This window comes from Rhinolophus sinicus, chromosome X (genome assembly GCF_036562045.2).
Source record: "Rhinolophus sinicus isolate RSC01 chromosome X, ASM3656204v1, whole genome shotgun sequence".
Taxonomy (NCBI): domain Eukaryota; kingdom Metazoa; phylum Chordata; class Mammalia; order Chiroptera; family Rhinolophidae; genus Rhinolophus; species Rhinolophus sinicus.
Genome location: NC_133768.1, coordinates 76,006,285 through 76,580,968, shown reverse-complemented (window position 1 = coordinate 76,580,968; position 574,684 = coordinate 76,006,285). Strand labels below are relative to the sequence as shown.

Below are 574,684 nucleotides of genomic sequence, written 5' to 3'. Positions count from 1 at the left end.
AAAACATAGGTACTAAGCTGATGGGCCTTGGGTTCAAAGAGCATTTTATGAATTTGACCCCAAAGGCAAGGGAAGTAAAAGCTATAATAAATGAATGGGACTATATCAAACTAAAAAGCTTCTGCAAAGCAAAAGAAAACATCAACAAAACAAAGAGGCAAACAACTCAATGGGAGAAGATTTTTGCAAACAACGTGTCTGATAAGGGGCTAATATCCAAAATACATAAGGAACTCATACAACTCAACAACAACAGAAAACAAACAATCCAATTAAAAAATGGGCAGAGGACCTGAATAGACATTTCACCAAAAAAGACATACAAATGGCCAACAGACATATGAAAAAATGTTCAACATCACTAGTAATCAAAGAAATGCAAATAAAAACCACAATGAGATATCACCTCACACCAGTCAGAATGGCTATCATCAACAAGACAAATAGTAACAAGTGTTGGAGAGGCTGTGGAGAAAAAGGAACCCTCATACACTGTTGGTGGGAATGCAGATTGGTGCAGCTGCCATGGAAGGCAGTGTGGAGGTTCCTCAAAAAATTAAGACTTACCATATGACCCAGCAATCTCTCTCCTGGGAATCTACCCAAAAAAATGTGGAAACATTTATCCATAAAGATATATGTGCTCCAATCCTCATTGCAGCTTTATTTACGGTGGCCAAGACATGGAAACATCCAAAGTGTCCTTCATTACATGACTAGATAAAGAAGATGTGGTATATATACACAATGAAATACTCTTCTGCCTTAAGAAAAGGTGAAATAGTACCATTTGTGACAACATGGATGGATCTCGAGATTATTATGCTGAGAGAAATAAGTCAGACAGAAAATGTCGAGAACCATATGATTTCACTGATATGTGGTATATACAACTGAAAACAACAAAAGAACAAGACAAACAAATGAAGAAACAAAAACTCATAGATACAGACAGTTTAGTGGTTACCAGAGGGTAAGGGGGGAGGGAGTGGTAGATGAGGGTAAAGGGGATCCAATATATGGTGATGGAAGGAGAACTGACTCTGGATGGTGAACACACAATGGGATTTATAGATGATGTAATACAGAATTGTACACCTGAAATCTATGTAACTTTACTAACAATTGTCACCCCAATAAACTTTAATTAAAACTATATATATACCAAAATGTCTAAATAAAACATCACTTTTGCCATGTCACAATGCTTTCCTGTCTCCCCTTATTTCCAGGATAGGGTCTTTAGACTGTTAGTGCAAAAAATAAAAATAAAAAGAAAAGAAAAAAAAAAGAAAGATGAGGAGGATCTAGAAAAATGAGATGGCTTCCTCACCTACATGCTGTGTCACCTTATTAGGTAACTTAACCTCTCTGTGCCTTAGCCAGCTCCTCTGTAAAGCAAAAATAACAGTAGCATCTCCCTGTGGAGTCACTGGGAGGATTACATGAGACAGTGCATGCAAAGCACCTGACACACTGGCTAATACCCAGAAGACACTGAAAACATGTCACTTCCCCTTCCCCTCATTCCGTTTTCTTCCACCTCACCCTTCTTTAAAGGCTGGCACGATATGGAGCATGGAAGTGTCTGAGGCAGGATTCTAACCCAGACAGTCTGACTCCAGAGGGCAGTGGAGAAAGTTTAAAAGTGCTGTTGTCAGGACAGTTACTTAGAAGGATTGTTTAGCTGAGTTGAAGGCCCAGCTGAGTTTGGAAACTATGACTTTCAAGTGGGACTAATCAACAAAGTGATGGGATTTTCTCCAGAAGAATTCCTCCATCTGGGTGTAAGCACAGAGGAGGAGGCTGTCAGTTAAATTTATCCAGGCTTGGGTTTTTGCCTAGTGGGTGTGTCAGAAAGACACAGGGTAAGAGAGCTGAGGATATAGACAAGATTCTGAAGTCTACATTCAGGATTTGGGCAAACAGACCTGGCTTCAAATCTCATCTTTGTCCTGTACTAACTGTTGGACTTTGGGTAAGTCACTCAACATCTCTGAAGCCCAGTACCCTCAATGGAAAAAAAAAGGCAACAGTACCTGTCTCATAAAGTTATTGTGAGAATTACTGAGATGATGTAAAATGCTTAGTATGTGCCTAGCACATACATATTCATTGCTAATTTTATCATCATCACCATCATTTTCAAGAATGGAGAGGGAAGGAGATCAGGTGGGAGGGACTGACAAGGTGGGAGAATGAAGGGAGCTCAAGAGCGTGGGACCAGGTCGTCCTGAGTTACAAAGATGAGCTTTGAGGTCAGCGGGCAGGATGTGGATGGTGGGAGGTTCTGAGACGCGGCAGCTCTGACCGGTGAGGAAAGATGGCATGGCTAGAATGGGGATGTGTCCTGCACGTGGATCATGGATATCGAACTCACCTAGAATGATGTCGGGACTTGGGGTGCAGAAGAAGACAGTGAGCCAGACGTCGAACTCTTCGTTGAATGGGGAATAGGGGTGGCTTGACCAGGAGGGGACGGTTAAAAGGAAAGGTCGATGGGAGTAGAGAGAAGATGGTGCTGTAGCCAGATGGCCTGAGAAGGAGGAGCTCTTGGCCGAAGGCGGAGGAGTAACGGTCTGGAAGCAAACAGAAGCTAGAGCACAGACCCCACCTCCCAGCCCTAGGGTGCCTGTGGTATGGGAGTGCGAGCAATGTCCACTAGGGGGCGTTTCAGGCAAAGCTGTGAGCTCCTCAGTGGAGACTGGTTTCAGCACTTCCAGGCGCGGAGGAAGAGAACTGTATTCTGTGAAGTTTATTTACAGGGCAGGAGCATTGTTTCCCTTGGGGGACGGGAGTCCAAAGGGTGCAAAGAAGAGTGGGAGAGGCCAGTAGTAGGGAGATAGATGAGTCAGGGGTGGTGGGGAATGAGAGCACGGAGCAGAATGAAGATGGTATGGGAGAGGACAGATGACAGGCAGGCAGGCTCACGTTTGGGCTGTAGCCAAGGACTGAGGGATGAGAGGCTTGGTGGGATTAACTGTCCTCAGATTTCCAAATGGAGCTTTTTTTCCCCTTTACATCTTTTGTTTATTATAAAAGTAACATATGCTTGTTTCAAACAAGTCTAATCATTACTGAAGTGAAAAATCTGCCTCCCCCATCCCATTCCCCAGTGATAACCACTGTCTACCCTTCCAGATATTTTTCCTATGTGTAACATATAATGTCCTTAACGAAAATCAGATCCTATTTTACTAATTCTTCTGCAACTTGCTTTTATCACTACATTGGAGACATCATTGCATGTCAGTATATAGAGATCTAGCTTGTCCTTATTTGTGGCTACATCATCATTACCATCATTATAAGTAGTAGTAGTGGAATAGTAGTAGAGTAGCAGTAGTAGTAGTAATAGTAGTAGAGTAGTAGTAGTAGGGATAGTAATTAGGGTGGCAATTATCAAATGCTCTGCACCAGGTACTGTCTAAATATTTCATATTTCGTATGGATTATCTTGTTTACTCTTCATAAATGAGGTTTTATTATTTTTCCCATTCTACAAATTAGAAAACTCAGGCACAGAGAGATTTGGAAACTTGAACAAGGTCATACAGATCCCAAGGGCTAGAGGAGGAAGTCAAACCTAGGCAGTCTGACCACAGAGTCCAAATTCTTAAATTATTAGCATAGTGAAGCTCAGTCTGCCATTATTTGGATGTACTACATTCAACCAGTCCTCCACTGAAGTCATTTAGGTTATTTCTAATTTTTTGTTCTTTACAAGTAATGTTTAAATGAGCATCCTTATACATGGAGTATTTCAAAAATATAAACTCTTAAAAGAAGAGTTGCTGGGTCAAATGGTTTTTCAAGTTGCTCTCCAGAAGTTGTGCTGATTTAGATGTGCACCAAGAGTGAATATGTGTGCCTGACACCATATCCTGACAAACACTGGGTTTTACCAAACTTTTTTTATATTTTTGCCAGTCGAAGAGGTGAAAAATGATACATCAATCATCTCAGTGCTGTTTTAATTTGCATTATTATTAATTTTTACTGAGCTTGTGAACTTTTTTATATGGCATAAGCTCTTTGTGTCTCTGTGAGTTTCCTGTTTATTATTCTTTGACCATTTTCCTAGTGGATTTTTTGTTCATCATAGTCTCATTGATCTATAGACTCTCACTCATTCATTCCTTTAACAAGTTATTGAGTACCTACTGTGTGCCAGATGCTGTCCTAGGACTAGGCATACAGTGGTGAATAAGTAAGCCTCAGCTTTTATGAAGGTGACATGTAAGTAGAGGAAACAGATAATAAGCAAATAACCAAATAATGTGATTGCAGATCATGACGAGTGCTATAAAGCAAATAACACACTTCCTGTAATGGAACTCTTAAAATATAAAAAAATAAACCTCTGTCTGGCTTCTATGTTGTGACTTTATCCTGGTTTGTCCTTTGTCTTTCAACTTTGCATGACATATCTTTGCCATAGTGAAGTTGTTCAATTATTGCAGTCATTGTACACCTGAAATCTATGTAACTTTACTAACAATTGTCACCCCAATAAACTTTAATTAAAAAAAAGAAAAAAATGAATACATATATTTTTCAGATGTAAAAAAAAAAATTTGCAGTCAAATCTGTCATTCTTTTTCTTTATAGCTCTTGGGTTTGTTTGTTTGCTTTGCTTTGCTTTGCAAAGACTTCCTATTTCAATATTTAAAAATTATTCTCCTATGCTTTCTTCCAATCTTAAATAGTTTTTGTTTTTGAAATCTAAATCTCTGACTAAGCTAAAATATGTTTTGGATTAAGGAGTGAGATAGAGATTCAACTTCATTTCTTTCTGATGGCAGGCCAGCTGTTACAGTAAATGGCACCATATATTAAATGGTATGCTCTTTGCCACAAAAATGGTGAAGTGAGGCCCACAGAGAGAAAAAGCCTTGTTCAGGGTCATGTAGCAAATTAGGGTGCCAGAACTGAGCAGAAATGTAAGGTCCCAGGGGTTGCTGACTGCATGGCAGCAATACACAACTGAGCTCTCCATAGTTCCAACCCCTGGTTCGGTTGAACTGCCCACCCTGACGTGGGTCAAGAGTTTGTGGCCACGGTACCTTCCCATTCCAATAAGCCACCTGACCTCTTCCTCAGAGATAGGAATGCAGTGACCCATGGCAGCTCTGCTACTTATAAACAGGCAAACACCTACTGATCTCTGCTAAGTTACCTCACATTAAGGTAGCTTTGGCTGCAGAGGACTGAGGGCAGGGGGCAGATAGATTTGTTATCTAGGAACCAAAATAGGAAGTGTCTATTCTAAATAAAGAAATCTGGTGTTGTTTTCTTTCATTTAGTTGCTGACGGAGCAGCTGCTGTCCCAGGAGCCTTCTAAGGGGGGCTGCCTTGAATTATGCCAAAGTGATAAGCTGGTGGTTTGGAACTTTCTGGAACTGGTCCTGAGGCCCCAGAGAGAACAGACCGAAAATCCAAAAGGTTTTCTTGAAAGGACAAGTGTTTACACCACCTCCATTGTAGCGTGGCCTAATACTCAATTTTACTGGGTGTTTCCTATACGAGCTTTCCCTTCTTCCTCCACATTTCTCCAGGCTGTGGACATTTTCACACACCCCTCCCACCCCTGGAAACAGACAGGCGGGAAGGTGTCTCCAGGGAAAAAGAAAAGTGAGGTGGGAGCTGAAGTCATTCAGGCTACTTGAGGTGACATTTTTTAAAAGCTTGTATTTCCCTCAGTTACCAGATTTTCAGTCAGAGTATTTGAACGAAATAGGTGGATAACTGCCTCTATTATTTCACTTGGCTTTCCATGGATATACACAACTGAACATACTAGTGAGTTCTTGTCCTACTAACCTTGGTGGGTATTTTGTTGCTTTTCTCCTAAACCCCGCAGTAAATTTACTGCTTGTAATAAGGTAAAACAACATTTTAGCATCCCATCTGTCCCCTACCGACAATCATAACGGGCAGCCTCTGCAGTGAGATTTCAGGTCCTTCTTCCCATGACAAGGATCTGTCCAACCAGTCATAGTAATGTCAGATAGTCCCACAACTGATACAGTGGAAAGAAACGTGAGTGCTAGCACCAACTCTGCCATGACTTGCTGTGTGACCTGGGGCAAGTCACTACCCCTCTAGGACTCAGCTGGCTTCTAATAAAATGAGGTCAATCTGAGTGGATTCCCTAACCAGGCTCCTTGTCAAAATCACCCATGCTATTTATTAACATGCATATTCCCGGCCTCAGTTTAGACATACTGAATCAGACTGTCTGAGAGTTGAGAGCTGCTATATCTGTATTTCAACAAAATTCCCAGTGAGTCCACTGTGCGGGCAGGTTTGGCATCCAGGGAACCAGATGACCTCAGAGTGGCTTCCACCTCTGACATCAGGTGGTTCAATACCTTCCTCAACATTTCTCCATTTTATCTCTACCAGAGGTACTTCCCTTCACCCCCAGACTCCGTGCAAAGGTGGGGAGAACCCACTCCCTCATCAGGAACCATGAAGGCTTTAGGCATTCATTTTTCAGATATTGAGCAGTCACCTCTGGGGACAGGACCCAGAAGGAGGGGTCATTATTGATGGAAAGGGTATGAGGAGAGTGAAAAACAACAGCAGCAACAAAAAGAAAGTGGGGGACCGATCTCCCTGAAGGCCAAGGCAGCCTGAGATGCCACTGGGGACATGGACGGCATTAATATACCGTAGGGACTGCACCTGAACCTCATTTTCCCTGGGGTCATCTCTGCCTCAGCCCAGGTAACACAATGAAGAGGTATAGCCAGGCTGGGAAACAGCCTTCCTTTTAGTTGATGAGGTCTTGTGGTTCCTAAGGTTGATACCAGCACATGAGGGTGTGAACACATCTCTCTCTGTCACTGGAACCATCTGACCTCAGTCCCTGGACCCAAGTATAACTCAAGACGAGGCCTATAGGAGCACTGAGCCTTGACATCAGAACACTCTGGCTTTGGTGAGAGCTCTAAACCAGGACCCTCTTTCCATAACTGGGATCCTGCCCTCTTTCGGCAATCAAGAGCCCCCATCTCCTGCTAGTTTTATCTCCCCACTCTGCTGACCTAGATCCCTGACTCTCTGGCTCTATGCTCGAGTCCACATTCAGTATTCATTATTCACTCACCTGCTTTTTTCTAAGCACCTACTCTGACCTGGCACTGGATTAATTAAGCCCAATAGAAGAAAAATCGACATGGTTCTGGCCCTGAGGAAGCCAACAGTTTGGCACAGTAGTTTTCAACCTTATCAGAATCAACACCTCTCTTTTATAACAAGTCTTTTTTATTGCGCTCCTTTACTGTCCTGACATTAAATTCATAGCTACTATAACCTTTCTACACACATAAATTTTAAAAGATCAATAATGTCTTGCGACATAAAGAGGAATTTAAAATAATCCATAGTAAACTACCATGTATTTAAGTATGTAAATGCCCACACAGGTCTACATGGAATGACTAAGTGAAGTAGTGAGAGGCTTGGACCTTCATATAGAATCCCCATGAATGCAACAGCTACAAACACAAACTGATAATGGGGTTTTGCATTGACAACTCTAATTCCAAAAGCAACATCACAATTGTTTGACATGATTTTCTGGAATGGTGAATGACTCTGGGTATACCTCTGGAAAAAAACAAAAGTCACTCGTCCATCTCTACGCAATGCAGTTTCATTAAAATTGTGTGGTTGGAGGGGGGAACAAAACCCTTTATGCATATATGTAAAATATTTATTGTATAAGTTTATATACTTATAAATGGGATTTTCACCTCCATGGAAGTCCAACAGAACATTCGAAAATCATGTGAGATGCTGGACTAGTCTTCATTTTGCAAGACTGTCCTGTGCATTGCAGGACACCTAACCCCCATTACCAGTCCAAGTGACCTCACAGATTTTCCAAAAGTCCTCCAGGGGGTAGTATTGCCTCAGTTGCCAGCCGCTAGTCTAGTCTTTCAGCTCCTCTAGGACTGAGGCTTTGTCTATTTCTCCCCAGGTTCCCATCATCTTCACCCCCTCCCTGAAATGGAGTCCCATCCCTACTACCAGTATCCGATGGGACTACCAGTAGCCCCACCTGTGCATGATCAGTTAGTTCAGCTAGGCTGGGTAGAACTGCTGCTTCCACTGAAGCCAATTGCTTGTCTAGATTGCAACCTGTTGCTGCCACTCTTTGGGTGCCCCCACCGAACTCAGCTCCTGCAGCTGAGTCTCCTACTCCATCCCAGGGGTTCTGCTACTTGCAGATACCAGCTCTTCCACTCTGCATCCCAGCTCCGAAGCCTCCTCCATCCCAGCCCCAGTAGAACAAGTACAAGTGCAGCCGGGTTGGAACTTGGATCTCACCAGATCTCGGTGGCCTTTTGCCCGTAGCTCGATTCCCTTAGGATATTGAAAGAGGAAAGGATTCTTTTCTGCAAATAGGAAGACACAGAAAATTGGCATCCTCATGGCTTTCTTCTACCAACCTTTAAACAGTTTTCTTATTAGCATCACACAGTGAGTTCCAAACTATTTGAGAAGCCAGCCGCATTCTCTGTAGAGCACTGTGGCGGAGAGTATGTGCTCTGGAATCAGACAACCCTGGATTCAAGTCCAGGGTCTTCTTCATACTGCTGAAGGCCTTTAAGATTTTCACTTAGACTCTCTAATCTGCAGTTTGCGCATCTAGAAAATGGTGATAATAATAGTACCTACCTCCGTAATGTCCTTCTAAGGGTGAAATGAAATGAATGCTTATAAGATGCTTAGCAGAGTGCCTGGCACATAGCAATCCCTCAGAAAATGATAGTTATTGTTGCTATTCTGAGAATCACATGGTGTGCTCTGAAAACTGGCTTCAGCTAACTGTACTTGTCCTATTCTGCATGTTTCCACTTTATCTTCTAAACCAAGTTAGACATTTTTCTGAGGCTGACCAGTATGGGTCTGTGTCCTGGATTGAAGTTCCATCTAATGAGAAATACCAAGCTGATAAAATCTTAAGGACTCTATTCACCCAGCCAAAAAGAATGTACTTTTTTTTCATTCTGTCTCATTCCATAAACAACAGCAACAACAACAAAAACAAAACTGAGATATAGTTATTGAGCAGACCAGGACTGGGAAGCAGAATTAACTAAGAAGTATACTTAAATATGGCATCCACTTTCTTAGAAAAATTCAAGAATTGTCTGAAAAGGTGTCTGGTGAAGTTGGCTGCATGGTTAATCACCTCTAAGCAGTGTCTGCCCATGCCAGAGCTTTTGGAGGAAAAGGGAAAAACACAATCAACCATCCAGGTGCCAAAGAGAGCATTCAGCTCCTGTGAAGAGACGATATTAAAAATTCATTTCAGTGCCAGCAGCTAGATTAAGGCAACAGACATCTTGAAGGTTCTAACCTGTTTGCTTAGCATTATGAAAAGGTCTTGAACAATCCAGAAACCAGTGAAAGAAACATCCAAACCTTCATCAGTCAATATTTATTGAGCACCTACTATGTGTGTGGCACTATGTAGGCTATAGAAAGCAGAGGAGTATAAGAATCAGTCTAGAACCTTCCCTTGAAGAACTTGTTATCCAATTGGGGAGTGGATGTGGGGTAGGGAAAAGAACAAAACCCTAGAGAAAGCAATAAAAAGCCCTTCAGCTAGGACTTTCAGAGTAGGCCAAACATCCTTTTAGTTGCTGTAATTATAGTCTCACTAAATCAAGCAGACCAGATGTTCTGCTATTTGATAAAGGAAAAAAACACAGTAAAGCTTATTAAAGTGGCTGTATGACTTTACAAGGACTTACACAGAGTAGTCCAGAACCAGTTTTTGGTGTCAAGCAGATCTGGGTTTAAGTTCTGGCTCTGCCACTTTACTAGCTGTATGACCTTGCCCAGGTTGCCTAAACTCTCTGAGCCAGTTTTCCCCCTGTGGGAATTGAAGGTAATAACAGTACCTTGTTTGAAGGATTAAAAGAGATATGTTAGGTAAAGCACTCAGCATAGAGCCTACCACATAGTCAATGTTCCCTAAAAAAGTAGCTTACCATAATAATTCAAAGAGGGAAAATGAGTGTCACTAGCATTGGCCAAAGACATCTAGAAACTCTAAAAGAAATTTTGAACCTCTACCGTTAGCAATGAAGGCAGGTTCTACTCCTTGGAGCACCAGCATTCTTGGGGAAGGGCTGGCTGGCTTTGGTAAGATGGTGAGGTAAGAAAGTATTCCTCCAATAGCTCCTTCTCCCGCAGGATAACCTGACTTTCATGCTGCCACCTACATGCCCAGAGGTGGCTCCCTCCCACCATTGAGGCCCCTCTCTGGGAGCTCTTGGTCATCCAATTTCAATATTCCTCTCTTTACAACCTCCCTTTGCAATTTAGCATCCTACATCTCCTTCCCTGAGGTACAGCAATACAAGAAAGAATAGAAAAATTGTAATGTGACCTTTTAATAAAGAATGACCTGTATGTAAAAACCCAACAGCGCCTCTTAGAAAATGCGTGCACACAAAACCCCACAAAAGGCTCTGACTCATTCTTGGGAGCAAGGACAGGAACACCTGAATAGATTTTTGTCTAATTTAACTGGCAAAAATGGATCTCTGAATCTCCATCAACAGTACGTATAGTTTCCACCCCAAAAGGAAACACCGGGTTTTTGAGAAATCATTATGGATGTGGATGACAGAATTTGCTTCCAAAAATGCTACCATGTGTATTTGGTTGTTTCCTGGTTATTAATACAATACATTTTGCCTCTAAGTCAAATGTTTTTACTTATGCCCAGAAAAACTTTGAGTTACAGGAAGTCTCACAGGCTTAATTAATGAGGAGTTTAACTTAATCCAATGGTTTTACAATAACCCAGACTAACTCAGACTCACTCCTTGCATTTAAAAAGGGGAAGTAACCAGAGGGTAAGGGGGGTGGGGGGTGGTAGATGAGGGTAAGGGGAATCAAATATATGGTGATGGAAGGAGAACTGACTCTGGGTGGTGAACACACAATGGGATTTATAGATGATGTAATACAGAATTGTACACCTGAAATCTATGTAATTTTACTAACAATTGTCACCCCAATAAATTTAAAAAATAAATTTAAAAAAAAAGGGAGGGATGCACATGGAAGCTGAGTAGACTGGACCAGTTACCCACTTATTACCTCTCAGTTCCAAATGTAGCTTTCAATATATGCTCTGCAATAAACAACAGAACTCCCTTTTGTATTTCTCCTTTAAAAAAAGTGGGGGGGGGGAAGTAGGTGGTCAGAAATGGCCTTTAGCAAGCTTGTTAGAGAAAAGGCACACGATGCGCACAAACAAGGCTGTTTCTCCTGAGGCTGAGGTCACTGTAATTATCTATAGTGCTTTTTGTATGTAGTTTCCTATTACATGTGTTACCTGTTGCTTTCAACTTTCTGCAATTAGTTTCTTGTGGCCAGATAGTGCTGTTTGCCCTTCCTTTTACCAACCAGCACTCTCGGGAGAAAGTCACTCCTGGCCTCTTGAGTTTGGCCTGTGAGTGTGTTTTAAAACGGGGTGGGGGTGGGAGATGAAGGTAAGGGGGATCAAATATATGGTGATGGAAGGAGAACTGACTCTGGGTGGTGAACACACAATGGGATTTATAGATGATGTATTACAAAATTGTACCCCTGAAATCTATGTAATTTTACTAACAATTGTCACCCCAATAAATTTAATAAAATAAAATTAAAAAAAAAAAATTTTTAAAGGCAAAGCTTCTTAGCCCAGCCATATGAAACTGATTGGAAAGGCTCACTGTAGAAACAAGATGCCTGTTGTGTTTAACAGCTGAGCTCTTTGCAGCCCCATCCTAAGCACTAGGTCATAATTTTGGAATGAAAGAACCTGTAAGAAGCTTCAAAAGACAGCAATGAAGATGATTAAGGGATTGGAAAAGAGGATCCAGGAGAAAAGATTAAAGGTATTAGGATTATAAGGATGATTTAGACCCAAGAGGAAAAAAAAATGAAGGAGGCTGATATGCTGTTCTTCCTCGCTATTGAGGGTACAGAATAAATGAATGGCAGCATGAGGCACTTTAGGTTAGATGTAAGAAAGAACTTCATAACAAGTCCCTTTAACCACTAAAGGCCGTCCATTCTTCATCCCTAAACCATGGGTAGTGCTCCAACCATGTGTTGGACTGTGTGCTAGGCACTAGAGAAGTTCCCAGGTTAATGAGGGAGATATAGCAAATAGATCATTACAAGACATTGGAATGCATTCTATAATAGAAAGAATTTGGAATGCTTTGGATTTTTAAAAGGTGATGAGGGCATATAGCATAATATTATGTATCACCTCCAGTGGGGTCTGAGGCAGCACCCAGTAATCAAGTACATTAATATTACTGTCGTGCCAGGCATCATGCGTGGTCCCAGCTCCCGCTCCCCACATAAGAACACAGGATGTGGTGAGGCCAAAAAGGAACACCCACGGAGCCATAGGTAGGGGAGTCGTACCACTATATTCTCGCTGGCGGCTAGGGTGGAGACACAGGAAGCAGGAGCCACACAATTCTCAACCCTTACTGCGCCGCTTGCATCTTCTTGCTAGGTCCCATTTTTCTGCTAGTGTAGCCACAGCAGTTATATTAGTGGCCAGTGGCTCACTGGTTACAGCTGACGGCCAACTAGCCACAGCTGATGGCCATGCAATCACAGTTGATGGCCATTTACTACCTGAGCCAGCACCTTTCTACGTGAGGCCGAGAGCCTGGAAACTGCACTCCTGGCTCTGTCCCCACACTCCACCCCTACAGGCTCTCGCCTCACAATCTACGCGACAAGCATCTTCTGCGAGGGGCCCTGTGCGAGGAGCCTGGAGGTGAATGCAATATCCTAGACACAGCCAGGCTCTCTGGACACAGCCAGGGTTTCTCAGGGCACCACCAGTGCTTCTGGGCACAGCCAGACTTCCTGGGCTTCTTAGGGTACCACCAGTCTTCCCGGACACAGCCAGGGTTTCTCAGGGCACCACCAGTGCTTCTGGGCACAGCCAGACTTCCTGGGCTTCTTAGGGTACCACCTGTCTTCCCGGGCACAGCAGGATTTCTCAGGGCACCACCAGTACTTCTGGGCACAGCCAGACTTCCTGGGCTTCTTAGGGTACCACCAGTCTCCCTGGACACAGCCAGGGTTTCTCAGGGCACTGCCACTCTCTCTGGGCACAGCCAGACTTCCTGGACTCAGCCAGGGCTCTCAGGGCACTGCCACTCTCTCTGGGCACAGCCAGACTTCCTGGACTCAGCCAGGGCTCTCAGGGCACTGCCACTCTCTCTGGGCACAGCCAGACTTCCTGGACTCAGCCAGGGCTCTCAGGGCACTGCCACTCTCTCTGGGCACAGCCAGACTTCCTGGGCACAGCCAGGGTTTTGCAGGTACCACTAGTCTTTCTGGGCCCAGCCAGTCTTTCTCACATATTCTCCATGGCGGCTGGTCAAGACACAAAAGCAAGCATCCGTCAGTTCCACTACATGGTGGTATGTTCCCAAACAGTCAAGTGGTCCACTAAATTAGGGATGGAAGGCAATACCCCATAGTCCATAGTCATTTGCCAGGGCTGTCCTGGGGGTGAGGGACGAACTTGACCTCACCCTCATCTCCCACGAGGACTTAGCAAGCGTTTCCTCCTGGGACTACATGTCCTGCATCCGGGTTGCCTCAGCAAGCACTTCCCAGCCCACAGGGCTGCAACGACCTTCACTTTCTTTGGCCTATGCTGGTTAGAGAGCCGTCCACGTCTTCCCACCCCTCCACAGGGGTCCATCTCTCAGGCAGCTGCTCCTCCTGGTCTTCCAGAGACTGAGTGTTCATACACACAAACTGCTCCACCACTCTTCAGAGAGCTTTGGCCGGCACTATACCCTGCTCGCTGTGCCATTTGTTGTGCAGGGAGGCCTGCGGGGTCTCTGCTCCTGCTCCCCACATAAGAACACAGCATATGGTGAGGCCAAAAGGGAACACCCATGGAGCCATAGGTAGGGGAGTTATACCACTATATTCTCGCTGGCGGCTGGGTTGGAGAAACAGGAAACAGGAGCCACACAATTCTCAACACTTACTGCGCCACTTGCATCTTCTTGCTAGCCCCCATTTTTCTGCTAGCGTAGCCACAGCAGTTATATTAGTGGCCAATGGCTCACTGGTTACAGCTGACGCCAAGTAGCCACAGCTGATGGCCATGCAATCACAGCTGATGGCCATTTACTACCTGAGCCAGCACCTTTCTACGTGAGGCCAAGAGCCTGGAAACTGCACTCCTGGCTCTGTCCCCACAACTGGAATAAAAACACATGAATATTCACACAGGGTGTGATAAATAAAGACTATAAATGTCCTCATGCCAGTTTGAGTTTTGCTGCCAAATGAGTTTGCCATAAACTTACAAAAGCCTCTCAGTTTTCAGTGCTTTTGGGATTTTGCAATGATAGATACGGGACTATGGATCTGTGTAAGGGGAGTCTGGCCCAGCAGTAGGACTTGAGAATGACAAGAGACTTCTGGCCATGGGCAGAGCCTGCCTGAGAGTCCAATGTTCTAATCTGTCCAACTCTGCTATATTGGTACCACAGACAAATTTTGAGGAAGATGGCTGTGTGTGTGTGTGTGTGTGTGTGTGTGTGTGTGTGTGTGTAAAGCAGGGGGAACCTCCTCATTGCTCCTTGGGTCAAGCCCACTTTCACGAACTATCTATAAAGTGGCCCCTAGCAATGCATCTCAGAGGAATTAACCAAAGGTCAATAAGTAGTTTTTGCTATTATTATAATGATTTTACATACTCGACACCATAGTGTCTTTGAGCACACCCAGAAATTTGCAAAATAAGCATCCTCATGTGGGGTTTCGAAAGTGGGGTGGAATCACTGTGCAGGGTCCCATCTCTGGCCTTCCTTTTTAAGCTCTGTTCTGTGAAGAGCAGGGCAGGGAGAGACTGGCCACCCTGCTCCCTCTCTCACATCTACTGCAGTGGATGGCAGAGCTTGGCAAGGGATAAGAAAGCTGAACCGTCTATACGGAGGGGCACCTGAGCACCTGGTTATCTGGATTGGGGGAACACCCAATTACCCTCCGCCAGTTAAGCAGCTTCACGGAGAGGCTAGCCTCCCTTAAGGGAGAACACGCAGTGAACCCTGTCACACCCTCAGAAGTTGTTTGCTTCCTGAGAAAAACAGGGGCAGTCCTTGAGCTCATTCTCCTTCTGTTCCCAGTCAGAAAAAGGAGACCCCCTTCAGGGGCCACTTTCTGCTGCCATACATCCGCAACCATCACCTACACCTAAAGCTTAAAAAAACTGAGGCTCTCTCTTGGGCTTTAGATTCCCCACCAAAGCATGCCGTCCACACTGATCCTCCTCTGTGGCCTTTGGGAATCCAAGCCCGCATCATTCATGATGAGCTCAGCCTACAACCACTCCCTCCAAGGCCTGGCTTCCTAACCTTGGTTATTCCAAAGTACACATCTGTTGCAACTCACAGGGCCTATGCTAGGCAAAACCCAGAAGGGGACACAGCCTGCATTCCCCAGAATTCCCACACCCCCATACCCCACCCTACTCTCCAGTGCTTCCCTCTTCTTTCCCCGACAGCAAAGGCTCTGATAAAGGAAGGTGCCCTCAGACATAAATAATAACCCTGCCTTACCCAGGCACCCTGTCAGACTACCCCTTGAAATTGGATTTAAAGGAATCGTGCACTGATGGTAGAGTTTGTGGCATCACTCATAGGCAAAAAAGGAGATACCTGGGAGGAAGAGAGCACAGGGGGAGCCTTCTCAGCACTCATCAGATTATGATGTGGAGCCACCAAATCAGTCTTCACATTCCTTATACTATAAAAGATGGACTGTGGCAAAACTCCTCAGAGGAACGGACTCTGTTCTCTGAATTCAAATTATGTCATGCAGGCAGATATCAAGAGAGAGTATCTGGAATTAGGATTGACCTGGACAGTCAGAGATACAGTTTTGCCAAAGGTTGAGGGTGCCAAAGGGAGGGGGTTGGGAAAGGAAGGGGAGATTTAATAAAAGAGAGACCTGTTGGTGAGAAGAGGGAAGGAGAAACAAGGGAAGAAGCAGTGGGTGAGGAGAAAGAAACCTGGATGGCAGGTTGGGGTGAACCAGAGGACTAGTAAAACCGGATTTAAGGAAACAAGTTAACATTTCTTGAGTGCTTATTTTGTACTGGATACCGTTGCTGTGCCATCTCACATCATCCTTACAACCACCATAGATGAGAACTATTATTAGATCCACTTCACACGATCTATTATTAGATCCATTTAACTATTGTTATATCCATTTTCTGAGGCTCACTGAGAGTAAGTAATTTGTGACAAATCACACAATCAGTGAATGGTGGAAATGGGATTCAAACATCTGTTAGTCTGAATCCAGAGCCCCAGCCATCTGAGGAAGGGGCCAAGCATCTTTTGGTTATAGGAAGAGAGTCCCTGGTGTATGATGGCCCCCAGACAACTCATCCCCCTCACCTCAACACAAAGCACCCACACTGCTCCCACAGTGACCACCTGCTAGTGGGTTAAAGATTGCATTCAGAGAGGGTGCCATTAAAATGTAAATATGTATTCTGAAGAAGGTTAACACAGCACAGAAGTCAGGTGAAAAGCCTGCCCTGTTGTTGTTGTTGTTGTTGTTGTTTTTTATTAAAGTGTCGGGGTGACAATTGTTAGTAAAGTTACATAGGTTTCAGGTGTACAATTCTGTAATACATCATCTATATATCTCATTGTGTGTTCACCACCCAGAGTCAGTTCCCCTTCCCTCACCATATATTTGATAACCCTTACCCACATCTCCCACCCCCCACGCCCCTTACCCTCTGGTAACCACTAAACTATTGTCTGTGTCTATGAGTCTTTGTTTCTCATTTGTTTGTCTTGTTCTTTTGTTGTTTTTGGTTTATATACCACATATCAGTGAAATCATATGGTTCTCTGCTTTTTCTGTCTGACTTATTTTGCTCAGCATTACACTCTCAAGATCCATCCATAGCCACGTGCAAAAGAATGAAACTGGACTGCTATTTGTCACCATGTACCAAAGTTAATTCAAAATGGATCAAAGACTTAAGCATAAGACCTGACACAATAAACTGCATAGAAGAAAACATAGGTACTAAACTTATGGACCTTGGGTTTAAAGAGCATTTTATGAATTTGACTCCAAAGGCAATGGAAGTAAAAGCTAAAATAAACGAATGGGACTGTATGAAACTTAAAAGCTTCTGCACAGCAAAAGAAACCATTGACAAAATAAAGAGGCCACCAACTGAATGGGAGAAGATTTTTGCAAACAGTGCCTCTGATAAGGGGCTAGTATCCAGAATATACAAGGAACTCATGCAACTCAACAACAAAAAACAAACAACCCAATTGAAAAATGGGCAGAGGACTTGAAGAGACATTTCTCCAAAGAGGACATACAAATGGCAAATAGACATATGAAAAAATGCTCAACATCACTAATTATCAGAGAAATGCAAATAAAAAAACCACAATGAGATATCACCCCACCCCAGTCAGAATGGCTATCATCAACAAGACAAATAGTAACACGTGCTGGAGAGGCTGTGGAGAAAAAGGAACCCTCATACACTGTTGGTGGGAATGCAGACTGGTGCAGCTGTTATGGAAGGCAGTGTGGAGGTTCCTCAACAAATTACGAACAGAATTGCCATATGACCCAGCAATCCCTCTCCTGGGTATCTACCCAAAAAATCTGAAAACATTTAGAGATAAAGACATGTGTGCTCCAATGTTCATAGCAGCTTTGTTTACGGTGGTCAAGACATGGAAACAACCAAAATGTCCTTCGATAGATGAATGGATAAAGAAGTTGTGGTATATATACAGAATGGAATACTATTTGGCAGTAAGAAAAGATGATATAGCAACATTTGTGACAACATGGATGGATCTTGAGAGAGTAATGCTGAGCGAAACAAGTCAGACAGAAAAAGCAGAGAACCATGTGATTTCACTGATATGTGGTATATAAACCAAAAACAACAAAAGAACAAGACAAACAAATGAGAAACAGAAACTCATAGACACAGACAATGGTTTGGTGGTTGCCAGAGGGTAACAGGGGCGGGGGGTGGGGGGTGGGAGATGAGGGTAAGGGGGATCAAATATATGGTGATGGAAGGAGAACTGACTCTGGGTGGTGAACACACAATGGGATTTATAGATGATGTAATACAGAATTGTACACCTGAAATCTATGTAATTTTACTAACAATTGTCACCCCAATAAATTTAATAAATAAAAAAGATCCATCCATGTTGTCACAATAGTTCCTATATCATCTTTTCTTACCACCGAATAGTATTCCATTGTGTATATATACCACAACTTCTTTTTTTTTTTTTTTAATTTTATTTTATTAAATTTATTGGGGTGACAATTGTTAGTAAAATTACATAGATTTCAGGTGTACAATTCTGTATTACACCACAACTTCTGTATCCATTCATTTATCGAAGGACATTTTGGTTGTTTCCGTGTCTTGACCACCGTAAACAAAGCTGCAATGAACATTGGAGCACACGTGTCTTTATGTATAAATGTTTTCAGATTTTTTGGGTAGATAGCCAGGAGAGAGATTGCTGGGTCATATGGCAATTCTATTCTTAATTTTTTGAGGAACCTCCACACTGCCTTCACCGTTTTAAGGCCTTAGAGGAGTTGGGGAGGATGAAGCACCCAGCAGAATGGGCGGCCTGTAGGAGCCATGGCAGGGGAGGCAGTGTGGCACTGAGTCCCTGAGATCCCTGGGAGTCAGAAGACGCAGAAGACAAATTTGACTTACATCACAGCTTTACCCAGAGCTGGCCACACCCTCCATGCACACAAATGAAGGGAGGAATATATGGTGTAACATTGGAAACCAAGAGTTTAGGTTCAAATCCTGGCTTTGCAACCTCTAGGCTACATAACTTTGGGCAAGTCACTGCTCTGAATTTCCATTTCCTCATATGCAAAATGTAGGTGGACATAAGAACATTTACTTCACACATGAGATTGTGTGTGTAAAATGTGTAGCACAATGCCTGGTACTTAGTAAAAAGTCATGAAATATCAAATCCATCTGCCCTGCTCTCATCACTTCTTGGCAGAAAAGAGAGGCCACACTTAAAAGCTCTGGAAATAGCCTCTGAAGATAAGTAAGGACTAGGACATTCATTGATTTATTCAATTGAATTCTTTCTTTATGTCCTGGAAAGTCAAACCAGTCCTTGTTCTCAAGGAGCTCACACTCTAGTGGGCACAGGTCCAGCATACTACTGCCATATAATAGAATACATTACATGATATAGGAGGGCTAGTGGGGTACCTGCAAGCACTGAGAAGTCTTCACAGGGAAGATATTTGAGGTAGAACTTGAAGGACAAGTAGCAATTGTTAGGCTGACAAGGAAAGAAAGCATGTTACAGGTAAAGGGAATAGCATATGTTAAGGAGCACAACATGACAGGTTTAAGTGGACCTGGAAGGGTGAGGATTAGTGAGAGATTAGACGGGAGGAGCGGTCAGAAGGGATAGGGTATTATTGAGATGATATTCAAAATGTACACTAACCAGTGTGGCATGAGCATTAAACACTTAGAAAGGACACAGGGCCCACAAACAATAAGTAAGGCCACATTGGAGCCCCGTAAGCAAGGGGTCCCTCATATTTAGAATAGTTTTGGCAACTGAAGTGAATATAGGTAGATATTTAATGCATTTGTTATTATTGCATTTATTATTGAAGCTTCCATGCTGTTTGAACATTTAACCTGACAGTAACAGTAATATCTGGCATAAAAGATATGTATACAGTGGCATACAATACTGTTTCACAGAAGCAATTTTATGAATTGCACCCACATTAGTACATAAGAGATTTTGTACTATCCTGCCAAAACTCGGGTATCTATTCAGTAGATTGTCAGGAAGAGCAGAGAATCTTTCTAGTTCCCCTAAGCACACAGGCCACAGCCACACACATAATATGTCCCTAATGAATGTTGAATTGCTGTAATGAAGTCAGTTGAATTGAATGCCTTCCCTTTGAAATTCTATCCTTGTGAATTTCTTTAAAATGTTTTATCTAATAATTCTAATTAACTCACCTCTTTCCCTTATCCTATTCATTACCGTTGCTAATAATGTCAGGTATTCTTAGGCTAGTGAAGGAACATTTTAAAATTATCTTTGGATTCCATAGTGCTCCCTCTTAGTTAATTACCTTCTGATTCTCTCTGACTCATCCGTGGCCATACCGCACTACAGTCTTATGCTAGCATGGATTTTATTGTGTGACCTGTTGTTTTTCTGAGCCTCCCAAGTATGCAGACTAGCCACACAATGAGGTTATATTAATCATTTATTTGTAAGTGAAACAGGTCACCTTTCACATCAGCTCTCCTAACATGTCAATTTTTAACACATCTAACATGAAACAGCCCAAAGAAATCAGCTCCATCTAGGTAAGGTCCTGTAAGCAAATGTATTTTTAGAAAATTAATAAGAACAAAACTGATTTTTTTCATCACAGTTTAGTCCTAGTCAAATCAATGGGACCAGGGTCATCTCCACCTGCTGTAAGCTGTGAGGGCAAATTCAACATCACATTTGAAAGAAGTGAGAGCCCCAGGTTTAAGCTTTGGAACCAGACCAGCCTCTGTTTGAATTCCAGCTTTACCACTTGCTTGCTGTAGGCCTTAGGCAAGTTTTTTTAACTCACCAATTCTAGCTAATTTGGGGATAAAAATACCTACCTGGTAGGGCTGTTGTGAGGATTAAAGGCAAAGTACGGAAAGTGGAAGTGCTTAGCACAGTACCTGGCAGTGAGCAGACACTCATTAAGTGGTAGTTATTATTATTGTTACAATGAGTCTACTATGAAGCCAAAAGAACATAAGACCATGAGTCGGAATCCTGGGTTCTGTTCTTAGCTGTACCATTAATGAGGCAAAGACATTGTTCCCTCCCTGGACTTCAGTTACTTTGTAAAATAAGCAAATTTGCTGAAGGATGGCTAATGTGTCATGTGGGTTCCACCACTCTCCTATTTGACGTCCATGACAGGTATCAATATCAGTCACAAGATTCTTTCCTGATGAGCAACTACGTGGACTTAGAATTCTTCTAAACACTGGGTCCCAAATACGTAGCCTCTACTTTTCAATTAAACTTAGCAAATGGAATGATGCTTGTTTGCCTTCCCTGAATTCAGTGGCCTCAGATGTATGTTTCAGTGCAAACATCCTGTGGCTCTGTGAAATAAATGCTATCTGATAATATTTGCAAGCCTACTACGAGGCAAAGTGTACGGTTTCAGGTTCAGAGAGTGACTTCATACCTGAGATGGAAACAAATAATTCAATGTATTTGGTGTAATGCAATGAGACCAACCTGGATTTATGTCTACGTCTTCTGCCGTGCCTTAGCTCTGTGACCTTGGTCAACTCACTTAACCTCTCTGAGCCACAGTTTCCTCATTTGTAAAGATGGACCTAAGATGGTGTGTAAGATGTTAACATTAGGGGAAACTGGGTGAACACATAATAACTCTGTACTATCTTTATAACTATTCTTTAAATCTAAAACTATTCCAACCACCCCCCCCAAAAAAAAAAAAAAAGTTTATTTTTACAGGGTGGGCAGAGGGCAACTGCCTTGAGAGGCTGTGAAGATTAAATGAGATAGGTGTGGAAAAGCCAGTAGTTTGGAGCTTTTCTTTTTTCCCACCCATGCATCTCCTTTTACCTACACATTCAAACTTGTAGAACACCTGTAGAATCAGTAGGTATGCTTTCTGGACTGGGATGCCAGCAGGTTCACCTGCGTGATAGCATTGCAGTTCAGAGCCTTGCTGCCAAGCCGAAGCCCTGCAGGCAAGAAGGTTGGGTTTATGCTGTCCAGGGAGCCAATGAATGCATCACACATTGCCAGAAAGCAAATTGGCCTACCTAGTTTTGTTGGATTCTGCATATGTATGTGTGAGAGGGGAGGGGCACGTGAAGGGATAGGAGAAATAAGAGAACTGGGTAAGAACTGGGTAGAATCTGAATAAAACTTGCAGGTAGACAGTTAAGGAAGCAGGTTCATGCTCCATCTCACCCTCACACTTAGGACCCTTTTTCTTGTCAGCTTTGGGTAAAAGCACTATTTCCAGATAGACCCTGATATATTCAAATAACTTAGTGGGGTGGAGGGACAGGAAGAGCAGTATATATTCAGCCATTAGGTCTATGCTGGTACCAGGCCTGTTTGCCCCCAAATCCATCCCTTCCTTTTCCCTTTTGTGCTCTATATTGCAACAGTGGGGAGACGGAGAGAGCAGGGGGAAGAATTGACCCTTTCAGGCTGTTTCTGAGACTCTGGTAGGTTTGGCCAATGGAAAGAACTTTTAGGCTATTGGAAAGCAGGAGGGAGAGAGAATCCAAGATGTTTCCCGCCCTCTCTTTCTGCCTCTTGTGATGTCCTCAACAGTGACTCTGTCTCTTGTGGCTCTGTCAGTGCTGACCAGGTTAACCGTGGCTCCAGTTTCCACCAAGTGACCCAGCCCCTAGGTTCTAGCATAGGAGCATAGCAGTTCCCTGCTGTGGCTAAACTCTGGGTCGCCTCATTGTCCTTGACACAGAAACTCTCTCACCAGCTGTGTAACCAATTCCCTGCACTGAATTCCTTCTTCCTTAAATATTCAGTGGTTTCTGTTGTCCCAGTTGGACAGACCGATACATCCTCCATTAACCACAGCAAGGGTTCCCTCTTCCCACTAGTTAGTTTTCATTTTGGAAAGCAAAGCTCTGAGAGACTTAGCTGGGAACTCTGGCTGGAGATTAGGAGCGTGTAAGAGATCTAGGGAATTAGAAATGGAGGTCAAGCTCAGGAGAGCCCAGTAACCTAAGAAGTCCCTGAAACTAGAAAAGAGCAAGAACCGAAAAGCAGTGGAGCTAGTTTTGCTGCTTCTGGCCTTTGCCTGTGGGTGCTCTGGGAGTCGTCTCCAGTGGCAGAGAGCAAGTCGGAGACTAAAAAGAGAGGAGAGATGAACCCTCTCCCCCTAGCCCTCCAAGTTGGATCCAGGAACTTTGAAAGAAAAACTCCAGGGTGTGGCTGACCTGCCCATAAGTGGCAGCTACATTCCAATCAGATGGAAGAGAACAAACCCAGGAGTCCCACTGATCACATCACTTGGGCTGTCCCAGTGGACCTTGATCAAACTGTTTCAGGGAAAGGATTTGCTTGAGGCTGAGTAGCAAGCACTTCAATAGCAACAGAAACCACACAGGACTGTCCTCAGGCAAGAAGTCCCTTCACTTAATTTCCTTGCAAATTGTGTTTGGGGCTGTATAGACCCAGCTATAGTGCTGGAGTCTCACTCATCAACCAGTAATTGACTGTGTGACCTTGTAAAACAGGGAGAGGGCAGTCTGGCCCCCTGCTTACCTAAAAGGATACATTGTGGTACCCAGTACACAACAAACAGTAATTCCAGCTCAGAGGAGATATAAGAGCAAATGCCCAAGAAATACTTTGTCTTGGGGGCTGGGAAAAAATATCAGAACGGAGGAAGTACTTTGCAGTGCTCAAGAGCATGATTTTAAAGAAATTATTGTTAGTTTGGTCAGGAGCAATTATAATATTGTCATTGTATATTAAAGTATCCCTAATATACTGAATTATGGATTCGTAAATAATATAACACCTGGGATTTCCTTCAAAATATTGAGGTGAAGCAGAAAAGAAAAGAGAAAAAAAGGGAGATAAATAAAGCTAACATGAAAAATCTTGATAGCTATTGAATCTGGGTAATGGGTACATAGCGGCACATTTTACTATTCTAGTTTTCTGTGTGTTTGAAATTTTTCATAACAAATATTCTAAAACATGCATTTTAGAGTCAAGCCTGGGTTCGACTCATTTCATTCAGGCAACAAACACGTATGGGGTAATACTGGATGCCAGGCCCTGTGTTTTGACTCAGCAGTGGTGGGCAGAGAGGACTGAAAACAGACCAGTCAGCATTCCTAAATGTAGGAAAGGCATTTAGATATTAAGTGGTCAGGAAAAAATGACAAAGGTCCACTTCATCTGTCTATGCTCTTTCTAATCTGCCCATACACTTTCCAAAGCAACTTTCTACTTGAAAGGCCAGAGTACTCTCTGATGAATTCTCCCATGATCCCTCGAGGCAGGAGCCACCCCACAGCCTAGAAGGACGCTGGAGCTCTTTTTGTGACCTCTGATGCTGTAGTGAGTGGCTAGGCAAGTACGAAGCCCTCCACAGTAGGGACCACTGCAATCTGGTGTGGGCTCCTTTTCCAGTGCTCTAAGCATCTCAGATAGGTCCACCCAATCCTCATTCCCAGGAGATTCCCAAACCTCCTTGGGTCACTCTGGAGTCACAAGCAAATTGCCCTCTCCCTCTCCCACCTTTTTCTCTCCCTCAAACCTGCTCAGGATTGCGTAACTGAAATTAGGTGAGAAAAAAGCAGCCTCAAAATTGACTTCTTTTTTGAATTTTGGCTCCACCTACTTACTATCAGTGAGATCCTGAGCAAGTCCCCTCCATGCTCTGAGCTTCCATTTCCTCCTCTGTCAAATCATGACAATATGGCACCTCCTTGTAGGGTTGTTTGAGGGTTAGTGAGGAAATGCATGCAAAGTGCTTACATAGTGCCAGGTACAAGGTAAGCCCTCCCATACTTTGCACCAGGCACTGTGTATCACTTTGCATGCTGGGGGAGAAGAAAGAGTCAATCCTCTGCCCTGGTGGAGAGGGGAGACAGGAATTTATATCTCTCTGAGTCACAGCCTGCTGATCCAGCACGCAGGGCTCCTCTTTAACTTGGGCCCTGAGGCAAAAGACATGATGCACCTCTCCACTAGGCTCCAGAGAACACACAGACCCCAAATAAGGTGGAGACCCTCTGGCCCTGGGGTGTTAGGACTCTAGAGGAGACCCAAGAAGGAAACCGAGTTCTAGGCTCACACCAAAGTTTTCAGACTAATTCCAACAAAGCACCCCTGAAGCAACCCACACACATTCCCTGCCTTCCAGGACAAATGCTTTGCCTAGATTCTAGCAGGTATCTAGAAGTTGCTCTGAAATTGAGCAGGTTCTTCGGTCCTGCACTGTTCTAGACCCAGATGGCCCAGCCACTAGCTCAGGATCTGGGAGTATGAGCCTGGGACAGCAAGCAGCTGGCCCGCACCAGCTGAATGAATCACACTCAGGCCCTAGTTGCTCAGTATATGCTGACAGTATTGACAGAGGGATGGCTTGCTCTCCCTGAAGGCCAAGTAAAATGTCACAGAAGCAACCTTGTGGAACAGTTTACAGATTCTACTTTCCAGGTGATGGGACAGAAGCTCAGAGAAGTTAAGTGGCTAATGCATGCTCCAGAGTTGGCAAGGGGCTGCAGGCCCCTCATCCTCCAACCAGTATTCTTGCCCTTAGCTCCCTCTCAGCTGTCTCTGAGTGTAGTTTTGTGGGAAGTGGCTCTCAGGCCAGGGTAGGCCATGGGGAGGCTGAGGAGAGAAGAGGGATAAGTTCTAAAAGAAGAAGCCTCCTTTCCAAGAGCAGTATGACTTGGTCACAGTTTATTTTAAATAAACACATGTTGAAAGTTTTATTTAATTCATTTATGAGGACCCAGGAGGATATCATAACCAGTGCAAAGGAGAACTCAAAATAGCACCCATTTGTAGTCAGTTAAGGAACGCTAAAATGAATTTCCAAATGGATGTAAAACAAGAAAAATCGGTCAATATTCACAGCAATAATCAATTGTATTCCACCAGACACCAGAGCTGTACAACCCCCACAGCCTCCAGAATTACACTGAGAGAATATCCAATGATTTCTTTGCTCATTTCAAAATCTTCTAGAATTATCCCTACACCTGGAAACTGCAGAGATGTTGTAGGTTCTTGACCTGGCCATTGTTTCTAATGAGGCAGAGGAAACTTTAGAAGCATGGGTGGAGTGATGATAGTGAGAGTAAGGGAGGGAGAGGCTTGAAGCCTGTTTTCTATTCTTCCTTGTGGTGTGGCCTTGGGCAGGGTAATTTATCTCACTGGGCTTCCACCTCCTCACCTGTAAAATGGAAATAAGGAGTGGTAGTATCTACCTCATATGGTCGTTTTAGGGATCAAGTAAGTACTGTTATTAGCCCCTATCACAGATGAGAAAAGTGAGGCTCCGGGAAGTTAACTGGCCCAAAATTACCCCGCTAATTCTGGATGGTACCAGTGTTTGAACCCAGGCAGTGGACTTCATGGCCAAAGCTCTTGTATTCTCCACATGCCCCCCCACCCTGTTTTCACGGGACATGTAGTCTCTGGTCAGAGGCAGGCCCAGGAATAGAGGGGCAATATGCAAACAGTGCAACTGTGGCTTTAATCCAGGAAGCAAGTTTCCTGCAAACGCATGCCTCTTGTAAAGAAGTTTCAGAGCAGAGGCCAAGGCCCAGGCCCTTGCATGTGTTGCACATGTTTACAGCCTATGCTTCCTAATCTACCCACAACCTCCCACCCCAGCTCACACACTCACACTCACATACACACATACCATAAAACCTTTTGACTGATACCGCCTCAGTGCTTCCCAGCCTTTTTAATTCCATGGACTACATAGAAAGTCTATTTTTAAGTCCCAAGGACCTTTGATGCCCCAGGCCCCTCTGAGCCCCTCTAAGCATTGAAGCAATCAATAACTTGGTATATCAATTGAGTAATTTTGCTATAACTCACAGGTACCTCCTATATACTCCAGGCACAATGATCTGACTATAGGTTTCCGATCAAACACAAACTAAAAAAAAATTTGGAAATTTGAACACTTAAATCTTTGACTATGTTTTGGGCTTTGAACCCCATTTCCTTCCACTTATATTTGAAGCTGGTAGATGAATAATCGCCTGATATTTAATGTGAGGCTGTGCATTTTTATACATGTTATTTTAAAAGTCTAATCAATATGAATTCATTTGTCATTCTTTCCTACAAACATGGCTCATCATAAGCTCATCTGTGATTCATGAGTATCTAAAAAAAAAAATACCCCCATGGGAATTTTATCGTAATTCATTATTATTGGTCTTTCCAAGTGAAACATTATGTGTTTGTGCTCCTGAACAGAGAGTTTATTGATAATTGTTCATCAGAGGAGAAGCACATTATTTTTTGTATTTTTTTCAGTCTTTGACAAAATAATGGGAAAAACTGGCTATGTCTGCATGATGCCAAAAGATCTGGATGAATAAAAGAGGAGGAGGTGATACTGTTCAATGACTAAGATGTTTGTTCTATGTGCTACTTGCCAGCATCTGTGTTTTAGCGTGAGAGGATTGACAGTATATCCTTTTCACCCACATGTTATGGCTTTGTGTATATAGATGGTTTCTCACTAAACAACTTGGATGCCTCTTTTATGAGGGAATATGTAGAAGCAATAAGAAGGTTAAACTAGAAGGGGTAGGACAAAGGGAAAATTACGGCAGACAACATTCCTAAAATGGTTCTGCCACTGCCATCGAGATGTAGCCTGAACAAAAAAATTGCAAATTTTCTACATTAAAGTAGAACTGGGAGGCTGCAATGATGATGTAGAAAACTGTGGTTATTATAAAAAAAAAAAGAACACATCAGAAGGGGAAGATAAATCATCAATATTATACCACTTATCAGAAAACTGTTTAGTCTAAGTCAGTGCTTATAATCCATGCTCACTATAGACTCATGTGGTGCCCTTGAACATGATGGTTGGGGAAACAATGACTTGCCCATGAAGTCAGCAGTTCCGGGGCCATGTAGCAGTCACATGCACTCTTAGTACACGATTCAGTTGTAGCTCTGAATTGAGTTAGTGGACATTCACAGCTTCAGTGTGAATGTGTGGAAAACCAAACAAGAGGATTTCATTCTATGAAAGCAAACCCAGAAAAGCTTAGTGGAATCACTGAAAAACAGCACAGAAGAGTAGAGTTTTCAGTAAACATTTTAAAACTGCAGATCAATAGAAAGTAACTTATAATTGTAGAAGGGCATAGACAAAGACAAAGAGCTTCACAATGATTCTCTCCACTTCCCACTCCAGAGTGAACCAGTCTCCTTTTGAAATTGAGATTACTCTGAATGACCATGTTTCAGTAGACAAAAAAGTGTATAAAAGAGAGTGGCAGCCAGCTGCCATTCACCACTGAGGCTGGCTCAAGAAATAACTAACTTTCAACAGTCATGGAAAAGAGGCATACTGCACAAAGGGCTTACAAGGGAGACTCAGGAAGCTTCTTTCTTGAAAGATCTTATGGTCAAAATCTAGATGAAAAACTAATTTCATCTTCTTGACTTGACTGTAAGGTTGTTTGACCAGATTAACCAGATTCTTGGCTAGAGTGATCAGGCAATTTAGTCAATTGAGCTCAACCCCTCCTGAAGCTAGGCATGATTCAAAAACTCAACAGAGCCATCTCGATTCTGCTGAATGTCAGTATGTGGGATTTCTATTTAGCATTGTGCTTTGGGGTCCACAGCAGTGAGGAGTCCCCTGAGACCCTTTGGGCATATTCAGTTTACCTAGTTTCAAGATATACAGGAGATCTGATTTCAAGATGCAAAGCTGAAAAAACTGCATCTGAGTTTTTACTTCTCAAATATTTTAGTTAAAAGCAGTGTTAACATTCTCACTGTCATTCATCTACGCAATCAAATAGGTAATCAGAATTATTAGAATATATATTTTCCGTATAATTAAATATTGTTTTCACTTTGAAATAAAAAATAAGACAGAAAGCTCGCAAACTTTTTATTTTATTTTATTAAATTTATTGGGGTGACAATTGTTAGTAAAATTACATAGATTTCAGGTGTACAATTCTGTATTACATCATCTATAAATCCCATTGTGTGTTCATCACCCAGAGTCAGTTCTCCTTCCATCACCATATATTTGATCCCCCTTACCTTCATTTTATTTTGTTTTATTTTTAAACAGGAATTGACCTTTGTATTTTTTTAAAAAAGGTATCACATGGATCTATTAGGGACCCCATGCTGCATATATTTATGTACTTTGTAGAAACACAGAGACTATTAATTGAATCTTAAATCCCATCAGCTTCTTTTCAAATGATTGCTTAATGTGGGCATGTATTTCATCTATACATCAATGTAGATATGTTGTGGCATCCTGCTACTTACAGCTTGCAATGTTTATCCATTGGGTCAAATTTGTATTTTGTTCAAGTGAAAAAAAACAACACTAAAGATTAATTGGGGAACAGACACACTTCCAGTGCTCTGTAGTAAACAAACAAGCTGACTCAGTGTCCTTGGTAAAAAAAGACTTTCTCTGAGAACTAGGAATCCAATAAACACAGGATGTGTCTATGCTTCTCAGCCTGATTATTCCAGTTGGAATCATGGTCTGTGATGACCTGTCTCCTCTTCCTTCTTTCCTTCCTTCCTTCCTTCCTTCCTTCCTTCCTTCCTTCCTTCCTTCCTTCCATCCTCTCAAACTCTAAGCATAAGACTTCTCACTCTTCTGGCTTTCGAGATTGAATACTCCTGAGGTCATGGTAAATTCCAGATTTAAAAAGTGTGTGTGTGTGTGTGTGTGTGTGTGTGTGTGTGTGTGTGTGTTGGCTGGAGCTACTGGCTGCCACCATTCGCAAGAGGATGACAAATTTCAGTCACACCAATCTTCATGGGAGCAAGTTAACTTGTGGCAGAGCAAAGTGGCAGAAACTGGACAAAATTCCAGACCTTTTGACTCCCAGTCCAGTGCTATTTCCATTGTTACCAGCAGCCCCACCCCCTGATATAAATGTTTTGGCACTTTGATGTAAACCAATGCTTCTTAAGCCATATTCTACAGAAAACTAACCAGGCATTAATAAATGATCCTTAGTCAACTAAGTTTGAAACACGTTGCAAAATCTATGTTCCTTTGGAGATTTGCAGTGTATGTGTACGTTATCATTTTAAAGGCTCTGAGATTTGTGGTAAAGAACCCTGCTCAATTTTATTGAACTCAAAAAATGTCCAACTTTGAATATGGATTTTTTTATCCCATTGAATGCCTATTAACATCTTGTAGTAGGGTTCCATAGTGTGTAATTTGGGAAACACTAGTAAAATCAATCAGGAACACGTGAATTAAAATGTACTTACTAGGCTTTGGGTACTGCTTAAGAAAATACCATTGCCATATAGACGTCATTCAAATGGCAGCGTGAGGTGAGCCTCTGTAAAGCTCCCCTGGAATTTACAACTAATTGAACAATAATAACTCCACAAAGGACTCCCTGCACGGCAGACAGGCAAGACGAAGAGGTCCACTACTGAATGCACCTCAAGGTGGGAAAATCGCGTGAGCAGGAAGGAGGGAAGGGAGAAGTGCAGAGACGGAGCCACGCGGGCGTAGGACGCAGACCTAGCTCAGTGCTCCGAGCTCGCTGCTCCTGGAACTACCGCAGCTGCAGGAGAGGGAAGAACTCGGACTATGAGTGCTCTGCTTATGGCCCACAGGGCTGAGGGGGCAGCATATAACACGGCTGAACACAACGCTCACGGCAGAGACCTCAGAGAAAAGACTGAGGAAAGAAGGCTGAAAACAGTGGTTTAAGCCCTCACTGCCGAGCAGAGAATGGAAGCCTTAGGCACTGAGACTAGCTGCCCCCTACCTACCCTCCCAGAGCTCGACCCACCACCACCTGCCAGGTGCTAGAAGTGGAACAGTACCAGTGTCAGATCAAAAGAACAGAATATTTGCTGTTCTGAGAACTGTGGACCGCAGACACAGATTAGCAGCCCAAATAGTTCCGGCAAAGGGGAAGGGAGCTGTGGAAGCAGGACCAGCTGTGGTGGTGGTAGCCTCCATTGCTCTGGGCCACCTCTCACAACTCACCCAGCCCCTGGCCCCACCTATCTGGGCGGATCCCTGCAGGAGTAGACAGAACTGCTCAAACATACGGGCTCTGAATCTGGTGCAGGAAGAGCTTTGGAACTACAAAAGCTCTCTGCATACCCACACTGACACTGCGCCCTGTGACCCAGGAGAACTATTAACAGAGGAAAAACCCATCTCCCAGGGAATCCCCCCATTGTGTGAGAAGTTGGAATAGTGCAGAGAAAACATAGCACTACTGTGTGAAAGAGAAAAAAAAGGCTGCAGTCAGAGAGAAAATAAAACATTCTACCAACAACTACTGGAAAACAAAAGAAAGACCTCTTCCTATCAACCTGTTGCAGAAGCCACTCCTGTAGATGTCTAGGAAGAGAAATAATAAATCAGTAATTGCCATGAATAACCAAGGCAACAAGACAGCTCAGAAAGAAAGTGAAAAGTCTCCAGAAAAGGAACTTAAAGATACAGAAATATGTGACTTAAATGACAGAGAATTCAAGATTGCAGTTCTGAAAAAACTCAACGAAATGCAAGAAAGGCAGTTTAGTGAACACAGAAACACAATCAAAGAACAACATGAGCATTTTACGAAAGAGATTGAAATTTTAAAAAAGAACCAAATAGAATTTCTGGAGATTAAGAACTCAATAGAAGAAATTAAGAATGAAATAACCAGCTTAGGTAGTAGAGTTGACCAGATGGAGCAAAGAATCAGTGACATCGAAGATAGAAACCTGGAAATGACAGATGGAAGAAGAAAGAGACTTGAGACTTAAAAGAAATGAAAGAACTCTACAAGAACTTTCTGACTCCATCAGAAAGAGCAATATAAGAATAATGGGCATACCAGGAGAAGAAAGAGAGAAGGGAACAGAAAATATATTCAAACAAATCGTTGATGAGAACTTCCCAAACTTGTGGACAGAACTGGATCCTCGCATCCAAGAAGCAAATAGAACACCTAGTTACCTCAATCCCAACAGGCCTTCTCCAAGGCACATTGTATTGAAGCTGTCTAAAATCAACGACAAAGAAAGAATCCTCAAGGCAGCCAGGGAAAAGAAGACGGTAACTTACAAAGGAAAGCCCATCAGATTGTCATCAGATTTTTCAGCCGAAACTCTACAAGCCAGGAGGGAGTGGAATCAAATATTCAAACTATTGAAAGGGAGAAACTATGAGCCAAGAATAATATATCCAGCAAAGATATCCTTTAGATATGAAGGAGGAATAAAGACCTTCCCAGACATACAGAAGCTGAGGGAATTTTCTAATACATGACCTGCACTACAAGAAATACTAAAGGAGGGTATTCGACCACCATCAACAGGGACAATTTGTGGCAACCAAAACATCAAAAGGGGGAGAGTAAAGGCCTGAACCGGAATATGGGAATGGAGAAAGTAAGCGTGCTGAAGAAAATGGAATACTCTAAATATCAAACTTTCTTTTACATATACTTAAGGGTAACCACTCAAAAAAAAATCCAGAACTGAAATATATACTGTGATAAAAAGAAAATACCATTGGCACTGGAATCCAGCCCTTCTGGTTTCTTGGCTAGTTCACGCTCTACCCATTCATACATCACATGCTTTCCCCATCGCCTTTTTTTCTTCTGGTTGCTAACTGTTGGTCAAGATCTCTCTAATTAACTACTCGTTTGAGACAACAGCTTTGCTAGTGTAAGGCAATACCGTGTTTCCCCGAAAATAAGACCAGGTCTTATATTAATTTTTGCTCCAAAAGACACATAAGGGCTTGTGTTCAGGGGATGTCATCCTGAAAAATCATGCTAGGGCTTATTTTCCAGTTAGATCTTATTTTCAAGGAAACGCGGGAGTTTTCAAAGTGTGGTCCCTGGATTAGTTGCATCAGCATCACCTGGGAACTTGTGAGAAATGCAAATTCTTGGGCCTCACTCACTTCAGACCTACTGAATCAGAAACTCTGGCACAGGGACCAGCAATCTGTGTTTTAATAATCCTCCAAGGCATTCTGATGCACCCTCAGGTTTGAGAACCACTGATCTTCTGAGGCAAAGCTTTAAGTTACTTTTGCTACATCTGCTGTTATTTCGTCTTTCCTCTTAACAGTCAGAAAAAAGCCAAGATAAAGTAAGTTACATCCCAGGGACATGTGCCTTCATAATAGTCCCCTCCCTGATCCTCCTCTAGATCAAAAGATCAAAAGACTTTTCCTTAGGCAAACAAATTACTCATTCCCTCCTTTGATATATTCAGTTTAGGATGAAAAGCTTTGCATGAAATATGTAAAGATTATCCTTTAGCCAGCCTATCCACCCCAAGCAGCTTGTCCCTCCAAGTGATTGTAAAGTTGAAACTTCTTAAAGGTACCAGACATTTTTGTCTCTGAACAATAAGCACATTTTAACACACCCAGGTTTTGAAATAAGGTGAAACAGTGAGTTCTTCATAATCTTATTGATCAATAGGGTAACAAATATCTACTGAGTGCCTATTAAATGCAAAGCACTGTGCTTCACACTCTGGAGTTTCAGAGAACATAGTGTGGGCCCCTTGCACTCTGGGATGTTACAATGTAGTTTGAGAGAGACATCTATCATATCAGAAACTGTCCAGCATTATCAAGTAGTGACCAGAAAGTGCCAGAACAATGCTACTAAGCAATATCTATCTAGACTGGAAAGATATATTGTCGAAGGCACATTAAGTTGAGAAGCAGAAAGCATGGGTTATAGTTCTCCCTCTTCCACATAATAGCTCAGTGACCTTGGGCAAGTCACAGCCTCTATGGGTTTTAATTGACATTATGTAAATTAAGAGTAATAATACCATACATGTCCAAAGTCAGGGAATGGAAACAGATGCACTCTTGAGGTAGCTTTCAGTCTAACACCTATGATTCTAGGAGGTCTCAAACTGAAAAGTTTGCAGGTATAAAGCAGGTGTGAAATCAGCAATGGTCCTAGAGAGTACATGCTCCAACCCAGGGTCGCCAGGTCTTTTGATTTTTCTAGATAAACAGAACTACATATTTTATGTGAAATCTGCCTGTTACAATTTTTGCAGCTAATTCTCATTTTTTCTTTTTTAGTTGGGCCAAACAAAATGTGTCTGTGAGCCAGATGTGGCTTGTTATACTGCTAATTGGTAACCTTAGGACTAAACAGGCCACTTAAGTCTTCCTACGGAAGGTGGAACTGTGGGGATTTTTGCTGAGATTGAAATGAAATGACATTATCAGTTTAATCATTAAGATGTCTCACTTCAAACAGAGTCGATATTTTTTATTTTCTCCCCAAGTCTTTGTTTAGTGTTACACAGGCATGGCTGCAATCAATTATAGACCGCTTAGATCCCTCTTCCTTAAAGCTTTCCCTGACCACCCCATCCCCAAATGCTCTCTCTCTCTCCTTTGAGTTCCTATAACAATTATTTTCCATGCAATTCATTTGGCAATTAATCACACAGTGCCTTGTGGCATCTTTTCTATTGTGGTCTTGAACTGCTATTTCAACATGTTATAGTTATTTAAACTCCCAAATGTTTTCATCTTCTCTTCCCTCTAAGTTAGTAAGCTCTTTGAGAATAGAGGCCAGATCCTACTCCTTACAGTGCCTGGCACAGAGTGGAAGATTAATGTGTTTTGAATTTACTTTCAAAGGAGAGTAGTAGAGAGGGGTTGTGTACCTAAGGGTAACTCTTAGCTGGTTTTTCAATTTCATCCTCTCCAGTACAGTCTGTGCCCTGTATTATATGTAAATTTATAAATTTCTATTTAATAACAGTAGTTTCAAGAAAGTAAAAAGATAACATGCAGAATGAGAGAAAATATTTGCAAGCGTATGTCTGACAAGGGACTTGTATTCAGATTATAAAGAATTATTACAACTCAATAATAAAAAGAGAGCCTAATAATATTTATCTTAAGTTTTGTTTTTCAATTATAGTTGACATTCAATACTATTTTATGTTAGTTTCAAATGTACACACCATAGTGGTTAGACGTTGATATAATTGATGAAGTGATCCCCCCAATAAGTCTAGTACCCGTCTGACACTATACATAGCTATTACAGTATTATTGACTGTATTCCCCATGCTGTACTTTATATCCCCATGACTATTTTGTAACTAGCAATTTGTACTTCTTCATCCCATTACCTATTCACCCAGTCCCCCAAGCCCCCTCCTATCTCTAACCACCAGTTTGCTCCCTGTATCTATGAGTCTGTTTATGAGTCTGTTTCTAGGGTTTTTTTGGTTGGTTGTTTTTGTTTGTTTGTTTAAATTTTATTGGGTAACTGTTTTTTCCAGGACCTATCAGCTCCAAGTCAAGTCATTGTCCTTCAATCTAGTTGTGGAGGGCGCAGCTCGGCTCCAAGTTCAGTCTCCATTTTCAATCTAGTTGCAGGGGGCACAGCCCCCCATCCCATGTGGGAATGGAACCGGCAACCTTGTCACCAAGATCATGTGCTCTAACCAACGGAGCTAACCGGCCGCCCCATTTCTGGGATTTTTGTTTGTTTATTTTGTTCTTTAGATTCCACATGTAAGTGAAATCATATGGTATTTAAGACAGCCTGATTTTAAAATGGGAAAGGAGTTGAATGGTCATTTCTCTAAAGAAGGCAAAGGAATGGTCAATAAGCGCATGAAAAGGTGCTCAACATCATTAGACATAAGGGAGAACTTCAAATCAAAATCATGGATACAATTTCACACCTCTAGGATGGCTATAATAAAAAACACAGATAATACCAAGTATTGATAAAGATGTGGAGACATTGGAACTCTCATTCCCACTACTGGTGCAGTTACTGTTGGAAAACAGTTCAGCAGTTCCTCAAATCATTAAACGTAGAGTTACCATGCAATTCAGCAATTTTACTCCTGGTATATACCCAAAAGATTTGAAAACATATCTTCCACAAAAATTTGTAAATGAATGTTTATAGAAGCATTGTTCATAAAAGCCCAAAGGTGGAAAACAACCCAAATGTCAATCAAGTGATGAATAAACAGAATCTGGTATAGCCATACAATGGAATATTATTCAGCATTAAAAATGGAAAGAGAACTGACTCTGGGTGGTGAACACATAATGTGCTATATAGATGATGTATTACAGAATTGTACACCTGAAATCTATGTAACTTTAATAACAATTGTCACCCCAGTAAACTTTAATTTAAAAAAATGAATAAAGTGCTGATACACCCTACAACAGGGATGAACCTTGAACACATTATGTCAAGTGAGAGAAGATAGTCACAAAAGACCACCCATTGTGAGTCCATTTATATGAAATGTCCAAAAGAGGTATATCTGTAGAAAGTGGTTACCTGAGGCTGAGGAAATGAGGCATGGATGGGAATGGCTGCTAAATGTACAGGGTTCCTTTTTGGGGTGATGAAAATGTTATGAAATTAGATTGTGTTGATGGTTGCACAACTCTGTGACTATATTAAAAACCATTGCACTGTACACTTTTAAGTGGGTGAATTTTATGATTTTATAGTATGTGAGTAATGTCTCAATAAAGTTAAAATAAAAACAATAATAGTAGCTAATATTTATGTAGCTCCTACTATGTGACACTCTTTCAAGTGTTCTGATATACTAACTCATTTAATGCTCACAAAACCCCTAGGAAGAAGGCACTTTTGTTGTCCCTATTTGACCAATGGGGAAATAGAGTTACACAAACATTGATTAGCCCAAAGTCTCACAGCGGTACGTAGTGGAGGTGGGCTTCTAGTCCAGGCCATCTGTATCTAGAGCAGGGGTATCCAAACTGCGGCCCATGATCCATTGTTAATTGGCCCGCAGCAAATTCCAAAAACATATTTAGTTTACTTAAATAAACCAGGTGAGGCAATACGTACTTCACCTCGAGTGAGTGGCCCAGCTCTTTGTGTATTTTACTGCATATGGCCCTTGGTGAAAAACGTTGAAAAAAGTTTGGACACCCCTGATCCAGAGTGTTATATTCTTCAACGCAGTGCTATATTACACCTAGTCAACACTTGCTATTTCTCCCTAATTCTGCTGGAGCTATGATGGAGAGAATATGCACAGGCTTGGGCTACACTAAGAGTGAGTATAGGGAAAATTAATTGGCAAATAAAAAGGAAGAGACTACAGAAGGAGCAAGAGGAATGGATTTATAGACATTCTGGCTCCACAGTAATTTTGCAACTCTTTCTTCGGCCCATCACAGGAAGAGGGTTCACCTTGTATATAGTATATGAGGGATTGTGTCCAATGGCTACATGGATGTGATGGTGGTGGTGTTGGGGTAGTCCTGAAAGGATTTTACAGTGATTGAGTGGGCCATATCTGTTGCTTTCTGGAGGATGGTGCTCCAGTTCATGAATGGAATGGAGATGACTCACATTTTCCTCTTGATTCCTAGGAGTTAATGGAGTTATCCTATCTGCCTGGATCCTCTAGATATCCAAGTTTTGGAAGATGTCTAGGTTCATTCATTTAAGTTCAAGTATCTATTAAGCTGAAAGCAAGGGGATGCAAAGACATAAGTTGATAATGCCAACCATTTAGTGAATGTTTACCATGTGCCATTCTTTTCATGTACTGATTTATTTAAACTTGAAAGCATCCTTATGAGGTAGGTACTATTATTATTATCCCCATTTTACAGAAGAGGAAACTGGCTCGGGGAGATTGAAATCATGCAACAACTAAGAACAGAGTTAAGATTCAAACCCAAGTTTCTCAGACTCTAGTCCTTTTCCCATTATATTTTAGTGCCTCCAGCAAATATTTAATGAGCCCATACTTGTACAAGGCACTACAGGGGAGAAGGTAACACAAGTGTCCTGTCCTCAAAACACTTATAAACCAGCTGGAGAGATAAAATATAAGCACAGAAAAGTTAAATAATGCTATAATAATAATGTAATCATAATATAATATAGAGGTATATTATATATACAAGTATGCTGTATATAGGAGTATATAGTAACACAACATCAGAAGAGATGACGATGTCTACTATTTAGTAACATTTACAATTTGACAGGCTCTGTTCTAAAGGCTTTACAAGGATTATCTCATTTATTACACTTTACAGGTGAGGAAACTGAGGCAAAAGGAGGTGAAATAATTGGCCCAACACCATACAGCTTATAAATAGTAGTCAGGACTCAAACCCAGGCAGTATCCCTCAGAGCATATCCTAATATTACATTGTATTTCCATGATATATATGACACTATAATAAGGGTATTAAAAATGCCATGGGAGCCCAAAGGAGAAGGCTATTAATTCCATCTGGGACAATCAGGAGAGGTTTCCCACAGGATGCAATAGTCATGCAGGGTCTTAAAGGAGGGTAGGAATTTACTGACAAGATAAAAGGAATAAGAGTGTTCTGAGCAGAGGGAACAGCATGTGCATGAATTACTGCAAAGGCTTAGTTTATCTGAGGAATGTTGAAAAATTCAGTATGACTGGAGTCTAGAGAATGTCAGGATTGTAAAGAGGTGGGGAGAAGCAGTGAAAGTTGAAGATGAGACTGGAGTAGGCTGTGTAAGCAGAGAGTGAAAGGCCTTAGCACAGTAGGAGAATTAATAAAAATGAGCTCAAATATGGTGTCTACTGTGACAGTCACCTCATTTTTTATTTATCCCTGATTTTTAAAAGGGTTCCCTTTCTTTCTCCAAGTTTGGGAAGTGAGTTTTGCTAAGCAAGGATAAGAGTTCTTCTGGGGAGAAGAGTTTGAAGGGTGTGCTCTTTGGAAAGCAAATGGGCCATGGTGCAAAGGAAGATTGTAATGGGGAAGTCTCCTGGAAGGAAGAGTCTCATACATTTAATTGAGAGGGTGACAGATACCCTTCTCCAATCTACCATTAAGTTGAGTGCAAGCATAAGTTGCTCAACACTCACTCAGATGATATATAGACACACACACACACACACACACACACACACACACACACACAAACACACACACTGGGAAGAGGGATGATTCTGAAATCAGGGGGAAGAAGATACTGATTGGCTTGTTTCAAGAATTTCTCATCCTAGACACGTCTCCTTAGTCGTCCCTTCATCCATGGGTCTGGGGACTCCTTTGGTTCCTTTGCAACTACGTTGTCCCAAACTAAGGAAGTTCTACTGTATGCTATAGGCAATGGACCACTGTAGAAGTTTATAAGCAGGAAAGAATTAGGAGGTTCAGTCTTGATGTAGATTGAAACCAGAACTAGAGGGAGGAAGAGACTAACTAGAAGCAGGAAGTCTAGTCCAGGTGAGAGAGTGTATGGAACTTAACAAACTGGCCCTGTCAGTGGGAGTCAGGAGAAGGGTCTTAATTCAGGAGAGCCTTCTGAGGCAGACTCTCAGCAACTCGGTGACCAGTTGACTATAGAAGAATATAGTGAAGGAGAGGGGACTCTAAGAGATAGCCAGCTAATTTGACAAACTAATTACTAGTAGGAGGTTTGTTTACAACACTTGTCTACTTTCAGTGTGGACTTCTAATGCTAGTGAGTTTGCCTTGGCTGTCTAACTGGATTGATAAACCAAAACCAGTTAGGGGTTATACCCTTCCTCCTTATTTTTTTTCTATTTTTTCTTCATTTAGTCTAGCACTCAACTTCATGGTACTCCCCTGCCTCCTTTGTAGTTTCTTTTCTGCTCTTTTAACAAAAGGAATCTGAGAGTCTGAAAGTGCCTTTTCCACAACCCTCATATATGTCTCCCAGATCCTGGCAGCCTTTGTTCCTTATTGTTGATGGTGGTACTCTGGTTGCTGTTTCTTCTCTTTACAATTGGGACACTGCTTCCACACTCTGTTTAATAAATTCATCATGACTCACTGTGCTCTTTCTTCCCAGACATGTACATAATTACCTTGTGTTTGTATGTGTGGTTTGTTTCTTCTCTATATGTTTTTTTTTTTTTTTCCACATGGCCCTCTGAATTTTTGCTGCGATATTTAAAAACAAAGAGAGAATTCTGACCAAACCATAAGCTTGGAGTGTGAATAAACAATTCTTAACAAATATTTTAAAAAGTGCTATCATAACATAGAGAAGCCATGGATTCAGACCTGAATCAGATTAATCTTTCTAAAGCATGTCTCTGATTATGTCATTGTCTTACTCCAAAATCTCTCATTGTTCCCTCAGGTTGGTGGGGGGAAAAGTTCAAACTTCTAAACCTTATATGTTCTGTCCCAACATCATTTTGCAACCTGAACTCCTACTACTCTCCTACAGGTAGCTATACTTTCCCATGTTTGCACCTTTAGTCATATTATTCATTCTAGCTTTCTCACACTGCCCCATTCCCATCTGTTGAAATGCCCACTGTTTCTTTGTGCCTGGAAGCCCTGATGATGGTAAGGAATCAGACCTGGCTTTCAAATTCAGATTTACTCCTTACTGACTGACTGATCTTGGGTAAGTCATTCCCACTCACTAAGACTCAGGTTCCTTATCTGTAAATGCAGACCATAATAATCTATGTATTCTCAGAGATGGAGTGAGGAATAAATTATATGACATATGTAGATACATCTAACACAGTGTCTATAACGTAGTAGATGCCCAATAAATTATTGAGTGGATGAATTTCAGGGGGTTCACAGACCACCATGCATTTCAGAGGCCATCCATGCATTTCAGATTAGAAATCCTTGAATTTTAATTCACCAGTATTGGGAAATCTAGCTAAATGAAACCAAATAGTTTTGCTTTCTTATTTACCACTACTTTCCTCATCCCTCAAGAGTATGCTTGTGTGTACAGATGTGCGCACATGTTCACATGCGTGTTGTGGGGGTGGGTATTTACTTCAGCAACTACATTTCACAGGGAATTGAGAAAACAAGACTTGTTTTTAAAATAGGTAAAGTCAGATGCCAGGGAAGTTGAGTCACTCTCAGGAAGGCCCTGAATGGACCCAGAGGAGAAAAAGAGGACTGCACAGAAAGCCATGATGGGCTGCAATGTCCTCTAGTTCTGAAGTCACAACTTGTCACTGAGGGAAAATGTAGTCCCTTGAATGAAGGTGCTAGCCTGACAGAAGACTTCCATGACTTACAATTTAAAAGAACACTAAAAGAAGAGCTGAAAACAGATCCTTTTTTGTCCCTCATGGGGAATTATAATAATATCAGATGAAAATCAGAATCTCACCAAACCGTTTACTAAGAGTGTAGGCCATGTAAAGACTCTCCCTAAAAGCTATCATAGAAAGGGGAAGCAATCAAGAATGGAACACTAGAGAGCAATTCAAAGGTGCAGTGAAAAGGGGATGGGAGTGGTATGATACAGAATATTGTGAAAGAGCAAGATATTGTGGAAGAGAAAACCAGGGAGGGGCCTCAAAACATCAAAGTGATGAGCACAGTGAGGGGAACAGAGAGCCAGAGTGAGCAAGGGATGGGGAGAAGAAGCTGTACTTGCTGTTAGGAGAGGTCTACCCTCCACCAGATTGACAGAGCCAGAAGTGGAGGGCAACGGCTGCCATTTTAGTGTCTCTCAGGACCACTGAAATGTATCTTCCCAGAGAACAATACACAAAAGGGAATTGGGTAGCTCCCAGGGCACACCGAGTTGGCAGTTGATTGGCAATTGTCGACATAATCATACCCACGATGGGGTCTTCATAAAGTAGTTATTACTAATGGAAGTGGAATTGCCTGGGGGAACTATAATTGCTCTAATCAGTAGTGCTATTCAATAAATTCAACATAATATTGAACGACCTGGTATCTGTTCTGTGCTGTGCTAGCTCATATAGGATCATTCACTCATTTATTGAGCACCTACTGTGGCCAGGCACTGTTGTGGACTTTGGGAATATAGCAGTGACCAAAACAGACAAAAATCCCTGCCCTCTTGGAGTTTACATAACTAATAAGGTCAAAGAAGAATAAAGCAAACTAACTGCTACCGAACGTCTCTTATATGTCATGTACCTTACATACATTATCACAGTTAATCCATACAACAACAACCTATGAGAAAGTTATTATCACCATTTTATAGAAGATGAAACTAAGGCTCTCAAACAGATTAAAGGTTATACACAGCGAGGTAGTGGCAGAACTGACATTTGAAGTCATCCACATCTGTCTCATTCCAAAATCCATGGATTTCTCCTCTTTAACTTTTTGACCTTCCATAGACCCTTAGGGTCAATTTCATCACCATCAAGATTTAACTTTTGGAGATTGTTGCCTAATGGCCACTCATAAATGCCAGGATTACTCAATGTTCAGTGGGTGAGAGTCAGACCCTGGGAGTATAGAGGTGATAAGACATAATGTTTACCCTTCACTTTTTTACTGAGTAGGTGGGGAGGCAGTCTCTAGAGTCCTTAACAGCCCAGGTACTAGGGAAGGAGTCAGTGGCTTCAAATCCCAGATTTGCCTCTGCCTCTTACTACCTGCATAACCTTGGGCAAGTTACTTAATTTCTCTGTGCCTTAGTTTTCGCACCTGTAAAATGGGGATAATAAAACCTGTCTCGTGCTGGGGGAGGATTATGGGAATTGAGGAAGATAATAGCAAGTACTTATGTACTGTTTATTGTGTGCCAGGCACTTTTCATATATATTTAGTACATAATTTCATGTTGAACAGCAGTTCTCAAAGTGTGGCTCAGGGACCCCTGGAGGTCTGTGAGGTCAAAACGATGGAAAGAGAACTGACTCTGGGTGGTGAACACACAATGTGATGTATAGATGATGTATTACAGAATTGTACACCTGAAATCTATGTAACCTTATTAACAGTTGTGACCCCAATAAACTTTAATTAAAACAAATATTAAGGCCTGTTTTGTTTTTTCTACTTTCATACTCTCACAAGTGTATAGTGGAGTTTTCCAGAGGCTGCATGATGTGTGATAGTGCAATAGATTGAATGCAGAAGCAGATAAGCGAATCCAGCTATCTCCCATTAATCCAGATATTTAAAAGATTCACAAAATGGAAAACAATGCTATTCTTCTCACTACATTTTCTTTTTTTTTTGGTTTTGGAAAATATAATTATTTCTCATTAAAAAGATGTCATTTATATTAACATATGTAAGGGGTTTAATACTGTTTTAATAAATTGATAAATAAGTATTTTTAAAATTCCTCAGTTTTAATTTTTAATAAAGTAAATACTGACAGACGCAAGCCAAATAAACAAATACTCTTTGGGGTCCTCAATCATATTTAAGCACCGAAAGATCCTGAGGCCAAAAAATTTGAGAATCACTAATACACATAACACCTGAAAGGCATTTAGCACAGTGTCTGACACATAGTAAGCACTCGGCAAATGTCAATAATAATTATTATTACATATACAACCATAATATGAACCATATGGTGAGTGCCTTAAAAGAATGCTAAATGTTGAGGAATTTCACACGGAAGAAAGCTCACATCCAGTTCAAGGATCTTGGAAAGGCTTCATGAAGTAGGTGGCATTTGACATGAGTACTAAAGAATGAATAGGATGGTGAACAGAGAGCCCTGTGGAGGGGAATTGATTCAAGATGAAAGAAACAGTGAAGCAGAAGAGCATAGGGTGTGCTCCAGAAACAAGGAGTGATCAAGTTTGGCTCAAGACAAAGCTATGTGCAGGAGAGTAGTGGGAGAGAAGGATGGAAATAAAGATCAGTCAGAACATAACTGTGGAGAGCCTTGAATGCCAGGATGAGGAGTTTGCATGCTACTCATTAGATAAGGGGGAGCCACTAACGATCTTCAGCCAAGGGTTGAGTTTCAGAGAGATGACTGACAGCTATGTTTAGGATCTATTGGAGAGGGAGAGAAGTTGGACATAGAGCAACTGGTTAGAAAGCTATAGCAACAGTCCAGGAGAGAGGAGATGAAGAACTGAGCTAGGGTAGTGGCCCAGAGGATGGAGGAGAGAGGAGAGATGTAAAAGAATATGAACATCTACTAAGTAATCAGACAATGAACTTCCATGACCTACTCTGTTTCTCTCTCCAACATTAAGGACCTCCCCACCCCCAAAGATTGGTCATGATGAAACTATTTCATATTTATGGCCCAAAAGGTATACCACACTGTAGACAAAGAAATAGGGCAGAGTAAGTATGTAAATTTTCAAAATCAATGTCCACAAGGAAATCAGTGTTCTGAAGAAAAGGACAAAGGGGAGAGGTATTGGAAATGAGGGTAGATATTAAAATCCAGACTCCCTGTCCCAACCAAAATGAGTGCAGATATATGGCTTATGCAATGTAGTGGAAAGAGAAATTGTGAGATGAACCCAAAGCCAAATTAAAAGTAATTTTTTCAAACAAAAGCAAAAGAAACGTTTCACTTGTCCTGAGTTAAGAAAACGCTGTGCAACACATGGATGTGGGGGGTGGGGGGGGGGAGGGTGGAGATTGGTACATAATAGTTCCAGCCTTTTGGCCAGTTAATAAATGGTTTGGTTCAGATTTTTTGTTTTGTTTCGTTTTGTTTTGTTTTAAGCCAAGCTTTCAGTGATTTACTGCAATATTCCCTTAATTCTCATACCATTCTTTCTGTACTGCATAAGGGACAATAAAGTTCCTGGAATACTGTGGGCATCTGTGCTCTGTTATGCAGGATGTTTTACAGAATGGTGAAGAAGTAGGATAGGGGTCTTAAGATAAATTGAGAGGTCTTAAGGTTCTTGTTATTTCAAGTGGCTAATGAATATAGCTATGGTGGGCAGGAGTGAAATTTTTTTAATTAAAATTTATTGGGGTGACAACGGTTAGTAAAATTTCATAGGTTTCAAGTGTACAATTCTGTAAAACATCATATATATACCACATTGTGTATTCACCATCCAGAGTCAGTTCTCCTTCCATCACCATATATTTGATACCTTTTACCCTCTTCTACCACCCCTCTCTCCTCTTACCCTCTGGTAACCACTGAACTGTTCTCTGTGTCTATGAGTTTTTGTTTCTTTGTTTGTGTTGTTCCTTTGTTGATTTCAGTATTATATCCCACATATCAGTGAAATCATATGGTTCTTGACTTTTTCTGACTTCTTTCACTTAGCAAAGTAATCTCAAGATCCATCCATATTGTCACAAATGGTACTATTTCATCTTTTCTTATGACAGAATAGTATTCCATTGGGTATATATACACACCATATATTCGTTATCCAATCATCTATTGAAGGATATTTTGGTTGTTTCCATGTCTTGGCCACCATAAATAAAGCTGCAATGATCATCAGAGCACATATCCCCTTACAGATAAGTGTTCTCAGATTTTTTGGGTAGATACCCAGGATAGGGATTGCTGGGTCATGTGGTAATACTATTCTTAATTTTCTGAGGAACCTCCACACTGCCTTCCATAGTGGCTACACCAATCTGCATTCTCACCAACAGTGTATGAGGGTTCCTTTTTCTCCACAGCCTCTCCAACCACAGTGTATGAGGTCTGACAATTGAGTTTGCGAACTCATTCTAGAAAAAGTGCTGCATCCCTCATTACTAAATATCACTATGGTCACCTTTGAGGTATTCCCCTTGGGAAACTATGCACCGATGCCAGCACCTAGTCCACCCTTCAAAGCAATTTTGGAACTCTTTTTATGGTATGGCCATCAGAGCTGTCGTTGTATTACCCTTGATGTCCTGAATGTCATCAAACTGTCTTCCTTTCAATACTTCCTTTATCTTCAGGTAAAGAAAGAAGTAACTGGGGGCCAGATCAGGTCAATAGGGAGGGTGTTCCAATACTGTATTTGTTTACTGGCTAAAAACTCCCTCACAGATAGTGCCATGTAAGCTGGGGTGCATTGTGATGCAAGAGCCATAAATTGTTGGCGAAAAGTTCAGGTCATCTAACTTTTTCACGCAGCCTTTTCAGCACTTCCAAATAGTAAACTTGGTTAACAGTAAACTTGGTACAAATTCATAATGAATAATCCCTCTGACATCAAAAAAGTTTAGGGGCCGGCCCGGTGGCTCAGACGGTTGGAGCTCCATGCTCCTAACTCCGAAGGCTGCCAGTTCGATTCCCACATGGACTAGTGGGCTCTCAACCACAAAGTTTGCCAGTTCAGTCCCTCGAGTCCCTCAAGTGATGGTGTGCTTCGCCCCCTGCAGCTGGGATTGAGCACTGCACCTTGAGCTGAGCTGCCTCCCGGATGGCTCAGTGGGTTGGAGCGTGTCCTCTCAACCACAGGGTTGCCAGTTTGATTCCTCGACTCCAGCAGGGGATGGTGGGCAGCGCCCCCTGCAACTAAGATTGAGCACGGCACCTTGAGCTCGGCTGCCACTGAGCTCCCGGATGGCTTCGTTGGTTGGAGTGCGTCCTCTCAACCACAACGTTGCTGGTTCGACTCCCGTGGGGGATGGTGAGCTGTGCCCCCTGCAACTGGAAGACGGCAACTGGACCTGGAGCTGAGCTATGCCCTCCACAACTAAGACTGAAAGGACAACTTGAAGCTGAACGGCACCCTCCACAACTAAGATTGAAAGGACAACAACTTGAATTTGAAAAAAAAAAAAAAAAGGCCTGAAAGTGCACACTGTTCCCCAATAAAGTCCTGTTAAAAATAACAACAACAACAAAAAAAAAAACAACAACAACTAGCATTTAAAAAAAAAAAGTTTAGCTTCCGGAAAAATGGCGGCGTGAGGTGAGCCTCTGTAAAGCTCCCCTGGAATTTACAAAGAATCGAACAACAAAAACTCCACAAAGGACTCCCTGCACAGCAGACAGGACGAAGAGGGCCACTACCGACTGAAATCACCTACAGGTGGGAGATTCGCGCGAGTGGGGGGAGGAGGAAAGGGAGAAGTACGCGGAGACGGTGCCACGCGGGCGCAGGAATCAGACCTAGCTCAGTGCGCCGAGCTCGCTGCTTCCCGGAACTACCGCAGCTGCGGGAGAGGGAAGAACTTGGACTGCTAGGGCTTCGCCAGGGCTCCACAGGGCTGAGGGGACAGCATATAACACGGCTGAACCCAATGCTCACGGCAGAGACCTCGGAGAAAAGACTGAGGGAAAAAGGCTGAAAACGGTGGTTTAAGCCCGGCAGAACAGAGCCGTAGGCACTGAGACTAGCCGCCCCCTCCTTCCCCTCCCAGAGCTCGCCCCGACCCCACCTGCCCGGTGCTAGAAGCGAAACAGTAGCAGTGTCAGATCAAAACAACAGAAAATTTGCTATTTTGAAAACTGTGGACCGCAGACACAAATTCACAGCCCAACTAGTTCCGGCAAAGGGGAGAGAGCTGTGGAAGCAGGACCGGCTGTGGTGGTGGTCGCCTCCATTGCTCTGGGCCACCTCTCACAACTCACCCCGCCCCTGACCCCACCTATCTGGGCGGATACCTGCAGGAGTAAACAGAACTGCTGAAATATACGGGCTCTGAATCAGGAGCTGGAAGAGCTTTGGAACGTCAAAAGCTCTCTGCATACCCACCGGGACACTGCGCCCTGTGACCTAGACGAACTATTAACAGAGGAGAAGCCCGTCTCCCAGGGAATCCCCCCATTGTGTGAGAAGTTGGAATAGTGCAGAGAAAACATAGCACTACTGTGTGGGAGAAGAAAAATAAGTTGCAGTTGGAGAAATAATAAAACATTCTACCAACAAGTACTGGCAAACAAAAGAAAGACCGCTTTCTATCAACCTGTTGCAGAAGTCACTCCTGTAGATGTCTAGGAAGAGAAATAGTAAACCAGTAATCGCCATGAATAACCAAGGCAACAAGATAGCTCAGAAAGAAAGTGAAAAATCTCCAGAGAAGGCACTTAAAGATACAGAAATATGTGACTTAAATGACAGAGAATTCAAGATTGCAGTTCTGAAAAACTCAACGAGATACAAGAAAACACAGATAGGCAGTTAAATGAACTCAGAAACTCAATCAAAGAACAGCATGAGCATTTTACGAAAGAGATTGAAATTTTAAAAAGAACCAAATAGAATTTCTGGAGATTAAGAACTCAATAGAAGAAATTAAGAATGAAATAACCAGCTTAGGTAGTAGAGTTGACCAGATGGAGGAAAGAATCAGTGACATCGAAGATAGAAACCTGGAAATGACACAGATAGAAGAAGAAAGAGACTTGAGACTTAAAAGAAATGAAAGAACTTACAAGAACTTTCTGACTCCATCAGAAAGAGCAATATAAGAATAATGGGCATACCAGAAGGAGAAGAAAGAGAGAAGGAACAGAGAATATATTCAAACAAATTGTCGATGAGAACTTCCCAAATTTGTGGACAGAACTGGACCCTCGAATCCAAGAAGCAAATAGAACACCTAGTTACCTCAATCCCAACAGGCCTTCTCCAAGGCACATTGTATTGAAGCTGTCTAAAATCAACGACAAAGAAAGAATCCTCAAGGCAGCCAGGGAAAAGAAGACGGTAACTTACAAAGGAAAGCCCATTAGATTATCATCAGATTTTTCAGCAGAAACTCTACAAGCCAGGAGGGAGTGGAACCAAATATTCAAACTATTGAAAGAGAGAAACCATGAGCCAAGAATAATATATCCAGCAAAGATATCCTTTAGATATGAAGGAGGAATAAAGACCTTTCCAGACATACAGAAGCTGAGGGAATTTTCTAATACACGACCTGCACTACAAGAAATACTAAAGGAGGCTATTCGACCACCATCAACAGGGACAATTTGTGGCAACCAAAACTCAAAAACGGGGAGAGTAAAGGCCTGAACCGGAATATGGGAATGGAGAAAGTAAGCGTGCTGAAGAAAATGGAATACTCTAAATATCAAACTTTCTTTTACATAAACTTAAGGGTAACCACTCAAAAAAAATCCAGAATTGAAATATATACTGAAATAAAAGAAGAAACAGAGGGAAACATCATAGAATACCACCACACAGAAATAATAGACAACAACAAAAAGGCAAAGAAACAATGGAGACACAGCCTTACCAGAAAACTAAAGATAGAATGACAGGAAATCCTCACATATCAATAATCACCCTAAATGTAAATGGACTGAACTCACCAATAAAAAGGCACAGAGTAGCAGATTGGATCAAAAAACTAAACCCAACCATATGCTGTCTCCAAGAGACACATCTCAGCTACAAGGACAAGCATAGACTCAAAGTGAAAGGGTGGAAATTGACACTCCAAGCAAATGGTACGCAGACAAAATCAGGTGTAGCCATAATGATATCAGATGAAACAGACTTCAAGGTGAAAAAGATAACAAGAGACAAAGATGGACATTTCATAATGGTGAAGGGACTGTACAACAAGAAGACATAACAGTCATCAATATTTATGCCCCCAATCAGGGAGCACAAATACACCAAGCAACTACTAACAGAACTAAAGGGAGAAATTGACCAAAACACAATTATACTAGGGGACTTAAATACATCATTGACAGCTATGGATAGATCATCCAAACAGAAAATAAATAACGAAATAGTAGCCCTAAATGACACATTAGATGAAATGGACATAATTGACATTTATAGAGCACTTCATCCTAAAACATCAGACTATACATTCTTTTCTAGTGTACATGGAACATTCTCAAGGATAGACCATATATTGGGACATAAAATCAGTCTCAACAAATTTAAGAAGATTGAAATCATACCATGCATATTCTCTGATCACAAGGCTTTGAAATTGATATCAACTGTAAAAAGAAAGCGGAAAAACACAAATACATGGAGATTAAACAACATACTTTTAAAGAAGGACTGGGTCAAAGAAGAAATTAGAGGAGAGATCAAAAGATACATAGAAACAAATGACAATGAAAATACATCCTACCAAAATTTTTGGGATGCAGCGAAAGCAGTTTTAAGAGGGAAATTTATCTCATTACAGGCCTATCTCAAGAAACAAGAAAACTCCCAAATAAATAACCTCATGTTACACCTTAAAGAACTAGAAAAAGAAGAACAAGTAAAACCCAAGGTCAGCAGAAGAAAGGAAATAACAAAAATTAGAGCAGAACTAAATGAAATAGAGAACAAAAAGACAATAGAAAAATTAATGTGACAAAGAGCTGGTTCTTTGAAAAGATTAACAAAATTGACAAACCCTTGGCTAGACTTACTAAGATAAAAAGAGAGAAGACACTGATTAACAAAATCAGAAACGTAAAAGGGGAAGTTATCACGGACACCACAGAAATACAAAGGATCATCCAAGAATACTATGAAGGACTATATGCCACCAAATTTAACAACCTAGAAGAAATGGACAAGTTCTTAGAAACATATAGCCTTCCAAGGCTGAACCATGAAGAACTGGAAAATCTAAACAGACCGATCACCAGTAACGAAATTGAATCAGTCATCCAAAACCTTCCCAAAAGCAAAAGTCCGGGACCAGATGGCTTCACTAGTGAATTCTACCAAACCTTCAAAGAGGATCTAATACCAATTCTGCACAAACTCTTCCAAAAATTGAAGAAGAGACAGTACTCCCTAACTCATTTTATGAGGCCAACATTACCCTGATACCAAAACCTGGTAAGGACAGCACAAAAAAGAAAACTACAGACCAATATCTCTGATGAATACCGATGCAAAAATCCTAAATAAAATTCTAGCAAATCGAATACAACAATGCATTAAAAAGATTATTCATCACGACCAAGTGGGGTTCATCCTCGGGCACAAGGATGGTTCAACATCCAAATCCATCAATGTGATACATCACATAAACAAAATAAAGGACAAAAATCATATGATTATATCAATTGATGCAGAAAAGCATTTGACAAGATACAACATCCATTTATGATTAAAACACTTAATAAAATGGGTATAGAAGGAAAATACCTTAACATAATAAAGGCCATATATGACAAGCCCTCTGCTAATCTCATAATTAATGGAGAAAAACTGAAGCCCTTTGCTCTACGTTCAGGAACACGACAGGGATGTCCCCTATCACCTCTGCTTTTCAACATAGTGTTAAAGTCCTTGCCAGAGCAATCAGGCAAGAGAAAGAAATAAAAGGCATCCAAATTGGGAATGAAGAAGTTAAATTATCACTCTTTGCAGATGACATGATGCTATATATAGAAAACCCTAAAGACTCCACCAAAAAGCTATTAGAAACAATCAACGAATACAGTAAAGTTGCTGGCTACAAAATCAACGCACAAAAGTCCATTGCCTTCCTATATACTAACAATGAAATCTCAGAAAAGAAATACAAAAAACAATTCCTTTTGCAATTGCAGCAAAAAGAATAAAATACCTAGGAATAAACTTAACCAAGGATGTGAAAGACCTATATGCTGAAAACTATAAGACATTTTTGAAAGAAATTGAAGAAGACACAAAGAAATGGAAAGACATTCCGTGCTCATGGATTGGAAGAATCAACATAGTTAAAATGGCCATATTACCCAAAGCAATATACAGATTCAATGCAATCCCCATCAAAATCCCAATGGCATATTTTAAAGAAATAGAACAAAAAATCATCAGATTTGTTTGGAACCACAAAAGACCCCGAATAGCCAAAGAAATCTTAGAAAAAGAACAATAATGGAGGTATCACACTTCCTGACTTTGGCTTGTACTACAGGGCTACAATAATCAAAACAGCATGGTATTGGCAGAAAAACAGACACATAGACCAATGGAATAGAATTGAGAACCCAGAAATAAAACCACATAAATATGGACAGATAATTTTTGACAAAGAAGCTAAAAACATACAATGGAGCAAAGACAGCCTCTTCAATAAATGGTGCTGGGAGAATTGGATAGCCACGTGCAAAAGAATGAAACTGGACTGCTATTTGTCACCATGTACCAAAGTTAATTCAAAATGGATCAAAGACTTAAGCATAAGACCTGACACAATAAACTGCATAGAAGAAAACATAGGTACTAAACTTATGGACCTTGGGTTCAAAGAGCATTTTATGAACTTGACTCCAAAGGCAATGGAAGTAAAAGCTAAAATAAACGAATGGGACTATATGAAACTTAAAAGCTTCTGCACAGCAAAAGAAACCATTGACAAAATAAAGAGGCCACCAACTGAATGGGAGAAGATTTTTGCAAACAGTGCCTCCGATAAGGGGCTAGTATCCAGAATATACAAGGAACTCATGCAACTCAACAACAAAAAAACAAACAACCCAATTGAAAAATGGGCAGAGGACTTGAAGAGACATTTCTCCAAAGAGGACATACAAATGGCAAATAGACATATGAAAAATGCTCAACATCACTAATCATCAGAGAAATGCAAATCAAAACCACAATGAGATATCACCTCACCCCAGTCAGAATGGCTATCATCAACAAGACAAATAGTAACAAATGTTGGAGAGGCTGTGGAGAAAAAGGAACCCTCATACACTGTTGGTGGGAATGCAGACTGGTGCAGCCGTTATGGAAGGCAGTGTGGAGGTTCCTCAAAAAATTACGAATAGAATTGCCATATGACCCAGCAATCCCTCTCCTGGGTATCTACCCAAAAAATCTGAAAACATTTAGAGATAAAGACACGTGTGCTCCAATGTTCATTGCAGCTTTGTTTACGGTGGCCAAGACATGGAAACAACCAAAATGTCCTTCGATAGATGAATGGATAAAGAAGTTGTGGTATATATACACAATGGAATACTATTCGGCGGTAAGAAAAGATGATATAGGAACATTTGTGACAACATGGATGGATCTTGAGAGTGTAATGCTGAGCAAAATAAGTCAGACAGAAAAAGCAGAGAACCATGTGATTTCACTGATATGTGGTATATAAACCAAAAACAACAAAAGAACAAGACAAACAAATGAGAAACAGAAACTCATAGACACAGACAATAGTTTAGTGGTTGCCAGAGGGTAACGGGGGCGGGGGGTGTGGTGTGGGAGATGAGGGTAAGGGGGATCGAATATATGGTGATGGAAGGAGAACTGACTCTGGGTGGTGAACACACAATGGGATTTATAGACGATGTAATACAGAATTGTACACCTGAAATCTATGTAATTTTACTAACAATTGTCACCCCAATAAATTTAATTAAAAAAAAAAAAAAGAATTGTGAAACTTCAATCAATGCTCATTGCTGTGATTTTTGAGTTCCCTTTTTGTTTCTGGAATCTGGAGGTTATTCTTTCTTGCTTCTTGAGTTCAGCTATATATTTTTGTCCAGTGTGTCTCAGTTTTGCTTACAATAGTGAACAATATTGGATAATTGAGGTGTTCAGTAAATAGGGGACTTGTCAAATGAATTATGTTTTATTTTTCAAAAGGAATACAGGTGGTCCTGGACTTATGACGGCGCGTTCAACTTAGGATTTTTTGACTTCACAGTGGTGCAAAAGTAATACACATTCAGTAGAAATTATACTTCAAATTTTGATGTTTGATCTTTTTCTGGGCTAGCAATATGCAGTATAATAGTTTCTCATAATGCTCGGCAGTGGCAGTGGGATGATTTTGCCCAACTGTAGGCTAATGTAAGTGTTCTGAACGTGTTTACAGTAGTCTATGCTAAGCTTTGATGTTCGGTAGGTTAGGTGTATTAAATGCATTTTTGAGTTATGGTATTTTCAACTTACAATGGGTTTATTGGGATGTAACTCTATCGTAAGTCACAGAACATTTGTACAATTCAGTCATAAAAAATAATGAAGTAGTTGTGTATATCCTATATGGGCTGACATAAAATAGAGTTGTGTTGTATTGTTAAGTGAAAAAAAGCAAGGAGCAGAGAAATATGTGTATATGATTGTGTGTATATAAACTTACGCATTTTTGTGCATACAAAAGAAACTGAAAGGATACGTACCACAAATTATTTCCATGGTTACTTCCTACATGGATGTGAAGGATAGACTTTTACTTTTACTTCACTCTTTTTCCTTTAGTTATAATTAAAAAAAAATAATTTGTAGGCTCTTCTTTTTCAAGTCAAATAATTTGAAATACATAGAAAAATAAATACCCCTCTCCAATTTCACCCATTTTCAAAAGGAAAGATAACCAACATTTACCAAGCATTTACTTGACCAGGAGCTGAGACAATAATGATGAGTGAGTAAGCTTTATTCCCCACCATAAGAAGCTCAAGATCTAATGGGAGAGACATGCATAAATAAACACAGGGTGCTCTAAGAGATGTTCTCAAGGAGGTGGAGGAAGAGCTAACTTTCACAGAGAAGCCTCATAGGGTTGCTGGGGCCTGAACAATGTAAAGTGTACCAAGTAGACAAGGGAGGGAAAGGTATGATAGCAGGGAAAATGAGGAGTTTAATGAGGGACTGTGTACAACAGTGTAACCAATGTTAAGAGAAATCAATAAAGGATGGTGAAGCACCAAGGGAGACTTTACCACCTTTAGACCTGAAAGGCCAAAAGGAAGGAGAAGTTACCAGAAAGAACCTAGAGAGTATAGCTGTAGCTATAGAAGATGGCTGCCAAAAAGGTCTGTGGCCTACGGTAGATCCTTCTAGAAGGACTCAACCAAACTGCTGACAGTCCACAGAGATGAAGGCAGAAGAATAAATATCCAGACTTTAAACTGCTTCTGATCTCCAATCCATTGGCAGTGCCTCCCACTGATGATACCCAACAAGAATCAGGACAAAGAAGCCAGTTAACATAGTCCATAGAGGTCAGTCTCTGGGGACACAGAAAGAGAAGGGAGAAGGGTGAAAAGTGGATCTGCAGGGGGTATATGGGAGCTCTCTGTGTGTTCCTCTCTTTTTTTTTTCTGTGAACCTAAAACTGCTCTAAAATATAAAGTCTATTTTTCCAAAAAAAAGTCATCTGGAGGGGCAAATTCAGAATATTCCACAAAGATATTTTATGCAGACAGAGCCATATGGGTAAAGGAATAAAAACAAGAAATTATGAGGGGGTATTGTTGGGGGAGCAGAGAATAGTTTAGTGTGACTAAATTGTTGGGTTTACGGGGAGGACAAATTTGGAGTGTGACAGAGCACAGAAGATGTGAAAGTACTGACAAACTATGAGTTACAAATTTTTAAATTTGTAAACTGCCAGCCCATGGGACAAAATTGTTCTGCAAATATCTTTTATCTTGAGTTTGAATGTGAATATCTTTAGACAACTAAGTGAACTCCATATGTCCCACCACTTGCCATTGTCTCCCACCTATCCTACCTGACATTTTTTTTTTTTTTTAAGGAGGGCGAAGCGCACAGTGGCCCACGTAGGAATCAAACCAGCAACTTTGGTGACATCAGCACCACGCTCCAACCAACTGAGCTAACCGGCCACTCCTTTTTTTCTTCTTTGTAATCTACTTGCTCCTGAAGACATTTCAGGGAAAAATCCATACTGGAGCTTGTCCAGGGAAGGGCAAATCCTACAGGTTTGGAACCCATGTCAAATTAAGAGTTAAGAGAACTAAGCCATCAAGACTTGGAGAAAAGATGACTTAGAAGGACATGATGGCTTTCTTCATGCCAACCAAAAGCTAACATAGAGAAGAGGGAGTAGATATATCATTTTGTGTTGTCCCTTCATTCATTTGACAAATAATTGCTATATGTCTTCTGTGCACCAGGCTCCAACAAAACTGCTCCAAATTGCAGAATTAGGATAATTAGGTAATGGTCCAGATTTAGACCCAGGATAATGATTCTTAACCATTTTGAGCCTCAGATCCCTTTGAATATGATAAGAGGTATGGACCCTCTCTGCTGGAATATGTACTTATATACATACACACAAATATACACATGCAATTTCAGGAGAGTCATAGACCGCTGAAGCCCATACATAGACTTCAGGCTAAGAATTCTTGGAGAATATAACAGCCATGCAATGGATGACTATGCAGCCATTAAAAACAATAACATAGATATCAAGTGAGAAAAAAGAAAAGGTACAAACAGTGTTCATCACTTTTTAAAAAAGGATTACACACAGACATATGTATGTAAAATGCATATGCTACCTCTAGACAAATAAACAACAAACTAGTAAAAAGTGATTGCCTCCAGGAAGGGAACTTGGTGGCTGTGGACAGAGGGAATCTTTAGCTTTTACTTTGAGGAAAATGAGATGTCTTGGGCTACTTTTAGCAGAGGAGTGACATGATCTGACTTATGTTTCCAAAGGATTTGTGCAAAAATTCTGGTTAAGAAAATAAAAAGAGGTTGGCTGAGAATATGAGGGTAGCAGTGGGAGGTGCTGAAATATACTTTTCACTAGTTGCCCTTTGAATATTCGGCATTTTGTATGATGTGTATTTAATACCTGTTCAAAAAATATTATGTATTAGAAAATGTCCCTTGGCAAATATCTTTCTAGGAATTAAATACGTCCAGTTATGGAACATTTTGTTTCAGACTGTATGGAGCTTCCTAGCAGGACTCATGCAAACACTAAATCCAAAACTGGGAATGTGATATTGAGGAGTCTTACACTTTAAAGGGGTTGCTTTAGATGATAAGGATTACCAGTCCCCACCTGAAGATGCCAGGAGTCTAAGAACTCCTATTGCACTTATAATAATTCTTTATTTATGTGACTGATACTTATCAAGCACCCATTATGTGTCAGGCACTGTGTTGGGCACTGGAGATATAGCAGTGACAAAATAAAATCCTTGCAGTCCCAAAGCTTACATTCTAGTGGTGGAAATAGACAATGAACAAGCAAACATATATTAACATATCAGAAAATGAGCAGTCCTATGAAAAAAAATAAAGCAGGGTAAAGTGGTATAGAAGTATGCAAAGAGTCTCAATTTTTAAATAAGATGCTCAAGGAAATATCACTGTTAAGATGTCGTTTGCACAGAGCTCTGAGGGACGCTAGCGAATAATCTCAGTGAAAGAACATTCTAGTTAGAGGGAACAGCAAAGCCACACTGGGAGTTGTCTTGGTATGTCTGAGAAATAGCAAGGAGGCCATATGGCTGGAGCTGAGTAATCAAGGGGGAGAATAGTAGGAGTTGAGATCTAGAGGTAATGGGGAAGAAACCAGCGCATGTAGAATCTTATAGGTCATTCTAAGGACGTTGGATTTTACTGTGAACAATACAAAAAGCCATGGGAGTGTTTTGAGCAGAAACGTGACATGATTTGACATACATGTTTAACGGATTTTGCAATGATCCAAGTAATAAATGATGCTGGCTTGGACTAAGTTGGTCACAGTGGATGGAAAGAAGTGGTCAGATTCTAAATTTGTTTTTAATGATGCAGCTCACAGTCTTGCTGATAAATTGGATGTGGGGTGTGAGAGGAAAGGGGGAATCAAGAAAGACTCCAAGTTTTGGTCTGAACATCTAGAAGAATGGATAAAGAAGGCTGTAGGGGTAGCATGTGTAAGGAAAATGGTCATTTTGGTTTTGGACAATTTCAAGTCAAGATGCCAATTAGACAGCCTAATGGTCAGAAAAAATTAGGAAAACTCAGTAAAGGATACTAAGAAAGAGTAGACAGGGGAGTAGGAGGAGAACCAAGAATGTGTAGTGTCCCAGAAGCCAACTTATAAAGGTTATTTTGAGGAGGGAGTGATCAACTGTGTCAAATACCACAGTTTGGTCAAATAACATGTGAACAGAAAAGTGATCATTGGATTTAACACTGAGGAGATATCATTGCCCTTGACATGAATCATTTTGGTGGGGTGATGGGGGGCAAAAGCCTGATTGGAGAGGGTTCAAGAGGTAATGGGAAGAGAGAAATTGGAGCTAAAAAGATGAAACAACTCTTTGTAGAATTTTTGCTCTGAGGAGAGAGAAATGCAACTGTAACTGACGTGACGAGAACAGTTTTGGTTTTTATTAACATTGGAGATGGTGGTTTGGTGAGATAAAAATTGCTGATGTCACAGAGGAAGAAGAAAATGACTAGAGTGATTACCTTGATTAGGCCAAATGGGACAGAATCGAGTACACAAGTGGAGGAGTCCTCAGTGGAAGTACAAACAGTTCCTTCATAATGACAAGAGAGAAGGAAGGCAGGGTATGTGGATACAGATACAAGTAGGTTTATAGATACGATGGTGGGAGTCTGCAGTTCTTCTCTTCTGACTGCTTCTGTTTTTCTCAGTGAAATAGGAAGCAAGGTCAGCCGCTGAGAAAAGAGGATGGGGGGAGGCATGTTGGAAGTTTGAGGAGAGGGAATGTGTAAAACAGCCATCCAGAAGAGTTTGAGAATGACTGGATAGAGGAAATGTAATGAAATTGGAGGGTAGCACTAAGGGCCCTCTTGAGGTTGGTGGTTATGAATATAAGCTGAGACTAGCCAGCACAATTTTAAGGTTTTATCCTATTTCATTCAGCTGCTGGGGCAAGTTTGGAATAGACAGATAGTAGGATTTAATCAAGATTAGGTGTCTGTCACTAAAATATGACAAGGGCAGAGAGAGGCAAGGGAGGCTATGGTATATGCAAAAGAGTGAATATGATGGACATAGAATCTAAGCTACAAAGAAGAAAGTGAGGACATTAAGGGACTAAAGGACAGTACTCTACAGCTCAGCATATAATTGTTCTCGTTACTTTTGTCACATAAGAGCTAAAATATGTCTGTTCCTGCGAACAAACAAGAGGGCACCAGTGACCTTGGAGCAGTGTTCTCATAACTGTATTCCTCAGAACCACTAGTCTCTCACCACCATCCTTGTGAGTAAAGTACCAAAACTTAGAAAACCCCATGTCCCCCATCCCTTTTTTGGAGATGCACTTGCCTGTTAACATATTAAGGACTCAGACCATTTTTGCAACTGGGAAACCACATTTGACTAATCCAGTTGTTCACAACTTTGCTCATTTGTGGTGCTCTTATGTGATACTACGAACGTGAATTCCCAGGGACTAATACTCCCTGGAACACTCTTTGAGAAATAGTGATTTAGGAAGCATGTTGGGTATTGGAAGCTGCATTTTAGGCCAAAACCTCAGTGTAGCCATTCTCCAAGTCAGGATTTGTGGCAGGAACCCAGGCCTTCCCCAGGCCATCTTACTATGATACAGCTGAGCGGGCCCTCGGAGACTTGGATTCTATCCGGTCCCCCTACAGCCAAATAAAGCTGATATTGCCAATATGGAAATACTGCCGATTCCCTGGTTAACATTCAGCTGCAGCTCTCTGATGTTATATCTTTAATAATTTAAGAGATAGCATTGTGACAATGTGCTGGAAGTAGCATGAACAACCACTTCCTTGTGTCAGGCACTATGCTTTGCATTTCACATATATCTTCTCACTCACTCTTCACAACAATATGGTGAGAAAGGTATTTGGTATTAAAATACATCCAGGAAAATCACAGGCAACCAGTCTTCTTTGGAAATTTGTTGCCTGGAAGAAGGAAAATAGGCTTAGATTGTAACAAGCAGTGTGTTTGTCACAAACAAATTTGAAGCCCTAGGAACATTCATAGAATCAGAATGTTGGAACCAAAAGCCAAAAGAGACCTTAGAGAACAATTTAAGATATTAGGGAGAGGTTATTGCATTCTTCTCAAAAGCCATTACGTAAATTGTCTCAGGAGAGAGGGATTAAGAAATCTTGTCATTAATGCTTTGATTTAAATCAAGCCATATAAAATGATATTGTCACATGAACTATAGCTTACAAATCATGCTGTAAGAATGCAATATTGTAAAAAAAAAAAAAAAAAGAATGCAATATTATAATTGGTTATTGGCTGGAACTGCAAATGAACATTTTGAGTTTAGTCTGTGTTTCAATGTTGTGGAAGCCTGATTTCACCAGAATGCTGTGGTTCTCAAACCTGAATGTGTATCAGAATTATTCCAGGTACCTGTTTCAAAATGCATCGAGACCCCCTAGCTTTAGAAATATAAATTCAGTTAGCCTGGTATAATAGCCAGGAAATTGGCATTTTAAACAAGATTCTCAGGAGGCACTCAGTGTTACATCACTATGGGTGGTCCACAGACTAACCACAACCTGAGAAACACATCTTTAGGGATGTTCTCTTCCTAATCAAGGTGTGAGCAGGTCAGTGTCAACTATTTAGCTGGGCCAGTTACCCTGTAAAAAGGCTGATTTAGAGACGCAGGAAGTCCCTACTGTTTCTGGATCCCTGTTTTTCTACAGACTCTCATCTTAGTGTGAACATGAACTCTTAGAGACATCTCCTTTCCTGTGATGGGGACTGAGACAGGGGAGCAAACAAAGCAGGCACTATGAGGAATCTTTCTGGGATATAACATTGATATGGAATAAAAATTCCTCCTGTAAGCTTCAAAGTGATTAGAAATTCTCCTGTACACCCAGACGTTTGTGGCATTTCATTATATTGTGGTCACTTACATCGTAAAGAAACAGGTATGACTTGTGGGCTATGGGATGCCTATACCCTAAAGGGATCTTGGTCCTTAGCCAAGACCCAATCATCAGTTTTGCAAGTTTCAAAACTCAATTTTGTCCATTTTAACCAGGGAATGATTTGGCTCTGAGGGACAAATTGCACACAATCTAAACTCATAAGGCAATGTTTTAGAAACCAGAATATCAAATTATAAATTCAACTTGACAATTAACTACAAAATAAACTTATGTTGATCAGTGCATCCTTTTCCCAGTAGGAAATTTACTTAGGAAACCAAATAAAGGCAAAAGGATGTTTGGTGGAGGCAGCCTGCTTTAGTGAAAAGGGCCAGAATTTTGAAGTCAGATAGAAATAGGTTAGAATCTCATCTAGGCTACTTGCAGTGGGATGAATGGTGTTCTCCCAAAAGATATGTCCGACTTGAACCTCAAAATATCTGACCTTAGTTGGAATAAGGGTCTTTGCAGGTATAATTAAGGTATGTATCTCTACATGCGGTTGTCCTAGATTAGGGCAGCCCCTAAAATGTAATGGTGAGTGTCCTTATAAGCGACAGAGAAGACTGAGACACGGGAGAAAACCATGTGAAGACAGAGGCAGAGACTGGAGTGATGTGTCCACAAGCCAAGCAAAGTCTGTAGCCACCAGAAGCGAAGAAGAGGAAAGCAACAGAATCTCCACCAGACCCTTGAGAAAGATCACGGCCCTTCCAACACCTTGATTTCAGATTTCTGGCCTCCAGAACTATGAGAGAATACATTTATGTTTTTAAAAGCCACCAAGTCTGTGGTAATTTGTTATGGCAGACACAGGAAACTAATACCACTCATTTAGTTTTATGGGCTTGGGTAAGCCACATAACCTCTCTGAACCTCACTTCCCTCATCTGAAAATGGGGCAAATAATAGAACCCTATGAGATTATAGTATTAGTGTGAGGATTAAATAAGACAATTTATAGACAGTGCTTGGTTCAGAGTAGGTTTTCGTTATATGGTGGCTGCTGTTACTGGCAAGTGAAGAGGTTAGTAGAAGATACAAGATGGTCTTAAAATATGGAGTCATATAGTTTATGCAACCTGATGCAAAGATCCATCCCCCTATCAGAAAGACAATAAATATTTCAGCAGGTCAGGGAATGGAATGAGAAAAAACAACTTTTCTTTCTAATTACTTTTGTTTCTATAATGGTCGAAAAGCTTGTTTACGTGTATCACAATATTATGAACCCCTTCTAAGTTTTGATGGACTTTCCCAGCCATAGCATTTATGAGGCTACAGTAATGTTTTCCAGTGATTACATTTTAGAACATTGCTTCTTAATGATGTATAGGGAGGTCCCTTATCTTATTAGTTAACTTTGTGTGTGTGTGAGAGAGCAGCCCACCCCATTTCTGCAGTGGGCAACTTTCATGTCAGTTTGAGTCCCTGAGAGTAGTATTTTTCTCTCCTATTAGTTGAACTGAACTCTAGAGTTGGGGCCCTCTTCCCTTTCAGTCTGTGGCCCTCTGTCACCATTTTTCAAAACCCTATGAATTTACAGAGCTATGTCCACTTTCTCACCAACCTGTTTGTAAACAGAAAATTCTTTATTTCTGCATCTGATAGATTGTATTCCTACCTACACAGCCCCAACCAGGGTTACCTTTAGGAAGCCAGGAAGATTGTGCCCTATCCACCTTTATAGGTACTGCCTAGTATACTGCATGGCATAAGGTAAATCATTGTTAAGCTGGGGAAAAGCAATGAGTAAATCTTGGCCTTAGAGTCAGGTAAACCTGGGTTCAAACCCTAGCTCCCCTTTTCGCTAGCTGTGAAGCCTTCAGCAAATCTCTTCAGCTTTTGGGACCTCAGTTCCCTCATCTATAAGATGATAATAATAGTACCTACTTCCTAGGTGTTTTATAAGAATTGAATGAGTTAATATATTGAAAGCCCTTAGCACAGTACCACATACATAGTAAATGCTCGGTAAATGTTAGCAATGTGTGAAGAACTGTATGAAATAATGAATGTACATTTTCAACAGGAAGGCATATAACACCAGGAAATCTTTAGTGCCTATAAGAGACCCAGGGAAGGATGAGAGAATAGTCAGTAAGAGCTGGTGAATACTTCATTTACCATATCTTTTACCATGTGATTCCTACTGTTGGGAGTACTCGAAAGCTGAAGTTTATCAGAACAAACCATTCACACTGAATGCATAGAAGGAAAATAACGTTTCAAATCATAACAGTAACAGTTGCTCAACTTCAGAGAGTACTTCAAAATATGAAGTGTTGAAAAGTGTAGAGTTGTCAATAGAAGCTATTGCTAGCAATTATTTTAAATTAATTAAAAATACTGATTTTGGCATTCTGGTTATAGTGCAGAGTTTTTGAGTTATTGTTATTAGAGAGAGCCTGAGTCTGGAGGATTGCATAGACAAATGACAACATTAAAGGAAGTCAGATGAAATTTCACACATCAGGAGAGTTGCACAGGCAATGAAAGCAACTTTTACTTCATATGGCAGCCTTCAGTAATAGTGTAGGGATGACAGGGGAAGGGAGGAAGGAGAATTAATATGTTGCAAACCCAGCCAGAATCAGCTCTTGCTCAAGATTCTGTACCATCAATAGCTGTATTATAGTTCTCCTGATCCTTAAGTCCCCCATTGATTGATTCATTCATTCAACAAAAATATATCAGGTACCTACTACATGCCAGATACTGCTCTAGGTGTTAGGGACATAACAGTAAGCAAAAACCCTTGCCCTCCTGGAACTTATATTCTAGTAGGGGTCAGAACACTATGGCTCAAGGGCACAATTTGGTCTGTCACCTGTTTTGATAAATACAGTTTTATTGGAACAGACATGCTCATTCTTATATGTATCATTGGTGACTGCTGTAGTGTAACAACAACGGAGTTGGGTAGTTGTGTCAATAACTATCTAGCCCACAAAACCTAAAATATTTATACTATCCGGTCCTTTACAGAAAAATTTTCCCAGCCCCTCTTCTTGCAGAAGGAGACAGACAATTTTGAAAAATAAATAAATATATAATGTCAATTACTGTTCCAAGATATAAAGAAAAAATAAGACAGGGAAGGCCAATAGGGAATGGAGAGGAGGGACCTACAATTTTAAACATGGCAGTCACTGAGTAGGGGGCATTTGATCAAACACCTGAAGGAGGTGAGCAAGTGATATTTGGATTGTATACAGCATTGTGGTCCACTGTAAAGAATTTTACTATTATTATGTATGATATGGGAAGTCATTGAAGGAGTTTTGAGTAGACGAGCAACATGATCTGACTTTCATGTTAATAAGATTAGTCTGGCCTTCAAATCAATAAGGGAATAATAGACGTGGGTTAGGGTGGCAAGGACAGAAGCAAGGAGAATAACTTGAAGGCAAGTGAAATATACCGGAAGACAGATCACTGTGACTTAAATCGTGTGATGAAAAGTAGTAGGATGGTAGGTATATTTTGAATGTAGAACCAACTAGATTTGCTGATAGAATAAATGTAGGATGTGAGAGAAAGAGAAGAATAAAAAAATGATTCCAAGGTCTTCTTCCTGAACAACTGAAACAATGAAGTTACCATTTAGTGAGATGGTGAATACTGTTAGGTGCAGGTTTGACCCAATGGCAAAGGCTTTGGTGGGGGGTTAGGAGTGGGGGTGGTGAACAAAGAGTTCAGTCTTGGATGTGTTAAGTTTAAGATGCCTGTTAGGCATCCAAGTTGATACATCAAGCAGGCAGTTGGATATAAAAATATGAAAGAATCCAGGCTGGAGATACACATTTGGCAGTCATCAGCATATCGACAGTATTTTAAGCCTTGCAATAGCCTCATAACTGGTTTCCTTGCCTCTAAATGTAAACTTGAAACTCAACATTTCATCCATCCCACCCCGCCAAAGTAATTTCTCTACTTCTCCTGGGCTCTTCATCTTAAGGAACAGCAGCATCATTCATACCTATTTGTTCACATTTGAAATCTGGAAATCATCCTTGTCTCCTCCATCTCTCCTTTCTACATGCAATCTATTACCAACCCCTGTCATGCATACCTCCAAAATATAACTCAATTCTGCCCACTTCTCTCTGTCTCTCTTACCACTGCTGTAGTCCAAGACACCATCATCTCTCACATGGACAATTATAATAGCCTCCCAACTTTTCCTTCCCTCCAATCTACCCTTCATACTGAAGTCAGTAAGATCTTTCTAAAACAACACTATGTGGACTTAGCCTACCTATTTTGTTGGTCCACAGGACAACATTCAAAAACCTTTCATCATTTGTGCATAACTTTTCTCTCTACTGCTATCTGCCATGGTTTTTTGTTGTTGTTGTATTTTGTTTGTTTTTTATGGGGTGTTTTTTTTGAAATATCTTTTATTTCAGCCCTGTGCCCTTGTCAGTGATCTTTAGATGCACCATCACCACAGTGTGCCCCAACACCTTTGTGCAGAGCTTCCCAAGAGTATTACAAGTGATTGAGGCTATGAACCCTTCCTTATGGCCTTGGCTGAGTCAGGGACAGTGCAACTGAAACTCCTATGTCACTTGCCTCTGGGCTGCTGCTGCTTTCTCTGTTCATTCCAATGTGCTATACTAATACTATGCTTTTGTCTGTGTGCCAAGATATGATAAGTGCTGGGAAGCACTGACTTAGTGTACACCATTCCCCTCACCTTGGAAGTGCTGCTCCATCCTCTTTTCTAAGTTCTAAGTGCCCTTCCATGCCAAGTTCAACACCCACCTTCTTGATAAAGCTATCTTTGATGCTGCATACTCAGGCTCAAAATTTCTGTCTTACCTAACTAGATCACTCCTTTGGCACTTAGTATTTGTAACTTAGTGTTATTCAACTTTTAATCGTAGCATCCTATCTCAGCTGTGTTGTCAGCTCTTTAAGAGCAAGGATTTTTATACCTACCTTCCTTCTCACTCATTGCTTTAGCATATAGTAGGCATTCAGTACATTATTATAATATGAAATGAGTGGACAAACAGACAAATGAATGAATGAATGAATTGATTTGCAAAATCCATCAGATGGTACAATGGGAAAGATCATTGGATGAAGATTTAGAGAACCTGGATTCTAGTTAATTTTGCCACTAAATGGTTTTGTGAGATGTTAAGCAAGTTGCTTGCTCTAGTTCCCTGATTCATAAAATATGAACAATACTTTCCATCCTCACTTCCAAGTTGAGATGGGATAATTTATTGGAGAAAAATTGGCAGGTGAAAAGAGCATGTTGTTCATGAGTAATGCCAAAGGAAGCAGTGGTGAAGATGAAGAAAGAGCTTGTCAAGCACTGGAGAAAGTTGTGGGTGGAGGAAAAGCCAATGGGGTTGGGGAAATTTGCTGGCAGAGTTGACTTGCTCAGGAGTGGTTGAAAACAATGGCAAGCACAAGAGATGGGAAAATCAGGAAAGTTTCTCTGTTGGGAGGCAATATAACATAGCCATTAGATACAGACTGCCTAGGTTCAAAGCCTAATTCTGGCACTTAGCAGCTGTGTGAGCTTGGACAAGTTACTTAACATCTCTGAACTTCAGTTTACTCATCTATCATATGGGAATAATAATAGTACCTATTTCCAGGGAGTTGTTGTAAGAAATAAATGAGTTAATGTTTGTAAAGTGCTTAGAGCAGTGTGGACCAGTGCCTTGCATATAGAGCACTATAGAAGGGTGTGCTAGATAAAGCAATGGTCTTGCTTCTCCTTGCAAAACAGTAACTTCAGCACCCATGGCTGGGATTTCCTCCTTGGATGTGAAAGCAGGGACTGCAGAGGCCTGGAGTTGCTCCCCAGTGAGCATGTCTGTTTTCCGGGTTTCAGCACCCAGTCCTCTGAACCTGGTCTGTTTCACTGTTCCTAGCACACTGGCCATTTTTGCCAGGTATCCAGCCTACAAAGTTTCTTCTCCATTCTGCAACCTTTTACAAAGCCCAATAGAGTTTATTGTGAGAAGAGATTAGAGTAGATTCCATGAGCTCCCAAAAGGAAATAGAGTCAGAATAGCCTAATCTTTAAGAATAATGGCTTTGAGGGTAAGGGGGATCGAATATATGGTGATGGAAGAACTGACTCTGGGTGATGAACACACAACGGGATTTATAGATGATGTAATACAGAATTGTACACCTGAAATCTATGTAATTTTACTAACAATTGTCACCCCAATAAATTTAATTAAAAAAAAAAAAAGAATAATGGCTTTGCAATCAAGCTAATAAGAGTTTGAATCAGGGCTCTGTAAGTGGTCAACTGGATGACCTTGGACAAAACCTCTCTGAGCTTTAGTTTGCCCATCTGTCAAATGAGGCCTCACAGGTGGTTTGTCAGGATCAAATGAGAAAATGGACATAAAGTGTTCAGTACAGAGCCTGGCACATGGTAAGCATTCAAAAGTGTTAATTCTAATCATTAGTAATTCCTAGGATTATGAGTCTCAATTTTCCTGGCTTTAGAATATAATTTAATAGCACTGTAGCTCTATTCCATTATTGCTCTGTCATCCCAATTGGCTCCTTCCAAACTAAAAAGGTGAAAAAAAAATTCTTGGAGACAATAAATTGAGAACACTGTCTTTGAATTTTATACTCCATTTGAGGTTTATGCCCAGTTCCAAAGAATTATGGAGAAAGAACCAGCAAATCTAAGTATGCCACAAATTTCAATATGTCTGCAATGCCTCAAAGACAATGGGGGTGTTCTCAGCCTAGGGTAGACATCAAAATCACCAGTTTTTATTTTTAATTTCATCAAATATATTCTTCTTGTAAAATGGCAAAAAAGAAAAATTTTCAAACTGCTCATGCTTTCATTTACCCTAGAAACAGTACTCCTTTTGAAACAAATCTCCAGTGGGGAGACAAGTGGCCAGGCAATTATACTTTGCAAAAATTATCCAAGTGAGTCAGTCTGGTAAGCACCTCTGCTCTGAAAGAGGGACTGGAAAGTGACTTTGTGGGAAGAGGTCAGGGTTTCCCATTGAGAAGAAATCCAAGAAGGGCCAGTATAACCACTCTGCCTCCCACCCAAAGTGCATGTGTAAAAACATGCCCCGCACGCACTGAGGGAGAGCTTAGTGTTTTCTTCTCCATTCATTTATCACAGACACTGTCCCTCTTATCATCCTTGACACACTAATTGGAGAATTATGCTCAGTGAGAATACAAGATTTGTCTCATACTTCCAAAATGCAACTATATTTCATGGCTGGATTAAATATATGTCATGCCTAAAGATCAAATAGCATTTAATGTCTAAAGCAAGGAAGAATTATTGGCAAATAATTTAATTATTTTTGGTTTACACATCTGTTCCCAAAGCTAATTGTTTGCTGGCAAAAACTGTTTGGCCTTGATTATGATCATTAATGAGTATGCTTCCATTCCAAATCAAGAACTCAGTCTCTCAAATGGCTTTAACCAAATAAAATAAATACTTAAATAATTTTCAAAATAAAAGTGTAAAACAAAAAGAAAGTATAAAAATGTAATTTATGCAATTGTTACTTTTTATTCCCATATACGTATATATACCAGCTTCATAAATCATGAGTTTTTAGTTTGTAATAGTGGTTTTTTTAAAATAGACTTTATATTTTACAGCAGTTTTAGGTTCACCATCTAATACATTTTGCACCAACTGTTTACAGACCAGGGGTACCCCCAAAAATGTATATAAGTGGACACTTTTATCAACGTTGCTCCAGCAGTAGTTCGCCGTAATCAGAAGTGTCTGGACGCTGATGGTAACCACTTTGAGCACCGATTGTAATAGCAGAAGTCAAATGTGACTTGTATTCATCTTTTGTTATTGGTATATATTGAGTATTACAATTTTAACACAGTTTTCCTTTCTTAAAATGTGTATACAATTTTTGGCAACCTCTGTATATATAAAATACATTCATATGTATTTAATATCTACTATATTAATGTATAATATTTTATATAAATACATGTATAATATATTCATAGGTACATATTACATAAAACATATAATTTTATATTTATAGGAATTTTAAAATATATACATTTATACATAAATATGTATGTTAGATGCACCGACATTGCTTTGGAGATTAACCAAAACCTTATATCTTTCCCATTCAGTATCTAAAAAATTTTAAACAAATTTTCATTTAAATCTTTCACAAATAAATAGAATATCATATTTCTTATATACATGTGATCTATACTAACAGATCTATATTAATGTATAAATGCTCAGTTTTCATTTTTACAGTAGCAAAATTCTTGCTAATGAATTACAGTCAAAGAAATAAAGACTTGAAAAATAATACTTCAAAAAGAAATGCAAAACTCATGGATCTATTGGTTTCAATATTTCAATACAAAGATGCAAAATTTATAATGTAGTTAGGTGAACAGACTGAAAAATGAGGTAAAACTGTTTCTTATTTTCTTCCAATCTCTTGCTAACTACGTGGCCTTTGGCAACTTATTTCACTTCTCTGAGCGTCAGTTTTCCTGTTGGCAAAAGTAGGATAACAATAACACCTATATCTGAGTGTTGATAAGAGGATTAAATAAGATCAAAATGGCGGTGTGAGGTGAGCCTCTGTAAGGCTCCCGTGGAATTTGCAACTGATCGAACAGCAGTAGCTCCACAAAGGACTCCCTACACAGCGGACAGGCAAGATGAAGAGGCCGACTACTGAATTCACCTAAAGCTGGGTGAATCATGCGAGCGGAAGAAGAGGGAGGGGAGAGGTGCGGAGGCGGAGCCGCGTAGGCGCAGGACGCCCTAGCTCAGTGCTCCGAGCTGGCTGCAACCCGGAACTACCGCAGCTGTGGGAGATGGAAGAACTCGGACTGCTAGGGCTCCGCTTGTGGCCCACAGGGCTGAGGGGGTGGCATATAACACGGCTGAACCCAACGCACACGGCAGAGGCCTCGGAGAGAAGACTGAGAGAAGAAGGCTGAAAATGGTGGTTTAAGCCCTCACTGCCATAGAGAATGGAAGCCTTAGGCACTAAAGCTAGCTGCCCCCTCCTTACCTTCCCAGAGCATGCCCCGCCACCAACTGCCCGGTGCAGGAAGCGGAACAATAGCAGGGTCAGATCAAAAGAACACAATATTTGCTGTTCTGAGAACTGTGGACCGCAGACACGGATTCGCAGTCCAACTAGTTCCGACAAGGGGGTTGGCAGTGGAAGCAGGACTGATGTGGTGGTGGTCGCCACCATTGCTCTGGGCCACCTCTCACAACTCACCCTGCCCCTAACCCCACCTATCTGGGCAAATCCCAGCAGGAGTAAACAGAAGTGCTAAAACATACGGGCACTGAATCTGGTGCAGAAAGAGCTTTGGAACTTCAAAAGCTCTCCGCATACCCACACGGACACTGCGCCCCGTGACCGAGGTGAACTATGAACACAGGAGAAGCCCATCTCACAGGGAATCACCCCATTGTGTGAGAAGCTGGAATAGTGCAGAGAACACATAGCACTACCATGTGAGAGAGAAAAAAAAGGCTGCAGTCAGAGATAAAATAAACATTCTACCAACAACTACTGGAAAACAAAAGAAAGAATTCTTCCTATCAACCTGTTGCAGAAGCCACTCCTGTAGCTGTCTAGGAAGAGAAATACTAAATCAGTAATCGCCATGAATAACCAAGGCAACAAGACAGCTCAGAAAGAAAGTGAAAAGTCTCCAGAAAAGGAACTTAAAGGTACAGAAATATGTGACTTAAGTGACAGAGAATTCAAGATTGCAGTTCTGAAAAAACTTGACAAGATGCAAGAAAACACAGAAAGGCAGTTTAATGAACTCAGAAACACAATCAAAGAACAACATGAGCATTTTACGAAAGAGATTGAAATTTTAAAAAAGAACCAAATAGAATTTCTGGAGATTAAGAACTCAATAGAAGAAATTAAGAATGAAATAACCAGCTTAGGTAGTAGAGTTGACCAGATGGAGGAAAGAATCAGTGACATCGAAGATAGAAACCTGGAAATGACACAGATGGAAGAAGAAAGAGACTTGAGACTTAAAAGAAATGAAAGAACTCTACAAGAACTTTCTGAATCCATCAGAAAGAGCAACATAAGAATAATGGGCACATCAGATGAAGAAGAATGAGAGAAGGGAACAGAGAATATATTCAAACAAATTGTCGATGAGAACTTCCCAAACTTGTGGACAGAACTGGACCCGCGAATCCAAGAAGCAAATAGAACACCTAATTCCCTCAATCCCAATAGGACTTCTCCAAGGCACATTGTATTGAAGCTGTCTAAAATCAGTGACAAAGAATCCTCAAGGCAGCCAGGGAAAAGAAGACGGTAACCAACAATGAAATTAGAGGAGAGATCAAATGATACATAGAAACATATGACAATGAACATACATCCTATCAAAATTTTTGGGATGCAGCGAAAGCAGTTTTAGGAGGGAAATTTATATCATTACAGGCCTATCTCATGAAACAAGAAAAATCCCAAATAAATAACCTCATGTTACACCTTAAAGAACTAGAAAAAGAAGAACAAGTGAAGCCCAAGGTCAGCAGAAGAAAGGAAATAACAAAAATCAGAGCAGAACTAGATGAAATAGAGAGCAAAAAGACAATAGAAAAAATTAATGTGACAAAGAGCTGGTTCTTTGAAAAGATTCACAAAAATGACAAACCCTTGGCTAGACTCACTAAGATAAAAAGAGAGAAGAGAGTAATTATCAAAATCAGAAATGAAAACGGGGAAGTTATCACGGACAACACAGAAATACAAAGGATCATCAAAGAATACTACGAATATGCCACCAAATTCAATAACCTAGAAGAAATGGACAAGTTCTTAGAAACATATAGCCTTCCAAGGCTGAACCATGAGGAACTGGAAAATCTAAACAGACCGATCACCAGTAACGTAATTGAATCAGTCATCCAAAACCTTCCCAAAAGCAAAAGTCCTGGACCAGATGGCTTCACCAGTGAATTCTACCAAACCTTCAAAGAGGACCTAATACCAATCCTGTTCAAACTCTTCCAAAAAATTGAAGAGACAGTACTCCCTAACTTATTTTATGAGGCCAACATTACCCTGATACCAAAACCTGGTAACGACAACACAAAAAAAGAAAACTACAGACCAATATCTCTGATGAATATAGGTGCAAAAATCCTAAACAAAATTCTAGCAAACCGAATACAACAATGCATTAAAAAGATTATTCATCACGACCAAATGGGGTTCATCCCCGGGGCACAAGGATGGTTGTGCAAATCCCCGGGGCACAAAGATGGTTGTGCAAATCCGCAAATCCATCAATGTGATACATCTCATAAACAAAATAAAGGACAAAAATCATATGATTATATCAATTGATGCAGAAAAAGCATTTGACAAGATACAACATCCATTTATGATTAAACACGTAATAAAATACGTATAGAAGGAAAACACCTGAACATATTAAAGGCCGTATATGACAAGCCCACAGCTAATCTCATAATTAACGGTGAAAAACTGAAGCCCTTTGCTCTACGTTCAGGGACACGACAGGCTGTCCCCTATCACCTCTGCTATTCAACATAGTGTTGGTAGTCCTTACCAGAGCAATCAGGCAAGAGAAAGAAATAGAAGGCATCCAAATTGGGAATGAAGAAGTTAAATTATCCCTCTTTGCAGATGACATGATGCTATGTATAGAAAACCCTGAAGACTCCACCAAAAACCTATTAGAAACAATCAACGAATACAGTAAAGTTGCTGGCTACAAAATCAACGTACAAGAGTCCATTGCATTCCTATATACTAACAATGAAATCTCAGAAAAAGAAATACAAAATCAATTCCTTTTGCAATTGCAGCAAAAAGAATAAAATTCCTAGGAATAAACTTAACCAAGGATGTGAAGGACCTATATGCTGAAACCTGTAAGACATTTTTGAAAGAAATTGAGGAAGACACAAAGAAATGGAAAGATATTCCGTGCTCATGGATTGGAAGAATCAACACAGTTAAAATGGCCATATTACCCAAAGCAATATACAGATTTAATGCAATCCCCATCAAAATCCCAATGGCATATTTTAAAGAAATAGAACAAAAAATCATCAGATTTGTTTGGAACCACAAAAGACCCTGAATAGCTAAAGCAATCTTAAGAAAAAAGAACAATATTGGAGGTATCACAATCCCTGACTTTAGCTTGTACTACAGGGCTACAATAATCAAAACAGCATGGTACATGGGGAATATAGTCATAGTACTAGATAACACGGTACAGTGTCAGATGGTTGCTGGACTTAAGGTGATCATGTCTTTAGATATATGAGTGTTGAATAACTGTGGTGTACCCCTGAAAGTAATATTGTATGTTAGCTATCTTTTAATAAAAATCTTTAAAAAAAAACAAACAAACAAACAAAAAAAAACAGCATGGTATTGGCAGAAAAACAGACACATAGACCAATGGAATAGAATTGAGAACCCAGAGATAAAACCCCATAAATATGGATGGATAATTTTTGACAAAGAAGCTAAAAACATACAATGGAGGAAAGACAGCCTCTTCAATAAATGGTGCTAGGAGAATTGGATAGCCACGTGCAAAAGAATGAAACTGGACTCCTATTTGTCACCATGTACAAAAGTTAATTCAAAATGGGTCAAAGACTTAAGCATAAGACCTGACACAATAAACTGCATAGAAGAAAACATAGGTACTAAACTTATGGACTTGGGTTCAAAGAGCATTTTATGAATTTGACTCCAAAGGCAATGGAAGTAAAAGCTAAAATAAACAAATGGGACTATATGAAACTTAAAAGCTTCTGCACAGCAAAAGAAACCATTGACAAAATAAAGAGGCAACCAACTGAATGGGAGAAGATTTTTGCAAACAGTGACTCCGGTAAGGGGCTAATATCCAGATTATACAAGGAACTCGTGCAACTCAACAACAAAAAAACAAACAACCCAATTGAAAAATGGGCAGAGGACCTGAAAGGACATTTCTCCAAAGAGGACATACAAATGGCAAATAGACATGTGGAAAAAATGCTCAACATCACTAATCATCAGAGAAACGCAAATCAAAACCACAATGAGATATCACCTCACCCCAGTTAGAATGGCTATCATCAACAAGACAAATAGTAACAAGTGTTGGAGAGGCTGTGGAGATCAAGGAACCCTCATACACTGTTGGTGGGAATGCAGACTGGTGCAGCCATTGTGGAAGGCAGTGTGGAGGTTCCTCAAAAAATTACGAATAGAATTACCATATGATCCAGCAATCCCTCTCCTGGGTATCTACCCAAAAAATCTGAAAAGATTTATGCATAAAGACACGTGTGCTCCAATGTTCATAGCAGCTTTGTTTATGGTGGCCAAGACATGGAAACAACCAAAATGTCCTTCGATAGATGAATGGATAAAGAAGTTGTGGTAATATATACACAATGGAATACTATTCGGCGGTAAGAAAAGATGATATAGGAATATTTGTGACAACATGGATGGATCTTGAGAGTGTAATATTGAGCGAAATAAGTCAGACAGAAAAAGCAGCAAACCATGTGATTTCACTGATATGTGGTATATAAACCAAAAACAACAAAAGAACAAGACAAACAAATGAGAAACAGAAACTCATAGACACAGACAATAGTTTAGTGGTTATCAGAGGGTAAGGGGGGTGGGGGGTGGGAGATGAGGGTAAGGGGGATCAAATATACGGTGATGGAAGGAGAACTGACTCTGGGTGGTGAACACAAAATGGGATTTATAGATGATGTAATACAGAATTGTACACCTGAAATCTACGTAATTTTACTAACATTTGTCACCCCAATAAATTTTTTTTTAAAAAAAGAAAGAAAATGTGTATAGATGGAATCATGGAAATGTCACTCACTGTAATATCTGAGCAGGAGGATGCAATCAAAGCAATTAGGAATTTAAAAGTATAGGGCCCTAACTGTCACAGAATTTTTGGTTCAACTCACTCTGACAGCACACAGAACTGTTGTAAGATACTTTGTGTGAAAACCTTGTCAGTGGCAATGCTTGCTTTAATGATATCTGGAAACAGCTGTTTTCTCCAAAAGACAGCAATACTTCTAAGCCTGCTAAATACAGATAATAAGGTGCATACCTATCATTAACAAAACTATGCTTCCTTACTGGCAGAAAAGATCTGTTCACATTGTGAGAAGAGTACTTTACAGAACTAGTGAAAAACTATTGAGAAGTATCATATGGATGACTGCAAAGCAGTGATTCCCAGCCCTAAATGTGCCACCCTTTAGGGTGTCTACAATTATCCTGAGGATCATGAGCTTTTTGAAAAGTTCTCAAAACGAAACTAAATATGAGGTATTTAAACATTTTTTCTAAAAAAAATATGCCATACAGCATTTTTAGGAAAAGGGGAAGATGGCACAAAATCAAGCTAAACAATAGCAATGTGTTATAAACTCCCACAAAGTTGGGAGCCAATCATGGTAAGACTGGTACATTATGTGGATTCAGTGGTAGCTTTTATGAATTCAGAAAACTGTACCAAGGCACACCATCTAAACAGTTATATTCAAGTGCATGCATTTTCTATGTGTTTCAAAAATCAGTGCTCACATAAATAGTGATCCATGAATTCTGTCTCCAAGTTTTGGATAATTTTTCTACTTAAGAGTTTCCTGAATATCTGAAAATATATTCCAATGTCAATAACAAAATCATTCACTCATTGAAGAAATATTTATTGAGAGCATGCTATATGCCAAGTACTAATATACACATTGCCAGATAGGAAGTTTGTGTCAGCCATGAATGGGAGTGCCTGTTTTCCTGAATCTTTCTAACAGCATATTTTAATATATGTTTAGCAATATCATATTAGTGAAAATAGTATGTTATTGTAATTTACCATTAGTACAAAAAAAGAGGGTTAGGTTCCAAAAATTTTTTAAAAACATACTATTATATTTTTACAATTAAGAGAAATAAGGGGGGTGGGGGTGGGGGGTGGGAGATGAGGGTAAGGGGGATCGAATATATGGTGATGGAAGGAGAACTGACTCTGGGTGATGAACACACAATGGGATTTATAGATGATGTAATACAGAATTGTACACCTGAAATCTATGTAATTTTATTAACAATTGTCACCCCAATAAATTTAATTTAAAAAAAAAAGAGAAATATCTTTATGAAAACAATTTTCACCAAAGGTATAATATATTAATATGTATTAAATAATGTTTTCTTCGTCATCACTACTAAGCACCATTAACCGATGGTGTTTTCTTTTTGACAAGATATCTTCATCCTCTGAACTTAATACTCCACGAACAAAATGGATTTAAAATTCTAATAAATTTTAATATTCTGCAGTCAAATCTGATACGACATCCACAGTCGAATGAAAAATTTCAAATGAGATATCTTTTGCCCTGAAAAGCTCTTATTACACTCTGTGTTGTTCGGGGATTTCCGTAATTTCGAATGAGATTATCTTTTGCTCTTAAAAGCTCTTATTATGCTCCAGTTGTTCGGGGATTTCTCCAATTCTCAAACTATGTTAGAGTGAAACCATGGTCTAGGATGCCATGTTGTGCAAGGGTTTTCCCCAATTCTCAAATTGTGTTAGAGTGAAACCGTGTTATAGAAGTGCTGTATTATATGGGGGTTATCTGTACATATATTTAGAAATGACTTTTCTGGCATCTAAGGCACATTCTAGCACCATGCCTTAGAAAACCTTAGCTGGCATACACAATTAGGTCCTAGTGATTTGTGGATTTGAGAGGAATACTGACCATTTCACCAGAAATGGTGGAAGCTAATTTGAGGCAATATCGGTGCTGCTTGGTAACTTGAGCCATCACCCTCAATAATAGAAACATTGAAATTTCCATAGAATTCTTTTCTCTCTGTGATTCACTGTCAAAAAACATTTGCTGAGTAATTAATAGGTCCCAGGTGCTTTTACATACAAGTTTTTTTTCAGTCCTCACCACTGATCTATCATATTGATATCCCCATTTTCATATGAGGAAATTGTAATGCAAAGAGGTTATGTGATTTGTTCATGGTCATACTAGTAGGTACTAAGCGACAGACATGGGACTTGAAGTCAGATTTTCTAACTCTAAATCTAGTGTTCTTTTGACTGTGACACAACTGCCCTCCTCAGCAAGTCTGGACGAGACATGTGAATGCCCTAGACAGGCTTTATGTTCTGGTGTCTCTTCAATTCAACATTTTCAAAACATTTACTCAACATTTACTTAATGAAAGTAGGGAGAGACTAAGTTTCTATTAATAAAATTAATATTATTTTCATCATGTTCAAATTAAAGAATTCACCACATACACCTATCAAAATAACAGCTAGTATTTACTGAGCACTTACCATGTGTCAGGCACTGTGCTAACCATTTGACATGCATTATCTCATTTAATCATAAGAAGTTGGCACCATCATCATTACCATTCCCATTTAATATGTGAGACCCAAAGAGGTGAAGTGACTTAGTGTCGTGTGGGGCGGCCTGTGGGGTCTGTGCTCCCACTCCCCACATAAGAACGCAGGATATGGCTAGGCCAAAAAGGAACACCCACGGAGCCATAGGTAGGGGAGTCACACCACCATAGTCTCACTGGAGGCTGGATCCACACGACCTGCAACCTGCTGTCCGCTTCTCTGCCTGCCAACTGACCGACTGACCAATCAACGCAACTGCAGCAGTTATATCAGTGGCTAATTGGCTAACTGGTTACAGCTGATGGTCAATTAGCTGCAGTTGATGGCCATCTACTACCCGAGTCAGCACCCTTCCACGTGAGGCCGTGAAAGCTTGGAAACTGCTCTCTGGGACTCTGTCCCCACACTTAGGCAAAGTCACACAGTCATTAAGTGGTGGAGCCAGGATTTAAGCTCAGGCAGACTGACACCTGAGCCTATAAGCTTAACCACTATGTTTTAATGCCTTCAACTATAGCAAAATTCATAAATTGGCATTTTAGCCTACTAATTACTAATTTCTTACTTTCATTTCTTTTTTTTATCACTCAAAACTGAAAACAATGGTAATAATTTACTGGGGCATTGTAATGCAGGGTCTCTGGTCCCACTCTCGGTATGTAGACACAGAATATGGTGAGGCCAAAAAGGAACATCAACGGAGCCATGAATAGGGGGTTCATACTACTATATTCTCGATGGTGGCTGGTCAAGACACAAAAGCAAACATTGCAAATACCCCCATGAGGGGTCTTCCTGCACCCCAGTCTCGCTGGTGGCCGGGTGAGACACAGGAAGTGGGAACAACACAATCCGCAATCCACAATGCTTGCTAACTGCACTTGCTAGCCGTAATCTGCTGTCTGCTTCTCTACCAACCAACCAACCCCCTAGCATAGCCATGGCAGTTAGATTAGTGGCTAATGGCTAACATATAACAGCTAATGGACACTCAGCCACAGCAGATAGCCATCTGATTACAGTTGATGGCCATCTAATAACCGAGCCAGCACCTTTCCACCTGAGGCCAAGAGCCTGGAAACTGCTCTCTGGAACTCTGTCCCCACAAACATACTTATAAAATCACACTTAGAAGAGGGTAAACGGGATCCAATAAGTAGTGATAGAAGGAGAACTGACTCTGGGTGGTGAACACACAATGGGATTTATAGATGATGTAATACAGAATTGTACACTTGAAACCTATGTAACTTTACAAACCATTGTTAACCCAATAAAATTTAATTTAAAAAATTAAGTAAAATATAAATAGAAATTGTAAAAAAAAAAAAAATCACACTTAAAAGATTTTAGAATTCCCCCATCCCCACGCCTTATTTTTTGGTTTTCTTGATAACAAACCATTTCCTACTCTTCTGTAGTTCTTGTTTTGTCTTTAGTTTCCTTTTGCAATGGTCCAAACTAGGCAATTTTCAGGGAACTGTATTAGAGGATTTTAAAGTTACGTAGATAAGAACATAAACCTCTCATGCCTGAAAATCAGCAATATGGCATGAATTATTTATTTATTTATTTTTCTTTTCTTTCTTTCTTTATTTTTATTTTCTTAATGAGGATTATTGGGGAACAGTGTGTAATGCAGGGACTCAGCTCCCCCTCCCCACACAAGAACGCAGGATATGGTGAGGCCGAAAAGGAACACCCGTGGAGTCATGGATAGGGGAGTCATACCACTATATTCTCGCTGGTGGCTGAACAAGACACAAAAGCAAACATCTGCCAGTACCCCAACAAGGGGTCTTCCTGCACCCTAGTCTCGCTGGCGGTCGGGCGAGACACAGAAAGTAGGATCAACACGACCTGCAATCCACAATCTGCGCTTGCTAACTGCACTTGCTAGCCGCAATCCGCTGTCCGATTCTCTGCCAAGCAACCAACCATCCAAACAACAACCTAGCATAGCCACAGCAGTTATATTAGTGGCTAATGGCTAGCCGGTAACAGCTGATGGCCAACTAGTTAAAGCTGATGACCATCTACTACCCAAGCCAGCACCTTTCCACGTGAGGCTGAGAGCCTGGATACTGCTCTCTGGGACTCTGTCCCCACAGTGTGTTTTTCCAGGACCCATGTGGGGACAGAGGCCCAGAGAGCAGTCTCCAGGCTCTCGGCCTCACGTGGAAAGGTACTGGTTTGGGTAGTAGATGGCAGTCAGCTATGGCTAGTTGGCCGTCTGCTGTAAACAGTTAACCAGTTAGCCACTGATATAACTGCTGCAGCTGTGTCGGTTGGTCAGTCGGTTGGTGGGCAGGCAGAAAAGCGGACAGCATGTTGCAGGTCGTGTGGATCCAGCCTCCAGTGAGACTATAGTGGTATAATTCCCCTATCAATAGCTCCATGGGTGTTCCTTTTTGGCCTACCCAAATGCTGCGTTCTTATGTGGGGAGCGGGACTAGAGGTCCCGCAGGCTGCCCCGCACGACATGGCGCAGCGAGCAGGTTCCCCTGTAGCAAACAGGGTATGGTGCCAGCCAAAACTTACCGAAGGATGGTGGAGCAGTTTGTGGGTGTGAAAGCTCAGCTTTAGGAGGCCCTTGAGGAGCGACACCAGGAACGGGAGGCACGGTCTGCCTGTGAGACTCAAACCTTCAGATGGCAAGCTGTCCTGTTGGATAAAGCAAGCGTCACCTTCCTTTTGGTGGTCTGCTGCTGCCGTGGGCTCCTAGTGTTGTGGACATCTTACACAGAAGCCTCCAACCACTCAGACACCTGGCACAGTGAGCAGGATTCTGGCAAGGTAGAAATGGAGTCTGACTCTGGGCAGGAGGATGTGTAGCCCCCACACAGTTTGTGGTGCTCGGTGGCCACTGTTCTCAGAAGTTGGACCCCCAAGGAGGGGTGGGAGGACATGGATGCCTCTCTGGACAGCGTGGAGAGGGCCCTGCAGGCTCTGGCTGAGCGGTTGCTGGAGGAGGCGAAGGCTACAGTCGGCTGCTTGGGCTGGATGTTCCTCATGGCATTGAGTCATAACACGGAAAATGCACTTAATGAAATAGCCCGGGTGCTGGACCAGGTGTCCCGGTTGGAAGCGCTGGAAGCTTGGGTACGCCTGTTAGAAGAGGGGCCCCACAGTGGAGACACTGAGGCAGAGGTGGAGAAAGCAAGTGGAGATAGTGTAGCTCCCAACCCCCAAGCCTGGCCAGTCTTGAAGCAAAAGGTAAAACGTGAGCAAACTTTGGGCCCCAGGGGCGTTGCTGCAGGCAACCCAGCTGTGACTGAGTTCACAACCTACACCCCATACACTCCCACTGAGTTGCAGTACCTGCGGAGGCGGTACAGACAGTGCCCTGGAGAGCCAGTCTCAATTGGCTATTACGTTTATGGGATGAGGGAGCAGACAGCATTCTCTGCTCTCCAGGCAAGATGGAAAAACTAGCCTTCGTGACAGTGCATCCATCCCTGTGACAAAGGTTACAGAACTGCCATAGGTTGGCCGACGACCAGGGCAACCACACTCTAATGGAGTGGCTCACTGCTGCGGTACATACAGTATGGGGACAGGCTGGTGAGCTGCCAGACACTGTGAGTAAATGTCAGTCATACATGGAACTTACTCAAATCATCCGTGAAATGGGTATGAGACGTGCTATTTTCAACCCTAATATGCAGGGCCAGATGACGAGCTTCTTACAGCCAGTGTGAGAGATCTGGTTTTGGATACTGCACCTGCGAGTGGTTTTGGATCCTTTGTTGCCATTCTTACGCCCTCTGTGGGGTGGCAGATCCATCAAGTTACAATTGCCTTGGCCACCGTAGGGGATGTTGAAAGCTGGCGGCAAAGAAAGTTAAGACAGGAGGTCCAAGCAGTTGAGACCCGGAAGCTCAAATCAAAGGTAAAGGGGCGAGGTCGCGGACCTCAGAGAGTAACACGCGCACAGATGTCGCATGATCTCATGGCAGCAGGGTCGATTGGGGAAAAAATAGACGGACAACCCAATGCACTCTTGTTGGAACTTTGGAAACAGTTGCATCCGGAACAGCAATTCCGGAGAAGCCTAAAGGAGACGTCTGGGAAAGCGCAACCCATGTCCATCCAGGACTTCATGCAGCCGCTTGAGGCCGACTCCTTTCAGCTTGATTAGGGGTGGGGCCAAGGTACCCGGTCAAAGGGGACAAGCAGGGACCAGAGGCCCCACGTGGAACTGTCCATACATTGGTCCCCTTCTAATGTGCAGAGGGTTTTGGCCCTAGTTGACACTGGCGCCGACTGCAGTCTTGTTTATGGGAACCCAGAACTGTTCCCTGGACCAGCAATCTGCATTGATGGCTACGGGGGAAAGACTGTGACTGTAAAAGCTGTTTCCTTACCACTGGGTATAGGAAGGCTTCCCCCTCACACCTACAAGGTGTATGTCTCCCCCGTTCCGGAATATATTCTAGGGGTGGACGTGCTACATGGCCTCAGCTTACAGAAGTCGGTAGGAGAGTTGTGTCTCTGGATCCGGGTGGTGAAAGCGGTGACACGCGGGCATGCTCACCACCCTCCTCAAGTGTTGCTACAGCCCTGGCGTGTGGTTACAGTGCGACAGTACCTCCTGCCAGGAGGGCAGGAGGAGATTGGTCATACAATATTGGAATTGGGGAAGGCACATATTGTGAGGCCAATGCACAGTCCCTTTAACTCCCCAATATGGCCTGTCAAGAAGCCAGATGGGACCTGGCCCATGACTGTGGACTATAGGGAGTTAAATAAGGTGACTCCAACTTTGCACGCTGCAGTGCCTTCAATTCACTATTTGATGGATCGTCTGACTGTCTGCCTGGGAACATATCACTATGTAGTGGACTTGGCCAATGCTTTTTTCTCCACTGACATTGCACCCGAGTTTCAAGACCAGTTTGTTTTCACTTGGGATGGGCAGCAGTGGACTTTTCAAGTCCTTCCGCAAGGATACTTGCACAGCCCCACTATCTGCCACGGGCTCATAGCCCAGGATTGGCACAGTGGGATCACCCGTCTTCTGTGGCCTTGTTTGATTATGTCGATGATGTTTTATTAACATCTGATTCTCTTTCAGATTTAGAGCAAGCAGCTCCCTCTCTTCTCTGCCACCTGAAGTCCCATGGCTGGGCGGTGAATGAGGAAAAGGTCCAAGGCCCTGGCTTATCCGTCAAGTTTTTGGGTATTGTATGGTTGGGTAAGACAAAGGTCATACCTGAGGTGATTATTGACAAAATACAAGCCTTTCCCCAGCTGACCAAGGTCTCCCAACTGCAGACTTTTTTAGGTATGCTAGGATATTGGCGGGCGTTTGTACCCCATTTAGCACAAATGGCAAGGCCCTTGTATAACATGATAAAAAAGGGGGCCCCGTGGGATTGGATAGAGGCTATAGAGCAAGTCTTCGTTGCCACAAAACGGGCAGTGCAGCAGGCACAGGCTCTGCAAGTAGTGGACCCCGGCCGCCCATTTGAGCTTGATGTTCACGTAACCCAAGAAGGGTACAGATGGGGCCTCTGGCAACGGCAGGAGTGTCTCCGGTTACCAGTGGGATTTTTGTCCCAATTGTGGAAAGGAGTGAAAGTCCCCTACTCTCTAATAGAGAAACAGCTCGCTGCTGTATACGCAGCCCTAGTGGCCACAGAAGCCATCACAGGAACGGCACGCGTGTTGGTTCGAACAACCTATTCCGTCCAGGGGTGGGTCCGTACGTGGACTCAGGGACCCAAAACGGGGGTGGCACAGACCATCACCCTCTCCAAGTGGGGTGCCTACTTGGAGCAACGTAGCACCCTTAGTTCAAGCCCTTTGAGCACAGAGCTACAACAGGTCCTGGGGCCTGTGGAGCTTGTAGCCCAGGCTGAGCCAAGTGCTCTGCCTAGAGGGGAGGACTTGGAGCCCTCGCCCTACAAAGAAGGACAGTCCCCAGTACCTGAGGATGCCTGGTTTACCGATGGTTCTAGCCGAGGGGCTGCAGCTGTTTGGATGGCTATTGGTGTGCAGCCCAAAACAGACACCATTTGGTTTGATACTGGGACTGGCCAGAGTAACCAGTTGGCTGAGCTACGAGCTGTGTGGATGGTAATCAGCCACGAGGCTGGGCCCCTAGTTATTTGTACTGGCAGCTGGGCGGTGTTCCGGGGCTTAACATTGTGGCTCCCTACATGGAGATACCAAAACTGGTTGGTGGGACACGGTCCACTGTGGGGTCAAGCCATGTGGCAGGACCTCTGGGACCTAGGGCAGAGAAAGGAGGTGACCCTAATGCATGTCACAGGTCCCCCTTAGTGTCCCCAGGTAATGATGAAGCAGACGCCCTAGCATGGGTCCGATGGTTAGAACGGGCTCCTGCCACTGATGTGGCCCACTGGCTGCATAGGAAATTGCAGCACGCTGGAAGCCGAACCATGTGGCAGATGAACAGACACTGGGGTCTGCCTTTGAAATGGCAGGAGATAGCAGATTCATGCTATGATTGTGCCGTCTGTGCCCAGGACAACCCCCAAAGGTGGAAGCTCCCCTGGGAGACACAGCAGATTACGCGAAGGAGGGTGCCCCTCACTCGCTGGCTAGTGGATTATATTGGCCCTTTGCCTAAGGCCCGCAATGCAATATATGCATTTACAGCAGTGGACACTGCTACAGGGTTGATGTTTGCTTGGCTGTGTCCTGCTGCAAATCAGCGGCATACAGTGGTCACTCTTACACGGCTGTGCGCCCTCTATGGGCGCCCCAAGTCATTGAAAGTGACAGGGGTACCCATTTTATCGCACAAGACATGCATCGCTGGGCTGCCAGGATGGACGTGCAATATTGTTTCATACCCCGTATAACCCACAAGCAGCTGGCATGATCGAACGCTACAACGGCCTTTTGAAGCAACGCCTCCGGGTGTCAAAACACCCTCCCACGATGTGTGACTGGGCCTCGCATCTATGGGACGTCTTGACAATACTGAATGAGAGACCACAGAAGGGAGGATCCGCACCAGTAGAAGCTCTGCTACATCGAACGGCCGCTCCCATTCAGTTACAGGTTACCACTAGTGAGACTCTGTTAAAGCCAGGCTACGGCAGAAATGGAAACACTTTGCTGCCAGCATCCACATGCTTGAAAGCTGGGAAACGGCAGCAATGGACTTGGCCCTGGTGGGTCAAAAGCCCCCACTGTCAGTGGTTGGGCCTGATAACCCCGTGGGGGGCTGGTATGACTCATGATTTGCAAGTGACACCAGGGGTGGTGGCTGAGTGGCCACCGCAAGTGACTGTAGTATATGGAGGTCCTGATACTGGGATGATTTTGCGGGGAACCTATGTGCTCTCACTATGGTCTATTACGGTATCCCCTGTTCTGTTACATGTTGAAACTACGCAAGGGACCCCAAGCAATGCCATAAAGGTCTGGTACCACTGTCGTGTGGGAGACCATGCTCGCTGCGCCATTTGTCATGCAAGGCAGCCTACGGGGTCTCTGGTCCTGCTCCCCCTATAAGAATGCAGGATATGGCTACGCCAAAAAAGAACACCCACAGAGCCATAGGTAGGGGAGTAATACTGTATAGTCCCCTGGTGGCACTATAGTCTCACTGAAGGCTGGAGTCACACGACCTGCAACCTGCTGTCCGATTCTCTGCCTACCAACCGACGGACTCACTCGACTGACTCGACTCACCAGCGCAGCTGTGGTAGTTATATCAGTGGCTAATTGGCTAACTGGTTACAGCTGATGGTCAATTAGCCACAGCTGATGGCCATCTACTACCCAAGCCAGCACCTTTCTATGTGAGGCCAACAGGCTGGAAACTGCTCTCTGGGACTCTGTCTCCACAACCACAAACCGGGAAAGATGCCAGTGGCAGCGACCCTACTTTCCCAGGACAAAAAGCTATCATGCATCCTCCCAGATGGAAGGGATCTGCCATTGTTGGTTCCCAAGACTACTGTTTCTTTCTGTCCGTAGGTGCCTGTAGGCTAATATGACACAGGGAACCTCGCAGAAGACGCTTGTCGTGTAGATTGTGAGGCGACACCCTGTAGGGGTGGAGCGTGGGGACAGAGTCCCAGAGAGCAGTTTGCAGGTTTTCGGCCTCATGTGGAAAGGTGCTGGCTCAGATAGTAGATGGCCGTCAGCTGTGGCTAGTTGGCCATCAGCTGTAACGAGTTAGCCAGTTAGGTACTGATATAACTGCCGCAGCTGCGCTAGTTGGTCAGTTGGTTAGGTGGCAGGCAAAGAAGCAGACAGCAGGTTACAGGTCGTGTGGATCCAGCCTTCAGTGAGACAATAGTGCCTCCAGTGAGACTATAGTGGTATGACTCCCCTATGTATGGCTCAGTGGGTGTTCCTTTTGGGCCTCACCATATCCTGCGTTCTCACGTGGGGAGCGGGACTAGAGGCCCCACAGGCTGCCCCACATGACAAATGGCACAGCGAGCAGTGTCCCCTGCATGACAACCCATCAGCAACATGTCAAGTCGCTGTTTTCAATCTAGTTGTGGAAGGCGCAGCTCAGTTCCAAGCCAAGTCACTGTCTTCAATCTAGTTGAGGGCGCAGCTCACTGACCCATGTGGGAATCAAACCGTCTACCTTGGTGTCATGAGCACTGCGCTCTAACCACTGAGCTAACCAGCCGACCCCGGCATGCATTAGTTACTTTGTTTCACAATCTCAGCTGATTGTGGAGAGTTGCTTACTTTAAGCAACTCATAAATTGTTATTCCCACAGTTGGTGGCACACCCTTTAACTTGCACGTGTTCATCACAAAACTGCGGTGGCTGGCAGCACTGAGGTCTGTTTTATTTTTGCTTTTGATTTTTTCACTCAAGGGCCCTAGCCTCTTTAATGAGAGAGAGGACTGATTTCCATCTCACCAATTACATTGAGAAGCACTGGCATAAACCCAAGGTAATCGGCACCATATTTATAATTTATCCCAGAGATTTTTGTAACACCCCTTTTAAATTGGCACCCCAGGCTTTTGCCTGGCTGGCCCATTGCTTGATCTTCTGTCTCACAAAGCTGTGGAGGAATTGATGAGTCCAATCCGGTTTTCTCCATGATATGCAGAACTCAAGAGTTGATGATCCATATTGCTTCAAATATTACAAGACAATTTTCTATGAGTTTTGGTTGACCCTAGAGGGCATATAGATTCCAGAGCAAAACGCATTCGGTGGGTTTCCTCAACATGCTATTTGTAAATGGATGAAACCTGATTGTAATGAATGTGAGAGGGCAGCTGTAGCCTGCAGGTTAAATACTGATGTTGACAGCTGTGTAATTACAATGCAGTTGCATTACAGGGCATTTCATATGTATAATTATAATGAAGTTTGGATAATTTAGAAAAATGACTGATGTGAGCAGTGTCAGGCCATCTACAATCTGAACTTCACCTTTGTGTTAATTAAAACAAAACCTTCAAACAGAACTGGAAATGAAGGGCACACCTGGTGAAAAGACTTCCCAACCCCTGTTTCTAGTTTGTCCACTTGTTGTGTGTACTTCTGTGGAAAACTAAAAACTTTATTGACTATTTCTGGGTTCAAGGTCATGCTTCTTCCCCATACCACCCCACACTGCCAATTCTTCATGGGCTCAAGTCTACTTTGGGTCTTAATAAGATGTCTCTGACTACGATTGAGGATTTCAAATCAAGTGTAAGGAGTGGGCTCCATTTTATGTCTTGATGCATGAAAAAACAAAGCCCTTTTTAAAAACGCTGAAGAGAAATGCACAGCAATCACATTTTGGAATTTCAAAAGGGAAAACAACAGTCTGAACATGGAACAAAATACTTAAAATTAGGACTGCCCCAAAAAACTTGGGTAATTATAGCTACCATGTATTTTGAGCATTTACTATGTGCCAGGCACTGGGAAAAGTACATCCCATGTACTTTTATTTCATTTAATCCTTATTATTTCATTTAGTCTTTTCAATCAACCTAAGAGGTAGATTCTAGAATCCCCATCTATGCAGACAAAGAAACTAAGGCATAGTGAGGTTTAGACTCCTTGTCCCAGGTCATATAGCAATTACATGGCAGGGGTTCAAATCTGGTCTTGATTAACTCTGAAGGCCTTTCCCTCGTCCACCAAGGTGCCCTGCCATTCTCTTTGATATTTAGGCTCCAAATAATTACTTTGCAGGAGTGATTCAAAGATAGGAGTCAAATCAGTTTTTCCATCTCTGGGTACAGAGTCCCAGAGAGCAGTTTCCAGGCTCTCAGCCTCACGTGGAAAGGTGCTGGCTCAGGTAGTCGATGGCCATCAGCTGTAACCAGTTAGCCATTAGCCACTAATATAACTGCCGTAGCTATGCTAGGGGAGATTTGTTGGGTTGGTTGGTGGAGAAGCAGATGAAGATTGCAGATCGCGTGGCTCCTGCTTCTTGTATCTCCAACCCAGCCGCCAGGGAGAATATAGTGGTATGACTCCCCTATCTATGGCTCCGTGGGTGTTCCTTTTTGGCCTCACCATGTCCTGTGTTCTTGTACGGGGAACGGGACCAGAGTCTCTGCATGACACATGGCGCAGTGAGCAGGGTATGGTGCCAGCCAAAGCTCTCCAAAGGGCAAAGGACGGTGGAGCAGTTTGTGCATATGAACATTCAGTATCAGGAAGCCCATGAGGAGTGGTGTCGGGAACAGGAAATGTGATCTGCCTGGGAGAAACATGACCCCTCAGTGAATTGGTGGTCCTCTCGAGCCTCCAGATGGCACACCACCCTATTCGCTCTAGCAGGCGTCATCTACTTTTTGGTGGTCTGCTGCTGCCGTAGGCTCCTAGTGTTGTAGACATCTTACACTGGGGCAACCACCCACTGGGATACCTGGTGTGGCAACCAAGATTCTGGCCAGGTAAGAATGATGTCTGACTCTGGGCAGGAGAACATGTGGCCCCCACACAGTGCGTGGTACCCAGTGGCCACTGTTCTTGGGAGCTGGACCCCCGTGTAGGGGTGGGATGACATGGACGGTTCTCCGACCAGCATGGAGAAAGCCCTGCAGCTGTGAGAGAGCTGAACCCCCATGGAGGGGTGGGAAGATGTGGAGGGTTCTCCAACAGCATAGGCCAGAGACAGCGAAGGTCGTTGTGGCTGTGTGGGCTGGGAAGTGCTTGCTGAGGCAGCCCAGGTGTGGGACATGTAGTCCCAGGAGAAAATGCTTGCTGAGTCTTCAGTGGAGGATGCGGGTGAGGTCAAAGTCGTCCCTCACTCCCAGGTTGGGTAGGACTTGGAGCCCTCGCCCTGCGGAGAGGACACACATTGTGAGGCCAATGCACAGCCCTGGCGAATGACTATGGACTATGGGGAATTGCCTTCCATGCCTGATTTAATGGACCACTTGACTGTTTGCTTGGGAACGTACCACCATGTAGTGGAACTGGCGGATGTTTGCTTCCTGTGTCTCGACCGGCCGCCTTTGAGAATATGTAAGCACCTTCATTGTGAGTCGCTGTTGTTCCAGCTCGGTACCCTGAGAGGCCCAGAGAGAGTGGCAGTGCCCTGAGAACCCTGGCTGTGCCCAGGAAGTCTGGCTGTGCCCAGAAAGACTGGATGTACCCTGAGAAACCTTGGCTGTGCCCAGAAAGTAGGTGGACATTGAGGGACACCCCCTGGGACATTACTTGAACTGGACTGAAACTTTTTCTAATGAGCTGGGTTCCTGACACAGGGCCCCTCACGGAAAACACTTGTTGCATAGATTGTGAGGTGAGACCCTGGGGGGGTGGGTGGAGTGTGGGGACAGAGTCCCAGAGAGCAGTTTCCAGGTGCTCGCCCTCACGTGGAAAGGTACTGGCTCAGGTAGTAAATGGCCATCAACTGTGATTGGATGGCCATCAGCTGTGGCTAGTTGGCCGTCAGCTGTAACCAGTGAGCCATTGGCCACTAATATAACTGCCATGGCTACGCTAGCAGCAAATGGGCGCTAGCAAGAAGATGGTGGCTGAGCTAGCAAGAATGTTTTGCAGTTAGCACAGCGGATTGCAACTAGCAGGTGAGGTTGGTTGGCAGAGAGAAGTGGACAGCAGGTTGCATATCGTATGGCTCCTGCTTCCTGTGTCTCCAACCCAGCCACCAGCGAGAATAAGTGGTATGACTCTGTGGCTCCGTTGGTGTTCCTTTTTGGCCTCACCATATCCTGCGTTCTGGTGCAGGGAGTGGGACCAGAGTCTCTGCATGACTCCATCTGTGTATGACCTGCACAATTTGCCATATTCAAGGACAACATAAATTACAGACAGGGTGTTCAGGCCTGTTCTCTGTCATTCCCTGGGGGTGGGGGTGGCAGCCTTCCTTACCTTAGCCTCATCCCCATAACCCTACCCAGGATCCACTCTTGGCCAGCCAAGTTGGTCTCTGGAAAGTGAACTGCCACGGTTCAACCTACTTTAACCTCACCTTAAGCAATAATAATCATGAAACCATGGCTTGGATGTTAATTGTATTTTAAATGCACGTGAAAATAAATCATGTGATCACCTGTGATAAACTACAATCATCTCATATACCACCAGAGGGACATATAGGAAAGCACTGATCTGATGATCTCTAAGTGACATTCTAACCTTGACATTCAATGAAACACTTAACCTCTCAAACTAGTTCAAAAAGGTTGAGATGGGTTTGAGCAGGATGGCAATTTGCCAATCCTTGCTCTTTTTCCTCTCTTGCAGTCTCCAGTCTCTGCTTAACTGTCCTCCATTTTCTGAGGTATTTTTCACAGCTTTTCAGAAGGAACTGAGCACTTCTGAGACAATAAGTTGCTTCTATTTCCACAACTACTGATGTTAAACCCCCCAGCTCAGGTGTCACAGCCTTAGAGAAGCTTTCTTTGACCACCCAATCTAAAGTAACCCCCTGAAATGTTACCCTGTCATTTTTCTTTTAGCACTTATCACTATTTGAAATCATCTTGTCTGTTTTTGATTTGTATACTGCCAGTCTCCCTACTAAATCACAAGCTCCAGGAGGTCCCTGGCATTTAGCGTAATGTCTGCCATGTAGTTAACTGCTCAAGGAGTATTTGTCAAATTAATGTACATGATAAACCTGGGATTCTAAAGTTAGGGTAGGACTGTGGAGCTGATGAAACAGAGGCAATATAAAGAAAGCTGCATTTTGAGTGATGTAATTTATTCAACAAGGTAAAGTGGGCAATGACATGGGAAGCTATAAAACTGACTGAAGTACTTATATCACTCATTCTTTCTTGAGTACTTACTGCGTTCAGGGCATTATGCTAAGCTGTCCCTTGTGGAGTGGCTACTATTGAGTTCTTGGGCCTATGTCATTGGTAATCCCCAGTTCCATTCATATAACTCATTTTTATTGAGTGACTACTATATGTCAAGCACTATTCTATGCTGGAATACAGCAGTAGGCAGGAGAAAGGTCCACCCTTCTTGCAAGGGTCAAATCAGGGTCAGGCACACATCTTTATAGAGTTCTTTTTCCCAGATGGTATTACCTAGTGATTCTTTACCTTTCTAGCAAAACCAAATCTTTGCTCTCAAGGTGGTCCTCAAATCATCTGCCCTGACCCTATTGTATTTATAACAGCTATCATCTATTTACTGAGGGTGCATTATGTCTCAGGCACTGTGCTGAAGGCTTTATATGCATTGTAAGATAGAATCTGTCCAATAACACCATGAAGAAGGCATTATTATTACCATCATTTCACACAGAATGAAACCAAGGCTCACTGAGATTAAGTGACTTGCCCAGTGTCATGCAGTTGTTCTGTGGTAGACTGGATTCAAAGCTAGGTAGGGTGCCCCCGGAGTTGTGCAATGCAATGACCCTCCAGATTCACTGTCCTTAACTGTGAGTGTGCAGTGGTGACTCTTATATTACATATGGCTTCCCTTCACTTAGGAAATCTAGCTCTGAAGATTCTGGCAACCCAGACACTCTCAGGTATAGGGTTTGCCTGAGGAGCTGGCAATGAAGTAGGTAGAAGTGTTTCAATGTTTGTCTATGTGGTCCAGAAACTAAGGTACTGGTAGATATACATTACGGAGCAGTTGTTACAGTTCATTATATCCTAAGAATAATACTGAATCTTAGTAAAGATGAAATTATCGAAGATATAGTTCAAGAGGAAAATAGCATATATCTGAACTTCGTTCCTTTGAAAATGATGAAACACAGAGCAATTAAAGAAAAGCTGAGGAAAACAGCCAGTGCATTTGTAGAGAGATTATTAAAACCATATCTCAATATAAGCAACTCAGATTAAGATAATAAATATATTTGTGCTATCAGTTTTATCATAATATATCCTTTATGTTCAATATAGAACTAAAAGCTCTAAAATATGTTTTGTTTTTACACTGATTCTACATTTTACTGAAATATATTCATTTGTTTAGTGCCTTTTCAAAGCAATTTCTCTTATCTTACTTCATTTGGATCTCATAAAACAAAAACAGAAAAAAAAAAAACCTTGTAAGATAGAGGAGGGAAAGTATTATCTTTGTTTTATAAAAGTATAAATTTAAGGTACAAAGTGGACAAGTAAGTTACCAAGAACAGCACATTAGAATTGACGCAGTGAGATTGATTGGTTCACACCACCAGGGTGCAAAACTGTCACATTTCTTCATATCCTTACAACAAATGAAATCTGCTCTGAGCCTTCTACTTTTCCATCTGGCCAAAAATTCAGTTTCACTCGTGGATTTTAGAGGCCATCCCTCGGCCATGGTTGTTGAAAACCCTCGCAAATCATAAAAAGACCAGGGATTTTCAGGGCAGGCCCTCTGCCTTTTGTCCGTCCTGATATGTCTATCATGCAAATGCACAAAACCCCTTCTTGATAGATGTGTCAGTTGCTTCTGAGCCACCTTTGTACATTGGTGGTGGAAGGGGTGGGGCTGTCTTTGCTTAGGTTGGCAGCCTCATGGCCTAATATCCAGACTCTCTTAAGTGTACCATGCAGCCATTCTTCTCTGAAATCTTGCTTCTTCTTTGGAGCACTAAAAGGGAACAAGGATAGTCCTTGCTGCTGAAGGAATCTGCCATTACTCCCATCTCCTTTTTAACTTTAGACTTCTATAACTTCTAGGTCAGACAGGTTCTGCCACCTCTACTCAAAAGTTCTGGGACAAACTCTCTGGGACAATACAGCATAATTTCCCTGAGCGTAAGCTTTTGAAACCGAAAGCTCTGGATTTGGGTGATCTTCTAGGTGCCTGGCAACTAATACTTTTTTTTTTTTTACATTGTGTTTCTTTTTTAAAAAAATTAGTTTCAGGTGTACAAAACAATGCAATAGTTAGAAATTAACACCCCTCACTTGTCTTATTAGACAACTTCTACTTTTGACTTTGCGAAACAAAAGCTCCCAGGACAGTTTGATTTGGGGAAGGGGAAAATACCTACAACAGCTGTGGGGACAGAGCCCCAGAAAGTAGTTTACAGGCTCTCGGCCTCACGTGGAAAGGTGCTGGCTCGGGTGGTGGATGGCCGTCGGCTGTGGCTGATTGGCCGTCGGCTGTGGCCGGTTAGCCGATTGGCTGCTGGTATAACTGCTGCGGCTATGGAGGAGAGCCGAGGACTGCCGAGGAGCCGAGGAGCCGAGGAGAGCGGAAGAGAGCACAGGAACAGAGCCGAGGAGAGTGGAGGAGAGTCGTCGGTCAGTTGGCGGAAAGGCGGACAGCAGGTCGCGCATCCAGTGGGCCCAGCCTCCAGTGAGACCATAGTGGTATGACTCCCCTACCTATGGCTCCGTGGGTGTTCCTTTTTGGCCTCACCATGTCCTGCGTTCTTGTGTGGGGAGCGGGAGCAGAGACCACGCAGGCCGCCCCGCCTCAAAAATGGTGCAGCGAGCAGGGTCTCCCGCACGACAACAACAAAAACAAATTATACAAAATTAATGTCTCAATAAATAATCCTGCCACAAACTTCAGTACAAATCTTATTGGTAGTTTTACTTTTTTAGGTATGTTACTTGTAAGTCAGTAGTAACCATGAATCTACATTTTTGCAGTTGATTTCAATTCTGCATTTATTTATTTATTTATTTATTTATTTATTTATTTATTTATTTTAACTTTGATTTATTTCAAGTGTGTTTTTCCAGGACCCATCAGCTCCAAGTCAAGTAGTAGTTTCAATCTAGTTGTGGAGAGCACAGCTCACAGTGGCCTATGTGGGGATCTAACCGGCAACTTTGTTGTTAAGAGCACCATGCTCAAACCAACTGAGCTAACCAGCCTCACATTCTGCTCATATTTATTGAACACACACAATGTTCCTACAAATTTATCAATGCATTGTATGGCATATGTAAGAAGAAAAAAGTATGGTCTTTGTATTTGAGATGTAAGGAAATGCACCAATGATATGGTCTTTGACAATCTGTAGCAAGTAACTTTCATATCCCACTATCCAAGGGGCTAGTATTTTCTTTAAATTTTTTTTAATTCAAGTTTCTTGGAGTGACAATTGTTAGTAATGTTACATAGATTTCAGGTGTAAAATTCTGTATTACATTATCTATATCTCACATTGTGTGTTCACCACCCAGAATCAGTTCTTTTTCCATCACCATATATTAGACCCCGTTTACCCTCTTCTAGAGCCTCCCTCCCCCTTTATCCTCTTGTAACCCCTAAACAATTATTTATGTCTATGAGTTTTTGTTCCCTCATTTCTTTGTCTTGTTTTTTGTTGTTTTCAGTTTTATACACCACATATCAGGGAAATCATATGGTTCTCTACTTTTTCTGTCTAACTTATTTCACTTAGCATTATACTCTCAAGTTCCGTCAATGTTGTCACAAATGGTACTATTTCATCTTTTCTTATCGCTGAATAGTATTCCATTGTGTATATCTACCACAAATTCTTTATCCATTCATCTATCGAAGGACATTTTGGTTGTTTCCATGTCTTGGCCACCGTAAATAAAGCTGCAATGAAGATTGGAGCACATGTGTCTTTATGGATAAATGTTTTCAGATTTTTTTGGTAGATACCCAGGAGAGGGATTGCTGGGTCATATGGTAATTCTAGTCTTGACCTCTGCCCATTTTTCAATTGGGCTGTTTGTTTATTTGTTGTTGAGTTGTATGAGTTCCTTGTAATTTTTGGACATTAGCACCTTATCAGAGGCACGGTTTGCAAAAATCTTCTCCATTCACTTGGTTGCCTCTTTATTTCGTTGATGGTTTCTTTTGCTGGGCAGAGAGGCTTTCAAGTTTGATATACTCCCATTCCTATATTTTAGCTTTTACTTCCCTTGCCTTTGGAGTCAAATTCATAAAATGCTCTTTGAACCCAAGGTCCATAAGTTTACTACCTATGTTTTCTTCTATGCAGTTTATTGTTTCAGGTCTCATGCTTAACTCTTTGATCCATTTTGAATTAATTTTGGTATATGGTGACAGATAGCAGTGCAGTTTCATTCTTCTTTTTAAAAAATTATTTTTCAAATTTATTGTGGTGACAATTGTAGTAAAATTACATAGATTTCAGGTGTACAATTCTGTATTACATCATCTATTAATCCCATTGTGTGTTCACCACCCAGAGTCAGTTCTCCTTCCATCACCATATATTTGATCCCCTTACCCTCATCTTCCACCCCCCACCCCACTTACACTCTGGTAACCACTAAACTATTGTTTGTGTCTATGAGATTCTGTTTCTCATTTGTTTGTCTTGTTCTTTTATTGTTTTGGTTTCTATACCACATATCAGTGAAATAACATGGTTCTCTGCCTTTTCTGTCTGACTTATTTCGCTCAGCATTACACTCTCAAGATCCATTCATGTTGTCACAAATGTTCCTATATCATCTTTTCTTACCGCCAAATAGTATTCCATTGTGTATATATACCACAACTTCTTTATCCATTCATCTATCGAAGGACATTTTGGTTGTTTCCATGTCTTGGCCACCGTAAACAAAGCTGCAACGAGCATTGGAGCACACGTGTCTTTATGTATAAATGTTTTCAGATTCTTTGGGTAGATACCCAGGAGAGGGATTGCTGGGTCATATGGTAATTCTATTCGTAATTTTTTGAGGAACCTCCACACTGCCTTCCATAACGGCTGCACCAGTCTGCATTCCCACCAACAGTGTATGAGAGTTCCTTTTTCTCCACAGCCTCTCCAACACTTGTTACTATTTGTCTTGTTGATGATAGCCATTCTGACTGGGGTGAGGTGATATCTCATTGTGGTTTTGATTTGCATTTCTCTGATGATTAGTGATGTTGAGGATTTTTTCATATGTCTATTTGCCATTTGTATGTCCTCTTTGGAGAAATGTCTCTTCAGGTCCTCTGCCCATTTTTCAATTGGGTTGTTTGTTTTTTTGTTGTTGAGTTGCATGAGTTCCTTGTATATTCTGGATATTAGCCCCTTATCAGAGGCACTGTTTGCAAAAATCTTCTCCCATTCAGTTGGTGGCCTCTTTATTTTGTCGATGGTTTCTTTTGCTGTGCAGAAGCTTTTAAGTTTCATATAGTCCCATTCGTTTATTTTAGCTTTTACTTCCATTGCCTTTGGAGTCAAATTCATAAAATGCTCTTTGAACCCAAGGTCCATAAGTTTAGTACCTATGTTTTCTTCTATGCAGTTTATTGTGTCAGGTCTTATGCTTAAGTCTTTGATCCATTTTGAATTAATTTTGGTACATGGTGACAGATAGCAGTCCAGTTTCATTCTTTTGCACGTGGCTATCCAATTCTCCCAGCACCATTTATTGAAGAGGCTGTCTTTCCTCCATTGTATGTTTTTTAGCTTCTTTGTCAAAAATTATCTGTCCATATTTATGTGGTTTTATTTCTGGGTTCTCAATTCTATTCCATTGGTCTATGTGTCTGTTTTTCTGCCAATACCATGCTGTTTTGATTATTGTAGCCCTGTAGTACAAGCTAAAGTCAGGAAGTGTGATACCTCCATTATTGTTCTTTTTCTTAAGATTGCTTTGGCTATTCGGGGTCTTTTGTGGTTCCAAACAAATCTGATGATTTTTTGTTCTATTTCTTTAAAAAATGCCATTGGGATTTTGATGGGGATTGCATTAAATCTGTATATTGCTTTGGGTAATATGGCCATTTTAACTATGTTGATTCTTCCAATCCATGAGCACGGAATGTCTTTCCATTTCTTTGTGTCTTCTTCAATTTCTTTCAAAAATGTCTTATACTTTTCAGCATATAGGTACTTCACATCCTTGGTTAAGTTTATTCCTAGGTAGTTTATTCTTTTTGCTGCAATTGTAAAAGGAATTGTTTTCTGTATTTCTTTTCCTGAGATTTCATTGTTAGTATATAGGAATGCACTGGACTTTTGTACGTTGATTTTGTAGCCAGCAACTTTACTGTATTCGTTGATTGTTTCTAATACCTTTTTGGTGGAGTCTTCAGGGTTTTCTATATATAGCATCATGTCATCTGCAAAGAGTGATAATTTAACTTCTTCATTCCCAATTTGATGCCTTTTATTTCTTTCTCTTGCCTGATTGCTCTGGCAAGGACTTCCAACACTATGTTGAAAAGCAGAGGTGATAGGGGACAGCCCTGTCGTGTTCCTGAACGTAGAGCAAAGGGCTTCAGTTTTTCACCATTAATTATGAGATTAGCAGAGGGCTTGTCATATATGGCCTTTATTATGTTAAGGTATTTTCCTTCTATACCTATTTTATTAAGTGTTTTAATCATAAATGGATGTTGTATCTTGTCAAATGCTTTTTCTGCATCAATTGATATAATCATATGATTTTTGTCCTTTATTTTGTTTATGTGATGTATCACATTGATGGATTTGCGGATGTTGAACCATCCTTGTGCCCCGGGGATGAACCCCACTTGGTCGTGATGAATAATCTTTTTAATGCATTGTTGTATTCGATTTGCTAGAATTTTATTTAGGATTTTTGCATCGGTATTCATCAGAGATATTGGTCTGTAGTTTTCCTTTTTTGTGCTGTCCTTACCAGGTTTTGGTATCAGGGTAATGTTGGCCTCATAAAATGAGTTAGGGAGTACTGTCTCTTCAATTTTTTGGAAGAGTTTGAGCAGGATTGGTATTATATCCTCCTTGAAGCTTTGGTTGAATTCACTAGTGAAGCCATATGGTCCCAGACTTTTGCTTTTGGGAAGGTTTTGGATGACTGATTCAATTTCGTTATTGGTGATCGGTCTGTTTAGATTTTCCAGTTCTTCATGGTTCAGCCTAGGAAGGCTATATGTTTCTAAGAACTTGTCCATTTCTTCTAGGTTATTGAATTTGGTGGCATATAGTCCTTCATAGTATTCTTGGATGATCCTTTGTATTTCTGTGGTGTCCGTGATAACTTCCCCTTTTTCATTTCTGATTTTGTTAATTAGTGTCTTCTCTCTTTTTATCTTAGTGAGTCTAGCCAAGGGTTTGTCAATTTTGTTAATCTTTTCAAAGAACCAGCTCTTTGTCACATTAATTTTTTCTATTGTCTTTTTGTTCTCTATTTCATTTAGTTCTGCTCTAATTTTTGTTATTTCCTTTCTTCTGCTGACCTTGGGTTTCACTTGTTCTTCTTTTTCTAGTTCTTTAAGGTGTAACATGAGGTTATTTATTTGGGATTTTTCTTGTTTCTTGAGATAGGCCTGTAATGATATAAATTTCCATCTTAAAACTGCTTTTGCTGCATCTCAAAAATTTTGGTAGGATGTATTTTCATTGTCATTTGTTTCTATGTATCTTTTGATCTCTCCTCTAATTTCTTCTTTGACCCAGTCCTTCTTTAAAAGTATGTTGTTTAATCTCCATGTATTTGTGTTTTTCCTGCTTTCTTTTGCAGTTGATATCCAATTTCAAAGCCTTGTGATCAGAGAATATGCTTGGTATGATTTCAATCTTCTTAAATTTGTTGAGGCTGATTTTATGTCCCAATATATGGTCTATCCTTGAGAATGTTCCATGTACACTAGAAAAGAATGTATAGTCTGATGTTTTAGGATGAAGTGCTCTATAAATGTCAATTATGTCCATTTCATCTAATGTGTCATTTAGGGCTGCTATTTCGTTATTTATTTTCTGTTTGGATGATCTATCCATAGCTGTCAATGATGTATTTAAGTCCTCTAGTATAATTGTGTTTTGGTCAATTTCTCCCTTTAGTTCTGTTAGTAGTTGCTTGGTATATTTCGTGCTCCCTGATTGGGGGCATAAATATTGATGACTGTTATGTCTTCTTGTTGTATAGTCCCTTTACCATTATGAAATGTCCATCTTTGTCTCTTGTTATCTTTTTCACCCTGAAGTCTGTTTCATCTGATAACAGTATGGCTACACCTGATTTTCTCTGGATACTGTTTGCGTGGAGTGTCAATTTCCACGCTTTTACTTTGAGTCTATGCTTGTCCTTGTAGCTGAGATGTGTCTCTTGGACACAACATATGGTTGAGTTTAGTTTTTTGATCCAATCTGCTACTCTGTGCCTTTTTATTGGTGAGTCCAGTCTATTTACATTTGGGGTGATTAATGATATGTGAGGATTTCCTGTCATTCTATCTTTAGTTTTCTGGTAAGGCTGTGTCTCCATTTTTCTTTGCCTTTTTTGTTGTTGTCTATTATTTCTGTATGGTGGTATTCTATGATGTTTGCCTCTGTTTCTTCTTTTATTACAATATATATTTCAGTTCTGGATTTTTTTTGAGTGGTACCCTTAAATTTATGTAAAGGACAGTTTGATATTTATAGTATTCCATTTTCTTCAGCACGCTTACTTTCTCCATTCCCATATTCCGGTTCAGGCCTTTACTCTCCCCCTTTTTATGTTTTGGTTGCCACAAATTGTCCCTGTTGATGGTGTTCGAATAGCCTCTTTTAGTATTTCTTGCAGTGCAGGTCGTGTATTAGAAAATTCCCTCAGCTTCTGTATGTCTGGAAAGGTCTTTATTCCTCCTTCATATCTAAAGGATATCTTTGCTGGATATATTATTCTTGGCTCATGATTTCTCTCTTTCAATAGTTTGAATTTTGGTCCCACTCCCTCCTGGCTTGTAGAGTTTCTGTTGAAAATCTGATGATAATCTAATGGGTTTTCCTTTGTAGGTTACCGTCTTCTTTTCCCTGGCTGCCTTGGGGATTCTTTCTTTGTCGTTGATTTTAGACCGCTTCAATACAATGTGCCTTGGATAAGGCCTGTTGGGATTGAGGTAATTAGGTGTTATATTTGCTCCTTGGATTCAAGGGTCCAGTTCTACAAGTTTGGGAAGTTCTCATCGACAATTTGTTTGAGTATATTCTCTGTTCCCTTCTCTCTTTCTTCTCCTTCTGGTATGCCCATTATTGTAATATTGCTCTTTCTGATGGAGTCTGAAAGTTCTTGTAGAGTTCTTTCATTTCTTTTAAGTCTCAAGTCTCTTTCTTCTTCCATCCATGTCATTTCCAGGTTTCTATCTTCGATGTCACTGATTCTTTCCTCCATCTGGTCAACTCTACTACCTAAGCTGGATATTTCATTCTTAATTGCTTCTATTGAGTTCTTTATCTCCAGAAATTCTATTTGGTTCTTTTTTAAAATTTCAATCTCTTTCGTAAAATGCTCATGTTGTTCTTTGATTGTGTTTCTGAGTTCATTAAACTGTCTTTCTGTGTTTTCTTGCATCTCGTTGAGTTTTTTTCAGAACTGCAATCTTGAATTCTCTGTCATTTAAGTCACATATTTCTGTATCTTTAAGTTCCTTTTCTGGAGACTTTTCACTTTCTTTCTGAGCTGTCTTGTTGCCTTGGTTATTCATGGCAATTACTGATTTATTATTTCTCTTCCTAGACATCTACAGGAGTGGCTTCTGCAACAGGTTGATAGGAAGAGGTCTTTCTTTTTTTTCCCAGTACTTGTCAGTAGATTGTTTTATTTTCTCTCCGACTGCAGCTTTTTTGTCTCTCTCATATCGTAGTGCTATATTTTCTCTGCACTGTTCCAGCTTCTCACACAATGGGGGGATTCCCTGGGAGATGAGCTTCTCCTCTATTAATAGTTCGCCTGGGTCACAGGGCTCAGTGTCCGTGTGGGGATGCGGAGAGCTTTTGAAGTTGCAAAGCTCTTCCTACACCAGATTCAGAGCCTGTTTGTTTCAGCAGTTCTGTTTAGTCCTGCAGGGATCCGCCCAGATAGGTGGGGCCAGGGGCGGGGTGAGTTGTGAGAGGTGGCCCAGAGCAATGGTGGCGTCCACCACCACAACTGGTCCTGCTTCCACAGCTCCCTCCCCTTTGCTGGAACTAGTTGGTCTGCAAATCTGTGTCTGTGGTCCACAGTTCTCAGAACAGCAAATATTCTGTTCTTTTGATCTGACACTGCTACTGTTCTGCTTCTACCACCGGGCAGGTGGGGGCGGGGCGAGCTGTGGGATGGTAGGGAGGGGGCAGCTAGTCTCAGTGCCTAAGGCTTCTGTTCTCTGCTCAGCAGTTAGGGCTTAAATCACCATTTTCAGCCTTCTTCCCTCAGTCTTTTCTCCGAGGTCTCTGTCGTGAGCGTTGGGTTCAGCCGTGTGATATGCTGCCCCCTCAGCCCTGTGGGCCATAGCGGAGCCCTAGAAGTCCGAGTTCTTCCCTCTCCCGCAGCTACAGTAGTTCCGGGATGCAGAGAGCTCGATGCACTGAGCTAGGCCTGCGTCCTGCGCCCACATGGCTCCGTCTCTGCACTTCTCCCTTCCCTCCTCCCCGCTATCGTGATTTCCCCACCTTGAGGTGCATTCAGTAGTGGGCCTCTTCGTCTTCCCTGTCTGCCATGCAGGGCGTCCTTTGTGGAGTTATTGTTATTCAATTAGTTTTAAATTCCAGGGGAGGTTTACAGAGGCTCACCTCACGCCGCCATTTTGATCGACAATTCTATGTTCTTCAGCATGCTTATTTTCTCCATTCCCATATTCTGGTTCAGGCCTTACTCTCCCCCTTTTATGTTTCAGTTTGTCCCAAATTATCCCAATTTATGCTGGTCAAATAGCCTCCTTCATACTTCTTGTAGTGCAGGTTGTGTATTAGAAAACTCCCTCAGCTTCTGTATGTCCGGAAAGATCTCTATGCCTCCTTCATATCTAAAGGATATCTTTGCTGGATATGTTATTCTTGGCTCATAATTTCTCTCTTTCAATAGTTTGAATATTTGATTCCACTCCTTCCTGGCTTGTAGAGTTTCTGCTGAAAAATCTGATGATAATCTAATGGGCTTTCCTTTGTAGGTTACCGGCTTCTTTTCCCTGGCTGCCTTGAGGATTCTTTCTTTGTCGTTGAGTTTTGACAGCTTCAATACAATGTGCCTTGGAGAAGGCCTGTTGGAGTTGAGGTAATTAGGTGTTCTATTTGCTTCTTGGATTCGAGGATCCAGTTCTTTCTACAAGTTTAGGAATTTCTCATCGACTGTTTGTTTGAATATATTCTCTGTTCCCTTCTCTCTTTCTTCTCCTCTGGTATGCCCATTATTCTTATATTGCTCTTTCTGATGGAGTAAGAAAGTTCTTGTAGAGTTCATTCTTTTTTTTTTTAAGTTTCAAGTCTCTTTCTTCTTCCATCCTTGTCATTTCCAGATGTCTATGATTCTTTTCTCCTTTTGGTCAACTCAACTACCTATGCTGGCTTTTTCATTCTTCATTTATTTTATTGAGTTCTTCATCTGCATAAATTCTATGTGGTTCTCTTTAGAAATTTCAGTCTTTGGTAAAAAAGTTCATTTTGTTTTTTCATTGTGTTTCTGAGTTCATTAAACTGCCAGTCTGTCTTCTTGCATCTCGTTGAGTTTTTTTTAAGAACTGCAATCTTGAATTCTCTGTCATTTAAGTCACATATTTCCATGACTTAACGTCATTTTCTGGAGTCCTTTCATTTTCTTTCTGTGCTGTCTTGTTACCTTGGTTATTCATGGCTATTAGTGATTCATTATTTGTCTTCCTAGACATCTATAGGTGTGAGTTCTGCAACAGGTTGATAGAAAGTGGTCTTCCTTTTGTTTTCCAGAAGTTGTTGGTAGAATGTCTTATTTTCTCTCCAACCTTAGACTTTTACTCTATCACACTGTAGTGTTATGTTTTCTCTGCACTATTCCGGCTTTTCACCCAATGGGGCAGCTTCCCTGGAAGGAGGGCTTCCCCTCTGTGAACAGTTCACCTGGGTCATAGGGTGCCACCTCCGTCGGGGGATGTGGAGAACTTCTGAAGTTCAGCGCCTGTGTGTTTCAGCAGTTCTGTTTACTCCTGCAGGGATCCACCCAGATAGGTGGGGGCAGGGGCGGGGTGGGTTGTGAGAGGTGGCCCAGAGCATTGGTGGCGACCACCACCACAGCCAGTCCTGCTTCCATGGCTCTCTTTCCTTTGCTGGAATTAGTTGGCCTGCGAGTCCGTGTCTGTAGACCACAGTTTTCAGAACTGCACATATTCTGTTCTTTTGACCTGACACAGCTACTCTTCCGCTTCTAGCACTGGGCAGGTGTGGGCGGGGTGAGCTCTGGGAGGGTAGGGAAAGAGCGGTTAGGCTCAGTGCCTAAGGCTTCCATTGTCCGCTCGGCAGTGTAAGCCTAAACCACCATTTTCAGCCTTCTTCCCTCAGTCTTTACTCCAAGGTCTCTGCCATGAGCATTGGGTTCAGCCATGTTATATGCTGTCCCCTCAGCCCTGTGGGTCATAAGTAGAGTCCTAGCAGTCCAAGTTCTTCCCTCTCCTGCAGCTGCGGTAGTTCCAGAATGCAGCGAGCTCAGAGCACTGAGCTAGGTCTGTGTCCTTTGCCCGGCATCCCCGTCTCCACCCTGCTCCCTTCCCTCCTCCCCTTCTTGCACAATTCGCCCACCTGTAGATGATTTCACTAGTGCCCCTCTTAGTTTGGCCTGTCTGCTGTGCAGGGAGTCCTTTGTGTAGTTGTAGTTCAATTTGTTGCAAATTCCAGGCGAGATTTCAAGAGGCTCACCACATGCTGCCATTTTTTGTGACGTCTCTCCTAATATTTTCTTTTCTAAAGATTATTCCTTTTACAGAGAGTGTCTTCTTTTTTCTCTTTCTGGCATTCACTCAGGAATAATTATATGTTAGTCAAGGGGCCAGGGATATAAATAGATAACACTCCCTCCACTCAAGAAGCAGAAATCAGGTGGAGGAAGAGACTAGACCTACAATATCAGAGTCGCCTGTTAGAAGAGGCAATATTTAATTAAGGACATAAAGAATGTGTTGGTGTTTACTAGAAAAGAAGCGGAGTAGTTCCAGAAAGAATTGCACAGGCAACGAAGGGAATAACTTCCCTAAAACAAAAATGAGGAAGTGACAGATCATAGCATGCTCAAGAAACTGTCAATAACCTGACTGGTGTACAAAGTCTGTGGGGGGTGGGGGGTAATGGTGAAAGACAAGGCTAGGGAGGTAGTCTGGGGTATAATTGAAAATGTTCCTATTTGCAATGCTAAAGACCTTGGGATTTTTCTTAAAGGCAATGAAAAACTAACCAAAGGTTCAAGTAGGGAACTGACAAAATCACAAGAGCATTTTTTAAATGTTCCTTCTAATAGAGGTGCCAAGGATGAACTGGAGGATGGTGAGACTGGATACAGAGATAGAAGTCAGGCGGTTCTCAGTGTGAGATGATGAAATAAGGCAAAGAAAGTGGAAATGGATTTGAAGTAATACTTATGGAGTAAGTATAAGAAGTGAGAGGTAACCGAGAGTTAAATATGACCCCTAAGCCTGGGTAGACAGGTAGATAGAGATGACATTAACCAAAATAGGGAATACCCAAGATGGTCAAGGTTGTGTATAAGAAGTTCAGTTTTAGATATATTGAATATCAGGTACCTTTGGGATATTCAGGTGAAACTATCTAATAAGCCAATTGAAAAGGTGACCTGCAGCTTGGTTAGAGAAATCAGGGTTGGAGTTAGAGATTTAAAAGTCGTCAGAATACAGGTGATGGATAGACTGATGTAAATGAACGTAGAGCAAAAGAAAAGGCTGTGGATAGGGGCCTGAGGGGTAGGTAGGTAGAGTAAGAGAAGACCCCAAAAGAGACTGAGAGAAGCAGAAATCAGATGAAGGTGGAAGAGAAAGGTGTCATAGACGACACAGGGGAAGAGATGTCCTGGAAGAAAGGGGTAGTGTTGTGTAAAAAATGCAGAGTAGAGGCCAGATATGACAAGGACTAAAAGGGCCACTATGAATTGGCAATTTGGAATCACTGGTGGCTGTTGGTGTAGTAGTGAAAGCAAAAGCTGTACCATTGTGGTTTTTAGTAAACCACAAATATTTTTTTTTTAATTTTATTTTATTAAATTTATTGGGGTGACAATTGTTAGTAAAATTACATAGATTTCAGGTGTACAATTCTGTATTACCTCATCTATAAATCCCATTGTGTGTTCATCACCCAGAGTCAGTTCTCCTTCCATCACCATATATTCGATCCCCCTTACCCTCATCTCCCACCCCCACCCCCCACCCCCCTTACCCTCTGGCGGTAAGAAAAGATGATATAAGAACATTTGTGACAACATGGATAGATCTTGAGAGAGTAATGCTGAGCGAAATAAGTCAGACAGAAAAAGCAGAGAACCATGTGATTTCACTGATATGTGGTATATAAACCAAAAACACAAATATTTTAAAATTTAAAAACATACTTACAAAAAATGTGGGTCAAAGAAGAAATCATATTGGACATTGTAAAATATTTTTAACTGAATTGAAATGAAATTACTACCTATAAAACTTGTGGGATGCAACTAAAGCAGTACTTACCGTGCTTCCCTGAAAATAAGACCTAACCAGAAAATAAGCCCTAGCATGATTTTTCAGGAAGACATCCCCTGAACATAAGCCCTAATGTGTCTTTTGGAGCAAAAATTAATATAAGACCCAGTCTTATTTTCGGGGAAACATGGTAGAAGGAAAGCTATAACCTGAAATGCTCATATTTGAAAAAAAACTAAGGATGAAGATGCAAGAGCTAGGTATCCATCTTAAGGATCCAGAAAAAGAATAAGAATATAAGCGGAAAGAGAAATAGAAGGAAAAAAAACATATGGTGAAATTGATTCAGGACCGAGGTTAGCAGAACAGATGTGGTGGAAGGCAATAAGTACGAAGGAATTGAGGAAGCTAGTGAAAGTGTGGTCAAAGTGACCGCTAATGGAGATTAAACTGAGCAGAGAAGGGGGTAAAGTAGAAGTGGGGCAAGGAAGGGATGTCAGGAAGATTGGAAAATAGTGATGGGTCTATGGACATGAGGTCACAAAGATATTAGTACACAAAGCAATTTAATGGGAGTAAGGGAGTGAGAAGTGAATAGATAGGAATTTTTTATTAGCATGGAATTTTTATTTTTATTTTTTTTGCACACAGCTACGGTATACTAAATGTCACTGAATTGTACTTTATAATGGTTCAAATGGCATATTTGCTTATATGCGTTTTACCAATGAATATTAGAATTGTTCCTAGTAGACCCTCTCTGATAGGCAATAAGTCCTCTAATATTTTGAAGGCCCAGGCTTCTAGACCATTTCAAATACATGAGAAAGCTTTTTCAGTTTTAAAGGCATTAACCACTGCACCTCACGGTTTAGCCTAAAAAGGAGATGGGGCCATTTTAGAAAGAAGTATGGTGGTGGATTTGTCTAAAGGAGTAGATTATATTGTTATAGAGAGACCACAAAATTCGGAAAGAATTGTAACAAATTTCATTCAATTGGAATTGAAAAGGACAGAGACATTAGAAATTGGAAAGAGGTTTCTAGACATCAAACTTGTCTGGGCCTACACGGATGCAAGCAGGACCTTTACTTGTGGATCGTAATGATTGGTCAGTGGGCAGAGCTACGAGCTGTAGTCTTTACCAGGAAGAAGTAGTGGGCAATACTGAAGGACCTTCAGACTGGACTAGGCTGGAACCAAGTTTGCTGTGGGCCTGCTGTTCTTCTCCCACTCCCTACCCTTTAGAAGTTAGCGTCATCTACGGCCATACCACTAGCATGGAATTTTAAAGTTAAAGATTTTATATGTGAAACAGTTCTAAATGAAGAAAATATTTGGCATGTGGCCATGTAAGTGGGTTGCTAAAATGTGTGGCCATTTAAGTGGGTTGCTAAAATGGGTTACTTAATTATCTGTTTATAAGTCTTTCTATTACTCTGCACTGATTTGTAAGACCTTACAAGATAGGAAACCACCTTATTCATCTCAATATCCCTCTTATGGGGTTTGGAACACAGTGGATGCTTAACAAATGTTTGTCTATCCTAACTAATATAGACACTATGCTAGGCAATTTACACACATGATTTAATCATTGCAATAATTTTATGAGGTACATACTGATACATAATTAAAGAGATAAAGAAAGTGAGGTTAAGTAATTTGCTTGAAGTTGTACAATGAATGAACAGGTGCTATGCTAAAGACCTGAGAGTAGATGTTTTTTTTGTTTGTTTGTTTGTTTTTTTAAATTTATTGAGGTGTCAATTGTTAGTGAAATTACATAGATGTCAGGTGTACAATTCTGTATTACATCATCTATAAATCCCATTGTGTGTTCACCACCCAGAGTCAGTTCTCCTTCCATCACCATATATTCGATCCCCCTTACCCTCATCTCCCACCCCCTACCCCCCAACCCCCTTACCCTCTGGCAACCATCAAACCATTGTCTGTGTCTATGAGTTTCTGTTTCTCATTTGTTTGTCTTGTTCTTTTGTTGTTTTTTCTTTATATACCACATATCAGTGAAATCACATGGTTCTCTGCTTTTTCTGTCTGACTTATTTCGCTCAGCATTACACTCTCAAGATCCATCCATTACTACAGCCCCAGACAAGCTATGCCCAATGCAATCGCTAGACCCTGTTGTGATTCTGATGAGCAAGATTTTGCTGAAGCAGTAAAAACATCATGACATCAGAATTCCACTGGAACCCCAAGGCTGGTTTATAAAATGCACGTTCTTCCACTTTGCCCCTCAACTGTCTGCTTCTCTCACCTCTTCATTCTTCAACCACCACCAAAGCCCAGGCATTTTATTGACTGTCTTCTCCCTGTGCTCATCATTTCCATCCAGCTCAGTCCTCCCTCTTCCCTGACAGATCCCATCTTATTGATCTCCTTATTTATGAGACTAAAAAGAAATAAAAATTGATGCTTTGAGATCTCAGTATTTGTGCTTTTCAGGATTGAAGTGTTTCTGGGTTAATTCATCTGTCCAAGAATTGCTTGAAGGTGTACTTCACTGAAGACTTTGTAATGATGATCATCAGAGAATTAATACTAACCATGATAATAACTATTTATAATACCTCTAAAAAGTCCCCATAATTAAAGAAAAGCCCTTCTTTGACCCAGCATCCCTTTCTAGCTACCCCTTCATTTCCCTGTTCCTCTTTGTAGCCAAATGTTTCAAAAGAATTGTCTGTGTAACCTATCTGCAATTCCTCACCTCCCTACTGACTTTTCAGTCCACTCTTGTCTGGCTTCTGGCCGCTCCACTCCAGTGAAACTACTTGTGTTATTGCAAAAGCAACCTCCATATTGCCAAATCCAATAGAAACTTCTCTATCTACATCTTATTTGAACTCCATGCAATATTTGACATAGTTAACCATTATCTTTATCTTAAAACATTTTTCTTCTTTGGATATTATGACACAAAACTGCTGGTACCCTGCTCCCACCTCCCTGGCTGCTCCTGTTTAGTCTCCTTTGCAGATTTCTCCTAATATTGTGGTACCTCAGGACTCAATCCTGGGCTTCTCTTTTTTTCTTTATCCTCCTTCTCTATGTCATTTCACCCACATCAGGGCTTCTAATACCACCTATGTGCTGATAACTCCCAAATTTATTTCTCTTGTCAAGACTCTCATCTGAGCTCATAACATGCATATTTGACAATCTACTTGACATATTCATTACGATATCTAACAGATACCTTAAATTTACTATGTCAAGAACTGTTGATATCCCCCCAACCAGCTCCTGTCCCTATCTTCTTCATCTCACTATGTCACCAACACTCATTCAGTTACATAAACTAGAAATCTAGGCATCATCTCTGATTCCTTTCTTTCCCTCACATCAACAATATATCCATAAGTAAGTCTTATTGACTCTACCTCTAAAGCTTATATACAATATCTTCCTTCAACACGCTAGGACTGTCCCCTATCACCTCTGCTTTTCAACATAGTGATGGAAGTTCTCGCCAGAGCAATCAGGCAAGAGAAAGAAATCAAAGGCATCCAAATTGGGAATGAAGAAGTTAAACTGTCACTCTTTGCAGATGACATGATGCTATATATAGAAAACCTTAAAGAATCAACCAAAAAGTTACTAGAAACAATCAACGAATACAGTAAAGTTGCCAGCTACAAAATCAACGTACAAAAGTCCATTGCATTCTTATATACTAACAATGAAATCTCAGAAAAAGAAATAAAAACAACAATTCCTTTTGCAATTACAGCAAAAAGAATAAAATACCTAGGAATAAACTTAACCAAGGATGTGAAAGGCCTGTATGCTGAAAACAAGACATTTTTAAAAGAAATTGAAGAAGACACAAAGAAATGGAAAGACATTCCATGCTCGTGGATTGAAAGAATCAACACAGTTAAAATGGCAATATTATCCAAAGCAATATACAGATTCAATGCAATCCTCATCAAAATCCCAATGGCATTTTTTAAACAAATAGAACAAAAAATCATCAGATTTGTATGGACCCACAAAAGATCCTGAGTAGCCAAAGCAATCCTAAGAAAAAGGAACATTGCTGGAGGTATCACACTCCCTGACTTCAGCTTGTACTACAGGGCAACAATAATCAAAACAGCATGGTATTGGCAGAACAACAGACACATAGACCAATGGAATAGAATTGAGAACCCAGAAATAAAACCACATAAATATGGACAGACAATTTTTGACAAAGAAGCAAAAAACATACAATGGAAAAAGACAGCCTCTTCAATAAATGGTGCTGGGAGAACTGGAAAGCCACATGCAAAAGAATGAAACTGGACTACTATCTGTCACCATGTACCAAAATTAATTCAAAATGGATCAAAGACCTAAGCATAAGACCTGAAACAATAAACTGCATAGAACATAGGTACTAAACTTATGGACCTTGGGTTCAAAGAGCATTTTATGAATTTGGCTCCAAAGGCAAGGAACGTAAAAGCTAAAATAAATGAATGGGACTATATCAAACTTAAAAGCTTCTGCACAGCAAAAGAAACCATTGACAAAATAAAGAGGCAACCAAGTGAATGGAGAAGGTTTTTGCAAACAGTGCCTCCAATAAGGGGCTAATATCCAAAATATGTAAGGAACACATGCAACTGAACAACAACAACAAAAAAAACCCAATTGAAAAATGGGCAGAGGACTTGAAGAGACATTTCTCCAAAGAGGACATACAAATGGCAAATAGATATATGAAAAAATGTTCAACATCACTAATCATCAGAGAAATGCAAATAAAAACCACAATGAGATATCACCTCACCCCAGTTAGAATGGCTATCATCAACAAGACAAATAGTAACAAGTGTTGGAGAGGCTGTGGAGAAAAAGGAACCCTCATACACTGTTGGTGGGAATGCAGACTGGTGCAGCCATTATGGAAGGCAGGGTGGATATTCCTTAAAAAATTACGAATAGAATTGCCATATGACCCAGCAATCCCTCTCCTGGATATCTACCCAAAAAATCTGAAAACATCTATAGATAAAGATACATGTGCTCCAATGTTCATTGCAGCTTTCTTTACGGTGGCCAAGACATGGAAACAACCAAAATGTCCTTCGATAGATGAATGGATAAAGAAGTTGTGGTATATACACACAGTGGAATACTATCTGGTGGTAAGAAAAGATGAAATAGGACCATTTGTGACAACATGGATGGATCTTGAGATTATAATGCTAAGCGAAATAAGTCAGACAGAAAAAGTAGAGAACCATATGATTTCACTGATGTGTGGTATATAAAACAAAAACAACAAAAGAACAAGACAAACAAATGAGAAACAAAAACTCATAGACACAGATATGGTTTAGTGGTTACCAGAGTGTAAGGGGGCGGGGATAGTAGGTGATGGTAAAGGGGATTAAATATATGGTGATGGAAGGAGAACTGACTCTGGGTGGTGAACACAAAATGGGATTTATAGATGATGTAATACAGAATTGTACACCTGAAATCTATGTAACTTGACTAACAATTGTCACCCCAATAAACTTTAATAAAAAAAATAATATCTTCCTTCAGTTCATCATAATTGCTACTATCTATGTCAGGCCTATCTTAGATTATAGAAGTTTCCTGACTGGAAATTCTCTTTATCTCCTCTCTGTTATCTTTTGGTACATTCTCTAGATAGCAGCAAAATTTAGCTTATTAAACACTTCTGTGGCTTCCAATTTGGTTCTTTGAATAAAAGCCAAATTATTTAATTTGGCTATGCATAAGCCACTCTTGCTTCTCAATACGTAAGTAAAAGACTTGAACAACAACACTACACCAACTAAGCCTAACATACATCTATAGAGCATTCCACCCAATAACAGTAGAATGCACAATCTTCTAAAGTTCATATGGAACATTCTCTAGGACAGACTATATACTAGGTCAAAAAATAAGCCTCAAGACATTTGAAATGATTGAAATCATGCAAAGTATAGTCTCTATCAGAAAGGTATGAAATTACAAGTAAATAATGGAATGAGATTTGGGAAGTTCACAAATATGTGGAAATTAAAACACTTGTAAATAACTAATGGATTATTACAGGGATGAGGTAAGCCTCTTGAAATCTCCCCTGAAATTTACAACAAATTTAACAGCTATAATTCCACAAAGGACTCCCTGTGCAGCAGACAGGCAAGACTAAGAGACAAGTGATTGAAATCATCTAAAGGTGGGCAAAATCGGGGGAACAGGGTAAGGGCAAGAGCAGAGATTAAACAACATAATTTTAAAGAACAACTGGGTCAAAGAAGAAATAAGAGGAGAGATCAAATGATACATAGAAACAAATGAGAATGAAAATACATCCTACCAAATTTTGGGGGATGAAGCAAAATCAATTTTAAGAGGGAAATTTATTTCATTACAGGCCTACCTCAAGAAAGAAGAAAAATCCCAGACAAGTAACCTCATGTTATGCCTTAAAATACCAGAAAAATAAGAACAAATGAAACCAAAAGTCAGCAGAAGGAAGGAAATAATAAAAATCAGAAGAGTACTCAATGAAATAAGGAACAAAAAGAAAATAGAAAAAATTAATGCAAAAAAAAAAAAGCTGGTTCTTTGAAAAGATTAATAAAACTGACAAACCTTTGGCTAGACACACTAAGATAAAAAGAGAAAAGACACAAACAAAATCAGAAATGAAACAGGGGAAGTAACCATGGATGCAACAGAAATACAAAGGATCATCCAAGAATACTATGAAGAACTATTTGCCACCAAATTAAAAAACCTAGAAGAAATGAACATTTTCTTAGAAACATATAGCCTTCATAAGTTGAATCATGAAGAATTGGAAAATCTAAACAGAACAATCAACAGTAAGAAAATTGAATCAGTCCTCCGAAACCTTCTCAAAAGCAAAAGTCCGGGACCAGATGGCTTCACTAGTGAATTCTACCAAACCTTCAAAGAGGATCTAATACCTATCCTACTCAAACTCTTCCAAAAAATTGAAGAAGAGACAATACTCCCTAACTCATTTTATGAGGCCAACATTATACTGATACCAAAACCTGGTAAGGATAACACACAAAAGAAGAAAATTACAGACCAACATCTCTGACGAATACAGATGCAAAAATCCTACACAAAATTCTAGCAAATCGAATGCAACAATGCATTAAAAAGTTTATTCATTACGACCAAGTGGGGTTCATCCCAGGGTCACAAGGATGGTTCAACATACACAAATCGATCAACGTAATACAACACATAAAAAAGAAAAAAAAGCCCCAAAATCATATGATTACATAAATAGATGGAGAAAAAGGATTTGACAAGATACAACATCCATTTTTTATTAAAACACTTAACAAAATATGTATAGAAGTAAAATACCTTAACATAATAAAGGCAATATATGACAAACCCTCAACTAATATCATAATTAACGGTGAAAAACTGAAGCCCTTTGCTCTACATTCATGAACACGACAGGGCTGTCCCCTATCACCTCTGCTTTTTAACATGGTATTGGAAATCCTAGCCAGAGCAACCAAAGAGCCAGGCAAGAGAAAGAAATAAATGGCATCCAAATTGGGAATGAAGAAGTTAAATTGTCATTTTTTGCAGTTGACATGTTGGTATATACAGAAAACCCTTAAGACTCCACCAAAAAGCTCTAGAAATAATAATGTCTCCGGCAACAAAATCAGTGTAGAAAAGTCCATTGCATTTCTATATACTAACAAGAAAATCTCAGAAAATGAAATTAAAAAAAGCAATTCCTTTTGCAATTGCAGCAAAAGAATAAAGTACCTAGGAATAAACTTAACCAAGGATGTGAAAGACCTATACACTGAAAAGTATAAGACATTTTTAAAAGAAATTGAAGACACACAAAAAAATGAAAAGACATCCCGTGTTCATGGATTGGAAGAATCAACATAGTTAAAATGGCAATATTACCCAAAGCAATATACAGATTTAATGCAATCCCCATCAAAATCTCAATGGCATTTTTAAAAGAAATAGAACAAAAAAATCATCAGATTTGTATGGAACCACAAAAGACTGCAAATAGCCAAAGCAATCTTAAGAATAAAGAACAATCCTGGAGGAATCACACTCCCTGACTTCAGCTTGTACCAGAGGGCAACAATCATCAATACAGTATGGGTATTGGCAGAAACACACACACAGACCAATGGAATAGAACTGAGAACCCAGAAATCAACCCACATAAATATGGACAGAAAATTTTCAACACAGAAGCCAAAAACATACAATGGAGAAAAGACAGCCTCTTCAGTAAATGGTGCTGGGAGAATTGGAAAGCTACATGCAAAAGAATGAAACTAGATTGCTAGCTGTCACCGTGTACCAAAATTAACTCAAAATGGATCAAAGACCTAAACATAAGACCTGGAACAATAAACTGCATAGAAGAAAACATAGGTACCAAATTTATGCACCTTAGGTTCAAAGAGGATTTTATGAATTTGACTTCAAAGGCAAGGTAATAGAAGCTAAAATAAATGAATGGGACTATATCAACCTAAAAAGCTTCTGAACAGAAAAAGAAACCATCCACCAAATAAAGAGGTATCCAACCAAATGGGAGATGATTTTTGCAAGTAACACCTCCAATAAGGGGCTAATATCCAAAATACAAGGAACTCAAACAACTCAACAACAAAAAACAAACAGTCCCATCGAAAAACAGACAGAGGATCTGAATAGACATTTCTCCAAAGAGGACATACAAATGGCCAAGAGACATATGAAAAAATGGTCAGCATCACTAATCAACCAAGAAATGCAAATCAAAAGCGCAATGAAATATCACCTCACTCCAATTAGTATGGCTATCATCAACAAGACAAAGAGTAATAAGTGTTGGAGAGGCTGTGGAGACACTGTTGGTTGGAATGCATTTTGGTACAGCTGCTATGGAAGGCAGTGTGGAGGTTCCTCAAAAAATTAAGACTACAATTACCATATGACCCAGCAATCCCTCTCCTGGGTATCTACCCAAAAAACCCAAAAACATTTATCTGTAAAGATATATGTGTTCTGATGTTCACTTCAGCTCTATTTACAGTGGCCAAGACATGGAAACAACCAAAGTGTCCTTCGATAGATGATTGGATAAAGAAGATGTGGTATATATACCCAATGGAATACTATTCTGCCATAAGAAATGATGAAATAGTACCATTTGTGACAATATGGATAGATGTTGAGATTATTATGCTAAGTAAAAGAAGTCATACAGAAAAAGTCCAGAACCATATGTACTCACTGATATGTGGTATATAAAACTGAAAACAACAAAAGAACAAGACAAACAAGAAAAAAACCACCAAAAAGTCATAGACACTGACAATAGTTTAGTGGATACCAGAGTTTAAGGGGGGAGGGGTGTTGTATGAGGGTAAAAGTTATCCAATATATGGTGATGGAAGGAGAACTTGCTCTGGATGGTGAATACACAATGTGGTATATAGATGATGTATTACATAATTGTACACCTGAAATCTATGTAACTTTACTATCAATTGTCACCCCAATTAAGTTTAATTTTTTTAAAAAAGATACTGGACAGAAGGCCAAACTAAAACCAAGGCAAATGTAGGAAAGGAAATAGTAAAGACTAGAAGAGAGATAAATGAAATGGAGTACAGAAAAACAATACAGAAAATTAATGAAACAAAAATTAGTTGTTTTACAAGTGCTGGTAAGGATGTGGAGAAAAGGGAACTCTAGTGCACTGTTGGTGGGATTGCAAATTGGTGCAGCCACTATGGAAAACAATATGGTGGTTCCTCAAAAAATTAAAAAATTAGAACTACCTTATGACCCAGCAATTCCACTTCTGGGTATTTATCTGAAGAAATCCAAAACACTAATTCAAAAATATATATGCATACCTATGTTCATTGCACTGTTATTTCCAATAGCCAAGATATGGAAGCAACCTAAGTGCCCATCAATAGACAATTGAATAAAGAAGAATGGTACATATATAGAATAGAATATTACTCATTTATAAAAAAGAATGAAATCTTACCATTTGCAACAATATGGGTGGACCTAGAGCGTGTTATGGTAAGTGAAATAAGTCAGATATAAAAAGACAAATACCACATTACTTCATTTATATTTAAAATCTTAAGAACAAAATAAATGAACAAGCAAAACAGAAACAAACTCATAGATACAGAACAAACTGATGTTTGCCAGATGGGAGGGAGGTTGGGGGACTGGGTGAAAAAAGTGGAGGGATGAAGAATTACAAATTGGTAGATGGAAAATAGCCACGGGAATATAAATTACAGCATAGGGAATAGAATTAATAATAGTGTAATAACTATGTATGATGCCAGGTAGGTACTAGACTTATTGGGGGATCACTTCATAAATTATATAAATGTCTAACCATATTCTGCACATTTGAAACTAATATAAAATAATATTGAATGGCAAAAAATTTGATTGTTTGAAAAGAACAGCAAAATTGACAACTCTTCAGTTAGACTGATGAAGGAAAAAAAAGAGTCAAATTAGTAAATTCATAAATGAAAGGGAATATTACTAAACAATTTACACAAATAAAAAGGATTAGAAAAGAATGTTATAAACATTTATATGCTAACAAACATGATAACCTAGTTGATAAAGACAAATTCCTAGAAACACACAAACTACAAAAACTGACTCAAAAAAAGAAAATTGTGATAGACCTACAAGTAACAAGATTGAAGTCAGTAATTTTAATAAATCTCCCAACAAATGAAACCCCAGGACCAGATGGCTTCCCTGGTGAACTCTACCACACTTTTAAAGGAGAATTAATACCATTTTTTCCTTAAACCTATCCAAAACATAGAAGAGGAAGAAAAGTTTCCAACTCATTTTATGAGGCCAATATTATCCTGAAACCAAGCAACATGAAGACACCACAAGAAAACTCAAACCAATATTTCTTATGAATATAGATGCAAACATTCCCAACAAAATACTAGCAGATTGACCCAGCAACATATAAAAAGGGATTATACACCATGAACAAATGGGATTCATCCCAGGATTGGAAGGTGGTTTAACATCCAAAAAATCAATTAATATAGTACATCATATCAATAGCATAAAGGGGGGAAAAAAACACACATGATCCTTTCATTAAACACAGAAAAAGTATTTGACAAAAATCCAACATTTCATGAAAAAAAAAAAACTCAACAAACTAGAAATAGAACAGAATCTTCAACCTAATTAGGGAACTTATGAAAAACCCACAGCTAATATCATACTTAGTAGTGAAAGACTGAAAAGTCTCTCCCCCTGAGATCAGAAACAAGACAGGTAGGTCTGCTGTCACCAGTTTTATTCACAATTGTACTGAAGGCTTTAGCCAAAACAATTAGACCAGAAAAAGAATTAAAAGGCATCCAGATTGAAAAGGAAGAAGTACAAATATTTATTTGCATATGATGTAATCTTACAGTAGTCCCCCCTTATCCACTGGGGATACATTCCAAGACCATCAGTGGATGCCTGAAACCATAGATAGTACCAAACCCTATATATATATTTATGTTTTTTCCTATACACATATACCGCTCACTTAAAGAAGCACTTTATGGCTTCTCTTTGGCATATCCGAGTTGCAAGCAACAGTACTCTTGTGCTTTGGGTCATTATTAAGCAAAATAAAGGTTACTTGAACACAAGCACTGCAATACTGCAACAGTTGATCTGATAACCTAGACAACTACTAAGTAACTAATGGGAAGATAGCACCTACAGCATCGATACGCTGGACAAAGAGATGATTCATGTCCCGGGTGGAACAGAGTCGGATGGAGCGAGACTTCATCATGCTACTCAGAACGGCATGTAATGTAAAACTCATGAATTGTTTATTTCTGGAATTTTCCATTTAATATTTTTGGTCCATGTTTGACCACTGGTAACTGAAACTGCAGAAAATGAAACCGTGGATAAGGGGGGACTACTTTATAGATAAAATAATAAGAAATCTAATTTAAAAAGTATTAGAACTAGTAAGTTCAGCCAGGTTGTAGGATAGAAGATCAACATACAAAAACCAGTTATGTTTCTATGCAAGGAATAGTCCAAAAACTGAAATTAAGAAAACAATTCCATCTACTGTAGCATCAAAGAAATAAAATACTTAGAAATACGCTTTAACCAAAGAAGTGCAAAATTATACTCTGAAAACTAGAAAACATTGTTGAAAGAAATTAAAGTAGACCTTAATAAATGGAGAGAAATCTCATGTTCATGGACTGGAAGGCATAATATCATTAAGATGTCAATACTCCTCAAATTGATCTACAATCAATGCAACCTATATCAAAATTCCAACTGGTGTTTTACAGAAATTGACAAGATGATCCTAAAAGCAATATGGAAATACAAGTGACCCCCGAAAAAAACAAAACAATCTTGAAAAATAAGAACAAATTTAGAGGACTCACACTTCCCAGTTTCAGAAGTTACTACAAAGCAACAGTAATCAAGACAGTGTGGTGCTGGCGCAAGGATAGACAAATAGATCAATGGCATAGAATTGAAGGGCCAGAAATAAACCCTAAACTTTTATTTTTGATTGCTTTTTGACAAGCGTGCCAAGACATTTTAATGGGCAAGGAAGAATCTTTTTAACAAATGTTGTTGGGGCAACTGGCTATTCACATGGAAACGAATGAATTTGAACTGCTTCCTTATACTATATACAAAACGTAACTCATAATGGGTCAAAGACTGAAATGTAGGAGCTAAAATGATGAAACTCTTAAAAGGAAATATAGGTGTAAGCCTTCATGACCTTGCACTTGACAGTGGTTTCTTAGATACAATATGAAAAGTACAAGCAAGTAAAGGGAAAATATGATAAATTGGACTATATTGAAATTAAAAACTTTTTTTCCTCAGAGGACATCATTAAGAAAGTGAAAAGACAACCCACAGAATGGAAGAAAATATTTGAAAATAATATGTCTGATTAGGAACTGATATCCAGAACATATAAAAAATTCTTTCAACCCAATAATAAGAAAATAAATAATTAGATTTTAAAATGGGTGAAGGATTTGAATAAACATTTCTCCAAAAAATATATACAAATAGCTGAAAAGCACATGAAAAGACATTCAATATTGTTTGTCATTAGCGAAATGCAAATCAAAACTACAAGATACCACTTCACACCCGCTAGGATGGCTACAATAATAATTTTTTTAAAGATAAAAACAAGTGTTGTGAAACAAGATGTGGAAAACTTGGAACCCTCATACAGTGCAGGTGGGGTTTTAAAATGATGCAACCAGTTTGGAAAACAGCCTGGCAGTTCCTCAAAAGGATGACTATGGAGTTACCATATAACCAGAAATTCCACCAAGACATATTGAAACATGTATCCACACAAAAACTTGCACACAAATGTTCAGTACAGCATGATTCATGAAAGTCAAAAAGTGGAAACAACCTAAATGTCAATCAATTAATGAATGGGTAAACAAAATGTAGTATATCCACATAATGGAATATTATTCAGCCATAAAAAGAATGAAATACTGATAGATGCTACAACATGGAGGAACCTTGAAACCATTATACTAAGTGAAATAAGGCAGACACAAAAGAACAAATATCGTGTGATTTCATTTATTTGAAATGTCCAGAATAGGTAAATCTATAGAAACAGAAACTAGATTATTAGTTGCCAGGGGCTGGGGTGAGGAGGGAATGGAGAGTGACTGCTAATGTGTATGGAGTTTCTTTTGGGGGTGATGAAAGTGTTCCAAAATTATGTTGGTGCTTGCACAACTCTGAATATACTAAAAACCATTGAACTGTAAAATGTAAATGGGTGGATTATATCCCTTGTGAATTATAGCTCAACAAAAGAAGAAAATCAATCAGAGACATTTTGGGAATTCATAAAGCAAGGGGTAGCATGGAAAATTTCAAGCCCCTTAGAAAAGTCATATACCACCATGAGGCATCTACAGTAGAAATGGCAGCATGGGGTTTTTAGTTAGAGAGAGGCATCGAGTAGCATGGAAGAAATCCAGAATTCCTCGTAGGGAACCTGTGAAGGATGCAGAAGGCAGCTGAGGAGTAAGAGGTAGCATATCTGCCAGGCAGTTGCTGTGGCAGGGTTGAACCAAAATCAGGGCCAGGATGGAGGATATGGCTGAAGTTCATAGGGTTACTGGACCACTAGGAGCTGAAGTAGGAATCCTGGACAGTAAGTAAGGAGAGTCAGCTGAGCTTTGTGACACAATCATTGTATATTGCCCATAGTGAGAGAATGAGCCATAAATTATGGACATGTAAGCAGTGGATACAGAGAGGAAAATGAGATAGACTTCAACTAGGATCCAGCAGAGGTTATGCGGCTCACTCACTGCAGTGAGTGAGTTTGAACTTTAAACTGGATACAGGAATCCTCCGCGTTTTGGAAGTTCGCCTTACGCCACTTCGCTTTCACTAAAGACCTACATTAGTACCTGTTTTCAATGACGGAAAGAAATCTGAAGAGGATTTTCGCTTTTACGAAAAAAGTCAAAAAGCAAAAATAGCGTTCAGCGGTTTTTACTTTTGTTTTGTTTTGATTTTGTTGTTTTGTTTTTGTTTTTGCAGCAGCCGTTACAGAGGCAGTGCACAGCCCCAGCAGCAAGAGTGGCCCCGCCCAGCTCCTTCTCTGGGAACTACACTCAGCATCTCAGCATCAAGCTGCCAGAGCTTTGAACTGTGAGCATCTGTGCTTTATCTCGATTTATTCTGTGCACCCGTTAGCAAGATGTGTCCTCAGGTATCAAAAAAGCCTAAGAGATCTCATAACAGTGTTATGCTTAGTGTAAAAACTGGACATGATTAAGTGTTCTGATTGTGGTGAATGAAGTAAAGACACTGCATGCGTTGAACTTGCCTGCATGCACCATTTCTATTATTTACGTGCAGAGAGAAAGAATCTTGAAAGCTGCCAAAGCTACTATTGGTTCTGCGAGTAGCAAACTGGTCTCTTTCAGCTGGCATCCAGTAATGCATAAAGTCTATTGCTTGAGTGGACTGATGGGTGTACAAAGCATGGTGTGTATTTATCATATCATTCCTTTTGTCAACACTATATGTTTGATATTTTGGCTTTTGTGTGTTATTTAGTATGACTTGGTAGGTTATTTTGAGGGTTCTGGGAATGCTTGAAAAATTTTCCATATAAATTAATGACAATTTCTTCTTCGCTTTACGCCACTTACGCTTACAAAAGGTTTCATAGGAACACTCTACTTTCGGATAGCAGGGGAAACCTATATTTGCACAAGAGACTTTTAATTCAGAACACATTTTTATACTTTAATTGACAACATTAAGCTTCACTCTGCCCAACCTGTATCTCCAGGCAACTGGAATAAGTGCTCTCTAAAACACGATGAAATTAGTTATAGCAAAACAACTATATGTTTATAATTAAATTTGAAGGTGGGACACAATTATAGTACATACATTTTCACACCCCATTACATGAATAAAGGATAGTAGATGAAGTCTTTAAGGAAAAGAGAAATAAAAATAGTCAAGTAATGATTTTCCAAACTGTAGTAGACACCTTCATGTTTTGTTTGCTCAGGACTCCTCTAACTGCCCCAAATAACACTCATTTAATCATCTCCTTCCTAAAATGCTTTCCTTTCCAATTCACAGCTAGCTAGCTTTGTTAATTCTTCCACATTCAGTATACATGTTAGCATGACTAAATCTCATTAAGGGGTTTATATAACTTTGTCTCAAGGAAATAGGTAGTAAAAGACATTCAGTTAGTTTGCACTCCAGTTGACAATAGAAGATACAAGTGAAACAACTAGAAAATAGTCCGCAGTAGATCATGGTACTTTGCTCATTAAGATATTCATTAGATAAAGAAAGGATTCAAGGGGGAAGGATCTGTTTTGCAATCAGGAAAACAAAAGTTGATTTATCCATTTGAATTGAAAAATAGGTAAAGAATTTCCATACTTATTCACATATTCATTTGAATATAAAAGGGAACTGATGGCCACCTCCACCACCATAACTATGTGTTATATGTGTGCAAGGTTAGATCAAAGTGGTAGCTAATAATATTACATTCTGCAGTTGTTCAAGGATGACAGTTGAGAAAGTTTGATGACAGAGGATAAAAATAACACTGGTTTGGGCATAAATGGAAGGTTTCCTTCATCGAACTAAGTGAACATTCCTCATGTCACCCACACCACCACACCCCCAGGAACCTACGAAAATAATTTTGCAATAAGTGTTCACTACTTCATCTAATTATAATTATTTTTGCTGAAATGAACAATAACTATTGTAAACATGAGAAAAAATTGAGGAAATGGTAAAATAATCAGTAACTATTGGGTTTAAGTCAACTTCCAGTTTTACCACCTAATAAATAATCTGCATAATCTTTTTCAAGTAGTTTTTTTGGGTTTTTTTTGTTTGTTTGTTTGTTTTTACAATTTTAGACAAAGCATTAGACAAGAATTAGTTCATAGGAATCTACAGGCTGATGCAGACACAGAAATGCTTACAGTTTGAATGTGCTTTGTTAACGAAGAGAGTATGGCCTATTTACTTTTTTTATTTAAAAGAAACGTGGAATCTTTAGCTACCAGCTTGACAGTCAGTTACAAAAAGCAGAAGGCACCTAAACGTTTCTTCTGGAGGGTATTATCACTGTACTCCAGTATCAACAGTGGGTAGAAACACATGTGCTCTATCATACTCTGACCTTTGCACTTCAAGTCAAAAGAATCCTGAGCAAAGTCAATTTTCCCATCCAGTGTGCACTTTGTGGAGATGAAAAAAAAACAAAACAATCAAACAAAAAAAAACCTTTTTCACAGAATTCGATCTGTGGATTTCATTTTTGTTTGAATGAAATATGTTTATTTCTATGCCGTGAGTTTGCAAGAAAAGAAGGTCAGGAGAGGCATTTCTCAAAGGCTAAAAGAAGTCATTACCACCACCATTGTTGGCCAGGGGATTTGCAAAGCATTTTGAGGCACAAAGTTAGTATAGGAGATGAGCCAGACTCAGGAGAAGTTAACCCAAAGAAAAGGGTTAGCGCATCCCCCCTCCCTTTAGCCAGCCCATACAACAAAGTACTTCAGGTAGTACCTCCTAGTGGTGAGGTAATGATATATTTTCTGCAGCGTTCATGTTTGGGTTTCATTCATGATTGTAAGGTTTGGAATTGGAATTTAAAATCCTTGTGGAAAAGCTATTTTCGTAATTCAGCTGGGATCTCCTTGTCTTAGGGTTTCCCATTGCATCAGTCACTTAGCCTGGTACCATAGCCATAATAGTGCTTTGTCTTTTAGATAAAATGCAGGACTAAGGACATGACTACTGGTGCTTATTAAAGATTCCTTGCTATTTTCACAAGAGTAGGGGCGTTAGACTCTTGTCTACTGGCCAAATTCTAAATCAGGAGATTACATTCTGTTTTCCTAAATTCCCCTAGCAGAAGCAGCTATCCATGGTATCGTACTTTGCTTCCTGTGCTACACTCTAGTGTGATGTCATTAAAGGGCACTGGTTTTCTACCCTAGAAGTGTTCACTTCTTAGTGGAGTGGTGATTAAATTGGTACCTATTGTCTGACATTGTCTTCTATCCAGTTTCAGACAAATTAAAAAATAGGCTCTGATAGTTAAGGATAAACTATAAAACAAAACAAAACACCCTAACAATATACCAGTTATTGTGGAACATTTAAAAAACCAATCTTATTCTTCTGCAACATAGACCAAAAAATGCAATGCTTCTTTTTAAAAATGTATTAAATTTATTGGGGTGACATTGGCTAGTTATATATATATATATATATATATATATATATATATATATATATATGTATATAATATGTTTCAAGTGTACATTTCTATAATATATCATTTCAACATTTATCTGTAATGCTTTTTTTTACTCCACTAATAAATTAATTGTTATTTGCCTCAAATAGGATAGTTCTTACGGTAATGATGAGGTCTGAGAGGATGAGATCACATAACAAACCAGTTAACCTATCTCTTTCGTCTTTAGGTTGCAACTCACCATTCTAACAGTTGATCTATGTCATAAAATCTTTTTTAAAGGAGAGTCTTAATCTTTTCTTGGTAACGTGTTTTAGTTTTTCCAATCTTTCCATAAAAACTAAGTTCTTATTTTGTTTAACCTCTCTTACCCCTACTGTAGTTTAATGTCACAATCTTCTATCCATCACTAACCTTGCTGTCATGTATTGGTATTGAGGCAGTTTAGCACAATGACATGGCTTTTGGAATCAGACATGCCTACATTCAAATCCTGGCTCTGTCACTTTCTAGGTGCGTGATGTTGGGCAAGTTGCTTCTAGGGTTCAATTTCTGCATCTGTAAGTGAGCACCCTCAGAGGGTTACTGTGAAGATCAAATGAGATAATATATCATTTTGAGGGGCTATAGGGCAAGGTGAGGCATGGTACTCGGTACCCAAAAAGTGCTCAATAAATAGTAGCTATTTATTTGATTATGTACACAGATCTGACTTAATTCATAAACTTTTTGAGAGTGGGAAACATACTTCCTGGATGTCAACATAAGTACAGTATTGTGCACATAGTGTGGCACAGAGGCTCAATATTTATTGAATGAATAGACTTTGGTTTTTTTCTAAGAGGAGTGAGCAGCCCTCAGCTGTTTGCAAGATTCCACACATTTAGCTCAAAAGAGACAAAATCAATCAATCCTTTTATGTCTCCAAATATGAAGATACTTCACTTTGTCTAGGTGTTTTGGCATGGCGTAGACACAATGCAAATTACTTATACTCTCTGTTTCTATCAGGTTCATTTCTATGAATTTTAACATTTGATTGTCTCAGGTGCCCAGAATGGGAGTGACTCAGTCATACGCCTCTTCATCCATCCAAACATTCTTTGATTGAGAAATTTTAAAAATGAATACTAAGAACTGTCTAATAATACACCTGAACAAAATCTTTCAACTTGTGACTAAGTACACTACCTTCCCTATTTACCTGTAAGATCTGTGCTAATTGCTTTGTTCCCAAGACAAACACACACACACACACACACACACACACACACACACACACACACACGCCACCATAGCAAGTTCCAAAGCACAGTTAACGTCTTTGAACCAGTGAGATGTTGTTTAGGAGTTTACTTCTTGCTTTTACTTCTTGCTCTTCACGGGGCAAGGAGGGAAAGTTGGGGAACAAGTAGTGGATATATAGATTCAACTGGGCTTGAATGTTTGTCCATAAGGAAAGAGTACTGCTCTTTTACCATAATCTGGGGGAAAGACTAGTGCGTGGTTAGATTGCTATTAAAGCCATCGCCCTGTGGTCATTTCCCCGATGCTTTGTACAGACTTCATAGGGGCGTTCTCAGGTGTGGAGCCCGAGCACCTGCTTGCTCACACTCTGGCAGTTCAGAAACCACCGTATTTGAGGCCGGTGGCTCAAGTTCCATGTAACTCGGCTCAAGTGTCACTCACACTATGTGCAGCGACGGTCATCGAACTGTGCTTTGGGACTTGGATACTTACTTCGGAGTTTCTTCTCCCCCGCTTTCCCCCCACCCCACCCCACCCCTACACACTAGTTTCCCTTTCCCTTCTTCCTCCCCGGTCGTGCCCACCTCCTCCCTCTGCTCCCACTCTCCGCTTTCTCATTCTCCTTCCTTTCCACTGGGTTTCCCATCTTTTACCCTCGGCGGGCCGCAGACCTGAGGCGGCGGCTCCGAGGAGGCGCGAGGCCGGCGGGACAGGCGCAAGGGGCAGAGCCGCGAAAACGTGGGGCGAGCGCCGAGGTAGGGGTGCGCGCGGGGCCGCCGACTGGCCAGGCCGCCGGGCGAAGAGTGGCGCGCACGCGCCCCGCGAGCCCTTGGCGCGCCCCCGGCGGCCGGGGCCGCAGCGTGCTCGCCCCCGCCGCCAGCTCGCCTCACTTATGGGTCGGAAGCGCTGCGTGGGGGAGAGTGTTCCAAGATGGCGGCGGGTTGCTGCGGGGTGAAGAAGCAGAAACTGTCCAGTTCGCCCCCCTCTGGCTCGGGTGGCGCTGGTGGCGCCTCCTCCTCCTCCCACTGCAGCGGAGAGAGCCAGTGCCGAGCCGGCGAGCTGGGACTAGGAGGCGCCGGTACGCGGCTTAACGGGCTGGGAGGTCTCACCGGAGGAGGTAGCGGCAGCGGCTGTACCCTCTCTCCCCCCCAGGGCTGCGGCGGCGGCGGCGACGGGGGGATTTCCCTGTCGCCACCTCCGAGCTGCGGAGTGGGGACCCTACTTTCCACCCCGGCCGCCGCCACCTCTTCCTCGCCCTCCTCATCGTCCGCCGCCTCCTCATCGCCCGGCTCCCGGAAGATGGTGGTGTCAGCGGAGATGTGCTGCTTTTGCTTCGATGTGCTCTACTGTCACTTGTACGGATACCAGCAGCCCCGGACCCCCCGGTTCACCAACGAGCCCTAGTGAGTACCTTGCCCTCCGCCTCCCTCTCCCTCGCGCTCAGGATGGAGCTCAGAGTTGAGGCAAAGTACGAGTCCGCCTCCCCGCCAGCGGCTGCCCCTGCCCCTCTCGCTGTTTCGTATCCGGAGCCACTCCACCGAAGTCAGGGCACCCCGCGCTTTCTGCCTTCCAAGGCAAGCACCTCACACTTGAAGCAGGGTGCTGCTGCAAGAGATGGCTCTCTGGCTCCCAGAGGTGTTCGCTTTCTCTTTGCGATAACTTCGGGGAGTTTTGACCCTTCTCTTTCTCCACCCTGCTTCCTCACCGCCCGGGTTTTGGAGACCCGAATTACTCAAGGTGTTGACCTCTCCTCATTTTGCTTTCCATTACCCCCGGTGAAAGCCCCGCCAGTATTCCCGCCTTGCACACGAAGAGTTACTGTGCCCTTGCGGGGGGGTGGGAATAGCAAGTATCCAACTTCTGTTCTGCTAGTGATGGAACTTACTTAGCTCTGGAGCTTAGGAGGTTACCTATCTTTTTCGTTTGGGTTTCCTTGTGTCCTGGGAAGGGAGGAGGTTTTATAATAATGCATTTTCTCTTACTACCTATTTGTATGCGAACAAACCCATTAAAATGTGTTTCCAGTGAAGCGCAACGCCGGCTCTCTCATATTTGAGGAGTGAGACTTTTTTTTTTTTTCATTCCACCGTCTGGGTAATAGCTCATTCAAAGAGAGCTTTCCCCATAGAGCCAGTGTCAGTTTGTACATTAAGCATGCATTCACTTTTGTGTCGATTTCACTTTTAAGAACTCTGTGTTAGGCTTGACGGTTTCAGAAATAGTTAATCTCAACAGTGTGTAGGAATTTTCATGGTTTCCTTTGGTTTTGTACTTTTAGTTATTTCACCCTTCAAGTGTGTGGTTGAACTTGTTTAAAATAGCACTGTTACAGCTAAAAGTCAGGTTAATTCTGATCCCTGACCATTTGGATGTGTGGGAGATGGGGCATATGGTTTTGTGTTTTAATGTGTAAACGTAGTGTAAACTGACTTTTTGAGTTAAATGCTAGACAGAATGTAAAACCCAAGGAATGTCAGAATGACAAAGAACACAATTGTTTTTGTTATGAGTACTTAGCATCAACAAGGTAAGTAATAGAGAGAAATTTATACTGAAAAGCATCAACCCCTTTGCTAGGTAAGAAAAGTGCCCCTTTGCCCCATATCATAAATACCTAAATTGATGTTCTTTATAAACTGCTTCTTTTCACTTTGTGAAATTAGGGGATTATACTACTACTGGATAAGTATAAACACTTCTGACTAGACTAAAAATATTAAATTAATATGTAAAGTGGAAATTGCAATAAAGTGTCCTGGAAATTGTAATTTTGTATGGTTTGTTTTCTTTAGCTTTGACACTTTAAATGTATTTAATTTTGTATGGCTCTTCTGTGGTCTGTGCATTTTCTTTCAGACTTGGTTAATCTTTGGGCATTGGTTCATAAGAAATGCATGAAAGGTCATCCAGACTGATACTTTGTCAAATAAATTAAATATCTTTATAAATTTCATAGTTTTAATTTAGGAGCGTAAAGCCTAAACCCACACCTTTACTTAGCCAATTTGTGTTTGTTTGTTTTTTTTTTTGGTTGTTGTTAAGAAGTAAAATTCATTTGAAAAGACTGCCATGTAAAAAAAAAATCTATGAAATATTTATTAACGTGAGTCACTTATTTGTAACTTTTCTGCCTTCTCTTGGATGTCTGATGTATTAAAAGCCAGTCCTGGGATGTCATACATAGGTTGGCTCTGCAAAGTCATGGGACTGCAAAATTCACTCTTGTTTAGTTACATGAGTTTGGCAAAGGCTGTTTTACTATTCACGCTCCATTGCTCCAAAGCATATGAGAACAGACTTTCAGGAGGTGCTATTTTCACACATTTTAAAGTGAATTTGGATTAACTGAATGACTATAACAAGAATTTTAAAAAGGAAAGTGAGCTTGACCAGATCGTATAGAAAATGCTTTTGAAAATGTCATGTAGCAGTGGCTACTTTGAACACTTATTGAGGTATTGTTTCTCTTCTAATACCCCATCCACTGGATTTCCTTTTCATGGAATTAAACAAATAAAATAAGACACACTTTGACCACTGTGGATATGTTGAAATGATGGTGGAAGAATAATAACTATTATCATTTAGCAGGCCTTGAATGTGTCGTGTATCCTACAAAACAACTAATTTAGAAAAGACATTTAACATGACCAAGGGAAGAATGAAAGTTCACTTAAGTGGAAAAAGGACTGCATCTTATTTTTATTTATCTTAACATCATTTTTGAGGTGTACTGTGGAAAATTCAGGAAAATTTCTTAAAAGCATTGTTTGATTATGGGACTGAAATAACTAACTACTTGACACTGCCTTGGTAACCACTACGCATTTTCTCTCTGTTTTACATATTTAATAGCGTTGTGTACTTATTAGTGTGGCTTTGTGCTGAGGGCTAGAAGACATAAATAGACATACTGCTTTTTTCCCCCTCAGAGTTATTAGTATCGTATCATGAGCAGTGGTGTTTCAGGTCCTATCTGTGTGCACCAGAAGATGTGCTTTCAACGGTTTCAGGTGCTCATGTGTAAAAGCACACCATTTTTATCCCTTCCCAGGACCTTTCTGTCAAAATGTCTGTAACTGGTGAAATCTGCCTTTTATTAGTTTAGAAGTCCTAGATTCATCAGTTACCCTTCCACTCCGAAAGATTATTAGAAACTTTCAGGTTTCTAATAACCTGTTTCAGGTTTTTTTGGGGGGTGGAGTAGGGGGATATGTCAATATGTGAACAAGCTGAATGGACACAAATTCTTCATGGGTTCTGCTTTCTTGGAGCACCTACTGTGTTCCCCCGAAAATAAGACCTAGCTGGACCATCAGCTCTAATGCGTCTTTTGGAGCAAAAATTAATATAAGACCCGGTCTTATTTTACTATAATATAAGACACGGTATTATATTATATTGTATTATATTATATTATTATATTTTATAAGACCCAGTCTTATATTAATTTTTGCTCCCAAAGATGCATTAGAGATGATGATCCAGCTAGGTCTTATTTTCGGGGAAACACGGTACCTCCTTGCAAAGGAGCTAGGGCTTGGAAACTTAATGGAAGACAGGTAACATTTGTGTTCAGAGTTAGGAATGCATTACTAAATCCTTGTCTCAGCTGTACAGGCACATTTGCCCACAGGAGTAAGGTTCAAGACATGATAAAAACATGACTTTAGGTGCATTTTACTATTCCAAGTCAGAGCTCTTAGATTTATATGTGGGAACCCAGATAGCTGTGTTATAGAAAACCTTTTGCTACTACGAATGAAGGTATCTACTGTGCCAGGTGTTGAGCCAGTTAGACTGCAGAGCAGTTCTCAACCTTGGCTGCACTTTGAATCACTGGGGGAATTATTGAAAATATGGATGCCTGGGTCCCAACCCCCAAGATTCTGATTTAATTGGACTTTGATGGGCCTGGGCATCAGGATTATTAAAAGGTCCCCAGGTGATTTTAATGTGCAGCTGAAGTGGAATACTGGTTGTATTCAACTAGGCCTTTCTCTCCTGAGGTCTGGATTAATTTGGTCTGGGATGGTGCCTGGGAACCCGAATTTTATGAGCACCCTGGGTAATTTTGTTAAACAACTGGTTTGGGAAACACTTGCAGTGTGGTCTGCATAAGACATGTGGGAATGTGTTCGAAATGGAGGCTCTCAGGCCCCACCTCAGACCTGCTGAGTTAGAATCTGCTGTATAACAAGCTCCCCAGGTGATTCTTATGCACAATGAAGCTTGAGGAGGCGTGGTTCTTGAATTTTAAGAGTACTACATCCTAATCTCCTGTAGTGCTTGTTAAAGCACAAATTGCTGGGCCTCATTCCCAGAGTTTCTGATTCAGCTGGTCTGGGGTGGGCCAGTGAATTTGCATTTGTAACAAGTTCCCTGGTGATGCTGCGGCTACAGTTCTCAGGACCACACGTTGAGACCCACTGGGTTAGAGACTAGTGAGGACCTGAATTAGTCCTTTAGCGGCTGTCAGGGAATGGCAGTGTTCCCTGCCAGTTTCCAGGATAAAACTTCCTGCTTCCATGTCACTATGCTTTATCATGTTCTTTCTAATTTAGCACCAGGGAGATTAAATGCTGCCTTGATCACAACAAGAGTCCGAGGTCTTGGGATGTTTTGGGGTCGGGGGCGAGAGTGACTCTTGTAAACCTGTGGTGTGATTTTAGGTCTTTTTTCAGAAATTGTTAAATGGGAGGAGCACATTTTAGGAGTTAAAAACACAAATATGATATCTTAAAGTGAGTTGTATTGATTTTAATAAATAAAGCCCCCTTCTGTTCCCATAAAAAATGCTTTGATGATTAGCTTTCTAAATAATATGTTGTGATAAGATTTTAAAAGCTTTACTTACGCTTATGCTTGCTGGATTGCATTTTAAGAATTTCCCTTACAACAAAGAACTATAAGAGGATCAGGCTAAAGCACTGGGTTTGTTCAATCTTATATTTTGAATGCTGTGTTGCATGTGATATCCCATGAACTTTTAATTTTAATCTTCTTACTACCTTTGAAGTTAATGCAATGCTACATTTTGTGTAGACACATAAAAGATACTTTACTATTAAACATCAATAAATGTGGTTTTCCGTTGCAATAAATAAAATCTACTTTAAAAAAATCCACTCCTGGACATGCAGATTTTAAGAGACTGATAAAGTGTTTGAACAGTACACTGTTTTTCAGCATGCTTGGGAGGAATTGGGTTGTGTTAGGGAGGTGAGGCAGAAACTTTGTTTATCCAGAACAGTAACAATCCTATCCAGAACAGTAACAATCCTATCGCATGTAAGTTCAAAAAGATAATTTGATAATGCAGCTCAGGTCAAAGTGATATTAAATCAGCATTTTAAACAAGCTATTATATTTCTATTAGGTCTTTTTTGATAAAGAGTGATCAGAATAGCTGGAATGTGTGTCTGTATTACAGATGGTGCTACTAGGCTATTACAGATTTCCTTATCCATGCTAGCATAATCGCCATGATGTCTAGTTTTTTCCTTAAAATATTGAAAAACTGTTGACAAATTTTTAAGGTACTATGTGAGTTGTTTTTCAACAATGTTGATTTCCAATGGAAGGCAATCTGGTGTCCTGTCTTCCTGATTGAAAAGAAAGCAGGCATGCCCCCCAGTTGTCAGGTATGCTGTAAAAACTGTCAGTGACTGGAAGAATATGGAAATACAAATTACAAAATTACGTTTATATCCGTGCATAAAGGTATGTAGGGCAATATATATTTAATTAAAAAGAAAAACTTGATGCTTATTTTACCTTCTCCCCCCGTATGGCCAAAGGGAATGATAATCTATCTCAAATTTTTTTGCTTATAAATTGTGTTTGTGCTGTGTTCAGGTCCCAATTAGTGGGAAGCAACTAAAAAGGAATTTCTGCTGTGATCTCTCATTCCAATGGGAAGAAAGACCACTACTGAGAAAGTGAAAAATGCTCTGTTAGCCCATGCATGAGTTGTTTCTCAGAAACACACACTAACGTTCACATTGTTGACGTTTTAAAAAGTGTACACTTTTTGAAATTGTATTTGTGTTAAAATACTATAACTTACTACTGCAGTGGATTATAATTTTGAAGTCAGTTGTGCTTCCCATTTATAGACCATTTCACTTTTTGGAAATGTACACGTGTGAAACACTAAAACTTGTGCAATGAGATTAGTCAGAGTTCCCTATTTCAATAGGCATTATTCTGTTCTCTCATTGTCACACATGCTTGCCTGTTTTAAAGCACCACAATGACCAGAGCTTTTACATTTAAGTTTTCCTAAATAGTCGTTTTTTTGAACTTGTGTAATAATGTCTCTTTTTGATACTGTTCTGAATCAATTAAGCTAAGTAAGTGAGGACCAGCAGTAAAAGCCAGGGGCTGCCAAGAATGGACCTTCAGTGTGTAAGCTATCTTTCCACATGGTCATTGGGCAGTTGCTCAGAGGACACTGGAAACAGTGTGGGAAGTCAGTGGTTGTGTAGGTGGGAAGAGTAGATTCCTAACAGTAAACTTATTTAGAGTTGAGCTTCTGTAGTTACAGTGCTGCTCAGAGCAAAAATGAGCCAAAAGCTTATATAGTAAAAAGAAAAGAGCCCAAAGGAAGAAGTATGGTGTAATAGTATAGTTGGTTGGGTGAAGCATATTTTATGTTGGGTCCAACTCTAAGTAGTATCTTTTCTATCAAGTGTGGGTGTATTTTTGACAGCTCTTAATGTATCATACTTTCAAACTTGCTCAGCCTTAAAAAATGTTAGTGTTGAATAGCTAAGTGGAAATTATATGTCACTGGTGAAAAAAAACCTGTTATTTATTTATTTATTTATTTATAGCATATACATTATGCTGAGTTCCGTGGTTGGAAGCCAAAGAACTAGAAGAACTAGTTCTATGCTCACAGAGTTTACAGTCTTGCTCAAGATATGATACAAATATCAAAGTCACTTAAAATGCTTACAAAGCAGTATATACAGGATTGTAGATGAGTTAGGTACATGAAAAATATTGTACGTAAGCATGGTAATGACATAGAATAAAGGGGTGGTCTGGAAGAAGGCTTTGGGGAGAGGATAACTTTTAAGCCAAGTTTTTAAATGTAAAGGTACAGAGATTATTGGTGAAGAGTCTGTATACCAATAGATCTTGAAGTCTTACGTGGTTGTTCTCAAACCAGTTGCTGTCACCACCACACCCCTTGCCACAGTATTTGGGGATTCCCAGCAGCTGTCTTTATTCAGCAAATTGCACTCTCAGCATTCTCCATACCACTCCCATTGCTCTGGTCTCTAAGATCATAAAACTTCAAGGAAATTAAAATAGCCATTTGTCTTGGGAACCCTTTGGGAAGGCTGGATAAGAGATTTTGGCTCTGATTTTTGTTTCTTGTATTACGAAGACAACAGTATTTGCAGAAGAGTCCTCTAGAAAGTAAGATGGATTGGAAGGAGGGCAGTAGGAAAACTGGCATTGAAAAAGTGGGTAAGCTGCCCCCAGGGCAGAGTTTGTGAATATAGGAACATTGAAAAATCAAGAAGTGGAAGAAGTTATCAGCATATGTAGGGACTCACACTCCAGGGCCAGGTTTCACGTAGGAGTGGAAAGATTGCAGCTCACCTGTTTTTTGGCTTCCATCATTGACTCCTTTTCTTGGCTCTGTGCCTAGCTATTCTTGTGCTCAGAAAAAGTTTGTTCAACAGCTCTTTTGGAATGGCTATGAAATTTGATCACAAGTGAAAGAAACTCCCCCTCCCCCGCTTTACCTATTCCCAACTGTATGTAATTTGAAAGAAAGGAGAAGACATGTTGGTTTATAGAATCTGGATCAAGTATAAAGAGATAGCTTTTGGACAAGGACCGGAAATTAGGTGATTGCATGTGAGTAAAGAGGCTTTGCAGAAAAAAAAAATCTCTTGAATTCCTATTGCTCAGGAAGGTGAAAGGTAGAGGCTTTGAACATAATTCAGAGTTTATAAGCTTGAGGAACTAGGAGGATGGCGGTGCCACTAAAAAACATGGAGGACGGGGTGGAGGAGTAGGAAGAAACAAATCGCTGGTCAGGTGAAAGCAGGTTTTTTAATTGTGTATTTCAAGTGTTAGAAGTTAGCAAATGTCATTTATTTCTTAATTAGCAGAACTACAGAGCAGCAGCAGAGCTATTGCTGCGATTTAGTTGGTCTCTTGGGATCTCTCCAGTATCCTGCCCCCTTCCTCAATTGTGACTTTGAACTGCTCAGATGGGTAGAGATCAGTGATAGTTTTAAGGTCTGTATTGCTAATACAGATACCTGACAGAATGTTGGGTTTCCCTAATGTAGGTTTATATATTTTCTCAGTCTTCAGGCTTATCAATTTGTAAAGCAATCAGCGATTCTTATGTTTTCTTTTGTATATATCATAGCACAGCCTTCAGCAAAATGGAGCCTAGTAGAGGATCATCTCAGGAACTTGCAGTTTCAGATCTTGGATTAAAGGAAATTTCTGAAGGATTGAAAGTACTGTCTGGTACTAGATTGTAGGTTCCCTGTCCTCAAGCATCAAAAGTGTCTGTTTTGCAGCTTTGCTCGACAATGAAGGATGGATGTTATCATAGATAGGATCAGTCATATTGCTTTATGATCTTTTCAACCTTCAGTGGATGGGCAAATGTGAAAAATTCGGTTGAGTCCAGGCCTACTAATATTAGTTATTTAAATAAGGTCTGTGATATTCTTGATGATTCTTGCCTTTCCCCTATCTGTTTCGTTTTACAGATAATCCACACTGTGACCCAAAGCCACATGCAGTGCTGGGAGAGCACAATTGACTGTATTATGCAATATCCTGCCAGAAGATGCTGACCAGCTCTCTAGTAATGGAAAGTAGTGAGATTGACTTAATAGCCTATATAGCTTGCCTTGCCATTCCATATACTTTTTGTAAGCCTATGACACACAGTTCTAGTAACATACCTTATACTGAGATCTCGGATTGCTGCAAGGTGGTAACACCAGATTCTCTGCTTTGCTTCAGGCATTAGTGGATCTTTGGGTCCTTCTTATAGAATGGAATCTATGAAAAACTGGTTTTGGTGCTGCTGGCCTAGAGTTGCCACAGCACTGTGTCTGCCTCAAAGAAATGCTCATGTGCCAGTCATATCATTGTGCTTCTTTGTGATTATTATTGCTTATGTAGCCTAACAGCTACTGGTTGACTATAGGTGTTTGGGGGTACAAATAAGTTAGATAGCTGGTAAAACTTGGACCTCAGTACATACCTCATTGTAATAACACAAATACCCTTTGTATGCTGATTTTGAACAACTGTGAGGTAAGTGTTTAGATGATGGGTGCTTTTTTGCACCTTTTTTATATGGCAAGTGTAAGATGGTGTTGGTGATTTATTCACTAGAGAAGAATGTCATGAAGTCTTCTGACCTTTTTTCCATGTTAGAGTACTGCTCTCAGTGAGTTTCATGAAGTTCCCCGTAATTAAATCAAACCCTCAGTCACTCTGCTTCTTTTGCATTGTAAACAAAAAACTTGTCCCTCGCTTGGTCAGGTACTTGATTTCGTATAATAGCTCTTTGATGTTAGGAGTAGGTGCCTGGCAGTCAGGGGTTGAAATTTTTTGTTCAGTTTATGGATTCATCTACCCTACACTCTTGTCAGTTCAAAAAACCCTCATAAGAACATTGGGAATGATACTGCTTCTATGTCTCTGACACTAATGAGGTGATAAGTAGTTTGTGGTATATTTCACTCCGCAAACTCCTCTAACTGTTGCCCTGTTTGGCAAGTTGTTTTCCAGAAATCTACCCTTTTATACTGAAAGCGTTGGCTCTGTGGAGAAAGAATCACACAGGGCAGGCGGCAGGATTAGAGAGCACGTGGGAATCGGAGAGAGAAAAATGTGATTGTAGTCAAGTGAGGAGAATCCTGGATTCAGGGCAGAAAAAGGAGACAGTATATGATCTGGAGCAGGAGTGCTCCAAGAGGCATATTTTACATTATACAGACCTAGATGTCCCTCTTTTAGAACCAGTGGCCATGGCAGTCTTGTTTAAAAAATACTCCTATCAGAAACAGACGCACAGCATGAAATTTAATAACGTAAGAGGACTCGCATATGGGTGTCCTATTTCCGAGAGGTCATGTTGAAAATCATTCCTATTGTGTCCTCAGAATGACACCTCTAGGTAAGTTTGGGAGCATTGGGACAAGTAGCTTAAGTATACCCCAGATGGATAAATGCAGCCACTCTCTGGTCATTATCCTTTTTTTTCATTATTTTTTGACTTGTATATGAACATAGTTGTAAATCCTCAGGTATTCAGATGTATCTTATTTTTAGGCCTGCATATGTAGGTATTAATCACCTCTACTTAGATGTATGAACTTTCCTTTATATAGCTTTCTCACAGTTATTCTACATAACAAAGATTATGGAACAGATAATACTAAAGGATAGACCCAGCTATAATTTCTGATTGTAGAATATAGTCAGAGGAATGCATTCTGCCGAGTATACTCATCTCTCTGTACCTTGTCACCAGTGTTCCTTAATAGGAGCTACTATGGTCAATCAGACTTGGAAATTACCTTCTCACTGATAACTGGAGTACCAGTCATTTTTAGTTAATCAGTTTCTCTTTAATTTAGATATGTGCTGCTTTTAGCAAATTTATTTTTATTGTGGTAAAAAAAATGAGACCTACCCTCTTAACATTTTTTTTTTACATGTACAGTACTGTTAACTATAAGCGCCATGTTTAGCTTATTTTTAAAGGAACGCAATAGCGGCTCTACCTAAAGCAACTATATTTTGATAGGAACTTTGGGGATCTTTTAAAAATTAATCTTGCAAACATGTTTTAGAGATGCACAAAGCCTATTTACAAGAGAGCTTTGAGGTTTATGTATTTATTTAGGCTTTGAGGTATTTGTTTTTCCAAATGCATTAAAGATTATGTATAAACTAGATTAAAAGCATTAGAGTCAGAAATAACCATTTAAAAGAGTTTCAAACTCATAGAATCTCAGTATTTAACCTGGCCGTTATCGTCTATTAGTGTACTTAACACCAACTACCTGTATTTGAAAAGAACTTGATTTTCTAGCTTTCCTTTTAAGTTGTCATTCTTATCCTGTGTTCTTTAGAGCTTTCTAATGAATTTGCTGATAATAATATAAGGAGACATCTTTGGCAGGTAGGAACTTTGCCCTTGTTCACCTGCTTCTAAAGGTGGAAGGACCAAGGCATTAAAGACAAACATTAATTCTGACAGTTGAACCAGATATTTCTGAGGAAATGTGTTTTCTAGAGAGATGGACAATTGGACGATACCTTACCTGTTGCCTTTAGGTCCATTTGTGCCTTTAGGTCCATTTGTGCATATATAAACCACTTTAGTTAAGCACTTCTTGAAATTGCTTCTTATGGGGTACACATGTATCTCCGTGAAAAGCTCCTATCTAACTGTGGTAGTGACACTTGTGAAATGATAGATAGGATCAAGTCATAGGTCTTGAAAGTTGTTTATTTGCCCTGTTGTCTATACAACCACTGTGAGATTCTTTATTATTAGCAAAGGTGCAGACATCTTTTAATATTATCACTGAATTGTGATGTATTAATTTGGATTTTGGAGCAGTTTCTAGCATCTTCCATTTAGAGATGGCGTTGCAGTTCTGAAGAGGAAAGTAGAATTTCCACCATGATTATTCCTTTGCTTATACTCGTGGACATTTAAAAGTGAGTATTTGTTCAAGCTTCAAGATTTATTGGCCAGCATTATCTTAAGACTGTATTTTACATCAAAATCTATCTCTTATTCTAGGCTAGCACTGCTCTTCATATTATGGTAAACTCTAATATTTCAGTTTAACAGGTAACATAGCTTTTGTGGGGAACATTGTGCTCAGCTCCCTTTTGGGTGTGGGTGAGAGGTGTATAAAACAGGCATAAGCTATGCTGCTTGCCCTTAAAAAGCTTGCAGTCATATTGAGGAGACAAGATTCATGAAACAAAGAATAAAGTCACATATGATTTAATGGCTGAAGGAGTGATGGAAACAATGAGGTCTATAGGAGTTTGAATGGACAAAGACTAACTTGGGTTGGAATTATACAGGTGGGCTTCATGGACAAAAGAGGCTTTGGGCTGGGTAGACCTTTCACAGATGAATAAAGCATTCTAGACAGGGAATCAACTTAAACACACAGAGGTCAAAAAGGAGCATTATACAGTAGTCAGTGGTTACCAATCAAAGGTAAATTGAATGGGGGCGGGGTGGTCCTAGCAAAAATGGGGACCTGTCAGGAGACTTGCTGTAAATTCAGGCATTGGGAAAGGTCTGCCAGTTGACAATTTTAAACTATTAATGGCCTGTGAATTGCCTCTTTCTTGGTAAAGTTTCTCTTTTGTCCAGTTAATTATGCCTCAGCAGCTCCTTTAATGTCATGAAGTGTGGACAAGAGACTGGGAAATAACACAAGCAGGAGTCTGCCATGTAGACAAAGTGCTTTCGTTCATCAGTAGGCATTCAGCATTAAGTCAGTTAGATTAACACTGGTTACATCACCCTTTGCCTGAGTGCCTACTATGCTTAGTGCTCTTTTAGTCTTATAAATTTCAGTGCATAAAACACGAAGTTGGGAAAATTGAGTAGCTACAAAGATGGTGGGAGATGAGGGTAAGGAGGATCGAATATATGGTGATGGAAGAAGAACTGACTCTGGGTGATGAACACACAATGGGATTTATAGATGATGTAATACAGCATTGTACACCTGAAATCTATGTAATTTTACTAACAATTGTCACCCCAATAAATTTAATAAAATAAAATTTAAAAAAATAAAACTAATTATTACAGAAGTAAATGGCTTTAAAACACTCTTTTTCTTCCTAAATTAATGAAAAAAATTTACTTGTGTGTTGCAAATGTAACCCACATAAGGTAGGTACTGGGAATTACAAAAATTACCGTGTTTCCCCACAAATAAGACCTAACCAGAAAATAAGCCCTAGCATGATTTTTCAGGGTGACATCCCCTGAACATAAGCCCGAATGGAGCAAAAAATGGAGTGTCTTTTGGAGCAAAAATTAGTATAAGACTGGGTCTGATTTTCAGGGCAACACGGTATATGAGGATTGTGTACTAATTATTGAATGATGGCACTTATTAAATTAGCTTAAACAAAGATTAGTCGAATGGGTGTGTTCCTTATGGTTCTTAACATGGCCTATTCAAGATTACTACAAATATAATATACAAACTAAGCAAAATCTTTAAAGGTTTTATGGTATTATTTAGAAACAAAATTCTAAAATAGTTTCCTGAATTAGAATAGCATATTTTGATTTTATGTTGAATAATTACCCTTTGAAGAAAAAAGGAAAATTCTCAGTATTTGTGGATTTATCTTTAGTTATATTAAGACGTAAGTTTAGAACCCAAAAATTCTTTTTCAGTGATCACTGTGCATTTTTATTTTATTTTAGTAACACTCTTTTTATTCTCCAGAATATGTTTCAGAATATAAGGAAATGATTTCCTAACTATGAGGCCAGTGTACTCAGGAAGTGAAAACTAACATCAGCACAGTGCTCATCCACAAGAGTTTTCTATGTAGTCAGTTTATGTTTATAAGTAAATGAGCTCTCCCTCATATCATAGCCTTGAATTATGAATACTCTGTCATTTGACTTATATATAATAACAGTGATGTGAAGAAATGCCAGATGTTAAAAGCAAATAGCGGTAACGAAATATTTTTGAACCAAAGTTTTTGAAGAAGAAAAGGATTTTGAGCTATGAAGATCATCAGAGACCCCTGCCCCATAATAGGGTAGGAGACCCAATGGAGTCCAGGGGTTCTCAGGACAGACCACACAAAGGTCCCTGGTCACTATTCAATACATTTAAACTCTTTATTAAACAAAGGTGAATGCCCTCATCAGGGGAAGGAGAGGTAATTTGCTTATACATGGTTGAACCCTTTAGAGGCCAATTTCGTTTTTCACAAATTTCAAACAATAGGCATGTTAAAATAGGCAGTGGCCTCTATAGTGTCGAGTACAATTGAGGAGAAAAAGTCAGTGGTTTTTCGTTTTGGCTGTGGCAAGAGAACAAGCAAATCCCATTTTAAAGGGGAAAAAATGAGTGTGAGTCCAAAGGGTCCTGGTTCCTGTCTTCGTTAGGCTGCTCTTAGGACCTTTGCTATGTTTATTTCAGTTCATTCTAGAGAAATTCAGGTCAGGTTTTACAGAAGAGGAGCATTTTAGTCTTGGTGCTTTCTTTCACTTTGATGAAGAGTTATAATTATTCACCATCCCATAATAACCATTGATTAAACCTTTACTAACTTAAATAATTTGCACCAGCCCAGCAGGGCCACTAGTGCTTTCCTATTCTCAGAATTGTTATATATTAATGTATTTGAATACTTTTGACTCCTAACCTCTCCCACCCCAAAATTGAAGTGTAAATCTAGGAAGATGCTTCTATTTGCCTTAACATAATTTCTCTCTGGAGCTTTGTCATTTTTTGAGAGCAGCAATCTTGAATATCTAAAGGCTTAGTAGCAACTGCATTATATAATTTTTACCGGTTAAATTTTAGCAGTGTTTACCCATTTTCTGTTATCTAGAAAGTTATTTACTGGTCCTGCTAGTTTTCCAATTTGGGGAGGTGGTGAAGGGATGGGGCAGAGAGGTTGTACATTTATGACTTCCAGGTTTTTTTAAATAATAGGTTTGAATATCTAAAGGAGTGTATATACACTGCTTAACTGGACTGATTTTGAACTCAGGGCAGTGCTAGATCGTAAAGATTCCTAGAAGTTTTTCAAAGGAGGTTTCAAAGCAGAGAATAACTGAGATATTCCACTGTGCTCCTTCCTGTGCCTTACCTGGAAGTGGGTATCTTTTTCTCTACAACTGACACCATAAGATCTGTGTGGATTTATTCGATATTGTTTGTTATTTGGGGACTAAGCTGGCTATATGTAACTGGGTAAAAACATGTGTTTATGGTTCTCGAGGAGGTATGGCATGAGCTTTAAGCACCTGCTTTTACTCTGTGATTCTATTCCTGTGGGGGATTCGAGTGCTTATAAGGCCATTTGGTACTATTTATTCATTCTTTTTTCTACTCTTTTGTTTTAAATGATAAGTTCCCATATGTTTAGATAAATGCTTCTTTCTTTCCTGATATTTCTCCAGTCAGGAGTTTTTAATCTATGGCCTAACAATGGATTTTAGGCGTTTGGCAAACACACTGAATAGCCTACATTTGGTGAACAAAAGGAATACCTTTATTTGTTTTTATGGAAATTCTTGATGTGTCTGTTCTCACATTAATGTAATTTAGATGAAGAAAAACAGATTTGAAGAAGCCTGACCCAAGGGATTATAAATTATCCTGAAAGCACAAACAATATTTTAGCATGTAATTTCCCTCATAAAATGTTTTATTGAAGACTTGTTTATGTCATAGATCTGAGTCAAAGCTGAATCCAACACATTATTCTTTAACTTATTCAAAATTAATATCTTCTGGCTAAGAACCAACAGTGCTTTACGACCCTTAAACCATTTCCTTATATTAATCACCAGCGGTGAAAATTTATTTGGGGAGGCCATTTGTTTTTTCAAAAACAATTTTAGCACTCTGTGATTTCTTGCTTAGTTTACAATGCAAAGAAAACATCCAAGCATAGTCAATGATAGGATAGACTTACTAACTTAGCAACTCATTTACACGTATTAGCCGTTACACAAGATTCAGATTCTTCAAATTAATGTCTCAGCAAAATGAAAAATTATTTAATCAAGGAATTTAATAGTTGCTCATAAATTCCTGAAATTGCAGATTTTAAATCCATGAATTCTAAAAATACATAGTAGTGAAAACTTACCATATTATATACTTTTATTTTATGCCCATGCTGTTTTTAAAAAATATGTATGGAATAGAACAGTGAAACTCTGAATGAATAATAGTATAAATATCACTGAGACTACTATTGTTGACTTTATGAGTGATTTCCTGTATATTAAGGATTTGCTCAATTTAAATTGGTTTTCTGAGAAAAAGATCTTAATGATATTGCAATCACTCTTACAGTATCTTAAACATTAAGTCAGTGATTCTCAACATTTTTCTTCTAGCAACATGACACTGTGCCCTGCAGCATGACCCCCAAACTCAGGGAATTCTAGCTGCTGCTTTAAGAGGGGCAGGGCAGTTATATGGAAAGCACTATGCGTTCATTCTCATTCTCTTTCCCCCACACACAAATGCATAAGCAGGTTGTTTTCATATGACACCTACAAGGACCCCCAGAGCTCTCTAAATGAAAGACCACGTATAATATATTTGACATCTCCTAATTTAGTATTAGGATAATATCAAACTTTTTCATAACTTGTAATTTGGTTTGGCAGCATTATAAAGAACAATTAATGTTGTGTGATAAAACAGTAAACATTCTATTATAATGTCTTTTAATGTTTATGATTCTTTATTAAAGTCAAGACTTAGAGCTTATAATCACCATCTTCTTCATTTCATTGAAGAAATATTTTGAAACCTTTTCTTAGTAACCTTTCTTCTGTTACCAAACAAAATGCTATGCCTTCAGTCCCACCATGACTGGGATAAGTCATACTCTCTCATGTTGTTTTATTTAAAATTAAAATATGTGCATCTTTAAAAAGGAGCAATATTTTTAAAGCATTTGAAGTGCAGCCAAATGTTGATAACAATAAATGCTTTTTTATTGAATCTGTTATCAGAAAACAGATTTATTTCCTTGTAGTCACCAAAGGTACAATGGAATGTAAATCTAGGGTGGTCATATTTTCTTTTTAATACTTCAACCTAACAATTTATGTGTAGATATCACCAGGGATCTGACATATTTTGCTGAGCAATTTTAAGAGCTGAAGTTTACGGTCTTTTTAGAAGACACCAGTTCCAGAATGATTTTCAGACTCAAAGCAGGGGTTTCCAGAATACTGGAATAAGGACGTAAGAAAATCTACTCCTCTATAAAAGTAACACAAACACTGGAAAATATTTTCAACTTTTTCAGAATTCTGGAAATTAACCAAAGGCTTTCAACAACCCAAAGAACACTTATTCATTAATAACAACTGATTTTCGGTAAGAACTGTGAGCTTTGTTGTGTTTTAACTTGCCACAATCGTATCTGCCTTTCCCTAGTTCCACAAGGAAACCAGCAACCTTGCAACCACAGTAGCTGTGAAAACCAGCAGCCACTGGAGGGGTCGAGCTCCCCAAATAGCTCTATTCTCAGAGAATCCTCACTGTATGACCTGTTTGGCAGTTCCCTGGAAAGACCCCATTCACAAGGCTTGTCTTTATTTTACCTTAGTCATCCTTGCTCAGTGGATGCCTTATCTTCAGGACAGTTTTTCAGTTGGTTAACATCTACCTGAGGTAGTGGTACCAGGAGAGACAAAGAAGAGACTGCCCAAAAAAACTTCAAAAGAGGGTATTAGGATGAGATGGGGCTTTAAAAAAAGCTCCAAGATAACCCTGGGTATCTAGAAGTCCATACACATGTGCTGAGCTGTGTGTATGCCCGGTAATGACCTGAGGATGCCCTACTTGCTCACCTCTGGCTGACCGTTAGAACCTGTGGAAGAAGGAAATGAGGGCTAACATAGAGTTATAACCTGCTGGAGCATTGAACGCATGCCTCAACACACATACACAGAGGGTCCCTTGGCAAAGGGTGAAAAATCTATTGGTTAAAGACATTTTAGAAAATTTCTGTCCAATCATTAACTGACCCCTGAGCTAGCTGAGTATACTTCAAGTGGTCACACATGACAGGGAATACAGACTTTACAGAAATGGTGCAGGAAAGTCACTGAACAAACAGGAAAACAACAACAAACTTGAGGAGGGATCTGATTTCCAAATCTGTTCTGTTATACTATTTAAAATGTCTCGTTTTCAACAACAAAAAAATAAAGTAAAGGAAAAGGTAAGTATGACGCACATACAGGGAAATGAGTAGTTAATAGAAACTGTGCCTGAGAAAGCCCAATGTTGTGCTTGCTAGACAAAATTTTAAATGAGCTATTATAAATAAGTCAAAGCAAATCATGTCTAAAGAATTAAGGAAAGCATGTGAATGTCTCACCAAATAAAGAATATCAATAAAGAGATAGAAATGATTTAAAAAAACAAATTGCAAATCTGTAGTTGAAAATTTCAGTAACTGAAATTGGTATTAATCTGAACTAATTTTTTTAGGTTAAGATGCTAATTACAACTCCCAGGGCAATCATTAAGAAAGAGACTCAAACTAGAGTGAAGAATTGGTAATTAGCTTTAGAAATCTCAGTGCTGGTGCCTCGAGGAAAAAATGGCGGCGTGAGATGAGCCTCTGTAAAACTCCCCTGGAATTTACAACGAATTGAACAACAAAAACTCCACAAAGGACTCCCTGCACAGCAGACAGGCAAGACGAAGAGGCCCACTACCGAAATCACCTACAGGAGTAAACAGAACTGCTGAAACATATGGGCTCTGAATCTGGAGCTGGAAGAGCTTTGGAACATCAAAAGCTCTCCGCATACCCACAGGGATACTGCACCCTGTGACCTAGACTAACTATTAATAGAGGAGAAGCCCGTCTCCCAGGGAATCCCCCCATTGTGTGAGAAGCTGGAATAGTGCAGAGAAAACATAGCACCACCGTGTGGGAGAAGAAAAATAAGCTGCTGTTGAAAAAAAATTAAAACATTCTACCAACAAGTACTGGAAAACAAAAGAAAGACCGCTTCCTATCAACCTGTTGCAGAAGCCACTCCTGTAGATGTCTAGGAAGAGAAATCGTAAATCAGTAATTGCCATGAATAACCAAGGCAACAAGATAGCTCAGAAAGAAAGTGAAAAATCTCCAGAAAAGGCACTTAAAGATACAGAAATATGTGACTTAAATGACAGAGAATTCAAGATTGCAGTTCTGAAAAACTCAACGAGATGCAAGAAAACACAGATAGGCAGTTAAATGAACTCAGAAACACAATCAAAGAACAGCATGAGCATTTTACGAAAGAGATTGAAATTTTAAAAAAGAACCAAATAGAATTTCTGGAGATTAAGAACTCAATAGAAGAAATTAAGAATGAAATAACCAGCTTAGGTAGTAGAGTTGACCAGATGGAGGAAAGAATCAGTGACATCGAAGATAGAAACCTGGAAATGACACAGATGGAAGAAGAAAGAGACTTGAGACTTAAAAGAAATGAAAGAACTCTACAAGAACTTTCTGACTCCATCAGAAAGAGCAATATAAGAATAATGGGCATACCAGAAGGAGAAGAAAGAGAGAAGGAACAGAGAATATATTCAAACAAATTGTCGATGAGAACTTCCCAAACTTGTGGACAGAACTGGACCCTCGAATCCAAGAAGCAAATAGAACACCTAGTTACCTCAATCCCAACAGGCCTTCTCCAAGGCACATGGTATTGAAGCTGTCTAAAATCAACGACAAAGAAAGAATCCTCAAGGCAGCCAGAGAAAAGAAGACGGTAACTTACAAAGGAAAGCCCATTAGATTATCATCAGATTTTTCAGCAGAAACTCTACAAGCCAGGAGGAGTGGAACCAAATATTCAAACTATTGAAAGAGAGAAATCATGAGCCAAGAATAATATATCCAGCAAAGATATCCTTTAGATATGAAGGAGGAATAAAGACCTTTCCAGACATACAGAAGCTGAGGGAATTTTCTAATACACGACCTGCACTACAAGAAATACTAAAGGAGGCTATTCGACCACCATCAACAGGGACAATTTGTGGCAACCAAAACATAAAAAAGGGGAGAGTAAAGGCCTGAACCGGAATATGGGAATGGAGAAAGTAAGCGTGCTGAAGAAAATGGAATACTCTAAATATCAAACTTTCTTTTACATAAACTTAAGGGTAACCACTCAAAAAAATCCAGAACTGAAATATATACTGAAATAAGAGAAGAAACAGAGGGAAACATCATAGAATACCACCACACAGAAATAAGAGAAAACAACATAAAGTCAAAGAAACAATGGAGACACAGCCTTACCAGAAAACTAAAGATAGAATGACAGGAAATCCTCACATATCAATAATCACCCTAAATGTAAATGGACTGAACTCACCAATAAAAAGGCACAGAGTAGCAGATTGGATCAAAAAACTAAACCCAACCATATGCTGTCTCCAAGAGACACATCTCAGCTACAAGGACAAGCATAGACTCAAAGTGAAAGGGTGGAAATTGACACTCCAAGCAAATGGTACCCAGAGAAAATCAGGTGTAGCCATAATGATATCAGATGAAACAGACTTCAAGGTGAAAAAGATAACAAGAGACAAAGATGGACATTTCATAATGGTGAAGGGGACTGTACAACAAGAAGACATAACAGTCATCAATATTTATGCCCCCAATCAGGGAGCACCGAAATACACCAAGCAACTACTAACAGAACTAAAGGGAGAAATTGACCAAAACACAATTATACTAGGGGACTTAAATACATCATTGACAGCTATGGATAGATCATCCAAACAGAAAATAAATAACGAAATAGTAGCCCTAAATGACACATTAGATGAAATGGACATAATTGACATTTATAGAGCACTTCATCCTAAAACATCAGACTATACATTCTTTTCTAGTGTACATGGAACATTCTCAAGGATAGACCATATATTGGGACATAAAATCAGTCTCAACAAATTTAAGAAGATTGAAATCATACCATGCATATTCTCTGATCACAAGGCTTTGAAATTGGATATCAACTGCAAAAAGAAAGCGGAAAAACACAAATACATGGAGATTAAACAACATACTTTTAAAGAAGGACTGGGTCAAAGAAGAAATTAGAGGAGAGATCAAAAGATACATAGAAACAAATGACAATGAAAATACATCCTACCAAAATTTTTGGGATGCAGCGAAAGCAGTTTTAAGAGGGAAATTTATCTCATTACAGGCCTATCTCAAGAAACAAGAAAACTCCCAAATAAATAACCTCATGTTACACCTTAAAGAACTAGAAAAAGAAGAACAAGTAAAACCCAAGGTCAGCAGAAGAAAGGAAATAACAAAATTAGAGCAGAACTAAATGAAATAGAGAACAAAAAGACAATAGAAAAAATTAATGTGACAAAGAGCTGGTTCTTTGAAAAGATTAACAAAATTGACAAACCCTTGGCTAGACTTACTAAGATAAAAAGAGAGAAGACACTGATTAACAAAATCAGAAACGAAAAGGGAAGTTATCACGGACACCACAGAAATACAAAGGATCATCCAAGAATACTATGAAGGACTATATGCCACCAAATTCAACAACCTAGAAGAAATGGACAAGTTCTTAGAAACATATAGCCTTCCAAGGCTGAACCATGAAGAACTGGAAAATCTAAACAGACCGATCACCAGTAACTAAATTGAATCAGTCATCCAAAACCTTCCCAAAAGCAAAAGTCCGGGACCAGATGGCTTCACTAGTGAATTCTACCAAACCTTCAAAGAGGATCTAATACCAATCCTGCTCAAACTCTTCCAAAAATTGAAGAAGAGACAGTACTCCCTAACTCATTTTATGAGGCCAACATTACCCTGATACCAAAACCTGGTAAGGACAGCACAAAAAAGAAAACTACAGACCAATATCTCTGATGAATACCGATGCAAAAATCCTAAATAAAATTCTAGCAAATCGAATACAACAATGCATTAAAAAGATTATTCATCACGACCAAGTGGGGTTCATCCCAGGGCACAAGGATGGTTCAACATCCAAGAATCCATCAATGTGATACATCACATAAACAAAATAAAGGACAAAAATCATATGATTATATCAATTGATGCAGAAAAAGCATTTGACAAGATACAACATCCATTTATGATTAAAACACTTAATAAAATAGGTATAGAAGGAAAATACCTTAACATAATAAAGGCCATATATGACAAGCCCTCTGCTAATCTCATAATTAATGGTGAAAAACTGAAGCCCTTTGCTCTACGTTCAGGAACACGACAGGGCTGTCCCCTATCACCTCTGCTTTTCAACATAGTGTTGGTAGTCCTTGCCAGAGCAATCAGGCAAGAGAAGAAAATAAAAGGCATCAAATTGAGAATGAAACAGTAAAATTGTCACTCTTTGCAGATGACATGTTGCTATATATAGAAAACCCTAAAGACACCACCAAAAAGCTATTAGAAACAATAAACTAATACAGTAAAGTTGGTGGCTACAAAATCAACGTATAAAAGTCCGTTGCATTCCTATATACTAACAATGAAATCTCAAAAAAGAAATCCAAAAAACAATTCATTTTGCAATTGCAACAAAATGAATAAAATATCTAGGAATAAACTTAACGAAGGATATGAAAGATCTATATGCTGAAAAGTATAAGACATTTTTGAAAGAAATTGAAGAAGACAAAAAGAAATGGAGAGACTTTCCATGCTCATGGATTGAAAGAATCAGCATAGTTAAAATGGCCATATTACCCAAAGCAATATACAGATTTAATGCAATCCCCATCAAAATCCCAATGGCATATTTTAAAGAAATAGAACAAAAAAAATCATCAGATTTGTTTGGAACCACAAAAGACCCTGAATAGCCAAAGCAATCTTAAGAAAAAAGAACAATAATGGAGGTATCACACTTCCTGACTTTGGCTTGTACTACAGGGCTACAATAATCAAAACAGCATGGTATTGGCAGAAAAACAGACACATAGACCAATGGAATAGAATTGAGAACCCAGAAATAAAACCACATAAATATGGACAGATAATTTTTGACAAAGAAGCTAAAAACATACAATGGAGCAAAGACAGCCTCTTCAATAAATGGTGCTGGGAGAATTGGATAGCCACGTGCAAAAGAATGAAACTGGTCTGCTATTTGTCACCATGTACCAAAGTTAATTCAAAATGGATCAAAGACTTAAGCATAAGACCTGACACAATAAACTGCATAGAAGAAAACATAGGTACTAAACTTATGGACCTTGGGTTCAAAGAGCATTTTATGAATTTGACTCCAAAGGCAATGGAAGTAAAAGCTAAAATAAACGAATGGGACTATATGAAACTTAAAAGCTTCTGAACAGCAAAAGAAACCATCGACAAAATAAAGAGGCCACCAACTGAATGGGAGAAGGTTTTTGCAAATAGTGCCTCCGCTAAGGGGCTAATATCCAGAAGAGACAAGGAACTCATGCAACTAAACAACAAAAAAACAAACAACCCAATTGAAAAATGGGCAGAGGTGGTTGCCAGAGGGTAAGGGGGGTGGGGGGTGGGGGGTGGGAGATGAGGGTAAGGGGGATCGAATATATGGTGATGGAAGGAGAACTGACTCTGGATGATGAACACACAATGGGATTTATAGATGATGTAATACAGAATTGTACATCTGAAATCTATGTAATTTTACTAACAATTGTCACCCCAATAAATTTAATAAAAAAAATAAAATAAAAAAATAAATGTTTCTTAAAAATTTAATTGAAAATTTTTTAAAAATTAAAAAAATTGTGGGAGATTCAAAGATAGATAAGATGTGGTTCCTGCTCTCATCGAGGCTTACTATACTATTAAGGACAAGTGTGAAGGGTTGTAATATGAAATAAGATTACCTTTTATATTAATGCTTACTTTAACATAACGAAGAAGAATTATAATAGAGTTTTAGTATGACTTAACCTTTTGGAACTTATATAACCTTACCTAATGAAGTACAGAATAGACTAACAAAGTTCTAGATAATAAATTCCATTATAACTTGCATTATAATATTGGTGATTCCTTTGTAACTTATAATATTGGTGATTCATTCTTATGGGGAGAAAATCAGCTCTAGTTTTGACTTGCTTTCAGTTCTGTTTATTTGAGGAAGAAGTAATGTGGCAGACAAAATGATTAAAAGCACTGAGCAGTTTTGAATGGATCTCGAACCAGCTGCAGGTAGCACGAAGCAGGGACTGCACTGCTTCTGGGGCTTGGGTGTCAGGATCAGGGATGTCCAGCAGGCAAAGCAGGATTCCTTGTAAGAAGGAAGCTATTGAATTGGTGCTCTCAGAAGGGACTACCATCTTCTCTCTCCCCCCTAGGTATTTTAGCATTTGTTTACCAAGATTAAAGCGGTGCAGCTTAGCAATTTTGTGGTACTGTTTCAGCTTTGAAGCAGGCTGTACGTGGTTGAGGAAGGAAGGATGCACTTTGAGTATATGAAGAATGTGCTGGTTTCACCTCCATCAAGTCAGAGCAAAGGATGAGGCTTGTTAATTATGATAGCATCATTTCTTTTTGGAATATACTTGTAAAAGTATTTTATTTGCCCTCACAATGAACCCACTTTGTTTTAAGCAAATCAGTTTAGTTATAAATGATATTTTTAAAGTTATTTAATTTTTAATTTATGAAATGTTAATTACATGAAATATCTTCAAAGATGATTGACTGAGATATTAGTTACTGTGGGAATAATGAGATAGAAAAGGCTTTCCTGCCCTTGAGAAGTTTACATTGTAGTAAGAGAGCTAAGTTATGCACTGAGATAACTAACATGAATAAGTAAGTGCCATATAGAGGGACAAATAAAACTTATGCAAGTTAGGGGATGATGAGCATGGATGGGAGATTATAGCTAAGATGACCGAAGAGTCATCTGGTTCACAGACATACAGATGTGAGAATAAAAAGGAAATTGATAAACCACCCATATTTCCATAAAAACTCTTGCCTTCACTAGAATAAGCCTGCAGCTTTTTGAGCACTGGCGTCCTGGGATAGACGGTTGCCGATGTGGGAATGACTTATGCTAGTGAGAAGTTAATTTTTAAAACATTGTTCCAGGGCTAGAATCAATGGTAAATAAAGAATACTCCTAGCTCTGGGGTTTTAGGAGTAGTTTAAGAGGAAGGGCCAGGATAATAAGTCAACTAAATTCAAGAAAATCTCTGTCCCTATATATGCCAGACATTGTGCTCAGTACAGCTGGTGGTGTGGTCCCTTGCCCTCTGTAGCTAGCTCACAGTCTAGCAAGAGAGCCCAGAATACAGGATCGGTGGAAGAACCTATCCCTAAATCCCATCCCATGATCCCTGGGCCTTCTAAACTGAGTGGAGGGGAATACACCAGATGGAAAGGATATTTTAAAACCTTGCAGGAAAAGTGTGCCCCTGGAATGAACTGTTTTTGAAGAGGTGGTATGTGCACATGGTATGAAATTCAAACATCACAGGAGTACAGTAAGATGTAGATCGCCTTGCCACCCCTGTCTCCCAGCTACTCAGTTCCCCTCCCCAGAGACAACCACGTACTATGTGTATACTAGCATTTATGTGCGTATACACACCCTTTTGTTTTGCACAAATAGTAGTGTACTATACATTCTTTTCTAGACCTTCTTTTTCACAGGTAAGAGTCAATTTTTGAGATACTTCTACATCGGCACACCTAGAAATGCCTATTTCTTCTATTTTTTTCTTTTAACTTTTTATTTTGAAGTAATTTTAGAGTCACGATATGTTACAAAAATAGTACAGAGCGATCCCATATACCCATCCCCCCGCTTTCCTCAGTGGTGATATCCTATATAACTATATGTAGTATAGTGTATTACCCATACCAAGAAACTGATTGCCACAATATAATTAACTAGACTACAGTGCCTGTTTCTTTTTAATGCCTGCTACATATTCCATTGTATGGATATACATAGTTTATTTAACTAGTCCTTTTTTTTTAAGACCTATTTTTTTTTATTCTTTTAACTTTTTAAAGTTTTTTTTTTATTGGGGAATACTGGGGTACAGTTTCTCCAGGGCCCATCAGCTCCAAGTCGTCGTCTTTCAATCTAGTTGTGGAGGGCGCAGCTCAGCTCCAAGTCCAGTTGCCATTTTCAGTCTTTAGTTGCAGGGGGCGCAGCCCACCATCCCATTCGGGAATTGAACCGGCAACCTTGTTGCTGAGCGCTCGCGCTCCAACCAGCTGAGCCATTTGGCCACCCCTCTGGAAGCTCAGCGGCAGCTGGTTGTCTTCAATCTAGTTGTGGAGGGCACAGCTCACTGGCCCGTGTGGGAATCGAACTGGCAACCCTGTTGTTCAGAGCTCACGCTCTAACCAACTGAGCCATCCAGCCGCCCCTTAACTAGTCATTTATCAATGCACATTACATTGTAGCATTGAGTGTATAGGGAAATAAAGCAGACAATAACTGTCCCAGGCCCATTGCTAGCACATAAGTAGTCTTTGTGTGAATTAGAAAAATGTGCCCTCTCTGGGTGGATGCTGCACCATAAATAGATAGGTGCATGGCTTGGGAAGCAGAATGCAGTCTGGATAACTGCATTTAGCACCTCTGCATGTATATCTTTTTGCACACAGGTGGGAATACATATGTAGGATAATGGAGTGTAGTTTAAAATCTACAGCATGATAATCAGTGTTCCTATTTGAAACATTGAAGTAGTCTCTTTTCAGACTTGTCATGTCCTCCCATCCCTGACCCCCCTCGTCACCCATCCCCAATACCTCAGTCATTGATCATTTTCTATTTGTGTATATGTCTGCCTCCCACATTGGATAGTAAGCTCCACTGATAGCAGAGACCTTGTGTCTTCCTTCCCTTCCTCTCCTCACTCTACTACTACCTATCCAGATAGAATATTGTTTTATATAAAAGTGTTGAGTGAATTTTTGTTTAGGAATTTTCTTAAGGCAAGGAAGTTAAGAGCAGTGAAATTTTTAATCTGCCTCTCTACTTGAAAACGTGTCATGAAATTTTTAAAGCAAAATTATTTTGAATTAAAATACCCACACATATCACATTTGTAGGAGAGACAAGGGTCTCATGAAGTCAACTAACTAATAATAGGGTACTGCGATTTCAGAAACATTAAGCATTATCAAATTGAAAGAAAGTAGAGTAGTTAAACTTGTGAAATTGTAAACAAGTCATTGGGTTTTGGTTCCATTGAATATTAAAAATGGGAATAAGAATAATCATAAGGGCATTTTAAGAACTAATGTGTACTACAAGAAATATATACTGTTACAAATAAAAAGAAAGCATTCTAAAGCTCTATTCACAAAGAACCTAAAGTATTTTACAGGTATTATATACACTTATGTTCAGTAACGACAATTCTGAGAACTGGCATGAATCTTGTGCCCTAACAATACCTAATTTTATCATGTCTTAACTTTATGTGCCATTGATTTAGGATGAAAATTATCCATTTTTACCAGTGGCCTTTTCATTACTGTTAAGCACTAGAAATGTTTTATGAAATTTTAATTACATTAAATATTTCATTAAAACTTACATCATAAGAACCATATGTGGTACATTTCAGTACTGCTATAAACACACAAGAATGGAATCATATATATGTATATACTTTTTTTTTACTGCATCTTCTCTATGTAGACTTAAATTAGCAATGCAATTAAATAGAATTAGTAGACTAACCATACAACCCAATTGTCATAAATCTTATACAAGTGAGAAGTTAAAATAGATAACAACAGTTGCAAAATTGTTTGATTCTGAAGATTAGGCCCATGGGATAGTCAATGAATGGACTTGCCATCCATGTTAGATAGTTCATGTTTGCTTGTGTATAATATTTAAGAAGATAAGGGATGGGGAAGTTGTGCTGAATAAAACTATGGGGGGAAATCTCTTCAGATCTAATGTTCACAGTGAATTATCAAGTGAGAGTTGCTTTGCCAGCAGCACATAAATATTTTTCATTATAAGGAGTGACTGTTACTGGAAGAGAATTGAAGAAAACATTTGTTTTCCTTGATTATTTGCTGTAAATAATTTGTGTAAACAAATCAACAAACTACTATGGGTTCATTATGAGACAGAGCACTGTTTATAGAGGCTCTGTTATCCCGACGTGAACTATAATGGGTTTTTACCTGTATTCCAGGAAATAAAGCAAGTTGGATTGATTCCAGTAGGTTTTATTTTTCAGCTTTAGTGCTAAAATCAGATTGTGTGGAACTCTGAATCATGGTTCTATAAATTCTTGGCTATACTAAGTAAATTACAGTATATCTTTCAATACAATTATAAGAATGCTGTAACATGCAGGATCCTTTTCTCGAGCAGTTTAATGATTTAATTTCCTCCTGAACTTGGCTGGATAGGTTTTCATTAAGCTAGTATTGAAGAGCACTGTAAACTACCACTTGAATGCCATCTATGTATTTGACAGTTTAATGCGGACTAATATGAGTTTAAAGAGTAGTTTGGTTTGGCAAGCTTTCTTAACAGGGATGAATAGGATGGACATATTTATCTTGTAAGTATGTGTGTTTATGCACACTGTACATTTTACATTAATCTTGGTCTGTGAAGTTCCAGTATACATAGAATAATTTACCAACTTGCGTTTCCACTGGGACATACATAAGTAAACCATCTTTTCTACTCAACTAATAAGCAAGTGTCTTTCTATGGCTATGAAGTATATTTCAAATTTTAATATAAATTGACATAATTAAATTTTACATATATACCTAATCACCTCTCATCCCTGCTTCTGTTAGGGACTCTAATGCAAATAGTGCAAAATAGTATTTTCCTTGCTTCCTTTCTTGACTTTTTTGCTCATTCTGTGAGCTGTCTATATATGTGCGTTTCCTACTTTGCTCCAGTGCCTTCACTGGAGTGGCCGTACCCCAGGCCAGTAATGGGGGTTGGGGAGGGGAGGGAAACGGCCACACTTGGATAATGGAGAGTTGGGTATTCATGATTATACATGAGAATGGGGAAGGCATATTAGTCATGTTGAAGTTAATGGACTTATTTGTTAGCAAAAGATTCACAGAAGATTCTGAATGATGTTTCAAATCATACGGATTTAAAATTTGATTTGGGGGGTAGTGACTAAACATTCCAATTAGTGAGAATCAAAATTAGTGAGAGTTGATTGAGTAGCATTGTTCAGTGAACTATTAGGAAATGAGAATATCTGAGAAATCTTGAATCAGGAGAGGGAAGAGTGGAAAGAAAGGCTTGAAAGTAAAGCATCTGTTCATTCATTTTGACTTGATTATCTGACCTATTGGGAAATACTGGTGGAGGAGTTATGTGGTTGAATCAGAGTGAGAGATTGGTCACATTTAAAACATGTCATTGTTTAAGAGAACATTGGAATTGTTTAGGCCAGAGAGGACTAAGGATTAGCTGTGAAGTTAGGATTGAGAGCAAAGAATAGGTACAAATGCTAGCCCAGGAAAGAAAGGGTATAGTTGGCATCTTCCTGAATAATGTGTGTGGCGAGCTAGAGGTTCATGTCAGGCTCATGTTCATCCAGACAGAAGGTCTGTGCCATGACCCGGTGCATTGGGAGAGCTCTGTCAGCTGTCCACTGACGAAGACCTGTAGCATACGATCTGTATTTTTGCCTGCAGGTATACTTTGGAGATCTGTAGTTTGTCCTCCACTTCAGAGAGTGCACCATCTGACTCCTGAAATTCTGGTATAGCTTCTGGGGAGAAATTAAGAGCAGTTGTGTTTGCTGAGAAATTATGTGGCATGCATCCTACTAGGTGTTGTACACTTCTGCTCGTCTTCCCTGTTTCTCCACAAAATCAAATCTCCTGTAAGGATTTATATGTTGGTGGGTGGGTGAGTGGATATTGTGCTGAGAGAGAACTGTCCACCCTGTAAAGGCTTTGCCACCTAAAAATGTCCAAAAGCAGTGGTGCCCCTTCGTCTCATTGACCAGGAGCTTTCTAGCCTTCTCCCTTCCTTTTCCTGTCTTCAATTTATACTGTCTGGTGGCTCCAAGCCACAGACTTGAGCTAAAGTACTTTTCCCCACTCACAGCCCTCTCCTTTCGTGCTTCCCTTAACTCCTACATTAAGTAGCCCTCCTCTATGCCCCATAACGTCTCAGTCATAGCTATTTTCTTATCATTTGCTGCTTTATATTAAATTCTATTTATGTGTTTCTCTCCTTCACTTACTAGACTAGAATCTGTGAATGAGTAGGGATGCTCTTTTTCATTTCAGATTCCCAGTGTGTAGCACATAGTAGAAAAGGTGCTTCATAATGGTTTGCTGTACTAAATGGACACTTTCCACTGCAGTTTGGCTTCTTGTCTTGTTTATCCTTGTGGGATGGCCCTGTGCAGCTTCTAACCTTCCTTCCATTGAGAAAGAATGACGGAAGGAAAACCTCTTGGCTTTCTGTGTAGTCTCTTAATCCAGACAACCGTGTACCCTGAATACCTAATTCTGACTTGCCTCCAGATACCAGGCTGAGTCCTTCAGGGGATTAGTATTCCCAGCTCTAACCCATACTGTACAGTGCCATGTAGACTAGTAACTTGGAAGATTGCAATGTAAGACATAGTTGAGGTGAGGAATTCTGAACAGCAGTATACACATGAATTTCTTCCCTAGAATGAAGACACCCAGGAAACTAGGGAGCCCTTGGTTACCTAAGGAGTGTGAACTGCTTCCGATTAAAATCAGATCAAGTCATGCTAATTGCTGTCACCTTGACAGGCCCAGTGGTCGGGTGTGTTCTCTCCAACTACAACAACAAGGTGGCCTGTTTCTCAGGGTTGGAGAGGAAACCGGAACAATTTGAAAGTTCCTACTCAGCTAGGTCTGGAGGCATAACCATTTCCCGGAAGTGGATGGTCCTCCAATTCAGCAACACCTCCTCAGTCTGTCACAATAGATGCCTGTGCCAGTTAGTGTGTCTCTGCATTTTGATTTCTGTTTGGGAAACACGTCCCTGGAAGGAAAATGGACGTAACAGTAAGAGCTGCTTTATCCGTCATCCACCTCTTTTGACATCCTACTCTTGAATTCTAGTAGTTGGAATTCTTTTCTCTTTCTTAAACCTGCTACCTTCACCAAGAAGGTAAATTGTTCAAACTCTCTTAGCTGTGACTGACTTCATAGCAGCAGGTCTCATAACTGGCAGAATCGGTGGCAGAAAGGCCATTAACTCTTTTAACCAGCCCCATTTTTATAATCAGTCGTTATAAAATTCTGCTTAGCTATCCATTGGATCTCAAGGAACTATTAAGTCATGAACATGATTTAGTAATGAAGCACCTTGTGTCCCTCCTTACCATTGAAGGCAATGAAATAGTTCAAAAAGACCCTTGACCTGGTATTAAAATGCAGTGGTAGCTAATCTAGGATACTCAGGGTAAGCCTGATGATCTTTTACGAAGGTCTCCAGATTTTGGCCAATGATTTCGTAAAACCAGAAGGATCTAGTGGAATGGGAAGAAAGAGAAGACGACCCTAAGTAACTTTTGCATGCATGCTCTAAAGTTGTAGGAGTCATGTGCCCATACAGCCTTCATCATACAGGGTGAGTCATAACCAGAGACTGTATGAGAGTATTGTGAAACTCTGTGCAGTTCTTCAGCCATGCTGGTGTTGGGTTCTTTTAAAAATAGACCATTTCCAGACTGTAACCATATATTCAGGATTTCCTAGGACAGCCCTGATTTCAGTTTGTCCCATTGTATCCATAAGCATACTCATATTCATTAGACTGTGCCAATTTTTGGTTTGAAAAATGGAGACACCAGACATATAAGGACTCCCTTCTTGCCAACTGAGAAGAGTGCATCACAGCATGGCCTTGCTCTTTCAAACCTGCCATTCTCACTGCCAGCAATTCTCAACCACTGCCAGCAATCTCTAATTCTATTCCCATTTTGTTTCCTCCCCTAATTTTAACCCTTCATGAGCTAATTTAACGTCTTTTCTTTGACGTCTCTTTGCTCTGGAGCCCAGCAAATGGTGTATCCTTACACTCTCACAAAGCTACTTGTAGCCTAGCATTTGGGTGATACCCTTTGAAAAATAGCACACTTTCTTCCCAGGGCATTATTAGAGGTTGAAAACTGTTCATGTGAGATACTCATCTTCACAGGTCAGCAAAACAAATTGAACAAGCAGCACCACCACTACCATTTATTACTTACTGTGTGCTAGAATTTGGGTTTATTTTATATATATATATATATATATATATATATATATATATATATATGTGTATGTATGTATGTATGTATACACACACACACACACACACATATTTAAATCTCATGTAATCCTTACAACCTGTGAGGTTGGTATTATTCTCCTCTCATAGGTAGGAAACATGTTTGGAGAGGTTAAGTAAGTTGTTCAAGATCCCTACTTAATAGCCCCCATTTGGAAATGCTTGCTACATTCCAGATATTAACTGTGTGCATACCAGACTCAGGATGGTGGATGACCTGAACAAGCATTGCAACCCCATCTTAGACAAGAACCTTTATACTCCCTCCCACCAGGAAATGTATATTTCTGTACTCTTTATAGGTGATTTTTTACACATCCTTGTTATATACCAGTAATCCTCAAACTTCAGCATGCATGAAAATTCCCTGGAGGGCTTGATAAAACACAGATTGCTGGCCCCACTTCCAGAGTTTCTGATTTAGTAGGTCTGGAGTAGGGGCTGAGAATTTGCATTTCTAAGATGTTCCCAGGTGACCACAATGTTGCTGATCTAGGGACCTCACTCTGAGAACCATTGTTATAGACTGTTTTTTATTCAACAAATTATTATTTGTCACTTAACTGTGTTCTAGGCACTATGCTAAGCACTGGGGATAGAATAGTGAAAAGGGCAGACAGGGTCTTTGTTGTCATAAAGCTTGTAGTCTAGTAGGGGAAACAGAGGACTGAACTAATTTTATTTGGGCTAAATCAGCAGAGGTCAACATAGAGAATAACAGAGTTGCAATCCTTTAGGTAGGTCAAGAGAAAGTCTCTTTGAGAAGCTGATATTTAGTCTGAGACTTAAAGGATGTGAAGAACTTAATTAAGACTTTGAGCATTGGCTTTTCTCAGCTCCAATCTCTGTTGTCGTCACTGGTGATGACTGCTTTGGGAGAACTCCATGAATTTCAGACTGACCTCTGAGCAATTCATTCCTTGGCACTTTCTGTGGCCTTGGCCAAGCCTGCTTGCATACTTCCTCTATGACTATTTCCCTCCTCTCTACTTCAACCTCCCCCCACCCAGTATAGATACAAGGGTCAGAGGAATTTGAAGGGTAGACTAATTTCGTCTTCTGGTTCCACCCAGGTCACATTCCTTGGTATCTGATGGCTTCGAAATAATATATACCAAGGATTGGGCCTGTGAAACTCCCATTCATGGCCACTGCCTTCACCTTATAACTGTTTATCAGTGACATTTAAGATTCTGTCTTCTTGCCAGTTGGCAGATGTGCCTAGAAAGGGGTGGCAGTAAAGAAATCCACAGGACTCCCTAGCTATACTGATACTGGGTTTCTTTAAAGAAGATTCCCCAATTCTTGCAATCTTAAAAGGACACTTTCTGCTTTCCAAAATGCTATCAGAGCAACATAAATTCAAAGCTTGCTTCTAGTTGTGTTGACCAAACCTGGAAAAAATTCTAGGCATTTGATGGTGACTTTGCTCCTAGCTCTCCTTATCTCTTTCTTGCCCTCAGATTTTGAGCTCTGTAGTTTGTTGACTTACTGCTTTCTCTTCCCGCTGGAAGAGATTTGCCCTGCCATGATTTAACTAGCATTTGCATGGAACCCGCCTGCATCTGGAACCATTTCCTTGATGTCCAGTTTTACTGCGTTGACTAAACATTTCCTCTGGTGTTCTCTTCTTATTAGAGGTTAAAGGGACTCTTTCCAGGTATTTCTCTGAGTATTTCCAGGAAGAGCATTTCTTTTGGCCTACGGATACTTTTTTTTTTTTTTTTTAAAGATCACAGACTTCTTTAGTCACCTATTCATAAATCCCCAAACCAGAGGATGTTTATCAGATGGAGAATACTGAAAAATGACTTTTGTGGTTGCCAAGGATATCCTGAATTTACTTAAGACATTTTAAAATAGTTATCCAGTGCATGCTTCATGGGCTGTGATGTCTCTTTTAACTACCCTAGGGGCCAGATTTCAGTACTTTCCCCAGCTTGAGAACCCCCCCTTTCCCCGTGGATTCAAATTTTCTCACTGTTAATCTGGTTGCTGATGGTATAGACTGGACCAGCATTTTTTGTTAACCTAAAAAAATGACTGAAATAATAAAAAAGGGAAATGGTGTGCAAGCTCACTCCTATCTGGAGATGATAAACCTTTTCTCTCACTTTGGAATCATGCCCTGGTTGATAATGTCTGGTCTGCCCTTTACTAGTGGTGTCTTAGGCTTAAGTAAACCAACCTCTCGGCCTTAGTTTTCTCATCTGTGAAATCCTTTTTAAGTAGAGTCACTGTGAAGAGTAAACTGCATGTGAAAGCATTGAATCGTACTTGACTCATAGTATGCTCTCATTGAAGGTTAACTCTTACTTTCCTCCTTAATGTCCTTGAAGTCCTGAACCACTTGATTAAGGCATAATCTCTCATGGTGCACCAGTCACACCAGAGTCTTACATTTCCTCAGACGTGGCACCCATTCAAGAACCACTTGTGAAATTATAATACTTGGCATAACAAATTATAATACTCAGAGTATCCCTACTTCCCCCAGGTATCATGGGAAGGAAAATAAGAATTATTGAGGGGCTACTTAGTAGAGTTCTTGTTGGCCAAAATTGATGATAACGTTAATAATTATACCTTTATTAATATGACATAATAATTGGCAGTTTCCAGGACCTTTTAAATGGCTAGTGTCCTTGGATGCCTATAGCAGCTCATCAAGCCGCCAGTATGCTTGTCCCCATCTTGCCTGTCCGCATCTGTAGATGAAGGGAATTGGATGACTCCTTCATGGTCTTTTAACAAATGGATGGTGGAGTTGTGCCTTGGGCCTGTGTCTTTCAATGTCCCATCCCTATTTGTATACCCTTTCCACCCTGTTACTTTTATCTTATACTGCATTGATTTGAAGTCTGCGGTTCTGGTACATGATTTACCCAGTCACTAGAATTCTAAGAACAAAATCTCTCTTACGTAGGTTGTCCTGATTTTATCCATGAGACATTTATCTCCCTAAGAGGTATTTCTAAAGTGTGAGCGTTTCAAACTCTATCTAGGGGCCTGAGAAAGCTGTTTATGCCTTTGATACAAATTCTCTGTGCCACAGTTAGAGATCCACTACACACTTTAAAACAGTATTCCTTGGGACTAGACCCACACTAACATTCTCTTTTAATGCAATTCTCATTAGATCATTTAGATTAAATTATTTCATTCATTCAGCAAACAATTTAGCTCTATGTTCCAGAGACTAGGGATGCAGCCCTCCCAAAGACAAATTTCTTGGAACTTGAATCTGGTGTGTCGACAGTAAACAAATAGGTAGTGGTATATGTTAAGAGAAATATAGCACTTTAAAATTTTTGCTCAAATCATGAGATTACTAAATTGCAATAGCTACCAGTGAACCCTGGTAGACTCTCTATAGTTATTAGGAAGATGGTCTCCGAAAAAGAGCATTGCCTCCGACAGCCCTTCTCATTTCCTAACTTCCTTTCCATTCTTTGGACTAAGACCTTGCTTTCTTGTATGGTTGTGAGCAACCTGAATAGAGTTGGATTATAAGGACATGGCCAAGCACATAAACACAGACAGGAGAGGAAGGCTGCTAGGAATAAAACACCTTTAGAGAAACAATCTCACACCTACTTTAAAGTTGTGTTTAAACCTTTATTCTTTAAGTGTAATGTCTTGCCTTATAGTATTACATGAAGAACACTGAAGATAGATGGATTTTAAAGCATCGATTCAGCTATTCTGTGTTTAACAAAACACAATGTAAAAAAGGAGCCTCCTCAGATGCTTCTAGTTTTGTGGTGTAAGACCATAGAATAAGTTCTTTTTGACATGAGTGTTTTAAAAGTTTTGAAGAACACGGAGTCTGCAAGTTGGAAAGAAGCAATTCTTACCATGAGGAAAATATACTTCAGTTTAATTTTTAAACTATAACTGCCATTTGACCTGAAATTAAGACAGTCTGTTTCTATTGTGGTGTTTTACTGCTTTAACAATGAAAACATTTAAAGCAGCTGCCACCAATTAAAATGATTCATAAAGACGTCATCAAAATGGCGGCGTGAGATGATCCTCTGGAAATCTCCCCTGGAATTTACAACAAATTAAACAGCTATAACTCCACATAGGACTCCCTGCATACAGACAGGCAAGACGAACAGTCTCACTACTGAATTGACCTAAAGCTGGGCAAATTGCGCCAGCAGGGAGAAGGGAAAGGAGAAGTGTGGAGACAGAGCTGCGTGGGTGCAGGACTCAGACCTAGCTCAGTGCTCTGAGATCGCTGCATCCCGAAACTACCGCAGCTCATGGATAAGGAAGAATTCGGACTGCTAAGGCTCTGCTTATGGCCCACAGGGCGGGGGGACAGCATATAACACGGCTGAACCCAATGCTCACAGCAGAGACCTCGGAGAAAAGACTGAGGGCAGAAGGCTGAAAACCATGGTTTAAGCCCTTACTGCCGAGCAGAGAACAGAAGCCTTAGGCACTGAGACTAGCCGCCCCCTCCCAACCCTCCCACAGCTCGCCCCGCCCCCACCTGCCCAGTGCTAGAAGTAGAAGAGTAGCAGTATCAGATCAAAAGAACAGATTATTTGCAGTTCTGAGAACTGTGGTCCCCAGACACAGATTCGCAGTGCAACTAGTTCCGGCAAAGGAGAGGGAGCTGTGGAAGCAGAACTGGCTATGGTGGTGGTCACTGCCATTGCTCTGGGCCACCTCTCAAAACTCATCCCGCCCCTGACCCCACCTATCTGGGCGGAACCCTGCAGGAGTAAACAGAACTGCTGAAACTTCCAGGCTCTGAATCTAGTGCAGGAAGAGCTTTGGAACTTCAAAACTTCTCCACATCCCCACAGGAACACGGCACCCTATGACCCAGGTGAACTGTTAACACGTTGCGTAGGGATCATGAGAATCTTCACGAGGGATTGAAACCCCGCCGTACGCAACGTGTTAACAGAGGACAGGCCCGCCTTCCAGGGAATCCCCCCATTGTGTGAGAAGCTGGAATAGTGCAGAGAAAACATAACACTACAGTATGAGAGAAAAAAGGTCTGTAGTCGGAGAGAAAATAAAACATTCTACCAACACACACTGGAAAACAAAAGAAAGATCTCTTCCTATTAACTGGTTGCAGAACCCACTCCTGTAGATGTCTAGGAAGAGAAATAATAAATCATTAATTGCCATGAATAACCAAGGCAACAAGACAGCTTAGAAAGAAAGTGAAAAGTCTCCAGAAAATGAAGTTAAAGATAGGGAAATATGTGACTTAAATGACAGAGAATTCAAGATTGCAGTTCTGAAAACACTCAACGAGATGCAAGAAAATGCAGAAAGGCAGTTTCATGAACTCGGAAACACAATCAAATAACAACATGAGCATTTTACGAAAGAGATTGAAATTTTTAAAAAGAACCAAATAGAAATTCTGGAGATTAAGAACGCAATAAGAAAATTAAGAATAAAATAGCCAGCTTAGGAAGTAGAGTGGACCAGATGGAGGAAAGAATCAGTGACATTGAAGATAAAAACTCGGAAATTACACAGATGGAAGAAGAAAGAGACTTGAGACTTGAAAGAAATGAAAGAACGCTACAGGAACTTTCTGACTCCATCAGAAAGTAGAATATAAGAATAATGGACATACAAGAAGGAGAAGAAAGAGAGAAGGAACAGCGAGTATATTCAAACAAATAGTCGATGAGAACTTTCCAAACTTGTGGTAGAACTGGATCCTCGAATCCAAGAAGCAAACAGAACACCTAATTACCTCAATCCCAACAGGCCTTCTCCAAGGCACGTTGTATTGAAGCTGTCAAAAACAACGACAAAGAGAGAATCCTCAAGGCAGCCAGGGAAAAGAAGATGGTAACCTACAAAGGAAAGCCCATTAGATTATTATCAGATTTTTCAGCAGAAACCCTACAAACCAGGAGGGAGTGGAACCAAATATTCAAACTATTGAAAGAAATTATGAGCCAAGAATAATATACCCAGTAAAGATATCCTTTAGACATGAAGGAGGAATAAACACTTTTCCAGACATACAGAAGCTGAGGGAATTTTCTAACACACGACCTGCACTACAAGAAATACTAAAGGAGGCTATTCGACCACCATCAACAGGGACAGTTTGTGGCAACCAAAATATAAAAAGTGGGAGAGTAAAGGCCTGAACTGGAATATGGGAATGGAGAAAGTAAGCGTGCTGAAGAAAATGGAATACTCTAAATATCAAACTTTCTTTTACATAAACTTAATGGTAAACACTCACAAAAATCCAGAACTGAAATATATACTGTAATAAAAGAAGAAGCAGAGGGAAACATCATAGAATACCACCACACAGAAATAATAGAAACAACAAAAGGCAAAGAAACAATGGAGACACAATCTTACCAGAAAACTAAAGATAGAATGACAGGAAATCCTCACATATCAATAATCACTCTAAATGTAAATGGACTGAACTCACCAATGAAAAGGTACAGAGTAGCAGATTGGATCAAAAAACTAAACCCAACCATATGCTGTCTCCAAGAGACACATCTCAGCTACAAGGACAAGCATAGACTCAAAGTGGAAGGGTGGAAATTGACACTCCAAGTAAATGGTATCTAGAGAAAATCAGGTGTAGCCATAATGATATCAGATGAAACAGACTTCAAGGTGAAAAAGATAACAAGAGACAAAGATGGACATTTCATAATGGTAAAGGGGACTATACAACAAAGAGACATAACAGTCATCAATGTTTATGCCCCCAATCAGGGAGCACCAGAATACACCAAGCAACTACTAACAGAACTAAAGGGCTAAATTAACCAAAAACCAATTATACTAGGGGACCTAAATACATCATTGACAGCCATGGATAGATCATCCAAACACAACCTAAATAAATAACGAAATAGCAGCCCTAAATGACACATTACATGAAATGAACATAATTGACATTTATAGAGCACTTCATCCTAAAACATCAGACTATACATTTTTTTCTAGTGTACATGGAACATTCTTAAAGATAGACCATATATTGGGACATAAAACTAACCTCAGCAAATTTAAGAAGATTGAAATCATACTAGGCATATTCTCTGATCACATGGCTTTGAAATTGGATATCAACTGTAAAAAGAAAGCAGGAAAAAACACAAATACATGGAGATTATACAACATGCTTTTAAAGAACGACCGGGTGAAAGTAGAAATTAGAGGAGAGATCAAAAGATACATAGAAACACAACACAATGAAAATACGTCCTACCAAAATGTTGGGGATGCAGCAAAAGCAGTTTTAAGAGGGAAATTTATATCATTACAGGCCTATCTCAAGAAACAGTAAAAATCCCCAATAAATAACCTCGTGTTACTTAGAAAACTAGAAAAAGAAGAACAAATGAAACCTAAGGTCAGCAGAAGAAAGGAAATAATAAAAATCAGAGCAGAACTAAATGAAATAGAGAACAAAAAGACAATAGAAAAAATTAATGTGACAAAGAGCTGGTTCTTTGAAAAGATTAACAAAATTGACAAACCCTTGGCTAGGCTCACTAAGATAAAAAGAGAGAAGACACTAATAAAATCAGAAATGAAAAAGGGGAAGTTATCACTGATGCCACAGAAATACAAAGGATCATCCAAGAATACTATGAAGGACTATATGCCACCAAATTCAATAACCTAGAAGAAATGGACAAGTTCTTAGAAACATATAGCCTTCCTAGGCTGAACCATGAAGAACTGGAAAATCTAAACAGACCGATCACCAGTAACGAAATTGAATCAGTCATCCAAAACCTTCCCAAAAGCAAAAGTCCGGGACCAGATGGCTTCACTAGTGAATTCTACCAAACCTTCAAAGAGGATCTAATACCAATCCTGCTCAAACTCTTCCAAAAATTGAAGAAGAGACAGTACTCCCTAACTCATTTTATGAGGCCAACATTACCCTGATACCAAAACCTGGTAAGGACAACACAAAAAAGAAAACTACAGACCAATATCTCTGATGAATACAGATGCAAAAATCCTAAACAAAATTCTAGCAAATCGAATACAACAATGCATTAAAAGATTATTCATCACGACCAAGTGGGGTTCATCCCAGGGCACAAGGATGGTTCAACATCAAATCCATCAATGTGATACATCACATAAACAAAATAAAGGACAAAAATCATATGATTATATCAATTGATGCAGAAAAAGCATTTGACAAGATACAACATCCATTTATGATTAAAACACTTAATAAAATAGGTATAGAAGGAAAATACCTTAACATAATAAAGGCCATATATGACAAACCCTCAGCTAATCTCATAATTAATGGTGAAAAACTGAAGCCCTTTGCTCTACATTCAGGAACACGACAGGGCTGTCCCCTATCACCTCTGCTTTTCAACATAGTGTTGGAAGTCCTCGCCAGAGTGATCACGCAAGAGAAAGAAATAAAAGGCATCCAAATGGAAATGAAGAAGTTAAATTGTCACTCTTTGCAGATGACATGATGTTATATATAGAAAACCCTAAAGACTCCATCAAAAAGCTATTAGAAACAATCAACGAATATAGTAATGTGGCTGGCTACAAAATCAACAAAGTCCATTGGAATCCTATATACTAACAATAAAATCTCAGAAAAAGAAATAAACATAAAACAATTCCTTTTGCAATTGCAGCAAAAAGAATAAAATACCTAGGAATAAACTTAACCAAGGATGTGAAAGACCTATATGCTGAAAACTACAAGACATTTTTAAAAGAAATTGAAGAAGACACAAAGAAATGGAAAGACATTCCGTGCTCATGGATTGGAAGAATCAACATAGTTAAAATGGCCATATTACCCAAAGCAATATACAGATTTAATGCAATCCCCATCAAAATCCCAATGGCATTTTTTAAAGAAATAGAACAAAATATTATCAGATTTGTTTGGAAACATCGAATAGCCAAAGCAATCTTAAGAAAAAAGAACAATGCTGGAGGTATCACACTCCCTGACTTTAGCTTGTACTACAGGGCTACAATAATCAAAACAGCATGGTATTGGCAGAAAAACAGACACATAGACCAATGGAATAGAATTGAGAACCCAGAAATAAAACCACATAAATATGGACAGATAATTTTTGACAAAGAAGCAAAAATCATACAATGGAGAAAAGACAGCCTCTTCAATAAATGGTGCTGGGAGAATTGGAAAGCCACGTGCAAAAGAATGAAACTGGACTGCTATCTGTCACCATGTACCAAAATTAATTCAAAATGGATCAAAGACTTAAGCATAAGACCTGACACAATAAACTGCATAGAAGAAAACATAGGTACTAAACTTATGGACCTTGGGTTCAAAGAGCATTTTATGAATTTGACTCCAAAGGCAATGGAAGTAAAAGCTAAAATAAATGAATGGGACTATATGAAACTTAAAAGCTTCTGCACAGCAAAAGAAACCATCAACAAAATAAAGAGGCAACCAACTGAATGGGAGAAGATTTTTGCAAACAGTGCGTCCGATAAGGGCTAATATCCAAAATATACAAGGAACTCATACAACTCAATAAGAAAAAAGCAAACAACCCAATTGAAAAATGGGCAGAGGACCTGAAGAGACATTTCTCCAAAGAGGACATACAAATGGCAAATAGACATGAAAAAATGCTCAACATCACTAATCATCAGAGAAATGCAAATCAAAACCACAATGAGATATCACCTTACCCCAGTCAGAGTGGCTATCATCAACAAGACAAATAGTAACAAGTGTTGGAGAGGCTGTGGAGAAAAAGGAACCCTCATACACTGTTGGTGGGAATGCAGACTGGTGCAGCCGCTATGGAAGGCAGTGTGGGGGTTCCTCAAAAAATTACGAATAGAATTACCATATGACCCAGCATTCCCACTCCTAGGTATCTGCCCCAAAAATTCTGAAAGCATTTATACATAGAGAGACATGTGCTCCAATGTTCATTGCAGCTTTGCTTACAGTGGCCAAGACATGGAAACAACCAAAATGTCCTTCTAAAGATGAATGGATAAAGAAATTATGGTATATATACACAATGGAATAATACTATTCAGCGGTAAGAAAAGATGAAATAGGACCATTTGTGACAACATGGATGCATCTTGAAATATAATCCTAAGCGAAATAAGTCAGACAGAAAAAGCAGAGAACCATATGATTTCACTGATATGTGGTATATAAACCAAAAACAACAAAAGAACAAGACAAACAAGTGAGAAACAAAAACTCATACACAGACAGTAGTTTAGTGGTTACCAGAGGTTATGGGGGGAGGGGTGGTAAATGAGGGTAAAGGGGATCAAATATATGGTGATGGAAAGAGAACTGACTCTAGGTGGTGAACATACAATGGGATTTATAGATGATTTAATACAGAATTGTATACCTGAAATCTCTGTAACTTTACTAACAATTGTCACCCCAGTAAATTTAATTAAAAAAAGTGATTCATAAATACTGGTTGTAAATAAATTTTCTTGAAGTTTTAAATCAATAAAGTCAATCTTTTTTTTTCTTGTTCTTTTTTTTTTTTTTTTTTTTTTTGGTGGCACTGTCTTTCTGGAAAGCAATTTTGTAAAGTGCATGAAGAGCTTTAAAAAATGTTTATCGACTTTGATCTGATAATTATGTTTCTAAAAATGTATCCTTAGAAAATAAATCTGAGATCTGGATAAACTTTCATGCACAGAGATGTTCCCCACAGTTTTGAAAAGAAAAGTGATTCCCCAAATTATGGTATACCCATATGATGAAATATTAGGGAGCTATTAAAATATTTTTGAAAAACCCTAACCATATAGGAAAATGTTTATGCAGTTCAGTTGACAATAAACTATGCAAAACCATACAGTGTGATCTTAACTATGTGAAAATATTTCCATAGAAAAAGACTGTCAGGAAACATTTTAAATTTTCATTTGCTTTGGGTCGTGAGATTACGTATGATTTTTTTTTAAATTTGCTATGTGTGATTTTTATTTTCTTCTTTCTACTTTTCTGTATTTTCCAAAAATTGTTTTACAGTGAACATGTATTACATTTATTGTGTTTTAAAATGTTATATGTGTTTTGATCCTTTTTTTCAATGGGATGCTTATTATTAATATCGAGTCCGTTTGTATTACTGTGACATAATTTTTTCCAGATTTTCATCTTTAGAGCGTTTTTTCATTCTAGTTGAGTTTTATGGTTTTAATATTCTGTTTATTTTAGTTTTATGATATACACAGTGTCAACAATTTTATTTATGCTAGCTCTAATTTCCAGGTGTACTTCTTTAAAGCCAGTAATAGAGTTCTACATTGGAATACTATTTTTCAGGTGGTTTATTATATCAAACAACACACATACATTCATAGTATGTGGTAAAGAGTGTTGTCCCTGGAGCCATAATGCTTGGGTCCAAATCCTGGCCCCAAGTGCTCACTTAGTAGCTTGTGACTACTGACAAGCTAATTGCCTTTTGTGATTCTCAGTTTCCCTATTGGTAAAATGGGGGATAATAATAGTATCTACCTCACAGGGTTTCAGTAAAGATTTAAAATAATTATTTCATGTAAACAGTTGAAAAAGGCGTGGCACATAATAAATATAAATACTTGGTAAAAGTTAGCTATTTTAAAAGACAGCCTCTTCAATAAATGGTGCTGGGAAAATTGGATAGCCACGTGCAAAAGAATGAAACTGGACTGCTATTTGTCACCATGTACCAAAGTTAATTCAAAATGGATCAAAGACTTAAGCATAAGACCTGACACAATAAACTGCATAGAAGAAAACATAGGTACTAAACTTATGGACCTTGGGTTCAAAGAGCATTTTATGAATTTGACTCCAAAGGCCCAATGGAAGTAAAAGCTAAAATAAACGAATGGGATTATATGAAACTTAAAAGCTTCTGCACAGCGAAAGAAACCATCGACAAAATAAAGAGGCCACCAACTGAATGGGAGAAGATTTTTGCAAATAGCGCCTCTGATAAGGGGCTAATATCCAGAATATACAAGGAACTCATGCAACTCAACAACAAAAAAACAAACAATCCAATTGAAAAATGGGCAGAGGACTTGAAGAGACATTTCTCCAAAGAGGACATACAAATGGCAAATAGACATATGCAAAAATGCTCAACATCACTAATCATCAGAGAAATGCACATCAAAACCACAATGAGATATCACCTCACCCCAGTCAGAATGTCGATCATCAACAAGACAAATAGTAACAAATGTTGGAGAGGCTGTGGAGAAAAAGGAACCCTCATACACTGTTGGTGGGAATGCAGACTGGTGCAGCCGTTATGGAAGGCAGTGTGGAGGTTCCTCAAAGAATTACGAATAGAATTGCCATATGACCCAGCAATCCCTCTCCTGGGTATCTACCCAAAAAATCTGAAAACATTTAGAGATAAAGACACGTGTGCTCCAATGTTCATTGCAGCTTTGTTTACGGTGGCCAAGACATGGAAACAACCAAAATGTCCTTCGATAGATGAATGGATGGAGAAGTTGTGGTATATATACACAATGGAATACTATTTGGCGGTAAGAAAAGATGATATAGGAACATTTATGACAACATGGATGGATCTTGAGAGTGTAATGCTGAGCGAAATAAGTCAGACAGAAAAAGCAGAGAACCATGTGATTTCACTGATATGTGGTATATAAAACTGAAAACAACAAAAGAACAAGACAAACAAATGAGAAACAGAAACTCATAGACACAGACAATGGTTTGGTGGTTGCCAGAGAGTAAGGGGGATCAAATATATGGTGATGGAAGGAGAACTGACTCTGGGTGATGAACACACAATGGGATTTATAGATGATGTAATACAGAATTGTATACCTGAAATCTATGTAATTTTACTAACATTTGTCACCCCAATAAATTTAATAAAAAAGAAAAAGAAAAGTTAGCTATTTTAGTGTACATACACACACAAACAAACGTATATTGTCATGATCATTTGCAAAATGGTCCTTTTTGTGTCTTTTATTTTATGCAGTTGTCATTTTAAAATGATGATTTTTGTCTTATTCTCAGGTAAGTAAGAGTTAGTTTTCTTTTTGTGCCTTGAAATTACTTTTAAAAGTCCCCATATTTTCAGCAGTAGAAACCTTATTGATTTGTTTTCCAATCATATTTTATTTTTACATATTTGGCATTGATGATCATTCATGTGGGCCAGATGTATGAAGGGTGCCTTTGTTCTAGGTATAAAAGAATGTCCATTTACATAGCTGATGTATTCATTACCAGTTATTCTCATAAATTATTTATTTATTAAAGTACCACTTGGGTAGAGAAGGAGGGATATGGACAGGTAAGTTTGAATGCCCCCAAAGTAATAAAACTATTTGTTTCGTTAAACTCTATATCCGGACTTCTCTAATGCAAACTGATCTTCTCAGACAGATTTGGGGTGAAAAGAGAGTTACCATTTAGTGAATCATGCCTTGGGGTAGACACATGTGTTACATAATTTTGTAATCCATATGAGAACTAGTTAATGATAAGTAAAACAATCATTTGGTAATTTTGCTGTCTTACAGTATAAAATAAGAAGTATGTTCCTATAGAAACAATTTGGATTTAATTGATTAACTGTTCTGTATTGGTAATTACAGTAATTTTGTCATTGCTCAATTTCATTTCGTTGAAGAAGAGGTGCTTTTGTGGTATGTTTATATTGGCAGAATGAGGAGACACTGGGCAAGTTTGAAAGCTTGAAGCTGGTCACTGAGAGACATAAAGGTTTTTCATCAATCTAGCAGTATTTAGTTGAGACATGTAAAGTCCCATCTTTGACTGGACATTTGGTTAGTGTTTAATACCAGGAAGGGGTGGGAGATGTAGGCCTGGTGGGAAATTACATTTCCCCTGGTCTTTGGTTCTACAGCTGTATAGAAACCTTGGTAGTGAGTATGGAGTTCCATATGTGCATTTCAGATCTGGAAGTAGAGAGACAGCTCTAATTCAAAATATTTTTTATCTGTGAGATTTATCTAAAAAGCAAACGTTTGGGATATTCTTGCTGATTTTTTTAAAAATTAGTTTCACGTGTACAAAGCAATGTGATAGTTAGACATTTACACCCCTCAGAATGAAACCTTACCTCACAAAGTGATAACCCGTCCCCAATCTACTGGCCCTCTGATATCATATATAACTATTACAATACCATTGACTATATTCTCTACGCTGTACTTTACATCCTGAGACTATATATACTGAGGGTACCAAAAAAGTGTATACATATTTTAAGAAAGGAAGACTGTATTAAAAAAAAAATTAAAAAAAAGTAAAAAATAAAATTGTAATAATGTATACCGATAACAAAAGATGAATACAAGTTTGACTTTTGCAATTGCAAGAGGTGCTCAAAGTGGTTACCATCAGCGTCCAGACAGTTCGAATTATGGTGGACTACTGTTGACCAAAGTGTCCACTTGTATACATTTTATGGCACCCCTAGTATATGTATTTAATTATAGATGACATTCTATATTATTTTATATTAGTTTCAGGTGTACAGTGCAGTGGTCAGGCATCTACACAGTCCATGAAGTGATTCCCCCTGATAAGTCCAGTTCCCGTCTGGCACCTTATATTCTATGATATCACTGATTATATTCCTCATACTGTATTTCATATCCCTTTGACTATATTATGACTACTAATTTGTGCTTTCTAATCTTTTCACCTTCTCCTCCATCCCCCAACCCCCCTCCTATCTAGCAACCATCAGTTTTTTCTCTATATCTCTGAGTCCAGCGATTGGATAAAGAAACTGTGGTACATTTGTACAATGGAGTATTACTCGGCCATAAAAAGAATGAAACCTTACCATTTGCAACAACATGGATGAACCTAGAGAACATTATGCTAAGTGAAATAAGTCAGACTGATAACGATAAATACCATGTGATGTCACTTATAAGTGGAATCTAAAGAACAGAATAAATGAACAAACTAATCAGAAATAGACTCAGAGATATTCTTGCTGATTTTAAAGAAGAGGACTAAGTAGTCTCCAGGGGCAAAATTAGCTTTCAGGGATGAATTCAGGGATGTTCAATAGCTCAGGTGGCAAGTCTTGATTTATTGTTGTATTGATGTGATAAAACTGAGTAGGTCACAGTCATTTCCAGATCCTGTACACCACCTTTGGCTCATTTGTAGTCTGCCATGTACGTAACAGTTCAGCTGGAGGCTTTTAAAACCAGAACATTTAAATACACGCAGGAAGTTGTTGTACTAATGCTTGTTGGTAGGGCTGCTGTGTTCTTTCTTATCTTCCCAGGGAGTTTGGTATTTTTGTTTAGCTTCTGCTTCATTTGTTTTCAAAGTTATAGGCTTTGAAGTAGGCAGTTATATAGGACTACCTAAAGAGAAGTGTAAAGCAAGAAGGTAAGCAATTACCCTTCTCATTTCACTACCTTATTGTCTCAGTTTCTCAGCCAGTGTCATTCGTGGATTTTGCTTTTTTTCTCATAGGCTCTGCACTGACTTGCTTATGATATCCTCATTTTCTATGGAAACTTATGTTGTTCTGTGCTCCCAGATTAAAAGCTTGCTCAATTTACTTTTTGAACATTGAACTCTATGGTATTGTCTGATGTGTTAGTGGGAAATTTTAAAAATAATTTTTGATATAATCTAACGGAACATGTCACAGTATTTTTTTTCTACTTGTTCTATCATAAAAGAACTTTGCATATGTAGTTAATGTGAAGTTCCTGTCCTTAGGTAACTGCCTTTCTATAAATATGACTCTGAGATTGCAAGATTTGTGCTATTAAGACTATGATAAATAGTGTTATCATACAGTGTTACTTAGTACAATAGTGAGGTAAATCGCTATGCCATAAGATTGTTTAAATCATCATGGCTGGAGAAATAGCCCTTTAAAAGAACAATAACAAAACACACATACGTCAGACATCATTCATGATTATTAACTTCCTCAAGATTTTTTGGCTGTTGTAAATAAGGTTGTTCAGGTAGCATTTTTTCAAACTCATATGGAGGGAGAATAAGAGGAATGAGCTATATTTTTGGCATGGATTTAAACAAAGAAATATCAGTGTGACTGGTAACTGACACTTTTTATCAAGTTCAGTTTCTACCTGACTGCTTTGATTTTTTTTTTTTATTTCATTACTTTGGATTTTAGAGTTCTTGATTTGATATTTTTTAAGAGCAACATCTCTAACCTTTTGGTTCTGAGCAGTGTGTTGCCCCCGAAATTGGTTGACTCACCTCATAGTCTTCTACCTATTCACTCCCTGTCAAAGCTGGAGAGATCTGTCCCCTTTACTTTCTGCTTCCTCAGCCATTTTCCTGCTTGCTATAATCTATTTGTGATAGTTTTCTTTTCACATTTAATATGTGAAACCTACCAGAGTTTGACCTTTAAAGTAACTCAGTGTTGAAATGCCTTGAGACTTCCAATTTGTCCATGAGAGAGTAACTGGTACTGTGTTTCCCCCCAAAATAAGACCTAGCCGGACAATCAGCTCTAATGCGTCTTTTGGAGCAAAAATTAATGTAAGACCCGGTATATTATATTATATTATATTATATTATATTATATTATCCCAGTCTTATAAAGACCCGGTCTTACATTATGTTATATAAGACCCAGTCTTATATTACAGTAAAATAAGACTGGGTCTTATATTAATTTTTGCTCCAAAAGACGCATTAGAGCTGATTGTCCTGCTAGGTCTTATATTCAGGGAAATATGTTATCTGGTATCCAAAAATTACTAGACATTCCAAGAAATACTAAAATGTGTTCTGTAACGAGGAAGTCAGTTATTAGAAACAGAACTAGAAATGACAGTTATAGAATTAGCAGACATAGACTTTAAAACAGCTATGAAAGAAAGAAAGAACATGAATATAATGAGCAAAGAAATTGAAGACATATAAAGAACTGATTAGAACTTCTGGAGCTCAAAACTATAGTATGTGAAATGAGAAATTCACTGGTTGAGATTAACAGCAGATTAGACTGCACAAATAAGACCAATGAATATGAAGACACAGCAATAGAAATTATCCAATCTGAAACTGAGAATGGAAAAAAAAAAAACCTGAAGAAAAGAGAGTGCTTCAGTGAACTGTGGGGCAGAATCAAGCAGACTATCATACATGTAATTGGAGTCCCAGAAGGAAAAGAGAGAGAGGGGAATAGGCAGAAAAAAAAATAGTTGAGGAAATAATGGCTAAAATTTGCAAGTTATGATGAAAACCCATAGAAGCTCGGTGAACCCTAAGCAGGATAACCACAATGAAAACCACTCTATGGCTATTATAATCAAATTGCTGAAAACTAGTAGTAGAGGGGGCACTTAAAAAGAAGCTAGAGGGGGGAAAAGAGGCATTCATACAGAAGAACAAAGATAAATCATATATGTCTCATTAGAAACAATGCAACAATGCAAATGAGAAGACAATAAAGTGATTTCTTTAAAATGCCAAAAGAAAAAAAAGTACTGTCAACCTCAAATTCTATCTCCAATGAAAATATCTTTAAAAAAATTAAAGCAAAAATAAATGAAGATGAAATACATTTTTTTCAAACAAATACTGAAAGAATTGTCACCAGAAGACCTGAACTACAAGAAATATTAAAGGAAGTTCTTTAGGCTGAAGGAAAATGGTACCACATGGAAACTTGGATTTGTACAAAGTAATGAAGAGTGCCATGTAAGTGTGGTAAGTATGGAATAAATGTAAAAGACTTTCTATCTCATTTTAAAATTTCTTTAAAAATTAAGTAATTGTTTAAAGCAAAATTAATCATCTATCATGGCACTTATATAAGGTATGACCATAGCTCCAAGGGATGGGAAGAGTGAAATGGAAGTATGCTGCTAAGGTCCTTATGTTACATGTATAGTGATATAATGTCACTTGACGGTTGATTGCAGTAGGTTAAAGATTCATCGTATACAACCTGAAACAACCACCAAAAAAGGCACAACTAATAAACTTATAATGGCAGTAAAAACACTAAAATGTACTCATTTAATAAAAAAAAAGGACAGAAAAAGAGGAACAAAGAACACATGGGAAATATAGAAGCAAAAAATATAAACATGGTAGACAAACACAATCATATCAAAGTTACGTTAAACATAAATAATCTAAATACTCCAATTGAAAGGCTGCATAAAAATTCAAGATGAACTATGTTATGTATTGACTATAAGAAACCCATTTTAAGAATAAAGACACAGACAGGTCAAAAATAAAACGATGGAATAAGATATATCATGCAAACACTAATCTTAAGAAAGCTGGAGTGACTATGTTAATTAGACAAATTAGACTTCAGGATGAATAGTATTACTGGGGATAAGGGGACATTTAATAATGGTAAAGTGGTCAATTTATCAAGAAGGCAACAATCCTAAATGTATGTTCCTAATAGAGCCTCAAAATACATGAAAAAACAAAACACGATATGAGTGAAAGGATAAATAGATAAAGCCACAATTTGAGTTGGATATTTCAACACCCTTAACTCAGTAATTGATAGAACAAATAGAAAAATCAGTGAGGAACTAGAAAGCCTGGCCAGCATTAACGATCATATATACCTAATTGACATTTATAAAGCACTAGACCTAACACTACCAGAATACATTTTCTCTTCAAAGAGATAAAAGACGCAAATTACCAATATCAAGAAAGAAAAAAAGATATCACTACAGATCCTATTGATATGAAAAGGATAATGAGGGAATGTTGTGAATAACTTTATGCCCACAAATTCTACAACTTAGAGTAAATGGAAGAATTCCTTGAAAGACACAAGTCACCAAAACTGATTTAAAAAGAAGTAGAAAATTTGAATAAACACATCTATCAAAGAAATCAAATTTGTAATTTAAAAATAATCCCATAATTAAAATCTAAGTTCCAATGACTTTAATGGTGAATTCTATAAAATATGTAAGGAACCAATAAACCAGACTTGTGGAAAACAGGATAAAATTCTTCCCAACTCATTCTATGAGGCTGGCATCACCATGATACCAAAAACTTACTAAGATATTACAAGAAAAGAAAACCAAAGGTCAATATTCCTTATGTACATACACACAAAAATCCATCACCAAATATTAACAAATACAAAAATGAACCTTGACCTTTACCTCACAGTTCACAGAAAGCAACTCATAATGTATGAGTATATTAAACCTAAAATGTAAAATCTAAATTTATAAATTTTCTAGAAGAGAACAGGAGAAATTTTTCATGACATTTGGATAAAAATGTCTTCTATTGGACACAAAACATGAACCAGAAGAGAAAAATTGATAAAATTATACTTTATCAAAATTTAAAACACATGCTCTTCAAAAGATAGAATTAAGAAAATGAAAAGGCTCTCCTTCCATCACCATATATTCGATCCCCCTTACCCTCATCTCCCACCCCCCACCCCCCACTCCTCTTACCCTCTGGCAACCACTAAACTATTATCTGTGTCTATGAGTTTCTGTTTCTCATTTGTTTGTCTTGTTCTTTTGTTGTCTTTGGTTTATATACCACATATCAGTGAAATCACATGGTTCTCTGCTTTTTCTGTCTGACTTATTTCGCTCAGCATTACTCTCTCAAGATCCATCCATGTTGTCACAAATGTTCCTATATCATCTTTTCTTACCACCGAATAGTATTCCATTGTGTATATATACCACAACTTCTTTATCCATTCCCACACAATGGGATTTATAGATGATGTAATACAGAATTGTACACCTGAAATCTATGTAATTTTACTAACAATTGTCACCCCAATAAATTTAGTAAAATAAAATTTAAAAAAAACACAGAGAAAAGAAAAAGAAAATGAAAAGGCAAACCACAGACTAGGAAAATATTTTCAATACATATATTTTATAAAGATCGGTATCCAAAGTATACTTTTTAAAGCCTACAACTCAATAGAAAGACAAACAATCCAATTTAAAAATGAGTTAATGAGTTGAACAAGCACTTCCCAAAAGAAAATATGTGAATGAATATTAACCACTTGAAGAGTTTCTCAATGTCCTTAGTTATCAGAGAGCTACAAATTAAAACTGCAATGACTATATTCCCCAAACTGTCTTTTGTATCCCCGTGGCAATTTGGAGTACAGCATAGGGAATAGAGTCAATGGAATTGTAACAGCTATATATTATGTCAGAGGTGTAGTAGATTGGGGGAGGACGGTTATCACTTTGTGAGGGTTGTAAATGTCTATTACATTGTTCTGTACACCTGAAATTAAAAATAATAATAATAATAATAATAATAATAATAATAATAATAAACACACACACGCACACACACACACTATGCATTAACTTGAATTTTTTTAAAAAGGACAATACCAAGTGTTGGTGAAGATGTGGACAACTGGCATACAATGCTGTAGGAATGTAATTGGTACAGTCACTGGAAATTGGTACAGCCAATTGGAAAATAGTTTGACGGTTTCTTATAAAGTTAAATATACACCTACTCATGGCTCAGCAATTCTCTTTATAGGTAGTTACCTAAGAGGAATGAAAACTTATGTTCACATGAAACCTTGAATGCAAATATTATCATAGCAGCTTTATTTACAGTAGCCCCAAACTGGAAACAATCCAAATATCTATCTGTGGATGCATAGATAAATAAATGGCGGTACATCCATTCAGTGTAATACTACTCAACAATAAAAAGGACCAAACAACATGAATGCACATCAAAAGCATTATTCTAAATGAAGGAAGCCAAACACAAATGACTGCATATTGGATGATTCTATTTACATGAAATTCTAGAAAAGGCAAAAGAATAGTGACTGAAAGCGCATTAGTGTTCACCAGGGTCCAGGACTGTGGGGAGGGGATTGATTGCAAAGAGGCATGGGGGAACTCTGGGGTGGTGGCAGTGTCCTATACCTTGATTATGGTTTACGTTACATGTTTGTGTATGTTTGTCAAATTGATTGAATTTTACACTTAAAATTAGTACTTTTATTGTATATAAATTGTACTTTAATAAAGTCTTATTTTTTAATTTTTTAAAGTTTTTCAACTATAGTTGATCTTCAACATTATATTAGTTTCATGTATACAGCATAGTGGTTAGACATTTAAATAACTTACAAAGTGATCCCCCCAATAAGTCTAGAACCCACCTGGCACCATACGTACCGTGTTTCCCCAAAAATAAGATCTAGCCAGACAATCAGCTCTAATGTGTCTTTTGGAGCAAAACTTAATATAATACCGGGTGTAATATAATATATAATATAATATATCACACCAGGTGTAATATAATATAATATGTAATATAATACCAGGTATAACATAATATAATATAATATAGACCGGGTCTTATTTTACTATAAGACCCGATCTTACATAATATAAGATCGGGTCTTATATTAATTTTTGCTCCAAAAGACACATTAGAGCTGATTGTCTGGCTAGGTCTTATTTTCTGGGAAACTTGGGATATAGTATTTGACTTTCTCTGACTTATTTCACTTAGCATGCATAACACCCTTTAGGTCCATTGCATTGTCGCAAATTGTAAGGTTTCATTCATTTTTTATGGCCAAGTAATATTCCATTGTATATATGTACCACATCTTTTTATCCAGTCATCTGTAGGCAGACACTTAGGTTGCTTCCCCATCTTGGCTGTTGTATATGAAATGTCCTTTGTCTCTTGTTATAGCCTTTATTTTAAAGTCTATTTTGTCTGATATAAGCATTGCTACCCCAGCTTTTTTTTTTCTTCATTTCTATTCACATGAAATATCTTTTTCCATCCTTTGACTTTCAGTCTGCCTTTCAATCTGAAGTGGGTCTTTTGTAGGCAGCATACATATGGGTGTTGTTTTCTTCTCCATTCATCCATTATGTGTCTTCATTTTTTTTAACTCTCAGATGAAGTTTTTTTTTTTGGGGGGGGGAATATGGGGAAACAGTGTGTTTCTCCAGGACCCATCAGCTCCAAGTCATTGTCCTTCAATCTAGTTATGGAGGGTGCAGCTCAGTTCCAAGTCCAGTTGCTGTTTTCAATCTTAGTTGCAGGGAGACGGCACAGCCCACCATCCCATGCGGGAATTGAACCGGCAACCTTGTTGTGGAGAGCTCGCGCTCTAACCAACTAAGCCAGCTGGCCGCCCCCCCCCCCCCAGCAACTCAGCAGCAGCTCGCGGCAGCTCATTGCCTTCAATATAGTTGTGGATGGTGTGGCTCACGGGTTGCCCGTGTGGCAACCGTGTTGTTCAGAGCTTGTGCTCTATCCATCTGAGCCATCTGGCCGCTCCCACCGTATGTCTTTTGATTGAAGCGTTTAATCCATTTACATTTAAAGTATTAATAGATATGTAGTTATTGCCATTTTATTATTCACATTTTTGATCTTATAAAGTTGATTTTTAAAAAGAAGCATTTTGGAGGTGAGGGTGTCAATTACATGTTTAAACAAGTACTCAACCTCTTGGGTATTTAATGGTAGACATTCTTGAGACGTTGAACTGTTTTACGAAAGGTAAACAAGGTAAACAGGTGGGGAGAAACAAAGGCAGCATAAGCAGCCCTGATACAAAATAATGGTCTCAGTTGAGTACTTTGTCCCTTGATCCTGCCTTTCTTCTTCCCCTTAACATAAGAAGGACTTGCTGAATTCCTGCTACAAAACAGTCTGTCCAGCTCCTTTCTCCCAAAGGAGGAAGTAATCTAATACAGGACCTTAAAAATCAAAACATTTACCTTTCTAAACCCAGAAAACGTGAAAAACAAATACATCACAGTTTTATTGCAGGTTTTACTTACTAAGCTGGCACATTACATCGGATCTCCATGGAATGGGAAAGAAGATAAAAATTTAGAATGAAGAAGCTGGATAACTTTCCAATCCTTTTTATGTTAGTGTTTAAATCAATCAGCATATTTATTTCCTATCTACTAGATTTCTGGTAATTGAGTGGGTTTGTAGGGTAAGAGAAGATGGTAGAAGATAGATAATTAGCTGGGGAGGTAAGATATACCTACAAAAACCAAACCAAAACAAAACAAAACAAAACCTCAGTTGTCTTCATTGTTTTGTTTAAAATGTTATTAATTCCCCTAACTATCTGGCATACAAATTGTCAAATGGTAGTCCCAAAACGTGGTTCCATACGAGTTTTTAATGGCATAAAAAACAAGAGTTGACTGTGTCAATCAATAGTCATTCTAAAACTCCTGGATCTAGTTATCCTAGTCTCTTAGTTTTGCTTATAATTCGTTTCGAAATCTTAAGACTTTGGCAGAAGGTCATCTGTTTTCGCCTGGTCTGTTTTATATTAAAATAATTAATTATTTTCATAGTAAAGGCTAAGTCTCAAACCTTAAAGTTCTTTGAACAAATGGTTTTGGAATAGGAACTCTGAATAGAAATTATTTCATTTTGGAAATCTATAGCGATTTGTCAACTAACATTTATGAGTTAGACTTTCAGATAATAAAGATTTGTGGTTTGTTCCTGTTATCAGAAACAAACAAACAACAACAACAACAACAAAACAACAACCACACAGCTATTTTATCCTTACCATGTATTAATTTTTTTTAATTTATTTTTTAAATTTATTGGGGTGACAATTGTTAGTAAAATTACATAGATTTCAGGTGTACAATTCTGTATTACATCATCTATATATCACACTGTGTGTTCACCACCCAGAGTCAGTTCTCCTTCCATCACCATATATTTGATCCCCCTTACCCTCTTCTCCCACCCCCCACCCCCCTTACCCTCTGACCATGTATTAAATTTAATACCTACTGCAGTGTAAACTAAGAAGAGAAAATATGTACAAGTATGGTGTTTTTTCCAATTCAGGTAGTCTTTTTCATCTAATTTAGGGATATAAAAAAAATAGGGTGGCCAGTTAGCTCAGTTGGTTAGAGTGTGGTGCTAGTAGCACCAAGGTTGCCGGTTCAGTCCCTGCATGGGCCACTGTGAGCTGTGCCCTCCTTAAAAATTAAATAAATAAATAAATAAATAAATAAATAAATAAGACAAACTTTCTCAGTGTATCAAGTCTGAGACTGATTTTTTTTAAAAAGTTTACTGAAAATTTTGATTTGGTCTTGTTAAAAGGAATAAATGGTTCTTTCAGTTCAAAAATTGACAGATTCAAGCTTAAAATATGCTTGTGATTTGGCTGGTATGTTGGTGGTGACTACCTTTTCATTTACAAGACACACACTTTTGAATCTTCCTGATCAAACATAAGACTTTATATGGCCTCTCTTCCTCTAGCATTTTCCAGTTAAATTAGCATTATAAAAATGGGGTGGGGGAGGATATAGTATTTCTGGGACTATCAGGTAGAGAAAAGTACTGAAAGATTGGTAGTTCCTGACTCCCACTTTCAGATACTTGTGGTCTTCTATACTAACCCATGCTGTCTGTTTAGGCAGTGTCTCCTTGTATTCCTGAGCCCCATGGGATACCTGTTTACACAGGTTGGAGGGAAGAATGTGGTATAAGCTATAACTGCGATTTAGTGTATGTCCCTTATCTGCAGTAAAGGACTGATGTGGGTGAGAAAGTATAAAATGCATTAGAACCTTCCCCCCCTTCCCATTAACCGATTTCCATTCCTCTCTTTTCAGGGCTTTCTATCAATTTGAATTTCACGTTATCTGGAAGAGTTAAGCCTCATTCATTCATTAATGATTCGTTCATTTATTAAAAAGCCTTATTAAGTAATATGAATTACTTAAACAATCAGATGGTAAATGGAAATTTTGATTTGGTGGAAATTTGTAGATGTTAGCTAGATGACCTGAGTTTGTTGAAGGCTAGCTAGACAATAAGAAAAAAATGAAGCAAGAAAGTTGAAGGGGAGTCAGAAAGGCTGTTGGGAGGCCATCATAAATAAAATGGTAGTTTTTGCTATGGGCTTTTAATGGGAATAGTATAGAAGTTTATGGACTGGGTGAAGTGTTTCTGGGTAATCCATAATTTCCAGTTTTTCTTGGTATCTTCTCAGCTAACCTTTATCAGAGGAGGAGGAGATTATGCTCACTTGTGTAGTATTCTTGAGATTTTCCAATTTGCTGGAATGGGTTTGCTACTCAACAGATTTTTCCCTGTATTGGGGAAAAACAAATCGGTAGTGAGAAAATTTGGAGAACCTGCCAGATTTCTAACACTGATCTGTTGGTAACTGTGCACTTAGTCTCCCTGGATCGCTTTTTGTTTTTCACCTGTAAACTGAAGAGGAAGACGATAATCTCTTCAAAGTTCTTTCAACCAATAACCTTAGATACATTAGTATATAAAATTTGAACTGTGTGCTTACGTTTTTGTTAGGGATTTACTATGGACTGAACTGTGCCCCCGCCAAATCCATATGTTGAAACGCTAACCCTCAGCATGACTGTATCTGGAGATAGGGCCCATAATAAGGTAATTAAGGTTAAATGAGGTCATGAGGGTGGGGCCCTGATCCCATAGGATTAGTGTCCTTATAAGAACAGACACTAGAGAGCTCATGTGTGTATGCTCGTTAGCTCTTTCTGAATACTCAGAGGAAAGGCCATGTGAAGACAAAGCACCCGTCTACAAGCCAGGAAGAGAGCTCTCACCAGAAACAGAACCTTGATCATGGACTTTCCAGCCTGAAAACTGTGAGAAAATAAATTTCTGTTGTTTAAGCCACCTATTGTATAGTATTTTGTTATGGCAGCCCAAGAAGACTAATACAGGATTTAACCATATTGAGTACATTTTTACAAATTGAATCTGTAGTTTATATGATTTGTACATTAGATATATAACTTCTTTGTGTTGGAATAGGAAGTGAAAGGTTTTAAACCTGGTGGTGGAAGGAAGACCCCACCCTTTCTGTTTTTCTCTAAGCTCCTAGATTCTGGGGAATTACAGTATTGAGCTAGATGTTATGAGTAACTCAGTTGGATTTTTGAGCTAAGTAGCAGAGGAACCTGAGCATAGTTGAGAAGCAGTTATTATTTGAAGGCAGAAGAAAAGAACCAAGCTAGAGGGCTTCTCTCTTGAACAGTATCTACCTACAATATTAATAACCTTTTGAATGTCCCTGTTATAGTAATTAGTATTATATCGCTGGGGATTGATACCATATTGTTAGTGTCACCACCTACAAACCTCATTCTGAAGAATCCAATTCTAATGAAGAGCAAATTGCCAGAGTGGGGGCTTGTACATGTCTAAGGCTGTTTTTTTTCTCTGTTTGTTTGTTTTTTGTTTTGTTTTTTAAAGATTTTATTGGGGAAGGGGAACAGGACTTTATTGGGGAACACTGTGTACTTCCAGGACTTTTCCCAAGTAAAGTTGTTGTCCTTTCAATCTTAGTTGTGGAGGGCGCAGCTCAGCTCCCAGTCCAGTTGCCATTGTTAGTTGCAGGGGGGCGCAGCCCACCATCCCTTGTGGGAGTCGAACTGGCAACCTTGTGATTGAGAGGATGCACTCCAACCAACTGGGCCATCCGGAGGCAGCTCAGCTCAAGGTGCCGTGCTCAATCTTAGTTGCAGGGGGTGCAGCCCACCATCCCTTGCATGTGTCGTCGAGGAATCGAACCGACAACCTTGTGGTTGAGAGCCCACGCTCCAACCAACTGAGCTACCCAGGAGGCAATTCAGCTCAAGGTGCCATGTTCAATCTTAGTTGCAGGGCACTATCCCTTGCAGCCCACCATCCCTTGCGGGACTCAAGGAATTAAACTGGCAACCTTGTGGTTGAGAGCCCACTGGCCCATGTGGGAATCGAACCGGCACCCTTCAGAGATGGAAGCACGGAACTCTAACCACCTGAGCCCCTGGACCGGCCCCTAAGGCTGTTTTTTTAAAACCTCTGTTTTTGCCTTGGTATGGCAGGGGGATAGGCTTTATGGTACAATATTGTTAAATAAATACACCTGTTGCACAGTTGTACCCCTCTCCCACAAGCTTGTTTCTAACCTGTTCTCGTCTGCAGCAATAGGATCGTCTAAAAGAGTGCCATAGGAAGTGGCAGACAACTTGGGCTGGGGAGTATTTTGCTCAGATTTACATTGCTTTTCTGTACTGTTGCTGGTTCCATGCAAGTGCATTTCTCTGAGAGCTACTACAATTGACCTGACGGTATTGGCTGCCTGTTGGCCGGGAGGATTCTCCTAGATTAGTTGGTTACTTCCTGTTCCTGTCTGTGGACTTGGAAAAACAGAGAGAGTTTACTTTCCTCCAAAGGTTTCTCAGAACATGGTACAAAATGTTCAGAAGTAGGAGAATTCCTTTAAAAGCTATGCTTGGTTGCCCTCAGATAAACATTTGCATTAATATTTCATTTTGAACTCCTTTCTAGTTTGTAATATTTTTTCAATGTATGTAGGTGGCCTTAAACCATATGGTAAAAGTATTTTCCAAAATCGTTCAATCTCTGCCTTACTATGAACTGTTTTCCTTATATCATTGTCATTGAGCAGCTCCTCTCAACAGGATCAAATCCCTTTTTCTACTTTGATCTGTCTCTGATTATGTTGATGTCTTATGTCCTTTTGGGAACTCATACATGTTTTACTAACACATTTAAGAATGAAGTTGCCTGTTTCTTGTCTGTGTATACTGGGAAAAGAAAACTTTTTGTTGCTATTTTCAGATAATATGTATCGAATGTCCCCATAGTCATTGCCCTTTACAAAATAGTTATCACACAAAACATACAATCTCTTGTGCTCCCTTATGTTTATTCTGTTTCAGTCTACTTTAAAATTCTTAACTTCCCAAAGTTCTTTTCCCCATTAAATGTTGCTTTTGGTATTGTAGGTTTTTTTCATTCTATATACATATTCTTTATAAAAATACATTGGATGAGCATTTCCAAATGAGAAATTAAGAGTCCCAGATTTTGAAGGAATAGTTTTATTCTGTCTACTTAAAGTGTGATATCTTCCATCTTCAGGCACAGTGGGGTTGTCAAGTAGCAATCCCTTCCATCTTCGACACAGATACTTCCCCGCAATACCAACCCCCAGAGTGCATGCTGGTAAGGAACAGGGAGAATACAGATAATTCTACGTCTGCTTTACCTCTTATGAGGGCTCTTGCGAACACACACTCTATAGTGCCTAAAATTCATGGACTGTTAGATCTAGGAGAGACCACAGTGCTGTTGCACTTCTACACATCCATGCTCTTATTATGGGATGCCTTTTCTCCCAGGCTGCCAGGCAAAATGCAGCTTACCCTCTAGCATCCTACCCCCTGAATACATCATCTGTCCATCACTGATAGCATTCCATTATAAGAAACAGTGTATCGTTTCCCCCACCATGTATTTGAATGCCCTCCAACAGATTTCATAATACAGTATTTAATTTGTGTTCTTTTTCATTTACCTTGCACATTTGAATGTTTGCTTGAGTAGCAAGTATTATAGTGAGAATGATGTACATGTATATTTTTTAGTGGGATCAAGAAGAGAATTGCAGGTAAAGTACTTTTAAATGACTTTCTTGTGTTTTTGATAGGAAATGAATTCACTCACATTTTTAGATTTCTCACTCAAGTCACTGAGAAAGAGAATACACCACTTACTTCTGTATCATTGAGAAGCCATCATGGTATTTTAATGACACATTATGTATGTTACAGCGTGATTCACTTTGTTCTCAGTCTGCCAAGGGACATATGTAGAGATTTTTTATATAGGCGTTATGGTAAAAGTATTTTCCAAAAACATTCAATCTCTGTCTTAGGGGAGAGGATTGATATCTTACTGTCTGTATAATGGTTGCTGACATTGACTCCACCAAATTAGAAGGTTAAAAAATGAAGAGGTGAAATTCATCTTTAAAGATAATGTGTGAATTTTAGGACACTAGTATTTGTATGTGTAATAGAAAAAGTGAGAAAGTAATTCCATCTAATTATCTTGATCTGTTAGTCAAGAGAAATTAGAGAAAATTTCTAACTGGAGCATTAGAATCTTGTTTCAAGTTATAAGTTATTCAGTACACATGATATAGAAAACAGAAAACCTGGAATTTACATTTTGCTTTTTATTTTAGTACCTTTAGTATGGGTCCTTCAGCACTTGAATGCTACAACAACTTGGCCTTACATGTACTTTAGTCATCTTTTTCAATGTCTCTGGGCATTTGGCTCCTGGAAGAAGGTAACTCTTAGTACTGCTCCCTGGTTTGTATACATTATTTATTTGGGAACCTGTCTGCCACTGTGGCTTGTCAGAACTCGGCACAGTTTAAATATTTCGGGTGGGTGATTAAAGTGCTTGAACAGAGTATCTTTTCACCCAACCCCTGATGACTGACTAGAGAGTACTTTAAAGAAAGAATTGTGTTCTCCAACTCAACAGCATAATATAACAAATATATGATGTGTGGTATGTCCCCCTAAGATTTAAATTTTTAAAAACCTGCAATGTTTTATATTATACCAACAATAATACTGTCAATACTCATATTAACATGAACCATCCCAACTGCAGGGTGTTTATCTTTTTACAACATGTCTTACAATGTGTAAATTAATTTATTTTAAAAAACTGACATAAAGTTACTTCTAATGAAAATAATTGTTTTTACACTTAACCAATAGTTGAGACTGTCAGTGGTTTGCTGCAGAATCCAAACATCTACTGTATTAAAACTTCGTTTAAAACTGCATTATTTCCTTGATACCATTGTATTACATTTGATACTTTGATAGTTCATGCTTGAGAAGTTGTATTTATTGGCAATAATTTTATCTAAAAATTAAAATAAATTTTCTGGTTTCAGAGCATTACTTTGTTAATGTTTGCTGTTGTCCTTCACCTTTCCAAACCCTACTCATTTTTCTAGGCCAAGCTGAAGATGATCAAACTCAATGAAATTTTCTTCTATCCCACTAGCTTATTTTATGGCATTTTGGAAATAGTTTATAGCACTTATTTCCTTTTTCCTTGTGTTAGCTGTGAACACGCCTGCCTTCTGTACTGGCTCGCAGAGAGCAACATCTGTGTTACAGGCAACTTTGTATTTCCCATAACACCCTTTCACGGTAGTTTGCCCCAATATTTTCAGTAAGTATATATTGACATTGGTGATTTCCCCCCTCATTTTATAAACTAGACTTATGAAGCAATAAGTAACTTGAGGTTTAAATAAAGAATCAGGCAGTCAATTGTGAGGGCTAAAAGCTCTGTAGTCAAGATTGCCCAGGTTTGAGTTCCTACTTCATTATGTATTAACTGTGGGACTGCCTCATCTGTAAAATAGGAATGTTAATAATAGCACTAGCCTCCTAGAGTTGTTGATAAGGATTAACATAGATAATTGGTTTAAAGCATGTGTCGTGCTGCCTAACATATAGGGTACGCTCAATACACTGTAGCTATAATTATTGTGAAATACAGTCCTATTAGGCTAGACCTAGCCCCTTGAGGGCCTGTCATTTGGTCTTTATATCTCAGGCACCTAACCTTGCATGTAGTAAATACTCAATAAATACTTGCCGGAGTTCAATTGATTGATTTACCCTATTTTTATCTTCCATTACAGCCCACTGTTTGTAACATGGAAGATTGGTCGAGATAAAAGATTGCGTGGATGCATAGGTACTTTTTCTGCCATGAATTTGCATTCAGGACTCAGGGAGTACACACTTACCAGGTGAAGACCAATTTTTGTTACCTCTGCTTCTACACTATAAAAACAAAAACAAAAAACTTATGAAACTTGAACCTGATTCTTTAACTCCTTTTTCTTTACTGAACTGTCACTATTCTTGACTCCTTTCATGTCAGACTTTTTTTCTTCGACCATTTGCCTTATCTCTGATAAAATGCTTTTGATATATGTTATCATAATATAAAATACTGTGATTACATGTATTCTGCCATAGATGTTTTAAAGTGTTTTTCTTTTCTTTCAATGGCCACCTTATTTTTATAAAAAATAAATCAATGACCACATGTCCATGGGTTACCAAAATGTATTATTTCTATAATAATAGTCATTGTGTCTATCAGGCTTTTAAAAATTGTTGATGTCTATTTTATCTTGCACATTTTGTTACACTTTTATGTACTTTTGAAATTGAAGCAAGAACCTAGGAAGAAAGTGATGCCACAGCCTGGCGGCATAATTAATTCACATTCACACTTTACCCAGAATTAATTGCAGCTTACTTACTTGGTTTTATCTAACACAGGACAAAGTAATGAATGCCTCATTATGGTTCTTAAGGCTTTGTTCTTAAGTTCTGAACTCACAAAAAGCTATCTAACGTACCATCTTATTTTTTCAGTTCAAGTTTAGATTTCTAGCAAATTTTATCCAAAATTATTTCAAAAGAAGAAAATTCCTTAAATAATAAGCTATTAGTAAAGGAATTTCCTGTTTTTGTTTATATTTCAGGGTGATTATCTGATATAGTTTCTATAGTTGTAATATGCACAGTGTCTGTCCAACAAATTGGTCTCTGCTGACTATTGGTACAGCAATAGTTGTACCAATTATTCTACAACTATTGGGGCAAGTTGCTTAACCTCCCATAGATAAAGTTGTAATTACAGTACATATTGTTTTGTATATACTTAATAGGGATATTAGGGTGATGTTAGGGGAATGAAGCAATCACTGCTTTGCTTCAGGATTAATATTGTTGGAACATGCATTATTTTACTACAGCATTGCATAAATGCAGCTCATAGCACCAGTTAATAAAATGCAGGTAACTTAAGTTATATTCTTTTATTTGAAGGTGTAGCTTACAGCTACAGGGTTTTCTTAGCTTGCAATGAAGCCCAAAAAGAAAAGAAAGGTTTTGGAGGGTTGCATTCATTCTTAGATTTTCACAGGAGTTACAACTTCGGTGTTTGGACTTGATTAAATCCAAGCAGTACAATACAGGCAGTAAAGGGGTCCAAACAAGTATTCTGAAAATAACTACAACTTGCTAAAGATAGTGTAAATGCTAGGCTAGGCTTTTTTTTTTTTTCTCCTGACGTGAAATACCATGGACGCATTTTGGGACTTTAGCAAATTCTTCCAGTGACTACCTTTAGGACAGGTACATATGAAATTACACTTTTAACAGCTAATCAAGGCAATTTATTATACATTTCCTAATGTTAGTTGTTATGAGGAACACTGGTTCCTTGGTATTGCCTGAAAAAAGGATTCTATGGTCAAGTAAATTTTGCGAGCACTGGTTAAACAAAATTAAACAATTCTGCTCACTGCAGGATTTCCCAGAACCTTTTATGTTAACAATGTTGTTCCTAGACTTCAGTTTTTTTGACTACAGAACCTTTTATCCTCCCATCCCATTGTCTTACACTGGTAGTATTCCAAGGAATATATTTTCCAAAACATGTCTGTTATCAAATTTCCATTTAAAAAATTTCCATTTTCTTTATAGTTAGGGAGTGTAGGTTGACAGTATAGAAATCCTTTGTACTTTCTAATGAAATTGTGGCAGAAATCCCAGCAACAAATATTACACACTTTAGAAATCTTGAGTAGTAATAACTTTAGTAGCAATTTGGTTTTGTTTAAAGAAAATATGAGCTTATTTTGCCTACATTCATAAGAAGGGGTGAAAATATACAACTTTTCTGGACCCTAGGTAATTACTCCTAGGGTAATTACCAGAAAAATTACAGTATACTTTTCTGACAACATGACTCTGAATGAATTGTTCAAATAGTTGAACTTGGAAATTTACCTACATTTGTGTACATGGTTACCCTCATTGTAGTCTATAGCTCTTCCTGTTTACTTTTCATTTTTTTCCTCATGTTTTTATACAACTTCCTGAAATTGTATATATCACAGAAACATGTGTGTGTTTGTGTGTGTATATATACACATATACATACTTGGTCTTCTCATTTTTGTTTTGCTTAATATGATAATAAGAAAGAAGTTATTTAGAAGAGATAAACAACAAAAAAAGCCTTACAACACATAGTTGCTCTTTTTTCTGGATTCATTTTAGAATCAAAATTGTGGAGTTATTTTTAAAAGTTGCAATATAATGTCTTTCAGTCCAGTAGGGCACTTATCACGTCTGCATATTGCTGCTGCTGCTATTGTTGTTATTATTATTATTAATAGCTACCATTTATTAAGAGCCTTACTACACTTCAGACACTGAAGAGGAGCTTTATATACATGGTCCTCACAACATCTCTTAGGTATTAATATTCACATTTTTAAAATGAGGAAACTGAGTTTATAGAACACATATAGTAAGTGGTAGAACCAGGATTCAAACCAGGCCATCTGACTGTAAAGCCCAAGCTCTTAACTGCTACATTTAAGATAAAACAAAATACAGTTTTCTGAAAATTTATGTTTTACAGCTTCATCATGAAAATCATGAACTTGAAAGCAGATTACTATAAAATAAATCATGGATCAATAGTTCTTTGAAAATTCTACTTAGGAGTTAAGACTGAAATCTTGCCATGCTATTTTAAATTCCAGACAATCCACGGATGGGATTATAAAAATGATGTAACTCAGGGTTGTATAGACTAGTCAGAAGAAAATTGACTTGGATTAATATTGTAGAAAAGGATAATGTTTATTACAAAAATATACTACTGTATGATAGGAAACTGTGTTCTTTGGTTTCATGTAAATAATGCTCTAGACTTCAAGAAGATTACAGTGTTTTTTTAACTTAATAATTGGTGGTTCTTGGATTCTGGTCTTCCAATCTCAAAACTCCATAAATCACAGAATTTTCCAATGGAATCAAATAAACTTAGGGGATTGGGGATAAGAATGAAGGAGAACACAAAGCAAAAAATAAGCAGTGATATTAAAGACTCACCAGGTAAAGGTGTCTTTAAAGAAAGAATATCTGGTTTTTCACTATCTTCAGCTGTGACTAGGCTGTTGTTCAGTTTTCAGAATGTTACTCAGCTATATTCTTTTTTTATTGTAAGCTATACATAACAAAATTTACCATTTTAACCAATTAAGTGTACAGTTCTATGGTCTTAAGTTCATTCACATTGATGTGCAATCATCACCACCATTCATCTCTAGAACTTCTTCATCTTCTCCAGCTGAAACTCTGTGTGCACTAAACACTAACTCCCCATTTCCCCCTCCTCCAGTCCAGAGAACTTTCTAACTCTATGAATATGACTCTTCTAGGTACCTCATGTAAGTAGAATCATACAGTATTTGTCCTTTTGTGACTGGCTTATTTCATTAGCATAGTAAATATCTTTATGGTTCATCCATGTTGTAGCATGTGTTAGAATTTCCTTCCCCTTTAAGGGTAAATAATATTCAATTGTATATAAAGAAACCACATTTTGTTTATCCATTCATCCACCTGTGGACACTTGAGCACCTTCCACCTTTTGGCTATTTCAAATAATGCTGCTGTGAACATGGGTGTACAAATACCTGTTTGAGTACCCTTTTTTCTCTTGAATGCTAACCATTTTATAGAAGACAGATCTAGCTTGTTTGTGGTCCCTTAATCTCTAAAACCTAAATCTAAATAAAAAAAAGAAAAGAAAAATGACCACTTTTTAAATGAAATTACTATCGTGGATTAAGTTTTTATTGATAAACATACAGTTTTAAAACTAAAATACTTGTCATGGTCAAGTTTTATGTTCTCCTAGTTGAAATTTTGATTTTAGACTGAAATAAAACCTTATAAATAAGCTGTGGATTTCCTCCCAGATGTGAAAATGCATAATTTCTATGTAGGTAGCAGGAAAACTTTGTGAGAATTCTAACATGGAACTATTAAATAGACTAACCTTGTCCTTGGAGACTATGGGTAAAAGCAAGAAAGATTATAGCAAATAAAAAGCAGGATGGAGAGCTCAGAATTATTGATAGAAGTTTATCCATGGTGTCAAATTAAAGTCCACAAATAACTATTTATTAGTGGTCAAAACTTCAAAATAGAAATACTCTTTGTCCCAGTTGAAGAAGAATTTGTAGTATTTACCAAGCTACTAGCATTTATAGCTTTTACGTGTTAGAAAGGAGAGACAAATTTATTTCCTTCCATTTCCTATTTAGATTATATACTTTTATAGATAAGAGAATTATGACTAATAATAGATGAATACAAACATCTCAATCAAATAAAATTCCTTAAAAACTTTGGCTAATAAACTGTCTAGCAAAGGATAGGTTTATTACTTTATGAAAATTGAAGTTGGTAGTAATTTTTCTAGATGACATAAATGATTAATAGACGTGATCTTATTTTGTAAAAGAGGAATGTGGTCTATCATCACACTTAAAAGACTCTTTTTTCTAGTTATTTTGTTGTACTTAGACCTTTTCACAATCAAATATAATAATTATACAGGTGTCTGGAGCTTGGTTCTGGCCTGTGCTTCTTTGTTGCACTGCTTAATTTGGAGAAATCAACACTGGAAGTTTGTTCTTTTTTAGGGAGCAAGGTGACCAAATAAAAGGTGATATGTTTTGGAGTTTTGTGTGAATGACTTGTGTGAGTGAGGTGTGTGGGGGGGCGGGGGAAGGGGGAAAGAGAGATAGGGAGAGGGAGAGGGAGAGGGAGAGGGAGAGGGGGAGGGGGAGGGGGAGGGGGAGGGAGAGGGAGAGGGAGAGGGAGAGGGGGAGAGAGAGAGATTGTTTGCATGTTATAAGTGTTCACTTACTATTAGGCTTTTTGAGACACTAGAAATAGTGATAGATCTTTACTGCCTTCCAAAGTCCTGGCTAGATTGAATATTTTGGGGTGACTATAGATTTTTTTGTGAACTAAATTTGCTTTTATATTTTGGTGTTGTAATCTGTCAGTTTTCTAAAGCAGTATGAGTTTAAAACCATTCTAAGTAGGATAATTTATATTCTCCCCCCTCAAGGTGGACTATTTTGTGATCATTCTTATTGTTGATTATTTCACATAACTAAATTTGGTTCATTGTGAATAATTAGCTTAAACAAGCCAATTTAATATTAGTCCTCACGGTAGCATCACTCAGATTTTTCTTATGAAAAGCTGTACATGAGTCACTTCTGACTGTACATAATTGTTATGGAAGCTCATTCTGGAGATGTTAAGGCCAGACTATTTTTGGCAAGTGTCTGTGGCAAGACTCCTGGCTAAAATATGCTTTTTCTAGAAATAAATTAGATGCATAAAAAACACTATGCAAAATTAATTAGCTTAATTTACACTCTGCATTTTTGTTGCCGTTTTACAAAAGGCAGGATGGCCTGAAGCCTAAAACTTATACCTAATTTCTTAGTTTCAGTGTATAAAATTGTTGGGCAGATTTTATAAGCATTTAATTTAAGGTACAGTTTGAAATCTAGATTGTTATATACCCTTAACTCAAAATTATCCATTTCATCAGACAGTTAAACATAATCTGTGGAAATCTAGAATCTTCCTTTGAGCCACTAGTTTAATGCACTCCTCCATTATCCTGTGGTTGTGTTAATGTGCAGAGAAGATGTGGCCAAAACATGGCCAGCAGAATGTCGAAAGAGAAACTAAAGAGCAAGAAGCATTCCCAGTATGGGTGATGGCTCCTGAGTTATAGAGAATTATCTGGATTCCTATAGCACCTACTGCCATAGGAATTCAGTGTAGTGAGGATATCAGATTCTGGTTCCTGGAATCCTTGTACTGCTTTGATTACGAGCCACAGGCACAATGCCTTTGGGTAGAAAAGCAGAAAAGGCCACCTGTAAAAAGGTGAAGGTGTAAGAGAAGCCTGAAAATGGGTATTTGCGGTGTCAGAGCTCTTGGTTCTTGCCCATTTCATAAGGGGAGGGTAAACTACAAGAAATTGACTCTCTTCTTATGTCTATCTAAACTTGACCCCTTTGTTCCCAGGAGACTGCAGTTTCCCCCTTTAAACATGTTTAAACAGTTCATTCTGTAAATTGCATCTATATTTTGCCTTTAGGAATTTATAATATAGTAAAAGCAATAGGAAGTTATATAAATAATTATAGTACTAGGTAGAAAATGATTTTTGCCAAAGAGGAAGAGAAGGTGATGATACTAGATAAACACTCTACAGCCATAACAAAAGCATAAATGTATTTAAAGCAAGTTATGAAATTATTTCATTTGGTCCATCCCTGGTTCACTTTGAGTAAGAGGGAAAAAACTGTACACTACCTGTTTTGGTTTGTTTTTATCCTACTTGGACCAAAAAAAAGGTCAATTACAGGGGTGTGTATAAATTGTTATCAAAGTGACCACATACAAGGTATTGAGTATTTTGGGAGATTACTAACATATTTTGAAGGGGAAAATGAACTTGATATGGAAAAAAATGAAAAACTCAGAAATAGAGTACACTTAAAAGATTGTATACACACACACACACGCACGCACGCACGCACGCACGCACGCACACAGACTTCACCAAAGAGTAGCTAGAACCAGTTGGATTATAGCCCTGGTGCTTGGCAAATGCAGAAAATTAAAAGTTAATAGTGTAGATTCTGGTTTCTTCTTGTCCCATTAAAATGAATTCATATTTTGTTTCAGTACAGTAAGCTGATATCTACCTCCTTTCATGCAGTCTTCATTTTTTCAGATGAAAGACTAAAGTGGTAAAGATAAATTAGAATACAAATATTGTGTGAAATCATTATTATATTAGATGTGGTCTAGAATCATACTGTAGTCATTCAACAATAGAATTACTTTTGTCTGAGCATTTACAACATAAAGATAGAGTCTACATATGAGTGTCTAAAATATTTGAGTCATTAGGACCTGAACAAACAAGAGAACAGATTTGTGTCTTAGTGTTCTGGAAGAATAAGAGACTTGAACCAATGTATATGCAAGGCGATTATTCCTGTCTAAAATATGATTGTAACTAGTTACATGATTGTAACTAGTATGCTCTTACTGCTTCTAGGGGACAATGTTGCTAGTAAGTGGAATACTTTAATGTTGATATTTTTGTGCATCAATTTAATATTTCCTTTTTAGTTATTTTGTGAGCATGAAAAAATACTTTTTAAATGATTTCCTTAAAAGGCAAAGAAACAAAGCCCTTCTCAGTGATCTTTGCCCTTCCCTCAAACTCTAAACTACCTCAAATGTGAATATTCAAAATAGTAGCCCTTGGGAAAATTTCCTTTTCATTAGTAACAATTTGGTGTTTTTAAAAGCCTAAACACTTCTTAGCCCTTTATCTTGCATTATAAATATATTTATCTTAATAACAACTTCTACATTTTTTTTTACATTTTCTCACTTTTAAAATAGAGAGCCGACATTTAATTATAAAAGGCTTGTCCTACAGAGCTACATTATCTGAGCTGCTTCTTAACAAATGAAATTGAAAACCCATACTATATAACAAATAAAATAGACACAGTAACTTTTTAAAAAGTTCTATTTGAATAAGAATTTCATAGTTCCTAAAAATGTTTAAAGGTGAAAATGATATCACCTTTAAACATTTTTAGGAACTATGAAATTCTTATTCAAATAGAACTTTTTAAAAAGTTACTGTGTCTATTTTATTTGTTATATAGTATGGGTTTTCAATTTCATTTGTTAAAATACATTCTATTGAGAATGAAGCTTTTATAATATTATTTGATATTGTTAATATCAAATGTGCATTTTCAGTAGTTTAAAACTTAAAAATGAAGAAAATATATTAGATGCATAAAACATAGATTTACAATTAGTTTTATGTTCAGAAAAATTTACAGTTTTACTTCGGTTCACAAAATTATCCTGTAAATAAACATATCAAAACTATAGGCTTCATCATTCAAGTTAGATTAGCATGTTATTGTCTAATAACATTTTAACCCTATTTTTTATTTGTACATTGAAATGTCAACTTTTCTGTCATTCCTGCTAGTGAAACAGAAGATTAGAAAAGCCATAAAATAAATTCTTCAGAAGCTTTAATTAAAGGGATTGCCCAGAATTCAACTTCCTGTTGCTATACTCAGCTACTTTCAGGACTGCTTTATATGTTCCACAAAGCTGATTTAAATAAGGCTCCTACTGGTGCTACTTCACTAAGTAAAGATGGAAGGAAAGAGAATATCTCTTCCATTCTTCAGGCTGCTTTAAACCTAAGCCATTCTAAGAGGTCCTTCGGTTGCTCCCTGGCCAAGGGGGATTGTTGTGCTTACTTAGGCCTGGAGAAGTCTGCTAAGCCTTTGCAATGCATAGAGCTGTGTTGCATATGAAGAGCAGTAGATAAGCATACACTGCTGGTTAGACTTAGGCTGCTCAGGAGGTCATGGGTTCCGCCCCCATTTGGGCCAGTTTGCTTTGTTTTGCTCCATATCACAGACTGCACCCTACACCCTGGACAGCCAATTACAAGGGACTCAGACCAGAGCATTTGGGTGCCTCAGTACTATGACCAAAGCTTCGACATCTACTCAACATGTGAAACATGCTACATTTGGAGTAGCTGAAACTTAGCTATCTCAAGAATAGTTAATAATCCTAACAATAATTGCTTTGAATCCAAAAGAAAAAAAAGTGAGAATATTTTTTTAAATGTTAATTTCTTTTCAAAAGCCCTCTGAAGAGAGTCAATATGACAATAAAAACAAACAAATAAAAAAACCGAAAAACAAAATTAACAGAAACCTCTTTGGAATGGCAGTGGAACTGAGAACACAGGTTGGGTTTCAGTAGGCTTGAAAATGCTGTGAACAAAAGGGAGATTTCTGGTTGCACCCCTGGCCTCAGAGGAGAAATTGTTTTTCCCCTTTCGTTTGAGTTTCCAACTTTAATAAAGAGTGGATAGGATGGGAGCCATCTCAGATAATAGTGGATTTCAGCTAAAGCAACTCTTAAGTGCTTCAGTGGTGAAAAGATAACTACTGTGTTTCCTCGAAAATAAGACCCAACTGGACAATCAGCTCTAATGCGTCTTTTGGAGCAAAAATTAATATAAGACCTAATACAATATAATACCGGGTCTTATATTAATTTTTGCTCCAAAAGACGCATTAGAGCTGATTGTCCGGCTAGATCTTATTTTCGGGGAAACATGGTATGTTAAATTCACAAGTTTCTAAATACATGTTATAAAATGTCATTGCTCTTTAAAAAAACAAAAATGAAAAATAAAATGTCATTGCTCTTTTTAAAAGTACATTTTTTAAAGGCTGCATTTGAAAGTTGTCATTAGTGGTGTATGAAATGCATCTGTGCCTCACTTGTCAGCTCACTAAGGTTTGTGTCTACTGTCTGAGCATGTCTGCCCTGATATGTTGTTGCGTCTTCCTCTCCGTAGCTTGTATTATTGCTCAGAGAAGCACACTTACCCCATTAGCCAAGATGGGCACAGATGTACCCACTGGCATGACTAAACACTCCTCCATTATTGTTAATCCTTATACCTGAGACGAGAAGCCCCCCTTCCATGTCTACGTATCTTGCCTAGAGTGAAAAACAGTCATTCGAAAACCTATGTTTCACCCAGAGTAAGGTTAATATTCTGCAATATGCCATCATGCTCTGTCTGCCCCTGCGTCTCCCCCCACCACCTACTCCTATCCTTCTTCAGAAGCAGAGTCTGTGAGGCCCTAACCTCACACTCCCACCACACACAGTAATTCACCACTTCCCAAATACAGTCTTTCGTGTCTCTCTGGCTTTGAACATTTTTTGTCTGCCAATCACGCCTCTCTCCATTTCCACCCAGTCAACTCCTACTCATCCTTCAAGACTCAGCTTGCTCATTACTTCCTCTGTGACATGTCATTGACGCTCCCCAGCAAAATCGGTCAGTCTCTGTGTTCTCACAGCACTTTGTTCAGGCCTCTATTGTAACTAATACTTAACACACTGGATTGTAGTGATTAACTTTACATGTGTTTTCCTTCCTCTGGAAATTGCCCTCAGCAGTAGTTACCAAGCCATATCAAAGCAAATAAACAGACCACCGTCTCATCATTTTGTGGCAACTTTACTTGATCCCGACAACCATTTCTACTCTCTTCCTTTTCTGTCTGCTTCTGTTAGCTGAGGTTTGTTGTCTTTTCTTGCTGCCAGTGTACTTGAACCTGTAGAAGTTGCCAATGCTGATTGGTAGTGAGAGGAGTAGTTTAAGGCCAGTTAGAGTTAGAGTGAGTCAGGGGACAGGGATCCTTATCCAGAACACTTCAGAAAGCAAATTGACATAAGGTTGATCTCTTGTTATAAGGGCTACACTTGTAAGTGATTGAAGAAGCACAATGTGAATTGATGCTTGTCATAGAACCATAGAGCTGGAAGGGATCCATAGAAGTCATCCAACCCCTATCAGATACTTTAATCTCTTTTAAAATCTCCCAAGAAATGGGCATCTAACTTCTATCTGAACATCTCCACTGACTTGGAACTGACTACCAGTTAAGTAGCCCTCTTATTTTCAAACGCCACACAAAACCCACTGCCACAACTCTAGTTACTACATAGCTTTAGTTGAAGTGCCAGAAGTCAAACATTGCTTGTATTTAGCCCTTTATTCTTTATAGAAAGCCACAGTAACCAGCAGTGGTTTAACTTATGCTCTGACTAATGTCTGAGTGTTTAGAAGTTTTAGGAATGGTAAGATACACAGCTTTACAACTGACTCCCATCTACCCCTCCATAACAACTTAAACTAGCCCCTTACTGAAACCTTTCAAGCTGCTGCCACCACATCTTCGCTGCCTACATTAGACTTCTGGAATTGACTAGGCCAGAGAGTCCATAGATTCCAAGCTATAACTAGTACTAGATCTTTTAGTATCCCCCAACAATTTATTACACAAAAATGGAACTAAAGTTAGAACAAAGGTCTTCTGACATTGCCTGGGACTGTCACTACAATTCCCGCAATAGAAGGGATCCATAAATGTATGTAAATTTATTTATTTTAGTTTTGTGTTAAGCACAGTTGCAAGGCACCCTGTAATGAAATAATCATTTCACAATGTAAAATCTCACTCTCAAATTACCTGCCTGTGTCAAGTTTTGGGCATATTTCCATAAAATGAAGAATACCCTTAGAGCTACTCAACCAAAATTACAGGAGGAGCAGAATATCAGTATTAGAGAAACCCAAAGCAAAACCCAAACCATATACATACATATATATATATATATATATATATATATATATATATATATATAATTTATTGTTATCTTAGACTGCCCTCTTCCTCAAACATGCCTCCAACAAACTAGTTATATTCCCTAATCACAACAAAAATTACTATTTTGTGTGTGTGCTGGACCTATCCAAGTATTTTTATATATTACCTCATTTAATCTTTTCAACAACTATGTGAAGTTGAAGGTATTTTACTTGTATTACAAGTAGGAAAAACCAGGGCTTAAAGAGGTTAAGTACTTTGCTGAATAATAGCTAATACATGACAGCAGCAGAATTTGAACTTGATTCTGTCTGATTCCAAAGTCTGGGTTCCTAACCACTGTGTGTATTGCTCTCCTCCAGTAGCATCGCTCCCTCTTCTCCCTTGAAAGCTTCTTACAGCTGTATGTCCTAGTAACTCAACTGGTATTGCCCAGTTGTAGCTCACAGGAAAAACAAACTTTTCATGTGGGTACTCTCTTTCTTAACTCAGTATTCCAAAATCTCCCTTACACCCCCTCTGTTAATTCCAGTCTTACTCAACTTCTCCTGGGTTTTCTTTCCTTGTAGAATCCTGCAACACAATGACTCCCTCATATGCCTTTTTTCTTCACAACTATCCTCTCAGTCTCATCTGATGTCCTGAACTCCAGTGGTCCCATTAAAATCAATCATTTTCTCAGGGACACACACTCCCCAGGCTTTGATTTTTTTTTCTGTGCAGCATTTGCATTGAACACCATCTAGTTTACGAGGAATACTACTTCAGCCTTCAGGTTTCTAGGTAGGCATAACCTTCTGAAATCTACTACAGTAACTCCGCCTTTATCCGTGGTTTCTTTCTGCGGTTTCCGTTACCTGCAGTCAACCACAGTCTGAAATTATTAAATGGAAAATTCCAGAGATAAACAATTCATGAGTTTTAAATTGCATGTCGTTCTGAGTAGCATAGTGAAATCTCATGCAGTCTTGAGCAGTCCCGCTCCATCCCGCCTGGGATGGAAACCATCCCTTTGTCTAGCGTGTCCACACTGTATACGCACCTCGCCCATGAGTCATTTAGTAATTGTCTAGGTTATCAGAAGGCCAGTTGTAGTATCACAGTGCTTGTGTTCAGGTGACCCTTATTTTACTTAACAATGGCCCCAAAGTGCAAGAGTAGTGATGCTGGCAGTTCAGATGTGCCAAAGAGATGCCATAAAGTGCTTCCTTTAAGGGAAAAGGTATGTATGGGAAAAGAAAAAACATAGTATATATAGGAATAGGTACTATTCCTGGTTTCAGGCATCCATAGGGCATCTGGGAATGTAACCCCCATAGATAAGGAGGGACTATCATGTGACTTTGGGGTTGCTTCGGGAAGGCTTCACTGGAAAGGGACTGTAGACAAAAGACCTGCTCTTCTCTGCAACTGGTCAAAAGGGAGACATCATTTCAGGGGTAAGAAGTTAGTCCAATCCTTAGAAATTATAATTAAGGAAACAAATTCCAAATTTCCAGGTAATTTAGACCAAACTTATTGCCTTAGTTTATATTTTTACAATTTGAAATTCCTTGGGGGCAATTTATCATAGAACAAGAAACATCTATAAAAATGGAATGCAAATATGTCCATGATTGACATTTTTTTCTCATTGAAATAAAAAAAGAAAAGAAATTTCAGGAAGGAATTGTGTCTATTTGAACATGGACAATGTCTGTTTTACCATACTTAGATTTCTTATAATCATAGGGTTTTAAAAAAATAATAAAATGGTCCATGTTGTGTCTCTTTCTTAACTGCATCTGGGATTTGGGGATCTGAGTATTTGAAAAACATGGAAGATTTTTTAATGTATTTTTTAATTGTACATAAGTCTCTTATAGCTGTACTACCTTTTTTTATAATTTTGAGGTAAACAGTAATGAAAACTTTAGAACCAAAGGCACTGTGAGTATCTTCTGTTTTTGCCCCGATCCATTTTAAAACTTTTGTTTATCTGAAACAAATAATACATCATTGGAAGTCTGTTACCAGGATACGTATTTTAAAATTTGATAGGAAAACACTTTTGAAATTTTTTATTCATGTACTGCCTGTGAATTATATAAAATTAATAGCAGTGTTGGTTGGTACATTGCCCATGTCCCGTGCTCCTTAATAGGATTTCAAAGAATTTTGCCAGCGTAAGAAGTTGTCATTTCACATATTCAAGTCCTACATACCAGAAATTCATCATGACAACCAGTCCAATTAATGATGCAGTAGAAGAGAAACCAGCAAATGGCTGAAGATGGTAGCACAGCAATTAGTAACATTTTTAATCTATGGGATGTCAGTGAGGCTAAACAATGCACTTAATGTCATTTGTAGACTTACGTCATAGGCCAAAGAGGTGGGAGGAGAGGGTGCTGCGGCCTGTGAGAGCAGAAATTCTGCCAAATAGCAGAATGTCAGAGTTGATTGCTGTTGTTCTGTCTCTTGCCTAAGGTATATCCCATGTTAAGTTCAAGACTAAGGAAACGTTCCAGAAATAAAATTGGAAACTTTCAAAGCAAGTAAATCAATAAATGCTCCTGGCTGTACAGTTTCACATTACAAATTTCTTGTTCTGTTTCCCAAAGGATTCATCCAAGGATTTCCCCATAACCCCAGAGTTTCTCCTGCTTCCTTTTTGTGTCCATCACACATGCCCGGTACCTGTTACAGCACTTGCTTTATCTTGCTTTGCAGTGTACTCCATTTCTTACACGACTGTCTCTCCTGCTTAAATTGGTAGTCCCTTGAGGACCTGGGCTAAATTTTTCACATCTTTGTATCCCTTAAGTATCTGCTGGGGATTAGGCATAGATCAAAATAAATGTTTGAATTCAAGAGTGAGTTTCCCTTAGCATGTTGAAGTATTTGTTTACTAGGTAGGTAAGGCAATTAAAGAAAGTATTAGGAGCCACAGCCTGTGCAACGGAAGTGAGAAATGAAGATTAAAGCATCTCTGAAAGTATAAATCATAGGAAAATAAAACTAATTTACAAAAGCAATTTACTTTATTTTTAGGAACCTGGACGTAACCTAAGGTGAGCCATATCTGTATTTTGTTTTCTATTTATAATTTTAAATAGAGGAACTTTTTACTCATTATTTGCTTTATAACTGTATCAGTTGTGATTTAATAAAGGATGGGAACACTTAATTCTTATGGGAGGCTTTAGATAGCGAAATATTTAGATATTCTAGTTACAGCTGTTAAGTTTTGCTATTATAAAAATGAAACAAATGAAATAAAAGTTTAAAATGTGCTCCCATGGCAAAACCCATATATATATATATATATATATACACACACACACACATATATATACATATGTATGTATATATATATAATTCTACAGATGAGATGAATAACAAGCAATAGCCTGAAGAAAAGAACTGAGGGTAATATTTAACGTCCTATGTATTGCCTGTAGCACACAGTTACAGCTTACAGAATTGTTGCATGAAAGACATTTTATTCACAGTGGCACTAGCATCCATGTATCTATTTTTTTTAAATCCTTATAGGAGGGAGATGGCCATTTCTGTGAAGTTTTTCTTGTAGTTCCTAGTCTTAAAAACGTTGGGTAAGTGGGTGACAGTTTATCAGAAATGATCTTTCTTTGATGGCCAAAGACCCTGGGGGTGGTGGTGGTGGCCAGTTTCAGGTGAGCAATCCCAGGTCATGTCTTCATATTGTGCCACTTATTAATATCTAGTTAATTATGCTTGATTCTGTTAACAGATGAAACCATGTAGAGAGGCCGTGTTGACATGGAAATAAAACTTGATTTCAACAAACAAACCAGAACCTCACCCCCTTTTCCCAAGGAAGATGTGAGCTAGGAATTGTGACAACATGTTGATCATTATATTTAGCAAGTTCAAAACAGTCCTTTTGAGAGATGTGGTCTCTAAGGGCTCTTGTCTGCGTTTATCAACTGTAGAATGTTCACTCCATAATAGATCCACCCTATTCTGAGCCTGAATTTCCTGGTCATTCCCTCTGCAAGAAATACTACGCAGTAGTAGTCCGCATAATGAATAAACGGCTTGGGGATTCTATAGAATGCTCAATATAATAAAGTTCAGTTGCAGTGGAAAGAAAAGCCCTTTGGATATGCATTTGATAGGAATGTGTTAATTTCAACAAAACATCTGGTATAAAAAAGCAGGACATTTGAGGGGGTTACAGAAGGAGAAGGGATTTACTGTGCTTAACAATTGCCAGTAGTCAGAACACTTCCAAGTTGTGATTTTGTCAGACTTGGAAATTAAGTGGGATCAAATCTACTCAGCCCTTCAGTGGGAGAAGATCCAAATCCAGCTGCAGTAAGGAGGAGTTACTGATCCAGACCCAAGGCTCTACCCAGTGTCTCCTAGCTAGTTTTCATTAATGTGCTTAATATTGCCCTTTTTATACTCTGGGTGAAAAAAAAAAGACTTGCCTTTATGGTTTATTGGTTGAACTTGCACAGCTGAATCTACAGTAAAAGGTCTTTCTTCATTGGCATTATTTTACTACAGATTTCAGTGTTCTTGCTGTTCTACTTATTTTCTTAATAAGGTAATTCAAACTTAGAATAGTCACTATAGCTTCAAAGCTTGATAGAAAGATGCATTCAGTATTTTTTCTAAATAAGCAGCAATTATAAAAACACAGCTGTCGTTAAAGAGAGAATTTATTATAAATCCTCACAGTTTTGCTTCTTAATTATATCAGAATGAAATAAGGTCTATTTAGTTCAGTTCCACATTTACTGAGCCGTTAACTCTGAGCAAGTTACTGCACTAGGTAATGTAGAGCTACAAAAATGAACACATAATATCTACCCTCAATGAGTGTGTAGTCTTGTAATAGAGAGCAATATGTACACAAAGGAACTATAAGGAAGAATGTAATACTAAGTGCCACCTTTGAGGTATAAACAACACTTCAAGAAGTCAGAGAAATTAGCTCTGCTTCCATAGACTGGGAAAGGTTTTACAGAAGAAGTGGCGTTTCAGCTGAACCTCTGTGGACATTGAAGGCTCAGTTTCAACATTCAAAAGTGAGGCTGTGGAGAAGATATGCGTTATGTGTCCAAAAAACTTCCTGAGCCAAATGCAAGGAAAGAGAACAGTGTGTGTTGTTTGGGGGAGAACTGTAAGTAACCCTGTGTGTGACTTGAGCTCTGGTGAGGACAGTGGGAGATAAAATGATTGACTGGGGCAAGATTTTTTTTTAAGGCATTGAATTGCTACTGAAAGATTTTAAGCAGCATAAAGAGGTCATGAGGGATGACTCTGGCTGCTTGTGTATAGAATGGAATGGAAAGGACAGAGGTGAGAGACAGACCAGTTAGGAGGCTAATTGTAAATATCCCAAGTGAGAGATCCTATAGGCTTGAATTAGATTTGTAGCAGGAATGATATAAAAAAGATATATAACGGAGACATGGTAGTAATAGAATAAGATGAGACCATATGTGGAGAGCAAGGTAAAGGGAAGGGTTGAAGATGGCTTCAAAGGTTCCTCCTTACATGATGGAGAGATGACACTATTAAAAATGATAAGCAACGCAGGAAGAAGTACACGTTTGATACATTGCTTGTAAGAGAGTGATTGTTAACGTCAAAGTAATTTTGACTTTAATCTTAGGGTATCTTTTTTTCTGAATTTGAATATTGGAAGTTTGTGGTGTTTTGTTTTTTTAATTAAGAATTGTTTCCTTTCAGGATATGGTAGTGAGAGTGGAGTATGCTATCTAATATTATATTTATTATTATTTAATGTATTATTTTATATAAAAAGAAAATAGAGGAACAAGACCCTTGATACCATTATTTTCTTTTAGCCCATGTCACAAAGCAAAGCTTAGAAAATAAACGATAATTTTTATAGGCTGCCACTTGCTTGAAGAAACATGGATATTTTAACATTTGTTAAAGTACAGCTGAACTCTCAAAATTCCTCTTTCTAACCAAATATACATTTTGTGGATGAGACATCTATAAAGAAATAAATGTTTGTAAACACTGGGCGGTTGTTAGGGAATTTAAATATCTGTACTTAACCTAAGAATGTCTGGGTTTCAAGACTGAATTAAGATAGATTCCAGGCTTCCTTAAAGGTAAACAGCATATCTGTTGATTTATCTAGGACAATGGAAACTGACTGAATTTTGTATTATGATAAAAGTTAGCATCTTCTCTTCCATCTATTTAGCAATAGTTTTGGGTAACCTTTTCTCCTTTGGGGAACTTCCCAGATGTATTGTGAATATGATTCCAATTTACAAGAGTTGTTTTTATATTGTAGCTGACTGATGTCCTAACTCTGAAACTCTCAGACTGGTATAATTCTAGCCAAGGGGTCCCCTGAAGTGTGTGTAGGAGTGCCCCATGATACTTTGGCTTCCTTGACTAGCTTAGACTCTCAAAGCTGCCTGTGGGCTCAGTTTCCTGGAGTCAAAGAATCCAGGACCTAGTGCAGTAATTTCCATTAACAAAGAAAATAACATTCCCAGGTATCAGCTGGGGTCATTGAATTTTGAGCAGTGTTCATATAGTGCAGTGAAAATGAACAGCTAATACCACAAGGTGAGTTAGGTGGTTCCTTAGGTACAGATGTCATTTCTTCTGAAAGGAAGAGAAGCCCTGAAATTTTGTGAAAATGACAAGATGGCTGCTGTTGTACACATTGTCAAAAGAATCATTTTCAAATAAAAGACAGTAAACATTTATTTTAATATGAATGTATTGTAATAGTCTAGCATTAAGTAGTGAAAAGACTTTAGACAAAGTGTCCAATTTGTATTATGATTACATTTATTTCTTTATATTTATTTAGAAAATTAGTAGTCAACACTTAAGTTTTCTCCAAGTACGGATTATGCCTTTTATGATCTTCCATAGGAAAACCCTCCCAAACCGGAAAACTGCCTCACTTTGCCCAGCAGTTGCTTTATGTCCTGTGTTTGCTGACTGCCTTAAATAGTTGTGTCAGCCAGGCATAATTTGAAAAGTAAATTTCTCATTTAAAAAGAATCACAAGCTTATGGTGTCCAGTTGTCAATGATTTTTGGACTGCGGATCCTGTTGTTCCTCTCAGTTAACACTGATGATACAGAGATGATCAATCTAGTAGATGGAGACTTATGTTGTAGGAGAGAGTACAGACTTTCTTGCCCAAAACCATTCTGAAGAACTTTTTCCCTACAAAATTTATTACTAGCATTTCATTTTTGTTGGAACATTGACCTATGATAATTTTATTCTGTATTCTTGTGGAATGCCTATCAATTTCAGTGACACATTTTCTTAAACAAATGCATTTGCTGGTTCTGGTATTTTCAAGGTTTCTATAGAAACTCAAAATCTTGGAGCCATTTTTTTTTTATCTTACTGCTCTGATTTACAGTTCTGTATATGAAAAGAAGGTGTCTTACCACTTTAAACCAAGCAAAATTGGTAGAGTACCCATCCATGATGTGCTAGTTCTGTGTGTCTTATGCTTAAGGGAAACATGTATGAACCCAGAAGCTTACCGTGTAATTAGAGTGGACCTCTCCATGTGACAAGGTAACTGGGCCTCTGAGGCAGTGAGGAATGGCTCGCAGAAGGAATGGATGTGAAGAGTTGGGAGACTGCCCTGTGCTAGTGAAATGAGAGCCAGTATGGAGGTGAGAGGAGTACCAACCTGCACAATTGCTTCCTTTGGAAACTGATGCTCCTTTTTCATTTGATAATTGTTTCAGAATGACTGACTGTTTAGTACTTAACATATAGGTTTCCGAAGGACACTGTTGCTTTGCCTTTTATTTTGTCTGTTCTGGTGTGTAGGTCTACAACCTCAGGGATATAAGCTTTTTTCCCCTCCTCTTCCTATTTTACAACTAGATGTAAGCCAAGGTTTGACAATCTTACAACTTTAGCTCAGAGAGTAAATAAGCCATTGAGTTCAGGAGGCTTGGGCCGTGTTTCTGATTCAGTTAGACTTGTACTTGCAGGTCTTGAGTGTGAACACGACTGAGTGAGTATAGGCGAGTAGCCAGCAACACCAAAGTGGAAGTGAAAGCTCCCAAAGTCAAAATGATTGCAGGAAGTCCATTATGATCAATAAAGAATGAATGAAGTATTTATTCTAAAAATGGTTTTGCTCATTTTAGTGACACAGGTGACTCAGTGGGCTAACAGTGTTGTCAAGTAGAAGTCTTCCAGAGGCCTGCATTGTCATACACCCAAAGATTTGTAATTATGATGTGATAGTGCACGTAGTTAGTTAATTCTCAAGTCCTGACAGTAGTTTCTCTTTCAGCAACTCCCGTACTTCTCTTACAACCTTAATTACAAAGTTGATTTTCGTAGTGGAGCAGACCCTTTTTCCCAGTCAGCCTAGGTCTGTTTAAATTAGCCCCCATTTTGAATTAGTGGAGTTCAAATTGATGTTTTGTTCTGTTATGAAGAGTTTGTTTTCCATCACTGATCATTATTTCCAGGAAAGTTAAGTCCACAGAAAATATTCCCTCAATTTCCTTAATACTGTTTACCAAAGTCTAAGGAGTGACTTAGTTACATGGGGGAGGGAGAGGACATGGCAGTAGCAAAAGAAAATGAGGTGCTCTAACCTGGTCTCCCAGATTTGTGAAACAGGCTCGGAGCAGCAGTCTAAACCAGTGTTATTCCTTGTAAAAGGCACACCAGACCTGGGACTTTTAAAGTCTAATGTGATTGAGAGAATGTGTGCTGATGCATACTAATACTTAGCCTGGTACGTTGTAAGAGCCTCTTAGTTGACAGACATTCTGACAGCCCCACCTGAAGTACATCAGAGGTCCACTCGTCTTTGCAGGGTCAGCCCTTCTTCTACTAGTTCATTTTCATTGTTTCAGAGGGTGGAGTTTCAACAAGTTCCCTTTCCCCCTTGGATGCTTGCTCACCTGTAATCCCACAGAAAGCAGAAGAGTGGGCAGAGGATTTTTTTTTGTGTGTGTGTGATCTGATGTCAGATTTCCTTTAGGCCCATGTTTGTTTAGAGAGAGGGCTGTTAACTTGCACTTCTTTTTTCTATGCCGGCCCTTGCTGACTTGTGATTCATCCCAATCATAAGATGTTCCTTTATAAGAAGGTGTGGAAGGCATACAAATAGACTAGTAATATGGGTCCCAATGTGTTTTAAACTACAAGATAGTAGTAATAATCACCCCACAAACATAAGAGGCCATTGCGCTCCTTCAGGATGCAAAGCATCTGTGTTTTCTGGGGGTAGGGTGGGGCTGTGAGATTAAAGCAACTCTGTAACTCTATCATGGAAGTAGATTATTATCTATTTATAGCAATCTATGAATTTTAGATAGAAAAGTGTTGCCAAACTGTGCTGTAGTGTGAATACCCAGTAATCTAAAGACCACAATGATCAGTTAAACCTTCTAAATGAACAGCATTTAACATATATTAAGCAGGGGAAAACACACTGGACAATTTTTAAGTTGATGAATAAAAGGATATTTAGAGTATAGGGGAACACTGTTCAATCAAGTATAACCAGTATAACCAACCAGTAGGACCATTTAATGTTTATTATATTGCCAATAAATGTTTATTAAATATGAGACTATCTTCCTATAGTTTTTCTTTCACTCATTAAAAATTTATTTACCAGCTACTGAATGCTAGGCATTGGGTCTACATACAGTGGTGAGCAAAACTGAGCACAGTCATCATAGTCAGGTAGCTTATGGTTGAAGTTTTACATGTAACACATACACGGGTAATAAATAGTCAAAAATGTAGTTTTTAATTTGCATTTCTATCAGGTTTTGCTTAGCCTGCCAGATTTTCTACAAATAGACTAGTACCCATAACATTAAAAGTTATAAGGCCTTGTGAGCTTAGATGCCTCCCTCTTTTTTTTTTTTTTTTAAGCTCTAAAACATGACCTAGTTTATGAGATTTGTACTTATCATTGTGGGCTTTGAGTTGCTCACATAAATGCCAGTCGTATTATGGTCATGTCGTGAAATGTCTATGAAGCAAGCTGTTCCACAGGACTACAGTAGAATATACTATATGTATGCCTGTGCCTGGTATGTAGCAGGCACTCAATAAATATTTGCTAAATTAATTCACATTCATAGACATTCCTTTCCACCAGTAATCATTACGACCGCCACTTATTCATGGCAAGTTTACTGCTGTAGGGGACGGAGCTATTGTCACATGACTGTAATTTAAATTAGCATGGCTTTTATCCATTGCATTTTTTCTATCCCCCAATGATGCTGTTTCCCTTTAGTATCTATTGTGGTTTTCTAATATGTATTGTAGTACAGATTCAGCAATTGTTATTATTTCAGCAGCATATTGTGAAGCCTTTCCAACATATTTTATTATGCCATGTGCTTGACTCATGGAAAGAAAATCAAAGTAGGACCTTTTCAGTGGGAGAATTAAGTAATTTTTAATGGTAATTGAATGGAAAACTATAGAAGTAAAATTTTTCTTTACTTTGAAAATTAGGTTTATCAAGGTATAAACCAAACAGGAGATGAGGAGTTAAAGTATCCTTTTCTGTTTGATCAGGCTCACTTTAACATTTGTTGAAAGGGATAAAGTATGTTCCAAGTTAAGAGATTGGAAGGTAGGCTGAATTCAAGTCCAAGACCTTTAACAGTACATCAGGAGCCGCATAGTTCTCCCATGTGGAATCTCCACACGACATTGTGCTATATACTTGAAAATGGGCATTAAGGTTATCCTGCCCTGACCAGCTTATAATTTGACATGTTGATACTCACAGAGCCAGAACATACAGTGACATTTATAATAGGGAAAGATTCTCTAGTTTTTAGAGCTTCATAAAAGAGAACTAAATACCCTATTTTAAAAATGTATAACTTTTCTGTTGAATAATCCTGTGCAGTTCAGCAGTAGGGAGAAATAATGGGACAGAATGGATAGACTGCAAGGTAAAAAGAGCAAGGGAAAAGCACAATGAGGAGAGAGCGGCACCTACTAGGAGTGTGTTAAGAATGAAGTGAGATGAGGGGGAGTGGGTTAGAAGTAGAAAGGAGGGCCTTAGTGAAGACCGCATTCGCATCCCCACAGTGGTGATTCTCCCACCCTTACGTCTCCGTTTCTAGATTCTGTGTGGCCTCAGCATGCCTACGAGTGCCAGGTGCCTGACAGTGTGGAGTTACGCTGCGAAACTCACTGCTTATTCTGGCTATTCCTTGGTGCCTTCCACATCATGTTTTTCTTTGCTCCTTCAACATCTGTTCTGGAGTTTCAGTCAATGAATATATGAAAGAATAATGGAGAGATCAGTGGGTGGGGAACAAGGGAACTCAGGAGATGTAGCATATAGTCCCAACGCCACTACTCGGTTGCTGTGTGACTTTGAGCACGTCACTTTCTGCTCTTGTTCCCCAAATATCAAATGAAAGGTGTGGACTACATGATCTCTAAGTGCTTGTAGCTGTTCCATTTGGTGACTATGACTGTAAGGGCCTTATTCTTGGAGGACACCTGTTATGGTTTCTAATGTAATATAGCATTAGCTCTGTCTACTTTCTGGGGCCATTTTGAGGGTCACCTAGGATGAAAGATGTGAAGACCCTTTGGAAACTGTGAAGAATCATATAAAAATGAAGACAATATGAACGAGTTGAAGGAAACTTTCCCTCCAAAGTTATCATGTAGTAATAAAAATTAAAATAGTTCCTTTTAAATGAATGTAAGACAAGTTACAGAGGCCTTAAAAACAGACATGTACTTATGCTTCATTGTAAGGAAATATGTGATTGGAAAGTATAAAAATCAAGAAATTGACTCTATCTCTATAACTATTGCCTGGTTAAACATTTAGACTGATAGGGGGTGAGGCACTCAACTATTTTTCCCAACTGGCCTTCTGCTTTTCAAAGTTACCTTAAAAACCCTAGAAAGAAATGGGCAGTGGATCGTGTACCTTTCTCTGTACACAGTTTACTCCCTGAAGGTGAAAATAGAACATTAAAACCAGTACAGAAGGGAATGGGTCATCCTGACTCAATGGCGGAACACAACAACATGTGGCTGCCTTCACGCTGGCGTCTCACACTTGTCTGGAGGAGGCAGCAGCATAGTGATCTATCTCATCTCTCCTCTCACCCCCCATTCTTTTCTTTCATCTCCTTCTTGTAACGTTTTACTATTCTTGCTTCCTTACCTTAGTAGAATAGAAAGAGTAAAGAAAGAGAAAAGAGGAAAACATCCAGAAGATGGGAGAGAAGAGAAGGAAAATAAAGGTGAAAAATATCTCAGTGAGGCAGTGGGGAGGGCTGGATCTCTCTCTCTCTCTCTCTCTCTCTCTCTCTCTCTCTCTCTCTCTCTCTCTCTCTCTCTCTCCCTCCCTCCCTCCCTCCCTCCCGCTCTCTCGCTCTCTCCCCGCCCCCTTTTCCTCATCATGATCGAGTGGATAAATTTACTTTGCACCTCATCTTTAAGACTGACTTAACTCTTCCTTTGTTACCTGTAGTTCCCCATCAGTGACATCTGAGAAAATCATAGGCCACACAGTAAGAACCAGCATGCTAGCTCTCAGCAGACCTGTGCCATCTAGGACTGGCAATAAGTTTTAGAAAGGACAGTAAACCAATGGGTAAGACCGAATCACCCTAACATGGCACGTAACTTAGAGTGACAACGTATGTTTTTCAGTTTATAGGGTTCAATTTATAGATTTGATTTCCATGGAAAGAGGGAAGGAAAAAAATGCATGACTCTTGTGGTGAGTATGAGAGAGCTTATTCATTCAGGTTGGAAAAGCAAAGTTAAAAATCAGAAACAGGCCCGCCAGCCTAGATATGTCCAAAACTAGTACTTTGGTAACGCTATTCTGACTTCCAGCAGATTAAATTTCAAATTGTGGAAAGGCTTCAGAATAAGGGAAGGCTTAGTATCCCATTAATAGAGCTTATTAAATTTAGATAAAACAGATGTTTTTCGATGGCAGCCGCTCTGAATCACCAAGATCAAAATGGAGAAAGAAGAGAACAAAAACAAGCTAATACTTTCACTAAAAAAGTACCATTTTTCTTAGTTTCAGAAGCTGCTCACACTTATACCTAAAACATTCCATTAAATCTCAGGAGAAGAAGTATTAACTGGGGAAAAATTCCTTAAAACTGATTAAATGTGTATGCATTATGTTGATTTGCTAACATTCTACAAGTGGTACTGTGAAAAGAGAATGGGCTCTGGAGACAGGCAGTCCTGACTTCCAATGTCAACTCTCTTACCTGTTTTTATGACCTTTGGCAAATTGCTTAATCTCACTGAACTCACTGAACCTGTCTCCTCGTCTGCAAAATGGGGTTGTTTTGAGGACTCAACAAGAAAATACATGGATAGCACCCTGCTCACAGTAGGTGCTCAAAAGATATTGGGTCTTTTGTACTGAAAGCTGTTTTGTTCATAGTGTCATGTTTATTACAATCAGTCTCCTAGAACTTGATTAAGAGCTTTAGATTAGCAGTCTCCAAAGAGGGGTATGCATAAATGACCCAGTGTGGGGTGAGAAGAAAAGATTAGAAATCCTATTTCTAATCCTTTAATCTAAAATATAAGAAAGTACTTAAACCCCACTAATATTTAATGTATGGATGGACCCCGGTACTCTCATTTGGTCTGTGTCAGAGAGTCACTGTCACATACTCTTGAGGATAGCGTGAGATCCCTGATTGGATGAGAGTTGATAGTGGCACACTCCTTCTTCCATTCACTCCGGGATATCGCAGCGTATTTCAGTGTATGTGTGCCTGGTTAAACAGATTCATGGTTCTTGGTATTGTCTTCAACCTTTGGTTTCTTTGCAGGAATCTTCTTAAGCCATTTGACCATTATACGTAGGTTAGCTGAAGCTAGATAAATAAGCCATGCGGGCTGCCAAAGTGGCCTGAAAATATTCCTGCAAATGAACAACAGATTCATGGTAACAGTAATAATACAAGCACAAGGCAAGGGTGAGAAAGTTGGTGGAGCTAGCTGACACTTCTACACATTACCTTGGAACTGGAGGATAATCTAATCAGACGTGATGAGACAGCAGCCAAAAACTAAGAAAGAAATTGTCAAGAACATTATTTGAAATATGTGTTTATACCTGCTGTCTTTACCAACAAAGCTTACTGTCAGTATGTTTCGTGCTTTGGATATATTAGCTAGTGATAGTACTAGATGTATACACTTTATAAATAAATTTACGTATTGTACATATGTGCCAAACTTTTTTTTTTACCACTAAGCATGCTCAGGAAAAACAGTTTGGAGACGACTGGTTTAGATGAGGAAGGCACAGAGTCTCTCATCTCTCATTCTGTGTCTGCTGCTTAGAGAGTTTTTTTTATTTTGTTTTCCTAAAAATTTTGCTGTAGCATAGCCAGTAGGATATAGAATAATATATCTAAATCCATTGAAAAACAAATTGAACATAATTCAGGGAACTGCATTTCTGGGTAAACATTTATTGTATGGAAGTAAAAGACCAATCCCTTCCACCACAATATATTTGATCCCTTTTACTGAAACCTATGTAACTTTACTAACAGTTGTCACTCCAGTAAACTTCAATTAAAAACAAACAAACAAACAAACAAAAAAACACCCGTCTCTGCCAATGGAGATTTTTAAAAATCTAGTTCAGGAAAACGAAGAAAGTTACAAAGCAACATACGAATACATGCCTGCAAGATAATGGAACTTCTTGATGAAGAAGCACCTCACTTGATGTAGTAGATTTGTTACTAGAAAAAAAATGTGTATACATTTCATTTCTGTAAACTTTCCTACGATTCTGGGTCACTTGGTAACTTGTAAACCAGTGGCAGAGAGTATAAAACAGATCCTTCTGGAAGAGAAGTTAACCTTGTCTGATCATTCCTCTCAGCATTCCTATCGTATGCTATTTTAACAAGTTTTTTACATATATCCATATATTATTTTATAATCTATTCTTACATCCTCCATTACTCTTCACATAATAAAGGGCATATGGCAGGTGCTTAATAAATATTTTGAAAGTTAAAGAAAATGAAGTGTAGACTTCTCAAAAAATAAAAACAACCTGGAAAGTAGCCATTATTCACAGGGATGGCCACATTTAATTCCTAGAAATGAGAATTTGTTTAGATCCTCCCATATCAAGGTTGAAGGGTCCGTCTTAGTCCTGGGGTTCCCTTCCTTTCACCACAGCCATAATGTGGGGGCAGCCCCATGGGCATAAACTTAACAGACATTGATGAGCAATCTAAGCTCTTTGATGGCCACTACTTATTAGGCACCTAGTGTATGCAAGATGCTTATGCAGGTTTTATTATTTATTTGGCATAGTAGCTCTGAGGTAGGTACTATTATTATTCCCATTTTATACATGAGGAAATGGAGGCTGGCACAGGTTAAGAGACTTATCCAGATATCACACAACTAGTATGCGGTGAAGCCAGGATCCAAATGCAGGTATGTTGGACTCCAGAATTTAAGCTGTTGACCATTCTACTACTGTGCTATGTTCCATAGGACTGTGATATAGTTTTGCTCATATATTAATGATGACTCCAATCTTGCATTTTAAGAGCTATATTTATTGGCAGTAAGTCATAGGGAATTGTTGTTAATACCTTGGAGACATGCTGTTGATGGCCCTGGGGAAATAATCCTGGTCAGGGTTGTAGAGGTTTCTAAATTCTAAGAGAAAGGCAATAACATTTACATTCGATTTGACTTGAGAGGTAGTTCAGTTTTATAGTATCCTAACTCAGGGAACACAAGGACGGACACCATGAAAGTCTACCTCAGGTTACTTTTGTGTTACATTCTCTTGAAAGTAGAGACATCTCACGTTTTCAAATTTCCCAACATGGAAATTGTTGGTGGTCATTCTGTACTCTGTTTTCCAGACCCACAGATTTTTTTTTCTTGCCAACACCATTGAGAGCACTATTCTAATACTGTATAGTAATGACTGATCCAAAGTCTTATTGAGTCGTAAAAATGAGCCTGTCATAAAGAGAAAATTATGTTCGTTTTACACTGGTAGAATATATTTTAAAAGATTTTCATCAGAAAGATAATTAAAACAAAAAAAATTTCTAGTAATTCATTTCTCAAAACAGGATAGAGTAAATCCAGAAACTCTGCAAGAAGAGCATGATGTGGACATCATATGGGGAGAAATGAGGAATACCCGCAATATACTCTCAACAGCCATCTGTTTCTTTATGTATCTTGTACTTTCCAGTTTTCGTTCTGCTCCACCGAGTCAAATTCACACTCTTTTCTCCTAATTTAGAGGTGAGGAACTGTGGCTAGGAGGCAGGTTCTTGACAATATTGCTATGGTCATCACAGCATGCAACCTAGAAGAGTATTTTTCCCTCCTGGTGGGCCGCTGTGGCTAACTCAGAGTAGAGGCTTTTAAGAATTCGAGATCAGAGCAATTCAGGAACTTTCATCAGTAAGTGATAATACTCTGAAGTCTAAGTGAATCCTATAAGATAGGAACAAATAATATATAGGGAAACCTACAGGACCAATCACACTTTATCTCATACCTTTCCTTCTTACCCTTCATTGCTTTGTCCCTTTGTTTGTGTCTCTATTTGTTTACTTTCTTTGCCTCCTACTTCCTTTTCTGCTTGTTTTCTCTTCCTCTCCGTCTTTATTTCTTTGTATGTATTCTTTTTATTTCCCCCTTTCTACTTTCTCTTCCCTTAATTCTTTCCTCCATTCCCCATTAATACCCATCACATCACATTAAAATGTATATTAAAATTAATAATTAAAAAGAATAACTTAATGTTTACTGAGCAGCAACTAGGTTGTATTTATTATTCTAAAGGGAAAAAAAAATCCCCCAATCAAGTAACACTTTACATATGTCTTATGACTGAAAATTTCCCTTTGGGTCACAGCCCTCACCAAAATAAGGTTCCCTTACTCCTTCCTTAACCATAATCGTGTCCTTTGTCACTCCTCTCTACCCTTATGTTTGATGAATAGTCACTCTTTTGCATTGTTTTATGCCTGTTATTTTCTCTAATAATGGGGAAGCTAAAATTGCTATTTAATGTGAAAGAAAGGTTATGGATAATTCTAGTATTCTAAGTTTCTGGAGTTCAACATATGTGCCACATGTCCATTCTGTTCGAGAAACTCTGATGAGGAATGGTAGAATTTCTAGACGATTGAAACCCCTTTTGAAAAAACTGTTTGTTTTTTTTTAGACTGATGTATGCTTGATTTGCTTTTCTTCGCCTATCCAAACAGGGATTTTTAATTTTGGTTTTAATTACTTCCTTGTCCTGAAAAATGATTGCCTGTAATATGAAGCCCTTCTCAGTTTGGTAACTTTCCACTGGTTAATTGATTAAGGTCACCTAGGTATTAGAGAGCAAAGGAATGAATGAATGAATGAATGGCTAGCTAGCTAGATTCAGTTAAATCATTTCTATTGTATGCTGTATTGTTTATGATGAGCCTTGTAATATCTACGCTTTTGTCTCTTTTTAGCTGTTGTTTTTTTCCTCGTAACTTCCAGGCACTTTTCACAAACCCCTTGATTCTTTGATAAGCTAAACTCTTAATTCCTTTTTAAAAATGTTCATTTTCATTACAGTGCTATTTAACATTAGATGTTAACTTTGACAGATGTTTATGCTGCTTCTCAATTAGGAGAATCATATTCTTGGAAAGTGCCAATTTGAATTGAATATATTTGAATTTGGTATGTGAATTAAACTGTTGTTTAAACCTCACCCATCCATCATGAGTGATAGAGCAGCCGGCTGGTTTTGTACATAAGTGTTTTTTTTTTTTTTCCCTAGCAACATTCAAACATTGGAAAATGGCTTTCTATTGTAGCAAAGAGAACTTCAGACGAATTTACAGGATCTCATCGTTTGTCAGTTCCTTAGACTGCCTAGATTTTAAATTGGCAAACACTACTTTGGCATAAAATGCTTTCCATGGAGGACAGTATTAATGTTTTAAAATCCTTTTTTGCTCCTGCAGATTTCCAGTAGATAGGAAGTCTAGCTCTATTTACACTTTGGCTACTAATGAATGCTATTAAATTATTATTTATCTTCTTTAGGCAGAGGCACTGAGATCAGAATTGCCAAGTAAGGCAACCATTTAATTTTAAAGTGAAAAAATAATCCATTCAAAGGTGGCAACTAAAATGTAAATACTAGAAAGAATTTTGGACTTGAGTCAAGAATCTGGGTTGTATCCCCACCCATGTCACTAACTAGCTGGGTCACCTCAATTAAGTCACTGCCCAACTCCGGACTGCATACCCTTTCTAAAGGCTCACCTTCCACACTCCATGTGCTGTATACTAAAGAGACTGGGGCTGGAGGAAGCTGAATCCTCTTGTTTATCAGCTATCCACACCAGTCTAGCAGTTCTGAGGTCAGTCTCCAGCTGCATTTTTCATCTTTTTTATAATCCCTTAAATCCTTGCTAGGCTTTCATTGCTAGTTCTTTTCCCTAGGAATTTGTGTTTGGAGATATTGAGGGCTTCCTGCTTTTGGGGACTTTTCTATGCTCATAAATTTAATGAAAAGTTACTTGGAGTTGGTGCAGGAATTAAGTCTTGTTTGAATGAGGGTCTCTGTAAAATCAGACTGTTTCCATCATGACTAGTGTACCTTCCCTATTTCAGAATTTTGAAGTTAATACGTTCGAGGCTTGGTATGGTGATGCATGATTGTAAGTTTCTCTTATTAGCCATATATCATTCTCCCACTTACTCGTTCTAAATATTCTTTGCTTTTTTTTTTTAATCCCAAAATGATTGAGCCACAGGCTTTGTATCACAAGGAAAGCTTGCTAGCCTGATCCTGAGTACATTTTAGGTACTTGAAAATTTCATTGATTTGAAATATTTTGAATTGCACTGAGCTACAATTTACCTTTCATTGGTTTGCTAGGAAATAAAGTAAGCAAAATGCTAACTTGCCTTAAAGTATTAAGAAATTAAGTATATTGCAACTTCAATATGTGTATTGTTTTAATGTAAAAGCTAGATACAAAAAAAACTCTTCATTAAAGAAAGTCTAGCACAATAATTAAAAAGGCAGTCAATAACAAGTGCTGGTGAAGATATGGGGAAATTAGAACCCTCAAACAGTGCTGGTGGGAGCATTGAATGGTACAGCAGCTGTGGGAAACAGTTTGTTGGCTCCTAAAAAAGTTAAACATGGAAGTACCACATGACCTAGCAATCCCACACAAAACTCATAACGAGTGTTCATAGCAGCATTATTCATAATAGCCGAAAAGTGGAAATGAGCCAAATGTCTATCAGCAGATAAATGGATAACAAAATGTGATGTATCCATATAATTGAATATTATTAGGCAATAAAGAGGATGAAGTACTGATACATGTTACAACATGGATGAAACACTCAAAACATTATGTTGTGTGAAAAAATTCAGACACAAAATGCCACATATTACATGATTCTACTTAGGCAAATCCATAGAGATAGAAAGTAGATTATTGGTTTCTAGGTGCTGGGGGGAGGGGAAAATGTGGCGTGACCTTCTAATGGGTATGGGGTTTCTTTTTGATGAAAATGTTTTAAAATTGGATAATGGTGATAGTTGTATTATACAACTCTATGAATTGAATTGTATACATTAAAAGGGTGAATTTTGTGGTATGTGAATTATATCTCAATAAAGCTGTTATATATCAAAAATGTTAGTGGTTATATTACTATAATTACTTGAAATTATAAAAGTGTGTTTAAATTACATTTTTGCCAGGGATTGGGAAGATTGGGGGGTGGGGATAGAGAGTTAGTGTCTGATGGATATGGTGTTTCAGTTGGGCAAGATGAAAAAAGTTCTGGAGATGGATGGTGGTGATTGTTGCACAATGTGAATGTACTTAATCCCACATAACTGTACACCTAAAATGGTTAAAATGGTAAATGTTATGTTATGTATACTTTATCGCAATAAAAAAATCTATAACCATAAAAAATACATTTTATATTCTGATGTATAAGGCTTTTCTTTTTAACAGGAAAATTGAAAGTGTGATTGGCCTTTTGGTTTTTATGCATGGGATTCTTCTAGTCTGTGTTTTAGAACTCTCCAGTATGTGTATATGTGTCATTGGGGGAAAGTGGGAGTTTACACACACACACGTCTGTATCTTGGCTTTGAATGAGAACTTCAAAACACTTTTTAAAACTTTATTTGCCAATAGGAAAATAAAAGAAGCCAGACCAGAGGAAAGTTATGTTGTTAAATTATAAAACAGTGAAATGCTGTTCTCATAGTATGAATTATCTCAGATTATCTTGGTTAACCTTGGCTCCTTGGATGGGAAAAAAAACATTTTTACTGTGTAAACAACACCTCTATATCTTTCTGGGAGCATTTTCCTTTGTGTAGCAGGATAGCGCGAGCCCCAAAATGCACTGAAAACACAAACATAGGCATATATTTGTACAGTACAGTGGGTGAGTTTCAGAATGCAAAGGAAAGGATGGAAAAATGAAAAAAAGAAAATCCAGCAATGAGGAAGTCCTGAAAAAGGAATTAAATTATTTCCAAAGGCCTTAGAACTTGGTTATGATCCAAGCAGTTTGTAGTCTCTAAATTTGTAACCTCTAAGGATTAATCTGTGAAAACAAGTCTAAGCTGAGCTGCTACATAAGACATTTGAGGATCAATGATGCAAATGCCAGCAGTGCCATTAATATAGTGTGCAATCAGAGAGATGTTTGTTTTTCTTGACCAGGAAGAGGTTTCTTTTAAAAGTACAAGGAATACACAGTGTCTGTGTGTGTATGTCTGTGTGTCTGTGTATTTTCTGTCTATTCTACTGTTGCAGGAAGACCTATGGTCTTCCAACGTTTTTGTCCTTTTCATAAAGTGGGTTTTTCCTAGAGTTTGGCACTGTGGTGTACTACTTTTGATTACAGGATCCAGTCAGAGTTGATGTACTCAGAAATCCATTCATGTGATTAATGGTCTCCTAATCATACTTTTACTTCCTAGATTAGTCTTATTTCCTGTAGTTTCACAATTTTTGAGTCATATCTTGAATTACCCTTTATAGGGGGCCTGAAGTCCTTGTGAGTATTTTTAGTCTGTTATTTGCATGATTATTTTCATTTTCTTTGATTTCTTTTGCTTAAAGAAAATGCAATTATGATCCTGTTTTTGAACTCTTTGAGTGCTGTTCTATGGTAACTAGCCAACCTAGTATGAATATTTTTACAGCATGAAATGCACATATATTTTTTTTCCCACCAACACTAGATCCAGAAGTCTTCCCACAAGTTTCCACTAGTCTGGTTTTTATTCTCCTCAAAAGTAAAATAAAACATTCTCATATTCCACAAGTAACAGGAAAGTACATCAGGAAATGACTGTACAGGAAATATAATTGATCATTCACTCTTTACAATTGAATTGGTCACAGGATTGGCTAGTAAATACAATCTATTGAATGAAAAAAAAATGAAGACTCCTAAAATCTTTGGGGCCTTTGAATACATTTGAAGATTATTGGCACCTTTGGCACCTTACAGACTTTTTTTTAATTTTATTTCTTACCGTTTTTAAATGATTGTCTGCATTTGAAATTAGGAACTTTCATATCTAGCGATTGCTTTAATATTTGCTTTGTTTTCAACAGTGCCCTTAAAGATAGCCGTTTTCCCCCAATGACAAGGGATGAGCTGCCTCGGCTCTTCTGCTCAGTGTCTCTGCTCACTAACTTTGAAGATGTCTGTGATTATTTGGACTGGGAGGTAAGACTATAGAACATTATTAAAGAAAAGTGAAGGTAACTCCTGAGTAATCTTTTAAAATTAGGCCCAGAAAATAACTCTTTCAGCCCACTCTCTATTATAGTGAAAGTAGAGAGTAACAGAAAAATAAACCTCAGAACTGATCAATGAGATATGAGTGACAGAGTTTTTTTTTTTTTTTAAAGGCAAAGTGCCATGTTTTGTTTTAATCCCCAAACTGAATTTGCTCTTCATTTTTATCCTATTGCTTCACTAGAGAACCTCATAAAAGTTGTTAATAAATAGTAAGAAGGACTGATTGGAATTTATTTCTCCTCTGATATCCATCCCAGTGCACTCTTATGTAACTGCCACCAAGCAGTGAGGTGGTCGGAGGGTATGTCTAAGAAAACAAGGACCAAAGAGTTAGGATAATACACCAATTGGGGAAATCAGCTTGTGGATAATGACCGGGTGTTGGTTAATTAAAGTTAAATCATGCTAATTCCTTCTTGGACACCTTGATTTATGCACTTAAACATATTAACAAATAATATTAAGGTTATATCTTGGGTATCTGTGAATTGCCATTATCAGAGTAGTCTATATGGATCATATTTTTATTCTTTAACATGTAGGGTTGGCTTTTTAAGGAAGTTCAGAGATTCTCACCATGATTTGCTTTGATGTTTAGGAGGAGATAGTTAAGTGTATGTCTATGAACTTTTACACACCAACACGGTCATATTATTGAATGCCTACTGTATTTAAGGCACTGTGCTACATGTGCAAAAGTACTAAGATTTGGTCCCCAAAATAAAGCATCTTGTAGTCTAATAGCAGAGAAAAGAAGTATACACAAACCACGAAGAAACAAGTAGATAAGAATAAAACAGTCTTTGAAGAAGAAAGCATTGGGAATTCAGTGATATACATAGCATTCTCTTGCACACACGCTCATAAATGACATGATTGTATAATTATGGTATAGAATGTTTTAATTCTGCCTTTTTAGAATACCTATCCCCTGTGGTAACTAAGATATTTGGCTTTGTGGATAGATCACTGTCTTGACAATTAATTGGATTTGAGTTTTATTTTTATCTTTGCCCTGATTCCCTGTGAGACTTTGGACAACTTACTCCACTGCCATTCAGTTTTTCCACATACGGAATAAGACATTTATAAGGTTCTTAATCTTGAGAAAAAAACCTCTGTGATATATTGTTGTTATGCCAGAGCTATTTTAAAAATTCTTCGGAGAGTAGGATGAAAGAGTTCCTTCTGGATTTTGTGGTAGGGATTTTTGGAGAATTATCAGAATATGAAAGCATCTTAAGATTTTTTTTTTATAAAGGAAAGATAAAATTATTGATAGTGTTGATCATAGCAAACTTGGAATGTATAAAGCGTTTTATAGAATTAAACTTTCCTAATTGATTGTTTGGTATAAATTTACTATTCCTATTTGAATTTTCCTTAAAGAGAAGTCTGCCAGTATTATAGAAATATTCCCCAATACTTTATTTTTAAATGATCCCAAATCATCCCTTATTAACAAATATTACAGTTTGGGTGGTTCTTTCACTGCTTTAAGGCTACTCCTTCTTCTCTAGCAAATAGCAGATTTCTGAATTGCAAGGTACTGTGTGTGTAGTGATGAGGGTGGGAGTGATAATGGGGGGACGGGGGAACCTGATATCTAGGTGATGACCAAGCTACAAAAACACTTTTACCCTTAATTGCAGCCACCGAGTTGGAAGTATGTATAGTTCAGGTGTGTGTGTGCGCACGTGCACGGGTGTGCATGTGTGTGCATGTGCATGAATGTGTATTGCATAACTGTGTGTGCATGTGTTTGGGGGAAGGAAAAATGGGAGAATCCAACAGTTGTTAAGTAGGTATGGGTAAGCACAGAGTCCAACATCATGTTCTTTATCCCACATCAAGCACTGTCCATAGCTAAAATTAACCTTGATATTATTGGGCTTTTATGTTCATGAGATGTATCAGCTTTCTGCTGGGAGGGTGGGAGGTCAAACACTTAAGAATTGATACTGTGTACTCTTTCAGGGCATATTCGTCCTCTCTGGTCACCATTTGCCAGTTTGAATTTCTAGAAGAGTCTATATTGCTTCTACTTGGTATTGTATATTTAATACATTCCTTAAGGCTTAAATATTGATGTCTGTTTAGTGAAGCTTTCCTGTTAAAGTACCAACAAAACACACACACATATATTTTTGTACTTTTAATATGTAAGCATTTGAAAGTGAATTAGGTAATGCCAGAATGGCTGTGCTAAGAGGAAAAGACTGTCCTTTTCATTTAGTTTTCATAGTTTAAAGTATTTTATCATAAGAGAAATTTGTTCCCAAAGAATAAGGATAAAAATTACCATTTTAAGGACAAGAATGTGATTTGGACTTAAAAAAATAAATAAAAACTATACCATGGTCAGTGATTGAAAATGGGATGGTATTTATTGTGGGAATGATGTTATAAGGGTTATCCTGAATAATTCTGGAAAAGCATTGCTACTTTAAACACAGAATGCTAAAGTAGAATTAAAGGCATTTTTTAAAAAGTACATGTTAGGGGCTGGCCTGGTGGCTCAGGCGGTTGGAGTTCCGTGCTCCTAACTCCGAAGGCTGCCGGTTCGATTCCCACATGGGCCAGTGGGCTCTCAACCACAAGGTTGCCGGTTCAACTCCTCGAGTCCCGCAAGGGATGGTGGGCTGCGCCCCCTGCAACTAGCAACTAGCAACGGCAACTGGCCCTGGAGCTGAGCTGTGCCCTCCACAGCTAAGACTGAAAGGACAACAACTTGAAGCTGAATGGCACCCTCCACAACTAAGATTGAAAGGACAACAACTTGACTTGGAAAAAAAAGTCCTGGAAGTACACACTGTTCCCCAATAAAGTCCTGTTCCCCTTCCCCATTAAAATCTTTTTTTTAAAAAGTACATGTTAGTACAATTTCCACTCCTAGGTATACACCCAAAATAAATGAAAACATATGTTGAAACAAAAACTTCTACACAAATGTTCATAGCAGCAGTATTCACAATAGCCAAAAGGTAGAAACAACCCAAATATCTATCAACAGATGAAGGGATAAACAAAATATGGTGTATCCATACAATTGAATGTTATTCAGCTGAAAAAAACATACTGACACACGCTACAACATGTATGAACCTTGAAAACATGCTAAGTGAAGGAAGCCAGACACAAAAGTCCACATAACTGTACAATTCTATTTATATGAAATACCCAGAATGGGAAAATCTATAGAGATCGACAGCATATTAGTGGTTGCCAGGGATGGAAGGAGGAGGTGAATAGGAAGTGCCTGCCTAATGGGTACAGGGTTTCCATGTGGGGTGATGTAAAAGTCATGGAACTGGATAGTGGTGATGCTTATACAGCATTGTGAATGTACTTGATGCCACTGAATTGTACAGTTTAAAATGGTTAAAATGGCAGACTTTATGCTACGTGTGTTTTACCACAGTAAAAAAGGTATACATGTATATACATAGACATAAACCTATTTTTCATAATAGTATAGGAATTCTAATTTATTGAAGAAGAAAACTTTTAAACTTCAAAAAATATAAAGAACTGTAAGCCATTCGTAATTGCACCATTCTGAGATAATCACTGTTAGCATTTTGGAATATCTCTTTCAATTATTTTCCTGTGTCTTTTTATCAATAAATCTTCATATTTGTTTATGTAACTGAGATTATATTGATTCTACAGTCACTGTTAAAAAGAGGATTATAGGGAAGACTTTATTTATGGTTTACCTTTGTATATAAGTTAATTATTTATATTGCAAGTCTCCTTTATGAGGAGTCTGTCTACATTATCTAAGTATACATTTCACTTTGAGAAATTTCACACTGTCAAATAGCTACAACTTTTCTTCCAAGAATGAAATATCCTATATTCACCATAAGCATCTGATTTTAACCTGGAATACAAAGTGCTATAATATGTTTATGCCAGAGGGGAAAACAGGAGATGATTACAGAATTTTAATAGGGAATTTTGAAGTCAAAGATCAGTAATGAGTATGTTTTATATAAGCAGAAGGCTCTAACCTGGGGCTTTTCTGGTGGAAGTGCAGTTTGAGAGTTGACCCCCCACTGGTGAAGCAGTGTTACTGCAGTAGAATTCCTCATTAAAGGATGAAAATGCCCAAATCAAAGCAGAGAGAGGGCAACGTCTAAAAGTCCCAAAGCATGGAAGTAGGTAACTTCACTAACAAGATAGACAGCCTTGTAGTTATGAGGTTGAGGGATGTGACCGACCGTAATAGCCACCTAATTTTCAAATGATCAGCAAACAAGTCAGCTGTCACAGGGCCGGTTACCTTACTCTCTTCTTCATCCAACGTGTTTAACTCAGCCTATTTGGGAACTCTCTTTTGGAACATCTCTAATTTTATAATGGAACTTAGTAGGAAAGTAGGATTTGCATCAGACTTTGTTTAGAGGCTAGGATGCTTGTATTTGATACGTGGTATGAGGAATTCCTGATCAATGGTTTCACAAGTGGATGTAATTAATTTCAAGTCAATGTGAATTAACAGAATGATCAGTAATGCTACCATATATTTCCTCAGAATAGTAATTATAATATTTAAAACGAGTATCTGTAGGTAGATTCTCAAGGAGCCTGGGTAGTCATTAAAACAGCAAAACCATTCACAAAAGGCTATAAGACAAAGTGGAACAGTGGCCTCACCCTTCTGAGAATGGCTGATCTGAGAATGCCCGTGTCATAATTTACTTAACTGCCATGGTAGGTATGAGAAGGATAAAAAATGAATGAGCTAGGGGAAAAAAAGTCATTAATTGATAAACACCTGTAAGACTAAAGTAGTTATTAAATGAGGAAAATTGCTCCCTGAAAGTTGCTTCAGGAGAAATCTGAAGTGATCTGCCTTATGTTTGAAAGCAAACATTTATACCATTGTTTTGTGTTTTTCCTTTGACAGCACTCGTTTAATTATGAACGACAGGATGATTGACAGACATGGCGCTTTAGAAAGAAACAAAAGCTCATGCAGCATGTTGGAGTTCTCTAAAATTATATATATCCTAGCACTTGTATAGTTACCCTGAGAGCCATCTCTCCTAATTTTAAAGATCTGAAAGGATATAAAACTAATGACATTACAATAGCTGGAGTTTGATTTGAGGGGTGATAGGAGGTGTGTCATCTCATAGCTGCTCATTTTCAGGATGATATAAATGAATAAGCTTTTTGTTTGTGGAAGAACTTGTATAGTAAGTATCCTACCAGTGATCTTGCGGGAGCTTGTGTAGCAATTTGCTGACAGAAGACAAAATATATTCTAAACTCTAGTCAGGCATCTTTTATTTTGGTGTTTAGAGCCAAGGCATTTTTGAAGGCATGAAAAAGAAATGTTTTCTGTATTCTACAGTAGACCAATAGATCATATTTCAATCAATTAGTGACATTTTCACAAACCATAAGGCATTTGTGATATAGCTAGCTCCCTGGATCACTGATATCTCACCTGAATATACTGCTATCACTTGGGCAAAACACAGTGGTCTTCAGCCAGACTGTTCCTTTTTAGCACCCAACACTTTCATAGAATCAACTCGTGCTTGGTGGGGCTGGTCAGCATGATTCTTGTTTGGTGTCAAAAGTATGTCCCTGAACTTTAGATCTAGACTCTACACTCCTACTCTTGCTCTGTCCCTAAAGGACCAAAGCATCTGTCATTGTACATGAGCTTATTGGACTCCTGGTACTCGGCGAGCTGTGCTTCACTTTAAAAGCAGTCTCAAACAAAGCACACCTCTTGAGCGATCACAGCTCCGTTTCTGACATACTCAGTTGCATTTAATAACAGTGCACTTTTGTAACAATCTTCATGAGAGTAAACAGATGAGATGAGTAAATCAGCTGTCACCATCTCTCATATATTTTTTAAGTTCATGTTCTCCTTTTCATCCGCCTTCCTTAAAGGTTCACATTTTTTCTAGCTCCTCTCAATGTACCACTGAAAACAGTACCATTGAAAACAGTCTCAATGTACCATTCATACACAGATGGTTAGCATGACTCACTAAGTTACCAAGTGAAATGACTTCTAATTGTATATGTTCTGTCTACCCCCCTTGTTTATTTTTCCCCAACTGTGATATACACCATGTTTTGCTTCTCTTCTAACTTGATTCCCACCTTAAATATATATAGGCTTTATATATCTAGGAAAATGCTTTTCAGTATTTTCTTAGGAACCTTGAGATTTTTATATAAGATGTCACTATCTTTATGATAATTTAGTCTTTGTCCTGATGCTGTACTCTTAATGTTTTTCAAGTGCTGTGGAACATTGTGAAAGGAATGCTTCATGCTTCCTGGCCATCTAGAAAGAATTTGCTGTGAATCAACAAGTCAATGTATCAGAAGCCTAGTGAGGAAGCAAGCTGAACAAAGTAAAGTAACTTCTAGAAGGTGATTTAATGCATAAAAATTTCCATTAGCTACTGGTACTCTTAGTGAAATGGGCTGTGTCATCTATTCTTAGGACTCCTCCAGTTCCTTCCTGCTTTCTCTGTGTGTTGTTTTATAGGGGGATGTTTTCCTGCTTCCCCCCAATCTGCAAACTCCTCCATCCCTTTCCTTAGTAGTGCCATTATAGTCTATTCTTTCCGATACGGTTTGCGTGTGTGTGCGTGTGTGTTCCCCAGCACTTAATGAAAAAGAGTTCTGTATTTTTGGGAATGGGGAGATTTGGTTTCTCTTCCTGACTGCCACTACCCAGCTCAGTGACCTTTCTGGATCTCTGTTTCCTCACTGGGAAGCTGGAAAAGTTGGACTACATAATACCTAAGGTCTCTGGATGCTGTCGAGTGTGATGCTGTGACTCCTTTTTTAAAATGTCTTCTCTTTTATTTTGCTTCCAGAGAATGAATCACCACTAACCATTCTGAAAAGTCATAAAAAGGTCCTTACTTTTAAATTGGCCATTGCTAACTTAAATGTAGGCAACAAAAGTAAAAAAAGAAAAATAGTCCAGTTTTTGACATTGTACATTCTAGATTTCTTTTTCACTAAATTCTCTTTAGGAGAATGCTTAGAAATTTTAGAAAAATATTGTAAACCATAAGTGCCTCTATTTTATATGGTACTGTATCATCACCCTTCTTTAAGGCAACATTATATGTGTAAATCTAAATTAAGCAAATATATTAGGGAGTGATTATTCACTTTACAAATAGATATTTTCTTGTCAGAAGGACATACTATAGGGTTTCTTTATTGTCTTCCTCATGACTTTAAAATTAATTCATTTACATAAATTCAACTCATATGTAACTTTTTTTAAAGGAACAAATCTCTTGTAGACTGAGTAAAACCATATTGAGTCAGATATCCAATGTACAGTTCTAACTTGTATAAGATTTTTCTTAGTTTTTTATCAGGCAAACAATATTATTTTATATTAGTTATGTTTGCTAAGAGCTTTCTCCCCCACCCCAGACTTTGAAAAGCAAACTAATTCACATCTCTAGATTTTAAGAAAAATTTATAACTTTAGTTTTCTGTCTGTAAATTCATGCCCTTCCTCATTATTGTTTTTTGTTGTTTTTGTGGGGTTTTGGGGTTTTTTGTTTTGTTTTTGTTTTTGTTTTTATGGCAGGAATGCATTTTTCTACTTTTGATAAAAGCAGACATTGTTATTTAAAGGTCACCTGTGTTACCTGAACTTTCCTTGGAAATCTTCATATGTTCAGTTTTTAAGGAATGCTCATTATAATTAATCATTACAGAGAATTGGTTTTTTCCCCTTAATTGAACACTGAGCTGTCACTTGTTCTCTGCAAAACCCTAGAGTAAGAACAGTTTCTTTCATTTCAAATGAAATAAACATGTTTGGCTTCATAGCTTTTCAAAGCACCTCTTCATTAGCCATGCTTTATTTAAAATCTTAACTAATTCTTTAAGAGTTCATGGGGTGATGATTAGCTAGTTCAGGTATTTTAGAGCTATGTAACTGTTATTATTAAAGTAAGTGTTATCGAATCATTCGGTGGCCTTTGAAAAGTAAATTGGCAAGCTTGTGTTTCTGACAGACAGATGTCTGTGTCTCTTATTATGAATCAAACTTGGCATTAACTGGTCCTTTGGTAAGTTCTGCAAAAGTCAAGAATTGGTCCATGGAGACTGAACTAATTTCCAACCTGAAGGTGACTAATTTGCAGGGATTTTAGAGAAGAGCAACAAATATTTATTTTGGTCAAGAGCTTTGCTGTTGTTTTCACAAAATTAACAACGGGAAAAAAATCTCAGCTGAGGTAGATGATGAAATGGTTTTAATAGAATATATTAAAAAGATTACTTGTGCCCAAATGATGGCTTCATGATTAATTATCCTTTTTAATTCATTGTCTAGTATTTCTTCTGCTTTCTGCTTCTACTCATCTCACATAAAGGAGATTCAAGGACAGCTACAGGAACTAGTTAGATAATAGATTAAAAACAGCCTAGGAAATTATATATAGTCCTTCGTGGCATCTCAGTTGGTTCAGGAGATATCATTTTTTAAGTCACTAAAGCAAGAGTTGTCTCTAGGTGGTATTAGGACTCCAGGTCATCTTTATTTTCTCCTTTATACTCTTCTGAGGGGATCTTTTTGATAATATGCATGTACTATTTTTATAAACAAAAACTTATCCATGCTTACAATTGTTAAGGGTTACAAAAGTAAAAATTACTGAGTTAAAAAAAAATCGTAGCAACAGTTTTTAAAAGTTATTGTTTGGCCAGAGTCTGAAGTGTTCACTGTTAACAGTTGTTAGTTGTTAATTAGGTGGGCACCTTCAAAACTTCAGACTTACTTATGAAATTGGTAGGTGGGTTACAGTGATGCAAAATCACAACTCTAAGGATTTGATGGGCAGATCTGGCCAATATGTAGTCTACATTGTAATTTGGTTGTATCAGGAATGGGGGAAGTGATTCATTAGGATCTGTACACATTGTCATCAGCCTTTATGATTAACTTCTTAGTTTTTCTTGCCCAAAGAAGAATTATTCAGAAGGATAAACCTGGAGTAGGCCCAAGTTTGGAGTATTTTCCTCCTTTATGTTGAATTTGCTTTCACTGGGAAAAGAGTAAGTCTCCAGAAGGCCAAGCCGGGGTGGGGCAGAAGGTACTGTGGGACTATGAGTGAAAGAGTGCAGTGCTGTAGTGTGGGTTTTGTGCTTTTAGAGAAATACCACATAGGGCTTTTTCCTCCTAAGAATATAAGAAATGCCAGACTTTGGGTCAGACCCATGGGCTGTCCAGTGCAGTGTTTGTTTCTGTCTGGTACCATGGGCTGTTTTGTTAGAGAGCATGTGTCTTCTGTGATGCCAGCCTCTAAAGGTTAGGGGATGTGCCAAACATCCTGAGCTCCTCTCATGAGGAACAGAGTCCTTTCATTCAACTGAATAGAACTGGCATATTGAGCCTGGCAGGTCCATCTTATGTGAATGACCATGATTGGCTGCTTTGTTAATGGCAAAGCATATTTTGCCAAATGATATCATCAACAAAGACATCTCAAACAACTTTCAATTCTTTGACCTCCTGGTATATTTTTTTTCTTTTTTTCCCCCCTCTTCTTCCACCCCCCCCACCCCCCCAAGCCATTGTTTCTCAGTCTAGTTGTGTAGGACACAGCTCCCTGGCCCATGCTGGTATTATGAGCCTTGTGCTCCCCCCGGCTGAGGCAGTCGGTCAGCGATCGGCTGCTCACAACAGCTCTCATCGGCCGCCGGCCGCTTGTAGCAGCATACGGTAGCTCACAGCAGCTCACAGCAGCCCAGATCTTGTACACAATCCTAGCTGTAGAGGGCGCAGCTCACTGGCCCATTTGGGAATCGAACCAGCGATGTCGCCGTTAGGAGCACGGCGCTCCAACCAACTGAGCCACCGGGCAGGCCCCTGATATATTTTTTTAAGTTTTATTCAAGATGAACTCACTGAAAATCAGTGGAGCAGTGGAGTGAGTTATGGCCAACCTGTTACAGGGAAACCCAATACTTGGTTTTGAAAGTGGGGAAGAGTGCTACTAACTGTAGCATTTGCTAAGACAGGATGAACCTGAGGAAGTAAATTGATTTATTTTGGTCAGGATATGATCAGGGGCAGATTTAGTTTTGAGGGTCTGGACTGTGGGGGTAATTGTGGACCCAAATGGCCCTAGGCTTGCATGGAGCCTACTCGACTTAGCCAGAGCACATTTTATACTCACTGATGCTTTTAGCCAGATGACTTTTTCATGTTGTTTCAGCATATCCAGATTATTGGCTTGCTTATTAGGCTCTCAAGTAAAACTGAGACCCTTTTGTAGTGCTGCTAGTGAATTATAGGACTAACACTTGCCTTATAGACAGACTAGGGTATATTAAACTTTATCTAACGCAATTGTGAGGAGCATAATATGGACCAGGTATTATAATGGGGTGGGAGCAGAGCAGCTGTTTTTTGTTTTTTTGGTGCTTTTTTTCAATGCTCCTATGTCAAGAGTCACTGCATTAGAGGATAATAGTTTTAAATGAAGCCGCATTTCTCACAAGGGACCGGATAACGAGGATAAATGAAATCTGCAGACAGTCTAGAAGCTTCATTTTAGCCATTATTTATAATCTCTTCTCCTACCAAGCCTTTTATTATGTAGCAAAATCGATTAATTTGCATGTATGTCTTCTCTCTGTACCCACATGCTCTCTGACACAGCAGTGACCAAATAGCAAAATGGACAAGAGAGGAAAGAGGATGGGGCCGAGGCCAGGTGGAGTTAGGGGATGCACAATCCCCAAACTGAACAATCAAGATATATTAGGTTGGTGCAAAAGTAATTGCAGTTTTTGAAATTATTTTTAACCTTTTAAACCCCAATTACTTTTGTACCAACGTAATATTTTCGAGTCCTAACATTAATCTTGATACTTAATCATTCTGGGTGATGTTAAAAACAAAAGGTTGTATAATAGCATTAATAAAAATCACTTGCTATGGAATGATTCCAAATAAATATGGCTTTCTCTTTAGCATGAAATAGGAATCTGTTGAACTGCTCTTAATGTTCCCTCAGCAAACACAGATACAGCTCTGTTTAATTCCATATCCTCTTATCTATAAGTCCTACATTTAATTTAACTACCATTTGAGTTGATTTATAGCTTTGCTTAGCAAAAGTACAGTCTTGATTAAAAGATTATCACAGCTGATGGACCTTGAAAGCATTTTTTTCTCAGACCTTCTAATAATTTTGAAAATGACCTGCAGACTCCCATAAGGCTAGCTTTGCTAGTCTCCAGTTTTGCCCACCTGGCTGTACTTTGAGCAGTGGTATTAGGGTTATGTTTGGTGACATAGTTTTCCCACAGGCTACTTCCTTATCCATCCTTAGAAATGGAAATTTACTGCAATAGAGTTTAGAGCAAGGGGAATCCCAAGTCCCTAGTTAGCTGATCTCTTATCTAGCTGATAATTGCAACTAGCCTTTGTCTCTTGGGATGCTGCTGGGCTGAAGGATCCTCCAATCTATCTAAAGGAGGATTCAGTTATTATACATGAGGGTTATATTTTGGAGTTGCATCTGTGACAGATGCCTCCCTCAAAAAATACGGAATTAGTTTTGGTGTTCATTTCAAGTAGAGATGACTTAATTTGCAAAGCCAGTGATTTCCGTAGGTTGGCCAGATTCAGTCTTTCTTCACAGCAAGCCATTTTCCACTCTCCTGTTTTGACTGTGCAGTATGACTATTTGGTGGTGTCTGTGGTTCTGGGAGTAAAGAAAATGCTGTTGCTCAACAGGTGACAAAAAGCTATTATGCTTTGATTCTCTTTAGAACATTATTACCATTCTCCTGATTCCACTAGTTGAAAAAAATGAGTCACTCTGGTTTGGGCTTTATATCTTTGTGGAATATATTTTTGACCTATGAAGTAAGTTATTTCTCACAAAGGATTCACTTTAAAATCACCGTACCTGGGGTGGCCGGATGGCTCAGTTGGTGAGAGCTTGAGCTCTGAAAATCAGGGCTGCCGGTTCGATTCCCACATGGGATGGTGGGCTGCACCCCCTGCAACTAAAGATTGAAAATGGCAACTGGACTTGGGGCTGAGCTGCGCCCTCCACAACTAGATTGAAGGACAACGACTTGGAGCTGATGAGCCCTGGAGAAACACACTGTCCCCCAATATTCCCCAATAAAGTTTATTAAATAAATAAATAAATAAATAAATAAATAAATAAATAAATCACCATACTTACAGTTCAATTTACAGGGGCTTTTGATTGTTCAAAATCATAGGAACACAGAAAAGAATTTAAAATTGTAAATGTGGTACTAATTCAAAATGAGAATTTTGGTATGTTTTTTCATATCAAAATTTGATGGTGGGGCCTTCTCAAAACACAAGAGTCAATCAGTTTTATTTGTGAAATAATTTTTATTTGGGTCAACATGTCCTTTCAGTTGGGTCTTACTGAGATATTATTCACATACCATACAATTGGTCTTAACCTCTTAATTGTTAAATTACTAGGTTTTAAAATCTCTGAAATTTTTGTTGAGGAGCACAGAATGTATTCCTATGAAGAAAGAATTTATGTTTCTAAACCACTTCCACTTTGCCTAAGTCACTTTTTTTTTAATACATAGCTACAGTTTGTCAGAGCTCAACTGATTATTAGAGGTTATCTAGTTAATCCAGAATAAAAATCACCCAGGGAGTTGTTCTTTTTTCAAACTATACTTGCTGAAGCATGAAGCCTCCTGAAATTCTGATTGTTTGCAGCCCCCATCCTCACCCTATACCAGTTAAACACCACTGATTTAGTCTAACACGCTCATCCCAGAGATAGGGAAACATTCTTCCTCTCATTGTTTTGAGTAGAAGCTTTAATAAGCACCAAAATTCTTTTTCAATTTTAACATGACAGATTTTGATAAGCTGAGTTGGAGATGCAAAATTCACTTCAGTGAATGATGGAGGCATAAATTATTTATGCTGTATATCTTTAAAAACAAATTATGAAGCATATGATATTGTAAAAGGAAAAAAAATCTCAGTCACTGATCAGAAAGTTAGTATACAGAAACTGCTACAAATTTGTCATTGTCTCAGTACTGTGTCAGGCACTGGGGAGATTAGTAGATGTCCTTTATCCTGGAAATCCCTGATAGCTAAGCATTCATATTTCTTCTTAGCTGTCCACAGCCATTTCCCACAGGGCATGGGAGGCCTGATTGTGTTAGCTTTTAAACAGCTACCCTGATTGCATTTTCAGCAAAAGGAGATTCATAAGAATGCTGATATTAAATAGATAGAAGAAATAGCCACAGAGATAGGCTTTAATAAAACAACATAAACTGCTCAGAATATCTGACAGACTCTGATGGATGAATGGATGAAGACCTGGGGAAAGAATGAAGTGGTTTTTTTCCAGAGGACTTTATATTCCCTTGAAAACTTCAGCCTATGGGCAGAAGAAGCAAAAAAAAAAACCTGTTTATGGACCCCTTTTCCTCTTCTAGACCTTCACATCCATGGAAAGAGTAAAGGTCTATGACTTCTCTCATCTGCTGAAAAGAAGCCTCTTTTCTGGGTAAAAAGGTTTACCTGGCCTGACATCTTCCCTCCAGTACCTGGGACAACCATACACTCCACTTGGAAGCCACTGGTCTAAAGCAACCATAGATTTGGAAGAACAGAATGGAGTTGTTATGCTTTTGAAATTTCATTTTTATTATCCATGTTTACAAAGAAGTTAAGAACTTTTCATGATCTCTGACTCTATACTGTGTGTAAGATAGGAGGGGGAAAGGACAGATTATTTATGATTGAATACTAATCAAAGACAAAGTACACTACTTTTTAGAAACATTAGCAAGAAATTGCCTACTTTTACTTAGAAGACTATCTTTTTTAGAGCATCACCAAAACTTTGAATGTTTCACGTCAACAAGTTTCAGTGGTCTCTGGGTTAGTATATAAAACATGTTTAAAATGCTCTGCCCCAAAGGGATTTGAAATCTTTATTCCTCTGAAGTGTAGCAGTAATGTGTGGGCAATGAGGCAGCTAGACAGGCTTTGCCATTGGTGCCCTTTAAGCTATGATACATTGTTTTAGAAATCCTATCTGTTATTAGTAATGATGTTGTATCTAGTTGTTGTTTGTTTGGTTGTTTCAGTCTTATCTGTGTTTGCCTATGTACATATAATTCAAGGTTTTAAAGAGACTTAGACAGTTTGGGAAGGAAGCAAGCAGCTCCAGAAGTTTCGGAACTTAATCTGAATTGGTGATTGCACCTGAAAACAGGGTAGTTGCTGTCTCTTGAAAGTTGGTTCCCTTGGTCTAGTTCCTTACTGTCATGAGCCACAATTTGGGAGTGGGCACAAGATTCTTACCATCATCAGTCTTATTCCACACACAGCCCCAGAATGGTTGTCCCAGTCCCAAACAGAATAGAAAAGCCCAGCACCTGTTGGCCACATGCAAATCAGTGTTTTCAGTCTCCGTGGCCATCATAATGGCCTTCAAACCCAAAGTCGATGCTTTGCAAAGAGAAAACTGATATGCCCTTCCAAAACCAAGAGGAAAGGAAGAGTTGCATTCTCTTGAAAGTTAAATTATAACTTTTTCTTACTGTTTCTATGAAGAAGACTGTACTAATAAAACTGCCAATTTCTTTCAGGTGGGTGTACATGGCATTAGAATAGAATTCATCAATGAAAAAGGATCAAAACGCACCGCCACCTACCTACCGGAGGTTGCAAAGGAGCAAGGTCATTGTTGTACTTTATTTCATGTGATCTGGTGACGAATTTAAACAAATATACAAATTGAAATGCAATATCTGACCTTGCAGTTATGTCTGATAATTGATCAATGTCAAATTATAAGAAATGACTCTTCCATCCCTGCCACTGCAGTGTCTGTATGAAATTGGTGAATCACTCACCCAGAAGTTGAATCTGTGCACTAAAGTTTGACAGCAGAAACACAAAAGTATACTTTCGAAAAAGAAAATATTTGTTAAAGTTGGGTATTATTTTAGGCAATAGTTTGCTATGAATTTGAAGAGGCAGTTTCCCATAGCTATAGCCTTGCTTAGTATAAACAAGCCTTTGGTTTGACAGTCAGCCACACATTTCATTGTCAGTATCAAAAATTTCATTCTTAGGTGGTTGCCATTACTCATTTTCCTACTATTATGATTATTGGTTTCCCATTAAGGTTAGGGGCATTGAGAATACACGAAGTAGTGTTTTATATATTTGGCCTGCACTTCCTAATCAACAAACGTTTTTCTGTTTTGCAGATAAACCACAAACCTTTATGAACCACTACTGTAACTCAAAATAACTTCTCACTCTGTAGTATCTTGTCCTTTCTAGCCACTACTAAATTTTTTCGTTGAAGTGAATATTTCTTCTTTACTTTACTAGAGCATTTCTTCTCATCGGAAAACATTTGTAATTTGGTTTTCCCATGTTTATCTAATAAAAATGTGAGATGCATAATGGCAAAATTTAATATTATTAAACCCCTAAACAAGAGTTAGTCTTTAAGGCAGCTAGCTGAAAATTTGTTTGGGTTGCTTATAGAAAATGTCTTAATCCTGCAGTTCCATCGATTTCGTAAAGTGTATAGAAGAGATAGAGGGCCTCAGATATTAGTATACCATCCCAAGTCAGAACCAATAAAAAGTCCCTTGAACACTGCACATAAATACACTTGATTGACTACAGAAGATACCATTAGGAACAGCAATTACCATGAGTTAGTATGAGAGTTCTAAGTACTACTGAGTTGGCACAATGACATATAGGCTCTTCCCTCCCTTTTAAGAGATGTCACTGTTAGAGAAGAATACAATGTTTGTGGTTTGTTACTGAGAAATGACTGAGCAGTTATAGCCAGCCTCTTCAGCTTCTTACCTTCAAATTTGGCTGAGGTAAGAAGCCATTGTTGTTAACCATCATGGAGAGCTAGAATATTAGGGGTGTGGTGGTGAACCTGTTTCTGTGCAGGATGAAATCTTAGCTCTCCTGTGTGATTTTTAGGACCAAAGGAGTTGATCTCATTTGGTGACAGTGATAGCTGACCTCTACAAAGTCACTTTGTATTTAACCAAAGGTGCTTATTACATGTACTTGATTATATTTTATCTGGTCTACTCTCCACAGGATGGGACCATATTCAGACTATAGACTCCTTACTGAGGAAAGGAGGATACAAAGCTCCGATTACTAATGAATTCAGGAAAACCATAAAACTGACCAGGTACTGAAGGCATTTTCTAGTATAAGCCAGCCAGTACATTTTGATGTATATGCTTATAATCCTTTGATTATTTTGGTCTCTCTAACTATACTTGCTTCTCTTTTCTGAAACAGAGTGGAAATGAATGGCAGGGCCATACTGAGGGTGGATACAATGGAACTCTGCTTGGCAGTAAAGCCTGTATGATATATGAGCCCATCCTTCCCATCTTTAGCTCTGTGTGATTACTCTGGCTTTATATGAGCAAACCATCTGGGCCTTTAGACGACATTATTGAAGAACGTTATCTGAATTAACTATTAGCTAGCTTTTGGCATTGCTTAGCAGAATCCCAGGATTCTGAAAAGCAGTCCTCAAATTTGAATTTAACCTTAGAATTCTGGCAGTGATAGAAGTCTCCCATGAAAGCTTGCTGAAAAATACAATTGAGCTAGACTCACAAATGCTAAATAAACTTCTGCATGGGGATAATAGGGATACTTATTTAAAATGGAAAATATCGAACATTTTAGGAAAATGTGTTGTAGTTTCCATTTATTTTAATTCCATAAAACCACACTGAATGCCTATAGTGTAAAAAAGTCTAAAAATGGACTCTTCTCAGCTCTAAGGAGTTACAAATTTGAAAATGCCTCCATCTCTGCTCTCCCTAAGTTCATGGTCTCAGAGACTGGAAGGGCATGTACAGAAACGATTATTAATATGAGGCAGACTGTGATGGATGATGTGCAATCATAAAGTAGGAGAAGAGGGATTCCAGGGAAGGGTGGGGATAACAGAAAATTTCGAAGAGGAGGTAGATTGAAGGCTGAGCTTGAAAAATAGATAGAATTTGACAGGTGGAGAGTGGGGAAGGAAAGAGATTAACTGAAAGAACTTTGTGAGTCAACACATGTAGGTCGCAAAGTTCTGTGAGCGAGTACTGAGGAATGTTCAATAGTCTGATTTGGCTGTTCTTTCAGTGTACACATAGAAGGTGGTCATTAGAGGAAAATATGGCAAAGAAGGTAGGTTGGGTCAGATATGAGGGTCTTGAGTTCTAGACTAAGAAATTGAGACCTGATTCTATAGACAGTTGGTAGCTATTGAAAGGTTTTAAACAAATGGTTTTGGGTAGGTGTAAGTCTGGAATTGGAAACAGGAAAAATAGTTAGAAAACATTGCTATTATCTGAGACTATCTGGCAGCAATCCAAAGAGGGTGAAATGGGAGCCTTCACAAGGGATGGGAAGAAAGGAGGGAACAGATAAGAAAATATTGTGGAAGAAAGGAAAGGACTAAGTCATCATTCAGAAGTAGGGAAGAAAAGTAAGTCAAGGCTTTTATCTAGATAAACGGGACCAAGGTGATCCCTTCAGCCGCGGAAGGGACCACAGGAGGGCAGGCATGTTTACGCATTGATTCTAGATTCGAAGTGCTTCCTGGGATATCTGTATAGAAATGTCCAGGAGATCACTGAAAATGTGTATGTGTAGAGCTCATGGACAGACATGGTGATTTGGGGTTGTCTGTAAAGAGGACATAGTTGAAACTATTAGGATAGGGTTCACTAAGCGGGGACAGAGCATAGGGTCAAAAGAACTGAAGGTAGAAACGTAGGAAAATCCTCCAAGGCAGGAGTAGGATGAAAAGTCAGAGAGCAGTCTGGGAGGCAGGGGGAGAACCCAGGGAGTGTGGAGTTGTGGAATCCATGGCACAAGAGAGCTTCAAGAAGGGAGTGGTGAGCAGTACCATAAGGAGATGTCAAGCAGGAGGGGTAGGCTTCGGGAAAAGCAGTGTCCACGGAAGAGTGGCAGCAGCAACCAAGATGCCCTGAGTAGTGTGAGGTGAGAAAATATATATTACTCTTAAGAAATGTGGCAATGAAAAAGCTAGAGATGGGAAAAAAGAGGGTTTGGGACACCAGGATTAAGGAAAGGTTTTTGTTGTTACTGTTTCTACTCAATGGCAAGACCTGAGTGGATGTGCAGACAGCGGGAAAGGAATATGGTAAAAGAAGGAGCGACAGCAGATCCCAGAAGAAAAAGTAGTCAAGTGAATAAGATGCGTACATGATGGTAATAGGTTGGTTTCACTCTGTTCCTTCCTGTTACGTAGCAAACTGGGGCTGAGGGGGCAATAAAATTTCTAGAAGAATTTGAACAAGGAGTAGTAGAGTGGAAAGAGCACTGGACTCAGACTCTGGGTTCTGATCTCAGCTTTGCTACTTATTAGCTGTGTGACATCGAGCAAGTCACTGCTCCTCTCTGGGCCTGATCTATAAAATTATCTCTAAGGTCCCTCCTAGCTCTGACATTGGCCTGTCACCTATTTGTTGATGTTAACTTTGTCTCTTCCCTGCCTTTCTTTCAGGTACCGTAGTGAAAAGATGACCCTGAGCTATGCTGAATACCTTGCTCATCGCCAGCATCATCATTTCCAAAATGGCATTGGGCATCCCCTTCCTCCATACAACCATTATTCCTGACACTGAGCCGCACAGCCAGTCACTGGGCCTCTCTGCAGACCTCTTCCCAGGAGACCCTGCCCCTTCTTGGTCTAGCTATCTCTTTTATTGTACCATTTTATGATGATAGTTTCCGTTGCCATGGTGAAGCTTCGATGTCGTCAATTAAGATCATCATGGTAACGGGTAGGAAAACGAAGTTTGTTAAGAAGATCCTGTTTTATTATTTTAGATCATTGATTTTTTTTTTTTTTGCAGCATATATACCTTTGGGGGGGGGGGTTTCTTTCCTTACAATATTATATAGAATTTTGCTTTGCTATCTCAATCAGGTTTCTATCTTTCTGTCCATGTTGCCTTACTTTCCTGTCTTCTTTCCTCTCTTCCTTCTGTTGACTGTGGATGGAAGAAATTGTGCAGTTTTTAAGGACTTTATTTAGGTTTTTCTTTAGTTTTCCTCAGTGAGATAGATAATGTTTCATAGCTGAGTTTGGGAGGAATTCATTTGAAATTCAGGTATTTGTGTATTACTCTGGAATTTTCTAGAATTAATTTTGCTACAAGAGCTTAGTATGTGGGTCTTCACTCCTTAAGTACATGTTTTTCCCATGGTCAAAATATATGAACTTTAGTTCTAATATATAACATTTGAAGGTCCATGATCGGGCTTGTCACAGAGAGTGAGAAATCATTTGTGCCTATTGTGCTGGTTATCATAAGAGAGACTGCCTCATCACTTTATAGAACCAACTTATAAACTAAAACACTGTTTTAAGAAAGTACAAGCTACCTTTCATATGCTGTAGAACTCATTTTGAAAAGCAGAGAATATCAGGAAGAGAGCAGATACAGAATTTAGTGCCTTTAAGAATAATATAATTAAGTGGAATTAAGAGAGGTTAGAAAAAAGGCGATTTAGAGAAATATTCTTATAAAATTTTGTCTCTGTATGTGAAACAACAGATTAGACAAATTCCTTACTCTTAAGTATTTTTTTAAGCTGAGAAATTATTTTGAGCAAATAACCAAAAAGAGACATGTGTCTATTATATACTAATTTAAATTTGTTAGCTTTAGGTTTCAATACGTCATAATTGGCCAGAGACAATTTTAGGTACCATTTGCAGACATGGTAAAGATAATATAATGAAACAAAAGTTCACATATGCCATGATTTCAGATATGTTTGTCATGGGGACAATACTGGAGTTTTAGAAATACTATAAAATAGCTTCAATCTCTTTCTGCACTACATACTTTTGATAGAAACACATTTACTATGTTGATGTTATGTTACACCTGTAGAAATGGAGTTGGCATTTAGATAATGATATACGTTATTAGAGCCGAGCTCATGTGCACGGCTGGTCTTTCCCATGATGCATACAAAGAGAACTTCCTAATTTCAATAGGAGGTCCGTATGTCTATCACCAGGAAAAATGACAGAAGATTCTGGAGAAAGATTTACCTTCATTTTATGGTAGCGAGTGAGTGTGTGTGTGTGTGTTGTGTGTGTGTGTGTGGTGTGGTGTGTATAGGTGTGGTGTGTATATGTATATATGCATATACACACCGCACATATACATATATATAATTTTTTCAAACAGGAAACCAATATATTGAGTGATGAATATAAGTATGGTGCAGAACATATATTGTTTAAAGTAGGAGATGTCACTGAGTATCAAAATGGCATAGCTTATACATATAGTTGCTGTGACAAGTGACAGACTGCTAGTTCAGAATTCAAAAAAACCATTTTCTAGTTTGTGAGATAATTGGCTGAATTCCTTCTGCTTGCCATTGTGGCAAAGCAAACTGCTTTAGTTTTTAATGAGAGTTCTTAGAAGTTTGTTGGTATTCCTTCCTCCACAGCATCCCTTGTTGAAATAACCATTTTCAGTTGTGATGCCTTATCTAAGAAGCCAATTGCTAGCCTGAAATGTAATCTCGGTAGCCAGTCCCATTGAACCTAGAGATTAGTCAGTGAAAGCTAGCTAGCTAGCTGTTGGCTTTTACAAAGGGATTTTGAGTCCTTTAATATCTATTTGGGAGCATTTTGGAGCAGATTAGTCTTTCGATATAAAAAACAAGTGGCTACCTGATGGAAACTTTTTCTTGCCCTTATAGGGAAACTGAGCACAAGCTGAATGATATTGTCTGCTGCAAAAAAAAAGTAAATAAACTAAAGAGAGACAAAAGACCAATGTTGATCCATCTTATCCATCATCTCATCAGTTCAACAGGCTCCTTGTCCTGGGTGAGCTCATGGTTAGAAGTTTTTTTTAAAGAAAAGATCTATCACATACATATGTGTGTGTGTATACATATATACTTACACATACATACATACATACATGTGTGTATTTATGTATTTAACGGTGCTAATCAATCTTGAGCAGGTCACGTGACTGGTCATGCGGACTCTAAAATCATATCAGATTTTTAAAATTTCTTGATATATGCAGATGTTATACAGGTTTTCTTACCAGTGTGATAATGTTATACTGAAGAAATAACCATCCTGCAGGCTACAGAGGACGAGGTCAGCAATTATTTCCCACCATGGCTTGGGGGAAAAGGATAGTTTTGTCTCCTTTTGTATTCAGATTAATGCACAGTGCATTGTTGTCTCTAAGTAGCTGTTGACTAAAAGACTTCGTAGTATAAAAGGTGTTATACAAACTGTAATGGTGTGCTTCAAACAAACAAATGCTAGACCCTTTCACCTTTGTCATATATTACAAAGTTGTTAAATATGTGGTTTGAATTAACTTTAAACATGTTGAAGTATGTAGCATGTGTTTTTAACTCCAACAGAGATTTTCATTGCACAGGTTGTGTTCTAGCCAGTTGTGGTTTATTTGTTCAGAAACACAAATGTGAATTGCACTCATCATCACCAGAATATTGTATAAGTTCAGTGATCTTTAAATAGCTCAGAAGTAATACTTGAACTTCATTTCAGTAGCACAAAGTTTACATAGCCCCCTTTTAAATGTTAATTAGTTCCATTTATGTTTTCTGTTTTCAAATGCAACTGGGTATTTTTCCTCTTGGAAAATACTACGTATTTTACTTTAGTATGTAGCAAAAGCCTTCCATTTCTGGAAGGGTTTTCTTGTTCTTAAAGTCAGCCAGGTACCAGATTCTAAAAGAACAACTGTCCCTCTCCCCCTCATTAAGTGGCCTTCTGACTGCACGAGAATGTGCTACTACCCTCTCCAGTCTCCCATACCAGGAGAGGTCGGTGTAATTGATGAAGTGCAAGGCTTGCTCTTTTTCCCCCATCCCACGTAAAGCAGTTAGGAGATTTTCAGTCCAGTGCATACAGTCCTAACGCCCAGCACACTGGACGCTTGTATACTGGCCTCTTTTCATGTCTTCAAATGTGCAGGAAATTAGAAACTCATCTGGAATAGGTTCCATCTCTTACGTGTGTTAGATCAAACCAAAGAAGCCCCAGCCATGCCCAAATGCTGCTCCAAAAGCCTGCTTTCCAGTCCTTACAAAAACCTTGCAGGATTAAATGTGTTAACTTTTTTATTTTTGTACAGTTTCTAAGTAATTTTTGCTAGTGATGTTAAATTGAATTAAGTTTATTTGAGGGGTAAGAGCACCTCCTCCATTTACGTAAACTGGTGACTTTCCTTTTATTTTTTAAAAGCAGAAACCTGTTTTGTGCCTCTCGATTTAAGGGTTTCTGATTACATTATTCTGAAGACCAGCATTGATCCTTTATAATCAAACATATGTTTTCCTTGTTTTTTATTACTGTTTCAGAAGAAAATAAACCTTTTATTTTGCTCTGGACCCAGTACTGCGCTGGCACATAGACGCACTGAGAAAACACTTTTGTAACCACCTCTGACTGTTTTTGTACATCAAAGTTGATTACTTTTGAAATATTTGGATCTAGTTTCTAAGTTATTTTAGTGTTTTATATGTTCCCCGAAATCACTCTGAATCGGTCACCAGCATAATGAGTTCTTGGTGATGCCATGGTGAGACTTGTAATGAGCAAAAGCTACCTGGAGTAGCTTTTCTTTTCCTTCTTTCTTAGGAACCTGTTTTTTGATTACAGTAAGACATCACAGATTACCTGAAACCCCTTCAAGTATAACTAGATCCTCCTTCCTTCCACATTTAATTGCTTAATAGTTTGAGGAAACTATTGGAAATGGGCATTTTATATGACATATATGGCTTTAAAATATTACAAATGAGCAAAAAGAAAAATGAGAAGATTTATGTGGGCCTGTAAGGTATGGCTGTGGAAAGATATTGTAGTAGTTTTGACACTATTGTTATTACCTTTGAAATCATTTACCCAATAAAATGGTAAAACTGAGTTACCATTTGTTGTTTCTTTCTTTAACCTGCCTCATCATAGGATGTTGGTCCCATGCGTGCTTCTTACTAAAACACAGTCGAAGACGTTGAAATAATGAATATAGGAACTGGCCTTGATTTCTTTCCAAACTAGCACTTGGAAAGCCTCAGCGGCCTATAGCTGCTCCCTGCCACGTGATTGGCCTATGTCATCCGTCTGCCTCGCCCTGAGCTCTGGCCTGGTGATACAGTCTAGACTTTATTGGACAATCTGCCCTGGTCATGGATCTGAGACAAGCATCAACTTGAATTCCAGGGGCAGCTCAGCTATGCTTACGCCTGCTCCAAGTTTCTTCCAAATTGGTGTGTTACTGGGTATTTTCCCTTTGTGAATTGGTTCAGGGCAGTAGTCGTACCATCCAGTAAAACCATCTGATGAGGTGGGAAGCCTTTCTTTTGCCATCAGGCCATTGCCATTTTCTCAGTACAGGACAGAATCTGAAAATGCCCAAGATGTGGCCACTTGGCACTTGTACACACTCATGCACACACTAGTTGTACCACACTACCCATTACGTTTCCAGTTCCTGAGTGAGATGAGATGAATTCTATTCCCCACTTGGGTTTGGGGAAAACGTCTGCGTATTGGGCAGGGCAACTGGTGCCGCTGACTTTCCAGGGCCAGAGCAGAGTCTACATCAAGAAAGGAATCTCTTGCTGCGCCACCTCTATCAGCTGTTGCATTATCTCTTTATGGAAAGGCTACCAAGAACATTGTTGAAATACCTCAGCTTTTTCTATTGAAATACCCCGGCTTTTTCTAAATCCTATGCTGTCTCAGTTTCATCATGCATATTTCAGGATTAATTGCTAGTGAGTATGTGCAGGACAATTTTCTGTTACATTGTCCCAAAGCCCGGTTACCCATGTGAATCTGATGACACATGCTTATGTCAATCACAATGACTAAAAACAGCCATCTTGGATCCTAGAGCGCAATGGTGGTTTGAGCAATGCTCCCTTAAGGCAGCCATCTGCTCAAGGTTTACCCAGTTCCACATTCACGTTTAATGGTACATAGGGTTTTTGTTTTAATGATTTAGATATCATTAATAGGTTCAGGTAGAGTGAAATAATTTAATGAGCCCACAGCATTCATTTTCGTAGCATTAGTGGTTAACTCAATGGTCTGGACAGATTTCAACTTCAGTAATCACACTCCACCTACCTAAATTCTTCCCAGAGTTTCAGCATTTCCTTTTTAGACTTCATGCCCCACTGGGCACCTTTGAAATATTTCACTGCTTCGAGGGCAAGCACGGTTGTGTGGGAGGAGATAGTTCCTCTCTGATGATGGAAAATACTATAATAGCCAAGGAGTCCTATCAGCATGAGCTGGGGGGTTAGTCTCCTGTGAGGAAATCACACCTGGATTTAGAGATGCCAGTCAGGAGAGTCAGTGAATGCTTCTTCAATGTTGTGCAGCTCTGACTGCGTGAGCTGATACAAGTGTGCGTTGGTGCTAAGCTCTGATGGCTTCCCATTGTTTGCCCAGGCTTTTCACTTGCAGGAGGAATAGTTGAGTGGGCGGGACGCAACTGAGGCAGGCCTCAGGCATACTGCTTTGGCTCCTACTTTTAAAAAACCTTCCTTGATCCTGTAGCCCATGGTACCATCTCCTATTCCAAACCCCAAGCTTATTGAAAGCAATCTATCAAGAGCTGGAGGAAACTGCCTTAGGTCCTAAGCCCTGTTCTGAAGCCAGTCAATCTCCTCATCCCAAGAACTTGATTATGACTGTGTTTAAAAGGGACTCTTAATATATTACGTTCAGAGTGTGAACAAGAGTATTGACTGTGTATCTCAAATTGTGTAAATGGAGTGACCCAGAGGGCTGGTGGAGGGCATGCACTTTATATAAACAAACACTGACCTGCACTTGCTGATTTTCATCATGACAGATGATCGCATTACTGTAACAGAGTGTAGATGTAGGATGTGCTAAGTCTGGAGCACGCAGCTAGGTGGTGACTGCATTACGTGCTTCTGTTCACCGCCTGCCCCAACACCCTTGAGCTCACACTCCCATTCTAAAAGGACACAGCCCAGTCACAAGGGACTGGTAATTTGTTCAGCCTTTAGTCCCCCTCCATGGTGGAAGAAACTCTTCGCTTTTTAATCAAAATATTAGCTGGCCCCTCAAGGTATTAAAAATATGAGATTAAGCACCATATCTCATAATAAGTACAAACGCATACCAGTTACTTATAAAGTTAATGAGAATGACGAGGCTGTTTTGATGACTATAAAAATTTGTAATTGGAGCGACAGATGACAATTGCAGTTAAGTCTCCATTTATTCTGTTTTGGCTGTACAACACAAGAAGGTCCTGATTTGCACAAAGAAGTGGTACTATCTTGCTTGTATAGTTTTATGAAAGTGAGTGCTTTGTAAAATTCTGGTACAGTCACAGCCTCCTGGGCCAGGCCTGAGAAGGCCTATAAGAAGCTCAGGCAGGAAAAGCATCACTCCTGAGGTTTGAACAGAAATGAGTCAACCTGCTGGCTCCTGCTAACCCACTGGTCTTTGATTGCCATTCTGAATGTAACACATGTGTTTTTGTTAGGTGGGTTTTTTTGTGGGGGATATTTTACTCGGTTTGTAAATATTCTACATTTAGACATACACACATTATTTGAATCAAATGTTTGTGGAAACTTGGATCGCTTCCAACAGAATGCCAGCTCCCACAGGTCAATCTGAAAACCACTGCTAGAACCCCCACATGCCCAGTTATTTTAAGAGTCTTTGGCAAGCTGTCATTTCATCTCCTTTTCCATTTTCGCCTTTCCTCCTAAATGTCAGGCTCAATGTGATCCATCAGTGTTTACTGAGTGCCTGTCCCCCGAGAGGCATGGCACTGTGTTTGGTTTCCAAATGAATATAGTATAATTTTGTAAGACAAATTAACAGGCCACTCTGAGCCAAGAGTTGTGAGGGGCATACAAGTTTGGTCTAGTTAGGAAATCATTCAGACGGGCCCAGGTAACATTGGGCTAGTCTTACAGGGTTTCCTTAAAATGGCTTCCACTTCAGAGTGTCGTTAGAGCAGAGTTGGGGCTGCCCCTGTTGGGGCATTTCTTTGGCCTCCAACATGTCAGCAGCAGAAACCACTCCACCCTGGGAATGGCCATGGTTTGTTGAGTGGAGGAGATTGTTTCTAGTCCCACAATGTGGCTGTCTTGCTCCTTACCTAGAGGGAATGTGCAAGGTGGTTAGGAGAGAACTTATGTGATTGTATAAGAAACATTTATGTACATGCAGAATGGCATTTGGCAGCTGCCAGTTGTGTTTCTTACTGCGAAGCTGCCCTCTGAAAGTCATCAATCTCTTCCCATGACCAGGACAGAGAGAATAGCACAGATAGAGACTAGACCCCTTGCTCTGAGAGACAGCCTTGAGGCCTGAGGAGAAGAAAGTTTATAGCATGCCTACTGCTTAAAAATTACTCCATAGGGGAAAAAAAAGATTCCATTCATGGTTCAGAAGAGAGAGGATAGTAAGGGTAATCCACCTAGAGAGGGAAATCAGAGTAACTTTCTGAATCACCTGCTACATAAAAAGGGCAGGAAGGCAACATTAAAATTGGGTAGTGTAAAACAGGAAACACAACTGGTACACAATACAATGTTTAAATCACATTTTAACTGATAGGAAGCTTCTAAGAGTTGTAGTCACTGCTGGAACACCAGGCAGATTTGAAACTATGAGTTGCTATAGTCACTTTTCATCAAACTGGCATTTCCATCTAAATGGTATTCTGAATTGATCCAAGATTACTGTGTGTGATAACATATGTAAATGGATTTGTGTGTATCAACATAAGAAATAGGGGTTGGCCAGACAGCTGGATGAGGCAGTCATATTCCCCACTGCCACATATCCTGGCAGAGTAGAAAGGATGTCTTAGACTGGAAAGAGTGTGAAACCCCCCTTCTTTTTTGAAGGACAGTACTAGTGTGAGTAATGCAAACATTTCCCTAAACTTTCTCTACTTCAAACATTCAAATGAATTCCAGGAACTCTGCATGGAGACATTGCCACCATGCTGGAATAGGCCTCAGTAATGGCCCCTTTCCCAGAACTGTGGTCCAGGACAGTGGTGTGCAGCCATAGTGACCTCTGTATATGAGGCCTTGCCCCTTGGTGATTTGGTTCTTGTTTATCTTGCCTAGTATATGTGGTCCATGGTACTCATGAATGACAGAATTGAAAATGGGAACACGGTGTTACTCTGGTAATTCAATCAGGATGAGATTGTTCCTGTGGGGTAGATGGGCCTAACTAGCCCCCATTTGGGTTTGTGCCACTCTAGAAGAATCTGTGGCCTTAAAGAAGGTCAAAATAGAACTTGTTAATAGTCAGGGCAGGCGGCACCCTTTGTACCAGGGAAGGGTTACTTACATGTGAATCCTGCAAGCAGGGTGCACAGGGCACTTAAAAATTAAAAAGAAACTCCTTTCTTTTCACCTACTTTTTTTCTCCAACTTCTTTTATTGAGGTGAAATTCACATAACATACAATTAACCACTTTAAAGTGTACATTTCAGTGGTGTTTGATGTATTCACAATGTTGTGCAGCCACTGGCTCTCTCTAGTTTTAAAACTTTTTCATCACTCCATAAAAACACCCCATCCCCATGAAGAGGTCACTCCCCATTTTGCCCTCGTCCATCCTTTAAGTAACCTCTTTCTGTCTCTCCGAATTTGCTTAATCTGGATATATTATACAAATGGAGTCTTATGATATGTGATCTTTTGTCACTGGCCTCTTTCACTTAGCACAGTGTTTTCAACGTTCATCCAAGTTGTAACATGTTTTAGTACTTCGTTCCTTTTTATGGCTGAGTAATATTTCACTGTATGTGTATACCACCATTTGTTTATCCATTCCTCCATTGATGGACATTGATTGGGCTGTTTCAACAATTTGGCTCTTATGAATAATGCTGCTATAAACATATGTGTCTAAGTTTCTGTGTGGATATATGTTTTAATTTCTCTTAGGTATATATGTACACATGGAATTACTGGGTCATATGGTAATTCATATTAATTGTTTTACTTTTTAATGAACCATAAACCTGTTTCCACAGTGGCTCTACCATTTTACATTCTTACCAGTAATGTATGAAGTTTCCAATTTCTCCGCATCCTCACCAATACTTGTTCTTAACTGTCTTTTTTATTATAGTCATCTTAGTGGGTATGAAATAGAATCTCATTGGGTCTTTGAATTGCATTTCCTTAATGACCAGTGATGTTGAATACCTTATGTGTTTATTGGTTATTCAGAGAAATGTCTATTCGAGTCCTTTGCCTGGTTTTTAAATGGGTTGTTTGTCTTTTTGCTGTTGAGTTGTAAGAGTTTTTATATATTCAGGATATTAAAACCTCATCAGGTAAATGACTTGAAAATATTTTCTCCCATTCTGTAGTTTGTCTTTTTCACATCCTGGATAATGTTCTCTGATGGACAAAAGTATTTAATTTATATGAAGTCCAATTTATCTATTTTTCTTTTGTTGCTCATGTTTTTGGTGTCAAATCTAAGAATCCATTGCCAAGTCCTAGATCATGAAGATTTACCCCTATGTTTTCTTCTAATAGTTTTAGACCTTATATTTAGGTTGTTGATCTATTTTAATTTTTATATGCGCTGTGAGGTTGGAATCCAACTTCACTTTTTTGAATGTGGTTATTCAGTTGTCCCAATATCATTTATTGAAAAAACTATCCTTTCCCCCACTGAATGATCTTGGTACCCTTGTTGACATTCAATTGACCATAGAGGTTTAGGTTTATTTCTGGACTCTGAATTCTATTTCATCGCTCCATATTTCTCTTCCTTTGCCAGTACCACACTGTTTTGATTACTCTAGCTTTGTAGTTAAGTTTTGAAATTGGGAAGTGCGAGTCCCCCTGCCTTGCTTTTCTTTTTCACTATTGTTTGGGCTATTCAAGGATACTTGAGATTCCTTACAAATTTGATGACTGACTTTCCCACTTCTGTGAAATAATACCATTGGAATTTTAATAGAGATTGCATTGAATCCATAGATCGCTTTAGGGAATACAGTCATGTGCCACTTAACAAGAGGGATACAGTCTGAGAAACACATCGTTAGACCATTTCATCATTATTTGAACATCACAGAGTACACTTACACAAATCTAGGTGCTATGACCTACTACACACCGAGGCTAAATGGTATACCACTATCATATATGCAGTCCGTCATTGACCAAAAAGGCGTTATGCAGCACATGACTGTATTGCCATCGTAACAATATTAAGTCTTCCTAACAATGAGCACGAAATGCCTTTACACTTATTTAAGATTTTAATTTCTTTCAGAAATATTTTTTAGTTTTCAGTGTATAAGCCTTTTTACCTCCCAGGCTAAATTTATTTCTAGGTATTTTATTCTTTTGGATGCTATTCTAAATGGAATTGTTTTCTTAACTTCCTTTTCAGAGTACTCATTACAGGTATGTAGAAACACAACTTATTTTTATGTGTTGATCTCATACCCTACAACTTTATTAGCTGTAGTAGTTTGTGTGTGTGTGTGTGTGTGTACACGACTTGTATTCATCTTTAGTTATCGGTATATATTATTACAATTTTAATTCAGTTTTTTCCTTTCTTAAAAAGTGCATACATTTTTTGGGCACCGTGTGTGTGTGTGTGTGTGTGTGTGTATGTGTGTGTGTGTGTGTGTGTGTGTGTGTGTGTGTGTGTGTGTGTGTAAATCATATCATCTGCAAATACAGTTTTACTTCTTCATTCCCAATTTGGATGCCTTTTATTTCTTTCTCTTGCCTAACTGCTCTGGCAAGGACTTCCAATGTTGAATAGCAGACGTGACAGCAGACATCCTTGTCTTGTTTCTGATCTCAGGGGGAAAACTTACAGTCTTTCACCATTGAGTATGATGTTAGCTGTGCATTTTATATATATATGTGGTCTTTACCATGTTAAGGAACTTGACTTCTATTACTGTTTTCCTCATGAAAAGGGTGTTGACTTTTGTCAAATGTTTTTTCGGTGTCTATTGAAAGGCTCATTTCCCCCTTTTTTCTATTAATGTGGTGTATATACTGCATTGGTGATTTTCTTATGTTGAATCACCCTAACATTTCTGAGATAAATCCCACTTGGTCATATAATCCTTTTAATGTACTGTTTGATTCAGCATCCTGGTATTTCACTGAGGATTTTTGTGTCTGTATTCATAAAGGATACTGGTCAGTGTTTTTACCTTGTGGCACCTTAGTCTGGCTTTGGTATCAGGGTACTGTCGGCTTTATAGAATGTGTTAGGAGGTGTTCCTGCCTCTTATAATTTTTAGAAGAGTTTGAATAGGACTAGTGTTAAATCTTTACATATTTAGTAGAATTCACCAATGAAGCCTGGTTTTTTCTTAGTTGGGAGGTTTTTGATTACTGATTCAATCTCTTTACTTGTTATAAGTCTGTTCAGATTTTCTATTATCTAGAGTCAGTTTTGGTAATTTGTGTGTTTCTAGGAACTTGTCCATTTAATTAAGACTATCTAATTTGTTGGCATACAACTGCTTATACTATTCTCTTGTAATCCTTTTAATTTTTAAGGTTGGTGGTAACATCCCTGCTTTCATTTCCAATTTTAGTTATTTGTGTCTTCTTTTTTCTTAAAGAGTCTAAGGATCTTTCAATTTTGTTGATCTTTTTAAAGAACCAACTTTTCATTTTTCTTTGCTCTAATCTTTATTGTTTCCTTCCTTCTATTGGCTTGAGGTTTAGTTTGCTCTTCTTTTTCTAGTTCCTCAAGGTGTAAAGTTATGATGTTGAATTCAGAGCTTCCTTTTTAATGTAGGTGTTTACAGCTATAAGTTTAACTTTGAACACTGTTTTCACGTATCTCAGACGTTTTGGTATATCACATTTTCATTTTAATTCATCTCAAAGCATTTTCTAATTTCCCTAGTGCTTTCTTCTTTAACCCATTTGTTGTTTAAGAACATGTTCTTTAATTTTCACATATTTAATTTTTTTCTTTTATTTTTTTTTTCAGTTTTCCTTCTGTTATTGAGTTCTACCTTCATTCCATTTGGTCAGAGAAGACTTTTATATGGTCTGAATCTTTTAAAACTTACTGAGAATTGTTTTATGGTCTAACATATGGTCTATGCTGGAGAATGTTCCATGCACACTTGAGAGGAATGTGTGCTCTGCTCTTGTTGGATATAGTATTCTGTCTATGTCTTTTAGGTCTAATTAGTTTATAGTGTTGTTCAAGTCTTCCATTCCTTGTTGATCTACTGTCTAAATGTTCTATCCATTATTTCAAGTGGGATATACAAGTCTCCACACCTATTATGGTAGAACTGTCTATATTTCCCTTCAATTTGTCTGTGTTTCCTTCTTATTTTTTTGAGCTGTGTATGTTTATATATGTATGTTTATAATTGTTATATCTTCTGGATAAATTGATCATTTTATCAATAAATATGCCCTTCTTTGTCTCCTATAATAATTTTTCCACTTAAAATCCATTTTGCCTGGTATTTTTTTTAGCCACCTCAGCTCTCTTTTGGTTACTATTTGCATTGACTATCTCCTCACATCCTTTCACTTTCAACCTGTTTGTTGTGTTGTGCCTAAATTGAGTCTCTTGTAAGCAGCATATAGTTAAATCATGCCTTTTTAAAACTCATTTTGTGAGTATCTGTCGTTTAATTCGTGAGTTTAACCCATTTGCATTTAAAGTGTTACTGATAAAGAAGGATGTTTTTCTGCCATTGTGATATTCGTTTCCTATGTCATCTGTTTTGTTCCTCAATTCCTCCAATACTGCCTTCTTTTGTGTTTGCTGGATTTTTTTTTTCTAATGCACCATTTTGAGTTCTTTTTATTTCCTTTCCTGTATCTTTTATTTATTTTCTTAGTGGTTACCATGGGGATTGTAATTAACTTCCTAAATTTATAACAGCCTAGTTTAATCACCTTTTGCTTTACTTCTTTCTGTTCCTTTTAAATTTAAAGACTGATTTTAGAGCAGTTTTAGATTCACAGCAAAGTTGAGCAGAACGTACAGTTTATGTATATTCCCTGTCTTCCCACCCTGTGTCTCCCAAACAGCCTCCACTACTATCAACATCCCACATCACAGGGGTACATTTGTTATAATTGATTGACCTACATTGATACATCATTGTCACCCAACATCCATGGCTTATATTAGAGCCCATTCTTGATATTGTACATTCTAAGGATTTTGACAAATGTATAATGAAATGTACTTATTGTTATAGTATCATACAGAGTAGTTTCACTGCCCTAAAAATGATCTGTGCTCTACCTATTCACCCCTCCCTACCCCCAGCCTTGGCAACCACTGATCTTGATCACACCTTTTTAATAATTATAATTGAAACATTTACTGAGTGCATATGTAAGTTAAGTACCATGTTATACACTTTTCAACAGCATTATGAATTTCCTATTTTATATAATAAGAATCAAGTTCAAAGAGGTTGTCAGTTATCAAAGGCCACCTAGCTACAAAGTGGTAGAGCCACGATTCAAACCAAGTTTGTCAGGCTCCAGAGACTGAGCTTTCTATCATTCACTCTACGGTCTTGATAGGATGAGGATGATGGTGGCAGTGGCAGTTGTAATGGCAGTAGTGGTGGCATCTAACATTTATGTCAACAGTGCTTACAATGTGCCAAGCACTATACCAAGTGCCTTATGTACTCAACCCTCACACTAGCTCTATGAAGTAGGTGCTATTATTATTGTCACTTTATAGATGAGCAAACTGAGGCTCAGGGAGGTTAATAAACAATCACCTTCAAATGCACAGAATCTACTCAGTGGAGGCTAGTGACTGTCACTGAAGACTTCATTTTGAGCATCCACCATCTCTGTAGGGTTGGAGATGGCAAAGACATAGGACAAGGTCTTTACCTGAAAACTGATTGGTTGGTTTGCTTTTTGAAGTTCAAAATTCAGAGACATAAACATGTCAGTATTTGACTCTTTCTTTCTTAAGGACACATTAGATCTGACAGCACCACTCCCAGGGCAACAGACTTTGCCCTTGGCTGTCCAGCCTGAGTTACTGTCTTTCTCGTCACAGGAGGACTGCCCCCAGGCTTCTGGGTACACAACTAGGGCTCAGAAATAACCCCCTAATCGGCCTCAACAGCTTTGAAGGAGGACACTGCAGGAGGGGCCTAAGTAGACCAACACTTTAATCCAGTTACATGAGGGCAGCTGTAATCCAGCCTGATCATGGCTTGCTAAAATCTGGGGTGGGGGGTTGGAGAATGTCCAAAAACTGCTTCCTGTGCCCAAGTATTCCTGGATCTCTCTGTAGATACTCTTTCCCCTTCTGGAAGAACTTGGCCTAAAGGCTACAAGGGCCAAGCTTAATCAGAGTGGCTGCCAGGACTGAGGGAAGGTCGGTAGTAATTTCCAGCTGCGGTGAATGTCCATGGCTTAGGCTACCATAGGCCAAGGTGCTGCTTTTCCTTAAAAGGCCCACTACCTAACCCCCTTTCACCTTGTTGGAAGAGGCGAGGAAATCATTGTCTTCCTGTGTGGGCCAGACAGCCACTCATGTCAACCCAAGGAGTTCAGGTCAGGCTGGGCTCCCTTCCCCTGCTCCCTTGCCAGCTCACCTCTGGCAATGACTAGCCCTGGGAGTTCTCTGGGGAAGCAGGCTGAAATGTCTGGCCAGGCTGTGGCTTGGAAATAAAGAAACCAGAGCTGTTGGAGATGGCTGGCCTGGCTTGTCTGGCTCCCTCCCCAACCCTCTTTCTGGTTTCCTCCTTCCTTGCCTCCCTCCATTGTAGATGGCATGGTGGGCTTCCATATGCAGGTGCACTCTGCCTCCTTCCTCCCATGTTCCACAAACTATCTGTCCCAAGACACAATTCAACAAAGTGGGCCCCCCTCTGATCAGGAAGCAGAAAGTCTGCCTGGCCCGGGTAGATGCTGGCAGGGAAGAAAGAGGATGGAGTATTAAAATGAAGCTATATACTAAAAGTTTGTTTATAAGTTTTTCCAAAGGGGTTTTCTGTACCAGGTGGGTGACTCTCATAGGGAAAAGGAGGAGGAAACAAAGTTAACAATTATAGCATTTCAGTGACTCTAAGATGCCTCAGACTGTACAATGTCCACTACTTTATGTACCTGGGAAAAAGAAAAATAAGTTGCTGATTAAACTATGTCATACCATTGCTTGTATGATGCATCCCAAATTTAGAGATGTTAAAAAAAAGTGTTAGAGTCAATGAAATACAGAAAAAAATCCTTAAAAGTGAGGTATGACCTATCCTCCACACCCCACAGATTCCAACCACACAGGGCACATTAAGGCACAGTGGGTAAGTGTAGTTTAAAACTCCAACTAACCTCTGGGCTCTCAGAACAAACACAGTAACCACACTGCCTAGAAATAGGATTCCCTTAGGACTCTATGGCTCACGAAGCCCTGTCATACCCATTTATCTGACCGGATGTCTCACGGCTGCCCTGGCGTTCAGAGGGCTATGACTTGGCCAAGGGCACCGAGGACTTCAGCAAGGAACAGAGAACTGGGACTGCAGGCCTCATCTGCAGTCCTACTGCCATGCTTTTCCAATTACTACACCACAACTACTAGCTAGGAGAAGGTGGAGACAGAACTGGTAAGGTTGTATAAAAGTGGCTTTTAAACCCTTTTCCCAAGGAAATTATTTAACACACCTTCAATGTACAAAACAGAATAAAATTGGTTTTGTTTTGGGTGAAGCAAGGGTAAAGGCCAGAACCCCAGCCACACCGCCTCCACCCACCCCTCATCCCAAGTGGTGCCTAAGGCACTTCCCCAGGCTCCCTGAAGCTCCCGGGAACAATTTCCAAACCTGTGAAATAAGGGGGCTTCAACTGTATTGGTAATATTCTTTTTCTTAAGCTGGATTTAGATATTACTCTTTGTACCTTTTGTTATGTCTTAAAATGTTCATTGAAAAAAGGCACTGGTGTAGATGGTCAGGTCAAAGAGATGATTCACAACCTGGAAACTTAAAGTAAAAACAAAAAACAAGGTTTTCTTTGCATTATGAGCTTGGGTGAGGCCTAGACACTGAAACTGTTTTTAAAGCTCCCCAGGTGATTCTAATATGCAGGTAAATTTATGAGCCCCTGTATTAGCAGTATCTTGTCAGCTCCAACATTCCAGAAAACCCAGGGTCTTTCTCAAAAGGTAATAGCAAAGAGATTGGTGCCCCTGGCAACTAGGGAAGGGGAAGGGGCAGCTGAAGGGACAGAAAAAGCAGGCAGCACCTCTGCAGGCCCCTTTGATGGGGAGGAGAGAGGCAGAAGAGACCAGGATGAACTGGTGGTTGGAACAGAGGTGCAGCTGGGCCGGGGTTTGTTGGAAAGGAGAATACCGTATGCGGCTATGCTATGGGCCCTGTCACCTATCAGAGACATGTCAAGGAAGGATCCACCCTCCTTGCTAAGACCTGCCTCGTTAGGAGACACTGAGGCTACTGGCTGGCTGAGATACAGGAGGAGCTGCACAGAAGTTAGGAAGTCAGCTGTGGAGGATGAAGCCCTTTGGGCTATCCATGAACAACAGGAGCAGCCGTCCCTACTGCTTCCCTGGGAGATACTTAAGACCTTTTGCCAAGCAGCTCAGACATTTCAGATGTACATTCTAGATGCTGGGCAAATGCTGACTGGGAGAAGGGCAAGTACAGGCAGTAACAAAGTCCTTGACTTTGGACTAGGACAGCCTTACCTGTTGCCAAGGTTAGCAAACCACATATCCTTTGAAAAAGCCATTGCATTTGTCAGACTGACACCTGTGTATCTCTGTTCCTCCACTGGACTTGGCAAACCAGGACAAGGGAAAGACTCACTGGGGGATCAGGTCATACCATCCCAAACTGCTTCCTATCGCTTCAAGGGGTATGCGATTCATTCATGGGCTAGTGGGGCTTTTACCATGCCAACACTAAATCTGTGTGCCCTGAGGAATGGAGGGGTGACCCTGGTGGGGATGAACCTGGTTGGGATGAGGCAAGGATTTCGAAAAGCAGATGGATGCCTTGCTCACCCCCTGCCCAGAGGTCTGGGGAAGAGTCAGGGGAAACACATTGTCTCACTTCTCTTCCCTCCCATCACCGCCTCCTCATCCAGGATCCCAACTATAGAGAGTCCTGCAAAGAAGTAGGATGGGCCCCTCAGCAGAGAGACCCAGAGGCTGGAGCTGGAGGTACCTACACAAACAAAGGCACACTGCCCACTCAGAACTCACGGCATGGATGATAGCTACCTATGTGGCCAAGGATTCTCCCTCAGGCAACAGTGGTGCCTCCCGCCATTTCTCAGCACTCCAAGATCAGATCATTGTTCACTGAGCACCTTCTATGAAGCAGGTTCTGTGCCAGGGGCTGGAGGATGGACCAGACCCCACCTTGCCCTCAAGGATCTCAGTGTCTACAGAGGGAACACCTTAAGGGATTACACAATAGGGGGCAAATGGTGGCCCAGGAATGAGCACCGGGTGCTCTGGGAGCCAAGTGAAGAGGAACCTAAGGCAACTGGGGCTCAGGGAAGACTGCGCACAGGAGCTGATACTTGAGCTGAGGCCTTTGGACAGGAAGGGAGAGTGGGGAGCTGAGAAAACAGCACAAAGAGAAAGGCAAAGTAGCAGGAAATGGAGAGAAAGTTTATGGCATGATAAAATGGAGTCCGATACACCTGGAGCAAAGGGTCTCTCCCCGTGTATGGTTCTTGGGGGTTTGGGGGTGAGGAGATGAAGCCTAGATGTTCATAGAGCCCAGGGAAATGATGCAGTCAGATTTGCATTTGACAACCACTAAACTATTGTCTGTGTCTATGAGTTTCTGTTCACACAATGGGATTTATAGATGATGTAATACAGAATTGTACACCTGAAATCTATGTAATTTTACTAACAATTGTCACCCCAATAAATTTAATAAAATAAAATTAAAAAAAAAAAAAGATTTGCATTTGAAAGATCGTTGCCTGCAGTAGGGAGACCCGACTGTAGCAGAGGCAAAGGCAGAAGCCATAGCCTGTCATTGGTATTTAGCTCTTCTTGAAAAAGGAGACGGGCCCAACTTTCCTTGCCTTCCTCCAGCATCCGCTTGCCATCCTTCCCCCTGGACCAGATCTAGCCTGGCCCCTTGCATCCCCACCCCCTGACTCCTACACCTTTCAGCTCTGCTCTGAAGCTTGCCAGTGTCGGGCGTGCTGGCAGCAGAAAATAACATGCACTTGACTCCTCTGTGTCATCAGCCATAGATCTCACCTTCCTCTCTTGCCTTCCACCTCACTGCCCAGCTCTCCTCCCATTTCTCTCAGGGCTGGGGGCCCTGGGCAAGGTCTGCCCAGTAACCTCAGCAGCCCAGATAGGCCATGGAGTCTGGGGGTGAGTGTAAAGCACATAGGCTTTGGAGTTTAACAACTGGCTTCACATTCCAGCTCCTCCACTTATTAGCTCTGAGCATCAATGTTCTCAGTTTCTGCCTGTCAGGTGGAGACAGCATTACCAGTCAGCTCACTGTGCTTTTGTGGGGATCGCAGGAGGTACTGTGTGTGGAAAGATTTAGCATTGTACCTGGCACACGGCTGTAGCTATCGCTTTGCAGATGGAAAACCTGTGGCGGCAGGAGAACAAATGACTTGCTCTAGCTGGTGGATTTGTGGCCCAGGATCTCAGCGCCCTGCCTCATTGATTGCCTGGGTGCCCAACTACTGGCCAATGAGGAGATCTACCAGCACTGGGGCCACTCTGGCTAGCTGTAGCCCTTCTAGAAGCCGCAGCATCAACAAAACACCAAGTAGCGCCTCTGTCTGGTATAAAGGCAGGCCAGGCTAATTACGGTCACGGTGGCCTGCTCAGTGGGTAGCCTTGGAAAGGCAGGTCTGACTGTCCCCAAAGTGCAGGGTTATCTTGTTCATTCCTCCCCATAGCATGGTCTGATCTGTCCTGGGCATAGGCCTGAGTCAACAGTGCTGGCACACAGCTGGTCCTCCGGGAACTTGAGACAAGTGGGCCTGAATACGTTTGGTTTCAAAATTGCCTTCCCTAGCTCAGGCAATCCAGCCTAGCCCCACGCACTGTGGGCCCAGCGAGCTCAGCAGATATCCCCAGCAGACAATCCGTGCCAAGAGAAAAAGGCCCACTGGGTCCCTGGCAGCCCTGGCAGAAGCAGGCAGCACATGAGAATTCAAGGCCACACGTCCAGCCACACAGCTCTCAGGGCAGAGCTGTGCTGAGAGCACCAGCCAACTGTTGGTGGTCCTCTCCACGGCGTGGGGGAGCCAACGGCCCCTTTGTCTACTCTTTAAAGCAGAGGGCCTTCTGAGAGGGTTCTGGGAAGCAAGGCCAAGACTCCTGGGTTCTCATAACTTTTTTTTTTAATAACAGTAAATGAAGAAAACATTGTAACAGGTAAGTCCCATGGTGAAGGTTCCTATTCATTCAGGAATCTTCAACAACAGAAACATCTGAGACTAAAATTCAGAATGCTAAGTTCACAAATTAATGACCACTTATTTCCAAAGGTGACTGCAGAAACCATTTTGGTACAATCAAAAAGTTTTAGAAAACAGGGAAAACACATTACAAAATGCCCCAAGTGTGAGCAAACTGGTGGAGGCACAGAGCACTCAAGATCCAGCTTGGAAAAAATACTCACCCTGCTGCTGTTTAGGGGGATTACAAAGACTGGTCTTAAAGGGAGCCACTAATGGGGAGGGGTTCTGCCCCGTGTATAGCCATCCTGCCTTGGGAATGGGAGTAGGGGTAAGAGGGACAGAGGCATTTGCCAATTTCCTGGCAGAACTAATTACAGATCAGACTACATTATCCTCTCCACCACAATAACACCAATATAAATGAAGAATTCTTTAAAATATAATACAAAACTGACACTGAAAGAAAGCAAGTTTCCAAAACAGCTTTGCTTGAAATGACTTTTGTTTTATGCCACCGAGTAGCAAACCACTGTACAAAATTGTCACAGACAAGAGCAACAAGCGACTACCTTTTCCTGAGCACAGATTGGCTCCGTCTATATACAAAAGAGGAAGACTCACTGCTCACTCTTTGTCAGGGACTCTACCACCTCCCAGAGGGCAGGGCAGGGCTGGGTATGCAGCAGGGAGGCCCCTTCCCAATCTGGAGCCTTGCCAAAGAGTACTTGAGGGCCTGCAGGAACTCCTCCCTTATGCCTGCTCCGGGCTGACCAAAAGCAACACCACCCCTGTGTCTTATCCTGCGGGGTCACCCCTTCTTGTCTCCTCGCACACCTCCCCTTCATTCTTCCAAAGAGGACAGATGATTCTGTACCAACATCTACAGGTCTAGGGCAGTCATTTTGGCCGAGGGAACAGGAGGAAGGGCCTTCTACCACCCCTAGCCACCTGGCTCACTCCTGGGGCGCTGCCCAGCCCCAACACCAGTGCATGGAGACCTGCTGACAACTTGTTTTCTGTGGGGAGTTGTGGGCATTCCCCCAAAACACTGGATTATCAATGAACACAAATAGCAAAGCCCTGGCCGAGGCTGCAGCAAAAGGGATGATCTGATGGCTAGACTTGAGGTACTAGACAGTAAAGTGCATCGACAGCCCCACTTATCCCAACCACCATGCAAGCAGCTTCTGCAAATGCTGAAAAGTCCAAGGAGAGAAAATAGTGCCTTGGGGAGACAGCGTCCATGCCTTCCTCAGAGGTGTATGTCACTGGGCCTCCAGGAAGAAGATGAGCCAGATCATCTTTGGCGTACAAAATCAAATACTGAGACTGCAAGCAGGCATGACCATCTTTCTGCTACTCTGAGCTGCTGGCATAAGTTGGGCAGCTGAATAGACCATTCTCACTGGCCCACATCCTTGGCCAAGACTATGTGGGGGCTTGAGGGAGCATTCCTTTCCCTTCCCGGGGCTGTTTTCAAGGAAACTGTCCACTTCTACAAACATTCTCTGGGACACACACTAAACACCCACACACGCTGGCAAATGGCACGTGGAAACTTGGCCAGGGCGGTTGGGGAACCTCCTTGGCACTGACAGGAAAGCCCTGGGGAGGACTTGGAAAGCCCAGGCCTGCTGGTACAGGCACAGCCCTCCAAGGCAAGCTACCACAGTTCTGGCCCAAGGCTTGGCCCAAGGTAACAGAGAGGTACAGACCAATTCAGATGCACGCTGCTCCCTAAAACCTCAAATACAGGCCATGACCCCTGTGGAGCCTCTGGAATAGGCTCACTCTCTGTCTCTTCCATGTACATGGTTCTGAGCCAACCTAGACCCCAGAAGCTCTGCATCTCCCCTTCCTTTCATTTCCCCCTTCCCCTGACAGGTGTATCTGTCTCTGGCCTGGCTAGGCAAGGCGCATGGCTTTCACTTTCTTTTTTCCTTCCAAGCAGCAGAAAATGCCAGCTTGAATGGGACACTGAGCTGTAGCCAGGGCAAAGTCAAGCTTTTAGAGGCATGCCAATGCAGGGAAAGCTCCGGCTGACCGGCAACTTGTGCCATGCCACACAGACAGGGAGAAAGAGAGCGCCTGCAGAGTCACTATGCCACTGTGGCATTCCGAAGCTGAGCGTCTGCCCCACCCAGGCTGCTGGCCCCCAGCTGAGGCACAGAGCATCTGCCTACAGAGACTCCATGTTGTGGTAGGGACAGGACAGGCCCCCAGGGGCTCCACCCATGACCTCCTTCCAACCTTTCCTTTTGTGAAGAGGAGGCAGGGCACTGAGGCCTTACAAATTTTCTTGTCAATCTGTCCTACATGCAGCAATTTGACGGTGGGCAGAGCAAATACAGCCACTCAGAGGGTGCCCCTTCTGGGGGACAACCCTAGGGCAAGAGGCATTAAGAAAAACTTGGCCAATTACTCAAAAATAGCAGAAAATGAAGGTGAAGCATCACGAGAAGCTCATGGGGAATAAGAGCAGTCGGTGTTCTCCCTCCTGTTCCCCCATATCCCGGAGATTGACAGTCTCAATGGCAGCAGGCCTCTGCAAAAGGGCGGTTCCATGGTCGGTTCCCTGGGCATCACCTTGCTCAGAGACTCCTACATTGTGCTGCTTCTTACAGGTCCGTTTGCTAAAAGCATGATCACAAAGTCACTAAAGCTCAATCTACGTCTCACACAGTACCACCTGAAATACTGGAACTGGCCCAGGGCAACTGGATTGCCTCGAGTGGGAGAGGGGAGGGGAGGCCCACCAGAGGAAGTCATTGAACCAACCATCTTTTCTGTTCTTAAGCAACTCTGTTCTTAGTACCAGCTAACAAGAAGTCAGAAAAAGCCCATCCACTGCCTCCCTTCTTGAGATCCATGCATGACTGAGCTCAAGTCTTTCAACAAAAGGTTTTCCTTTGGGAACACTTGCATCTCCACCCATGGGGACCTGATTCCTCCCAGGACATGGGCTTTGGGAGTGGATGGGGTAAGGAGCATGTGGTGCCCCCCACACTAAATTCAGCACTGAGTCTGGCAGCAGTGACATCTGGCCGTAGGGAAACAATGCCAGCAGGACCTGTATCTTCCCAAACCCAAGATGTTGACATATCCTGTAAAACCATGAAATCAACAAGAGCCCCTCCCGAGACAGGCCCTGATGTAAGGATTCTCCAAACTCAAACATCCAAAAATCAATGAGCAAACAAATGAAGAAAAACTCAAAAGAAATTAAAAAAAAAAACCCTCTAGCTCATCCTTCTCTGAAGCTGCCTTTAAAAAAGAGAGAACATTTAAGGAGTACTCAAGATTAAAATGGCATCTAGTAGCAACATTAACCTAAAATGGAGCATATGATTCAAATCACTGTTTTCTCAAGTTACCACTTCTGTTCATTCATTTCTGTGCTTACTTCTGATTGGGATATGAGTCCGTTCTTAGCTCTCACAGGCAGAATGTAGCCTAGTATTAGTTGTGGACATTTTAACCTTGTTCACTTTCAATTTGCCATTGCAGCAGCTCTCTGTGCCCCTCAATGGAATCTTGGGCCGAGTAGTGCCCTACCTCCCATCGCAGGCAGCCTCTGGGAAGGAGTGGCTGGTTGGCTGCTTGCTTTGAGTCATGAGACACCAGTGGGAAGAATCTAACCAGTTCTATTTTGGCTATGAACTGGGAAATCCCTTGGCTCTTCACTTGCCGCTGGTATAGAAACAAGGCCTCAGCCCCTTAAAGTGGGGCTATGCTGGAGACAAAAGGGGGACCCCAGCATAAGTCTGGAGGTCCCTGGCAGTGGAGGAATGAAATACAACCAGTCTCATCACTTTGATGCCAAAAGAACTACTGCTTGTTGTTCCCTTTCTCCTCAATTAGCTGTTTGTTAAAGCCCCAACAAGCAGAGTGAAACCTACCGACTACTGTCTCCCCATGTAAGGCCACTGGGAGCAGGGAGAAAGAGCAAAGTGGAAGAGGAAAAATTCAGCCCTCAGCACTACACCCCAGGCTCCAGGAAATGTCCTGGGAGGAAGAGCTGGGGAAGGAAGAGTTGTGGAAAGGGACAGAGAAAAGGAAATAAAGAAATACCCTCTACTGCCCTCTCCCATGATTTCATTAAGAACTGGGAATTCTCCAAGTCACGTCAGGACTTACTTCCTCAGGGAGACAAAAAAACAAAAAAACAAAACAAAAAACAAACAAAACAAAAAACACCAAAAAAACCCAAGCACCTTCAGTCTATTTTCTTGGCTGGAAGCCGGAGCAAATCCAGCAGATATTTACACAAGGGCCCAACCATGTATGAGAACAGGATGACCAGCTTCCCGTGGGTCATGGTCATGAGAGTCTGGTGTCCCGAGGCCCAGATGCGATACCAGGGGCCGTAGAATGGGTCTGAGATGGCCGGACACAGCATGTTGTTCAAATTCACTTCGGTGACCTGCAGGGACAAGGGAGGTAGAGTGAGCGTTCACCATCCTTAGGCTTTCTCTGGCTCTGCCAGTTCAGCCATCTCTACCTAATGGGGGACTAGACAAGTAGGGATTGACAAATCCCTACCTGTTCATAACAGGATTTCTCTCCCCTAGGTTTTATGAGTCAAGGCTAGAGCCTGCTACAGGTAATCGGGGAGGCTGTCTAGTAGAAAAGCTGGTTTTGTGGGTTGGGCCCAGAGCCCGTTGCTATTTCTAAGCATCTACTATGTGCCTAGTCACCGTAGAGGTGTTATGGGAGAAAAGAGCTGTCAACAGCATGGTCCCTGCCTCCACATAACTGGCAACCAATCAAGTTGGGGTGATCAATCTACCACATCTGACCTCAGACCAGATGGTGCTCACTGGGTTTTCCCCACCAGGAGACATAAAGAGTGTGCAGAATGGGGGCTGAGTCCTTAGGAAAGATTTCATGAGGGAAGTAGCACCTGAAACGACTCATGAAGGATGGACGGGGAGACACAGTGAGGAATGGAACAAGCAGAGCCTTCCTTGTAGGTGGGACCTGAGCCAGGCCCAGAGGTAGGACTGAGCATAGTATGCATGGTGACATGAGGACACTGACTCCTCTGGAATCAAGGAGACCCAGTAGAGCGCAATAAGAATAAAGGTGTGAAAGTCATACTGCTTCATCCCTATTGTGTAGAAAGCAGGCATGCCTTTGGCAAAGACCTCAAACCACCCCTCAAGGTAAACCAGAGCAGAACAATATGCCAGGGTGGGGAAGAGAAGGTGACTGCTTCTGCAAAGGCACTGGTGACATCACTTACATGCCCTAGGCCTGCAAGGTCCCGCAAGGCTCCACATGGCTAACTGATGCTACATCAATGCCGCTCGCACACAAAACCAGACATGCCACTCCTGCCCTGAGGATGGCCATGCCACTTGCCTTCCAAAGCCTTTCAAGCCCATTCACATTAAAGACAAGTCGTCACCACCTATCGGGGAGGTTGGCAGTTTTGTACCATGTCGCAGATGGGTGGAGTGCTCTCTGCCCTCGAGGATAAGGTGACTCACCCAGAACAGTGAAAGAGCCAGGACTTGAACTTGGGTCTCCTGACTTCCAGTCCCAGCCCTGAGCTCTTCCTATTCACTTTGCCACCATTAGACACCCATGCACTCAGCAATCTTGGGCTCTGGATAACTCAACTACTAAGGCCAGCCATCATCCTCACTCCAGCCAGGTCTGAACACCCCAGAATGCCACGGGGGTCCCCCAACACTGCATTTCCACTGGCCACACAGCTCAGGGCCTGGGAGTAGGCCCAGAATGGACCTAAGGTCAGAAGCCTACCCAGGCCCAGAGCGAGGGTTAGGGTCCTGCCTCCCCGTGGGGTCCATAGCAAACCACATTCCAACTGCAGCTCACTATTTCGGACCCAAGTGGCCATAAGTGAAAGGCATCCTTGCCTCCTCATTGATGAAAGAAACAGTTATTACTGGAGGATTCAGAAAACTCTTTCAAGAGGCCAAGGCTGTAGATCATAAATCAGCGACCCAGACACAACAATCTGACGTCCTAGCTCTTGGCATCTTGTATTTTCAAAACAAAAGGATACACCAGCGCCAACCAGGATTACCAAGATTTATGGAGAACTCCAAACAGAGGGGAAGAGAAGGGGATAGAACCAAACTTACCAGGCCCAGGATCTGCAAGATGCTGAAGTGATAAAAGAACATGAGGCCAGTTGAGAGAAGGGCCCACCGGAAACTGCTGAGGGGCTCTGGAGTGTAAGCACCTGGAGGAAAAGGGGAGATAGTGAGACAGCAGAGTTATTGACCCACTTCTGCTCCTTTGCCCCATGAGGGTACAGGTGCTGGGGCCACAGCTGCCGCCTGCTGATTACCCCCTTTGACTGCTCAGCAATAGCTACCTAAGAGGCAGTGCTACTGATTAGTTGGGTACTCCAATAAGCCTCTGTTCTGCCATGTAATGCTGGGACCATTACAAAGAATGGGGTCTTCTGTATTATAAAAGAAATAAAATAAAGTGTGACTAGAATTGAAATATGTTGTAAGTACAAAATATACACTGATTTTACATATGAAAAGAATGTAAAATATCTTAAATTTGTGTATGATTACGTTGAAATGATATTTTGAACATATTGAGTTAAATATGATATATCATTAAAATTTAATTTAAAAAGTAATACATGCTCATTAAAGGAAGTTTATAAAATGTTAAAAAGTAGGAAAAAAATGGAGGAAAAGAAAAAAATCATCCCCAGCACTCTCTTACTCAAATGCAACCACTGCTAACCCATGGGTGTGTCTCCTTGGTTCTTTTCTCTATGCTTTAGGAGTTCCTTTTCTTTCTTTTTAAATTACTAATTGGAATTTTATTGTATATATAACTGTATATCCTTCATTTCCACATTTATTTTAATCACTCCCTCATATTTCAGAAGAGAAATGTCATAGAGGAAGTATTGCATGGTGGTTGAGAATGTTAACTTTTATGTCAGACAGATTTGGTTTCAAATCTGAATTCTACCACTTATTGGCTGTGTGACCCTGGAAATGCTGTTTAAAGTCCCCGAGTCTCAGTTGACTTGTCTATATAATTGGAATAGTAGTCCTATCTATTTCTTAAAGTTGTTGTGAGAAGTAAAGGACATAATATACTGAGAGCTCTTAGAACGGGATCTGGTATAACATAAGTGCGTAACGTGTGTTAGATGCTATCATTACCACACCATTATCATTCAAATAACTAAAGAACCATCCAATGGCTGTGCCATGTCCCAACTGTTAGATAACTCCTTCCCCTTGAGACAGCAAGAATGATATATTTCCCCTCTATAGTCAATAAGAACCACCATCCCAGTAGGCTTGGATGTATTCCAGAGCTTGCAGAACAGGGATGTGGCTTATAGGATGTTATGGGTGTCACTCTGAATGGAGACTTGAAGGGGGGTGTGCCCGCATGAAAGGAACCTGGATCCCTCCACCCCAAGCAAATACGTGGCAACATTACATCCTGGAGTAGTATTTTCCCAAGTCAGTCTTTCACTGATTCATCCATTCATTCACCATCTATAAGGTACCTGTTATATTCCAAGCCCCATGCCAAGCTTTGAGGATAGGAAGAAAAAGGAGACAGGCTCCCTGCAGTCTCAGACTCACAGTCAGGCAGGTGAGGAAGACAAGCCAGTCAATAATTAGAAACCAGTATGATGAACACGATGATCAAGGTCTGTGCCACATATTATGGGAGGACAGAACTCAGCTTGAGGGTGAGGGGGTGGGTAGAAGGTGTGGGAATGAGGGCTGCTTCTTGGTGGAGGGGGAACAGACAAATGGGACTTCAGGAAGGGCCTAGGCATGCCAGAGCAGGAACCTGCACTAAGGCAGACATGAGCAGGAATGAGGCAATTCAGAGAACGATGGGTAAGATTTGGGGCCACAGAGGAGAGTGTGATGGAATAGTAAGCAGAAGTAAGACTCAAGAAGTTGGCAGAGCTAGTCCTCTCATAACTGGGCCACATAGGACCTTATGAGCCAGGCTGAGTGAGGGCTTTGGCCTTCGTCCCGTGCTGCTGGGTCATGAGCCCAAATATTTCAAGGCTCAGGCAGGTCATTGGGAGCAGGGGAGTGACCAGGGACAAAGAAAGAGCCATTAGGGATGCTGGAGACTGGCCAACTGGGAAGCCCATGCCCTTTCTAAAGAGGGGAGCCACCACTCAACTCCATCCAATCACGGTCCTGCAAGGACATGGGCCCAGAGTGGCCATTTTTTTCACTTTTGCAAGAGAAGCCAGAAATATGAACTTTCAAATGGAATTTCCTGAGTTTTAAATGTTGGCAAGTAATTCGAAATGTTTTAAGAATGCTCAACAGACCAAACAAAACATGTCTTCTTGGATGGTTCTGCCCATGGATGGCCAGCTTTGAGCTCTGCTGCAGAGCCACAGAAAGCAGTGGAAGATTTGAAGAAGAAAAGTGATGTGATCATACCTGTGCTTGAGAAAGATCACATTGGCCTACTAGTGTATGGGGGTGGATTCGAGCAGAGGGAGTCAAGGTAGGGAGACTGATAAGGAGACTTCTGCAGGAACCTGAAGAGGGAAGATGGATAGCCTTTGAAGAAAACAGCAGTGGGGCTGGAAAAAAGTGGAGGAAAAATCACCAGGATGTGGTAGAAGACTGGATGTTGGGAGGAAGGATAGGAAGACTCCCAGGGTTCTAGCTTGGACATCATTGGGTTGATGGTACCAATTATTACAATAGAGGAGAGGAAAAGGCAGATTGGGGAGAAGGTAGGGAAATGATAAGGCCAATTTTAGACATGTTGACACTGAAGTATCAGTGGAATATCCAAGTGGAAATATCTCTTATGTAGCTGGATGCACTCTGGGAAATATGGTGTGATGGGTAAGAGTATAGACACTGGAGTCCAGCAGACGAAGATTTTCAAATCCTGGCTCTTGTCATTTATTAATATGAGAAAGCCTCAGTAGCTCTTGAACTCAGTTTCACTCATCTATAAAATGGGGTGCCACGGCCTACTTTACAAGGATGTTGGATAGATGAGATAATTTAAGTAATGATTGTAGTGCTCTATCTGGGATTTCACAAATGCTGATTTTTTTTATTATTACATGCATACCTCAGAGATATTACAGGTTTGGTTCCAGACTGCCACAATAAAATGAGTCACACACATATTTGGTTTCCCAGTACATATAAGTTATGTTTACACTATACTCTAGTCTATTAAGTGTGTATTATACCTAAAAGTGTACATACCTTAATTTAAAAACATTTTATTGCTAAAAAAAATGCTAACCATCATCTGAGCCTTTAGTGAGTCATAATCTTTTTGCTGGTGGAAGGTCTTGCCTCGATGTTGATGAAAACACAGTATCTGTAAAGCTCCGTAAAGCTCAGTATGCCTGTATATGAGTCACAAACCCAGTGAAGAGGACGGAGCTGAACATCAGATATAAGTGTCATCAGCACATGATGGTAACCAAAGTCAGGGGAGCATATGTAGACCAAAAGAGGAAGAAGGCTGGAGGCAGAACACCATGGGGTTGGGTGGGGGATGGAGTGTGAAGGGGAGTAGAGGAGTGAGATGGGGTGACTGAAGCCAAGTGGGTCTTCTGGGGAAGCAGCTCAGCCTTGTTCTCTGAACAAGAGGCTGGCTCACAGCATAAGGCCCTCTGAGGTTATCAAACTCATCCCTCCATTTTATAGATGAAGAAACTGAGGCTGTGCCACAGCCAAAGTCACAACAGCAGAGCACTGGGCTCTCAGACATTGCCAGGGGACTCACTGCTCAATGCCCTTGTTGCCACTTATCCAGATCTCCATCATGCCAAGTTGTACAGTCTCTTTCCTTGTCTGTCTACCCAGAACGCCTTGGGGTCGATGACCATGTGGGACTCATTTCTGTGTTCCTAGCATCTAGCACAGCACTTGAGTTGTAAAAAGGCATTGAACTACGCACTTACACATTGTGCACTTTCTTGTCTGCTGAGTGAGTGAGAATTGAGCACAGTGTTGTCACCCTGGCTGCTGGGGACGTTAAGGGGAAGAAGAGCGGACCTGGAGGACCTACAGGTGCTGAGGCTGCCGCTCACACCACTCCTCAAGCCCCAAGCCATTTTCCCCAGATAGCCCTTCCCTTTAGTCTCTGCTTGGCTCCCCCTAGTGGCAGATGGGCAGTAGTGACAGGTTCCGTGGGTGCAGGAAAAGGACAGAAGGAGAAGGGTCTTCAGCCAGGGTGCAGCTCGCCACAGACCTGGGGAAAGCTGGGGCAAGGCCTCAACTGCTTGGCAGCCCTGCTCTCATCGTGCTTCTCTCTGCTCTGTGCTGTGATATGGGGGAAAAGGAACACTCAGATATTGCGTGGGGTCACGTTTCTCAGAGCTCTCACTGCCTCTTGCCCAAACCCACACATTTCATCTGTGTTGCATCATAACATCCCACACCAGACTGTTAGTTCCCTGAGGGAAGGGCCCTTTCTGAATTACCTCATCACCTCCAGCACCCGTTACACAGTAGGCACTCAAAAAATTGTCACTGCATGGGCGAATGAAGGGCACAGCGTTTTTGGAGAATCATAAAACTATAACCCTTTGGCTCAACAATCCTACTTTGAGGGCTACCATTGAATACCTAAAAAACCAAGAATCCGCCCTTAATTGCAAAAAGATATATACACCTGCACTGCCTATAATACTGAGAAACGAAACAAACCAAAAGGGGAGATAAGTTAAATAAACTCTGGTACTTCAATGTTGTGCAACAGTCCACTGCCATTCGAATAACAACCACATAACTTTAGTCACTGGCTAGTAATGGCAACAGTAAAAGAACACCAAACAGTATGTTGATGATGGAAAATACAGCTTAGTGTTTAAAACAAAGGCTTTGAGTCAGACAGCCTTGGGTTTGAATCCTGCTTCTCCCACTGTCTAAGGGGTGACCTTGGGCAAATTGTGCTGCCCATCTAAGCCAGTTTTCCCATATGTAGACGGAAGGTAACACCTATCTCTTGGGGCTGCTAAGTGAATAAGATATGGAAAAGTAAACAAAGCAGCTGGCCTGGCACAGAGGTGGCAGCTGCTGTTTTTACCACGCCAACCACAGGCATCCAAAATCTCATAAAAGATTAGAAGACAGGGAATCTTGTAAGAGGTGATCTCTAGGAAGGGGGACTTTATGGTTTCCACTGCCTTTTTACTGTTGTTGGTTCTTTTCATTGCAAAGATGATCAAATATTCAATTTCCTTGAAAAAAAAAGAAAAAAAGAAAAGGCACCCTGGGAATAGATGACCCAGTCTACATAGATATATACAAATTGTATACAAACACACATCATTCTTTTTTCTATATACCTGGATGTGGCCCTTGGGATAATCCCAGTGAAAAACCAGTTTGCTTCTAAAGGAAAATGGAAATTTAAGTACTTCCAGAAAAATTAAACACATAAAACATTTTTTTTCTACTTTAGGACAAAATTTGACATTTTCTGCTAGCATCTTCTATCCCAGGAGGATAGAAGTATTTCAGCTCTAAAGGTAGGGTAAAACCTGGATAACAGCTTTCTTCTGAAATCAATTTCTGCCAGAAAAAAGCTTTATGAGTGTTGGGAAAGAAGTCAATTGCGCCACCAGCAGCAAAGACCTATCCCCAGAGAGGTCTCCCAAGGGCCCTTTCTCTCATAATCCCATCCAGGAAGGATTTACACCAAGGAAATGAGATGGGACACATTGGCATCCCCTTTTCTAATCGCCTTCCTACTACCTTCAACTCATTCACTTCTACACGTTACCCATTCATTCAGCATTGATGAGTGCATACTGGGCACCATATTCCATGCTAGGCAGTGGGGATAAGGAAGCAAACATAGTCCCTTCCCTCGAGAGTGACCCTACAGCTTACAAGTGAACAATGAGGTGCAATAAGGTAAGCACAGTAAGTAATGGGGACATCAAGGAAGGGGAGCTGGAAAAGATAACACTTGTGGTGAGTTTTGAAGAACAAGAAGGACTTGGGGTAGAGGCTTGGAGGAAGGAAAGGACACTCTGAGTAGCGGGTAGAAAAGGTGTGGAGGCATGAAACAGCATTCTGTTTGCATGTAATCACAAGCAGGTCTGTGTTGCTGGAGCATAAAGTGGGAGGGGACATGTGTCAGGAGATGAAGCTAGAGAGACAGACGAGTGGATTCAGGTCATAAAGAGCCTTGTTCACCACGCCGGGAAAATTGGCCTTTATCCTATACACAATGAGAAGCCATTGAGAGGTTTTAAGTGGGAGTACAAGGTCAATTTATGTTTCAGTCAGCTAGACTGCTGTGACAACGGTGTGGATGATGGACTGGAGGGGGACAAGATTGAAGGCCAGTTCAGATTCTGCTGCAGAGATACAGATGACTTGGGAATTTGTCTGACACTAAGGAGACATCTAGGGTGATTCCCTATGAATTCAGTAACTGAGAGGAGCTGATTGAGAAGAGAAACGAGTTCAAGTTGGAGCATGCTGACACTGAATACCAATAGGATATCCAAACAGACATCTCCAATAGGCTGTGGATGTCCAGGTCTGGTGCTCAGGAGAGGGAGGTGGCCTGGAAACAGAGCTTGGAGTATGGATAAGATCAATGAGGAAGAGTCCACAGAATGAAATTGAAGGACCAAGGACAGAGCCTGGGAAACAGCAATAGTCACCAGAAGGGAGAGGATCCCCGAGAAGATTAAAGGCTGCCACTAGCCACATGTGGAAATTTACATTTAAATGAATTAAAATAAAAATTAGAAATTTCATTCCTCAGTCGCACCACAGTTCAGGTGCTCAATAAGCACATGCTTATTGGCTTAGTGGCTACCATATCAGACAGTGCAGAGATAGAACATTCCCGTCACTGTATAAAATTCCACAGGGAACACACTTCTCTATAGAGGTACAGAAAAGACAAATAACTTCCACTGGGTTTGGCAAAATACTGGTCACTGGTAATCTTTACTATAACAATTTCAGGAAAGTAGAGATACAGGAACTGGCTGGTAAATGATGAAAAGTTTTCTAGGTGCACAACGTGAGGAAGTGAATTCCAGAAAAAGACAACAGAATATGCGAAGTCACAGAGAAATCTTTAGCCAAATTCCCAATATTTCAATCACTTCTTTAAATGTCCCCTCCATCCTTTTGCTCTTACCGGACCTACCTCTCCCCATGAGGAGCATGCTTAGCCCTCTAAAGTAGTCATTGCTTTTTCTCCTTTGGCGCATGGAGCTACAGTAGGTAACTTCTTTCTTTTCATTGCTGTTTCCAGACCACTTGTGCTCCTTTCTTCCTAAAACCTCAGAACCACCATACTGCATACCACCCACCATTCATTTTAGAGTTGTCTACAAATGTATGGATCATGGCCCTCAATATTCCTTGAGGATATTAGTACCTGGCTTGGTACCACTCTCTCCAAAACCATTCCTGTCATATTTCTTGATTATTTCTACATATGCCTAGATGAACCTTCCAGTATCCAGGCCTCTCAGTTCCTTGGCTTCTTCTCCTCAACGATCATGTCCTCTATCGCACCTCAGCCACTCGTTCTCATGGTCATGCCTGAGACCTTATAATTATGAATATCTGCAGCCCATCCATAAATCAAGCATTCTCTCTTCCCAGTTTACTCCCTCTAACCTTGATCCCAACACTTCTTTGACCCCACCGGAATCTGTAATCCATTAGTTCTACCATGTTTTTGCTGTCCCTCATGGCTCCCTCTTCCCCGCTTAAATTCCATGGCCCATCATTCTAATTACCCCTGGTGTCTCGGGGTAATTACTTTGACTCCATTGTGCCTCTCATTATCATACTCATCTTGAAAAAAAAAACTCAACCCTGGTTAAGTCCCAATCTTCTCCTCCTTGCTTGCCCCTACATAGTTGAACGTGGCTGGAGAAAAACAATAATGCTGACTGTTCTCACTGCAAATTTGTGATCACAAACCTCAAGTGCATCCTTCATGTTGCCAGGCAATCATATACTACACTTCCCCGGCCCATTCACTCTCTCATGTCACAATTTAGTATTTTCTCCTCTCTTCTCAGACCTTCAATACTTTTACCCCATCCTCAATCTCAGATGGTGACCTTGCTTTCTACTTTACTGAGGAAAAAGAAATCAGATAAAATCTTCCATAAGTTCTCATGACCGCATCTAACCACCTATCTGCATTGGGGCCCAATGTGCTCTGCCTTCACCCATTACCATGGTTGAACTGCCCAGGATCCTAGCCAAGGCTAGCCCTCCCATTTGTATCCAGATCCTGCCCCCCTCACCTACTCCAGCAATTTCCCTCTTTCTCTTGTATCAACAATTTCTTCTCCTGTACTGGATTATTCCCATTATCATATAAACTAAATATACCGTCATAGTTCGCATTCTAAAAAAATCACTTGTCCTCACTTCCACCTGCAACCACCTCATTCCTCTGCTCCCCTTTTATAGCAAAAGTCTTTGAAAGAACTGTCTATACCCGCACTGTCCAATATGGTAGCTACTGGTCACATGTGGCTATTGAGCCCTTGAGATGTGGCTAGTTTGAATTGAGAGGAACTGTTACGGTAAAATACACACTGTGTATCAAAGGATGTAAAATATCCTGTTAATAACTTGATATTAATTATATAGGAATGATAATATTTTGGATATATTGGGTTAAATGAAATATATTATGAAACTTAATTTCACCTGTTTCTTTTACCTTGTTTTTAGTGTGACTACTAGGACATTTGAAATTACATATGTGGCTCACATGTTTTTATTGGACAGCGCCTGTCTATACTCCCTGTCTACAATTCTTCTCTTCTCACTCTCTCTTAACCTGCTCTTATTAGGCTTCCACCAAAACAGCTCCCATCAAGGTCACAAATAATCTTTTCATTGCTAAATCCAATGGTCAATTCTCAGGCCTCATCTTACATTCCCTTTCATTCTTGAAACATTCTTCACTTGGCTTCAGGGATACTTCTCTCCTAGTTCTCCTCCTGCCTCATCTCCCTGACCTCTAAATGATGGAGAGGATCAGGCTGCAGAACTCAGAGCTTTTCTCTTCTCTATTTACTTTCATTCCCTAGGTGATTTCAAGCAATCTCACGGCTTTAATTCAATCTTCATGCTGAGGACTCCAACCTTTGTATCTCAGCCTGGACTGGACCTCTGCCTTGAACTCCAGGTTCACATAGCTCACAGACTACTCAGTACTGTACTTGAATATCTAGAGGGCATCTCACTCTTAAAGCCAACTTCTAATCTTGGCTCCTGAGGTAGACTGTTGAATACTGGCTCTCACTGCATCACATATCACAGTATCCATACCCTTATATATTCTCCTCCCACACTGACTTGGCCCCGTGGCTCACACAGTTCAGTCACGTAACTTGCTTTGGTCAATAGGGAATCATCCAAAAAGATGTGATCTGAGGCTTGCTAAGCGCTTGTACATTCCCTCTTGGAATACTGCCCTGAGAACCCATACCATGAAAGCCCATGTGGAGAGAGAGGCCAAGTCATCCCAGCCATCCTAGCTGAGCCCAGGCAAAACCAGTAGAAAAATGTCTTAGTCAGCTCGGACTGCCAAAACAAAACATCATGGATTGGGTGGTTTAAACAACAGAAACTTATCTCCTCACAGTTCTGGATGCTAAGAAGTCCAAGATCAAGGCACTAGCAGATTTAGGGTCTGATGAGAGCTTACTTCCTGGTTCACAGATGGCCATCTTTGTGCTGTGTCCTCACATGGCAGAAGAGACTAGGGAGCTCTCTGGCCTCTTCTTATAAAGGTTCTAATCCCATTCATGAAAGTCCCACTCTCATGACCTCATCTAACCTGAATTACCTCCCAAAGGCCACATATCCAAATATCATCACATTAGGGTGAAGACTTCAATATATGAAATCTGGGGGACACAAACATTCAGTCCATAACAAACAACAACCCAGTCAACCCAGTTGTGAGAAATAATAAGCCACTGATTTAAGCCACTAAATTTTGGGAATGTTTGTTATATAACAATAGATAACTGAAAGAGCACTCCCCACTACGGGGGTGATGGTGGTGGTGGAACAAAAAACAAGCACAAAGTCCCTTCTCCTCGTCTTTCTTTTCTCAATAGGCGCCCATCTATCTAACTTACTCAAAAATCTTAGAGTCATCCTTGACCCCTCTCTTTCTCTCATACCCCTCATCTGCCCCATCAGCAAATCCTGCTGGTTGTACCTTCAGTATGTGTCCAGAATCCAATGACTCTTCTCTGCCTATACTGATAGTACCCTAGCCCAAGCCTCTATCATGTCCTCCCTGGATTATTACAAATATCACTCACAGATTTCCCTACTTCTATCCTTGTCCCTCTACAGTCTAAGTTCAGCATAGCAACTGGGTGATCCCTGGAAAAATTAATTCAGATCACGTTAGTGCACTGCTCAGTACCTTCCAACAGCCACCCATCACCCTCAGAACAAAATATCTAGTCCTTACTACAGTCTATGAAGCCCTATATATATGATCTGCCCCCTCACCTATATCACCTCTCTGACCTCATTTCCTACTACTTTTCCCTTCCTTCACATGGCTCGAGACACACTGACTTACTTGCTGTTGCTGAAATATTCTAGAAACACTCCTGTCTCAGGGCCTTTACACTTGTTATTTCCTTTGCTTGGCATATCCTTTCCCCAGATATCTGATGGCTAACTTCCTCGCCTACAAGCCTTTCGTGAAATGTCACACTCTTGGTGAGCCCTACCCTTTCAATGAAACTACCTCATTCAAAACTGCACCCACTCGGCAGCACTACGCCCCTTACTCTGTTTTTGTTCTTCCTCTATTGCACTTAACATCATCTGACTTACTATATATTTTACTTATTTCTTTACTGTCTCCTCCCACAAGAATGTAAGCTTTGCTTCACGAAAGCAAGGATATGTGTCTGTTTTGCTCACTGCTTTATCCCCAGCATCCAGAACAGCGCCTGACACAAAGTAGGGATTCAATAAATATTTGTTGAAAGAATGAATCAAGCAGCCTAATACGTTCAAGAACTTTATATAACTCGGTATCATTGAACTATCACGTGGGAGAGGCAGATAAACAGGAGATGAGGGCCAGTTCATGAAGAATTCTGTTTGCTACATTAGATATTTTGGATTTTATAAAACACCTTGAGATTTTAAAAGTTATGTTCTGATGCAGTAGGTGCGGCTGGGGCCTGTGAGTCTGCATTTCTAACTAGCTTCCAGATGCTGCTAATCCTCAGACCATACTTTGAATAACAAAGGATAGAGCTGCAGTCTGGCTGTGGATTGAAATGGGGCGAGACTAGAGGGGGGATAACCAGTGTGGAGGCTGTAGCAATAGACCAAGTCAGGGATGATCTGATCTGAACACAAATAGGAGTAGTGGAAATGAATTTGAGAAATGATCAGGAGGTCAAATTGACAGGATTTGGTCACTGATTGGATGTGGCAGGGGGGTGGTGAGGGAGAAATGGGAAGGGCCAATGATTCTCTAGATTTCTGGCGTGGGTGGTCTTATCACTCAATGGGATGGAGAACATCGGAGAATGCAGGTTTGGGGACAGGGAAGAGAATGACGAGATTTTAGTTCCCAACAACAATGCCATCCCATCTTTGGTGCCCTCTAAATGAGGCACCTCCATTTCTAACTTTTGCAAGCCTCAGTTGCCCAGAAGATATATCTCTGGGTAGCACAACCCCAAGGTGATCATGGATATGTGACTTCCCATTTTCCCAGCCATTAAGTGAAAAGTCCAAGTTAGGTTTCCTTTCATCCAGGTATTTGACTGGATGAACTGTCTGTTTAATGTATAAGAAAGTGTAGGCTCTCCAGAGTTGGTGTCCATGTGGAAGGTCCATCTTGTCGACCCCCTATCCTGTGGGACTGGAGAGCCCACTCAGGTCAGGCTTCACTGTCAAAGTGCCTAGTGGGGACTGACAGAGCCACCAAGCTTGTGGCTAAGTCAACGTAAAGACCCACCTTCATCCATGAGAGAGCCAGCCCTTTGCCAATAGTACATAGAGCAAGGACGCTGGGCTGTCAAAGAATTCATCAGATGGACCTGGCCTAGCAGAATAAGTACTGGAGTCCAGAGATCCAGGTCCCAGATTCTAGTCTTACCAAGTTGCTGTGTGACCATCTGTTTGGATCAAAACCTCTCTAAGCATCAGTGTCCCTCTCACAGGGGAATCCCAGGTCCTCCCTACCTACCTTGCAGGAGCACTGTAGGAATAGAAAAGGTAAAGGAGTATGGAGCTACACTACAGAAAAGTACTACTTAAACATAACAAACCACTGTGCCTCACACAATTCTGCACTTTGTATTAACTGGGTCTCTGGTGAGCTTTCAGCAAGGGGGTCCAACTCTTGAATCACCTAAGACAATGAAGCTTAACCTTCAGTCTGTATCAGGTTCCCCTAGGAGGGTGGCTCTCAAACTTGAACTGGCAGCAGAATCCCCTGGAAGGCTTGTTAAAAGGCAGCTTGCTGGGCCCCACCCCAGAGTTTCTGATTCAGTAGGTCTGGGGCGGGGCCTAGAATTAGGAATCTGAGAATTTGTATTTCTAACAGGTTCTCCAGTTGAGCTGCTGCTGCTGGTCCAGGGACCACACTTTGAGAACCCCTGTCCTTGAGGATGTGTGAGAAATGCAGATTCCTGTGCCCTGCCCCAGAGACTTGAATCCAGGAGATCTGGGTGGACCCTGGAATTTTCATTTTAGCAACAAGCACCTCAGGTGATTCTGATGCTAGGTCTTCCAACCACACAAGAAAAACACGGACTTAGGGGGAAATCCTGGAGTTGCAAGAGGCACCAAGAGGCCTAGAGACAGCTCGCAGTAGATGGGCCACAATCTAGCCAGGTGTAAGGAGCAGCGTCTCCTGGAAACTAATACAATTAAGGCAGGAAATACTTAATCCTCTGCTCCCACAAAGTGCTCCTGAGCCCCAGTTACTTGCACTTTTGCAGGGAGGTCTTCAGAAACTCATCTACCTACCCTCTTGGACAAAGCTCAGGCCTTAGCCATCTTTTTTTTTTTCAAATTCCCCAGCTCTCCTCTCACCCACTTGAGAACCTTCAGAATCTACCTGAGTCCCTTATCATTTCCCCAACCCCTCACCTGACCAGCAAATATGGAACTGGCAAGCCAGTGAAAGATGAGACCTTTCCCAACATCCTGACGCTAGCTAGGCAGGAGGGGCAATAGGCTAATCGGGAGAGGGGAGAAAACAGGTAACACTACCTGGAACTGGGGTTAGTATGACTGTGGGGTGAGTTTTCAAGTCATCATTGGCCAAAATGTTCTGGCTTTAATTGTCCTAGAAGCTAGCAGAGGGGCTGTATCCCAACCCTCATCCTCCAAGAGACAAGTAAAGCCCACTCAAGAGAGAAGTGGCTTGCTGGGATCAAATAACATAGGGGTTCTTATACCCCCGTTTCCAGAAATGTCCCCCAAAGACCATCAATTTGTCTGTACTTCAAAATAACCTTACCCAGTGGCAAGCTTGAGAGGCCACTGCTCCCCAATTCTGAAACAGGAGCTCCCTCTAGTGAAACAGAAAGCGGTTTCCAGGCAGCCTGGAGGCAGGGTATGACCTCCCTCCCATCACACAGAGACCCCTCTGGCAGTGTAAGGACACCAACAAATCCCTTATCAGAACAATGTTTTAAATGCATGAAATAAAAGGCAAAGGGTTGTAAAATAAGCCAGTGATATTAAAAGTTATCAAAATATGTAAACAGATTTGAAATATTGTCCTTCTGTAGTGCCTTATTAATACATTTAATAATAAGCTCTAGCAGGCAAGTCTAATTACTACCATAATTTCAAAGCAGTGATGACCTAAACAGGATTCTGAGCTGTCTGCAACTACTGTAATGTGATAGGAAGCCATCTGTGATTGCTACTAACAACAAAGACACAGGTTTGCTCATTGCCTACATTCATGTGCTGTATTTCTGCTAGAGGTTGGTGAAAAGAATGATGTGATTTTTCTCCCCTATCCAAGTTAATGCACCCTTAATTTCTATTTGTGGACCCCAGGTTAAGAACCCCTGCCTAAATAAAAAGAACCACAACCAACTGATAAAACCCCCTATACGGATGAAGGGGGTGTCAGCAGCCCTACAGGTCCTAAAGCTGTGCAGGTGCTCTCCCATACCCAGCCCATGGCTGACTTCCTTCCAAACCGTGGTGCACCATCAACAAATCCTGTATCTGCCACCTCTGCACAACATGGCCCTTCTACCTCCTAACCCTAAGGAGACCTGGCTCTCCCCTGAGGACACTGCTTCTCCCTCTGGCTGCTCTGGGCAGAGGCTGTTCTTATCTTTCTATTTTCACAGCAAGCTTTTTGCGGGGGAAGGGGAGTTGAAGATTCCTCTAGCTCCTTGTTACTGCTTCTAAATGTTTCCACTTCTCTTTTCTCCTGTCAAGTTCAGACTTCTCTTCCTCATTACTGCCACCCATTGTCCTCCAGGTCACTGTCAGATTCATCCCAGATCATTCTCACTTGGCTTACAGTCTTCCTTTTGACATTAAGCCTTTTACTCTGCATTCTGGGTGATTTCAACATCCATGAGGGCGCTACTTCCAAGACCCTCACTTCATGGCCTCTTGACCCTCCTCATCTCTACAGATCTGCAACCTCCATTCCACCTCCCCCTCCCACAACTGGCTTCAGTCAGCACTTACAACTGCCCTGCCTCACTTAGGATTATCTGACCACAAACTCCCAGAATGTCAGCTTTTATAACCTCAGTTCTACCATGCACATGTTGGTAGAGCTCCTTGAGACTTCTGACCCCTGGGTACCCCTTAACTCTCCCCAAGGAGTTCCTCCTTGGTCTTCAGCCATCTCCTAGCCTTACTGCCTTCCATATCAGCTTGGACCCTATGACCAATCACTTGAACTCTCGTACTTAGCACCCTCTTCATCCCTCCACCCCCACATTTCTACCTCCCCCCTCACTAGTTTATCCCCAAGCGGTGGCCTGCTAAAGGCCTGCTAAAGGCGAGGACCTAAGAAACTGCTCAGACTACATTTTATTATATTAGTAGACAGAGTCATGGTACATTAGCAAGCAGACACCACATTAATAAGAACAAAATTATATAGTGTAAACTAAGTGACAGGCACTAAAGTGCTTTGTATACATGAATACATTCAATGCACATTACAACTCTTGGAGGAAGTACTATTATTCCTATTTTACTGATGAGGAAATTGATGCACAGAGAAGTTAAGGAACTTGATCAAGGTCATACAGCAAGTAAATGACAGAACCAGGATTTGAAACCAGGTAGTACAGCTTCATCACACACATCTCAGAAGAATCGGTCTCTGGGCAGCCAGGCCTGTTCACTTTCCTCTCTAACTTCTCAGTTCCTTTGACTGGTGGGAAATTAGTCCAGGCCCACTCTACAGATCTGGCCACCTTAGATTCTCAGGGTATGGAGCAGGAAGTTCACCTAGGTGTCAAGACCAAAGCTGTAAGCTCTAGTACAGCCTGCCAGAGGAGCCCAGCCTGCATTTGGAGGTAGTGGGTGCCTGCTCAGTTAAGAATGAAGTGGCATTCTGTTTCCTATTCCACTACTGTTCTTGGTGACTTGCCCTTGGGCAGAAACCCGAAAGGAGAAAAGTGGGTGGCAGGATTACCAAAACTCTGATCCAAACCCTGAACATCCCGCACTTTCTGGATCTTCCACACCACGGATGCTGTTTAAAAAGCCCCAACCTCAGATGGATCCCTCAAGCCAGACGTTCTGCTCCTTCACTCAGGCTGCTATGCTTTCCTGGAGAAAATGGGGTGACTGGACAGATCAGTGTCAAAAAAAATGCACAGAAATTTGTTTCAGGCAGACCCCCCTCAGTGCTACTCACCAAACTTCTAGAGATGCACTGTCCAATATATGATTGACCCTTGAACAACGTGGGGGTTAGCAAGCAACACACACACACACACACACACACACACACATATACACACACACTCACACTCACACACCTGCACAGTGGAAAATCTGAGTATAACATTAGACTCCCAATCGTCATTTGGTATCTGCAAGTGATTAGTTCCAGGACCAGCATGGATACTAAAAGCCACAGATGTTCAAGTCCCGTATATAAAATGGTATGGGACAATGCGTACAGTTGGCCCTCCGCATCCTCAAATTCCCAAGCATGGACTGAAAATACTTTGTTCAATCCACAGTTAGAATCTGTGGCTATGAAATTCATGGATCTAGATGACTGACTGTACCGTGTTTCCCTGAAAATAAGACCTAGCCAGACCATCAGTTCTAATGCGTCTTTTGGAGCAGAAATTAATATAAGACCCGGTCTTATTTTACTATAAGACCAGGTCAATATAATATAATATAATACCGGGTATAATATAATATAATATAATATAATATAATATAATATAATATAATACCAGGTCTTATTTTACTATAAGAACAGGTCTTATATAACATGAGACCGGGTATAATATAATATAATATAATATAATATAATATAATATAAAAAATACCGGGTCTTATATTAACTTTTGCTCCAAAAGACGCATTAGAGCTGATGGTCTGGCTAGGTCTTATTTTTGGGGAAACACAGTATATTTATTGGGAAAAAAATCCACATATAAGTGGACTCGCACGGTTCAAACCTGTGTGGTTCAAGAGTCAACTGTAGTAGCTATGAAAGCTATGCAGCTATTTCCATTTCGATTCAACTTCATTAAACTTAAACCAAATTAGAAATTCCTCAGTCCTAGCTCCTCAGTTGCATCACCACATTTCATCAGCTCGGGAGCCACACGTAGCTAGCTAGTGGCTACCGTGTTGAACAGAGAAGATAGAGAATATCTCTGTCATCAGAGACGTCTACTGAACAGCACTGAAACAGTCTAGAATTAGCTCCTTCTCCCATTTCCTGCAGCACTTACTCCTTTTGTCACCACCCTTCTCAATCTACCACAAAGCACTTCCATTCTCAGCAGCTGCCATCACCTTGTAATTCATCCACTCCCCTTTCTCCCTAGTATCTTTAATGTTCCCTCTCACTACTGGCCTTCATCTTAGTGCCTGAACATGCCCAGCCTTGGGCAGACAGGAAAGGGGAGGACGGGTAACAGGATGAGGGGAAAAGGAAGACAGAAACCCCTCCCTTGGCTCTACAACATCCTTAAGCCCTCCTTCCTTAGCACTCTTAACTCCTTCCTGCCCATCCCCACTTCTCCAACGGCCTTACTTTCCTGGAACTCTGTGAAACAACACGGTGCTCTTGAGCACTACTGTAACAGTGAAACTGTATCTTCTGTTTGGAGATTTAAACCTCTAGTGTAATTCGATTTAACAGTGTAGTTTAGCTTGGGACTTTCTGAAAGTTTTTCTTTTCTTTGCTTCCCTTCCCTCCCACCAAACCTTAATGACTCTGTTTACTATATATTTACTGTGCATACCAGTTTCTATGGTTCTGCTTACTGCAGACCGTATGCATATCAGGCTCAATGACCCTGTTTCCTCAAGGAAACCTCCAGGACACTGACTTAAAGGAAGTTTTTAAGATCCACTCCTATCCCTGCAACATATCAGCCTCTGGGAAGCGCCTTTTTTCCAGGATTTGCCTGACCAACTTTCCCTTTCCTTTGTCCTGCCTCCCCTTACCTGCATCTAAAACCTTTTGGCCCTGCTGGAAGTGGGAGGGGCGGGGAGGGTGGGGTGGTGGCTGGCTTTTGGGCAGGAGCCTGCCATCCTTCCAGAATGCCAGTATCTTGAATAAACCTACTTTTCTTCCCACCAACCTTGCCTCTCAAGTAACTCCTGTGATGAGCAGCAGTGCCTTTAGTGCAGTAACACTATTTTAATGAACATTTTTACTGCCTTAGCTTCCAAGATAACCAGCCATTCCTTCCATTCCTCTGACCACTCCTGCAATCTCTTCATACTCTTCTCCCTGTCCATTATTTATAGACTGATACTCCTCGAGGCCTTTTTCTAAGTTCCATTTCTTCCCCCACGTACATAGTTACCCTGGACCACCTCATCCACTCCCATGTCTGTACCCACCACTTTTATAGCAAAGTCACTTTTATAACTCAAGTCAGCCTCTAACTCAGACTCCCCTGAACAGCTCCAGAATATTCCGTTGAACTGCCTCCTGGACATATCCTCCTGGATGGCCTAGAAGTGCCTCAAACTCAAGTAAAATCATCTTTCTCTCTAAAACATGCTCCTTCTGGGTCCCCTCTCCATTCGTGGCATCCAAACCACCTCCAGCCAACCAAGCCAAATCCTGGGACCTCACAGACTTTGCCTTTGCCCTCATTCCCACAGCATATTAATTATACTAAATGCTATCGATTTAATTACTTATTATTAATTTAACTTATGATAAAAAATTATCTTAATTGTATAACCTCATCTCCTGGAAGGATGAAAATATGAAATTACTCCCACCTAGTGGTGAAACACAGATAAACACCTACACAAGGCAGCTGTGACACTCAAGAGAAATTCAAATTAAAACTGAACTGATGTACCATTATTTTTATCTTACAGATGGGTAACAATTGAAAAGGCTGGAAATACACTCTTTTGATGAGGCTGTGTGGAAAACAGGAGCTCTTACACACTGCTAGTGAGCATTTAAATTGTGATACCTTTGTGGATTGGGAAATACCCATCAAAATTATAAATGCATATACTCTGATTCAGCAATTCCACTTACGGGGATTTATCCTATAGATACACTTGTACACATGCAAAATGGCATTGGTACAAAGTCAGTGCAGTGTTATTTATATTAGCAAAAGATTCCAAACAACCTAAATGTCTATCAATAGGAGACGGAATAAACAAATTAAGGTATACGGTTGTAGCCTTGTGTTATGTGTAAGAGTAAGAACCCCAGAAGCACACCAGTAGGATCAAATCCTGGGTATGCCACTTAGTATTTGAGCGTCAGTTTCCTTATAAAGGAGAGATAACAGTAACACCTACCTAAGACGATGGGTGGGGATTAGATGAGTTAATGTGTGTGAAGAGGTTGAAACAATGTGTGGCCTCACAGTGCTACAAAAAGTGGTACCATTTTTATTATACTGTATTTTATCACCCACACAATGGAACATATGCTGCTGTGAAAAAGAATGTGGAAGCTTCCTATGGGCTTACACAGAAAAGCTCTCTCAGAAACACTGCTAAGCAAAACAGTAACAGCAACAAAACAGTGGTATAGTAGTATGATATTTTGGAAAGTATATCTTAAGAAGGAGGAAAATGAAATATTTTAAAATTTTACTTGCATATTCAAAAAGAAACTCTGGGAGGATATGCACAAAACAAAAATGGTGGTAACCTGGGGAGTTCTAGGGGGGAAGGTGTAGATAGGAGGAAGGGGTGGGAAGGTGATTTTTCATAAAATGGTTTTTTATATCTTAGGTTTTGAACTACAGATGATCCCTTACTTAAGATGGTTGTTGACTTAAGATTTTTCAATTTTACGATAGTGGGAAAGTAATACACAATCAGTAGAAAGCATACTTCAAATTTTGAATTTGGATCTTTTCATGGGCTAGTAATATGCGACAATACTCTCTCATGATGTTGGACAGTGCAGTGAGCTGCAGCTCCCAGCCAGCCACATGATCAAGAGAGTAAACAACTGATACTCTACAGTGTGTTCATTGTGCTGGAAGACATTGCCCAACTGTAGGGTAATGTAAGTGTTCTCAGCACGATTAAGGTACGATAGGACAAGCTATGATGCTCAGAAGGTTAAGTATGTTACATGCATTTTTTACTTAAGGCATTTTCAACTTATGATGATGTTTATCTGGACGTAACCCCTTTGTAAGTCAAGGAGCATCTGTACAAGTATATCAGTGAATTACATAAGAAAAGAATCAATATGAAAAATAAGCTGATGTTATGCCCTCTTCTTAAAACTTTCACTGACTTTCCACAGCTCTTACAATAAAGGCCAAAGCCCTGACCATGAACTACAAAGTCCTCCATATCTGACTCCTGCCTGTCCCTCATACCCAGTGTCACCCACCCACTGCCTGGCTCCCCCTCCTGCTGCTGTGCTGTTGCTATAAGGGTTCACATCCTTTCATCCTACACTGGTCTAGTAAATTCTACTCATCCTTCAGTTCTCAGTTGAAATGTCACTTCCTCAGGGAACTCTCCCCCAAACCTCCAAACTAGGTCAGTTTGTGTTTTTCTAAGCTCTCTTATAACTATATACATTCATTTGTGTGATTATTTGATTCATATATGTCTTCCCCCAGCTACATTATAAATTCTCAGGGAAGGGTTGGTGTCTGATTTTCACTCATCAGGGCACCCCAGTGGCCAGTGCAGAGCCTGGCAGAAAAAAGGTCAGTGTAAATATGTTGCTATGGTCTGAATGTTTGTGTCTCCCTAAATTCATATGGTGCAATCCTAACCCCCAAAGATGATGGTATTAGGAGGTGGGTCTTTTTGGGAGGTACTTAGGTTATGAGGGTGGAGTCCTCACGAATGGAATTACTGCCTTATAAAAGAGGCTCCAGAGGAATCCCTCTCCCCTTCCATGTGAGGACACAGTGAGAAGGGGACACCTATGAACCAGGAAGAGGGCCCTCACCAGAAGGCAACTATGTTGGCATCTTAATCTGGACTTCCCAGGCTCCAGAACTGTGAGCAATAGATTTCTGTTATTCATAAGTCACCCAGTCTGTGACATTTTGTTATAGCAGCCCAAACAGATGAAGACACACATATTAGATGAATTCATGAAATAGATATGGCAGTAGGGATGATTTCCAGGTTCTAGCTGGGAATGCCATCTGTCCAAAACCACAGGAAGAGAAGGAGAGTTGATGGGAAAGATAATGAGAGCATCATGGACAGGCTGATTGTGAGGTGTTCTTGGGACATTCAGGTGGAGATGTTGAGTAAACAATATGAAACTGAGTCTCCTAAGTATTGGTTGCAGATAGGGATGTGGTGGCCATCACTGGACAGACTGCTGCTTAAACTATTTAAACTCATGAGACCATGCCTGGAGTAGCAAGTGAGAGGTGAGCCCAGAACAGAACTCTGGGGAAATGAACATCTCAGAGGACACGAAAAAGAACTCCTAAAGGAGACGTAGGAGGGCATGGTTGGCGAGGTAGGCGAGCTAGGAGAGGGGGAGATTTTGGAAGCCCTAAGAGCAGAGCATTCCAAAACAGAATGCTCAGCAATGTTCAACAGAGCAGAGAGTTCCAGCAGGATAAAGCCTGAGAGACGGTCGTTACATTTGGTCATATAGACGTCGTGGGCAATCTTTAGAAGTGCTGTTTCTATGAAGAGGTGGGCAGAGGGTAGGTGTCAGATGGCAATGTTCTGAGGAATGAAAGGTGATTGAGAAGACAGGCTCATCAAATGTAGACAAGTGTCCTGTTCATGAGTTGATTTCAGGTGGTAAACAGATAAACATTTTGTTTTTAATAGTTCTGTATTTAAAGTATATTAAAATAGATACCCAGTGCAGTAAATACAGGATGTTCTGGATAATATTAAGTTCCTCTTCTAAAGGGACATATTTTAGGGAAAAAAATCAGTAGATTTAAGGACATATATACATAATAATACAAGTGGTTAAATGGATAAGGTAAAAATTGTCATGCCCAAAGAACTGAAATTTAGAGACTATTGTTTGGACTATCTTTAAAAGATGCTTAGCTGTGAAGGAAAGATGAAAGACAGAGTTCTGTGGGGCTGAAGAGAGTTTTTTCAGAATTGGAAGGCTTCGGCATCCTTATTGGCTAAAAGCCAGTAGTAAAGAAAGGGTTGAAATTCTAGGTAAACAAGTGACTAATTGATGGAATGAGGTTCCAGAGGTGGTGGCAGTGATGGGCAGTAACCACACTGAGGTGTGACTGGTCTCATTCAGGAGGAATACCACTTCCTCCAGGATGGGAGGGAGGAAAGTAAGGATGGGTATGGACAAGGAAGCTTGTAGAGTAGAGAGAAGTATTTGAGGGAATTCCCACGCACAAATAACTATTTTCTCAGTTATTTGTTGGAGGAACCCCTATTGAGAGTGGAGAGGACAGGAAGTTTCAGGAGGATGGTAGAGGTTTAGCACATGATTTCTGAGGGCAATGCAGGGAAGAGCTGATCACAAACAGAAAATAACTGAGCGATGATGTTAAGAGAACTATTATAACAGAGACCAGTAAGTTTTAGTGGCCTAAACCTGAATGACTTGAGAGATTTTCTCCAATAAGCCAAGACTGGGCTCTGGGATTAGACACTGATCCCAGTGAAGGGACAAGGGAGTGAGACACTTTCAGGAGCTGGTGAAAGAAAAATTCCAGTAATTGGTCAGAGTAATATAAGCTAATTTGGGAAAGGAGGGAGCTGAAAGGAGTGGAGGTTTAGGTCAAAGAAAGGGACATAGAGGCTTATGATCTCAGATAGAGGAGTTTTAGAGGAAGAAGTAAAGGATAGGGATAAGGGAAGGTCCAGTGGCTAAAGAGAAGGGGATACAGAAGTCACTGAATTAAGAAACCCAAACATTGAGAAGCTGGATGTGGAATGAGCATTCCTCCCTGGAAGTCTCTCAGGATGCTGGCTGGAGTTGTACTGGGAAATCTGAGAGCCCATGGGCCAACGACATCTAGGAATGTGGGGCAAGTGACCAAGAGGTTAAGTAGTGGTGGCTATCAAAAAAAGAGGTCGCGAGAATGGTAAAAGGAGAAGCATTTTCACATAAGGTAGAGAAGAAATAATGGTCGGGAAGAGACAGTGTGTGAAGAGGTTGAAACACTGTGTGGCCTCACAGTGCTACATAAAGTGTACCACAGTCACGTGGGGCCAAGCAGAAAGATCAGCCTCCACTAGAGGGAACTTCAGGCAAGAGATAGGACTTTGTGCTCTGTGAAGAGCTGGTGGGGCTAGGGGGGTTATATAAATATAGTTTCAGATGTCCAAAGGCAAAGAGTTGGGAGGAAAAGAAACAGAAATAAAGAGCAAGGCTGGAAGAAGAAAAGAGCAGTGTGGACAGAGATGGTGGTGCCAAAGGACTGCAGGACCAAGGGGGCAATGGGGCTCCCAGTAAGCACCACCCAGCTACCTCCAAACCGCAGAGAAGCAGGAGTGTGCCTTGTAGGAAAACAGAGTTTCTGGGCACAGGAGATATCTATATGAGAGCTATCTTGCCTTGGGTAAAAACCCTGAGTCAGTTATTCTTGGAAAATTACAAGAGACTGCCAGGGAAGAGAAGGCCCAAATCCTCAGCTTTTTTTGTTTACAGGGAATAATCTTCCCACTGTCCATTCCAGATCCATTACCCCTCTGTAATCCTAGGGCCAAGGCTCAGTCCGGAAGTGAAACCAGCCTGAGGAAATCCAGATTATTCTCTGAATGCTCATAATTTTCCCCAAGTGGACAGCAGAGAGCAGCAAAGAGCTAGAAAGGACGCTGAGACCACACAGGAGCCCAGAAATGGAGAAGAAGGGAAGGTGAACTAGGCTTTGGAAATCATATTATGATCCCACAGTGCCCTCTGTTGCACTTACCATGCTTTATTGCAATTGACTATCTTCCCTCATAGATGGGGACTCCCTGACTGGTTCATCTCTGATTCCCTAGTGCAAATGCTGCGCACATTGTAAGTGTTCAACAAATACTTGTTGAGTGAATAGCTGAATAGGGGCAGATGGAGGTGAGACTCGCAGCCTGATGTCATTAGGAGACAGACAACTGTATTATAGGACAAGATGATATATGGGAAAGAGCGCTAGTTTGGGAGGGAATCTAAACCAGGCTTTGGATCCAGGCTGTGGGTGAGGTATCTAATATTTCTGAGCCTGGATTTTCTCCTCTGTAGAAGGAAGACTTTTCATCAGGTGAGTTGTGATGAGAAAATACACAAAACATGCCTAGCACAGTATCTCACACACAGGAAACAGTCAATAAAAAGTAAGTAAGCACTGATATTTACTGTGGTTGGTATTACTGTTGTTACTATTACTACAGCCTCTTTTCAGGGTCAGGCACCAGAGGAGAGGAGAGAGAATCACTAAGAGTAGGAAATAAATTGGAATTAAGACTTGGAATCACTACTTCCTCAGTTCAGTCCCCCAAACAGTACAGCAATAGATCCAGTAGGAGGCCACAATGGAACCTACCACTTCTAGAAGGTACAGCTTCCCAGATTATGGTTGGTTGGTTTGTTGTGGAGGGTGGAGCAGGGCATAGCTACCTGGTATTTTCCATGGCAGACTACTCTAGGCTCAGCTACCTGACAGATTGTTACGGGCACATCAGAGCACTAATAGGTTTAACGAATAGCGATGCGCATTTGGCCAGAACTCGCACTGAACACCACAGCAACCAGCAACTATGAGTGCTGGGGGTCTGAGCCCTGGCACAGCTACCTGCCTGGCTCCCTTCAGAATGAGTCTATCTCTGAGGCTTAAACATTATTAGGAAGCTATTTGCTGTGCCACAGGGGACAGACAAGAGAAATGGCACAGGTCTCCTGGCTACTGGAGCTTCAGACTTCCCTTAAAGCTCAGAGGAGAAAATAGTGTGTTTATGTTCTCTTTGACAGTATGAGACCCCAAGTGGCTGCACAGGGTAAAAACAGTCTCAAAGAATATTTGGACAACTCCTAAGAGTCCTAATTGATAGAAGTCAGGGACAGGGGACAAATCCCTCCACTGGTAGTAGATGCCATAGTGCCCATTCTCCAACATGTCCCTGGGTTGACTAGTCCTTGAGGGTATCACATACCAGAAGCTCTTAAAGTCTGCCAGAATTCCTGAGTTAGAAGAAACACATTTTCAAACCATCTTCCAGTGGGCTCAAGGGTCCATGTCACCTCATGTCATTTTTAATGTGATAGAAATGAAACCCTTGCTGCTTGGGATAAGGTAAGGAGGGTTGGTCTCCCAGAAAAGTCTCAGCAACCAAGATAGAGAGGCTAGTGGCTAAGACTAGAAAAGGATGTCTTTCAGGTATAGGACTTTCAGGAAGGTCAGAAAACTGAGCAGGAGCTGCTTTCACACTTAGTCTAGAAGGATAGGAACTGCCCTTCCCTTTTGTCTACTACACAGCAGAGGGAGGGGATGGATCATGTAAGGGGCATTGTGAGGTCATAAATCAACTTCCTTTCTAGGCTGTTTCTACCAGGTTCCTGGTCTCTTCCTCATGACCAAAGGAAGGTTTTCAGTGGCTTATTTTACATGGAGATTGCTGCTCTTTCACCTGCCTCTTCCCTCAATCCCTCAACCTCACAGTCCCTGGATTTCTTGCCCCGTTCAGTATCTTCTCTGGTTCTCAGAAGATGAATATAAGTAAGAGCACAAGGTCCTTCTCCTGAGAGGGCTGAGTGCTTCCTTCTCTCCTTCTGCCCTGTACTGCATACTAAGGCAAATGGAAGGCACAAGCACAAGTGAGTGACAGAGTGTGTGTAGGAGGTCCCATGCAAACCCAAACTACCCCAGACGGAGAGCCCAAGGCCTAGGCCCTGGGACAGGCAGTCAGAGGCACCAAGCTCACCCACGAAGGCTGGTTCTGAAAAGCCCCTAGACTCTTTGCAGGCCCTGTCCACGCCCATTTCTCACTGCCTGGTGTCTGGCGTAAAGCAGGCAGCAGAAACCCAGCCAGGCAGCAGCTCAAGATCCTGATAAGCACCCAAGAGGTCGTGACTTCCCAAAACAGAAGAGAGTGGCTAGGTGAAGGGGTGGCACAGGGGTGTAGTTCACTGGCCTTACCTCCTTTCCAAAGCAGGTAGATGGGCACCACGTAGAGCATAACATGTTGAATGTAGTAAATCTCCAATTCAAAGGGGAGCTATAAGGACAGGAGGGAAATGTGTTTTAGACCAGGAAGCACTCATGTCAACAGATTCTGAACTTGAATGCCCTTGCTCTTCACAACCCACATCTTAGCAACCCCAGGCATTTCACTAGTTCACCTCCCTTCACAATCAGACCAAAAAAAAGTGAAATGAATATACTTATGACCTAGGCCAGCATCTTCCAAAGTGTATTTTTCAGACATGATACTTCAGAAATGTTCCACTAAGAAATTGGTTAAAAATGTAAGAAATGTTGAATAAAATATATTATCTTCAAGATTCACCATGTATATTAGTGGTACATGAAGGGCCTGGGTGGTCTCTACAACTCAAAACCTGCTTCACATGGTTTATCCAGTGTTTCCCAAACTTAATGCGCCAGTATCCTTTTAAAAATAATACTCAATATTCTGCAGCATATACTCGAAGAAACACAACCTTTGTCACTTCCTGTTCCTGTGGAGTAGGTGGTGAACTATTCAAAAGCTCATTTATCATTTGTCATGAAGAACATATGTGGTAGGATTTATTATTCCCATTTTCCAGATGGAAAAAAAATGACTGGGCGGCTGGATGGCTCACTTGGTTACAGCATGAGCTCTGAACAACAGGGTTGCTGGTTCGATTCCCACACGGGCCAGTGAGCTGTGCCCTCCACAAGTAGATTGAAGACAATGAGCTGCCTCTGAGCTTCCGGAGGGGCGGCCAGATGGCTCAGTTGGTTAGAGCAGGAGCTCTCAGCAACAAGGTTGCCGGTTCAGTTCCCGCATGGGATGGTGGGCTGCGCTCCCTCCCTGCAACTAAGATTGAAAACAGCAACTGGACTTGGAGCTGAGCTGCGCCGTCTACAACTAGATTGAAGTAAAATGACTTGGAGCTGATGGGCCCTGGAGAAACACACTGGTCTCCAATATTCCCCAATAAAATAATAATAAAAAAAGATTGCTAATCTGATATGGTCTAGATCCAAGAATAAAGAGTTTCCTCATTGGATATTTGGGGTCAGTCCAGAGTTAGCCCTACTTTTGGGTAAAGACTAAACAACTGGGCCAATATATTCTGGCATGGCTTGCCAAAAAAAAAGTCCCCACCCTCCCTCCATTCAACACACCCACTCATTCACTCCTGCTTCCCATCTCTTTCTCTCAAAATGGAAGCTCTGGATTACCAAAGCAGAGTGCAGTTTGAAACTGGCATAGGGACCGTGCTGTAAAGCTTGGCAATGGGCAGAGAATGGAAATGGCTGGGTGGCCAACTCAATTCCAGGAAAGAACTTCAGCAGCTGGCAAGAAGCCTGGCCTCTAGGCTTACATAGCCCTCAACACACACACACACACACACACACACACGCGCGCGCGCGCGCGCGTGAAGCCCAGAAACGAGGACACCCAGGGGAAGGGTCAGCTCCCTCCCTGTTCCCTACGGAGCATGCACAGAAGCAAGTCTATGCTAATAAGAAGGGGCAGTTACGGGCTCTCAGGCCAAGGAGCTCTTGTGCCAAGAGCTGAAACCAAAGATGGCAGAGTTCTTGGAATGAGAGCTGAGGTAACTGTGGACCCTGGACAGACACTGGCTCTGGCTCTTGAAAATAAAAACCCATGCAGAAAGGAAATTTCCCATGGATACAGATGATGCTTGACTATTATTTTATGCCCACAGAGAGGAATGCAAAATCCCAGAAAAAGACATGAGATTCCAAGCATCTCTGCAGACCATGCTGGAAAAGCTCAAAAAGGTCGTGAGGTCTACCAATGGGCATCACCAGCAAGAGGTACTATAGAGGCCTGAGAGGCCCATACTGCACCCTCTCAGTAATGTGGTCTGGGATCACTCTACTATCTTAAATTTGGGTGTTGCTTCATGCTTTTTCTAATGTTTTCAGATCCATGATTGACTCAATCCTTTAAAAAAATCCCATGAGGTAGGCAGGTAAAGTGTCATTATCCACATTTGACAGATGAGGAAACAAATGAGGTGTAAAAGGGTTAACTGACTTAACTGTGATTACATGGAAAACAGGCAAGGAAGAAAAGGACCAAGGAAGGTTCAGTGCTCTGGCTACAATCCAAATCTTCAGGTACCTAAGGGAACCCCAGACTTCCCTCCCACAGAAGGGAGCAGAGAACCAGGCCAAGGACCTGCAGCCCCTGGTCCCAGCCAGGTCCTCAAGTAGTACCTCTGCTGACTTCTCAGACTGTTTACTTCCCTGGACTCACATTGCGCACTTGCTTCTCCCTCCCTGACAGCCCCCCTAGAAGGCAAACTCCCCACTGGCATGTCCACGGAGGCAGTTTAGCATCACAGCTGCAAGCAAGGACTTTGGAGTCTGACAAATCTGTTTCTAGATTTGATTCTGCCACTTAACAACCCTGTGACCTCCAGAAAGTCACTTAACCTCTCCACACCAGTAAAATGAAAATAACTGTGCTGTTATAAGATTGTTGTAAGATGTCTAATGTTTATAACATAAACATTTATATAGTACTTATAATGTGCCAGGAACTATTATAAGCACTTTCTTAACTATGATTTCACCCAATCCTTGTAACAACTATATAGCAGGTCCTCGAAAAACATTGTGTCTTTTGTTATAACATTGATGAGATACTGTAGGAACTTAATTCTTGTTTATATCATTAGCTTATGGCAAAATTGGTTTCCTTAGACATCATTTTGCTTACAGTAACAGAATCTATCCAGGGGAAGGGTTTACGTTAAGTGAGGATTTCTTCCGGAAAAATGGCGGCGTGAGGTGAGCCTCTGTAAAGCTCCCCTGGAATTTACAACGAATCGAACAACAAAAACTCCACAAAGGACTCCCTGCACAGCACACAGGCAACACGAAGAGGCCCACTACCGACTGAAATCACCTACAGGTGGGAGATTTGCGCGAGTGGAGGGAGGAGGAAAGGGAGAAGTACGCGGAGACGGAGACGCGCGGGCGCAGGACGCAGACCTCGCTCAGTGCGCCAAGCTCGCTGCTTCCCGGAGCTACCGCAGCTGCGGGAGATCAGACTGCTAGGGCTCCGCCAGGGCTCCACAGGGCTGAGGGGACAGCATATAACACGGCTGAACCCAACGCTCACGGCAGAGACCTCGGAGAAAAGACTGAGGGAAAAAGGCTGAAAACGGTGGTTTAAGCCCGCACTGCCGAGCAGAGAACGGAGCCTTAGGCACTGAGACTAGCCGCCCCCTCCCTCCCCTCCCAGAGCTCGCCCTGCCCCCACCTGCCCGGTGCTAAAAGCGAAACAGTAGCAGTGTCAGATCAAAACAACAGAAAATTTGCTGTTTTGAGAACTGTGGACTGCAAACACAATTTCACAGCCCAACTAGTTCCAGCAAAGGGGAGAGAACTGTGGAAGCAGGACCGGCTGTGGTGGTGGTCGCGCCATTGCTCTGGGCCACCTCTCACAACTCACCCCGCCTCTGACCCCACCTATCTGGGCGGATCCCTGCAGGAGTAAACAGAACTGCTGAAACATACGGGCTCTGAATCAGGAGCTGGAAGAGCTTTGGAACATCAAAAGCTCTCCGCATACCCACCGGGACACTGCGCCCTGTGACCTAGACGAACTATTAACAGAGGAGAAGCCCGTCTCCCAGGGAATCCCCCCAGTGTGTGAGAAGCTGGAATAGTGCAGAGAAAACATAGCACTACTGTGTGGGAGAAGGAAAATAAGTTGCAGTTGGAGAAATAATAAAACATTCTACCAACAAGTACTGGCAAACAAAAGAAAGACCGCTTTCTATCAACCTGTTGCAGAAGTCACTCCTGTAGATGTCTAGGAAGAGAAATAGTAAACCAGTAATCGCCATGAATAACCAAGGCAACAAGATAACTCAGAAAGAAAGTGAAAAATCTCCAGAGAAGGCACTTAAAGATACAGAAATATGTGACTTAAATGACAGAGAATTCAAGATTGCAGTTCTGAAAAAACTCAACGAGATACAAGAAAACACAGATAGGCAGTTAAAGGAACTCAGAAACTCAATCAAAGAACAGCATGAGCATTTTACGAAGAGATTGAAATCTTAAAAAGAACCAAATAGAATTTCTGGAGATTAAGAACTCAATAGAAGAAATTAAGAATGAAATAACCAGCTTAGGTAGTAGAGTTGACCAGATGGAGGAAAGAATCAGTGACATCGAAGATAGAAACCTGGAAATGACACAGAGAGAAGAAGAAAGAGACTTGAGACTTAAAAGAAATGAAAGAACTCTACAAGAACTTTCTGACTCCATCAGAAAGAGCAATATAAGAATAATGGGCATACCAGAAGGAGAAGAAAGAGAGAAGGGAACAGAGAATATATTCAAACAAATTGTCGATGAGAACTCCCCAAATTTGTGGACAGAACTGGACCCTCGAATCCAAGAAGCAAATAGAACACCTAGTTACCTCAATCCCAACAGGCCTTCTCCAAGGCACATTGTATTGAAGCTGTCTAAAATCAACGACAAAGAAAGAATCCTCAAGGCAGCCAGGGAAAAGAAGACGGTAACTTACAAAGGAAAGCCCATTAGATTATCATCAGATTTTTCAGCAGAAACTCTACAAGCCAGGAGGAGTGGAACCAAATATTCAAACTATTGAAAGAGAGAAATCATGAGCCAAGAATAATATATCCAGCAAAGATATCCTTTAGATATGAAGGAGGAATAAAGACCTTTCCAGACATACAGAAGCTGAGGAATTTTCTAATACACGACCTGCACTACAAGAAATACTAAAGGAGGCTATTCGACCACCATCAACAGGGACAATTTGTGGCAACCAAAACTCAAAAAGGGGAGAGTAAAGGCCTGAACCGAATATGGGAATGGAGAAAGTAAGCGTGCTGAAGAAAATGGAATACTCTAAATATCAAACTTTCTTTTACATAAACTTAAGGGTAACCACTCAAAATAAATCCAGAACTGAAATATATACTGAAATAAAAGAAGAAACAGAGGAAACATCATAGAATACCACCACACAGAAATAATAGACAACAACAAAAGGCAAAGAAACAATGGAGACACAGCCTTACCAGAAAACTAAAGATAGAATGACAGGAAATCCTCACATATCAATAATCACCCTAAATGTAAATGGACTGAACTCACCAATAAAAAGGCACAGAGTAGCAGATTGGATCAAAAACTAAACCCAACCATATGCTGTCTCCAAGAGACACATCTCAGCTACAAGGACAAGCATAGACTCAAAGTGAAAGGGTGGAAATTGACACTCCAAGCAAATGGTACCCAGAGAAAATCAGGTGTAGCCATAATGATATCAGATGAAACAGACTTCAAGGTGAAAAAGATAACAAGAGATAAAGATGGACATTTCATAATGGTGAAGGGGACTGTACAACAAGAAGACATAACAGTCATCAATATTTATGCCCCCAATCAGGGAGCACCGAAATACACCAAGCAACTACTAACAGAACTAAAGGGAGAAATTGACCAAAACACAATTATACTAGGGGACTTAAATACATCATTGACAGCTATGGATAGATCATCCAAACAGAAAATAAATAACGAAATAGTAGCCCTAAATGACACATTAGATGAAATGGACATAATTGACATTTATAGAGCACTTCATCCTAAAACATCAGACTATACATTCTTTTCTAGTGTACATGGAACATTCTCAAGGATAGACCATATATTGGGACATAAAATCAGTCTCAACAAATTTAAGAAGATTGAAATCATACCATGCATATTCTCTGATCACAAGGCTTTGAAATTGGATATCAACTGTAAAAAGAAAGCGGAAAAACACAAATACATGGAGATTAAACAACATACTTTTAAAGAAGGACTGGGTCAAAGAAGAAATTAGAGGAGAGATCAAAAGATACATAGAAACAAATGACAATGAAAATACATCCTACCAAAATTTCTGGGATGCAGCGAAAGCAGTTTTAAGAGGGAAATTTATCTCATTACAGGCCTATCTCAAGAAACAAGAAAACTCCCAAATAAATAACCTCATGTTACACCTTAAAGAACTAGAAAAAGAAGAACAAGTAAAACCCAAGGTCAGCAGAAGAAAGGAAATAATAAAAATTAGAGCAGAACTAAATGAAATAGAGAACAAAAAGACAATAGAAAAAATTAATGTGACAAAGAGCTGGTTCTTTGAAAAGATTAACAAAATTGACAAACCCTTGGCTAGACTTACTAAGATAAAAGAGAAGACACTGATTAACAAAATCAGAAAGCGTAAAAGGGAAGTTATCACGGACACCACAGAAATACAAAGGATCATCCAAGAATACTATGAAGGACTATATGCCACCAAATTCAACAACCTAGAAGAAATGGACAAGTTCTTAGAAACATATAGCCTTCAAGGCTGAACCATGAAGAACTGGAAAATCTAAACAGACCGATCACCAGTAACTAAATTGAATCAGTCATCCAAAACCTTCCCAAAAGCAAAAGTCCGGGACCAGATGGCTTCACTAGTGAATTCTACCAAACCTTCAAAGAGGATCTAATACCAATTCTGCACAAACTCTTCCAAAAATTGAAGAAGAGACAGTACTCCCTAACTCATTTTATGAGGCCAACATTACCCTGATACCAAAACCTGGTAAGGACAGCACAAAAAAGAAAACTACAGACCAATATCTCTAATGAATACCGATGCAAAAATCCTAAATAAAATTCTAGCAAATCGAATACAACAATGCATTAAAAAGATTATTCATCACGACCAAGTGGGGTTCATCCCGGGGCACAAGGATGGTTCAACATCAAAATCCATCAATGTGATACATCACATAAACAAAATAAAGGACAAAAATCATATGATTATATCAATTGATGCAGAAAAAGCATTTGACAAGATACAACATCCATTTATGATTAAAACACTTAATAAAATGGGTATAGAAGGAAAATACCTTAACATAATAAAGGCCATATATGACAAGCCCTCTGCTAATCTCATAATTAATGGAGAAAAACTGAAGCCCTTTGCTCTACGTTCAGGAACACGACAGGGATGTCCCCTATCACCTCTGCTTTTCAACATAGTGTTGGAAGTCCTTGCCAGAGCAATCAGGCAAGAGAAAGAAATAAAAGGCATCCAAATTGGGAATGAAGAAGTTAAATTATCACTCTTTGCAGATGACATGATGCTATATATAGAAAACCCTAAAGACTCCACCAAAAAGCTATTAGAAACAATCAACGAATACAGTAAAGTTGCTGGCTACAAAATCAACGCACAAAAGTCCATTGCCTTCCTATATACTAACAATGAAATCTCAGAAAAGAAATACAAAAAACAATTCCTTTTGCAATTGCAGCAAAAAGAATAAAATACCTAGGAATAAACTTAACCAAGGATGTGAAAGACCTATATGCTGAAAACTATAAGACATTTTTGAAAGAAATTGAAGAAGACACAAAGAAATGGAAAGACATTCCGTGCTCATGGATTGGAAGAATCAACATAGTTAAAATGGCCATATTACCCAAAGCAATATACAGATTCAATGCAATCCCCATCAAAATCCCAATGGCATATTTTAAAGAAATAGAACAAAAATCATCAGATTTGTTTGGAACCACAAAAGACCCCGAATAGCCAAAGCAATCTTAAGAAAAAGAACTATAATGGAGGTATCACACTTCCTGACTTTGGCCTGTACTACAGGGCCACAATAATCAAAACAGCATGGTATTGGCAGAAAAACAGACACATAGACCAATGGAATAGAATTGAGAACCCAGAAATAAAACCACATAAATATGGACAGATAATTTTTGACAAAGAAGCTAAAAACATACAATGGAGCAAAGACAGCCTGTTCAATAAATGGTGCTGGGAGAATTGGATAGCCACGTGCAAAAGAATGAAACTGGAGTGCTATTTGTCACCATGTACCAAAGTTAATTCAAAATGGATCAAAGACTTAAGCATAAGACCTGACACAATAAACTGCATAGAAGAAAACATAGGTACTAAACTTATGGACCTTGGGTTCAAAGAGCATTTTATGAACTTGACTCCAAAGGCAATGGAAGTAAAAGCTAAAATAAACGAATGGGACTATATGAAACTTAAAAGCTTCTGCACAGCAAAAGAAACCATTGACAAAATAAAGAGGCCACCAACTGAATGGGAGAAGATTTTTGCCAACAGTGCCTCCGATAAGGGGCTAGTATCCAGAATATACAAGGAACTCATGCAACTCAACAACAAAAAAACAAACAACCCAATTGAAAAATGGGCAGAGGACTTGAAGAGACATTTCTCCAAAGAGGACATACAAATGGCAAATAAACATATGAAAAAATGCTCAACATCACTAATCATCAGAGAAATGCAAATCAAAACCACAATGAGATATCACCTCACCCCAGTCAGAATGGCTATCATCAACAAGACAAATAGTAACAAATGTTGGAGAGGCTGTGGAGAAAAGGAACCCTCATACACTGTTGGTGGGAATGCAGACTGGTGCAGCCGTTATGGAAGGCAGTGTGGAGGTTCCTCAAAGAATTACGAATAGAATTGCCATATGACCCAGCAATCCCTCTCCTGGGTATCTACCCAAAAATCTGAAAACATTTAGAGATAAAGACACGTGTGCTCCAATGTTCATTGCAGCTTTGTTTACGGTGGCCAAGACATGGAAACAACCAAAATGTCCTTCGATAGATGAATGGATAAAGAAGTTGTGGTATATATACACAATGGAATACTATTCGGCAGTGAGAAAAGATGATATAGGAACATTTGTGACAACATGGATGGATCTTGAGAGAGTAATGCTGAGCGAAACAAGTCAGACAGAAAAAGCAGAGAACCATGTGATTTCACTGATATGTGGTATATAAACCAAAAACAACAAAAGAACAAGACAAACAAATGAGAAACAGAAACTCATAGACACGGACAATAGTTTAGTGGTTGCCAGAGGGTAAGGGGGGTGGGGGGGGAGGTGAGGGTAAGGGGGATCGAATATATGGTGATGGAAGAACTGACTCTGGGTGATGAACATACAATGGGATTTATAGATGATGTAATACAGAATTGTGCACCTGAAATCTCTGTAATTTTACTAACAATTGTCACCCCAATAAATTTAATTAAAAAAAAAAAAAAAGTGAGGATTTACTGTACTGTTCTAATTATCTCCATTTAGAGATGAGAAAATGAGGCACAAAAAGGTCAAATACTAACTTCTCTGAAGGCACAACACTCATTTGGTGAACAGAGTTAGGATTCAAATCCAGGCAGTCTGGTTCTAGAGTCTGCAGACTGAGCAGGTACACTCTGCTATCCTCTGCCACTCCCTCCACCCCCCCACCCCCCACCCATAAAAAAGTCTGACACCAAGGAGATACGCAGTGGAGAGGAGTTGTTACCATCAACGGAAGCAGTAATGGTGGTAAGTCAGCAGCAGCAAAATTAGTGCTTGTTCTCACTCTCCCTTCACATGGGGACTGCACCTAGCCCCTCCCTATTGACATGACCCTCCCCTTCATAGCCTGTTCTGCCCCATTGTGGCCCTGGGCCCCACATCACACAGTGGCCCAGCCTGGGCTGCAATACAGGCATCCCAGCTCCTGAGGCTCCTGTCACCAGCCCACTGAGGTTGTGTAGACACCTCAGGCACAGATCTCAGTTGAGGCAGTCAGAAGACTGCTCCCATTAGTCACGTCCTTCCTCTGAGGGCTGCCTCACCCCCTGTTCCAACAGTCCGTTACCTTGGAAGGCCACAAAGCATGTCAAATTTGGGTGTGGGTACCACTGGCAGCCAGAGCCAGGGAGGAGAAAGGCTATAGGCAAAGGAGGAAGTGTAGGAAAATAGGGAGAGGAAAGAAAGGAGATGAAAGAGGAGGGCAACATGAGAAACAACACACAAGTGGCAGGAAGAAGGGAGCTGAATGGGAGCAAGAACGTCCCACTGGTCATTTAATAAAACATATTTATTAAGTACTTATGTACCATGCACTGTGTTAAATACTTTCACCTGTGTTATCTCGTTTCATTATTACAAGATTCCTGTGAAGCAGGAACTATGATCACCCCCATTTGACAGATAAGAAAACTGAGGCACAGAGATGTTAAATAGCATCAAAAGAAGCAACTGCAGGGCTCAGATGGGGGTAAAGGGCATTTGGCAACAGAGAAGACAAAAGGCAGTTTTCTTTACTGAGCACTGAATCTGTGCCAAGTCCCAGGAACTTTCTCATAGAGCCTCCCCACTTTCTTTCCCCCATTTTGCAAACATTATCTGTAAAATGTCACACTTCCCTCAGAATAAGTTCCACTTGGATAATTCATTTCTACCCTACAGAACTCACATCTGAAGCTCCACTCTAATGTACATATACCAGTTCCTTTTGAACTGGAGGATTCCCAAGGTTTGAGACAGAAAGTCCGATATCGATGCAATTGATAGTCAAAAGCAATTAAAACATTTTAAGCTGCACAGGTCATTAACTTTCTTCTCACATCCAAGTCAACTTCTTCTTTAGAGCAGAGTGGTAAAGCTCTCCAGGACTCTGGAGTCAGACTGCCTGAAACAATGGATGCATGGACTCTGTCCATGGCAATATCCTGACCTCCTTCCTCCAGCCCACAGCCCCGACAGCCACACCACCACACTGCCACAGGCCACCAATCCCATTGTGCCCTACATCCCTGGTTACTTCAATCACTGTAAGAAGCCCAAGCCTCCCTGGACACTGCGCAACACCTGAACCCTAATCCCCGCATGGCTCTGTACATCCCCTAATCTGACCCCATCTTCTACTGCTCCCCAATTCCTGAAACCCTTCCACTCTATCCTCTGGAACCCAATGATATCATTAACAAAATCACCTATATCCTCACACTCTTCTTTGAGTGCCCCCTTCACCTTTTTGCTTCATAGAAAACCTGGTTCCTCCACACCCCACACACAGCTATTCCTACACCCCTAGCAAGTGGTGGGTGATTTTCCACCCATATTGCCTTTTCCCACTGGGCCGGTAGTCATGTCTGTTCCTCACTGCCACTTCTAAATTGCTGTCTCTTCCAGACCATTTCTCTGCCTGCTTCCTAACCACCCCGCCCCATGTGAATCTCATGTCATTGTTATCTACGACCTACTACTCTTCCTGTTACAGTCATCTATGAAAGCTCCCCATGGATATTCCCCTTCAGTCCTTGAAATACTTTACCTCTGGCCTCCCTGTCACTTTTTCCTGACATGTCTTTGTCAAAATTCCTGTGTTTCCAATATTTAGCAATACTCTGGTCTCTCAATGCCTTGGCCTGCATTTCCCTCAAGATCTTACCTCAGCCCTTTATTCCCATGGTCGTACCTGTCAATACTAATGCCTGGGACTCCTACTTAAACTCTGTCAGACACCCCACTCTCCAACCACCACCTCCTATCTATCCAACTCACAACCCCTCATATCCCAACTCTAACAATCTTTCAAATTTCCTGGATCCTACATTCTATTGATCCTACCACCTTTTTACTGCCCCTCACCAATCTCATATCCTCACTTCAATGCTTATCCATCACTCCCTTCCGTACACCCTCAACTCACCCGAAACTCTCTCTCCCTTTTTCCTACTTGCCTCAAAAAATCACATTTCTAGTTAAATCCAACTCACTGCTTTCATGTCCATATGCCATGCAAGTAATCATGGTGGGAGAAAAATATAAAGCTATGCCATTAACACTTTAAATTCATGACTGCAAATTTTGAGTGGGCCCTTAATTCAATCCATGATCCGACTGCATTCCCAAGTCCATTCACTCTCCTTTCTCCTAGACAATTATTTCATAACTTCTCCCACTTTCCTTAAACTTTTCCCATCTTTCTGACCCTCAGCTGGTGATACAGCTTCCTACTATTTCATTGGGGGGGAAAGGAACAATTGGAAGAGAACACGCACAAAGTCCCACCTCCATATCACTCTCCTCCCTGAACCTACTCCCCACAGTTAGCTGCCTTTCCTTCTGTTGCTATGTAGAAACCACCCATGCTGCTAGGTAAGGCTAGTCCCCCGATTCGTGCACTAGATTCTATACTTTCTTGCCAACTCAACATCACACCTGCAATTGTTCCTTTTTTCCCACGTGATCATTCCCATCAGAAAACAAACAAGTTATAATATCTAAAGAGACAAACATTCTTGATCCCACTTCCCATTCTAGCTATCATCCCCATATTTCTGTTTCCCTTTATAACAAAACTCCTTAAAACATTTCTCTCTCATTGCCATCATTTCCTGTTTTCTGAATTATCCTTCTATCCACTCCAATCAAATTTTCACACCCACCATTCCCCCTAAATTGCTTTTATTGAGGTTACCAATGACTTCCATGTTCCTAATTCCAATGGGAAATGAGAATAGAAGCTAGTCCCTAGGGTATGTTTGTATGAATCTTAAATATCTGCCCCCTTCATCCTCATGCCAGGGTGTCAGGGAGATTTGGGGCACAATTACCCCCTTGTGCAATTAACTATAATGCTGGTCCAGGTCAATTTTGGGCTTCATCTTACTTGACCTATCAGCAGCATTTGATGCAGTTGATCACTGCCTCGTCCTTAAAACACTTTCTACACCGGGCATGTAGGGCATCACTGTCTGTTCTTCTCCTATCTCAATGACTCTCCTTCTCAACCTCCTTTGCTGGACCTCCTCTATGTCCCTCACCTTTAAATATTGGAGGGGCCCAGAGCCAATTCCGTGTCTCTTTTTTCTATCTACTTTCACTCACTATATAATCTTATCTAGGCTCCTGGCTCTAAATACCATCTATATACAGATGACTCCCTAGTGAATATCTCTAGCTTAGAGTCAGGCTGCTAAGATTGAAATTCTAGTGCTATCATTTAGTTGCTATGCACCTTTGGGCAAATCAATCTTGCTGAGCTTCAGTTGGCTCACTTGTAAAACGGAAATTATAATACTACCTATCTCATCAAATAGTGGTGAAATTAGGTGAAACAATGCATGTAGACTTCTTGGCCCAGTGCTGGCATATAATATATACTCAATAAACGTTAGCTGTCATTACCATCCTCCTCTCTAACACCAATCCAGCCACTGTGTGGTAAAGCCAGGATTTCAATTGCTGCTAGCAAGACTTAATGCCAGGTCTCTCTGGGTATAAAGCTCTTTTCAACTCATCATTCTGCCTTAGCAAGAGCCTCCAGCAAGAGATGGTAGCACCTGGGCCTGCCCCACAATCCTAAGTCACATATAAGTATTTTCATCAGATGACTACCAGAATAACTTTAGCTTCCCAACTCAATCCATTCCTTCGGTCCATCTGTAGCTGAGTTTTTCCCTATTTATTTGTCAAAGGAATGACAGCACTGCTCTCCTGACACATGACAATCCTATTCTTACTCTCATCTAAAAAATTAAAAAAAGAAACAAAACACTTATGGACACACTACTAGGTGTCAGGTAATGTGCCTGGCTCTGGGTATACTGCAATAATGAAGACACAGTCCCTGCCCTACAAGAGTTCATAGTCTAGTTGAGGAGGCTAACAGATAAAGGGATAATGCCGATGCAACAAAAGATCATGGAATGACCTGCAGATCAAGCAGTGCATTTGATTTGACTTTTCTTTAGAAGTGAGGGAGAGTTCTGTATGATGTACAGTTGTGCAATGCTCCTGCTGGTGGCTGGGTTTAGGTGATGCCAATGGAGGCAGGGAGATCACTTAGGGACTGGCAATAGCAATGTCTAAATCAAGCTTAAGGCAGAGGCAGCAAGAGAAGAGAGGATAGGCATATTTGAGAGAAGGTAAGGAATTTGAATCAGCAGGACTAAGTAATTGATTAGATTGGGGATACATAGGAGTAAGAGGAGTAAAGAAGTCAAAGATGACTGCCAGTCTGATGACCTAGGTGGCTGGAGGGATGTTGGGGTTTCTCCTTAAGTTGGAGCCTGCCTACAGTCAAGGAAGCAGATTGGAGGAGGCAAGGTACAAGAAAAGAAGCTGGAACGATTATGAGTTTGCAAGGCTAGGGTGATAGCTGGGCAGGATGCTCATAAGTCAGTGGGAATGTGGGTCTGGAGAGAATGAAACGAGTTGAAAGGCAAGTAATATACATGTGTAACTATACTATACTATATACCAGGGGTGCCAAAAAATGTATACAAGTGGATACTTTGGTCAACGTTGTTCAATCAGTAGTTTGCCATAATCAGAAGTGTCTGGACGCTGATGGTAACCGCTTGGAGCACCTCTTGTAATTGCAGAAGTCAAATGTGACTTGTATTCATCTTTTGTTATTGGTATATATTGAGTATTACAATTTAATAGTTTTCCTTTCTTAAAATGTGTATACATTCTTTTGGCATCCTCTGTATGTGTGTATATACACACATAGATTATAAAACACACATGAAAAAGTAAAATGATGAAATTTTAAAATGCATAAAAATGCCAACATTTTCTTTATTCACCCCAATAGAACACCTTATGCACCCCATCTTGCAGGTACCTGCTCTACAGTACTCTTTCAAGAAGAGTGAATGGGTGGAGAAATATGGAAGTTGTAACTCAAGGGTAGTATTGATGAAGAAAAAAATAACTGAACAATGGGAGACATTTGAACATATTTATAATAGACTGAGGGAAGGAATCAGTGGAGAGGGAGAGGCTGAAGAAGCAAGAGGGGCAGAAGGCATAGGATGGTGAGAGGTCCTGAAGCAGGCATGGGATGGAACCCAGAGCACAAAGACAAGGATTGGTTTGGGCTCCAGGAGATGAGGAGGGAAGGACAAGCTGAAATAAGAATAACTGTAAGAGGGAGTGGTGTGACAGAAGTTGACGGAGCTCACAAATCAAGAGCTGACACCGTGTGGCAGGAGATCTGGCATTACTAAAAGAGTCCGTGATTGATGACAAGGTACAAAGGGAGGATAGATGGCAACAAACAGAAGACCTTGGTGTCAGCTCAGCCCCACATTGCAGCCTCTCAAAAGTCAGAGAATCGGAAAAGATAATTGCTATGGTCTGAATGTTTGTGACCCATCCCACCACAAACTCTTGCCTGATGTGATGGTATTTAGATGTGGGGCCTTCATATTACCCAAAGCAATATACAGATTTAATGCAATCCATATCAAAATCCTAATGGCATTTTTTAAACAAATAAAACAAAAAAACATCAGATTTGTATGGAATCACAAAAGACCCCGAATAACCAAAGCAATCGGGAGGAAAAAAAACAAAGCCAGAGGTATCATATTCCCTGACTTTAATTTATACTACAAAGTGACAGTAATCAAAAAAGCATGATATTGGCAGAAAAACAGACACACAGACCAATGGAATAGAATTGAGAACCCAGAAATAAACCCACATACATATGGGCAAATAATTTTCATGAAAGGAGCCAAAAACATACAATGAAGAAAAGAAAGCCTCTTAAATAAATGGTGCTGGGAGAATTGGAAACCTACAGATAAAAGAATGAAACTGGACTACTATCTGTCACCTTTTATGAAAATTAACTCAAAATGGATCAAACACATAAGCATAAGACCTGACACAATAAACTGCATAGAAGAAAACATAGGTACTAAACTGATGGACCTTGGGTTCAAAGAGCATTTTATGAATTTGACCTCAAAGGCAGGGGAAGTAAAAAGTAAATGAATGCGAGTATACCAAACCAAAAGGCTTCTGCACAGCAAAAGAAACCATCGACAAAACCAAGAGGCTACCAACTGAATGGGAGAAAATTTTTGCAAACAGTGCCTCCGATAAGGGGCTAATATCCAAAATATATAAGGAACTCATATACTCAATGCCAAAAAAAAAAACACCAAACACTCCAATTAAAAAATGGTCAGAGGACCTCAACAGACACTTCTGCCAAGAAGACATACAAACAACCAACAGATACATAAAAAAATACTTGGCTTCACTAGCTATTAGGGAAATGCAAATCAAAACCATGGTGAGATACCGCTACACACCTGTTAAAATGGCTATCAAAAAGACAAGTAATAACAAGTGCTGGAGAGGTTGTGGAAAAAAAGGAATCCTCATACACTGCTGGTAGGAATGTAAATTGGTACAGCCATATGTAAAACAGTATGTAGTTTTCCCAAAAAATTAAGAATAGAATTACCATACGACCCAGTAATCCCTCTTCTGGGTATCTAACCCAAAAAATCTGAAAATATTTATCCTCAAAGATATACAGACGGTGACAAAAAAATGTTTACACATTTTAAGAAAGGAGAAAATTATATTAAAATTACCCTGACGGTTACCACTTTGAGCACCTCTTGTAATTGCAGAAGTCAAACATGACTTGTATTCTTTTGTTATCGGTATATATTGACAATTTTAACAGTTTTTTTTTCCTTTCTTAAGATGTGTACACATTTATTTGGCACCCTCTGTGTATACCCTGATGTTCATTGCACCATTATTCATGGTGGCCAAGTCATAAAAACAATTGAAGTGCTCTTTGATAGATGATTGGATAAAGAAGATGTGGTATATACAATGAAATATTAGTCAGCCATAAGAAAATATGAAACAATGCCATTTCCAACAACATGGATGAATCCTGAGATTATAATGCTAAGCAAAATAAGTCATACAGAAGAAGTCAAGAACCATAGGACTTCACGCATCTGTGGGAAATAAAACTGAAAGCAACAAATGAACAAGACAAACAAAAACTCATATACTCAGACAACAATTTAGTAGCTACCAGAGGGAAGGGGTGGGGAGGAGTAGAAAAGGGTAAAGGGGGTCAAATATATGGTGATGGAGGGAGAATTGACTTTGGGTGGTGAACACACAATGCAATATATAGTATTATAGAATTGTATACTTGAAACCTATATAATTTTACTAACCAACGTCACCCCAATAAATTTAATTTTTTAAAAAAGTGGGGCCTTTAGGAGGTGATTAGTTCATGGGAGCGGAGTCCTCAGGAATGGGATCAGTGCCCTTATAAAAGAGGCCCCAGAGAGCTCCCTAGCCCCTTCTGCCCTGTGGGGACACAATGAGAAGTTTGCAACCTGGAAAAGGGCCCTCACTGGATCATGCTGATACCCTTGTGTTGGACTTCTAGCCTCCAGAACTGTGAGAAAGATTTCTGTTGTTTTTAAGACACCTAGTCTATGGCATTTTGTTATAGCAACCTGAATATACTAAAACAATAATCTATCTCCCTTAGAGGGGAAAAGGATGCGAAAAGATGCAACCCCACTGTTACTTCTGCTTTTGGTAATGATCCTGCCAACCAAGTTTGGCTTTGAAACACTGCATCTTCATTAACTGACCACTGACTTTTACTGTGGTCTACTGGTGCCACAAACTCCTTGGGACTAAATACCACTTGTTAGAGGAGACACAAAAGGAATGCCCACAAGCTAATATCAACCACAATATATTCATGGAACAGAATACCACGCTGCCATTAAAAACAACATGGTGCCATGAGGAAACACTCAGACAAATCCAGAATGTGGAATCCTCTGCAAAACAACTGGACAGACTTCATAAAAATTTCAAGGTCTTGAATGAAGGAGGTGGAGGGATTGTTCCTAGATTTAAAAAAATAAAAATAAAAAACTGAAGAGCTAAAGCAATCTTGCAACTTGACTGGATTCTGATTTATTTATTAAGTTAAACAGACATTTTTTGAACAACTGGGAAAATTTGAATATAAACTGATTATTAGATAAAGTAGACAGTATTATAGAATTACTGGTAATTTTCTTGAGTGTGATAATGGTATTGTGGTTGTACAAGACAGTGCTCTTATTCTTAAGAGTTTCTGGCTGAAGCATTTAGAAATGAAGTGTCAAGATGTCTGCAACTTTTTTGAAATGATTCAGCAAACTTACATAGAAAGAAAAATGGAGTTAGTGAATATGGAAAAAAGTTAATTGTTGACTCTAGCTGGAAGATATACCAGGTCTGACAATTAAGTTTGGGAACTTGTTGCAACAATGTTGCTAACCTTCTTTGATGTCAGAGGGATTATTCATTATGAATTTGTACCAACTGGACAAACAGTTAACCAAGTTGACTATTAGGAAGTGCTGAAAAGGCTGTGTGAAAAAATTAGACGATCTGAAGTTTTCACCAACAATTCATGGCTCTTGCATCAGGACAATACATACCACTGCCAGTGAGGGAGCTTTTAGCCAGTAAACAAATAACTGTATTGGAACACCCTCCCTACTCCCCTGATCTGGCCCCAAATGACCTTTCTTTACCCAAAGATAAAGGAAGTATTGAAAGGAAGACATTTTGATGACATTCAAGACATCAAGCGTAATACAACGACCGCTCTGATGGCCATTCCAGAAAAAGTTTCAAAATTGCTTTGAAGAGTGGACTAGGCGTCAGTGCGTAGCTTCCCAAGGGAAGTATTTCAAAGGTGACTATAGTGATAGTCAGCAATGAGGTGTGCAGCACTTTGTCTAGGATAAGTTCGTGAACTTCATCGTCTGACCTCGTATAGTCGTTCACTGTATTATTATTTCAACTCTTCAGTATGTTAGAAAACTATTTTTATAATAAAAAGTTGGAATATTTTTAAATTTTAAATTAATTTAAATGAAGTAAATCTGAACATGGCAAAATCCTAAGATACATTAACTGAAGAAAAAACAAGGTGCACTCATTTTGAACAATAATTTGTCAATATTTACCAAAAATTTTAAATACCCATTCATTTTGACTCACTAATGTCACTTCTAGAAATTTATACTAACAGAGATACTTGCATACATGCTCAAAGCTGTGTGTATAAAGATGTTCACTGCAACATTACTTGTAATAACAAAAAATATGTAATAACAAAAAAGCAAACTAAATGTCCATTAGCAGGAGAACCATCAAAAAATACTCTGGACGACTAAGTATGCAACCATTTACAAAAACGGAGGTATAACCATTTGTAGACAAAACTCAGCAAATATATTGTACAAAGCATGATCCTTTTTGTAGAAGAAAAAGGACAAGTTAGTATTTGTAGTTTTAAATATATATAAAAATGCATTAAAAGGACTGGGATTATATTTACCAATCTGGACAGGGGAGCAGGATTCGGAAAGAGAGGTTGGATTAGGGAAGGAGAGAGCTTGACTTTGAATTCTCTACGTGTATAGTTGGATTTTCACAACAAATAATTTTTTTCATTTATTAATCATGTAGCTAAAATTTCTAGAAGTCGAAGAAAAAAAATCAAAAGAAGAATGTACCAAACTGTTAGCAGCAATTATCTTTCAGGAGTGGGAGGGGAGAACTTTCATATTATATTATTCATATGTCTATATTGCAAGAATCCTTAACCAAAAGGATGTATGAAACTATTGATACAGGATAGTTAGCATGTCCCTAGGTAGACAGGGAGGTCCCTGGTGGAATAAACAAAAGACAATCATATCCTAAAACTCCAGGTTTTGAAATTACTCCTTCTGCTCCAGGACATAATGTAACAAGGCCTTGAGATTAATCATAAAATTCCTTATGACCTGACAAACGGAACAGATCTGATAGATAAGAGTGGGTTACTTTGCTAATTCCTCCAGGATGGGCAAGCAGAACAAACCTGGTAGATGAATTTCATTAGAAGGCTTCAGAAGGCACCAGTTCCCTTCTTCAAACAGTTCCCTTCTCTTCAAACAGCTCCCTTTCCCCAAACAGGGAAGGGAAGGTATAAAAGTAAGAGCTATTGCCTCAGTCACCAGGCAACCCCCCATTCGGGACTCCCTCCTGCTCGGTAGCTCTGACTCTTCGCTTTCAATAAACTATCCTCTTTTTAAAACTCTTTGCCTCTCCTGGGTCCGTGTTTCCATTCTTCGGTCTCACAAGACACGATCCCGGCCTACACCCAGAAACTGCCAGCAGATCCAACATCATCTACATCATTTAGGGGACTCACAGGAAAAATATTCCTCCATCACTATTAAGGATTAATGTGATTTTTTCTAGTTTTTAAGAATCCCCTCTCAGAATATTTGAGCATGTAAAGAAAATAGCATGTAAAGTGGGGAGTTTATAAAACCCCCCAAATCCTTTCTCTTTGTATTTTTTCTTGTGACCCCACCCCCACCCGCAGTAAGGACAGATGCCCACGTGGTATTCCATCTTATTCTCATGATCTGATGTGGAGAGAGGGAGTGGTGAGTGACAGACTGCAGGAAGACAAATCCTTCCTTTTGTACTCCAAACCCTATTAGGGCTACTCCTGACTTCCTCCTTGGTGCTCAGAGCCCTCGAGAGAGCAGGAGGAAAGAATTGTAGTTGTCAGGTAGCTGCCCCCAGCCAGCTCCCTAATGTCAGAACAAAATATTTCAAGACCATGAAAGGTGCTGCTTGCTCTGGTGGTACACTTATTTGTGCAAGTGTTTCCTGGTGTGAAAGATATAGCAGTCCAGACCTGCCTGTCTTGGCCAGGCAAGCCAACACAATGAAAGTGAAACCTCCTAGCTCCTCTCCTCCCACTTGTAACAGACTAGGAGTTGCTGCCTGTCATCCTGGGAAACCACAAAGTGCCATTTTTTCAGTATTGCTGCTGATAACAAAAGTCATTTCTGAAAAGGCAAGAAAGCAAGCTCTGGTGTTCTGATCCCCTATTAATAATAATAATAATAATAATAATAATAATAATAACTGACATTTGAGTGTTTCCAGGGGATATGTCATGACTAAGTCTGCTGCATTTCCCTGAGCTGTATTGAGAAGAGGAAGATAATGATGATCATAATGGCTTATACTTACTGATTCTTATGAGCTGAATTATATCCCCCCAAAATTCGTATGTTGAAGCCCTAACCACAGTACCTCAGAATGTGACTGTATAGGAACTTTAAAGAGGAAATTAAGACAAAATGAGGTCCTATGGCTAAGCCCTAATCTAAAACAACTGGAGGTCCTATGGCTAAGCCCTAATCATATAAGAAGAGGAGATAAGGACACAGAGAGACACAGAGTAAAGACCATTTGAAGACACCAGAAGACCATCTACAAGCCAAAGAAAGAAGCTCTCAGAGGAAACTAACACTAGTGACACTGATCTTAGACTTCTAGCCTCCAAAATTGTGAAAAAATAAGTTTCTATTGCTTAAACCACCCCACTCTGTGGTATCTGTTATGACAACCCAAACAAATTAATACACTAACCAACCATATATTATTGAGCCAGGCCCTGTACTAAGCACTTTACAACTATTAACTCCTTTCATCTTCAAAACATTTATGAGGTAGCTCCTATGGTTGTTCTCCAATTTTAAGATGAGAAAACTGAGTTATGGAGGTTTGCGTAATAGTAAATACTAGAAAAGTGCAAATGCCCACCTCAAGGAGAATGGACAAAGACATTGTGGTATATTTACATGATAGAATATTACACCACAAGTTAAAATGGAACTACAGTTATACTCAGTAACAGCAATGAATATTAGTAATATAATGATGAATAAAACAAGCAAATCCCAGAGGAGTACATACAACATAATACCCTTTTTATTAGGGCCAAAATACAAATATCTTATTTAGGAATACACACATGTGCTCATGAGAGAAAAGAGAGAGATAAAATTCTTATTTTCAAAAGGCATAATAACCAAAATTCAGGCTAGGGGTTCCATCAGGATAGTAAGGAAACAGGAAGCAGGATGCGGAAGCACATAGGCAGACATAAGTTATTATTAATGTGGCTAGTTCTTGGGTTGAGTTCATCACAGTCATTTATTATATTATCCATAAAGAAATAAATGCACTCGTGAATAAAATTGAAGCAGGCCATGCATGGACCAATGATGGAGTTTGTTATAAAATCAAGGATTATAAATATGGTCACTCCAATTATGTGCACCCAAGGTCTGTTCAAAAAGAAAAAGGGACGAGGGTTCATTTAAATAACTCGTCTGAGGTCTCCAGGCTTATTAAATGCTGATTTAGGATGTGAACCCAGGAAACCTGGCTCCAGAATGCATGATCTTAACGACTGGTCTGTTTGATACTTCAGGCTGTTCCCCTGATGGAAAAGAAATAGGGTCTGTGAAATCTAAAGGCCTACCCTACCTAGCTACCATGATATAGGCACTAGCCATGAAAATGGACCCAGGGTTCTCTAAAGTCACTAAATCCAGATTTACCACTTCTTTAGACTGGGCCAAAGGCTCGAATTTCATGTGGAAAAAGGAGAGAAGCATTAAGTACACAAGGAGGTACTTGAGGACTTAGAAGTTCAGCCCTGAACATATTATTTGACTTTTTACTCAAGGAGGGAAAGCAAATATTTGTATGGCTCTCTCCACAGGACTCAGGGGAAAGGCTAATGACAGATATTGTTCAAAAGGCAGCTGCAAGTCAAAAGACAATCAGCTTGTGTGCAGAGGACAAACTGTGCCAGCAGAATGACTTACCCAGGGTTAGCCTTCCGGGTTAGGTGGCAGGACAAGGTGATCCATGAGGGACTTTTTCACCAAGGCATCATTCTCCCCTGCCTTGGGCTACAGATTCTACCCAGAAAATGTAAATCATGTAGACTGGGAGATACGAGAGGAAAGGTACCAAACTACCAGTTCCTCATCAGCGAAGCAGGCTGTGGTACCATCCATCTATATTTTAGTGCCTTCAAAGGACATGAGCATCGGATGGCTTTAAATAAGGCCAAACCCACACTAGCACTAGAACAAAGAAAGGGACAAAAGCATTTGAGATTTGGCTCTCAGCCCAGTCAAAATAGCTCAAGGGCACTCACCACACAGCCCACTACCCCCACACACCAAAAGAACAAGGAGTCTGGTTAATCTTGTACTCCTTAGGGTCCCTTGCTTGAAGGCAACCAGTGGGTTAGGCAGCCATTTGTAAGGCAGGCTTCACAACCCTGCCTCCTCCAACATCTCCCCTGAACAAGGCTCATCACCTCTGCTACAAGCTAGAGCCAGGTTCATGAATCCCTAAATCAAGTGAAGGCAAATGTCACATGCCACCAGAGATGGCACTGGACCACCTCCTGACATGAGTAGACTCTGCTCCTATTTTTTTCTACTTCTTTTCTTTTCTTCTCTGTTTAACTCTCCCATTCTGTATCTCTTCCAATGCTCCAAGTCTGCTTGCAAGTTTTCTGTCAGCACTGAAGGATGATAAACTCAGGCTCACAGCAACTCCTGGCTAATCCAACACAGAGAGAATGTGAAAAATCTTTATTTTCATCACAGAGTTAAAAAAAAATAGAATTTTCTTTGGACCCACTTGGATGGAGCCCAGCATTCTGTATTTTAATAAAGCTCCCTAACATAATCTGGATGCAAGAGTGCTTAAGATATACTTGGAGAAATATGACAGTAGGCCAGGCTCCAGAAGTCTAAATGGTAGGTATGGAATCAGAATATTTTCTCATAGAAATGACAGGCAGTTCCCAGGAAAATGTACTGTAGCTCTCAAGTACCTGGTAAGAACAAAAACAAATCCTCTCTAGAGGAATCCAGGACTCAAAAAATTAACGCAAAATCTCAAGGAAAATAAACAATGTACAGTAAAAGAACAATAACAATAACAGTAATGTTTAAAATAAAACATCAACACATAAGGAAATAAGTTAAGAACGAGTGAGCTTTAAGGACCTCAGAACATAATCATTAGTTACAGACTATACTGAATGTGTCTGAAAACATGAAAAAGTGAAATTTAAAACTCTATTGATAGTTTTAATTAATAGGGTTAGTTGCCGATAAGGCACAACTAAAGAAACCATGAATTGGAATACAGAGCTGAAGAAATTATCCAAAATGGAGCATAGTAAGACAAAGAAGTGGGAAATATGAAATAAAGATGAAAAGATGCAAAAGACAGAGTAAGACAGACTAACATAACTGTAAATGTAATCCCAGAAGAGAAAAGAGAATGGGACAGAGGCAATAGTTGAAGGTATAATAGCTGAGAATGTTCATAAACCTGATGAAAACGGGGGAAGAGATTAAGAAGTACAAATTGGTAGTTACAAAATAGTCATAAAGATGTAAAGTACAGCATAGGGAATATAGTCAATGATATGGTAATAACTATGTATAGTGCCAGGTGGGTACTAGACTAGTCAAGGGGGATCAATTCTTAAATTATATAAATGTATAACCACTATGCTGTACACCTGAAATTAATATAAAGTAATACTGAATGTCAACTGCAATTGAAAAATTTTTAAAGTGTGGGGGAAATGCAAAGGGGAATTAGGGGTTCAAATTTCCAGGTATAAGTCTTGGGGATGTAATGTACAGCATGGGGAATATAGTCAATAATATTATGATAATGTGGTATAGTGTCATATGGTTGGTGGACTTAACCATGGTGATCACTTCTTTAGGTATATAAATGTTGAATAACTATTGCATACACCTGAAACTAATATAATACTGTATGTTAGCTATATTTTAATAAAAATAATTTTAAAAAAGAGCAATGAGTGTACCCAGTACACACCATCATAGACAGGGTCCCTCGGTCTTTCTCCAGGGCAGCTTGTTATCACTATTTGCGCTGTGGTTATGCCTCCTAATTGGTCCTGATTGATGGGAATGCTGTCTATCCCCTGACCAGAGAAGGTGGAGCTCCCCCAATTCTGGCTGGAAAGCGGGGATCCTAGCACTCCCTCTACCCTTTTCTCACTATCCCATCTTCCCTCCTGCACTGGCACTGAAGGGCAGAGGAAGTGAAATTCAAACACCTCTGGAATGACTATTCTTGCCTAAGTGCCAACTCGGTCAAAGGAAAAAGAATGCTCGCTTGGTTTCACCTTTGCAACTTGGAGTTTAGTCTTTACCCACACTGAAGCACCTTGACAGGATAAATTTCTGGGCAGTATTTTCTCAGGACAGCTCTGACCATGTGTCTGCTAACAGCACCCCCTGATACCTGCTCCGTAAAGTAAGAAACCATCCCTTTACTCAAGACTGGAAATAGAACAGGGCCCATCCCTTTGGCACAAGCTGCAGCTGACCTCTGGCATAGTTTGGAGAGTGAGCAACAGCAGTTACATACAGGGAACGTGATATGAGGCACAAATGAGAGTGGCTCAATTCTTTCAACACCATCTAGATCACCTACAAATTGGGCCTTCTTTTTAATCAGTCATACGTTGAACACCCACTCCATAAAGAATCTTGCATCCTCCCACGCCTCCATCTCTCTCTCTCTCTCTCTCTCTCTCTCTCTATCTCTCTATCTATCTGTTTGTACATTCCTGTTTCCATTTTTGTGGTTTGGTGTGTCTCAGGAAAATGGAGGTGGACAGCAGTAGTCAATGTCTACTTGGAAAAGAATTCTGGAAAGCAGAAAGCTATAGATAAGCATAAGCCTCTTTCCCAGCCAATGCAAAGCACAAGCTCAGCAAAAGATGTTGAGATGGCTCCTCGAGTCAACAGTCTGTAACCGTCACATGGCAGGAGCTGCCATGAGCCCAGAGTTCAGGGTTCCTCCTGCTTTGAGACTCACTGCCCTTGGTGGAGAGTGTATGGTCTTGGATCAGCAGGGGAAGGAAAGCAGGATTCCCGCTACCGTCCTGACAGCCCTACCTCTGCCCCTATGGGATGGCCCCCAGAAGGCAGCCTGTGAGTCAAGCCAGAAGCAGGGAGAAACCAGGCAGCTTCTGGAAGATTCAGTCTCTTCTCTTCCTCTCCATTCACCCACCAAACAGCCATTTCTAAATTGCTGTCATCTCAGTAAAACATACTCCTGGTCTGTATGCACATGTTCAGCTTCTTTAGAGTCCCCCTGCCACTCCTGCAGCCCACAGACACCCCCCCAAACACCTATTTTGATCCAACATAATTTACAATTCCCAGAAATGCCTGATAAATAGCACACTCACTTTTGGTGCCAAGCCTGCCCAGTTTTACAGATTTTCATTTAGCAGGTGTCTGTTGCTAAATCAGTAGCAGCTGCTAATTGCTTTTCCTCCCTCGATCCTTCAGACAGAATGAAGCATCTGGTGTTTTCTCACGTCGGGTTAAAATCGGATACCTTATCATTCCTCCTTTGAGCTCCATTTTTAGTAAAAAGCTTTCAGCTGAAGCCTGAACAGGCAGCAGGAGAGTGAGGCCATCTCAGAGGAAGGGAAATGATTCTTAGAGCAACACAAGAGGATGAACCTGCCTCATGCCACCAGACCTCATGCACAGATGCAGGACTTCTTTGGGCTAGTACCCACAAGGTGGAGCTTTAAGCCCAAGACTACCCAGGTCTCTTGAGGCTTCACTTCTTGAGCAAGGACTCTGAGGCCCCTGCCCCCGTTTTACTTGCAGTGCCCCTCTCTGCCCTGAATCTGTTCCTCACTTTCACCTCACATCCCAGCTAGCTGTCCTCTCTCTTCCAGGGGAGGAGGGGATTATTCAACATGCACAAGCTTCTACGACAAGTAACAGGAATCTCATGGGGAATAAACTATATACAGTGGAGGGAAATTAGAAAGACCCTATCATTTCTAGCTGCAATTCATACCAGTGTTCTCTTGTAGCTTTTTAGGCCACTTTGAAAGTTGTTTTGTTTCTCCCCCAAAAGTATTTTTGCTGGGCTCCAAATCTGCCTCTTGATTCTAAGTCAAAACCATTATTTAAGGTACTTTAATAGCAACTCAAATAGTTTTATAGTATTAGTAAATAATAATTTTACCTAATCTTTACTGAGCACTTACAGTACTATCAGGCATCGTGGTAAGCACTTTACAAGTGTTACTTTATTGAAGATTTAGAAAATATTGTGATTGTCCTCATTTTACAATATGGAACAGGCTCAGAGAAGGGCTACTGATGTTGTAGAAGCAAGACTGGAACTGTGATCTGGCTGGATTAGAAACCTGTGCTCTGCTGACTGGGTATTTGATAATATTAAGGAACTACTGATAATGATTGTAGATACGATAATGGCATTGCAATTAGTGTGTTCCCCCAAAAATAAGATCTAACCAGAAAATAAGCCGTAGCATGATTTTTCAGGATGACATCCCCTGAACATAAGCCCTAATGCGTCTTTTGAAACAAAAATTAATATAAGACCTGGTCTTATTTTCGAGGAAACACAGTATATAGATATATTTTAGAGATGTATAATGCAATGTTGACACTTAAAATTAAATGAGATTTCTTTCAAAATCATCCAGGAAGACAAGTTCTGACAATAAAGTTCGCAAACTTGCCACCGGGTGCTTACGTTGGCAGCATTGTACAAAAAGCTCAGTAAGGTTTCATACACTTGGTATATCAGCGTCTCACAGCTGTGTTCATGTTGACGTGTGGCGGTGTCTTGCTGAGTGGCGTTCATTATTGTTGTTGTATGTTTCTGTGTGCCATTGCAGAATGTCTGAACTTGAATTAGAGCAACAAACAAACATTAAATTTCTTGTTAAACTTGGCAAGGGTGGAAATGAAATCAAGGACATGTTAGTCCAAGTGTATAGGGATAATGCCATGAAGAAAACGGCAGTATACAAATGGATTAAATGTTTTTCAGAGGGGAGAGAATACATCACTGATGAAGAGAGGTCAGGGCAACTAGTAACAAGCAGAACTGATGAAAACATTGCAAAAACCCGTCAAATTGTGTCAAAATTTTCAGCTGACTATGAGAAGCATAGAACACCAATAATACATCAATAAAGAAACAGTTTGGAAAATCTCAACTGAAAATCTTGGTATGAGAAAGGTGTGTGCAAAAATGGTCCCGAAGAAGCTCACCAATGAACAAAAGCAAAGGAGAGTCAAAGTTTGCCAAGACCTTTTGGAGAGGCAAGATGCTGTTTTGGGCTGTGTTATCACCAGTTATGAAACGTGGGTGTACCAATACGACCCTGAAACAAAGCGTCAAAGTGTACAATGGAAGTCAGCCAATTCTCCATGACCAAAAAAGTTCCGTCAGTCCAAATCAAGAGTCAAAATCACAGTGAGTCAGTACTACATACACCTACCAGGATGGTTATAATAAAGTCAGGCAATAAAAAGTGTTGGTGACTGGGGGCAGCCGGTTGGCTCCGTTGGTTAGACTGCAGTGCTCATAACACCAAGGTCGCCAGTTCGATTCCCACATGGGCCAGTGACCTGTGCCCTTCACAACTAGATTGAAAACAACGACTCGACTTTCCAGGAGCTGATGGGTCTTGGAAAAACACACTGTTCCCCAATATTTCCCCCACCAAAATTTTTTTTTAAGTGTTGGTGAGGATACAGAGAAACTGGAATCCTCATACACTGCTGATGGAAATATAAAATGGGAGAGCCACTTTGGAAAGTAATCCGGCAGTTCCTCAAAAGGTTAAACATGGAATTACCATATGATGCAGTAATTCCACTTGTAGGTACCTACCTAAAAGCAGACATTCAAATTAATACTTTTACATGAATGTTCATAGCAACATTATTCACAATAGCCAAAAGGTAGAAACAACTCAAAGGTCCACCAATGGATGGATGAATGAACAAAATGTGTTATATCTGTGAAAAATAATATAAATGGAGCCACTTCAATATAGAATCGGAGCTTCCATCCCAGAGGAACTGCCTTGCACATCTTCCTCCTCAGACCTTTGGGATGTTAAAACTCGGCAAAATACCCTTCGGAATGGGCCTGAAGCGGCACTGTATTCCAAACAACTGTTTGCAAAGATAACAAGAAAGCAGACAACTTGACTATGGGACTGAAAATTCAAAACATTTTTTAGAATTATCATCATTATGTTAGCTTATGTGCATCTTTAGAAATTTCTTCCTTCTATTCCTGTAATTCTTCCCCTTCCCTTTCTCATAAATACCCCTCGCCTTCACCTCCTAATCAGAACACTGTTTGGGTCTCTGCCTGAATCAGCGCTTCCTGAATAGCTATTCTCTTGGATCTCAAATAAATGTTTGTTGCCCTTCACTTTGGCCGTTTATTTTTAGGTTAACATCTACAAAGAAGTATTATTCGGCCATTAAAAGGAATGAAGTACTGACATGTGCAAAAACACGAGTGAACTTCAACATTTTATGCTAAGTGAAAAAGTCTGTTAGGAAAGGCCACATATTATATGATTCCATTTACATGAAATGTCCAGAGTAGGCAAATACACAGAGACAGAAAGTACATTAGTGGTTGCCAGGGCCTGGGGAGGGGAGAATAGGGAGACATCGCTAATGGGTACAATGCTTCTTTGGGGGATGAAAATATTCTAAAATTAAACAGTGGTGGTGGTTGCACCACTCTGAATATACTTAAAAAACACCGAACTGTACACTTTAAAAGGATAAAGTTATGGTATATAAACTATATCTCAATTAAATCCCCTTTCAAAAAATGACTGAAAGGAGGAAAAACAAGGCAAGTACTCATGTGTGTAGTACTTTTTAAAAATTTTTCAAAGTTCTGTTATCTTTTATTATCTTTTGTTATCTGTTATGTTTTCTTTCTAACCTATCTGTGAGGTTGAGAGAACAGATATTACTAATCCCAGTGCACGAATGGGGAAACTAAGGCTTGATGAGGTAAAGATAACTGTTCAAAGCTCCAGGTTCCAGAAGGGTGGGACTGCATGGAGTGCTTTCTTAAAATGGGTATGTTTTGAAACCAGCTCTGGAGATTCCAATCGTGCAACCAGGGTTAAGAACCATAGGTCCATAGACTGGAGAGTGAAATCACCAGCTAGATAAAGCTTTTATTGATGAAGAAACACTGCTTGGGGTAGTGTTTCAAGGTTGGGGAAAAAGTATTGATTACAATGGCTGGAGGCTGTTCCTTCTTATCTCATTTTAGGAAAACAGAACTAAGACAAAAAAAGGAGCAAGCTCTGGAGAGGAAAAGCCTGATGCCACACCCTCCATGGGTTCAGGGGCTTGGGCCTCCTGACAAACCTAAAGGTCCGGACATTTTATTCAAATGGGAAGATAAACCAGGAGTGGGCCTAATTCACCTGTCAGAAGGGAGGAGAGAGGGCTGGCCAGTTCCCTAATCAAACCGTCTTGGAAACATGCAAAAAACAAAGGTGCTTGCTGTTAGCCAATGTGGAAAAGAAAGCCTGCCAGGGAATTTTAATCTCCCTCAGCAAGGCTAATTCAGAAACAAAGCCCTCTTCACTTCACTATCACCCAGTAGCTCTGAAGACTAACATCAAAAAGCACAGGCTTTGCATTTCCTCACTGAGTAAATGCTGCTCCTTAAAGCCTATCAGGACGCTTTAATTTGATCTTCTAGAAGCTGCTGGCTCTGTCAGCTGGTGGCAAAACTAACCAGGGAGAGACGTGATGCTCAAGACCACTTGGGTTGCCAGTGTTCAAGGCCCCCTCTTTCTACAATCCCCTTTGCACCCCCAAATCTTAACAGTACAGTGTATATGCAAGGAAGGAGACATTTTGAATATGTTGTACTACAGATATATAATTAAATTACTTTAAAAAAATAGTACAGGTTCAAAGCAATTCTTTTGCTCTAGAGCAGGGTTGTCCAAACTGCAGCCCACGGGCCAACTGTAGCCCGCAATCCATTTTTTATTGGCCCACAGCAAATTCCAAAAATATATTTAGTTTACTTAAATAAACCAGGTGAGGCAATATGTACTTCACCTCGAGTGAGTGGCCCGGCTGTTTGTGTATTTTACTGCATATGGCCCTTGGTGAAAAACGTTGAAAAAAGTTTGGACACCCCTGACCTAGGGTATAATACATTGCCTCAAAGAGCAAAATCTCAAGAAATATCTGCATGGAACACTGATTAATATTTAAACTTGATCCTGACACATTACTTTCTCTGATCTTTATAATTAAAGATCAACCCATCATTCCAAAATTATTTTCTCTTTAACTTGTTCTCTCTTTGTACAGCTAATCATAAAACAAAAATCAGACTACAACCCTTCCATGGTATTCAGCTCCCTGGATGTGGGGGCTGTGTTGTCCCTGTTCTCCCTGTCCAGACGCTATCAGGAATAAGGGAGATAAAGTGTACTTAGTATGGTCAATGGAGTATTACTGATATGTGATGCAATATGCACCTAAATTGACAGGAGGATTTAGAAATGTTTACAGCATTTTGACCTTGCTATAATATCCAAATGCAGCAATACAAACATACTGGTCCATGGCCAATTTGGAATAAAAATAAAATTGAAAAATAAAATTGGTCCTTCATCTCAGATGGTTTGTGAAGCCTTGTATTAATGCACCCAGTACATGCGTGGAATGCAGTGGGCACTCAGCATATTAATTCCCTTCATTTCACTTACTCTTCATGTGAAACTTTAGAGCATTAAAAAACAAAGCCCCCCTGCCGCCTCCACCCTAGATAGCTTCTATGGAGAAAAACTAATTTGACTGTTTTCTATCCCAACTTCATGAACTAGTACTTCAGAGAGAGAATTCATTTCCCAATTAAAAGCAACTTCTGGATTTCTCAAAACTGACCAAAGAGGCATAAAGTAATTAAACTGGTAAATACAACTGAATACAAGATTATTGCGTAGGCTAGCATTATAATAATATGATTAAGAATTACCCACAGAACACAAAAAAGAACAGTCTATGTTTGAAGGTCTTAGTCTTTATCCATCTCTTTTTATGCTGAGGTGGTTTAAGTGTCAGGTTCTCACGGGCCATAAGCTCCTGCTTAACACATACCATTAGCTGTGCTAGGCCTTTTTACATGTGTTAGGTCAGCTACAGGCATGGTCAAAGAGGCCAGGAGCCAAGTCATACCCCTCTGCCAAGTCAGACCCCTCCTCGCATGATGGAAACTGGGGCCCCTGGTGTTTCCCAGAAAAGGCAGCAGACCGCTGGTGCGATAAACAGCTCCGGAAGCAGCAGCTCGCGCCCGATCTGCACTGGGGGGTCCTGCTCATCTGCCACCTCACTCAGCCAACCCCCACCCCAAAAATCGCATATATGCCTCCTTCGCTCTGCCCTGGGCGCGACTTCACCGGCCCCGTCTGCAGACCCGTGAACCTCACCGGGGGCGCAGAATAAAGCACTCTCCTTTCTCAACCCGCCTGACTCTTAGCTTCATTATCTCGCCGCAAGCCTTACATTTGGTGCTGAAACCTGGGAGGAACGCCGGTCCCCGCTTACTGGCGCGCTGGGGCTGCCCTCCTCTCCTCCCTTGCGGCTCAGGACCTATCGACCTTCCACGCGATTCTGGCTATGTGAGAGGTAAGTCCCACCTGGTGTCTGTCTCCAGCGATCATCCGCCGGCGTCTCTGTCCGTAAATTCGCAGCCGCGTCGGAGATTGTCCCCCGTTCTGTCCTAGACCCAGGACAGCTGTGGAGACGTCCCAGCTATTCCTCGGGTCCTCTGCCCGTCCGTAGCCTAGACCAAACTACCGGGACGCTGGTCTTTGGTCTTGACTATTGATCCCCGAGAACTGACAGGGGAAACCAAAATTCTAAACCTGACCTCAGACACCACTCGGATGTCACCTCCTCAATTTTAAAAGATTGGGCCTTGATCAGGATCTTTGCCCTCGGCGTCTGATCTTTTATTGTACTGTCGCTTGGCCCCAATATGATTTGAACAACAGGTCAAAGTGGCCTAAAACCGGGACTTTGGATTTCAGTGTTCTAACAGACCTCGATAATTGCTGCCGAGGAACAGGGATGTGGTCTGAAGTCCCCTCCGTTCATGCTTTCTGGTACTTGCGCTCCCGTCCCTCCCTCTATTCCACCTGTTCCACAATCCAAATCCTCATAGCCCGCGAAAAACCAAAACACACTGTCTCTATCACTCCTCCTCTTCCCTCTCCTCTCTCTGAGCCTCCCTAAAACATGTCTTGCCCCCCTTCCCGTCCTCCGCGATACCCAGGGCCCTAACACCTCCACCCTCCACTCCTCCTGTGTTACCCTTACCTCCCTCTCCTATCCATCCCCTCCTCCTTCCCCGCTCGCTTTGCCTGTTAGTAGCCATACCCTTTCTCATGATCCTCCTCCTCCTACTTCTCAGACCCCCCTTATGTGCCCACTCCGTGAAGTTGCAGGGGCTGAAAGGGTGGTCCGAGTCCATGTCCCCTTCTCCCTCACCGACCTGTCACAAATCGAAAAGCGCTTGGGGTCCTTTTCCTCAAACCCCACTGCCTTCACCAAAGGACCGATATCTAACCCAGGCATATGATCTTCCCTGGCATGATATACCCATCATCTGCTCCTCTACCCTAACCGCAGATGAGAGAGAAAGAGTCTTTGAGGCAGCCGCCCATTATGCAGACCAGGTCCATCTCACAGATGCAACCATGCCTGTTGGGGCCCAGGCAGTCCCCCGCCAACAGCCGGGCTGGACCTGAAGGTCAAAATAGGAACCCCTGAAGGTCAAGATGGGCGTCATCGCAGGGATCAGATGGTCCAATGTCTCCTGGCTGGCCTACAGGCAGTATCCCACAATTTTGTCAATTTTGAGAAGCTTAGGGAGATTACCCAGAGTCCAGACGGGAATCCTGCAGTCTTCCTTAATCAGCAGACTGAGGCCCTTATTCAGTGTACCCATCTGGACCCTGGGTCCCCTGCAGGCGCCACAGTACTGGCCACCCATTTCATTACGCAGTCAGCCCCTGACATCCGAAAGAAATTAAAAACGGCGGAAGACGGCCCTCAGACCCCAGTCCAAGATCTAATGAATATGGCTTTTAAAGTTTTTAATGCTCGGGAGGAGCAGGCAGAATCAGCTCGAGAAGCGCACCTCCAACAGAAAGTAAATTTACAAACCCAAGCCTTGGTAGCAGCAGTGAGGCTGACGGCAGCCGTGCACAACCCCAGGGGACCGACACAGGGTGGGTGTTCGCCGGGGGGGATGAACTCCACCAGGAGCCTACTTCAAATGCAGAAAAGATGGTCACTGGGCATGGCAATGCCCCCAGCCTCGGCCCCCCACGAGGCCCTGCCCAGCATGCGGTCAGAGCGGTCACTGGAAAAGTGACTGCCTCTGGAAGAACCATGGACTCTCGGCACCTCAACGCGGAGGTACCATTCTTCCAGGGAACGACCTGCTGCTGGTCCTGCTGGAATTGGCCAAAGACTGACGGTTCTCAGACTTGACGACCCCCATCATCTTCACCGAGCCAGGGTAACGCTCCAGGTAGGGGGAGAGTCAGTCTCCTTCCTGGTTGACACAGGGGCTACCTACTCTGTCCTGCCCTCCTTTTCGGGCCCCCTTTTCCCTTCCACCATCTCGGTCATGGGTATTGATGGCAAGCCCACCTGCCCGCTAGCCACTGCACCCCTTCCTTGTCTCCTAGAAAGCAAGTCCTTAACCCACTCAGTCCTAGTTCTGCCTTCATGCCCCTAGTTCATGCCCCCTCTTAGGCCGAGACTTCCTTACCAAGGTTGGGGCCACACTGCAGTTTCCCCATGGCCCCCCGACTTCCCTACTCTTTACTCTCCTCCTCTCCCATTTGCCCACAGAAATCCTGACCCCCTCTCCCTCCATCCTTAGTCGCCCCTGCAGTCTGGGACACCTCTACTCCTATAGTAGCAAGACATCCCGTTCCTGTAAAATTTACTCTTAAAGACCCAACTTCCTTCCCCTCTCATCCTCAGTTCCCCATCTCTCTTACACTTCGCCAAGGGCTCAAGCCCCTCATTACCCAGCTACTTAGTCAAGGACTCCTAATACCCATTAACTCCCTCTGCAACACCCCAATCCTCCCAGTCAAGAAACCAGACGGGACCTATAGGCTAGTTCAAGACCTCCGACTAATCAATGAGGCCGTCATTCCTATCCACCCAGTGGTTCCAAACCCCTACACCCTCCTTTCGTGTGTCCCACCTGGTACCACCCACTTGATGGTGTTAGAGCACAAGGACGCCTTCTTCACCATCCCTCTCGATACAGACTCCTACCACCTTTTTGCATTTACCTGGGAAGACCCTGACATGCAGCCTTCCCAACAATTGGCCTGGACAGTTCTGCCTCAAGGCTTTAGAGACAGCCCTCACCTATTTGGCAAAAGACCTTCTGCAATGCCACCTAGCCCCCAGCACCCTCCTCCAATACATAGATGATCTCCTCCTTTGTAGCCTTTCACTGGACATATCCAAAAGGCACACAGCAGCCCTCCTTAATTTCCTAGGGGACAAAGGGTACCGTGTTTCCCCTGCCAAGGCACAACTGTCCAAGCCCACTGTCACCTATCTAGGAATCTGTCTTACTCCCCATTCCTGAGGTCTAACAGTAGACCGGGCACAGGCATTAAGGGACCTACAGCCTCCCACCTGTGCTGAACAGATATTGTCCTTTTCAGGACTCATTGCATTTTTTTGGCATTGGATTCCAAATTTTGCCATACTGGCAAAGACTCTTTACCAAGCCGCAAGAGAGACGCCTGTTGGCCCTCTTTCACCCCCCTCTACTGTCTATAAAGGGTATTTCCAACTCTGGGACACTCTCCTAAATTCACCCCCCCCACCCAACATCAACAAACCTTTTCATTTATATACTGATGAAAATAAGGTATCACTTCAGGGGTCCTTACCCAACCCTTAGGCCCTACCTTAACCCCAGTAGCTTACCTGGCCAAACAACTCGATCCCACGGTCCGGGGGTGGCATGGCTGCGGCAGCTGTTCTTACCAAGGAGGCCCCCAAAATTTGCCTCCAACAACCATTGCAGGTATTTTCCACCCATCGGGTACAGGACTTGCTCTCCCACCTCTCTCTCTCTCTCTCATTGCCTCCTCCCGGACACAAGAATTCCACCTCCTATTTCTGGAGAACCCTGATATTACCCTCACCCAATCTCCCTCTCTTAATCTGGCTACTCTCCTTCCCACTACCCCTACAAATACTCTTCCCTCACACTCTTGCACTGAAATAATTGAAGCCTTCACTCAGCCCCGAGAAGGACTCTCAGACCAACCACTTTCAGCACCAGACCTAATACTTTTTGTCAATGGGAGTTCTTACCTAGACCCCCAAAGCCACCGGGGAGCCTCCTATGCAGTAGTTACCCCTGAGCAGACTCTAGAAGCTTCCCAACTCCCAGAAGGGACCACCTCCCAAAAGGCTGAGCTCATCGCCCTCACCCCTGCCTTACACTTAGCACGGGGAAAAAGGGTGAACATCTACACAGACTCCAAATACTCCTTTTTATTGCACACTGCCCTGTAGCCATTTGGAGAGAGAGAGGCTTTCTTTCTACTAAGGGCTCCCCTGTCATCAATGCTATCCTCATCACTCGCTTACTCAAAGCTCTACAGCTCCCATCCCAGGTAGCCATCATACATTGCAGAGGTCACCAAACTGATTCCTCCCTTATCATGCAAGGGAACATCAAGGCTGACACAGTAGCCAGAAGCCTAACCCGAGATACTAATTCCCCAGCCCCAGTCTTCTTCTTGTCTACTCCCTCCCTCAAACCCCAATACACTGAAGCTGGAAAGAACAAGTTATTACAGCTTGGTAGTACCCCAGGCCCTGATGGATGGATTTTCCTAAATAACAACATCGTTCGGCCTCAAAGTCAAGTCAGAACGATAGTACAACATGTCCATCAGTCACTCCATATCGGAGCGCTCCCTCTTTACAGGTTTCTCAACCTGCTCTTTACCTCAACAGCTTTGTGAGAAACGGTCAACGCCATCTGCTCTTCCTGCCCTACCTGTATTGCCATCTCGCCCCAAGGGGGACTATGTCCCACCTTCCCTACCCATCAGATGAGAGGCCATCTCCCTGGTAAAGACTGGCAAATAGACTTTACTCATATGCCTCCCCACAAAAAGACCAGATATCTGCTTACCTTGGTCGACACACTGACAGGGTGGTTGAAGCTTTCCCAACCCATTATGAGACTGCAGCGGTAGTAGCTGAGGTCCTTCTGATGCACATTCTTCCCTGGTTCGGACTCCCCAACTAGCTACAATCAGACAATGGTCCTGCCTTTATCTCTAATATTGTCCAACAAGTTAGCTCTTCCCTAGGCATTGCCTGGAAACTCCATATTCCCTACCGTCCCAAATCTTGCGGTAAAGTTGGGAGAGCTAACAGCTCCTCAAAGATCACTTAACTAAATTGTCCTTAGAAATCTGAAAATCATGGCCTGAGTTCCTGCCCATTGCCCTCGCCAGGATTCGAGACACCCCCAGAAGCCCTACCTTCCTAAGTCCCTTTGAACTACTGCTATATGGGAGACCCTTTCTGCTTAATCACCATCTTCCTGCAGATCCTCCACCGTTGGCCAACTACCTCCCTTACCTGTCGCTGCTCAGGCAACTTCTCCGCGAACACACTGGCAGGTATTTACCCAAGCCAAGAACAACACAACACGGAGCCCAAGGACCGACTCTACAACCAGGCGACTCGGTCCTCCTCAAGAATCTACACCCCAAGACCTTAGAGCCTCAGTGGACAGGGCCCATACAGTCATCCTTACAACTCCCACTGCAGCCAAGTTGCTCGGCGATCCCTCGTGGCACCACTTATCCAGACTAAAGAGGACCCCGGAGCAGTACGACCTCTACAGCTGTAAGATGCTGGGCCCCACTAACGTTCGCCTTAGCTGCCCTAACCCTAATCCTACCCTTCTCCCAAGAGCCCCGTTCCCCATTAACCCATATGTGTGGCGGTTTTATATAACAGAATCATACCATAGCAATAATAAGGCCTCCACCCACATTCTGGGAACCAGGGATTGCAAGCCTGAAGAATGCCAGCAACAGGTATCCATTATCATTCCACCCGACACCTTCAAATCTATCACTCGTTGTTCTTCTGATCCAGCTGTTTGCTTTCCCCATAACCAAATCCACGACTAATGCCACCAGTGGGAGGGCACATATGGTGGATGCCCCTACACTTCTTGTTACATAAATACCGTCAACCAGAAATCGGGGTTCTTTTTTGGTAACAGCAAAGGCCAATATACATTCAGGATTAAAGACCCCTGGCATCAAAAGTGGGCATCAGGAGTTAAAGGAAAGCTCTACCCATGGGCTCTCTCTTCAAAGCCCGTAGCAACACTCTATATTTACCGGGCATACATCCGAGCTATCCCTCCACAACTTCAACAATTAAGAGACATGTCCCAAACCATCCTCCAGCAGGAACAGGCTATAAAAACCCAACTACAGCCTGCAGGACAGATCAAGAGCTCAGATCCGCCCACCCGTTCACCTGGCTAAAAATAATACAAGAAGCTGCCTCCCTCCTTAACATCTCTGGATTTCCTAACATAACTGATTGTTTTCTCTGTGCGTCTCTGCAACGCCCCCTTTTAGCAGCTGTACCTTTAATACAGTTCGCTCCTAGTGACAACTCAGAACAGTGTTTCCACCATCGCCAAGATACCATTATATCTTCCTCCACCTAACCTCACCTTACCCATATGCTACGGTGGTTCTAACCAGTCATTATGCAATACAACCCAACCACTCTCGACCACTCTTCAGGCTCCCTCTGGCACATTCTTCTGGTACAACAAGACACTCACCAACTGTATAAACACCTCTTCCCCTGCCCCCTGCATTCCTACAACCGTAGCCCCCCAACTAATGCTCCACAGCCAGGCTGAATTCACAGAACTGCAGCCTCCCTATGAGAAAATTTCCACTCCTATTCAAAAGAGGGCTACTTTCCTACCCCTTATCCTAGGGGGTCTCCCTAGCCTCCTCCTTTGTAGCTGCCAGTTTAGGAGCTGGTGCTCTCGGGCACAACATCCACTCTGCCCAGGACTTGGAGACATGCCTGCAGGTTGCCATAGAGGCCTCCTCAACTTCCATCACATTGCTCCAGCCCAAGTTGCCTTGCAGAACCGATGGGCTCTGGACCTGCTAGCTGCTGAGAAAGGAGGAACCCGCCTCTTCCTCCAGGAAAAATGCTGTTACTACATCAAAGAGCCCGGATTTGTCAATGAAAACGTGCAGACCCTGAATAAGTTACAAGAGGAGCTCCGGCACCGGAGAGGATCTACCAACCCTCTCTCAGATTGGTGGCCATCACTGCTGACTACATGGGTAATGCCACTAATAGGCCCACTCGTCCTAATCAGTCTCCTGTTTCTAATGGCCCCCTGTTTTTTTAAAATGTCTACAGAACCGCCTCCATGAGATGTCCAGAGTTACAGTGAAACCAGCTTCTTCTCCACCCATACTCCCGGCTGCCCACGAGCCCTCCCATCGCTGACCAGGCCTAGTACCCCTCTCTGCCCGTTGTCAGCAGGAAGCAGTAAGATTGACCTCACCGCCCCTTTATAACCAAAAAGGCTGGAATGTTAGGTCAGCTGCGGGCATGGTCAAGGTGGCCAGGAGCCAAAAATACCCCTCTGCCAAGTCAGACCCCTCCTCGCATGATGGAAACTGGGGCCCCTGGTGTTTCCCAGAAAAGGCAGCAGACCGCTGGTGCGATAAACAACTCCGGATACAGCCGCTCGCGCCCGATCTGCACTGGGGGGTCCTGCTCATCTGCCACCTCACTCAGCCAACCCCCACCCCCAAAATCGCATATATGCCTCCCTCGCTCTGCCCTGGACGCGACTTCATCGGCCCCGTCTGCAGACCAGTGAACCTCGCCCGGGGGCACAGAATAAAGCACTCACCTTTCTCAACCCGCCTGACTCTTAGCTTCATTATCTCGCCTCAAGCCTTACAACATGCACCATCCTATCTGATGAAAGAGTGAAGAAACAAAATGGAATCCCCAAGCAAACACAATTACTTAAATCAGAATGTGCTGAAACATGAGGAATATATTTTATATTACTTTAGCCTGAGGACTTACACTTTTGAATTTTTCAGTTGTGCATCAATACCTGGAGATATACATCCTATAGCTAACCCTCTGAAGAACTTAGGAAATAATGTTCACAAGTCCAGACTACCTGACATCCATTATCCAGACCATCAGACATCTGGAAGATTACCATCTCAGACCAATCCAGAGACTGAGAATGTAGGACTTATCTTCCCAAGAATGTACATTTTACTATAAGAACTCTAAGCTTTCCTCTTTTCTTTGGAACACTCTGGGTGTTACCTGGTAGTGTCCCACAATTTGCAAATCTTAAGACCCTTGAATAAAACCTTGTCATTTAATTCTAAAAAAAAAAAAAAAAAAGCACAGGCTTTTTTCATACTTTTCTGTATTTCACAAATGTTCAACAGTAAATATGTCTTTTGTTTTAATCAGGAGAATATTATTTTAAATGGTTCAAGAGAGAATTTTCCTGGGAAAAATATAATCTATCATCTCTCTATCTTCACACCCAAGATCTCAGGTATGTGAGAGAGATCCTGGGAATTTCTCTGAGCAATACAGAGGTTCAGGCTGGTTGATTAATTCACTTATTCTATCTGTGGATACCTACCAAGTGGTAGGTGAGAGGCCCTGCAGGGCACAGACATCACAAAAGACACTATCCTTGCCCACAGACAATAGTTATAATGCAGTGCTGGGAACCTAGGGACAGTTCTGACAGTGAAGTTTGCGAAATTGTTGCAACGATGTTGCTAACCTTTTTTGATATCAGTGGGATTATTCATTATGAACTTGTACCAACTGGACAAACAGTTAACCAAGTTTACTATTTGGAAGTGCTGAAAAGGCTGTGTGAAAAAGTTAGACGCCCTGAACTTTTCGCCCACAATTAATGGTTCTTGCATCATGACAATGCACCAGCTCCCATGGCACTGTTTGTGAGGGAGTTTATAGCCAGTAAACAAACACCCTCCCTACTCACCTCATCTGGCCCCCAATGACTTCTTTCTTTACCCAAAGATAAAGGAAATATTAAAAGGAAGACATTTTGATGACATTCAGGACATCAAGGGTAATACGACGACTGCTCTGATGGCAATTCCAGAAAAAGAGTTCCAAAATTGCTTTGAAGGGTGGACTAGGCACTGGCATCAGTGCATAGCTTCCCAAGGGGAGTACTTCAAAGGTGACTGTAGTGATATTCAGCAATGAGGTATATAGCACTTTTTCTAGGATGAGTTCACAAACTTGATTGTCCAATTTCGTATAGTACAATTAAACTATGGAGTGCTAAGTAGCTGTTAGAAAAGAATGAGTTATGTCCATACCTGAAAAGATCACTGATTACCTCCTGTTATATTAAAGGAAAATATAGTGGAGTACTGTTTACAGTGTAATGCCAATTGTGTAGGAAACCTAAACCCAAATAAACCGACAACCCTAGAAGTATGAAACTCCCATTTGTGAGCAAAATAAAAATGTGGAAAGATACAGAAACCTTTAAAATAACTTACCCTGGGGGGATAGGATTGAAAGTTGATGGGGTATGATTAGCTTTCTCTTTATACTCCTCTGATTGAATGGTTTTCCAATGAGCATGCATTATTTTTGTAAAAAAAGAAAAATCCTAAAAGTGTAATCAGTCCCCCTGAATATCTAATGGATACTATATATATATTTTTATCACAAAGAATTGATTTGGCTTAATACTTGAAAATAAATCTAAATAATTAAGAAAAAGGAAGAAGGAAAACCGTGAGTTTTCATATCAGGAAGACCGAAGTTCTCAGACCAGTTCTGCTGATTCTTGTGTGGCCCTGCGCAAGTTATTTGAATTTTCTAAGTCTCATTCTGTGAAATGGAGACGCTAAACCTCCTTACAGGGTTTTGTGAGGATCAAAGGCTAAGAATTAATATCTAACACGGACTGAGGGCTTCCTATTTGCCAGGTGCTGTGCTATGTGCCTTGCACATATTAACTAATTTACTCCTCAGAACCACCTTAGGAGGCAGGCACTAGTCCACCTGAATTTTACAGATGAGAGAACTGAAGCCAACAGAAGTTAACTTGTCTAGGCTCCCTGCTCCGTCTCTCCGTGTTTCTCCCCATGTCACTCTCTCTCCCTCTCTCCCCCTCTCCCTCTCTCCCCCTCTCCCCCATTCTCTCTCTCTCTCTCTCTCTCTCTCTCTCTCTCTCTCTCTCTCTCTCTCTCTCACACACACACACACACACACGTAGCACAGCCAGGATAGAAACCTGGAGAATCTGATCCTCGAATCCATAATCCTAACTACACTGGGGTGAAATATTTGTAAAAGAGCCTTTCTGGTTCCAAAGTCCCATCTACCTTTGAGGAATTCTTATCAGTAGAGATGGAAAAAATAAGAAATACACATAAAATCTAAACACTATAAGGGCTAAAAGACGTGACTGAGACAGCGTCTCAGGATGTACAAAAGTGGCAAAGTCGTATACAACTGGAATTCATGATTCTCCATCCTGCTCTTCAGAATTTCAGTGATGAGTTGACTGTTTCCTACCTCCATCCCTCTGGACATGGCATTCCCTTAATTCAAAGTGTCTCCTTCCTCTGCAACTTCATGTACATTCTAATTATCTTTCAAGGCTCATTTCTCCATGGACCACTTACTGATCACTGTAGGAAGTAGTGTGTTAGAGTGCTAAGTGCACAGGTTTAGCTTTAGCACCTACAAACCATGGAACTCTGAACAAGTCATTTAACCTCTCCTCATAGGGAAAATAGGGTCCTTGTGAGAAATAAATAATAACATATGTAAATTACCTAGCACATAGTGGGTGCTCTATAAATGCTATTAATCCTCTTCCCATTTTTCAGAACTCTGGAACAACTGCAATTTAGCAATTAAACCTGCACTGCCTTATGATTTTCCTTTTTCACGATTTTGACTCTAATATTGCCATAACTTTTCAGGCATTTATGCCTTATATTTCTATCTGCAAGTTCCTTGAAGGCCAGGAATATGCCCTGGCTGCTTCTGCATTCCCTGTAGCATATACCACAATACTTGACACAGAAAAGTACTCAACAAAAATCTATGTGTTTACTGGAGGATGTAAGACTCTCAAAGATCAATCTTAAAATAAAGGTAGTAACAAGACATATTCTAAGGTAGTCTCTATAATTCAGTTTGGACCAGGAACCCCAGACTCTTCTCAACCCTCCACATCCTCACACTTTGCAGTCGTCTGATCAAAAACACACTGGCCTTTGTAGGCTGAAGCACAATTTTGCCCAAATCAATTCATCAGAAAGCTAAAGACTGGGGGGTTTTGTTGTTTTTGTTTTTTGCTAAGGACTGTTTTGAAGCCAATGTTTTAAGTACTCTCAGGAAAGCAAAAGGACATTCTGTCCTTAGTTCAGGTTCAAAATCCAAGCTATAACTTTTTAAAATAGCTCAATTTGCCAGTCACAGAAATAACTTTTCTAGGTCAATTAGCACATTTCAATGTGCCAATTAGTAAAGAGTGAGATTCTCAAGCCTATTTGCATTGGTGACAGCAGTTTCCTAAGCAGTACACATGGGTACAAGGTATGCCACCGGCTAAGTTGTATCTCAAGAACACTGAGGTGATTGTGGGTGGTGGGCAGCTGCCCCAGTAATGAAGAAAACCATTACTAACGTCTTCTATTCAATCTGAGAGTTCAAAACATTCAAAAGAACCACCTAACAGAGAAGAAGTACTGGGCAAAAGGGAAGGGGTGGTAAAGGAGGGAAAAAAGAACTAACATAAAGGATCAATATAGAAACACAATAATGGGAAATTTTGATAATGAGATACTCAAGGCTTTGAGCCTTTTAGCAGAGCTTGATGAAAAAAAAATCATTATCATTCTTATTATTATTCTCGTAAAAGACAGACAGCTGCAAATAGGCCACGCTAGAGTCTTTGGTCTGGGAGGAGGGCTGATACAGTGTCTTAGTTTCTTTGCTGTTTCCAGTGCTCCTTGCTCAGAACACTCCATTCGGAAGGAACTCTGATGGGCCTTAGAAGGCAAAAGGCACGGGGCTGGGGATGCAACTTGGGCACAGTGCCTCATTCTGAGGGCCACTTGGCAAGGTAAGAGAAGTAATTGAAAAGCTAATATGTAACCAGGTTCCAGGGCACCCTACTCAGCTCCCACCTCTTGGCTTTCACTTTCTAGAAGGTGGTTTAGCCTGGAATAGGTGACATTCTTTGCAAAGTCACAGGCATAGATAAGGAAGCCAGCATCACCATCAGGCCACAAAGCCACTGGCTATAACAAGGAGCTTACAAAGGAGGCAGCACATATATTCTCCAAGCCCTGAACTACTGACAGCTTGGGCATTAGGATCTAGATATGAGATCCACAGATGGCCTTGTGGGGACAGGAGTGGGAGATGGCAGTCTATGTGTCCCTAGTGAAACTGTACGCAAAGTTATGTTTGTGTATTTATCTAGGAAGGGTCGCTACAGTCCTCTTCAGCTTCTCAAAGAAGCCCATGGCCTAACTCTTTTAAAAGAAAGGGAGGGAAGATGAGAAGTGTCCCCAGCACCTTGACTCACTAGCATTCAACTTCACCCTGAATATCAGTCAGACAACACAAAAAGAACTCTGAAGTCTGAGTCAGAAGACCTGGGTTCTAGAAGTACCCACTTTGGCTTCTTAGGCAAGTCATTTTATCCTCCTAAATTCCCCCTCTACAAGATAAGATTTGACCAGACAAGCTTTCAGCTTTCTGCTAATCTAATCATCAACAGTCCCATGATGTATTTCCCCTCATTCCCTCTAAGAAGCAAAAGAAAAATCGCCCTTAAGATACTTCATCTGAAGCCAGAAAGAGACCTCCAGAATTGTTGAGGCAACGAGCACTTACTTGTAATATAGGCCATTGGGATACACAATCCTTCTTCTAAGGTTTCAGCTTCTAAGATGGAGAACCAAGAGGAAACGGGACCTGGGTATTCTCTAGCTGGTCTGCAAATCCTGGTGCCAATGAGTCCGAGGACAGAGTGCAGCATATGGAAACTCACTGATGACCCCCAATCCTGTAGCTGACTGTGGCAACTTCCTCCAACTCCCCCTCTGTCGTTATATATGTGAGTGTATGTTTGTCTGTGTTACTGGCACACACACTAATTAGTTCATTTTATTTTCCTTGCTTCCTCATTACTGCTAATGAGCAAAAAAAAAAAAGAAAAAAAAAGATTAAAACTATAAAGGGCCAAGAAGGAAGGGCAAAAGGAAAGTCAAAAGCTGGCTTCCTGCCTAATTGGGTCATCAGGCTTAAGAAAGAGTTGCCTAACTTCCTGTGTCTTATTTTAAGTCAACCTGAGCTCAACTAAGGGGTTGCAAAATAAAAGTATTTAAGGCCAGAAGTATCCCAGGAGGGGTCCTACTGTTTAAAACAACAAGGCCAAAGCCAACTGACAAGATACATGCCCACCACCGTGAGCTTTTCTCAGCTTCATTTTAGAAAAAGAGCACCGGGATTATTTACCAGAGTGATTGAGGCAAAGAGCACTTATTTGTAATATGGGCCATTGTTAGTTAAGAGAAAGCTCATCAAAGAAATTTCAATGTTAAGGAAGTTACTTGAACATCTTGATAAGCTGGTTGGCTATAGCTTGACATTTATTTGAAAAGTATTAGGTGCTATAACAAATACAATAGCAAATCTGCCATAAGAAAGGGGAAGAAAGGGAGAGGGGAAAAGGTAGGCAGTGAGGGACCTCTGAATAGTGTGGTAAAGCTGTTAAGGGCTGACTTGTGTCCCCCTCCTCAATTCATATGTTGAAGCCCTAATTCGAGGTACCTCAGAATGTGACTATATTTGGAGAGAGGGCCTTTAAAGAGGTGATTAATTTCAAACGTGGCCATCAGGGTAGGCCTTAATCCTATCTGATGTGTACCCTTATAATAAGAGGAAATTTCAATACACAGAGAGATACCAGGGATGTGTGTACACAGAGAAAAAACCATGTGAAGAGGCAGCAAGAGGGTATCCATCTGCAAGCCAAGGAGAGAGGTTTCAGAAGAAACCAACCCTGCTGGCACCTTGATCTTGGGGATAATAATAGTACCTTGCCTCATACGTATATTGTGAGGATTAAATAAATTAGTTCATAGAAAGCACTTAGAACAGTACCAGGCACACAGTAAGCACTTAAGAAGTGTCAGCTGCTGTTCCTGCTGGTGTTGTTGTTAAAAGGGCTAAGGAAACAAGAACAGGCCTAGTGAAGATATATATACCTTTGGTGTAACACAATATTGGTTGAATGGAAACTTCAACACTTGCTTTCTGACTTCAGGTATGTGAAATGGGCCTTTTAGGACCTTTACTTTCAAGTTTGCACAATGGGAATCATAATACAGGTTTATGCTCAGTGGTTCTGCAAGAAGACTGTTCAGCTTTCCTCGGGGGAAAGGTCTCACTAGGAAAAAAGATGACGGTGACTTGTTTAGAAGAACCATATCCACCTCAACTGATGGCAGAGACTGTTTGGTCAAAGTTATAGGCTAGAAGCATTCAAATTCAGGATCACCAACCCTATGAGCCCAGGGGGAAATTTTCTGGTATGCTACTCCTTCCGCGAATCTCACGGAATTGCTAAAAAAAATGGAGAAAGAGAGCAGATTTCTCTCTCCCTGACCTGTCAATTTCCTGAGAAAACTTATAGGTGGCCAAAGAGATGGAATAAGACAGCACTTGATCCACATCACTGCCTTAGCAGGTTACACAGGCAGAGAGTAACTTTGGTTCCAGCACTGCTCCACATCCCTGAGTCAGTAAGAAATATGCTTTCAATTTATTTGAATGATTTACACCATTCTTGGGTATCATCTTCTATAGCTCTAGACCAGGGCAGGAGTTTAGATTCTACAGTTCCCCATATAAAGTCAAGCAAGTCATATAGTATGGGAAAATGTAGAAGGGAGGGCAAAGGTACCTGCGTCAGCAGCCCGTGCCTGCTGATGCCAGCTAACTGGGGAACATGGAACTTAACGTGCCAGGTCTATTATGACTGACACAATACAGTAAGTCTTCACTTAACATCATTGATAGGTTCTGCAACTAGAAGCAAAACGATGTATAAGGAAACCAATGTTACCACAGGCTAATTGATACAAACAAGGGTTAAGTTCCTACAGCATCTCATTGTAACTAAACGATGTTATTCGAGGACCTGTTGTACTGCCAACCCTCCTTCACCTTGGTGTTCCCTCTTCAGGAGGTTGAACGGTTATCTATAAGGCACTTTGTGCTTTTTGGAAGAAAGGAGGTAGGCCATATGAGACACTTGGGACCCTGTTAAAATTCCAATTCTGATGCGGTAGGTCTGAGGAGTGACCTGAAATCCTGTATTTCTAACAAGCAGCACGCACCTGATGCTGATCCTTGGACCACACTTTGAGTTACACAATTGGAGTAACTTTGAATTTTGAGAGATTAGGACACTGATTATCCAAGAGTGGTCTGAGGACCCATGTAGTCGGCATGCCTTGGCATCACCCCAGATCCTCTCAATCAGACCTTCTGGGGATGGAGTCTGGCAGGCCTCATTTTTTTAGCCAATCCCTCAGGTGATTGCTGCACACAGTAAGTTTCAGAACCATTGCACAAATCATTAGCTCTCAACTGCAGCTCCATGTTAGCAGGGCCTTTAAAAATACTATGCCATGGCTGCATGACAGGTCAAGAACTCACACCCTCCAAGGGTGGGGCCAGGGCATCAGTGTTTCTGTTTGAATTTTTGTTCATCAGCTTATTTTTTCCAAATGTTTTAATTAAAGTTCATTGGGGTGACAATTGTTAGTAAAGTTACATAGATTTCAGGTGTACAATTCTGTATTACATCATCTATAAATTCTACTGTGTGTTCACCACCCAGAGTCAGTTCTTCTTCCATCACCATATATTTGATCCCCCTTACCCTCATCTACCACTCTTCTTCCCCCTTACCCTCTGGTAACCACTAAACCAGGGGTGTCCAAACTGCGGCCCGCGGGCCAACTGCGGCCCGCAATCCATTTTTAATTGGCCCGCAGCAAATTCCAAAAATATATTTAGTTTACTTAAATAAACCAGGTGAGGCAATACGTACTTCACCTCGAGTGAGTGGCCTGGCTGTTTGTATATTTTACCGCATATGGCCCTTGGTAAAAAACGTTGAAAAAAGTTTGGACACCCCTGCACTAAACTATTGTCTGTGTCTATGAGTTTTTGTTTCTCATTTGTCTGTCTTGTTTTGTTTTTGTTTTTTTTGTTTTTTATTAAATTTATTGGGGTGACAATTGTTAGTAAAATTACATAGATTTCAGGTGTACAATTCTGTATTACATCATCTATAAATCCCATTGTGTGTTCATCACCCAGAGTCAGTTCTCCTTCCATCACCATATATTCGATCCCCCTTACCCTCATCTCCCACCCCCCACCCCCCGCCCCCCTTACCCTCTTACCCTCTGGCAACCACTAAACTATTATCTGTGTCTATGAGTTTCTGTTTCTCATTTGTTTGTCTTGTTCTTTTTTTGTTTTTGGTTTATACACCACGTATCAGTGAAATCATATGGTTCTCATCAGCTTATTTTTTAAAGTACCCCTAAGTGAGCCTGGAACATACTGATTTTTCAAAATCACTGCTTTAGAGGAATGCTTTTAAAAATGTTTCTATTGATGCATAATATGCACCTAAAAAAGTATGACAATCACAAGGATATATGAGTATTTGTGGGGAGGGAGTAATTAAATTCTCAGAGAGAGTGAAGTAGAGCTATGGGTCTAGGACCTGGAGGCTTGGGCTCCTCTCCTAACTCTGTCACTTACCAAGTTTCCCCGAAAATAAGACCTAGCCAGACCATCAGCTCTAATGCGTCTTTTGGAGCAAAAATTAATATAAGACCCGTATTATATTTTATTATATCATATAAAACCCAGTCTTATAGTAAAATAAGACCCAGTATTACATTGTTATGTTATGTTATGTTATGTTATGTTATGCTATGTTATGTTATGTTATGTTATATTATGACCCAGTCTTATATTAAAATGAGACCAGGTCTTATATTAATTTTTGCTCCAAAAGACGCTTTACAGCTGATGGTCTGGCTGGGTCTTATTTTCTGGGAAACACGGTAGAATGTGTGTGACTCCCTGTACATCAGTTTCTTCCTCTGTAACAAGAGGCTGTAATACCTGCCCCATCTACCTCACACAACTGTTATGTGAAAAGACCTTGTAAACTATAAAACGTTATCAGAAGAGGAAGAATTATCATTTTGAGATTGAAACTGTGATCTTAATTCATAAGGCGAATTTAAATCATGAAAATAGAAAGTGGAAGGTAGGATTTTCCCGGTGATTTCTTTCCCGGAGCTTTCAAATATGTCCTGTTAATGCTTCTGCAGTCCTACAGGTGGGAATTTGAGGACAGAGCCCTACCACCCAGCCCTGTAGCTCCTGTTTCTCTCTATGTTGGTTTATTAGTCAGCCTCCTACCATAGTGGAATTCTCCGTGCTAGCCACAAGGGGTATGTGTGGCCCAGACTGCCCTGTGGGTTTGGATGAATGGGGAAGGAATCTAATTCTTACCCAAGGGGGTCCCTGGCACAGCAGATTGGCTTTGAGGCTCCCGAGCAGATTATCCTTGTCCAATGTGCCTGAGTCCACATGGAGCCCTTTAGGGACCCCTGGAAGCCTCTGTGCAATGGGTTGGGCCCCTAACCCCCTTCTCGCCACCAAACATCTTCAAGAGTTTCTGCAGGTTTCTTGGTCTGTCCTGGCTCTGGCCTAAACTGTTACTGCAGCCTCAGAATTCCAAAATATTCCCAACCCCATCACACTCCACTGCATCTAAACAGGGCTGCATCTCACCTCAACATTAAACACACTTGACTCTTGAACAACATGGGGGTTAGTGATGCAAACCTCCTGTGCAAAACCATGTGTTTTCACTGATATGTGGTATATAAACCAAAAACAACAAAAGAACAAGACAAACAAATGAGAAACAGAAACTCATAGACACAGACAATAGTTTAGTGGTTACCAGAGGGTAAGGGGGGTGGGGGGTGGGAGATGAGGGTAAAGGGGATCAAATATATGGTGATGGAAGAACTGACTCTGGGTGATGAACACACAATGGGATTTATAGATGATGTAATACAGAATTGTACACCTGAAATCTATGTAATTTTACTAACAATTGTCACCCCAATAAATTATTTAAAAAAAAATCCACGTGTAATTCTTGACTCACCCAAAACTTAAACTACTAATAGCCAACTGTTGACTGGAAGCCTTACCAATAGCATAAACCACCGATTAATAGATAATGTTATATGTTATACGTATTATATACTGTATTCTTACAGTAAAGTAAGCTAGAGAAAAGAAAATATTTTTAAGAAAATCATAAAGAAGAGAAAATACATTTACAGTATTGTATGTATTTATTGAAAAAAAACCTGCATATAACTGGACCTGCACAGTTCAAGCCCCTGTTGTTCAAGAGTAAAGTGTATATAGCTATTTTAACACTCATATGGGCACACGAGCTAAGCACGAAGATGAGCACTGCATAATGTAATGAGCAAAATTCTGTACGTTGCTGGTACGTTCCCAGAAGAGGCTACTTACCAGCCGGGTATTTACCACAGGGAATAGCAAGGCCAGAAGAGCACCATTCAACATGTGCATCTGTAGCCTGAAGAGGAAAAAGGATCAAGTTTAGGTGACACTCAGACTCTGATGGAAAGGCACACAAAAATATGTCTGGTTATGTCATGCCATACGGGAGAGCATGGAAACAAGTGGCTATCTGTGTAAAACAGGCCTGGAGTTGGCATACATGCATTATAAATGAAAAGCTGCATAATTTGTATTAACTGAAATGTTCCAAAGAGCACCACCACTGCCTCAAAATTCCCCAAACACTGCCGGAACACACTTTGGTTACAACACTTTATTATATAATGAGCTCCGAGCTCCGTAAACATCCAGTCAGTCCCAATCAACGGCTTCAACGGCTGCAGCTTAGGCAGCATTAGAAAAGGGGGACTGCAGTGGCTAAGTGTTATTATTACAGTAGAAACCAATTCCTTACAACATGGCTGCTTATTTACGAGGTCATATCCAATCCTTTTCCCCAAAGGGCGATGTGGGCAGAGAAAAGCTAGTACAACCCAGAGAGCCAAAGGCAGTGCTTTGCAAATCCTTCCCCATTTTCTTATAATTGCCTCAGGGCAGCTGTGGAGGTGGAAAGGGCAGAAGTGGCAGGCATCCAGGCTTCCTTTGATCTATTTTGCATATTGGGCTGTGACTTAACAGCACAAATAAATAAATAAATAAATAAATAAATAAATAAATAAAATAGGAGGAGAAGGAAAAGGAGGAAAAGAAAACCACTACAACATTAGCATTGCATAATGATACTGTTTCCCAATACCAGACTTGTTAAAACGCACACTAGAAACCCTTTATAAGTCAAGAACCAAGTCAGAAACAAACTCCACTTGTGAGGGCTCTGAGGATGGATTTAAGCAGTTTTCTTGATCATTAAAGGCTAATGGTCCTTTACTGCTAAGAGAGAAGCAAACAAAGGCAGTCTCTTCCTCCTGAAGAAAAGCTGATTTGATGGGTCATGTACAACTACCACTGAGTCAACGTGCCTCCTACACCTCAAGTCTCAGTCTCTCCCTCTCCATCTCCCTCTTACACACACACTCACACAGCAGCCCTGACACCAGGATTTCTCCTATGCCCCAAATAGGAAAGCAGTCCACACCTTGAAGACCCCTAGGACTTTAGCTCTTCTCTTAGAGCTCACAGATGTGTGCATAAGACTGAGATAAGGTACCAGACCCTAGGGGTCAGCACAAAAGCCCCAAGGCTGCTTTTCAATTCTCCAAGTGTGTTTCTTACTGCTGCTCTTGTTACCAATGCCATGATGACATGATAATGTATACTTAACATATTCAAGGCAAGTATCTAACTAACTGCTTTACATAAACTCCCGTTTAATTTTTACAGCAATCTTATGGGATAGATACAATTATGTTTCCCATTTTGTTGATGACGAAACCAGGTCAAAGAAGCAAAGTGACCTGATCAACACCACACATAAGACAGTAGATCCAAGATTCAAACCCAGGTTTATCTGACTCCAGACCGCAAACTCATATATCCCTCTCGCTGCCTTATATCAGAGCCTCCCTCCCAACCTCCCTTGCAAATATGACCTCAGGTAGAGAGTCAGGGATGCCCCTTTTGACTTCCTTTTAGTTTCAGGGGTCTCTCTACCTCCCCCTTCATCCCCTGCCCTAGGCTTAATATGCTTTCAGGGCATGACCAAGGTGAGAATGCTCTTAGGTCACAGCAGGCCATCACAGCCCTATGGTTTAACAAGGATTGCTCTGATCCAGAAAAGGAAGGAGGCACACCAATGCAATGTCACTCCTACCTCCCCAGACTGGCCAAGTCACCATGCTTTTACAACAGGATCACTCAAGGGGACACTCCATGGTCTGGGAAACTGACTGCTGAAAACTGTGGCTCAAGCCCCAGTGCCTAGAAAAAGGGTCACTGACAGCTGCTCCAGGCCTCAGGTGAACTACTCTGCCCCTGGGTTCTCCTATGTGGCAGCCACAGCATAAACACTCTGCAAAATGCACTCAGGATAAGGGACTGTGGTGTCAGGCTTTGCCATTTGCCTTAAAGGAATGCTGGTATTTACACAAAGCAAATTAGAAATTGGGACAAGGAAAGTTAAATCTTGAAGATAATGGAATTGATCCCAAGGGCCTGTGGAAGGCCAAAGATAAATAAGATAAAACCAACATCAAGATTCAAAATGACTGATAAATTTCCTAGATAAAGGTTGACCTTACTCTTGGTTCTCAAATTCACCTTCACAAGCTACATATACGCCAAAGGGTGAAATATCCATACTATAATAAAATGCCATGCAAAAAAAAAAATGCCATGCATATCAATAATTACAAAAATACCTAACATGTATTAAGCATTTCTATGTGCCAATCACTGGGCTAAGTATTCAAACACATTATCTCATTTAACCCTCACAGTTTTTATTATAATCATTATCATCTTCTTCAATTTTATAGCTGAGAAAACCAAAGCACTAATTGACTGACTTGTCCAAGATAGAGAGAGAAGTCACATTCAAGTCTCACCAAGTTTCAAGCCTATGTTTTTGCCTCTGTATCCTGCTTCAAATCCATGACATGAACTGTGTGTGTGTGTGTGTGTGTGTGTGTGTGTGTGTATCCACCTGAGATGCTGGTTGGGTAGGGAGGGTTCATGACGAAGGGCAACAGAATCCCTTGTGTTTGTGGCAAAACTATCCTAATTATACAGCTGCACTGACCTCTATAGACACAGGACACAGCCCAACAGGTAAGCAACTGACCATATCAGAGGCAAAGGCTTTGATTCCACTTGATTGATTCCACTTTATACCTACCTCCAGCCTGCCACCCAGATTTCTACTGAGTATGGGAAATGGATAATGGACCACTAGGAAGTGCTGTGAGAGTTCCTTCATCTGTACAATGGAAACAATAATAGTACCAACTCATAAGATTGTTATAAAGTGTCAATGTGTATAAAGTGCTTAGAAAAGTACATGGTTCATAGTAAGACACATATACATGTTCCTTAAATAAATAGTGAAGATCTCACCTAGAAACCTCAAGATTAAAAAGAGGGAAAGGGAGGGAAAAAAAGTAAATCATGTGAAAGAGTTGAACTGTTTAAAAATTCAAAGTATGAAAAAGAGGCCCAGAGAAAGCAAAAGGACAGCCTGAAGACCAGAACCAAAAATTAGAGCTTGGAGATGGACTCCTGTTCAGTTAGTCATACTTATAAATCTTGCTGGCTTCAAGTCTTGGCAGATACCATTCTCACAAACACTTTATTACCGTTTATGTTGTTGGACAGGATATTATGCTAAATTATCTTAGTTGGTAAGAACCTGGGGCAATATGGCAAGTGTCATGGGTTTGATTCTCTTCCAGGTCAGCTAATTTCATTAAATTTAGTTCCACAAACACTAATCAGTCCATCATTGTGTGTATAACATTTTTTCCAGGTGCTATAGGAAAAAGGATATCAGTATAAATAAGACATAGTATCTGCCTTCAGGAAGCTAACAATCTTACTGGGAAGGCAAGAAATCAAATAACTAGAGGAAATGTTATATACTAAAATGATTAAGAACTCTGAATTCAAACCTTCATTCAAATTCCAGCTCTACAATTTACTGGCTGAGCAACTCTGGACAAGTCACTTAAAATGTGTGCCAGATGATGTGTTACAGAATTGTACATTTGAAACCTACGTAACTTTACTAACAATTGTCACCCCAATAAACTTAAAAAAAAATGTGTGTGTCAGTTTCCTCAATCTTAAAATGGGCCTAATAACAGTACCTAGATGAAATTGTTGTTGCATGATAGCTATTATTACACTTAATAAAGAAATATAAATGGATATCACATTATTACTCATAACAATAAATGAAGCTATTATAAACTCACAAAATTATTTATATTTCAATTTAGCATTTGATTACAGCTAAGAACCAAAACATAAGGAACAGATGACAAACTCTATGAGTGGCTGGAAAAACAAATTCATAGAGAAGAATTCTAAAAGGACATTAATTATATAATATTTTAATATTTTGAACTGGACAAAAATAAAATTATAACACATCAAAATCTGTGAGTTGCTTATAATGTGAAATTCTTATATTAGAAAAAAGGAGACATGATGTCATAGAAATGGCGGTGAGAGGAGAGCCTCTTGAAATTTACCCTGGAATTTACAACAAAATGGACAGGCATAATTCCACAAAGGACTTCCTACGCAGCAGACAGCTCAGAGCTCCCTGCATTCTGGAGCTCTGCAGTTGCAGGAGAGGGAAGAATTTGGACTACTAGTGCTCTGCTTATGGCCAACAGTCCTGCCCGAGGGATTAGCACATAACACGGTTGAACCCAATGCTCATGGCAGAGAGCTCAGAGCAAAGACTGAGGGAAGAAGGCTGAAAACGGTGGTTTAAGCCCTCACTGTGAAACACAGGACTGAAGGCATAGGAACAGAGCCTAGCTACCCCTTCCTCACCCTCCCAAAGCTCACCCCACCCCACCTGCCCATTGCCAGCAGCAGAACGGTAGCAGTGTCAGATCAAAAGAACAACATACTTACTTGCAGTTCTGAGAACTGCTACCCTGAGCCACAGTGTCCCAACTAGTTCCAGTGAAGGGGAAGGAGCCTTGGGTGCAGGACTTGCTGTGCTGATGGTGGCCGCCATTACTCTGGGCCACCTCTCACAACCGACCCTGTCCCTGTCCCAACCTCTCAGTGCATTACTGCAGGAGTAAACAGAGCTCCTGAAATACACAAGCCCTGAATCTGGGGCAGGAAGAACTTCAGAACTTCAGAGCTCTCCACATCTCCCCATGGAGGAGATGCCATGTGACGTAGACGAACTGTTCACAGAGGACAAGCCCACGTTCCAGGGTATCCCCACATTGTGTGAGAAGCCAGAACAGTGCAGAGAAAGTACAACATTACAGCGTGGGAGACAATAAAAGCCTGTAGCCAGATAGAAAATAAAGCATTCTACTAACACCTAATAGAAAGCAAAAGAAAGACCACTTCCTATCAACCTGTTACAAAACCCACTCCTGCAGATGCCTAGGAAGAGAAATAATAATTAATTAATTGCCATGAACAACCAAGGCAACAAGGCAGCTCAGAAAGAAAATGAAAAGTCTCCAGAAAATGAACTTAAAGACATGGAAATATGTGACTTAAATGACAGAGAACTCAAGATTGCAGTTCTGAGAAAACTCAACAAGATGCAAGAAAACAGACAGGTAGTTTAATGAACTCAGAAACACAAACAAAGAACAAAATGAACATTTTACCAGAGATTAAAATTTTAAAAATGAACAAAATTGAATTTCTAGAGATGAAGAACTCAGTAAAAGATATGAAGAATGAAATAGCCAGGTTACGTAACAGAGCTGACCAGATGTAAGAAGGAATCAATGACATAGAGATAGAAATCTGGAAATCACACAGATGGGAGAAGAGAGAGATTTGAGAGTTAAAAGAAATGAAAGAACTCTACAAGAACTTTCTGAGTCCATCAGAAAGAGCAATATAAGAATAATGGTCATACCAGAAGGAGAAGAAAGGCAGAAGGGAACAGACAGTATACTCAAACACAAACAGTCAATGAGAACTTCTCAAACAAGCAGAAAGAACAGGATCCTCGAATCCAAGAAGGAAACAGAACACAAAATTACCTCAATCCCAACAGAACTTCTCCAAGGCACATTCTATTGAAGCTGTCAAAAATTGACAACAAAGAAAGAATCCTGAAAGCCAGGGGAAAATAATGGTAACCTAAAAAGGAAATCCAATTAGATTATCATGAGCTTTTTTAGGAGAAACTCTACAAGCCAGGAAGGAGTGGACTCAAATACTCCAATTATTGAAAGAGTAAAATTATGAGCCAAGAATAATATATCCAGCAAAGATATCCTCTAGATATGAAGGAGGAATAAAGATCTTTCCAGACATACAGAAGCTGAGGGAATTTTCTAACACATAACCTGCACTACAAGAAATACTGAAGGAGGCTATTCAACCTGAAACAAAAAAGCAAGAGAATACAAAACCATGAGTAGTATTACACAAAGACAGACAACAGCAGGAAATGGCAACCCCTACACCAAATACACTTAAGCACAACATAAAGGTAAAGAAGAAAAACAACACTTACAAAACAAGAGGAATAACACAACTTGCTACTGCAGTGCAGAAATTAATGCACAGCATAAATGGGGATAATTTGTGTCAACAAAAACACAAAAGGGGAAAGAGTAAAGAGCTGAACTGGCAGAAGGGAACGGAGAAAGTAAGCATGATGAAGAAAATGTAATACTCTAAATATGAAACTTTCTTTTACATAAACTTAATGGTAACCACTCAAAAAAAAAAAATCCACACCTGAAATATACAACATAAAAAATAAAGAAACAGGGTAAAATCATAGAATACCACCACAGTGAAAAAATAGACAGCAACAAAAAGGTAAAAAACAATGGAGACACAGTGCCACCAGAAAACCAAATATAGAATGATAGGAAATCCTCATATATCAATAATCCCCCTAAATGCAAATGGACTGAACTCACCAATAAAAAGACACAGAGTAGCAGATTAGATAAAAAACTAAACCCAACCATATGCAGCCTCCAAGTGACACATCTCAGCTACAAGGACAAATATAGACTCAAAGTGAAAGGGTGGAAATTGATACGCAAAGCAAATGGTATTCAGAGAAAATCAGGTGAGCTACACTGATTGGTATCAGATGAAACAGACTTCAGGATGAAAAAGGTAACAAGAGACAAACATGGACATTTCATAATGATAAAGGGGAGTATACCACAAGAAGACATAACAGCTATAAATATTTATTCCCCCAATCAGGGAGCATTGAAATATACAAAGCAACCACGAACATAACTAAAAAAAAGAATTGATCAAAACACAATTATAGTAAGGGACCTAAACACATCATTGACAACTATGGATAGATCATCCAAACAGAAAATAAATAAAGAAATACAAGCCCTAAATGACACATTAGGTGAACTGGACATAATAGACATTTATAGAGTACTTCCTCCTAGAATATCAGATTATACATTCTTTTCCAGTGTATACGGAATATTCTCAAGGATAGACCATTTATTGGGACATAAAACTAGCCTCATCAAATTTAAGAAGATTGAAATCATACCAACCATATTCTCTGATCACAAGGCTTTGAAATTGGATATCAACTGCAAAAAGAAAGTGGGAAAAACCATGAAAATGTGGAGATTAAACAACATACATTTAAAGAACAACAGGGTCAAAGAAGAAATAAGAGGAGAGATCAAAAGATACATAGAAACAAATGAGAATGAAAATACATCCTACCAAAATTTTTGGGATGCAGCGAAACCAGTTTTAAGAGGGAAATTTATATCATTACAGGCCTATCTCAAGAAACAAGAGAGGGGCCTGCCCGGTGGATCAGGCGGTTAGAGCTCCATGCTCCTAACTCTGAAGGCTGCCAGTCTGATTCCCACATGGACCAGTGGGCTCTCAACCACAAGGTTCCCAGTTCAGTTCCTCGAGTACCGCAAAGGATGGTGGGATGCGCCCCCTGCAACTAGTAACGGCAACTGGACCTGGAGCTGAGCTGCACCCTCCACAACTAAGACTGAAATGACAACAGCTTGACTTGGAAAAAAGCCCTGGAAGTACACACTGTTCCCCAATAGAGTCCTGTTCCCCCTCCCCAATAAAAAAAAGAAAAAGAAACAAGAGAAATCCCAGATTAATAACCTCACATTACACCTTAAAGAATTAGAAAGAGAAAAACAAACGAAACCCAAAATCAGCAGAAGGAAGGATATAATAAATATCAGAACAGAATTAAATGAAATAGAGGAAAAAAGGAACACAGAAAAAATTAAGGCGAAAAAGAGCTGGTTCTTTGAAAAGTCCAATAAAATTGACAAACCCTTAGCTAGATTCACTAAGATAAAAGAAGAAAAAACACAAATAAACAAAATCAGGAATGGAAGAGGGGACATCACCACGGATGCTCCAGAAACACAAAGGATCATCCAAGAATTCTGTGAAGGACTATATGCCACCAAATTCAATAACCTAGAAGAAATGGACAAGTTCTTAGAAACATATACATTTCCTAGGCTGAATCTAAATTGAAAAATTTAGAAAATCTAAATTGACAAATAAACAGTAAGGAAATTGAATCAGTCATCCCAAACCTGCCCAAAAGCAAAAGTCCAGGACAAGATGGCTTCACTAGAGAATTCCACCAAACATTCAAAGAGGATCTAATACCTGTCCTACTCAAACTCTTGAAAAAACTAGAAGAGGAGAAAATATTCCCTAACTCATTTTATGAGGTCAACATCACCCTGATAACAAAACCTGGTAAGGACAACACAAAAAAGGAAATTATAGACCAATATCTCTGTGAATACAGATGCAAAAATCCTTTAAAAATTCTAGCAAATCAAGGGCAACAATGCATTGAAAAAGTCATACATCATAAAAAACCTAGGAATAAACAAAACCAAACATGTGAAAGACCTATGTGCTGAAAATTATAAGACATTTTTGAAAGAAACTGAACAAGACACAAAGAAATGGAAAGATATTCCGTGCTCATGGATTGGAAGAATCAACATAGTTAAAATGGCCATATTACCCAAAGCAATATACAGATTTAACGCAATCCCCATCAAAATCCCAATGACATTTTTTAGATAAATAGAACAAAAAAATCATCAGATTTGTTTGGAACTACAAAAGACCCCGAACAGCCAAAGCAATCTTAAGAAAAAGAACAATACTGGAGGTATCACACTCCCTGACTTTAGCTTGTACTACAGGGCAATAATAATCAAAACAGCCTGGTGTTGGCAGAAAAACAGACATATAGACCAATGGAATAGAATTGAGAACCCAGAAATAAAACCACATAAATATGGACAGATCATTTTTGACAAAGAAGCTAAAAACATACAATGGAGGAAAGACAGCCTCTTCAATAAATGGTGCTGGGAAAATTGGATAGCCACATGCAAAAGAATGAAACTAGACTGCTATCTGTCACCATGTATCAAAATTAATTCAAAATGGATCAAATACTTAAGCATAAGACCTGACACAATAAACTGTATAGAAGAAAACATAGGTACTAAACTTATGGACCTTGGGTTCAAAGAGCATTTTATGAACTTGACTCCAAAGGCAATGGAAGTAAAAGCTAAAATAAACTAATCAGACTATATGAAACTTAAAAGCTTCTGCACAGCAAAAGAAACCATCAACAAAATAAAGAGGCCACCAACTGAATGGGAGAAGATTTTTGCAAACAGTGCCACTGATAAAGGGCTAATATCCAAAATATACAAGGAACTCATGCAACTCAACAACAAAAAACAAACAACCCAATTGAAAAATGGGCAGAGGACCTGAAGAGACATTTCTCCAAAGAGGACATACACATGGCAAATAGACATATGAAAAAATGCTCAACATCACTAATCACCAGAGAAATGCAGATAAAAACCACAATGAGATATCACCTCACCCCAGTCAGAATGGGTATCAACAAGACAAACAGTGACAAGTGTTGGAGAGGCTGTGGAGAAAAAGGAACCCTCATACATTGTTGGTGGGAATGCAGACTGGTGCAGCCGTTACGGAAGGCAGTGTGGAGGTTCCTCAAAAACTTACGAATAGAATTGCTGAGATATGACCCAGCAATCCCTCTCCTGGGTATCTACCCAAAAAATCTGAAAAAGGTTTATACATAAAGACATGTGTGCTCCAATATTCATTGCAGCTTTGTTTACGGTGGCCAAGACATGGAAACAACCAAAATGTCCTTCGATAGATGAATGGATAAAGAAGTTGTGGTATATATACACAATGGAATACTATTTGGCGTTAAGACAAGATGATATAGGAACATTTGTGACAACATGGGTGGATCTTGAGAGTGTAATGCTGAGCGAAATAAGTCAGACAGGAAAAGCAGAGAACCATGTGATTTCACTGATATGTGGTATATAAACCAAAAACAACAAAAGAACAAGACAAACAAATGAGAAACAAAAACTGATAGACACAGAGAATAGTTTAGTGGTTACCAGAGGGTAAGTGGGGTGGGGGTGGGAGATGAGGGTAAGGGGGATCAAATACATGGTGATGGAAGGAGAACTGACTCTGGGTGGTGAACACACCATAGGATTTATAGATGATGTAATACAGAATTGCACCCCTGAAAACTATGTAATTTTACTAACAATTGTCACCCCAATAAATTTAAAAAAAAAAAGTCATACATCACAACCAAGTGGGGCTCATCCCAGGGGCACAACGATGGTTCAACATATGCAAATTGATCAATGTGATACACCACCTAAACAAAATAAAGGACAAAAATCATATGATTATATCAATAAATGTGGAAAAAGTGTTTGACAAGACACAACATCCATTTATGATTAAAACACTTAATAAAATGGGTATAGAAGGAAAATATCTTAACGTAATAAATGCCACACATGACAGTCCCTCAGCTAACATCATAATTAATCGTGAAAAACTCAAACCCTTTGCTCTACGTTCAGGACCACAACACAGCTGTCCAATGTCGCCTCTGCTTTTCACCATAGTACTGGAAGTCCTACCCAGAGCAATCAGGCGAGAGCAAGGAATAAAAGGCATCCACATAGGGAATAAAGAAGTTAAACTGTCAGTTTTTGCAGATGTCATGATGCTATATATAGAAAATCCTAAAGACACCACAAAAAAAGCTATTAAAAACTAAAAACGAATACAGTAAAGTTCCTGGGTACAAAATCAATGTGCAAATGTCCACTGCATTCCTATATACTAACAAGGAAACCTGACAAAAAGAAATAAAAAAAGCAATTCCTCTTGCAATTGAAACAAAAAGAATAAAATACCTGGGAATAAACTTAACCAGAGATGTGAAAGACCTGTACAATGAAAATTACAAGACATTTGCAAAGAAATTGAAAAAGACACAAAGAAATGGAAAGACATTCCATGCTCACAGATTGGAAGCATCAACACTGTTAAAATGGCCATATTACCCAAAGCAATATACAAATTTAATGCAATCCCCATCAAAATCCCAATGGCGTTTTCTAAAGAAATAGAACAAAAAATCATCAGATTTGTTTGGAACCACAAAAGACCCCGAATAGCCAAAGCAATCCTAAGAAAAAAGAACAATGCTGGAGGTAACACACTCTCTGACTTTAGCTTGTACTACAGGGCAACAATAAAACAGCATGGTATTGGCAGAAAAACAGACACATAGACCAATTGAATAGAACTGAGAACCCAGAAAGAAAACCACACAAATATGGACAATTTTTGACAAAGAAGCAAAAAACATGCAATGGAGAAAAAACAGCCTCTTCAATAAATGGTGCTGGCAGAATTAGAAATCTACGTGCAAAAGAATGAAACTGGACTGCTATATGTCACCATGTACCGAAATTAATTCAAAATGAATCAAAGACTTAAGCATAAGATCTGAAACAATAAACTGCATAGAAGAAAAGACAGGTGTTAAACTTATGGACCTTGGGTTCAATGAGTATTTTATGAATTTGACTCCAAAGGCAAGGGAAGTAAAAGCTAAAATAAATCAATGGGACTATATCAAACTTAGACAAATATTTTAAAACAACTGACTGAGAAATGCTCAAAGAACTAAAGGAACAAATGGAGAAAAATCAAGTAAATGACGTATGAACAAAATGGAAATATAAATAAAGAGACAAAATAATCTAAAACGAAGCCAAAAAGAAACTCTAGAACTGAAAAGCCCAATAACAGAAATTTTAAAAATTCACTAGAGGAATTCAAAGGCAGATCTGAGTAGGCAGCAGAAACAGTCAGTGAACTTCAAGATAGAACAATTGAAAGAGACTGAGAAACAGATAGAAAATATTGAGGGGAAAGTGAATAGAGCCAAAGGGACCTGTGTGACACCTTTAAAAGTACCAACATATGCATTGTAGGAGTCCCAGAGAAAGGGGAGAGAGAGTTTATTTGAAAAAAGAATGACCAAAAACTTCCCAAATTTGATGGAAGACATGAATATAAACATACAAGAAATGTAATGAATCCCAAGTATGATGAACTCAGAGATCTACACTGCAATACATTATAATCAAATTATTGAAAGCTAAAGAGAAAGTTCTTGAAACAGCAAGAGAGAAGTAAGTCATCACATACAAATAAGTCATCACATACAAATAAGATTATCAGCATATTTCTCATCAGAAACTTTGGAGGCCAGAGGCAGTGGGCTGATACATTCAAAGTGCTTAAAGAAAAGAAAAAGTCAACCAAGAATTTCATATCCAGCAAAACTGTCCTTCAAGATTGAGAGAAAAATTAAGATATTTCCAGAAAACAAAAACTGAGGAGTTTGTTAACAACTCGATCTGCCCTACAAGAAACGCTAAAGGGAGTCCTGCAGGCAGAAATGAAAGGACACTAGAAAGGAACACAAAACCATATGAATAAAGATATCAGTAATAAGAAATACATGGGCAATTATAAAACCTAGTATTACTGTAACATAGTTTGTAACTCCTTGTTTTCTACATGATTTAAGAGATTAACACATTTTTTTATCAGTTTCACATGGGGATGGGGGAGAAGAGATGAACACATTTTGAAAAACACAATTATTAATCTAAAACCTAGTATTATTGTAACTTTGGTTTGTAACTCCACATTTTGTTTTTTACGTAATTTAAGAGACTAATGCATTTAAAAATGATTATTTTAAATTTGGGGGCACACAATATATAAAGATATAATTTTGTAACATTAACAACTGAAAGGGGTGGAAATGAAACTGTAAATGAGCAGTTTTTGCATGTTATTGAAATTAAGCTAATACAAATTCAAAGGAAATAGTTATAGAATATACACAAAAGTAAATGATAATTAAGTTGTTACACTACAAGAACATCAACAAACACAAAAGAGAGTAATGCAGGAAACGAGGGACAAAAAAGTTATAAAGCATATAGAAAACATGTAGCAAACTGACAGAAGTCCTTTCTTTTTAGTACTTTAAATGTAAATGGATTAATTTCTCCAATTGGAAGACAAAGATTAGCGGAATGGATTAAAAAAAATAAACATGATCCATCTATCTAACTATGTCCTGTCTACATCAGACCCACATGAGATCCAAAGACACAAATAGGTTGAAAGTAAAAGGATGGAGAAAGATATTCCACGCAAATGGTAACCAAAAGAGAGCAGGAATGGGTATAGTAATATCAGACAAAATAGACTATACAGGCATACCTTGAAGATACTGTGTATTCAGTTCCAGACCACCACAATAAAGCAAATATCACAATAAATTGAGTCACATGAATTTTTTGCTTTCCCAGTGCATATAAAAATGTTTACACTATACTGTAGTCTTTTAACTGTGCAATAGCATCTAAAAACTGTACATACCTTAATTTAAAAATACTTTATGGCTAACAAATACTAATCATCATCTAAGTCTTCAATGAGTTCATAATTTTTTGCTGGTGGAGGGTATTACCTCAGTGTTCACCATTTCTGACTGATCAGGTGGTGGTAGCTGAAGGTTGGACTGGCTGTGGCAATTTCTTTTAAAAACACAAAAATGAAGTATACCACATCAATTGACAATTCCCTTTACAAATAATTTATCTGGAGTACGTGATGCTGTTTGATAGCATTTTACTTTCAGTAGTACTTCGGTCAAAATTGAAGTCAATCCTCTCAAACCCTGCTACTGTTTTATCAACTAAGTTTACATAATATTTTAAATCCTTTGTTGTCATTTCAACAATCTTCACAGCATCTTCATCAGGAGTAGATTCAGCCTCAAGAAACCACTTTCTTTGCTCACATCCTTAAGGAGCAACTCTTCATCTGTTAAAGTTTTATCATAACATTGAAGCAATTCAGTCACATGTTCAGGCTCCACTTCTAATTCTACTTCTCTTGCTATTTCCACCACATCTGCAGTTACTTCCTCCACTGAAGTCTTGAACCCCTCAAATTCATCCATGAGGTTGTCAACTTCTTCCAAATTCCTGTTAATGCTAATATTTTTACCTCTTTCCATGAGTCATGAATGTTCTTAATAGCATTTAGAATTGTGAATCCTTTCAAGAAGGGTATCAATTGGTTTTGCCTAGATCCATCAGAGAAATCACAATGTGTGGTATTTATACCTTTAAAATGTATTTCTAGACATCACCAAAATGGCGGTGTGAGGTGAGCCTCTGTAAATCTCCCCCGGAATTTACAACTAATCCAACAACTATAACTCCAAAAAGGACTCCCTGCACAGCAGACAGGCAAGATGAAGAGGCCCACTACTGAATTCACCTAAAGGTGGGCGAATCACAGGAGCGGGGGAGGAGGGAAGGGAGAAGTGCAGAGACGGAGGAGCGCAGGTGCAGGCGAAGGACGCAGACCTAGCTCAGTGCTCCCAGCTCACTGCATCCTGGAACTACCGAAGCAATGGGAGAGGGAAGAACTCGGACTGCTAGGGCTCCGCTTATGGCCCACAGGGCTGAGGGGGTAGCATATAACACGGCTGAATCCAACGCTCATGGCAGAGACCTCGGAGAAAAGACTGAGGGAAGAAGGCTGAAAACGGTGGTTTAAGCCCTCACTGCAGAGCAGAAAATGGAAGCCTTAGGCACTGAGACTAGCCACCCCCTCCCTACCCTCCCAGAGCTCGCCCTGCCCCCACCTGCCCGGTGCTAGAAGCGGAACAGTACCAGTGTCAGATCAAAAGAAGAGAATATTTGTTGTTCTGAGAATTGTGGACCGCAGACAGAGATTCGCAGCTCAACTAGTTCCGGCAAAGGGGAGGGAGCTGTGGAAGCAGGACCGGCTGTGGTGGTGGTCGCCGCCATTGCTCTGGGCCACCTCTCACAACTCACCCAGCCCCTGGCCCCACCTATCTGGGCGGATCCGTGCAAGAGTAAACAGAACTGCTTAAACATACAGGTGCAGGAAGAGCTTTGGAACATCAAAAGTTCTCCACATACCCACATGGACTCTGCGCCCTGTGACCCAGGCGAAATATTAACAGAGGAGAAGCCCGTCTCCCAGGGAATCCCCTCCCCCCACTGTGTGAAAAGCTGGAAGAGTGCAGAGAAAACACATCATGACCTTGTGAGAGAGGAAAAAAGGCTGCAGTCGGAGAGAAAATAAAACCTTCTACCAACAAGTGCTGGAAAACAAAAGAAAGACCTCTTCCTATCAACCTGTTGCAGAAGCCACTCCTGTAGATGACTAGGAAGAGAAACAATAAATGAGTAATTGCCATGAATAACCAAGTCAACAAGACAGCTCAGAAAGAAAGTGAACAGTCTCCAGAAAAGGAACTTAAAGATATGGAAATATGTGACTTAAATGACAGAGCATTCAAGATTGCAGTTCTGAAAAAACTCAATGAGATGCAAGAAAACACAGAAAGGCAGTTTAATGAACTCAGAAACACAATCAAAGAACTGTTGAGCATTTTACGAAAGAGACTGAAATTTTAAAAAAGAACCAAATAGAATTTCTGGAGATTAAGAACTCAATAGAAGAAATTAAGAATGAAATAGCCAGCTTAGGTAGTAGAGTTGACCAGATGGAGGAAAGAATCAGTGACATCGAAGATAGAAACCTGGAAATTACACAGATGGAAGAAGAAAGAGACTTGAGACTTGAAAGAAATGAAGAACTCTACAAGAACTTTCTGACTCCGTCAGAAAGAGCAATATAAGAATAATGGGCATACCAGAAGGAGAAGAAAAACAGAAGGGAACAGAGAATATATTCAAACAAATTGTTGATGAGAACTTCCCAAACTTGTGGACAGAACTGGATCCTCGAATCCAAGAAGCAAATAGAACACCTAATTACCTCAATCCCAACAGGCCTTCTCCAAGGCACATTGTATTGAAGCTGTCTAAAATCAACGACAAAGAAAGAATTCTCAAGGCAGCCAGGGAAAAGAAGACGGTAACCTACAATGGAAACCCCGTTAGATTATCATCAGATTTTTCAGCAGAAACTCTACAAGCCAGGAGGGAGTGGAACCAAATATTGAAACTATTGAGAGAAATAATGAGCCAAGCATAATATATTCAGCAAAGATATCCTTCAGATATGAAGGAGGAATAAAGACCTTTCCAGACATACAGAAGCTGAGGGAATCTTATAATACACGACCTGCACTACAAGAAATACTAAAGGAGGCCATTCGACGACCATCAACAGGGACAATTTGTGGCAACCAAAACATAAAAAGGGGGAGAGTAAAGGCCTGAACCAGAATACGGGAATGGAGAAAGTAAGCGTGCTGAAGAAAATGGAATACTCTAAATATCAAACTTTCTTTTACCCTTAAACTTAAGGGTAACCACTCAAAAAAACACACACAGATCTGAAATATATAGTGTAACAAAAGAAGAAACAGAGGGAAACATCATAGAATACCACCACACAGAAATAATAGACAACAACAGAAAGGCAAAGAAACAATGGAGACACAGCCTTACCAGAAAACTAAAAATAGAATGACAGGAAATCCTCACATATCAATAATCACCCTAAATGTAAATGGACTGAACTCACCAATAAAAAGTCACAGAGTAGCAGATTGGATTAAAAAACTAAACCCATTCGTATCGTTTGTGTGTTCAGTAGAGTAGCACTTTTAATTTCCTTCAACGTTTCCTTTGCATTCACAACTTGACAGTTTGGCGTAAGAGGCCTAGCTTTCAGCATTATCTTTGCCCTCCTCACTAAACTTAACCATTTCTATCTAGCTTTTCATTTAAAGTGAGATATACAACACTTCCTTTCACTTGAACACTTAATGTCCATTGTAGGGTTATTAATTGGCCTAATTTCAAAATTGTTGTGTCTCAGGGAATAAGGAGACCCAAGGGGAGGACTTTAAGATGGAGAAACAGCCAGTGCATGGAGAAGTCAGAACACGCACAACATTTATCGATTCAGTTATCTGTTTCATTTGGGTGTTCATGGAGCCCCAAAACAATTACAAAGTAACATCAATGATCACTGATCACAGATCAACATAACAAATATAACAATAAAGAAAAAGTTTGAAATATTGCGAGAATTACCAAAATGTGACACAGAGATATGAAGTGAGCAAATGTTGTTGGAAAAATGGCACTGATAGACTTGCTTGACACAGGGTTGCCACAAACTTTCAATGTAAAAACACCATAACTATGAAGTGCAATAAAATTAGGTATGTCTGTAAATAAAAAAAAGTTTACAAGAGACAAAGGACATTATGTACTAATAAAAGGTTTAATACAGCAAGAAAATATACCAATTATAAACATTTACAGATCTAATAACAGACCATCAAAATATGGAGATCAGCAAAACTGACAGAATTTAAGGGAGGAATAGACAATAATAGTTGGAGGCTTCAATACTCCACTCTCAATGATAAAACAGCCTCACAGAATAAAAGCAAGTAAGTAGAAGACTTACTCGACAAAATAAACTATCTAGATCTAACAGACATAAATAGAAAACTCTACCCAACAACAACAGAATTCACACTCGTCTCAAGTGCACAAGGGATATTTTCCAGGATAGATCAACCCTATGTTAGGCCACAAATTAAGTCTCAATGGATTTTAAAAGATAGATATACAAAGTATCACCTTTATCCACAACAGGATGAAGTTAGAAATCAATAACCGAAGTAAAATGGGGAAATTCACAAATTTGTGAAAACTAACACTCTTAAACAAAGAAGAAATCACAAGGGAAATTAGACAATGAAATGTAAATCAAAATCACAAGATACTATCTCACACCATTAGAATGGCTACTATTTCAAAACAGAAAATAAATGTTGACAAAGATACAGAGAAATTGGAACGCTTGTACACTGTTGGTGGGACTGTAAAATGGTACAGCTGCTATGTAAAACAGTGTGACAGTTCTTCAAAAAATTAAAAATAGAATTACCATATGGTCCAGCAATTCCACTTCTGGGTGTATACCCAAAACAATTGAAAGCAAGGTCTCTAAAAGATACTTGTACACCCATGTCCATAGCAGCATTATTCACAATAGCTGAAATATGGAAGCCACCCGAGTGTCCATTGGTGGATGAATGGATAAGCAAAATGTGGTACACACACACATACACACACACACACGAATATTATTCTGCCTTAAAAAGGAAATACTTACACATACTACAACATGGATGAACTTGAGGACATCATTCTAAGTGAAATACGCCAGTCACAAAAGACAAATACTGTATGATTACACTTATATGAGGTACCCACATAGAGTAGTAAAAATCATAGAAACAGAAAGTAGAAAAGTGGTTGCCAGGGGCTGGAGTGAGGGGGAATTGGGATTTAGTGTTTAATGGATACAGAATTTCAATTTTTAGAAGATGAAAGAAGTTCTGGAGATGAATGGTGGTGATGGTTGCAAAACAATGTGAATGTACCACTAAACTGTACACTTGAAAATGGTTAAGATGTTATATTTTGTGTTAAGTTATTTTACCATAATAAAAAAATGGGGAAAAATCTCATAGAACTGTACAACAAAAAAAAGTCCAATTTTATTGTATGATAATTAAATAAAATTCAAAAACATTCACAGGAAGCAAAGAACTGAAATCCCCCAGCCTCAGTTCTCACACCTATAAAATAAGTGATACAAGATTTTAAGCCTTTTAAACAATGCTTTTTTCACTCTAGTATTTTTCTCATTAAAATTTTCCAGTATACAGAAAAGTATAAAAATATTAAGAACCTCTGTACCCACCACCCTGCTTTAATAAATTTGAATGTTACTGATTCAGTTGAAGCCCTGTGTACCCTTCCTGAATATCGTTCATCTCCTGAACTCCCTAATCAGAAGGAAACTTTTTTCTGAAGTAGTGGGATTCCTTCCTTTCTCTGTTTTTATGTTTATTACATTTGTATGTATCCAGAATCACATACATTGTTGTTTCATGTCTACCCCCTTAAATAAATGATACACTATATACTTCTGTAAATTACATTTTAACTCAACATGGATTCTTTTAATTATCCATGTTGATACATGTAACTACTTCATCTGTTTTTCACTGCTAAATATTACTCAATTATACAACTATATCAGAAGTTATTTATTTATTGTCATGTTGATGGGTGTCTGAATCTACTTTTTTCCTTCAGCCAGCCACTAAAATGACTTTCTGTGATTTGTATTATAAAAACAACAGATATATTTCCACCATCCCAGAGCCCAGGGTCCTTCTACTCTGACCTTCTATTGCCATAAGCCCATGGTCTGAGAGTGTACACGTTGTGCCCACTGTGTGAGGCCCTCTGGCACAAGCCAGCCATGTAGCAGAGAATGCAGTTAGGATCTTCCATTTTTTAACTCACACATCAGAAAGCATGACAAAAACTGCTGCATCTATGTGAAGGTCATACATGTTTTCAGTGTACTGCCCTGCTCACTTTTCTGTATAAACATGCAGGTTGGCAGGATAAAAGTTGAAAAATAAAAATCAAGTAAAGAAAAACAAACAAATATAATAGGAGGGTTTGGTTGCCTTGGCTTGTGGGCACAAAGATAATTCTCTGGTTGCCACTGGAGGTTTCCCACTTCCATGTTCTGGACCACATGGGGCACTACAACTGCAGAGGCTACAGAACTTTTATTCTGGTGAAGTTCAGGAGGTTGGTCAAAGCCCTCATTTGGAAGGTACTCAGCTAATAAAAGGGGCTGCTTATCTCAATGCAGTTTTTATTCTGAAATTCTATGTATCTAAATGAAAGCAATTTTCATTCCCTGGGACCCTAATTCTAACAGTGAGGTAAGTACAGAGATGGTAAAACATCAAGACAAGGATATAGCTATACATTATTAACATTTATGGATTACTTAAATCTATATTAGGTCCCATGCTAAGGAAGTAGTTACTATTCAAGGCATTATTTTACAAATGAGGAAATGGAGGCTGAGACCTTAAAACTTTTTCAGAGGCTTAAGAAGTGGCAGAACCACAACTATAACCTAAGCCATTTACTTCCACTACGCTATTCAAGATTCATTCAGCACGTATCTCTCCAACAAACCAAATGTCGAACAGGGCACTGTTTGAATACATCATATTATGTTCATCCAAATGATGAAATACTATGCAGTCATTAGAAATCATGTTTAGAAGAATACTTAATGACATGGGGTAGACAATCATGGTCTATCAACTTTTGATATATTACAAAGTAGCATATATAGAATAATACCAATTTTGTTCTTAAACATGAATATACACACAGAAAAGTGGGAAGAAATTATAGCAACATATTAACAAAGGAATTATCAGTTATTTTTATTTTCTTCTTTATTGCCTTCTGTAATGTTCAATGTTTTCCTTACAGTGATCACAGACTACTTTTATGAGAACAAAACATTTCTACTTCTTGTTGTCTACTGCACAGTTCCTGCATATCTTGCCCAAACCTGATCTATTATGCTGCACTGCTTTTTTTTTTTCCTGGAACTGCTTATGCCCAATATATAGCATAGTAGATTCCTCACTTGGCTTCCTCAAGGACTGGGTGGGCTGATAAAGTAAAAAAGAGGCCAAAAATGATCAGTCCCCATTCCTGTGCTCTGTACTGTTTCCATGTTTGCCTAGATTGGAAAAGTTATACGAATCTATACCATTCCTTTTACCCAGAGATGAGATACATCCAAACACATGTTAAAGCAGAGCAGACCAAGAGGAAGATAAAAAGCAGTCCCTGCTCTGGGAACCTTCAGAGAGACTTCCAGAAGATTTGGGGAGATGAAAACTCTAAATCAGAAAATGTGGGCCAAGAAGGTAGAAGAGAACAAAATTGAATATATACACCTGGGGTGGAAGGCAGCTGCCAGTCTGTGCGGCAGGGGAGATCTGTGAACGATCTGAAAGCTTCTTCCCTCTTTCAAGCATTAAGGAAAGAATATGTATGGATGCAAGGTAGCAACTAGACAATTAGATCGCTCCTAGGGAAGCAGACACCTGAGCAGCATTCCACCTAAGAAAGGAAATTGGTCTTCTTGAATTGCTGCTTACATACTGTGGATGTTCTAATTTCCTGGTCTCTAACCCTTTTAAATCTGCAGCATTCATTTGTAGGACTTTCTCCTACAAGAACAGTCTTAATAGAAGTCAGAGGCAGTCTCCCAAACACATTTTTCAGTAATGCATCCAAGCCAAGCCAACCAGCTTGTCGTGCGTGGAGGCCTGCGGGGCCTCTAGTCCCGCTCCCCACATAAGAATGCAGGATATGGTGAGGCCAAAAAGGAACACCCACGGAGCCATAGGTAGGGGAGTCATACCACTATAGTCTCACTGGAGGCTGGATTCACACGACCTGCGACCTGCTGTCCGCTTCTCTGCCTGACAACCGACCGACTCCCCTCGACTCATCAACCAGCGCAGCCGCTCGAGTTATATCAGTGGCCAATTGGCTAACTGGCTATAGCTGACGGCCAACTAGCCACAGCCAACAGCCATCTACTACCCGAGCCAGCACCTTTCCACATGAGGCCAAGAGTCTGGAAACTACTCTCTGGGATTCTGTCCCCACAAAGCTGCTCGTTTTTAAATTCCAGAGCAGCGGATCCGTTGAGCACTGGGAAAGGGGGTGCTGAGATGGTAAAACCATTCTGAGACATTAAGACACAACTGGTTCAACCAGAGCCCATCTCATGAACTCAGGATGGTCCCAGAGCTATGAGTCTCCCTGGGGAAAGTGCTGCTGTTTAAAAATTTGACAGTTATAATACTAAATGGGATCTAGAGAAAGAGAGGGTCATAGGGTTACTGAACTCTTGTAATATCATACCCCAAAGGCTTACAGGGTATCAATCTTGCAATGTCTAGATCACATGTCAGGCTGTCCTAATTTCCGTCACCCACCCCCATGCTTCCCACACCTACCTTGGCTTATAACAGCCTAGAGTCCTCTCTCCATCCGGCATTGCACCCCCTGCTGCCTGCAGCGCAGATGAAATTTCATCTCATCTCCTTCAAAAGCCTCTCCAGACTGAGTCAGCAGATACTAATGACCGAATAATCCAACTTGCACCACAAACCCACTACTTTCCATGTGTACTTGAAAATGGGCTGATTTCAGGCTTTCAGTATCGGTGGGGAGGAAGGACCATGCAATTCCCTGAGACAGAGGATGTCTGACAGCTCTCTGCTATGCACTTGTCTTAACAGCGTAGGGTAGAGAAAGAGTTCTTTGCTATTCAAACAGCACAGATCAGTGACTCACTCCATGAGTTCCCCTACCCTGGCAGCATACACTTGGATAACCAAGCACACTAAGCAGTGGGTGTTCGCCAGACAACTAAACTGTCTGATCACAACCCAAAGCTGGGGAAACCTTAACAGCCAAACACTTCTCCTTCACCTAGTCCTTCAAAATATCCCAGCTCAGACAGAGGAGAGTCCCAAAAGGCTGGCTTCTATAAGAGGCTCCTGGACCCTTGTGAAACCAAGAATTTCACCCTCTTTTAAAAACAGCAGCCAGGATGCCAAAGAGCAAGCTGAAAATTAAGAGGTTGACTGTACTCAGAGCCCTTTGTGGTGGTGGGATCCATGGAGACCAGAAAGGGGGAGTGAGTACTTGCCACCATGATGATGACACCCTCCTGCAGCCTGAGTAACAGACCCAACAGAGACCTTGATACTCCGAACCACCCTGAGCTGCCCAAAGCTGCTCCCAGACACAGTAGACACAGGCCTACAGTCCAGCTGACTGGTGGCACCTTCAGCCCCAGCCCCACCTATCAGCTGTGGCACAGATGTGTTAATTTTCTTTCAATTTCAACTTTGGATGGGGGGCACAGATAGTATAAATGGACCTTGATATGCTAATTGTGCTCCAAAAATAGCATTAAACACACCAGAGACCCGCTCCTCCGAGTAGATGGAATTTAGAATTTAGGCTCTTTAAAGATCTTGGTCAAGCTGAGGGCTTCCAAGGCTAGAGCTGGGAAGTAGGAGTATCCTCTCCACATCACAGTAAGAAATGGCTTAGAGTCCTAACAGCAGCACTGTTTCCAGATGTGAAGGGCCCGGGTCTCCAGTTAGCAAGTGAGTCCTGATGGCACAAGAATCTTGGCAAGGAGGTACAAAAACAGCTGACTCAGACTAATGGCTGCTTCTTTTTATCCAGTGAGTCTGCTATGGTGACTAAGTAAAAAGCTAGGATTTTCTAGCCTTGGGAAGAGACCAGATCATCTGCAGTCACTGAGAAAGAAGGACTGGCTAGCTTTTAAGTTGCATCTGATATGAACACTTCTGACACCTGCAGAGGTTTCCCCAGCCTGGGGAGTAGAAAATCCCTGCTCTGATCTTCATGCCAAAAAGTATGGGGCCGGCCCGGTGGCTCAGGTGGTTAGAGCTCCATGTTCCTAACTCCGAAGGCTGCCGGTTCGATTCCCAAATGGGCCAGTGGGCTCTCAACCACAAGGTTGCCAGTTCAATTCCTCGAGTCCCACAAGGGATGGTGGGCTATGCCCCCTGCAACTAAGATTGAACACGGCACCTTGAGCTGAGCTGCCTCCTGGATGGCTCAGTTGGTTGGAGCCTGTCCTCTCAACCACAAGGTTGCCGGTTCAATTCCTCGACTCCTGCAAGGGATGGTGGGCAGTGCCCCCTGCAACTAGAATTGAACACAGCACCTTGAGCTGAGCTGCCGCTGAGCTCCCGGATGGCTCAGTTGGTTGGAGCACATCCTCTCAACCACAAGGTTGCTGGTTCGACTCCCGCAAGGGATGGTGGGCTGTGCCCCCTGTAACTAGCAACGGCAACTGGACCTGGAGCTGAGCGGCGCCCTCCACAACTAAGACTGAAAGAACAACAACTTGAAGCTGAATGGCACCCTCCACAACTAAGATTGAAAGGACAACAACTTGACTTGGAAAAAAGGCCTGGAAGCACACACTGTTCCCCAGTAAAGTCTGGTCCCCCTTCCCCAATAAAATATTTTTTAAAAAAAGTGTGACTATGAACTCTGAGTATCTCTACCACTAAAGACCATGGGGTGATATCAGCAGGATGAATTGCAGCTTCCCAGAACTCTACCCCGCTCCCACTAAGGTATTCCTTTAAAAACTCGAGAAAACTGTCCCACTGTCTTTGAGCTTATAAACAAAGTCACTGTGCTGTAGTCATGTAATTTCCTCCTCCTTTTTTCCTCCCTCTCTCTCTCTCATTCTGTGCTAGATTTAATTGCTCTAAACTCAGGGTCATCAAAATATGGTCCTCCTGTTATGTGTTATGTTTTGTTTTTGTTTTGGTGTGGTAAAATATACCGGGGGTGCCAAAAACAATGTATACAAGTGGACACTTTGGTCAGCATTGCTCAAGCAGTAGTTCACTGTAATCAGAAGTGCCTGGACACTGATGGTAACCACTTTGAGCACCTCCTGTAATTGCAGAAGTCAAATGTCACTTGTATTCATCATTTGTTATAGGTATATACTGAGTATTACAATTTTAATACAGTTTTCCTTCCTTAAAATATGTATACATTTTTTGGCACCCTCTGTACATGACACAAAACTTACCATCTTAACAGTTTTTAAGTATATAGTTCACTAGCATTAAGTACATTCACATTGTTGTACAACAATCGCCATCATCCATCTCCAGAACTTTTTCATCTGGTCTTCCAGTTTTTGTAAATAAAAGTTTAGTTAGAACACAGCCAGACTCATTTGTTTACATATTGTCTATGCTGCTTTCATGTTAAACAACAGTTACTTAGTTAAAACAGAGGTCATATGATCCACACCACCCAAAATGTTTACTGTCTGGCCCTTTACAGAAAAAGGTTACCTATCTCTGCTCTAAACCAAAATATATACTGGATTCCTAGTTTAATAGAGCACTTAGCTAATAGCCACTAACACATCCTCTCCCAGCTTTCCAGTAAATTTCTATAAAGACACAGAAAAAGATAAAGCTACCCAAATCACTGAAAACAGACTGACATTCATTCTATTATGAGAATCTAGGAGAAATCTCCATGAACAATAAGGCTAATGTTAAAATGAGAAAAAAGCAATCTGTGGCCAATTCATACAGGAGAAACCTGAACAAGATAGGAAGACACTGAGTCCTTTGGCTACTGTCAGTCTCATGGCTTAGAAATCAAAAGTTCATCTAGTAAGCAGCAAACTGGATAGCCATATCTCCACTACAGACTTACTGCTTTGCTTGCACAGGAAACCAGCAATTCCCCAAACTGATCTCCATCCACTCGGAGACACCGACTCCCACAAATCAGTAGGTCTGATGTGATGGCATTGATGCCAGCACACTGCATCCTGGCAGTGGGAGTCTTCAAAAGTAAAATTGAAGTACCAATTCATGTGGAGGTTGTGGTTTTTCACATACTTTATCTGTTCAGAGCATTAGAGAACATAATACTGTAATAGAAGTAAGCGATTCCATATGAATCCAGCAGAATCCACAAGATAAAGGCACTAGACACTGCGAAACGGACTAGAAGCTATGAGCATCAACTTGTCAGGCAAGAGTGGAACTGAAAAGCGGTTCTAACCAATACCAGAACAAGAGAAGAATCACAGGCAATCCACATACCCTTTCTTTGACAAATAATAAATAAATTCTTATTCGAATATGCATAAACATACCCCCAAACCAGTATGGTTCCTATTAAAACCTCTGGCTGCAGAAAGGAAATGCGTTATCATTCTGAAGAGTTGGAGGAAGCACACAAATCTGAATTTGCACACAAATCTGAATTTAGTGTGTAACCAGAAGAAATATTTTACAAAACTGCATCTTCAATGGAATGCAAGAAAACATGGACTCTATAAAAACAGCTATAGAAAGTCATTAGAATAAAATATATTGACAAAGAATGACAATAAATCTCAGAAAAGCAAGGAAGAATTACAAAGAAATTAATATTGAAGCAGGATTAAAATTTACAATGGAGATGACAAAGAGAAAAATCAATCAAATTTATAGTATATAAGCCAAATCTGAATCTCTCCCAAGCATGCAAAAGAAAAGGAAAGCTGGCCTTAGAAATTCAACAAAGACTGTTTATTAGGAATTCTATTAATATAACATCCTAAATGGGGAGGTTAAAGGAAAAAACCCAAATGAACCTCTCAAGATTCTCAAAAAGCATTAAGGAAATTCAACAACCATTCCTGTTCTTTGTTGTTGCTGCTGTTGTTGTTGTTTTAAGATGTGGAATTTAAGAATAATTCCTCAACATTATCTAATCTAAACCAACATCAGAGTCAACAGTGAAACACTAGGAACATTTCCATTAAAAGCAGAAGCAAGGGAAGAATTCCTGCTAGTACCACTATTATTTAACATGGTCCTGGAAGTTGTAGTCAATACGATCAGACTTGAAATAGAGAGGAAAATGTTTTGCTGTTTAGAAGGAGATAAGTTGATACCATTAATTTCCAATATAATCAAAGTGAAGCAACTGAAAAACTATTAGGAGTGTGAAGCATGGTGGCCAAATATGAAATAAACATATAAAATCAAAATCTATCCTATGTACTAGTAATAATTCGTTTGAAAATATAATAAATAAAATGGGATCATAAACTATAAACTGTCCAATGACTGCTGAGAAATATGTGACACACACACACACACCTAAAGAACATAAAAGAAAACCTGAATAAATTAAGAAATATACTATGTTTTTTCCTGGATGGAGAGACTCAATATTGTAATGACGTTAATGAGATTTTAGGTTTAAATAATTCTGATCAAAACGAATAGGATTTGGGGAGGGGGAATCAGATGAAAACATTCTAAGTTCGTTTGAAAGGGAAAAATGGTTCAGAGAAGTTAAAAAAAAAAGTGTGAGTAAAGTAATAGGCTGGGGAGAATGGCAAAAAGAAATCTATTAGGTTAGTGCAAAAGTAACTGCAGTTTTTGCAATTATTTTTAAACTTTTAAGACTCAATTACTTTTGCACCAACCTAATAGCATTTGTTGTTGCAAATGCAAGAGTATGACACTGGTGGAGAACCCAACAGAGACATCAATGGAATAGTACAAGTCCCCCAAATAAACACAACCATATATAAGAATTTATATATGACAAAATCATAACAGTAATAATCAGAGGGAAACAGTTATTCAATAAATGGTGCTTAAATAAATGATGATTTGGGAGAAAATAGGTTATGTGCCTACCTCATACTAGTCATAAAATGAACTTTAGATGAACTGACAGCTGAATATTTTTTAAATGATTAAAAAACTAGATTACTTATCTGTTCTTAGAATGGGAAAAGTCTTCAAGCATAAAAGCATAAAAGCACTGGAAGAAATTACCATGGTCTAAAGGCAGTTTGGAAACCAATCAGTTTGACCGATAGAAGAAAAATACACATTAAAAGGACTGTCAACAAGTCAGAAGGCATTCTGGAGAAAACATTTACTGTAAAGGTGATAAAGGATTAATATTCTTTATATATGGACAACTCATGAAGATCAACAAGAGAAACAACCATACACACACACACACACACACACACACACACACACACACACATATATCTATATATGTAAACTGAGCAGAGAACATGACAATTCACAGATTAAAATATGTGAGTAATCAGCAGGGCACATACATGTTTGAAATTTTCTATAATGAAATTTGAAGGGGAAATAAAAACCGAGGAAAAAAGGCAAGGAGAGAAAAAAAGAATCCACCAGTGAGATGTGGAGGGAACTAAGAAGTACCTACCGCGGTTCCCAGAAAATAAGACCTAGCCAGACCATCAACTCTAATGTGTCTTTTGGAGCAAAAATTAATATAAGACTGGTACTATATTATATTATATTATACTATGTTATATTAATTATATTATATTATATTATATTATATTATATTATATTATATTATATTATATTATATTATTATTTAAGACCCGGTCTTATATTATAGTAAAATAATACCGGGTCTCATATAATAATATTATATAAGATAAAATAATGTAACCAATATAACATAGTATAATATAACTAATATAATATAATATAATACTGGGTCTTATATTAATTTTTGCTCCAAATACGCATTAGAGCTGATGGTCCACCTAGGTCTTATTTTTGCGGAAACACGGTAGCTATACTGCAACACCTCTCTCTTTCCTCTCCCTTAGATTTGCAAAAGGGAATCTTATTTATTAGGAACCTATGAGGCAGACTGCTTCATATTATGGGACTGTGTATGTTTCTTAAAGGTAACCGAGACAGGTTAACTTTTTTCAAAGTTAATAACAAGATTAGTAAAACCACAGAATTGTTTCTAAGGATGTATTGGTTTTACTCAAACCTAAGTGACGAAAATAAATCTGTGGCTTGGCTATTGAAGGTGCTTGTAGGTAGCTGTTCAGGAAAGAACCACTCAAACACACAAACGAGTAAAAAGAAAATGGCTCAGATGTACAGACACAACAAAACAAGTAATTCTGGTATTGCTATATGAGCATCTATAGAGACAAGGAACCAATAACAGAGAGTGTAAGAGGCCTTCAAAGAATGAATGCAGACAGGCTCAAATTATAAGAGTTACAGCTCTTATAGATCTACAGAGCACCATGCCCGAGGTTGCTGTGGTGGTGGGCCAGGTAGAAACCCCTTCCAATCGTAGCTCCACGTTCTGGGTGTATGTTTTCCACGGAGGCAACCTTTCTAGCAGCACACTTTGCAAGTCACATGTCAACTGAGGGGCATATAAACGAAACACTCTGGGAACCAGCCAGAATGCTGGGGAATGGTCATTGACTCTTGTCAAGAGCACCAAAGAACCCTGTGGAGAATCCTGCCCCTTCCACATCCCAAGGAGAATTGCCAGCCCCTGCACAGCATGGGGCATATGGCCCACTGGGCACACCATATACCTTTCCTGCAGTGACTGGGCATGCTTCCATGAAGAACATGCCTGCCCCTGCTTAGCTGGGAAGCAGACAAACTCATGTGTGGCTGGTACAGCAAAAGGCCAAGAAAAAAAAAACACAAAAAAAGAAAGAAAAAAAAAACAAGAGATGTGTATACAGTGATAGAGACAATGAGCCCACAGAACACACTGGCATTAAGACCACAGCGGTGCCAACTTCTGTACAGAAAGATTTAGGAAATGCTAAACAGGATGCTTTCATGCTTTTAACCTCTTAAATAATAATGGAATAGCAGAAAATATTCACTTAAGCAACATAAGATAATGATTAGGAGCACTGGCTCAGGAGTCAGAAAAACATTGGATCAAATCCCACCTGCACTACTTAGCAGCCATGTAAGTCAATAAAACTTTGAGAACCTCTGTTTTCTTGATCTAACAGGGGATACTATTTGTCCCTCCCACATAGGTTTGTTGGGTGGATTAAATTAGATAATACATGTTATGAATTTCACACCATGCCTAGGAACACAGTAAAGCTGATTATGAGCATTAGAAGGAAAATAAGAATGAGAATCCTGACTTTGCCACAATGTAATTTTAGCCAAGTTTTTTAATATCTCTTGGCCCCAACAGCTTTTTTGTAATGTGGATAATGTATTTCCTATGTCACAGCATTATTTGAAGGATTTGATGAGATCATTTCAGACAAAGCACTTTGTAAACACTAACGAGCTATACTAATACAAGGTGGAGTTAGTCTTTCAAGAGTTGTCTGTTTTCTAAAATACTGATTTTTAACTTCTCATTGCATGTGGTATTTCTACCCAGTGGAATAATATACATCCATGAAAATGATGTGTATGATAAAAATTTGGATGACTCTCCAAGGAATTATGCTGCCTTAAAAAATAAAAAAAGGCCATCAGATACTGTAGATCGGGGGAAGAGCTTATCACTTTGTGAGAGGTGTAAATGTCTATTACAATGTTTAGTACACTTGAAACTAATAAAAAAAGAAAAAGAAAAAAAGGCCTATTTCAAAGGTGACATACTGTATGGTTCTATTCAAATAAATTCTTGAAATGGCAAACTTATAGACATGGAAAACAGAATAGTTGCCAGGGCTCAGGGGTGGGGTACAGGTAGGAGGATACTGGGTGTGGTTATAAATGAGCATTAGAAGAGATCCACATGGGAGTGGAGCTCTTCGTTTCCTGAATGTACAAATTTCAATATCTCAGTTCTGATATTGTACTGTAGTTTTTAAGAGGTTACCACTGCAGGAAATTAGGTAAAGGACACAATGGATTACTCTGTTTTTTCCATACAACCTGAATCTATATTATTATATGACATATGATATGATATTAGATGAGATAATATGATGACATTTATTACATATTATTATTTCAAAATATAAAGTTTTTATATAGAAAAAAATGAGAATGAAAATACATCCTACCAAAATTTGGGGGATGCAGCAAAAGCAGTTTTAAGAGGGAAATTTATATTATTCCAAGTCTATCTCAAGAAAGAACAAAAACTTCAGCTAAATAACCTCACATTATACCTTAAAGAACTAGAAAAAGAGGAACAAATGAAACCCAAAGTCAGCAGAAGGAAGAAAATAATAAAACTCAGAGCAGAACTAAATAAAATAAAAAACAAAAAGACCATAGCAAAAATTAATGCAACACACTGATGGTTCTTTGAAAATATTAATAAAATTGAAAAACCATTGGATAGACCCACTAAGATATAAAAAGACACAAATAAACAAAATCAGAAATGAAAAAGAGGAAGTTATCACAGCTGCCACAGAAATACAAAGGATCATCCAAGAACACTATGAAGGACTATGTGCCACCAAATTCAATAACCTAGCAGAAATGGACATGATCTTAGAAACATATAGCCTTCCTAGGCTGAATCATGAAGAACTGGAAAATCTAAATAGACCAATCAACAGTAAGGAGATTGAATAAGTCATCCCAAACCTTCCCAAAAGCAAAAGTCCGGGACAAGACAGCTTCACTAGTGAATTCTACCAAACCTTCAAAGAGGATCTAATACCAATCCTACTCAAACTCTTCCAAAAAATTGAAGAAGAGACAATACTCCCTAACTCATTTTATGAGGCCAACATTACTCTGATACCAAACCTGGGAAGGATAACACAAAAGAAGAGAACTGCAGACCATTATCTGTCATGAACACAGATGCAAAAATCCTAAACAAAATGCTAACAAATCGAATGCAACAATGCATTAAAAAGGTTATACATCACGCCCAAGTGGGGTTCATCATACGGGTACAAGGATGGTTCAACAAACACAAATCGATCAATGTGATACACCACATAAACAAAATAAAGGACAAAAATACGATTATATCAATTGATGGAGAAAAAAACATTTGACAAGATACAACATCCATTTACAATTAAAACACTTAATAAAATAGGTATAGAAGGAAAATACCTTAACATAATAAAGGCCATATATGACAAACCCTCAGCTAATACCATAATTAATGGTGAAAACTTGAAGCCTTTGCTCTAAATTCAGGAACACAACAGGGCTCTCATCTATCACCTCTGCTTTTCAACATGGTATATTGGAAGACCTAGCCAGAGCAATCAGGCAAGAGAAAGAAATAAAAGGCATCCAAATTGGGAATGAAGAAGTTAAATTGGCACTCTTTGCAGATGACATGATGCTATATACAGAAAACCCTAAAGACTTCACCAAAAAGCTATTAGAAACAATCAACGAATACAGTAAAGTTGCTGGCTACAAAATCAACGTACAAAAGTCCATTGCATTCCTATGTACTAACAATAAAACCTCAGAAAAAGAAATTAAAAAATAACTCCTTTTGCAATTGCAACAAAAAGAATAAAATACCTAAGAATAAGCTTAACCAAGGATGTAAAAGACCTATATACTGAAAACTATGAGACATTTTTAAAAGAAATTGAAGAAGACACAAAGAAATGGAAAGACATTCCACGTCCATGGATTGGAAGAATCTACATAGGTAAAATGGCCATATTAGGGCCGGCCCGGTGGCTCAGGTGGTTAGAGCTCCGAGCTCCTAACTCCGAAGGCTGCCGGTTCGATTCCCACATGGGCCAGTGGGCTCTCAACCACAAGGTACAAGGTTGCCAGTTCAATTCCTCGACTCCCGCAGGGGATGGTGGGCAGTGCCCCCTGCAACTAAGATTGAACACGGCACCTTGTGCTGAGCTGCCGCTGTGCTCCTGGATGGCTCAGTTGTTTGGAGTGCGTCCTCTCAACCACAAGGTTGCCGGTTCGACTCCCACAAGGGATGGTGGGCTGTGCCCCCTGCAACTAGCAATGGCAACTGGACCTGGAGCTGAGCTGCGCCCTCCACAGCTAAGACTGAAAGGACAACAACTTGAAGCTGGGCACCACCCTCCGCGACTAGGATTGAGGGGACGACAACTTGACTTGGAGGAAGGGCATGGAAGTACACACTGTTCCCCAATAAAGTCCTGTTCCCCTTCCCCAATAAAATCTTTTTAAAAAAAAGTTGGGGAGAAGTTATCATTAAGTGAACAAAGCAGAATAAAGAATTATAATTAAAGAGGACAAATGTAAAGGAATATATGTATATATATGTCTTGAGAGATAAGAAAAAACAAGAGAATATCATCAATATAGATAAAAAACTGAACATTAAGTTAAAAAGAATTACGTACACACACACATAAAGGTAAAAAGGATAAATGTATCCAAAACCAAGTTCTATAAATCAAGCAGAAATAGATAAAGTGCTCACAACTGTCTAAAATATGTAAGAAAACATAAAAACAGACAAGATTAAGCCCAAGAAAGAACACACGACTACAGATGAGACGATTGTTTTTAAAATTATAAAATAAGGGGTGGATGGGTGGCTCAGTTCGTTATAGCTGGAGCTCTGGGCAACAGAGCTGCCAGTTCAATTCCCACATGGGCGAGCGAGGTGCGCCCCCCGCAACTAGAATGAAGTCAATGATCTGCCGCTGAGCACCCAGGTGGCTCAGTTGGTTGGAACACGGGCTCTCAGCCACAAGGTTGACAGTTCGACTCCCACAAGGGATGGTGGGCAGCGCCCCCTGCAACTAAGATTGAACACGGCACCTTAAGCTGAGCTGCCACTGAGCTCTGGGATGGCTCAGTTGTTTGGAGCTTGTGCTCTCAACCACAGGGTTGCCGGTTCAACTCCTGCAAGATATGGTGGGTTGCGCCCTCTGCAACTAACAATGTCAACTGGACCTGGAGCTGAGCTGTGCCCTCCACAACTAAGATTGAAAGGACAACAACTTGACTTGGATGGAGCTGATGAGTCCTGGGAAAAACACACTATTGTTCCCCAATTAAAAAAAAAAAAGTCCTGGAAATACACACTGTTCCCCAATAAAGTCCTATTCCCCTTCCCAAATAAATTTTTTTTAAAAAAATTATAAAATAAGGGAGTACTACATGCTCAACTAAATTCATGGACACAAAACTGAGAGCTTATAAGAAATGGATAATTTTCCAGCAAAATACATATGAGCAAAATTGACCAAAAAAGATTTGAATAGACTAATTGACATACAAAATGTTAGAAAGATGATTGAGGGCATACCCACTGAAATAGGCACTAAGACCAAGTGGGCTTCACAGTTAAGTTTTATCTCACCTTTAAAAAACACGTGATTTCTAGGGTAACTAAAATATTCCTGGCCAGAGAAAAAGAAGGAACATTTTGCAGTTCATTTTACATAGTCACCGTAATTTTAGTACTTAACCCTGATGAAAAGAATCCAAAAACAGGCTACAATCTTATGAATAGTGAGACCAAGTTCTAAATAAAAGACTGACAAATAGAATCCAGCAATGTATCAAAATAATAATATTCTATGATTGGCAGGGATTATTTTAATAATGTACCTACTGATATAATTCACTGTATCAAAAACTTAAATGAAAAAAATAGCGTGATCAACAAACACTGAGAAAGTATTTGATAAAACACAGCAACCATTCCTTTTTAAAATTACTCTAAAGTAAACGAGGAAACTGTTTAAATATAATAGACTATTTAACAAATACAACCAGCAAATATTGAGGAACACAGAAAACATTTCAATTTAAAATTGTTTTTAGACAGAGTGGTCTATCAGCAATATTATTTAACTGTGTGTTTGAGTTTGTAACAAATGCAAAAACCTAAGAAAATGAAATAACTAGGTGTGGCCAGTTAGCTCAGTTGGTTAGAGCGCAGTGCTCTTAACAACAAAATCCCCACATGGGCCACTGTGAGCTGTGCCCTCCACAACTAGATTGAAACAACTACTTGACTTGGAGCTGATGGGTCCTGGAAAAACACAGTTAAAAATAAATAAAAGTTGTTTTTAAACAAACAAACAAACAAAAAAGAATCTCTAAACACACCTAGTTATTTTTAAAAAAGAAAATGAAATAGCTGTAATAACCAATAGAAAGAAGTGATAAAACTGAAATAAAATTTACCAAAACTAACAAGAGAATTTGGTAAGATAGCTAGAGATAAGAACTATTTTAAAATTCAATAAACTTTTTCTATTCTAGAAAGAAGCACTTGGGAATGGAAAGGAGAAAATATTCCACTCATGAAAAACAACAAAAAAGTTACCAATATTTTTAAGAATAAATATATTAAGAAAGGCACTGAGCATATATTTTAAAAAGGTTAAATCTAATTGAAAGACGTACAACAAGATTTAAACAGATGGGAAAATTACCATTTCTTAAAGAGCTATATAACTAAAAAAATCAATTCTCACAAACTGAAATGTGCATTTAATGCACTTCTAATTAGAATCCCAATGGGGAGAAGGGTTCAATAAAAGTGATCTTAAAATTTGTATGTAAGAAAGAATGCCAAAGAATAGCCAAGAGAAATAATTTTTAAGCTAATGTCACCAATATGATTTAGGCACACAAATAGACAAATGGATGAAACAGAATACAGAATTCATAAATACCTACTAGGGAAAAGTAGGGATTATTTAATATATATTTTGCTACTCCAACAGCTATTCTATTCACCTTTAGGAAAACAGCCTTAACCAAGACTGGAAACAGGAAGCTTTATAATACCACGTTTCCCCGAAAATAAGACCTAAGCGGAAAATAAGCCCTAGCATGATTTTTCAGAGAACTTTCAGGATGACATTCCCTGAACATAAACCCTAATGCATCTCTTAGAACAAAAATTAATATAAGACTCGGTCTTATTTTCAGGGAAACACGGTAACAGTCATATTTGGATATGAAAAAGGAAAACAGAAAAAAAAAACACATATATGTGGGAAAATGTACCATCAGCAAATTCAATACTTAGAGATTTGGGAAAAATTATCTGTAACAATGATGACAGACAACGGGCCAATAACCAAAATACACAAAGAGGTCTTACAAATTAAGAAAAATATAAACAACTCATGGGAATTGGACAGATAATATGAACAGACAACTCAAAGAGCAAATGTAAATGGACAAAAAATATGAGACGATACTGAAATTCATTAGTAGCCAAGGAAATTTATCCATTAAGTTTCCAAAATTATAAAAGAACTCTAACACCTTACAGTGGTAGGGAAATGAATTGTTGCGCATCTATGAACTATTTCACAGCCTTGTTTTAAAAGAATAAGAGCTATACCAACAGATTTTGATAGATTTCCATGAGATATTATTGAGTGAAAAAAGCAAGACGTATTAAAGTATGCATAAGATTCTATTTTTGTAAAATAATGAACAATACAACATTCTAGAGCTCAAAGATGGCAGAGTAGATAAACATCGTGCCTGCTTCCTTCCGTGAACTCATTAAAAGTACAATTAAATTACAGAACAATCAACCAGGAGAACCATCTGAAGTCTACCTGAACAGAAGTTTTATAACTAAGGATAAAAAGAAGAAGACACATTGAGTCTGGTAGGAGGGACAGAGACATGGAACAGGTGGGACCCAAACCTCCATGTGGCAGTTGAGAATCAGGAGGGATATCTTGGCCACAGAGGTTTCCCTGGGAGTAGCCAAATACCCCAGCCCCACACTAGGCTCCCCAGCCCAAAGTAGTGGTGCCAGGAAAAGGAGCCCCCACAATATCTGGCTGTGAAAAAAAGTGGAGATTCTGACAATCCAGGTGGGACGGAAGGCTGTGGGAAACCCAGAAGTCCTATTAAGGGGCCCGCGCACGACTCAGTCACTCACAGGCACTCACCCTGCGCTCTGGCGAGGGACGGTGACTCAGGGGGTGTTAGAAGGCATAAGGGAGGAAGACTGAGGTGTGAGGCTTAGGGCGAGGGCTGGAGAAAATTCGCCATTTTCCCTGTGTGGGGTCCTTTTCCCATACAGCCAGTGGGTGGGTGTCATCTTTCCTGTGTTGAGCCCTCCTCCCAAGCCCATGCCCAAATCTGAATCTGAATTGGTCTGATGAGCTCTGCTAGGACCCCACCCCACACAATTCACCTAATGCCAGACGCACTTTCTCAGTGAGCAGCCAGCCCTGACTGCATTGCACTCATTCTTAGAAAACTATCCAGGTCCATGAGCCCCAGGCAGTAAGCAATTGGCTTCGCTGTGCTTTGAGACTTTTGCTGAGTAGCTCCAGTCTCAGCACTGGAACCAAACCAGAATCTACATTAACCTGGTGAACACAATTCTTCCCACTCTAGTGACTCCCTGAGACCCTGCCTCACTCAACTTCTATACCTCATGAGGCTTTATCAATGGCTGAACCTTAAGGGAGCTGGCAGGTGGCAGCAGCCCTTGGAGTATCCTGGCTTTTTGTGGAGCTACTCCAGGCCTAGTACTGGTGGGAACCTTCCTTCATTCGCAGCATGGCCTCTCCCACATGCCTCCAGGTCCAGCATAGGCAGGAAACAACCATGGATCCTTTTGTAACTCCTACCAACGAGTCCCTAGCCAGTCATAGGCAATTGGTGAGCTGGGCCTGCACCAGAATGCCTTCCCAAAAGGCCCAGAACCAACATACTTGGAGGTTGGCTTCAGACCACAGCAAGCACTGCCCAATTAGCCCCACAAGAAGCACACACAAAGCGCAGTCTCAACAAGCACCAGAGACTGCTGGGGCAAATCCCACACAGTGGGGTAAGCCTCCCGCACAGCAGCCCATAAGCTGTGGACATGGCCAAACCCCACAGCCAATCAGCCCCAAGATCAATACCACCCACTGACGTACCAATAGCAATCAAGGCTCAACTGTAAAAGGAGGACACACACAACCCACACAAGGGACATTCCTGGAGAACTCGGAAGAGTTGACCAGGGAGACTGTGCCAGGACCACACAGGGCACCTATACATAAGGCTACCTGGCCAAGACTGGGTGATGTAGCAGATCTACCTAATACATAGAAACAAACACAGAGAGGCAGCCAATATGAGGAAACAAAGAAGTATGTCCCCAGTGAAAGAACACAGGAGAAAACTAAAGAAAAAGAACCAAAAAACGAAAAAAAAATGGAGGCAAGCAACCTACCAGAGACAGAGTTCAAAACAATGGTTATAAGGATGCTCAAGGAACTTAGTGAGAACTTCAACAAAAAGACAGTAAACATAAAAAAAAAAATATATGGAAACCATAAAAAAAAGTCAGAAGTGAAGACTACAATAACTGAAATGAAGAATGCACTAGAAGGAATCACTAGCAGACCGGATGAAGCAGAGGATCAAATCAGTGATTTGGAAGACAAGGTAGCATAAAACACCCAATCAAAACAGCAAAAGGAAAAAAGAATCCAAAAAAAACAGAATTGTGCACCTGAAATCTATGTAATTTTACTAACAATTGTCACCCCAATAAATTTAATAAAATAAAATTAAAAAAAAAAAAATGAGCTCTCATAAGATTTTCAGCTGAATTCTCAACAGAAACTTTGCAGGCCAGAAGGGATTGGCACAAATGTTCAATGTGATGAAAAGCGAGGATCTGCAACCAAGATTATTCTACCCAGCAAAGATATCATTTAGAATCAAAGGACAGATTAAAGAGCTTCCCAGACAAGATAAAGCTAAAGGAGTTCACCACGACCAAACCAGTATTACAAAGAATGTTAGAAGGACTTCTTTAAGATGGAAAAAAAATCAAAATTATGAATTATAAAATGGCAATAACTACATATCTATCAATAATTACCTTCGATGTAAATGGGTTAAATGTTCCACACAAAAGACATAGGAGGGCTGAATGGATAAGAAAACAAAACCATTAAATATGCTGCCTACAAGAGAATCACTTCAGATTAAAAGACACACACAGACAGAAAGTAAAGGGATGGAAAAAGATATTTCATGAAAATGGAAACAAGCAAAAAAACTGGAGTAGCAATACTTATACCAGACAAAATAGACTTCAAAACAAAGGCAAAATAGACTTTATAACAAGAGACAAAGAAGGACCCAGTAGTCCCACTTCAGGGTATTTATCCGAAGAAACCAAAATGCTACTTCGAGGGACGTGTGCATCCATATGTTCACTGCAGCATTGTATACAATGGCCAAGATGTGGAGGCAGTCTGGGTGTCCGTCGATGGAAGAATAGATAAAGAAGAGGTGGTGGATATATACAATGGAATATTGGTTGGCCACGAAAAGGATGGGTTCTTGCCATTGGCGGGGGGATGGATGGACCTGGAAGGTATTGTGCTGAGTGAAGTATGTCAGAGAAAAACAGATGCAATGTGATTTTTCTTGTGTATAGAATCTAAAGAACAAAAGAAAGAAACAAACAAAACAGAAGCGAATTCACAGATGAAGAAAACATTTTGATGATTGCCACAGGGGAGGGGGGTTGGGGATATGGGTGAAAAAAGGGGAGGGATTAAGAACTACAAATTGGTTGTTCCAAAGTAGTTATGGGGATGTAGGGTATAGTATTAGGAATATAGTCAATAATATTGTAATAACTACATATGGTGTCAGATTGGTACTAGTTTTATTGGTGTGATAGATGGGAGGGGGATTGGGAGCAGGGTGAAAAAATGAAGACATTAAGAAGTACAAATTGGTAGTTACAAAATAGTCATGGGGATGTAAAGTATAGGTAATATACTCAATGATATGGTAATAACCATGCATAGTGCCAGATGGGTATTAGACTAGTCAGGGGGATCACTTCTTAAATTATATAAAGGTCTAACCACTATGCTGTACACCTGAAATTAATATAAAACGTCAACTGTAATTGAGAAATTTAAAAAGGGGGTAAAGGTGAAGGGAAGTAAGAGATCTAAATTTCCAGGTATAAAACAAGTAAGTCATGGGGATGTAATATACAGCATAAGGAATATAGTCAATAATATTGTGATAGCATGGTAGGGTGTGAGATGGTTACGAGACTTATGATGGTAATCACTTCTTTATGTATATAAATGTTGAATAACTATGCTGTACCCTTGAAACTAATATAATATTGTATATTAACTATATTTTTAACAAAAAGCTTTAAAAAACATTTGAAAACCCGTGTGTGTGTGTGCGTGTGTGTGTGTATACATCTATGAGCATGGAGAAAAATGTGGAAGGATACTGGTTTGGCAATATACAGGTATGGCATGGAAAGATAGAGGTAAGAGCCAAATAAAAGAAGGAAAAAATCAAAAGAATCACTATTTAAAAATCCAGCAATCATACGTATGTATTTTTATGTATAAAAACTGTATATATAAAAGGAATTAAGTTTAGAAAAGATACAATAAAAAACCTAAACATAATCTCTGCTTACTAAAACAAGAAAGAAAATAACCAAAATTATCTCTTGATGGTAGGATTAAGGGAGATGTTTATTTTCCTCTTTATGTGTCTCTATTTTCTATAGTGAGAACTGTTAGTTTCATAATAATGAAATAAAACTAATAAATGTTACTTTATAAACATTACACTGAAAAATTGAGCTCATTTTGGGAAATCAAGGGAAGGAAACAGGGTTAAGTACCCCTTCTGCTTAGGAGCTGTCTAAGTACAAGATATATGAAATCAGGATCCATTATCCCTCATCCAACAGGTTACTCATCTAAGGCATGAGACTAATTGGGTATTCCAAGAAGGTATTTAAAGCAGCAAATAGGGTATATTTTCCTCTACCTAATACTTTAATGACTTAAGTCAATCAGTAAGCCATCTATACCACTCTCAATTATCCAAGGATCTGCTGGGCTCTTTACTTCCTGTCCCTTCCCTCTGGCATATGGCCATTTCACTGCTCAGGAACAGCTTCAAAATGGGGGCCAGGAAAGAAGGAAAGAGATGAAATTAATTTGGTCAATTGAGCTTCTCGTTAGCAACTCTAATAAAAGGCCTGATAAGTGAGATGGTCAGAATTCACAGTTAAAAATGAGGGTTCCAGGGCTCTTGAGAATTTCATTTAAGCAACCTTGCCTTCAGATAAACACGATTTGCCTGAAATACACTTTAATGGATTTGATGCTTGCTATTTTTCAGAAAGACAGGACTTGTAATACAGGTGATAGGTTCCTCTTCTCACTTTAATTTTAAGAAAAACAAAACCATATAAACACAAGAAAAAGGTCTTCAAAATGAAGAATCGTCTCCTCGATGGAGCAGCAGGACCAAAATGAAAAAATTCTTGGGCCGGCCCGGTGGCTGAGGCAGTTAGAGCTCCATGCTCCTAACTCCGAAGGCTGCCGGTTCGATTCCCACATGGGCCAGTGGGCTCTCAACCACAAGGTTGCCGGTTCAGCTCCTCGAGTCTGGCAAGGGATGGTGGGCAGAGCCCCCTGCAACTAAGATTGAACACGGCACCTTGAGCTGAGCTGCCGCTGAGCTCCCAGATGGCTCAGTTGGTTCGAGCGCGTCCTCTCAACCATAAGGTTGCCCGTTTGACTCCCGCAAGGGATGGTGGGCTGTGCCCCTGGCAACTAAAAATGGCAACTGGACCTGGAGCTGAGCTGCGCCCTCCACAACTAAGACTGAAAGGACAACAACTTGAAGCTGAACGGCACCCTCCACAACTAAGATTGAAAGGACAACAACTGGACTTGGAAAAAGTCCTGGAAAAATACACACTGTTCCCCAATAAAGTCCTGCTTAAAAAAAAAAAAAAATTCTTCAGATGAGGAAAGATGTCTGACCCCCAGCATGCTCTCAAGAGGAACGTTAGGAAGGCAGCAACCTTCCCAGGGAGCATACGTTGGCCATAAACCACCATCATAAGGAAGAGCTAAAAATGATTTGTCAGGGCTTCACAAAAGCCACATCTACATATAGAACATTTCCCTGTTTCACGAGGCCCTCACAGACTTTGTCCTTTGGGTTGCCCAGAAAGAAAGTGGTGCAGGCCCAAGGTGTTCACAGCAAAGCACTCATCTTCCTAGGCAATCAGACAAAAGAGTCTGAATAGCAATGGCAACAAAGCAAAAAACAATTTTCCCTTACTTGAAGACGACAATAGCTCCCGGACATGGAGGGCAGGCCAGGAGAAAGATCTGCAATGGAAAAGAATTAAGTATGGTTATCAAGAGAAATGCTGGATGCAGTGAGACAATGTTGCTTTAATAATAATAATAATAATAATAATGATGATGATGATGATAACAACAACAACAATAATAAAAAAACCAAACTTTAACACGGAAAATGTAATATAAAAAATTAAAAAGGCAAGCAGGTGATTTTCCAAATATGTTTGTGTTTGCACATACATCTACGTGTGTGTATGACTGAATGTGTGTGTGTATGATGGGAGGGAGATGGAAAGAGATGGAGAGTGAGGGAGTAAGAGTTTTTTGTGGGGGAGGTAGGAGATGGAGAAAGTTTTTCTTAGGCCCTTTCAACCTCTGGGATACTTCCTCTTAACTTCTAGAACAAGACTCAATTTTTCAATACTTCAACTTCAATACAACACAAGAAGCCAGTCTAGGAGCTTTCAACCCAAGACAAGTACAAATAAGATTCCAAGCATAGAACAAGTACACACATACCATCTGATTTTCCTCCTATGGTGGAAGGTGTGTTAATCAATACCCAGCATTGTCAAATTCAACAAATGAAAATACAGGATGACCAGTTAAATGTCACTTTCAGATAAACAATGAACAATGTTTTAGTACAAGTATATTCCATGCAATATTTAGGATATAATTATATCAAAACATTAGTCAATGTTTATCTGAAACTCAAATTTAACTGGGCGTCCTGTACTTTAACTGGCAACACTATCAGTATTGCAAACCCCAGGCTCTATCTATACTTCCCTTTTATTTTGAATGGGAGCAGAATTTGCCTCCCCCAAATCTCTCTTTGGCCCAAAGATTATATTAGGCTGATTATTTTTAAAAAAACAGCAGACACTGGAAAAGCTCTGAAAACTGAGTAGACAGTTACCCTTTTATAAGAGATGTTCACATTGGTAAGGAAATCTCCACTTGCAAGGGTGTCTCCCTTTGCTTACCAGGAAGAGAAGAATGACTGAATCACTAGAAACTCTCTTCCATGGAGAAGACAAGGTCTTAAATCTGCATAACAAGCTTACTCTTCTGGTTTATTGTGTTTTTCCTGATCACCTCCCATAACTCTCCCACCCCCACATCTTCTTTTATCTTTAATTGGAGATGGTATTTAAGGTGATAGCTTTGATCGTTTCAGAAAATTACTGTTTTCCTAGCTATCTACCATGTACATTGGAGGTATACATTTTATGAAAAAGCTGTTCATTTTTCTCCTGTTAATATGTCTTTTATAACAGGAGGATCTCAGCTAAGAACCTAGAAGGGTAGAGGGAAAATTATTTTTCCTCCCCCACATTGGAATGGTTCATTTCTAAGCATGACTAAGTTGTTTTACTCTTCAATTTTCCTCCCAGGTCAAACCAAACAAAATGAACCTTGTTCTAAGAGACAAATCAGTTCCATGTTACTTCGTTTGACCTAAGCTTGGGTTACAGCCTTCAAAGCTGTGGCAATTTGACCTTCACCCAAGGACTGGTTCTCCAGAGGGACAAAGAAACCCTTGCAGGTCGCTTATTAAACATGCAAATTCCTAGGTTCCTCCATTAGGAATGCCCATTCCAGAAGTCTGGGACTTCAGGAATCTGCATATTTAACAAACACCCAGGACATTCAACCACTCCTGGAAGCCACATATGCTGAATGTTTGACCTTGGCCCAGAATCAGAGACATTCAGAAGGACTAAGGACTGATTTAAAAAAAAAAAAAAAGCATGTTTCTGGAGGTCCTTCACTTACAGTGATTTAATGGTGTGGCTTATAAGATCATCAATATGTGTCCTTCTTGTGAGCATTTATTAATATAGATTATCTACATTATATATTATAGACTTGTTTAGCTTTGTCATGTGTATATTCTCTAGCATTTGGTTCTTCAGTTCTCTCAAAGCCTACATTTAGAAGGATAGGGTACTATCAGGAAAAACACTATAAAACACCCGTTTGAATCCCTGCCAAGAGGAAGAGAAAGAATGGAAAAGAAATGATCTTGAAAAGAACACAGGCAGGAACCCATCACCTGCAGAACACCTCATCAGAGAACACCTCCACGGAAATATCTATCAAGAATGTGCCTTTCCCCAGCGGATCCATTTGATTAAAAGTGCAAAACCAATGACAATTACAGGTCCACACTCCTTTATCAGCAATTGCCTAATCTAAAAAGCTCTAAAAGTCTGTTTTTTTCAAAGCTAATTTGTTAACAAAACATGATTTGAAGTGAGCTGAGGCACTTCACAGATTTTGTCTATTATGCTTATGGTGCATAGTCATACACTTTCCATAAAAATAATGTATTTTGATTATGGGGTGCAATACAGTGCATGTAGGGTATTTTACACATGATGGGGAAACTGACCTTAAAATGGTTCCCTGCCACGTGGAACTGAGCTAAAATGGTGGCCCGAGCGGAGAGAGAAATCCCCAGCCTAAGCCCCAGCCCACTTCCGCATAACCCCCTCCACGCCACACCTTGAACCAATCACCAGACGACACCTACCCCTTCCCCAACTCAAGGAAGTCCCCAACCCATAAAAACCTGCTCAAACCCTTGCTAGGGGCTCAATCTTTTGGGAAGGGTCCCGCTGAGCCCGCCGGCGTAATAAAGCTGACTCTCCCAACTCTCTCAGTGCCACTTGGGTTCTTTCCGGTCTTGGATTCTGCAACACACATACTATCAGTGGGGTCTGGGGAAGCACCCCATAACTAAGAAACTTTTTGATTTCTGAAATACATATAACCTTAATGGTTTACAATAAGGATTGTTGACTTAGAATTTCTATCATCCAAAAATGAACTTATCCCCACTCCCCACTCTACCCCTCAGGAACAGTCCAAGAAGGAAAGAAACAGAGCTGGTATTCTTTACCATTGACCCAGCAGTAGAGTTACTCACCTTAGGCAAGGAACCAAGTTGGAGGCTGCACATAGTTACCCAGCATCTGGCCCATCACAGGCTACACTCAGAAGCTACAGTACACAGAGAGCAAAGAGGGACCCCCACCTTGCAAAGGTCCTCAGCACTTCTCAGTCTCCTAAGAACTATACCAGCAGCCTTCCTGAGATTCTGGAATATGCAGGATACTTCCAACATGCTAAACAGAGAAGCAAAAGTTTGCCACTGAGCCCCACAGTTAAGTCTTTTCTATACCCAGAGCCAAGAAGAGGTGAGCAGATTCTTGGGGGCAGATTTCCCTGTAACTGCTCCATTTGGCTGGCTCTGATCCATGACAACCCTATGCCAGAAGCCCAGAAGAAACCTACTAAAGGAAGCAAGCTTCCAGTTCCAACCCTGTAAGGTGTCATATTATCCTCAATTAAATCATGGATCTAACTTCTTTTGAGGCAACTAATCTAGTCTTGAGTTTTCCAACAGTTACTTTCATGTGGCAACGTCATTGCAACCAGTGCTTTGGCCTTTCTCACCTTGCCTGTCTATTCCCAAAACCAGGATAGAGGGTATCTTTCTCAAGAAATCTTTAAATCAGACACATGTAGACATATCAAACCAGCAGATTTGAAAAAGAACCCTAAATTCATCATATTGCATTTCCAGTAAACTCATCATGACAAAGAAAAATTCTGAGATGTCCTAAATTAAATTACAGCAGGCTGGAGGGTGGAAGGAAGACACAAGGAAAAGTAATCTGTTAACAGAACCAGCGAAAGACTGCTCGCATTCCTGAATGTATATTGAAACTTTGAATTAACTTCTAGGTGACTACTTTCCATGATTATCTAGAGAGAATAGCTGAATAGCTGACCACCAGATGCCACCACATCTTGCTTATACGTGAACTTTCCAGACTGTTGCCACAACCAATCGTAATGAGCATATGTTTTTTCCTAGGGACTGTACACCTGTCCCAGAACTAGCCCCAGTTCACCTTCTCGCACCCCCTTTAGCTGTAGCCTATGTAAATTCTGTTGAAACAACTTCTTTCTTCTGAAAACTTGAGGTATAAAGGAGTCTGCCAACTCCAGGATGACTGTCATGTTTGTCTTTTCCACCTAACCCTGCTGCTGGTGGTTAGACTGCATGTCCCAGGACCTGGTCCTTTCTTTGGCTAGCAAATGGCTCAATACACCCTTTCTTCCAGAAAAACTTTTGGCCTGGAAGGTTTTTGTTTAACAATAGCCTCCTTTAGCAACTTCAAAGACTTGTAACTTTGAACCCCTCTGCTCTGTCATGCTGGAGCCACATACATAATCGTGATTAACCAAATGAGTCACGTGAAAACGTTTTCATTCGGAGGTCCACAGGCCCCCAGCCCTGCTTTCTTTCTTGGTTGACTGCAAACCACCTACAAACTCTGGTAGTATGCGTTTTGGACTAGCAGACAGAAAGCTAAATTTCCCTTCAGCTGCAAAAAGAGTAGGAAGAGAAGACACTTGGGAGTGCAAATAAGGATAGCAGGAAAGTGAAAATGCATCTGAGCATATCCCAGCACTGACTTGGCACTTAGTATTCATGCCCAAGTTGCCCACCTCAGCATCTGAACAAAAGTGCATGAGCAGGTAGCACAGAGAGAAATGTGACAGAGCCTTCCATTTTCCCATCTCTTGGGAGGTAAGCAGGACCTTGTTAAATCCCACTTTACAGATGAAGAAACCCAAGGGAAGAAGTTCTGACACACTTTCTGACAAGAACCCAGATCAACACACTTTCCACCTCATGTCCAAGCAATTCCCGGCCTCACGGGGGCTTTCGTTCTCTAGACTCCAGCCCTGCCCCTTGACCCAAATCACACAGTCAGCCCAATGGCCCCACACTTATGCCACCACACAGCTCACAAATTCTGCTCTCTATAATGTGAGACATCTCAAAATACAAACCTAACTGGGAAGCAAATCACACTGACACAAATGGGTTTCAGACTTCAGCATTACCTAAGACAGGCTCATCTTAGCTCCAACTTGCCTCATTCCCAGGTCTGTTGGGTGCTTGCAATTCTTGCATCCTTACAAAACAAAGGTCTTTCTTGGCTGGTTTTTCCAGGAAAACCCCCAAGGTTTTATTCAAAATCACTTTCTTTCAGCTTCCTCAGAAAAGTTCCCTATACTAGTCCAAGGTTCTCCTCAGAAACTTGTAAATCCAGGTCTTTCCTAAGCTCCTGATAAGAGAAAAATTCTAAGATGTCCTAAATTAAATTACAACAGGGCTGGAGGGTAGAAGAGACAAGAGTAGTTAATCAGTTAACAGCTACGGGCTGAAACTAACAAAAGACTGCTCACATTCTTCAATGTAGGTTTAAACTTGGAATCAACTTCCAGGTGGCTATTTGAGAGAAAAAAAAGAAAAAGGAAAAAAAATAGTTGACCACCAGATACCAGACCCCACTGCATATGGGTCATGCATGAACTTTCTGGATTGTTGCCCACAACAAATCAAGAAGTAGTAAAATTCTTTCCCTTACAGACTATGCACCTATCCTAGAACTGCCCTCCCTTCCCCTTCTCCGCCCAACTTTATCTATAGCCAGTGTAAATTCTTTCAAAACAAGTTACGCCTTTCTTTGTCTTTCTTCCCCAAATTCATTGCGTAAAAAAGTCCCGTTAGCTCCAGGAAAGTGGACATATTTGTCTTCTCCACTGTTGGTGGTGGTTTAGACTGTATGTCCCCAAACCTGATCCTTTTTCTGGCTAGCTCAATAAATCCTCCCTTTCAGAAAAGCTTTCAGACAAAAAATATTGTTTAATACCCACTCTAGGCACCAGCAACTGTACCAGTTCACCCTCTACCCCTGAACCTCCCTGGTTGGTTCCAGGTTCCCACCTTCCCTACCCAACCTCCCAGCCAAGCCATCCCCTGTACCACTGCCCTGTTCCTGTTCCCGTGCCACAGTCACATCAGCTCCAACTTCATTGGTATCATTGTCCAGTCTCCGATTAATTTCTGCTCTACCCCAACATTAGATTCAATAAACCCCATTTTCATAATGCCTAAAAATTGTAATTTTTGTTCACAGGAAGAAGTGTCAGTACTATGAGAAATGTAATTTGGAAGGAGGGCCAGTTACCACAGACCATTCTAAATGAGAGACTAGCCAGGTTAAGCAGTGAAGGGGGATGGGAAAAGTAAATGAAAGGGAAACAGAGAGAGGGACAGGAGAGTGGTGTTTGCCCTGCACATAATCTTCTCAGGCCCAGCCCTCCGGCTCCAGTTCTCCTGGCTCCACCTCATATGATGACACGCAGCTATTTGAGAATTCCCAAGGACTACTGTTTATAACCATTACCCACCGTGGACCCCAACAAGATTCATTTGATGTGAACTCCAAGAATAAATTTATCTGCTAAGATGGACCCCCGCCCCCGTGGTAAACAGAGTATCCAAATTTTATAAATAATAAGAGCCTAGCGGCCATTTGCTGACGGGGGCTCCTCATGAACTCTGCATATCAGGAAGACCCTCAGCCTGAACTCTCGGCTCCCTGCACTATGCCCCACTTATTTATGATGTCTGAGTCAACCACTGCAGGAAAACCCTGGTTTCATCTTTCTACCAACAGACTGAGACCTGCCCAGTCCAATCAGAACTGCACAATTTGGATACCTCATTACCTAAAATGAACCTAATTGGGAACCTGGGCAGGATCTTTCATTATAAAAGGTGGCCTCCCCTTTGTCTCGGTGGAACACAATTTAAGTTGTTACCTGAATCTGTGTCTCCCAGGCTACAGTTCTTTTTGCTCAAATAAATGCTTGTTATTCTTTATTTCAGTCTAAAATTGATTTAGGTTTACACTACCATAGGAAAGACACATTCCTGGGACTTCCCAAAGTCTGTCCTAGGCTCTATGAATTCACTATGTTCATACTCTTGGGCCCTAATCCTCTCCCAGTACCACTGCAATAATCTCTTCACTGACTTCCAGCCTCCAGGCACACTACTGCAAGAGGGATCTATCTGAAATGCAGCTCTGACCTGCCATTTAAAATCCGTTAGTGGCTTACCAGTACCTACAGAAATAGCTCAAACTCCTGAAGGGGAGCAGAGTTTGCCACCCCAAAATATGTCTCTTTGGGATAGTAATGATCTTAGGCTGATTAATTTTAAGAAACAACAGACATGGGAGAAGCTCTGAAAACTGAGTAGAAGTTTTCAAAGTTACTCTTTGAAAAAATACATTTATTTACAAGGTAAATTTCCACTTGTAAGGGTGTTTCCCTCAATGTACCAGGAAGAACAGGATAACTAAATCTCTAGAAAATCATCAGTGGAGAAGGCAAATGCTTAAATCTGCTTAACAGCCTTATCCTTGTTTACTGTGCTTTTCCTGGCCTCCCCCTGCCCAACACGTATACCAAACTCCTTTTGTCTTTACCTGCAGATGGTAGTTAAGATGGTGTCTTGGGACATTTCAGGGAGTTACTGTTTTCCTGGGTCTCTCCCATGTATATAGGAGGTATACATTTTATTAAATGTCTGTTTGTTTTTCTACTGTTAATCTGTCTTTTATCACAGAGGGGTCTCAACCAAGTACCGGGAAGGGTAGAGGGAAAATTATTTTCCCTCCCCTACCACACACCCACACACACACACACACACACACACACACACACTTTATTGCTTTAATTTGTATAACTATTTTCTAACATGTTTTTTGCCCAGTTGTATTTCTTCTTTGGGGATGTGACCATCTGTGCCTGTCGTGCAGGGTGTCATGCAGGGTCTCTGGTCCCGCTCCCCACATAAAAACATAGGATATGGTGAGGCCAAAAAGGAACACCCACGGAGCCATATGTAGGGGACTCTTACTACTATAGTCTCGCTGGCAGCTGAGTTGGAGACACAGGAAGCAGGAGCCACACGATCTGCAACCCTCACTCCGCTGCTTGCTGGCTCAGCCACCATCTTCTTGCTAGCCCCCATTTTTCTGCTAGCTTAGCCACAGCAATTATATTAGTGGCCAATGACTCACTGGTCACAGCTGACGGCCAACTAGCCACAGCTGATGGCCATCCAATCACAGCTGATGGCCATTTACTACCCGAGCCAGCAGCTTTCTATGTGAGGCCGAGAGCCTGGAAACTGCTTTCTGGGGCTTGGTCCCCACAGTGCCCTTTGCCTATTTTTCAACTGGTATGTTATTGAGTGTAAGAGCTATTTATGTTTTAATGACATTTCACACAGACTAATTGACATTTATTGCAAATATTTTTCCCAGGTTGTTATTATAGCTCTGCTTTCAGTAGTTTTCGATGTATAGAAGCTTTTTTTTAATTTTTATGTAATCAGATGTATCGGTCATTTCCTGTCTTTAGTGTTATGTTTTGAAAGTCTTTTACAACCCTAAGATTATAGAGTCATCTATTGTCTTCCTAATATTTTCATAATTTTATTTTAAAAATTTCAATCTCCAATATCAAGAATTGTACCACTGTTAATCCTGTTCACTTTCAGAATGGCCTTCTCACCTTTCTTCTTCTGACTAACTCCTACTTGCCCTTCAAATACAAAATCGAGCATTATTTTCTCCAGGGAGCCTTTGGTTAAATGCCCATCCTCTGTCCTGCCATTAACTCCTTCTCTTACCTCTTGCTAAGAAATTATCATTTTTGTCAGTATAAGGAGCTTACAAAGGAGCCTTTCCTCAAGAATTTAGACCAAAAAATAAATAAATAAATAAATAAATAAATAAATAAATAAATAAATGTACCTACTAAGAGCTGGGCTTTAAAATCAACATACAAGGGATTTAAAAGGTTGTATGATCATCTTAAAGCCAGAATGGTTCCCAGACTTGAAAGACCAGATTGTAACCTGCTTGAATTATACCTAAGGAAAGAATGGAGCTGGTCAACCACTGAGGTATAGAATAAGGAGAGTCACAGTCACAAAGCATATTTGGCAGTGTCCACACCCAAGCACTATTCAGGGGCCTGTGGATGAAAAAGGGGTTCTACAGAAAGTAACCTCACAGGGTGACCTGATCATAAATTCCTAACTGGGAAGGTCATGGTGGGTAGTCACACCCCAGGTGTCACATCCAGCGCAACACGGGCAGTGAGGGTGCAAGAAGGGGTGGCTTTGGGTTAAGTTTTTAAGAAAGAAACAAACAGAGACTTAATGCAGTTAAATCTCAGAAGGCCAGGGGTCTCATAGTTCTGAAAGACTGGAGCCCAGAATAAAGCCGACTGGTGGTATTTATTGATAAGTATACAAGGGAGTGTTATTGTTTCTGACACAGTCTGTGAGACTCATCCATCACGTTATAGAAACAACCCAAACCAATTATGTTGGTCCCCAAACAGCTGAAGCAAAAGTCCTATGATGACTGAGGTGAGGCATGTGACTCCCTAAAGGACGTATATCACATGTTGAGACTGTTTTATGAGCTGAGCAGAGAGAGCTTGATCTTATCGCTCTAAAGACTTTTCTCACAATTAAGTGAGAGGGGAAAAACCAGAGTCAGCAGTGGTTTTTCCCAGGCAGGGGGAAGGGGAGACAAGGTCCCTTCCCAAATCTTTCTAAGACAGCTCATTGGGGGTCTCCACGGGGTTCCGCCTGGTTTGAGTTGTCCCCCCCCATGGGAATCTTACTCATCATTGGCTGCAAACCCTCTTTTGGAGACTAAATAGAGAGAAATATACAGTCCCAGGGATACACAGTCTCACAGACTCTTCTTTCCACAAGGAAAGACATGGGGGGACAGTCTGCTAGGCTGTTGTGTGACAACACCCAGGCATATAACTTCCTTACTAAAAGGCTTATCTTACTTAGCCTTAAGCAAGCCCTGTCCATTGTTTCTGTGCATCTAGGTTAACACCCTTTGAAATGCCTCTTTTCAGACCCCTCCTTCTTTATAATCCTTTTTTTTAAATTTATTGGGGTGACAATTGTTAGTAAAATTCCATAGATTTCAGGTGTACAATTCTGTATTACATCATCTATAAGTCCCATTGTGTTTCACCACCCAGAGTCAGTTCTCCTTCCATCACCATATATTTGATCCCTGTCGTGCGGGGGGGGGCGGGGGGGGGCGGGCAGCCTGCGGGGTCTCTGCTCCCGCTCCCCATACAAGAACGCAGGATATGGTGAGGCCAAAAAGGAACACCCACGGAGCCATAGGTAGGGGAGTCATACCACTACGGTCTCACTGGAGGCTAGGTTCACTGGACGTGTGACCTGCTGTCCGTTTTCTCTGCAACCGACTGACGACTCTCCACTCTCTTCCACTCTCCTTGGCTCTCCTTCATAGCCGCAGCAGTTATATTTGTGGCCAATGGCTCAATGGCTACAGCTGACGGCCAATCAGCCACAGCTGATGGCCATCTACTACCCGAGCCAGCACCCCTCCAAGTGAGGCCGAGAGCCTGTAAACTACTTTCTGGGGCTCTGCCCCCACAATCCCCCTTACCCTCATCTCCCACCCCCCACCCCCCTTACCCTCTGGTAACCACTAAACTATTGTCTGTCAGACCCCTCCTTCTAATGCATGACCACCTTTACCTGTAATCAGATCTTCCTTAATTCCCTCCTTAATTCCAAAGGCAAAAAAGAAGCTGCAAACTGTCATTTCCTGGAACCATTTATCTCAGTATTTTGAGATCTTGCTTCCAAGCTTACCCTCTGTTTGGCTCAAATAAAGTTTTATAGAAATTCTCTTTAGATTTGGCCATTCTTATGTCAACAGTCCAAAGAACAAGCTCACAAACACTAAGTTTTCTAGTCCCATTGGCAAGTTCATCCCCTAGAGGATGGAAGCAGGATAGTTAGTATTGCTAAGTGGTTAAGATTATGGGCTTTAGAGTCAAGACAGACTTGGGTCCACATGCTGGCTTTGCCACTCACCAATACTGTAATCTCAAGCAAGAGATTGGAGTAATTTTCATCTCTAAAATAGGAATAAGAATAGTATCTATGTCTGACAAGGTTTGGGAGAGGATTGAATGAGATAAAGCATGTGAAGCACTTGCACAACGCTTAGCACATAGCTAGCAGTCAATACATAGTAGCTATCGTTATTTTAACCTCAATAGAAAATCCATCCCTACCATGAGCTACATCAAAAACAGCTCATATTAAACGTCCAGTTCATTGAACTTCACTTGTTTTAATTCCATGCTTGCATAACAACATTGTGATATATTATTTGGTTTCCCTCGTCCAGTTGCCTACCAGGAGAGAAAACTTAACCACTCTAGGCCCAGTTTCCTCATATATCAAATGGGGACTGTAACAGTACTATCTCATAGGATAGATGTGAGGATTAAATGCTTGAAGCACTTAGTCCAGTACCTGGCACATCGTAAGGAATAAAATAAGTATAAGTTATGGAAAGCATCATCCTTCTTTGGTGTCCTTTCTCTTCTCTCACTGATAATTCCATCCAAAGCCACAGCAAGTTCTATTTCCTCCAAAAAGCCTCCATTAACTCCAGATAACACCTCTCCTTTTTTCCAATGGCCTGTACAACTCATTAGGTACTTAGATTTTATTTAATTTGGGATATTAAATAGCTCTCTGATTTTGCACACAGTGCTGTAGTAAATGCAGAGCTAGGATTTGATTATCAATCTTTCCCTCATGACAAATCTTAAAATGGCACTGGTGAGCCATTGAACAAAGTTCAAAGTTGTTTGTAGGGTCATCAGGGCTCTCAACAATGTGCCTGCCAACCCCCTTCTGCCACACCACTTTTATTGCCTACTATGTCTCAGGTTTTCACCCTGAGCCTCACTTTTCACATTCTAAAATGGAAAAGAACAATAGTGCTTGCCTCCAATATCTTAACCTCAAATGTTGTTCCTATGCAGATACCAAATACTTTCTGGATATTAACATCTGGACGTCACAGAGAAATCTCAGACCAAACATGCCTAAATCTGAATTTGCCATGTTCTTTCCCTAACATCTTTCCTCTCTAACTGCTCTCTGAGAAAATGGGAGCAAAGGGACAGCTCTTCGAATAATAGAATTCCAACTGATAAAGGTAGGAGGAATGAGGGAAACAGAAAATCAACAGTAGGCAAACACTGCAACAATAACTGCTGTGGGCAAGAACCATTGATAGATGCCCTGATTAGTAATGAAAGTGTTATTATTTTTGCATGCAAGATACGTATTAATTACAATGGTAAATATAAGGTATGATCAAACAATATGGTGAATGTTTAAATAAAATAAAGTATTACAGTAAAAGACACATTGCCATGAATCACTACCAAAATACTCTCCCTCACTTTGGACACACTTATCCCATCATTGTTGCCACTTTTTGAAGCAGCTCTGGAAGTCCTCTTTCAGGGGTGTCTTTAGTTGCGCTATGTGGCTACCTCGATGTCCTGAATCATTTTGACTTTAAGGAAGAGCCAGAAGTCACAGGGTTCCAGATCCGGTAAATAAGGTAGATGAGGACACACTGTAATGTTTTTATTTGACAGAAATTGCTGTACCAGAAGTGATGTGTGACATGGAGCATTGTCATGATGGAGGATGATTTAGGGCACACTTTAAACCACACCTTCTCTCAACCATAGCTCACACCCAACTGAGTGCACCAAACAAGTTGAAACGTGTCACACACTGTTACTAAGGCTCAATGCACCACTTCCCATACTGAAGATCCCTGTCTTTCCATTGGATGGCACTCAGCAGCAGCATTCACCATATTTTGTGATCATAACGGAAAGGCTCTGTGTCACACATCGCTTCTGGTATGGCAATTTCTGTAAAATAAAAACATTACAGTGTGTCTTCATCCAACTTATTCACCAGATCTGGCACTGTGTGACTTCTGGCTCTTCCCCAAAGTCAAAATGACCATGAAAGGAAAACGTTTTGAATCAATTCAGGATATCGAGGCAGTCGCAACAGTGCTACTAAAGACACTCATGGAAGAAGACGTCCAGAACTGCTTCAGAAACTGGCAAGAATGATGGGGTAAGTGTGTTCGAAGTGAGGGGGAGTATTTTGAGGAGGATTAAGGGCAATGTGTCTTTTACTGCAATATTTTCTTTTAATTTAAATATTCACTGTATTGTTTGATCACACCTCGTAGTAATTTTACAGTGGAGAAATCTGGCAGACACCACCTGAACCAAGTGACCAAGGTTAACATCACCAGTAAGAAAGCATACCATCATGTACCCCCTGATATGATGTACCAAGAAGGGTACAAAATCTCTTCTGTGGTATTGTTGCCCAAGTTGCCAAAATCTAATCAGGAGAAAACATCAGATAAGTCCAAATGAGAAACATTTTATAAAGTAACTGACAAGTTCCTTTCAAAAATTGTCAAGGTAATGAAAGACAGAGACTGAGGAACTGTCATGGATGGAAAAAACTAGAAGACATGACAACTAAATGCAATATGGGACCCTAGATTGGATCCCGGAACAGAAAAAAGACATTTGTGGAAAAACTGGTGAAATCTCGATATAGTTTAGTTCACAGCACTAATGCTCATTTCTCAGTTTTAGTAATTTCACCATGGTTATGGAAGATGTTAACGTTAGGGAAAGCTGAGTGGAGGGTATATGGAAATTATTTGTTATAGCTTCACAACTCTTCTGTAAGTTGAACAAGAACTGTTATCCAATCATTAGCCTATCTTCAAACCTCCAAGCTATCTTTAATGACACCTCTCTTTCTCAGCCCAAGTCCTGTAGCCAGTCCCCAAGCCCTGTCATCTAGAAACTTTTACCTTTTCAATGTATCTCAAATCCATCTTTGTTATCTTTTCCTAGTTCAATACTTATCATCTTCTTAAACTACTATGACAGTTTCCTATCTAATCTCCAGGTCTCCAGCATCTCCCCTTCTTCACGCTAGTTCATACAGTATTGTCAGGTTCCTATTCTTAAAATAGAGTCCTGACCATGTTATGCTCCTCCTTAAAAATTTTGGATGACAGATGCATCACAATCCCTATCAGAATCTCAGCTGACTTCTTTGTAGAAAGTGACAAGCTAATCCTAAAATTCATATGGAACTGTAAGGCACCCCAAAACAATCTTGAAAAGAAGAACAAGTAGGAGGACCCACATTACCTGATTTCAAAACTTACCACAAAGCAACAGTAATAAAGACAAGATGGTACTGGTATCATGACAGACATACAAGCTAATGGAATAGAATTGAACGTCCAAAAATAAGGCTCACAACTGATTTTCAACAAGAGTGCCAAGACCATTCAATGGGGAAATAGTCTCTTTAACAAAAGGTGCTGGGACAACTCAATTTCCACGTACCTAAGAATGAAGTTTGGACCTGTACCTCACAACCCTATATAAAAATTAACTCAAAATCAAAGACCTAAATGTAAAAGCAAAAAGCATAAAACTCTTAAAAGCAAACATAATGGTAAATTTTCATGACCCCAGATTTAGCAATGGATTCTTAGATGTGACAACAAAGGAACAAGCAACAAAAGAAAAAATAGGTAAACTGGACTTCACAGAAATTAAAATCTTTTGTGCTTCGAATGACACTATCAAGAAAGTAAAAAAGACAACTCAAAGAATCGGAGAAAATTTTTGCAAATCCTATCTTTGATAAGGATCTAGTATCCAGAATACATAAATTGTTCTTAAAATTCAACAATAGGGCCCGCCGGGTGGCTCAGGCGGTTAGAGCTCCATGCTCCTAACTCCGAAGGCTGCCGGTTCGATTCCCACATGGACCAGTGGGCTCTCAACCACAGGGTTGCTGGTTCAACTCCTCGAGTCCCGCAAGGGATGGTGGGCTCTGCCCCCTGCAACTAAGATTGAACACAGCACCACAGCACCTTGAGCTGAGCTGCCTCCCAGATGGCTCAGTTGGTTGGAGCACAGGCTCTCAACCACAAGGTTGCCAGTTCAATTCCTCGAGTCCCGCAAGGGATGGTGGGCAGCGCCCCCTGCAACTAGGATTGAACACGGCACCTTGAGTTGAGCTGTTGCTGAGCTCCGGGATGGCTCGGTTGGTTGGAGTGCATCTTCTCAGTCACAAGGTTGCTGGTTCGGTCCCGCAAGCGATGGTGGGCTGTGCCCCATGCAACTAGAAACTGGACCTGGAGCTGAGCTGCGCCCTCCACAACTAAGACTGAAAGGACAACAACTTGAAGCTGAACGGCACTCTCCACAACTAAGATTGAAAGGAAAAGAACTTGACTTAGAAAAAAGGCCTGGAAGTACACACTGTTCCCCAATAAAGTCCTGTTCCCCTCCCCCAATAAAATCTTTTTTAAAAAATCAACAATAAAAAGACAAATAACCCAATTAAAAAGTGGGCTAAGGATCTGAATAGACATTTCTCTAAAGAAAACATACAAATGGCCAATAGGCACATGAAAAGATGCTCAACATCATTGGTCGTTAGGGAAATGCAAATCAAATCCACAATGAAGTACCACTTCACACCCACAAGCAAGGTGAAACTAAAAGACAAAAGTGTTCGTGATGATACAGAGAAATTGGAAAACTCATAGACTGCTGGTAGGGATGTAAAATGATGCTGTGACATTGGAAAACAATATGGCAGTTCCTCAAAAAGTTCAACATAGAGTTATCATATGACCCAGCAATTCCGTGTGTGTCTGTGTCTGCGTGTTGTGTGTGTGTGTGCATCTCCAAGAGAAATGTCCACATAAAAACTTATATGTAGCAGCATTATTTGTAATAGCCAGAAGGTGGAAACAACCCAAATACTCATCAATGGATGAATTGATAAACAAAATGTGGTGTATCCATATAGTGGAATATCATTTGGCCACAAAAAATGAATGAAGTAATGATACATGCTACAACATGGGTCAGTGTTAAAAACATTACACTTAGTGAAAGAAGCCAGTCAAAATAGACCTTATATTATATGACTTCATCTCTATAGGCAAATCTATAGAGCTAGAAAGTAGATTATTCATTGCTTAGAGCTAGGAAGATAGGGAAAGGGGAGATGGGGGAGTGATAACTAAATGGTATGGAGCTTCTTTTTGACATGATGAAAATGTTCTAAATTGACTATGGTGAGAGCTGCACATACCTGTGAATATATTAAAAACCACTGATTGAACACTTTACAGGGGTGAATTGTACAATAAGTGAATTATATCTCAATAAACTATTTTTTAAAACGTCAAATGGCTCCTTATTGCTTGTTGAATAAAGTCCAAACTCCTTAATTTGCCATCCAAGTCCCTCTCCTCACCCATCATCATTTGATGCCTTCAGCCAGCATTACTGCTTACTACTCTTTTTCACCTGCCTTTCTATCAAACCAAAACGAATTATTTATAATTACCCATATACCCCATCCAGTTTCCCATCTTTGTCTTTCCTCTCGCTATTTCTTTTCCCTGGAACTCTCTCCTCACAACTCACCTTTACATTTTTATATCCTGTTGCTCTCACAAGGCTCAGTTCAAATGCTCCCTCCATGGCAAACCCTTCCCTGTTCTTCAACCCTCACATAGTAGACCCTCAAAAAATTATTTACTGAAAAAATGAAAGTAGTCCCCCCATATGATGGTTGCCACAGCCAGAGGATACTCTTTTCAAAGCCGCACAGCTGCACTTCTCCCTTCCTTTCCTGGTCACAGCAGCAGCTCACTGCTTTAGCCCCTTACAAAGTCCCTGAGAATGATTCCAAACTGCTACTCTCTACCTCTCCCCAAACCCCATCCTTGATAAACAAAGCACTGACATTACATTATGCCAGGGCTGCCGAGTATAGCTGTGTAGGTTGTACACTGCACAACCCTAGTGGCGCCATTCAATTTTAGTCTATGTGAATGGCACGCTTTCCTAGGGTTGTGCAGTACACAGCCGTTCGTGGCAGCCCTGCTTGGAAACATCAGTAGCATTTGGGAACAAAGCCCAAAAGAGCACTGAGAGAAAGAATAACTATATTGCTGTTGAGAAGTGAGTATTTCCCAAATCTTATCAAGATCAGAAAGAAACTCAGGAGAATAACATGGTCACAGCACTCACACAGTGTTTGTATGGAATTAGAAACCAGGAGCATCCAAGAGAAAAAATTTTCACTGAGGTTGTTCCAGCAGTGGAGAGGAAAGGATTCACATTCTGGTCTATACAGAGGTGTAATATATCTACATGGTCACTCTCATGAGACCCTTGAACTCCATTAGGTTCTGATTTTAGGTTATCAAAGAAGCCCCTATTTAATTTGGCTTCGGGAACCTTGCTATCAGGAAGGGTATGACCTGGCTGATAGACACAATTGTTATGTCTCTATATAGGTTTTTCTCCCATCATCAATCCATTCATCTGCTTTATGGTTTATCAAGAAGTCTTCTGTGAGGTTGGAGAGTGTGAAACCAACACCCCTGGATAAGGTGATAAAAATCAGGCTTTGAACCCATAAGCCAAGTTGTAGAATTAGGACTCATGTCAACTCCACCAAGGCAGATACCCTCTAAAGTTCAGCCAGGGCAGCCATCCAACAAGCCCTCTACCCACCTCCGACTACTACCTCTAAACTGTAAGTACTAATACAGGACCCTCCAAAATGGGGAGTCATAAAGGACTGGAGATATTGGCTGTGAGGATGGGTGAGCACATAGCAGAGACCGAGCATACCAGATGTTGAGTTTGTTACTTCTTTTCGTCTCCACTCCAGTTCAGTTCAGTCTCCCACTTTCATATTTGCTCTACCTGGAATATTTCATTCCACTTCTTCCACCTCCTCTAGAGATTTCCTGGATAAACCAGCCAAATCGATCATTCCTTTTCTGAATTCCATTTGTACTCAGTGGTACTATGCACTTATTACTCCATTAGTCTCCTACTGTTGTTAGTAATAATAACAGTAGTAGTAGTAGTAGTAGTACTAATAGCAGCAACTATTCTTTATTGAGTACATTACTATGTGCCTGACATCACATATTTCACATATTATTTCATATATTCCTTACAGCAATCCTATGAGGTAGGTACTATTTCCCCACCTCACCCCTTCCCTGTTTACACAGGAGGAAACCAAACTAAGGAAAGGTTAAGTAATTGGCCTAAGATCACACAAGTAATACGTAAGTGCAAGTCGGGACTTGAACCCAGAACTGATCCCAGAGATCGTGTATGCAGCCAATACTGCCTTTTATCTCCCCCATACGATACTTGGACTTTTGAGGAGTCTCCTCTGCCTCCACTCCCTGTAGGGCCTAACACAGTGTCAGACACATAAGTTTCCCAGAAAACATGTGCCAGAGCCCAGCCTAGGATACAAGTGGGAAGAGAAGGGAAGAAGGGCAGTGAGTACAAAGAGGCTTCACCTTTCACAGAGCCACATGGGTCCTCTTCCTATGACCCATTTACAAGAGGATCAAGCTGCGGCCTTGACCTCAATCCCAGAAAAATATTTAGAACAGGATGACCTGGTTGTCTTAAAACTATTCCAGACAGCTCTTAAGGAACAGAACCTAGGCCAACCAATGGGAGAGATGAATATTATCCAGTTCCCTGCAGGAAAGGGACCAACTGTGTCAGGGGCACAGCCATGTGGGTCAGCAAATGTTTGTAGCTCTCTGCCACCCAGAAGCTATGTGACTATGGTCAAGAATTTGGGGAGGGGGATGGGAGGAAATAGGAGTATTTTCAAAGAAGGGAGCTTTTTTTCTCTCTTTCTTTTTAAGGCCTCTTTAAGCCTCAGCTTTCTCATCTTCAAAAATAGGAATTAAGAATACCTACCACTTGCAGTTCTGCTAAGACATAAAATAAGAATGTAATAAAAGTACCTATCACCCAGTGCCTGCATCAGTTTGTCCTCGCTGGAGTTCTGGGCACACAGAGATACAGGACCTGTTTCCTGTCTGCGAGAAGCTCAGTCTGTCTGATAAAGGTTTTCTGATGTAGAGTACTGCTAGCACTCTGTCAACCAGTGATAAAGCTGGCTGGTAGGTTACTCTCACTCTCAGCAGGCCATTTTGTCAGATGAAAATTCTGGTGGAAAAGAAGAATACCGCTGGCAAGAATAGAGGTTGAGGGTTATGTTTTTGCTTCCAATCTCCCATCCACACCTTTGTATTAGAAAACTTGGGAAGGGGACTCTATCAACCACTATCTTTGGAAGTGATGGCATGTAAACTCTGTTTTTTTTTCCTTCAGAACACTCATCACATTTCTCATTTTCTAGTAGTTGTGCTTCTGTTAAATGTCAATCTTCCCTGCTAGACAGTAAGCTCTTGGAGGGCAGTAGCTGTGTGCTGGTTCTTGTTGAAGATCCAGAAGGTAACACAGTGCCTAGAATATACAAGATGCTCATCAGAGACTTACTGAATGAATAAATGAAACAAACAGATGTCTCTATGGTATATGGAAAGACTTGGTTACCTAACCAAAAGCACCTTGAAATATTTGAGCCTTGTTTATGGATAGAGTATCTCTCAAGATTTCCAAGAAACTCATAGCGGTGATTTGTTTCTGGGGAAAAAGACAGTGAAGTAGGAATCATGTTGGAGGGACTCATACATGCTATTTTATTCCTCTCTAATTGTTTTAGTTTTTAAATAACCAATCGAACATAAAATCTGAAGGCAAAACATGCTTACAGTGGTTATCTCTGGGAGAGCAACTTCTAGGGGACTTTTATTTGCTATGTGTCATATACTTGTAATGTTTCAGGTTTAGATCATAAACGTATGTTGCGTTTATGATAGAAAACGACACGATAAAAAGGCAATTTCGCAAAGAATAAAAATATGGTGCCTGACTTTGCTAACCACCTGGAGTATGAGAATGGGATCAGCTAGGAGTTGGAAAAGGTTCAAAAACCCAGAAAGCTCTGTCCAAATGGTATTGGGCAAAAGAAAGTGAAACTACTATTCCTCCCCACAGATAAGCTCTTTCTTCAAGCAACTGGAAAGATTTATTTTAATCCCTGAAACTGCCTCAAACCACTATTATAGCCCAGATATCAAGCCAGCTGGATAACTGGATTTTTTTTTTTTTTTTTGAAGGGAAGGTGCCTCTCTTTTCTGTGACAGCAATGACAGGGCGGTGACAGTGGGCCTCTTTAACTCCTCAGGCTTTACTGGTCCCATCTTCCAGGCAGGAAAGAGGTACAGAAAAGTTGACCATATCTCCCATCACCTGTCTCAAACAGTCCAAAATCCAGCTGCTTGGCTCAGCTGCTAAAACTCAATGGTTTTAAATGCTGAATGCACGTTAGAATCACCTAGGTAGTTTATTTAAAGTAAAATACTAATTCCTGGGGCCCACCCCTCAAGATCCTGACTCAACTTGTCAGGCCTGTGGCCTGGGCCATACTATTTTAGAATGTTCCAGGTGATGTCAATATATAGCCAGGTTCAAAACCCACACTTTTACCCACTGCTGAATACCCCAGCATTGTAGAGAAAGAGTGCTTGGTCCCTATTTTTGAAACTCTTCTTTCAGCAGTATATTCCTGTGAGGACAGAGCCCCAGAAAGCAGTTTCCAGGCTCTCGGCCTCACGTGGAAAGGTGCTGGCTCAGGTAGTAAATGGCCATCAACTGTGATTGGATGGCCGTTAGTTGTAACCAGTGAGCCATGGGCCACTACTATAACTGCCGTGGCTACACTAGCAGCAAATGGGGGCTGGCAAGAAGATGGTGGCTGAGCTAGCAAGAGTGGGTTGCAGAGAGGCGGATGCCGCCAGCGAGAATATAGTGATATGACTCCCCTACTTATGGCTCCGTGGGTGTTCCTTTTTGGCCTCACCATATCCTGCGTTCTTATGTGGGGACCAGGAACAGAGACCCCGCAGGCTTCCCCACACGATACATGGTGCAGCGAGCAGGGTCTCCTGCATGACAATTCCCCTCAAAAAAAGGCAGGCCAAAGAAGTCTGTAACCAAGACAACAAGCTGGGAGCACAAAGAGATAACAGGTCTCTGTGATTTGAAACCAAAGGAGGCAGAAGAGGAAAAGTAGAGAAGTCTGGCACTGAAAAACAGAGAGGAAACTAGAGAACAAAAGAAGGCAGAGAGAGCGCCTGGGTGTCAGTACATCAAATTCCTGGTTCCATCTTCTAAACTGGGCACTCTGACACAGATGCCCTAAAGATGGAAGGCAACCCTGAACGAGCAAATTAAACCCTTAAATACATGGTTTCTTCCCAATCAAATTTCTGGGGGTTAAAAATGGGAGCGTTTGTTGTTGCTGAAGTTAAAGACCAATTTTTTTTCCTCCAAGTCCTCTCTCACTTCCCACTTCCACCTGACTGTACAGTAAAGAAGAAGAAGAAAAAAAAAGAATAACATGCATGAAATCGGCATGTGCTTGGATTTTTAAAAAGCACTCTCCCTCCGTATGTGCTCTGACCCTGGAGCTTGAGCTCTGTTCCCAACCTGGGAAGCACTGAGATGGATGGATGAAAGGGCTGGGGATGCTGCAAACTGAAGGCCATGGAGTTGGCCTTTTGTCCTCTTTTTTCAGGCAGGGGCTATTCTGGAAGGCAGACATCAAAAGAAAAATTCAGCCTGTGATGAGCTGAAATTGGACAAAATGTGATGAGGCATAAATGGGGGAAAAAAGAAAATAAAAGAGGAAAATGGGCCTTTCATTACCAGAGGGGTTCTTTTCTGAAAACTGCTTCAAATTACAGCACTTTACATATTCACTTCACTCCAGGAAGCTTTGCACTGTATCTAGAATCAAAATGATTTTGCCATATGTGATGAGGAGAAATTGAGGCAGATGCAAATGGTCCAGGATTTGGTGCCTTGGTAGTCACAAGGGAGAGAGGGAAGGAAACACAGGACTTCAAGAACAGCCTATCTGGGCTTATTCTATTTCCCTCAGTCTAGACAGACAGCCAAAAGTTTATTGACAGGGACATTAAAGAAGGGGCATACAAACAAAACTGCGATGGAGCCAACCATAGATAGTTTGAGGGACTATAACAACATGTATTATTGTGGGGACAGAGTCCCAGAGAGCAGTTTCCTGGCTCTCAGCCTCATGGGGAAAGGTGCTGGCTTGGGTAGTAGATGGCCATCAGCTGTGATTAGTTGGCCATCAGCTGTTACCAGTTAGCCATTGGACAATGATAGAACTGCCGTGGCTACGCAGGTTGGTTGGTTAGCAGACAAGCGAACGGGGGATTGCGCATCATGTAACTCCTGTTTCCTGTGACTCCAACCCAGCCGCCAGCGAGACTATAGTGGTATGACTCCCCTATCTATGGCTCCGGGGGAGTTCCTTTTTGGCCTCACAATATCCTGCGTTCTGGTGCGGGGAGCTGGAACAAAGACCCTGCATTACACAGGGCACAGCGAGCAGTGTTCGGCGGCGGCCAGAATCCCCAAGGGGGTAATGGAGCAGTTTATACTTATGAAAGCTCAGTTCAGCAAGCAGAGTATGGTACCGGCCAAAGCTCTCCGAAGGGCGGTGGAGCAGTTTGTGCATGTGAACACCCAGTCTCAGGAAGCCTGTGAGGACCATATGCCGGAGAGCTGGACCCCCATGGAGGGGTGGGAAAACATGGATGGTACTCCAACCAGCACAGGCCGGAGAAAGCGAAGGTCGTTGCGGCCTTGTGGGCTGGGAAGTGCTTGCTGAGGCAGCCCGGATGCAGGACTTGTAGTCCCAGGAGGAAACGCTTGCTGAGTCCTCCGTGGGAGATGAGAGTTAGGTCAAGGTCGTCCCTCACAGTGGTATGACTCCCTTATCTGTGGTTCCATTGGTGTTGCTTTTTGGCCTCACCATATCCTGCGTTCTGGTGTGGGGTGTGGGACCAGAGACCCTGCATTACAATAATCTTTTTTTTTTTTTTTAATTTATTGGGGTGACAATTGTTAGTAAAATTACATGGATTTCAGCTGTACAATTCTGTATTACATCATCTGTAAATCCCATTGTGTGTTCACCACCCAGAGTCAGTTTTCCTTCCATCACCATATATTTGATCCCCCTTACCCTCATCTCCCACCCCCCAACCCCCTTACCCTCTGGTAACCACTAAACTATTGTCTGTGTCTATGAGTTTCTGTTTCTCATTTGTTTGTCTTGTTCTTTTGTTTTTGGTTTATATACCACATATCAGTGAAATCACATGGTTCTCTGCTTTTTCTGTCTGACTTATTTCGCTCAGCATTACACTCTCAAGATCCATCCATGTTGTCACAAATGTTCCTATATCATCTTTTCTTACCGCCGAATAGTATTCCATTGTGTATATATACCACAACTTCTTTATCCATTCATCTATCGAAGGACATTTTGGTTGTTTCCATGTCTTGGCCACCGTAAACAAAGCTGCAATGAACATTGGAGCACACGTGTCTTTATGGATAAATGTTTTCAGATTTTTGGGTAGATACCCAGGAGAGGGATTGCTGGGTCATATGGCAATTCTATTCGTAATTATTTGAGGAACCTCCATACTGCCTTCCATAGCGGCTGCACCAGTCTGCATTCCCACCAACAGTGTATGAGGGTTCCTTTTTCTCCACAGCCTCTCCAACACTTGTTACTATTAGTCTTGTTGATGATAGCCATTCTGACTGGGGTGAGGTGATATCTCATTGTGGTTTTGATTTGCATTTCTCTGATGATTAGTGATGTTGAGCATTTTTTCATATGTCTATTTGCCATTTGTATGTCCTCTTTGGAGAAATGTCTCTTCAAGTCCTCTGCCCATTTTTCAATAGGGTTGTTTGTTTTTTCGTTGTTGAGTTGCATGAGTTCCTTGTATATTCTGGATACTAGCCCCTTATGGGAGGCACTGTTTGCAAAAATCTTCTCCCATTCAGTTGGTTGCCTCTTTATTTTGTCAATGGTTTCTTTTGCTGTGCAGAAGCTTTTAAGTTTCATATAGTCCCATTCGTTTATTTTAGCTTTTACTTCCATTGCCTTTGGAGTCAAATTCATAAATGCTCTTTGAACCCAAGGTCCATAAGATTAGTACCTATGTTTTCTTCTATGCAGTTTATTGTGTCAGGTCTTATGCTTAAGTCTTTGATCCATTTTGAATTAACTTTGGTACATGGTGACAAATAGCAGTCCAGTTTCATTCTTTTGCACGTGGCTATCCAATTCTCCCAGCACCATTTATTGAAGAGGCTGTCTTTGCTCCATTGTATCATTTTAGCTTCTTTGTCAAAAACTATCTGTCCATATTTATGTGGTTTTATTTCTGGGTTCTCAATTCTATTCCATTGGTCTATGTGTCTGTTTTTCTGCCAATACCATGCTGTTTTGATTATTGTAGCCCTGTAGTACAAGCCAAAGTCAGGAAGTGTGATACCTCCATTATTGTTCTTTTTCTTAAGATTGCTTTGGCTATTCGGGGTCTTTTGTGGTTCCAAACAAATCTGATGATTTTTGTTCTATTTCTTTAAAATATGCCATTGGGATTTTGATGGGGATTGCATTGAATCTGTATATTGCTTTGGGTAATATGGCCATTTTAACTATGTTGATTCTTCCAATCCATGAGCACGGAATGTCTTTCCATTTCTTTGTGTCTTCTTCAATTTCTTTCAAAAATGTCTTATAGTTTTCAGCATATAGGTCTTTCACATCCTTGGTTAAGTTTATTCCTAGGTATTTTATTCTTTTTGCTGCAATTGCAAAAGGAATTGTTTTTTGTATTTCTTTTCTGAGATTTCATTGTTAGTATATAGGAAGCAATGGACTTTCGTAGGTTGATTTTGTAGCCACCAACTTTACTGTTTTTGTTGATTGTTTCTAATAGCTTTTTGGTGGAGTCTTTAGGGTTTTCTATATATAGCATCATGTCATCTGCAAAGAGTGATAATTTAACTTCTTCATTCCCAATTTGGATGCCTTTTATTTCTTTCTCTTGCCTGATTGCTCTGGCAAGGACTTTACTATGTTGAAAAGCAGAGGTGATAGGGGACAGCCCTGTCGTGTTCCTGAACGTAGAGCAAAGGGCTTCAGTTTTTCACCATTAATTATGAGATTAGCAGAGGGCTTGTCATATATGGCCTTTATTATGTTAAGGTATTTTCCTTCTATACCCATTTTATTAAGTGTTTTAATCATAAATGGATGTTGTATCTTGTCAAATGCTTTTCTGCATCAATTGATATAATCATATGATTTTTGTCCTTTATTTTGTTTATGTGATGTATCACATTGATGGATTCTTGGATGTTGAACCATCCTTGTGCCCGAGGATGAACCCCACTTGGTCGTGATGAATAATCTTTTTAATGCATTGTTGTATTCGATTTGCTAGAATTTTATTTAGGATTTTTGCATCGGTATTCATCAGAGATATTGGTCTGTAGTTTTCTTTTTTGTGCTGTCCTTACCAGGTTTTGGTATCAGGGTAATGTTGGCCTCATAAAATGAGTTAGGGAGTACTGTCTCTTCTTCAATTTTTGGAAGAGTTTGAGCAGGATTGGTATTAGATCCTCTTTGAAGGTTTGGTAGAATTCACTAGTGAAGCCATCTGGTCCCGGACTTTTGCTTTTGGGAAGGTTTTGGATGACTGATTCAATTTAGTTACTGGTGATCGGTCTGTTTAGATTTTCCAGTTCTTCATGGTTCAGCCTTGGAAGGCTATATGTTTCTAAGAACTTGTCCATTTCTTCTAGGTTGTTGAATTTGGTGGCATATAGTCCTTCATAGTATTCTTGGATGATCCTTTGTATTTCTGTGGTGTCCGTGATAACTTCCCTTTTCATTTCTGATTTTGTTAATCAGTGTCTTCTCTCTTTTTATCTTAGTAAGTCTAGCCAAGGGTTTGTCAATTTTGTTAATCTTTTCAAAGAACCAGCTCTTTGTCACATTAATTTTTCTATTGTCTTTTTGTTCTCTATTTCATTTAGTTCTGCTCTAATTTTTGTTATTTCCTTTCTTCTGCTGACCTTGGGTTTTACTTGTTCTTCTTTTTCTAGTTCTTTAAGGTGTAACATGAGGTTATTTATTTGGGAGTTTTCTTGTTTCTTGAGATAGGCCTGTAATGAGATAAATTTCCCTCTTAAAACTGCTTTCGCTGCATCCCAAAAATTTTGGTAGGATGTATTTTCATTGTCATTTGTTTCTATGTATCTTTTGATCTCTCCTCTAATTTCTTCTTTGACCCAGTCCTTCTTTAAAAGTATGTTGTTTAATCTCCATGTATTTGTGTTTTTCCGCTTTCTTTTGCAGTTGATATCAATTTCAAAGCCTTGTGATCAGAGAATATGCATGGTATGATTTCAATCTTCTTAAATTTGTTGAGACTGATTTTATGTCCCAATATATGGTCTATCCTTGAGAATGTTCCATGTACACTAGAAAAAAATGTATAGTCTGATGTTTTAGGAAGAAGTGCTCTATATATGTCAATTATGTCCATTTCATCTAATGTGTCATTTAGGGCTACTATTTCGTTATTTATTTTCTGTTTGGATGATCTATCCATACCTGTCAATGATGTGTTTAAGTCCCCTAGTGTAATTGTGTTTTGGTCAATTTCCTCCTTTAGTTCTGTTAGTAGTTGCTTGGTATATTTCGGTGCTCCCTGATTGGGGACATAAATATTGATGACTGTTATGTCTTCTTGTTGTATAGTCCCCTTCACCATTATGAAATGTCCATCTTTGTCTCTTGTTATCTTTTTCACCTTGAAGTCTGTTTCATCTGATATCATTATGGCTACACCTGATTTTCTCTGGGTACCATTTGCTTGGAGTGTCAATTTCACCCTTTCACTTTGAGTCTATACTTGTCCTTGTAGCTGAGATGTGTCTCTTGGAGACAGCATATGGTTGGGTTTAGTTTTTTGATCCAATCTGCTACTCTGTGCCTTTTTATTGGTGAGTTCAGTCCATTTACATTTAGGGAGATTATTGATATGTGAGGATTTCCTTTCATTCTATCTTTAGTTTTCTGGTAAGGCTGTGTCTCCATTTTTTTTTGCCTTTTTGTTGTTGTCTATTATTTCTGTGTGGTGGTATTCTATGATGTTTCCCTCTGTTTCTTCTTTTATTTCAGTATATATTTCAGTTCTGGATTTTTTTTGAGTGGTTACCCTTAAGTTTATGTAAAAGAAAGTTTGATATTTAGAGTATTCCATTTTCTTCAGCACGCTTACTTTCTCCATTCCCATATTCGGTTCAGGCCTTTACTCTCCCCCTTTTTGAGTTTTGGTTGCCACAAATTGTCCCTGTTGATGGTGGTCGAATAGCCTCCTTTAGTATTTCTTGTAGTGCAGGTCGTGTATTAGAAAATTCCCTCAGCTTCTGTATGTCTGGAAAGGTCTTTATTCCTCCTTCATATCTAAAGGATATCTTTGCTGGATATATTATTCTTGGCTCATGATTTCTCTCTTTCAATAGTTTGAATATTTGGTTCCACTTCCTCCTGACTTGTAGAGTTTCTGCTGAAAAATCTGATGATAATCTAATGGGCTTTCCTTTGTAAGATACAGTCTTCTTTACTGGCTGCCTTGAGGATTCTTTCTTTGTCGTCGATTTTAGACAGCTTCCATACAATGTGCCTTGGAGAAGGCCTGTTGGGATTGAGGTAACTAGGTGTTCTATTTGCTTCTTGAATTTGAGGTCCAGTTCTGTCCACAAATTTGGGAAGTTCTCATCGACAATTTGTTTGAATATATTCTCTGTTCCCTTCTCTCTTTCTTCTTCTTCTGGTATGCCCATTATTCTTATATTGCTCTTTCTGATGGAATCAGAAAGTTCTTGTAGAGTTCTTTCATTTCTTTTAAGTCTCAAGTCTCTTTCTTCTTCTATCTGTGTCATTTCCAGGTTTCTATCTTCGATGTCACTGATTCTTTCCTCCATCTGGTCAACTCTACTACCTAAGCTGGTTATTTCATTCTTAATTTCTTCTATTGAGTTCTTAATCTCCAGAAATTCTATTTGGTTCTTTTTTAAAATTTCAATCTCTTTCGTAAAATGCTCATGCTGTTCTTTGATTGAGTTTCTGAGTTCATTTAACTGCCTATCTGTGTTTTCTTGTATCTCGTTGAGTTTTTCAGAACTGCAATCTTGAATTCTCTGTCATTTAAGTCACATATTTCTATATCTTTAAGTGCCTTTTCTGGAGATTTTTCACTTTCTTTCTGAGCTATCTTGTTGCCTTGGTTATTCATGGTGATTACTGGTTTACTATTTCTCTTCCTAGACATCTACAGGAGTGGCTTCTGCAACAGGTTGATAGGAAGCGGTCTTTCTTTTGTTTTCCAGTACTTGTTGGTAGAATGTTTTATTTTTTCTCCAACTGCAGCTTATTTTTCTTCTCCCACACGGTAGTGCTATGTTTTCTCTGCACTATTCCAGCTTCTCACACAATGGGGGGATTCCCTGGGAGACGGGCTTCTCCTCTGTTAATAGTTCGTCTAGGTCACAGGGCGCAGTGTCCCGGTGGGTATGCAGAGAGCTTTTGATGTTCCAAAGCTCTTCCAGCTCCAGATTCAGAGCCCGTGTGTTTCAGCAGTTCTGTTTACTCCTGCAGGGATCCTCCCAGATAGGTGGGGCCACGGGCGGGGTGAGTTGTGAGAGGTGGCCCAGAGCAATGGCGGCGACCACCACCACAGCCGGTCCTGCTTCCACAGCTCCCTCCCCTTTGCCGGAACTAGTTGGGCTGTGCATTTGTGTCTGTGCTCCACAGTTCTCAGAACAGCAAATATTCTGTTCTTTTGATCTGACATGGCTACTGTTCTGCTTCTAGCACCAGGCAGGTGGGGGCGGGGCGAGCTCTGGGAGGGTCTGGAGGGGGCGGCTAGTCTCAGTGCCTAAGGCTTCTGTTCTCTGCTCGGCAGTGAGGGCTTAAACCACCGTTTTCAGCCTTCTTCCCTCAGTCTTTTCTCTGAGGTCTCTGCCGTGAGGTTTGGGTTCAGCCGTGTTATATGCTGCCCCCTCAGCCCTGTGGGCCATAAGCGGAGCCCTAGCAGTCCGAGTTCTTCCCTTTCCCGCAGCTGCAGTAGTTCCGGGAAGCAGCAAGCTTGGAGCACTGAGCTAGGCCTGCGTCCTGTGCCCGGGCATCTCCGTCTCCGACCTTCTCCCTTCCCGCCTCCCCCCGCTCGCGCGAATCTCCCACCTGTAGGTGATTTCGGTAGTGGGCCTCTTCGTCTTGCCTGTCTGCTGTGCAGGGAGTCCTTTGTGGAGTTTTTGTTGTTCGATTCATTGTAAATTCCAGGGGAGCTTTACAGAGGCTCACCTCACGCTGCCATTTTTCCTCCGTTCCACAATCTTTTCTTAAAGGAACTCAATGAATGGTTGTCACGCGGGGCAGCCTGCGGGGTCTCTGGTCCCGCTCCCCATATAAGAACACAGGACATGGTGTGGCCAAAAAGGAACACCCACGGATCCATAGGTAGGTGAGTCATACCACTATAGTCTCACTGGTGGCTGGAGTCACACGACCTGCAACCTGCTGTCTGTTTCTCTGCCTGCCAACCAACCAACTGACTCTCGACTGGACTCTCGACTGGACTCTCGACTGGACTCTCAACTGGACTCTCGACTGGACTCTCGACTGGACTCCCGACTCTTCAATCAGCGCAGCCTTGGCAGCTATATCAGGGGCTAACTGGCAAACTGGTAACAGCTGATGGTCAATTAGCCACACCTGACGGCCATATACTCCCCGAGCCATCACCTCTCCATGTGAGGCCGAGAGCCTGGAAACTGATCTCTGGGACGCTGTCCCCACAATGGTGTTTTCCTTTATTATTCAGTACGATATTGGCCCACCCATCTCTGAGAACTTTGGGTGGCCTGGTCGAAGGACGTTTGGCTCTCCTAAGGCTTTGAGGTTGGCTTTTAGGCTTATGATCTTTTTAATTAGCCCCCTGCCAGTTGTTTCCTTCACCACAGGGAGAAATCACCAGCCTGAAGTGGGCCTCCTGGAGTGTGTTCTACTGGAATGCAGGTGGGAAAATGAGCTATGCCATCCTCTCCAGCCAGCCACATTCCTTCCACAAGCTCCAAATCTGCGTCACAGACTTACACCTGCAAAAGCACTACTTTCCCTTCCCCTCCAGGGCCTTACAAATCTTTCTCCTAAATGCCTTTGAACTTTACTTAGGTGACCCCATACGTTATGTCCGTAATTCAGTCCTATGGCAGATTCTACTCTGAGCAGAAGAGACCCACAGGAGTCAAAACAAGAAGTGCAAATAACATTAAGCAACAGGTATTTAAGATAACATGCAGTTTTTAATAGCTGAGGCAGGGTCCCAAAACCAAATGGCCTAAGGCTCCTCCTAGCTCTTTAGGAACTACATAAAATAATAATAACAACAACATCACTTATCAAACCACATGCTTACCAATGAAGTGCTCAATGGTATATAAAAAAAAAATCATACCAGCAGAGTGATTTCAGCAAATTGCATAATCAAAAAATACCCACTGAGCATTCAGTCATGTTCTACACTCTCTACAGAGGTGGAATCCTAGAATAATGAAAAGCCATCTGTTATGTTTCAATTCTGTAAGCAGTGCCTTGGGTAAGCTGTACTTCCTTTGCTCTCCTCCAGGCCCAGCATTAATGTCCCAAACCTAAATTACACTGTGCACTTTCTGCATTAATTCACTCTCCTGTTTCCCCCAATCCATCACCAGTAGTGACCCGGATCAAGTGATTTGAGATTGCCTCAAATATCCACAGAAAGATAAGCTGTTTCAATGCATGCAGACTTTATTATTAAATGTATACCTCTGGAAGAAAATACAATGGCCTGCAAGTCAGAAGCCTAGAATCTAATCCCAGAACAGCTGCTAACTAAAGTATGGACTTGGACAAGAAAACTTTCCCTCTGTAAATGTTGGCGCCCACATCTGTAAAAGAGGGTTGGACCAGATTCATGCTTTTCATCACGGTTTAGCAGCCCAGGGGTATGTCTCATCAGGTGAGAGAGGTGAGGCAAGTGATTTATTATGAATGATAAAGTACAGAAGTTTACAAATTATCTACATATACAAGTATATTCATTTGTACATTATCCCTCTGACAATCCACTCTTTCTCACTTGCATTCCTATATACTTTTTTGAGTTGAAGAGCAAAATTGAGTTATAGATAACAGTGCTTGGGAATTGTGTATAACCCCTAAATTATCTCCCTATAGATACAACCCTCAGCCTAGTCTGAGCATGCAAAGACCATCCATCATGTGTCTAGCAGCTATAAAAAAGTTGAGAACCCCTGGAACAGATCATTCATTCACTTGCTATATAGTTATTAAGAAGCTACTACCCACTGGACACTATGTGAAGTGCTGGGGATACCACAGTGAGTAACACAGAGACATGGTCCTTGCTTTTGTGCAGTATGCAGTCTGGCAGGAAGGAAGAGAAATGACATAAAACATGCAAATCACACTATAATAAAAAGTGATCAGTTTTGAAAGCTTGTAACAGAGCCAGCAATTGGTCAGTAGGCGGGGGGAGGTTTCAGGCAGAGGGAAGAGCATGCATGAGTGAAGGCTTCAGTGGCCCAGAGGTTATAAAGACACGTTCAGGGAACTCAGAGTCGCTCCTTTAGCCTGGATAATGTAGAGTACCCAGGGAAACGTGGTAAGAGATGATGCTGGAGAGCTGAGCAGAAGTGAGATCACTAAGCAAGCCCTAGGAAGCCATGTGCAGGAGTTTGAATTATTCCCTCCAACAATAAATCCCTATGATTCTGATCAGAGAGTAAAGGTGGGATGCATGCCTAAGTTCACAGGTCTAAAATCCCCCTTTTCCCCCTTAAATACACTGTTAGGAATCGTGCTAGGGGCTGGGGGACTCTAGTTTCACTCAACTTCAGATTAAATACTCCTGGGCTTTGCCAGCTGATCTGGGAACCTGGTCCCCAAGAATATTGTGTCCATGGGAAAATGCAATCTGAATTTTAAACAGACTTCCAAAGAAACATTCGGGGGTAAAAAAAAAACCATTCAACAGTTGTTAGGGAATGCCTGGCAAGCAATGAAACACAGGACCTTGCTTTATTCCATAGAGCCAGTGTTTGAAAAATAGACTGAACACTATAACCACTGTCTTAAAATAAACACAACATCCTCATTTTGATTAGTAGGGTTATATGAAAGTACCACCATTGAGTGGCATCATGTAGTGCCCATTTAAATATTTAAATTACCTCAAAAGCCCAAATACATTGGAGATGACTGCTTATTTTCACTCTAAATAAAGAGAATGCAGAAATGGAGAAAAGGGTGGTCTCTTTAGAAGGGAACATGAATGCAAACCAAGTCTATAACTAACACACAATCTTCTTGTGTCCCTGCCCCAACAACTCTCAATTACCCAGGCAATAAGTAATTCAAAAAATACATAAATGCCAAGTGCCATCTAATTTCCCATGGTGGCATCTCCATTTTCCTTCATTTTTCAATAGAGAACCCCTATCTGTTTGTACTCAGAAAAACACCCTCTGACACCTCGAATGCCCCACTTTCCCCACCCACTCACTTGGTCTACTAATAGTGAGGGAAATGAAAGTGTTGGTAATTTCCCAGAACTACCCTCCAAATCCCGTCAAGTCATTTTACAGAGTAGTCATTCTCAAAGTTGAGTGTGCATAAATATCACCCAGAGAGTGGTGGGTTAAAATTCATATTCCAAGGTCAATTCCCCTTCCCCATATGTGGACTCAATAGGTCTGAGCTAGGGCCCAGGAATCAGCAGTTTTAATAAGCAATCAAGGTGACTGCTGCAAGTGGCTCAAGAATCAAACTTTGAGAAACTTTGTAGATATTTCAGCGAGGTGAGTCCCAAGTCCTGAACTGAGAATAATAGTTGCCAGTCAGAAAGCTGGGTGGCTCTGATACGTGACACTGGCAGAGGGTAAAATAAATGAGAAAAACACAGTATCCTAGTCAATTTTCCCCCAACTATACAGTAGTACCTCGGTTTTCGAACGTCTCAGTTGACGAACATTTCAGTTTACGTACGCCATAAACCTGGAAGTAAATGCTTTGGTTTTTGAACACGTCTCAGAAGTCAAACATGTCACGTGGCTTCGCTGAGTGCAAGATCCTGAGACCTAGCCGTTGGCTGCTTTCGAACGTTTCAGAACTTGAACAGTCTTCCGGAATGGATTACGTTAGAAAACTGAGGTACCACTGTATTTCAGTTTTTAAAAATTCCATATTTTTACTTTAATTAGGCAGAAGGCATTGCCTTTCCAATCTCCTAATGACACCAGTAAAGGAACTCAATAGGGACCATTTAGAAGGAAGGTATAAACATGGGAAAAGAAACAATGTTAATTTGCTTGGCCCTGCCCCAACTTTTTTCAGCCTCCTTACCACTCCTGCTAGTTGGTTTCCATTTCTGGAACTCAGTGCTACTGTGACAGGCAAGAGAGGCAAAGGTGAGGCAGTCTTCTGTTATTCACAGTAATGCTTTCCTGTATACATAAATAATCGAGTTGGCTGGAAAGAGGAATAAATGAAAGGCAAATATTCTACTGAGAGATTAAATAGGATAAAGGCAGCCCCCTGTTGGTTGAGAGCTATGAGGTGATAAATGAACAGTCAAGATCTCTGCCTCTTTTCATTCTCACTGTTTCCCAGGAACACAGATTTAAAGTCCATAACATCAGCACTGAGCTTGAGAGAAATGATCAGGTATCTGTGTTTTTCCACTGTTCCTAACACCAAACAGTCTTTAGCACTTACTGTTAACCCTAAATGTTGACCAACTGTTGTCAATTCAGCCCAAAAGTCTAAAATTGTAAAGGTAGGGGCTAGATCTGGTCTGACAATTTATTTTATTGTCATGAGAACATTTAACATGAGATCTACACTCTTAACAAAATTTTAAGTGTACAATACAGTATTGTTAACTATAGGCACATGTTTTACAGCAGATATCTAGAACTAATTCATCTTGTATAATTGAAACTTTATGGCCATTGATTAGCAATTTGCCAGCCCCTGGTAAGCCCTCCCTCCCAGCCCTTAGTAACTGCCGTTCTGCTTTCTGAGTTTGGCTATATAAATACCTCATATCAATTGAATCATGCAGTATTTGTCCTCTCTGACTGGCTTATTTCACTTAGCATATCATCAAGGTTCATGTACATCATAGCTTATGACAGGATTTCCTCCTTTTTAAGGCTGAATAATATTCCATTGCATGTATATGTTTTCTTTATCCATCCATCCACTGATGGACATTTAGGTTGTTTCTACATCTTGGCTATTATGAATAATGCTGCAATGAACTTTGGGGTGCTAATATCTCTTTGAGACCCTAATTTCAGTTCTTTTGGATAAATACCCAAAACTGGGATTGCTGGATCATATGGTAGTTCTATTTTTACTATTTTGAGGAATCTCCACACTGTTTTACACAGCAAGTATACCATTTTGCATTCCCATCAACAATATACCAAAGTTCCAACTTCTCTACATCCTCAGCAACATTTATCCTTTTTTGGCAATTATAAAAAAAAAAAAAAAAAGACAGCAAGTGTTCATCAGTTTTTATTGAAAGAAAACAGAGTCCTACTCAAGTTGGCTCAAGAAAAGGGAGGTTTGTGGTAAGAAAACAGGTATCCCATGAGAATCCTAGTGCAGGATAAAGTTCAGCCTCAGGAGAAATGGAAGGTAGTTTGAGGTTCAAGGTGGGTGTGGGGAATAGCTCATCTGACTCTCAGGGCACCTCTATTCCTCTCTTAACTAGCTTCCTCTGTTTACACTCATGGTTCTGTCTCCTCATAACACCACCTTGGACATGGCTTGACGTGAATGCTCCTCTCCCCGTCATCTTTTGGTTCTTGTCCCTGCTGCAAATGGCCTTAGTGTCTCAGCTTCCCAATTCTAATTTCCTAGGAGAGGAATACAAATGACACAGCTCATCTTGTCAAGCCCACATTGATGGCTATGTGATATAGATGGGCTGTTTTGAGGACAGGTGGCCACTTTTTGTCCAATCAACCTACGCCAGGGAGGCAGGGTCTCTGGCATAGTTCATGTCCGCTGCCTCCCAGCACAGCTGGTATGGAGCAGTTTGCCTTCGAAGGAGATGTGGACCAGAAGACACAGTGAAATACACGGTGTATGTATAAGTCTGAGGCTTAACATGTAACTTGAAAGAGAATGATACGTCCATTCATGAGCTTCAAACACCCATATTCTTACCTTCTTAATTAAGATAAAAAATAGCATTTGACCACAACCCAAACCTCTTAGCCCTCCACCCCTACTAAACTGACTTATTTAATCTGGTAAAAGTGCAAATATGTTGTATTACAAGGGAACACACCATAGTGCCAACTCCCTGAGGTAAAGAGGAAAGAAGAGAGCAGGAGATAGACAAATCCTGATAAACTGACAGCACTGGCCTTTAGCCCATCTCTCGGCAGGCAGTCAGTCAGTTTGCTTTACACCCTATGATCATTTTATCTTCTAAGTGTCTCCAGGTGCCATGTGAGGTCAGTGTTCAATATCAACTAGTAAAACAAGGCAAGCAGCATTGCAAACTGACAGATGGCAATTGGGAGCTTATCATTCTTGGATTATTTTATTCCCTGGAGTGATACATGCAGGAGAGTAAAGCATGCTGTTTTGACAGCCACATAATAATGGCTGTCACACTTGTAATACTTTTTTGTTTTTTTAATTTTTATTGGGGAATATTGGGGAACGGTGCGATTTTCCATGACTTATCAGCTCCAAGTCAAGTCATTGTTTTGAATCTAGCTGTGGAGGGCGCACCTCACTGGCTCATGTGGGAATCGAACCCGTGACGTTGGTGTTATGAGCACCATGCTCTAACCAACTGAGCCAACCAGCCACCCCACTTGTAATACTCCTTGACTAAACCTTCCCCTAGATAACCTTCCTTTTGCCTATCAATTCCGAGTTGCAACAACAATAAATGCCACACCTAATACAGTTAATAGGAGGTTTGCTAGTGACAAGTGCCTTGACAGAGGAGGAAACAAAGAAATACTACAAACCATTAAGAACCTGGGGGTGGCCAGCTCACAAAGTGAGTAATAGATGAAGAGAAAATAAAAGGTTGGGCTCCCTTGAAAATAATGTTTCTCAAACTCAGAGCAGGGCTTACAGGAGTTGAAGAAAGAGACTCCAAACAGAGTTTGTAAAGCCCTAAAGAAATGTGAAAGAAATTGACAGGTAGTCTTTTCTCGCAATTATCCCTAAGTAGCTTAGTTTAAGAGTTTTCTTATAACTCTTAACAACAATAACTGGTTTTTATCTTATCATTCCAGGTAAGTAAGTTATGTTAGCTCTGAAGGGGGGAGCAGACAGAATGGTTCTCCATTTTGGTACCCAATAATGCTTATCAACCTTTATGTCCCACGTGCCACCTATCATCTCTTCCTCAAAATAGCCCTTCAAAACCCCTTACACTTCCTGCACACGAGGAATATTATGTAGCTGTTAAAAAGGAATGAAGTAGTGCTATATGCACTGGCATCCAATTACACTGTCAAATGAAAAAAGGTTCAGATTATAAGGAATCATCCCATTTTTTAAAAATGTGTAAAAAACAAGAACTGAAAGAATAAATACTAGCTGTTAATAAGGATTATCTCTGGTGGATGGTATTATGGGGTATTTTCACTTTCTATTTTTGCCATTTCTGATTTGCTTAAAGTTTTCTTACAAAACATGTTTTGTTCTTCCAATCAAGAAAAGGATATTTTGAACCCCCTATAGTTCATCAATAGGTGGTACCACCACAGCTTTAATTTTCACTTCCAATTTGTATGAGTTTTAGAAAGGCAGAAGGGAAGAAATTAACAAAAAAGGGTCTCTGGGGATAGAAGAAAGTCATTTACTCTGTTTAGAGTAGTTGGCACTCAGGAAGTAAATCCTACAAATGGGACAGAAGGCAGTGTGGTATAGAGGTCAAACACAGGGGCTCTGGAGTCCAGGATCAAGTCTCAGCCTCCTACTAACTTGTTTTGCTTCCTCCTCTGTTTACTGATAATAAATATGTATGAAACACTTAGAACATGTCTAGCATATGAAGTGTTCAACAAAGGGTAGCTATTCTTACTTTCAATGGGGAAGCTAAAGTGCTATAATTGAAAATCATTTTCATTTACTGTTAGTTATAATGTCTCCAATTTACTTTCAGCATAGACGTTGTGATATTTGTGTGTGCATTAGTTTTATTCTACACTGTAGGGCAGTTAGTTAACATTCAGTGGTATGCTGGAAGAAGCCCAAAGCACTGACTGGCAAGAGTTAATTGTGTGCATCCTTTTCCAACTCTTTTGTTACTTTAGTGAGGATAGATTGGTAGCATAAAATGCAGCATGGAAAATGATAAATGTTATACATCAGCGCTTTAAACGTTTACCAGCACACTACTCTTAACATCTGAAGGACCCTAACTGAGAATACACACTCCACGGGTGATTAGTTAGCAACTGAAATCTCTAACCAAAGCCCACAGTCAAGGACCCAACAACAAAAAGACAAACAATCTAGGTTTTAACAAATGGGCAAAGAACATGAACAGACATTTCTCCAAAGAAGATATGCACATTACTAGCCATCAGGGAAACGCAAAACAAAACCACAATGAGATACCATTTCACGCCTACTAGGATGGCTACAATTTTAAAAATGGAAAATAAGTACTGAAGAAAATGTGGAGAAATTGGTACCCTCTTATATTACTGGTGGGAATATACAATGACTCAGCTATTGTGGAACAGTTTTGCAGCTCCTCAAAAAGCTAAACATAGAATTACCACATGACCCAGCAATTCTACTCCTAAGTATATACCCAAAAGAACTGAAAACAGTGACTTAAACAGATACTTTACTTGTAAGCCAATGTTCATAGCAGCATTATTCACAATAGTCAAAGGGAAACAACCCAACTGTCCATGGACAGGTGAATGGATAAGGAAAATGTGGTCTATCCATACAGTGGAATATTATTCAGTCATAAAAAGAATGAAGTATTGATACATGCTACAATATGGATGGAACTTAAAAACATTGTGCTAAATGAAATAAGCCAGACACAAAAGAACAAACATTGTTATAATTCCGCTTATATGAGGCACTCAGATAGGCACATTCATAGAGACAGAAAAACAGTGGTTACCAGGGTGTGGGAGAAGGGGAAATGGGGATTTGTTGCTTAATATTTAATGGGTACCGAGGGTACCCTAATGGGGTGATGAAAAAGTTTTGGAAATAAATAGCGGTGATGGTTACACAACACTGTGAATATAATTAGTGCCACTGAATTGTACACTTAAAATGGTTAAAGTGAAAAAATAAAATAATTAACGTGGCAAATTTTATGTTATATATATTTTACCACAATTTTTAAAATTAATAATGTAATATACCAAAAACCAATGAATTGTATACTTTAAATGGGTGAATTGTATGGTATGAATTATATCTCAATAAAGCTGTCGGGTTTCTTTTTAAAAGCCCACAAGCCAGTTGTGGGGCAATTTCTGAGGGGTGATTAAAAGCATTCTCTATCTTGATTATGGTGTATACACTTGTCAAAACTCGCAACTGTATCCTAAAAAAAAGGTGAATTTTACTGTAGGTAAAATATACCTCATTTTTTTTTTACAAAATGGAAAAAGCCACACTCAAATGGTTTGTTAACTTTAATTAGAACAATGGATACTATAAATGATATTTCATTTGGGAACTTCAAGATGCATGGATCAGTTAGCAATTTTATTCATGGACCCCCACCCTCGCATGCATAAGACGCTAGTTGGCCCAGAGTCCTTCACCCCTTGAGAATGACACCTTCAGCTCAGGAGTCCCAACAAATTTTATGTTCAGACACTTAATGGCGGATTGAGATGTGCCCTTTGATTAGAAAGCAAGCTGAATCCTACCACTAGAATATTGTCACATTACTTCCAGTGAACCTTTCACACAAGACAGTGGGTAGAAATTATAAGAGACAGATTGTCTCTGGGCATACAGATCAGGCTGTATGGCTGTTCTGTGCCTGATTATTAATAAATGTTTGTGTGGCAGAATTTAATCTGAATTGCTTTTACTGTAATGTACAGGTTGTGGGGAGGAAACCTCTAACTACTGGAGCTCAATGATACCCACCAAAATAGATTCTAATAACTATGGCCAACCAAATTGGTTTATTACATCAATTTGCAACAAATATTTTTGGGACTTCTGTACAAACAGAAGTGTGTCTGATGTGAGAATTCACTTTAAGTAAAATCAAAAACTGAAGAAACAAACAAACAAAAAAATCTCCTTTCCCATTCCGGCTGTATGGCTAGCAGGGATCAGGGGATGGGAGCTGTCCTTGTTTATTACACATACACAAAGTACAGCAGTCCCCCATTCCTTACCCATGGAGAATACATTCCAAGAATCCTCATTGATGACTGAAAACTCGAATAGGACCAAACCCTATATGTACTATGTTATTTTTTCCTATATACACATACCTATGATAAAGTTTACTTTATAAAGTAGGCAAAGAAAGAGATTAACAATAACAATTAATAATAAAATAGAACAATTAGAACAATATACTTTAATAAAAGTTATGTGAATGTGGTCTCTCTCTCTCTCTCTCTCTCTCTCTCTCTCTCTCAAAATATCATGTACAGTACTCACCCTTCTTATGATATGAGATGATACAATGCCTACGTGATGAGATGAAGTGAGGTGAATGACGTAGACACTGTGACGTAGTGTGGGGCTACTAGAAGGGTTACTTGAACACAAGCACTGTGGTGCCATGACACTCATCTGATAACCCAGACAGCTACTGAGTGACTGAGTGGGTACTGTGGATATGCTGGACAAAGATGACTCAAGTCCTGAACAGGACTGAGTCGTAGGGCACAAGATCTCATCACACTACTCAGAACGGTGTGCGATTTAAAACTCATGAAATGTTTATTTCTGGAATTTTCCATTTAATATTTTCAGACCAAGGTTGACCACAGTGAACTGAAACCACAGAAAGTAAAACCGTGGATAAAGGGGGCGGGCTACTGTAATACTATTAAATGGAACTGTTTCAGGGAAAGATTTGCCATTTAATCCATTGCTCGCCTAGGGGTTTTATCGAAAGGATCAGAGTCAAACTTCACAATACAGTGGTACCTCGGTTTTCTAATGTCTCCTTTGACAAACATTTTGGTTTATGAATGCAGTAAATTATATGGATCTATGATATCATTAGATAGTATGATTCATGCTAAATTTGCAGTTTTAGGGGTTGATTTTAAAGGTCTGGAACAGATTAATCCATTTTGCATTATTTTCTATGGGGGAAACCGTGCCTCGGTTTTTGAACGTTTCAGAACTCGAACGGTCTTCCGGAACAGATTACGTTTGAAAACCGATGTACCACTATATGTATCCAGGAAAACTGATGATATTTAACAGCGGCATCTCTTTAAATCAAGCTGAAAGTTAGGACCCAAATATCAGTTTCAGGTGTGTCCTCTAGCCTCAGAGGCCACATGGTTAGTTGCCACTAAGCCTCAGGACTTGAGCGCAAGCAGGAGGCAACCTCAGAGGGTGGGTGAGCACAGGGGGAAGGAGGTTCAGTGAAACAAGAGAAGGCAAAGGCCAGCAGAAGGAAGCAAGAGAAGAGTTCATTCAGGTCTTTTTTTTTTTTTAATCACATTACCCTGTATTCTGTCATCATGAAAAGTGATTATACACAACTCCTTAAAATAAAATAGGGGAAAGCTGCTGGGAGCCTGAATACTAACTGAACTAAGAGAGTTGCTGCAGCTCTGAGGTCTTCAGGGACCTAGATCAAGGGAAACCATGACTCTGGTTCCATTCCCCTAAGTATTTTATAAAAGGAACATATCTAGTCATTTCACTAAAAGGAGGTTGTAGCCTACAACATGGGTAAAGTACTTGGAGCAAACTCAATACATTAAAATCAATACTTAACAACCAAGAAATCTGAAGGCTATAATTCACATTACCAAAGGATTTTTTCAAGAGGCTCTCCATGGAATTCCTTAGAACAGTGAGGCAAGCTGCCCTTCTGCACTTAAAGTAGGGTTTAACGTATAGTTTTGTAGCACAAGCAATTTCTCAAGAGTATATTTCTTCCCATTCTTCCAAAAGAAAAAGCAACAGAGATGAGTGCAGTGTTTCCCTGAAAATAAGACCTACCCCGAAAATAAGCCCCAGTTAAGATCATCAGCCAGACGGATGCATTTAGCACGTTATGACGATGTTCCAGAACACGACATGACTGTGTTTGAATAAATGTAGACTGTTATACATGAAAAAATAGGACAACACCTGAAAATATGCCCTAATGTATCTTTTAGAGCAAAAATTAATATAAAACCCGGTCTTATTTTCAGGGAAACAAGGTAAATTTGAAGGAGAGAACATTGGTAGCTCTTACAAGGAAAATTTCTTAAACACTTAATCCTGATATCTATGAATAATCTCTTCAGGCTGGTCACAATGATCCAGCCCTGCTCTTGTTTGCTAGGGTCCCTGGTAGGGCAGTAAACATGGAAACACCCTCAGCAATGCTCAGGGATTTCAGTGTTACTGCTACACAATTCTCATCCTCTGAGTCACCCCTGACCCTTGAATCCACACACTGCAAGTATCACTCTCAGAAATTCTGGCCCAGGTGGTACAGAAAGTCAAAATCCAGACCCATTGAATCCCTAGAACACAGCCCTGCTAAGTGAAAATTAATTTGTTTTCTATGGAAAGTGATATAATAACTGGTTTACAATATTATTTGAGATTGAGAAATCAACTGGATACAAAGTCATGGGGATGTAAAGCATAAAGAATATAGTCAATAATATGGTAATAACTATGCACAGCACCAGGTGCATACTGGACTAGTCAGGGGGATCACTTCTTAAATTATATAAATGTCTAACCACTATGCTGTACACCTGAAATATAAAATAATATTGGATGTCAAAATAAATAAAGTGTTTAAAAAAAACAATCAACTGGAAAGCTTTCCTTAAAGCCAGGCCAACAGAGCATCCAAACCAAGGTAAAGAGACCATGACCTCCAAGTATAAAACACAAAGTCTTCCAGATTCAAAAGTAATATCCCCCACCCACCCATTCAGGGGCAGAAAGAAAGTAGAGATGCCCTTTCTACAGGGACTTACTCTTGAAAAAGCCAGCAGGAGGCGCTGTCATCAATCACCCTTCCTTCAGACAGAACAGAAACCTCTCAGACAGGTGGCAATTACCTTAGGTTTCCTTAGCAAGGGCAGCTCTAAAGCTTTCCTCAGTTATCCGGTACCTAGGAACCATCTTTGCATCAAGAAAAAGCTTCCTTATTAAATCTGTCACACCCCATGTCTCTGACTCTGAGGATATGTAGTTTCAGGAAGGCAAAAGCAAGCATGTTGAGGGATGAGGAAAAGGGACACTGGATCAACAGACTTAACCTTGAGATGATTACAAACATAAATGGACTGCTTTAATAATAACACCTACCTCTTACCGAGCTCCTCTACGTCCTAAGAACTGTAGTGTACAGACACTCTAATCCCCACAATAACCATGTAAAGGTAAGCATTACTACGCCCATTTTGCAGACAGGTCAACTGAAGTTCAAAAACCTCACCCAAGCTCAAATAGCTAACAGCTGGCAGAACCAAAAGTTTAATCCAATAGTGTTTGATTCTAACATCTAGCAGAATTACTGGAAGAGAATACATGCTCAGTAAATATGTGTTGCAAGAATCCATGCTCTTAACCCTTAAACTATACCACCTCCGTAAGCAGGACAGAAACCATAAAAGATCACTGATTTTTACAAAAATCTTAAGTGTATAGCTCAAGGTAGCTTTTTTCTTTTTTTCAATTTTCTCCTTCCCTACAATGGCAACTCAAGACAAGAATTTTTCTCTTTTCTTTAATGGAACAACGGTGAAGAAGCTGCTTCACTATGCCAAGAGTGAGAGAGAAGGGCTACTCACAGTTATTCTAGTTGTATCTCAAGAGCAGGAGAAGAGGTGAGGTTCACGCAGGGCCACCTTTTCTCTCAAAAACTAGCACCTGTCAGTTGTGAGTGAAGTGAAAGGGGCATTGTGCTCTCCATTGCAAGGCCTGCTGACACATGGAGATTTAACTGTCAGCTGTCTCACAAGGCCCCGCCTGAGTCAATGGTCTGAAGCCTTCTAGGTATGACTTAACTAGAATGTGTTTTCCCAAAATGGAGGGTGTTTCTGAGCTAGGCTGTCTCCCTGAGCCGAGGTGTGCCTGGGGATTGGGAGTACAGGTAGTTGGGCAAGTTGGGGAGCGTGAAGTGAAGAGTCTCTTTGACAGTGTTTTTCTTTTTCTTCAAAATGAGCCGAGGCAGATCTTTAGAACAATAGCAGTTCATTATGAAGCCCATGTGCTAAGGTCACAATAGGGTTATAGAAATATAACCGATGTAATAAGGGACTGAGTGGAGGCAGTAAGGAGCAGATAGAAGGAAAAAAAATAAATGTTCAACTTAATTGAAAATGGGGAGGGAGAGCAATGAGATTAAAAATATTCTAATAGGCCAGCCGGTGGCTCAGGCGGTTAGAGCTCCGTGCTCCTAACTCCGAAGGCTGTCAGTTCGATTCCCACATGGGCCAGTGGGCTCCCAACCACAAGGTTGCCAGTTCAATTCCTCGACTCCCACAAGGGATGGCGGGCAGCGCCCCCTGCAACTAAGATTGAACAATGCACCTTGAGCTAAGCTGCCGCTGAGCTCCCAAATGGTTCAGTTGGTTGGAGCGCATCCTCTCAATCACAAGGTCGCCAGTTCGACTCCCGCAAGGGATGGTGGGCTGCGCCCCCTGCAACTAGCAATGGCAACTGGACCTGGAGCTGAGCTGCGCCATCCACAACTAAGACTGAAAGGACAACAACTTGACTTGGAAAAAAGTCCTGGAAGTACACACTTCTCCCCAGTAAAGTCCTGTTTCCCTTCCCCAATAAAATCTTTAAAAAAATATTCTAATAAAACAATTAGAAATTTGTGACGAGCCCTTAAAGGAAGCAGGGAAATGGGAACAGAATGGGTAGACTCCCAGGTTGTTTCTGAAGAATCAGAGAGCCATGTAAAACATACTTTCAAGGCACCAGGACCACAGAGGGCAATTCTGTCTGTGGCTAAGTAGCAATGACCAGACCTGCCTCCCCTCACACAGGTGGCCAGTCTCTCCCACCTCCCAACTCAGTGCTTGATGCTGGCATGTATCTGAGCCACAGGAAGGCACACAATAACTGGAAGCCAATGTAAAATAAATTGTTTCTGTTTTCTGACGTGGCTGGGTTTTCATGGAGTTGGTGAATCATTACTGGCCAGCCCTACCCAATAAAGGAGGGGCCAATAACTCACATCCTCTCCCAGCAGCTGGCCCACTGCTGGCAGAGGTAATCTTGCACCACCACTCTCATCCATCACTCTTCTTCTCATGAATTTTTAATGATTCCCTATTACCACCCATATCAAGTCCTAGTGTATCCTGTTGGTATTCCAGCTTGTCACACTCTGCCTCCACCCTACCAATCTGGCACTACTCCCTCTTTTCCCGACAGACCTTCCACCGGAGGCAGTTTCCATTTTGAACCAAACTCACAGCTTCCTCTCTCTCCATGGTTCTACCAGGATCTGGACTGTCTCTCCAAAATTCTAAGCAGACACAATGTCAAAGCTACCATAGATTACTATAAATACCGAGCTTCTCTTGGCCATAAAAAAGGGACTGTGCCTTTAAATATTCTATATGATCCTACACTGTCCAATATGATAGCCACTACTACATGTAGCTACTTAAATTTAAAGTATTGAGTTAAATAAAATGAAAAATATCAGTTTCTCAGTTGCAGTAACCACCTATCAAGTGCACAGTAGCCACAAGTGGCTAGTGGCTACTGTATTGGAAAGCGCAGATACAAAACATTTCCATTATCACAGAAATTTCTACAGGGACAGGGCGATGCTATACTATTAATATATATGCAAGAGAGGAGTAGCCTAATGTGTGCTAAAATTGTTGTTTATCATCACTTGGAAAACCTGAGGATCCAGATATCATAAAAACAAAGAGTGCATAGGACTTACGGATACAGCCCATCAAAGGTAGCCATCAAAGCATTCTTATCAGTGATCTCAAACAGTTCTGCAAACATCACAGGTCTTTCTCTTTCTGACTTATTTCACTTAACATAATGTTCTCTAGGTCCATCCATGTTGTTGCAAATGGTAAGATTTCTTTCTTCTTTATGGCTGCGTAATACTCCATTGTATAAATGTACCACAGTTTCTTAACCCAGTCATCTACTGATGGGCATTTCGGTTGTTTTAATTTGGGGAACGTACAGAGGGATAGTGGATGGGGGGAGGGGGGTTCACACAGTGTGAGGGATATAAATGATAAACATCTAAGTTTTGCTTTGTCTTGTGCACCTGAAACTAAAAAAAAAAAAATTATGCAAAGGGGAAAAAAAAAAAAAAACACATCACAGGTAACTAAAACATCACAATATTTTTAAAGTCACATGCAACCTTCCAACAATGCACTAGTAGACTAGTCAGGCGACTGGATACTAGGGTCTCTGCTAGGTTCCGGCAGCCAGTATAGATTAACACGACTCAGAGTCCCTGCCCTAGGGAGAAAGCCCCCATACAGAAAACTACAAAAAAGGCAGAAAGATATAAAGGCCAGAAGAGAGATACTATGGGGTGGACAGGTCAGATGAGTGGGAGGAACAACAGAGAACTGCAAGGACAGGGAGATGAATCCAGATCTGGACCAGGCCCTACGGGGTGAGAGAGAATTTTGACACAAGGAACTCAATGAAAGGGGACAACTACATGGGCAAAAGAGAAAGTGAATTAGGGCCCACTGTGCATTCATGGATGAGCGAGCCGAAGAAGAAATATGACAAATAATCAATAACCACTTAAAATTTTTTCAACCACCCTAATATTCAAAGAATTACATATTAAATCAGGTGTCATTTTTTTGTCTTTCAGGTGTCATTTTTAAAAAGATTTGGCGGGGCCGGCCTGGTGGCTCAGGCGGTTAGAGCTCCGTGCTCCTAACTCCAAAGGCTGCCGGTTCGATTCCCACATGGGTCAGTGGGCTCTCAACCACAAGGTTGCCAGTTCAATTCCTCGAGTCCCGCAAAGGATGGTGGGCTCCGCCCCCTGCAACTAAGATTGAACACAGCACCTTTAGCTGAGCTGCCTCCCGGATGGCCCAGTTGGTTGGAGCGCATCCTCTCAACCACAAGGTTGCCAGTTCGATTCCTCGACTCCTGCAAGGGATGGTGGGCAGCACCCCCTGCAACTAAGATTGAACACGGCACCTTGAGCTGAGCTGCCACTGAGCTCCCAGATGGCTCAGTTGGTTGGAATGTGTCCTCTCAACCACAAGGTTGCCAGTTCAACTCCCGCAAGGGATAGTGGGCTGTGCCCCCTGCAACTAGAAAACAGCAACTGGACCTGGAGCTGAGCTGCGCCCTCCACAACTAACACTGAAAGGACAACAACTTGAAGCTGAACGGCACCCTCCACAACTAAGATTGTAAGGACAACTTGACTTGGAAAAAAAAGGCCTGGAAGTACACACTGTTCCCCAATGGAGTCCTGTTCCCCTTCCCCAATAAAAGCTTAAAAAAAAAAAAAGATTTTGCTTTAGTGAGAATATCTGTTGGCAAAGATGAGGTGGAATGGGCTCTCTTCTACACTGCTGGTGGGTGGTACCCATTTACACTGCATGTAAATGGGTACCACCTTTTTGTAAAGGCAATATTAAGGTCCTTCACAACATTCATAATGTTTTGACCTGATAATTCCACGTCAAGGAAAACAGCCTAAAAATAATTTGAAATACAAAGATTTATGCACAAAGCAGTTCTTTTGCAATGTTTTTTATAACCGAGAATATAGGAAATTACTGAGTGAATTATGATCTGTTACAAGATGGAGTATTACAGAGCCATTAAGAATTATGCTTATGACAATTTTTAAATGACATGGAAAATGTTTATGAGGACATTAAGTGAAAACTATCAGGGTACAAAATTGGTAGTATAAAATATATAGTCAACCATGCAAAACAATATGAATAGAAGAAAATAAGCAAAAATGTCAACATTTTTGGTAGCAAGAGTATGGATGTGTTTTATTCTCTCTACCAGGGCTCAGCAAATTACAGAGGGTACCAAAAAAATGTATACACATTTTAAGAAAGGAAAAAACTATGTTAAAACTGTAATAATATATACTGATAACAAAAGATGAATACAAATCTCGTGTATACATTTTTTTTTTTTTTTTTTTTTTTTTTGGCACTACCACCATCACCCCGTATAGTCTGCAAACCAAATCTGGCCCATTAACTGATCTTCAGATAAAGTTTTATCGGAACACAAACACACACATTCATTTCTGTATTGTCATTGTCCATGGCTGATTTTGTGCTATAATAGCAGAATTGAGTGGTGACAGAGACAATATGGCCCACAAAACCAAAAATATTTACTATCTGCTGACCCTTTATAGAAAGTTTGTCAACCTTTGTGTTTTCCAATTTTTCTGTAATGAGTATGTGTTTCTATTTGCACTCTTTTTCTAAAAGGTCTATTTCCACATTGTGAAGGGCCACAAGGAACAGGCCAACAACTTCAGATGTTATTTTGTAAGTAACTGGAACACTAGAAGTTTCTGAGGAGGGTAGGACATGATCTGGCATGATGCCCACTGGTAAAACACAGAATACCAGATCATTCAAAAAGATGGAATTTAAACTGTATGCCAGGTAAAGTCTGTGATACATCAACAGCTGTGATCCTGGGCCACTCCTCATTTTAAAGGTTAGCCTAGGATTTGGCTTGCTATTGCTTTCAAACTTCCTCCTCTGAATAAACTCTATGAAATGGCCTCCTCCCTGTGATAACGACCAATCAAACTTTGCCCTCCAAAGAAAGGGGGAAGGCATATGCAAATTTGTAACTTGGGCTGGAAGCTGCGGATGGTATTCCTGTGTTCTTGAAGTCAGTCCTCCGTTTTCCAAGCTTTTCCCTGTCTCCTACTTACTTTCCTGTTCTAGAAGTACACAGGGACATGACATTGGGTAAAGGGGAAGGAAGGGAAGGGAAAGGCACAAAAGGAGAGAACAGAAAGCATTTGAAGCTTCTGTCTCAAGAGTCCTCAAGGAACCCCTAGATCTATCTACCCAACCTTAGAACCTGGTCAAGAAGACCCTAAAACCTATCTCCAGGGAATATGGGTCATCTGTTTGGTTTTATCTTTAGGAAGGAAAGTGCTTCTCTCTGAGAGAAAGCCTCTCTAGTCAAGCTTCTCTATTTGCAGGCTTTCTCCAGGTTCTCTGTGCCTTTCCCAGCTGCCTCAGGCCTACTTTCCCAGATGCGCGGCAAATAACCAGTTCTTACAAACTGTTGTTTACTCATTCTCTCAGGCATGAACACAGTGAAAGAATGGAAATGGTCTGAAAGAATGGAAATGGTCAAATGAACACTCTACCCATCACAAAGAAGATTAGTCACCTACAGAATGAGAAACTCCAAACTACCATAATTTTAAATCTGGATGGAATAAAAACACAGTAAATAGGTCTGTCTCTCTCTCTCTCTCTCTCTCTCTCTCTCTCTCTCTCTCTTAAACACATGACATTTTTTGTATCTCAACAAATTAAAGCTGTAAATTTCATTTGGGGCACCCTATAAAACAAAACAATTCACATGTATTTATATTGTATTTTATTGGATCAAAGAGAGAGAAGATACAGAATGCACTGAGGTACTCAACTATTTAACAAATCATACTTAACATTTCACATTTTAACATATACACAATGCCAACAATTTTTCTCACCAGCTTCTGAACCATTAAGCTGCACTGCTCTCCTTCTTCTAAATTAAATATAAGTAATTTGTTGTCACAGTAATGCTTCTTCCCACTCCAAAATAGTTCAATACAGGCATTGTTTCAGCAGGCAGCTATCTGTGTACCAAAAATTGGTCATTATCTTCCATCTTCTTGACAAATGTCCTGTTACATTCAGCTGCCTGGCTTTTACAGGTATCAGGAGACTGTATTTCTGTGGCACTTTCTAGCAACTGTACAGGAAAGGGGCTTATAGGACCCCTCTGGAACTGCCTGGAAGCATATCACAGCTAAGCCGCTGGGTGACAGCCAATCTCTCTAGTCATGATGACAATAAGCCTTTGTATTATTTCCCAGCTTTACAGTTTATAGAGTGCTGTCACCCACTTCATTGTATTTAAGGCAATACTAGGTAATGTTTATATGCTTCTTCAACTGCCTACATTAGGTGTTAACTATGTATATCATCACAACAATAAGTTACATTTGTTCTGCTCTTTGTTCTCTAAGGTTGAGTTCTGCTTTTCTACCTTTTTGATGTGGTATATATTAAGCTACTAAGGGCAATAAAATAAACGTGTGGAATTGTTACAGAAGTAACAAGAGGCACAAGATGCCATTTTGTCAGTTCCTTGTGTAATGACCCACTAACAGATACTGATTAGACAAACACACCAGACCACACTCGAGTCAGCACCAATATTAATGCTAATCTCATAATTGTAGGACATGTTACAGTTTACAAAGCAGTTTCACAAAAAAATGCTCTGATTTGGACTATGCCTCTTATCCACCTATCCCCCCAACACACATAAACACAGCCAGATCAGAATGTGGGGACCTAAAATCTTATTCCCTGCCTTATAATTTATCCATTTTAAATAACTGAATAATTGAATGAATAATTGGTGTCTCCAAATTCAGTTCCTTCAAGCCCTGACCTTTATTTCATGCAGCCATATACTGTAAAATCTAGAGCCCCTGCCTACCTCCATTAGGTTAGAATTTCTTACACACTACACTTTTGTGAGAAAAGCAAATTTGAAGGAAGAATCAGAGGGTGGGGAGGAGAGACTGACATTAGCCCAGGTCTTTAAAAAGAAGAGAATGGGGGTGGAGAGATGGATTCCCATGAACTTTCACTTTTTTTATACACTCCTGTATTTTTACAGTTTTTAAATTTATGATCACGTTATTTCTATAATCAAAAAAGTTTATTTTTTAAAATGATGAGGGAGAAAGAGGATTATTGCTGTATTTAAAGGAAAGGACAGCCAGAAATGGCTCACTTGACCCTCTTCTTTGAAACTCTCTGGGAGGGACAGAGGCACGAGTGAAGAGAAGTGCTTATTTAGGAAATAGAATCAGAATCAGGGGTTGCCCTGACAGAGCCTGGAAATGAGATTTAACAATACCATGGAGGCTCAAGAGCTGGAGCTGAAAAGTCCCTTTCCCACCCAAATGTGACCAAATGTAATTTGTTTCTCCATATGACTTCCAGCTTCATGTAGTCTGATTGTATTCAAAAATCTAATAAAAAGTGCAGTCATCGCCATCATTTCTGTTGCTTGGTCCTTGTGGGCACTTGTCTCCCACAGACTTTATTTTCTTTCCGCAGAGTGAGCAGAGGAGTTGATGAATTATTTAGAACCCCTATGCAACTATTATCTCAATTTCTGCACACCTCACCCACCAGGTGGAAGGTGAATAAGGACTACCCACATAATTACAGCTATTGAAATCCAAAAGGCAAAGAGCTAACGGGTTTTGGGTCAGGTCCCACAGAAAATGCTAGGCAACAGGAAGAATGCCTAAGGGTCTGAAACCTGTGCGACAAACAAACAGCAAGGCCTATAAGGCCCAAGAGAAACAAAGCTCTCCTTCCCAACCTCTCACCCAATCCAAAAGGAATACAGCTTTCAAAACTACTTTAATGACCACAAAAGCCTCTGGCACTTGAGGAAACGAGGGTGTTAATTGTGTTTGGCAAAGTCAAATTGCTTTAAGAATTTAATTCTATAACCAGGAAGGTATAATTCTGATTTTAAATGTGTTTTCTTCCCTGGAGCTCAAAATCCAATTTACCCAGGCCACCTAGAAGGATGCTTTTCTTTTCACCAAGTCATCCTTATTAATCTACCTACAGGCTAAGTTGCAATGGGAACCCCTATATTGAATATTTGGCCAATGGATGGAGCAAAGAAATGTAAATAGTAAGTTAGTGCACTTCATAACATAGCTTCAAAATATATAAAGTTGACAGTACTAAAAGAAAAAATAGATATTGCACCTTTGTGGTAGTAAATTTCAACTCTTCCAATAATTTATAAGAGTAAGCAAACAAAAAAATCGGGTAAGGCTGTTGAAGAGCAGCAAAATTAACAGGGTTGATCTAGCAGACACTGGTTTCCTGCTGAGCCTTAATGCAAGTCTCAACAAATTTCAAAGAAACAGACCACACAAGCCACATTCTCTGATGAGTTACTAAGTTAGAAATCGGTAATAAAATGATAACTAAAGAAATGTTTAGAATTTTTTAAAATCCTTCTAAAGAGCCTATGGCTTAAGAAATCACAATGGAAATTACAAAATGTTTGGACCTGAACAACATAACAAAATATTACATATAGAAATTTGTGGGATCTAGCTACAGCAGTAGGAAGCACAAAATTATTAGCCTTTAATGCTTAGAGTCAAATAAGAAAACTCTGAAAATAAAATAGCTAGGCATCCAAATAAGTTAGAAAAAGAACAAGAAAACTCAAAATATGAAGGATAAAACAATTTTTAAAATTAGCATAAATTAACAAAATAGAAAACTAACACACTATAAAGAGGATTAACAAAGTCCAAATTGCTTCCTATAAAAGATTAAATAAAACGTAAACTTCTGGCAAGATTGATTGTTAAAAAATAAGTAATATGGATGAAAACATCTGTGTAACGTCTGCAGTTTCTTTCTTTGTGTGTGTGTGTGTATTTAAAGTAAGTCTTCTATTTAAACTAAAAATAAAGAAAAACAGTTCACGAATTTCATCTACCCCATCCCCCGCCTCTGGCAACCACCAATCTGTTCCCTATACCTATGAGCTTAGGTTTTTTTGTTTGTTTGTTTAGACATATAGAAGAGATCATACAGTATTTGTCTTTCTCTAACTTATTACACTTATCATAATGCCCTTGGGGTTCATCCATGTTGTCTCAAATGGCAAGATTTCATTCTTTTTTTATATGACTGAATAAAAATGTGTGTGTGTGTGTGTGTGTGTGTGTGTGTGTGTGTGTGTGTGTGTAATGATTTCTTTATCCATTCACCCATAAATGCACACTTAGGTTTGTTTCCATATCTTGGCTACGGTAAATAATGCTGCAATGGGCATGGGGGTGCACGTCTTTTATTTTTAATTTTGAAAAATGTTTAATTTTTCAATTACAGTTGACATGGAATATCATATTTGTTTCAGGAGTACAACACAGTGATTAGACATTTATATAAATTATGAAGCAATCACCCCAATAACTCTAGTATCCATCCAACACCATATATAGTTATGATAACATTATTGACTCTATTGCCTATGCTGCACTTTCCATCTCTGACTACTTTTCTAACTGGCAATTTGTACTTAATCCCTTCACCTTTTTTCATCTATCCCCTCCCATCTTCAACCATCAATTTGTTCTCTGTATCTATGTATTTGTTTCTGTTTCATTTCATTTTTTTGTATTTTAGATTACACATATAAGTGAAATCATATGGTATTTGCCTTTCTCTGTGTGACTTATTTCACTAACCATAATACACTCTAGGTGCACAGATGTTGCAAATCACAAGATTTCATTCATTTTTATGGCTGAGTAAATGTTACATTGTATACGAGTATATGTACCATTTCTTTTTTTTAATTTTTAATTTTTTTCTTAGTTTCGGTGTACAAAACATAGTGATTAGACATTTATATACCTCAGAAAGTGATAACCCCAATAAGTCTATTACCCATCTGACAATTAGTGTTCTTGTAGTTTCATAGTGTTTTCTGCATTTTCTATAGTTAGGAGGCTAATACTAATTTTAAACCAATAAATTTGAAAATTTAGACAATGTAGTTACATTCCTAGAAAAATACAAACTGCCAACATCGATTAAAGAATAAATAGAATACTTGAAATTTCCTATATTAAAGAAATGGAATCAGTAGTCCAAAATCTTTCCACGAAGAAGACACCAAAGCCCAGATAGTTTTACCAGCAGTTTCTAGCAAGCATACAAGAAACAAATAATTCCAATTTCACGCAAACTATTGCAGAGTTTAGAAAAAAAGGAAGCACTACCCAACCTTTTTAATGAAGCTAGCAAAAATTTAACACCAAAACCTGACCGAGACAGTATGAAAAAGGAAAGCTAGAGCCAGACTCATTCATGAACATAGCTCTAAAACACCAAATCATATACTAGCAAACCATATCCAGGAATAAGAAAGATAATAGATCATGACCAAGGCAATTTGATTCCAGGAGTGAAAAGGTGGTTTAATATTAAAAAATTACTGAATGTAATTCACCACATTGAAAGATTAAAGAAAAGCAATGTGATCCTCTCAAAAGATGAAGAAAAAGACTTTGATAAATGCATCATCCATTCATGATTTTTAAAAAAACCAACAACAATTTCGCAAACTTCCAACAGAAGATAACTTCTATAATCTGATAAAGGGTGTCAGCCAAAAAAATCTACAGCAAACATCATAGCTACTGGTAAAACACAGAAAGCATAACCTTTAAGACAGGGAACAAGATAAAGTTACCCACTATTGCAACTTGTATTAACCATTATATTAGAGATCTTAACCAGAACAGTAAGGTAAGAAAAGGGTATTTTAAAAATGCAATGGCTACAAAGTAAGAGACAATGTTCTCATTACTTGCAGATTATGATTACCAACATCGAGGACCCAAAAGAATCCTCAGATAAATTAACTGTAATTAATTTAAAAGCATTTAGCAAAGTTGCTGGATACAAAAATAATGAACAAAAGTCAATTGCATTTACAGACACCAGCAACTAACAATTACAACACGTAAGTTAAAGAAAAAACAAAACAACTAGAGACTGTACAGGGTAGTTTGTTAAGCTCTAGTGTCAGACTGCCTAGTTTCTAAACCCAACTCCACCACTAGCTATGTGACTTTGGGCAAGCTACTTAGTTGTTCTGCGCCCTACCTTTTAGAATTCTTGTGAGGATTAAATGAGTTAGTACATGTAAAGCACTAAGATAAGGGACTGGCACAAAGTAAGAGCTAAATAAATGCAAGCTGTTATTATCACTGTGAAGAACTAGTTAATAGGCCTATTACAAAGAGCTCCTATGTTCCATCTATTGGACTCCAAGCCATCTCAAGGGTAAAGTCAGGGAATCACCTGCCACAGGAGCCAATGAATCTCACCCATGTTTTCCCCAATGCTGGACACGGAACTGCCACACCCAACATACAGCTCATTACCCACACACCCTGATGTCTACAGAGCAATTACCAGAAGCACACACCCTTTCTCTGGAGATTTCTACCCTAGTCTTACCAACTCTAACTGGCATCAAGTCAACAACTTCAAGCTTCCTGTGAAGATGAAATCCAGAGTTCTTGACATCTACTCATCATCAAAAGAAAAGGCAAACCTCAGCCCCTTGGGGCAGACAAATGCCAGGAGAGCTTCATGAGGTATTAGAAGAAAGGCTTTTGTCACTGACTCCATTTCTTGGAGGGAAGGAGGAAGACAGCAACTAATATTTTTTGAACAACCACTATGTACTGCACACTATTCCCACTGCTTCACAAGTATTAACTCATTTAATTCTCTCCATAAGCTGATGGGGTAGATAAAATTCTTAGCCCCGTTTTACAAATGAAAAACAGGGTAACAGTGATTAGGTGACTTTCTTAAAGGTACACAGCTCATGAGTGACAAAAATTAGCTTCAGACCCAGATCTGACTCCAAAGCCCTACATCAAGCTAGAAGAAAAGAAACAGAGGAGGCTAGTTCCTGAAATGAAGGCGGGAAGTGGGCACTACCTGTATGAAGCTATGGATTTCCACTCTCCTTCTGAGACCACACATCAAAATGAGAATGGGAATGCAAACAATCATGTGAAGACAGGACTGAAAATCAGCAAACCAGCAGAGTATCCAAGTAGTGTTTGCGATGTAGCCAGATAAAATGCGGGTGCCATTTTATGGCATGACTGAGCAATATTTCAAAAAATTCCACAAGACTACTGCCACTGTGTGGCCTCATTTCATCTGTTCCTTTTCCGAAAAGCAGGATATTCCTGGCCACAACATACATACCCATATGAGCTTACCCAGACCCAGGTGAGAATAAGGGCGAGTCAGCTTGTGGTACAGGATTGGCAGCTAAAGAACAGGATGTTCTTCTTGGGTTTTGATGCCACCAGGTTGCCATATGGCAACACTGCTGGGCAAACTGACTTGATGGACCACAAGTGACGAGTATCCCAAGGGCTTTAACCTGGTACCAGTGAGCAGAAGGCTAACATTTGTGCAGCACTATGTGTCAAGCATTACTGCCATCACAGCCCACCTGTCATGGCTTCCCCTTCCTGTCCCCACATCAATGATTTTGTTCCTCCTAACTAATCTGAATGGGCAGAAGAGACAAGAGCCTGGCTTTGGGGACAGCCCTCAGAGCCCTGCCTGAAACCAGTGGCTATATATGCCATCCAAAATAAGGGCTTCCATGTACAAGAACACACACATCCACATACCCCAACAATAACATACAAATACTTTTAAGATAAAAAATACCACTCTAACTGCAGCATCATATAGGTTTCATGGATTAACCTTAAGTGTTCTTGAATGCAAGATTATTTTTTATGACAAAACAGATAAATGAAAGATAAACTACACTAACCTGAATTATGTTCTACCTGCTCTTAAAATCTGAAGAGAAATAAAAGTTCCAGGTACAAGTTGCTGTTTAGATTGTTTCTCTTAAAGAAACCACTGGGGCCGGCCCGGTGGCTCAGGCGGTTAGAGCTCCGTGCTCCTAACTCCGAAGGCTGTCAATTCGATTCCCACATGGGCCAGTGGGCTCCCAACCACAAGGTTGCCAGTTCAATTCCTCGACTCCCACAAGGGATGGTAGGCTGTGCCCCCTGCAACTAGCAACGGCAACTGGACCTGGAGCTGAGCTGCGCCCTCCACAACTAAGATTGAAAGGACAACGACTTGACTTGGAGAAAAGTCCTGAAAGTGCACACTGTTCCCCAATAAAGTCCTGATCCCCTTCCCCAATAAAATCTTTAAAAAAAAACAAGAAGAAGAAGAAGAAGAAGAAGAAGAAGAAGAAGAAGAAGAAGAAGAAGAAAGAGAAGAAGAAGAAGAGAGAACCCTTAGGTTGTGACATCCCAGGAAGCACAGGTTTCTCTAAAAAAAAAAAAAAAAAAAAAGGAAACCACTGTGTCCCAAAGCCCTCTTGCAAACCAGAACACCAATTCTAGTAATTCCAACATAGAGCATAAAAGATGAGCACCCCATATTTAAGTGCCCTGTTACCTTTCAGGCTTTATTTGATCTTTAGAAATAATTTTAGAGACTATAAGGCCTGAAAGTAAACAATAGCCATTTTAAGAAAGCAAGTATTTCTGATGTGGGTAAGGAGCTAACTAAAAAGAAACTCCATTTCTTTATAAATTTCCAAGGAAAAACAGAACCAATGTGTAACTGCCTAAGCATGGTAAAGCGTTTGAGGTTAACTGACCCATCCGGGAAGCTCCTAGGAGCACTTAGATTCTCCCCATTTTTGTATTTCTGATGTCTATTGACCCTCCTCCAGTTCTCTGACTTTCCCATTCTGCCAGAAGTAAGAAATGAACCTAGTGTCACCAAATGGCAGAGGTAGAAGGGATATTAGATATCACCTGGTCCAACCCTCTCATTTACAAATGCAGAAAGTGAACCCCAGTGAACAAAAGTGAATATATCTGACTCCGCAGTGCTGGTGACTGGCAGGTCTCCTAACATAGTCCACCCCACTGTGGAAAAGAACTGTACACAGGACTCTAAACTCTATTAGCCTAGCAACAATTAACAACACCGGCTTTGGAGTCAGCCAGACCTAGACGTCCATACTAGCCCAGCTACTTTCCAGCTGTGTGATCTTGGGCATGTTACTTAACCTCTCTGAATCTTATCCTCATCTGTAAAATGGAAATACCAATAAGAGTGTCGATCCCACAGGGTGCCGGGTATATGGTAAGTATTCGAAATATTAGTTGTGACTGTTAGCATAATCTGGCAAACTGAAAGGCACAGCTGCCAGGTCCCTAATCCTGTCTGGGTAGGGACAGGGCTCTGGGAAGAGTAACCCAGTATCTCTACCTTGAATTACACCTGACTCTTCATAGAAAGACTTGGAGATAAATTTCTGACTTGGAAACTAACAAGCAACAGGTTAAAAGAACAAGCCTAATGCTGGCACCACTGGGAACCTGCCCTACTGCACTAATTCTCAGGCCCACACATAAGACCAGGTACCTCCTGCCTCTAAGGTAAATGTCACAAAGATTTTTTTTTTTAAGGAGCAATTGAGCCAGAAAAGTCATAAACACTCTAAGGTTGGGAAAGTCCCATAGAAAGAGTAAAAAAGTGACATATTTAGACACAGAGGGGCTGTTTCATTCAAGGTTGTTTCAGTCAAGGGGAAATAAGCCATTTTTAGGCCTCTTAGGTCTCAGCTATAATTCCAGTGGTAACCAGTCTTGGCCTTTCCCAGGCAAGGTTTTAAGAAAGACTAAAACTTAAACCACTCTCCCTCAACCATAAGAAAGCCTGGAATTCTCGTTCAAGTTTTAAAATGAGCCATTAGGTTCCCTTGTCCTTCAACTGATTGACAGAACAGTGTAACAGAACCTCAAAGGAAGGCGCCCTGGCATGCCAGCTCTGGCTCTGCCATTCCAAGTGGTGTGACCTTGAGTAAGTAGTTTCCTGCTCCAGGCATCTTTCCCTGGCTGCAGAATTAATGAAGGGCTTGAACTACAGGAACTCAAAAGGCCCTCTGACCTTGAGCACTTCCTCTTATAAGTTCTGCATATAACCTGCCGCTTGAAAAATACAGCAATTAGGTTATGAATGAGCTTTGATAACAAGCTCCCTGGGGGGCAGAAACCATACCTGATATTTCTTGCGTATTTCACAGTCTCTAGTATGATGCTAGGCTGGAGTAATTGCAGAACAAATGTTGAGTAATAGATTCTCCACAGAGGGCCTAGTTTATCATAAGCTTTTCACATGTCAGGCAGTTCTCCTCAAACCTCTCTCCCACCAGACTTTTCGAATGTCAGATTTTACCATTCCTGAGCTTTTAATAAAAAGAAGCATTGCACAAGAAAACAAAGTTCTTGTCATTTCATGTGACATTGATTAAACACCTAGATGCCAGGAGCTCTGCTCTGTACTGGGAAAGGGACAGACTGGGCCTACTACTGGCATCCGTCCTACAAGCTGCATAAGTCAGGGTGAGTGACTTAACCTAGCTTGCTATGAAGCCCACTAAGTACAGTTACTATATTACCAAGGAACTCCTGGATCTTACATCTTAGATGTCAGATCTCTCCCAATGGACTAGCAATTAACTAGCACCCAATGGGACGAGCACTTCAATACTAGTAATCACCCACCCAAAGGTTTTGGGGATACAGAGGAGGAAATACATGTTGTGATATTGTCACATGTACACATGTGCACGTGCACATGCTTCTGAGGGCCAGTTTAGGCTCAGAACACATTTAATCCAGTCTTCTACACTAGCGTTTCCTAATCCTGGTTGCACATTTGAATCACTTGAGGAGCTTTAAAAATGCTGATGCCCTAGCCCCAGTCCAACGACTACATAAGAATGGGGTGGAGGGAACAGGCACTGATATTTCTTAAACAATTCCTTAGGAACTGTAGGGTGCAGCCAGGGTTGAGGACTCCTGGCCTCCACCTTCTCCATCTCCACTTCTGGTCCCAAACTTGGTGACAGGTCCAGCAGACAACTCAGAGGCCTGCAAGAGTCACAAAAATTCCATTTTGGTCACTCACCAGGCTATTCCCTGAGCCATTAAGATAAGTGGGCCACTGCCAAAACATTTTTGGCAACCAAAACTTAAACAAAGAGGGGCTTCCTTAATCCTCAGTTAGTCATAGAAGTCAATTAGGAAGTCTAGCCTATGCCCCAACCATTCCATTTATTGGAGGCTTAATTGGCCTGAGATCTTAACCTTTTTTGGGAAACTTCTCTACTCCTAAAATCGACATCTAATTTGTCCCTTCTCAACTGCCCTACTCTGTGCCTCATACTGATGTTTCCTTGCAGCTCAGCACCCAGCCGGTCCTGCCCCCTGCACACACTCTGCCTGTGGGCCACTTCACTCCTCTTCTACTTACCCTTTCAGCTGAACCTCCTGGCCAAGGGGTGGCTAGCTCATTCCAGCAGTCCTCTCTCCCCACTAGCCACACAAGCGACAAGGCTCCTGGAAGCACAGCCTCCCAAAACATGATGTTTTCTCAGCTGCCAAATCGTCTCTTGTGAGTTGGCTTCCTTCATCCATGGAATCTATTCTACTGAAACAGTTTTCCCAGGCTCCCAATTACCTTTTCTCTTTAAATTTTTATTTTCTTAATTACTAAAGAAATATATACTACACCAAATTCAAACAATACAGAAATGTGTTAAGTAAAAAGTGAGAGAGGGGTGGCCAAATGGCTCAATAGATTAGAGCGTGAATTCTGAACAGGGTTGCTGGTTCGATTCCCATGTGGGCCAGTGAGCTGTGCCCTCCACAACTAGATTGAAGACAACCAGCTGCCGCTGAGCTTCCAGAGGGGTGGCTGGATGGCTCAGTTGGTTAAAGCGTGGGCTCTCAACAGCAAGGTTGCCAGAGGGCTGCGCCTCCTGCAACTAAAGATTGAAAACGGCAACTGGACATGGAGCTGAGCTGCGCCCTCCACAACTAGATTGAAGGACAATGACTTGGAGCTGATGGGTCCTGGAGAAACACACTGTCCCCCAATATTCCCCAATAAAAAAAATTGTATTAAAAAAAGTGAGAGTGCCCCCTTCTCCTAATCACTCAGGAGTAAGGACTATTTGGTGTACAGTTGACCTTTGAACAACATTGGAGGTTAGGGATGCCAACCCTCCCCACACACAGCTGAAAATTCACATATAACTTTTGACCACCCCAAAATTCAGTCATCCCTCGGTATCCATGGGAGATTGGTTCGAGGACCTCCACACAGATACCAAAATCCACAGATGCTCAAGTCCCTTATGTAAAATGGTGTAGAACAATGCATATAGTCAGCCCCCGCATTCGTGGATTCCCAATCACAGACAGAAAATACCATTTTCAATCTGCAGTTGGTTAAATCCATTGATGCAAAACCCGGGATATGGAGGGCTGACTGTATAGTTACTGAAAAAAATCTGCATGTAAGTGGACACACACACACAGTTCAAACCTGTGGTGTTCAAGGGTCAACTGTATATTCTTCTAGACTTTTACAATGTGCTCATAAACATGCACATATAAAAGAGTTTGTTTTCTTAGAATAGGTTTCTATCATACATGTTGTTCTGCAACTTTTTTTTTAATTTTAACAATATATTGTGAACATCTTTCGAAGTGAATACAAAGATCAGCCTCCTTTGTAAAGGCTGTATGATACAAAGGTCAGACAATTAACATTAGCGAACTCATCCTAGAAAAAGTGCTACATACCTCATTGCTGAGTATCACTACAATCACCTTTGAAATACTCCCTGTGGGAAGCTATGCACCGATGCCAGTGCCTAGTCCACACTTCGAAGCAATTTTGGAACTCTTTTTCTGGAATGGCCACCAGAGCTGTCTTCCTATTACCCTCGATATTCTGAATGTCATCAAAATACCTTCCTTTCAATATTTCCTTGATTTGGGGTATAAAAAGTCATTGGGGGCCAGATCAGGTGAGTAGGGAGGGTGTTCCAATACCCTGAGTGACTGCATCACTCAGTCTTTCTTTTCTGCCCCCAAAAGTAGACATATCACAGAATACTTTTCTTCTCTCTTTCCTAGCTTGCATGACGTTCTCATCTCCTCCACTTTCTTCTCTAAATGGCTGCTTCCTAAATCAACATACATCTCAATTACCTGCTGGACATTCTAGCCTCAATGTCTCAAACATCTGAAACTCAACAAATCCCAAAATGAACTCTAGCCTCAGTTTCCTTGTCTGAAAAAACAAAGGGACTGGACTAGACTCAATTTGTTTTTAAAGATTAGGAGTCTAGTATGTACTAGATAATGTAGGGGATCGAAACATTAACAGAAACACAGACCTTGCATTCGAGGAACATGCAATCCAACGAGTGGAGAAGATACATAAATAATTACATAATGCAAGGCAGAATAAAATGCTAAAACAGACAAGAGTACCTAAATTTGGCATGGAGGCTTGAAGAAAGCTTCAGAAGAGGAAGAGTTTGGGCTCAGCCTTGAATGATGACTAGCATGTCAACAGAAAGAGAAAAGAAAGACTATTTCTGGCTGAGGGTGCAGCATGAACAAAAATATAAACTCAGAGAAGCAGGTAAGTACATGGTACATATATGGAAGAATGTACTAGAGGACAAGGCTGGAAAGAAAGGTTAAGACCAAGATCATATGACCCGACATGTGTTTTATTTGTATCATTCCAGCAGCAGTATAAAGAATGGACAGAACATGAAGACAACTAGAGAATGGAAGCTCAGTCAGGAGGCTGGTGTAGTAAGCCAGATGATGATGATGATGATGATGATGATGATGATGATGATGATGAACAACCAGATAAATTAGGACAGAGGAATCAAAAAAGAAAGGGAAGAAACAGATGGAAGACATAATGAATGAGAGAATCAAGAGGACTCAGACTGTGATGATGGGAAAGGGGGAAATAGAAATGCATCAAGGTTTTAAGGGATTTAACCTGAGTCACCAGACAGACTGCAGTGTCATTAACTAAGATAAGAGCCCTGAGGGAAGAGTACCATTGTTTTTCATTTCAAATCCTCCAATCACTTTATTTGCAATGCATGCCTTTCAAGGCTTTCGAGCACCCTTGAGTACACTGGGAGGGAAAAAGCATAATCTGCTTTGCTTGATGGCCTCAGCATTTATGTAACATATAAACCAACCATTCTTCCTTTTTTTCTGGATAGCCAAAAAAATACCCATGAATATCTAGTCCTAGAAACAATGGGTTAATAAACCTTTGAATGGGCATGCTCTCAAGACAATTCTTCCCACTTAGATAGCACTCACTATTCCCATGCCTTATTTCACCTGATGCTCATGTTATCCTATGAGTCAGGAAGGGCAAAGATCAACCCTATCTTACAGATGATAACAGCCATAACTCATATTTACTAAGCACTTGCTACGCACCAGACACTGCTCTAAATACTTCACATGTAGCCATCATTTAATTCTCACAAGAACCGTACAAATTAGATACTAGCCCCAAATTACAGAGAAGAAAACAGGCCTAGAGATGTCAATTAACTTGCCCAAGGCCATGTCGCTATAAAGCAGCAGAGCTTGGATTTGAACCTGGCCAGTCTGGCTCCAGAGCCTACACTCTTAACTACCACACTATGTGTCTTATTATATAAGAAGATTGAGGCACACAGAAGCTCCTGACTAGCCAAAACTACTAGGTTCTGTCAACCAGTCCGTGATGAAACCTATAACCGAGGCCCAGGTCTGGCTGACACTTAATCCAGCACTTTCTATTATTCTTCACTATTTACCAAGATGCACTGATCTCTTCCCCCCTGGGCTGGCAGATTATGTTGACTTTTTCCCTCTTTCGCCTTTGTCACCTCTGCTAGAAAGTTTCTGGGTTCTGATATTGGTCCCTTGCCCTGGAGCCTCATACAACTGTTCACTAGGATCAGACACAGGCCTTGATTTGGAGGAATGTCTGTGTCTGATCCTAGTGAACAGTTGTATGGGGCTCGTGACATCAGTTATAGCCCCAGCTGAATGGGCCCCATTTCCAAACAACCATTACCCCCTGGCAAAACACGCTGGCTCTCCACACAGGCTCACTGAGCACACATGCCTCCCTGCACTACCTGCCCAAGGCAAGCAGCCAGCCACGGGGGAGCTGGGGCCAGGCTCTTCTATGGAAGAGAGGAAGAAAGGGCAGAAAAACATCGAAAAGCAGTTGCTATAACAGTCAGTTAGAGAGGAGGCCTGCAGCCATGAGATCCTCATGTTCAAGGCTGCAATAGAGAATGATGGTCAAAACACACAAGATTCCTGTTTCTCTACTAGTTGGCAAGAACAAAAGTCCAGGTCCTTCTATGCTGGAATTGTTAGGGGTAGAAGGAGACCACGTGTGGTATTATAGAAAGACAGTGAACAGGGAGTCAGGAGACCCAGTTCAGCTTCTATTTAGCTGTGTGACTTTGGGCAAGTTACTTTTTCTCTCTGGGTCTCAGTTTGCTCATATGGAAAAACGAGGGAGAAATAGATGATCTCTGAGGTTTCTTTCAGCTCTGACTTGGTATCACTCTACCATTTCAATAACCTAAGATATTGCTAAAATACTTTATCCAATTATCTATAGTCAACCAAAGGTGAAATCGGCTAGAACCAAGGGAAAGAAGAATTAGATAAAACAAAAATGACCTTTGTGGAGGTCTGCAAATGAGGTAATATACAGGCAGTATACTAAGAACAGTGCCTGGAGCATAATAAGTGCTCAAAAATGTTACAAGTATTTTTATCACTCCTCCTCCTAACTTTTCAGAAAGTCTACAAATATAACCAAAAATCATAGCGAACTCTTCCTCCTAAATTTGAATATTTTGTGCCCACCTGACCCTGTTTCACATTTAGTGTCTAAAAGGTCCAGAGCGGACCCTAAATGAGCAGCAGCACCAACTGTCCTTAATGTCAATGAACAGTTATGACTGGATAGCAAGAACCCAACCCCAAAAGAAGGTAACAAGCAGACAAGCAAACAGGATTAATCCCTCAGTTCACTGCAAACTGACCATGGAAAAGGGGAATAAAAAAAACAGGTGCGGACCACAGTGTACTTTGCACATTGTTTTTCAGGTCAAACCCAAGCAGGGAGTAAGAAATTTGGGAAGATGATCCTAGCTTGGTTTCCACATGTGTCCATCTGAGCAAACACAGTACTGGCTGTGAGGTGTAGCCAAACACCACACAACCAGTCAGGAGTCCCTGTGTCGTGGCGGGCTTCACATTCTTTTCCACAAATCTAATGCAGCCTTGGCCTAAAGGTCACACCTGACCTCCTGTGCCCAAGACAGCACCCCAAGAGCCCTGCCCAGGGAGGACAGTCACAGGGCAGGAGGTCAACCTGTTCTCCTCACTCACTGGTCATAAACCCCACAAATAAATATGGAAACTTGACCTTGGCTCAGTGCTAGCTTGCAGGACTATTCTGAGAAGAGCTGAACTGGACGGTCCAGTGAGCTGCTGTGCAGCGAAATGGAAATCCAAAGGTAAAGGAAGCCCCTTTCCTCAGGGTACCGTGATATTCCTCTTGGAACTTGGAGCCCCAGAAAACAGGGAGAAATGCCCACGTAAAGCAGCAGTGGCAGCAGCTCAAGGGGCTGGATGAAAAAGTGCTGAAGGTAAGGCATTTATACACATGACCCTCAGCCACATTCCTGCAGGATGCAGAGAATAAAGTGCAGGGACAGGTGTGTACACGCTCAAGTGCCTAGAACTTAAAAAAGGAAACTTAACAAATGCAAACCAACTGACAAGGAACAAGTGGTGATATGAAGAGGACCCTTTGTTACAGTCCCCCCTAAGTCTTGGAATGACTGACCTTCCACAGCTAATTTCTACAGGTTGTTGTTTCTTTCAATTGCTGCTTGTTGTAGAAATGCCCTTCTAGCCAGCACCTACCAGGGAACCAGGATAATTACAGAAAACATGAGCTTAGTCTTCCCTTTGCTCTCAACTTCCAGTCGGAGGAACAGCCTATTTACTCACAATGACTGGGAAAATGCATGGAGGCCTTCCAATGGCCTTGGTGGCGTGGGATACACCCACCCCAAGGATGTGAAGTCACATGACCAAGGCCTCAGCCCTAGAAGGCTACACATAAAGGGAGCCTTCCTCTACTGACTGGGGCTTAGGACCCAGAACAAAGTCAGCTCTGAAAGAGAATACGAAAGCAAGAGAGGTTTACCATAACCTGGAGGTATAGGAAGAATCATCTATTTTTTTTCCTGTCCATTTGTGGATATGTAAGGCGACGCACAATGAAAATGTACTCCCCCAAGCAACACATTTTCCACCACACTGTGGTTCTCCTTCAGCAAAGATAACTGGTATACTTTAAACCCGTCTTTCTTCTAGGAGCTCTGGAAGCAGCCCTTTCTCCTCCAATAATTAGCTAACCCTAGTAACAGTGGAACTTGAGAAAGTTGCACTCCCTCAATCAAAAGAAATATGTATAATGAATAAGTAAAACATAAATCCACGCACCTGTCTCTGCTCACCCACCCCAAACCACTCCTTTCATACATCTGGCATGTACTCACTGGTTTCCTAGGCTACCAATCTAAAGATAGCTTGCACCATGGAGCCTGCCCATTGATAAAGAGCAGCAATAATTAAGTCAAGAGTTCTCTGGAAAGCCAAGCTCCCCACCAGTGAGAGCCACCTTCCAAGTTCTTCAGAATGGGCGATTTAAGGTACCTTTCAAGTTACCCACAAAACTGTCCTAAGGCCACAAGCAGCCCCAGAGATTACATGGATGCCAGCTTCGTGGACCCAGTATTTTTGCCTACTGCATGAAACAAAGATGTCAGGGAAGCTTTTCTTGAGTGAGCTTCTTAAGGCTGCCTTCCTGTATCTCATCCCTATTATCTTATCCCAACATCAGGCACCCAAGCTCGCAGCAGCAGCCACTGCCACCATCATGATAAGGCTCATCATCACTGTTATCACCATCGTCACAGCTAAAAGTTATTAAATGTTCTTATCTGGTGTGCCAGTGCTGCCTTGACATACATGGTAGTAATACTCCTACAATGAAAAACTGCTACCATTTCTTGAGTGCTCACCGTGAGCCAGACCTTCTGCTGCATGCTTGACAAACTGTGCCATTTAATCCTCACAACAGCCCTATTAAGTAGGTACTGTTATTATTCCCATTTTAAAGATGACTGAAACAGGTTCAGAGCTGTTAAGTAACATGCCTAAGGTCACAGAGCGATAAAGCTCAAATACAAACCTAGAAGACATGGTCCAAAAGCTCAATCACTAAGCTGAACTTCAATTAGGAAAAGAGGCATTTCTGCTGCCCTACTTAGTCAGGTTTCCTGATGTGTCCCAATCCAACCCAAGAGGGTCCCAGCAAGAATCTGGCAGGTCAATGCCAATGGGGAAGCCTATCTAGCCCTTCCGTGTACATGCTAGCAACTCGGAGCTGATTAGTCTAGGAAGAGAATCAAGACTCTAAAAGTCTCTCGTCACTTCCATTTTCCCTCAACCTGATTTCTGAAGAAAGCCCCTCATATCCAGCAGCCTCTGCTAATGCTCTGCCTAGAACATCTAATAAGTGTTTACCCAGGGCTCCCGGAGCCATACTTAAGGGCCTTCATGTACAGTCCAGCTCTGCACCTTATTTAATCAGCACCTGAATGAAATGTCTTTTGCTAGCAACAGCCAGAACACAGTCAGCCAGAGTCTTTCTGCAAACACAGCTGGTGGACTGGCAAAGGCGATTCAATTCACAAGAAAAATGCACTCCGAGTTTATGCCACTGCTGATGTGTAATGGAGACAGAGACCGAAGGCATCAGGTTGGAACTAGAATGGGCTCATGCTTCTTTTCTCTTCTGGATAAGCTAGCTTCTCCCTCCTCAACCTAACTAAACACCTGCCCACAGGGCATAGCTTGAACTGTTTCTGCCTAACAGGCCAATCTCCTCTAACGTCCTGGTTCCTACCATCCATTCGCTTCCCTCAGAAACACCTGGCCCAGGACAAGACTCATCCCAACCTTCTACCCTCTGGCATTTCCTCCAGCAGCTACTGGAAAGGAACCACAGCCAACCAAAAGATTCCCCAAACCCTCCCCTTCAGGAACTCAGGTTGGCAACAGGTCCAAGTCCCTTGATACACCATGCACTGCCAGATATGCAAGCCATGCCCTGTTTAGCTGGCAGAGGGCTGAGTAAGCCCAGAAGAGGAGGAGTCCTCTCCAAGCCTTCGGATTTAACCGCTGCACCCAAGCACCTTGGAGGCAGACTTACCCTGGGGGTCAGCAAGTAGAGTAGCAAGACACTGATAACCCCAGTTCTCTGGGTAGGGTGGGGAAGAGACCAAAAACTTGACAAGGAACATGGGAAAGGTCACTGGTCAGAATCAGTGGGAAACACCCCACCAACTGGAGATCAAGTTAGGGTAAGAAGGCCTTTTAAAAAACTCATCCTCTCCCCCACGCCCAGTTGAGTCTGTGAGCCATGCACACTTTAGTATGAACCTCTTAAATGGAACTGTTTTCTTCCTAGTTCACTTGTGGATATCACCTCCTCTGATGGAATGGGCATTTTAAATTATAGAAGGGATTGTTTTGAAGCTTGGAGTACTCTGGATGGAGGCAAGCTTGGATGGGTAAGTGGGGGGAGAGTCTTGGAAATGGGGAAGAAGGAATAGGAAAAAGAAAGGACAGGCTCACATTTCGTCACTTATGCAGTGGACCTTAGTGGGGGCAGCCACCATCCCATGAGCCATTAAAATCACCTTCTGGTCGCAGGTGTGATGCCTGCTCTCATTTTCTATATTTAATGCCTGCTCACTCTCATCAATGTTCTGTGTGTCTGTCCTTGACAGTGTGGGCCCTCCTTGAGACAACACAGAGACCACTATCTCACAAGCCCCTTATCAAGGATTCACCGGCAACTGCAGTTGTCTTATCAACAGTCCAGAAATGACAGGACATTCCTACAGTTTAACTTGGTTTGCAAAGGAAAAAAATAAGAAGAAATCTGCCCCTGACAATAATATGCAAATGACTCCAAGTTACAGCAGAGACGTTTTCCTGTGAAAGAGGAAGTGACTCTGTGCCTTTGCATATATCAATTCCTATGCCTCGAATTCCCATTCTTCCTGCAACATAAAGTACAATGAACTCCTACTCATTCATTTACACATGTTCATGGAACACGTACTATAAGTCAGACCCTGTTAGATGCACTAGAATAGAAAGTAAGACAAGCAAGGGTCCCTGCTCTCATGGAACTGATGTGTCTCCTTCATGAGCCAGCTGAAATGTCACCTCCTCTAGGAAGCTTTCCTTAATCACACTAGGGAAAAAAGACACTGTCTTTCTGCTTTGTTCAAATCTGTTAGTGTACATATCATGTTGCAATTTCGTTGACCTCTTTTCTTTCCTGTTTCATCTAAACTGTGAGCAACCTGAGGGCAAAGAATGTTTCTTATTTATCTTTGTCTCTCCAGTGCTCCCCCCCACACACACACATACACACAATGTTCGACACATAATAACAGCATTGGATAAATGTTTGCTGAATGGATATAATGAATAAATTCTAGAGCATTTAAAACAAGAGTCCTACAAACAAAGTTAGCATGCAATAACTATGTGTCAATATTTCCTCTTGTTAGTTCCTGAAGATGTTAGAGGCTGGAAGGAAGGGGAGCATGTAGAAGGACTGGAAGGTGATGAAGGAGGCCTGGCTGAAATAATCCACTGACATAACACCCAGTCACCGAACAAGCCACCGGAACTGTAAAGCCACCTCACAATAACTTGAGGCCCTCAACCTCTAATTTCAGCCACATTATTTAACACCTACATAAACACCGAGGTGCTGCCAGAAGACTAAATGCCCTGCCCATAGGGCAGTCATGCCAGACAGGATGAGCATCTGAACCAACTTCCCACCTAAAACTTTAGCCACTAGATAATGTCTCTCAAAGTGGGGTCTAAGGCACGCTGGCATCAGAATTACTCATAAATACTTGTCATAAATTACTCAGAGCTTGTCATAAATGCAGATCCCAATCCTTGCCCTATACCTGCTCAGGCTCTGTGTAGAGAGCCAGGCATCTGCACTATTAACAAGCTTCCAAGGGTATCTTTTACAAAGAAAGTTCGAGAATCACTGTTCTCCACCCCCCATAGTCTCTTCATGTCTACTCAGCCAGTTTCTGGCAGAAGAGGTGCACCTGAGACAAGATACTCTCAATTTAACAACAAAAAAAAATACATGTGTTAATGAACTCAAGGTGGGGGGCTTTCACAATGTATACGTCTATCAAATCATAATGTTGTAGCCTTTAAATATCTCACAACTACCTTTGTCAATTAGAGCTAAATAAAACTGAAAAAATAAAGTAAAAATAAAAAATACGAAAAACTAGGAGAAGCTGAGAAACTTGGCCCTTCTTGCAGAGAGTATTTCAGTGAGGCATGATGGTAATGAGCTACCCACTGAAATACACTGACAGGGAGAAAGATGGAAAGTGAGTCACTAGCTAATAACTTTTTTGGGGAAAAAATGTATATGCTATTAAAAAAGGGAAAAAAGAAAGGAGGCCTGTCCAGAAGTCTACCAAGGGATTCAGACCAAGATCCAACAGCATAATTTCCTCACTGGGATGAAAGGGAGCAAATACTTTGGGCAGAGAACGGGCTGCAGTCCTAATAACCAGCTCTTTGTGATGGAAATTTAAAAAAGATGTGTGCGCTGGAGCTGAAATTGCTTCTCTCTTCTGGTTATTTCAAAAACAAACAGGAGACTCTCCTAATGGGCAGAAGAGACATAGGAACCGTGCCCCCTGAGACCTCAAGGGAACACAGGGCCACCAAAGGGGAAAAAAAAAGGGAACAAAAAAGTCATTTCTGTCAGTCTGTTGGCATTATCCAGGCACACATTAAACAATAAATGTGCATGCATGGTACTGTATTAAGCTCAGCAGGGAACTACAAAGAAACAAAATACTATCCCTTTCTTCAAAAATAAAAAAGGTATTCCTGCTAATGGTGGAGACTGAACAAACATGAAAAAACAAGCGACCCAGTCAAACACTTACAGAATTACCTACAGGTATACAAAGGTGTACTTTAAAGGGTCAAATAGTCTGAGGAATGTTCAGAAGGTTGGGAACGGAGGACAAAGGTGTTACTAGAATGACTGGAATAACTGGAGTCAGGTCAAGGTCACCTGGAAAGTTTTACAGAGGAGTTCCTACAGAGGGAAGGAACACATGACAAATCCCACGAAGACAATGACGAAGGTAGTAGTACATTTATGGCAAAGGGACAAAAATCCGGGGAACCTGTGGATCACCCTGAGTAGGAACCAGCAATATACTGATACTTAAAAGCAAGCCCCATGCTGGATTGTACTAACAGGTGGATGGAGAAAAAGCTGGCCAGTGCATCTTTTCTCTCTGCTGGGTGTGGACTCGGCCTCTGGTAAGAATCACAGTGTCCAGTTTTATAGGCTGTCCATTAGAAGGGTATGCAGGCATGGGCAAGGATCCAGAGAAAAGCAACAGAAATGATTAGAGGAATGGATTCTAGTGACTATGAAGAAAGGTGAAAATGAATCGAGGTTTGTCAGTTTCTGAGTCTGAAGTAAAAATTTGTCATCTGCCAGCTTTGATCAGCTCTGCCCAGCTTCTCTGTTTAAGTGACCACATAGTTACTCAGAGGATTAAAATGCTTTTTTTTCATGTGGCCCATTTCATGGAGAGGCTGGAGATGGGAAAATGTGAAATAATTTGCCCAGGTTCCCTAGCAAGCCACGAGCTAAATTAGCATCATAATTTTAATTCCCAGGGCTGTCTGTGGGTTGTTTAATCCACCAATCCATACCACTTCTCCTTATAATGGACACCCCCAAAAGACTGTAACAACAAAAGATGGAAAATTTCTCTGCAAATTTCCTTGGGGTGAAAAATAAAACAAAGTAAAAAGGAATGTCATGCCTTACTGCTGAGGCCCATATAAACATCATCATTCCCCTGCGACCCCTAGACTGATGACACAGGAACATTGTCAATCTGATAAGCTGTCAGCAGATGGTTGGATCCCTCACTACCCATTACCCATCGATGTTAATTCCAAGCAGGAGCTGTTATCAGTGCTGCAGACAACAGATGGAGATGAGGAGGTGTGGTTGGTCTGAAGTCAAGGAGCAGGAGGACAAAAAGCCTAGTTCTTAAATCCATCAGATTTTCTCTAAAACAAATCCATCACAGATCAAATGGAACACACTGGTGTATATTCAGTTAGTTCCAAAAGCTGTCACAAAAAGCTCAGGACTGTTTTTAATATATGCCATTGTACACTTTCAGCAAGTAAAATCAAACAGTGAACCAAAAGCAGATAAGCCATATTTGGTGGAAATCAGACTTCCAAGTATATTGTAAAGAAGGCAGAAAATCAAAGAGCAAATGGCAACTCTAAAAAAAGAATGGGACTCACTCAGCATTACTGGCTAAAAACCAGTGGCTTGGGGCTCTGGGGACGATAACGTTAATTATGTTATTTGCCAAATGTCCAACCTGGATCCAGCCTGCCTTATGTGTATAGAGCAACAAGGGTTAAATGGCATATGTTGTGCCTCACTAAGTTCAGTGCCCAGTCAGGAGATGTTGACACAGACACATACAAAACCATCAGGATTGGACAATTAGACAAGACACTCAAAATGGGATCTTTTTGTCAAGTTTCTAAGACAGAGACAATATAATTACATGCAAGGGAGATAAAAGGCCACTATTTTTTTTCTTAAATGTGTGTTCTTTTTTTTTTTTTTTTAGTTTCAGGTGTACAAAACAACATAGTGATTACACATTTATATACCTCACAAAATGACCACCCCAATAAGTCTATTACCCATCTGACACTGTACATAGCTAGCTATTACAGTATTATTGACTATATTCCCTATGCTGTACTTTATATCCCATGAATATTACTTTATAGTTGACATTCAATATTATTTTATATTAGTTTCAGGTGTACAGTGTAATGATTAGATATTTATATAATTTAAGAAGTGATTCCCCTGTTAAGTCTAGGACCCATCTGACACTATACAGTAGTACCTCGGTTTTCCAACGTCTCTGTTGACGAACATTTTGGTTTATGAACGCTGTAAACCTGGAAGTAAATACTTCAGTTTTCGAACATGACTGAGAAGTCGAACATGTCCCACGGCTTCCGCTGAGTGCAAGATCCTGAGGCCTAGTTGTTGGCTGTTTTCAAACATTTCAGAACTCATGGATTATGTTCGAAAACCGAGGTACCACTGTATATAGTTTTTACAATATTATTGACTATATGCCCTATGCTGTACTTTACATCCCCATGACTATTTTGTAACTGCCTATTTGTACTTCTTAATCCCTTCACCTTTCTCACCCAGCTCCTCCCACCCCCTACTCCCACCTTCTGGCAACCATTAGTTTGTTCTCTGTATCTACGAGTCTGTTTCTCTTTGGGGTTTTTTGTTTGTTTGTTTATTTTGTTCTTTAGATCCCACATATAAGTGAGATCCTATAGTATTTGTCTGTCTCTGTCTGACTTATTTCACTTAAGCGTAATCCCCTCTAGGTCCATCCATGTTGTCACACATGGTAATAATTTCATTCTTTTTTATGGCCAAGTAATATTCCATTGTATATATGTACCACTTCTTTATCCAATCATCCATTGATGGGCATTTCAGTTGAGACCACCAAACTTTACAGATATAATCAGTCAAATTACCTGGCATTTTAACCCTTCTGCTGAGAAACTGTATATTTGAGGACTTAAATAGCTAGGAGAATCTCTTCTTGCTGAAGCCCCAGTTCCCACTGTGGCAGCTTACTTCTTAAGCCACCTCTGCCACTAACTCAGCTGGGTGATTTTGGGTAAACAGCATAATCAGTCAGTAAATTCATTTCCTGTCACCCACATCTGCCCCCAATAATATGCACAAGGGGACTAGCCATGCATGAAAAAATACTTATTGGTGTAATTGATAAACACCACTGATATTCAGCAAGGAGTTTAATGATGGTGTGCTCGTCTTGGTGCTTACTGATCCCGCGAACCCTCAAGCATCTCCGGCTTGAGCTTAGATGTGAGATGGTACTGCTTCAATCATACAAACCTCTACTAGTCCACAGCCCCAGGGCCTTTGAGAAATCAGACAAGACCAAAAAGAAACCTGACAGCAGGAATCTTAATTAAGAACAGAACTCAAACGCAAGAAATGCTCTTCCTTCTGCTTCTAAAGCTGGCGGCACAGCTATGATGAGGGTCTGTGTAACAAGGTCTTGGGAATAAATACTTTACAGACTGAAAAATGGAAGATGGGGAGACTACCCAATTTCCCTCGGACTCTTCTGTTTCTTGACCTAAAGCAATACTGTCCTTGTTACAGACAAACTTACACTGACTCTGAGGAACAAGGCCTTTCTATAAAGCCAAAATTGAGTCATCCTGTTGTGAGACACACATCAGAAATGTTTCTGCTAAGCTATCCATTTCATTTTAGCTAATGTCTCCCTTCCCTTATTAGAACCTCTGAACTCCATACACTTTACTGCCATAATACAGCCTAATTCAGCTAATTCACTTGCCAAAGCATTTATTTGTATTCAACCTCTCCCTTTTGGAATACACACTATCAGTCACAGGGAACATTTATTTTATCATCTCCTTCTCCAGACCCAAGCTAATTTATCACAACCCTAAATAAGATAATGTATGTAAAAGTGCCTTATAATAAATAGTAAAGTGCTAGATAAATGCAAAGTATTATTAACCATACTTACTATCATTAGTCATTGCTGTAATCAAGTCAGAAAACTGTTTCCAACCATCTGTTGTGAATTTTTTTTCAAGGACTCACATCAACTTTTTAAAATCCATTATGTTCCTGCATCCCAGGAAGAGCCATAGGTAGGAATGGAATGTTGGATTCATCAAAAGCTAGGTCCCCCAGTAGTCTAGACACAAAGCAGTAACTTAGCAGTAAAGGGTAAAGGAGTCTAATCTTGGGTGGGCTCAAGAATTCCTCAGCATGACTCTGTTCAGAGTTTGTGCCAAGCACAGGACAATAGAAAATGCACAGGTGACAGGGATCAGTCCATACTTCCCCAATATCCACCTCTCTCCAGCAGCCGGCCATAAGTGCCATCATTATCTACATATGTCCCCAAGGGTGACCTAGTCAGGTTGACTTTACTGGGGAGACAGAAGGAGCAAAAGATGAACAAGAATGAAAAGATGAACAAAGCCATCTGACTTTGGCAGAGACAAAACTAGTTTCCTTTTTCCACCTGGGGAGGCCAAAAGCATTTCTAGAATAGCTCTCTGTTGTATCCCAGCCACTGCTTATAGATAAAAGTACAACAGAACATAGACTGTCAAGAGCTAGGAATGAAACTCTGCCTTGTTTTGCAGATGGGCAAACTAAGGCCCAGGAAGAGTACTTTCCCCAAAGTTACACAACTAATTAATGCCAGAACTGAGTCTCCAGAGTCTTCTAAAAGCCTCTAAAAACCTTTCCACTGAAAACCATGGTGCAGCCAGGTTTGGCGTCATCACACCAGCAGCAGCCCCAGTCAGGCTGAATTTAGTCCTTTGTTGACCTTCTAGATCTGTGGTTGCTAGAGGCCTCAAGACCCCTTTGTGGAAGAGGCACCCTCTGACCCTCACCACCTGCCATCCAAAAAAAGCACTCCTGTCCCAAGAGCCTCACGCAGTAACGGCTGAGATGTGCTGTTTCCTCTCATTAACAAAAAGCCCATTCATAGAAAAGAAAGAAAGAGGACTGGCTCAAATTTATACAGAAGGTCTAGCTGGGAGAGCCCTGGGCTTCCTGTGAATGGCATCACTTCCCAAGAAGCTCTCCCTTAAAAAAAAAATGCTGCCCCCTCCAGCCCTGCTCCATGCTGAGAGCCACTCAATCAATAACAGCCTCTCTATTCCAAAGTTATCCACACTTCCTTGCCACATCTGAAAAATGGAAAGAGCCTGAGGCCCTTCCCATTTTACAGACTGAGAAACTGAGGCCAGGAACCTACAATCAAGAGTTCCTAGAACACAGAGCTGGCTAACATATGAGCCACAAGTAGGCAGCACCATGCTGATCAGCCTCACCCTCCCCAGAGACTGCCCTGCCATTCCACTGACAGCCTGCAACCCCAAAGAGGCTGGGTTAGCTTTTCAACCCCAACGCTAATTCATCTTTTGACTGCAGGCAAACGATCATCCGATCATCCTGGGCCACAGCTATGCCTGTAAAATGGAGATAATAATCTTAACCCCCTGCCCTACACAGGGCTATCACAAGTCTCCTGAGAATAACCTTCCACAAATACAAAAGCAATAAAGATGCTAATGACAGGTTTCAAAATTGTCCTGAATAAAACACACCAGGTTTTCCACAGACTGAAATTTTAAAAAAATTGTTTCCCCTTTCTCCTCTTCCTCCTCCTCCACGATTTTAGTTTTCAAACATCTCTCCATACATTCTGGGTACAGAAAGACAGTCTCACTATTGGTCCTCACCCAAATTATTTTTATGTATCTGGCAATTTTCCTTTTCAATCCCATTTTTTTCTTAGTACTACTAATGGGAGGTAAAGAAATCAGCTCTCTGAGTGTCCCTGGGCCATGACCACAGGAGATAGAATAAGAGTGATAAGATAGAGAGGTTTGCAAAAAAATAAATACCCTCTCACCATGGATAGAGAGCACCAGCCCCAAGTAAATGAGACAGCCTGGGGCCTGTTTCAGGGTCCTAGTACACTGAGCTTGGTGCTGCTCCAACACTCAGAATTCAAAGGCAGACCTCACCCTAAGAACATAAAGTCCCAAATGAAAGAATAATTAAGAGAAACCCATAAAAGTATCTCCCCAGAGTACTACAGTGGAGACAAGGGATCTTATGTGACCACCTCCAGGAAAGTGTCACCAGGCCTCTGTGAAATTAACTGTCGCAGAGGGCATGGGGACTGGACCAGCATGGTCCCCAGGTATGACTCAGATAGGGCACCTGGACAGGGCTTGACTTCCTGCTTGTGAAGGGCCAGAGCAGGGCTGGGAGGGGAGGGGCAACCAGCCTGAGTGTCAGTCTTTCCTAGGGCTCAGGCACTATGTTCCTCCCCTCCACTGTGAGGCTGATGCATTGTGCAAAGCTGAAAGAAAGCCAAATCTGAGATTTGCACAAAAATAGCCATTGGTTGGAAAATCATTTTTTAGGGTCCCACTTCCCACAGGGATGAGGTGCTCTATACTGCCAAGTGTCCTGAGCACACAAAGGACTTATCACTGAGGCTGCCCAGGAAAAAGTCAACAGACTCACATGCATCATGGTGACCAGGTGACAGGGGTTGAGCAGGTAGATGACGGTCTTGGTGGCGAACTTAAAGCCCACCTCCACCCCGAAGGTCAGGCACAGGGCTACTAAGAGCAGATTCTTGCTCAGGCTCTCCTTGCCTTCCTTTGGCCGCTGGGTCACCTGCTCTGGCTGGCAGCCATGGCCACCCCTACCGTCCTCCTTCGTCTGCCTCAGGATGTGTCGCAGGGCCACCAGGATCTCCAACAGGGCCAGGGTCAGGACCACCACACTTTCCAGCAGCCGCTGCTGCCAAGAGAGGAAGGCAGCACAGTCGGGGCCCCCATTGCCTGCAAAGCTGGGGTCCACGCCCCCATAGAGCCAATCCAGGAGACTTCGGTAGCTATACCGGGACATGTTGCAAAGTGGTTCCCCTCGACCACTGTGCAGGAAGCAAGAGCGAGATGGAACACAAGCCCAGAGGGTTGCCCAGGTGGTGGGACATGTACGGAGGGCACACCCCTGCAGCCCCCTCCGGACACCGGGGCACCAAGAGCAGGGAAAGGGAAGCTACACGCGAGGCCCGGGGTAAAGTGCTGGCTCTAATTTGTCCCCACGGCTGTCTGGGGAGCCCCCCGCGCTTCTCCAGTGGCCACCAACGAGGCAGGGTTGAAACGAGCCGTTGGCCAATCTAAAAGGAAGGAGAGGAAAAAAAAAAAAGGTCTCAAAGAGGCAATTGCATCGGGAATTACGAAGCAGGGAGGGGTAACTAGCGAGGGAAGAAAAGGGGAACCGGGGCCGTGGCGAAGCAAGCAGGGGTCAGGGGAAGCCGGAGGCCGGGAGGGTCAGGCCCTAGGGGACCCGGCACTGCCGCAGGAGCGAAACGGGGCGCAACGGGGGTGACAGCGAGGGGACACGCGGAAGCCAAGAGAGGAGCCAGCGGGGCCGGGCAGGCAGGGAGGGCGACGGGGATGGCAGGGACGCCGGACTCCTCGTCTCACGCACTCGCCACAGGGAATCGCTTACTCCTGCAACCGCGAGGGCCGCCTCTGCCCGCAGCTAGCAACTTCGCCGCCGACCAGCCCCTCCGGCCAATTTAGAGCCGTCCGGGTCCAGCCGCCCGCCCCCGGATTACACCCCGAGGCCGCATCTCCACCCCCGGATCCGGGCGCCCTCCCTCCGGGCAGCACCTCCCCCAACCCGCGGCCCGCCCGGGACCGCCCCCCCCCCCGCCCCGGGCAGCGGCGGGAGGAAGCCGGCAGGGAGAGAGGGAGGGAACGAAAGAGGGAGAGAGGGCGGGAGGCCGGGCGGGCCAGGGGCTGGGCTGCAGCCGGCCCCCTCCCTCCGTCCTGGCGCCGCATCTTCCCGCGCCTCCCGCCCGGACCCGGGGACCAGCTGCCGCGCCCCTCGGGGCTCCACTCACCAGCAGCTCGGCCCACGGCCCGGATTTGGGCGACCGCTCGGCTCCCGCGCTCCCCGCGCCCGGGCGCTCAGCTCCCCCGGCGGCCGCAGCCGCCGCCACCGCGCACGGCTCCTCCTCCCGGTCTTCCTCCCCCTGCAGCGGTTGGCGCTCGCTTCCTCCTTCTTCCCCCTCCTTCTCTCCACCCCCTCACCGCCTCCGCCTCCTCCCGTCCGGCTCAGCCTCGCGACCCCCCAAGCCCGGACTGGACTCCTTCCCTCTTCGGGCCCCTCTCCCCGCCAGCCGCCCCCAGTCACACCTCATACCCTGCCTCTTTTTGGCTCTCCCTCCCCTCTCCTTTCTCCGGGCTCAATCTCCGCCTCCTTCCCCCCCCCTCCCTGGCCTGCCTCGTATTCTGCGCTCTTGGAGCCTGCACGCGGGCACATCCACCTTCCTTCCGCATCATGTACTGAAGGCGCCCCCTCTGTGAAACCTTTTGACTGACTCCACCTCCGGGACATTTCTTTGTACACCGGGGACCTAGTGGGTACTTAGCCGGCGCTCACTAAGTTCTCGGGGGCCGAAGTCTAGTGCTGAGCAACTGGGCAAGCTTTGCTTTGGGGTGTTGGCTATGTCTGGCCTTCTCCTCGCGCCTCTTCCTTTCTGCCCTGGATCTGTAGACTCACATAGGACCAGGACGGCAGCTTCTCTCACCTTTCTAGCCACAGCCCCACTGCTCACTTCAGTGCCTAGGACGGAGGCTTCTTCTAGTCCTTCTTTCCCCTGCTCCTCCGAGCCCTCCTGCTGCAGTCTGGTATTTTCCTCGCTTTACCCAGGCCGCACTGCCCACCCCTGCCATTTCCTCTCCAGGCCCTCCTTTTCCCCTTTCTCCTACCCTGCCCTTAATCGGAGACTAGCCAGAGGAAAGGAAGCTTCCCTGACCTCTTTCTCTCCTCCCTCTCTGCAAGGGAGCAGCTGCTTCTCAACCTGCACTTGGCCAAGAGTCCTGCCACTGGAAGGCCAGCCAGGACAATGTGGGTGTGGAGGGGTCCAATAATTGGATAAGGGCAGCTGATTGAAACAGAGTTCCCATTTCCATGCTGCTTTCTACCCATAGACTAGTTCGCTTTTCCTGGGACAAGGAGAAAGGAAAAGGACCTTCTTAAACTTTACCTCATGTTGCTTTAATATTTATTGAATACTCACAATGACTTAGGAGAATATCCAGAAAAACAGTTAGGCACCTTGCCTAGGAAACACTTTCGGGTGTTGGCTGCAAGCCAGACTCAAAATATAAAATACAATCTACTGTATTATCAGGCCATTGTCCTCCCATCCTTTCCAAGTCTGATTTTCCCGACAAATTATAGCCTCAGGGCCAAGTAGCCTTATCTAATTCCAAGCTTTTGTACAACATCAACCGTAGGCCTGATGTTCTTCAAATGCTAATTAATAAAGAACCACAGACAAGAATTGATTCAAAGGCTCACTCATTCATTCTCCTATGGTGTTTTGTTAAATCCTCTGCAACTAACTAGAAACATTAAGGATAAATCTGTGAAGCTCCTGTAGGTCAGCATCTACAGACCTCAAGTTCCTATCTTCAAGGAAGTAAGAATAAGTTGTGAGAAATAAAATAAATGAAGCCACTTTGACATGGAATCGGAGCTTCCATACCAGAGGAAAGCAGACAACTTGACTATGGGACTGAAAATTAAAGACATTCTTCAGGATTAGCATCATTATGTTAGCTTACGTGCACCTTTAGAAATTCCTTCCTTCTATCCCTGTAATGCTTCCCCCTCCCTTTCTCATAAATACCCCTCGCCTTTGCTTCCTAATCAGAACACTGGGTCTCTGCCTGAATCAGTGCTTCCTGAATAGATATTCTCTTGGAACTCAAATAAATGCTTGTTGCCTCTCACTTTGGCCATTTATTTTAGGTTAACAGAGGTTAAAGCAACACAATAAATGGCTTCTTTATTCTCTCCAATTTCCATGCCAGACTTCAGTTGGGAATTTGGCCTAGAGAGTCCTTGTGTTTGCAAAATGACCATCTTTAATGACTGTAGCAGGGCCAGTTTCCTCACCTGAGACACAAATTCCTGTTTTTCACAGGTAGAATAGCCAAGTGTTTTTAGGACCTGATTTCTAATTCCATTTATGTCTTTTACTTGCTGTGTCACCTTGGGCAATTTACTCAACCTCTCTGTGCCTTGATTTCCATCTATTAATTGAAGAGTTATTAATTATCTATTGTCCAATTCCTAGGATTATGCATATTTAAGTAAGCTGAATTACGTACAACATTATGCAGCATAAGTACATAGAAAGTGCTCAGTAAATGCTACCCATTATTTTTACCCAGTTCAGCATCCATGCATGTATGTGCACACATATCTCAAATTCAGTGCCCTCCCCCACATTTGCATAAACATCCCTGCCCATCCTTCAAAGCCCAAGTGAAATCCCACTTTCCCCAACCCCACCCACAGCTCCCAGAGCTCTCTCCCTCCTCTGAACTTCTACAGCAGTTATTGACTGCACTACTCATTTTATTCTGAATCACATACTGCCTTCCGTTGTTCTCTCATTGTTGGTCCTGTCTCCCACACTCAGATCTTTGACGGCAGGAGATGGGTCTTAATCTTTTCTAAACCCTTCACAGCACCTAGCAAAGTAGCAAAGATAGTAGGCACTAGACAAACACTAGGAGACTGTTGTCCCTGTATTGTTCAAACAATAATTGAACTGAAATGGTGTGTCAAATTTTAGAAACTCAAAATGCTTCACACAAATGTCCTGATCATTTTCTTGCTGGGACACAGACCAGAGGCTTCTTGTCTCCAGACAGTAACAAGAGCAAATGAGCTTTGCTTTTTTAAGTAGAGCCTTGCAGGGCACAGTGGAAAGGGAACCCAGGATCCAGACGCCATTCGATGAGAATTTGGGGGACATCATCTCTCTGTGCTTCAGTGTACTCAGATAAAGTGAGGGGGTTGGACTAGAATGGTTTCTAAGATACCTGCCAGCTCTAATATTTGATTCTAGGAACTCAGCCTTCTCGCCTTTTCATCCAAGTCATGTTTGAATTTTAAAGCAGACAGCTGCTGTACCTGGCTGGCTTGGTGATAAGCCACTTCTCTGCCTGTTGAGACAATACCTTAATTTTTTTGTCCAAAGTACCTTCCTAGCTATGAGCTGAGCTGACCTTCTTTGGACTGCAAAAGGCTCAGAAATTATTATCACAGACAAACTGAGGCTCAGAGAGGTACAGTGACTTGCCTAAGATCATACAAGTTAGTGACAGAGTAAGGACTAGAATTTGGGGTTGAACAGCATGGGCCAGAATGGCTTGGCCATTCAACCTTTTCTCCTCCTGCATTTTATATTCTCCTGTCCCTCTACCCACAATCTAACCTGAAAGTCAAATGCTTGCACGATCTCCCACAAGCAAAAAAACAATGCATAATCCCGATAGTATATCAAGCGTTATCAGTAAAAATAAACTGCATGTGTATGGAGGAGAATGAAGACAGAAGCCTTTGTCTTGATCTGTCTACTTACTGCTTCTTTTTCTGCCTCAGCCATTCAACACCAGCATGCCTTCCACAAATATTTACTGAGCCTCTATTGTGGGCATACGAATACTCATATTCTAGACATGTGGGCAATCTCTGCCTTCAAGGAGTTTTAAATCCAGCTAGGGAGACAGGACTCACAAACAAGGAAGGTTGCATAACAATACTTGAGGGAGGTATAAATATAAGCCTAGCCAATAAGAGCTGCTGCCACAAGAGCAAATCTTGCATGTATCAAGAGAGCTGCACAGGAAAGGAGGGTAAGAAAAATTCAGGGCTAGTTCAAGACTATGCAAAACTCATCTCTGGGGAAAAAGGTCAGCATGGCAGTGAAGGGGGCAGAATTTCTTATCCCAAAATATGCCTCTTTGACATAGGATTATTTTATGCTGATTATTTTTAAGAAACAGCAGACACAGGAGAAGCTCTAAAAACCAAGTAGAAGTTACCTTTTTGTAAGAAACATTTACATTTATCAGGGAAATCTCCTTCTGTATGGATGTCTCCCTCTCTGCACCAAGAAGAGAAGGATGACTAAAACTCTAGAAACCCTTATCAATGGAGAAGGTAGGGAATTAAATCCACACTACTACCTCGCATAACTGCCACCCCCCCACCACACACACACATCTTCTCTTGCCTTTAGCTGGAGATGGCTTGGGTTGTTTCAGGGAGTTAGTTTTCCTGGATCTCTCCCATGTATACAGGAGGTATATATTTGTTGTTTTTTTGTTTTTTGGGTTTTTTTTTTTTTTTTTTAATTGGGGAAGGGGAATAGGACTTTATTGAGGAACAGTGTGTACTTTCAGGACTTTTTTCCAAGTCAAGTTGTTGTCCTTTCTGTCTTAGTTCTGGAGGGCGCAGCTCAGCTCCAGGTGCAGTTGCCGTTGTTAGTTGCAGGGGGCAGAGCCCACCATCCCTTGCGGGACTCAAGGAGTTGAACCGGCAACCTTGTGGTTGAGAGCCCACTGGCCCATGTGGGAATCCAACTGGCAGCCTTCGGAGTTAGGAGCACGGAGCTCCAACCGCCTGAGCCACCAGGCCCTGGCCCAGGAGGTATATATGTTATTAAACTTCTGTTTGGTTTTCTCCTGTTAATCTTTTATTACAGGGGAATTCAGGCAAGCATCTGAAAAGGTAGAGAGAAAATTATTTTTCTTCCCCTACAGCAGTTACTCCTAGGGGATGTTACTGCTAGGGAAGGCGAAGGAAGAAACCTTCTGGAGTGTTGGCAATGTATCGTATCTTGATATGGGTGGTGTTACATGGATATACACATATGGAAACGTTCATAGAGCTGCACACTTTAGAGTTTTACACTTTACATACATCAGTTATACCTCAATTTATTAAAAATTTCAGAGAAGAGAGAAAATACCTGAAGCTGGAATTGCCAGTGTTCAATAAAAAAACTTTGATGGCAGAAAGGCTTTATGAAAAAAAGGGTTTATTGAACAAAATGCTAGCCAGAAAAGGATCAGGCCCTGGGACATGCAGTCTAAACCACCAGCAGCAGAGCTAGGTGGAAAAGACAAACATGACTCTCATCGTGGACTTGACAAACTCCTTTATACCTCAAGTTTGAGGAAGAAAGATGTAAGCTGTTTCAAAAGAATTTACATTGGTACAGATAAGAGAAGCGGGAAAAGGTGGAGGGGGAGCAGTTCTAGGAAAGGTGCACAATCCATAAGGAAGGAAATACTTCCTACTTTTGATGGGCAACAGTCCTGGAAGTTCATGCATAAGCAGTACGCTGTGGATTCTAGTGGTCGCTACAAAAGTTCATTCAAAACTCCAACATACATTTAGGAATAGGTGCAGTCTTTTGTCAGTTGGCCCACAGTTATTAACTGGTTAATTATTCTTGTCTCTTTCTCTCACTCTCCAGCATACTGTAATTTAATTTAGGACATCGCTGAATTTTTCTCTTGGCATCAGGAACATCTTCATGGAGGAAGAGGTGGTGTTTGTTTTGAGATGTGAATGAATCTAGTCCAGTGGTTGTCAGCAATAACTATACTTTAGAATCAACTCGGTAGTTTCTTGAAAATACTGATTCTTGGGGTTCACCCCCACACCAACACAATCAGAAGCTCTTTAAGTAGGGCCTTAATATTTTTTAAAAAACCAATATTGAGAACTACTATGGGTCTGGCCACTACAGCAAGAAAATCTAACTAAGGCTGCTCAGACACCATTAAGTGGCCAAGGGCTCTTGCAACCAATATCTTATTCAAGCCTCATGACAAAAAAATCCTGAGAGACAGGTACTTTTGTTGTGATCCTCACTTTACAGACAAGAAAATGGAGGCTCAAGTCATACTGCCTTTAAGTATCAAAGCTGGGATTTCATCCTATATCTGTTAGCTCCAAAGCCAGTGACCCGAACTCATACACAATATTGCTGGTCAGCCAGTCATGTTAGTAGGGAAGCACAGTCAGAGGCCATTGATAGATGGGCTGGCTGTCCATGAAGAGATTATACCTTTTGAAATGGTCTTTCTTCTTTTATTGAGGTTAACTTACATACACTAAAACGCATTATAAGCCTTAAGTGTACAGCTCCATGAGTTCAACAAATGTATATACCCCTGTAATCACCATCCGGATCTTCATGCCTATCCCCAGTCAATCCCCACCCCAGAAGCAACCATTGTTCTGACTTCTATCATCATAGATTAGTTTCTTTCACCTGTTCTTGAATGCCCTATAAGTGGAATCATACAGCATGTAGTCTAATGTGTCTAGTTTGTTTTGCCCACTGCTCTGTCTGTGAAGTTCATCAGATCACTTATGTTGAGAAATGAATACTCAGAGTCTAGGAGATGCTAAACCAATCAGACTCAGGACCCACCATAGCTCAGGGCTTTAATTGCAGAGCTGGAAACTGCTGTCACTGGGAAGTCCTGGAACTATAGTTCCAGTCATACTCCCAGGGCAGATATTCAAAATAGGGCCCCCATGTCATATTTCTGCTGAATTGTTCAAGACACTTGGAATACATTAACCTCATACAATCCGGTAGCAGCAGAAGCCAGCTTCCTGGAGTGCAGCAATTAACTTGGCCTCTGGACTCCAGGACCCCCAGGAAGACTTTGGGTCCTCCCCATTTCAGAAAGGTCCCAAAGAGCATGATGAATATTTGGCGAGAGGTGAAGAGAGCATTTCTGGTGCAACCCCACTCTAGCAAAGTTCAATTAAGTCCTCATATTCCCCTATACTTCCCATCAGAGCTGAGCCCAGAATGCCATGTCGAAACCAAAATAACAGAACCTATACACAGCCACTCTCCTCTCCTTCCATACTCATCCTTCCACCCCAAGTCAATAGCAGCCTCTTGTGTTCAGCTACCTTTTTTGTTTTTGTAGGCAATTGCAAATTTCCACATTTTCTAAATCCAGTGCTATGTGCTAGCTCTTCTCCCCATATAGAAACCACACAACGATTTTGAATGGGTTTAGTCATAGACACACGGCTTTACTTTCTCCATTCAGGGTCTCCAACATGAGGCAACAAAAACTTGAGCTAGCATAATGTGTAGAGTTCTTCTATCAGAGCTGTAAGAGGCAAAGAATCACAATAGTTATTGTCATGCGGGAGACCCTGCTCACTGCGCCCTTTGTCATGCCGGGCGGCCTGCAGGGTCTCTGATCCCGCTCCCCACAAAAGAATGCAGGACATGGTGAGGCCTAAAAGGAACACCCACGGAGCCATAGATAGGGGAGTCATACCACTATAGTCTCCCTGGCAGCTGGGTTGGAGACACAGGAAGCAGGAGCCACAGGATCCGCAACCCTCACTCCTAACTGCAATCCGCGCTTGCCAGCCCAGCCGCCATCTTCTTGCTAGCCCCCATTTTCTGCTAGCGTAGCCACAGCAGTTATATTAGTGGCCAATGGCTCACTGGTTACAGCTGAGAGCCAACTAGCCACAGCTGATGGCCATCCAATCTCAGTTGATGGCCATTTACTACCTGAGCCAGCACCTGTCTATGTGAGGCCGAGAGCCTGGAAACTGCTTTCTGGGGCTCTGTCCCCACACTTGTGTTCTATTTTCTGGCTTTATTTTATTGTTTTCCATTTTGTAACCTTGAACTTTGACCTTTGGGCTTTATTTGTGAGTCTCCAGATATCAAGTTAACTTTTCCATTCAGTGCCCTAGTAGCTAGTGGAATTTTCGTTTGTTTGTTTCATTGTTTGGCTCCCTGATTTCTAACATACTTGATCTCTCTAGCAACGATTTCCCCTTGCTCCCCACTGTGTCACTTGATAAGAAAACTGACCCACTAGTTGAGAGGAACAGTATGTTCAAAGACAAACTCCATCCAGGTTCTAGGCTTGAGTCCTTGACTTGCTGTCTAACCGACTTCATCCTTTGCTTTCCTCATATTTGGCAGAAAGGTTAAAATCCCAACTTCTCCCTGTTTCACAAGAATATGTCCAGGACAAATAAGATTATACAGCTGAGGCTCTTTGCAATCTTGCTGATATACAAATTCAAAAGAGGATTGCCAGCATTCAATTTTAAACAATGGGAAAGTCATGCTTTCACAAGGGAAGCCACTTAGAAGTGGCTATCAGGTACATACTAAGAAAAAAATAAAAACTTCAGTAACAGCATAAAACAATAAGGATTTTGTTTTACAGTAAACTAACTTTCAACAGAAACTGACATTATTAAACCTTTTATTTATAATCTAAAAAGCCAAGTTAAAGAAAAAGTTCAAGACTAACAAACTACTCCTCAAGCTTCTAAATTTACATCTTTTTTTAATTCTATCAATCGACTATGAGTGGGGAAATGTTTTCTTGGCTTGTAGTCCTAAGCTACCACTTACTCTGTCATGAGAAATTCAATTTTGCATTATTTGGCTATTTAAATCATGAAGCAATCAGACGGTTATTCCAGGAGTTCCAAGAAATGTCTGTGGTTAAATGTCACAGACTCGGGCAGAGCCAAAACCTTGTGGCATACTGGGCAAAGCAGGAGACTCTTCAGGACTTGGGCTGCTCACTCTGCCCTTGATACAGCCCGGGGAAGCCTGGCTGAGGGGCAACATCATGTAGTTGGAAGCACAGAAGGGGACAGGGAGCCACTACACCTGGGTTGGATTTGACCAGCTTGAGCTAGTCACTCCTTTTCTCTAGGCTTCAGCTTTCTCTTTTGCAATCTGAAAGGATTTTAGTTACTCATCTCTAAATTTTCTTCTAGCTTTAATAATCCTTGAAAATAATTGGGAATTTTGGTGTGAAAGAACTGGCCTTACAGTTTGGGCTGCAGTTTGATATCCTGGATATCTAGTTCATTTGTCCCTTTTCTGTCTATACCATGAAGCAGTAATGAAGGAATTGCTCCATTGTGTAGACATAAGCCGATTCACTCCAGCCTAAGCTAGTCACAGGTACATGGAAGATGGAAGATTCAGCATCTTTCTGAGGGAGGCTCATTTCTTTTTTTCTTTTCCTTTTATTAAATTTTGTTGGGGAATATTGGGGAACAGTGTGTTTTATTGGGGAATATTGGGGAACAGGACCCATCAGCTCCAAGTCAAGTCTTTTTTTTTCTTTCAATCTGGTTGTGGAGGGCGCAGCTCAGCTCCAAGTCATGTTGTTGTTTTCAATATACCATGTTTCCCTGAAAATAAGACCTAGCTAGACCATCAGCTCTAAGGCGTCTTTTGGAGCAAAAATTAATATAAGACCCTGTATTATATTATATTATAACCGGTTGTGGGGACAGAGCCCCAGAAAGCATTTTCCAGGCTCTCGGCCTCACATAGACAGGTGCTGGCTCAGGTAGTAAATGGCCATCAACTGTGATTGCATGGCCATCAGCTGTGGCTAGTTGGCCGTCAGCTGTAACCAGTGAGCGATTGGCCACTAATATAACTGCTGTGGCTACGCTAGCAGCAAATGGGGGCTAGCAAGAAGATGGCGGCTGGGCTAACAAGAGCGTATTGCAGAGAGGCGGATGCCGCCAGAGAGAATATAGTGATATGACTCCCCTACTTATAGCTCCGTGGGTGTTTCTTTTTGGCCTCACCATATCCTGCGTTCTCTTTTGGGGAGCGGGACCAGAGACCCCGCCGGATACCCCGCATGACACATGGCATAGTCGGCAGGATCCCCTGCGTGACAAATGGTGCAGCGAGCAGGGTAACCATTCTCTAATGGAGTGGCTCACTGCTGCGGTACATACAGTATGGGGACAGGCTGGCGAGCTGCCAGGCACTGTGAGTCAGTGGCAGGCATATACGGAACTTACGCAAATAATCCGTGAAATGGGTATGAGACATGCTATTTTTAACCTTAACATGCAGGGCCTGGATGACGAGCTTTTTACTGCCAGCATGAGAGATCTGGTTTTGGATACTACACCTGCGAGTGCTTTTGGATCCTTGGTTGCTATTTTTACACCTTATGTAGGGCAACGGATCCATGAAGTTACAACTGCCATGGCCACCCTAGGGGATGTTGAAAGCCGGAGGCGAAGGAAGTTAAGACAGGAGGTCCACGCAGTTGAGACCTGGAAGCCCAAACCAAAGGTAAAGGGGCGAGGTCGCGGGCCTCAGAGAGTAACACGCGCACAGATGTGGCGTGATCTCATGGCAGCAGGGGTCAATAGGAAGAAAATAGACGGACAACCCAATGCACTCCTGCTGGAACTTTGGAAACATTTGCGTCAGGAACAACAATTCCAGAGAAGCATAAAGGAGGAGTCTGGGAAAGCGCGACCCGTGTCCCTCCAGGATCATGCAGCCGCTTGAGGCCGACCACTTTCAGCTTGATTAGGGGTGGGGCCAAGGTACCCGGTCAGAGGGGACAAGCAGGGACCAGAGGCCCCATGTGGAACTGTCCATACATTGGTCCCCTTCTAATGTACAGAGGGTTTGGCTCTATTTGACACTGGTGCAGACTGCAGTCTCGTTTATGGGAACCCAGAACTGGTCCCTGGACCAGCAATATGCATTGATGGCTACAGGGGAAAGACTGTGACTGTGAAAGTCGTTTCCTTACCACTGGGTATAGGAAGGCTTCCCCCTCGTACCTACAAGGTTTATGTCTCTCCCGTTCCGGAGTATATTCTAGGGGTGGACGTGCTACATGGCCTCAGCTTACAGACGTCGATAGGAGAGTTCCGTCTCCGGATCCGGGTGGTGAAAGTGGTGACACGCGGGCATGCTCACCACCCTCCTCAAGTGTTGCCACAGTCTCGGCGTGTGGTTACAGTGCAACAGTACTGCCTGCCAGGAGGGCAGGAGGAGAGTAGAGGAGCAGAGTTGAGGAGAGTGGAGGAGAATCGTCCGTCGGTTGGCAGAAAAGTGGACAGCAGGTCGCACATCCTGTGAACCCAGCCTCCAGTGAGACCATAGTGGTATGACTTCCCTACCTATGGCTCCGTGGGTGTTCCTTTTGGGCCTGTCCACATCCTGCATTCTTATGAGGGGAGCAGGACCAGAGACCCCGCCGGCCACCCCGCACGACACATGGCGTAGTCAGCAGGATCCCCTGCGTGACACCGGTATTATATTATATTACATTACATTACATTATATTATAAGACCTGACCTTATGTCAAAATAAAACTGGGTCTTATATTAATTTTTGCTCCAAAAAATGCATTAGAGCTGATGGTCCGGCTAGGTCTCATTTTTGGGGAAACACGGTAGTGGTGGAGGGCGCAGCTCACTGGCAGTTGTGGGAATCAAACAGGCGACCTGGGTGTTATGAGTACTGCGCTCTAACTAACTGAGCCAACCGGCTGCCTGGGAGGCTCATTTCTACTGGTTGTATTTCCTCACAACAAGTTGTTTTTAGTAAGGATGTATTGGGGGCCACTATATACCAGACTATTTGTACAAACAAATATTTGATAGCTAAAAGTTCACAGACAACATATATTTCAAGCATTAGAATGCATAATGCACATACCTTGTTTGTGCAGAAGTTGAATATTGTAAGAAGTATTTTAAGTCCCTGATGCTAAATTAACATAAAAGTATCAACTTTGTTTCATGAATCAATATTTGAATAACAAAGTAAGTGAACAAATGGGACCTGAGATCAGAAAGACCCAGATTCAGACCAAGCATTTGGTACATGTGCAGTTGATTTGGAGGTACAGGCAAGCTGGCAGTTTGTAGCTGCTCTTTTCCTGAAGTGCAGCGCTGTCAGAAATCAATACACTGAAAGCAGTTTTGGAAAGCTAGCTCGGGAACCCCTGGAGGCTTCTGAGAACTAACTGTCGTGGCATCCATTCTAGCTCTAGGCAAGTCCCCTACCCTGACCTGTTACTTACTCTCTTTGTAAGATAAGCAGTCAGAGCACTATCTCCTCCCTGCTACAGTGAAGATAAAGCTATCCAGTCCCTGGGGGGAGAGAGAAGGCCTAGAGCTTTGATTCATTGTTCCAGCAGTGGAGATGGGGGAAAGGAGATAGATTTCATTTGACTTGAGCTTACTAAGGAGTGTTACAATAACACCATCTCTTGGAGTGGGTTAAAGAGTGTCCAGGGCAAGGTGAATTTTTTTTTATTAGTTTCAGGTGTACAAAACAATGTAATAGTTAGACATTTACACACCTCACAAAGTGATAACCCCTGTTCCCCATTCTACTACCCCTCTGACATCATATATAGCTGTTACAATTTGCATGTTTTCTGAGAATTCTTGAGGGGAGGGTGGCAGTAGCAATCAACTTCCAAATTTTCACTTAGATCTCAATCTACACCTGAGAGTAACAATGTTATTAATGATGATACAAATAATAACAGGTATCATTTATTGAGTAGTTGTATGTTAAGTTATCGCAACCCTGGGGGGAAACTAATGCTTAGAGAGACAGAGAGAGGACAAGTAATTTGCTTAGGTCCTACTAGTTGTAAGCTGAGGGGCAAGGTTCCAATTCAGATCTGTCTAAATGCAGAGCCTGACCAGCGAATCCCCACACCACCCTGTGTGTGTCTTGCCCAGACTCTCACATGACATGTGGCTTGTTCTTGCAAAATGACTGACAAGGTCTGGAGGATGAATTTGGGGACAGGAGCACAGTCTACGCCATTTGGAACTAGGGAGTTGAGAAACAAATGAATCACACAGGGTTTGGGTCCAGGACCTCAGCATCACGATCACAATATTTTAATCATCTGAGCACTTGCTCATACCTCCTTATCACTAAATATGGGTAGGCTTTTTTTACTTGCTGTTTCAAATCAGAAAGTGATTTAGCTCTTTCAAGGACTCATTTGGCATCTGCTTTCAAAACATTTGGGGATTGAATATCTTCAGAGTAATTCCCTCTTGGATAGGGTTCCCTGGATAGTGATGGATTTATTTCTAAGGAAACAGAAGCGAAAAGAACAGAGGAATAACAGACAAGAGTTCCTATTTCGTCCTTGGATTGGCCCCTAGCATGCGTATCATATATATACAGCAGGGGTTCCCCAAATAAATATTTTCTACTCAGATTCTTAGTTTATCTCCATGCACCTCAGCCTCTTTCCAAAGCCTCTTCCACTTGGCACTACCCTTTGCGGCAGAGCCTTAGCTTCAGGGCCACTTCCTGTGGCCTTCCTCCATCTCGTGTCTTCATTAGTTATCCGTCTGTTCTTTCATCCATATTTAATTTCCAGATGCCCTCCTTCCCCTGTAAGGGATACGCAGCATGGCATTCGTGGCCCACACAGCTCTGGATATACTATTAGTCCACAGCACTGTAGATTCCATTCCTTTCCATATTTGATGCTTTGTTTACTTTGGCTTAGAACAGTTTGCAGGAACTATATGTAGAGAAAGGTACAATTTGTCATCAAGGAAGGCGAATAAGATGAGGAGACTACATGAAACTTAGATAGAAATTTCCGTTTTCTCCTTTAAAATGGGCCATCTCTGACAATCTGTTACCCATGGCATTTCCTGATTCTTCAGAGGTTGTACAGCATAATGCTGAATTTAATAATAGGGATGAACAGTAAAGAGATCCACTAAGGTAAAATCTAATTGGACTTTAAAAAGCAAACATATTACAGCACAGTGCCAATAGTTAACAATGCTGTACTGTATACTTAAAGTTTGCTAAGAGGATAGATCTTCTGTTAAGTGTTCTTATCACTAAAGATAAATAAAACGGGAAAGAAGAAAAGTTTGGAGGTGATGGATATGTTCATGATATTGATTGTGGTGATGATTTCATAAGTGTATACTTATCTCCAAACTCATCAAGTTGTATACATCAAAAACGCACAGCTTTGTGCATGTCAATCATACCTCAATAAAGTGGTGTGTGTTTTTTTTTTGTGTGTTTTTTTTTAAAAAAAAGCAAACACAACTGGGTAAAGGGTGCATGGGATCTCTCTGTATCATTTCTTTAAATAGTGCCACCTGACTGGGAAACTTGGCATTTGAGTCTATAATTATCTCAATTAAAGAGTTTAATATTTAAAAAGCAAGTAGAAAATTTTTTTTTTTAATTAAATTTATTGGGGTGACATTTGTTAGTAAAATTACATAGATATCAGGTGTACAATTCTGTATTACATCATCTATAAATCCCATTGTGTGTTCACCACCCAGAGTCAGTTCTCCTTCCATCACCATATATTCGATCCCCCTTACCCTCATCTCCCACCCCCCACCACCCGCCCCCCTTACCCTCTGGCAACCACTAAGAAAATCTTTATATAGGATTTAATCTGCAATTTCTAAGAGAAAGAGATCAGTGGATAATTGGATCAAAAAAGTTCTCTTTCCCTCAAGATCAAAGGAACTCCGATTCTGAGTGCAGAAACTATGCCCTTATTAATATTCAATTGTTTTAAGGTAAAAAAAAAAAAAAAAAAAAAAAAAAAGCACAGGGAGAAGAATAAGCTATTTCGCATTGTGTTGTCAATTCTCTTTTTCACCGTCAGTGTGATTTGTTGCCCTTGGTTGAGCCCACTGCAATAATTAAAGCTTATTTTAACCCAGCCACATCATCAGAATGGGATGGTCATGTCAACTATAAACAGTAGGGAGCTCCCCAAAATGGTGATCTAGAAAAAAAAAAAAAAAGATTTATGAGCATTCTAGGGCCATTTGCATCCTCTGGGCCTCGCTCTCTCCCATCACATCACCCAAAGTTTGAATTTAATTCTGTTTTCTATAGGAGACGGACCAGGCTTGCCTGGAAAGAAAACATCCCTGGAGAGATTCAACTCTGACTAATTCTCATTTCCAGTATCTAAAGGCAGAGGATTACATTATGAAATAAATAACATAATATTGTGCTCCAATTGCACTCCACGAGCTCTCTAATATATGGCATTTTTAATGGATGCCGACCAAGGTAGTTGTTAGAGGCAGATGGTGAGTACTATATTGGCCAAACACTCTGCACACCTAGGAAGAAAACAAGAGAAATAGCTTAGAGTTAGAGCAGAAAAACGACTTCTGGTTTTTCTTCTTGCTCTGATATAAACATTCAAAGTTGTAAGTTTCATATTGAAGTGTGTGTGTTTGTGCAAGGTGGGGAGGGAGGGCAGAAATGCAATTTTGTTATAACCAGCACCTATTAACCATGGGGGGCAAATAACTAGCATCAAGCAGGACCAGCCTGTCTTTTCACTTCCTGTTTCTTCTGACACCCTTCCAATTCTTTTACTGCATCTTCTTTCTCTTCCTTACCCTGTGTTCTTCCATTTCTCCTTTATATCTGGCCCAGAAAATTATATTTACTGTCAAACACAGCCAAAAAATATTCGAATAGTACCACCTGACTGGGAAACTATGTGGGTATTTTTCTCTACCTCTCATCGTTGGCCCCTCCTGCTCTGGGTCAGCTCACATCTCTGGGATGAGACATCCCAGCCACCTTGAATGGCCCATAGAATAACACATCTGAATCTGGCTGCCTTGTGACTACTGGAGGGAAGGTGGCGAAAAATATTTGCCTGTGCTAGAGGGACTTTCTTGGCTATCATTCAACCCTACAAAGGAGCACAGTTGCAACAGAGTGGCTTTGACATTTTCCTGTCCTCCACCCTCCTTCCCACTCCCTTTTGCCAAGATTCTTGCCTGTTCCTCAGGCCAGGTTAAAAAACACCTGCAAAAAATGTCTATTGCTTCTTGGATTGCTGTAACAACCAGTGAGAAAAACATTAAAGGCCTATAGAAGATGAGAGAGGGAAAACGGAAGGAAGAGAGAAACTATTCTCTGCCCATTAGGCCAGGGTTACAAATAAGGCCAAGCAATCACTGGCCTCTCTTATGGATTCCCTTTTCTCCCTCCAATGACAAATGAAATCAGAAGGGGGAAGGGTGGGCTTTAGGGAAACAGAAGAGAAGCTGAAATCGTATTTCATAAATTTAACTCTTCCCCTAATCAAAGACAAGCAGGAATGGTATCCTGAATCCCAAGTAGGGGAGTTGTCTGAGTATGTGATGAGAAGAATAGAGCTGGGTGCCTGGTGATACTTAATGGGTACTGTCTGGGTACCACTGTAGCGTGGTGGTTGAGAATAAGAGGCTTTGAAGTAGAGCGATCTGGTTCAAATCCTGGCTCCTTCACTTACTAGCTCCACTTGTGCCCTTAATCTCATCTATCACCTGCTTAAAAATATTGCTTCCAAAATTCTCACTTTTCTCTTGCATCAGTAATTTCTTTCTTTCTACATGCTACATTATCTACCAAATAAAGTCCTCCATTCACCCCACACCCCTCTCCAGCTTCTGTCCCATCTCTCTTCTCCCTGTTACAGCAAAATTCCTTGAAAGAGCTATATGCAATGTTTCTAATGCCTCTCTACTTCCCTCCAGGATCACCTCCAGTCAGGCGTTTGTCTTTATCACTCCATCAAAATAGCTCCTCTCAAGGTCATAAATGAACCTCCATGTTGCTAAATCAAATGTTGTCAATTCTGAGTCCTCATCTTGCTTGACATTTCTTCAGCATTCTAAACAGTTGAACCCTCTCTTCTCCTTGAAATACTTTCTCCCCATGGCTTCCAGGACACCATTCTCTCACCAGCTACCTCACTGGCTGTTCCTACTAATTGCCCTTTGTTGATTTCACCTCTCTTCCCTGACCTCTAGGCAGGAGTGTCCCAGAATTCAGACGTTGGGATATTTCTCTTCTTTATACTCATCCCCTAGGTGACCATATCTAGTCCCATGGCTTTAATTACCATAGATACATTAAAGATTTTCAAACTTGTATCTGAGGTTCAGACTTCTCTTAACTCCAGATGCATCTATCTAACTGTCTACTCAACATTCCCTCTTGGACACCTAATATTTATCTTAAACGTAACAATACTCAAACAGAACTCCTGATTCCCCCTCCACAAACCTGGTTCTCCTTCAGTCTTGCCCATCACAGTTGCTAGCAGTTTGTCATGCGGGGTGGCATGCGGGGTGTCTAGTCCCCCTCCACACATAAGAACACAGGATATAGTGAGGCCAAAAAGGAACACCCACGGAGCCATAGGTAGGGGAGTCATACAACTACAGTCTCGCTGGCGGCTGAGTTGGAGACACAGGAGGCAGGAGCCACACAACCTGCAACCCGCCGTCCACTTGTCTCTGCCAACCAACCTCACTTGCTAGCTGTAATCCGCCTCTCTGCAATCTGTAATCCACACTCCCCCACGCCACGCTACACCAGGATGCCACTACACCACCACCTTGCTAGCTTAGCCACAGCAGTTATATCAGTAGCTAATGGCTAACTGGTAACAGCTGATAGCCAACTAGTCACAGCTGACGGCCATCTACTACCTGAGCCAGCACCTTTCTATGTGAGGCTGAGAGCCTGGAAACTGATCTCTGGGACTCTGTCCCCACACAATTCTATCCTTCCAATTTCTTTTTTTTTTCTTCTTTTTTTCTTTTTTTTTAATTAAATTTATTGGGGTGACAATTGTTAGTAAAATTACATAGATTTCAGGTGAACAATTCTGTATTACATCATCTATAAATCCCATTGTGTGTTCACCACCCAGAGTCAGTTCTCCTTCCATCACCATATATTCGATCCCCCTTACCCTCATCTCCCACCACCAACCCACCCCCCCGTTACCCTCTGGCAACCACTAAACTATTGTCTGTGTCTATGAGTTTCTGTTTCTCATTTGTTTGTCTTGTTCTTTTGTTGTTTTTGGTTTATATACCACATATCAGTGAAATCACATGGTTCTCTGCTTTTTCTGTCTGACTTGTTTCGCTCAGCATTACTCTCTCAAGATCCATCCATGTTGTCACAAATGTTCCTATATCATCTTTTCTTACTGCTGAATAGTATTCCATTGTGTATATATACCACAACTTCTTTATCCATTCATCTATCGAAGGACATTTTGGTTGTTTCCATGTCTTGGCCACCGTAAACAAAGCTGCAATGAACATTGGAGCACACGTGTCTTTATCTCTAAATGTTTTCAGATTTTTTGGGTAGATACCCAGGAGAGGGATTGCTGGGTCATATGGCAATTCTATTCGTAATTTTTGAGGAACCTCCACACTGCCTTCCATAACGGCTGCACCAGTCTGCATTCCCACCAACAGTGTATGAGGGTTCCTTTTTCTCCACAGCCTCTCCAACATTTGTTATTATTTGTCTTGTTGATGATAGCCATTCTGACTGGGGTGAGGTGATATCTCATTGTGGTTTTGATTTGCATTTCTCTGATGATTAGTGATGTTGAGCATTTTTCATATGTCTATTTGCCATTTGTATGTCCTCTTTGGAGAAATGTCTCTTCAAGTCCTCTGCCCATTTTTCAATTGGGTTGTTTGTTTTTTGTTGTTGAGTTGCATGAGTTCCTTGTATATTCTGGATACTAGCCCCTTATCGGCAGCACTGTTTGCAAAAATCTTATCCGATTCAATTGGTGGCCTCTTTATTTTGTCAATGGTTTCTTTTGCTGTGCAGAAGCTTTTAAGTTTCATATAGTCCCATTCATTTATTTTAGCTTTTACTTCAATTGCCTTTGGAGTCAAGTTCATAAAATGCTCTTTGAACCCAAGGTCCATAAGTTTAGTACCTATGTTTTCTTCTATGCAGTTTATTGTGTCAGGTCTTATGCTTAAGTCTTTGATCCATTTTGAATTAACTTTGGTACATGGTGACAAATAGCAGTCCAGTTTCATTCTTTTGCACGTGGCTATCCAATTCTCCCAGCACCATTTATTGAAGAGGCTGTCTTTGCTCCATTGTATGTTTTTAGCTTCTTTGTCAAAAATTATCTGTCCATATTTATGTGGTTTTATTTCTGGGTTCTCAATTCTATTCCATTGGTCTATGTGTCTGTTTTTCTGCCAATACCATGCTGTTTTGATTATTGTAGCCCTGTAGTACAAGCCAAAGTCAGGAAGTGTGATACCTCCATTATTGTTCTATTTTCTTAAGATTGCTTTGGCTATTCGGGGTCTTTTGTGGTTCCAAACAAATCTGATGATCTTATGTTCTATTTCTTTAAAATATGCCATTGGGATTTTGATGGGGATTGCATTGAATCTGTATATTGCTTTGGGTAATATGGCCATTTTAACTATGTTGATTCTTCCAATCCATGAGCACGGAATGTGTTTCCATTTCTTTGTGTCTTCTTCAATTTCTTTCAAAAATGTCTTATAGTTTTCAGCATATAGGTCTTTCACATCCTTGGTTAAGTTTATTCCTAGGTATTTTATTCTCTTTGCTGCAATTGCAAAAGGAATTGTTTTTTGTATTTCTTTTCTGAGATTTCATTGTTAGTATATAGGAAGGCAATGGACTTTTGTGCGTTGATTTTGTAGCCAGCAACTTTACTGTATTCGTTGATTGTTTCTAATAGCTTTTTGGTGGAGTCTTTAGGGTTTTCTATATATAGCATCATGTCATCTGCAAAGAGTGATAATTTAACTTCTTCATTCCCAATTTGGATGCCTTTTATTTCTTTCTCTTGCCTGATTGCTCTGGCAAGGACTTCCAACACTATGTTGAAAAGCAGAGGTGATAGGGGACATCCCTGTCGTGTTCCTGAACGTAGAGCAAAGGGCTTCAGTTTTTCTCCATTAATTATGAGATTAGCAGAGGGCTTGTCATATATGGCCTTTATTATGTTAAGGTATTTTCCTTCTATACCCATTTTATTAAGTGTTTTAATCATAAATGGATGTTGTATCTTGTCAAATGCTTTTTCTGCATCAATTGATATAATCATATGATTTTTGTCCTTTATTTTGTTTATGTGATGTATCACATTGATGGATTTTCGTATGTTGAACCATCCTTGTGCCCCGGGGATGAACCCCACTTGGTCGTGATGAATAATCTTTTAATGCATTGTTGTATTCGATTTGCTAGAATTTTATTTAGGATTTTTGCATCGGTATTCATTAGAGATATTGGTCTGTAGTTTTCTTTTTTGTGCTGTCCTTACCAGGTTTTGGTATCAGGGTAATGTTGGCCTCATAAAATGAGTTAGGGAGTACTGTCTCTTCTTCAATTTTTGGAAGAGTTTGTGCAGAATTGGTATTAGATCCTCTTTGAAGGTTTGGTAGAATTCACTAGTGAAGCCATCTGGTCCCGGACTTTTGCTTTTGGGAAGGTTTTGGATGACTGATTCAATTTTACTGGTGATCGGTCTGTTTAGATTTTCCAGTTCTTCATGGTTCAGCCTTGAAGGCTATATGTTTCTAAGAACTTGTCCATTTCTTCTAGGTTGTTGAATTTGGTGGCATATAGTCCTTCATAGTATTCTTGGATGATCCTTTGTATTTCTGTGGTGTCCGTGATAACTTCCCTTTTACGTTTCTGATTTTGTTAATCAGTGTCTTCTCTCTTTTATCTTAGTAAGTCTAGCCAAGGGTTTGTCAATTTTGTTAATCTTTTCAAAGAACCAGCTCTTTGTCACATTAAATTTTTTCTATTGTCTTTTTGTTCTCTATTTCATTTAGTTCTGCTCTAATTTTTGTTATTTCCTTTCTTCTGCTGACCTTGGGTTTTACTTGTTCTTCTTTTTCTAGTTCTTTAAGGTGTAACATGAGGTTATTTATTTGGGAGTTTTCTTGTTTCTTGAGATAGGCCTGTAATGAGATAAATTTCCTCTTAAAACTGCTTTCGCTGCATCCCAAAAATTTTGGTAGGATGTATTTTCATTGTCATTTGTTTCTATGTATCTTTTGATCTCTCCTCTAATTTCTTCTTTGACCCAGTCCTTCTTTAAAAGTATGTTGTTTAATCTCCATGTATTTGTGTTTTTACCGCTTTCTTTTTACAGTTGATATCCAATTTCAAAGCCTTGTGATCAGAGAATATGCATGGTATGATTTCAATCTTCTTAAATTTGTTGAGACTGATTTTATGTCCCAATATATGGTCTATCCTTGAGAATGTTCCGTGTACACTAGAAAAGAATGTATAGTCTGATGTTTTAGGATGAAGTGCTCTATAAATGTCAATTATGTCCATTTCATCTAATGTGTCATTTAGGGCTACTATTTCGTTATTTATTTTCTGTTTGGATGATCTATCCATAGCTGTCAATGATGTATTTAAGTCCCCTAGTATAATTGTGTTTTGGTCAATTTCTCCCTTTAGTTCTGTTAGTAGTTGCTTGGTGTGTTTCAGTGCTCCTGATTGGGAGCATAAATATTGATGACTGTTATGTCTTCTTGTTGTACAGTCCCCTTCACCATTATGAAATGTCCATCTTTGTCTTTTGTTATCTTTTTCACCTTGAAGTCTGTTTCATCTGATATCATTATGGCTACACCTGATTTTCTCTGGGTACCATTTGCTTGGAGTGTCAATTTCCACCCTTTCACTTTGAGTCTATGCTTGTCCTTGTAGCTGAGATGTGTCTCTTGGAGACAGCATATGGTTGGGTTTAGTTTTTTGATCCAATCTGCTACTCTGTGCCTTTTTATTGGTGAGTTCAGTCCATTTACATTTAGGGTGATTATTGATATGTGAGGATTTCCTGTCATTCTATCTTTAGTTTTCTGGTAAGGCTGTGTCTCCATTGTTTCTTTGCCTTATTGTTGTTGTCTATTATTTCTGTGTGGTGGTATTCTATGATGTTTCCTCTGTTTCTTCTTTTATTTCAGTATATATTTCAATTCTGGATTTATTTTGAGTGGTTACCCTTAAGTTTATGTAAAAGAAAGTTTGATATTTAGAGTATTCCATTTTCTTCAGCACGCTTACTTTCTCCATTCCCATATTCCGTTCAGGCCTTTACTCTCCCCTTTTTGAGTTGTGGTTGCCACAAATTGTCCCTGTTGATGGTGGTCGAATAGCCTCCTTTAGTATTTCTTGTAGTGCAGGTCGTGTATTAGAAAATTCCTCAGCTTCTGTATGTCTGGAAAGGTCTTTATTCCTCCTTCATATCTAAAGGATATCTTTGCTGGATATATTATTCTTGGCTCATGGTTTCTCTCTTTCAATAGTTTGAATATTTGGTTCCACTCCTCCTGGCTTGTAGAGTTTCTGCTGAAAAATCTGATGATAATCTAATGGGCTTTCCTTTGTAAGTTACCGTCTTCTTTTCCCTGGCTGCTTTGAGGATTCTTTCTTTGTCGTTGATTTTAGACAGCTTCAATACAATGTGCCTTGGAGAAGGTCTGTTGGGATTGAGGTAACTAGGTGTTCTATTTGCTTCTTGGATTCGAGGGTCCAGTTCTGTCCACAAATTTGGGAAGTTCTCATCGACAATTTGTTTGAATATATTCTCTGTTCACTTCTCTCTTTCTTCTCCTTCTGGTATGCCCATTATTCTTATATTGCTCTTTCTGATGGAGTCAGAAAGTTCTTGTAGAGTTCTTTCATTTCTTTTAAGTCTCAAGTCTCTTTCTTCTTCAATTTGTGTCATTTCCAGGTTTCTATCTTCGATGTCACTGATTCTTTGCTCCATCTGGTCAACTCTACTACCTAAGCTGGTTATTTCATTCTTAATTTCTTCTATTGAGTTCTTAATCTCCAGAAATTCTATTTGGTTCTTTTTAAGATTTCAATCTCTTTCGTAAAATGCTCATGCTGTTCTTTGATTGAGTTTCTGAGTTCCTTTAACTGCCTATCTGTGTTTTCTTGTATCTCGTTGAGTTTTTTCAGAACTGCAATCTTGAATTCTCTGTCATTTAAGTCACATATTTCTGTATCTTTAAGTGCCTTCTCTGGAGATTTTTCACTTTCTTTCTGAGCTATCTTGTTGCCTTGGTTATTCATGGCGATTACTGGTTTACTATTTCTCTTCCTAGACATCTACAGGAGTGACTTCTGCAACAGGTTGATAGGAAGCGGTCTTTCTTTTGTTTGCCAGTACTTGTTGGTAGAATGTTTTATTATTTCTCCAACTGCAACTTATTTTTCTTCTCCCACACAGTAGTGCTATGTTTTCTCTGCACTATTCCAACTTCTCACACAATGGGGGGATTCCCTGGGAGACGGGCTTCTCCTCTGTTAATAGTTCGTCTAGGTCACAGGGCGCAGTGTCCCGGTGGGTATGCGGAGAGCTTTTGATGTTCCAAAGCTCTTCCAGCTCCTGATTCAGAGCCCGTGTGTTTCAGCAGTTCTGTTTACTCCTGCAGGATCCGCCCAGATAGGTGGGGTCAGGGGCGGGGTGAGTTGTGAGAGGTGGCCCAGAGCAATGGCGGCGACCACCACCACAGCCGGTCCTGCTTCCACAGCTCTCTCCCTTTGCTGGAACTAGTTGGGCTGTGAATTTGTGTCTGCGGTCCACAGATCTCAAAACAGCAAATTTTCTGTTTTTTTGATCTGACACTGCTACTGTTTCGCTCTAGCACCGGGCAGGTGGGGGGCGGGGAGCTCTGGGGAGGGGGGGGGCGGCTAGTCTCAGTGCCTAAGGCTCCTCTCTCTGCTCGGCAGTGCGCGGGCTTACCCCCGTTTTTTTTTTTTTTTTCTCAGTCTTTTCTCCGAGGTCTCTGCCGTGTGGTTGGGTTCAGCCGTGTTATATGCTGTCCCCTCAGCCCTGTGGAGCCCTGGCGGAGCCCTAGCAGTCCGAGTCCTTCCCTCTCCGCAGCTGCGGTAGTTCCGGGAAGCAGCGAGCTCGGCGCACTGAGCTAGGTCTGCGTCCTGCGCCTGCTGCTCTCTCTCACTTCTCCCTTCCCCCCTCCTCCCTCCACTCTCTCTCCCCACCTGTAGGTGATTTCAGTCGGTAGTGGGCCTCTTCTTCTTGCCTGTCTGCTGTGCAGGTTGTGGAGTTTTTGTTGTTCGATTCTTTGTAAATTCCAGGGGAGCTTTACAGAGGCTCACCTCACTCCGCCATTTTTCCGGAAGTCATATCCTTCCAATTTCTGAAGTCAAAAACCTTGGAGTCATCCTTGACTCCCTTTTCTCGCACACACCACACCCAACACATCTGCATCACATACCAAACTTTTCCTCAAAATAGTGTCAGAATCTGACCAGGTTTCCCTACCTCAATCATTACCATCCTTATCCAGGCCACCGTGAGCTCTCAATCGGACTACTGCAATAGCCTCCCAGCTTGCCTCCTCGCTTCTGCCCTTATTCTCTTGAAATCTATTCTTATTCAACCCAGCAGCTGGAGTTAATTACTTAAAATTTAATTTAGGTCACATCATTCATTCCTCATTGAGTATTCTCTCATGGCTCTCAATTTCACTCAAAGTAAAAGCTAAAGTCCATATAATGACTTATAAAGCCCTACATGATTTAGCACCTCCCCCTTCATTCTTACTATTTTCCCACTCTGCACCAGTCACACTGGTCTCCTTGCTGTTCCTTAAACATGCTACACATGTTCTCACTTTGGGAGAACATTGCACTAGTTGTCCCTCTGCCTGGAAAACTCTCTCCCTGGATATCAACATGGATTGCCCCTTTGCTTCTTGCAAGTCTTTGCTCAAAAGCAATATCCTCAGAGAGTCCTTACTCACTTTATTGTTTCCCTTGAAAAACATCACCATCTGCTATATTATAATTTTGAGTAATGTCTGCCTCTTCCCAATGTAAACTGCTTGGGAGCATAGAATTTGTTTTGTTCACTGCTCTCCTCACCAGCACTTAGAATAGTGCCTAGTGCATAATATTCAATTAATATTTGTTAAATGAATGAGTGAATGGGTGGGGACAGAGTCCCACAGAGCATTTTCCAAGCTCTTGGCCTCATGTGGAAAGGCGCTGGCTCGGTTATTAGATGACCATCAGCTGTGATCAAATGGCCATCCACTGTGTGGCCATCAGCTGTTACCGGCTAGCCATTAGTCACTAATATAACTGCAATGGCTACGCTGGCAAGGGGGTTGGTTGGTTGGTTGTTTGGTTGGTTGGTTGGTTGGTTAGTTGGTTGTCTGGTTGGCAGAGAAGTACAGATAGCAGCTAGCAAGGGGGGTTGATTGGCAGAAAAGCAGACTGCGGATGGTGGATCGTGTGGATCCTGCTTCCTGTATCTCCAACTGTCGTGCGGGAGACCCTGCTTGCTACACCATTTGTCGTGCGAGGCGGCCTGCGGGGTGTCTGGTCCTGCTCCCCACATAAGAATGCAGGATATGGTGAGGCCAAAAAGGAACACCCACGGAGCCATAGGTAGGGGAGTCATACCACTATAGTATCATTGGAGGCACTATAGTCTCACTGGAGGCTAGAGTCACATGACCTGCAACCTGCCCTCCGCTTTTCTGCCTGCCAACCAACCGACCGACTGGACTCCCGACTCACCAACCCGCGCATCTGCAGTAGTTATATCAGTGGTTAATTGGCTAACTGGTTACAGCTACCACTACCTGAGCCAGCACCCCTCCACGTGAGGCCGAGAGCCTGGAAACTGCTCTCTGGGACTCTGTCCCCACACCAACCCAGCCTTCAGCGAGAATATAGTGGTATGACTCCCCTATCTATGGCTCCATGGGTGTTCCTTTCTGGCCTCACAATATCTTGCGTTCTTGTTTGGGGAGCGGGAGCTGAGTCGCTGTATTACAGAATGAATGAATGAATGAATGAATGAATCTCTGTTAGACGACTCCTCCAAACATATAGAGTCATATAGAACAAGCCCTCTGTAATGCTTAGGCAAAGTTTCGGAAAAGCCTAGCTCACCCCAAAACATAACAGATACACGTCTCGGTGAAGAGTAACCTTCATATCAGAATAAATATTGAGAACTCTGCACCAGGTTTTTATGCCTGATGCTCACAACTGGAAGTAGGAATAAGAATCTTTATTTTACAGATGAAGAAAATGACGAGGCTCAGAGAATTTAAGTAACTTCTCCAAGACCACCTGATTGGTAAAATTCATCCTTTCATTTGCTCATTTCTTCAACAAATATTTATTGAACACTTACTGTCATGCGGGGCGTCATACAGGGCGGCCTGTGGTGTCTCTGGTCCCGCTCCCCTCATAACGCAGGATATGGTGAGGCCAAAAAGGAACACCCACGGAGCCATAGGTAGGGGAGTCATACCACTATATTCTCTCTGGCGGCACTATACTCTCACTGGAGGCTGGATCCACACTGTCCGCAAACCGCCATCCACACTTGCCAGCCCAGCCACCATCTTCTTGCTAGCCCCCATTCTTCCTCTCTTCTGCTAGCGTAGCCACAGCAGTTATATTAGTGGCCAATGGCTCACTGGTTACAGCTGACGGCCAACTAGCCACAGCTGATGGCCATGCAATCACAGTTGATGGCCATTTACTACCTGAGCCAGCACCTGTCTATGTGAGGCCGATAGCCTGGAAACTTCTTTCTGGGGCTCTGCCCCCACACTTACCATCTGCCAAGCACAGTTCTAGGCACTGGAAATATAGCATTGAACAAGACACGTGAATTTCCTTCATGTGTCCTTTCCTTCATGTGAAAGCCCTTCATGGAGCTTTAAACTCTAGTGGAGCAAGTGAACCTCTGAGTAAAAGACTCTTAAGTGCTGTTTCATTTACTGAATTCATTGCTAGATCAACTGATACCACTAAAACAGTTTTTTTACAATGCAAGTTCCTATCCAGTAGGTCTGGGGTGGGGCCCAATTTTCTGCAGCTCCCAGGTGCTGCTGATACTGCTGGTCCAGAGCCCACACTTTGAACAAGGTTCTAGTGTAAGATGCACTGTTAAGAAAATAGAAAGATCTAGTTGGCCCCTGTCCTTTCATATACAATAGCTTAGACAGAAGGATTAATTACAGCAAGTAAATTAGAAATTAGAGCAAATTTCAAGGTACCCAGACTTGGGATTTCCTGACAAGTGTGTGTGGGGGCAGAGCCCCAGAAAGTAGTTTCCAGGCTCTCGGCCTCACATAGACAGGTGCTGGCTCAGGTAGTAAACTGTGATTGCATGGCCATCAGCTGTGGCTAGTTGACTGTCAGCTGTAACCAGTGAGCCATTGGCCACTAATATAACTGCTGTGGCTGTGCTAGAAAGGAGAGAGAAGAATGGGGGCTAGCAAGAAGATGGTGGCTGGGCTGGCAAGCGTGGATGGCGGTTTGCGGACAGTGTGGATCCAGCCTCCAGTGAGAGTATAGTGCCGCCAGAGAGAATATAGTGGTATGACTCCCCTACCTATGGCTCCGTGGGTGTTCCTTTTTGGCCTCACCATATCCTGCATTCTTGTATGGGGAGTGGGAGAAGAGACCCCACCGGGTCTCCCACACGACACGTGTTAAACAGGACTCTAGGAACTCTAGAAGCAGCTGGTGTTCAGAGCTGCAACTGGGCAAGCAGTGTCAAGGAAATAAGTCACAGGTTGCAAGGCCGCAGCCATTGGAGAATTCCAATTCCTGGAGACTAGGAGGAAAGGGACTGGAAAGAACAGAGCAGACTCCCAATTATAGACAATTATCAAGGCCCAAACAGAAGCTCAGGAATAAATGGCCAGAATCAGAGCAGAGATAGAAGATAGAGGCTTGGACTCAGGATGAAGGTTGAAGTCATCACCACAGTGTCATGGCTGGACTTGTCTTGAACCCGAGCATTTTACTTAGAGGCCCTTCAATTGCTGGAGGGCAGGATTAATCCTAGAGATGGCGTCTAGCTCACGGTGCCTGTAGGTTGGGGTGAAGTAGCTCCAAGGGGGAATATGAAAAAAAAAAGGGCTTTGGGTACAGGGAACAAAGCAAATTCCACCTAGCTCCTTTCAGGAGTTCTTAGAACTCACTAAGAGGCAGAAGGTGTGTTGGGCTTTGTTTTGAATGGCATGATCCAAAAGGGGGGAGTTCTTTTTTTTTTTTAATTAAAGTTTATTGGGGTGACAATTATTATTAAAGTTACATACATTTCAGGTGTACAATTCTGTATTACATCATCTATAAATCCAAAATGGGGAAATTCAATGTTGACTATTGGTCAGAGATAATGAAAAAGAAAAAACTCAGATATCTGTCTTATCTGTCAGGCTACAAAGCACTTAGATATGAAAAATATTAAACTAATATTGGGAAGGAAGAGATAGCAGAGAGATCTGTTGAGAGTGAACTGACGCAAGAAAAGATTGACAAAAGAGGACAAAGGGAATCTGGTATTTATTAAACCATCACCTTGATGTGCTCAGAGGAAATAAAGGAGGAACACAATTGTTCGGACAGAGTCCCAGAGAGCAGTTTCCAGGCTCTCCATCTCGTGTGGGGAGGTGCTGGCTCGGGTAGTGAATGACCATCAACTGTGATTGGTTGGCCATCAGCTGCAACCGGTTAGCCAATTGGCTACTGATGTAACTGTGGGGCTGCGTTGATTGGTTTGCTGGTTGGCAGGCAGAGAAGTGAATGGAGGACTGCGGATCATGTGGCTCCTGCTTCCTGTGTCTCCAACCCAGCCGCCAGTGAGACTATAGTGGTATGACTCCCCTATCTATGGCTCCGTGGGTGTTCCTTTTTGGCCTCACCGTATCCTGTGTTCTTATGTGGGGAGTGGGACCAGAGGCCCTGCAGGCCACCCGGCACGACAAATGGCGCAGAGAGCAGGGTCTCCCTCACGACACCAAGGAAGCCAGAACCTTACACTACAAATATTACACCATTCTGTGTGCTCCAAGTGACCTTCACAAAGAAGGGTGACTAAGGTCTAGGTTGCTGGAAAGTCACTGAGCAGAGAAGCCATGAGAGTCTGACATCTCTCCTTCAAATTAGTCAGAAGGGCAGCATAGCCCTCACTGACTCAGAACTGTCCACCAGGAGCAGTGCTGGTTATGAACATGACTTCTAGATCCACACAGGCATGGGTCCAAATTCCAGCTTTGCCACTTAGCTTCTCTGGGCCTCCGTTTTCTCATCTGTAGATAGAGATGATAATAGAGTCACCTACATCATAGAACTATGGTGAGAGTTAAGTTACTCGATGCACATAAAGTGCTTAGAATAGTACCTGACGTACTGTTAGTGCTCAATAGGTGTTACTTGTTACTGTTGTTGCAACAAGGAAGAGTTGGAAGGGACATGAGGGCCCAAACCCTCATTTGCTAGAAAAGGAGGATGAGGACCAGAGAGAAGCAGGGAGTTGGTCCAGGTCACCAGGAAGCTCATAGCAAGGCTAAGAGCAGAAACCAGGTCTCCTGAGCTTGATGCCTTTCCCACTATATAACATTAACTTTGCAGAGAACTGGCTTCCCTACTTCTTAGATCACAGATACATTTTACACTGCAACCTGTACATATATATGAGGTCTGACAATTCAGCCTGAGAACTCATCCTAGAAAAAGTGCTACATACCTCACTGCTGACTATCACTATGGTCACCTTCGAAGTACTCCCCTTGGGAAGCTTTGCACCGATGCCAGCACCTAGTCCACCCTGCAAAATAATTTCGGAACTCTTTTTCAGGAATGGCCATCAGAACTGTCATCGTATTAATCTTGATGTCCTGAATGTCATCAAAATGTCTTGCTTTCAATATTTCCTTTCTCTTCGGGTAAAGAAAGAAATCATTGGGGGCCAGATGAGGTGAGTAGGGAGGGTGTTCCAATGCAGTTATTTGTTTACTGGCTAAAAACTCCCTCACAGACAGTGCCCCGTGAGCTGGTGCATTTTCATGATGCAACAGCCATGAATTGTTGGCAAAAAGTTCAGGTCATCTAACTTTTTCATGCAGCCTTTTCAGCACTTCCAAATAGTAAACTTGGTTAACTGTTTTTCCAGTTGGTACAAATTCATAATGAATAATCCCTCTAATATCAAAAACGGTTAGCAACATTATTGCAACAAGTTCACAAACTTAATTGTCATACCTTGTAAACATCATAACTGACACAAAATTTGCATGAAATAATACTTCAACATACTACATTCATTCTAACATTTCCTATTCTAGTCTTAGAAACAAAAAATAATAATGTTAATAATTGGGGGAAAAACTTGTCAGGGTCAGGAGCCAAGAGTAGTAGCTGAATGAAGCCAGTTAGAGAATATTATACTTGTGAGGGGTGGCACACATGAGTCCATGAGAGGCACTTGAATGTCTATCAGACAGAGGGCAGAAGAGGCCAAATCTGCCCCAGTTACACTAAATAACTGTACCCCTTTCTTCTAATCACAACATTGCACTGCCCGCATCCTGGAGAAATCAGAAGCATTAGGGGAAATGCTGAAGAACAAACAGCTCAAGTTCCTCTGGCCACAGGGCATGCCTAAACTGAGGGGTATGGGAAAACACCCAACATCAGAAATAAGACTGAAGATTTCAATTAGGACAAGACTACATGGAACATGATGTGATATAAAATTGGCTAGAAAACCAGAGATGCTGCCCACATGACACCATTTAAAGGAAAAGGAGATTTCAGCTAATTTAAAACTGTAATCGGAGAAGAAAATATTTCGTGTTTGTCCTCCTATGTTCAGACTGCTCAATAACCTCTTTAGATTTGTAGTGGTACACACAAAGAGAAACAATGTTTTTATTAATAGAGAATTGATTATATAATTACCATAGAGCTGTATGATGGATTGTCATGCCACAGTTGAAAAGTGTGAAGAATATTTATACATGCTGATGGACAATCTCAAACATATATATTTTTCCTGACAAAAGAAAAATACGGAGTAATGTCTATGGATTTGGCTATTCTAGACATTTCTTATAAATAGAACCATGCAATATATAGTATTTTATGTCTGGCTTCTTTCGCTTAACAGAATGTTTTTCAAGGTTCACCCATGTTGTAGCATGTAGCATGTACTTCATTCCTTTTTATGGATAAATAATATTCCATTGTATAGATATACTGTGTTTTATTCATCCATTCATAAATTGATGGATATCTTGGTTGTTTCCAAGTTTGGGCTATTTTGAATAATACTGTTAGGAACACTTGTATGCAGCTTTTTGTGTGGATATATATTTTTAATTCTTTGGGATATATACCTAGGAGTGGACTGGTTTGGACATACGGTAACTCTGTATTTAACTTTCTGAAGAACTGCCAAACTGTTTTACAAAGTAGCTGCACATTCCCACCAGCAATGTATGAAGGTTCCAATTTCTCCAAATCCTCATCAACACCTGTTATTGTCTGTTGTTTTAATTGTAACAAGTGTTATAACTAACATCTGTTAATTATAGTGGATGTTTAGTGGTATGTCATTATGGTTTTGACTTGCATTTCTCTAATGTTAGTGATATTGAGCATCTTTTCATGTGCTCATTTGCCACTGGTATGTCATCTTTGGACAAATGTTTATTCAAATCCTTTGTTCATTTAAAAAATTAATTACACAAAATCCCAATGATGTTATTTGCAGAAATTTAAAAAAAAAATCCAAATATTCTTGTGGAATCTCAAGGGATCTGCATAACCAAAACAATCTTGAAAAGACGAACAAAGCTGGAGGACCCAATTCCTGATTTCAAACTTACTACAAAGCTACAGCAATCAAAAAAGTGCAGTACTGAAAATATAAAATATTAGGATGCCAAAAGTCTTTTCAGTAATTATTCCAAAATATTTATCCAAGCTTATAGCAATTTCTAATCCATAATCATAAAGCCCAAAACAAAACAAAATGAAAAGCCCAACAAACAAACAAACAAACAAACAAACAAAAACCAGTGTGGTACTAGCATAAAGATATATACCATTTGAATAGAATAGAGAGAGTTCAGAAATAAACCCTTGAATATATGGTCAAATAATTAGTGCCAAGGTGAATTGATGGGGAAAGGACAGAGTTTTTCAACAAGTGGTGCCAGGAAAATTGGATATACACATGCAAAAGAATGAAGTCGGACCCTTATCTAACAATGAATTACCAAATAATTACCAATTGATGAAACAAGTTATCAGTCAATGAGAAAGTTGATATCAATATAAATATTAAAAGGAAAATTAGGAAATATTATGAACAACTTTATTCCTAAAAATTTCAGCAGCTTAGTAAAATGCACAAATTTTTTGAAAGATGTAATCTATGAAAACTCACTCAAGAAGAAATAGATAACCTGAACACCATATCTATTAAAGAAATTGAATTTGTCATTAAAACCTTTCCCACAAGGAAACTCCAGGCCCAGATTGCTTCGCTGGTTAATTCTACCAAACATGTAAGGAAGTACTATAAATTCTACCCAAACCCTTACAGAAAATTGAAGAGGAGGGAAACCTTCCAAACTTATTCTATGAGAAGAGCATTACCAAAGTTGGTAGAAGGAAAGTAAACTGCAGACCAATATTCTCCATGAACCCAGATGCAAAGATTCTAAATCAAATGTTAGCAAATTGAATCCAATAACACGAAAAAAGGATAATATATTATGACCAGCTAAAGTTTATCTCAGAAATGTAAGATTTGTTTAATATTTAAAAATCAGTCAATGTAACTCACTGTGTTAAACAAAAACTGAAAAATCGTATGAGCATCTAAATAGATGCAGAAAAAATTTGACAAAAATCCAACATTCATTTCCGATAAAGACTCAAAGCAAATGAGAAGTCGAAGGAAACTTCTTCAGTTTGATAAACAGCATATGTAATAAACATTGCAGCTTATGTGACAGATTGAAATTGCATTCCATGGGCAAAAATTCTTCTTCAAGGAAACATCAGTTCTGCTCCAAGGCCTTTCAACTGATTGAACCAGGCCCACAAAGACTATCTAGGATTATCTTCTTTACCTATTACCAACTGATTGTGAACATTAATCACATCTGTAAAATATCTTTGCAGCAGTACCTAGGTAATTGAGGACTATAGCCTAAAACTAAACATCACACAACCCAAATGTCTGTCAACAGGTGAATGGACAAATTGTGTTGTATCTATTCTATGGAATATAGTTCATTAACAAAAATAAATGAACTATTGATACACATAATAATAAGGATGAATCTCAAAATAATTATGCTGAAAGAACCTATACAAAAAAGAAACTATACATTCTATGTATATGATTCAATTTGCATAGAATTCTAGCAAATGCAAATTAATCTATAGTGACAGAAAGTGGAGCAGTGATTACCTGAGTACAGAGCCTGGATAGAGAGCCGGGTGAGGCAGGAGCAATGGATTACTGAAAGGTTGAAGAAACTTTACTAATTGGTATGTTAATTATTTTGATTGTATTGATGCTTTTACAGCATCAATACACATGTCAAAGCTTATCAAGCTTTATACTTTAAAAATTTGATATACACATGTCAAAGCTTATCAAGCTTTATACTTTAAAAATGTGCCATTATGTTAAGTAAGCTGTTAAAATTAAACCAAAAAGCTAATTGGACACCCACAAAATTAATCTCACAACTCAATAATGTGTTTCCACTCACAATATGAAAAACACTGTGTGGGAGGCTTTAAAGAACATTGCTTTGCTTGTTGGTTTACTTGTTTGCTATACGCCATTCATCCTCTTCCTATTTGAAGGGAGATCTCCCAAGATGTGAAATATTGGTAGGACAGAGTACCCTGACTCAACTACAGAAGTTGAAGGATAAAGATTCTCCCTCCCTGTTCCCCTTCTCCTGGTACAAAGAAGCTGTATCAGCTAACCGAGAGACAGGGATGATTAGTATCTAGTCACTGTAGTTTTAATAATGTCCAGCCTCACCAACAGTGTCCTGGCCAGACTGTTCCTGCTGAAAGAAGGTTGTGTGCTTCCTGGTGTCCCCTGGAGCCCTTTTGGTTCATGTCATCCTTCAGGCCTGGCCCTCCAACCTCCCCTTGATTTTGGGAGCCCTCCCCACCACAACATCCTTTCAATAAGTTCCTTTTTTGGTTTGTTTGGTTTGGTTAGATTAGGTATAGTTGGTTTCTGCTGCTTACAGGCAAGAACTCTGATAATGCAGAGAAGAAAGAAGAGAGTTATGAAGAGAACATTCTGGAAAGCCCCACCAAACCTCAATCAAGCAGGAACCAAACACCTATTTTTTTAAATAAAATACGAAACCTCTGACATGAAATCCTAAGATATCTTTACCTAAGGTCAAGGAAAAGGAAAATGTGTTCAACAATTTTTATACAACAAGTAGAGCCTGTTAGTTTACTCCAGATATCTGTACTGTGATCCCATGTTCAAAGACCTTTCCCACAGGGCTGGCTTGGTGGACATTGAGTTTTGTTTTTCCTTTTTCTTGTTAGTAGAGACAATAGAGACAGGGTTGTGTTTATAGAGAGTAAACAGTGGTAGTGATTGTCTGCTTTCATTAGGTAGTGGGAAAGATGGCAGAGGGACCCTGGATTTGGACTTTCCCAGTGTGTCTCTGTGCCCTGATCCAGGTTTCTTTATCCTTCCCTCTGACAGAGGCACATGCTTCCAAATCCCGACCCAACAATATGGCTTCTGTGAAATCTCGAGTGGTGCTTCCCTTTGCAAGGCATGACAGGCATAGCAAATGGTAATATTTTGTGTAGCACACTGTGAGAAACAGACAGGCTGCTTGCAGGCCCAGGTGACTGGCCTAGAGGCTTCTCTGTAACCCTAGCACACTAGTTGGGAAGCTCAGAACTAAAGCAATGAAGACCAAATTCTTTGTCTGACCATTCAAGGCCTCCACAGCCTGTCCCAGCCTGCTGTTCCTCCATTACTACCCGTCCCTTCCCTCTTCCCCTCTATGTAACTATATCTTATTCACTCTAGCTTACTGATTTTCAAACTGTTTTCCAAAAAAAAAGGCTCTAGAATTTGATACAAGTGAGACACAAGCTAGGGATGTTTATAAAACATTGCTCTGGGCCACAATGATCTCTTCCTCCTCTGATCTTGCCATCTTTTGTCATGGATCACATTGAGCCTTATACTTAACATTTCACTGGTTATATCTTGTCTTGGCTTCCCAGTGAGATTGGAAGATTTTGGAAGTCACAGCACCTAACTCATTCCTGGCACTTAATAAACACCCATTGAATGAATTCATTAATGCATTAATGAGAAGTTAACATTTATTGATTACTATTTGCCAGACACCATGTTAAGCAGTTTGCTTGCATTATCTCATTCAATCCTCACAACAAATCTGTGAAATAGGTATGGTTAATATACTCATTTCACAAATGAGGAAATGTGAGACTCAGAAGATGGAAGGGACTTATACAAGAGCACACAGCCAGTAAATGACTTACTAGCATTTAAACTACTGCTAGTCTCAAAAGTATCATGATTCAGAGATGCAGAATGTTAAGGACTTCTCAGACTTACAGTTCTGAGATACCAGATGTTCCCTGACAGAGCCGAGAGGTGAAGGGTTATAAAAGCAGCAAAAACTCAGTAAACTGAGTTTTATTGAAGGAAAAAGGAAATGGAAATGATGATCAAATTAGGACCATTTGTTCACTCTGTCCTGTTTCCTGTTACCCTCCCCCCCATCTAAGCCCTTTGCCCGACACACAGCAAGTTTTCTGCTCTCTATTAAATGACAGCAATAACCCACATTCATTCACAAAGTCCTAATTAACCTAATACAGCTGACCTTTGAATAATGCACAGGTTAATAAGGGTGCCAAGTTCTGCACAGTCAAAAATCCACATATAACTTTCCTCTCCCAAAACTTAACTACTAATATAGCCTACTGTTGACCAGAAGCCTTACCAATAGCATAAACGGTAGAATAACATATATTTTGTATATTTTATGTGTTATATACTGTATCCTTACAATAAAAGTAAGCTGGAGAAGAGGATACACTGTATTTTGTTGTGTATAATGTGTTCCCATGTATAATGTGTGTTAGGTCAGCTGCGGGCATGGTCAAAGCGGCCAGGAGCCAAAAATACCTCTCTGCCAAGTCAGACCCCTCCTCGCATGATACAAACTGGGGCCCCTGGCATTACCCAGAAAAGACAGCAGACCGCTGGTGCAATAAACAGCTCTGGATGCAGCCACTCACGCCCTATCTGTGCTGGGGGTGCCTGCTCATCTGCCACCTCACTCAGCCAACCCCCACCCCAAAAATTGCATATATGTCTCCCTCCCCCTACCATGGGTGCGACTTCACTGGCCCGGTCTGCGGACCGGTGAACCTCGCCCGAGTGCGCAGAATAAAACTCACTTTAGTCAACCCGCCTGACTCTCTCAGTCTCATTATCTCACCGCAAGCCTTATAATGTGCACCCACATTTTTACCTAATATGGCAATATTCTGAGCAATTTCATAGTTCCTGAATCACATAATCCTCACGCCATCTTTGAATTAGATGACTTTACTCCATTTTAACAAATGAAGAAACTAAATCTCAGAGTGGTTAAGATTTCTTTAAAGCCACACTGATCTGATACCAAAACCCATGCTCTTAATAATGCCCAATACTGATAAATAGCATGTACACTGATACAAGTAAATGGACCCAAAGTGTGAATGACAACAAGTTCTTACCAATACCCTGGAAACAATCCCTATTATTTGAAGTCAGCTGAAGTATGAAGTTCAATGATCTCGGTGACTCCCTCCAGCAGCTCAATCAGACTTTACAGATGATGGCAGCTTGGAGAACAGATATTCGACCTCTCCAGGAGGCAAAGTCCACTAAAGATGGCCCCAAGCCTATTTTACAGCAGGCCATGGGATTATGTTCTACCTCTTTCATCAAGAACCTTCTTGCTTGGTTACACCCAACAAGGAACAAGCCAGTGAACCAAGGAGTTTGGGGTGGGGGGAAGAGATAAACAAGGTTATTCATTCATAATACAGTGCTCGGGAGTCAGCTTGCTGACTCCCCACAACATCTATCCTCACATGTTTTTATAGTAATAGGAACTTTAACTGCATCTGATAGCTCAGGTGAAGATTGCATTTTCCAATATCCTTTGCAGGTAGATGTGGCCAAGTGGATGGTTTCTTAGTCAAAAGACTCAAGTGGAAATGATATGTGCAACTTCTGAGTTGTGCCCTTAAAAGAAAGAAGCAATGGGAGGAAAAATGGCGGCATGAGGTGAGCCTCTGTAAAGCTCCCCTGGAATTTACAACGAATCGAACAACAAAAACTCCACAAAGGACTCCCTGCACAGCAGACAGGCAAGACAAAGAGGCCCACTACCGAAATCACCTACAGGAGTAAACAGAACTGCTGAAACATACAGGCTCTTAATCTGGAGCTGGAAGAGCTTTGGAACATCAAAAGCTCTCCACCTACCCACTGGGACACTGCGCCCTGTGACCTAGACGAACTATTAACAGAGGAGACGCCCATCTCCCAGGGAATCCCCCCATTGTTTGAGAAGCTGGAATAGTGCAGAGAAAACATAGCACTACCGTGTGGGAGAAGAAAAATAAGCTGCAGTTGGAGGAAAAATAAAACATTCTACCAACAAGTACTGGAAAACAAAAGAAAGACCGCTTCCTATCAACCTGTTGCAGAAGCCACTCCTGTAGATGTCTAGGAAGAGAAATAGTAAACCAGTAATTGCCATGAATAACCAAGGAAACATGATAACTCAGAAAGAAAGTGAAAAATCTCCAGAGAAGGCACTTAAAGATACAGAAATATGTGACTTAAATGACAGAGAATTCAAGATTGCAGTTCTGAAAAATTTCAACGAGATACAAGAAAACACAGATAGGCAGTTAAATGAACTCAGAAACTCAATCAAAGAACAGCATGAGCATTTTACGAAAGAGATTGAAATTTTAAAAAGAACCAAATAGAATTTCTGGAGATTAAGAACTCAATAGAAGAAATTAAGAATGAAATAACCAGCTTAGGTAGTAGAGTTGACCAGATGGAGGAAAGAATCAGTGACATCGAAGATAGAAACCTGGAAATGACACAGATGGAAGAAGAAAGAGACTTGAGACTTAAAAGAAATGAAAGAACTCTACAAGAACTTTCTGACTCCATCAGAAAGAGCAATATAAGAATAATGGGCATACCAGAAGGAGAAGAAAGAGAGAAGAGAACAGAGAATATATTGAAACAAATTGTCGATGAGAACTTCACACTTGTGGACAGAACTGGACCCTCAAATCCAAGAAGCAAATAGAACACCTAATTACCTCAATCCCAACAGGCCTTCTCCAAGGCACATTGTATTGAAGCTGTCTAAAATCAACGACAAAGAAAGAATCCTCAAGGCAGCCAGGGAAAAGAAGACGGTAACTTACAAAGGAAAGCCCATTAGATTATCATCAGATTTTTCAGCAGAAACTCTACAAGCCAGGAGGGAATGGAACCAAATATTCAAACTATTGAAAGAGAGAAATCATGAGCCAAGAATAATATATCCAGCAAAGATATCCTTTAGATATGAAGGAGGAATAAAGACCTTTCCAGACATACAGAAGCTGAGGGAATTTTCTAATACACGACCTGCACTACAAGAAATACTAAAGGAGGCTATTCGACCACCATCAACAGGGACAATTTGTGGCAACCAAAACTCAAAAAGGGGAGAGTAAAGGCCTGAACCGGAATATGGGAATGGAGAAAGTAAGCGTGCTGAAGAAAATGGAATACTCTAAATATCAAACTTTCTTTTACATAAACTTAAGGGTAACCACTCAAAATAAATCCAGAACTGAAATATATACTGAAATAAAAGAAGAAACAGAGGGAAACATCATAGAATACCACCACACAGAAATAATAGACAACAACAAAAAGGCAAAGAAACAATGGAGACACAGCCTTACCAGAAAACTAAAGATAGAATGACAGGAAATCCTCACATATCAATAATCACCCTAAATGTAAATGGACTGAACTCACCAATAAAAAGGCACAGAGTAGCAGATTGGATCAAAAAACTAAACCCAACCATATGCTGTCTCCAAGAGACACATCTCAGCTACAAGGACAAGCATAGACTCAAAGTGAAAGGGTGGAAATTGACACTCCAAGCAAATGGTACCCAGAGAAAATCAGGTGTAGCCATAATGATATCAGATGAAACAGACTTCAAGGTGAAAAAGATAACAAGAGACAAAGATGGACATTTCATAATGGTGAACGGGACTGTACAACAAGAAGACATAACAGTCATCAATATTTATGCCCCAATCAGGGAGCACCGAAATACACCAAGCAACTACTAACAGAACTAAAGGGAGAAATTGACCAAAACACAATTATACTAGGGGACTTAAATACATCATTGACAGCTATGGATAGATCATCCAAACAGAAAATAAATAACGAAATAGTAGCCCTAAATGACACATTAGATGAAATGGACATAATTGACATTTATAGAGCACTTCATCCTAAAACATCAGACTATACATTCTTTTCTAGTGTACATGGAACATTCTCAAGGATAGACCATATATTGGGACATAAAATCAGTCTCAACAAATTTAAGAAGATTGAAATCATACCATGCATATTCTCTGATCACAAGGCTTTGAAATTGGATATCAACTGCAAAAAGAAAGGGGAAAAACACAAATACATGGAGATTAAACAACATACTTTTAAAGAAGGACTGGGTCAAAGAAGAAATTAGAGGAGAGATCAAAAGATACATAGAAACAAATGACAATGAAAATACATCCTACCAAAATTTGGGATGCAGCAAAAGCAGTTTTAAGAGGGAAATTTATCTCATTACAGGCCTATCTCAAGAAACAAGAAAACTCCCAAATAAATAACCTCATGTTACACCTTAAAGAACTAGAAAAAGAAGAACAAGTAAAACCCAAGGTCAGCAGAAGAAAGGAAATAACAAAAATTAGAGCAGAACTAAATGAAATAGAGAACAAAAAGACAATAGAAAAAATTAATGTGACAAAGAGCTGGTTCTTTGAAAAGATTAACAAAATTGACAAACCCTTGGCTAGACTTACTAAGATAAAAGAGAGAAGACACTGATTAACAAAATCAGAAACGAAAAAGGGGAAGTTATCACGGACACCACAGAAATACAAAGGATCATCCAAGAATACTATGAAGGACTATATGCCACCAAATTCAACAACCTAGAAGAAATGGACAAGTTCTTAGAAACATATAGCCTTCCAAGGCTGAACCATGAAGAACTGGAAAATCTAAACAGACCGATCACCAGTAATGAAATTGAATCAGTCATCCAAAACCTTCCCAAAAGCAAAAGTCCGGGACCAGATGGCTTCACTAGTGAATTCTACCAAACCTTCAAAGAGGATCTAATACCAATCCTGCACAAACTCTTCCAAAAAATTGAAGAAGAGACAGTACTCCCTAACTCATTTTATGAGGCCAACATCACCCTGATACCAAAACCTGGTAAGGACAGCACAAAAAAAGAAAACTACAGACCAATATCTCTGATGAATACCGATGCAAAAATCCTAAATAAAATTCTAGCAAATCGAATACAACAATGCATTAAAAAGATTATTCATCACGACCAAGTGGGGTTCATCCCAGGGCCACAAGGATGGTTCAACATCCGCAAATCCATCAATGTGATACATCACATAAACAAAATAAAGGACAAAAATCATATGATTATATCAATTGATGCAGAAAAAGCATTTGACAAGATACAACATCCATTTATGATTAAAACACTTAATAAAATGGGTATAGAAGGAAAATACCTTAACATAATAAAGGCCATATATGACAAGCCCTCTGCTAATCTCATAATTAATGGAGAAAAACTGAAGCCCTTTGCTCTACGTTCAGGAACACGACAGGGATGTCCCCTATCACCTCTGCTTTTCAACATAGTGTTGGAAGTCCTTGCCAGAGCAATCAGGCAAGAGAAAGAAATAAAAGGCATCCAAATTGGGAATGAAGAAGTTAAATTATCACTCTTTGCAGATGACATGATGCTATATATAGAAAACCCTAAAGACTCCACCAAAAAGCTATTAGAAACAATCAACGAATACAGTAAAGTTGCTGGCTACAAAATCAACGCACAAAAGTCCATTGCCTTCCTATATACTAACAATGAAATCTCAGAAAAGAAATACAAAAACAATTCCTTTTGCAATTGCAGCAAAAAGAATAAAATACCTAGGAATAAACTTAACCAAGGATGTGAAAGACCTATATGCTGAAAACTATAAGACATTTTTGAAAGAAATTGAAGAAGACACAAAGAAATGGAAAGATATTCCATGCTCATGGATTGGAAGAATCAACATAGTTAAAATGGCCATATTACCCAAAGCAATATACAGATTCAATGCAATCCCCATCAAAATCCCAATGGCATATTTTAAAGAAATAGAACAAAAAATCATCAGATTTATTTGGAACCACAAAAGACCCCAAATAGCCAAAGCAATTTTAAGAAATAGAACAATAATGGAGGTATCACACTTCCTGACTTTGGCTTGTACTACAGGGCCACAATAATCAAAACAGCATGGTATTGGCAGAAAAACAGACACATAGACCAATGGAATAGAATTGAGAACCCAGAAATAAAACCACATAAATATGGACAGATAATTTTTGACAAAGAAGCTAAAAACATACAATGGAGCAAAGACAGCCTCTTCAATAAATGGTGCTGGGAGAATTGGATAGCCATGTGCAAAAGAATGAAATTGGACTGCTATTTGTCACCATGTACCACAGTTAATTCAAAATGGATCAAGGACCTAAGCATAAGACCTGTCACAATAAACTGCATAGAAGAAAACATAGGTACTAAACTTATGGACTTTGGGTTCAAAGAGCATTTTATGAATTTGACTCCAAAGGCAATGGAAGTAAAAGCTAAAATAAACGAATGGGACTATATGAAACTTAAAAGCTGCACAGCAAAAGAAACCATTGACAAAATAAAGAGGCCACCAACTGAATGGGAGAAGATTTTTGCAAATAATGCCTCCTATAAGAGGCTATATCCAGAATATACAAGGAATCCATGCAACTCAACAAGAAAAAAACAAACAACCCAATTGAAAAATGGGCAGAGGACTTGAAGAGACATTTCTCCAAAGAGGACCTACAAATGGCAAATAGACATATGAAAAGATGCTCAACATCACTAATCATCAGAGAAATGCAAATAAAAACCACAATGAGATATCACCTCACCTCAGTCAGAATGGCTATCATCATCAAGACAAATAGTAACAAGTGTTGGAGAGGCTGTGGAGAAAAAGGAACCCTCATACACTGTTGGTGGGAATGCAGACTGGTGCAGCTGTTATGGAAGGCAGTGTGGAGGTTCCTCAAAAAATTACGAATAGAATTGCCATATGACCCAGCAAACCCTCTCCTGGGTATCTACCCAAAAAATCTGAAAACATTTATACATAAAGACACGTGTGCTCCAATGTTCATTGCAGCTTTGTTTACGGTGGCCAAGCCATGGAAACCACCAAAATGTCCTTCAATAGATGAATGGATAAAGAAGTTTTGGTATATATACACAATGGAATAGTATTCGGCGGTAAGAAAAGATGATATAGGAACACTTGTGACAACATGGATGGATCTTGAGAGAGTAATGCTGAGCGAAACAAGTCAGACAGAAAAAGCAGAGAACCATGTGATTTCACTGATATGTGGTATATAAACCAAAAACAACAAAAGAACAAGACAAACAAATGAGAAACAGAAACTCATAGACACGGACAATAGTTTAGTGGTTGCCAGAGGGTAAGGGGGGTGGGGGGGGAGGTGAGTGTAAGGGGTATCGAATATATGGTGATGGAAGAACTGACTCTGGGTGATGAACATACAATGGGATTTATAGATGATGTAATACAGAATTGTACACCTGAAATCTATGTAATTTTACTAACAATTGTCACCCCAATAAATTTAATTTAAAAAAAAAAAAAAAAGAAAAAGTAGAGAACCATATGACTTCACTGATATGTGGTATATAAACCAAAAACAACAAATAACAAGACAAACAAATGAGAAATAAAAAGTCATAGACACAGACAATAGTTTAATGGTTACCAGAGGGTAAGGGGGGTGGGGGGTGGGAGATGAGGGTAAGGGGGATCAAATATATGGTGATGGAAGGAGAACTGACTCTGGTGGTGAACACACAATGGGATTTATACATGATGTAATACAGAATTGTACACCTGAAATCTATGTAATTTTACTAACAATTGTCACCCCAGTAAATTTAAAAAATAAATTTAAAAAAATGAAAAGAAAGAAGCATGTCTTCCACTGCCCATGCTCTACCTTCCTATCAGTTGGAATGTTAACAGGGTTAGGAGCAAGAAGATAGAAGGAGCCTGTGCCCTTTACATCTTCAAACCTCCATACCAGCCCTGGACCACCTAACTCGGACGCTTAAGTGACTGCGAAATAAACTTCTATTTTGTCTCAACCACAATATTTTAGGGTCTGTCATTAGAACAGTTGAGCATATAACTAACTAATAGGAGTACTAGTGGCAAGATTGTTGTGGAATGTTGGCTGCTTTAGGTGTTTTGCTCTAAATGTTGAGAGATAGAAAAACCTTTATCTGTCATCTAATCCAAGGTCCTGCTATTTCAGATGAGACCCAAAGAGGAAGGAAGGACTTGTCAAAGACTGCCCATTTAATTGGAATTATCATCTGTTAACCATCTACAGAGGCTATACTCCTTACTTGTGTACTTGGCATTATTAGAGATCAACAATAAATGCCATTTCTAAAAATAACAAACTCCACTTGTCTTTGTTTCCAGATAGGCAAGTTTCTAAAGGCAGGTCTGTGGCAGCACCTTGGAGGTCAGTATACTGGTGGACTGTGGTGGTTGATATTTTCGAAAGCAATAATTAGATGAACTGATCCATTCTAACTGTAAAATAGTGACACCCAATTTGTTTAATAATAATAAGAGGTTTCAGTTGCATTTTTTTTCTGGGGATCAACATAAATGTACAACCAAATATCCAGCACTGATTTTGTAAAAATGGGGAGTTAGAGAACTTGGCTGAAGTGAATATTGAGTCGTCAAGGTTGGCAGTTGTATGACAGGCATTCAGAGTCTGAAATTCAAGAGAGAATCAGAGACAGGCATTCAAGCATCAATTACATGGAAAACATGCTTTGAATTGACTCATTTTTGTAACAGAGCATCAATCCAAACAAATGTAAGTGTCCACAATACTGAAAAGTCAGGTAAGCACAGGAGTCATGTTTATGTTCAGAAAGCAGAGGGGCAGTACCAGAGATGGAATACAAGGACAGAGAAAGAAGATTTGAAAGAAAGATCTGGTGACAAAATGAAGTTACAGATATGATGCATTCCTCCATAGCAGTGACAACTCCTCATCTTGACATTTTGTGGTGTCTCATAAGAATTACTAAGTACCATTAGAACCAGATTTCAAATGATTGCTGGAGGCAAGGTGTAGTAATGGCTCAGATCATGGCCTTTGGAGATGGATAGACCTGGTTTTGATTCTGAGCTCTGTCACTTACCAGCTGTTTTTCCTTCACTTCTTCAAGTCTCTATTTCCATATCTGTGAGATGCAGATAATATCCCCTACCTCACTTGGTAATTGTAAGAGTTAAATGTGCAATAGAAATGTCCAAAGCACTTAGCACAGTGGCTGGCATATAATAAGTGCTCAGTTGACATGCTCTACCATTATCATGGTGTTTATATGTCACAATTCTAGGACCTATTTAACCAGAGTAGGAACCCCCAAATAAAGTCCCCTCATACTAGTAAAGGCAGCAGTTCTTGTCTTTTAAGGTATGACATTTACCCAGCAAACGTCTGGGTCCCACTGCCAGAGATTCTGATTCATTAGTCTGAGGTGAAGCATTTTTAAACAAGCTTTCCAGATGATTCTAAGGACTGTACTTTGAGACAGACTGGACTAGAGTCTGAATAGGACCTGGGAAAAGGCTGTTAGATGATTTCAACAATTGAGTAGTTCTTGGCTTAACACTGTCATACTGACAAAATCATAGTTGACCCTCTTGCCTGGCAATGGGATGAAGGGTTCCCAGCTCTGGAATCTCTTGGTTCCATTAAGGCAAATATGTTTCAGAGTTAAAGAAAAAAACTTACAATTTAATTTTCTTGGGCTTCCTTTACCTGCTACTTTCTGAAGCCTCTCTTCCATGCTCCCTTCTCTCAGGAGACCAAAGTAATTGCTGACCAGACAAAAGGCAGGCTTTATAACTATGGTTGATTAAGCTGTTAAGTGAGGAGAACTCCACTTAACAATTGTCTTGTTCTCATCAAAATTAGAACTGTAGAGTGGCTGATAATGGGATAAAGGATGCATCCTCTCAGACTGGCTCCTGGAGTTCAAAATAGCAGGCTCCTTGATGACTGTCTGAACACTTCAACTAGGATGTTTGCTCCTTTTGTGCTGAGATAAGACATGAGGACAAAAGACAAAATGTCCTGCCTCTTGGCACAAGCCCCATAACCTGGTTTTAAACACACACACACACACCCCTCTACCTTCCCGTTTATTTGGCTAAGGTACTGAGAATAAGGTTGAAGTTGCTAGAAAAAGATCTGTATAGCTTTAAGATTGATGAGGTTTGCTTTGACACCATCCCACCTTATTTCCCTGATGAATAAAAGGTAAGAGAGCCAGCAGGCCATAACTGAAAAAATAAATTCTAATGTTGGAGAAGACATTCTGGGGTAGAAGTGATTTTTTTTTTAAAGAAGTGAACCATCTGTTTATTTCCATTGAAATGTATTTTTCATGAAGTATCCTCTTGACTTTATGTGATCATAAGTTTTGAGCATGCCACAGGTTTGCAGAACACACCATATTCTTTTTATTATACTTTACTTTCGTTGGGTGGGTTGGGGGGTAGGAGACCTTGATTTGCTCAAGGAAGCTTTCTCTACATTGTGAAATGAATTTACAAAATAAGAACTGCATCTACACTGGGATTTCCCAACCCCAAATCATCTTCCTTAGGAATTTGGTCTTTAGTAACAAGTCATTAGCTACATCTTCCCTTCTCAAGGAAGCTCAGTAAAGAAGCTGCACAGAAACCCAAAGATTTTAATTGTTCCAGAGTTTGGATTAAATTAGTTGCATAGAGAACTATTGGCCTTTCTTCATTCTGTGGAAAGAGGTCAGTGGTTCACAATAGAGTGTGGAACACTTTGCCTGTTCAGTTCTGATGTTTCTGAAAGTCTACCATTCCATGACTGCAGAGATTTATCTGGTATCTCACACAGGCTACATTGCATTATTTTTCCAGTGCATGCCCTAACTGCTCCAGCTAGAGACCATAGTACACTGCACAGGGCACTCTACATTGGTTTGTTGAAGATAATCATAGGCAGCTGAGCACTGGCCTAGGAGTGAGGATATTTGGGTTCCAGTTTCTGCTCTGCTACCAACATGCTGTGTAACCTTGATCAAGTCTCTTTCCCATCAAATTAGCAATTTCCTCATCTGTAAAATGAGCAAGAAGATCTCTGAGGGTCGCTCCAGCTCTGCCATTCTATGAGTCTTTACATAAAGGCTTAATCAAATGTAAATTAGTCCTATCACATCAGCAACCACAAAGCCATTGATTCCTAAGTTCCAGCATGTGTCAAAATTAGTTAGAGAAGAAACTCCAGTTTGGGAAATTTATCCTACATCTGAAAAATGATGCATGTACAAGATAATTCATTATTACATCCATTGATTGTGTTAGCAGAGGATTGGAAACAACCCATGTGTCCATCAAAAAGAGACTGGTGAAATAAAGTCTGGTAACATTCATATAATGGAGTACTACACAGCTGTGAAAACTAATAAGGAAGTTCTTTATGACAGATATGGAAAGATTATATATATATGTGTGTGAGTGTATACACACACACACAAACACACACACACACATTTTAAGAAAATGTATACACATTTAAGAAAGTAAAACTGTATTAAGATTGTAATACTCAATATATACCGATAACAAAAGATGAATGCAAGTCATATTTGACTTCTGCAATTACAAGAGGTGCTCAAAGTGGTTACCATCAGCATCCAGACACTTCTGATCACGGTGAATTATTGCTTGAACAACGTTGACCAAAATGTCCACTTGTAAATTTTTTTGGCACCCTCTGTATATATACATGCAGAACAGTGTGTAAAGAGTGCTAATTTTATGGGGGGATGAGTGAAGAATATATATCTTCATTTGCTTGCAACTTATAAAGAAACTCTGAAAAGATTAATAAGAAACGAACAGCAGTGGTAACCTAGTTTTGTATGGCAGGTGAGGGAGGGTTAAAGTGGGAACTGGGCACCTTAGGACAAGGATAGGAGAGATACTTTATACATTTTTGCATTTTCTTTTTTTCTTTTTTTTCAAATTTATTGGGGTGACAATTGTTAGGAAAATTACATAGACTTCAGGTGTATAATTTTGTATTACATCATCTATAAATCCCATTCTGTGTTCACCACCCAGAGTCAGTTCTCCTTCCATCACCATATATTTGATCGCCCTTACCCTCATCTCACACCCTCCACCCCCCTTACCCTCTGGTAACCAATAAACTATTGTCTGTGTCTATGAGTTTCTGTTTCTCATTTGTCTTGTTCTTTTGTTGTTTTTGGTTTATTTACCACGTATCAGTGAAATCATATGGTTCTCTGCTTTTTCTGTCTCACTTATTTCACTTAGCATTATATTCTCAAGATCCATCCATGTTATCACAAATGTTCCTATATCATCTTTTCTTACTGCCGAATAGTATTCCATGGTGTATATATACCACAACTTCTTTATCTATTCATCTATCGAAGGACATTTTAGTTGTTTCCATGTCTCGGCCACCGTAAACAAAGCTGCAATGAACATTGGAGCACACGTGTCTTTATGGATAAATGTTTTCAGATTTTTTGGGTAGATACCCAGGAGAGAGATTGCTGGGTCATATGGCAATTCTATTCGTAATTTTTTGAGGAACCTCGATACTTCCTTCCATAGTGGCTGCACCAGTCTCCATTCCCACCAACAGTGTATGAGGGTTCCTTTTTCTCCACAGCCTCTCCAACACTTGATACTATTTGTCTTGTTGATGATAGCCATTCTGACTGGGGTGAGGTGATATCTCATTGTGATTTTTATTTGCATTTCTCTGATGATTAGCGATGTTGAGCATCTTTTCATATGTCTATTTGCCATTTGTATGTCCTCTTTGAAGAAATGTCTCTTCAGGTCGTCTGCCCATTTTTCAATTGGGTTCTTTGTTTTTTTGTTGTTGAGTTGCATGAGTTCCTTGTATATTTTGGATATTAGCCCCTTATCGGAGGCACAGTTTGCAAAAATCTTCTCTCATTCAGTTGGTTGCCTCTTTATTTTGTCGATGGTTTCTTTTGCTGTGCAGAAGCTTTTAAGTTTCATATATTTCCATTCATTTATTTTAGCTTTTACTTCTATTGCCTTTGGAGTCAAATTCATAAAATGCTCTTTGAACCCAAGGTCCATAAGTTTAGTACCTATGTTTTTTCTATGCAGTTTATTGTGTCAGTCTTTGATCCATTTTGAATTAATTTTGGTACTTGGTGACAGATAGCAGTCCAGTTTCACTCTTTTGCACATGGCTATCCAATTCTCCCAGCACCATTTATTGAAGAGGCTGTCTTTCCTCCATTGTATGTTTTTAGCTTCTTTGTCAAAAATTATCTGTCCATATTTATGGGGTTTTATCTCTGGGTTCTCAATTCTATTCCATTGGTCTATGTGTCTGTTTTTCTGCCAATACCATGCTGTTTTGATTATTGTAGCCCTGTAGTACAAGCTAAAGTCAGGGATTGTGATACCTCCAATATTGTTCTTTTTTCTTAAGATTGCTTTGGCTGTTTGGGGTCTTTTGTGGTTCCAAACAAATCTGATGATTTTTTGTTCTATTTCTTTAAAAAAATACCATTGCGATTTTGATGGGGATTGCATTAAATCTGTATATTGCTTTGGGTAATATGGCCATTTTAACTATGTTGATTTTTCCAATCCATGAACACGGAATGTCTTTCCATTTCTTTGTGTCTTCTTCAATTTCTTTCAAAAATGTCTTATAGTTTTCAGCATACAGGTCTTTCACATCCTTGGTTAAGTTTATTCCTAGGTATTTTATTCTTTTTGCTGCTATTGCAAAAGGAATTGTTGTTTGTATTTCTTTTTCTGAGATTTCATTATTAGTGTATAGGAAAGCAATGAACTTTTGTACGTTGATTTTGTAGCCAGCAACTTTACTGTATTCGTTGATTGTTTCTAATAGCTTTTTGGTGGAGTCTTTAGGGTTTTCTATATATAGCATCATGTCATCTGCAAAGAGTGATAATTTAAGTTCTTCATTTCCAATTTGGATGCCTTTTGTTTCTTTCTCTTGCTTGATTGCTCTGGCAGGGACTTCCAACACTATGTTGAAAATAGAGGTGATAGGGGACAGCCGTGTCGTGTTCCTGAACGTAGAGCAAAGGGCTTCAGTTTTTCACCATTAATTATGAGATTAGGAGGCTGGGAATAAAAATGGCAGCGTGAGGTGAGCCTCTGTAAAGCTCCTCTGGAATTTACAACAAATCGAACAACAAAAACTCCACAAAGGACTCCCTGCAGAGCAGACAGGCAAGACGAAGAGGCCCACTACCGAAATCACCTACAGGTGGGAGATTCGCGCGAGCGGGGGGAGAAGGAATGGGAGAAGTGCGTGGACGGAGCGCGCGGACGCAGGACGCAGACCTAACTCAGTGCTCCAAGCTCACTGCTTCCCGAAACTACCGCAGCTGCGGGAGAGGGAAGAACTCGGAATGCTAGGGCTCTGCTTATGGCCCACAGGGTGGAGGGGGCAGTATATCACACGGCTGAACCCAACGCTCATGGCAGAGACCTCGGAGAAAAGACTGAGGGAAGAAGGATGAAAACGGTGGTTTAAGCCCTCACTGCCAAGCAGAGAACGGAAGCCTTAGGCACTGAGACTAGCCGCCCCCTCCCTACCCTCCCAGAGTTCGCCCCGCCCCCACCTGCCAGGTGCTAGAAGCAGAACAGTAGCAGTGTGTGGGGACAGAGCCCCAGAAAGTAGTTTACAGGCTCTCAGCCTCACCTGGAAGGGTGCTGGCTTGGGTGGTGGATGGCCGTCGGCTGTGGCTGATTGGCCGTCGGCTGTGGCTGGTTAGCCAATTGGCCGCTGGTATAACTGCTGCGGCTAAGGAGGAGAGAGCCGAGGACTGCCGAGGACTGCCGAGGATTGCCGAGGAGAGCCGAGGAGAGCAGAAGAGAGTGCAGGAACAGAGTCGAGGAGAGTGGAGGAGAGTCGTCGGTTGGTTGGCGGAAAGGCGGACGGCAGTTCGCACGTCTGGTGAACCAAGCCTCCAGTGAGAACATAGTGGTATGACTCCCCTACCTATGGCTCTGTGGGTGTACCTTTTTGGCCTCACCATATCCTGCGTTCTTGTGTGGGGAGCGGGAGCAGAGACCCCGCAGGCCGCCCCGCCTGAAAAATGGTGCAGCGAGCAGGGTCTCCCACACGACACAGTGTCAGCTCAAAAGAACAGAATGTTTGCTGTTCTGAGAACTGTGGTCCACAGACACAAATTCGCAGCCCAACTAGTTCTGGCAAAGGGGAGGGAGCTGTGGAAGCAGGACCGGCTGTGGTGGTGGTTGCCGCCATTGCTCTGGGCCACCTCTCACAACTCACCCCACCCCTGACCCCACCTATCAGGGCGGATCCCTGCAGGAGTAAACAGAACTGCTGAAACATACAGGCTCTGAATCTGCAGCTGGAAGAGCTTTGGAACATCAAAAGCTCTCCGCATACCCACCGGGACAATGCGCCCTGTGACCTAGACAAACTATTAACAGAGGAGAAGCCCGTCTCCCAGGGAATCCCCCCATTGTTTGAGAAGCTGGAATAGTGCAGAGAAAACATAGCACTACCGTGTGGGAGAAGAAAAATAAGCTGCAGTTGGAGAGGAAATATAACATTCTACCCACAAATACTGGAAAACAAAAGAAAGACAGCTTCCTATCAACCTGTTGCAGAAGCCACTCCTGTAAATATGTAGGAAGAGAAATAGTAAACGAGTAATTGCCATGAACAACCAAGGCAACAAGATAGCTCAGAAAGAAAGTGAAAAATCTTCAGAAAAGGCACTTAAAGGTACAGAAATATGTGACTTAAATGACAGAGAATTCAAGATTGCAGTTCTGAAAAATCTCAACAAGATGCAAAAAAACACAGATAGGCAGTTAAATGAACTCAGAAACACAATCAAAGAACAGCATGAGCATTTTACGGAAGAGATTGAAATTTTAAAAAAGAACCAAATAGAAATTCTGTAGATTAAGAACTCAGTAGAAGAAATTAAGAATGAAATAACCAGCTTAGGTAGTAGAGTTGACCAGATGGAGGAAAGAGTCAGTGACATTGAAGATAGAAACCTGGAAATTACACAGATGGAAGAAGAAAGAGACTTGAGACTTAAAAGAAATGAAAGAACTCTACAAGAACTTTCTGACCCCATCAGAAAGAGCAATATAAAAATAATGGGCAGACCAGAAGGAGAAGAAAGAGAGAAGGGAACAGAGAATATATTCAAACAAATTGTCGATGAGAACTTCCCAAACTTGTGGACAGAACTGGATCCTCGAATCCAAGAAGCAAATAGAACACCTAATTACCTCAATCCCAACAGGCCTTCTCCAAGGCACATTGTAATGAAGCTGTCTAAAATCAACGACAAAGAAAGAATCCTCAAGGCAGCCAGGGAAAAGAAGACGGTAACTTACAAAGGAAAGCCCATTAGATTATCATCAGATTTTTCAGCAGAAACTCTACAAGCCAGGAGGGAGTGGAACGAAATATTCAAACTATTGAAAGAGAGGAATCATGAGCCAAGAATAATATATCCAGCAACGATATCCTTTAGATATGAAGGAGGAATAAAGACCTATCCAGATATACAGAAGCCGAGGGAATTTTCTAATACACGACCTGCACTACAAGAAATACTAAAGGAGGCTATTCGACCACCATCAACAGGGACAATTTGTGGCAACCAAAACTCAAAAAGGGGGAGAGTAAAGGCCTGAACCGGAATACGGGAATGGAGAAAGTAAGCGTGCTGAAGAAAATGGAATACTCTAAATATCAAACTTTCTTTTACATAAACTTAAGGGTAACCACTGAAAAAAATTCCAGAACTGAAATATATACTCTAATAAAAGAAGAAACAGAGGGAAACATCATAGAATCCCACCACACAGAAATAATGGACAACAACAAAAAGGCAAAGAAACAATGGAGACACAGCCTTACCAGAAAACTACAGATATAATGACAGGAAATCCTCATATATCAATAATCACCCTAAATGTAAATGGACTGAACTCACCAATAAAAAGGCACAGAGTAAAAAACTGGTCCAGTCTCAGAATGAACTGGAAGCTTTAATCCATTGTGTTAACCAGTCCCAGGTTGGGGGACAACAACAACACAGCTCATTTTTGGAGAACATTTGCCTGGTTCCATTAGCTATGGGGAAAGCCTTATGATGCTTTGCTCTTTGGTATTTTTTAGCATCTGCTTGTCACCAGCCAAGTCCTACGAACTATGTGAGGTTAGGCCTCTTTATCTCCTTTTGCTGCTTTGACCACATCCTTCTGCGTCTCAAAACCTTTCAGCAGTTTTCTCATCAAAACACCAGAAAAACTAGACCCCAACCATGGTCCTGATCTGCACAACATAGATAGCATGGATTCTGCAGCCTGAACTTTTGAGTCCTAACCATGCTACCTACAACCTATGTAAATTTTGGCAAAAATACTGAACCTCTGATTTCCAGTTTCTTGTTCCATAAAATGGGAATAATAATACCACCTGTCTTACTGGGTTGTTATGAGAAATAGATAAGTTAGTATTTGTAAAGCACTTGGAATAGTGCCTGACTTTAGTAAGTGCTATGAAGTGTTTGTTAAATAAATAAATAACATGCATATTCACTCATTGCACAAATAACTGTTGAGTAATTGTGAGCTAGCCAGAGGTTGGCAAACTTTTGCTGTAGAGGGCCACATAGTAAATATTCTTTAGGCTTTGCAGGCCACGTGATCTCTGTTGCAAGCACTCAACTCTGCCATCGTAGTGTGAAAACAGTCATAGGCAATATGTAAATGAGTTGGTGTGGCTGTGAGCCAATACAAAATTATTCGCAAAATCAGACTTTGGGCTCAGTTTGGCTCACAGGCCACAGATGCTGACCCTTGTGCTAGGGAATAGAGATACAATGGTATGTGAAACAGACCCACACATTCATTCTGTCTAGTGTGGGAGATAGATATTAAATAAGTAATTGCATAACTTATCAATTATAAGTATAGAGGTGGTTGTAACATACTCTGGAAGATCAGCGAAAGCTTCTCTGAAGAAGTATCTTCCAAATGAGATCAGAGTCAGATGTAAACAGGTGAATGGGGGCATATGTGAGAAGTCCTCCGTTGATATCACCCTCAAAAGCTAAGAATGTCCTAAATACCCTAAACATCCTCATCTAACCCTTCATTTAGTCTATGGAGAAATACTTGAGATATACAATTCTTTCCTAAAGCTGTTTTTAATTTCGGCATGCAAATCTCTTGTGAGGATTGGAAATTGTTAAGATCATAGCATTATTGCCAAACTGCCTAGCCCCCAAACTGCAAGTTACTTAATCTCTGTATCAAAGTATCCTCTGTCAGATGGAGATGAGAATGTTATTAGGACCCACCTCATAGAGTGGTTATGATGATTAAACAAGTCAATGCATTTAACCTATTTAGTGTCTGGCTCATAGTAAGTGTTAATATGTGTTAACTCTTCCTATTGTTGTGGCTTATGTGTTTAATATTTTTTGTAGGGTATACTAAGTTTTCTTTTTTCTTCCTGCTAACTTCATACTGAGGAGCACCATTCTACTAAATTCTCTTATTTCCAGATTTAGTTATCAAGCCAATAAGACAATGGTTAACATATATCCAGCACATATGTTCCAGATTCTGTGCTAAACAGTTTACATATAAATCTCATTTAATCCCCCAAATCAGTCTTAATAGTCCATTTAAATTGAGGAAACTGAGACTCAGAGAAGTTATGTGATGACAGTCTGAATATGCCAACGGACAATGGCCAGACCATATATAAAAATAGAAGTATAACCTACAATCTGCAGCAAATGCCCAGGAAACCAACCTCTTTGTGTATCACCAGCCCAGGCAGTCAGTGTGCTACAAGTCAGCCTTGTAGGAAGTCAGACTACTGTCTCTAGTAACAATCCAGGAAGCCAAATAATACTCCCTATAACAATCAGCACAAAATGGCCAGGACTTGATTAATAGCTGACAGATTTCCTAAGTTTGTCCCTACTTCCAACTTAAGACCACTCAGAGAAAGCCAAATATGCACCTCTAACCAGTCGCGTAGGATATCCTGCTTTTAGTTAGGTTGTATCAGGGGAAAAGAAATTTTACTCTACCCTTCTAGGTTCTTCTGACTGGTCTAAGAATTAAATTGACATATCACAGATTGACAGGAGACAATCTAGTTAAATTTTGGAGGTATGGGGTTGCATGAGAAAATGGGGGCCCAAGCACAAATTGGGCAGTTGAGGCTTATATGCCATCTTGAGGTAAGGAGAAGAGGGTAGTGGTTTGGGACTTCAAAAGGGAGGAAGGCTGGGTGGCTGATTAGCTCAGTTGATTAGAGCATGGTGCTGATAACACCAAGGTTGCCAGTTCAGTCCCCACATGGGCCACTGTGAGCTGTGCCGTCCTTAAAAAAAAAAAAAAAAGGAGGAAGTCACTTCACATGGAAATAGAAAACCAAATGTTTGGTAAACAACTGTTCACTCACCATGCAGAGATAGTGGACTCTGATATCTAGGCCCTGCCTAGTCTTTCCCACATCATTTAGTTCATACTCTTTGTAGATATTTCTGGTGATAGCTCTATTCTGAGAACAGGCTCTTTATCTTAAATCTTTTTTACCAGTTAAAGGGGAAGTAACAAGAAAAATCTTCCTCTGGAGTCTTGTTTCTTAAAAATAGCCGGTCTAAATTAATACTTATGTCAAAGAGACACATTTTGAGGTGGCAAATTTTGCTCTCCTATACCTACCTGCAGTGTCCGCATGCTAACAGCCTCCAATCAGGGCATACCTGAAGCCTTTCCTTTTTTCCACTGTAAAACTTCTCCACTCCTCTGCCTGCATTTGAGACTCTACCTAAGCCTAAGTAACAGTGGCTGACTCTCTTATAGCAAGTGCAGAATAAATAGCCTTTACTTGTTCTTACTTGGTTGGTCATTTATTTTCACAGTGACATCCTAAGGGTCGCAAAGCAAAATAGTGGCAGAGCTAAGATTCAAACCCTGATCTGTCAGACTCTAGAGTCCCAAGTCCTTAACCAATATGTTATACTGTCTCCCTACACACACTTTCAAGATGTTCTTGACTGTACATTTTGATGGCATCTTCTTCACCTTTTCCCACCGAAAACAGGTCATCTGTTTAGGATTCCCTTATGTAGAAGACCCTGCCACCAAGATAATTGGAGGCTCCCTCTTTGTACCTTCTCTAGCTCACTGTACAAATGCTAGTGCAACCTACATACCATAATTACAGGGCTGGAAGCACCCTACGTAAGAATACAGGTATGTGTTTTCTTTAGGGCTGTCACTACGAGTAGGCAGTATAATCAAGATAAACTTCTAACATTTGTTGAGTTGTTATTATATGCCCAGCACTGTGCAAAATACTTGTCATGTGGGGTCTCTGATCCCTGCTTGTTCCCTCTGACCAGATACTTTGCCCCCCCCACCCAATCAAGCTGAAAGGAGTCAGCCTCAAGAGGCCACATGAAGTCCTAGAAGGACATAGGTCGTGTTTTCCCGGACTTCTCCTTTAGGCTTCACCGGAATTGCTGTTCTGGACGTAGTTGTTTCCAAAGTTCCAATTAGAGCACATTCGGTTGGGGTGGCCAGATGGCACAGTTGGTTAGAGCATGAGCTCTGAACAACAGGGTTGCTGGTTCGATTCCCACGTGGGCCAGTGAGCTGCACCTTCCACAACTAGATTGAAGCTGCCGCTGAGCTGCCGGAGGGGCAGACTGATGGTTCAGTTGGTTAGAGCCCAAGTGCTCAACAACAAGGTTGCTGGTTCAATTCCCACATGGTGTGGTGGGCTGTGCCCACTGCAACTAACATTGAAAATGGTGACTGGACTTAGAACAGAGCTGCGCCCCCCCACAACTAAATTGAAGTAAAATGACTTGGAGCTGATGGGCCCTGGAGAAACTCACTGTTCCCCAATATTCCCCCATAAAATAAAATAAAAGTTAAAAAAAAAGGAGTGCATTGGGTTGTCAGTCTATTTTTTTCCTGATCAACCCCTGCTGCCACAAGATCACACCACATCTGTGTGCGTGTTACTCTCTGAGATCCATGACCTCGCCCCGTTACTTTTGATTTGGGCTTCCAGGTCCTGACTTCTCAGGCCTCCTGTCTTAATTTCCCTTGCCAATGGCTTTCAACATTCCCCAGGGTGACCATGGTGGTGGTAACTTCATGGATCCGCCACCCCACATAGGGCATAAGAATGACAACCAAGGATCCAAAAGCACTTGCAGGGACAGTTTCCAAAACCAAATCTCTCATGCTGGGTGTAAAACGCTTGTCATCCAGCCCCTGCATATTAGGGTTGAACATAGTGAGACAGGTTAGTTAGTATGGTTGCTAGGAAGACGGGGGGGGGGGGGGCAGGCCTGGTGGAATAAACAAAAAACAGCTGTATCCTGAAACTCCAGGCCCTGGAATTTCTCCTTCACTCCAGGACAGAGACATGAGAATACACCTTGAGGTTAATAGATAATCTCAAATGCCTTCTGGCCGGACAAAGGAGCAGATCTGATATATAGGAATGGGTTGGTTCCTTAATCCCTTCAGGATGGGCAAACAGGACAGACCTAATAGATGAATTGCATTAGAAGGCTCCAGCCTCCTTCCTCAAACAAGCAAGGGAAGATATAAAAGTAAGAGATTTTGCCTCAGTCACCGGGCACCCCCATTCAGGACCCCCTCCTGCTCGGGAGCTGCAACCTCTTCTCCGGCCGCTAATAAACTGTCTTACTTTACAACTTTTTGCCTCTCCCTGGTCTGTGTGTCCATTTTTCGGCTTCACGAGACATGATCCTGGCCTACACCCAGAAACTGCTAGCAGATCCAACATCTTTTACCTCATTTGGGGTACTCACAGAAAAATATTCCTCCTTCAATAGCATGTCTCATACCCATTTCACGGATGATTTGTGTAAGTTCTGTATACGATTGCCATTTATTCACAGTGTCTGGCAGCTCGCCAGCCTGTCCCCATACTGTGTGTACTGCAGCAGTGAGCCACTCCATTAGAGAGTGGTTGCCATGGTCGTGGGCCAACCTATGGCAGTTCTGTAACCTTTGTCGCAGGGACGGATGCACTGTCACAAAGGCTAGCTTTTCCATTTCACCTGGGGAGTAGAGAATGCTGTCTGCCCCCTCATCCTATAAACATAGTAGCCAAGCTGAGACTGGCTCTCCAGGGCACTGTCGGTACCGCCTCCCCAGCTCCTGTAACTCAGTGGGAGTGTAAGGGGTGTAGGTTGTGAACTCAGTCATAGCTCCCCTGGGGCCCAAAGGTTGCTCACATTTTACCTTTTGCTTCAGGATGGGCCGGGTGTGGGGGTTGGGAGCTACATTGTCTCCACTCACGTCGTCCGCCTCTGCCTCATAGTCTCCACTGTGGGGCCCCTCTTCTAACAGGCAGTCCTGAGCTTCCAGCACTTCCCACCGGGACACCTGGTCCCACACCTGGGCTATTTCATCAAGTGCGTCTTCCGTGTTACATGTTACGACACAAGGCGGTGAGGAACATCCAGCCCACATGGCTGGCTGTATCCTTCACCTCCTCCAGCACCCGCTCAGCCATAACCTGCAGGGCCCTCTCCACACTGGCCGGAGAGCCATCCATGTCCTTCCATCCCTCCTCAGGGGTCCAACTCCTGAGAACAGTGGCCACCGGGCACCACACACTGTGTGGGGGCCACATGTCTTCCTTCCCAGAGTCAGACACCATTCCTACCTGACCAGAATCCTGCTCGCTGTGCCAGGTATCTAATTGGGTGGAGGCCTCGGTGTAAGATGTCTGCAACCCTCAGAGCCAACAGCAGCAGCAGATTACCAAAAGAAAGGTGATGCCTTCTATGGCCAAGAGGGTGGTGTGCCATCTGGAGGCTTGAGAGGACCACCAATTCACGGGGGGTTGGGGGTGTGGTTCACGTTTCTCCCAGGCAGACTGTGCTTCCTACTCCTGGCGCCGCTCCTCACGGGCTTCCCAAGACTGAGTTTTCATATGCACAAATTGCTCCACCATCCTTCAGAGAGTTTTGGCTGACACCACACCCTGCTCACTATGCCATGTGTCATGCGGGGTCTCAGCTCCCGCTCCCCACACAAGAACACAGGATATGGTGAGGCCAAAAAGGAACACCAATGGAGCCATAGATAGGGGAGTCATACCACTATATTCTCGCTGGCGGCTGGTTTGGAGACACAGGAAGCAGGAGCCACACGATCCGCAATCTGCTGTCTGCTTTTCTGTCACCCAACCAACCCCTTAGTGTAGCCACGGCAGTTATATTAGTGGCTAATGGCTAACTGGTTACAGTGATGGCCAACTAGTCACAGCTGATGGCCATCTACTACCTGAGCCAGCACCTTTCCATGTGAGGTTGAGAGCCTGGAAACTGCTCTCCTGGCTCTGTCCCCACAATACTTTATGTATTAATTATCATATTTAATCTTCAGAACAACTCTAGGAAACCATGGTTCTATTCCTACAGTACAGATGATGAATCAGAAGCAGCAATATTGGTATGATTTCAGGGGATGGAGAAAACTTCTTTGCCCTCCAGAACACTTCTGCGTAACTCCCCTCCTGCCTGAATCCCCATTTTTAAGAAGTTGCTTGTTTTATCAAAATGCAAATCTCTCTGAAGAGGTAAAATATTCAGCCTTCCCAACCCTTCACACTTTTGTTGGAATTAACTTAGCTCAGTTACATTTCTAACAGCTGGTTTTGACAGGCAGAAAAATGGAAAGAGCAAAGACATACTTATTACCGGAGAGTGGCTGTTCGCGACGCAGTGTCCAGGTTCTTGGAATCTCGAGCAAAGAATTGAACGAGACACAGAAATAAAGTGGTGAAAGAGTAGTTTATTAGAAGAGATAGTACACTCCAAAGAAATAGAAGTAGACCCGAGCAGCAGAGAATGGCTCAACGGCCCATTATTAAAAGAGAAAGTACACTCCAAAGGGTTTGGAGCGGGCCCCGAGCAAAAGCAAGGCTCAAGAGCAGGGGTGTCCAAACTGCGGCCCGTGGGCCAACTGCGGCCCGCGATCCATTTTTTATTGGCCTGCAGCAAATTCCAAAAATATATTTAGTTTACTTAAATAAACCAGGTGAGGCAATACGTACTTCACCTCGAGTGAGTGGCCCGGCTGTTTGTGTATTGTACCGCATATGGCCCTTGGTGAAAAACGTTGAAAAAAGTTTGGATACCCCTGCTCAAGAGGCTAAAAGGGCCCAGACTAGTGAGGACTTGGAGTTTTTAATCCTTTTTTCTCTAGAATGGGCTGTTCCTTTCTGGGCGTTGGACCACTTGATTGACGCCTGTGATTGACAAGAGGCTATTATCTTGTTAGACTGCACATGTTCCTTCCCAGAATTCAGTCTGTTATAATGATATTAATGAACTTCCAGGCATATGTATTATATTGTAATGATGGTACAATGAGGCCCAGGTGAAATGAAGGTCTTTGTGGCCTTTACTGCACAGGTGTGAGTGGCCGGTTTAATCAAGTTGGGTATTTTGTACCCACTTGTTCCTCATAGGGGTAGATAATTATAATGAAAAGGGGAAGTTTTGAGTGCGAGGGGAGGTCTTTTGGGCCGCAGCATTCTGTGGGTTAGGCAGGAATGCAGAGATCTGATGCCGATCTCTAACTGCCTGCCTTGTGTTCCTTTTGAGAGACATGATCCACATAAAATCTCTATGGGAAGTTGAGGGACAGGAGGTCTTTTCTTCTGTATCTGCTTCCTGCTGGGCAGGGGCATAGAACTATCCCTACCTATTGGGGGATTCAAGGAACTCTCACCCTATCTGATCTCAGATGACAGGAAGTGGTCTCGAGATCTGCTTGGAAGAGTGCGTTGGCTTCTTTGATTGCAACTGACAACCTTGCTGGGGCATCCTCCACATCCCCAAAGCCCCTGAATGAGGAAAAATAGATTTTAATTAATAAATCCATTAGCTCTATAGAGCCTGTGGCCATTCAACCAGTCATTCAGGTGTTGTTAATTGTCCAGGAGCTGGGCCAGAAATGGATAGGAGAGAACATTAGCCTTTAATGATTAAAATCAACAAGTATGAATCACAAGTTTTAGGGTAATTATCTAAAGCAGGGGTAAGAGATTTCAATGACACAGGTTAAAAACAATATTATTTATGATTAAGAAACTAAGGGAGTTAAAACACTAAAGAAAGAAAACTTAGTTTCTGTAGTGAGAAGCGCTTTCATTTGGCCTGTATCATACTCAGAGAGGGAGCAGACTTTGGGGCATTTACTGAGGAATATAATTTAAGCAAGAGCCAAAGAACTGGCCCGAGGTTCTGTTTCATTTCCAGTATCCTTCCTGACTAAGAACAGTGTCTGAGGCCTTCCCGTTCCTATTTTCCAAGCTTTCCTTTAAGTTCTAGACAAGGCCATTTCCTCTACCTGATATGAAAGTCAGATTATCAAACCATTCCCTTAAACCTCCTTTATACTATCACCTGCTCCAAGCAGCCTTCTCTGATTAAGGTTATGTCTGTTTTCCTGAGCTCCAGAGCAAACCATTGCCAAGCTTCTAGTTCTGTTAGGGATACCAGGAGCGGAAAGAACGCAAGCGGTACTCAGAGAGTTAGGAAGGTCAGCTTTATTACACCGGCAGGCTCAGCGGGATCTTTCCCAAATACTGATCACCTAGCAAGGTTTTGAGCAGGTTTTTATGGGTTGGGGACTTCCTTGAGTTGGGGAAGGGGTAGGTGTCGTCTGGTGATTGGCTCGGGGTGTGGCTTGGAGGGGGCTATGCGGAAGTGGGCTGGGGCTTAGGCTGGGGACTTCTCTCTTTGCTAGGGCCACCATTTTAGCTCAGTTCCACGTGACAGGGAACCATTTTAGGTCAGTTTCTCCATCATGTACCCCCTGTTCATGATCGGAAATGTTAACAATTTAGAGATCATCATATTAGCTAAGAGGATGATAACCCCGCAGGGCGAGGATCCAGGCTGTGGCTCGATGGGTGATGGAGGTCTCTATGAAATGTAAGTACAAGAAGGTTGGGTGGCCAGCGAATTTTCCCCAGCAGGCTGAGGGACAGACAGGAAGGGGAGGTCGTGACTCCTTCCCGGGGAAGAAATAGTATGAGCAAAAGCCAAATCATGGTTGCTGCCTAAGACAGGTTAGGGAGAGGAGGCAAGCAGCCCAGAACAGGAAGTAGAACCTTAACAGTCCCTTTTCCAGTGGTGACCAGCTCGGTGGGGAGGATGCAATGAGACCAGCAAAGGCTAGAAACAATAGGAGTTCAATAACAGCGAAGACGGAGGTCAGGCAGACGATGGCGAGGCTCATCCAGGCTGTTTCTTGAGGGTCAGACGGAGTGGACAGGCTGGGTCAGGTTGGGCGATCCAGGCATTGTCCTCCGGCTGGGCACTTTTAATTCGAGTGTGGTGGATCCATGGAGCGATGCCTGAAACTTTAAGAGCGGTGGGAGTAACAAGTACAACAGTGTGAGGGCCTGTCCACCAGGGTCAGAGGGGCTTGCACTTCCAATCTTTGACCCAGACTTGATCTCCTGGGGTAAAGGGGTGTACCGGGGCCTCGAGAGAAATGGGGACCCTTTCCAGAATGTAAGCACGTACATCTGTGAGGACCTTGCCTAGCGTGGCCATCTGGTTTTGGAGGCTGGAGAACGCCAGCTGGCGAATGTCACCAGGGAGGCTGGTTAGCAGGGGACAGGGCCTCCCAAACATAATTTCGAAGGGAGAGAATCCAGATTTGCCAGGGGTGCAATGCGCCCGAAGGACGGCTAGTGGTAGGAGGTCCACCCACCCTAGGGAGGTCTCCTGGTGGAATTTAGCTAATGTCTCCTTGAGGGTACTGTTCATGTGTTCAACTTTCCCTGAGCTTTATGTTCGGTATGCTATATGGAGTCTCCAGTTGATGCCCGTGGCACGGGTTACTGTCTGGAGGAGTTCTGCTATGAAAACTGGCCCATTGTCACTGTAGATGGAAAGTGGAATCCCGTAGAGGGGGATAATCTCCCTGAGGAGGACCTTGGCTACTTCCTGGCTCTTCTCAGTCCAAGAGGGGAAGGCTTCGACCCACCCGGAGTAGGTACAGACCAGGACTAGCAAGTACTTAGCGCGGTAGTTTGTCATGTCAGTGAAGTCGACTTCCAGGTCCTCAAAAGGTGTGGTATCTCTTCTCTGAATCCCAGGGATGGGGCTAGGGCCGGACTTTGGGTTGTCCTTTGCACAAGTGAGGCAGCGTTCCCTGATTGACTTGCAGAGAGCTGACAGATGGCTAATGTAGAGGTTTTTGGCTAGGAGGCCCTGCAGAGCAGTTTTTCCTAAGTGGGTAAACTTGCTATATTTAGCGGTTACTTGAGGACCTAGCAGGGCTGGGATGAAGAGTCTTCCATCAGGCAGTTGCCACCACCCTTGTGGCAATCTGGTGGCCCCTTCTCACTTTGCCCATCTGAGTTCTTCTTCTGTGTACCGCAGGAGGGACGTGGTGGTAGTGTCAGTGACCAAGAGTAGTTCACTAGGGCTTCCTATCGCCGTGGATTTAGCCGTGGTGTCAGCAAGCCCGTTCCCGACTGCTGAGGGCTCGTTGCCTCTCTCGTGGCCCCAACAATGGATAATAGTTTTTCCCTCCACAGTCAGAAGGCCTCTTTCTTTGTATATAGCTATATAGCCCCACGGATACGGACGGTAGCAAAGGCATACCGAGAGTCGGTGTAGATGTTGACTTTTCGGCCCTCGGATAGAGTAAGGGCTCTTATTATTGCCCATAGTTCTGCCCGTTGGGCCAACCATCCCGATGGAAGTGCCCCTGCCTCGAGTACCTCATCTGTGGTAGTTACCGCATACCCCGTGTGATGTTTTCCTGTCCCTCAGGAAGCTGCTGCCATCAGTATACAGAGTAAGGTCCGGGTTAGGATGTGGGCGGTCCCGGAGGTCGGGCCTTGTGGTGTAGACCTCGTTGATAACTTCTATATAGTCATGTTCTGCATCCCCTTCCTTGGTTGGCAGGAAAGTGGCTGGGTTCAGGGTGCGCACAGTTTCTAACAAGATCCGAGGGTTTTCCAGGAGTAGCCCTTGATACTGAGTCAGCCATGCATTTGACAGCCATCGGGGTCCTTGACTGTTTATTGAGGTGGTGATCGAGTGGGGTACTTTAACTATGAGTCTCTGGCCTAAGGTGAGCTTATCCACTTCTTTGATGAGAATTACAGGGGCTGCTAGAGCCCGCACGCATGGCGGCCAACCCACTGCTACTGGGTCCAGTTTCTTTGAGAGGTAGTCGATGGGATGGAGCCACGGTCCAACTGTTTGGGCCAGCAGTCCTAAGGCTACTTTGTCTCTTTCATGGACGAATAAGTGGAATGGCCTCTCAGCATCAGGTAACCCGAGAGCTGTGGCCTGTCCAAGTGAGCTCTTGAGCTGCTGGAAAGCGTGTTCTTGATCTTCTGTCCATAGGATGGGGGCCTTTTCTTGACCAGCTGGAGCCTCATATAAGGGCCGGGCCTTTGCCGAAAAGCCAGGGATCCAGATCCAGCAGAAGCTGGCAGCTCCAAGGAACTCACAGGGCGCTCTCCTGTTGGTGGGCTGAGGGAGAGAGGTGATGACTTTCTTCAGCTCGGTGCTGAGGGCGCGCTGCCCTTTGGAGATGACAAAGCCCAAGTATTGTACTTGTTTTCTGCAGAGCTGGGCTTTCTTCCAGGAGACTCTATACCCTGTCTCAGCTAAGTGGGACAGGAGTGCCCGTGTCACAGTTTGGCACTCGGTTTTGGTGGCACAACCTAGGAGCAGATCATCCACATATTGCAATAGAGTGCAGCGGTATTCTTCTCGAGGGAAGGTGGCTAAATCTGAGGCTAGCGCTTCCCCAAAGAGGGTTGGGGAGTTTTTGAAGCCCTGTGGGAGCTGAGTCCATGTCAGCTGGAGCTGCTGGCTGGTATCAGGTTCAGTCCATTCGAAGGCGAACAGTGATTGGCTCTGGGGCGCCAATCGAATGCAGAAGAATGCATCTTTCAGGTCCAGGCAGGTGAACCATCTGGCCTCCAGGGGCAGCTGACTGAGGAGGGAATACGGATTTGGGACTACGGGGTGTAGGGAGACTGTGGCTTGGTTTACTGCTCTTATATCTTGTACTGGCCGGTATTCTCCATTGGACTTCCTTACCGGCAGGAGGGGCGTATTCCATGGCGACTGGCACGCTATGAGTATCCCTGCTGCTCTGAGACAGGCGAGGTGTTACTGAATTCCTGCCTGAACTTCCTTGGTGATGGGGTATTGGCATAACCATTGGGGTTGGGCTCCGTGTCTCAGTTCCACCAAAACTGGGGCCTTATGTTTTGCTAGCCCAGGCAGGTTATCCTCAGCCCAAACCTCCAGGAAATCAGCCCTGTATGCTTCTGGGTTTTGTTCTACACTGCCGGTCTCGTAGAGCCTCCATTCTTCTTCCCTCAGGGTGGTGATAGACAGAATAAGTCCCTCTGACGGAGGCTGCAGTGACACGGTGGCTTGGGCTGATGGTTCGAAGGAGATCTGCACCCCTAGCTTGGTAAGGAGGTCGCATCCCAGGAGCGGGATTGGGCAGTCTGGAAAGTAGAGGAACTTGTGCGACAAGGTGTGTCCTCCTAATTTACAAGTCCGAACCTGGAGGAACTGTCGGCTCTTAGCTTGATCTCCGGTGGCTCCAATGATGGTGACTCTGCAGTCCCCTAGCGGTGCCACCAGCGTGGTGACTACCGAGTGTTCTGCTCCGTTATCTACCATAAAAGTCACTGTTTGGCCCCCTACAGCTAGGCCAACCGTGGGCTCATGGGGGCCGAGTTCAAACGAGCCCGGTCCTCCTCAGTCCGACTTGATTCCCTCTAATCCTATGAAGTCGGGCTCCGGGCTGGTTGGGTTGGGGCCACGGGGAGGCTGAGGCTGGAAGCGGGGTGTCTGGAAGTGGCTGGGCTGTGCCAGTCATTGGCTGCAGTGCGTAGGGAGGTGGTGGTGGCTCTTCGTTGGAGTCTCCCTGGTAAATGGTCTTAGTCTTGTCTTTCTGGGCACGGCCTTGTGGGTTCTGTGCAACAAGGACCCTGGACTGTCCCTTACTATTGGAGCAGAACCGTCCCCAAGGAGGAAGGGTTCTGGCTACTTCCAACCATGAGTCAACGTAAGGGAACTGGTCTCAATGTCCTGGGGTCCCGGTGATAACTATGTAGACTTGGCAAATCATGGGGACGTCGAGAGAGCCTTCTGAGGGCCATCTCACGTCAAAACTTGGCCACTCCAGTTCACATAAAGTGCGGAGATGTCCGGGGGTCGGTCATTTTGACCCCGTAGTCACCTCCAAAACCTTTCCTGAAATTCTTTAACATGCAGTCTAGAACTGTGGGCTTTCCGTCACTCCCTCCCATGATGTTTGGTGTTGCGTAGACAAGGAAGGGTCTCAATCAGGCGCCTGCCTGTCCGTGTCCCTCGCGGGAACTTTGGGTATGTCTTGGCTAAGGTGTGCCCATATAAGCCCTGGCCCAGTCGCACTCCGAGAGTGCGAATCACCGTTATGTTGTACGATGCTACCACAGATCGCAGGTTGGGGCTCACTTGGGCTCCGTAGCCGACAGGCTGTGGATCCACACAGAGTCCGTTCAGGACCAATCACATACACATTCATTCAGGGAGGAAAGATGCCCTCCCCCGGAACGGCCCTAACTAGAGTCTGAAGTGGGACTCAAGGGGAGGTGATCAGGCTCCCCTTCTGCCCTTAGGCAGGCCTAACTGGGTCCGAGCCCTGGGGTCTTACGGTGTCCGATGTCCTGGTTGACTGTCCATCCTTTCTCTCTACTGGGGTCCAGCAGGGAGTCATGGGCTGGAGCCCTTGGGAGGTCGCCGGTCCCGGCCTGCTGAAATCAGCAGGGGCGCCTAGCCCCGTCTCAGCTCTCCTGCCACCCTACAGCCTGCTCTTGCCCAAACCGGTGGCTCAAGGGGCCAGTGTGGTTGGGTTTCCCGGTCAGGGAACCAAGAATGTTACGGATACCGAGACCAGAAAGAACCCAAGTGGCATTCAGTGAGTTAGGAAGGTCAGGTTTATTACGTTGGTGGGCTCAGTGGGTTCTTTCCCAAATACTGAGCCCCTAGCAAGGTTTTGAGCATGTTTTTATGGGTTGGGGACTTCCTTGAGTTGGGGAAGGGGTAGGCGTCGTCTGGTGATTGGCTCGGGGTGTGGCTTGGAGGGGGTTATGCGGAAGTGGGCTGGGGCTTAGGCTGGGGATTTCTCCCTTTGCTCGGACCACCATTTTAGGTCAGATCCACATGGCATGGAACCATTTTAGGTCAGTTTCTCCATCAGTTCAGCCTTCTAATTCTGACCAGTCAGTTCTTATCATGTAAGGGCCTGTGGGGACAGAGCCAGGAGTGCAGTTTCCAGGTTCTCGGCCTCACGAGGAAATGTGCTGGCTCAGGTAGTAAATGGCCATCAACTGTGATTGGGTGGCCATCAGCTGTGGCTAGTTGGCCATCAGCTATAACCAGTGAGCTATTGGCCACTAATATAACTGCTGTGGCTACGCTAGGAGCAAATGGGGGCTAGCAAGAAGATGGTGGCTGAACTAGCAAGTGTGGATTGCAGTTAGCAGGGCGGATTGCAATTAGCAAGTGGGGTTGATTGGTTGGTAGAGACAAATGGATGGCAGGTTGCGGATGGTGTGGCTCTTGCTTCGTGTGTCTCCAACCCGGCCGCCAGCAAGTCTATAGTGGTATGACTCCCCTATCTATAGCTCCGTGGGTGTTCCTTTTTGGCCTCACCAAGTCCTGCATTCTTATGTGGGGAGCGGGACAAGAGACCCCACATGACTCCCTGTGTGACAGGGCCACTGCTTGTTCCAATCTCTGTATTAACAGACCTTCACAGAGCCCACAGGCTGATTGCATAAACGTGGTTTTAATATAAGCTGGTTGTCTCATGCAGTCAGAGCATAAATCACCATCCTGTCTTCAGCCCTCAGTCCATTCCATCTCCATTCCTCTTTTTAGGAAGTTTCCAAATTGGTGATTTGGACAAATCAGCTACCACCTACACAAAGCAATTGAAAAGAAAGAAAAAAACTAACAAACCAATATTCTGTTTCCACTACTAGCTAAGTCTTTTATCTATGGTCCAGAAATCATCCCTAAATTGGTGTTTACATACTAGCTAGCTCCCCATGTTCCTGCCTAACCTAGCTAAGGGAAAAAAAGAAAGGAGGCTGGAGAGAGAGCAAAGAGAAGAGAAGACATATCTTAAAAACTCTCCCTATTTGTCGCATCCTACACCATCCCTATCACAAACCCCAAGCTCTAATTGAAAATGACACTAGACAATTGAAAGTGCCTCTGGGTTGGAAGGGAGCAGGTGGCTTTCCAAATTTAGCCTGAAATTTTGTGACACTTTTGTAGAACACTCATCTTCTGTTACATGTGCATAAAAATATTATTTCAAGCACATGATTTCTCACATTGACCCTACCCCCACAAATATACACCCAGAAGTACACAATTCTCTGGCTCTGTGTTTTATATAAAGGTGACTCGGCTTAGGAAGAGTATTTAAGTCTGCTTTCCCACACTTCTGTTCCTTTTTTTCCAGCCAGTACTGGCTTCCCTTCAGCAGTGTGTGTGTGTGTGTGTGTGTGTGTGTGTGTGTTATGGGGGATCAGTGGAGGGAGGAGAGGAGGAAGAGGAAAAATAAGGCATCAATCATGGGTTTAGGACCAGCTCCAAGAGTGGTCTAAGTTGGGAGTCTATAAATAACCAGAAAGTAAATATTTAGGCTTTGCCAGCCATAAGGTCTCTGTTGCAGCTATACAACTCCACCATTGTAGCACGAAAGCAGACACAGATGATATGTAAATGAATGAGAAAGGATGCATTCCAATGAAACTTGTGGTGAGCTGTATTTGGCCAGCAGACTGTGGTATGCAGACTCCTGATCTAAACTAATGTGAAGGCTGGAGATCATGAATGTATGACCATTGTTTGAGTCTCTGTTCAGTGTCTTGCAGCTTCACAGGTCATTACTGTGAACACCACTGATTACTATTCAGTCATGGGAGTGGAAGTCACTAGAGAAGGATGCGGGGGATTAGGCCCAGTGTGGCTTGACCTCAAGACATACTCTGGTAGTGCTGTTCTTATTTCTTTATTTTCATTAAATTTATTGGAGTGACATTGGTTAGTAAAATTCTGTAGGTTTCAAGTGTACATTTCTATAATATATCATCTGTATATTGCATTGTGTGTTTAGCATTATTCATCCTGGCCAAGACATAGAAACAACCAAAGTGTCCTTCAATAGATGATTGGATAAAGATCTGGTAGTGCTATTTTAATACAGAAATTCTGAAAGGAGTTTGCTTCCTTTCTATTTCTTCTACTTCTTAAAAGTATAATGTGTGTTTTGTTTGGGGAGGAGAATAGATGATAAGAGGAAGATAGGGAGGTTTCCTTAATCAGTGACTTGAGATTCTGATGAATTAGATTCCAGTTAACTGAGGTCTGTCTGCCTCCAAGTTAACAGCAGAGTGAGCTTGCTCAGCAGGCAGGTCTTAGTACTGCCAAGTTCAGTGCACTTGCCCATCAGTGTCCAAGGTTCACAAGCAGCTTAATCATAAGTCTTGCAGGCCTAGATTATGCCTGGGTCTCAGTGCCCCTGAGAGGGCTTCTGTAATATGTTGGCAGGATGCTCTTCTTCAGAGGGTATGAATCTTCTCAAGGCCTGGAGTGGCAAATAAGTTTTGCTTTGTGTGCCAGTCCCAGATGATTAGTAGGTAGCTGCTGTCTTTTGAGAGGGATTTTGAGGCCACATCTGGGGTGAATGGGAAAGCAAGTCTGCTTTATTAATGAGGCCTACTATGGACAAGGGAGGACAGGGGGAAGCAGAAAGGCACCAGCTCTGCTCCAGGCCTGGTGAACTGGAAAGGATATCTAAGAAATGTAGACTATTTGCTGAGTCCTATCCACTAGTGCCTGGCTGGCTGGTGAGAGGCATTCCTTCAAACATCTGAGTGAATCAAGTGAGCCACTGGGAAGGCAGCGCAGTCAGGGCCTATTTTTGTGGCTACTATCCTGTGGTACAATCTAGAGTATACTCCTGCCCAGGGGGTCCCGTAAAGAGGGCTGTGCATCATCTGTATTCATGGTGCTAACACTGAGGGGTGCAGACAGAGACAGGGAAGGGAGGGTCCTAGCCACTAAGGTTTCAGCAATCTACTGGGAGAAACTGATAATGCAAATTGTGTCTAAACCATAAAGCAGATTGAAATACATGCTATAAGAACAGATTAAGGAAAATACTATGAGAGCACAGGGGAAAGAAATGAGCTTTAAGCCATAGGAGATGGGGTTGGGGCCTTAGAGAAAGAGATCAGGGAAGTTCCTATGGAAGAGTTAGCCTATGAAGTAGGTTTTAAAGGGAAGGTCGATTTTGAGGTTTAGAGAGGACATTGAAGACTTGCTTCCTTAAGGGTCTCCCTGCCTGTGGTCCAGTGTATCTCAGTCTTATCACATTCCTCAAGTATGTTGAGGCATGAATATGTCCCATCCATTAATCTGTCAAATTTTTCGAGAACCTACAGTGTGCCTGGTTGTGAGCCAGCGGCAACAGCAGTATGACCTAACCTCTCCCCTAGGGAACCATGTTTCTCAGTGGGGAATCTCCACTCCAGTCTCCCTTCCTGTCAACCCACCTTTCCACTACAATCAGAGCCTGCCTGTTTGCTTTTGTTTCAATTTTTATTCATTTTATTTATTTCTAATAGGAAATACAAGCAAATGGTCCAAAAAATGCAAAAGGATATAAATAAAAAGTTTTCTTCCCAAATCCTGTCTTGTCTAACCATTGTTAAGTTCCTTAGGTATTGTGCAGGAGAGAGGCCTCAAAAACACAAGCAAATATGGACACACTCTTATCACAAATGGCAACATATCATACATATTGTTCAACATCTTGCTTTTTTCACAGAACCATGCATCGTGGAGTGCTTTACATAAGTACATAAAAAGAGACTAGCCATTTTATAGCTGCATACTATTCCTTTGGATGGATTGCCATGAATGATTTAACCAGTGTCCTATTAATAGATATTTAGGTTTTCCAAAATCTTTTGCTAATGAGTAATCTTTACATATGTGGGAGTATATTTGTATGATAAATTCCTAAAAGTTGAATGTCTGCATCAAATTGCCTGGGCATTTGTAACTGTTATACATATTGCCAAATTGCCCTCCACGAAGATTTTCCAATCTACACATCCACCAGCATGATGTGTTATCACACATTTTCATATTCCTCAATCTGATACATGAAACATAAGATCTCATTGCTACATTAAATTGCATTTCTCTTATTATGAGCAACCTTGAGCTTTTCCTATATTTAATAGTCATTTGCATTTTCTGTGCACAGTTCTTGTCTGTTGCCCATTTTTCTATTGGCTTAGTGGTACTTTATTAATTTGCAGTATCTATATAGTGAGGAAATTAGCTCTTTGTGATGTAAATTGTAAATGTTTTTCCCAGGTTACAGATCCTTCACTTTACTTCTTATAATTTCTCCCATTTCTCACTCAGAGCAGGTAGAAAAGTGACTTTATCGAGGATCTTTTCCTGCCTCATCATACAGTCTAGAGAAGTTTCTTTCTTTCTTGCCCCACCTCTTACATTTGGATCCTATTTTTGCTCTTCCTTGCTAAAATATTGCCTGGTTCGTGATTATCTGCCTTTTTCAAGTCAGGGAATTTTTCAGAATCTGATTAAAGCTGTGGACCTAATGCCTAGAAATATACTCTCATATAACATACCTACAATTTTGCATGTTTTTTTTGGGAGTTCACAACTTTTCTGAGGAGTAGTGTTCCTTTTTTTCACTTATTTTTTTAAGTTCATTGGGGTGAAAATTGTTAGTAAGATTACATAGATTTCAGGGCTACAATTCTGTATTACATCATCTATAAATCCCATTGTGTGTTCACCACCCAGAGTCAGTTCTCCTTCCATCACCATATATTCGATCCCCCTTACCCTCATCTCCCACCCCCCACCCCCCGCCCCCGTTACCCTCTGGCAACCACTAAACTATTGTCCGTGTCTATGAGTTTCTGTTTCTTCATTTGTTTGTCTTGTTCTTTTGTTGTTTTTGGTTTATATACCACATATCAGTGAAATCATATGGTTCTCTGCTCTTTCTGTCTGACTGATTTCGCTTAGCATTATACTCTCAAGATCCATCCATATTGTCACAAATGGTCCTATTTCATCTTTTCTTACTGCCGAATAGCATTCCATTGTGTATATATACCACAACTTCTTTATCCATTCATCTATCGAAGGACATTTTGGTTGTTTCCATGTCTTGGCCACCGTAAACAAAGCTGCAATGAACATTGGAGCACACGTGTCTTTATGGATAAATGTTTTCAGATTTTTTGGCTAGATACCCAGGAGAGGGATTGCTGGGTCATATGATAATTCTATTCGTAATTTTTTGAGGAACCTCCACACTGCCTTCCATAACGGCTGCACCAGTCTGCATTCCCACCAACAATGTAAGAGGGTTCCTTTTTCTCCACAGCCTCTCCAACACTTGTTACTATTTGTCTTGTTGATGATAGCCATTCTAACTGGGGTGAGGTGATATCTCATTGTGGTTTTTATTTGCATTTCTCTGATGATTAGTGATGTTGAGCATTTGTTCATATGTCTATTTGCCATTTGTATGTCCTCTTTGGAGAAATGTCTCTTCAAGTCCTCTGCCCATTTTTCAATTGGGTTGTTTGTTTTTTTGTTGTTGAGTTGCATGAGTTCCTTGTATATTTTGGATATTAGCCCCTTATCGGAGGCACTGTTTGCAAAAGTCTTCTCCCATTCAGTTGGTGGCCTCTTTATTTTGTCAATGGTTTCTTTTGCTGTGCAGAAGCTATTAAGTTTGATATAATCCCATTCATTCGTTTTAGCTTTTACTTCCCTTGCGTTTAGAGTCAAATTCATAAAATGCTCTTTAAACCCAAGGTCCATAAGTTTAGTACCTATGTTTTCTTCTGTGCAGTTTATTGTGTCAGGTCTTATATTTAAGTCTTTGATCCATTTTGAATTAATTTTGGTACATGGTGACAGATAGCAGTCCAGTTTCATTCTTTTGCATGTGGCTATCCAATTATCCCAGCACCATTTATTGAAGAGGCTGTCTTTTCTCCATTGCATGTTTTTTGCTTCTTTGTCAAAAATTATCTGTCCATATTTATGCGGGTTTTTTTCTGGGTTTTCAATTCTATTCCATTGGTCTATGTGTCTTTTTGTCTGCCAATACCATGCTGTTTTGATTATTGTAGCCCTGTAGTACAAGCTAAAGTCAGGGAGTGTGATACCTCCAGTATTGTTTTTTTTCCCTTAAGATTGCTTTGGCTATTCGGGGTCTTTTGTGGTTCCAAACAAATCTGATGATTTTTTTGTTCTATTTCTTTAAAAAATGCCATTGGGATTTTGATGGGGATTGTATTAAATCTGTATATTGCATTGGGTAATATTGCCATTTTAACTATGTTGATTCTTCCAATCCATGAGCACGGAATGTCTTTCCATTTCTTGGTGTCTTCAATTTCTTTCAAAAATGTCTTATAGTTTTCAGCATATAAGTCTTTCACATCCTTGGTTAAGTTTATTCCTAGGTATTTTATTCTTTTTGCTACAATTGCAAAAGGAATTGTTTTTTGTATGTCTTTTTCTGAGATTTCATTGTTAGTATATAGTTAAGCAATGGACTTTTGTACGTTGATTTTGTAGCCAGCCACTTTACTGTATTCGTTGATTGTTTCTAATAGCTTTTTGGTGGTGTCTTTAGGGTTTTTATATATAGCGTCATGTCATCTGCAAAGAGTGATAACTTAACTTCTTCATTCCCAATTTGGATGCCTTTTATTTCTTTCTCTTGCTTGATTGCTCTGGCAAGGACTTCCAACACTATGTTGAAAAGCAGAGGTGATAGGGGACAGCCCTCTGGTGTTCCTGACCGTAGAGCAAAGGGCTTCAGTTTTTCACCATTAATTATGAGATTAGCTGAGGGTTTGTCATAATACTTATTTTTTTTTAACTTTTTATTACATTTGGGTAGTGGTATAGGTTAGTAAAATTGTATAGGTTTCAAGTGTACAATTCTATAATACATCATCTGCATGTTGAATAAATCACCCAAAGTTTCTTGAAGCATGGCCTAAGGAAAACCTGTATCAGAATCTCTTGGGAACCTTGTTTAAAATGCAGATTCTTGAGCCCCTCTCTAGAGTGAAGGTACTAGACTCTGCAAATGGATGGGACCATGGAATCTGCATTTAAATACACTCTGGTAATTCTGATATACACAAAAGCATTCCACAACCTAGGGGCACCCATATATCCAGGTCAAGAACCCCTGGTTTAAGGCTCAATCCCCATCTCGAGTATTTGAATTCTGATAGGAAAATTTGAAAGAGTACAATCCTCAGAATTCAAGACTCAAAGGAATCTATAAAGGTGGAGTGACTGAAGGGGTAACTGACACTCTTGGGCAGAGGTCTCTCAGATTACACCAGGTTATCAGTCAATTACAACAACATCCGACTGTGTGTTTGTGTGTGTGTGTGTGTGTGTGTGTGTGAAAGGGAAAATCATATGTGAAGCTATCTTTATCTTTTTTGATATGCAGATCAAAAATGATCTTTACAATATTTTCTCTCTTTCTCCCTCCCCACTTTCTCGCCACTTTCATTAAAGTAAAAGGAAAGCACAACCTCACTCCAACTGGAAAAGGCACTGTTAAAGGGTAAAGTAGTTCATGGGAAAAGCAGGCTTCAGTAGCAGCTTTCATCTTGCTAGAATAGACTGTTGATAAGAGTGATTTGACTAGCATTTGATATTTTTCACAGAAGAGTGTGCTAAGGGGAAACACTCACTTAGTTGTCAAGACCTCAGCTTGTGTTCTCTAGGGGCCATAGGGCCATTCTTTCATGATGGTGGCACTTACCCATCCTGTATGCAACCTACCCCAGGGGACCCACTAGCTTTCTTTGTTGACCAGTGTGTGCTATTTCTTCTCATGAAATACACTATGGTCTCTTATAGCAGTGTCTCTTTTTATTTATTTATTTATTTATTTATTTATTTATTTATTTATTTATTTATTTATTTTATTAGTTTCAGGTGCACAAGACAAAGCAAAACTTAGATGTTTATCATTTACATCCCTCACACTGTGTGAACCCCCCTCCCCCATCCACCATCCCCCCGTACGTTCCCAAAACCTCTCACCTTCCCCTTATCCCCACCCCCCCGCCCCTCTAGCAACCCTCTGTTTTTCCTCCATGTTTCCAAAACTGTCTAGATTCCGCATATAAGTGAGATCATATGGTATTTGTCTTTCTCTTTCTGACTTATTTCACTTAACATAATGTTCTCTAGGTCCATCCATGTTGTTGCAAATGGTAAGATTTCTTTCTTCTTTATGGCTGCGTAATACTCCATTGTATAAATATACCACAGTTTCTTAATCCAGTCATCTACTGATGGGCATTTCGGTTGTTTCGAGGTCTTGGCTATTGTGTATAGTGCTGCAATAAACATAGGAGTGCATAAAGATTTTTGAATTGGAGTTTTGGATTTCTCCGGATAGATACCTAGGAGTGGGATTGCTGGATCATAAGGTAGTTCCATTTTCAGATTTTGAGATACCTCCAAACTGTTTTCCATAGTGGCTGCACCAATCTGCATTCCACCAACAGTGCACCAGCGTTCCCTTTTCTCCGCATCCACGCCAGCACTTGTTGTTTGTTGATTTATTGATGATAGCCATCCTGACTGGGGTGAGGTGGTATCTCATTGTGGTTTTTATTTGCATTTCTCTAATGGTTAGTGAGGTTGAACATTTCTTCATATGTCTGTTTGCCATCTGTGTGTCCTTTTTAGAAAAATGTCTCTTCATGTCCTCTGCCCATTTTTTAATTGGGTTGTTTGTTTTTTTGGAGTTGAGTTGAGTGAGTTTTTTATAAATTTGTGATATTAACCCCTTATATATGGTGCTGGGAAACTTGGACAGACACATGCAAAAAGATGAAGCTGGATCACCTCCTTACACCACATACAAAAATAAATTCAAAATGGCTTAAAGATTTAAATGTAAGATCTGAACCCATAAAATTCCTAGAAGAAAATATAGGAAGAAACTTCACAGACATTACCCGGAGTAAGATTTTTACTGATATATCCCCTCGTGCGAGGGAAGTAAGAGAAAAAATAAACATGTGGGACTACATCAAACTAAAAAGCTTTTTCACAGCAAAGGAAACCATCAATAATACAAAAAGGGATCCTACTGATTGGGAAAAGATATTTGCCAATAGCAGTGTCTCTTAATTATGTTGACCTCTACCTGGACAAAAGCACCAAACACACAATTTGCATAAAGTGCTAGAACTCCTTGAAGTTCCTGAAGCCCATCCATGAGTTCCTTAAGGCACTACTTTTCAAACTCTAGCCTGGACTGCTGTGCACCTGGATCATTCTGGGACCTTGGTAAAAATCCCAAGGTCTATGCTTCACTACCGCCTACTGAACCAGAATCTCTGGGACACTGCCCACACAAGCTCCCCAGATGGTTCTGATACACACTGAAATGTGGGACACACTGGGTCTGAGCTAAGAACCCTGCTAGAGGAGTCCTTCCTGTGCTAGCAGTGGGATACTTCAGTTCGCAGAGGAGTCTTCTCCAAGGGAAATCAATGAGCTCAGGGGAGTGCAAGACACTGGGGGCCATCACATGATCTTATCATGTGAGTCTCTAGGAAATGAGGCCAACACACTGATTTTGTTTCGTTTCCAGATCAGATTCTATCAGGGAGCATGCTTGGAGGCCGGCTTAGGAGATGAGAAAATAAGATAGTCCAGCCTGAGAGCTATTTAATGATTGTGTTTACAGATACACTTTATCTAAGCCCTCTGTACTGTAAACATGGGCTTGAAAATTGAGGTGGACAGTCTCCTGTGCCTCAGCGAGGAGACGAACCTCAGGTGAACCAATGCCTGGTTAATAACAGAGCATCTGGCGATGGCAGCCTGCCTTGCTTCTGGCAGCCTGAGAGCATGTAGTGTGAGGTGGGGGGGAAAGGCATTCTCTCCCCAGGTCCATTGCTCAGGTATGGTGCCACCTCCCTTGATGCAACTCAGATAGCAGCTGCTCTCTGGAGGAGCTGTGTGACTCTTCAGTGCAGCCCCCCTTCTGCCCTGCTATTACCTTCCAGCTAACAAGCAATCTTTGTGGAGATGCGGAGAGCAGCCTTTCTGGAGGGCTACATGTGCTCCTCCTGACAGATGGATAGAGAAGCCACAGCAGGGGGAAGGAGGCTAGAATGTGCAGGCTGCTTAGTGTGCACACAAAAGATAGAAGATTCCACCCAACAGCCATGCCAGGTCTTGTGGCAAGAGAGGCAGATTATGGTTTATTTCATGGAACAAGTGTGCTTCAAGTTGGTCACCTTTAGTGTGAGGTCTACTCTGCCACCCCAGAAGTCAACTCAGCTCTCAATCCCAAGAGGAAACACTGGGTCCCAATGGAACCAAACAAGGCTAAAAACAAACAAACAAACAAACAAACAAACAAACAAAAAACACCAAAAAAACAAAACCAAAAAAAACCACAGAAAAACAAAACAAGAACAACAAGCACAGAAGACTGATTTCCAAACTTAACCTCCAATTTATTAAGTATCAGTGACAGTTCTATCTGCAGCAGCAATATGTTCCCTCCTTGATTTGGTTTGGATGGTGGGCGAACTTCTCCTAGTCCCAACTCTAAAACATCTCACATCGGGCTCTGCACTTGGGCCTAAAATCTTCACCACTGGAGGTGCTTCTTTACATTAGGGTATGCATTCTCAATGGAGTGACATCACCCCCATGGAGACAGAAATTGGTTCTTGGGGATGGAAGTATCTTAGATATTCCAATGGTGTGTGTCCCTCCAAAGGGCAAAGTATATAAACAGATGTATACTACATCTGTGGTATTAAAATTTCACGAGGAGAAAGAGATTAGTGGCTCCTTAGTGGCACAATAATGCAAAAAAAGAAAAATGGTTGAGAAACACTGCTCTAGGGGAAGGGTAAAGAATGTCCAATTCCAGGGCCAAAACTAATCTTTGGCCTGCTTATTTTCAGATTGGCCTGTTCTTTCTTTGGTCATTGCAGTAGTAAGTGAGAAAATAATGTTCTCCTAGGCAGACTGCCCTAGCTGAGTCATTTAGAGGGAAGGGACAGGTTGAAAGATGAAGAACTGTTGGAGATTTGTGAAGGGTGCCTGCCTAATAATTTAATTGGAATTTCAAAGGCTGAAGCTTAAAGACTAAATTAGTTTCGAACATCAACTTATCTTGCTAATACTCACCTCAGAATTCTCAGAATTTATAGTGTCTCTTTCTGCCTCAAATCAAATGAGGGTAATCTGAATCAGAGAAGGCCCTTGGATTATCTTGGCTATGGGTTGGTGACCCCATATGACAAAAGCGCTCCCCACCACTTGGTTCAGGAATTGATCTCCTCACCCAATATTCCTTACTCCCAATGCGTCAACAGAAACCTGGCTTCCCAGGTAGGCTTCTCTGGTGCAGCTGGCTCATTTCCTCACAATCTACCAACTTCCAAGCCAGGAGGTGACGTACATGTCCTCCTCGTTCCCCAGCAATTCTTCCAGAACAATATTCCTCCACCTTCATGTCCAAACCACTACTGCTTTGAAGCTCTTTCTAGCCAACAATACCACATTTTCCCTTTGTGCAGTATGGTCATCTCCTAAAGTACCTATTATTCAGTGAATACTTACACACCTGCCTCTCTGTCTTCCTCTCCATCCCAAGTCCTGCCGTCTTTCTGGATCTCTACTCAGCACTTTGAAAATTCAGTTTCCATTCTCCCTATAGCAGATAAAGTGATATTTTAAAAATACAAATTGTATCATGTCTTCCATCTGTTTAAAACTCTCCAGTGGCTTCCCAGTGCTCTTAAGATAAAGCCCAGTCATGAGCTGATTAACCATAGGAATAAATTTTGAGAAATGCATGGGTAGGCGATTTTGTCATTGTGTGGACATCATAAAGTGCACTTACACAAACCTGGATGGTATAACCTACTACACACCTAGGCTATATGGCATAGCCTATTGTTCTCAGGTTACAAGCCTGTACAGTATGTTACTGTACAAAATAACACAAGATTAAATCAAGTGCAAGAGAAAATGAGGCAATCAAGAGACACAGTGAACACGAGATGTATGAGGCTGCTGCCAGCATTAGACAACATACCGTTTTACAGCAATTTTTTTTTATAAGTAGAAAAAGTGCACTCTAAAATAATAATTAAAAAGTCTAGTATAGTAAATATATAAACCAGTAACATACTTGTTTATTATCATTATCAAGTGTTATGTACTGTACATAGTTGTGTGTGCTATACTTTTAAAGGATTGTCAGCACAGTAGGTTTATTTATACCAGCATCACCACAAACACATGAGTAATGTGTTGTGCTAAGATATTATGTGACTACGACATCACTAGGTGATAGGAATTTCTCAGTTGCATTATAATCTTACAGGACCACCCTTATCTGTGGTTGACCAAAGCATCAATAAGTGAGCAACACTATTTCTCACAATGTGTGTGTTACAAGGCCCTGCATTATCTGGTTCCCACCTACTTCTGGTCTCTCTTCTCGGGTTCTTGTGTTCTCTCACTCTGCTCTAGCTACATGAACTCATCAAGCTCGTTTCCTAAGGTCCCTTACATTTGCTTTTCCACCACTTTGTTCAGGCATCGATCTCCTCACCCAATGTTCTGTACTCCCAACTTTTTGCATGAATTTTGCAAAATTTTGCATTCCTCCCAAATTTCTCAACTTTCCAGTTCACAGCTAAAATGTCACTTCAGAGAGGCATCCCTTGACTACCCTGTATAAAATAACCCCTTACCTTCATTCCACTCTGTTACTCTCTGTCACATTATCCTTAATTTCATAGCATATATTATGTTGTTAAATGACCTTGTCTGTTTGTTTTGTCTGTCTCCCTCAATTTGATTGTATTAAGAAAAAAGGCTTTTCTCTATTTTGTTCACTACTGTATCTCTAGGACCTAGAATAATGCCCTGTGCATAGTAAGTGTGGTAAGCATTTTCTAAGATGGCTCCCATGATCCCTTCCTGTTCTATTCACACCCTTGTGTAATTCCTTGTGCTTGAGTGTGGGCTAAACTCTGACTCTTGTCTAACAAGCAGAATGCAGCAAAAGTGGCAGATGTCACTTCAGAGATCGGGTTACAGAAATCTGTAATGCCCATCTTGAATGCCATCTCTCACTCTTTTGCTCACTCACTATGAAGGAAGCCAGATTCCATGTTGGAAGTTACTCTATGGAAAGGCCCCCATAGCAAGGAACTGATACATCTGGTCAATATGTAGAGAGGCCCTGAGGCCTGCCAGAAACCATGTGAGTGAGCTTGGAAGGGAACTAGAAGTGGATCGTCCTTCAGTCAAGTCTTAAGATACATCCCTGGTCAACACCTTTATTGCAATCTGTGAGACACACTGAGATAGAGGCAACTAGATAAGCTACACTCAGATTCCTGACTCACAGACACAGTGAGATCACAACAAATGTTTTAAGCTCCTAGATTTTGGGGTAATATGTTGCACAGAAATAAATAAATAATGCAGTAGATTGCCAATAAATACCTGTTGGATTAGTGAATTTCGGTAACCTCAACACCCACATACCTTTTTATTTCAATTATAGTTGACACTCATTTCATTTTATATTAGTTTCAGGTGTACAGCATAGTGGTGAGACATTTATATAATTTATTACGTAATCCCTCTGGAAGTCTAGTGTCCACCAGGCACTATACATAGTTGTTACAATATTACTGACTGTATTCCCTAAACTGTACTTTACAACCCTGTGACTATTTTGTAACTACCAATTTGAACTTCTTAATCTCTTCACCTTTTTCACCCAGTACCCCAACCCCCCTCCCATCTGGTAACCCTCAGTTTGTTCTGTGTATCTATGAGTCCTTCTCTGTTTTGGGTTTTCTTGTTTGTTTGTTTGTTTGATTTGTTCTTTAGGTTCCACATATAAGTGAGATCACATCGTATTTGTCTCTCTCTGACTTATTTTACTTAGCATAATACCCTCGAGATCCATCCATGTTGTCCCAAATTGTAAGATTTCAATTTTTTATGACTGAGCAACATTCCATTGTATATATGTACCACATCTTCTTTATCTAGTCATCTATCGATGTAAATTTAGGTTGTTTCCATATGTTGGCTATTGTAAAAAGTGCTGTAGTAAACATAACAGTACATATGTCTATTCAAATTAGTGTTTTAGGTTTTTTTTGGATAAATATCCAGAAGTAGAATTGATGGGTCTAGAGGTAGTTCTATTTTTAATTTTTTGAGGAAAATTCAAACTGTTTTCCATAATGCCTACATCATTTTGCAGTCTCACGAAGAGTGCATGAGTGTTCCCTTTTCTCCACATCCTCACCAACACTCGTTTGATTTATTGATGATAGCCATTTTGACAGGTATGATGTGGTATCTCATTGGGGATTTCATTTCCATTTCTCTGATAATTAGTGATGTTGAGTATCTGGTCATATGTCTATTGGCCATCCCCATGTCCTCTTTGGAGAAATGTCTATTCAGTTCCTCTGTCCGTTTTTCAATTGGGTTGCTTGTTTTTTGTTTTGTTTTTTCTTTTGGTGTTGAGTTGTAAGAGTTCTTTATAAATTTTGGATACTAACCCCTTCTCAGATGTATCAATGGCGAATATGTTCTCCCATTTAGTAGGATTTTTTTTCATTTTCTGCATGGTATCCTTTGTTGTGCAAAAACTTTTTAGTTTGATAAAGTCCCATTTTTTAATTTTTGTTTTGTTTCCCTTGCCCAAACAGATATATCATGAGAAAAATATTACTAAGGGCAATACTGTAGTTTACTGCCAATGTTTCTTCTGGGAGTTTTATGGCTTTGGGTCTTACATTTAAGTCTTTAATCCATTTTGAGTTTATTCTTGTATATGGAATAACAATATGGTCCAGTTTTATTTTTTTCACATATCTATCCATTTTCTCAAGCACCATTTATGGAATAGACAGTATTTACCTCATTGTATATCTTGCTTCCTTTGTCATAGTTTAAATAACCATATAGGCATGGATTTATTTCTGGGCTCTCTATTCTGTTCCATTGATCTATGTGTCTGTTTTTATGCCATTACCATGCTGTTTTGATTACTATGGACTTGTAACACAGTTTCATATCAGGAAGCGTGATACCTCCAGCTTTGTTCTTTCTCAGGATTGCTGTGAGTATTCAGTATCTTTTATGAGTCCATATAAATTTTAGGATTACTTGTTCTAGCTCTGTAAAAAATGCCATTGGTATTTTGATAGGGATGGTATTGAATCTACATATAGCTTTAGGTCACAAACACAGTTTAACTATATTAATTCTTCATATCTATGAGCATGGTATGTATTTCCATTTGTTTGTATCTTCTTCAATTTATATCTTGAAAGTCTTACAATTTCCGAGTACTGGTCTCTTACCTCTTGGTTAAATTTATTCCTAGGTACTTAAATTTTTTTGGATGCAATGGTAAATAAGATTGTTTTCTTAATGTCTCTTCCTGAGACTTCATTGGTGGTGTATAAAAATGCAACCGATTTCCGAATGTTAACATTGTATCCTGCTAATTTACTGAATTGATTGATCAGTTCTAGTAGTTTTTTTGGTGGAATCCTTAGTGTTATCTGTATATAGTATCATGTCATCTGCAAATAATGACAGTTTTACTTCTTCCTTTCCAATTTGGATGCTTTTCATTTCTTTTTCTTGTCTGATTGCTCTGGCTAGTGCTTCCAATACTATGTTGCATAAAAGTGGCGACAGGGGCATCCTTGTCGTGTTCCTCATCTTAAGGAGAAGGCTTTTAGCATTTCCCCATTGAGTATGATGTTAGCTGTGGGCTTGTTTTATATGGCCTTTATTATGTTGAGATATGTTCCCTCTATTCCCACTTTGCTGAGAGTTTTTATCATAAATGGATGCTGGATTTTGGCGAATGCTTTTTCTACATCTATTGATATGAACATAGGACTTTTATTTTTCATTTGGTTTATGTGGTGTATCACGTTAATTGACTTATGGGTATTGAACCAAACTTGCATAGCAGGAATAAATCCCACTTCATTGTGGTGCATGGTCTTTTTAATGTATTGCTGAATCCTGTTTGCTAATATTTTGTTGGGGATTTTTTTTGCATCTATGTTCATCAGGGTAATTGGCCTATAGTTTTCATTTTTTTGGTAATGTCTTTGTCTGGTTTTGGAATCAGGGTAATGGTGGATTCATAGCACGAGCTTGGGAGGCTTCCTTTCTCTTGAGATTTTTGGAAAAGTTTGTGAAGAATAGGTATTAATTCTTCTTTGAATGTTCGGTAAAATTCACCTGTGAAGAAATCTGGTCCAGGACTTTTGTCTGTTGGGTTTTTTGATTACCAATTCGATTTCATTAGTAGTAATCGGTAAGTTCAGATTTTCTGTTTCTTCTCATTCAACCTTGGAAGATTGTAAGCTTCTAACAATTTATCTATTTCTTCCAGATTGCCTAATTTGCTGGCCTATAATTGCTCATAATAATTTTCTTTTACTTTTTTCTTTTTCTATTTCTGTGGTGTCCATTGCCACTTCTCTTCTTTCATTTCTGATTTTATTTATTTGGGTCCTCTCTTTTTATCTTGATGAGTCTGGTTAAAGGCTTATCAATATTGTTTATCTTTTCAAAGAACCAGTTCTTGGTTTCATTGATGTTTTGTTTTGTTTATTTCCACTCTGATCTTTATTATTTCCTTTCTTCTACTCACTTTGGGCTTTGTTTGCTGTTTTTTTCTAGTTCCTTTACGTGTAAAGTTAGATTGTTTATTTGAGATTTTTCTTATTTCTTGAGGTAGGCCTTACTGCTGTGAATTTCCCTCTTAGGACTAACTGATTTTGCTCTGTCGCATAGATTTTCAGTTGTTGTGTTTTCATTTTCATTTGTCTCAATGTATCTTTTGATTTCTTCCTTAATCTCACTGTTAACCTTTTCATTGTGTAGTTGCATGTTATTTAGCCACCATGTGTTTGTAGGCTTTTTTGGGGTTTCTTTTCTTGTTTTTTTTTTTTTTTTTTTTTTTTTTTTTTTTGTAATTGATTTCCAGTTCAGATCACTATGGTCAGAGAGGATGCGTGACATGATTTCAATCTTCTTGAATTTATTGAGACTTGTTTCGTGGCCTAACATGTGTTCTATCTTGAAAAATGTTCCATGTGCACTTGGAAAGGTTGTACGAGATCAGACTATTAAGTTTGTGAACTCATCCTAGAAAAGGTGCTACATACCTCATTGCTGAATATCACTATGGTCACTTTCGAAGTACTCCCTTTGGGAAGCTATGAACCGAAGCCAGTACCTGATCCACCCTTCAGAGCAATTTTGGAACTCTTTTTCCTGGAATGACCATCAGAGCAGTCGTTGTATTACCCTTGATGTCCTGAATGCCATCAAAATATCTTCCTTTCGATATTTCCCTTATCTTCGGGTAAAGAAAGAAGTCATTGGGGGCCAGATCAGGTGAGTAGGGAGGGTGTTCCAATGCAGTTATTTGTTTACTGGCTAAAAATTCCCTCACAGACAGTGCCGTGTGAGCTGGTGCAGTGTCGTGATGCAAGAGCCATGAATTGTTGGCAAAGAGGTCAGGTCGCCTAACTTTTTCACACAGTCTTTTCTGCACTTCCAAGTAGTAAATTTGGTTAAGTGTTTGTCCACTTGGTACAAATTCATAATGAATAATCTTTCTGATATGTATATAAAAAAGAGGTTAGCAACATTGTTGCAACAAAGTTTGTGAATTTATTTGTCAGACCTCGTATATACTGCTGCTTTGGGGCAGAATGCTCTAAAAACATCAATTAAATCCATCTGCTTTAGTGTGTGATTTAAGGCCACTGTTTCTTTCTTGATTTTCTGTCTGGATGATCTGTCCAGTGGTGTCAGTGGGATATTAAAGTCCCCTACTATGATTGTGTTACTGTCGATTTCTGCTTTTACTTATGTCAGTCAATATTTGCTTTATTGCTTTATACATCTAGGTGCTCCTATGTTGGGTACATAGACGTTCACTAGGATTATGTCCTCTTGTTGCGTTGATCACTTTATCATTATGTAATGTCCTTCTGTATCTCTTATTATAGTCTTTGTTTTAAAGTCTGTTTCTTCTGATATAAGTATTGCTACCCCAGCTTTTTTCTCATTTCCATTTGTGTGAAATATCTTGTTCCATCCCTTTACTTTCAGTCTACGTGTGTCTTTCGATCTGAGGTGGTCTCTTGTAGACAGCATGCATGCGTCTTGTTTCCTTTTCTATCCAGCTACCCTATGACTTTTGATTGGAGCATTTAGTCCATTTACATTTAAAGTGATTATTGATAGGTACATAGTTATTGCCATTTTATTATTCACATTTTTTATCTTCTTTGGTTTGTTTCTTTGTTTTCCCCTTTCTTCTTCTCCTTAAATAAGTCCCTTTAACATTTCTTGTAATACTAACTTGGTGGTAATGAATTCCTTGACCTTTTTGTTGTCTGGGAAGCTCTTTATCTCTCCTTCAACTTTAAATGATAGCCTTTCTGGGTAGAGTAGTCTTGTTTGTAGGTCTTTGCTTTTCATCACTTTGAATATTTTCTGCCACTCCCTTCTGGCCTGCAAAGTTTCTGTTGAGAAATCAGCTGACACTCTTAATGGGAGCTCCCTTGTAAGTAACTAGTTGTCTTTCTCTTCCTGCTTTTAGGATTCTCTCTTTGTCTTTAATCTTTGGCATTTTAATTTTCTTTTAATTTAGTGTGATTTTACTTTGAAAAGCAAAACTGGAAATTAAGAAAGTAAACTTATTTGATCACCTTAACACAGTTGTTGTTGTTTTTTTTGTTGTTGTTTTTTGTAATTTCAGCTGTATGCTAAATCTTTGTTTTCCCCTTTTTAAAAATTAGTTTCAGGTGTACAAAGCAATGTAATAGTTAGACATTTAAACCCCTCATGAAGTGAGAACCCACCTCCCAAGCTACTACCCCTCTGACATCTTATATGGCAGTTACATTACCATTGACTATCTTCCCTACGTTGTACTCTGCATCCGGTGAGTATGTATACCTATATATTTAGTTACAGTTCACATTCAGTATTATTTTACTTCAGCTCTTCGGGTGTATTGCACATCGGTGAGGCATCTACACAGTCTATGAAGTGATCCCTCAGATAAGTCTAGTGCCCATCTGGCACCTTGCATTATCTTTACAACATTGTTGATTATATACCCCATACTGTATTAACTACCACTTTTCCACTTTGTATTTCTTAATGCCTTCACCTTTTTCATCCTGCTCCCAACCCCATTCCCATCGATCACCCTGATAGACTAGTACCTAACCATACCTAGTCATTACAACGTTATTGAGTATATTCCTTATGCTATACCCTACCTCCCCATGATTACTGTATAACAACCAATTTGTGCTTCTTACTCCCTTCCCCTTTCACCCATCCTTAAGCCTCTCCTATCTTAAAGAAGTCCCTCTAAGATTCCTTGTAATACTGGTTTGGTGGTGATTAACTTCTTCAGCTTTTTCTTGTCTGGGAAGCTCCTTATCTGTCCTTCAATTCTAAATGACAGCCTTTCTAAGTAGAGCAATCTTGGTTGTATGTCATTGCTTTTCATCACTTGGAATATTTCGTGCCACTCCCTTCTGGCCTGCAAAGTTTCTGTTGAGAAATCAGCTGACACTCTTAATGGGAGCTCCCTTGTAAGTAACTAGTTGTCTTTCTCTTCCTGCTTTTAGGATTCTCTCTTTGTCTTTAATCTTTGGCATTTTAATTTTCTTTTAATTTAGTGTGATTTTACTTTGAAAAGCAAAACTGGAAATTAAGAAAGTAAACTTATTTGATCACCTTAACACAGTTGTTGTTGTTTTTTTTGTTGTTGTTTTTTGTAATTTCAGCTGTATGCTAAATCTTTGTTTTCCCCTTTTTAAAAATTAGTTTCAGTTGTACAAAGCAACACAACAGTTAGACATTTAAACCCCTCATAAAGTGACAACCCACACCCCCACCAAAGCTACTACCCCTCTGACATCTTATATTGCTGTTACATGCAATACCATCAACTATCTTCCCTATGTTGTACTCCACATCCCGTGACTATATATACCTATATATTTGGTTATAGTTGACATTCAATATTATTCTACTTCAGCTCTTCAAGTGTATAGCCACATTGGTCAGGCATCTACACAGTCTGTGAAGTGATCCCCCTGATAAGTCCAGTGCCCATCTGGCACCTTGCATGAGCTTTACAACACTGTTGATTATATTCCCCCATGCTGTATTAACTACCAATTTGTATTTTTTACTACGTTCACCTTTTTCACCCTGACCCCAAACCCATTCCCATCCATCACCCTGATAGATCTAGTGCCTATCTGGCTCCATACCTAGTTATTACAATATTATTGACTATATTCCTTATGCTATACCCTACATCCCCATGACTACTGTGTAACAACCAATTTACACTTCTTAATCCCTTTCCCTTTCACCCATCCTTAACCCCCGTCTCATCTTAAAGAAGTCCCTCTAAGATTCCCTGTAATAGTGGTTTGGTGGTGATGAACTCCTTCAGCTTTTTCTTGTCTGGGAAGCTCCTATCTGTCCTTCAATTCTAAATGACAGCCTTTCTAAGTAGAGCAATCTTGGTTGTATGTCATTGCTTTTCATCACTTGGAATATTTCTTGCAACTCCCTTCTTGCCTGCAAAGTTTCTGTTGAGAAATCAGCTGACAGTCTTATGGTGGCTCCCTTTTAGGTAACTAACTGCTTTTCTCTTGCTGCTGTTAAGATTCTCTCTTTGTGTTTAACCTTTGGCCTTTTAATTGTGATGTGTGTTGGTGTTGGCCTCTTTGGGTTCATCTTGTTTGGGACTCTGTGTGCTTTCTGTGCTTGAATGTCTATTTCCAACACCAGGCTAGGGAATTTTTCTCTCATTATTTCTTCAGATAGGTTTTCAATTCCTTACTTTCTCTCTTCTCCTTCTGGTAGCCCTATAATGTGAATGTTGGTACACTTGATATTGTCCCGGGGGTCCCTTAAACTCTCCTCAATTTTTTGAATCCTTTTTTCTTTTTGCTGTACTGGTTGGGTGTTTTCTACTACCTTATCTTCTACATCGCTGGTTGGATCCTCTGCTTCATCTAATCTACTGTCAATTCCCTGTAATATAGTCTTCATTTCCATTATTGTATCCTTTATTTCTGACTGGTTCTTTTTATGGTTTCCATCTCCATTTTATGAGATCATTGAACATTCTTATATCCAGGGTTTGGAACTATGCATCTGATAGATTGCTTATCTCTGTTTTGCTTAGTTCTTTTTCTGGAGCTTTACTCTGTTCCTTTATTTGGGACATGTTTCTTTGTCTCCCCACTTTGGTTGCCTCCCTGTGTTTATTTTTACATATTAGGTAGAGATTCTATGTCGTCCGGTCTTAGTAGAATGGCCTTATGTAGTAAGTGTGCTCTACGGTTCAGTAGTGCAGGCTTTGTGGTCACCTGAGCCATGCGCTCCAAGTGTGTCCTTTGTGTGGGTTGTGTGTGTTCTCCTCTTGTAATCGAGCCTTGGTTGATAACTGCATATCAATGGACTGACCCTTGGGCTCACTGGTTGTGAGGACTGGCCTTGACTACAGTGGAAGAATTGTTGTGCAGGGGCTGACCCTAGAGCAGGATCTGCCTCAGCAGGACTCTGGTGCCTGCCCAATCTGCCCTTGGGTGTGTGTACTTGGAGGGCTGGGTGATGCTCCAGCTCATTTGGAAGCCGGCCACTGGGGCGCCAGCCCCAGTACCACCTTGGAGGGGATCCCCTGTAGGTCTACTTTAGCCACAGCCCGTGCCCCATCCGGGGCCAGCCAGTGGGAGCCAGAAAGAAATCCGCAAATGGCTGCTGCCCGTGCTGTGCTTGGAAGCACCTTGAGAGGCCAAGCCGTGAACCTAGGCCAGCTGCCGCTTGTGCCAGCTTAGGGCTGCTCAGCCAGAGGCACAGGACATGCTCAAGTCAGATGCTGCTTCTCTGGGTTCTGCGAACCTTTGAGAGTCTAGGAAAGTCTGCAGCTTGAACCAAGGCAGGCAGTCTGCGTGAGAAAGCCACTGAAAGCAGCCTGGGTGTGCCCAAAAGCTGGGCGGCGCCAGGTCTCAAGTCGCCAGGGCATGGCAAACGAATTAGGGAGACTCAGAAATGGCGGCCGCCTGTGTTCACGCACCGGGAAAGAGGAGGGCTCAACAAAGAAACACTGGCTTCCATCAGCTCCCCCATCCAAGAGAAATCCTCCTCTCCAGCCCCCATCCCAAGCCAGACAACTCAATTCCCCACCATTTGTTCCTGCCAGCTTTTCAGCTGCTGCCCCAGTCCTGGAGCTCAGAGAGCGTGATTCTCTTGGTGGGTGAGTCCTCGCACAGTCCCTGTGAGTGCCTCTGAGTGCAGCTGCACTGTCTCACTCAGTCACAATCTCTGCTGGCTTTCACAGCAAGAAATTATGGGGACTTCTCTCCCTAGCACTGGAACCCTGGGCTGGAGTGGGGCTCGGATCTCTTGGCCTTCTAGGGGCTGGTGAAGGACCCCCACAGCCAAAATAACTCTCTGACCTTTAATGGTCACATGTGGGTGTGGGACCAGCCCGTTCTGCGTCTCCAACCTTCCTACCAGTCTGGAGGTGGCTTCTTCTGCACGTCCTTGGTTGAAAGCTTTCAGTTCAGCTTGATTTTAGGCGATTCTCTATAATGGTTGTTTTGTAGATTAGTTGTAATTTTGGTGTGGTTGTGAGAGAAGGTAAACACAGCATTTACCTACTGCGCCATCTTGGTTCATCTGTGGTGTTTTAATTTTGATGTGTCTTGTTTGGGTCCCTGGGTTAATCTTGTTTAGGATTCTCTGTGCTTCCTGGACTTATATGTCTATTTCCTTCACCAGGTTTGGGAAGTTTTCAGTCGTTATTTCTTCAAATGGGTTCTCAATCCCTTGCTCTCTCTCTTCTCCTTCTGGTACTCCCATGATGTGAATTTGTTGCACTTGATGATTTTCCAGAGGTCCCTTAAACTACCTTCCTTTTTTTTTTTTTTTTTTTTCATTCTTTTTACTTTTTGTTCTGATTGGGTGTATTCTGCTACCTTGTATTCCAATTTTCTGATTTGATACTCTGCTTCATCTAATCTGGTATTGATTCCTTCTAGTGTATTTTTCATTTCAGTTATTGTTCTTTATTTCTGACTGAATCTGTTTTATAGTTTCTGTGACCTTCTTTATGCTTACTACTGTTGATTAGTGATTGTTCTTGTTTCTTTAGGTAGGCCTGCAATGCTATGACTTTCCCTCTTAGGACTGCTTTCACGGCATCCCTTAGATTTTGGGTCATCGTGTTTTCATTTTTGTTTGTCTCGAGATATCTTTTGATTTCTTCCTTGATCTCCTGGTTGACCCATTCATTATTTAGTAACATGTTATTCAGCCTCCATGAATTGGTGTGTCTTCCAGTTTTTTTTCCTGTAGTTCATTTCTAATTTCATAGCAGTGTGGTCAGAGAAGACAATTGGTATGATTTCAATTTTCTTAAATTTGTCAAGACTTGTTTTGTGGCCTAACATATGGTCTATCTTGGAAAATGTTCCATGTCCACTTGAGAAGAACGTGTATTCTGCAGCTTTGGGATGAAATGCTCTGAAAATATCTATTAAATCCAAGTGGTCCAATGTGTCATTTAAGGCTGTTGTTTCCATATTGATTTTCTGTCTGGAAGACCTGTCCCTTGTTGTCAGAGGTGTGTTGAAGTCCCCTACTATGATAGTGTTACTGTTGATCTCTGTCTTTATGTCAGTCAATATCTGTTTTATATATTTAGGTGCTCCTATGTTGGGTGCATAGATGTTTACTAGGGTTATGTCCTCTTGTCGGATCGATCCCTTTATTATTATATAGTGCCCATCTTTGTCTTTTAATATGTTCTTCATTTTAAAGTCTATTTTGTCAGGTATAAGTATTGCAACTCCAGCTTTTTTCTCATTTCCATTTGCATGAAATATCTTACTCCAACCCTTCACTTTCAGCCTGTGTGTGTCTTTTGATCTGAGGTGAGTCTCTTGTATACAGCATATACAAGGGTCTTGCTTTCTTATCCACACAGCCACCCTATGTCTCTTGATTGGAGGATTTAATCCATTTACATTTAAAGTGATTATTGATAGGTACACAGTTATTGCCATTTTTAAATTTGTAGTTAGATTGTTTTCATCTTTTTTCTATTTACAGATGTCCTTTTAGTATTTCTTGCAATGCTGGACAAAACAAAACGAAGAAAATGCCAGCAGCATTTCCACAGCTGCAAATGCGGGCCGCGTTTCCACAGCCTCAGATGCGGGCCACGTCTCCTCTCTGCCCCCTTCTCTCTTCCCCTGCTCACCAAATTTTTTTTCTTTTTCTTCATTTCTGATTCCAAAACCAGACAAAGACATTACCAAAAAAATGAAAACTATAGGCCAATTACCCTGATGAACATAGATGCAAAAAAAATCCCCAACAAAATATTAGCAAACAGGATTCAGCAATACATTAAAAAGACCATGCACCACAATGAAGTGGGATTTATTCCTGCTATGCAAGTTTGGTTCAATACCCATAAGTCAATTAACGTGATACACCACATAAACCAAATGAAAAATAAAAGTCCTATGTTCATATCAATAGATGTAGAAAAAGCATTCGCCAAAATCCAGCATCCATTTATGATAAAAACTCTCAGCAAAGTGGGAATAGAGGGAACATATCTCAACATAATAAAGGCCATATAAAACAAGCCCACAGCTAACATCATACTCAATGGGGAAATGCTAAAAGCCTTCTCCTTAAGATGAGGAACACGACAAGGATGCCCCCTGTCGCCACTTTTATGCAACATAGTATTGGAAGCACTAGCCAGAGCAATCAGACAAGAAAAAGAAATGAAAAGCATCCAAATTGGAAAGGAAGAAGTAAAACTGTCATTATTTGCAGATGACATGATACTATATACAGATAACACTAAGGATTCCACCAAAAAAACTACTAGAACTGATCAATCAATTCAGTAAATTAGCAGGATACAATGTTAACATTCGGAAATCGGTTGCATTTTTATACACCACCAATGAAGTCTCAGGAAGAGACATTAAGAAAACAATCTTATTTACCATTGCATCCAAAAAAATTTAAGTACCTAGGAATAAATTTAACCAAGAGGTAAGAGACCAGTACTCGGAAATTGTAAGACTTTCAAGATATAAATTGAAGAAGATACAAACAAATGGAAATACATACCATGCTCATAGATATGAAGTATTAATATAGTTAAAATGTCTATGTAACCCACAGCAATATATAGATTCAATGTAATCCCTATCAAAATATCAATGATCAATGTTATAGTAACAGGTGTGTATGATGTCAGAGAGGTGGAAGATTGGGGTTGGTTATCACTTTTTGAGAGGTTAAGTGTCTAAAAATTATGTTGTTTTGTACACCTGAAACTTGTTAAAGAAATTACCAATGACACTTCTTAGACAACTAGAACAAATAATTCTAAAATTTAAGGGGAACTGTAAAAGACCCCGAATAGCCACCCCAATCTTGAGAAATAATAACAAAGTGGGAGGTATCACACTACCTGATATCAAATTATACTACAAGGCTATAGTAATCATAACAGTGTTATAATGGCATAAGAAACAGACATATAGATCAATGGAACAAAACAGAGAGCGCAGAAATAAATCCATGACTATGCGGTCATTTAATCTATGACAAAGAGGAAAGAATTTGCACAGTTGTAAAGACAGTACAATAAATTGTTCTGGGAAAACTGGACAGATGCAAGAAATGAAAATGGATCACTTTTTTACACTGTATACAATAATAAACTCAAAATGGATTAAGGACTTAAAGGTAAGACCCGAAACCATAAAACTCCTAGGAGAGAATATGGGAACTAAACTGTGAGACATTTCCCTTAGTAACTTTTTTACTGCTATATCCCCTCAGGCAAGGAAAACAAAAGAAAAAATAAACAAATTGGACTGCATCAAACTGAAAAGCTGTTTCATGGCAAAGGAAAGCATCAACAAAACAAAAAGACTTCCTACTGAATGGGAGAAGATATTTTCCAGTGATACATCTGGCGTTAATATCCAATATTTATAAAACTCATACAACTCAACACCAAAAAAGCCAAACAACCCAATTAAAAAATGGGCAGAGGAATAAAGAGACATTTCTCCAAAGAGGACATACAGATGGCCAATAGACATATGAAAAGATGTTCAAAGTCACTAATCATCAGAGAAATGCAAATAAAAACCACACTCCTGTCAGAATGGCTATTGTCAATATATCAACAAACAACAAGTGTTGGTGAGGATGTGAAGAAAAGGGAACCCTTGTGCACTGTTGGTGGGATTGCAAAATTGGTATGGCCACTGTGGAAAACACTTTGTAGGTTTCTCAAAAAATTAAAAATATAACTACCTTTTGACCCAGCAATTCCACTCCTTGGCACTTATCAAAAGAAACCGAAAACACTAATGTGAAAAATACATGCAGCCCTGTTTACTGCAGTGCTATTCACAATAACCAAGATGTAGAAACAACCGAACTGCCTATCAATAGATGATTGATAAAGAAATTGTGGTACATTTATACAATGGAGTTTTACTCTGCCGTAAAAAAGAATGAAATCGTACCATTTGAAACAACATGGATGGACCTAGACAATATTATTCTAAGTGAAATAAGTGAGACTGAGAAAGACAAAATACCATATGATCTCATTTAAACGTGGAATCTAAAGAACAGAGTAAAAGAGAAAACAAAACAGAAATAGACTCAGACATACAGGGAAAAAAATGATGGTTGGTAGGTGGGAGGGGTGTTGGGGGATAGAGGAGAAGGGAAGGGATTAGAAAGTACATACTGATAGTCACAAAATAGTCATGAGGATGTGAAATACAGTATGGGTAATATAACCAATGATGTCCTAAAAGCTGTAGGGTGACAGATGGATACTGGACTGATGGGGGGGGGGGGCGAACACTTTGTATATTATATAAATGCCTAACCACTGCCCTGTACTTCTGAAACTAATACAAGGATGTCATAAAAATGGTGACGTGAGGTAAGCCTCTTGAAATCTCCCCTGGAATTTACAACAAATTGAACAACTATAATTCCACAAAGGACTCCCTGTGCAGCAGACAGGTAAGACTAAAAGATGCACTACTGAAATCATCCAAAGGTGGGCAAATTGGGTGAGTGGGGAAGGCGGGAAGGGGGAAGTGTGGAGACACAGGCCACATCAAGGGCTGCAGAGCACAGTTGGAGCTCAGACCTCGCTGCATCCCAGAGCTGCCGCAGTCACAGGACAGTGAAGAATTTGGACTACTAGTGCTTTGCTTATGGCCCACAGTCCCACCTGAGGGGACAGCATATAACACAGCAGAACCCCACAGTCACAGCAGAGACCTCGGAGCAAAGTCTGAAGGAAGAAGGCTGAAAACAGTGGTTTAAGCCCTCATTGCTGAGCAGAGAATGGAAGCATTAAGCCCTGAGCCTAGCCGACCCCTCCCTACCCTCCCAGTGGTAGAAACGGAAAGGTAGCAATGCCACATCAAAAGAACAGAATATTTGCAGGTCCCAGAACTTGGTGCGCAGCCACGGACTCACAGCCCAACTAGTTCCAGTGAAGGAGAGGGAGGTGTGCATCCAGGACTGGTTGTGCTGGTGGTCACTGCCATTGCTCTGCACCACCTCTCCCAATCCACCCTGCTCTTGTCCCCACCTATCTGAGCGGATCCCTGCAGGAGGAAACAGAACCACTGAAAAACACAGACTCTGTATCCCCGTGACAATCTTGTGATTACCGACTGTGCTTTCTAATCCCCTCACCTTCCCCCTTATCCCCACCCCTCCCTCCTATCTAGCAACCCTCAGTTTTTCCTCTATGTCTCTGCGACTGTTTCTGATTAGTTCATTCATTTATTCTTTCCTTTGGATTCCATATATGAGTGAGATCATATGGTATTTTTCTTTCTCTGTCTGAATTATTTCACTTAGTGTTCTCTAGGCCCATCCATATTGTTGCAAATGGTAAGATTTCCTTCTTCTTTATTGCTGCATAATACTCACCGTACACCTGAAGCTGAAGCTGAACAATAATGAATATCAACTACAATTTTATATATATATTTACAAGAAGTGGAGTACAGCATTAGGAATAGAGACAGTGGAAATGTAATGGCTGTGTGCGATGTCAGAGGGGTAGTGGATGGGGGAGGGGGGTTGTCACTGTGTGAGGGATATAAATGATAAACATCTAACTATTACATTGTTTTGTGAACCTGAAACTAATTTTAAAAATGTTAAAAAAATAAATAAAATAAAGAGATATTCCTCTGGGGGGAAAAAACACAGGCTCTGAAACTTGTGCAGGAAGAACTTTGGAATTTCAGAAGCTCTCCACGTCCCCCCACAGAGACGATGGCCTGTGACCCAGAAGACCCGTTTACACAAGAGAAGCCCACATTCCAGGGAATCCCCCCATTGTGTGAGAAGCCAGAACAGTGAAGAGAAAATATAACACTACAGCAGGAAAGAGAATAAAAGGCTGCAGTCAGAGGGAAAATAAAACATTCTACCAAAACCTACTGGAAAACAAAAGAAAGAACTCTTCCTAGCAACCTGTTGCAGAAACCACTCCTGTAGATGCCTAGGAAGAGAAATAATAATTCATTAATTGCCATGAATAACCAAGGTAACAAGACAGGTCAGAAAGAAAATGAAAATTTTCCAGAAAATGAACTTGAAGGCATGGAAATATGTGACTTAAATGACAGAGAATTCAAGATTGCAATTCTTCACACAATGTGATTTATAGGTGATGTAATACAGAATTGTACTCCTGAAATCTATGTAACTTTACTAACAATTGTCACCCCAATAAACTTTTTTTTTTTTTAAAAGATTGCAGTTCTTTTCTTTTTCTTTCTTTTTTAAAGATTATTTTTTTAAAGATCTATTTTTTTAATGATTATTGGGTGAAAATTATTACTAAAGTTACATAGATTTCACGTGTACAATTCTGTAATATATCATCTATGTATTACATTGTGTGTTCACCACCCAGAGTCAGTTCTCTTTTCATCACCATATATTTGATCCCCATACCCTCATCTACCACCCCCACCCCCCATACCCTCTGGTAACCACTAAACTATGGTCTGTGTTTATGAGGTTTTTTTTTATTTATTTTGTTATTGGGGGACAGTGTGCTTTTCCAGGACTCATCATCTCCAAGTCAAGTCTTTTTCCTTCAGTCTAGTTGTGGAGGGCACAGCTCAGCTCCAAGTCCAGTTGATGTTTTCAATCTTAGTTGCAGGGGGCGCACTCCACCATGCCATGCAGGAACTGAACCAGCAACCTTGTTCTTAAGAGCTCGTGCTGTAACAAACTGAGCCATCTGGTCACCCCTTGTCTACGAGCAAAAATCTTCTCCAATTCGGTTGGTTACCACTTAATTTTCTGATGGTTTCTTTTGCTGTGCAGATACTTTTTAGTTTGATATAGTGCCATTGATTTATTTTAGCTTTTACTTCCCTGGCCTTCTGAGTCAAATTCATAAAATGCTCTTTGAACCCAAAGTCCATTAGTTTAGTGTCTATGTTTTCTTCTATGCAGTTTATTGTTTCAGGTCTTATGTTTAGATCTTTGATCCATTTTGAGTTAATTTTGGTACATGGTTGCAGAAAGCAGTGCAGTTTCATTCCTTTGCATGTGGCTTTCCAATTCTGCCAACACCATTTATTGAAGATGCTGTCTTTTGTCCATTTTATGTTTTGGGCTCCTTTGTAAAAAATTATTTGTCCATATTTATGTGGATTTATTACTGTGTTCTCAATTCTATTCCATTGGTCTCTGTCTCTGTTTTTCTGCCAATACTATACTGTTTTGATTCTTGTTTCCCTGTAGTACAAGCTTAAGTCAGGGAGTGTGATATCTCCAGCATTGTTTGTTTGTTTGTTTTTTCTCCTTAGGATTGCTTTGGCTATTCAGGGTCTTTTGTGGTTCCATACAAATCTGATGATTTTTTTGTTCTATTTCTTTAAAAAATGTCATTGGGATTTTGATGGGGATTGCATTAAATGTGTATATTCCTTTGAGTAATATGGCCATTTTAACTGTTAATTCTTCCAATCCATTAACATGGAATGTCTTTCCATTTCTTTGTGTCTTCTTCAATGTCTTTTAAAAATGTGTTATTGTTTTCCATATATAGATCCTTCAGGTCCTTGGTTAAGTTTATTCCTAGGTATTTTATTCTTCTTCTTGCAATTGCAAAAGGAATTTTTATTTTATTTCTTTTTCTGATATTTCATTGTTAGTATATACGAATGCAATGGATTTTTATATGTTGATTTTGTAGCGGGCAAATTTGCTGTATTCGTTTATTGTTTCTAATAGCGTTTTGGTGGGGTCTTTAGGGTTCTCTATATATAGCATCATGTCATCTGCAAAGATGGACAATTCAACATCTTCATTCCCAATTTGGAAGCCTTTTATTTCTTTCTCTTGCCTGATTACTCTTCCTAGAATTTCCAATAGAATGTCGAAAAGCAGAGGTGATAGGGAACAGCCCTGTCGTGTTCCTAAACATAGAGCAAAGGACACCAGTTTTTTACAATTAATTATTATATTAGCTGAGGGTTTTTCATATATGGCCTTTATTATTTTAAGGTACTTTCCTCTAAACCTATTTTATTAAGTTATTAAAAAATAAATGGATGTTGTATCTTGTCAAATGATTTTTCTGCATCTATTGGTATAACCATACGATTTTAGTCCTTTATTTTTTACATGGTGTATCACATTGATGGATTTGCGTATGTTGAACCACCTTTGTACCCCTGGGATGAAGCCCTTTTGGTGGTGATGTATAATCTTTTTAATGCATTGTTGCATTTGATTTGCTAGAATTTTGTTTAGGATTTTTTGCATCTGTATTCATCAGAGATATTGGTCTGTAATTTTCTTTTTCTGTGTTATCCTTACCAGGTTTTGGGATCAGGTAATGTTGGCCTCATAAAATGAGTTAAGGAGTATTGTCTCTTCTTCAATTTTTGGGAAGTTTCAGGGGGACATGTATTAGATCCTCTTTGAATGTTTGGTATAATTCACTAGTGAAGCCACGTGGTCACAGACTTTTGCTTTTGAGAAAGTTTGGGATGACTGAGTCAATTTCCTTACTGTTGCTCGGTCTATTTAGATTGTACAATTCTTCGTGATTCAGCCTAGGAAAGCTATATGTTTCTAAGATCATGTACATTTTTCCCATGTTTGAAATTGGTGGCATATACACCTTCATAACATATTTGGATGATCCTTTGTATTTCTGTGGCATCCGTGGTAACTTCCTATCTTTCATTTCTGCTTTTCTTTATTTGTGTTTTTCTCTTTTTGTTTTGGTGAATCTAGCCAAGGGTTTGTCCCTTTCATTAATCTTTTCAAAGAACCAGCTCTTTATCACATTAATATTTTCTATAGTCTTTTTTTCCCCTCTATTTCATTTAGTTCTGCTAAGATTTTTACTATTTCCTTCCTTTTGCTGTCTTTGGGTTTCATTTGTTCTTCTTTTTCCAGTTCTTTAAGGTATAACATGAGTTTATTTATCTGAGATTTTTCTTGTTTCTTGAGATAGGCCTGTAATGATATAAATTTCCCTCTTAAAACTGCTTTCACTGCACCCCACAAATTTTGGTAGTGTGCATTTTCATTGTCATTTTTTTTCTATGTATCTTTAGATCTCTCCTCTTTTGTCTCCTTTAAAATTATGTTGTGTAATATCCACACATTTGTGTTTTTTCCTGCTTTCTTTTTGCAGTTGATATTCAATTTCAAAGCCTTGTCATCAGAGAATATAGTTGGTATCATTTCAATCTTTTCAAATTTGCCGAGAACAGTTTTTGTCCCAATATATTTTCTATCCTTGATAGTGGACCATGTACTCTAGCAAAGAATGTATAGTCTCATGCTTTTGGCTGAAGTGCTCTATACATGACAATTATGACCATTTCATAGAATGTATCATTTAGGGCTGCTATTTCTTTATTTATTCTCTGTTTCGATCATCTATACAGAGCTGCCAATGATGTATTTAGGTCCTCTACTGTCATTGTGTTTTGGTCAGTTTCTCCCTTCAGTTCTGTTAGTAGTTGCTTGGTATATTTTGGTGTTCCCTGATTGATGACTGTTATGTCTGCTTGTTCTATAGTACCCTTTATCATTATGAAATGTCCATCTTTGTCTCTTGTTACCTTATTCATCCTGAAGTCTGTTTTGTCTGATACCAGTATAGCTACACCTGCACTTCTCTGGATACCATTTGCTTGGAGTATCAATTTCAACCTTATCACTTTGATTCTATATTTGTCCTTGTAGCTGAGATGTGTCTCTTGGAGACAGCATATGGTTGAGTTTAGTTTTTGTATCCAATCTGCTACTCTGTTCCTTTTTATTGGTGAGTTCAGTCCATTTACATTTATGGTGATTATTGATATATGAGGATTTCCTGTCATTCTATCTTTGATTTTCTAGTAGGTTGGTTTCTCCATTGTTTCTTTGCGTTTTGTTGCTGTCTATTTTTTCAGTGTGGCTGTATTCTATGATGTTTCCCTCTGTTTCTTCTTTTATTATGTTACATATTTTAGTTCTGGATGTTTTTTGAGTGCTTACCATTAAGTTTATGTAAAAAAAAAATCATATTTAGAGTATTCTATTTTCTTCAGCATACTTACCTTCTCTATTGCCTTATGCTGTTTCAGACATTTACTCTCCCCCCTTTTATGTTTTGGTTGTCAGAAATTATCCCTATTTATGCTGGTCGAATAGCCTCCTTCAGAATTTCTTGCAGTGTAGGTTGTGTATTAGAAAATTCCCTCAGCTTCTTTATGTCTGGAAAGATCTTTATTCTTCCTTCATATTTAAAGGATATCTTTGCTGGATATATTAATCTTGGCTCATAATTTCTCTCTTTCAATATTTTGAATATTTGGTTCCACTCCCTCCTGGCTTTCAGAGTTTCTGCTGAGAAATCTGATGATAATCTAATGGGCTTTCCTTTGTAGGTTACTGTTTCTTTTCCCTGGTTGCCTTGAGGATTCTTTTTTTTTTTTTTTTGCTGTTAATTTTTGACAGCTTCAATACAATGTGCCTTTGAGAAGGCCTTTTGGGATTTTGGTAATTAGGTGTTCTATTTTCTTCTTTGATTCCAGGATCCAGTTCTTTCCACTAATTTGAGAAGTTCTTGTCAACTATTTGTTTGAATATACTCTCTGTTCCCTTGTCTTTTTCTTCTCCTTCTGATATGCACATTATTCTTATGTTGCTCTTTCTGATGGAGTCAGAAAGTTCTTGTAGAGTTCTTTCATTTCTTTTAAATCAGAAGTCTCTCTCATCTTCCATCTGTGTCATTTCCAGATTTCTATCTTCGATGTCACTGATTCTTTCCTCCATCTGATCAACTCTATTACCTAAGTTGGCTATTTCATTCTTCATTTCCATTATTGAGTTCTTATTCTCCAGAAATTTTATTTGTTTTTTTCTAAAAATACTCATGTAGCTCAACACCAAAAAAAGCAATTAGTCGAATTAAAAAAATGGACAGATGATATGAAGAGACATTTCTCTAAAGAGGACATTCAGATGGCCTACAGACATATGAAAAAATGTTCAACCTCACTAATCATTAGATAAATGCAAATAAAAACCACAGTGAACATGACCTCGCTTTGGTCAGAATGGGTATCATCAATAAATCATCAAACAACGAGTGCTGGCAAGGTTGTGGAGAAAAGGGAACAGTGATGCACTGTTGGTGGGATTGCAGATTGGTGCAGCCACTGTGGAAAACAGTACGGAGGTATTTCAAAAAACTGGAAATGAAACTACCTTATGACGCAGCAATCCCGCTTTTAGTTATCTATCCAGAGAAATCCAAGACGCTAATTCGAAAAAATATATGTACCCCCATGTTTATTGCAGCGCTATTTATAATAGCCAAAAACTTGGAAACAACCGAAATGCTCACCTGTAGACAACTGGATTAAGTCACTGTAGTACATTTATACACCACAGTATTACTCGGCTACAAAGAAGAATGAAATTGTACCATTTGCAACAATATGGATGGACCGAGAAAACATTATGCTAAGTGAAATAAATAAGTCAGTTAGAGAAAGATAAATAACATATGATCTCACTTATATGTGAAATCTAAAGATCTGAATACATGAGTGAAATAAACAGAAATATTCTCAGATCTATAGAGGAAAAACTGATGGTTGCCAGAAGAGAGAGGGGTGGGGATGAGAAAGAAGGAGAAGGGATGAGACAGCATAAATCGGTAATTACAATCTTGCCACAGGGATATGAAAGACAGTTTGGGGAATATAATCAATAATGTTGTAAAGATTTTGTAGGGTGTGAGATGGGCACAAGTCTTATTAGTGAGAACACTTCATGGACGGTATAGGTGCTTGACCACTGCACTGTACACCTGAGGCTGAATAATATTGTATGTCAACTGTAATTTAATATAAATATAGCCATGGGATATGGAGTATAGCATAAGGAATAGAGTCTATGGAATTGTAATAGATATATACTATGTCAGAGGGGCAATATTGGGGGAAGGGAGTTATCACTTTGTGAGGGGTGAAATGTCCAACTATTGCATTGTCTTATACAACTGAAACTAGTAAAAGATAGTTAACAAGAGACAACGATGGACATTTCATAATGATAAAGGGGACTACACAACAAGAAGACATAACAGTCATCAATGATTCTGCCCCCAGACAGGGAGCACCAAAATATACCAAGCAACTACTAACAGAACTAAAGGGAGAAATTGACCAAAACATAATTATAGTAGCAGACTGAAATACATCATTGACAGTCAAGAACTAATCATCCAAACAGAAAATAAATAATGAAATGTTATCCCTAAATGGCACATTAGATGAAATGGACATAATTGACATTTATAGAGCACTTCATCCTAGAACATCAGACTATATATTCTATTCTAGTGTACATGGAACATTCTCAAGGACAGACCGTATATTGGGACACAAACTAGCCTCAGCAAATTTAAGAAGACTGAAATCATACCAACTATATCCTCTAATCACAAAGCTTTGAAATTGGACATCAACTGCAAAAAGAATGCAGGAAAAAACACAAATACATGGAGATTAAACAACATACTTTTAAAGAAGGACAGGGTCAAAGAAGAAGTTAGAGGAGAGATGAAAAGATACATATAAACAAATGACAATGAAAATGCATCCTACAAAATACTTGGGACTCAGTGAAAGCAGATTTTTTTTTAAATTAAAATTTATTGGGGTGTCAATTGTTAGTAAAGTTACATAGAATTCAGGTGTACAATTCTGCAGTACATCATCTATAAATCCCATTGTGTGTTCACCACCCAGAGTCAGTTCTCTTTCCATCGCCATATATTTGTTCCCCTTTACCCTCATCTACCTCCCCCCTCCCTCCTTACCTTCTGGTAACAACTAAACTATTCTCTGTGTCTATGAGTTTTATTTTCTCCTTTGTTTGTCTTGTTCTTTTGTTGTTTTTGGTTTACATACCACGTATCAGTGAAATCATATGGTTCTCTGCTTTTTCTGTCTGACTTATTTCACTTGGCATTATACTCTCAAGATCCATCCATATTGTCACAAATGTTCCTATATCATCTTTTCTTACCGCCGAATAGTATTTCATTGTGTATATATACCACAACTTCTTTATCCATTCATCTATCGAAGGACTTTTCGTTTGTTTCAATGTCTTGGCCACTGTAAACAAAGCTGCAATGAACATTGGAGCACACGTGTCTTTATGTATAACCATTTTCAGATTTTTTGGGTAGATACCTAGGAGAGGGATTGCTGGGTCATATGGCAATTGTATTCGTAATTTTTTGAGGAACCTCCACACTACCTTCCATAACGGCTGCACCAGTCTGCATTCCCACCAACAGTATATGAGGGTTCCTTTTTCTCCACAGCCTCTCCAACACTTGTTACTATTTGTCTTATTGATGATAGCCATTCTGACTGGGGTGAGGTGATATCTCATTGTGGTTTTGATTTGCATTTCTCTGATGATTAGTGATGTTGAGCATTTTTTCATATGTCTATTTGCCATTTGTATGTCCTCTTTGGAGAAATGTCTCTTCAGGTTGTGTGCCCATTTTTCAATTGGGTTGTTTGTTTTTTTGTTGTTGAGTTTTTCTAAATTCTATTTCTGAGATTTCATTGTTAGTATATAGGAATGCAATGGACTTTTGTATGTTGATTTTGTAGCCAGCAACTTTACTTTATTAGTTGATTGTTTCTAATAGCTTTTTGGTGGAGTCATTAGGGTTTTCCATATAAAGCATCATGTCATCTGCAAAGAGTGACAATTTAACTTCTTCATTCCCAATTTGGATGCCTTTTATTTCTTTCTCTTGCCTGATTGCTCTGGCAAGGACTTCCAACACTATGTTGAAAAGCAGAGGTGATGGGGAGAGCCCTGTGTTGTTCCTGACCGTAGAGCAAAGGGCTTCAGTTTTTCACCACTAATTATGAGATTAGCTGAGGGTTTGTCATATATGGCCTTTATTATGTTAAGGTATTTTCCTTCTATATCTATTTTGTTAAGTGTTTTAACATAAATGGATGCTGTATCTTGTCAAATGCTTTTTCTGCATCCCAAAATTTTGGTAGGATGTATTTTCATTGTCATTTGTTTCTATGTATCTTTTGATCTCTCCTCGAATTTCTTCTTTGACCTGGTCGTTCTTTAAAAGTATGTTGTTTAATCTCCATCTATTTGGTTTTTTTTTCCTGCTTTCTTTTTGCAGTTCATATCCAATTTCAAAGCCTTGTGATCAGAGAATATGCTTGGTATGATTTCAATCTTCTTAAATTTGCTGAGGTTAGTTTTATGTCCCAATATATGGTCTATCCTTGAGAATGTTCCATGTACACTAGAAAAAAATGTATAGTCTGATGTTTTAGGATGAAGTGCTCTATAAATGTCAATTATGTCCATTTCATCTAATGTGTCATTTAGGGCTGCTATTTCGTTATTTATTTTCTGTTTGGATGATCTATCCATAGCTGTCAATGATGTATTTAAGTCCCCTAGTATAATTGTGTTTTGGTCAATTTCTCCCTTTAGTTCTGTTAGTAGTTGCTTGGTATATTTCGGTGCTCCCTGATTGGGGGCATAAATATTGATGACTGTTATGTCTTCTTGTTGTATAGTTCCCTTTACCATTATGAAATGTCCATCTTTGTCTCTTGTTATCTTTTTCACCCTGAAGTCTGTTTCATCTGATATCATTATGGCTACACCTGATTTTCTCTGGATACCATTTGCTTGGAGTGTCAATTTCCACCCTTTCACTTTGAGTCTATGCTTGTCCTTGTAGCTGAGATGTGTCTCTTGGAGACAGCATATGGTTGGGTTTAGTTTTTTGATCCAATCTGCTACTCTGTGCCTTTTTATTGGTGAGTTCAGTCCATTTACATTTAGGGTGATTATTGATATGTGAGGATTTCCTGTCATTCTATCTTTAGTTTTCTGGTAAGGCTGTGTCTCCATTGTTTCTTTGCCTTTTTGTTGTTGTCTATTATTTCTGTGTGGTGGTATTCTATGATGTTTCCCTCTGTTTCTTCTTTTATTACAGTATATATTTCAGTTCTGGATTTTTTTTTTTTGAGTGGTTACCCTTAAGTTTATGTAAAAGAAAGTTTGATATTTAGAGTATTCCATTTTCTTCAGCATGCTTACTTTCTCCATTCCCATATTCCAGTTCAGGCCTTTACTCTCCCCCTTTTATGTTTTGGTTGCCACAAATTGTCCCTGTTGATGGTGGTCGAATAGCCTCCTTTAGTATTTCTTGTAGTGCAGGTCATGTATTAGAAAATTCCCTCAGCTTCTGTATGTCTGGAAAGGTCTTTATTCCTCCTTCATATCTAAAGGATATCTTTGCTGGATATATTATTCTTGGCTCATAATTTCTCTCTTTCAATAGTTTGAATATTTGGTTCCACTCCCTCCTGGCTTGTAGAGTTTCTGCTGAAAAATCTGATGATAATCTAATGGGCTTTCCTTTGTAGGTTACCATCTTCTTTCCCTGGCTGCCTTGAGGATTCTTTCTTTGTCATTGATTTTAGACAGCTTCAATACAATGTGCCTTGGAGAAGGCCTGTTTGGGGTGAGACAATTAGGTGTTCTGTTTTCTTCTTGGATTCGAGGTTCTAGTACTTTCCACAATTTTGGGAAGTTCTCATCGACTATTTGTTTGAATATACTCTCTGTTTCCTTCTCTCTTTCTTCTCCTTCTGGTATGCCCATTATTCTTATACTGCTCTTTCTGATGGAGCAGAAAGTTTGTAGAGTTCTTTCATTTCTTTTAAGTCTCAAGTCTCTTTCTTCTTCCATCTGTGCTATTTCCAGGTTTCTATCTTCGATGTCACGGATTCTTTCCTCCATCTGGTCAACTCTACTTCCTAAGCTGGCTAGTTCATTCTTAATTTCTTCTATTGAGTTCATTACCCTGATCCCGAAACTTGGTAAGGGTAACACAGTAAAAGAAAATTACAGACCAATATCTCTGATGAATACAGATGCAAATATCCTAAACAAAATTCTGGAAATAGAATGCAAGAATGCATTAAAAATATTATACATCACCACCAAAAGTGGTTCATTCCAGGGGCACAAGCATTGTTCAACATATGCAAATCCATCAATGTGATACACCACATAAACAAAATAACGGACAAAAAATCATATGATTATAACAATAGGTGCAGTTAAAATGCTTGACAATATATAATATCCAGGTAAATGTCTTTTACAAAGGGTAACCTCTACTTGGTTTTCAGAGCTTCTCCCATGTCTACTCTGTCTTAAAATTAACCAGCCTAAAATAATCTTTATGCCACATAGACATATTTTGGGGTGGCATATTCTGTTCCCCTACAGAATACCCCACCTATGGTTTAAACTTGTACAGCATGTCACTGTACTGAACACTCTAGGTAATTGTAATACAATGATAAATATTTGTGTAATACCTTACAAGGGCCAAGATGATTATGATGTCACTAGGGGATAGGGACTTTCCAGCTCCATTATAATCTTATGGAACCTCATGCCTATATGCGGTTCATCATTGACCAAAACATCTTTATGAGGCACATGATTGTATTTGTAGTTACAGAAAATCCAGGGAGGAATTAAGTGAAGAAATAAAATGTGATCATTATAGTCAAGCTGCTAAATTACTAAAATCAAGTGGGTTGAGACAGAGGAAACAATTCAATTATTGTTCTAACTAGCCTGGGAGCTTAAATTTTTGAAATTTCCAGTCTTGTGTTAATGCCAGGATATATGAGGTCCAAAAACTAAATTCACGGTCTCCTCCTAGACAAATGGCTATATACCTCATTCCTAAATGTCACTGTGGTCACCGTCGAAGTACTCCCCATTGGAAGCAATGCAATGATGCTCCCACCTAGTCCATCCTTCAGAGCAATTTTGGAACTCTTTTTCTGGACTGGCCATCAGAGTTGTCATTGCATTAAACTTAATGTCCTGAATGTCATCAAAATATCTTCCTTTCAATATTTCCTTTATCTTTGGGTAAAGAAAGAAGTAATTGTTGCCAGATCAAGTGAGTAGGGAGGGTGTTCCCATACAGTGACTTGTTTACTGGCTAAAACTCCCTCACAGACAGTGCCGTGTGAGCTGGTGCATTGTCATGATGCAAGATCCATGAATTCTTGGCGAAAAGTTCAGGTCATCTAACTTGTTCATGCAACCTTTTCAGCACTTCCAAATAGTAAACTTGGTTAACTGTTTGTCCAGTTGGCTCAAATCCATAATGAATAATCCCTCTGATATCAAAAAAGGTTAGCAACATTGCTGCAACATGTTCGCGAACTGAATTGTCAGACCTGTATGAACTAGAAGTGCTATTTCATCACACATCTGTTGTTTTGGACTGCCAGCATCACTTCCCCTTCTAGTCATAGCACTCTGGCTTCCATTTGGAGATCCCTTTGCGTCACCCTCAGTTGATGTGGTTTGAGTTGGGCTGATCCCATATCCCTAGACCCCTTTCATCCACTCTCTACCCTCCACAAAAAAAAAAAAAAAAAAAAAAAAAAGAAGAAAGAAAAGAAAGATATAATATCTATTTATGATTAAAACACTTAATAAAATGGATATAGAAGGAAAATACCATAACGTAGTAAAGGCCATATATGACAGACCATCAACTAATATCATAATTAATGGTGAAAAACTGAAGCCCTTTGCTCTATGTTCAGGAACTTGGTAGGGTTGCCCCTATCACCTCTCCTTTTCAACATTCTATTGGAAGTTTTAGACAGAGCATTCAGGCAAAAGCAAGAAATTAAAGGCATCTACATTGGGAATGAAGAAGTTAAATTGTGTCTCTTTAAGATGACGTATGCTATATATAGAAAACTCTAAAGACTCCACCAAAAAGACATTAGAAACAATCAACGAATACAGTAAAGTTGCCGGCTACAAAATCAATGTAAAAAGTCCATTGCATTCCTATATAATAACAATAAAATCTCAGAAAAAGTAATTTAAAAATCAATTCCCTTTGTAACTGCAACAAAAAGGGTAAAATACTTAGGAATAAACTTAACCAATGATGCAAAAGGCTTATATACTGAAAACTATAAGACATTTTTTTTTTAATTAAATTTATTGGGGTGACAATTGTTAGTAAAATTACATAGATTTCAGGTGTACAATTCTGTATTACATCATCTATAAATCCCATTGTGTGTTCATCACCCAGAGTCAGTTCTCCTTCCATCACCATATATTCGATCCCCCTTACCCTCATCTCCCACCCCCCACCCCCTGCCCCCGTTACCCTCTGGCAACCACTAAATTGAGGAAGACACAAAGAAATGGAACGACATACGGTGTTCATGGATTGGAAGAATTAACGTAGTTAAAATGGCCATATTACCGAAAGTAATACACAGATTTAATGCAATCCCCATCAAAATCCCAATGGCATTTTTTTAAAGAAATAGAACAAAAAATCATCAGATTTCTATGGAACCACAAAGGACCCTGAATAGCCAAAGCAATACTAAGAAAAAAGAACAACGCTGGAGGTATCACACTCCCTAACTTCAGCTTATAGTACAGGGCAACAATTATCAAAACAGTGTGATATTGGCAGAAAAACAGACACATAGGCCAATGGAATAGAATTGAGAATCCAGAAATAAACCCATATAAATATGGACAAATAATTCTTGACATAGATGTAAAACATATACAATGGAGAAAATGGTGCTGGGAGAATTTTAAAGCCATGTGCAAAAGAATGAAATTAGACTGCTATCTGTCACAGTGTACCAAAATTACCTCAAAATGGATCAAAGACCTAAACATAAGACCTAAACAATAAACTGCATAGAAGAAACTCATAGACTTTGGGTTCAAAGAGCATTTTATGAATTTGACCCCAAAACAAGGGAAATAAAAGCAAATATAAATGAATGGGACTATATCAAACTAAAAAGCTTCTGCACAGCAAAAGAAACCATCGACAAAATAAAGAGGCAACCAACCGAATAGCAGAAGACTTTTGAAACAATAGCTCCGGTAAGGGGTTATATCCAAAATATATAAGGAACTCATACAACTCAACAGCAACAACAACAAATCCTATTAAAAAATGGGCATAGGTCCTAAAGAGACATTTCTGCAAAGAAGACACACAAATGGCCAATAGACATATGAAAAAAATGTTCAACATCACTAATCATCAGAGAAATGCAAATAAAAAGCACAATGAGATATCTCCTGTCACCAGTCAGAATGGCTATCATCAACAAGACAAATAATAACAAGTGTTGGAGAGACTATGGAGAAAAAAGACCCCTCATACACTGTTGGTGGGAATGCAGATTGGTGCAGCCGCTATGGAAGGCAGTGTGGAGATTCCTCAAAAAATTAAGAATAGAATTACTGTATGACCCAGCAACCCCTCTCCTGGGTATCTACCCAAAAATCTGAAAACATTTACCCATAAAGACATATGTGCTCTGATGTTCATTGAAGCTTTATTTACGGTGTCCAAGACATGGCAACAGCCAAAATGTCCTTTGATAGATGAATGGATAAAGAAGATGTGGTATATACACACAATGGAATACTATTCGACAATAAGAAATGATGAAATAGTACTATTTGCTACAACATGGATGGATCTTGAGATTATTGTGCTGAGCGAAATAAGTTATACAGAAAAAGCTGAGAACCATATGATTTCACTAATCTGTGGGATATAAAATTGAAAACAACAAAAGAACAAGACAAACAAATGAAGAAACAAAAACTCATAGACAATAGTTTAGTGGTTACCAGAGGGTAAGGGGGTGGGGCGTGGTAGACGAGGGTAAAGGGGATCCAATATATGGTGATGGAAGGACAACTATATAAAGATGATGTATTCCCGAATTGTACACCTGAAATCTACGTAACTTTACTAACACTTGTCAGCCCAATAAACTTTAATTAAAAATAATAATGTTAGTAATATTGAGTATCAACTATGATTGCATACACACACACACACACACACACACACACACACACACACACTCACACACACACTGTCACATGTTCTGACAATTCAGTTCGCAAACTTGTTGCAACGATATTGCAACCAGTAAACAACTATATTGGAACACCCTCCGTACTCACCTGATCTGGCCCTCAGTGACTTCTTTCTTTACCCGAAAATAGGGGAAATATTGAAAGGAAGACATTTTGATGACATTCAGGACATCATTTAATACGACAACCGCTCTGATGGCCATTTTAGAAAAACAGTTGCAAAATTTCTTTAAAGAGTGGACTAAGCACTGGCGTCTGTGCACAGCTTCCAAGGGGAATACTTCAAATGTGACCATAGTGATATTCAGCAATGAGGTATGTAGCACTTTTTCTAGGATGAGTTCCTGAACTAAATTGTCTGACCTTGTGTTTTGTGTGTGTGTGTGTTTATGTGTGTGTGTGTGTGTGTATGTATACTCATGCATGTGAGTGTGCTTTTGTGTTTGTGTGTGTGTATGTGTATAGTCACAGGATGTAAAGTACAGCAGAGGGAATATTGTTAATGATATTGTAATAGCTATGTCTGATGTCAGAGGGGCAGCAGACTTGGGGGGAGTTATCACTTTGTGAAGGGTGCAATTGTCTAATCATTATGTTTTGTACACCTGCAACTAAAAAGAAGAAGAAGAAAAAGATGAGGAAGAAGAAGGAGAAGGAGAAGGAAAAAAGACAGGAAGGAAGGAAGGAAAGAAAGAAAGGAAGAAACAACAAATGTTTGCCACGATGTGAAGAAAAGGGAACTCCCTTTGGTGGGTATACTCTTGGTAGGATTGCAAATTTGTTTCGCCACTATGGAAAACAGTATGGAGGCTCCTCAAAAAATTAAAAATAGACTACCTTATGACCCAGCAATTCCACTTCTGGGTATTTATCCAAAGAAATTGAAAACAATAATTTTGAGAAGATATATGCACCCCTACGTTCACTACAGCTTTATTTACAATAGCCAAGATATGGAAACAACCAAAATAACCATCAATAGATGATTAGATAAAGTATTTGTGGGACATATACAATGGAATATTACTCTGCCTCAAAAACAATGAGGGGGTCGGCCCGGTGGCTCAGGCGGTTGAAGCTCTGTACTCCTAACTCTGAAGGCTGCCGGTTTGATTCCCACATGGGCCAGTGTGCTCTCAACCACAAGGTTGCCGGTTCAACTCCTCGAGTCCTGCAATGGATGGTGGGCTCCACTGCCTGCAACTAGGATTGAACATGGCACCTTGAGCTGAGCTGCCGCTGAGCTCCCAGATGGCTCAGTTGGTTGGAGCGCATCCTCTCAACCACAAGGTTGCCGGTTTGACTCCCACAAGGGATGGTGGGCTGCACCCCTGCAACTAGCAACAGCAACTGGACCTGGAGCTGAGCTGCGCCCTCCACAATTAAGATTGAAAGGACAACAACTTAACTTGGAAAAGAAAAAGTCCTGGAAGTACACAGTGTTCCCCAATAAAAGTCCTGTTGAAAAAAACAACACAGAATGGCTACCATAAACAAGACAAATAGTAATAAGTGTTGGAGAGCCTGTGGAGAAAAAGGAGCCCTCATACACTCTAGGTGGGAATGCAGACTGGTGCAGCCACTATGGAAGGCAGTGTGGAGGTTCCTCAAAAAATTATGAATAGAATTACCATATGACCCAGCAATCACTCTCTTGGGTATCTACCAAAAAAATCTGAAACATTTATACATAAAGACATGTGTGCTCCAATGTTCATTGCAGCTTTATTTACGGTGGCCAAGACATGGAAACAACCAAAATGTCCTTCGATAGATGAATGGATAAAGAAGTTGTGGTATATATACACAATGGAATACTATTCGGTGGTAAGAAAAGATGAAATAGGACCATTTGTGACAACATGGATGGATCTTGAGAGTATAATGCTAAGCGAAATAAGTCAGACAGAAAAAGCAGAGAACCATATCATTTCACTGATATGTGGTATATAAACCAAAAACAACAAAAGAACAAGACAAACAAATGAGAAACAAAAACTCATAGACAGACAATAGTTTAGTGGTTACCAGAGGGTAAGGGGGGAGGGGAGTGGGAGATGAGGGTAAGGGGGATCAAATATATGGTGATGGAAGGAGAACTGACTCTGGGTGGTGAACACACAGTGGGATTTATAGATGATGTGATACAGAATTGTACACCTGAAATCTATGTAATTTTACTAACTGTCACCCCAATAAACTTAAAAAAAACAACAACAATGAAATCTTATCATTGTAACAACATGGATGAACCTAGAGGTTATTACACTAAGTGAAATAAGTCAGACTGAGAAAGTTAAATACCATAGTGTCTCACTTATATGTGGAATCTAAAGAACAAAATAAACAAACAAAACAGAAACAGACTCAGATACAGAGAACAAACTGATGGTTACCAGTTGCAGGGGGTTTAGGGGCTGGGTGAGAAAAGTGAAGGGATTAAGAAGTACAAATTCGTAGTTACAAAATAGTCATGGGGATGTGAAGTATAGTATGGGAAATATAGTCAATAATATTGTAAAATCTATGTATAGTGTCAGGTGGTTCTAGGCTTATCAAAGGGATGACTTCATAAATTATATGAATGTCTAACCACTATATGCTGTACACCTGAGGCAAATATGAAATAACACTGATTGTCAATTATAAAAAAAAATAGTCACTGGATATAAAGTACAGCATAGGGGGTATAGTCAATAATATTGCAAGACCTATATACCGTGTGATGTGTAATAGACATTGGTGTCATCACTTTGTGAGGCATGTAAATGTCAATTCACTGTTGTTTCGTACACCTGAAACTAGTAAAAAAAAAGAGACAAGTGATAACAAGTGTTGGCAAAGATATGGAGAAAACAAAACCTTAGTGTACTTTTGGTGGGAATGTAAATTGGTTTAGCCAGTATGGAAAATGTATACAGATTCATAAAAAAAATTTAAAAATAGAGACCCAGGCCAAACCATGGTGGAGAAGAGTCAAGAGTGTGAAGTTTGCTCCTGGAGTAGTTGTGTGCATAGAAAGTGAAATCAAAGGTGATATAATATAACTATAGGACCTTGGACAGGGATCCACCTTAAAGCAGGAATTATTACAGAAGCCAGGCCAATAGTGATTGGCGAAGGTGATCTAATAGAAGAACTAGTGCTTATCATAAATGCTCACCCTGATAATATCACCCCTGACAATGAAGATCCAGAACCCAAACCTATGATCATTAGCACAAATAATGTGTTTGAAGTTGGCTGTTATTCCCAAACCATGAAAATAGGAGATAATAATGTTATCGAATCAAAAGCATATGTAGGCAGAAATGTAATATTGACCAGTGGTTGCATCATAGGGGTTTGTTGCAACCTAAATATGTTTGAAGTCATCCCCGAGACTACAGTGATCTTCGCATAGGGTGTAGATTGCCTTCGTCAGGTGCAGACTGAGCGACTACAGCCCCAGACACAGCTTTAGGTGGATTTCTTGATGAAAATCTCGCCAAAATACCATAACCTAAAGAAGACTATGAAAGGAAGCTCAGCTCCAATTAAGAACTAAGGACAATATATGACATCAAGATAACATTTTGTCTTTGACCACTGTCTTTTGAAAGGGCCACAGTGTTCATGCCCTCTTAGCAGTTCACAGAATAATACATGTTAACTTTATTTTGTAAAATTGAGTTAAAGAGGAAAATAATGGATTTTCGTTGTGTCTGTGATCTATAATTTATGTAAAATGTATTATTTCCCAATATTCTTGCTCCTTTTCTGATAATTTGCAGATTTAATTTTCTTTTGTTCTGTAAAATGTTGGCCACAGATTTTAGTTATACAAAGATTACCCATGATAACAAATGGCATATATTTATGTATTTATATTCTAGCACATAGTAAACTAAATAAAAAAATGTTGATGAAAAAATAATTTTTAAATAGCTACCATATGATCCAGCAATCCCATTTCTTGGTATGTTTCTAAATGAAATAAAATCACTGTCTCAAAAAGATATCTAGGGGCCGGCCCGGTGGCTCAGGCGGTTAGAGCTCCTTGCTCCTAACTCCGAAGGCTGCCGGTTCGATTCCCACATGGGCCAGTGGGCTCTCAACCACAAGGTTGCCAGTTCAATTCCTCGAGTCCCGCAAGGGATGGTGGGCTGCACCCCCTGCAACTAGCGATGGCAACTGGACTGGGAGCTGAACTGCGACCTCCACAACTAAGACTGAAAGGATAAGAACTTGAAGCTGAACGGCACCCTCCACAACTAAGATCGAAAGGACAACAACTTACTAACAATTGTCACCCCAATAAATTTAATAAAAAAAAAAAAAAAAAAGAAAGGACAACAACTTGACTTGGAAAAAAAAGTTCTGGAAGTACACACTGTTCCCCAATAAAGTCCTGTTCCCCTTCCCCAATAAAATCTTTAGAAAAAAAAAATATATCTGTACCTCCATGTTCATTGCAACATCATTCACAATAGCCAAGACATGGAAACAAACTAAGTGTCTATCAATGAATGAATTAATGGATAAGGAAAACGTTTACATATATGTATGTGTGTATATATATATCTATCTATATCTATCTATCTATCTATCTATCTATCTATCTATATATATATATATATATATATATATATATAGAGAGAGAGAGAGAGAGAGAGAGAGAGAGAGAGAGAGAGAGAGAGATAATTCCATTGTATATATGGACCTAGAGGGTATTATGTTATATTATATTACCCTATATTATATTACCCTAGAGGGTAGTGTGTGTGTGTGTGTGTGCATGCCTGTGTGTCTGTGTTCACACAATGGAATATTATTCAGGCACAAAAAGAAGGAAATTCTGCCATTTGTGATAACATGGATGGATCTTGAGGGCATTATGTAAAGTGAAATAAGTCAAACAAATATAAACAAATACTGTATGATCTCATTTATATGTGGCATGTAAAAAAAAATCCAAACTTATAGAAACAGAGACTAGAATGGTGGATGACAGGAACTGTGGTGGTAGGAGGAAATGGAGAGATACTGGTCATGGAGTACACACTTCCAGTTGGAAGATGAATTATTTCTG

The 574,684-nt window shown here is 40.5% G+C and overlaps 2 protein-coding genes, 1 non-coding gene and 1 pseudogene across 17 annotated transcripts; 2 read left to right on the top strand and 2 right to left on the bottom strand.

Annotated features, from left to right (window-relative positions):
• The first annotated feature begins 119,026 nt into the window (after positions 1–119,026).
• On the top strand, positions 119,027–243,669 carry AMMECR1 (AMMECR nuclear protein 1). Of its 3 annotated transcripts, XM_074323795.1 has the most exons (7): positions 119,027–119,124; positions 124,634–124,884; positions 187,205–187,315; positions 220,435–220,549; positions 235,280–235,370; positions 236,775–236,871; positions 239,224–243,669. In XM_074323795.1, the coding sequence occupies exons 2-7, from the start codon at positions 124,781–124,783 to the stop codon at positions 239,336–239,338; spliced, it is 633 nt and encodes a 210-aa protein (XP_074179896.1). In that variant the 5' UTR covers positions 119,027–119,124; positions 124,634–124,780; the 3' UTR covers positions 239,339–243,669. The 3 variants fall into 3 exon arrangements, with proteins under 3 accessions (XP_074179896.1, XP_074179894.1, XP_074179895.1); XM_074323793.1 differs by lacking the exon at positions 119,027–119,124 and having other exon boundaries at positions 124,278–124,884; XM_074323794.1 differs by lacking the exons at positions 119,027–119,124; positions 187,205–187,315 and having other exon boundaries at positions 124,374–124,884.
• Positions 243,670–243,688: 19 nt separating this feature from the next.
• TMEM164 (transmembrane protein 164) lies at positions 243,689–460,627 on the bottom strand. Of its 13 annotated transcripts, XM_074323799.1 has the most exons (8): positions 460,483–460,615; positions 459,087–459,750; positions 351,713–351,789; positions 341,373–341,439; positions 290,975–291,053; positions 265,320–265,420; positions 263,421–263,629; positions 243,689–246,904 (listed from the first exon to the last, which is right to left on the bottom strand). In XM_074323799.1, the coding sequence occupies exons 2-7, from the start codon at positions 459,474–459,476 to the stop codon at positions 263,423–263,425; spliced, it is 921 nt and encodes a 306-aa protein (XP_074179900.1). In that variant the 5' UTR covers positions 459,477–459,750; positions 460,483–460,615; the 3' UTR covers positions 243,689–246,904; positions 263,421–263,422. The 13 variants fall into 13 exon arrangements, with proteins under 13 accessions (XP_074179900.1, XP_074179901.1, XP_074179897.1 ...); XM_074323800.1 differs by lacking the exons at positions 243,689–246,904; positions 351,713–351,789 and adding an exon at positions 382,873–382,922 and having other exon boundaries at positions 249,246–263,629; XM_074323796.1 differs by lacking the exon at positions 243,689–246,904 and having other exon boundaries at positions 249,246–263,629.
• TRNAM-CAU (transfer RNA methionine (anticodon CAU)) lies at positions 418,521–418,594 on the bottom strand. The gene has a single exon. It is a non-coding gene; the product is annotated as a tRNA-Met (tRNA).
• Positions 460,628–526,457: 65,830 nt separating the features above from the next.
• Positions 526,458–573,160, top strand: LOC109438315 (dynactin subunit 6; annotated as a pseudogene).
• Positions 573,161–574,684: the final 1,524 nt, after the last annotated feature.

Coding starts and splice junctions, on each gene's coding strand:
- AMMECR1 (XM_074323793.1), top strand. CDS start 124,412: ATGGCGGCGGGTTGCTGCGGGGTGAAGAAGCAGAAACTGTCCAGTTCG. Junction 187,316..220,434: donor AGGGAGTACACACTTACCAG/GTGAAGACCAAT, acceptor TGTTTTCAACAG/TGCCCTTAAAGATAGCCGTT. Junction 235,371..236,774: donor GGAGGTTGCAAAGGAGCAAG/GTCATTGTTGTA, acceptor TACTCTCCACAG/GATGGGACCATATTCAGACT.
- TMEM164 (XM_074323799.1), bottom strand. CDS start 459,476: ATGTCCCGGTATAGCTACCGAAGTCTCCTGGATTGGCTCTATGGGGGC. Junction 351,790..459,086: donor ACCTGGTCACCATGATGCAT/GTGAGTCTGTTG, acceptor TATTTTGTTTAG/GTGGTGTATCACATTGATCA. Junction 341,440..351,712: donor GAGCCCCACTTGGTTGTGAT/GTATGACTTTTT, acceptor TTTCCTCTTCAG/GCTACAGATGCACATGTTGA.